At 44.0% G+C, this 572,655-nt stretch overlaps 1 protein-coding gene across 1 annotated transcript; it reads right to left on the reverse strand.

Moving 5' to 3' along the window:
- Positions 1 to 235,268: 235,268 nt before the first annotated feature.
- On the reverse strand, positions 235,269 to 484,346 carry olfm2a (olfactomedin 2a). The gene is made up of 6 exons (XM_059992378.1): positions 484,049 to 484,346; positions 434,891 to 435,037; positions 294,608 to 294,763; positions 265,888 to 266,107; positions 264,580 to 264,686; positions 235,269 to 236,054 (listed from the first exon to the last, which is right to left on the reverse strand). The coding sequence occupies exons 1-6, from the start codon at positions 484,184 to 484,186 to the stop codon at positions 235,377 to 235,379; spliced, it is 1,446 nt and encodes a 481-aa protein (XP_059848361.1). The 5' UTR covers positions 484,187 to 484,346; the 3' UTR covers positions 235,269 to 235,376.
- Between the last annotated feature and the right edge of the window lie 88,309 nt (positions 484,347 to 572,655).

Here is a 572,655-nt window from a genome sequence, read left to right on the forward strand (position 1 = left end):
CTGCTCCTGGTCCGGCCCCCCTGTCAAATTTTAGAACCCTTTGTGGCCCTCAAGTCAAAAAGTTTGCCCACCCCTGGTCTATGCTTACTGCAGTTTAGAAGAATTGGGGGGGGGGCGGTGGTTCTTATTGGTACTTATCAAATATTGAAAGATTTAGAAATTCTGGAGATTCCCAACCTTTTTTAATGCCCATGAGCCTTACTGTTAACTGGGAGGTCTATAGACTCCAGGTTAGCAACCCCTGGTAGCCAGAATGAACATGGAGAGGATGCTTCTAATATTGGGACAGTCTCGGACAAGAGACCACAGCCTCAAAAAGCAAGGATGTTCCTTTAGAATAGAAATGGGGAGGAGTTTTATTGTCCAGAGAATGGTGAATTTGTCAAATTATTGGCACATACAGCTGTGGAGCCCAAGGCGTTTGATATATATAAAGTATAGGCTGATAGGTTCTTGATTAGTAAGAGTGTCAAAGGTTATAAGGGGAAGGTAGGAGGATAGGGTTTTGTGGGAAAATATATCAGCTATGATTGAGTAGTGGAGCAGACATGATAGGCCTAATGGCCTAATTCTGCTCCTCTGTCTTATGGATGTGAGGTGCAGGGCTGTGTACTTTCAAGCCAGTGATTTATAGAACATGACAACAGTAGACATTTCTGTGAGTGAGAATGAAGGTATGTTCCCATACAATGTCAGATAAATCAGTGGTCCCTAAACTCCGGGCCACGGACCGATACCGGGCCGCGAAACATGCAGGGATGCAGCGGCGGCCCGAACGCACCCAGCACATCTTTAAGAAAAAGGCCGAAGTAGACAAGCTAATTAATTAGGTGCTGCTCAGCACATAAATGTCAGCCCAGATCAGAGGCGTTTGCCGATTGCGTAGAGTAAGTGAAATCGGCAATCGCTTCTGACCTGGGCTGACATTTATGTGCCAGGCAGTGCCAAATTAATTAGCTTGCTTATTTTACTTTTTCCTTAAAGCTGCGCTGGGTGCGTTCCAGCTTCCGCTGCACCCCTGCATGCTTCATGGCCCGGTATCGGTCCGTGGTCCAGAGGTTGGGGACCACTGAGATAAATAAAACATAAAGTTTGTTTTTTATATATTTTCATGGTCCTAGGTTTTTGGAGAAACATCTGGTTTATCTAGGTACAGTGCATAAACAACCTTGCAAGAGCTGGCCCCAAGCTTTCAGCGAAGCTGACCACAGATTTCAGGGTAAATTTTCCTGCTGTTCTTTAATAGTCCCACCAGATCCTCTACAAGCCCAGACGAGGCTTTACTTTGCACCCTAACTGAAAGAAGCTCTTGTACCAGGGTAGCACTGCCGTGTCCCTACCTGTTTGGGCAGAAGTCATCAGAGTTGAACTTGCACCCTCGAGAGCACACACTCTGTTCCTCATTCTGCAAGATTTGCTTTAAACCCATGAAGCAAATGAACCCAAGAAAGGAATTTTCCAACAGCAGGAATAATGTAACTTTTCTGATGAAACTAAATTAAGCACATTCTCAGTTAATTTTACATTCTTCAGCCTTGCTGCTCTCAAACGTCACACAAATCAATCAGGAGCTGCAGGAATCAACTCAAGTCACTTTTTATTGTCCTTTCAACCATAACTGCTGGTACAGTACATAGTAAAAATGAGACAACGTTTTTCAGGACCATGGTGCTACATGAAACAGTACAAAAACTACACTAAACTACGTAAAAACAACACAGGAACAACTGCACTAGACTACAAACTTACCCAGGACTGCATAAAATGCACGAAACAGTGCAGGCATTACAATAAATAATAAACAAGACAATAGGCACAGTAGAGGGTAGTAAGTTGGTGTCAGTCCAGGCTCTGGGTATTGAGGAGTCTGATGGCTTGGGGGAAGAAACTGTTACATAGTTGGTCGTGAGAGCCCGAATGCTTCGGTGCCTTTTCCCAAATGACAGGAGGGAGAAGAGTTTGTATGAGGGGTGCGTGGGGTCCTTCATAAAGCTGTTTACTTTGCGGATGCAGCGTGTAGTGTAAATGTCTGTAATGGTGGGAAGAGAGACCCCGATGATCTTCTCAGCTGACCTCACTATCCGCTGCAGGGTCTTGCGATCTGAGATGGTGCAATTTCCGAACCAGGCAGTGATGCAGCTGCTCAGGATACTCTCAATACAACCCCTGTAGGATGTGGGGGTGAGAGATGGACTTTTCTCAGCCATCACAAAAAATAGAGATGCTGCTGGGCTTTCTTTGCTATGGAGCTGGTGTTGAGAGACCAGGTGAGGTTCTCCTCCAGGTGAACACCAAGAAATTTGGTGCACTTAACGATCTCTACCGAGGAGCCGTCGATGTTCAGCAGAGAGTGGTCACACCATGCCCTCCTGAAGTCAACAACCATCTCTTTTGTTTTGTTCACATTCAGAGACAGGTTGTTGGCTCTGCACCAGTCTGTTAGCCACTGCACCTCTTCTCTGTAAGCTGACTCGTCGTTCTTGCTGATGAGACCCACCACGGTCGTGGCATCAGCGAACTTGATGATGTGGTTCGAGCTGTGTGCTGCAGCACAGTTGTGCATCAGCAGAGTGAACAGCAGTGGACTGAGCACACAGCCCTGGGGGACCCCCATGCTCAGTGTGATGGTGTTGGAGATGCTGCTCCCGATCCGGACTGACTGAGATCTCCCAGTCAGGAAGTCTAGGATCCAGTTGCAGAAGGAGGTGTTCAGGCCCAGTAGGCTCAGCTTTCCAATCAGTTTCTGAGGAATGATTGTGTTGAATGCTAAAGTGAAGTCTATGAACAGCATTCGAACTACATGTCTTTTTTGTCCAGGTGGAGGGTGATGGCAATGGTGCCATCTGTTGAATAGTTGGGACAGTACACGAACTGCCGGGGGACCAGTGAGGGGGCAGCAGGGTCTTGATGTGATGATGAGCCTCTCGAAACACTTCATGATGATGGATGTGAGTGCAACGGGGACGACGAACAGAACGATTGTCACTGAGGCAGGACACTGAAGATTTCATTGACACAGGAATGATAATGGCGGCCTTGAAGCACGTTGGAATGACAATGTTGCTCAGGGAGATGTTGAAGATGTCAGTGAGAACATCTGCTAGCTCATCTGCACATCCTCTAAGCATTCTGCCAAGGATGTTGTCTGGTCCAGCAGCCTTCTGTGGGTTGACCCTACACAGGGTTCTCCTCACATTGGCCACGGTGAGACACAGCACCTGGTCATTTACAGGAGGGGTGGACTTCATCGCCATCATGTCATTTTCCGCCTCAAAACGAGCATAGAAGTTGTTCAGCGCATCTGCAATCAACCACACAGTTGTAATGTTGTCCTGTAGTTGGTGATGTCCTGAGAGCCCTTCCACATGTGCTGCATGTTGACGCTGTCCTGGAAGTGGCTATGGATTCACTGGGCATGTGCATGCTTTGCCCCTCTGATGGCCTGGGACAGTTTGGTCCTTGTTGTTGATAGGGCAGCCTTGTCGCCTGCTCTGAAGGTAGAGTCACAGGTCCTCAGCAGCGCACGCACCTCCGTGGTCATCCATGGCTTCTGGTTAGCGTGTGTAGTGATGGTCTTGGACAGAGTAACATCATCAATGCACTTGCTGATGTAACTAGTCACTGATGCTGTTTACTCCTCTAAGTAGGTAGAGTCGCCATCGGTTGCAGCCTCCCTGAACATGTCATCATCTTTGTGATGAGTATTTTGGCTGACAGAATGTTGACCCGTACATGAGGATTTAACGGAGATGACAATGGATTAAGGAGCAATCCTAACATGTGGACAGCAAAATAACAGGAGTTTTTAGGTTAGACAGATTGAGGATCTTTCCACTGCAAAGGGCTGTCAGGAGAAAGGGTGTGAATTCTCTTGTTAACCATTAAGAGGTAATGTAAGGAAGCATGTCTTCAGACAAAGGTCAGTAGAGATTTTGAGTTTCCTCCTTCCTCCAGTCGAGTTTTGTTGTTTGGTCACATGTACAGTGAGTTTCAGATACAATGAAAAATGTTTGAAGCTGTTGTGCATTTAATATTTCAGTAATACCATACTAAAATACTATATATTGTTTGATTAAGCAATCTGAGTTGTTTACAGTGCCTATAAAAAGTATTCAGCCCCCTTGGAATGTCTTCAAGTTTTATTGTTTTACAACATTGAATTACAATAGATTTAATTTGTTTTTTTTTGACTTTGATTAACAGAAAAACACTCTTTTGTGTCAAAGTGAAAACAAATCTCTACAAAGTGATCTAAGTTAATTACAAATATAAAACACAAAATAATTGAATGTGTAAGTATTCACTCCCTTCAAGTCAATATTTAGTAGATGCCTCTTTGGCAGCAATTACAGCCTTGAGTCTGTGTGGATAGGTCTCTATCAGCTTTGCACATTTGGACACTGCAATTTTTCCTCATTCTTCTTCACAAAACTGCTCTGGCTCTGTCAGATTGCTTGGGGATTGTGAGTGAACAGCCCTTTCCAAGTCCAGTCACACATTTTCAATTGGATTGTGGTCTGGACTCTGACTTAGCTACTCCAAGACATTAACTTTGTTGTTTTTAAGCCATTCCTGTGTATCTTTGGCTTTATGCTTAGGGTCATTGTCTTGCTGGAAAAAAATTCTCCCAAGTCGCAGTTCTCTTGCAGACTGCATCATGTTTTCCTCCAGGATTTCCCTGTATTTTGCTGCATTCATTTTACCCTCTACCTTCACAAGCCTTCCAGGGCCTGCTGCAGTGAAGCATCCCCACAGCATGATGCAACCACTTCCAAACTTCATAGTAGCTAACATTGCACATCAAAAGATGACGTGGTGTTTGGCTTTTGGCCTATGTTCTGATGATTTTGGTTTCATCAGAACATAGAACCCTTTTCCAGCTGATTTCAGAGCCTCCCCGTTGCCTTCTGGCAAACTCTAGCTGAGATTTCTTGTGAGTTTTTTTCAACAGTGGCTTTCTCTTTGCCTCTATCCCATAAAGCTGTGATTGGTGAAGCACCCGGGCAACAGCTGTGGTATGCACAGTCTCTCCCATCTCAGCCACTGAAGCTTGTAGCTCCTCCAGAGTTGTCATAGGTCTCTTGGTGGCCTCCCTCACTAGTCCCCTTCCTGTGTGGTCACTCATTTTTGAAAACGGCCTGTTCCAGGCAGATTTACAGCTGTAAATTCTTCCCATTTCTTGATGATTGATTTAACTGCTCTCCTAGGGATATTCTGTGACTTGGAAATTTTCTTGTATCTGTCTCCTGACTTGTGCTTTTCAATAACCTTTTTGCAAAGTTGCTTGGGGTATTCTTTTGTCTTCATGGTGTAGTTTTTGCCAGGATACTGACTCACCAGCAGCCGGACCTTCCAGGTACAGGTGTATTTTTACTACAATCAATCGAAACATCTTGACCACACACATTAATCTCCATTTAACTAATTATGTGACTTCTAAAACCAATGGACTGCACCAGTGATGATTTGGTGTGTCATATTAAAGGGAGGGGGTAGTGTGAATACTTATGCAATCAATTATATTGTGTCTTATATTTATAATTAATTTAGATCTCTTTGTAGAGATTTGTTTTCACTGTGACATGAAGGAGTCCTTTTCTGTTCATTGGTGTCAAAAAAGCCATTGTAATTCAATGTTGTAAAACAATGAAGCATGAAAACTTCCAAGGGGAGAGTGAATAGATTTTATAGACACTTTGCATCGTGGGTTATATGTAAAAGTACGTAAATTACATTCATCATTTCACTGTCACGTCACACATATCCACCTTGCTTAAAGTAAAACGCAGTTATACTCGCATTCTTCTTTCTTTTCAAATCTTTTTATTATTATTATCCAAAATAACAAAAGTACATCGAAGTAGGTAACACTTACAATGACTCAAAGGAAAAAAAACAATGTTTTATAGATTGAAAAATATGATGACACAAAAAAAGAAAATAGATAAAACCCTACTAAAGCAAAGAAAAGTGAGAAAAAAAAGAACCATTAGGTGTTCAACCCTGAAGCCTCATGTCGTACAAAAAGCCTCTAAAGATAAACATCAAACCACCAGCAAAAAAAATACCAAAATTTACAAATTAATAGATTTCCTCCACGATCTAACTGTAAACTTTGTTTTTTTTTATATACTCGCATTCTTGGCTCCACTTGATTTCCTTTTAATAATTTTGTGTGTTTTTGAGTAACAAATCATAACAGTGGCAATGTGTAAGTTTTAAAACAAACCCAAGACCACCCCTTGAGGCTCAGCAAGATGTTTGAGTTTAAAAAAAGAACAGCGAATAACAGCTGAGTTTTAAAAAACAGCGCAGCACTGTATCTTTGGGAATGGACAGAGACTGACAAATTAAGAAAAGGCATATAACAGAAGATTTCATGGGTTCATTAACAGTGGCCACTGGGTGATAATGATCATTTAAAAAAGCAAAATTGGCTACATCGGAAAGAATGACACATTTGATTACACGACAGTTAACTGGGTTTTGCAGTCTGAGCAGATTGAGCTGTACCTGGAAGTAGATGAAATAGCCAATGAAGAGAAGTACTGTACCAGTTTTGATGAGTACATTGGATTTAAAGGCATACAGTTTGCTTAGAAATTTAACTGTTTCAACCAAATCACCCAAAATGAGCTTGGCTGATATCATGAAAGTAATGCAGGAGCATTTAGAACCCGATTCATTGTTGATTGCGGAACTCTAGGTTTCATAAGCAGAATCAAAAGGAAGTTGAGTCTGTTTTAGTGTACGTGGCTGAACTGAAGAGATTGTCAGTTCGGTAATAGACTTATTGATCCACAGACTGATAGTTCAGTTTGTGGAATCTTACAAAATTATTCAATAACTCTTCCTAACTGAAGCACTACTTATTTTTAAAAGGGCAGTTGAAATAGCTATGTCAATGGAAACAACAGATGGAGATACAATGGAGATGCAGTCAGGCATACAAACACCTAAGTCAGCATGCTGCTCATTGACCATAGATCAGTGTTTAACACTATCATTCCTGCAGTCCAGAACAAAAAACGACAGAACCTGGGCCTCTGCAATTGGATCCTCGACTTTCTAACTGGATTGTTTGAAACAAGACAGTGCAAAAAAAAACACAATCGGGGACGTCCAGAGTAGTGCAAGAGGTGGCCCACAGGGTTCTGTTGCTGAGGTAGGTTAGGTTTGTGCAGGTCAATTCAAGAAACTGATGGTTGTAGGAAAGGAGCTGTTTCTGAATCTGATGGTGTGGGACTTCAGGCTTAGGTACCTCCTACTCGATGGAGGCAGCGAGTAGAGGGAACAACCTGGATGGTGGGGGTCCTCCGATGTTGGTTGCCCCCTTCTTGAGTTAGTGCTTCCTGCAAATACTGTCAGTGGTGGGGAGGGCTGTGTCTGCGGTGAACCATGGTGTATCCACGACCCTCTGGAGCCTCTTTGTACCTGTGGTTTGGAATTGCCATACCAGGCCATGGTGCAACCAATCGCGATATTTCCACAGTGTCTCCATAGAGTATCTGAGGAGTTGACAAATCTCCTTAAGCTTCAATGAAAGTTAAAGTGCTTCATGACTCTGCCTCTGTGTTGGGCCCAGGGACAGATAAAGTCAGAGTCATACAGCACAGAAACAAGCCTTTCGGTCCACTTGATCCATGCCGAACTGTTGTCTGCCGAGTTCCATCGACCTGAACCCAGACCATAGCCCTCTATACCCCTTGCATCCATGTACCTATCCAAATTTCTCTTAAATGTTGCTATCAGACCTCAGCTCATTGCGCACTCACACCACCTTCTGAGTGAAGAAGTTCCCCCTCGGGTTCCCTTTAAATATTTCACCTTTCACCCTAAACCCATGGCTTCCAGATCTGGTCTCACCCAAGCTCATGGGAACAGGCCTGCATGTATTTCCCCCTTCGGGGTTTCTTTCTTTGTTTCATGGATGTCTGTGCAGAGTAAGAATTTCAGGTTGAATACTGGATACATTCTCTGATATTAAATGGAACTGTTTGACCACCCATACCCCTCAAGTACCACCTACATGGTGAATCAGTCCAGAAATTTGTATCAGAGCTACAAATTATTGGTCAGGATCTGTCCTACTTTAAAATGGAATTTACATTTAAATAATACAACAACTTACCCATCATTAAGGACATACAATAAATACAGTGAGCTGCCAGAAACATAACAAAGGACCCCACCCATCCTGCTCATGGACTGTCTGTCCCCCTCCCGTCACGGAGGAGGCTGTGTAGAATCCACACTAGGACCACCAGACTCAAAAACAGTTACTTTCCCCAAGCAGTAAGGTCAATCAATACCTTCACCCATGAACCCACCCCCACACCCCCGACCACCACTACTTTATCATTTCCTGGCAGTCGCCTTATGTCCAGACACTCCTGTGCCTGCATCACTCTATGGACATACTATCAATCCCTATACATACACTACCATATGTATTTTGATTTATTGTGTGTGTTCCTCATCATATTATTTTTTCTGGCACTGCATTGGGTCCAGAGCAACAATTATTTTGTTCTCCTTCACACCTGTGTACTGGAAATGACAGGTGGATACTAAATGCAGAGCTTGCATGTGGCCCCTCCACCCCGCCCCATCCAGAACTCAAAAACTAGAGAGAATAAAGTCAAAGGCCAGTAGAAAATATAAAAAATAAAATTGTTTGCTGTTTGATTTTTAAAGGCAGTGAACTTAATGAATTAGAAGCAAGCAGATAAAATTGATGTGTACATTACTTGAATTTATAGTTATTTTGGGATCTGCTGTATGGTAAGGGCCCTTTGACTTTGCCCACAAAACTGTGAACACACATCAAAAGTGATTTATTGGCTGTGAAGTGAACCCCTTGGAGATGCCCTGGGGCACTGCATGCCTGATAGTTTATTCCTTCTATACTTGGAGAGATCAGAGTCATTTTCATCTGTCATTCTGTGCCTTTGATAAGTTGTTGAACGGGGAGTCCATTTTTACACTGTTTGATCTTCTCTTCCTGTGGGATTTCAGGGTGAAATTAGATTTAAAGGCAAGGCAGATTGTGTAAATATAGCTCAGTAATTGTTTGTGAAATCTAGCATTACTTTTTATATCCTAGTTACATTCATCATTGGAACATAACATGCAAACTTACTACATGGTAATTGCACACTCTGGCCAGTGGTGGGGCCCTGTTGTACAATGTGCACAATTTTAAAAAACAGTCTCTTTCCTTTTCCCTTTCCTTTCTCACTCTCTCATTGTATTTTGGTTTCTGTCTCTTTCTTTTCCCTCATTTTGTCTCTCACATGCCTTTTCTCTTTTTCTGTCACTTTTATTTCACTTTCGGGGCCTCAGGAGACAGATAAGTGGGTAACAGTCAGGAGAGGAAAGGGAAAGAGTCAGAGGCTAGAGAGTACCTCCTTAACAATAAGTACTCCTGTCTGAGTACTGCTGGGGGGGGGGGGGAAAGACAGCCTACCTGGGGGAAGCAACAGTGGCTGTGCCTCTGGCACAGAGTCTGGCCCTGTGGCTCAGAAGGGTAGGGAAAGGAAGAGGATGGCAACAATGACAGGGGACTCTATAGGTAGGGGGTCAGCAGGCTAATCTGTGGATACAGGAAAGAAACACGGATGGTAGTTTCCCTTCCAGGTGCCAGGATCCGGGATGTTTCAGATCACATCCACGATCTGAAGTGGGAAGGAGAACAGCCAGAGGTCATGGTACTTATTGGTACCGATGACATATGTAGGAAAAGGGAAGAGGTCCTTGAACCAGACTACAGGGAGTTAGGAAGGAAGTTGAGATGTAGGACCTTAAAGGAAGCTAACTCGGGATCACTGCCTGTACCATTCGATTGTGAGAATAGGAATAGAATGAAGTGGAAGATAAATGCATGGCTTAGAGATTGGAGCAGGGGGCAGGATTCAGATTTCTGGATCATTGGGAGCTCTTTTGGGGCAAGTGTGACCTGTACAAAAAGGACAGGTTGCACTTGAATCCCAGGGGGACCAATACCCTGGCAGGGAGGTTTGCTAAAGCTGCTGGTGAGAGTTTAAACTAGAGTTGCTGGGGAATGGGAATCGAACTGAAGAGACAGAGGAAGAGGCGGTTGGCTCACAAATAGAGAAAGCTTGTAGATGGTGTGAGGGGGAGGATAGACGTGATAGAGAGGGATATGCTCAGACTGAAGGTCTGAGATGTGTCCATTTTAATGCAAAGAGTATCATGAACCAAGCAGATGAGCTGAGAGTGTGGATCAGTACTTGGAGCTATGGTGTTGTGGCTATTACAGAGACTTGGATGGCTCAGGGGCAGGAATGGTTACTTCGAGTGCCAGGTTTTAGATGTTTCAGAAAGGACAGGGAGGGAGGCAAAAGAGGTGGGGGTGTGGCACTGTTGATCAGAGATAGTGTCACAGTTGCAGAAAAGGAGGAAGTCATGGAGGGATTGTCAACTGAGTCCCTGTGGGTGGAAGTTGGGAACAGGAAGGGGGTCAATAACTCTACAGGGTGTTTTGAGAGACCACCCAATAGTAACAGGGACATTGAGGAGCAGATAGGGAGACAGATTCTGGAAAGGTGTAATAATAACAGGGTTGTCATGGTGGGAGATTTTAATTTCCCAAATATCGATTGGCATTTCCTTAGAGCAAGGGGTTTGGATGGGGTGGAGTTTGTTAGGTGTGTTCAGGAAGGTTTCTTGACACAATTTGTAGATAAGCCTACAAGAGGAGAGGCTGTACTTGATCCTGGTATTGGAAAATGAACCTGGTCAGGTGTCAGATCTCTCAGTGGGAGAGCATTTGGAAATAATGATCACAATTCTATCTCTTTTTCCATAGCATTGGTGAGGGGTGGAACAGACAAGTTCGAAAAGTGTTTAATTGGAGTAAGGGGAAATATGAGGCTATCAGGCAGGAACTTGGAAGCATAAATTGGGAACAGATGTTCTCAGGGAAATGTATAGAAGAAATGTGGCAAATGTTCAGGGGATATTTGCGTGGAGTTCTACATAGGTACGTTCCAATGAGACAGGGAAGGGTGGTAGGGTACAGGAACCGTGGTGTACCAAGGCTGTTGTAAATCTAGTCAAGAAAAAAAGAAAAGCTTACAAGAGGTTCAAAAAACTAGGTAGTGATAGAGATCTAGAAGATTATAAGGCTAGCAGGAAGGAGCTTGAGAATGAAATTAGGAGAGCCAGAAAGGGCCATGAGAAGGACTTGGCAGGCAGGATTCAGGAAAATCCCAAGGCATTCTACAAGTATGAGAAGAACAAGAGGATAAGATGTGAGAGAATAGGACTAATCAAGTGTGACAGTGGAAAAGTATGTACGGAACCGGAGGAGTTAGCAGAGGTACTTAATGAATACTTTGCTTCAGTATTCACTACGGAAAAAGAAGTCGGTGACCAGTAGTATGCCTCAGGGATCTGTTCTGGGTCCCCTTCTCTTTGTGATTTTTATAAATGACCTGGATGAGGAAGTGGAGGGATGGGTTAGTAAATTTGCTGATGACATAAAGGTTGGGTAACGTGGGGGGCTGTCAGAGGTTACAGCGGGACATCGATAGGATGCAAAACTAGGGTGAGCAGTGGCAGATGGAGTTCAACCCAGATAAGGGTGAAGTGGTTCATTTTGGTAGGTCAAATATGATGGCAGAATATAGTATTAATGTTAAGACTCTGGCAGTGTGGAGGATCAGAAGGATCTTGGGGTCCAAGACCATAAGACACTCAAAGCAGCTGCGCAGGTTGACACAATGGTTAAGAGTATTGGCCTTCATCAATCGTGAGATTGAGTTCAGGAGCCGAGTGGTAATGTTGCAGCTGTATAGGACCTTGGTCAGACCCCACTTGGTCACCTCACTACAGGAAAGATGTGGAAACCATAGAAAGGGTGCAGAGGAGATTTACAAGGATGTTGCCTGGATTGGGGAGCATGCCTTATGAGAATAGGTTGAGTGAACTCGGCTTTTTTCTCCTTGGAGTGACAGAGGATGAGAGATGACCTGTTAGAAGTGTATAAGATGATGAGAGGCATTGATTGTGTGGATAGTCAGGGCTGAAATGGCTAGCGCAAGAAGGCAGTTTTAAGGTGCTTGGAAGTAGGTACAAAGGAGATGCCAGGGGTAAGATTTTTACTTAGAGAGGGGAGAGTGTGTGAAATGAGCTGTTAGCAACAGTAGTGGAGGTGGATATGATAGGGTCTTTTAAGAGACTCCTGGATAGGTACATTGAGCTTAGAAAAATAGAGGGCTATGGGTCATCCTAGGTAAGGACATGTTCGGCACAGTTTTGTGGGCCTAAGGGGCTTTATTCCACTGTAGGTTTTCTGTTTCATTTGTTCTCTCCAATACATGAACTCTCTCTCTCTTTACCCCCATCTCTCTCACTCTCTCTTTTCTTTCTCTCTCTCACTATCATTCCCTCTCTCTCCCTCTTTCTCTCATTCTCTCTCTTCCCCTGTCTCTTTTGCTCTCCTTTTGTCTTACTCTTTCTTTCTCCCTTTCACTCAATTTGCTGTTTATTAAAAACCGATGAGTCACTTGATCCAAAGCCAATTGGGCGAACTAATTTTTTGTTTGATTATTAGTGTGAATCATTACAATTATTTCTCTGACGTTAACTGTGACTCAGAAATAACATTTTCTCTGAGTCAAGGCATAAAGGCAGAAAATGCATAAAACTGCAGATGTTAAAAATCCAAAATAAAACAGTAAAATGCATAAAACACTCAGCAGGCCAGGCAACATCTGTGGAGAGAGAAGCAGCCAGTATTTCAGATCCAAGATTCTTTGTCAGCTGTTCATCCTGAAACATTTAATTCTGTTTCTGAATGGCTGATTGCTGCCGGGACAGGAGGATCTGTGGGTTAGAATGAAATACCCGGATAGTATGTTGCCTCCTGGGTGCCAGATTCCAGGATATCTAGGACTGAGTCCTCGGCATTCTTAATTGGGAGCATGAACAGCCAGATTTCATGGTCCATGTAGGAACCAATGACATGGGAAGGATGAGTGATGAGGTTCTACATAGGGAGTTCCGTGAGTTAGGTGCTAAGGTAAAGGGCAGAATCTCCAGGGTTGTGATCTCACAATTGTTACCTGCGCCACCAAAAGACCATGAGACCACAAGGCCTAGGAGCATAATTAGGCCATTCAGCCCTTCGAGTCTGCTCAGCCATTCCATAATGGTTGATCTCTGATCCCACTCAATCCCATACACCTGCCTTCTAGCCATATCCTTTGATGCCCTGACCAATGAACTTATCAACTTCTGTTTTAAGTATGCCCACAGACTTAGCTTCCACTGCAGGCTTCCAGAGCATTCCACAGATCAAAATTAAAATCAAAATCAGAAGGCTAATACCCAAGATGGAGGTAACTAAACTTACAACCTTCTGCAGCTTCTTCTAGTCCTGTGCAGTAGCTCCACCTCCCACCCCGCTATGCCAGACAGTGGTGCAGTCTGTCAGAATGCTCTCCACGGTACTTCTATAGAAGTTTTTGAGTGTATTTGTTGACATATCTAATCTCTTCAAACTCCTCATGAAGTTTAGCCACGGTCTTGCCTTTATAGCTTTATTGATATGTTAGGACCAGGTTAGATCCTCAGAGAGCTTGACACCCAGAAACTTGAAACTGCTCACTCTCTCCACTTCTGATCCCTCTGTGAGGATTGGTATGTGTTCCTTCGTCTTACCCTTCCTGAAGTCCACAATCAGCTCTTTCATCTTACTGTCGTTGAGTGCCAGGTTGCTGCTACGGCACCACTCTACTAGTTGGCATGTCTCACTTCTGTACGCCCTCTCGTCACCATCTGAGATTCTATCAACAATGGTTGTTTCATCAACAAATTTATAGATGGTATTTGAGCTATGCCTAGCCACACAGTCATGGGTATAGAGAGTAGAGCAGTGGGCTAAGCACACACCCCTGAGGTGCACCAGTGTTGATTGTCAGCGAGGAGGATATTTTATCACCAAGTCGTACAGATTGTGATCTTCTGGTTAGGAAGTTGAGGATCCAATTGTAGAGGGAGGTGCAGAGGGCCAGGTTCTGCAACGTCTCAATCAGGATTGTGGGAATGATGGTATTAAATGCTGAGCTGTAGTCGATGAACAGCATCCTGACATGGGTGTTTGTGTTGTCCAGGTGGTGTAAAGCTGTGTGGAGAGCCATCGAGATTGCATCTGCTATTGACCTATTGTGGCGATAGGCAAATTGCAATGGGTCCAGGTCCTTGCCGAGGCAGGCGTTCAGTCTAGTCATGACCAACCTCTCAAAACATTTCATCACTGTCGATGTGAGTACTATTTCATCGATGTGTGTGTCGATGTGAGTACTATTGGGCGATAATCGTTAAGGCAGCCCACATTATTCTTCTTGGGCACTGGTATAATTGTTGCCTTATTGAAGCAAATGGAAACTTCTGCCCATAGCAGTGAGAGGTTAAAAATTTCCTTGAATACTCCTGCCAGTTGGTTGGCACAGGTTTTCAGAGCCTTTCCAGGTACTCCATTAGGATTTTCCGCCTTGCGAGAGTTCACTCTCTTTATAGACAGTCTAACACTGGCCTCTGAGCCAGAGATCACAGGGTCACCAGGTGCAGCAGGAATCTTCACAGCTGTAATTGTGTTCTCCCTTTCAAAACGTGCTTAGAAGGCATTGAGTTCATCTGACAGTGAAGCATTGCTGCCATTCATGTTATTGGGTTTCACTTTATAGGAAGTAATGCTCTGCAAAACCTGCCGAAGTTGTACATCCGACATTGCCTCCAACTTCATTCAAAATTGTCTTTTCGCCCCCTTGAAGTAGCCCCCTGCAAATCATACTTGGTTTTCTGTACAGGCCTGGGTTGCCAGACTTGAATGCCACAGATCTGGCCTTCAGCAGATGATGTACCTCCTGGTTCATCCATGGCTTTTGGTTTGGGAATGTACAGTAAGTCTTTGTAGGTACACACTCATCCACACAGGTTTTAATGAAGTCAGTAACAACTGCAGCTTACTCATCCAGATTCGAAGATGAATCCCCGAATACAGTCCAGTCCACTGATTCAAAGCAGTCCTATAGGTGCTTCTGTGCTTCCCTTATCCATATCTGCTTGGTCCTCACTACTCTCTATCAGATTCACTACTCTGTCTAAAGAAATTCCTCCTTACTTCTGTTCTAAAAGGTCGCCCCTGAACTTTGAGGCTGCGCCCTCTAGTTCTGGATACCCTCTCCATAGGAAACATCCTCTCCACTTTCACCTTATCTAGCCCTTCCAACATTCGGTAAGTTTCAATGAGATATCCCCTCATTCTTTTAAATTCCAGTGAGTACAGGCCCAAAACTGTCAAACAATCCTCATATGTTAAATGGTTTGTCATATGAAGAGCATTTGATAGCTCTGGGCCTGCATTCACTAGAATTCATAAGAATGAGGACCAACCACATTGAAACCTATTGAATGGTGAAAGGTCTTGCTAGAGTGGATGAGGAGACACAACCTCAAAGTAGAAGGGCATCATTTTAGAATGGAGCTGCGGGGTATTTTTTTTTCATCAGAGAGTGGTGGATCTGTGGAATTCTTTGCCACAGGCAGCTGTGGAGGTCAAGTGTTTATGTATATATAAGGAGGTTGATAGATTCTTGATTATTCAGAGCATGAAGGGATACAGGGAGAACACAAGAGATTGGGGCTGAGAGGAAAACTGGATAAGCCATGATAAAATGGTGGAGCAGGCTCAATGGGCCAAATGGCCTAATTCTGTTCCTATTTCTTCTCGTCTTATTTCCCATTTTCATTTTGGATTTTCAGCATCTGCAGTATTTTTGATTTTCATAATGTGAATTGGGGATTGTGAGTTTTGTTGGCACTCAAAAATTTGAACCAGAGCTTACGAAAGCTGTACTTCATTGTGTTAGGTCATATTTTACTCTGTTGAGAATAATTCTGGCCATTGCCAAAGCCCCCAACCGAGAGGTTTTCTCTAAAGTACATCCATTAATTTAGAAGGCGGCAACGTACTAGGAATACTCAGTGGGCCAGGCAGCATTCACGTAAAGAGAAACAGTCAATGTTTTAGAATTTCCAGCATCTTCCGTATTAATTTCTGAATTCCAGATCTACAATGAGACATTGATGTCCAATCCAGGTCCATCATATCTGTCAGTGACTCTTTTTCAGGCCCAGACCTTAATCCTTATGAGACAGGAGTCAAGAAGATGACAGAGAAGGTGGTATGTGTCTGAGGGGATGGAGCATGTGAGAGGTATTCAGAATCATGTTGGCCTCTATGCTTGACCACACTGAAGTTTAAGGACTGTAACATTTCACTGCCTTTGATATTGGGGAGTGTGGTCAACTGATTTGTGATACCCAATAGAATTCCCCAGATTGGGTATGGAAAATATGGCAATTATTGCAAGTCCTTTCACAGTTGATATCTGGGTTGCAAACACCTGATATATGGACACCTCTGCATTCTAATGAGTTGACTTCCAAAGTCTGACACATGATCATATGTTCGTTGCTTTGAAAGATAGAACTACTTTTCTCTCTGTTTCTGCTTTTAGTAATTGTTCTCTTCTATCTCTAATGTACCTTAACACCATTTGTTACAATACTGTGGCAATATGGTTGCGTATATAATTATTTTTGTGTATTTTACGATATTACAACAAAATCGATTTGTGAACATGATGCTTGTTTGGTACCCAGGACTGGTCTTTACTTAGGTTGAGCTTGTATTGGCCATAGATGGCGTGGCCATTAGTTTTAATCATTACACTGAATCATTGGGCTGGGATGAGGGCACAGCTGGTAGAGGTGCTGCCTCACACATCCGAGTTTAATCCTGACCTCCTGTTCTGCTTGTGTGAGGTGTTTGCGTGATCTCCCTGTGATCACAGTGTGAGTACAGTGTCTGATGTCACCATTTTCTTAACCCTTTGGAAAGCCACCTCACACTGTTCTGTTCATTGCCATTTCTTCGCAATCTGTAGCAATGAGTTCAAGGGGTGCAGCACAGTAGCCGGGTTTGAGAGGAACCTGTTACATTAATTGACAAATCCCAAAAAGGGCTGCAACTGTGACATGTCCTTTGGCGTTGGGGGATTCTCCCACTGTTTGAATTTTCTCAACACGCCTGTGTACTTCTCGGGTGTCAATGGTGTGACTACAGTAAATGATGCTTGGTTTAAAGAATTCATCCTTATTATGTTGTGTTCTGAGCTTATAATCTCCTAATCTTTTTAACACTGTCTTGAAGTTCTGCAGACGTTCCTTGTCATCCTCACCAGTAACAATGTTGTCATCGAGGTGACACTGCTTTCTGAGCAGCCTCGCACCACCTGGTCCATTACTTTTTGCCAGAGTGCAGGTGCAGGTGCTGCTCCAAAAAAAAAAAGATAGGGATAAAGCCCTTTGTGAGTGTTTATGGTGAGAAAGACATTGGACACTTCTTCCATCTCCATCTGCAGGTAGCCTCAGCTAAGTCCACTTTGCTGAAGTGTCTTCCTGCAGAAAGATTTGCAGAACTATTCTCTATTCTCGTATTGCCACAATGTTTGTTTAACTGTTCTGACCACATACAAACCCTATGTGGCCTGTTGGTTGTTGTATTTCACTGTTCCAAATGGCATTCCCACAGGGGTTAGCTTTTCTCTACTGTATGTTCTTAGCTCACTATCTGCAGGCTTCTGTTCAATATCTTAGAAATGCCATTCAAACTGATTTTCTGGAGTGACTGAAACACCCAAGCCAGTGTCCAATTCCATTTTAATTAGTTTGTCATTCACTCTGGTGTAAGCTATATTGCTTGTCTATAAGAATGGTTGTATTTGATTCCTCATCTATTTTTCTCCAGGCCTGATGAAGCATCTCAACCGAAAACATTCATTGTACGCTTCTCAATAGACGCTGTCTGGCCTGTTGAGCCCCTCCAGCATTTTGTGTGAGTTTTCGAAGGCCATCTTTGAATACTGCTATGGCATCAGCTAGTACCTTTTTAAATTCATTTTCTGTCACTCTATTGCAGGGGATGTGACATGCAATTGGTGGATGGGTCTCCAATCAAATTGTACTTGTGTCAGCCACTCCTGCCCCTACAATGCTGGCCCTCCTGCTTTTACCACATACAAATTCAATGTGGCTTGTTCGTTGTTGTATTTCTGTTAGAAGTGTCACTCCCACAGGAGTTATGTTTTATCCACTATAAGCTTTTAGTTGGATATCTGTAGACTTCCATTCAGTGTCTTTGAAATGCCAAGCCAACTCATTTTGTAGAGTGACTGAAATAGCCGAGCCAGTGTCCAATTCCATTTTAATTAATTTGCTGTTCATTTCTGCTGCAAGTCATATTGCTTATCTATTGTTAGTTTTCACATTATAAATCTCAAAGCTACCAAGTCCTATGTCACTCTCATCATTATCAGATTTTTCATCAACAGCATGCAGATTAGTGCAGACTGGGAGACCGTTTCGCTGAACACCTACACTCGGTCCTATGTTTGTGTGTGATGCAGATCAGTGCTCTTTTTGCAGCTTGACTTTTTAACTTCTTCTCTTCCCTGTGCAGTCCATTTATTTTTGACTGCCTGACATGCTCTTTGTATGTGTCCTATCTTACAGCCAGGTACCATGCCAAATGTCTGTGCACATGTTTTGGGGCAAGTGTGGAAGTCATAACTTTCAGGAGTCAAGTCAATTCATGCTTGTTGTTATCTGTATATGTATGGTGAGGTACGGCTATAATGAAAACTTTCTTGCAGCAGCATGACAGTCAGTGGCGAGTCCATTGTACTGTTTGTAGATTTTCATTACTGAGATACTGTTAGAATTGACTGGTCAGTTCAAAAACTTGATGGTTGTAGGAAAGAAGATGTTCCTGGACCTAGTGGTGTGGGTCTTCAGACTTCTGCACCTCCTGCTTGATGGTATCAGTAAGAAGAGGGCATGACCTGGATGGTGGGGTCCTTAATGATCGGTGGTGGTTCTTGAGTTCCACCTTTTGGATATATTGTCAACGGTGGGGAGACCTGTGCCTATGATGGACTGGGCTGTGTCTATTACCCTCTGAAATCTGATCACTAAGATCCTCACACTTCTGTATTTCCAAGGTTTGAAAAGAGAATGCTAATCAGGCTGGCAAAGGTATTAGAACAGTTGATCGATATCTTCCTTGGGCATTCAGAGAATGTTCTCAGTGTCAGAGAAGAATCTCATTAGGTCAGACTATGATGCAGGTATCACTGGGAATCGAATGTGAAGCTAAAGACAGATCACTTTTCAGCAGGGTTCATTTTTGGGATAATTATACAGCTGCCCAATAACAATGAGTTCAGCATGTTTCTTGGTGCCAGTGACACAGAGCATCCAGCATGAGTTATTAGCATCCAACCAGCCAGCAGTATTTATCAGCATCAGTTATCAGCTCATCTGCTGTGGCCTGCAGTGTTGCCAGGCTACTGATACAGTCACAACAGTGAAGAGCTGAGACAAACGGAGGCCACTCTCAATTTTCTTTAAGCCAAGGATGTGTACCTAATGGGACAGCTTTATTTCATACAAGAAGCTTATTATCCAAGAAGGAGAGAAGGATTGATGCTTGCTTTATTCTCAGTAATTAATATTAAAGAGCATTCATACTATGTCATCACAGTAATTAATCATGAACGGGACAAGGTAGAGCACAGATTCAAACTCTTTGTCCCATCAGGTCTATGCCAAACATCAGGCATCCATTTGTGGAGACACAGGAGCCATCAAATACTGGAAGACACAGCCCAGTCCATCATTGGCATGGCCCTCACCACCATTGGCAGTAATAGACACAGCTCAGTCCATCATGGGCACAGCCGTCCCCACCATTGACAGTATCTACAGGAACTGTAACTTCAAGAAGACAACATAAATCATTAAGGACCCCCACCATCCTGGTCATCCCCTCTTCTCAATGATGCCATCAGGCAGGAGGCACAGAAGTTTGAAGTCCCGCACCACTAGGTCCAAGAACAGCTCCTTTCTCCAACCTTTAAGTTTGCAAACTGCCCTGAACAACTTTAGTACTACCTCAGCAACAGAACTCTCCAGCCACCTCTTGCACTGCCATGGGCATGACACTGACTTATTTCTGTAGTATGCACCTGTAATACTGTTGTAAGAAGGATTTTCATTGTACCAATACCTCACCATACATACACACATAACAACAAGCATGAAGTGACTTGACTCCTGAAGGTTATGACTTCCACACTTGCACCATACCATTTGCATGAAGATCTGGCATGTGGCAAGGCGAAAGTGAAGGAAAAGAGATTTGGTGTTAAAATTAGATTAGAGTTGGGTAAAGGAAATTCTTTTAAGTGAAACACTTAAGGAGTGTATTTCCACTAAGGAAAGGTTGTTTATTTAACAGGCAGAACATTCACCAACACGAATATCTCTCCTTCTACAGAAAACGTACCTCTTACTAATTCACTGGCTCGTGCTGTGTCTGTTGAACCCAGAACATGCTTTATTTTGATTGCTGTTCTCCAACCAGGTTTGGCCCAGCATATTTTTGTGGGCACTAGGGAGAACTCTCATTTCTTGGCACTGACTTACCCTCTAGTTAATGCCTTTTCCAATAAAATCATCAGATTTCACAAAGTGTTCGGTCATAGTGGTTTGCCCATTCATAAATGCCAGATTTTATAAATGCCAGAATGGCATAAGCTAGACAGAAGTTTAGTAACACATGGAAGGCGGTCTCCTTCTGGTTACCTTGAAAGTCAAAGCCAAAGCTGAGTTTATTGTCAAATGCACAAGTGATTAAAAACCTGCACGCAGCTGCATCACAGGCACCTAGAAAGATTTAAGCAGCATTCACAAGATAAATGTTAATTAAACTTAAATTAAACCCTTTTGCTTCCCACCAAGGATTCTAATAACCTGCACCAGATGTATTGTTGAAAAATTCCTGACTGGTTGCATTATGGTCTGGTATGGAAATTCAAATGCCCAGGGATGTATACCGTAAAGCTGCAGCGAGGAGTGAACTTTGTCCAATGCCTCAGAGGCACATCCCTCCCCTACATTGGTAGTGACTACAGGAGCTGCTGCCTCAAGAAGACATCATCCATCATCAAAGATCCTATACCATCTTCACACAGTTACCATCAGGCAGGAGAATTTGAATTAGAATTTTATTTCTTACATCCATCTCAAAACATGAAGGAGTAAAACTCTTTATGTTGCGTCTCCATTGCAATGTACAAGCAATAGATGGGAAGGTATTGCCCAGACACTAAGTTTGTATACAGAATTGTTTTGAATGTCCAGTCAGGTATGCAATCAGATCAATGTGTACTGATACATCTGATGGCCTGGTGAAAGAAGCTGTCCTGTTGGTCCTGGCCTTCATGTTGCGGTACCATTTGCTAGACGGAAGGAGCTGAAACATTTTGTGGTTGGGGTGGCTGAAGCTCCTGATGATCCTCTGGGACCTTTTTACACACCTGCTGCTGTAAATGTCCTGAACAGAGGAAAGTTCACATCCACAGATGTGCTGGGCTGTCCACACCACTCTCTGCAGTCCCCTGCGATTGAGGGTAGTACAGTTCCAGCACCAGGCTGTGACGCAGCCAGTCAGGATGCTCTTGATGTAGAAATTCCTGTGGATTTAGGAACTCATGCCAAACTTCTTCAGCTGTCTGAGGTGGAAGAGGCGCTGTTGTGCTTTTTCCATCACATGGCCAATATGTAGAGTCCCATTGATATCAATAGGGGCTAGCCTATCTCCGTTCCTCCTGTAATCCTTGATCAACTCCTTTGTTCTTTCAACAATGAGGGAGAGATTGTTTTCTTGGCACCACTGTGTCAGGGCATTGACTTCTCCTCTGTAGGTTATCTCATCATTGCTGGAAATAAGGCCTATCAATGTCATATCATCTGCACATTTGATTAGCAGATAGGAGTTGGGCATGACAACACAGCAGTGAGTCTATAGGGAGTAGAGGAGCAGACTCAGGACACAGCTCCAGGGAGCTTATGTGTTGAAGGTCCGAGGTGAGGGTGGCCCTCATTACCCCCTGCTGACGATCCAACAGGAAGCCCAGGATCCAGTTGCACAAGGTGAGGTGCAGGCCGAGGTCTCTGAGCTTCTTGTCGAGCCTGAAGGGAAATATGGTGTTGAATGCTGAACTGCAGTCCAAGATCAGCATTCTGACATCCCTCTTTTCCAGGTGAGTGAGGTGCAGAAGCCTGAAGTCTCACAACACCAGGTTCAAGAACAGCTACAACCATTCAATTCTGAACCACCCGATACAGTTTTGATCACTACAACCCCATGACCACTTTGAGCACGTTGGTGTAAATAGACCTTTTTGTTCTAAGTTCCATAAACTGGTTATCCTTGCCTTTTATTCTGACAGAAAGATACAAATTCTCTACAAATCTAATTTCACTTTTGAAGGTCTCCCACGTACCTAGCACACCATTGCCTGAAAACAACTGGTCCCAATCTGCACTTTTCATACGCTTTCTGATACCATCAAATTGGCCTTTCTCCAGTTTGGAATCTCATTCCAAGTAGCAGACCTATCTCTCCCCATAATTACATTGAAACTAATGGCATTGTGGTCACTCGATGCAAAGTTTCCCAGTCAATATGTGGAAAGTTATAATCATCTGTTATCACAACCTTATATTTCTTGCAAAAGTGTCTAACCTACAGGGAAGTGGGATTTTGGGGTTAATGATTGTGTTGCCTTTCTTACTTTAATGGTTAACCAGAGAACTGATGATAAAGGAACCTTGAACCACTGAACCTTTGAAATCCGAAGCCCTCCCTCCTGCACCATCTCCTTAGCCACATGTTAAACTGTATGAATCTTCCTGTTTCTGGCCTCACTAGCAATGGCATGGGGAGCAATCCTGAGATCACAACTTTGGTGCTCCTCTCCTTAAACTTAGCACATAAATACCAGAACTTATTTTGCAGAACCTCGTTATCCACACTACCCATGTCATTGGTACCGACATGGACATGACCACTGGCTGCTCACTCTCCCACTTAAGTATGCTGTGGTCTCAGTCTGAGATGTACTGGACCCTAGCACCCAGGAGGAAAAAAACCATCCTGGATTCACATTCTCGTCCACAGAGGCTTCTGTCCATTCTCCTAAACTATGAATCCCCTATCACTAGACCTCTCCTCTTTTGAGCAACAACGTGTATGGGAGGGTGGCTGGAGTGGATGTAGATGGAAGAGGGTAATAGGAGGGAATGTGGGAGGAACAGGGTAATTGGAGTGGATGTAGATGGAACAGGGTGATTGGAGTGGATGTAGGTGGAACAGGGTGATTGGAGTGGTTGTAGATGGAACAAGGTGATTGGAGTGGATGTGGGAGGAACAGGGTGATTGGAGTGGATGTAGGTGGAACAGGGTGATTGGAGTGGATGTAGATGGAACAGGGTGATTGGAGTGGATCTGGGAGGAACAGGGTGATTGGAGTGGATGTAGATGGAACAGGGTGATTGGAGTGGATGTGGGTGGTACAGGGTGATTGGAGTGGATGTAGATGGAACAGGGTGATTGGAGTGGATGTAGATGGAACAGGGTGATTGGAGTGGATGTGGGTGGAACAGGGTGATTGGAGTGGATGTAGATGGAACAGGGTGATTGGAGTGGGTGTAGATGGAGCAGGGTGATTGGAGTGGATGTAGATGGAACAGGGTGATTGGAGTGGATGTAGATGGAACAGGGTGATTGGAGTGGAAGTAGGTGGAACAGGGTGACTGGAGTGGATGTGGGAGGAACAGGGTGAATGGAGTGGATGTGGGAGGAACAGGGTGATTGGAGTGGATGTGGGAGGAACAGGGTGATTGGAGTGGATGTGGGAGGAACAGGGTGAATGGAGTGGATGTGGGAGGAACAGGGTGATTGGAGTGGATGTGGGAGGAACAGGGTGATTGGAGTGGATGTGGGAGGAACAGGGTGATTGGAGTGGACGGAGATGGAACAGGGTGATTGGAGTGGATGTAGATGGAACAGGGTGATTGGAGTGGATGTGGGAGGAACAGGGTGATTGGAGTGGATGTAGATGGAACAGGGTGATTGGAGTGGATGTAGATGGAACAGGGTGATTGGAGTGGATGTGGGAGGAACAGGGTGATTGGCGTGGATGTAGGTGGAACAGGGTGATTGGAGTGGATGCAGAAGGAACAGGGTGAATGGAGTGGATGTGGGAGGAACAGGGTGAATGGAGTGGATGTGGGAGGAACAGGCTGATTGGAGTGGATGTGGGAGGAACAGGGTGATTGGAGTGGATGGAGATGGAACAGGGTGATTGGAGTGGATGTAGATGGAACAGGGTGATTGGAGTGGATGTAGATGGAACAGGGTGATTGGAGTGGATGTAGATGGAACAGGGTGATTGGAGTGGATGTGGGAGGAACAGGGTGAATGGAGTGGATGTGGGAGGAACAGGGTGATTGGAGTGGATGTGGGAGGAACAGGGTGATTGGAGTGGATGTGGGAGGAACAGGGTGAACGGAGTGGATGTGGGAGGAACAGGGTGATTGGAGTGGATGTGGGAGGAACAGGGTGATTGGAGTGGATGTGGGAGGAACAGGGTGATTGGAGTGGATGTGGGAGGAACAGGGTGATTGGAGTGGACGGAGATGGAACAGGGTGATTGGAGTGGATGTAGGTGGAACAGGGTGATTGGAGTGGATGTAGGTGGAACAGGGTGATTGGAGTGGATGTAGATGGAACAGGGTGATTGGAGTGGATGTGGGAGGAACAGGGTGATTGGAGTGGATGTAGATGGAACAGGGTGATTGGAGTGGATGTAGATGGAACAGGGTGATTGGAGTGGATGTGGGAGGAACAGGGTGATTGGAGTGGATGTAGATGGAACAGGGTGATTGGAGTGGATGTAGATGGAACAGGGTGATTGGAGTGGAAGTAGGTGGAACAGGGTGATTGGAGTGGATGTGGGAGGAACAGGGTGATTGGAGTGGATGTGGGAGGAACAGGGTGATTGGAGTGGATGTGGGAGGAACAGGGTGATTGGAGTGGATGTAGATGGAACAGGGTGATTGGAGTGAATGTAGATGGAACAGGGTGATTGGAGTGGATGTAGATGGAACAGGGTGATTGGAGTGGATGTGGGAGGAACAGGGTGATTGGAGTGGATGTAGATGGAACAGGGTGATTGGAGTGGATGTAGATGGAACAGGGTGATTGGAGTGGATGGAGATAGAACAGGGTGATTGGAGTGGATGTGGGAGGAACAGGGTGATTGGAGTGGATGTGGGAGGAACAGGGTGATTGGAGTGGATGTAGATGGAACAGGGTGATTGGAGTGGATGTAGATGGAACAGGGTGATTGGAGTGGATGTAGGTGAAACAGGGTGATTGGAGTGGATGTAGATGGAACAGGGTGATTGGAGTGGATGTAGATGGAACAAGGTGATTGGAGTGGATGTAGGTGGAACAGGGTGATTGGAGTGGATGTAGATGGAATAGGGTGATTGGAGTGGATGTAGATGGAACAGGGTGATTGGAGTGGATCTGGGAGGAACAGGGTGATTGGAGTGGATGTAGATGGAACAAGGTGATTGGAGTGGGTGTAGATGGAGCAGGGTAATTGGAGTGGATCTGGGAGGAACAGGGTGATTGGAGTGGATGTAGATGGAACAGGGTGATTGCAGTGGGTGTAGATTGAGCAGCGTGATTGGAGTGGATGTAGATGGAACAGGGTGATTGGAGTGGATGTAGATGGAACAGGGTGATTGGAGTGGATGTGGGTGGTACAGGGTGATTGGAGTGGATGTAGATGGAACAGGGTGATTGGAGTGGATGTGGGAGGAACAGGGTGATTGGAGTGGATGTAGATGGAACAGGGTGATTGGAGTGGATGTAGATGGAACAGGGTGATTGGAGTGGATGTGGGAGGAACAGGGTGATTGGAGTGGATGTGGGAGGAACAGGGTGATTGGAGTGGATGTAGATGGAACAGGGTGATTGGAGTGGATGTGGGAGGAACAGGGTGATTGGAGTGGATGTAGATGGAACAGGGTGATTGGAGTGGATGTGGGAGGAACAGGGTGATTGGAGTTGATGTAGGTGGAACAGGGTGATTGGAGTGGATGTAGGTGGAACAGGGTGATTGGAGTGGATGTAGATGGAACAGGGTGATTGGAGTGGATGTGGGAGGAACAGGGTGATTGGAGTGGATGTGGGAGGAACAGGGTGATTGGAGTGGATATAGGTGGAACAGGGTGATTGGAGTGGATGTAGGTGGAACAGGGTGATTGGAGTGGATGTAGATGGAACAGGGTGATTGGAGTGGATGTGGGAGGAACAGGGTGATTGGAGTGGATGTAGATGGAACAGGGTGATTGGAGTGGATGTGGGAGGAACAGGGTGATTGGAGTGGATGTAGATGGAACAGGGTGATTGGAGTGGGTGTAGATGGAGCAGGGTGATTGGAGTGGATCTGGGAGGAACAGGGTGATTGGAGTGGATGTAGATGGAACAGGGTGATTGGAGTGGGTGTAGATTGAGCAGGGTGATTGGAGTGGATGTAGATGGAACAGGGTGATTGGAGTGGATGTAGATGGAACAGGGTGATTGGGGTGGATGTGGGTGGTACAGGGTGATTGGAGTGGATGTAGATGGAACAGGGTGATTGGAGTGGATGTGGGAGGAACAGGGTGATTGGAGTGGATGGAGATGGAACAGGGTGATTGGAGTGGATGTAGATGGAACAGGGTGATTGGAGTGGATGTGGGAGGAACAGGGTGATTGGAGTGGATGTGGGAGGAACAGGGTGATTGGAGTGGATGTGGGAGGAACAGGGTGATTGGAGTGGATGTAGATGGAACAGGGTGATTGGAGTGGATGTAGATGGAACAGGGTGATTGGAGTGGATGTGGGAGGAACAGGGTGATTGGAGTGGATGTAGATGGAACAGGGTGATTGGAGTGGATGTAGATGGAACAGGTGATTGGAGTGGATGTGGGAGGAACAGGGTGATTGGAGTGGATGGAGATGGAACAGGGTGATTGGAGTGGATGTGGGAGGAACAGGGTGATTGGAGTGGATGTAGGTGGAACAAGGTGATTGGAGTGGATGTAGGTGGAACAGGGTGATTGGAGTGGATGTAGATGGAACAGGGTGATTGGAGTGGATGTGGGAGGAACAGGGTGATTGGAGTGGATGTAGATGGAACAGGGTGATTGGAGTGGATGTAGATGGAACCGGGTGATTGGAGTGGATGTAGATGGAACAAGGTGATTGGAGTGGATGTAGGTGGAACAGGGTGATTGGAGTGGATGTAGATGGAACAGGGTGATTGGAGTGGATGTAGATGGAACAAGGTGATTGGAGTGGATGTAGGTGGAACAGGGTGATTGGAGTGGATGTAGATGGAATAGGGTGATTGGAGTGGATGTAGATGGAACAGGGTGATTGGAGTGGATCTGGGAGGAACAGGGTGATTGGAGTGGATGTAGATGGAACAAGGTGATTGGAGTGGGTGTAGATGGAGCAGGGTGATTGGAGTGGATCTGGGAGGAACAGGGTGATTGGAGTGGATGTAGATGGAACAGGGTGATTGCAGTGGGTGTAGATTGAGCAGGGTGATTGGAGTGGATGTAGATGGAACAGGGTGATTGGAGTGGATGTAGATGGAACAGGGTGATTGGAGTGGATGTGGGTGGTACAGGGTGATTGGAGTGGATGTAGATGGAACAGGGTGATTGGAGTGGATGTGGGAGGAACAGGCTGATTGGAGTGGATGTAGATGGAACAGGGTGATTGGAGTGGATGTAGATGGAACAGGGTGATTGGAGTGGATGTGGGAGGAACAGGGTGATTGGAGTGGATGTGGGAGGAACAGGGTGATTGGAGTGGATGGAGATGGAACAGGGTGATTGGAGTGGATGTGGGAGGAACAGGGTGATTGGAGTGGATGTAGATGGAACAGGGTGATTGGAGTGGATGTGGGAGGAACAGGGTGATTGGAGTGGATGTAGATGGAACAGGGTGATTGGAGTGGATGTAGATGGAACAGGGTGATTGGAGTGGATGTGGGAGGAACAGGGTGATTGGAGTGGATGTAGATGGAACAGGGTGATTGGAGTGGATGTGGGAGGAACAGGGTGATTGGAGTGGATGTAGGTGGAACAGGGTGATTGGAGTGGATGTAGGTGGAACAGGGTGATTGGAGTGGATGTAGATGGAACAGGGTGATTGGAGTGGATGTGGGAGGAACAGGGTGATTGGAGTGGATGTGGGAGGAACAGGGTGATTGGAGTGGATGTAGGTGGAACAGGGTGATTGGAGTGGATGTAGGTGGAACAGGGTGATTGGAGTGGATGTAGATGGAACAGGGTGATTGGAGTGGATGTGGGAGGAACAGGGTGATTGGAGTGGATGTAGATGGAACAGGGTGATTGGAGTGGATGTGGGAGGAACAGGGTGATTGGAGTGGATATAGATGGAACAGGGTGATTGGAGTGGGTGTAGATGGAGCAGGGTGATTGGAGTGGATCTGGGAGGAACAGGGTGATTGGAGTGGATGTAGATGGAACAGGGTGATTGGAGTGGGTGTAGATGGAGCAGGGTGATTGGAGTGGATCTGGGAGGAACAGGGTGATTGGAGTGGATGTAGATGGAACAGGGTGATTGGAGTGGGTGTAGATTGAACAGGGTGATTGGAGTGGATGTGGGAGGAACAGGGTGATTGGAGTGGGTGTAGATGGAGCAGGGTGATTGGAGTGGATCTGGGAGGAACAGGGTGATTGGAGTGGATGTAGACGGAACAGGGTGATTGGAGTGGATGTAGATGGAACAGGGTGATTGGGGTGGATGTGGGTGGTACAGGGTGATTGGAGTGGATGTAGATGGAACAGGGTGATTGGAGTGGATGTGGGAGGAACAGGGTGATTGGAGTGGATGGAGATGGAACAGGGTGATTGGAGTGGATGTAGATGGAACAGGGTGATTGGAGTGGATGTGGGAGGAACAGGGTGATTGGAGTGGATGTGGGAAGAACAGGGTGATTGGAGTGGATGGAGATGGAACAGGGTGATTGGAGTGGATGTGGGAGGAACAGGGTGATTGGAGTGGATGTAGATGGAACAGTGTGATTGGAGTGGATGTGGGAGGAACAGGGTGATTGGAGTGGATGTAGATGGAACAGGGTGATTGGAGTGGATGTAGATGGAACAGGGTGATTGGAGTGGATGTGGGAGGAACAGGGTGATTGGAGTGGATGTAGATGGAACAGGGTGATTGGAGTGGATGTGGGAGGAACAGGGTGATTGGAGTGGATGTAGGTGGAACAGGGTGATTGGAGTGGATGTAGATGGAACAGGGTGATTGGAGTGGATGTAGATGGAACAGGGTGATTGGAGTGGATGTAGATGGAACAGGGTGATTGGAGTGGATGTAGATGGAACAGGGTGATTGGAGTGGATGTAGATGGAACAGGGTGATGGGAGTGGATGTGGGAGGAACAGGGTGATTGGAGTGGATGTGGGAGGAACAGGGTGAATGGAGTGGATGTGGGAGGAACAGGGTGATTGGAGAGGATGTGGGAGGAACAGGGTGATTGGAGTGGATGTGGGAGGAACAGGGTGATTGGAGTGGATGTAGATGGAACAGGGTGATTGGAGTGGATGTGGGAGGAACAGGGTGATTGGAGTGGATCTGGGAGGAACAGGGTGATTGGAGTGGATGTAGATGGAACAGGGTGATTGGAGTGGATGTAGATGGAACAGGGTGATTGGAGTGGATGTGGGTGGTACAGGGTGATTGGAGTGGATGTAGATGGAACAGGGTGATTGGAGTGGATGTGGGAGGAACAGGGTGAATGGAGTGGATGTAGATGGAACAGGGTGATTGGAGTGGATGTAGATGGAACAGGGTGATTGGAGTGGATGTGGGAGGAACAGGGTGATTGGAGTGGATGTGGGAGGAACAGGGTGATTGGAGTGGATGGAGATGGAACAGGGTGATTGGAGTGGATGTGGGAGGAACAGGGTGATTGGAGTGGATGTAGATGGAACAGGGTGATTGGAGTGGATGTGGGAGGAACAGGGTGATTGGAGTGGATGTGGGAGGAACAGGGTGATTGGAGTGGATGTAGATGGAACAGGGTGATTGGAGTGGATGTAGATGGAACAGGGTGATTGGAGTGGATGTAGGTGAAACAGGGTGATTGGAGTGGATGTAGATGGAACAGGGTGATTGGAGTGGATGTAGATGGAACAGGGTGATTGGAGTGGATTTGGGAGGAACTAGGTGATTGGAGTGGATGTAGATGGAACAGGGTGATTGGAGTGGATGTGGGAGGAACAGGGTGATTGGAGTGGATGTAGATGGAACAGGGTGATTGGAGTGGATGTAGATGGAACAGGGTGATTGGAGTGGATGTAGATGGAACAGGGTGATTGGAGTGGAGGTGGGAGGAACAGGGTGATTGGAGTGGATGTAGATGGAACAGGGTGATTGGAGTGGATGTAGATGGAACAGGGTGATTGGAGTGGATGTAGGTGAAACAGGGTGATTGGAGTGGATGTAGATGGAACAGGGTGATTGGAGTGGATGTAGATGGAACAAGGTGATTGGAGTGGATGTGGGAGGAACAGGGTGATTGGAGTGGATGTAGATGGAACAGGGTGATTGGAGTGGATCTGGGAGGAACAGGGTGATTGGAGTGGATGTAGATGGAACAAGGTGATTGGAGTGGGTGTAGATGGAGCAGGGTGATTGGAGTGGATCTGGGAGGAACAGGGTGATTGGAGTGGATGTAGATGGAACAGGGTGATTGGAGTGGGTGTAGATTGAGCTGGGTGATTGGAGTGGATCTGGGAGGAACAGGGTGATTGGAGTGGATGTAGATGGAACAGGGTGATTGGAGTGGGTGTAGATGGAGCAGGGTGATTGGAGTGGATCTGGGAGGAACAGGGTGATTGGAGTGGATGTAGATGGAACAGGGTGATTGGAGTGGATGTAGATGGAACAGGGTGATTGGAGTGGATGTAGATGGAACAGGGTGATTGGAGTGGATGTGGGTGGTACAGGGTGATTGGAGTGGATGTAGATGGAACAGGGTGATTGGAGTGGATGTGGGAGGAACAGGGTGATTGGAGTGGATGTAGATGGAACAGGGTGATTGGAGTGGATGTAGATGGAACAGGGTGATTGGAGTGGATGTGGGAGGAACAGGGTGATTGGAGTGGATGTGGGAGGAACAGGGTGATTGGAGTGGATGGAGATGGAACAGGGTGATTGGAGTTGATGTGGGAGGAACAGGGTGATTGGAGTGGATGTAGATGGAACAGGGTGATTGGAGTGGATGTAGATGGAACAGGGTGATTGGAGTGGATGTGGGAGGAACAGGGTGATTGGAGTGGATGTAGATGGAACAGGGTGATTGGAGTGGATGTAGATGGAACAGGGTGATTGGAGTGGATGTAGGTGAAACAGGGTGATTGGAGTGGATGTAGATGGAACAGGGTGATTGGAGTGGATGTAGATGGAACAGGGTGATTGGAGTGGATTTGGGAGGAACTAGGTGATTGGAGTGGATGTAGATGGAACAGGGTGATTGGAGTGGATGTGGGAGGAACAGGGTGATTGGAGTGGATGTAGATGGAACAGGGTGATTGGAGTGGATGTAGATGGAACAGGGTGATTGGAGTGGATGTAGATGGAACAGGGTGATTGGAGTGGAGGTGGGAGGAACAGGGTGATTGGAGTGGATGTAGATGGAACAGGGTGATTGGAGTGGATGTAGATGGAACAGGGTGATTGGAGTGGATGTAGGTGAAACAGGGTGATTGGAGTGGATGTAGATGGAACAGGGTGATTGGAGTGGATGTAGATGGAACAAGGTGATTGGAGTGGATGTGGGAGGAACAGGGTGATTGGAGTGGATGTAGATGGAACAGGGTGATTGGAGTGGATCTGGGAGGAACAGGGTGATTGGAGTGGATGTAGATGGAACAAGGTGATTGGAGTGGGTGTAGATGGAGCAGGGTGATTGGAGTGGATCTGGGAGGAACAGGGTGATTGGAGTGGATGTAGATGGAACAGGGTGATTGGAGTGGGTGTAGATTGAGCTGGGTGATTGGAGTGGATCTGGGAGGAACAGGGTGATTGGAGTGGATGTAGATGGAACAGGGTGATTGGAGTGGGTGTAGATGGAGCAGGGTGATTGGAGTGGATCTGGGAGGAACAGGGTGATTGGAGTGGATGTAGATGGAACAGGGTGATTGGAGTGGATGTAGATGGAACAGGGTGATTGGAGTGGATGTAGATGGAACAGGGTGATTGGAGTGGATGTGGGTGGTACAGGGTGATTGGAGTGGATGTAGATGGAACAGGGTGATTGGAGTGGATGTGGGAGGAACAGGGTGATTGGAGTGGATGTAGATGGAACAGGGTGATTGGAGTGGATGTAGATGGAACAGGGTGATTGGAGTGGATGTGGGAGGAACAGGGTGATTGGAGTGGATGTGGGAGGAACAGGGTGATTGGAGTGGATGGAGATGGAACAGGGTGATTGGAGTGGATGTGGGAGGAACAGGGTGATTGGAGTGGATGTAGATGGAACAGGGTGATTGGAGTGGATGTAGATGGAACAGGGTGATTGGAGTGGATGTGGGAGGAACAGGGTGATTGGAGTGGATCTGGGAGGAACAGGGTGATTGGAGTGGATGTAGATGGAACAGGGTGATTGGAGTGGATGTGGGAGGAACAGGGTGATTGGAGTGGATGTAGATGGAGCAGGGTGATTGGAGTGGATCTGGGAGGAACAGGGTGATTGGAGTGGATGTAGATGGAACAGGGTGATTGGAGTGGGTGTAGATTGAGCAGGGTGATTGGAGTGGATGTAGATGGAACAGGGTGATTGGAGTGGATGTAGATGGAACAGGGTGATTGGGGTGGATGTGGGTGGTACACGGTGATTGGAGTGGATGTAGATGGAACAGGGTGATTGGAGTGGATGTGGGAGGAACAGGGTGATTGGAGTGGATGTAGATGGAACAGGGTGATTGGAGTGGATGTAGATGGAGCAGGGTGATTGGAGTGGATGTGGGAGGAACAGGGTGATTGGAGTGGATGTGGGAGGAACAGGGTGATTGGAGTGGATGGAGATGGAACAGGGTGATTGGAGTGGATGTGGGAGGAACAGGGTGATTGGAGTGGATGTAGATGGAACAGGGTGATTGGAGTGGATGTGGGAGGAACAGGGTGATTGGAGTGGATGTAGATGGAACAGGGTGATTGGAGTGGATGTGGGAGGAACAGGGTGATTGGAGTGGATGTAGATGGAACAAGGTGATTGGAGTGGATGTGGGAGGAACAGGGTGATTGGAGTGGATGTAGGTGGAACAGGGTGATTGGAGTGGATGTAGGTGGAACAGGGTGATTGGAGTGGATGTAGATGGAACAGGGTGATTGGAGTGGATGTGGGAGGAACAGGGTGATTGGAGTGGATGTAGATGGAACAGGGTGATTGGAGTGGATGTAGATGGAACAGGGTGATTGGAGTGGATGTAGATGGAACAGGGTGATTGGAGTGGATGTAGATGGAACAGGGTGATTGGAGTGGATGTAGGTGGAACAGGGTGATTGGAGTGGATGTAGGTGGAACAGGGTGATTGGAGTGGATGTAGATGGAACAGGGTGATTGGAGTGGATGTGGGAGGAACAGGGTGATTGGAGTGGATGTAGATGGAACAGGGTGATTGGAGTGGATGTGGGAGGAACAGGGTGATTGGAGTGGATGTAGATGGAACAGGGTGATTGGAGTGGATGTAGATGGAACAGGGTGATTGGAGTGGATGTAGATGGAACAGGGTGATTGGAGTGGATGTGGGAGGAACAGGGTGATTGGAGTGGATGTGGGAGGAACAGGGTGATTGGAGTGGATGTAGATGGAGCAGGGTGATTGGAGTGGATGTGGGAGGAACAGGGTGATTGGAGTGGATGTAGATGGAACAGGGTGATTGGAGTGGATGTGGGAGGAACTAGGTGATTGGAGTGGATGTAGATGGAACAGGGTGATTGGAGTGGATGTGGGAGGAACAGGGTGATTGGAGTGGATGTGGGAGGAACAGGGTGATTGGAGTGGATGTAGATGGAACAGGGTGATTGGAGTGGATGTAGATGGAACAGGGTGATTGGAGTGGATGGAGATGGAACAGGGTGATTGGAGTGGATGTAGATGGAACAGGGTGATTGGAGTGGATGTAGATGGAACAGGGTGATTTGAGTGGATGGAGATGGAACAGGGTGATTGGAGTGGATGTAGATGGAACAGGGTGATTGGAGTGGATGTAGATGGAACAGGGTGATTGGAGTGGATGTAGGTGAAACAGGGTGATTGGAGTGGATGTAGATGGAACAGGGTGATTGGAGTGGATGTAGATGGAACAGGGTGATTGGAGTGGATGTGGGAGGAACTAGGTGATTGGAGTGGATGTAGATGGAACAGGGTGATTGGAGTGGATGTGGGAGGAACAGGGTGATTGGAGTGGATGTAGATGGAACAGGGTGATTGGAGTGGATGTAGATGGAACAGGGTGATTGGAGTGGATGTAGATGGAACAGGGTGATTGGAGTGGAGGTGGGAGGAACAGGGTGATTGGAGTGGATGTAGATGGAACAGGGTGATTGGAGTGGATGTAGATGGAACAGGGTGATTGGAGTGGATGTAGGTGAAACAGGGTGATTGGAGTGGATGTAGATGGAACAGGGTGATTGGAGTGGATGTAGATGGAACAAGGTGATTGGAGTGGATGTAGGTGGAACAGGGTGATTGGAGTGGATGTAGATGGAACAGGGTGATTGGAGTGGATCTGGGAGGAACAGGGTGATTGGAGTGGATGTAGATGGAACAAGGTGATTGGAGTGGGTGTAGATGGAGCAGGGTGATTGGAGTGGATCTGGGAGGAACAGGGTGATTGGAGTGGATGTAGATGGAACAGGGTGATTGGAGTGGGTGTAGATTGAGCTGGGTGATTTGAGTGGATCTGGGAGGAACAGGGTGATTGGAGTGGATGTAGATGGAACAGGGTGATTGGAGTGGGTGTAGATGGAGCAGGGTGATTGGAGTGGATCTGGGAGGAACAGGGTGATTGGAGTGGATGTAGATGGAACAGGGTGATTGGAGTGGATGTAGGTGGAACAGGGTGATTGGAGTGGATGTAGATGGAACAGGGTGATTGGAGTGGATGTAGATGGAACAGGGTGATTGGAGTGGATGTGGGAGGAACTAGGTGATTGGAGTGGATGTAGATGGAACAGGGTGATTGGAGTGGATGTGGGAGGAACAGGGTGATTGGAGTGGATGTAGATGGAACAGGGTGATTGGAGTGGATGTAGATGGAACAGGGTGATTGGAGTAGATGTAGATGGAACAGGGTGATTGGAGTGGAGGTGGGAGGAACAGGGTGATTGGAGTGGATGTAGATGGAACAGGGTGATTGGAGTGGATGTAGATGGAACAGGGTGATTGGAGTGGATGTAGGTGAAGCAGGGTGATTGGAGTGGATGTAGATGGAACAGGGTGATTGGAGTGGATGTAGATGGAACAAGGTGATTGGAGTGGATGTAGGTGGAACAGGGTGATTGGAGTGGATGTAGATGGAACAGGGTGATTGGAGTGGATGTGGGAGGAACAGGGTGATTGGAGTGGATGTAGATGGAACAAGGTGATTGGAGTGGGTGTAGATGGAGCAGGGTGATTGGAGTGGATCTGGGAGGAACAGGGTGATTGGAGTGGATGTAGATGGAACAGGGTGATTGGAGTGGGTGTAGATTGAGCTGGGTGATTGGAGTGGATCTGGGAGGAACAGGGTGATTGGAGTGGATGTAGATGGAACAGGGTGATTGGAGTGGGTGTAGATGGAGCAGGGTGATTGGAGTGGATCTGGGAGGAACAGGGTGATTGGAGTGGATGTATATGGAACAGGGTGATTGGAGTGGATGTAGATGGAACAGGGTGATTGGAGTGGATGTAGATGGAACAGGGTGATTGGAGTGGATGTGGGTGGTACAGGGTGATTGGAGTGGATGTAGATGGAACAGGGTGATTGGAGTGGATGTGGGAGGAACAGGGTGATTGGAGTGGATGTAGATGGAACAGGGTGATTGGAGTGGATGTAGATGGAACAGGGTGATTGGAGTGGATGTGGGAGGAACAGGGTGATTGGAGTGGATGTGGGAGGAACAGGGTGATTGGAGTGGATGGAGATGGAGCAGGGTGATTGGAGTGGATGTGGGAGGAACAGGGTGATTGGAGTGGATGTAGATGGAACAGGGTGATTGGAGTGGATGTGGGAGGAACAGGGTGATTGGAGTGGATGTAGATGGAACAGGGTGATTGGAGTGGGTGTAGATGGAGCAGGGTGATTGGAGTGGATCTGGGAGGAACAGGGTGATTGGAGTGGATGTAGATGGAACAGGGTGATTGGAGTGGGTGTAGATTGAGCAGGGTGATTGGAGTGGATGTAGATGGAACAGGGTGATTGGAGTGGATGTAGATCGAACAGGGTGATTGGGGTGGATGTGGGTGGTACAGGGTGATTGGAGTGGATGTAGATGGAACAGGGTGATTGGAGTGGATGTGGGAGGAACAGGGTGATTGGAGTGGATGTAGATGGAACAGGGTGATTGGAGTGGATGTAGATGGAACAGGGTGATTGGAGTGGATGTGGGAGGAACAGGGTGATTGGAGTGGATGTGGGAGGAACAGGGTGATTGGAGTGGATGGAGATGGAACAGGGTGATTGGAGTGGATGTGGGAGGAACAGGGTGATTGGAGTGGATGTAGATGGAACAGGGTGATTGGAGTGGATGTGGGAGGAACAGGGTGATTGGAGTGGATGTAGATGGAACAGGGTGATTGGAGTGGATGTAGATGGAACAGGGTGATTGGAGTGGATGTGGGAGGAACAGGGTGATTGGAGTGGATGTAGATGGAACAGGGTGATTGGAGTGGATGTGGGAGGAACAGGGTGATTGGAGTGGATGTAGGTGGAACAGGGTGATTGGAGTGGATGTAGGTGGAACAGGGTGATTGGAGTGGATGTAGATGGAACAGGGTGATTGGAGTGGATGTGGGAGGAACAGGGTGATTGGAGTGGATGTAGATGGAACAGGGTGATTGGAGTGGATGTGGGAGGAACAGGGTGATTGGAGTGGATGTAGATGGAACAGGGTGATTGGAGTGGATGTAGATGGAACAGGGTGATTGGAGTGGATGTAGATGGAACAGGGTGATTGGAGTGGATGTAGGTGGAACAGGGTGATTGGAGTGGATGTAGGTGGAACAGGGTGATTGGAGTGGATGTAGATGGAACAGGGTGATTGGAGTGGATGTGGGAGGAACAGGGTGATTGGAGTGGATGTAGATGGAACAGGGTGATTGGAGTGGATGTGGGAGGAACAGGGTGATTGGAGTGGATGTAGATGGAACAGGGTGATTGGAGTGGATGTAGATGGAACAGGGTGATTGGAGTGGATGTAGATGGAACAGGGTGATTGGAGTGGATGTAGATGGAACAGGGTGATTGGAGTGGATGTGGGAGGAACAGGGTGATTGGAGTGGATGTGGGAGGAACAGGGTGATTGGAGTGGATGTAGGTGGAACAGGGTGCTTGGAGTGGATGTAGATGGAACAGGGTGATTGGAGTGGATGTGGGAGGAACAGGGTGATTGGAGTGGATGTAGATGGAACAGGGTGATTGGAGTGGATGTGGGAGGAACAGGGTGATTGGAGTGGATGTAGATGGAACAGAGTGATTGGAGTGGATGTGGGAGGAACTAGGTGATTGGAGTGGATGTAGATGGAACAGGGTGATTGGAGTGGATGTAGATGGAACAGGGTGATTGGAGTGGATGTGGGAGGAACAGGGTGATTGGAGTGGATGTAGATGGAACAGGGTAATTGGAGTGGATGTGGGAGGAACAGGGTGATTGGAGTGGATGTAGATGCAACAGGGTGATTGGAGTGGATGTAGATGGAACAGGGTGATTGGAGTGGATGTGGGAGGAACAGGGTGATTGGAGTGGATGTAGATGGAACAGAGTGATTGGAGTGGATGTGGGAGGAACTAGGTGATTGGAGTGGATGTAGATGGAACAGGGTGATTGGAGTGGATGTAGATGGAACAGGGTGATTGGAGTGGATGTGGGAGGAACAGGGTGATTGGAGTGGATGTAGATGGAACATGGTAATTGGAGTGGATGTGGGAGGAACAGGGTGATTGGAGTGGATGTAGATGGAACAGGGTGATTGGAGTGGATGTAGATGGAACAGGGTGATTGGAGTGGATGTGGGAGGAACAGGGTGATTGGAGTGGATGTACATGGAACAGGGTGATTGGAGTGGATGTAGATGGAACAGGGTGATTGGAGTGGATGTAGGTGAAACAGGGTGATTGGAGTGGTTGTAGATGGAACAGGGTGATTGGAGTGGATGTAGATGGAACAAGGTGATTGGAGTGGATGTAGATCGAACAGGGTGATTGGAGTGGATGGAGATGGAACAGGGTGATTGGAGTGGATGTAGATGGAACAGGGTGATTGGAGTGGATGTGGGAGGAACAGGGTGATTGGAGTGGATGTGGGAGGAACAGGGTGATTGGAGTGGATGTAGATGGAACAGGGTGATTGGAGTGGATGTAGGTGGAACAGGGTGATTGGAGTGGATGTAGTTGGAACAGGGTGATTGGAGTGGATGTGTATGGAACAGGGTGATTGGAGTGGATGTGGGAGGAACTAGGTGATTGGAGTGGATGTAGATGGAACAGGGTGATTGGAGTGGATGTAGATGGAACAGGGTGATTTGAGTGGATGTAGATGGAACAGGGTGATTGGAGTGGAGGTGGGAGGAACAGGGTGATTGGAGTGGATGTAGATGGAACAGGGTGATTGGAGTGGATGTAGATGGAACAGGGTGATTGGAGTGGATGTGGGAGGAACAGGGTGATTGGAGTGGATGTGGGAGGAACAGGGTGATTGGAGTGGATGGAGATGGAACAGGGTGATTGGAGTGGATGTGGGAGGAACAGGGTGATTGGAGTGGATGTACATGGAACAGGGTGATTGGAGTGGATGTAGATGGAACAGGGTGATTGGAGTGGATGTAGGTGAAACAGGGTGATTGGAGTGGTTGTAGATGGAACAGGGTGATTGGAGTGGATGTAGATGGAACAAGGTGATTGGAGTGGATGTAGATCGAACAGGGTGATTGGAGTGGATGGAGATGGAACAGGGTGATTGGAGTGGATGTAGATGGAACAGGGTGATTGGAGTGGATGTGGGAGGAACAGGGTGATTGGAGTGGATGTGGGAGGAACAGGGTGATTGGAGTGGATGTAGATGCAACAGGGTGATTGGAGTGGATGTAGGTGGAACAGGGTGATTGGAGTGGATGTAGTTGGAACAGGGTGATTGGAGTGGATGTGTATGGAACAGGGTGATTGGAGTGGATGTGGGAGGAACTAGGTGATTGGAGTGGATGTAGATGGAACAGGGTGATTGGAGTGGATGTAGATGGAACAGGGTGATTTGAGTGGATGTAGATGGAACAGGGTGATTGGAGTGGAGGTGGGAGGAACAGGGTGATTGGAGTGGATGTGGGAGGAACAGGGTGATTGGAGTGGATGTGGGAGGAACAGGGTGATTGGAGTGGATGTACATGGAACAGGGTGATTGGAGTGGATGTAGATGGAACAGGGTGATTGGAGTGGATGTAGGTGAAACAGGGTGATTGGAGTGGTTGTAGATGGAACAGGGTGATTGGAGTGGATGTAGATGGAACAAGGTGATTGGAGTGGATGTAGATGGAACAGGGTGATTGGAGTGGATGTAGATGGAGCAGGGTGATTGGAGTGCAAGTAGGTGGAACAGGGTGATTGGAGTGGATGTGGGAGGAACAGGGTGATTGGAGTGGATGTGGGAGGAACAGGGTGATTGGAGTGGATGTGGGAGGAACAGGGTGATTGGAGTGGATGTAGATGGAGCAGGGTGATTGGAGTGCAAGTAGGTGGAACAGGGTGATTGGAGTGGATGTGGGAGGAACAGGGTGATTGGAGTGGATGTGGGAGGAACAGGGTGATTGGAGTGGATGTACATGGAACAGGGTGATTGGAGTGGATGTAGATGGAACAGGGTGATTGGAGTGGATGTAGGTGAAACAGGGTGATTGGAGTGGTTGTAGATGGAACAGGGTGATTGGAGTGGATGTAGATGGAACAAGGTGATTGGAGTGGATGTAGATCGAACAGGGTGATTGGAGTGGATGGAGATGGAACAGGGTGATTGGAGTGGATGTAGATGGAACAGGGTGATTGGAGTGGATGTGGGAGGAACAGGGTGATTGGAGTGGATGTGGGAGGAACAGGGTGATTGGAGTGTATGTAGATGGAACAGGGTGATTGGAGTGGATGTAGGTGGAACAGGGTGATTGGAGTGGATGTAGTTGGAACAGGGTGATTGGAGTGGATGTGTATGGAACAGGGTGATTGGAGTGGATGTGGGAGGAACTAGGTGATTGGAGTGGATGTAGATGGAACAGGGTGATTGGAGTGGATGTAGATGGAACAGGGTGATTTGAGTGGATGTAGATGGAACAGGGTGATTGGAGTGGAGGTGGGAGGAACAGGGTGATTGGAGTGGATGTAGATGGAACAGGGTGATTGGAGTGGATGTAGATGGAACAGGGTGATTGGAGTGGATGTGGGAGGAACAGGGTGATTGGAGTGGATGTGGGAGGAACAGGGTGATTGGAGTGGATGGAGATGGAACAGGGTGATTGGAGTGGATGTGGGAGGAACAGGGTGATTGGAGTGGATGTAGATGGAACAGGGTGATTGGAGTGGATGTGGGAGGAACAGGGTGATTGGAGTGGATGTAGATGGAACAAGGTGATTGGAGTGGATGTAGATGGAACAGGGTGATTGGAGTGGATGTAGATGGAACAGGGTGATTGGAGTGGATGGGGGAGGAACAGGCTGATTGGAGTGGATGTAGATGGAACAGGGTGATTGGAGTGGATGTGGGAGGAACAGGGTGATTGGAGTGGATGTAGATGGAACAGGGTGATTGGAGTGGGTGTAGATGGAGCAGGGTGATTGGAGTGGATCTGGGAGGAACAGGGTGATTGGAGTAGATGTAGATGGAACAGGGTGATTGGAGTGGGTGTAGATTGAGCAGGGTGATTGGAGTGGAAGTAGGTGGAACAGGGTGATTGGAGTGGATGTGGGAGGAACAGGGTGATTGGAGTGGATGTGGGAGGAACAGGGTGATTGGAGTGGAAGTGGGAGGAACAGGGTGATTGGAGTGGATGTGGGAGGAACAGGGTGATTGAAGTGGATGTAGATGGAACAGGGTGATTGGAGTGGATGTAGATGGAACAGGGTGATTGGAGTGGATGTGGGAGGAACAGGGTGATTGGAGTGGATGTAGATGGAACAGGGTGATTGGAGTGGATGTAGATGGAACAGGGTGATTGGAGTGGATGTAGATGGAACAGGGTGATTGGAGTGGAAGTAGGTGGAACAGGGTGATTGGAGTGGATGTGGGAGGAACAGGTTGATTGGAGTGGATCTGGGAGGAACAGGGTGATTGGAGTGGATGTGGGAGGAACAGGGTGATTGGAGTGGATGTAGATGGAACAGGGTGATTGGAGTGGATCTGGGAGGAACAGGGTGATTGGAGTGGATGTTGATGGAACAGGGTGATTGGAGTGGATGTAGATGGAACAGGGTGATTGGAGTGGATGTAGATGGAACAGGGTGATTGGAGTGGATGTGGGAGGAACAGGGTGAATGGAGTGGATGTGGGAGGAACAGGGTGATTGGAGTGGATGTGGGAGGAACAGGGTGATTGGAGTGGATGTGGGAGGAACAGGGTGATTGGAGTGGATGTAGATGGAACAGGGTGATTGGAGTGGATGTAGGTGGAACAGGGTGATTGGAGTGGATGTAGGTGGAAAAGGGTGATGGGAGTGGATGTAGATGGAACAGGGTGATTGGAGTGGATGTGGGAGGAACAGGGTGATTGGAGTGGATGTAGATGGAACAGGGTGATTGGAGTGGATGTAGATGGAACAGGGTGATTGGAGTGGATGTGGGAGGAACAGGGTGATTGGAGTGGATGTAGATGGAACAGGGTGATTGGAGTGGATGTAGATGGAACAGGGTGATTGGAGTGGAAGTAGGTGGAACAGGGTGATTGGAGTGGATGTGGGAGGAACAGGGTGATTGGAGTGGATGTGGGAGGAACAGGGTGATTGGAGTGGATGTGGGAGGAACAGGGTGATTGGAGTGGATGTGGGAGGAACAGGGTGATTGGAGTGGATGTAGATGGAACAGGGTGATTGGAGTGGATGTAGATGGAACAGGGTGATTGGAGTGGATGTGGGAGGAACAGGGTGATTGGAGTGGATGTAGATGGAACAGGGTGATTGGAGTGGATGTAGATGGAACAGGGTGATTGGAGTGGATGGAGATAGAACAGGGTGATTGGGGTGGATGTAGATGGAACAGGGTGATTGGAGTGGATGTGGGAGGAACAGGGTGATTGGAGTGGATGTGGGAGGAACAGGGTGATTGGAGTGGATGTAGGTGAAACAGGGTGATTGGAGTGGATGTAGATGGAACAGGGTGATTGGAGTGGACGTAGATGGAACAAGGTGATTGGAGTGGATGTAGGTGGAACAGGGTGATTGGAGTGGATGTAGATGGTATAGGGTGATTGGAGTGGATGTAGATGGAACAGGGTGATTGGAGTGGATCTGTGAGGAACAGGGTGATTGGAGTGGATGTAGATGGAAGAGGGTGATTGGAGTGGATCTGGGAGGAACAGGGTGATTGGAGTGGATGTAGATGGAACAAGGTGATTGGAGTGGGTGTAGATGGAGCAGGGTGATTGGAGTGGATGTAGATGGAACAGGGTGATTGGAGTGGGTGTAGATTGAGCAGGGTGATTGGAGTGGATGTAGATGGAACAGGGTGATTGGAGTGGATGTAGATGGAACAGGGTGATTGGAGTGGATGTGGGTGGTACAGGGTGATTGGAGTGGATGTAGATGGAACAGGGTGATTGGAGTGGATGTAGATGGAACAGGGTGATTGGAGTGGATGTGGGAGGAACAGGGTGATTGGAGTGGATGTGGGAGGAACAGGGTGATTGGAGTGGATGGAGATGGAACAGGGTGATTGGAGTGGATGTGGGAGGAACAGGGTGATTGGAGTGGATGTAGATGGAACAGGGTGATTGGAGTGGATGTGGGAGGAACAGGGTGATTGGAGTGGATGTAGATGGAACAGGGTGATTGGAGTGGATGTAGATGGAACAGGGTGATTGGAGTGGATGTGGGAGGAACAGGGTGATTGGAGTGGATGTAGATGGAACAGGGTGATTGGAGTGGATGTGGGAGGAACAGGGTGATTGGAGTGGATGTAGGTGGAACAGGGTGACTGGAGTGGATGTAGGTGGAACAGGGTGATTGGAGTGGATGTAGATGGAACAGGGTGATTGGAGTGGATGTGGGAGGAACAGGGTGATTGGTGTGGATGTAGATGGAACAGGGTGATTGGAGTGGATGTGGGAGGAACAGGGTGATTGGAGTGGATGTAGGTGGAACAGTGTGATTGGAGTGGATGTAGGTGGAACAGGGTGATTGGAGTGGATGTAGATGGAACAGGGTGATTGGAGTGGATGTGGGAGGAACAGGGTGATTGGTGTGGATGTAGATGGAACAGGGTGATTGGAGTGGATGTGGGAGGAACAGGGTGATTGGAGTGGATGTGGGAGGAACAGGGTGAATGGAGTGGATGTGGGAGGAACAGGGTGATTGGAGTGGATGTGGGAGGAACAGGGTGATTGGTGTGGATGTAGATGGAACAGGGTGATTGGAGTGGATGTGGGAGGAACAGGGTGATTGGAGTGGATGTGGGAGGAACAGGGTGAATGGAGTGGATGTGGGAGGAACAGGGTGATTGGAGTGGATGTGGGAGGAACTGGGTGATTGGAGTGGATGTGGGAGGAATAGGGTGATTGGAGTGGATGTAGATGGAACAGGGTGATTGGAGTGGATGTAGATGGAACAGGGTGATTGGAGTGGATGTGGGAGGAACTAGGTGATTGGAGTGGATGTAGATGGAACAGGGTGATTGTAGTGGATGTGGGAGGAACAGGGTGATTGGAGTGGATGTAGATGGAACAGGGTGATTGGAGTGGATGTAGATGGAACAGGGTGATTTGAGTGGATGTGGGAGGAACAGGGTGATTGGAGTGGATGTAGGTGGAACAGTGTGATTGGAGTGGATGTAGGTGGAACAGGGTGATTGGAGTGGATGTAGATGGAACAGGGTGATTGGAGTGGATGTGGGAGGAACAGGGTGATTGGTGTGGATGTAGATGGAACAGGGTGATTGGAGTGGATGTGGGAGGAACAGGGTGATTGGAGTGGATGTGGGAGGAACAGGGTGAATGGAGTGGATGTGGGAGGAACAGGGTGATTGGAGTGGATGTGGGAGGAACAGGGTGATTGGTGTGGATGTAGATGGAACAGGGTGATTGGAGTGGATGTGGGAGGAACAGGGTGATTGGAGTGGATGTGGGAGGAACAGGGTGAATGGAGTGGATGTGGGAGGAACAGGGTGATTGGAGTGGATGTGGGAGGAACAGGGTGATTGGTGTGGATGTAGATGGAACAGGGTGATTGGAGTGGATGTAGATGGAACAGGGTGATTGGAGTGGATGTAGATGGAACAGGGTGATTGGAGTGGATGTGGGAGGAACAGGGTGAATGGAGTGGATGTGGGAGGAACAGGGTGATTGGAGTGGATGTGGGAGGAACAGGGTGATTGGAGTGGATGTGGGAGGAACAGGGTGATTGGAGTGGATGTAGATGGAACAGGGTGATTGGAGTGGATGTAGGTGGAACAGGGTGATTGGAGTGGATGTAGGTGGAAAAGGGTGATGGGAGTGGATGTAGATGGAACAGGGTGATTGGAGTGGATGTGGGAGGAACAGGGTGATTGGAGTGGATGTAGATGGAACAGGGTGATTGGAGTGGATGTAGATGGAACAGGGTGATTGGAGTGGATGTGGGAGGAACAGGGTGATTGGAGTGGATGTGGGAGGAACAGGGTGATTGGAGCGGATGTAGATGGAACAGGGTGATTGGAGTGGATGTAGATGGAACAGGGTGATTTGAGTGGATGTGGGAGGAACAGGGTGATTGGAGTGGATGTAGATGGAACAGGGTGATTGGAGTGGATGTAGATGGAACAGGGTGATTGGAGTGGATGTGGGAGGAACAGGGTGATTGGAGTGGATGTGGGAGGAACAGGGTGATTGGAGTGGATGTAGATGGAACAGGGTGATTGGAGTGGATGTAGATGGAACAGGGTGATTGGAGTGGATGTAGATGGAACAGGGTGATTGGAGTGGATGTGGGTGGAACAGGGTGATTGGAGTGGATGTAGATGGAACAGGGTGATTGGAGTGGATGTAGGTGGAACAGGGTGATTGGAGTGGATGTAGATGGAACAGGGTGATTGGAGTGGATGTGGATGGAACATCGTGATTGGAGTGGATGTGGGAGGAACAGGGTGATTGGAGTGGATGTAGATGGAGCAGGGTGATTGGAGTGGATGTAGATGGAACAGGGTGATTGGAGTGGATGTAGATGGAACAGGGTGATTGGAGTGGATGTGGGTGGAACAGGGTGATTGGAGTGGATGTAGATGGAACAGGGTGATTGGAGTGGATGTGGATGGAACAGGGTGATTGGAGTGGATGTGGGAGGAACAGGGTGATTGGAGTGGATGTGGGAGGAACAGTGTGATTGGAGTGGATGTGGGAGGAACAGGGTGATTGGAGTGGATGTAGATGGAACAGGGTGATTGGAGTGGATGTAGATGGAACAGGGTGATTGGAGTGGATGTGGGAGGAACTAGGTGATTGGAGTGGATGTAGATGGACCAGGGTGATTGGAGTGGATGTGGGAGGAACAGGGTGATTGGAGTGGATGTAGATGGAACAGGGTGATTGGAGTGGATGTAGATGGAACAGGGTGATTTGAGTGGATGTGGGAGGAACAGGGTGATTGGAGTGGATGTAGATGGAACAGGGTGATTGGAGTGGATGTAGATGGAACAGGGTGATTGGAGTGGATGTGGGAGGAACAGGGTGATTGGAGTGGATGTGGGAGGAACAGGGTGTTTGGAGTGGATGTAGATGGAACAGGGTGATTGGAGTGGATGTAGATGGAACAGGGTGATTGGAGTGGATGTAGATGGAACAGGGTGATTGGAGTGGATGTGGGTGGAACAGGGTGATTGGAGTGGATGTAGATGGAACAGGGTGATTGGAGTGGATGTAGGTGGAACAGGGTGATTGGAGTGGATGTAGATGGAACAGGGTGATTGGAGTGGATGTGGATGGAACATCGTTATTGTAGTGGATGTGGGAGGAACAGGGTGATTGGAGTGGATGTAGATGGAGTAGGGTGATTGGAGTGGATGTAGATGGAACAGGGTGATTGGAGTGGATGTAGATGGAACAGGGTGATTGGAGTGGATGTGGGTGGAACAGGGTGATTGGAGTGGATGTAGATGGAACAGGGTGATTGGAGTGGATGTGGGTGGAACAGGGTGATTGGAGTGGATGTGGATGGAACAGGGTGATTGGAGTGGATGTGGGAGGAACAGGGTGATTGGAGTGGATGTGAGAGGAACAGGGTGATTGGAGTGGAAGTAGGTGGAACAGGGTGATTGGAGTGGATGTGGGTGGAACAGGGTGATTGGAGTGGATGTAGATGGAACAGGGTGATTTGAGTGGATGTGGGTGGAACAGGGTGATTGGAGTGGATGTGGATGGAACAGGGTGATTGGAGTGGATGTGGGAGGAACAGGGTGATTGGAGTGGATGTAGATGGAACAGGGTGATTGGAGTGGATGTAGATGGAACAGGGTGATTGGAGTGGATGTGGGAGGAACAGGGTGATTGGAGTGGATGTAGGTGGAACACGGTGATTGGAGTGGATGTAGGTGGAACAGGGTGATTGGAGTGGATGTAGATGGAACAGGGTGATTGGAGTGGATGTGGATGGAACAGGGTGATTGGAGTGGATGTGGGAGGAACAGGGTGATTGGAGTGGATGTAGATGGAACAGGGTGATTGGAGTGGATGTGGGAGGAACTGGGTGATTGGAGTGGATGTGGGAGGAACAGGGTGATTGGAGTGGATGTAGATGGAACAGGGTGATTGGAGTGGATGTAGATGGAACAGGGTGATTGGAGTGGATGTGGGAGGAACTAGGTGATTGGAGTGGATGTAGATGGAACAGGGTGATTGGAGTGGATGTGGGAGGAACAGGGTGATTGGAGTGGATGTAGATGGAACAGGGTGATTGGAGTGGATGTGGATGGAACAGGGTGATTGGAGTGGATGTGGGAGGAACAGGGTGATTGGAGTGGATGTGAGAGGAACAGGGTGATTGGAGTGGAAGTAGGTGGAACAGGGTGATTGGAGTGGATGTGGGTGGAACAGGGTGATTGGAGTGGATGTAGATGGAACAGGGTGATTTGAGTGGATGTGGGTGGAACGGGGTGATTGGAGTGGATGTGGATGGAACAGGGTGATTGGAGTGGATGTGGGAGGAACAGGGTGATTGGAGTGGATGTGGGAGGAACAGGGTGATTGGAGTGGATGTAGGTGGAACACGGTGATTGGAGTGGATGTAGGTGGAACAGGGTGATTGGAGTGGATGTAGATGGAACAGGGTGATTGGAGTGGATGTGGATGGAACAGGGTGATTGGAGTGGATGTGGGAGGAACAGGGTGATTGGAGTGGATGTAGATGGAACAGGGTGATTGGTTTGGATGTGGGAGGAACTGGGTGATTGGAGTGGATGTGGGAGGAACAGGGTGATTGGAGTTGATGTGGGTAGAACAGGGTGATTGGAGTGGATGTGGATGGAACAGGGTGATTGGAGTGGATGTAGGTGGAACAGGGTGATTGGAGTGGATGTAGATGGAACCGGGTGATTGGAGTGGATGTAGATGGAACAGGGTGATTGGAGTGGATGTAGATGGAATAGGGTGATTGGAGTGGATGTAGATGGAACAGCGTGAATGGAGTGGATGTGGGAGGAACAGGGTGATTGGAGTGGATGTAGATGGAGCAGGGTGATTGGAGTGGATGTAGATGGAACAGGGTGATTGGAGTGGATGTAGATGGAACAGGGTGATTGGAGTGGATGTGGGTGGAACAGCGTGATTGGAGTGGATGTAGATGGAACAGGGTGATTGGAGTGGATGTGGGTGGAACAGGGTGATTGGAGTGGATGTGGATAGAACAGGGTGATTGGAGTGGATGTAGATGGTATAGGGTGATTGGAGTGGATGTGGGAGGAACAGGGTGATTGGAGTGGATGTAGATGGAACAGGGTGATTGCAGTGGTTGTGGGAGGAACAGGGTGATTGGAGTGGATGTGGGAGGAACAGGGTGAATGGTGTGGATGTGGGAGGAACAGGGTGATTGGAGTGGATGTGGGAGGAACAGGGTGATTGGAGTGGATGTGGGAGGAACAGGGTGATTGGAGTGGATGTAGATGGAACAGGGTGATTGGAGTGGATGTAGATGGAACAGGGTGATTGGAGTGGATGTGGGAGGAACTAGGTGATTGGAGTGGATGTAGATGGAACAGGGTGATTGGAGTGGATGTGGGAGGAACAGGGTGATTGGAGTGGATGTAGATGGAACAGGGTGATTGGAGTGGATGTAGATGGAACAGGGTGATTTGAGTGGATGTGGGAGGAACAGGGTGATTGGAGTGGATGTAGTGGAACAGGGTGATTGGAGTGGATGTAGATGGAACAGGGTGATTGGAGTGGATGTAGATGGAACAGGGTGATTGGAGTGGATGTGGGAGGAACAGGGTGATTGGAGTGGATGTGGGAGGAACTGGGTGATTGGAGTGGATGTAGATGGAACAGGGTGATTGGAGTGGATGTAGATGGAACAGGGTGATTGGAGTGGATGTAGATGGAACAGGGTGATTGGAGTGGATGTGGGTGGAACAGGGTGATTGGAGTGGATGTAGATGGAACAGGGTGATTGGAGTGGATGTGGGTGGAACAGGGTGATTGGAGTGGATGTGGATGGAACAGGGTGATTGGAGTGGATGTAGATGGAACAGGGTGATTTGAGTGGATGTGGGTGGAACAGGGTGATTGGAGTGGATGTGGATGGAACAGGGTGATTGGAGTGGATGTGGGAGGAACAGGGTGATTGGAGTGGATGTAGATGGAACAGGGTGTTTGGAGTGGGTGTAGATGGAACAGGGTGATTGGAGTGGATGTAAATGGAACAGGGTGATTGGAGTGGATGTAGATGGAACAGGGTGAATGGAGTGGATGTGGGAGGAACAGGGTGATTGGAGTGGATGTGGGAGGAACTGGGTGATTGGAGTGGATGTGGGAGGAACAGGGTGATTGGAGTGGATGTAGATGGAACAGGGTGATTGGAGTGGATGTAGATGGAACAGGGTGATTGGAGTGGATGTGGGAGGAACTAGGTGATTGGAGTGGATGTAGATGGAACAGGGTGATTGGAGTGGATGTGGGAGGAACAGGGTGATTGGAGTGGATGTAGATGGAACAGGGTGATTGGAGTGGATGTAGATGGAACAGGGTGATTTGAGTGGATGTGGGAGGAACAGGGTGATTGGAGTGGATGTAGATGGAACAGGGTGATTGGAGTGGATGTAGATGGAACAGGGTGATTGGAGTGGATGTGGGAGGAACAGGGTGATTGGAGTGGATGTGGGAGGAACAGGGTGATTGGAGTGGATGTAGATGGAACAGGGTGATTGGAGTGGATGTAGATGGAACAGGGTGATTGGAGTGGATGTAGATGGAACAGGGTGATTGGAGTGGATGTAGATGGAACAGGGTGATTGGAGTGGATGTGGGTGGAACAGGGTGATTGGAGTGGATGTAGATGGAACAGGGTGATTGGAGTGGATGTAGGTGGAACAGGGTGATTGGAGTGGATGTAGATGGAACAGGGTGATTGGAGTGGATGTAGGTGGAACAGGGTGATTGGAGTGGATGTAGGTGAAACAGGGTGATTGGAGTTGATGTGGGTAGAACAGGGTGATTGGAGTGGATGTGGATGGAACAGGGTGATTGGAGTGGATGTAGGTGGAACAGGGTGATTGGAGTGGATGTAGATGGAACCGGGTGATTGGAGTGGATGTAGATGGAACAGGGTGATTGGAGTGGATGTAGATGGAATAGGGTGATTGGAGTGGATGTAGATGGAACAGCGTGATTGGAGTGGATGTGGGAGGAACAGGGTGATTGGAGTGGATGTAGATGGAGCAGGGTGATTGGAGTGGATGTAGATGGAACAGGGTGATTGGAGTGGATGTAGATGGAACAGGGTGATTGGAGTGGATGTGGGTGGAACAGCGTGATTGGAGTGGATGTAGATGGAACAGGGTGATTGGAGTGGATGTGGGAGGAACAGGGTGATTGGAGTGGATGTGGATAGAACAGGGTGATTGGAGTGGATGTAGATGGTATAGGGTGATTGGAGTGGATGTGGGAGGAACAGGGTGATTGGAGTGGATGTAGATGGAACAGGGTGATTGCAGTGGATGTGGGAGGAACAGGGTGATTGGAGTGGATGCGGGAGGAACAGGGTGAATGGAGTGGATGTGGGAGGAACAGGGTGATTGGAGTGGATGTGGGAGGAACAGGGTGATTGGAGTGGATGTGGGAGGAACAGGGTGATTGGAGTGGATGTAGATGGAACAGGGTGATTGGAGTGGATGTAGATGGAACAGGGTGATTGGAGTGGATGTGGGAGGAACTAGGTGATTGGAGTGGATGTAGATGGAACAGGGTGATTGGAGTGGATGTGGGAGGAACAGGGTGATTGGAGTGGATGTAGATGGAACAGGGTGATTGGAGTGGATGTAGATGGAACAGGGTGATTTGAGTGGATGTGGGAGGAACAGGGTGATTGGAGTGGATGTAGTGGAACAGGGTGATTGGAGTGGATGTAGATGGAACAGGGTGATTGGAGTGGATGTAGATGGAACAGGGTGATTGGAGTGGATGTGGGAGGAACAGGGTGATTGGAGTGGATGTGGGAGGAACTGGGTGATTGGAGTGGATGTAGATGGAACAGGGTGATTGGAGTGGATGTAGATGGAACAGGGTGATTGGAGTGGATGTAGATGGAACAGGGTGATTGGAGTGGATGTGGGTGGAACAGGGTGATTGGAGTGGATGTAGATGGAACAGGGTGATTGGAGTGGATGTAGGTGGAACAGGGTGATTGGAGTGGATGTAGATGGAACAGGGTGATTGGAGTGGATGTAGGTGGAACAGGGTGATTGGAGTGGATGTAGGTGAAACAGGGTGATTGGAGTGGATGTGGGTGGAACAGGGTGATTGGAGTGGATGTGGATGGAACAGGGTGATTGGAGTGGATGTAGGTGGAACAGGGTGATTGGAGTGGATGTAGATGGAACAGGGTGATTGGAGTGGATGTAGAGGGAACAGGGTGATTGGAGTGGATGTAGATGGAACAGGGTGATTGGAGTGGATGTGGATGGAACAGCGTGATTGGAGTGGATGTGGGAGGAACAGGGTGATTGGAGTGGATGTAGATGGAGCAGGGTGATTGGAGTGGATGTAGATGGAACAGGGTGATTGGAGTGGATGTAGATGGAACAGGGTGATTGGAGTGGATGTGGGTGGAACAGGGTGATTGGAGTGGATGTAGATGGAACAGGGTGATTGGAGTGGATGTGGGTGGAACAGGGTGATTGGAGTGGATGTGGATGGAACAGGGTGATTGGAGTGGATGTGGGAGGAACAGGGTGATTGGAGTGGATGTGAGAGGAACAGGGTGATTGGAGTGGAAGTAGGTGGAACAGGGTGATTGGAGTGGATGTGGGTGGAACAGGGTGATTGGAGTGGATGTAGATGGAACAGGGTGATTGGAGTGGATGTGGGTGGAACAGGGTGATTGGAGTGGATGTGGATGGAACAGGGTGATTGGAGTGGATGTGGGAGGAACAGGGTGATTGGAGTGGATGTAGATGGAACAGGGTGTTTGGAGTGGGTGTAGATGGAACAGGGTGATTGGAGTGGATGTAAATGGAACAGGGTGATTGGAGTGGATGTAGATGGAACAGGGTGATTGGAGTGGATGTGGGAGGAACAGGGTGATTGGAGTGGATGTAGATGGAACAGGGTGATTGGAGTGGATGTAGATGGAACAGGGTGATTGGAGTGGATGTAGATGGAACAGGGTGATTGGAGTGGATGTGGGAGGAACAGGGTGATTGAAGTGGATGTAGGTGGAACAGGGTGATTGGAGTGGATATAGATGGAACAGGGTGTTTGGAGTGGATGTAGATGGAACAGGGTGATTGGAGTGGATGTGGGAGGAACAGGGTGATTGGAGTGGATTTAGATGGAACAGGGTGATTGGAGTGGATGTAGATGGAACAGGGTGATTGGAGTGGATGTGGGAGGAACAGGGTGAATGGAGTGGATGTGGGAGGAACAGGGTGAATGGAGTGGATGTGGGAGGAACAGGGTGATTGGAGTGGATGTGGGAGGAACAGGGTGATTGGAGTGGATGTAGGTGGAACAGGGTGATTGGAGTGGATGTAGATGGAACAGGGTGATTGGAGTGGATGTAGGTGGAACAGGGTGATTGGAGTGGATGTAGATGGAACAGGGTGATTGGAGTGGATGTGGGAGGAACAGGGTGATTGGAGTGGATGTGGGAGGAACAGGGTGATTGGAGTGGATGTGGGAGGAGCAGGGTGATTGGAGTGGATTTAGATGGAACAGGGTGATTGGAGTGGATGTAGATGGAACAGGGTGATTGGAGTGGATGTGGGAGGAACAGGGTGATTGGAGTGCATGTAGATGGAACAGGGTGATTGGAGTGGATGTAGATGGAACAGGGTGATTGGAGTGGATGTGGGAGGAACAGGGTGATTGGAGTGGATGTAGATGGAACAGGGTGATTGGAGTGGATGTAGGTGGAACAGGGTGATTGGAGTGGATGTAGGTGGAACAGGGTGATTGGAGTGGATGTAGATGGAACAGGGTGATTGGAGTGGATGTAGGTGGAACAGGGTGATTGGAGTGCATGTAGGTGAAACAGGGTGATTGGAGTGGATGTGGGTGGAACAGGGTGATTGGAGTGGATGTGGATGGAACAGGGTGATTGGAGTGGATGTAGGTGGAACAGGGTGATTGGAGTGGATGTAGATGGAACAGGGTGATTGGAGTGGATGTAGATGGAACAGGGTGATTGGAGTGGATGTAGATGGAACAGGGTGATTGGAGTGGATGTGGATGGAACAGCGTGATTGGAGTGGATGTGGGAGGAACAGGGTGATTGGAGTGGATGTAGATGGAGCAGGGTGATTGGAGTGGATGTAGATGGAACAGGGTGATTGGAGTGGATGTAGATGGAACAGGGTGATTGGAGTGGATGTGGGTGGAACAGGGTGATTGGAGTGGATGTAGATGGAACAGGGTGATTGGAGTGGATGTGGGTGGAACAGGGTGATTGGAGTGGATGTGGATGGAACAGGGTGATTGGAGTGGATGTGGGAGGAACAGGGTGATTGGAGTGGATGTGAGAGGAACAGGGTGATTGGAGTGGAAGTAGGTGGAACAGGGTGATTGGAGTGGATGTGGGTGGAACAGGGTGATTGGAGTGGATGTAGATGGAACAGGGTGATTGGAGTGGATGTGGGTGGAAGAGGGTGATTGGAGTGGATGTGGATGGAACAGGGTGATTGGAGTGGATGTGGGAGGAACAGGGTGATTGGAGTGGATGTAGATGGAACAGGGTGTTTGGAGTGGGTGTAGATGGAACAGGGTGATTGGAGTGGATGTAAATGGAACAGGGTGATTGAAGTGGATGTAGATGGAACAGGGTGATTGGAGTGGATGTGGGAGGAACAGGCTGATTGGAGTGGATGTAGATGGAACAGGGTGATTGGAGTGGATGTAGATGGAACAGGGTGATTGGAGTGGATGTGGGAGGAACAGGGTGATTGAAGTGGATGTAGGTGGAACAGGGTGATTGGAGTGGATATAGATGGAACAGGGTGTTTGGAGTGGATGTAGATGGAACAGGGTGATTGGAGTGGATGTGGGAGGAACAGGGTGATTGGAGTGGATTTAGATGGAACAGGGTGATTGGAGTGGATGTAGATGGAACAGGGTGATTGGAGTGGATGTGGGAGGAACAGGGTGAATGGAGTGGATGTGGGAGGAACAGGGTGAATGGAGTGGATGTGGGAGGAACAGGGTGATTGGAGTGGATGTGGGAGGAACAGGGTGATTGGAGTGGATGTAGGTGGAACAGGGTGATTGGAGTGGATGTAGATGGAACAGGGTGATTGGAGTGGATGTAGGTGGAACAGGGTGATTGGAGTGGATGTAGATGGAACAGGGTGATTGGAGTGGATGTGGGAGGAACAGGGTGATTGGAGTGGATGTGGGAGGAACAGGGTGATTGGAGTGGATGTGGGAGGAGCAGGGTGATTGGAGTGGATTTAGATGGAACAAGGTGATTGGAGTGGATGTAGATGGAACAGGGTGATTGGAGTGGATGTGGGAGGAACAGGGTGATTGGAGTGGATGTAGATGGAACAGGGTGATTGGAGTGGATGTAGATGGAACAGGGTGATTGGAGTGGATGTGGGAGGAACAGGGTGATTGGAGTGGATGTAGATGGAACAGGGTGATTGGAGTGGATGTAGATGTAACAAGGTGATTGCAGTGGATGTAGGTGGAACAGGGTGATTGGAGTGGATGTAGATGGAACAGGGTGATTGGAGTGGATGTAGATGGAGCAGGGTGATTGGAGTGGATGTAGATGGAACAGGGTGATTGGAGTGGATGTGGGAGGAAAAGGGTGATTGGAGTGGATTTAGATGGAACAGTGTGATTGGAGTGGATGTAGGTGGAACAGGGTGATTGGAGTGGATGTAGATGGAACAGGGTGATTGGAGTGGATGTGGGAGGAACAGGGTGATTGGAGTGGATTTAGATGGAACAGGGTGATTGGAGTGGATGTAGGTGGGACAGTGTGATTGGAGTGGATTTAGATGGAATTGGGTGATTGGAGTGGATGTAGATGGAACAGGGTGATTGGAGTGGATGTAGATGGAACAGGGTGATTGGAGTGGATGTAGATGGAACAGGGTGATTGGAGTGGATGTGGGAGGAACAGGGTGATTGGAGTGGATGTAGATGGAACAGGGTGATTGGAGTGGATGTAGATGGAACAGGGTGATTGGAGTGGATGTGGGAGGAACAGGGTGATTGGAGTGGATGTAGATGGAACAGGGTGATTGGAGTGGATGTAGATTGAACAGGGTGATTGGAGTGGATGTAGATGGAACAGGGTGATTGGAGTGGATGGAGATGGAACAGGGTGATTGGAGTGGATGTGTGGAGGAACAGGGTGATTGGAGTGGATGTAGATGGAACAGGGTGATTGGAGTGGATGTAGATGGAACAGGGTGATTGGAGTGGATGTAGATGGAACAGGGTGATTGGAGTGGATGGAGATGGAACAGGGTAATTGGAGTGGATGTAGGAGGAACAGGGTGATTGGAGTGGATGTAGATGGAACAGGGTGATTGGAGTGGATGTAGATGGAACAGGGTGATTGGAGTGGATGTGAGAGGAACAGGGTGATTGGAGTGGATGTAGATGGAACAGGGTGATTGGAGTGGATGTAGATGGAACAGGGTGATTGGAGTGGATGTAGATGGAACAGGGTGATTGGAGTGGATGTAGATGGAACAGGGTGATTGGAGTGGATGTAGATGGAGCAGGGTGATTGGAGTGGATGTAGATGGAACAGGGTGATTGGAGTGGATGTGGGAGGAAAAGGGTGATTGGAGTGGATTTAGATGGAACAGTGTGATTGGAGTGGATGTAGGTGGAACAGGGTGATTGGAGTGGATGTAGATGGAACAGGGTGATTGGAGTGGATGTGGGAGGAACAGGGTGATTGGAGTGGATTTAGATGGAACAGGGTGATTGGAGTGGATGTAGGTGGGACAGTGTGATTGGAGTGGATTTAGATGGAATTGGGTGATTGGAGTGGATGTAGATGGAACAGGGTGATTGGAGTGGATGTAGATGGAACAGGGTGATTGGAGTGGATGTAGATGGAACAGGGTGATTGGAGTGGATGTGGGAGGAACAGGGTGATTGGAGTGGATGTAGATGGAACAGGGTGATTGGAGTGGATGTAGATGGAACAGGGTGATTGGAGTGGATGTGGGAGGAACAGGGTGATTGGAGTGGATGTAGATGGAACAGGGTGATTGGAGTGGATGTAGATTGAACAGGGTGATTGGAGTGGATGTAGATGGAACAGGGTGATTGGAGTGGATGGAGATGGAACAGGGTGATTGGAGTGGATGTGGGAGGAACAGGGTGATTGGAGTGGATGTAGATGGAACAGGGTGATTGGAGTGGATGTAGATGGAACAGGGTGATTGGAGTGGATGTAGATGGAACAGGGTGATTGGAGTGGATGTGGGAGGAACAGGGTGATTGGAGTGGATGTAGATGGAACAGGGTGATTGGAGTGGATGTAGATGGAACAGGGTGATTGGAGTGGATGTAGATGGAACAGGGTGATTGGAGTGGATGGAGATGGAACAGGGTAATTGGAGTGGATGTAGGAGGAACAGGGTGATTGGAGTGGATGTAGATGGAACAGGGTGATTGGAGTGGATGTAGATGGAACAGGGTGATTGGAGTGGATGTGAGAGGAACAGGGTGATTGGAGTGGATGTAGATGGAACAGGGTGATTGGAGTGGATGTAGATGGAACAGGGTGATTGGAGTGGATGTAGATGGAACAGGGTGATTGGAGTGGATGTAGATGGAACAGGGTGATTGGAGTTGATGTGTGAGGAACAGGGTGATTGGAGTGGATGTAGATGGAACAGGGGGATTGGAGTGGATGTAGATGGAACAGGGTGATTGGAGTGGATGTGGGAGGAACAGGGTGATTGGAGTGGATGTAGATGGAACAGGGTGATTGGAGTGGATGTAGATGGAACAGGGTGATTGGAGTGGATGTGGGAGGAACAGGGTGATTGGAGTGGATTTAGATGGAACAGTGTGATTGGAGTGGATTTAGATGGAATTGGGTGATTGGAGTGGATGTGGGAGGAACAGGGTGATTGGAGAGGATGTAGATGGAACAGGGTGATTGGAGTGGATGTAGATGGAACAGGGTGATTGGAGTGGATGTAGATGGAACAGGGTGATTGGAGTGGATGTGAGAGGAACAGCGTGATTGGAGTGGATGTAGATGGAACAGGGTGATTGGAGTGGATGTAGATGGAACAGGGTGATTGGAGTGGATGTAGATGGAACAGGGTGATTGGAGTGGATGGAGATGGAACAGGGTGATTGGAGTGGATGTAGGAGGAACAGGGTGATTGGAGTGGATGTAGATGGAACAGGGTGATTGGAGTGGATGTGGGTGGAACAGGGTGATTGGAGTGGATGTGGATGGAACAGGGTGATTGGAGTGGATGTGGGAGGAACAGGGTGATTGGAGTGGATGTGAGAGGAACAGGGTGATTGGAGTGGAAGTAGGTGGAACAGGGTGATTGGAGTGGATGTGGGTGGAACAGGGTGATTGGAGTGGATGTAGATGGAACAGGGTGATTGGAGTGGATGTGGGTGGAACAGGGTGATTGGAGTGGATGTGGATGGAACAGGGTGATTGGAGTGGATGTGGGAGGAACAGGGTGATTGGAGTGGATGTAGATGGAACAGGGTGTTTGGAGTGGGTGTAGATGGAACAGGGTGATTGGAGTGGATGTAAATGGAACAGGGTGATTGGAGTGGATGTAGATGGAACAGGGTGATTGGAGTGGATGTGGGAGGAACAGGGTGATTGGAGTGGATGTAGATGTAACAAGGTGATTGCAGTGGATGTAGGTGGAACAGGGTGATTGGAGTGGATGTAGATGGAACAGGGTGATTGGAGTGGATGTAGATGGAGCAGGGTGATTGGAGTGGATGTAGATGGAACAGGGTGATTGGAGTGGATGTGGGAGGAAAAGGGTGATTGGAGTGGATTTAGATGGAACAGTGTGATTGGAGTGGATGTAGGTGGAACAGGGTGATTGGAGTGGATGTAGATGGAACAGGGTGATTGGAGTGGATGTGGGAGGAACAGGGTGATTGGAGTGGATTTAGATGGAACAGGGTGATTGGAGTGGATGTAGGTGGGACAGTGTGATTGGAGTGGATTTAGATGGAATTGGGTGATTGGAGTGGATGTAGATGGAACAGGGTGATTGGAGTGGATGTAGATGGAACAGGGTGATTGGAGTGGATGTAGATGGAACAGGGTGATTGGAGTGGATGTGGGAGGAACAGGGTGATTGGAGTGGATGTAGATGGAACAGGGTGATTGGAGTGGATGTAGATGGAACAGGGTGATTGGAGTGGATGTGGGAGGAACAGGGTGATTGGAGTGGATGTAGATGGAACAGGGTGATTGGAGTGGATGTAGATTGAACAGGGTGATTGGAGTGGATGTAGATGGAACAGGGTGATTGGAGTGGATGGAGATGGAACAGGGTGATTGGAGTGGATGTGTGGAGGAACAGGGTGATTGGAGTGGATGTAGATGGAACAGGGTGATTGGAGTGGATGTAGATGGAACAGGGTGATTGGAGTGGATGTAGATGGAACAGGGTGATTGGAGTGGATGGAGATGGAACAGGGTAATTGGAGTGGATGTAGGAGGAACAGGGTGATTGGAGTGGATGTAGATGGAACAGGGTGATTGGAGTGGATGTAGATGGAACAGGGTGATTGGAGTGGATGTGAGAGGAACAGGGTGATTGGAGTGGATGTAGATGGAACAGGGTGATTGGAGTGGATGTAGATGGAACAGGGTGATTGGAGTGGATGTAGATGGAACAGGGTGATTGGAGTGGATGTAGATGGAACAGGGTGATTGGAGTGGATGTAGATGGAGCAGGGTGATTGGAGTGGATGTAGATGGAACAGGGTGATTGGAGTGGATGTGGGAGGAAAAGGGTGATTGGAGTGGATTTAGATGGAACAGTGTGATTGGAGTGGATGTAGGTGGAACAGGGTGATTGGAGTGGATGTAGATGGAACAGGGTGATTGGAGTGGATGTGGGAGGAACAGGGTGATTGGAGTGGATTTAGATGGAACAGGGTGATTGGAGTGGATGTAGGTGGGACAGTGTGATTGGAGTGGATTTAGATGGAATTGGGTGATTGGAGTGGATGTAGATGGAACAGGGTGATTGGAGTGGATGTAGATGGAACAGGGTGATTGGAGTGGATGTAGATGGAACAGGGTGATTGGAGTGGATGTGGGAGGAACAGGGTGATTGGAGTGGATGTAGATGGAACAGGGTGATTGGAGTGGATGTAGATGGAACAGGGTGATTGGAGTGGATGTGGGAGGAACAGGGTGATTGGAGTGGATGTAGATGGAACAGGGTGATTGGAGTGGATGTAGATTGAACAGGGTGATTGGAGTGGATGTAGATGGAACAGGGTGATTGGAGTGGATGGAGATGGAACAGGGTGATTGGAGTGGATGTGGGAGGAACAGGGTGATTGGAGTGGATGTAGATGGAACAGGGTGATTGGAGTGGATGTAGATGGAACAGGGTGATTGGAGTGGATGTAGATGGAACAGGGTGATTGGAGTGGATGTGGGAGGAACAGGGTGATTGGAGTGGATGTAGATGGAACAGGGTGATTGGAGTGGATGTAGATGGAACAGGGTGATTGGAGTGGATGTAGATGGAACAGGGTGATTGGAGTGGATGGAGATGGAACAGGGTAATTGGAGTGGATGTAGGAGGAACAGGGTGATTGGAGTGGATGTAGATGGAACAGGGTGATTGGAGTGGATGTAGATGGAACAGGGTGATTGGAGTGGATGTGAGAGGAACAGGGTGATTGGAGTGGATGTAGATGGAACAGGGTGATTGGAGTGGATGTAGATGGAACAGGGTGATTGGAGTGGATGTAGATGGAACAGGGTGATTGGAGTGGATGTAGATGGAACAGGGTGATTGGAGTTGATGTGTGAGGAACAGGGTGATTGGAGTGGATGTAGATGGAACAGGGGGATTGGAGTGGATGTAGATGGAACAGGGTGATTGGAGTGGATGTGGGAGGAACAGGGTGATTGGAGTGGATGTAGATGGAACAGGGTGATTGGAGTGGATGTAGATGGAACAGGGTGATTGGAGTGGATGTGGGAGGAACAGGGTGATTGGAGTGGATTTAGATGGAACAGTGTGATTGGAGTGGATTTAGATGGAATTGGGTGATTGGAGTGGATGTGGGAGGAACAGGGTGATTGGAGAGGATGTAGATGGAACAGGGTGATTGGAGTGGATGTAGATGGAACAGGGTGATTGGAGTGGATGTAGATGGAACAGGGTGATTGGAGTGGATGTGAGAGGAACAGCGTGATTGGAGTGGATGTAGATGGAACAGGGTGATTGGAGTGGATGTAGATGGAACAGGGTGATTGGAGTGGATGTAGATGGAACAGGGTGATTGGAGTGGATGGAGATGGAACAGGGTGATTGGAGTGGATGTAGGAGGAACAGGGTGATTGGAGTGGATGTAGATGGAACAGGGTGATTGGAGTGGATGTGGGTGGAACAGGGTGATTGGAGTGGATGTGGATGGAACAGGGTGATTGGAGTGGATGTGGGAGGAACAGGGTGATTGGAGTGGATGTGAGAGGAACAGGGTGATTGGAGTGGAAGTAGGTGGAACAGGGTGATTGGAGTGGATGTGGGTGGAACAGGGTGATTGGAGTGGATGTAGATGGAACAGGGTGATTGGAGTGGATGTGGGTGGAACAGGGTGATTGGAGTGGATGTGGATGGAACAGGGTGATTGGAGTGGATGTGGGAGGAACAGGGTGATTGGAGTGGATGTAGATGGAACAGGGTGTTTGGAGTGGGTGTAGATGGAACAGGGTGATTGGAGTGGATGTAAATGGAACAGGGTGATTGGAGTGGATGTAGATGGAACAGGGTGATTGGAGTGGATGTGGGAGGAACAGGGTGATTGGAGTGGATGTAGATGGAACAGGGTGATTGGAGTGGATGTAGATGGAACAGGGTGATTGGAGTGGATGTAGATGGAACAGGGTGATTGGAGTGGATGTGGGAGGAACAGGGTGATTGAAGTGGATGTAGGTGGAACAGGGTGATTGGAGTGGATATAGATGGAACAGGGTGTTTGGAGTGGATGTAGATGGAACAGGGTGATTGGAGTGGATGTGGGAGGAGCAGGGTGATTGGAGTGGATTTAGAAGGAACAGGGTGATTGGAGTGGATGTAGATGGAACAGGGTGATTGGAGTGGATGTGGGAGGAACAGGGTGATTGGAGTGGATGTAGATGGAACAGGGTGATTGGAGTGGATGTAGATGGAACAGGGTGATTGGAGTGGATGTGGGAGGAACAGGGTGATTGGAGTGGATGTAGATGGAACAGGGTGATTGGAGTGGATGTAGGTGGAACAGGGTGATTGGAGTGGATGTAGGTGGAACAGGGTGATTGGAGTGGATGTAGATGGAACAGGGTGATTGGAGTGGATGTAGGTGGAACAGGGTGATTGGAGTGGATGTAGGTGAAACAGGGTGACTGGAGTGGATGTGGGTGGAACAGGGTGATTGGAGTGGATGTGGATGGAACAGGGTGATTGGAGTGGATGTAGGTGGAACAGGGTGATTGGAGTGGATGTAGATGGAACAGGGTGATTGGAGTGGATGTAGATGGAACAGGGTGATTGGAGTGGATGTAGATGGAACAGGGTGATTGGAGTGGATGTGGATGGAACAGCGTGATTGGAGTGGATGTGGGAGGAACAGGGTGATTGGAGTGGATGTAGATGGAGCAGGGTGATTGGAGTGGATGTAGATGGAACAGGGTGATTGGAGTGGATGTAGATGGAACAGGGTGATTGGAGTGGATGTGGGTGGAACAGGGTGATTGGAGTGGATGTAGATGGAACAGGGTGATTGGAGTGGATGTGGGTGGAACAGGGTGATTGGAGTGGATGTGGATGGAACAGGGTGATTGGAGTGGATGTGGGAGGAACAGGGTGATTGGAGTGGATGTGAGAGGAACAGGGTGATTGGAGTGGAAGTAGGTGGAACAGGGTGATTGGAGTGGATGTGGGTGGAACAGGGTGATTGGAGTGGATGTAGATGGAACAGGGTGATTGGAGTGGATGTGGGTGGAACAGGGTGATTGGAGTGGATGTGGATGGAACAGGGTGATTGGAGTGGATGTGGGAGGAACAGGGTGATTGGAGTGGATGTAGATGGAACAGGGTGTTTTGAGTGGGTGTAGATGGAACAGGGTGATTGGAGTGGATGTAAATGGAACAGGGTGATTGGAGTGGATGTAGATGGAACAGGGTGATTGTAGTGGATGTGGGAGGAACAGGGTGATTGGAGTGGATGTAGATGGAACAGGGTGATTGGAGTGGATGTAGATGGAACAGGGTGATTGGAGTGGATGTAGATGGAACAGGGTGATTGGAGTGGATGTGGGAGGAACAGGGTGATTGAAGTGGATGTAGGTGGAACAGGGTGATTGGAGTGGATATAAATGGAACAGGGTGTTTGGAGTGGATGTAGATGGAACAGGGTGATCGGAGTGGATGTGGGAGGAACAGGGTGATTGGAGTGGATTTAGATGGAACAGGGTGATTGGAGTGGATGTAGATGGAACAGGGTGATTGGAGTGGATGTGGGAGGAACAGGGTGAATGGAGTGGATGTGGGAGGAACAGGGTGAATGGAGTGGATGTGGGAGGAACAGGGTGATTGGAGTGGATGTGGGAGGAACAGGGTGATTGGAGTGGATGTAGGTGGAACAGGGTGATTGGAGTGGATGTAGATGGAACAGGGTGATTGGAGTGGATGTAGGTGGAACAGGGTGATTGGAGTGGATGTAGATGGAACAGGGTGATTGGAGTGGATGTGGGAGGAACAGGGTGATTGGAGTGGATGTGGGAGGAACAGGGTGATTGGAGTGGATGTGGGAGGAGCAGGGTGATTGGAGTGGATTTAGATGGAACAAGGTGATTGGAGTGGATGTAGATGGAACAGGGTGATTGGAGTGGATGTGGGAGGAACAGGGTGATTGGAGTGGATGTAGATGGAACAGGGTGATTGGAGTGGATGTAGATGGAACAGGGTGATTGGAGTGGATGTGGGAGGAACAGGGTGATTGGAGTGGATGTAGATGGAACAGGGTGATTGGAGTGGATGTAGATGTAACAAGGTGATTGCAGTGGATGTAGGTGGAACAGGGTGATTGGAGTGGATTGGGAGGAACAGGGTGATTGGAGTGGATGTAGATGGAACAGGGTGATTGGAGTGGATGTAGGTGGAACAGGGTGATTGGAGTGGATGTAGATGGAACAGGGTGATTGGAGTGGATGTAGATGGAGCAGGGTGATTGGAGTGGATGTAGATGGAACAGGGTGATTGGAGTGGATGTGGGAGGAAAAGGGTGATTGGAGTGGATTTAGATGGAACAGTGAGATTGGAGTGGATGTAGGTGGAACAGGGTGATTGGAGTGGATGTAGATGGAACAGGGTGATTGGAGTGGATGTGGGAGGAACAGGGTGATTGGAGTGGATTTAGATGGAACAGGGTGATTGGAGTGGATGTAGGTGGGACAGTGTGATTGGAGTGGATTTAGATGGAATTGGGTGATTGGAGTGGATGTAGATGGAACAGGGTGTTTGGAGTGGATGTAGATGGAACAGGGTGATTGGAGTGGATGTAGATGGAACAGGGTGATTGGAGTGGATGTGGGAGGAACAGGGTGATTGGAGTGGATGTAGATGGAACAGGGTGATTGGAGTGGATGTAGATGGAACAGGGTGATTGGAGTGGATGGAGATGGAACAGGGTGATTGGAGTGGATGTGGGAGGAACAGGGTGATTGGAGTGGATGTAGATGGAACAGGGTGATTGGAGTGGATGTAGATGGAACAGGGTGATTGGAGTGGATGTAGATGGAACAGGGTGATTGGAGTGGATGTGGGAGGAACAGGGTGATTGGAGTGGATGTAGATGGAACAGGGTGATTGGAGTGGATGTAGATGGAACAGGGTGATTGGAGTGGATGTAGATGGAACAGGGTGATTGGAGTGGATGGAGATGGAACAGGGTAATTGGAGTGGATGTAGGAGGAACAGGGTGATTGGAGTGGATGTAGATGGAACAGGGTGATTGGAGTGGATGTAGATGGAACAGGGTGATTGGAGTGGATGTGAGAGGAACAGGGTGATTGGAGTGGATGTAGATGGAACAGGGTGATTGGAGTGGATGTAGATGGAACAGGGTGATTGGAGTGGATGTAGATGGAACAGGGTGATTGGAGTGGATGTAGATGGAACAGGGTGATTGGAGTGGATGTGTGAGGAACAGGGTGATTGGAGTGGATGTAGATGGAACAGGGTGATTGGAGTGGATGTAGATGGAACAGGGTGATTGGAGTGGATGTGGGAGGAACAGGGTGATTGGAGTGGATGTAGATGGAACAGGGTGATTGGAGTGGATGTAGATGGAACAGGGTGATTGGAGTGGATGTGGGAGGAACAGGGTGATTGGAGTGGATTTAGATGGAACAGTGTGATTGGAGTGGATTTAGATGGAATTGGGTGATTGGAGTGGATGTGGGAGGAACAGGGTGATTGGAGTGGATGTAGATGGAACAGGGTGATTGGAGTGGATGTAGATGGAACAGGGTGATTGGAGTGGATGTAGATGGAACAGGGTGATTGGAGTGGATGTGAGAGGAACAGCGTGATTGGAGTGGATGTAGATGGAACAGGGTGATTGGAGTGGATGTAGATGGAACAGGGTGATTGGAGTGGATGTAGATGGAACAGGGTGATTGGAGTGGATGGAGATGGAACAGGGTGATTGGAGTGGATGTAGGAGGAACAGGGTGATTGGAGTGGATGTGAGAGGAACAGGGTGATTGGAGTGGATGTAGATGGAACAGGGTGATTGGAGTGGATGTAGATGGAACAGGGTGATTGGAGTGGATGTAGATGGAACAGGGTGATTGGAGTGGATGTGGGAGGAACAGGGTGATTGGAGTGGATGTAGATGGAACAGGGTGATTGGAGTGGATGTAGATGGAACAGGGTGATTGGAGTGGATGTGTGAGGAACAGGGTGATTGGAGTGGATGTAGATGGAACAGGGTGATTGGAGTGGATGTAGATGGAACAGGGTGATTGGAGTGGATGTGGGAGGAACAGGGTGATTGGAGTGGATGTAGATGGAACAGGGTGATTGGAGTGGATGTGGGAGGAACAGGGTGATTGGAGTGGATTTAGATGGAACAGTGTGATTGGAGTGGATTTAGATGGAATTGGGTGATTGGAGTGGATGTGGGAGGAACAGGGTGATTGGAGTGGATGTAGATGGAACAGGGTGATTGGAGTGGATGTAGATGGAACAGGGTGATTGGAGTGGATGTAGATGGAACAAGGTGATTGGAGTGGATGTGGGAGGAACAGCGTGATTGGAGTGGATGTAGATGGAACAGGGTGATTGGAGTGGATGTAGATGGAACAGGGTGATTGGAGTGGATGTAGATGGAACAGGGTGATTGGAGTGGATGGAGATGGAACAGGGTGATTGGAGTGGATGTAGGAGGAACAGGGTGATTGGAGTGGATGTAGATGGAACAGGGTGATTGGAGTGGATGTAGAAGGAACAGGGTGATTGGAGTGGATGTGAGAGGAACAGGGTGATTGGAGTGGATGTAGATGGAACAGGGTGATTGGAGTGGATGTAGATGGAACAGTGTGATTGGAGTGGATGTAGATGGAACAGGGTGATTGGTGTGGATGTGGGAGGAACAGGGTGATTGGAGTGGATGTAGATGGAACAGGGTGATTGGAGTGGATGTAGATGGAACAGGGTGATTGGAGTGGATGTGGGAGGAACAGGGTGATTGGAGTGGATGTAGATGGAACAGGGTGATTGGAGTGGATGTAGATGGAACAGGGTGATTGGAGTGGATGTAGGTGGAACAGGGTGATTGGAGTGGATTTAGATGGAACAGGGTGATTGGAGTGGATGTAGATGGAACAGGGTGATTGGAGTGGGTGTAGATTGAGCTGGGTGATTGGAGTGGATCTGGGAGGAACAGGGTGATTGGAGTGGATGTAGATGGAACAGGGTGATTGGAGTGGGTGTAGATGGAGCAGGGTGATTGGAGTGGATCTGGGAGGAACAGGGTGATTGGAGTGGATGTATATGGAACAGGGTGATTGGAGTGGATGTAGATGGAACAGGGTGATTGGAGTGGATGTAGATGGAACAGGGTGATTGGAGTGGATGTGGGTGGTACAGGGTGATTGGAGTGGATGTAGATGGAACAGGGTGATTGGAGTGGATGTGGGAGGAACAGGGTGATTGGAGTGGATGTAGATGGAACAGGGTGATTGGAGTGGATGTAGATGGAACAGGGTGATTGGAGTGGATGTGGGAGGAACAGGGTGATTGGAGTGGATGTGGGAGGAACAGGGTGATTGGAGTGGATGTGGGAGGAACAGGGTGAATGGAGTGGATGTGGGAGGAACAGGGTGATTGGAGTGGATGTGGGAGGAACAGGGTGATTGGTGTGGATGTAGATGGAACAGGGTGATTGGAGTGGATGTGGGAGGAACAGGGTGATTGGAGTGGATGTGGGAGGAACAGGGTGAATGGAGTGGATGTGGGAGGAACAGGGTGATTGGAGTGGATGTGGGAGGAACTGGGTGATTGGAGTGGATGTGGGAGGAATAGGGTGATTGGAGTGGATGTAGATGGAACAGGGTGATTGGAGTGGATGTAGATGGAACAGGGTGATTGGAGTGGATGTGGGAGGAACTAGGTGATTGGAGTGGATGTAGATGGAACAGGGTGATTGGAGTGGATGTGGGAGGAACAGGGTGATTGGAGTGGATGTAGATGGAACAGGGTGATTGGAGTGGATGTAGATGGAACAGGGTGATTTGAGTGGATGTGGGAGGAACAGGGTGATTGGAGTGGATGTAGGTGGAACAGTGTGATTGGAGTGGATGTAGGTGGAACAGGGTGATTGGAGTGGATGTAGATGGAACAGGGTGATTGGAGTGGATGTGGGAGGAACAGGGTGATTGGTGTGGATGTAGATGGAACAGGGTGATTGGAGTGGATGTGGGAGGAACAGGGTGATTGGAGTGGATGTGGGAGGAACAGGGTGAATGGAGTGGATGTGGGAGGAACAGGGTGATTGGAGTGGATGTGGGAGGAACAGGGTGATTGGTGTGGATGTAGATGGAACAGGGTGATTGGAGTGGATGTGGGAGGAACAGGGTGATTGGAGTGGATGTGGGAGGAACAGGGTGAATGGAGTGGATGTGGGAGGAACAGGGTGATTGGAGTGGATGTGGGAGGAACAGGGTGATTGGTGTGGATGTAGATGGAACAGGGTGATTGGAGTGGATGTAGATGGAACAGGGTGATTGGAGTGGATGTAGATGGAACAGGGTGATTGGAGTGGATGTGGGAGGAACAGGGTGAATGGAGTGGATGTGGGAGGAACAGGGTGATTGGAGTGGATGTGGGAGGAACAGGGTGATTGGAGTGGATGTGGGAGGAACAGGGTGATTGGAGTGGATGTAGATGGAACAGGGTGATTGGAGTGGATGTAGGTGGAACAGGGTGATTGGAGTGGATGTAGGTGGAAAAGGGTGATGGGAGTGGATGTAGATGGAACAGGGTGATTGGAGTGGATGTGGGAGGAACAGGGTGATTGGAGTGGATGTAGATGGAACAGGGTGATTGGAGTGGATGTAGATGGAACAGGGTGATTGGAGTGGATGTGGGAGGAACAGGGTGATTGGAGTGGATGTGGGAGGAACAGGGTGATTGGAGCGGATGTAGATGGAACAGGGTGATTGGAGTGGATGTAGATGGAACAGGGTGATTTGAGTGGATGTGGGAGGAACAGGGTGATTGGAGTGGATGTAGATGGAACAGGGTGATTGGAGTGGATGTAGATGGAACAGGGTGATTGGAGTGGATGTGGGAGGAACAGGGTGATTGGAGTGGATGTGGGAGGAACAGGGTGATTGGAGTGGATGTAGATGGAACAGGGTGATTGGAGTGGATGTAGATGGAACAGGGTGATTGGAGTGGATGTAGATGGAACAGGGTGATTGGAGTGGATGTGGGTGGAACAGGGTGATTGGAGTGGATGTAGATGGAACAGGGTGATTGGAGTGGATGTAGGTGGAACAGGGTGATTGGAGTGGATGTAGATGGAACAGGGTGATTGGAGTGGATGTGGATGGAACATCGTGATTGGAGTGGATGTGGGAGGAACAGGGTGATTGGAGTGGATGTAGATGGAGCAGGGTGATTGGAGTGGATGTAGATGGAACAGGGTGATTGGAGTGGATGTAGATGGAACAGGGTGATTGGAGTGGATGTGGGTGGAACAGGGTGATTGGAGTGGATGTAGATGGAACAGGGTGATTGGAGTGGATGTGGATGGAACAGGGTGATTGGAGTGGATGTGGGAGGAACAGCGTGATTGGAGTGGATGTCGGAGGAACAGTGTGATTGGAGTGGATGTGGGAGGAACAGGGTGATTGGAGTGGATGTAGATGGAACAGGGTGATTGGAGTGGATGTAGATGGAACAGGGTGATTGGAGTGGATGTGGGAGGAACTAGGTGATTGGAGTGGATGTAGATGGACCAGGGTGATTGGAGTGGATGTGGGAGGAACAGGGTGATTGGAGTGGATGTAGATGGAACAGGGTGATTGGAGTGGATGTAGATGGAACAGGGTGATTTGAGTGGATGTGGGAGGAACAGGGTGATTGGAGTGGATGTAGATGGAACAGGGTGATTGGAGTGGATGTAGATGGAACAGGGTGATTGGAGTGGATGTGGGAGGAACAGGGTGATTGGAGTGGATGTGGGAGGAACAGGGTGTTTGGAGTGGATGTAGATGGAACAGGGTGATTGGAGTGGATGTAGATGGAACAGGGTGATTGGAGTGGATGTAGATGGAACAGGGTGATTGGAGTGGATGTGGGTGGAACAGGGTGATTGGAGTGGATGTAGATGGAACAGGGTGATTGGAGTGGATGTAGGTGGAACAGGGTGATTGGAGTGGATGTAGATGGAACAGGGTGATTGGAGTGGATGTGGATGGAACATCGTTATTGTAGTGGATGTGGGAGGAACAGGGTGATTGGAGTGGATGTAGATGGAGCAGGGTGATTGGAGTGGATGTAGATGGAACAGGGTGATTGGAGTGGATGTAGATGGAACAGGGTGATTGGAGTGGATGTGGGTGGAACAGGGTGATTGGAGTGGATGTAGATGGAACAGGGTGATTGGAGTGGATGTGGGTGGAACAGGGTGATTGGAGTGGATGTGGATGGAACAGGGTGATTGGAGTGGATGTGGGAGGAACAGGGTGATTGGAGTGGATGTGAGAGGAACAGGGTGATTGGAGTGGAAGTAGGTGGAACAGGGTGATTGGAGTGGATGTGGGTGGAACAGGGTGATTGGAGTGGATGTAGATGGAACAGGGTGATTTGAGTGGATGTGGGTGGGACAGGGTGATTGGAGTGGATGTGGATGGAACAGGGTGATTGGAGTGGATGTGGGAGGAACAGGGTGATTGGAGTGGATGTAGATGGAACAGGGTGATTGGAGTGGATGTAGATGGAACAGGGTGATTGGAGTGGATGTGGGAGGAACAGGGTGATTGGAGTGGATGTAGGTGGAACACGGTGATTGGAGTGGATGTAGGTGGAACAGGGTGATTGGAGTGGATGTAGATGGAACAGGGTGATTGGAGTGGATGTGGATGGAACAGGGTGATTGGAGTGGATGTGGGAGGAACAGCGTGATTGGAGTGGATGTAGATGGAACAGGGTGATTGGAGTGGATGTGGGAGGAACTGGGTGATTGGAGTGGATGTGGGAGGAACAGGGTGATTGGAGTGGATGTAGATGGAACAGGGTGATTGGAGTGGATGTAGATGGAACAGGGTGATTGGAGTGGATGTGGGAGGAACTAGGTGATTGGAGTGGATGTAGATGGAACAGGGTGATTGGAGTGGATGTGGGAGGAACAGGGTGATTGGAGTGGATGTAGATGGAACAGGGTGATTGGAGTGGATGAGGATGGAACAGGGTGATTGGAGTGGATGTGGGAGGAACAGGGTGATTGGAGTGGATGTGAGAGGAACAGGGTGATTGGAGTGGAAGTAGGTGGAACAGGGTGATTGGAGTGGATGTGGGTGGAACAGGGTGATTGGAGTGGATGTAGATGGAACAGGGTGATTTGAGTGGATGTGGGTGGAACAGGGTGATTGGAGTGGATGTGGATGGAACAGGGTGATTGGAGTGGATGTGGGAGGAACAGGGTGATTGGAGTGGATGTGGGAGGAACAGGGTGATTGGAGTGGATGTAGATGGAACAGGGTGATTGGAGTGGATGTGGGAGGAACAGGGTGATTGGAGTGGATGTAGGTGGAACACGGTGATTGGAGTGGATGTAGGTGGAACAGGGTGATTGGAGTGGATGTAGATGGAACAGGGTGATTGGAGTGGATGTGGATGGAACAGGGTGATTGGAGTGGATGTGGGAGGAACAGGGTGATTGGAGTGGATGTAGATGGAACAGGGTGATTGGTTTGGATGTGGGAGGAACTGGGTGATTGGAGTGGATGTGGGAGGAACAGGGTGATTGGAGTGGATGTAGATGGAACAGGGTGATTGGAGTGGATGTAGATGGAACAGGGTGATTGGAGTGGATGTGGGAGGAACTAGGTGATTGGAGTGGATGTAGATGGAACAGGGTGATTGGAGTGGATGTGGGAGGAACAGGGTGATTGGAGTGGATGTAGATGGAACAGGGTGATTGGAGTGGATGTAGATGGAACAGGGTGATTTGAGTGGATGTGGGAGGAACAGGGTGATTGGAGTGGATGTAGATGGAACAGGGTGATTGGAGTGGATGTAGATGGAACAGGGTGATTGGAGTGGATGTGGGAGGAACAGGGTGATTGGAGTGGATGTGGGAGGAACAGGGTGATTGGAGTGGATGTAGATGGAACAGGGTGATTGGAGTGGATGTCGATGGAACAGGGTGATTGGAGTGGATGTAGATGGAACAGGGTGATTGGAGTGGATGTAGATGGAACAGGGTGATTGGAGTGGATGTGGGTGGAACAGGGTGATTGGAGTGGATGTGGGTGGAACAGGGTGATTGGAGTGGATGTAGGTGGAACAGGGTGATTGGAGTGGATGTAGATGGAACAGGGTGATTGGAGTGGATGTAGGTGGAACAGGGTGATTGGAGTGGATGTAGGTGAAACAGGGTGATTGGAGTTGATGTGGGTAGAACAGGGTGATTGGAGTGGATGTGGATGGAACAGGGTGATTGGAGTGGATGTAGGTGGAACAGGGTGATTGGAGTGGATGTAGATGGAACCGGGTGATTGGAGTGGATGTAGATGGAACAGGGTGATTGGAGTGGATGTAGATGGAATAGGGTGATTGGAGTGGATGTAGATGGAACAGCGTGAATGGAGTGGATGTGGGAGGAACAGGGTGATTGGAGTGGATGTAGATGGAGCAGGGTGATTGGAGTGGATGTAGATGGAACAGGGTGATTGGAGTGGATGTAGATGGAACAGGGTGATTGGAGTGGATGTGGGTGGAACAGCGTGATTGGAGTGGATGTAGATGGAACAGGGTGATTGGAGTGGATGTGGGTGGAACAGGGTGATTGGAGTGGATGTGGATAGAACAGGGTGATTGGAGTGGATGTAGATGGTATAGGGTGATTGGAGTGGATGTGGGAGGAACAGGGTGATTGGAGTGGATGTAGATGGAACAGGGTGATTGCAGTGGATGTGGGAGGAACAGGGTGATTGGAGTGGATGTGGGAGGAACAGGGTGAATGGTGTGGATGTGGGAGGAACAGGGTGATTGGAGTGGATGTGGGAGGAACAGGGTGATTGGAGTGGATGTGGGAGGAACAGGGTGATTGGAGTGGATGTAGATGGAACAGGGTGATTGGAGTGGATGTAGATGGAACAGGGTGATTGGAGTGGATGTGGGAGGAACTAGGTGATTGGAGTGGATGTAGATGGAACAGGGTGATTGGAGTGGATGTGGGAGGAACAGGGTGATTGGAGTGGATGTAGATGGAACAGGGTGATTGGAGTGGATGTAGATGGAACAGGGTGATTTGAGTGGATGTGGGAGGAACAGGGTGATTGGAGTGGATGTAGTGGAACAGGGTGATTGGAGTGGATGTAGATGGAACAGGGTGATTGGAGTGGATGTAGATGGAACAGGGTGATTGGAGTGGATGTGGGAGGAACAGGGTGATTGGAGTGGATGTGGGAGGAACTGGGTGATTGGAGTGGATGTAGATGGAACAGGGTGATTGGAGTGGATGTAGATGGAACAGGGTGATTGGAGTGGATGTAGATGGAACAGGGTGATTGGAGTGGATGTGGGTGGAACAGGGTGATTGGAGTGGATGTAGATGGAATAGGGTGATTGGAGTGGATGTGGGTGGAACAGGGTGATTGGAGTGGATGTGGATGGAACAGGGTGATTGGAGTGGATGTAGATGGAACAGGGTGATTTGAGTGGATGTGGGTGGAACAGGGTGATTGGAGTGGATGTGGATGGAACAGGGTGATTGGAGTGGATGTGGGAGGAACAGGGTGATTGGAGTGGATGTAGATGGAACAGGGTGTTTGGAGTGGGTGTAGATGGAACAGGGTGATTGGAGTGGATGTAAATGGAACAGGGTGATTGGAGTGGATGTAGATGGAACAGGGTGAATGGAGTGGATGTGGGAGGAACAGGGTGATTGGAGTGGATGTGGGAGGAACTGGGTGATTGGAGTGGATGTGGGAGGAACAGGGTGATTGGAGTGGATGTAGATGGAACAGGGTGATTGGAGTGGATGTAGATGGAACAGGGTGATTGGAGTGGATGTGGGAGGAACTAGGTGATTGGAGTGGATGTAGATGAAACAGGGTGATTGGAGTGGATGTGGGAGGAACAGGGTGATTGGAGTGGATGTAGATGGAACAGGGTGATTGGAGTGGATGTAGATGGAACAGGGTGATTTGAGTGGATGTGGGAGGAACAGGGTGATTGGAGTGGATGTAGATGGAACAGGGTGATTGGAGTGGATGTAGATGGAACAGGGTGATTGGAGTGGATGTGGGAGGAACAGGGTGATTGGAGTGGATGTGGGAGGAACAGGGTGATTGGAGTGGATGTAGATGGAACAGGGTGATTGGAGTGGATGTAGATGGAACAGGGTGATTGGAGTGGATGTAGATGGAACAGGGTGATTGGAGTGGATGTAGATGGAACAGGGTGATTGGAGTGGATGTGGGTGGAACAGGGTGATTGGAGTGGATGTAGATGGAACAGGGTGATTGGAGTGGATGTAGGTGGAACAGGGTGATTGGAGTGGATGTAGATGGAACAGGGTGATTGGAGTGGATGTAGGTGGAACAGGGTGATTGGAGTGGATGTAGGTGAAACAGGGTGATTGGAGTTGATGTGGGTAGAACAGGGTGATTGGAGTGGATGTGGATGGAACAGGGTGATTGGAGTGGATGTAGGTGGAACAGGGTGATTGGAGTGGATGTAGATGGAACCGGGTGATTGGAGTGGATGTAGATGGAACAGGGTGATTGGAGTGGATGTAGATGGAATAGGGTGATTGGAGTGGATGTAGATGGAACAGCGTGATTGGAGTGGATGTGGGAGGAACAGGGTGATTGGAGTGGATGTAGATGGAGCAGGGTGATTGGAGTGGATGTAGATGGAACAGGGTGATTGGAGTGGATGTAGATGGAACAGGGTGATTGGAGTGGATGTGGGTGGAACAGCGTGATTGGAGTGGATGTAGATGGAACAGGGTGATTGGAGTGGATGTGGGAGGAACAGGGTGATTGGAGTGGATGTGGATAGAACAGGGTGATTGGAGTGGATGTAGATGGTATAGGGTGATTGGAGTGGATGTGGGAGGAACAGGGTGATTGGAGTGGATGTAGATGGAACAGGGTGATTGCAGTGGATGTGGGAGGAACAGGGTGATTGGAGTGGATGCGGGAGGAACAGGGTGAATGGAGTGGATGTGGGAGGAACAGGGTGATTGGAGTGGATGTGGGAGGAACAGGGTGATTGGAGTGGATGTGGGAGGAACAGGGTGATTGGAGTGGATGTAGATGGAACAGGGTGATTGGAGTGGATGTAGATGGAACAGGGTGATTGGAGTGGATGTGGGAGGAACTAGGTGATTGGAGTGGATGTAGATGGAACAGGGTGATTGGAGTGGATGTGGGAGGAACAGGGTGATTGGAGTGGATGTAGATGGAACAGGGTGATTGGAGTGGATGTAGATGGAACAGGGTGATTTGAGTGGATGTGGGAGGAACAGGGTGATTGGAGTGGATGTAGTGGAACAGGGTGATTGGAGTGGATGTAGATGGAACAGGGTGATTGGAGTGGATGTAGATGGAACAGGGTGATTGGAGTGGATGTGGGAGGAACAGGGTGATTGGAGTGGATGTGGGAGGAACTGGGTGATTGGAGTGGATGTAGATGGAACAGGGTGATTGGAGTGGATGTAGATGGAACAGGGTGATTGGAGTGGATGTAGATGGAACAGGGTGATTGGAGTGGATGTGGGTGGAACAGGGTGATTGGAGTGGATGTAGATGGAACAGGGTGATTGGAGTGGATGTAGGTGGAACAGGGTGATTGGAGTGGATGTAGATGGAACAGGGTGATTGGAGTGGATGTAGGTGGAACAGGGTGATTGGAGTGGATGTAGGTGAAACAGGGTGATTGGAGTGGATGTGGGTGGAACAGGGTGATTGGAGTGGATGTGGATGGAACAGGGTGATTGGAGTGGATGTAGGTGGAACAGGGTGATTGGAGTGGATGTAGATGGAACAGGGTGATTGGAGTGGATGTAGAGGGAACAGGGTGATTGGAGTGGATGTAGATGGAACAGGGTGATTGGAGTGGATGTGGATGGAACAGCGTGATTGGAGTGGATGTGGGAGGAACAGGGTGATTGGAGTGGATGTAGATGGAGCAGGGTGATTGGAGTGGATGTAGATGGAACAGGGTGATTGGAGTGGATGTAGATGGAACAGGGTGATTGGAGTGGATGTGGGTGGAACAGGGTGATTGGAGTGGATGTAGATGGAACAGGGTGATTGGAGTGGATGTGGGTGGAACAGGGTGATTGGAGTGGATGTGGATGGAACAGGGTGATTGGAGTGGATGTGGGAGGAACAGGGTGATTGGAGTGGATGTGAGAGGAACAGGGTGATTGGAGTGGAAGTAGGTGGAACAGGGTGATTGGAGTGGATGTGGGTGGAACAGGGTGATTGGAGTGGATGTAGATGGAACAGGGTGATTGGAGTGGATGTGGGTGGAACAGGGTGATTGGAGTGGATGTGGATGGAACAGGGTGATTGGAGTGGATGTGGGAGGAACAGGGTGATTGGAGTGGATGTAGATGGAACAGGGTGTTTGGAGTGGGTGTAGATGGAACAGGGTGATTGGAGTGGATGTAAATGGAACAGGGTGATTGGAGTGGATGTAGATGGAACAGGGTGATTGGAGTGGATGTGGGAGGAACAGGGTGATTGGAGTGGATGTAGATGGAACAGGGTGATTGGAGTGGATGTAGATGGAACAGGGTGATTGGAGTGGATGTAGATGGAACAGGGTGATTGGAGTGGATGTGGGAGGAACAGGGTGATTGAAGTGGATGTAGGTGGAACAGGGTGATTGGAGTGGATATAGATGGAACAGGGTGTTTGGAGTGGATGTAGATGGAACAGGGTGATTGGAGTGGATGTGGGAGGAACAGGGTGATTGGAGTGGATTTAGATGGAACAGGGTGATTGGAGTGGATGTAGATGGAACAGGGTGATTGGAGTGGATGTGGGAGGAACAGGGTGAATGGAGTGGATGTGGGAGGAACAGGGTGAATGGAGTGGATGTGGGAGGAACAGGGTGATTGGAGTGGATGTGGGAGGAACAGGGTGATTGGAGTGGATGTAGGTGGAACAGGGTGATTGGAGTGGATGTAGATGGAACAGGGTGATTGGAGTGGATGTAGGTGGAACAGGGTGATTGGAGTGGATGTAGATGGAACAGGGTGATTGGAGTGGATGTGGGAGGAACAGGGTGATTGGAGTGGATGTGGGAGGAACAGGGTGATTGGAGTGGATGTGGGAGGAGCAGGGTGATTGGAGTGGATTTAGATGGAACAGGGTGATTGGAGTGGATGTAGATGGAACAGGGTGATTGGAGTGGATGTGGGAGGAACAGGGTGATTGGAGTGCATGTAGATGGAACAGGGTGATTGGAGTGGATGTAGATGGAACAGGGTGATTGGAGTGGATGTGGGAGGAACAGGGTGATTGGAGTGGATGTAGATGGAACAGGGTGATTGGAGTGGATGTAGGTGGAACAGGGTGATTGGAGTGGATGTAGGTGGAACAGGGTGATTGGAGTGGATGTAGATGGAACAGGGTGATTGGAGTGGATGTAGGTGGAACAGGGTGATTGGAGTGCATGTAGGTGAAACAGGGTGATTGGAGTGGATGTGGGTGGAACAGGGTGATTGGAGTGGATGTGGATGGAACAGGGTGATTGGAGTGGATGTAGGTGGAACAGGGTGATTGGAGTGGATGTAGATGGAACAGGGTGATTGGAGTGGATGTAGATGGAACAGGGTGATTGGAGTGGATGTAGATGGAACAGGGTGATTGGAGTGGATGTGGATGGAACAGCGTGATTGGAGTGGATGTGGGAGGAACAGGGTGATTGGAGTGGATGTAGATGGAGCAGGGTGATTGGAGTGGATGTAGATGGAACAGGGTGATTGGAGTGGATGTAGATGGAACAGGGTGATTGGAGTGGATGTGGGTGGAACAGGGTGATTGGAGTGGATGTAGATGGAACAGGGTGATTGGAGTGGATGTGGGTGGAACAGGGTGATTGGAGTGGATGTGGATGGAACAGGGTGATTGGAGTGGATGTGGGAGGAACAGGGTGATTGGAGTGGATGTGAGAGGAACAGGGTGATTGGAGTGGAAGTAGGTGGAACAGGGTGATTGGAGTGGATGTGGGTGGAACAGGGTGATTGGAGTGGATGTAGATGGAACAGGGTGATTGGAGTGGATGTGGGTGGAAGAGGGTGATTGGAGTGGATGTGGATGGAACAGGGTGATTGGAGTGGATGTGGGAGGAACAGGGTGATTGGAGTGGATGTAGATGGAACAGGGTGTTTGGAGTGGGTGTAGATGGAACAGGGTGATTGGAGTGGATGTAAATGGAACAGGGTGATTGAAGTGGATGTAGATGGAACAGGGTGATTGGAGTGGATGTGGGAGGAACAGGCTGATTGGAGTGGATGTAGATGGAACAGGGTGATTGGAGTGGATGTAGATGGAACAGGGTGATTGGAGTGGATGTAGATGGAACAGGGTGATTGGAGTGGATGTGGGAGGAACAGGGTGATTGAAGTGGATGTAGGTGGAACAGGGTGATTGGAGTGGATATAGATGGAACAGGGTGTTTGGAGTGGATGTAGATGGAACAGGGTGATTGGAGTGGATGTGGGAGGAACAGGGTGATTGGAGTGGATTTAGATGGAACAGGGTGATTGGAGTGGATGTAGATGGAACAGGGTGATTGGAGTGGATGTGGGAGGAACAGGGTGAATGGAGTGGATGTGGGAGGAACAGGGTGAATGGAGTGGATGTGGGAGGAACAGGGTGATTGGAGTGGATGTGGGAGGAACAGGGTGATTGGAGTGGATGTAGGTGGAACAGGGTGATTGGAGTGGATGTAGATGGAACAGGGTGATTGGAGTGGATGTAGGTGGAACAGGGTGATTGGAGTGGATGTAGATGGAACAGGGTGATTGGAGTGGATGTGGGAGGAACAGGGTGATTGGAGTGGATGTGGGAGGAACAGGGTGATTGGAGTGGATGTGGGAGGAGCAGGGTGATTGGAGTGGATTTAGATGGAACAAGGTGATTGGAGTGGATGTAGATGGAACAGGGTGATTGGAGTGGATGTGGGAGGAACAGGGTGATTGGAGTGGATGTAGATGGAACAGGGTGATTGGAGTGGATGTAGATGGAACAGGGTGATTGGAGTGGATGTGGGAGGAACAGGGTGATTGGAGTGGATGTAGATGGAACAGGGTGATTGGAGTGGATGTAGATGTAACAAGGTGATTGCAGTGGATGTAGGTGGAACAGGGTGATTGGAGTGGATTGGGAGGAACAGGGTGATTGGAGTGGATGTAGATGGAACAGGGTGATTGGAGTGGATGTAGGTGGAACAGGGTGATTGGAGTGGATGTAGATGGAACAGGGTGATTGGAGTGGATGTAGATGGAGCAGGGTGATTGGAGTGGATGTAGATGGAACAGGGTGATTGGAGTGGATGTGGGAGGAAAAGGGTGATTGGAGTGGATTTAGATGGAACAGTGTGATTGGAGTGGATGTAGGTGGAACAGGGTGATTGGAGTGGATGTAGATGGAACAGGGTGATTGGAGTGGATGTGGGAGGAACAGGGTGATTGGAGTGGATTTAGATGGAACAGGGTGATTGGAGTGGATGTAGGTGGGACAGTGTGATTGGAGTGGATTTAGATGGAATTGGGTGATTGGAGTGGATGTAGATGGAACAGGGTGATTGGAGTGGATGTAGATGGAACAGGGTGATTGGAGTGGATGTAGATGGAACAGGGTGATTGGAGTGGATGTGGGAGGAACAGGGTGATTGGAGTGGATGTAGATGGAACAGGGTGATTGGAGTGGATGTAGATGGAACAGGGTGATTGGAGTGGATGTGGGAGGAACAGGGTGATTGGAGTGGATGTAGATGGAACAGGGTGATTGGAGTGGATGTAGATTGAACAGGGTGATTGGAGTGGATGTAGATGGAACAGGGTGATTGGAGTGGATGGAGATGGAACAGGGTGATTGGAGTGGATGTGTGGAGGAACAGGGTGATTGGAGTGGATGTAGATGGAACAGGGTGATTGGAGTGGATGTAGATGGAACAGGGTGATTGGAGTGGATGTAGATGGAACAGGGTGATTGGAGTGGATGTAGATGGAACAGGGTGATTGGAGTGGATGGAGATGGAACAGGGTAATTGGAGTGGATGTAGGAGGAACAGGGTGATTGGAGTGGATGTAGATGGAACAGGGTGATTGGAGTGGATGTAGATGGAACAGGGTGATTGGAGTGGATGTGAGAGGAACAGGGTGATTGGAGTGGATGTAGATGGAACAGGGTGATTGGAGTGGATGTAGATGGAACAGGGTGATTGGAGTGGATGTAGATGGAACAGGGTGATTGGAGTGGATGTAGATGGAACAGGGTGATTGGAGTGGATGTAGATGGAGCAGGGTGATTGGAGTGGATGTAGATGGAACAGGGTGATTGGAGTGGATGTGGGAGGAAAAGGGTGATTGGAGTGGATTTAGATGGAACAGTGTGATTGGAGTGGATGTAGGTGGAACAGGGTGATTGGAGTGGATGTAGATGGAACAGGGTGATTGGAGTGGATGTGGGAGGAACAGGGTGATTGGAGTGGATTTAGATGGAACAGGGTGATTGGAGTGGATGTAGGTGGGACAGTGTGATTGGAGTGGATTTAGATGGAATTGGGTGATTGGAGTGGATGTAGATGGAACAGGGTGATTGGAGTGGATGTAGATGGAACAGGGTGATTGGAGTGGATGTAGATGGAACAGGGTGATTGGAGTGGATGTGGGAGGAACAGGGTGATTGGAGTGGATGTAGATGGAACAGGGTGATTGGAGTGGATGTAGATGGAACAGGGTGATTGGAGTGGATGTGGGAGGAACAGGGTGATTGGAGTGGATGTAGATGGAACAGGGTGATTGGAGTGGATGTGGGTGGAACAGGGTGATTGGAGTGGATGTAGATGGAACAGGGTGATTGGAGTGGATGTGGGTGGAACAGGGTGATTGGAGTGGATGTGGATGGAACAGGGTGATTGGAGTGGATGTGGGAGGAACAGGGTGATTGGAGTGGATGTAGATGGAACAGGGTGTTTGGAGTGGGTGTAGATGGAACAGGGTGATTGGAGTGGATGTAAATGGAACAGGGTGATTGGAGTGGATGTAGATGGAACAGGGTGATTGGAGTGGATGTGGGAGGAACAGGGTGATTGGAGTGGATGTAGATGGAACAGGGTGATTGGAGTGGATGTAGATGGAACAGGGTGATTGGAGTGGATGTAGATGGAACAGGGTGATTGGAGTGGATGTGGGAGGAACAGGGTGATTGAAGTGGATGTAGGTGGAACAGGGTGATTGGAGTGGATATAGATGGAACAGGGTGTTTGGAGTGGATGTAGATGGAACAGGGTGATTGGAGTGGATGTGGGAGGAACAGGGTGATTGGAGTGGATTTAGATGGAACAGGGTGATTGGAGTGGATGTAGATGGAACAGGGTGATTGGAGTGGATGTGGGAGGAACAGGGTGAATGGAGTGGATGTGGGAGGAACAGGGTGAATGGAGTGGATGTGGGAGGAACAGGGTGATTGGAGTGGATGTGGGAGGAACAGGGTGATTGGAGTGGATGTAGGTGGAACAGGGTGATTGGAGTGGATGTAGATGGAACAGGGTGATTGGAGTGGATGTAGGTGGAACAGGGTGATTGGAGTGGATGTAGATGGAACAGGGTGATTGGAGTGGATGTGGGAGGAACAGGGTGATTGGAGTGGATGTGGGAGGAACAGGGTGATTGGAGTGGATGTGGGAGGAGCAGGGTGATTGGAGTGGATTTAGATGGAACAGGGTGATTGGAGTGGATGTAGATGGAACAGGGTGATTGGAGTGGATGTGGGAGGAACAGGGTGATTGGAGTGCATGTAGATGGAACAGGGTGATTGGAGTGGATGTAGATGGAACAGGGTGATTGGAGTGGATGTGGGAGGAACAGGGTGATTGGAGTGGATGTAGATGGAACAGGGTGATTGGAGTGGATGTAGGTGGAACAGGGTGATTGGAGTGGATGTAGGTGGAACAGGGTGATTGGAGTGGATGTAGATGGAACAGGGTGATTGGAGTGGATGTAGGTGGAACAGGGTGATTGGAGTGCATGTAGGTGAAACAGGGTGATTGGAGTGGATGTGGGTGGAACAGGGTGATTGGAGTGGATGTGGATGGAACAGGGTGATTGGAGTGGATGTAGGTGGAACAGGGTGATTGGAGTGGATGTAGATGGAACAGGGTGATTGGAGTGGATGTAGATGGAACAGGGTGATTGGAGTGGATGTAGATGGAACAGGGTGATTGGAGTGGATGTGGATGGAACAGCGTGATTGGAGTGGATGTGGGAGGAACAGGGTGATTGGAGTGGATGTAGATGGAGCAGGGTGATTGGAGTGGATGTAGATGGAACAGGGTGATTGGAGTGGATGTAGATGGAACAGGGTGATTGGAGTGGATGTGGGTGGAACAGGGTGATTGGAGTGGATGTAGATGGAACAGGGTGATTGGAGTGGATGTGGGTGGAACAGGGTGATTGGAGTGGATGTGGATGGAACAGGGTGATTGGAGTGGATGTGGGAGGAACAGGGTGATTGGAGTGGATGTGAGAGGAACAGGGTGATTGGAGTGGAAGTAGGTGGAACAGGGTGATTGGAGTGGATGTGGGTGGAACAGGGTGATTGGAGTGGATGTAGATGGAACAGGGTGATTGGAGTGGATGTGGGTGGAAGAGGGTGATTGGAGTGGATGTGGATGGAACAGGGTGATTGGAGTGGATGTGGGAGGAACAGGGTGATTGGAGTGGATGTAGATGGAACAGGGTGTTTGGAGTGGGTGTAGATGGAACAGGGTGATTGGAGTGGATGTAAATGGAACAGGGTGATTGAAGTGGATGTAGATGGAACAGGGTGATTGGAGTGGATGTGGGAGGAACAGGCTGATTGGAGTGGATGTAGATGGAACAGGGTGATTGGAGTGGATGTAGATGGAACAGGGTGATTGGAGTGGATGTAGATGGAACAGGGTGATTGGAGTGGATGTGGGAGGAACAGGGTGATTGAAGTGGATGTAGGTGGAACAGGGTGATTGGAGTGGATATAGATGGAACAGGGTGTTTGGAGTGGATGTAGATGGAACAGGGTGATTGGAGTGGATGTGGGAGGAACAGGGTGATTGGAGTGGATTTAGATGGAACAGGGTGATTGGAGTGGATGTAGATGGAACAGGGTGATTGGAGTGGATGTGGGAGGAACAGGGTGAATGGAGTGGATGTGGGAGGAACAGGGTGAATGGAGTGGATGTGGGAGGAACAGGGTGATTGGAGTGGATGTGGGAGGAACAGGGTGATTGGAGTGGATGTAGGTGGAACAGGGTGATTGGAGTGGATGTAGATGGAACAGGGTGATTGGAGTGGATGTAGGTGGAACAGGGTGATTGGAGTGGATGTAGATGGAACAGGGTGATTGGAGTGGATGTGGGAGGAACAGGGTGATTGGAGTGGATGTGGGAGGAACAGGGTGATTGGAGTGGATGTGGGAGGAGCAGGGTGATTGGAGTGGATTTAGATGGAACAAGGTGATTGGAGTGGATGTAGATGGAACAGGGTGATTGGAGTGGATGTGGGAGGAACAGGGTGATTGGAGTGGATGTAGATGGAACAGGGTGATTGGAGTGGATGTAGATGGAACAGGGTGATTGGAGTGGATGTGGGAGGAACAGGGTGATTGGAGTGGATGTAGATGGAACAGGGTGATTGGAGTGGATGTAGATGTAACAAGGTGATTGCAGTGGATGTAGGTGGAACAGGGTGATTGGAGTGGATTGGGAGGAACAGGGTGATTGGAGTGGATGTAGATGGAACAGGGTGATTGGAGTGGATGTAGGTGGAACAGGGTGATTGGAGTGGATGTAGATGGAACAGGGTGATTGGAGTGGATGTAGATGGAGCAGGGTGATTGGAGTGGATGTAGATGGAACAGGGTGATTGGAGTGGATGTGGGAGGAAAAGGGTGATTGGAGTGGATTTAGATGGAACAGTGTGATTGGAGTGGATGTAGGTGGAACAGGGTGATTGGAGTGGATGTAGATGGAACAGGGTGATTGGAGTGGATGTGGGAGGAACAGGGTGATTGGAGTGGATTTAGATGGAACAGGGTGATTGGAGTGGATGTAGGTGGGACAGTGTGATTGGAGTGGATTTAGATGGAATTGGGTGATTGGAGTGGATGTAGATGGAACAGGGTGATTGGAGTGGATGTAGATGGAACAGGGTGATTGGAGTGGATGTAGATGGAACAGGGTGATTGGAGTGGATGTGGGAGGAACAGGGTGATTGGAGTGGATGTAGATGGAACAGGGTGATTGGAGTGGATGTAGATGGAACAGGGTGATTGGAGTGGATGTGGGAGGAACAGGGTGATTGGAGTGGATGTAGATGGAACAGGGTGATTGGAGTGGATGTAGATTGAACAGGGTGATTGGAGTGGATGTAGATGGAACAGGGTGATTGGAGTGGATGGAGATGGAACAGGGTGATTGGAGTGGATGTGTGGAGGAACAGGGTGATTGGAGTGGATGTAGATGGAACAGGGTGATTGGAGTGGATGTAGATGGAACAGGGTGATTGGAGTGGATGTAGATGGAACAGGGTGATTGGAGTGGATGTAGATGGAACAGGGTGATTGGAGTGGATGGAGATGGAACAGGGTAATTGGAGTGGATGTAGGAGGAACAGGGTGATTGGAGTGGATGTAGATGGAACAGGGTGATTGGAGTGGATGTAGATGGAACAGGGTGATTGGAGTGGATGTGAGAGGAACAGGGTGATTGGAGTGGATTGGGAGGAACAGGGTGATTGGAGTGGATGTAGATGGAACAGGGTGATTGGAGTGGATGTAGGTGGAACAGGGTGATTGGAGTGGATGTAGATGGAACAGGGTGATTGGAGTGGATGTAGATGGAGCAGGGTGATTGGAGTGGATGTAGATGGAACAGGGTGATTGGAGTGGATGTGGGAGGAAAAGGGTGATTGGAGTGGATTTAGATGGAACAGTGTGATTGGAGTGGATGTAGGTGGAACAGGGTGATTGGAGTGGATGTAGATGGAACAGGGTGATTGGAGTGGATGTGGGAGGAACAGGGTGATTGGAGTGGATTTAGATGGAACAGGGTGATTGGAGTGGATGTAGGTGGGACAGTGTGATTGGAGTGGATTTAGATGGAATTGGGTGATTGGAGTGGATGTAGATGGAACAGGGTGATTGGAGTGGATGTAGATGGAACAGGGTGATTGGAGTGGATGTAGATGGAACAGGGTGATTGGAGTGGATGTGGGAGGAACAGGGTGATTGGAGTGGATGTAGATGGAACAGGGTGATTGGAGTGGATGTAGATGGAACAGGGTGATTGGAGTGGATGTGGGAGGAACAGGGTGATTGGAGTGGATGTAGATGGAACAGGGTGATTGGAGTGGATGTAGATTGAACAGGGTGATTGGAGTGGATGTAGATGGAACAGGGTGATTGGAGTGGATGGAGATGGAACAGGGTGATTGGAGTGGATGTGTGGAGGAACAGGGTGATTGGAGTGGATGTAGATGGAACAGGGTGATTGGAGTGGATGTAGATGGAACAGGGTGATTGGAGTGGATGTAGATGGAACAGGGTGATTGGAGTGGATGTAGATGGAACAGGGTGATTGGAGTGGATGGAGATGGAACAGGGTAATTGGAGTGGATGTAGGAGGAACAGGGTGATTGGAGTGGATGTAGATGGAACAGGGTGATTGGAGTGGATGTAGATGGAACAGGGTGATTGGAGTGGATGTGAGAGGAACAGGGTGATTGGAGTGGATGTAGATGGAACAGGGTGATTGGAGTGGATGTAGATGGAACAGGGTGATTGGAGTGGATGTAGATGGAACAGGGTGATTGGAGTGGATGTAGATGGAACAGGGTGATTGGAGTGGATGTAGATGGAGCAGGGTGATTGGAGTGGATGTAGATGGAACAGGGTGATTGGAGTGGATGTGGGAGGAAAAGGGTGATTGGAGTGGATTTAGATGGAACAGTGTGATTGGAGTGGATGTAGGTGGAACAGGGTGATTGGAGTGGATGTAGATGGAACAGGGTGATTGGAGTGGATGTGGGAGGAACAGGGTGATTGGAGTGGATTTAGATGGAACAGGGTGATTGGAGTGGATGTAGGTGGGACAGTGTGATTGGAGTGGATTTAGATGGAATTGGGTGATTGGAGTGGATGTAGATGGAACAGGGTGATTGGAGTGGATGTAGATGGAACAGGGTGATTGGAGTGGATGTAGATGGAACAGGGTGATTGGAGTGGATGTGGGAGGAACAGGGTGATTGGAGTGGATGTAGATGGAACAGGGTGATTGGAGTGGATGTAGATGGAACAGGGTGATTGGAGTGGATGTGGGAGGAACAGGGTGATTGGAGTGGATGTAGATGGAACAGGGTGATTGGAGTGGATGTAGATTGAACAGGGTGATTGGAGTGGATGTAGATGGAACAGGGTGCTTGGAGTGGATGGAGATGGAACAGGGTGATTGGAGTGGATGTGGGAGGAACAGGGTGATTGGAGTGGATGTAGATGGAACAGGGTGATTGGAGTGGATGTAGATGGAACAGGGTGATTGGAGTGGATGTAGATGGAACAGGGTGATTGGAGTGGATGTGGGAGGAACAGGGTGATTGGAGTGGATGTAGATGGAACAGGGTGATTGGAGTGGATGTAGATGGAACAGGGTGATTGGAGTGGATGTAGATGGAACAGGGTGATTGGAGTGGATGGAGATGGAACAGGGTAATTGGAGTGGATGTAGGAGGAACAGGGTGATTGGAGTGGATGTAGATGGAACAGGGTGATTGGAGTGGATGTAGATGGAACAGGGTGATTGGAGTGGATGTGAGAGGAACAGGGTGATTGGAGTGGATGTAGATGGAACAGGGTGATTGGAGTGGATGTAGATGGAACAGGGTGATTGGAGTGGATGTAGATGGAACAGGGTGATTGGAGTGGATGTAGATGGAACAGGGTGATTGGAGTTGATGTGTGAGGAACAGGGTGATTGGAGTGGATGTAGATGGAACAGGGGGATTGGAGTGGATGTAGATGGAACAGGGTGATTGGAGTGGATGTGGGAGGAACAGGGTGATTGGAGTGGATGTAGATGGAACAGGGTGATTGGAGTGGATGTAGATGGAACAGGGTGATTGGAGTGGATGTGGAAGGAACAGGGTGATTGGAGTGGATTTAGATGGAACAGTGTGATTGGAGTGGATTTAGATGGAATTGGGTGATTGGAGTGGATGTGGGAGGAACAGGGTGATTGGAGAGGATGTAGATGGAACAGGGTGATTGGAGTGGATGTAGATGGAACAGGGTGATTGGAGTGGATGTAGATGGAACAGGGTGATTGGAGTGGATGTGAGAGGAACAGCGTGATTGGAGTGGATGTAGATGGAACAGGGTGATTGGAGTGGATGTAGATGGAACAGGGTGATTGGAGTGGATGTAGATGGAACAGGGTGATTGGAGTGGATGGAGATGGAACAGGGTGATTGGAGTGGATGTAGGAGGAACAGGGTGATTGGAGTGGATGTAGATGGAACAGGGTGATTGGAGTGGATGTGGGTGGAACAGGGTGATTGGAGTGGATGTGGATGGAACAGGGTGATTGGAGTGGATGTGGGAGGAACAGGGTGATTGGAGTGGATGTGAGAGGAACAGGGTGATTGGAGTGGAAGTAGGTGGAACAGGGTGATTGGAGTGGATGTGGGTGGAACAGGGTGATTGGAGTGGATGTAGATGGAACAGGGTGATTGGAGTGGATGTGGGTGGAACAGGGTGATTGGAGTGGATGTGGATGGAACAGGGTGATTGGAGTGGATGTGGGAGGAACAGGGTGATTGGAGTGGATGTAGATGGAACAGGGTGTTTGGAGTGGGTGTAGATGGAACAGGGTGATTGGAGTGGATGTAAATGGAACAGGGTGATTGGAGTGGATGTAGATGGAACAGGGTGATTGGAGTGGATGTGGGAGGAACAGGGTGATTGGAGTGGATGTAGATGGAACAGGGTGATTGGAGTGGATGTAGATGGAACAGGGTGATTGTAGTGGATGTAGATGGAACAGGGTGATTGGAGTGGATGTGGGAGGAACAGGGTGATTGAAGTGGATGTAGGTGGAACAGGGTGATTGGAGTGGATATAGATGGAACAGGGTGTTTGGAGTGGATGTAGATGGAACAGGGTGATTGGAGTGGATGTGGGAGGAGCAGGGTGATTGGAGTGGATTTAGAAGGAACAGGGTGATTGGAGTGGATGTAGATGGAACAGGGTGATTGGAGTGGATGTGGGAGGAACAGGGTGATTGGAGTGGATGTAGATGGAACAGGGTGATTGGAGTGGATGTAGATGGAACAGGGTGATTGGAGTGGATGTGGGAGGAACAGGGTGATTGGAGTGGATGTAGATGGAACAGGGTGATTGGAGTGGATGTAGGTGGAACAGGGTGATTGGAGTGGATGTAGGTGGAACAGGGTGATTGGAGTGGATGTAGATGGAACAGGGTGATTGGAGTGGATGTAGGTGGAACAGGGTGATTGGAGTGGATGTAGGTGAAACAGGGTGATTGGAGTGGATGTGGGTGGAACAGGGTGATTGGAGTGGATGTGGATGGAACAGGGTGATTGGAGTGGATGTAGGTGGAACAGGGTGATTGGAGTGGATGTAGATGGAACAGGGTGATTGGAGTGGATGTAGATGGAACAGGGTGATTGGAGTGGATGTAGATGGAACAGGGTGATTGGAGTGGATGTGGATGGAACAGCGTGATTGGAGTGGATGTGGGAGGAACAGGGTGATTGGAGTGGATGTAGATGGAGCAGGGTGATTGGAGTGGATGTAGATGGAACAGGGTGATTGGAGTGGATGTAGATGGAACAGGGTGATTGGAGTGGATGTGGGTGGAACAGGGTGATTGGAGTGGATGTAGATGGAACAGGGTGATTGGAGTGGATGTGGGTGGAACAGGGTGATTGGAGTGGATGTGGATGGAACAGGGTGATTGGAGTGGATGTGGGAGGAACAGGGTGATTGGAGTGGATGTAGATGGAACAGGGTGATTGGAGTGGATGTAGATGGAACAGGGTGATTGGAGTGGATGTGGGAGGAACAGGGTGAATGGAGTGGATGTGGGAGGAACAGGGTGAATGGAGTGGATGTGGGAGGAACAGGGTGATTGGAGTGGATGTGGGAGGAACAGGGTGATTGGAGTGGATGTAGGTGGAACAGGGTGATTGGAGTGGATGTAGATGGAACAGGGTGATTGGAGTGGATGTAGGTGGAACAGGGTGATTGGAGTGGATGTAGATGGAACAGGGTGATTGGAGTGGATGTGGGAGGAACAGGGTGATTGGAGTGGATGTGGGAGGAACAGGGTGATTGGAGTGGATGTGGGAGGAGCAGGGTGATTGGAGTGGATTTAGATGGAACAAGGTGATTGGAGTGGATGTAGATGGAACAGGGTGATTGGAGTGGATGTGGGAGGAACAGGGTGATTGGAGTGGATGTAGATGGAACAGGGTGATTGGAGTGGATGTAGATGGAACAGGGTGATTGGAGTGGATGTGGGAGGAACAGGGTGATTGGAGTGGATGTAGATGGAACAGGGTGATTGGAGTGGATGTAGATGTAACAAGGTGATTGCAGTGGATGTAGGTGGAACAGGGTGATTGGAGTGGATTGGGAGGAACAGGGTGATTGGAGTGGATGTAGATGGAACAGGGTGATTGGAGTGGATGTAGGTGGAACAGGGTGATTGGAGTGGATGTAGATGGAACAGGGTGATTGGAGTGGATGTAGATGGAGCAGGGTGATTGGAGTGGATGTAGATGGAACAGGGTGATTGGAGTGGATGTGGGAGGAAAAGGGTGATTGGAGTGGATTTAGATGGAACAGTGTGATTGGAGTGGATGTAGGTGGAACAGGGTGATTGGAGTGGATGTAGATGGAACAGGGTGATTGGAGTGGATGTGGGAGGAACAGGGTGATTGGAGTGGATTTAGATGGAATTGGGTGATTGGAGTGGATGTAGATGGAACAGGGTGTTTGGAGTGGATGTAGATGGAACAGGGTGATTGGAGTGGATGTTGATGGAACAGGGTGATTGGAGTGGATGTGGGAGGAACAGGGTGATTGGAGTGGATGTAGATGGAACAGGGTGATTGGAGTGGATGTAGATGGAACAGGGTGATTGGAGTGGATGGAGATGGAACAGGGTGATTGGAGTGGATGTGGGAGGAACAGGGTGATTGGAGTGGATGTAGATGGAACAGGGTGATTGGAGTGGATGTAGATGGAACAGGGTGATTGGAGTGGATGTAGATGGAACAGGGTGATTGGAGTGGATGTGGGAGGAACAGGGTGATTGGAGTGGATGTAGATGGAACAGGGTGATTGGAGTGGATGTAGATGGAACAGGGTGATTGGAGTGGATGTAGATGGAACAGGGTGATTGGAGTGGATGGAGATGGAACAGGGTAATTGGAGTGGATGTAGGAGGAACAGGGTGATTGGAGTGGATGTAGATGGAACAGGGTGATTGGAGTGGATGTAGATGGAACAGGGTGATTGGAGTGGATGTGAGAGGAACAGGGTGATTGGAGTGGATGTAGATGGAACAGGGTGATTGGAGTGGATGTAGATGGAACAGGGTGATTGGAGTGGATGTAGATGGAACAGGGTGATTGGAGTGGATGTAGATGGAACAGGGTGATTGGAGTGGATGTGTGAGGAACAGGGTGATTGGAGTGGATGTAGATGGAACAGGGTGATTGGAGTGGATGTAGATGGAACAGGGTGATTGGAGTGGATGTGGGAGGAACAGGGTGATTGGAGTGGATGTAGATGGAACAGGGTGATTGGAGTGGATGTAGATGGAACAGGGTGATTGGAGTGGATGTGGGAGGAACAGGGTGATTGGAGTGGATTTAGATGGAACAGTGTGATTGGAGTGGATTTAGATGGAATTGGGTGATTGGAGTGGATGTGGGAGGAACAGGGTGATTGGAGTGGATGTAGATGGAACAGGGTGATTGGAGTGGATGTAGATGGAACAGGGTGATTGGAGTGGATGTAGATGGAACAGGGTGATTGGAGTGGATGTAGATGGAACAGGGTGATTGGAGTGGATGTAGATGGAACAGGGTGATTGGAGTGGATGTAGATGGAGCAGGGTGATTGGAGTGGATGTAGATGGAACAGGGTGATTGGAGTGGATGTGGGAGGAAAAGGGTGATTGGAGTGGATTTAGATGGAACAGGGTGATTGGAGTGGATGTAGGTGGAACAGGGTGATTGGAGTGGATGTAGATGGAACAGGGTGATTGGAGTGGATGTGGGAGGAACAGGGTGATTGGAGTGGATTTAGATGGAACAGGGTGATTGGAGTGGATGTAGGTGGGACAGTGTGATTGGAGTGGATTTAGATGGAATTGGGTGATTGGAGTGGATGTAGATGGAACAGGGTGATTGGAGTGGATGTAGATGGAACAGGGTGATTGGAGTGGATGTAGATGGAACAGGGTGATTGGAGTGGATGTGGGAGGAACAGGGTGATTGGAGTGGATGTAGATGGAACAGGGTGATTGGAGTGGATGTAGATGGAACAGGGTGATTGGAGTGGATGTGGGAGGAACAGGGTGATTGGAGTGGATGTAGATGGAACAGGGTGATTGGAGTGGATGTGGGTGGAACAGGGTGATTGGAGTGGATGTAGATGGAACAGGGTGATTGGAGTGGATGTGGGTGGAACAGGGTGATTGGAGTGGATGTGGATGGAACAGGGTGATTGGAGTGGATGTGGGAGGAACAGGGTGATTGGAGTGGATGTAGATGGAACAGGGTGTTTGGAGTGGGTGTAGATGGAACAGGGTGATTGGAGTGGATGTAAATGGAACAGGGTGATTGGAGTGGATGTAGATGGAACAGGGTGATTGGAGTGGATGTGGGAGGAACAGGGTGATTGGAGTGGATGTAGATGGAACAGGGTGATTGGAGTGGATGTAGATGGAACAGGGTGATTGGAGTGGATGTAGATGGAACAGGGTGATTGGAGTGGATGTGGGAGGAACAGGGTGATTGAAGTGGATGTAGGTGGAACAGGGTGATTGGAGTGGATATAGATGGAACAGGGTGTTTGGAGTGGATGTAGATGGAACAGGGTGATTGGAGTGGATGTGGGAGGAACAGGGTGATTGGAGTGGATTTAGATGGAACAGGGTGATTGGAGTGGATGTAGATGGAACAGGGTGATTGGAGTGGATGTGGGAGGAACAGGGTGAATGGAGTGGATGTGGGAGGAACAGGGTGAATGGAGTGGATGTGGGAGGAACAGGGTGATTGGAGTGGATGTGGGAGGAACAGGGTGATTGGAGTGGATGTAGGTGGAACAGGGTGATTGGAGTGGATGTAGATGGAACAGGGTGATTGGAGTGGATGTAGGTGGAACAGGGTGATTGGAGTGGATGTAGATGGAACAGGGTGATTGGAGTGGATGTGGGAGGAACAGGGTGATTGGAGTGGATGTGGGAGGAACAGGGTGATTGGAGTGGATGTGGGAGGAGCAGGGTGATTGGAGTGGATTTAGATGGAACAGGGTGATTGGAGTGGATGTAGATGGAACAGGGTGATTGGAGTGGATGTGGGAGGAACAGGGTGATTGGAGTGCATGTAGATGGAACAGGGTGATTGGAGTGGATGTAGATGGAACAGGGTGATTGGAGTGGATGTGGGAGGAACAGGGTGATTGGAGTGGATGTAGATGGAACAGGGTGATTGGAGTGGATGTAGGTGGAACAGGGTGATTGGAGTGGATGTAGGTGGAACAGGGTGATTGGAGTGGATGTAGATGGAACAGGGTGATTGGAGTGGATGTAGGTGGAACAGGGTGATTGGAGTGCATGTAGGTGAAACAGGGTGATTGGAGTGGATGTGGGTGGAACAGGGTGATTGGAGTGGATGTGGATGGAACAGGGTGATTGGAGTGGATGTAGGTGGAACAGGGTGATTGGAGTGGATGTAGATGGAACAGGGTGATTGGAGTGGATGTAGATGGAACAGGGTGATTGGAGTGGATGTAGATGGAACAGGGTGATTGGAGTGGATGTGGATGGAACAGCGTGATTGGAGTGGATGTGGGAGGAACAGGGTGATTGGAGTGGATGTAGATGGAGCAGGGTGATTGGAGTGGATGTAGATGGAACAGGGTGATTGGAGTGGATGTAGATGGAACAGGGTGATTGGAGTGGATGTGGGTGGAACAGGGTGATTGGAGTGGATGTAGATGGAACAGGGTGATTGGAGTGGATGTGGGTGGAACAGGGTGATTGGAGTGGATGTGGATGGAACAGGGTGATTGGAGTGGATGTGGGAGGAACAGGGTGATTGGAGTGGATGTGAGAGGAACAGGGTGATTGGAGTGGAAGTAGGTGGAACAGGGTGATTGGAGTGGATGTGGGTGGAACAGGGTGATTGGAGTGGATGTAGATGGAACAGGGTGATTGGAGTGGATGTGGGTGGAAGAGGGTGATTGGAGTGGATGTGGATGGAACAGGGTGATTGGAGTGGATGTGGGAGGAACAGGGTGATTGGAGTGGATGTAGATGGAACAGGGTGTTTGGAGTGGGTGTAGATGGAACAGGGTGATTGGAGTGGATGTAAATGGAACAGGGTGATTGAAGTGGATGTAGATGGAACAGGGTGATTGGAGTGGATGTGGGAGGAACAGGCTGATTGGAGTGGATGTAGATGGAACAGGGTGATTGGAGTGGATGTAGATGGAACAGGGTGATTGGAGTGGATGTAGATGGAACAGGGTGATTGGAGTGGATGTGGGAGGAACAGGGTGATTGAAGTGGATGTAGGTGGAACAGGGTGATTGGAGTGGATATAGATGGAACAGGGTGTTTGGAGTGGATGTAGATGGAACAGGGTGATTGGAGTGGATGTGGGAGGAACAGGGTGATTGGAGTGGATTTAGATGGAACAGGGTGATTGGAGTGGATGTAGATGGAACAGGGTGATTGGAGTGGATGTGGGAGGAACAGGGTGAATGGAGTGGATGTGGGAGGAACAGGGTGAATGGAGTGGATGTGGGAGGAACAGGGTGATTGGAGTGGATGTGGGAGGAACAGGGTGATTGGAGTGGATGTAGGTGGAACAGGGTGATTGGAGTGGATGTAGATGGAACAGGGTGATTGGAGTGGATGTAGGTGGAACAGGGTGATTGGAGTGGATGTAGATGGAACAGGGTGATTGGAGTGGATGTGGGAGGAACAGGGTGATTGGAGTGGATGTGGGAGGAACAGGGTGATTGGAGTGGATGTGGGAGGAGCAGGGTGATTGGAGTGGATTTAGATGGAACAAGGTGATTGGAGTGGATGTAGATGGAACAGGGTGATTGGAGTGGATGTGGGAGGAACAGGGTGATTGGAGTGGATGTAGATGGAACAGGGTGATTGGAGTGGATGTAGATGGAACAGGGTGATTGGAGTGGATGTGGGAGGAACAGGGTGATTGGAGTGGATGTAGATGGAACAGGGTGATTGGAGTGGATGTAGATGTAACAAGGTGATTGCAGTGGATGTAGGTGGAACAGGGTGATTGGAGTGGATTGGGAGGAACAGGGTGATTGGAGTGGATGTAGATGGAACAGGGTGATTGGAGTGGATGTAGGTGGAACAGGGTGATTGGAGTGGATGTAGATGGAACAGGGTGATTGGAGTGGATGTAGATGGAGCAGGGTGATTGGAGTGGATGTAGATGGAACAGGGTGATTGGAGTGGATGTGGGAGGAAAAGGGTGATTGGAGTGGATTTAGATGGAACAGTGTGATTGGAGTGGATGTAGGTGGAACAGGGTGATTGGAGTGGATGTAGATGGAACAGGGTGATTGGAGTGGATGTGGGAGGAACAGGGTGATTGGAGTGGATTTAGATGGAACAGGGTGATTGGAGTGGATGTAGGTGGGACAGTGTGATTGGAGTGGATTTAGATGGAATTGGGTGATTGGAGTGGATGTAGATGGAACAGGGTGATTGGAGTGGATGTAGATGGAACAGGGTGATTGGAGTGGATGTAGATGGAACAGGGTGATTGGAGTGGATGTGGGAGGAACAGGGTGATTGGAGTGGATGTAGATGGAACAGGGTGATTGGAGTGGATGTAGATGGAACAGGGTGATTGGAGTGGATGTGGGAGGAACAGGGTGATTGGAGTGGATGTAGATGGAACAGGGTGATTGGAGTGGATGTAGATTGAACAGGGTGATTGGAGTGGATGTAGATGGAACAGGGTGATTGGAGTGGATGGAGATGGAACAGGGTGATTGGAGTGGATGTGTGGAGGAACAGGGTGATTGGAGTGGATGTAGATGGAACAGGGTGATTGGAGTGGATGTAGATGGAACAGGGTGATTGGAGTGGATGTAGATGGAACAGGGTGATTGGAGTGGATGTAGATGGAACAGGGTGATTGGAGTGGATGGAGATGGAACAGGGTAATTGGAGTGGATGTAGGAGGAACAGGGTGATTGGAGTGGATGTAGATGGAACAGGGTGATTGGAGTGGATGTAGATGGAACAGGGTGATTGGAGTGGATGTGAGAGGAACAGGGTGATTGGAGTGGATTGGGAGGAACAGGGTGATTGGAGTGGATGTAGATGGAACAGGGTGATTGGAGTGGATGTAGGTGGAACAGGGTGATTGGAGTGGATGTAGATGGAACAGGGTGATTGGAGTGGATGTAGATGGAGCAGGGTGATTGGAGTGGATGTAGATGGAACAGGGTGATTGGAGTGGATGTGGGAGGAAAAGGGTGATTGGAGTGGATTTAGATGGAACAGTGTGATTGGAGTGGATGTAGGTGGAACAGGGTGATTGGAGTGGATGTAGATGGAACAGGGTGATTGGAGTGGATGTGGGAGGAACAGGGTGATTGGAGTGGATTTAGATGGAACAGGGTGATTGGAGTGGATGTAGGTGGGACAGTGTGATTGGAGTGGATTTAGATGGAATTGGGTGATTGGAGTGGATGTAGATGGAACAGGGTGATTGGAGTGGATGTAGATGGAACAGGGTGATTGGAGTGGATGTAGATGGAACAGGGTGATTGGAGTGGATGTGGGAGGAACAGGGTGATTGGAGTGGATGTAGATGGAACAGGGTGATTGGAGTGGATGTAGATGGAACAGGGTGATTGGAGTGGATGTAGATTGAACAGGGTGATTGGAGTGGATGTAGATGGAACAGGGTGATTGGAGTGGATGGAGATGGAACAGGGTGATTGGAGTGGATGTGTGGAGGAACAGGGTGATTGGAGTGGATGTAGATGGAACAGGGTGATTGGAGTGGATGTAGATGGAACAGGGTGATTGGAGTGGATGTAGATGGAACAGGGTGATTGGAGTGGATGTAGATGGAACAGGGTGATTGGAGTGGATGGAGATGGAACAGGGTAATTGGAGTGGATGTAGGAGGAACAGGGTGATTGGAGTGGATGTAGATGGAACAGGGTGATTGGAGTGGATGTAGATGGAACAGGGTGATTGGAGTGGATGTGAGAGGAACAGGGTGATTGGAGTGGATGTAGATGGAACAGGGTGATTGGAGTGGATGTAGATGGAACAGGGTGATTGGAGTGGATGTAGATGGAACAGGGTGATTGGAGTGGATGTAGATGGAACAGGGTGATTGGAGTGGATGTAGATGGAGCAGGGTGATTGGAGTGGATGTAGATGGAACAGGGTGATTGGAGTGGATGTGGGAGGAAAAGGGTGATTGGAGTGGATTTAGATGGAACAGTGTGATTGGAGTGGATGTAGGTGGAACAGGGTGATTGGAGTGGATGTAGATGGAACAGGGTGATTGGAGTGGATGTGGGAGGAACAGGGTGATTGGAGTGGATTTAGATGGAACAGGGTGATTGGAGTGGATGTAGGTGGGACAGTGTGATTGGAGTGGATTTAGATGGAATTGGGTGATTGGAGTGGATGTAGATGGAACAGGGTGATTGGAGTGGATGTAGATGGAACAGGGTGATTGGAGTGGATGTAGATGGAACAGGGTGATTGGAGTGGATGTGGGAGGAACAGGGTGATTGGAGTGGATGTAGATGGAACAGGGTGATTGGAGTGGATGTAGATGGAACAGGGTGATTGGAGTGGATGTGGGAGGAACAGGGTGATTGGAGTGGATGTAGATGGAACAGGGTGATTGGAGTGGATGTAGATTGAACAGGGTGATTGGAGTGGATGTAGATGGAACAGGGTGCTTGGAGTGGATGGAGATGGAACAGGGTGATTGGAGTGGATGTGGGAGGAACAGGGTGATTGGAGTGGATGTAGATGGAACAGGGTGATTGGAGTGGATGTAGATGGAACAGGGTGATTGGAGTGGATGTAGATGGAACAGGGTGATTGGAGTGGATGTGGGAGGAACAGGGTGATTGGAGTGGATGTAGATGGAACAGGGTGATTGGAGTGGATGTAGATGGAACAGGGTGATTGGAGTGGATGTAGATGGAACAGGGTGATTGGAGTGGATGGAGATGGAACAGGGTAATTGGAGTGGATGTAGGAGGAACAGGGTGATTGGAGTGGATGTAGATGGAACAGGGTGATTGGAGTGGATGTAGATGGAACAGGGTGATTGGAGTGGATGTGAGAGGAACAGGGTGATTGGAGTGGATGTAGATGGAACAGGGTGATTGGAGTGGATGTAGATGGAACAGGGTGATTGGAGTGGATGTAGATGGAACAGGGTGATTGGAGTGGATGTAGATGGAACAGGGTGATTGGAGTTGATGTGTGAGGAACAGGGTGATTGGAGTGGATGTAGATGGAACAGGGGGATTGGAGTGGATGTAGATGGAACAGGGTGATTGGAGTGGATGTGGGAGGAACAGGGTGATTGGAGTGGATGTAGATGGAACAGGGTGATTGGAGTGGATGTAGATGGAACAGGGTGATTGGAGTGGATGTGGAAGGAACAGGGTGATTGGAGTGGATTTAGATGGAACAGTGTGATTGGAGTGGATTTAGATGGAATTGGGTGATTGGAGTGGATGTGGGAGGAACAGGGTGATTGGAGAGGATGTAGATGGAACAGGGTGATTGGAGTGGATGTAGATGGAACAGGGTGATTGGAGTGGATGTAGATGGAACAGGGTGATTGGAGTGGATGTGAGAGGAACAGCGTGATTGGAGTGGATGTAGATGGAACAGGGTGATTGGAGTGGATGTAGATGGAACAGGGTGATTGGAGTGGATGTAGATGGAACAGGGTGATTGGAGTGGATGGAGATGGAACAGGGTGATTGGAGTGGATGTAGGAGGAACAGGGTGATTGGAGTGGATGTAGATGGAACAGGGTGATTGGAGTGGATGTGGGTGGAACAGGGTGATTGGAGTGGATGTGGATGGAACAGGGTGATTGGAGTGGATGTGGGAGGAACAGGGTGATTGGAGTGGATGTGAGAGGAACAGGGTGATTGGAGTGGAAGTAGGTGGAACAGGGTGATTGGAGTGGATGTGGGTGGAACAGGGTGATTGGAGTGGATGTAGATGGAACAGGGTGATTGGAGTGGATGTGGGTGGAACAGGGTGATTGGAGTGGATGCGGATGGAACAGGGTGATTGGAGTGGATGTGGGAGGAACAGGGTGATTGGAGTGGATGTAGATGGAACAGGGTGTTTGGAGTGGGTGTAGATGGAACAGGGTGATTGGAGTGGATGTAAATGGAACAGGGTGATTGGAGTGGATGTAGATGGAACAGGGTGATTGGAGTGGATGTGGGAGGAACAGGGTGATTGGAGTGGATGTAGATGGAACAGGGTGATTGGAGTGGATGTAGATGGAACAGGGTGATTGTAGTGGATGTAGATGGAACAGGGTGATTGGAGTGGATGTGGGAGGAACAGGGTGATTGAAGTGGATGTAGGTGGAACAGGGTGATTGGAGTGGATATAGATGGAACAGGGTGTTTGGAGTGGATGTAGATGGAACAGGGTGATTGGAGTGGATGTGGGAGGAGCAGGGTGATTGGAGTGGATTTAGAAGGAACAGGGTGATTGGAGTGGATGTAGATGGAACAGGGTGATTGGAGTGGATGTGGGAGGAACAGGGTGATTGGAGTGGATGTAGATGGAACAGGGTGATTGGAGTGGATGTAGATGGAACAGGGTGATTGGAGTGGATGTGGGAGGAACAGGGTGATTGGAGTGGATGTAGATGGAACAGGGTGATTGGAGTGGATGTAGGTGGAACAGGGTGATTGGAGTGGATGTAGGTGGAACAGGGTGATTGGAGTGGATGTAGATGGAACAGGGTGATTGGAGTGGATGTAGGTGGAACAGGGTGATTGGAGTGGATGTAGGTGAAACAGGGTGATTGGAGTGGATGTGGGTGGAACAGGGTGATTGGAGTGGATGTGGATGGAACAGGGTGATTGGAGTGGATGTAGGTGGAACAGGGTGATTGGAGTGGATGTAGATGGAACAGGGTGATTGGAGTGGATGTAGATGGAACAGGGTGATTGGAGTGGATGTAGATGGAACAGGGTGATTGGAGTGGATGTGGATGGAACAGCGTGATTGGAGTGGATGTGGGAGGAACAGGGTGATTGGAGTGGATGTAGATGGAGCAGGGTGATTGGAGTGGATGTAGATGGAACAGGGTGATTGGAGTGGATGTAGATGGAACAGGGTGATTGGAGTGGATGTGGGTGGAACAGGGTGATTGGAGTGGATGTAGATGGAACAGGGTGATTGGAGTGGATGTGGGTGGAACAGGGTGATTGGAGTGGATGTGGATGGAACAGGGTGATTGGAGTGGATGTGGGAGGAACAGGGTGATTGGAGTGGATGTAGATGGAACAGGGTGATTGGAGTGGATGTAGATGGAACAGGGTGATTGGAGTGGATGTGGGAGGAACAGGGTGAATGGAGTGGATGTGGGAGGAACAGGGTGAATGGAGTGGATGTGGGAGGAACAGGGTGATTGGAGTGGATGTGGGAGGAACAGGGTGATTGGAGTGGATGTAGGTGGAACAGGGTGATTGGAGTGGATGTAGATGGAACAGGGTGATTGGAGTGGATGTAGGTGGAACAGGGTGATTGGAGTGGATGTAGATGGAACAGGGTGATTGGAGTGGATGTGGGAGGAACAGGGTGATTGGAGTGGATGTGGGAGGAACAGGGTGATTGGAGTGGATGTGGGAGGAGCAGGGTGATTGGAGTGGATTTAGATGGAACAAGGTGATTGGAGTGGATGTAGATGGAACAGGGTGATTGGAGTGGATGTGGGAGGAACAGGGTGATTGGAGTGGATGTAGATGGAACAGGGTGATTGGAGTGGATGTAGATGGAACAGGGTGATTGGAGTGGATGTGGGAGGAACAGGGTGATTGGAGTGGATGTAGATGGAACAGGGTGATTGGAGTGGATGTAGATGTAACAAGGTGATTGCAGTGGATGTAGGTGGAACAGGGTGATTGGAGTGGATTGGGAGGAACAGGGTGATTGGAGTGGATGTAGATGGAACAGGGTGATTGGAGTGGATGTAGGTGGAACAGGGTGATTGGAGTGGATGTAGATGGAACAGGGTGATTGGAGTGGATGTAGATGGAGCAGGGTGATTGGAGTGGATGTAGATGGAACAGGGTGATTGGAGTGGATGTGGGAGGAAAAGGGTGATTGGAGTGGATTTAGATGGAACAGTGTGATTGGAGTGGATGTAGGTGGAACAGGGTGATTGGAGTGGATGTAGATGGAACAGGGTGATTGGAGTGGATGTGGGAGGAACAGGGTGATTGGAGTGGATTTAGATGGAACAGGGTGATTGGAGTGGATGTAGGTGGGACAGTGTGATTGGAGTGGATTTAGATGGAATTGGGTGATTGGAGTGGATGTAGATGGAACAGGGTGTTTGGAGTGGATGTAGATGGAACAGGGTGATTGGAGTGGATGTTGATGGAACAGGGTGATTGGAGTGGATGTGGGAGGAACAGGGTGATTGGAGTGGATGTAGATGGAACAGGGTGATTGGAGTGGATGTAGATGGAACAGGGTGATTGGAGTGGATGGAGATGGAACAGGGTGATTGGAGTGGATGTGGGAGGAACAGGGTGATTGGAGTGGATGTAGATGGAACAGGGTGATTGGAGTGGATGTAGATGGAACAGGGTGATTGGAGTGGATGTAGATGGAACAGGGTGATTGGAGTGGATGTGGGAGGAACAGGGTGATTGGAGTGGATGTAGATGGAACAGGGTGATTGGAGTGGATGTAGATGGAACAGGGTGATTGGAGTGGATGTAGATGGAACAGGGTGATTGGAGTGGATGGAGATGGAACAGGGTAATTGGAGTGGATGTAGGAGGAACAGGGTGATTGGAGTGGATGTAGATGGAACAGGGTGATTGGAGTGGATGTAGATGGAACAGGGTGATTGGAGTGGATGTGAGAGGAACAGGGTGATTGGAGTGGATGTAGATGGAACAGGGTGATTGGAGTGGATGTAGATGGAACAGGGTGATTGGAGTGGATGTAGATGGAACAGGGTGATTGGAGTGGATGTAGATGGAACAGGGTGATTGGAGTGGATGTGTGAGGAACAGGGTGATTGGAGTGGATGTAGATGGAACAGGGTGATTGGAGTGGATGTAGATGGAACAGGGTGATTGGAGTGGATGTGGGAGGAACAGGGTGATTGGAGTGGATGTAGATGGAACAGGGTGATTGGAGTGGATGTAGATGGAACAGGGTGATTGGAGTGGATGTGGGAGGAACAGGGTGATTGGAGTGGATTTAGATGGAACAGTGTGATTGGAGTGGATTTAGATGGAATTGGGTGATTGGAGTGGATGTGGGAGGAACAGGGTGATTGGAGTGGATGTAGATGGAACAGGGTGATTGGAGTGGATGTAGATGGAACAGGGTGATTGGAGTGGATGTAGATGGAACAGGGTGATTGGAGTGGATGTGAGAGGAACAGCGTGATTGGAGTGGATGTAGATGGAACAGGGTGATTGGAGTGGATGTAGATGGAACAGGGTGATTGGAGTGGATGTAGATGGAACAGGGTGATTGGAGTGGATGGAGATGGAACAGGGTGATTGGAGTGGATGTAGGAGGAACAGGGTGATTGGAGTGGATGTGAGAGGAACAGGGTGATTGGAGTGGATGTAGATGGAACAGGGTGATTGGAGTGGATGTAGATGGAACAGGGTGATTGGAGTGGATGTAGATGGAACAGGGTGATTGGAGTGGATGTGGGAGGAACAGGGTGATTGGAGTGGATGTAGATGGAACAGGGTGATTGGAGTGGATGTAGATGGAACAGGGTGATTGGAGTGGATGTGTGAGGAACAGGGTGATTGGAGTGGATGTAGATGGAACAGGGTGATTGGAGTGGATGTAGATGGAACAGGGTGATTGGAGTGGATGTGGGAGGAACAGGGTGATTGGAGTGGATGTAGATGGAACAGGGTGATTGGAGTGGATGTGGGAGGAACAGGGTGATTGGAGTGGATTTAGATGGAACAGTGTGATTGGAGTGGATTTAGATGGAATTGGGTGATTGGAGTGGATGTGGGAGGAACAGGGTGATTGGAGTGGATGTAGATGGAACAGGGTGATTGGAGTGGATGTAGATGGAACAGGGTGATTGGAGTGGATGTAGATGGAACAAGGTGATTGGAGTGGATGTGGGAGGAACAGCGTGATTGGAGTGGATGTAGATGGAACAGGGTGATTGGAGTGGATGTAGATGGAACAGGGTGATTGGAGTGGATGTGAGAGGAACAGGGTGATTGGAGTGGATGTAGATGGAACAGGGTGATTGGAGTGGATGTAGATGGAACAGGGTGATTGGAGTGGATGTAGATGGAACAGGGTGATTGGAGTGGATGTAGATGGAACAGGGTGATTGGAGTGGATGTGTGAGGAACAGGGTGATTGGAGTGGATGTAGATGGAACAGGGTGATTGGAGTGGATGTAGATGGAACAGGGTGATTGGAGTGGATGTGGGAGGAACAGGGTGATTGGAGTGGATGTAGATGGAACAGGGTGATTGGAGTGGATGTAGATGGAACAGGGTGATTGGAGTGGATGTGGGAGGAACAGGGTGATTGGAGTGGATTTAGATGGAACAGTGTGATTGGAGTGGATTTAGATGGAATTGGGTGATTGGAGTGGATGTGGGAGGAACAGGGTGATTGGAGTGGATGTAGATGGAACAGGGTGATTGGAGTGGATGTAGATGGAACAGGGTGATTGGAGTGGATGTAGATGGAACAGGGTGATTGGAGTGGATGTGAGAGGAACAGCGTGATTGGAGTGGATGTAGATGGAACAGGGTGATTGGAGTGGATGTAGATGGAACAGGGTGATTGGAGTGGATGTAGATGGAACAGGGTGATTGGAGTGGATGGAGATGGAACAGGGTGATTGGAGTGGATGTAGGAGGAACAGGGTGATTGGAGTGGATGTGAGAGGAACAGGGTGATTGGAGTGGATGTAGATGGAACAGGGTGATTGGAGTGGATGTAGATGGAACAGGGTGATTGGAGTGGATGTAGATGGAACAGGGTGATTGGAGTGGATGTGGGAGGAACAGGGTGATTGGAGTGGATGTAGATGGAACAGGGTGATTGGAGTGGATGTAGATGGAACAGGGTGATTGGAGTGGATGTGTGAGGAACAGGGTGATTGGAGTGGATGTAGATGGAACAGGGTGATTGGAGTGGATGTAGATGGAACAGGGTGATTGGAGTGGATGTGGGAGGAACAGGGTGATTGGAGTGGATGTAGATGGAACAGGGTGATTGGAGTGGATGTGGGAGGAACAGGGTGATTGGAGTGGATTTAGATGGAACAGTGTGATTGGAGTGGATTTAGATGGAATTGGGTGATTGGAGTGGATGTGGGAGGAACAGGGTGATTGGAGTGGATGTAGATGGAACAGGGTGATTGGAGTGGATGTAGATGGAACAGGGTGATTGGAGTGGATGTAGATGGAACAAGGTGATTGGAGTGGATGTGGGAGGAACAGCGTGATTGGAGTGGATGTAGATGGAACAGGGTGATTGGAGTGGATGTAGATGGAACAGGGTGATTGGAGTGGATGTAGATGGAACAGGGTGATTGGAGTGGATGGAGATGGAACAGGGTGATTGGAGTGGATGTAGGAGGAACAGGGTGATTGGAGTGGATGTAGATGGAACAGGGTGATTGGAGTGGATGTAGATGGAACAGGGTGATTGGAGTGGATGTGAGAGGAACAGGGTGATTGGAGTGGATGTAGATGGAACAGGGTGATTGGAGTGGATGTAGATGGAACAGTGTGATTGGAGTGGATGTAGATGGAACAGGGTGATTGGTGTGGATGTGGGAGGAACAGGGTGATTGGAGTGGATGTAGATGGAACAGGGTGATTGGAGTGGATGTAGATGGAACAGGGTGATTGGAGTGGATGTGGGAGGAACAGGGTGATTGGAGTGGATGTAGATGGAACAGGGTGATTGGAGTGGATGTAGATGGAACAGGGTGATTGGAGTGGATGTAGGTGGAACAGGGTGATTGGAGTGGATTTAGATGGAACAGGGTGATTGGAGTGGATGTGGGAGGAACAGGGTGTTTGGAGTGGATGTAGATGGAACAGGGTGATTGGAGTGGATGTGGGAGGAACAGGGTGATTGGAGTGGATGTAGATGGAACAGGGTGATTGGAGTGGATGTAGGTGGAACAGGGTGATTGGAGTGGATTTAGATGGAACAGGGTGATTGGAGTGGATGTGGGAGGAACAGGGTGATTGGAGTGGATGTAGATGGAACAGAGTGATTGGAGTGGATGTAGATGGAACAGGGTGATTGGAGTGGATGTAGGTGGAACAGGGTGAATGGAGTTGATGTGGGAGGAACAGGGTGATTGGAGTGGATGTGGAAGGAACAGGGTGATTGGAGTGGATGTAGATGGAACAGGGTGATTGGAGTGGATGTAGGTGGAACAGGGTGATTGGAGTGGATGTGGGAGGAACAGGGTGATTGGAGTGGATGTAGATTGAACAGGGTGATTGGAGTGGATTTAGATTGAACAGGGTGATTGGAGTGGATTTAGGTGGAACAGGGTGATTGGAGTGGATGTGGGAGGAACAGGGTGATTGGTGTGGATGTAGATGGAACAGGGTGATTGGAGTGGATTTAGATGGAACAGGGTGATTGGAGTGGATGTAGATGGAACAGGGTGATTGGAGTGGATTTAGATGGAACAGGGTGATTGGAGTGGATGGAGATGGAGCAGGGTGATTAGAGTGGATTTAGATGGAACAGGGTGATTGGAGTGGATGTAGATGGAACAGGGTGATTGGAGTGGATTTAGATGGAACAGGGTGATTGGAGTGGATGGAGATGGAACAGGGTGATTGGAGTGGATGTAGATGGAACAGGGTGATTGGAGTGGATGTAGGTGGAACAGGGTGATTGGAGTGGATGTGGGAGGAACAGGGTGATTGGAGTGGATGTAGATGGAACAGGGTGATTGGAGTGGATGTAGATGGAACAGGGTGATTGGAGTGGATGTGTGAGGAACAGGGTGATTGGAGTGGATGTAGATGGAACAGGGTGATTGGAGTGGATGTAGATGGAACAGGGTGATTGGAGTGGATGTGGGAGGAACAGGGTGATTGGAGTGGATGTAGATGGAACAGGGTGATTGGAGTGGATGTGGGAGGAACAGGGTGATTGGAGTGGATTTAGATGGAACAGTGTGATTGGAGTGGATTTAGATGGAATTGGGTGATTGGAGTGGATGTGGGAGGAACAGGGTGATTGGAGTGGATGTAGATGGAACAGGGTGATTGGAGTGGATGTAGATGGAACAGGGTGATTGGAGTGGATGTAGATGGAACAAGGTGATTGGAGTGGATGTGGGAGGAACAGCGTGATTGGAGTGGATGTAGATGGAACAGGGTGATTGGAGTGGATGTAGATGGAACAGGGTGATTGGAGTGGATGTAGATGGAACAGGGTGATTGGAGTGGATGGAGATGGAACAGGGTGATTGGAGTGGATGTAGGAGGAACAGGGTGATTGGAGTGGATGTAGATGGAACAGGGTGATTGGAGTGGATGTAGATGGAACAGGGTGATTGGAGTGGATGTGAGAGGAACAGGGTGATTGGAGTGGATGTAGATGGAACAGGGTGATTGGAGTGGATGTAGATGGAACAGTGTGATTGGAGTGGATGTAGATGGAACAGGGTGATTGGTGTGGATGTGGGAGGAACAGGGTGATTGGAGTGGATGTAGATGGAACAGGGTGATTGGAGTGGATGTAGATGGAACAGGGTGATTGGAGTGGATGTGGGAGGAACAGGGTGATTGGAGTGGATGTAGATGGAACAGGGTGATTGGAGTGGATGTAGATGGAACAGGGTGATTGGAGTGGATGTAGGTGGAACAGGGTGATTGGAGTGGATTTAGATGGAACAGGGTGATTGGAGTGGATGTGGGAGGAACAGGGTGTTTGGAGTGGATGTAGATGGAACAGGGTGATTGGAGTGGATGTGGGAGGAACAGGGTGATTGGAGTGGATGTAGATGGAACAGGGTGATTGGAGTGGATGTAGGTGGAACAGGGTGATTGGAGTGGATTTAGATGGAACAGGGTGATTGGAGTGGATGTGGGAGGAACAGGGTGATTGGAGTGGATGTAGATGGAACAGAGTGATTGGAGTGGATGTAGATGGAACAGGGTGATTGGAGTGGATGTAGGTGGAACAGGGTGAATGGAGTGGATGTGGGAGGAACAGGGTGATTGGAGTGGATGTGGAAGGAACAGGGTGATTGGAGTGGATGTAGATGGAACAGGGTGATTGGAGTGGATGTAGGTGGAACAGGGTGATTGGAGTGGATGTGGGAGGAACAGGGTGATTGGAGTGGATGTAGATTGAACAGGGTGATTGGAGTGGATTTAGATTGAACAGGGTGATTGGAGTGGATTTAGGTGGAACAGGGTGATTGGAGTGGATGTGGGAGGAACAGGGTGATTGGTGTGGATGTAGATGGAACAGGGTGATTGGAGTGGATTTAGATGGAACAGGGTGATTGGAGTGGATGTAGATGGAACAGGGTGATTGGAGTGGATTTAGATGGAACAGGGTGATTGGAGTGGATGGAGATGGAGCAGGGTGATTAGAGTGGATTTAGATGGAACAGGGTGATTGGAGTGGATGTAGATGGAACAGGGTGATTGGAGTGGATTTAGATGGAACAGGGTGATTGGAGTGGATGGAGATGGAACAGGGTGATTGGAGTGGATGTAGATGGAACAGGGTGATTGGAGTGGATGTAGGTGGAACAGGGTGATTGGAGTGGATGTGGGAGGAAGAGGGTGATTGGGGTGTCTGTTGGAATAAATGGGTGGATGATGTGAAGGGAGAAAGGAATTGACGGGGTGTGGATTACCTGAAATTGTTCTTTTGAAACTCCACCCCACTAACTAAAGTGATCAATAACCACTTCAAGTTTAGAGCAATCGGCAACTCTGGATGAGGTATTTAGGATTCTGCAGTTGCCCAGGTAACTCGTTAACTTGAACCCATGTAGGCTGCCTTCCCATCCCTGGGAACTGAGTCTGAAATGGAATAAATTTCACCCCAGTGGCAAATCTATGGTGTGTGTCACAAGATAGAACAGATAAAAATTTTGTTGGGTCGCTGCATGCCCTCAATTCTCACCTATAATAAAAAGATGCATGATGTTTACAGGCCCATTAGCTAAGAAAGGATGTGCTGGCATTGGAGAGGCTCCAGAGAAAGTTCACGTGAATGACCCAGGGAATGAAAGAGTTAAAGCATGAGGAGCTTTTGATGGCTCTGAGCCTGTCCTCATTAGATTTTAGAAAAAAGTTTGAGACCTATTGAATATTGAAAGGCCTTGCTGAGTGGATGTGGAGAGGATGTTTCCTCTAGTGCAGGGGTTGGCAACCATTACCACTGAAAGAGCCATATGGACCCATTTCCCACAGAAAAGAAAACACTGGGAGCCACAAAACCCGTCTGACATTTAAAATGAAATAACACTGCATACAACGTTTTTTTTTGCCTTTATGCTATGTATAAACAAACTATAATGTGTTACATTTATGAAATTGATTAACTCCTGCAGAGAAAACGAAATTACATTTCTGCATGCAACAAAAACATTTTGAACTCCGAAAAAAAGACGTTGGGTTGAAGGTTACTCCATAGTTAGCCTACCTTCGATCGAAAAATTAAAAGAAATCGCGCACTGGTGGGTGTCAGGGATTGGCAGTGGTGACGTATATTAATAGCGATAAAAAACACGATGTGGCGGTGTGCTACATGCAACGCTAAGATAACGACACTGCAGTCAAAGATAACTTTATTCAAACTAAACAGCCTTGCTTTAAAGCCTCCCTCAACCCGCCCCCCGTGGGCGCAGATGCTCCAAAAGACACATACTCACAAACCCCCGTAGGCTATCTCCCTTAGCCGGAACGGTGGCTAATTGTGAGCCGGTTCGGATGTGCCAGGAAATGGTGTCGCCACGTTTTATTTTGATTGTACAAGATCACCATAATCTTCAAATTTCGAATTACATTTCAAAAACTAACAAACCACGGGGAGCCGCATCACAGAGATGAAAGAGTCGCATGCGGCTTTGGAGCCGCGGGTTGCCAACCCCTGCTCTAGTGGGACCATAGGGCCCACCCTCATAGTAGAGGGATGTTCATTTAGAACAGAGTTGAGGAAGAATTTCTTTAGTCGGAGGATTGAAGCTGTGGACTTCTTTGCCACAGACAGCTGTGGAAGCCAAGTAACTGGGCATTTTTAAAGCAGAGGTTGACAGGTTCCTGATTAGTAAGGGTGCCAAAAATTACAGGAGAAAGCAGGATAATGGCATTCAGGGGTTAATAAATTAACCATGATAGAATGGTGGAGCATACATAATGGGCCAAATGCCCTAATTCTGATCCTATCTCTTATGGGTTATCTTTACTGAAAAGTGGAGCAGTAAAAGAAAAGTCATAAAGAATGGGACTCCTCCTTTGTCCTTAAAAAAGTCCATAATTATTGTTACTAATTCATCCATCAGTGATAACCTGTGCTCAAAATTGCCATGGCACTCTAAAGAACTTTTTTAGAAGATTATCATCAATTTGGGCACCGGCTCCTAAAATGGTTCGCCACCCCTGAATGATTGTCAGAACCTGATAGTTATTCCGCTCAAAGTAGAGGAGCACACTGCTTTACACAGAGTTGGTAGCAATAATATATTACCTAGAAATGTGAAATTGTGTGCCTGGCATAAAAAAAATGATCCAGTGGAGTGAAAATTAATCACTTTGCTCAAGTCGCATTAGCTCCCTGATCTGACTCAGGGGAGTCAGCATTTATAATTGAAAGTGAAACCAGTACAGCATATGTCAAGGCAAATAGATTCTATTCCAAGGTTTGATATTAGACCAGAGGCACTTGTCTTTAACTATTTTAATCCCAGACTGGTGGGATCAGTGAGATTAATGACAACCCTTGTTTGTTTCGCTTCACGAGTTAGGTTTCAGTTTGCTTTATTAGTGATTCATCAAAGAAACATCGAACAGTACAGCAGAGAGAGACAGGCCCCTTGGCCCATGTTGTCTGTGTCGACTACACCACCAATTTAAAATAATCTCTTTCACTTGTACTTCATCCATTCCGCTCCATGTTCCTTTCTAAAAGCCTCTTGTATGCCACTATCGTACTTGCTCCCACCATCACCCCTGACAACTCTTCACAGCTTCCTGCACTGCAGAGTTAGAGAGCACTACAGCACTGAAACAGCCACCTCAGCCCATCTCCTCTGTGCCCAATCCCATCTGCCTGCACCTGCATCACGGCCCTCCATACCCCTCCCATTCATGTACCAAAACAAATATTCAAAATTGAACCCCCATCCACCACTTCTACTAACATCTTGTTCCACGCTCTCACCACTCCCCGAGTGAAGAAATTCCCCCTCAGCTTCACCTTTCCCCCTTCACATGACTTCCGGTTCTAGTCTCACGAACCTCAGGAAAAAACCTGCCTGCATTTTCCCTATTGATACCTCTCAAAATTTTGTATACCTTTATCAAACCTCCCCTCATTCTCCTACACTCTAGGGAATGAAGTCCTGACCTATTCAACCTTTCCCTGTAACTGAGGTCCTCCAGACCTGGCAATATTCTTGTACTTGTTTTCTGTACTCCTTCAATCTTTTTGATATCTTTCCTGTAGGTAGACAGCCAGAACTGCACACAATACTCCAAATTAGGCCTCACAATTGTCTTATGCAACTTCAACATAACATCCCAAGTTCTGCACTCAATACTTTGACTTATGAAGCCAGAAGTGCCAAAAGCTCTCTGTGTAAAACACTGGTTCCACATTTTTTTGCCGACATGGTAGCATAGTGGTTAGCACAATGCTTAGTGAATGCTGAGTGAAGATAGGACCGATTAGAGATAAAGGTGGGAAGATGAGCCTGGAGACTGTGGAAGCGAGCGAGGTCCTCAATGAATACTTCTCTTTGGTATTCACCACTGAGAGGGAACTTGATGACGGTGAGGACAATACAAGTGAGGCTGATGTTCTGGAGCATGTTGGTATTAAGGGAGAGGAGGTGTTGGAGTTGTTGAAATACATTAGGACAGGTAAGTCCCCGGGGCCTGATGGAATATTCCCCAAGGTGCTCCATGAGGTGAGGGAAGAGATTGCCGAACCTCTGGCTAGGATCTTTATGTCCTCATTGTCCATGGGAATGGTACCGGAGGACTGGAGGGAGGCAAATGTTGTCCCCTTGTTCAAAAAAAGGTAATAGGGATAGTCCATGTAATTATAGACCAGTGAGCCTTATGTCTGTGGTGGGAAAGCTGTTGAAAAAGATTCTTAGAGATAGGATCTATGGGCATTTAGAGAATCATGGTCTGATCAGGAAAATCATAGCCTTCCGAAGGGCAGGTCGTGTCTAACAAACCTGATAGAGTTCTTTGAGGAGTTGACCAGGCATATAGATGAGGTTAGTGTAGTGGATGTGATCTACATGGATTTTAGTAAGGCATTTAACAAGGTACCACACAATAAGCTTATTCAGAAAGTCAGAAGGCATGGGATCCAGGGATGTTTGGCCAGGTGGATTCAGAATTGGCTTGCCTGCAGAAAGCAAAGGGTCGTGGTGGAGGGAGTACATTCGGATTGTAGGGTTGTGACTAGTGGTGTCCCACAAGGATCGGTTCTGGGACCTCTACTTTTCGTGATTTTTATTAATGACCTGGATGTGGGGGTGGAAGGGTGGGTTGGCAAGATTGCAGACGACACAAAGGTTGGTGGTGTTGTGGATAGTGTTGAGGATTGTCGAAGATTGCAGAGACATTGATAGGATACAGAAGTGAGCTGAGAAGTGGCAGATAGAGTTCAACCTGGAGAAGTGTGAGGCGGTACACTTTGGAAGGACAAACTCCAAGGCAGAGTACAAAGTAAATGGCAGGATACTTGGGAGTGTGGAGGAGCAGAGGGATCAGGGGGTACATGTCCACAGATCCCTGAAAGTTGCCTCACAGGTAGACAGGGTAGTTAAGAAAGCTTATGGAGTATTAGCTTTCATAAGTCGAGGGATAGAGTTTAAGAGTCGCGGGGTAATCATGTAGCTCTATACAACTCTGGTTAGGCCACACTTGGGGTACAGTGTCCAGTTTTGGTCGCCTCACTATAGAAAGGATGTGGAAGCATTGGAAAGGGTACAGAGGAGATTTACCAGGATGCTGCCTGGTTTAGAGAGTATGCATTATGATCAGAGATTAAGGGAGCTAGGGCTTTACTCTCTAGAGAGGAGGATGGGAGGACACATGATAGAGGTATACAAGATATTAAGAGGAATAGATAGAGTGGACAGCCAGCACCTCTTCCCCTGGGCACAACTGCTCAGTACAGGAGGACATGGGTTTAAGGTAAGGGGTGGGAAGTTCAAGAGGGATATTAGAGGAAGGTTTTTCACCTAGAGAGTGATGCACTGCCTAAGTTAGTGTTGGAGGCAGATACACTAGTGAAATTTAAGAGACTATTAGACAGGTATATGGAGGAATTTAAGGTAGAGGGTTATATGGGAGGCAGGGTTTATGGGTTGGCACAACATTGTGGACCGAATGGCCTGTACTGTGCTGTATTGTTCTTTGTTCTTTAACGGCACAGATGGCCTGAGTTCAATTCCTGCCACTGCCTGTAAGGAGTTTGTATGTTCTCATGACCGCATGGGTTTCCTCCGGGTGCTACTGTTTCCTCCCAGAGTCCAAAGGTGTACCTGTTGATAGGTTAATTGGTTATTGCAAATTATCCTGTGATTAGGCTGGGATTAAATTGGGGGATGCTGGGTGGCATGTCTTGAAGGACCTCAGGGGCCTGTTCCAAGCTGTATCTAAGTAAATAAACAAACAAACAAATAAATAAAATGCCCTTTACACTTACCCCTCACAAGCTGAAGCTATCCCATCTAGTATTCAGTGTTCCTACCTGAGAGCAAGATTCTGACTACCTACCTCATCCAAGCCTCTCAGACGTTTATAAAAAAAGCATAAGGTTTCAAAGCTCCAGAGGAAACTATCCAAATCTGTCCAACGTCTCGTGATAGCTCAAGCCTTCTAATATACCTTGCCTCCTGGTGAACCTCTCCACATCCTTTAAAATTAAAGATTAGCTTTATTTGTCACATATACATCAAAACATACAGTGAAATGCACCACTTTTGTCAGTCAAACCAGCAAAGGTTGTGCTGGGGGCAGCCCACGAGTTTTGCCAAGCTTCCAATGCCAACAAATCATGCCTACTAACACTTACTAATCCTAACTGTATATAGAGGAAGTTAGAGCACCCGGAGGAAACCCACATGGTCACTGGGAGAATGTACAAACTCATTACAGGCAGTGGCAAGAATTGAACCCCAAGCAATGATCACCTACTGGCACCACTAATCGATTGTGCTAACCATTAATATACCATGTCGTCTTTCCACTTATTGGGCAGGCAGCACTCAATGAAACACCCCAACTGCAGCCTAACCGAAAGTAACACAGTTCTTCTTCGACTATCCATCGATTTTGATGTTGACTGAGGCATGGGCAGCGGCAAGAAATGAGCCCAGGTCACTAGTACAGTTGCCCATGCTACAAGTCTCCCCTCTCCACACCATCGATGTTATCCAAGGGAAGGGCACTAGGCCGATACAGCTTGGCACCGGTGTCGTCGCAGAGAAATGTGAGGTTAAGTGCCTTGCTCAAGGACACAACATGCTGCCTCAGTTGAGACTCAAACTAGTGACCTTCAGATCACTAGACCAATGCCTTAACCACTTGGCCTTGAGCCAACACTACACAAGATAGAGACACAAGGTTCAGGAACATGGGGCAACAAACCATTTGCTTCAGGAATTCGGGAGATTGAAAGGTATCTGTGGGAGGAAAGGGACTGTGGGTTGACACCCAGCAAACAGCAAGTTTGTAAATCTGGTGGGAGCAAAGGGTATGGGGAATGGCGAAGGTGGAGGGGTGTGGGATAGGTGCCAGGGGCATTTAATTCCAAACAATTGGTTTATTGACCATTACAGGGCTGCCCTCTTGTGCTGCCTGCTCCCTCTCCTCTTCCTTCCCCTTTTCCCAACCATGATTCCCTCCTTCATGCCCCCTTCCCATTCTCAGTCCACATTGCAACCCCTATCAGAATCAGGTTTATCATCACTCACATGTCATGAAATTTGTTCTTTTTTGCGGCAACAGTACAGTGTAATACATATAATTACTATAGTACTGTGCAAAAGTCTAAGGCACTGTAGTGATATATATGTGCCCAAGTCTTTTACACAGTACTATAAGAAAACGTTGAAGTAAAAAAAGAATATTTGGCTGAAATTTTACTGTATGAAGCCCTATACCCACACACTCCCCGCAGTCTTTCTCCTAGACAAATCTGCACCAGGTTCATGAGTGTGGCCAAGGGAATACTGAGAGTGAGGAGAGGGACCTGGATTGGAGGCAGGAGCTGCCTTGTGTGGGCGAGTCTGAATATTTTCCATTAACTATACTCCACATGTTTCTGGCAACAATTTTAAACTGAAAAATCTCACCACCGACTCTACTAAGCAAAGGAAAAGTTCTCAGTTTATCTGAAGTACAAACAAAAGGAATACTGGAAACATACAATGTGTGGGTAGTATGTGCATGAAATTGATTGTCCTGAAGTTCTGACAAAGGTCTCTCACATGAAATATTAACTCTTTTACTTTCTCCATAGACACTGCTTGATCTGCTGAATCTAATTTTCCAGCATTACGTTTTATTTCAGATTTTCAGTATCTGCCATTTCATTGATTTTCAATAAGTAGCAAGATAATTTAGCAATGCTTAGTAATTTCAGGTACGAATTTAATTCATGTTCCTCTTTCTGATCATTATTCCCCATCCTGATAATCTATCGTATATTTCCTAACTAAAAATATCAAAGTGTACTCATGCACTGGTCTAGGGATGGCACTTTAAAGCCATATTGGCCAAGAATCTGTAATGTTTTGCTCACAATTATTTCAGAAGTTCAAAGTTCAATATAAATCTATTTTCTAAGTATGTATACGTCACCATATGCTACCTTGAGATCTATTTTTTTTGGATGCCTTTAGAAGAAATAAATAAAGAAATACAATAGAATTTATGAAAAATTGTAAATAACAAAAACTGACAAACAACCAATGTGCAAAGTAAGACAAATTGTACAAGTGAAAAAAAAAGTAAATAATAGAGAGTCATAGAGTCCTTGAAAGTAAGTCTGTAGGTTGTGAGCTGAGTTGAGTCAGGCAAGTATCAACACTGGTTCAGGTGTCATTTGTAAGGTAAAAAGTGGTGCTGAACCTGATGGTGTGGGACCTAAGGTTCCTGTACCTCCTGCCTGACGGTTGCAGTGAGAAGAGAGCATGGCCTGGGTGGTGGGGTCCTTGATGATGGATGTTGCTTTCTTGTGACGGCATTCCTTGTAGATGTGCTCAGTGATGGGGAGGGCTTTGCCTGTGATGGACTGATTTGTCTTTATGTCAGAGAGGTGTCAGCACCATGAAATGTAGGTTGTGACAAATCTTGGGATTCTTGTGTTCTGGTTGACGAGTTCGAGTTGCTATTTAACACGGCCAACTCTGTTCCAATGCTGGATGCAAAGACAGATTAGGATCTTGCTGAGATTTCTGAGTCATTGGGTCATTAGTACTGAGGTGATACAGCGAAGGGAAGTGAGGAAAGAATAATGTCAGTTACATTTCATTATTTTGTAAAACTTTTCAATTATTTCTACTTTCTTTTGGTCAATTACTTCTTACATTTAAACAATTATAGCTATATTATAATTATTTATTTTGTTCTCATTAACTGTTTGATGCTTTGTGAATGCCAGAAATACTTCAAAGTTCAAAGAAAATTTATTGCCAAAGTATGTAAGTATACCCTGAGATTCATGTTCTTGCAGGCCTTCACAGTAGAACAAAGAAATACAACTGAATAAATAAAAGATGACATGCAAAGACAAACAAACAATAAATGTGCAAAAGAAGAAAATCAATGTAATTACACATAAAAAAATAAATAGATAAATAAATAGTACTGAGAACATGAGTAGTCAAGTCCTTGAAAATTAGTCTAAAGGTTTTGGAATCAGTTCAGTGTTGAGTTGAGTAGAGTATCCACACTAGTTCAGGACCCTGATATTCCTGAACCTGAACCTCATCTTGAGCAATACTTAGGGTCTCAAAAAGCTTTTGACAGTTGGCAAATCTGTGAGAGGGTGGACTTGCCAAGTGTTAAAGGCTTCAAGTGGTAACTTATTGGCAGAGCTTATTCAAATGACCATAAGACATAGGAGCTGAATTAGGCCATTTGGTCCATTGAATCTGCTCCACCATTTCATCATGGCTGTTAGCCCTCTCAACCCCATTCTCCTGCCTTCTTCCCATAACCTTTGATGCCCTGTTTAATCAGGAATGTATTAAATTCTGCTTTAAATATACTTGATGACTTGGCCTTCACATTTATCTGTGGCAATTGATTCCACAGATACACAACCGTATAGCTAAGGAAATTCCTCCTCATCTCTGTTCTAAAAGGATGTCCCTCTATTTTGAGGCTATGGCCTGTGATCCGAGACTCACCCACTAAAGGAAGCATGCTCTCTACCCCCACTCTGTCTAGGCCTTACAATATTCATTAGGTTTCAATGAGATTCTCCCCCCCCCACCCAATATAGGCTTTAAATGTGATCCCCCCACTTTCTTCTAAACTCCAGTGAGTTTAGGCCTAGAGGCATCAAGTGTCCCTTACATGTTAGACATTTCATTCCCAAAATCAGTCTGATGAACTTCCTCACAGGAATACAAAATGATAAGAGGCATAGATTGAGTGGACAGCCAGGGCAGAAATGGATATATATTGCATAATTTTAAGGTGATTGGAGGGAAGTTTTAGGTATCTGCTTTTAACACAGAGAATGGGATATGCGTGGAACACACTGCCTGGGATATCGGTGGAGGCATTTAAGGAGCTCTTAGGTTGGCACATGGTTGAGAAAAATGGAGGGCTTTGTTAGATTGATCTTAGAGTAAGTTAAAAGGTTGAGACATCATAGGGCTGAAAGGCCTGTACTGTGCTATAATGTTCCATGTTCTATGCCTCTCACCCCTCATAAATCTTCGGAGGTGCCGAGTCCAATTGGATCTAGAGCAGTTATATTCGGGAGAATGAGGGGCATTGGTAATGACTGAATACAAATCATTTTCCAGAAAAAGCTTGGTCAGTTTTATCTTCTATGCAATGCTTTATTCCACCGTCATTTACCTGTAGTGGTCCATTCATTCATCCAGTGGCCACGCTATTAGGTGCATCTGCTCATTAATGCAAATATCTAATCAGCCAATTATGTGACAGCAACTCAATGCATCAAAGCATACTGACATGGTCAAGAGGTTCAGTTGTTGGTCGGACTAAACATCAGAATGTGATCTAAGTGACTTTGACTATGGAATGATTGTTGGTGCCAAATGGGGTGGTTTGAGTATCCCAGAAACTGTTGAAACTCTCAAACCTTCACAGTCTCAGAGAATGATGCGAAAAACAAAAAAACATCCAGTGAGTGGCAGTTCTGTGTGCAAAAATGCCTCGTTAATGAGAGAGGTCGGGGGGAATGGCCAGGCTGGTTCGAGATGACAGGAAAGTGACACTAACTCAAATAAACATGCATTGTTACAGTGGTGAGCAGAAGATCATCTCTGAATACAGAACAGGTTGAACCTTGAAGTGGATGGACTACAGGAGATGTACCTAATCAAGTGGTCACTGAGTGTATTTGGAGCATGTTGAATAACTAATTGATACATCGAAATCCCTTTTGTAAATACAGGAAGGGAAATAAACCAGTCCGTCTGTCACAATAGACAGAACCTCCCAGTTGCCACCCACTTCAACTCTGCCTCTCATTCCCATCTAGGTACGTCCATACATGGCCTCCTTTACTGCCATGATGAGGCCAAACTCAGGTTGGAGGAGCAACACTTCATCTACCTCCAGCCTGGTGGTATGAATATGGAATTCTCCAATTTCCGGTAAATACCTCCCCCTCCCCCTTCCCCTATCCCAGGACCCTCTCTGCCTCTCTGTCCTTTCAACTTTCTGCTCCTTTATCTCTACAGTTTCTTCATGCTTATCCCTTCCCCCCTTTATCTTTCCTCTGATTGGTTTTCCACCTGGTGCCTCTAGGCCCTATCCCCTCCCCTATCTCTATTACTGGGCTTCGGCCCTCTCTTCCCACCCCATTCCTGATGAAGGGTCTCGGCCCGAAACGTTGGCTACTCTTTTCTCACGGATGCTGCCTGGCCTGCTGAGTTCTTCCAGCGTTGGGTACGTATTCTTTGATCCACAGCATCTGCGGTTGTATTTTTGGGAAATAAACCAGGGCTGAGATTGATCTTTCCAATGTAAGATTAAAACTGTTCAGAGGCAAGTGCCCATATTCCAAATTAACTCTTGGAATTGGACCAGCGTGTTCTGAGAAGTTATACAGTGGCTTTCATCGTTGCTTCCTCTGTGAAGAGTAGTTTGGATCCGAGTCAAACTTTTCACAAGCTCAGGATGTTCGAAAATGCTACATACAGAGAATGTAGCAATTTTGCAGTCATCAGTGGAGGAAGTAGAACAACTGTTGTATAGGCAGCAAGTGTGTGATAATGATAGGTCAGAAGCTGGGTACCCTGCAGTGCATAGTTCACCTCCTGGCAACTCCGTTCCACCATCAATAGAGCACAGTTCATGCATGTGATGGAAAACAGCCTGCCTGGATGAGTGCAGCTCCAACGACTCACAAAGAACTCAGCAGTGTCTTTTATTTTACTCATCGACAATTGTAAAGTCTAAATTCGAAATCCTTACAAATGTCCCACCCTTCTATTGTAATGAGTTAAAATACAACAATTATGCAAAATCAGGCCATCAGACAACAGGAAGTAATAAACATTTTAACAGAAGTCTGCAATTAAGTACTTCATCACTGGCTATTTGTGAAGACCATTAACATTTCAACCCTCACTACTATTCATGTCTGAGCTTATTGGGTGGATCTTAATGAAACCTATCGAATGTTGAAAGGCATTGGCCAAGCGGATGTGAAGCAGGGATTTGCTATAGTTGGGAAGTCTAGTACCACAGGGCACAACCTCAGGATACAAGAGTGTTCTTTTAGAAAGGAGGTGAGGAGGAACTTCTTTAGCCAGAGGAGGTGAATCTGTGGAATTCATTGGATATATTTAAAGTGGAGTTAGATAGGCTCTTGATTAGCAAAGATTATGGGAGAAGGCAAGAGAATAGGGTTGACAGGGATAATAAATCAACCATGACAAAATGGTGGAGAAGACTCCATGGGCTAAATAGCCTAATTCTGTTTCAATGTATTATCTTAATATGATTTCCACTTTCATGACCTTTTCAGTATATATCCCATTGAAGACCTTGATATCTTAAATATAACGATTGAAACTTCAGGGTCTTTTTGGATTGAGAATTCCAAAGATTTGCTTCCTCGGCAAAGAAATTTATCGTTGTTTCTGTCCTGGATAGATACACCATTATTTACAACCTGTGACCTACCTTAGATTTGACAGCCAGGGAATACATCATCCCTGCTTTTACTCTGTCAACCCACTATACATTTTGCCTGTAACAACACAATAGAGACATAGAAGACTACAGTGCAGAAACAGGCACTTCAGCCCATCTAGTCTTATCAAACCATTAATCTGTCTAGTCCCATTGACCTGTACCTGGACCATAGCCCACCATAACCCTCCCATCTATGTACTTATCCAAATTTAGCTTAAATGTTGAAATTGAATCTACATCAATCACTTGCATTGGCACCTTGCTCCACACTATCGTTACATTCTGAGTGAAGAAGCTCTCCCTCATGTTCCCCTTAAATATTTCACCTTTCACCCTTAAACCACGAACTCCAGTTCTAGACTCACCCAACCTCGGTGGAAAAAGCCTGCTTACATTTACCCGATCTATGCCCCTCACAAATCTCTATCAAATCTCCCCTCAATCCTCTACATCCTAGGAATAAGGTGTTAACCTATTCAACCTTTCCCTATAACTCAGGTCAAGTCCTGTCAAATCTTTTTAAAGATCCTAACGAAGGGTCTCGGCCCGAAACGTCAACTGCGTTTTTCCCTATAGATGCTGCCTGGCCTGCTGTGTTCCACCAGCATTTTGTGTGTGTTGTTGTTTGAATTTCCAGCATCTGCAGATTTCCTCATGTTAAATCTTTTAAAATTTTCTCTGCACTCTTCCAGTCTTATCATCTTCCCTGTAGAACTAAAACTGCCCACAATATCGAAATTAGGCCTCACCAATATCTTATACAATTTCAACATAACATCCCAACTACTGTACTATACACTTTGACGTCTGAAGGTCAACATCCCAAAAGCTTTCTTTATGACTCTATCTACCTGTGACGCCAGTTTCAAGGAATTCTGGATCCCAGAAATTTCTGTTCTACCGCTCACTATAATAGATCAACCTCAGCTGGTCCTCCCAAAGTGCAACACCTCAGACTTGTCTGTATTAAATTCCACCTGCAATTTTTCAGCCCATATTATCAACACCTCCAGATCCTACTGCAGATTTGCCCCACCAGTCTTGGTGTCATCTGCAAATTTGCTGATCCTATTAACCACATGATCACCTAGATTGTTAATGTAGACGTCAAACAACTGATCCCTGTGGCACACAGTAGTAACAGGCCTCCAATCAGAAAAACAATCATCTACAACCTCTCTATAGTTTCTTCCACGACTCCAACATCTAATCCAGTTTACTACCTCATCCTGAATGCTGAGCAACTGTACTGTCTTTACAAACTTCCCATCCGGGACCTTGTCAAATGCCTTGCTAAAGTCCATGTAAACAACATCCACAGCCTTGTCTTCATCAACTTTCACGGTACCCTCCTTAAAAAACTCTATAGGATTGGTTAGACACAACCTACCACACAGAAAGCTATGTTGACTATCCTGTCCCTGTCTGTCTAAATACTGACATATCCAGTCCATTAGAATCCCTTCCAATAACTTTCTCACTACTGATGTCAAGCTCATTGGCTTATAATTTCCTGGCTGGGAGACTTTCTGAAACAAAAATACAACATTGGCTTCTTTCTGATCCTCCTGCACCTCACCCAAGGCTAAGGATGTTTTAAGCATTTCTGCTTGAGCCAGTGCAATTGCTGCATTAGCCTCCCACAGTCTGAGGGAACACCTTGTCAGGCCTTGGGGATTTATCAAATCAAATTCAAGTTTAATTATCATTCAACCATACATGAATACCGCTAAACGAAACAGCTAGTATAAAATATGCACGGCACATTCAAAATAGCGAGCAAAAAAAAACACATATATACTGCATGATCCTGAGCAACATGTCCCACAAGTTGATTGTACAAAATCCCAGCAGTGTGCAGCCACTGCCATCCAGCCTGTCATTCCACTGATCAAACACTGGAGGGCAGCACCGACGGGGCTGGTTAGCCCCCAAGCCGAGCATGGACGCCACAGTACACTGCCTCTGGAGTCTTTTCTCCTGAACTGCAGCAGCAGGCAAGCATGTGGCTTGAGGCCTAGTTCTCACTACAATCAAGGTTACGCAGCTCCCATGCTACCTGTCACACCCCCAAAAAAGGGAAAAGGGCCTGTGGCATCTTACAGTATCAAAGTCCAACATGGTCCAAGACAATCATCAACAACTACACTGCACGCCGCCTTTGCGCAGGAACTCCAATGCCTTCAATCAGCATGCCACTCTTCTGAAACTGATCCGGCACCTACGACACACAGGCCAGTTCCACCAACAGCCTGGGCACCCTGGCCGGCTCCTCCAGTCAATGAGCAGCTCACTGATGGGGTAGACCTGCAGCACCTGAAGTTCTTGGAGCCCAGCACCATCTTGCGATTGTCCATAACACAATTAGCAAGTGAGAAAGTACCTTTGGTTGGCCCTCTGAGAGGCTGCTGCATCTGAACACACCCCCATCTTACTGGAAGATCCTAATTTCCTCCCCAACTTGCCTCAGGACAGCAAGCACTCCCCCCTCTGTACTGGGTTTGTGAACTTGCTGCTGCATTGCCTCAGTCCATGTCCATCTCCTGAGTAAATACAGATGCAAAAAATCCATTTAAGACCTCCCCTATCTCTTTTGACTCAACACATAGATTACCATACTGATCTTTCAGAGGACCAATTTTGTCACTTGCTTTCCTTTTGCTATTAATATCTCTGTGGAATCCCATAAGAGCTTAAGGATAGGAGCAGAAGTAGGCCATCTGGCCTGTCGAGCCTACTCTGACATTTGATAAGATTATGGCTGATCTGGCCACGGACTCATCTTCACCTATCTGCCTTTTCCCCATAACCCTTAATTCACCTACTATGCAAAAAAAAAGGATTCCCCTCCTTAGGATTGTCCCGCACCTTGTTTACTAGGGCAACCTCACGACTTTTTTTTAGCTCACTTTATTTCTTTCTTAAGTGCACTCTTGCATTTCTTATACTCCATAAGCACCTCATTTGTTCCTGCCTGCAATACCTGCTATGCACCTCCTTTTTTTCTTAACCAGGGCTTCAATATCTCTTGAAAACCAATGTTCCCTACACCTGTTATCCTTGTTTTTTATGCTGACATATCAACTCTTGAAATTTTGCTTTTGAAGGCCTCCTACTTACTAAGTACATATTTGCCAGTAAACAGCCTGTCTCAATCCACACTTGTCAGATCCTTTCTGATACCATTAAAATTGGCCTTTCTCCAGTTTAGAATCTCAACTTGAGATCAGACCTGTCTCTTTCTATAATTGCTTTGAAACTCCTGGCATTATGATTACCAGATACAAAGTATTCCCTTGCACAAACTTCTGTCATCTGCCCTGTCGCATCCCTAATAGGACATCTAGTATTGCATGCTCAACCTTTTGATTCCTGACTTTGTATGGATGTGGGCTTAACAATATCTTTCCTCACAACCTCTTCACTATTTCTTCTGGCACTCTGGTTCCTATCCATCTGCAACTCTTGTTTGAACAACCTCATGCAGCTCTAGCAAACTTTCCTGCTAAGATATTAGTCCCCCTCCAGTTCAGGTGCAAACCGGCTCCTCTGTAAATGTCTCACCTTCCCTGGAAAGGAGTCCAGTAAGCCAAAAACCTGAATCCCTCCCTCCTGCACCAACTCCTAAGCCATGTGTTAAACTGTACGATCTTTCTATTTCTTGCTTCACTAGTACGTGGTATGGGTAGCAGTCCTGAGATCACAACTCTGGAGGTCTTGTCCTTTAAGTTAGCACCTATCTCCTTGATCTCATGTTGCAGGACCTCGCCACCCTTCCTACCTATGTCATTGATACTGACAGAGCACGGCCTCTGGTTGCTCAACCTCTCACTTAAGAATGCTGTGAACTCAATACAGGTCTCTCTGACCCTGGCACCCAGGAAGAAACAAACGATCCTGGAATCTTGATCTTGTCCGCAGTACCTCCTTTCTATTCCCCTAACCAGTGAATCCCCTATCACTACAGCTTTTCCCTTCTCCCTACTTCTTATTGGAGCCATAGAGCCAGAGTCAGCATCAGAGACCTGACCACTGTAGCTTTCCTCTGCTAGGTCATTCCCCCCAACAGTATTCAAAGTGCTATACCTGTTGTTGAGGGGGAACTGCCTCAAGGGTTCTCTGCAGTGGATACCTATCCCCTTTCCCCCTCCTGACAATCACCCACTTACCTGTGTCCTGCACCCTAGTTGTAACTACGTCTCTCTATGTCCTGTCTATCCTCAGTCTCCCAAATAGTCTGGAGTTCATGCAGTTCCAGCTCCTGTTCCTTAACATGGTCTGTTAGAAGCTGCAGCTGAAGTCACTTCTAGCAGGTGTAGCCAGTTATTCTTCTAAATGCAAGAGCATGTAAGCCTACTGTTTAATTAAATTGTCAATTTGCACATTTCAGTAAGGTCATGGATTTTGAATAATAATGGTGGCAGTCTGTATCTCAAATGACGAAATCTACAGAAAGATAACTTTATGATTAAAATTAGAACAGGGAACAGAGTACCACACTACACTACAATACAGGCCATTAGGACAATAATGTTCTGCTGAGCTCTTAGCCTACTCTCCCCACCCACACAGCTCCCCTTTTTCTACCATCCATGTGCCCATCTGAGAGTCTCTTAAATTTCTCTAATGTGTCTGCCTCCACCACTACCCCTGGCAGTTCATTCCAAGCACCCATGCGGGTGGCGGCGGTGGGGGGGGGGCAGGGTGTTTTTGTTTTTGCTGGAGCACGTGGGAGGAGGGCTGATGCTTTGCTGCGGTTTGTGCATGGGATGGGGGAGCTTCGGGGGTTCTAACTTTTTCTATCATTCGTTCTTTGGGTTTTTTTCTCTGTTTCATGGATGCTTGCAAAGAGTAAAGATTCCAGGTTGTATACTGTATACATTCTCTGACTTTAAATTGAACTATTGAACCATTGAAACACCATTCTCTGTAAAAAAAAAATATCTCTGACATCACCCCTGCACTTTCCTCCAGTCACCTTAAAACGATGCCTCCTCCCCATGTAATAAGTATTTCTGCCCTGGGAAAACACCTCTGGCTGTCCACTAGATCTATACGGCTTATCATCTTGTCCACCTCTACCGAGTCACCTCTCATTCTTCTTTGCTCTAAGCAGAAAAGCCATCGCTCACTCAACGTATCCTCTTAAGATGTGCTCTCCAGTCCAGGCAGCGTCTTGGTAAATCTGCTCTGCACCCTCTCTAGAACTTTCACATCCTTCCTATAATGAGGAGACCAGAACTGAACACAAGCCATACATTCAAAGATTCAAGATTCAAAGTACTTTTGCTGTCAGAGTATGTACACAGCACACAACCCTGAGATCCATCTTCCCACAAACAACCATGGAGCATACACACAAGAAACGTTGAACATACACACACAATACAGTACAAATGTAACCCACTCACCGGGGTTTGTATACAAACCTGGCTTGTTAGCCATCTCTTCTAAGAGCCACATGACTCAGTGGTGAGAAGGCCAGCTTTCATGAACAATACACAGTGTGTATAGGGTCAGTATGATTTGGGGTTCAACCAGCAGGAAAGTCGTGATGTTCCGATTAAAGAAACCTCAAATTGAGTAAATATTGCCCAAACACAATTATCTATTGGCAAGAAATAACAGATTGTACAGCATATAAAACTATAAAGGAAGTATACTTGTCAGGCAAGGTTTTCCAAAATCATGCTGACTTTGACTTATTTTATGAGACCATAAGACCATCAGACATAGGAGCCGAATTAGGCTATTTGGCCCATCGAGTCTGCTCTGCCATTCAATCATGGCTGATCATTTTATCCCCTCCTCAGCCCCACTCCCTGGCATTCTCCCCGTAACCTTTGATGCCATGTCCAATTTAAAACCTCTCCAAGCCCTGCCTTAAATACACCCAATGACCTGGTTTCCACAGGTGCTTGTGGTAATATATTCCACCAATTCACCACCCACTGACTAGAAAAATCTCTCCACATCTCTGTTTTAAATGGATTCCCTTTTATCCAGAGCCTGTGCTCTTTGGTTCTAGACTCTCCCACTGTGGGAAACATCCTTTCCACATCTACTCTTTCAACATTCTAAAGGTTTCAATGAGATCCCCCTCATCCTTCTGAATTCCAGCGAGTACAGACCCAGCGCTATCAAAGGTTCCTTTCATTCCCAGAATTATCTATACGAACCTCCTCTGAACCTGTTCCAATGCCAGGACATCTTTTCTTAGGGAAGGAGCTCAAAACTGTTCACAATACTCAAGGTGAGGCTTCACCAGTGCCTTATAAAGCCTCAGCATCACATCTTTGCTCTTCTATTCTAGACCTCTTGAAATGAATACTAACCATGCATTTGCCTTCTTCACCACTGACTCTACCTGCAGGTTACCCTTTAGGTTGTTCTGCACAAGAATTCCCAAGTCCCTTTGCATCTCAGATTTTTGGATTTTCTCCCCATTTAGAAAACAATCTGCACATTTATTTCTACTACCAAAGTGCATGACCATACATTTTCCAACAATGTATTTCAATTCCACTCTCTTGCCCATTTTTCTAATCTGTCTAAGTCCTTCTACATCCCAGCTGTTTCCTCAATGCTACCTGCTCCTCCACAAATTTTCATATCATCTGCAAACTTGGTAACAAAGCCAAATATTCCATCATCTGAAACATTGATATACCGTATAAAATGAAGTGGTCCTAACACTGACCCCTGTGGAACACCACCAGTCACTGGCAGCCAACCAGACAAGGATCCTTTTATTCCCACTCGCTTCCTCCTTCCAATCAGCCAATGCTCTAACCATGTTAGTTCTTTTACCTTAATCTCCCTAATTGCTACTCCAGACTGTGCTATCTCCCTATCAAATGATGAACTAATCATAGTGTGATCACTGTCTCCGAAGGGTTCTTTTACCAACACCCAATCCTGTACAGCTGCTCCCTGAATAAGCTCAGCAACAAACTGCTCTAAAAAGCCATCTTGTAGGTAAACTCACTCTCTTGAGATCCGTTACCAACCTGATTTTACCAGTTGACCTGTATGGTGAAATCTCCGATGACTATCATTACATTGCCCTTTAGACACACCTTTTCCATTTCTTGCTGTAATCTGTAGCCCACTTCCCAGCTACTGTTGGAAGGCCTGTCTGTAACTGCCGTCAGGATCCTTTTGCCCTCACAGTTTCTTAATTCAACTCACCAGGATTCAACATCTTCCAATCCCATGTCACACCTTTTTATTGATATGATGCCATTCTTTACCAGCAGTGCCACGCCATCCCTTCTGCCTACTTTCCTATCCCTCTGATACAATGGGTGACCTTGGATATTCAGCTCCCAACTACAACAATCCTTCAGCCATGATTCAGTGATGGCCACAACATCATACCTGACAATCTATAAAAGTGCAAGAAGATCATCCACCTTATTTCTTATGCTCCATGCATTGCAATACAACACTTTGAGTACTGTATTTGCTACCCTTTTTGATTCTACATTCCGATGCACTGATACTCACCCTACTGGCTGCAGTTATATCCCATCTGCCTGCCCTTCCTGACTGGCTGCACATTGTCTTTGCTTTTTTACCATCTGTCCTATTCTGAGTCACTTCACTCTGGTTCCCACCCCCCTGCCAAGCTAGTTTAAACTCTCCCCACCAGCTCTAACAAACTTGCCCATGAGAATATTGGTCCACCTTGCAACCCATCACTTTTGAACAGGTCATATCTCCCCAGAAGAGATCCCAATTATCAAGAACCTGAAGCCCTGCCCTCTGCACCATCTTCTCAGCCACACATTTATCTGCTAAATATCCTATTTCTACCCTCACAGGCAGCAATCCAGAAATTACTGCCATGGAGGTCCCTATTCTCAGCTTTCTACCCAGCTCTCTAAGTTTTCTTTTCAGGACCTCATTGCTTTTCCTTCCTGCGGCATTGGTACCAATATGTACCAGGACATCTGACTTCTTTCAGCCATGACTCAATAATGTCCACAATGTCAAACTGGCCAATCTGTAATTGCACCATGGGTTCGTCCAACTTATTCTGAATGCTACGTGCATTTAAATACTGCACCTTCTGTCCTGCATTCCTTGACCTTTTGAATTTTGCCTCTGTGGTACATTTTAACTCTTTGCGGTTTTTGCTTTTGTACCCAGTCATTTGTTTGTCCTTCCTTACATTCCTGTTACACCCATCATTACTTCTAAGCCTGCTAGCTCTTCCTCAGCTCTATCATACTGATTTCCATTCCCCTGCCATATTAGCTGTTGCTTCCTCAAAATAGAGTAGTTATTGTTGAGGGGGACAGCCAGAGGAGTGCTCGCCACTATCTGACGTTTTCCCTTCCCTCTCCTGACAGTCACCCACTTGACTGTCTCCTGTAGCCTTGTGGTGACTACCTCCCTGTAGCTCCTGTCTATCACTTCCTCACTTTCCCTAACAAGCTAGAGGTCTCCAAGCTGCTGCTCCAGTCCCTTAACTTGATCTATAAGGAGCTGATACAGATGTGGCCATCCACATGCTGGTAGTCTCCTGGAAATTCCACATCTCACAGCCAGAACAGAACACTGGCTCTGTAGGCATACCCCCTATTCTCTCAACAGTTAAATAAGAATAAAACTGAGATATAAGGGATGAACTTACCTACATGCCTGGCCTCTGCCTGTTCTCACTGAAGCCCTGTGGAGCCAAAGCCTTACCACTCTGACTCATATCACTCCGACAAGGACTGCTCTGCTAGACGGTATCCCTCTTTTATGGAGCTGTGTTTTTAAAGCTCTTCGCCTGACTTGCATAGGAGCACTTGTATTGCATCTGTGCAGTATTCCAGTCAAAGACACCCATTGAAGAAACTTCCTGCTTTCTAAAGCTCTTCCTTGGACCTGTGCAGGAATGCTTCTACTGCATCTGTGCAGTACTCACATCAAAGATGCACATTCATAAACAATAAATGTCTGGAATCAGTGTAATCTGTGGTTCAACCAAACAGGAACATAGGGAACACACACAAAATGCTGGTAGCACCACGCAGCAGGCCAGGCAGGGAGAAGAACTGTTGACGTTTCGGGCCAAGACCCTTCGTCAGGACTAACTGAAAGAAAAGATAGTAAGAGATCTGAAAGTAGGAGGGGGAGGGGGAAATGCGAAATGATAGGAGAAGACTGGAGGGGGTGGGGTGAAGTTAAGAGCTGGAACGTTGATTGGCAAAAAGGATACAGAGCAGGAGAAGGGAAAGGATCATGGGACAAGAGGCCTAGGGAGAAAGAAAGGGGGAAGGGAGCACCAGAGGGAGATGGAGAACAGGCAAAGAATGATGGACAGAGAGAGAAAAAAAGGGGAGGGGGGAAAATAAACCAGGGATGGGGTAAGAAGGGGAGGAGGGGCATTAACAGAAGTTAGAGAAGTCAATGTTCATGCCATCAGGTTGGAGGCTACCCAGCCGGTATATAAGGTGTTGTTCCTCCAACCTGAGTGTGGCTTCATCTTGACAGTAGAGGAGGCCATGGATAGACATATCAGAATGGGAATGGGATGTGGAATTAAAATGTGTGGCCATTTTAATGTGTGCCAAACAACCAGTTCCCCTCTACCACCACTCTCCTCCGTCTTTATTGGGAAAACCCAATTTTGCTCGGGATCAATACAGTATGTCTGTTTGTAGCGGAATTAGTTCTTACTCTCAATAGTTTCTCCTTTGGCTCCTCCCACTTCCTCCAAACCAAAGGCGTAGCCATGGGCACCCGCATGGATCCCAGTTATGCCTGCCTTTTTGTTGGCTTTGTGGAACAGTCCATGTTCCAAGTCTATACGGGTATCCGTCCCCCTCTTTTCCTTCGCTACATCGATGACTACATTGGCGCTGCCTCCTGCACGCATGCTGAGCTCATTGATTTCATTAACTTTGCCTCCAACTTTCACCCTGCCCTCAAATTTACCTGGTCCATTTCCGACACCTCCCTCCCCTTTCTTGATCTTTGTGTCTCCATCTCTGGAGACGGCTTATCTACTGATATCTACAATGCCCACAGACTCTCACAGCTACCTGGACTGTTCCTCTTCTCACCCTGTCTCTTGCGAAAAATGCCATTCCTTTCTCGGAATTCCTCCATCTCCGCCGCATCTGCTCTCAGGATGAGGCTTTTCATTCCAGGACGAAGGAGATGTCTTCCTTTTTTAAATAAAGGGGCTTTCCTTCCTCCACCATCAACTCTTCTCTCAAACACATCTCTCCCATTTCCCGCGCATCTGCCCTCACCGCATCCGCCCGCCACCCCACTCGGGATAGGCTTCCCTTGTCCTCACCTACCACCCCACCAGCCTCCGGGTCCAACGTATAATTCTCTGTAACTTCTGCCATCTCCAACGGGATCCCACTACCAAGCATATCTTTCCCTCCTCCCTCCTTTCTGCTTTCCGCAGGGATCGCTCCCTACGCGACTCCCTTGTCCATTCGTCCCCCCCCCCACCCAATCCCTTCCCACAGATCTCCCACCTGGCACTTATCCTTGTAAGCGGAACAAGTGCTACACCTGCCCTTACACTTCCTCCCTCACCACCATTCAGGGCCCCAGACAGTCCTTCCAGGTGAGGCGACACTTCACCTGTGAGTCGGGTGGTGTGGTATACTGTGTCCGGTGCTCCTGGTGTGGCCTTTTATATATTGGTGAGACCCGACGCAGACTGGGAGACCGTTTCGCTGAACACCTACGCTCGGTCCGCCAGAGAAAGCAGGATCTCCCAGTGGCCACACATTTTAATTCCACATCCCATTCCCATTCTGATATGTCTATCCATGGCCTCCTCTACTGTCAAGATGAAGCCACACTCAGGTTGGAGGAACAATACCGTATACAGTATTCTGTCTGGGTAGCCACCAACCTGATGGCATGAACATTGGTTTCTCTAACTTCCGTTAATGCCCCTCCTCCCCTTCTTACCCCATCCCTGATTTATTTATTTCCCCCCTCTCCTTTTTTTTCTCTCTCTACCCATCACTCTTTGCCTGTTCTCCATCTCCCTCTGGTGCTCCCCTGGCCTCCCGTCCCATGATCCTTTCCCTTCTCCAGCTCTGTATCCCTTTTGCCAATCACCTTTCCAGCTCTTAGCTTCACCCCCCCCCCACCGGTCTTCTCCTATCATTTCATATCCCCCCCCCCCACCCCACTACTTTCAAATCTTTTACTATCTTTCCTTTCTGTTAGTCCTGACGAAGGATCTCGGCCCAAAATGTAAACAGTGCTTCTCCCCATACATGCTGCCTGGCCTGCTGAGTTCCATCAGCAATTTGTGTGTGTTGTTGTTTGAATTTCCAGCATCTGCAGATTTCCTCGTGTTTAGGAACATAAGGAATTCTGACTAAAGAAATCTCAAACTAAACAAATGCTGTATAAGTACTGCTCTTACAGAATTATCATTCTGTAAGAAAAAAACAGATCGTACTCCATATAAAATTATAAAGGAAGTATATTTATCAATCAGTTAATAGGTGAAAGAAAAGAAAGAAAAAAACAAATAAAAGGGCCCATTTCAATTAAACCAGTCTATTGGTGCACACAAAAACATCAGAGCTCATGTTATATCTGTAATAGTGGGGTGTACTGCTTACTGACGGCACAGAATTCTCATCACCAGTCGCAGGTAGAACTTGCCTTCTCAAACTGCTTTGTCTCGTGAAACTCTATTTGTATTGCAGTCTCCCCTTTGGATTGAATCCTGCAGGTATCTTCCTGATCCTGTCCTCTCCACATTTTCCATCAAAAGACCACAAACCCAACCACTGTCCATCAGAATCTCTCTCCACTCAAGCTCCCTGTGGAACCTTTTCCCAATCCCACCATCCTGACTGACTGACACAACGTTCCTAAGTTAAACAACATGGCTCCTTATCTTCAGCCAACAGCAAAACATTCTGCCAGCAGGACACACTGCTTTTACAGAAAACTATTAAAATGAAATAACTCACAGCATAACAGTAGAAATCTTAACTAAGACACTACACAAATAATACCATAAAATGATGGAAATCATAAGCATGGGAGATTCTGCAGTTGCAGGAAATTCAGAGTAACACACACAAAATGTTGGAGAAACTCAGCTGGTCAGGAAGCGTTTGTGGAGAAGATAGAGTTAACAGTTCAGGTCGGGGATGTTTATTGGATCTGGAATGCTGTACTTGTGCATGATTTCCATTCCTCAGGATGAACACATTGGTACTGGAGAAGGTGTAAGTAGATTCCCCAGTATGACAACTGGACCAAAGGAGGTTGGTAGTTTTTAGCTGTGATGATGGATTATTAACATGAAATATTTTCTCAGTTTCTCTCTTCACAGTGGCACTTCTAAGCTCCTACCTCACACCTTCGGTGACTTGAGTTCAATCCTGAACTTTAGTGCTGTCTGTGTGGAGTTTGCACATTCTCCATGTGATCACACGGCCTTGTTCGAGCTGCTGTGGTCTCCTCCAACATCCTAAAGACATGTGGGTTGTTAAGCTGAGACTCTACAGATGTTGGTGCAACACACAGAAAATGGTGGAGGCACTCAGTGGGATAGCCCTCATTATAGAGTGGTGGTGTGCATAACACTATTACTGTGCCAGCTGTAAGATCAGGGTTCAATTTCCACCACTGTCTGTAAGGAATTTGTAAGTTCTCCCCATGACTGTGTGGGTTTCCTCTGGGTGCTCCGGTTTCCACTCACATTCCAAAGAGAAACGGTTAGAATTAGTGAATTGTGGGCATGCTATGTTGATGCCAGAAGCTTGGCAACACTTGTGAGCTTTCTTTCTGGTTTGATTTGACACAAATGATACATCTCACTGATGTTTCAATGTGCATGTGATGAATAAAGCTGGTCTTCTTTAAGTGGAGAGTCAATGTTTCTGGCTGAGACCCTTCATAGGGGAAAGGAAGAAAGAAAGAAAAGAAAGAAAGAAAGAAAGAAAGAAAGAAAGAAAGAAAGAAAGAAAGAAAGAAAGAAAGAAAGAAAGAAAGAAAGAAAGAAAGAAAGAAAGAGAAAGAAAGAAAGAAAGAAAGAAAGAAAGAAAGAAAGAGAGAGAGAAAGAAAGAAAGAAAGAAAGAGAGAAAGAGAGAGAAAGAAAGAAAGAAAGAAAGAAAGAAAGAAAGAAAGAAAGAAAGAAAGAGAGAAAGAAAGAGAGAGAAAGAAAGAAAGAGAGAAAGAGAGAGAAAGAAAGAAAGAAAGAAAGAAAGAAAGAAAGAAAGAAAGAAAGAAAGAAAGAAAGAAAGAAAGAAAGAAAGAAAGAAAGAAAGAAAGAAAGAAAGAAAGAAAGAAAAAGAAAAAGAAAGAAAACGGGCAGGAGCTAGAATGGCTCGTTAAGCTAATTAGCCAAGGTGTGAGTGAATGGTCGACTCTGGGGAGAGTTGATGGGAATGTAGGGAGAATAAGATAACAGCAATATAGAATTAGAATGAGTGCTTGATGATTGGAGTGAAGTAATCGATTGAAGTGCCTGTTTTTAAGAAAATTTCCTCACCAGATGAATAGTTCCAAAATACTTTGCTTTTGTTTCTAACACTCCACTTCCCCCTTCACCTAAGAGATTTCCTCCACCAAGCAACCCAGTGGTTGATGTCACCACCAATCCCTTCACCCTGGCATATCCTATTCTGCTGAAGTCCCTTTGCCAATTCAAACTCCGTTACCTTTTGGTTGCTGCCTCTGGTCCAAGTTCTCAGCTGTCGTTAGCTCTTTAATCTCATTTCATTTTGATTCAACATCATTTATTAGTTTCACTATTATAGACACAGAAATCACATTGCCTTGGAGATCAATATGCGACCACAATCAAGTTTACTTCGAATAAATTTGTATAAATGTATTGATTAGTTTTATTTATTTAATTTTATCATTTCACCTTCATTGTGGTTTAGATCTGTACTTGTATAAATAGAGAAGGCTTCCAATAATTTGGCGGTCTGCATTACACTTTGAAAACTACATGGAGTCTAAGAATTATTCACACTACAGCAGAGAATCAGACTCTCCAACCCATCAAATCCACGCTGAACTATTATTATGCCTAGTTCTATTGACCTGCACCTGGACCATAACCCTCTGTACCCCTCTCATCTATATACCTACTCAAGCTTCTCTTAAAAGTTGAAATCAACCCCATACCAATGACTTCCATTGGCAGCTTGATCCACACTCTCACCACCCCTGAGTGGGAAGGTTCCCCCTCATATTCCCCTTAAACATTTCACCTCTCACTCTTAACCCATGATTTCCAGTCCCAGTCTCAGTGGAAAAAGCCCACTTGAATTTACACTATCTATACCCCTCATAATTTTTTACCCCTCTATTAAATCTCTCAGTTTTCTGAGCTCCAGGGAATAAAGTCTCTTTGGAAAAATAATGGCACTCTGGTTATTAAATGGATCTTTAATCCCACAAGTTTATTCTGCACTTACATGGTCTGTATTGTGGAAACAAAAATACATTGCAGTCCCAATGAAGGGTCTTGGCCAAAATGCCAGCTGTTTATTCCTGTCCAGAGTTGCTGCCTGACTTGTTGCTTTCCTCTAGCATTTTGTGTGTGTTGTTCCGGATTTCCAGCATTTGCAGAATCTCTTGTGTCAAAATCAAACTCAAGTTTTATATGAGTGACGTATGTCATGAAACGTTGTTTTGTGACAGTATAGTGAAATACATAAAAAAAATACTATAAATTATAATAAAATATATTAAAAATTAAATTAAGTTAGTAGTGCAAAGAGAGTGCAAAAATAATGAGGTAGTATTTATGAGTGGGTTCTTTGTCCATTCAGAATTTGATGGAGGAGGAGAAGAAGCTGTTCTTAAGATGCTGAGTGTATTCCTAAAGCATTTTGTTGTGTTTATCATAAACTAGAGATTCATTTTTATAGATTCTTTTTACAGCCAATGAAATGCAGTCACAATTGCCCTGTGGGCAGAATAGCAGCCAAATCTGACATAACAACTCCCATTTGCCTGGATGAGTGAAGCTTTACCAACACATAAGAACCTCAGCACTATAAAGGACATAGCCACTGTAACCCAGGTTAATTAAACCCAAAGACATAGTGTTAGACAGCTCCACCTCGGGAGACATGAAAACGAGGTTCACCACATTTTAAAGAAAGAGAACTTGGGGGAAAAAAAATAAAAACACAAAACGCTGGCTGAACTCAGCAGGCCAGACAGCATCTTCTGTCCTCCAGACAGGAGGTAGTGACAACGTTTCGGGCCGAAACCCTTCATCAGGAGGGTTGGGGAACTTGGGGAAAAATAGCTATGCTAGAATGAGGTGCAGACAAACAAGAGAAATACACCCAACTATTAGAAACTAAAGATATAAACTATTAAAAACGGAATTAGTAGTGAGTTTCTCTACCCTATTTACTTGAAAACCCCAGGGTGAAACGCCTGGATGAGAGACGATATTGATAAAAGGTTTATTGAAACTACAGCTACAACAAGCAGCAGTTATAGTGAGACGGTATCAGCAGAGATGCGATTCCAAGATCTCTACCATGGAACGGGGAATTAGTTCTGTTAAGTCATACCAAGGGATTTGGGGAGATAAAACAGTTTTACTGTTCTAAGTGTATAATTTGAGCGTGAAATATGTTCAGTGGCATTGTAACTGAGAGAAGTTTGCAAATGACAATGTGATATTGAGTTATTTTGAAACAGAAAATAGAATGTATATGAAAACTTACAGGTTGTAATCCTGTTGTATACAGGTCAGGTTGTTTTGGGAATAAGTTTTCTGAATCGACTTCATGGATGACCAGCTATTTCATCCAATGAACCAAGAAAGAAGATGGCGAGCCACCCAGGATCGAAGGGCCAGTCAGGGAATGAAATGCTTAATGCCGTAGAGGATTTATTATGGTTAGATGTATAAATTTATTTCTCATTCAAAGGATTTGAATTTGATTTTCTGGAAGAACTGATTGTTTTTGCAAGGACTTTGATAAGCGACTGAATGAGATTTACTTTGTTTAGAAGCTGTGATGTAGAAGAATTTGTTGTGAAAGGAGTTGAGCTGTATAAATATTTTGGGGGTTGAATTTTAATTTGTAGATATATTGACCTAGAACTGAAACTGAAGTTGACCTGGGGAGGCAGCTGCAGTTTCCCGACCAAATAGCAACAACTTTACTGAGGCCAGATGTGGTCCTTTCTTCAGTGTCCTTGAAGCAGGTTGTCCTCATTGAGTTGACAGTTCCCTGGGAGGACCGCATTGAGGAGGCAAATGAGTGGAAGTGGGCCAAGTACCAGGAGCTGGTGGAGCAGTGCTGGAAGGCTCGCTGGGAGCCCATCAAAGTAGGATGCAGGGGTTTTGCTGGCCACTCACTCTGCAGAGCCTACACCCTACTTGGCATCACTGGGGCTGGCAAGAGGAAAGCGATCAGGACCATCACAGAGGCTGCTGAGAGAGCTATGGATCAGGAGGGGTGATCCGTGGGTCAGCGCTGCTGGGACACAAGCTGGGGTCTGATCAACCCTGGCTGAGTCGCTTGAGCGAGGGTGTTTGAAATTGAAAGACCCGAAACACCCAACAACCCCAGGTTACATCACAGATGATGTGTCCCAGCACATCCACAGGATGTATCTCAGAATCAAGAATAGGAATTCAATTAGTTTTCTAACTAACTAGGGATAAATAGAAAGGCAATTGTTAGTCTGCACACCTTTAACCAGGGAATAACACTAGATCTAATTAGTTAGAGAAATTGGAGTTTAAAAGTTATTCTAATGAATCTTGCTAATTCTAACTAAAAAGGAATTTGATTTTCATTTGATAGCCTAGATTTGGAACCTAAGGCAGAATGTTGGAATTTTGAATTGTTCTTACTCATGTAAATAAATATATTTTTTATAAACAAACTTACTTCTAGAAGTGTGTTTTCTTTCCACAGCCTCCTGATACCTAGAGTTTCTGATGGCCTACTAGCACCTGGTATGGTGCTGTACTATTTAATTTGATTTTCTCAAAATGAGTGCGGAGACCAGTCACACGAGGTAAGACAAGTGCTACACGGGTGTTTCACCGCCCTTTTGAAAAGGACCATATTCACAGCCACTCACTCACTCCACCATCACTGCACAGTAGCAGCAGTTTGTATCACCAAAAAGCCACACTGCAGCATTACACCGACTCCTTCGACAGCACCTTTCGAAAACAGATCTCTACCGGCTGGAGGAACAATGGCAACAAAAACATGGGGACTACCCACCAGCTGGAAGTTTCCCCCCAAGCTGCAGCCATCCTGACTTGGAAATATATCACCATCCCTTCACCACTGGTGAGTCAGAATTCTAGAATTCCCTTTCTTACTGAGTTGTGGATGCACCCACACCACAAAAGACTGCAGTGTGGAATTTGCATTGAAGCAAGGCTTAAAGTGGTGTGCTGGCAGAACAGAGTGCCAGCACTTTGGATGACTCTTTGTGGTAGGAAGTTCAGTGAAGTTTCTAGAATTAAGATGTTAAGTTGATAGAGATAGTATGCAGATGTAGTGCAGTCACCCAGGCTGAACATGGACTTTGAAAGCCTGACTCTCCCTTGTCCAGGCTTTCTGCTCAACTCTGTGAAGCGAGGAGCAGATTGGGCCATGCCGGCCAAACGACAACCTCCTTTCAGCTTTCAGTGGGAGTGCCAGCCTAAATTTTGATGTTGGAATCTTATGGGGTGGGATTCAAATCCACAGCCCTTGACTTAGAGTTGAGAGTAGGACTCTGAGTCTAACTTCAATGAGTAAATGTCATGTGTTTGGGAAATCTGTGTGTACTGTGCATAGGATAGCACTGGTTTGTCTTCTCATTGTATAGAAAGCCTTGTAGTTGCCTTTCTGATTTTAGCAGAAGTAATACAGAGTCAAATGAAATTCCACATCTTATCAACACACTCAAAGTACTGAAGGAACTCAGCAAGCCAGGCAGAATCTATGGAAGGAAATAAACAGTTGCCATCCCAACATATTGCCAACAAGCTGGACTATCTGGGTGGACCATACGTTCAATCTACTCTTGTTCCCATCTATTAACTGAATGACACTGGACAGTGTTGGTCTCCTCCCAACACAGTATAGCAAAGTAACAGACCCTTCAGTTCATTGTGTCTGTGTTGACCATGATGCCAATTTAATCTAATCCCACCTCCATACCTCCATTCGTCACTTGTTCAGGTGTCTGTTTCAAAGTTCCATCTGTGTCTGTTTCCCAGTAGTGTGTTCCAGGCACTTACCAATCTGTGTAAATAATCTTGCCCAATAAATCTCCTTTAAACTTTCCTCCTGTTACCTCGAAGCTCCACTTTCTAGTATTTAACCAATAGGCATTGGGAAAAAAAGACTCTATCTGCTCTCTCTCTCTCTCTCTCTCTCTCTCTCTGCCTCTTATACTTCTATAAAGTTGCTCTTCAGCCTCTGCTGCTCCAGTGAAAACAATTTAAGTTTGTTCACTGTCTCATTATAACGAAAATCCTCTAATTTAGGCAAAACCCTGGTGAAGCACTTCAGCACCCTCTCCTAACCCTCCACCTCCTTCCTGTAATACGGTGACCAGAAGTGCACATAACAGCCCAAACGTGCCTAACCAAGGTTTATGCAACTGCATTGTATCTTGCTCTAATGTTCTTTGTCCCAGAGCTGCAGGCTGTGCAATGGTAATACCACAGAGATATCAGTGCTCGCCAACTTTTTACACAGCAAAATAGGCTCCGTATGGGATCTCTTTTCTTTTCTGAGTAGACAAAGGTGGCTAGAACATTCAGATTCTTTTACTTGTGACCTGCAAGATGAAATAGTAATTGAGATGATAAAGTACCCTTTGTCACAGTCAGTTGAGATATTGTAGAATGCTAATACACAAAAGATTAAGAGCAGACAGAGGCCAGCAGGCCCCTCGAGCATGCCCCACCTTTAATATGGTCATGGTTAATCTGCACTGCTCTCAACTCCTCATCTGTGACAGTTCAAAGCTTCATTTTAATTTTGGAAAATGTATAGAGTATACAACCTGAAATTCTCAATCTTCACAGACATCCATGAAACAAGAAACCCCATAGAATGAATATTAGAAACATTGAAACCCAGAAGTCCCTACACACCCCTCCCTTTGAACAAGCAGTAGCATCAACCCTCCCCCCACTCGTGCCAGCAGAAACACCAACACCCCCATCCCCCCCACCATGCAAGTAATGGCAAAAGCCCCCCTCACCCGCCCCCGAAAGTGACCTTGATCCAAAGTCCATCAAAAACTACAGTTGTAACCCAGCACTTTGGTATCTCAGACAAGCTCCCTCTCCATTGAGGGAGAGAGAGGTCACTCCTGCAACAACTAAAGCGGAGACAGAACTCACTTTTCTGATGTTACAGTTTTTTGTGCGGCTCCTTCAAGCCCACCCCATGTCGAGGATGGGAGAGGGAGATGGAGTACGGGAGACTTCTTCTGACAGTCGCCGGTGATTAGGAAAAACAACACCATTCATGTTTCAGTCTCCCTCCCACAATGCTTCAAATATTTATATGTGCCCGTCTCAACTATGTCTAATGATCAGATTTTCACCACCCTCTGAGAGCAGGGGTCTCTGCGCAGCTGGCAGAGTGTTCGGAAAACATTGAGCACGGGCCCCCAGACTCCTGCAACTCCCCTCTGATTGTAGTGATGCGAAGGCATGTGCTGGGTACTTACTCACTTACTGCCCATTACAGCAGGAATGAAAGCCCTTTACCTCTGTCTGTCCTTGGCCATCTTCTCTTGGCAGTGTTCATGGCTTCTGTCATCATGCCAGTAGATTCCTCTTGGTTTTCACTACTATTAGCCATGCAAGTTCTGGGTGGAAACTCAAGAATACTATCACACACAGACATAGAAGGTTTCTTCCTTGCTGTTTATATAACAGTTTTGTTTGAGCAGTGAGCATCTTTAGCTCTGAGCTGAAACTCCGAACCTGGAGGACCAGTGGATGGGTGGACCACAATTAGTCTGGCCACCGTCCTCTGACCAGTTTGCTTTCAGTGACCCTACCAAGAGCCAAAACATAAAGCTGGTCCACAAAGACCATGAAATGTAAAACGTAGGAGTGGAATTAGGCCATTTGGCCCATTGAGTCTGCTGTCTGGGTCATTGAAACAAATCATAAAAAGACGTAGTCCGCTTGGAGGATGCCCTGGATAGTGAGGGTCCTTATAATGGATGTTGCATTCCTGAGGTACCACCTTTTGAAGATGTCCTTGATGGTGCAGGGGACTCAAGGTTCAAAGTTTAAAGTAAGATTTATTATCAGAGTACATACATACAACCCTGAGATCCTTTTTCTGTGGGCATAATTAGTAAAACTATAGAACAGTAACTGTAAACTGTAACATCTAGAACTATAGATTGTAAACAAACTGTGCAAATGCATATATAAATAAATAACAACAAGTTATGAACTGAGTCCTTAAGTGAGTGTAGCTATCCCCTTTTGTTCAAGAGCCTGATGGTTGAGGGGTAGTAACTGTTTTAAACCGGCCCACCAAGATTTGGAGTATTCTGCTGCCATGCCCCTAGCGTCCCACTGCTAAACAAATGCTCTTCATGGCGTGCGTCTCAAACAGCCTCCGACAACCAGTCCAATTCCCGGCCTTCACGTGCGGCATAGTTCTTATCCCGGCAGAGCTGTTCTCACTGACAGAAGGGGCAAAGGTGGGTCACTGGCGCATTAAAACCAGTTGCTCCAGGCAGACGGGGCTCATTAACAATGGATGGTAGCTCATCTAGGAGAGGGAAAACTCCAATTTCAAATTTCCGCTGCCCTGTGGCCACACCCGCTCACAGGAAAGGCTTTGGGAGGAAACCCCGAGGAAAAATCCGGAGTCGGAGTCCCGAAGCCAGCTGACTGCTGTACCCAGCACCGGCACGGCAACTCCTGCGACACTGCTGGCACCAAACTGTACCGACCTCCGTCGTTCCTTTGGACCCGTCGTCAGCATGGAGAGGGGGGTCCCACTGCATGGGCAACAGATGGATCTCCAGACACTCTGCCCTGGCTTGCTCCCTGGAGACTACCAGAGGTGCAGTACCCATGGTCAACCACGACCACGGACACACACACACACACACACACACACACACCTCTACTTCCTCAGGAGTCTGCGGAAACTTCTATAGCTGTGTGGTGGAAAGTGTGCTGCATTATGGTCTGGTATGGGAACACCAATGCCTTTGAGCAGAAAATCCTACAAAAGGTAGTTGATTCGGCTCAGTACCTCACAGGTAAAACTCTTCCAACCATTGAGCACATTTACATGGAACATTGCGGTAGAAAAGCAGCACCATCATCAAAGATTTTCATCACCCAGGCCATGCTCTTTTCTTAGTGCTGCTATCAAGTAGAAGGTACAAGAGCCTCAGGACTCACACCGTCAGATACTAAAACAGTCACTACCCTTCAACCATCAAACTCTTGAACAAAAGGGGATAATTACACTCATCTATTGAGGTGTTCCCACAACCAATTATCTCACTTTAAGGACTTTTTATCTTAATATTCCATGTTCTCACTATTGATTCCTATTTATTTATATTTGTATTTGCACAGTTTGTTGTCTTCTGCAGTCTGGTTGATCTTTCTTTGATCCTCTTTACAGTTACTGTTCTATAGATTTGCTCAGTATATCTACAGGAAAAGAACCTCAGGGTTGTATGTGGTGACACGTACTGTCTGTGCTCTGACAATAAATTTTACTTTGAACTTTGAATTTTGAACTTACAAGTCTGCAGTGGACTTATTCCTCAATGTTGACGACACACACCATGTTCTGGACTCAAAATCGTTATTAATATACAATGAGATGACAGCAGCAGATTCCTTACAGAGAAGATTATGGTGGTGTGAGTGTTTGTGTGTGTGAGTGGGGGTGGCTGAGGTGCAATGAAGACCCTCGAAACTAACAACACTGTTTTTGTTTTTGTGATGAATTTTTGAATAGAAACTTTGGTAAAGAAGTGGATGCAATTTTTTCTTAATTTCTATTGATTTCATTGTTTGCTACCAACCTGATTGCAAATATGAGGAAGGAAGAATTGGCAAGGTGCATTGCCTCGTTTAGAAATCATTTATACATACTTCTAATAAATTGATGTCAATACTGTAAAGGCTGGTGAGGTTGCAGCAGTCTCAGTGCTGGAGGTGGTGATAAATTTTCCTGTTTTACATTTAAATGTCTTCTTTCCTAACACTCATAAATTTAACAGCACAGAAGAGATGGAATGCTTTACGAGACACCAATGCCCTTGGGGGGTGGTGGTGAGATATTTAATTTTTTTCCAATCAGAAATCTAGATCCAAACCTCCCAAAGAAGAGCCGTAAATATTCAGCTGCTGTGTTAGACATCAGGAATGCAAGATTAAAATACATTTCTCTCACCCGTTTCCCAAGGCCCCTTTGATGTTTCGTTGTCCTGTTAAACACCTCCAAAATTGTGGTAAGGTTCTCATTCAATGTCCCTAACTTTAATTGAGTTTAAGATAATGGATATCATTCCCATTAAGAAGCACAAGATTCCAAGAGGTGGAAGCTTCCCACACTTCTAAGAGCTCGGGATGGTCTTTGGGGAGAGTAAAGGTGCTCTCCAAATGCCCATCTTTGTACCTCAGTGAGTTCAGACTCATCATGATACTGATCTCTTCTTCCACAACCTCTCCCTCCATGCAAATTCCTTTAGCAAGATCTTCATACCCCACCGATGACCGAAGTTTTCTCTTCCTCTTGGACACCCCTTTCATCCTCTCTTGACCATTTCATCTCCTATTGCCATCATGACAACAACATCATGCAAAGAGTGGCATGCACTCTCCACCAATCCTGACCTTGCCATCAAGCCTGCAGACAAGGATAGTACCATTGTCAACTGGTGGACTGGTGTCTACCTCGCAAAGAGCAGAGAACAGCCCTTATACCTACTCATTAGCTATGACCTCACCGATAATCATTCGGCCACTGTCTAACCATAACGTCATAGAACTCCTCACATCTGATAGGATGCCAATACACACTTGCTACTTTCACCTCTTACCCAAGATCTAAAAACAGGATCATTGCTAGGCCTATTATTTCTGATAAGCCCATTGGGCAAGGCCATTGTTTTTGATAAGCTCATTGCTCACAGAGAGTGACAGAAAGCTACAGCACAGAAACAGGCCCTTTGGCCCATCCAGTCCATACTGAACCACTTAAATTGCCTTGACTCATCAACCTGCACCCGGACCATAGCCGTCCATCTATCAATCCATGTACCAATCCAAACTTCTCTTACACATTGAAATCGAAATGGCATCCATCACTTGCTCAGGCAGCTCGCTCCACTCTGTAGTTTCCAGGATTATTCCTGTTTCCCAGCATTTTCTCCACATTTCAACAAAAGTTTAAATCTGTTTTATTTATTTATCTATTTGGCAATAAAACACAGAGTAGGGCCTTCTGACCCTTTGAGCCACACTGCCTCAGCAACCCTCAACAATCCCAAAAAAGCAGATCGTCATCATGGGACAATTTACAATGGCCAATGAACCCACCCAGTACATCTTTGGACACTGGAAGGAAACTGGAGAACCCGCGGAAAACCCATGCATTCCATGGGGAGGATGGACAGAAACTCCTTACAGATGACTCTGGAATTGCATTCTGAACTCCGACACCCCCAGCTGTAATAGCAACGCATTGACTGCTACATTACCATGGCAACCATTAATTTACCCCACTAATTGGTGAACGATGATATCTGCAGACTCCCCCAACTCCCTGGAGATTGCCCCACCACTGAAGTGAGTCTGGGGTCATTGAAACTCCTTCAGGTCATAGCTGGAATGGGTCAGTGGGCAGCTCAGTTCTGTAACCCAACTCCAGGAAGTTGGCACTCCTCCACTGGACTCCATGATGATACAGCACCGTAGAGCGGTCTGAGTGACTGTGATCAGGCCTCTCAGGGAGATGGGGTTCTGTGTCCATGCCAGGGCCCTCTGAAAAGATTCAGGTTTTTATTGTGACACTCCCCAAAAATAACCGAGCCCTAGTGAGGCTATTTTTCTGGTAAACTCATTGGGTAGACCCATTGTTTTTGATAAATTCATTGGGCAGGCCTATTGTTTCTACCTGTGCTTGCCTCACTGAACTTATCCTCTCATGCTTTAACTCTACCATCTCTTCAATCCCTTCCTACTTACAAAACGGACACCCTTCATGTCCTTTACCGATTTGACAAATTCATTAGACCCCAATGCTTCATTTTCACAATAGATGTCTAGCCATTATACATTGCCATCCGCAATCAGGAAAGTTTTAAAGCCCTATGCATCCCCCAAACACTCTTCTTCCTGCAACTAAGATCCAGCCAGTTTCAGCAAATTTTTGCAAATGCGTGTATCATGGAAAGCATTCTAACTGGTTGTATTGTCACCTAGTATGGAGGGGATACTGGTTTCCCAAGCATCAAAGACATTTTCAAAAGGCAGCATTCATCATTCAGGAACCCCATCACCAAGGACGTGCCCTCTCCTCATTACTACACAGAGGAGATACAGAAGCCTGAAGCCATACACTCAACATTTTAGGAACGGCTTCAACCCCTCCACCAACAGATTCACTCCAGTGGCACCTCCTTCTGGAATGTCCAGTCTATCACTGGCTCAACTATTGAAAGGGCCCAGCTGTGTATAATTTCTCTTCTTTCTCAAATCAAAATCAGATTTAATTATCATTCAACCATGCATGAACACAGCCAAATGAACAGTGTTCCTCAGCAGCCAAGGTGAAAAATGTACACAGCACATTCAAAATAGCAAGCAAAATAAACATAGTGAAGCAAAGGTAAACACACATATATAGTACAAGACCCTGTACAGATACCCAGCAGTGCTCAGCCACTGCAATCCTGCCTATCATTCCATTCATCGAACATCGAAGAGCAGCACTGACAGGAGAGGCAGCTGAGCACAGACACTACTCAGCACCGCCTTTGGATTCTTCCCTCCTGGCCTGCAATAACAGGCGAGCCCATGGCTTGAGGCCTAGTCCTCATAACAACCGAGGCCTTGCAGCTCCCACATTGCCTGTAGCATCACCAAACAAGGGAAACAGGCCTGCAGCATCTTACATTATCGATGTCCAACCGGGTCTTGCGATCACAAAGAAATGTCCGAGACAATCACCATGTTTACATTGCGCGCCATTTTCACGTACCAACTCCAGTGCCTTCCAAGTCCAATCCAGGCTATCCAACGCGCCGGTCAGCTCCTCCAATCAACAAGCAGCTCGCTGTTGGGGTAGACCTGCAGGACCCAAAGTCCTTGGAGTCCCAGCACCACCTTACAATTGTAAATTACACATTTAATAAAGAGAAAACACATTGTTTGGTCCCCGAGATGCTGCTGTTTCCAAATGCGTTGCCATCATTGTCTACTAAACCATCAAAGTGTGATTAAAATATATATATGTTTTCTATGCATGTACAGTGCTAATAAAAAGTATTCACACGTTGGATTTAATTTGACTTTTTTTTGACATTGATCATCAGAAAAAGACTCTTTCATATCAAAGTGGAAAGAGAGCTCTACAAAGTAATCTAAATTGATTACAAATATAAAACACAAAGTAACTGATTGCATAAGTATTCACCCCCCTTTTTTGTAATTATTTATTTTTTAATTGACGTTCATCATCAAACAAGCATTTCCATAAGATGTATTTCGGACATTGTACATATATATCATATAATCATATATATCACAAATCTCCACAAAGTATTTATCTAGGGTATACACTTATAGAAAAGAGTAGAAAGAAAAAATGAGCTAAAGGAAAGAACGATGTACAAGCAGGGAGTGATTTTTTTTTTACAACAGATTCATTCATTTGTGAGAATAAAATCAGGCCTATGAGGCAATATGTGGTTGAACCATTTTTCCCAGTATGAATCAAATTGTTCCAGCTTATGGTTAACAGATGCTGTTATCTTCTCCGTTTTGTAAATGTCCATTGTAATTTCCATCCATGTATTTAAAGTTGGGCTCTCCTGTGATAACCATTTCCTAGTAAGAGTCTTTTTACCAGCCACCAACAGTATATTCATTAAATATTTATCTTTTTTCAACCATTCTTGAGGTATATATCCAAAATATATGGTCTTACTCTCCAAGGGTATTTCACATTTAAAGATATCTTGTAGGGCATTGTGTATCCCCCTCCAATAGTTTTTGATAACAGCGCAGTCCCAAAAAATATGATAATGATTTGCATTTTGATTTCCACAATTTCTCCAGCAAACAGGGAGGTTACTATCATAATGGGGTTTCTGAGAGGGTGTAATAAAATATCTTATCAAGTTTTTCCATTCAAACTCCCTCCATTTCTGTGAATTGGTACACTTCCATTGATATCTCCATATTACTGTCCATTCTTCCTCAGATATAATTATCCCTCCTTCCTTCTCCCATTTTGTTTTAATGTATGAAGTCGAATGTATTTTAACATTTGACAACTCCTTATACATGCTTGAAATGATTCTACTACCATTATCTGAATTATATGCTTTTCTAAAGAGCTCTATCAAGCATGCACTTGCCTTGGTTACATTTTTAAATGTCTTATTAACATATTGTCGCATCTGTAAATAATGATAAAAATCTTGTTTTTCTAATAAGTGTTTCTCTTTAAGCATTTCAAAACTGAACAGTGTTCCTTCTTTCATTATGTTGCACACACCAAGTCATAACTGGTGCAAACAATTAGCTTTAGAAATCATATATTTAGTTAAATGGAGATTACTGTGTGCAGGCAAGGTGTTTCAATTGATTATAGTAAAAATACACCTGCATCTGGAAGGTCCAACTGCTGGTGAGTCAGCATTTTGGCAAAAACTACAGCATGAAGACAAAAGAACACTCCAAGCAACTCCATGAAATAGTTATTGAAAAGCGCAAGCCAAGAGATGGATACAAGAAAAATTCCAAGTCACTGCATATCCCTTGGAAGTCAATCATCAAAAAATGGAAAGAATATAGCACAGCTGTAAATCTGTCTAGAGCAAGCTAGCTTCAAAAACTGAGTGACCACACAGGAAGGGGACTAGTGAGGGAGGCCAGCAAGAGACCTATGACAACTCTCGAGGAGTTCAGAACTCTGGAGGCTTCAGTGGCTGAGATGGGAGAGACTGCATACCACAGCTGTTGCCTGGGTGCTTCACCAATCACAGCTTAATGAGAGAGTGGCAAAGAGAAAGCCACTGTTAGAGAAAAAATCCCTTGAAATCTTGGCTAGAGTTTGGCAGAAGGCATATGGGAGACTCTGAAGTCAGCTAGAAGAAGGTTCTGTGGTCTGATGAAACTGAGATTGAGTGTTTTTGCCATCAGACTTAATACAATGTTTGGCATAAGCCAAATGCCGCTCATCATCAAAAACACAGCATTCCTACCATGAAGCATGGTGGTGGTTGCTTCACTGCAGCAGGCCCTGGAAGGCTTGTGAAGGTAGAGGGTAAAATGAATGCAGCAAAATACAGGGAAATCCTGGAGGAAAACCTGATACAGTCTGGAAGAGAACTGCGATTTGGAAGATTTGTTTCTCTGCAAGACAATGACCCCAAACATAAAGCCAAAGTTGCATGGGGGTGGCTTAAAAACAGTAAAGTTAATGTGCTGAAATGGCCAAGTCAGACCTCAATCCAATTGAATATTTGTGGCTAGACTTGAAAAGGGCTGTTCATTCACAATCCCCATGCAACCTGACAGAGCTTGAGCAGTTTTGTAAAGAAGAATGGGGAAAAAATGCAGTGATCAGATGTGCAAAGCTGATAGAGACCTTTCCACACAGACTCAAGACTGTAATTGCTGCCAAAGGTGCATCTACTAAATACTGACCTGAAGGGGGTGAGTAATTACGCAATCAATTATTTTGTGTTTAATAATTGCAATAAATTTAGACCATTTGTAAAAATTCGTTTTCAGTTTGACATGAAGAAAGTGTCTTTTTCTGTTGATCAGTGTCAAAAAAGCCAAATTAAATCCACTGTAGTTCAATGTTGTAAAACAATAAAACATGAAAACTTTCAAGGGGTCGTGAATACTTTTTATTGGCCCTGTATATGTACATGCATCCAATTATAATTTATAGCATATTTCATGTATTACACTGTATGGCTGCCACAAAACCACACGTTATACAACATTTGTAGTGGAGAATAAAGCTGATTCTGATTCTGACTCCCCTCTACTGTCACTTCCATCTGCCTGACTGAACTAGTTCTCACCCTGAACAACTCTTTTAGGTTGTCTGACTTGCTACAAATCAAAGCTGTAGTTCTGGGCACTTGCCTGTGTCCTAGTAAAACTGGTTTGTGTTTGTTGGCTATGTTCCTTGTTTCAAGCCTTCTTTGGTATCAATTCCCAACTCTTCCTGCACCTGGGCCAAACTTATCAAATCTATCACTGTCACCACTAATCCCCACTCTGTTCTCAATCTCACTTGCATCAGACACCTGATTTCTAGCCCTTTCCCACACCTCTCTGTAAACATCTCAGGAGAGAAACTCACTGACGATACCAAACACCCACTGATGCCCACAGCTAGTGTACCTAATTTTACCTCTTCCTACCTTGCCTCTTGTAAGGATGACCCTCTTTTCCAAATTGCAACAGGATGTATTAGGGCACCACAGGGCATACAAAATGCCCTCCTTTCTCAGGGAATGTGGTTTCATTAAGGACCTGCACTCATCTCATTGCTACCAACAAGAAGGTGGTACAGGAGCCTGAAGGCACACACTCAATGATTCAGGAAGAGATTCTTCCTCTCTGCCATCTGATTCCTGAACAGACATTGAACCCATGAACACTACCTCACTACTTTTATTTTGCTCTACTTATTTAACTGTTTAATATACATTTATACTTAATGAAATTCACAGTTTTTTTCTATATGCATTGTACTGCTGCTGTAAAATTAACAGATTTCACAATATATGCTGGTGATATTAAACCTGTGGGTCCTCCATCACCATACTCCTTTCCCATGGAGCTTAGAGAGGGGCTTACAGTCATCGAAGCCCTAAGCTTTTGAATTTATTTCCTGAATCTCTAGCCTAAATCCTTACCCTTCCTGAATCTTTGATAACGTGTTTTGTAATTTATATGGACAATCTCACCGAGGCAGACTCCGTTTCTTGTTCGGAATTGTCTTAGTCAACAAAAGTTGAGAGCCAGACATCCATCTTCTCACACAGAGGGGAAGGATGCCAACCAAGTTATTCTGGGAGGTTTAATTGTGTTAATTCCAATCTATTACTGCAAGCTGTTGTTGAAGAAATGCTGTATGGAATGATGCACAGTTTTTATAATCGTAAGAAGTGTTTTGAATGCACTTCTGTTGACTATTTCCTTTCCCTATGGGATGGGATCTGAGTCATCTCTGCAACCCAGTAAGGACCCCTTTCTTGATGCCATTAGCCATGTTCAATTGATAGTCCATACAAAAATGAACCAATACACAGGAACAGGAGTAGGAACTTGGCTCCTCAAGCCTGTCCCATTATTCATCATGATCATGAATGATCTATTCCAGACCATAATTACTCTTCTGTACCAGATCCAAATAACCCTCAATTCCCTGGCCTTTCAGTTCAGTTCTGCTCACTTCATTATTGGAAGGATGTGAAAGTTTTAGAGGGGGCGCAGAGAAGATTTGTCAGGCTGCTGCGTGGATTAGAGAGTGTGTATCATGAAACTAGATTAAGTAAGCTAGAGCATTTCCATTTGGAGTGAAAAAGGATTAGAGGTGACCTGATAGAGGCATAAATAGTTTCTCAGCATGTAAGTGCAATTGCACAGAAGGCACAGCAGTGCCTCTGCTTCCTTAAGTGTCTACGGAAATTCAGCATGACATCTAAAACTTTGACAGATTTCTACAGGTGTGTAGTAGAGATGGTATTGACTGACTGCAAAATGGCCTGGTGTGGAAACACCAACGCTTTTGAATGGAAAAGTCTACAAAAGGTTGTGGATTCAGCCCTGTGCATCCCAGGTGAAGCCCTCCCAAACATTGAGCACCTCAACATGAAATGTTGCTGTAGAAAAGCAGCGTCCATCATTAGGGATGCCCGCCACCTAAGCCATTCTCTTTTCTCACTGCTGCCATCAGGTAGAAGGTACTCACACCAGGCCTCAGGACTCAGACCATCAGTTACCCCTCAGCCATCAGGCTCTTGAACAAGGAGATAGCTACACTCACTTGCCATCCATTAGGATGTTCCCACAACCAAAGATCTCACTTTAAGCATTCGTCATCTCATTATCTCATGTTCTCGTTTGTCATTTATATTTTCATTTGCACAGTTTGTTGTCTTCTGCACTCCGGTTGATCTGTCATTGAACCTATCTATTCTATAGATTTGCTGAGTGTGTCTGCAGGAAAATGAATCTCAGGGTTGTATGTACTTAGATAATAAATGAGTTTTGAAATGTGGCAAGAGGCAAAGAAAACCCCGAAGCAATAATAGCTAATATGAAGGGGTATAATTTTTAAGGAGATTAGAGGAAAATATAGGGAAGATGCCAGAGGTAAATTCTTCACACAGAGACTGGTGGGTGCATGGAATGCACTGTTAGGAGTAGTGGTAGAGGCAGACACATTAAGGGCATTTGAGAGAGACAGGCACATGGAAAAAATGGAGGGTTTGTGAGATGGAAGGATTAAATTGATGTTAAAATAGGTTAAAAGTTGGCACAATATCATGGGCCGGCAAAGTGCTATAATATTTTGTGTTCTATGCTCTGTGTTCTGAAGGCTTGTCGACCCCATTTCTAAGTATTTCTGTTGATTTAGCCTCCACAGCCTTATAGGTTACAGGAATCCAAAGATTGATCACTCTTCGTGTGAAGGTATTTCTAAAGCCTGAGTTTTAAATGACTGTCTCCCTATCATATAGCTATGCCCCCTTATCCAGAATGGTCCCATTAGTGGAAACATCTCAACATCTACCTTATCACATTCCCATGTCCTGATATGATTTAGTAAACTCACCCTGAACTTTCAAGTTGATGGATGTTTTCACTGATTACCGAAACAAGTCCATGTAATATAGTGTGAAGAGGCAGGGGGAGGGGGGAGCTTATTCTTTAAACAATAGATTTTGGAAGATCTGAAACTTTCAAGATTGTGAGTGGGTTTGTCACAAAAAGAGGACACTTGTACTACAGGGAAATCGTTCAGAATAAAGAGTGACCCACTCTGGTCTAAGATGAGGAAAGATGTCTTACTGCTCATAGAACATAGAATGCAGAACCGTACAGCTCAGTTCAGGACTTCCATCCCACAATGTTGTGCTGACCTTATAACCTACTCCAAGATCAATCTAAACCTACTCTCCTACATAGTCCCCCACTTTTCTATCTTCCATGTGCCTCTTTAAGAGTTTCTTACATGTCCCTAATGTACCTGCTGCCACTACCATCCCTGATAGTTCTTTTCACATGCCCACTACCCACCACCCTGAAATCCTGTCAATACTTTCCTCCAATCTTAAAACTATGCTTTCTCATTAGCCATTTCCAGCCTGGGAGAAAAAAAAAAGCAGTGGCTGTCGACTCAACCTGTATCTCATCATATTAAGCACCTCTAACAAGTACAGCTCATCCTCCCCTCCAAAGAGAAAACCCCTAGCTTACTCACCCTACCCTTGTAAGACATGCACTCTAATCCAGGCAGCATCTTGGTAAACCTTCTCTGCACCCTTTCTAAAGCTTCCACATCCTTCCTATAATGAGGGGACCAGAACTGCACACAATACTACTAGTGTTGTCTAATCAGAGTTTTATAGAGCTGCAACATTGCCTCGTGACTCTTGAACTCATTGCTTCAACTATTGAAAGACAGCACACCATTTGCCTTTGCAGTCATCCTGTGGAAACTTTGAGAGATCTATGGACTTGGATGCTAAAGATCATTCTGTTCCTCCACACTGCTAAGAATCCTGCCGTTCTGCCGTTCTCCGCCTTTTACTTCAACCTTCCAAACTGTATCAATTCACACTTTTCCAGATTGAACATTCTTGGAGAAAACTGTGTATTTTTGAACTCTTGACAACAGGATGTGATAGAATCTGAATGGTTCAGGGTTGAGAATGGTCAATGTACAGACCTTAGGGAGATGAAGGCAAGGAAGTCACCAAGCAGGCTAGCCACTGAAAGATGAGGGAGGATGGAGGAGTTGTGTGATCTAATCCTGATTCATTTGTTTACATCATTTTGTATCCCACCTTCAAGCAGTAGGTGGCTCTAGTGAAAAACTTAAAACATTGCACATACTAGGGAAAAAATAATGATGGAGAATATGATGGAAAAATAAACGAGTGGCGGTGATGAACCAGAACCTTGCACCATCTTCAGGCAATGCTGATTGAATACTGTTTTGATCTATTCCTAATAACTCACTCAGGGCAGAAGCATTTTTTTAGATTAAAATAATTCTTTTCACAAAGCTCAACTTCTTTTCTTATTAGTTGGTATGTCTTCATGCTTACCTGTTAACTTTTAGTTCGACCCAAGAACTGGCTCTTGTAGTTCACCACATTCCCGCTACTGACCACACACACACACCGACCCACACATCCCACCCTGCACCATGCCGACAGCCGCACTACTGACACCACTTGCAGCCTCTCCACCCTCAAGATCCCTCCCCCATCGCTGTTCGCCAACCTGACCCCCAACTGTAAGCCAGTGGCAACTAAAAGCAGGAGGTACAGCGCGGGGGACCGGACCTTCATTCAGACAGCAGTGGGTGTGTCCAGACAGGTATATGTAGTTCACCACAGCTCTAAATCTCGCATTATCCACTGGTTCAGCTGTATGTGAAGGTTGCAGAGTGATGGCTCAGGAAGGTAACATCCATCATCGGGGGCCTCATTATCAGAGCCATTCCTTCTCCATGCTTCCATCAGGCAAGAGGTACAGGAGTCTATCCAAAGTTCAACAACAGATCTTCCCCAATGCCTACAGATTGTTGAAATGATCTTAAGTATCTTCACACTTGGACAGTATTGCTTCCTTTTTTTTTACTTTTTTCTTTTAGTTTTTTATTTTGCTTATATAAGTTATGTGTAATTTATATTAGGTTTAAGTTAAATTTCCATTCTAATACAAAAACTGTATGGCTGCTGCAGCAAAACAAAAGCTAATTTTCATTCCATTTATTCTCTGTTGTGAGCAACTTTGGCCCCATGTCTATTGAAGGGTGTTCTTGGAGAGAGGTTCACAAGAAAAATCCCAGGTATGAAAGCTTTTACATGTGAAAAGCATTTGATGTCCCTGGGCCTGTATTCAATAAAGTTCAGAGTATGAGAAGGAATATCATGGAAACCTACCAGATACTGCAAGACCTTGATATAGTGGAATTGAGGAGGATACTTCAGTTAGTAGGAGAGTCTAGGATGCAAGGGCACATTGTGTCCTGGTGGAGGCTGGAAGCTGAAGATGACAGTCTGCTCTGGGATCAAATGAGAGGGAGGGAGGGAGGGAGGGAGGGAAGAGAGAGAGAGAGAGAGAGTGAGAGAGAGAGAGAGAGAGAGAGAGAGAGAGAGAAGAGAGAGAGAGAGAGAGAGAGAGAGAGAGAGAGAGAGAGAGAGAGAGAGAGAGAGAGGAAGGAAGGAACAGGGCTTGTTTTGCTGTTTAGTGTGTGTTAGTTGTTAACACAAATGACACATTTCACTGTATATTTCAATGTACTGTTCATGTAATAAATAAACTTACGTTATATATTGGGTGCTATAGGCTAGAAGCAGGAAAGTCCTCCATTTTCCCCCATCCAGTTAGGGAAAGGGAAGCACCTGGAGGGTTTTCCATCGCAGGTTGCTGACCCTTCCCAGGGCATGCCACAATTCTGAAGATTCTTCTGCCTGCTACAGTGTTAAACCTGAGTGAGTCCCTTCTAGGCAACACACACAAAATACCACAGGAACTCAACAGGCCAGGCAGCATCCATGAAAAGGAACGAAGAGTCGACATTTCAGACCGAGAACTTTCTTCAAGACCCCTTGGGTGCATGCAAAAGATTCCACTGAACTCTTCAGGGGGCTGCCCTGTAACCTTAGCTGTTTATTCAACTAAGATGAATGAAAAAGTAACCAGATGCTTTCATCATCTAACTAGCTCACTGTTACCTGCAGGAACAAAATGGGCCAAATAGTCTCCTTCTGCACTGTAATTTATTATCGTTTATTGTCACTGTGAGAGCTCCTGTTTCTTGAAGCAAAAGCCACATTATCTGTCTTACAACAAGAACTAAAGTCCAATAGTACTTTAATGGCAGTGAATAGCTTTAGACATCCTAGGCTATTAAAAGAAAAGGTAAACTTTCTTCTGTTATCTAGAAATGTTGCATGAAAGATCATTTTATTTTTAGCCCACTGCATAAAACAGCTTTATGAGATTCTCCTAAATATCTGTTATCTTTATTCACTTAAGTGAATTAGTTCCCTTACCGAACAAAGAGATCTCACTGTTTCTGAGTGCAATGCTCTCCAGGCTGGCTGTGTCATAAAAAATTCACTAGCTGTTTATACTTTTTTCTTGGCTTTTCCCCGACTGAAAATCGGTTTTGTGATAAAAAAATTTAGATTGTGCAGAGCCCCTTGGAATTTGAAAGGTTCGGTAGGGTCAGACTCGTTTCACTGCACTGATTTATATAAGCTAAAGAAATTAGATTACACTAATGTAAAGCAACAGATAGATATCACACAAATAGCTGCACTGCTTGCTGGGTGTGAAGAGAATCCTAATCTTTCCATTACAGGGCTACCTCAGCACAGCTTTCAAAATAACACATTTGGACTGGCTACAGATTTTCTTACCGCTCGACCAGACCTGAGGCCACTCAGCCCTTCGTCTGTGCTGTTTTACCGAACAATTCCATTATGCCACTGATATGCCCTCTGATTAATTCCACCAATCCGTTCGACTTCCCCAGATTTTGCCACTCCCTAACGAGTTAGCGGTAACTTACAGCAGCAAATTAACCTGCCAACAGGCACGTCTTCTAACTGCTTCAGTAAAGTAGCCAGCATAATCGAGGAGCCTTCCCACCCAGGATATTCTCTTTTCACCCCTCTCCTATTGGACAGACAATATAAACGCTTGAATGAATGTAGATCCAGGCCCAAGGATACCCCGCTATTATAAAATTAATGAATGGTTCCCCAGTACAACCTCACTATGTCATTACGATCTTGTGCTTTTAGCTCTAACTACACTGCACTTTCTCTAATGCTGTCATAAACACGAGAAATTCTACAAATGCTGGAAATTCCTCTCCATAGGTGCAGCCTGACCTGCTGAGTTCCTCCAGTATTTTGTGCATTTTACTGAAGAGGGAAAGAGTCGGGTTTAACATTGTACCAGACAGAAGAATCTTCGGAAGGGTTGATCATCATTGGAAGTTGTTTGTGTTAACAATCATCACACCCGAGGATGTGGTGGGGGCAGCCCGCAAGAGCCTCCACACATTCCAGTGCTACCATAGCAGTACCACGATACTCCCGTTCCTGCCCAACCACCCACATACGCAGCAGAACAAGCCCTGTTCCTCCCTCCCATCCACCCACATACACAGCAGAACAAGCTCCCCTCCTCTCCCCCACCCACATACACAATCATCTAAACCCAGAACAGGTCACCTTCTTTGACCTCCAACTTCCATCGATCTTGGACTCAGTCTCAGCCTCATTCTCAGGTTAGGGTCAGACTCAGACTGGGGTCCAGCATCAGCATTGGATTCGGGCTCAGAGATGTTGAGCTTTGCTGTGCCTGTGCAACTACATCTATCAATTAACTGGCTTTAACTGATGCATTTGCATCGCAGTGAGGGAGAGAGAAAAAGAAAGAGCAATGTTGGAAGCAGTTGACTCAGGCGTGTTCTTCAGCTGACTATCCAGTATCTGGTCCATGTAACACCTCCATGCATGATCTCCAACAAGCACTGTGTACGTCAATGGTTCAGAGCTTGTAGCTACACTACCAGGCGTCCACTTGTCTTTTTGGTAACCACACACTAGAACTTCCTGTCCAACCTCGAAACTCCTTGCTGCTTCACTTGGCAATGGGTTGAGCTGTTTATTCTGCACCTTCCGCCGTAGGTCTGATTTTAGGAGGTCTATGCGAGATCTCAGATTCCTGCTCCTGATTGGTTTGATCTGACAGAATATGAACAGAGTTCCAAAACAAAAAAAAAGGAAATTGTCCACCTTGTGTTGTAGAGAAATGTCCTCCCTGTCCGTAGTTTTAATGGACTTCTTGAAGGTTTGGATAAACCTTTCAGCGAACCCATTTGCTGCTGGATGGTGAGGTGCTGACTTGAAATGTTTGATGCCATTTTTCGTCATGAAGAGACAGAATTCTTCTGACATGTATTGTGGTCCATTTCTCTTACAATTTGTCTGGTAAGCCATTTCTGAGAAAATAGTCCTCCGGGCAGAGACAGTCTTTACTGAGATTGTTGACTTCATTGGTATAACCTCTGGCCTCTTCAAGTGAGCATCTAAAGCAATCAGAAACATGGAGTTCATGAGTGGCCCAGAAAAGTCAATATGTACTCTTTACCATGGTGATGACAGCCAATTCTATGGACGTAGTGATGTCTGTGGGGGTGCATTTTGAACATTTTGGCATTCCAAACAACTTTTGGCCAAGCCTTCAATCTGCTTATCTATCTTCAGCCACCACATGTAGCTCCGGGCAAGGCTCTTCAGCTTGACTGTACACAGGTGTCCTTCATGTAGATTCTCAAACACTCTGGTGAGTAGTTTGGAGGGAAACACAACACGAGATCCACGCATCAGCGTTCTTTGGCATACCGACATTTGGTCTTGTCTTGCGGAGAACTCCGGAAACATAGGGTTGCTCTGAGCTGACCATCCTTGCATGGTGATTTCATAGACTTTTGACAATGTCAGGTTATTCCTTGTTTCCCTTTGTATTTCAGAATTTGTTACCGGGAACAATGTGTGTATAGAACACTTCTGCTGGGTCACAGTATGAAGACCTTCCTTCTTCAGTTGTCAATCGTGGACAATGGGATAAGCCATCAGCGTTGCTGTGTTGTTTGGTGCCCTTGAACTCTGTCACAAAAATGTGCTTCTAGGAACAGTGCCCAACATTGTATCCGGGTAGCAGTCATCACTGGGATTCCCTTCCTGGGATTGAAAGTGGATACAAGGGGCTCGTGGTCTGTCAATAATGTAAACCTTTGTCCATAGGGGTAGTGGTGGAACTTCCTTATTCCCCATACTGGGCTAAGGGCAGCTCAGACGATCTGTGTATAATTGCATTCTGCACTCGTCAGTGACCTTAACACAAATGCAATTGAGTATTCAGATCCATCTTTCATAGTTTGCAACAAAACAGCAGTAATGCCATAAAGGGATGAATCGCATGCCAGTCCAATGGGCAGAGATGGGTCATAAAGGGTGAGCAGTTCATTGGATGTTATGAGTCTCTTTGTTTCCTGGAATGCTCTTTCACATCTTTCTGACCAGTCTCACTTTGCTCCTGTCTGTAACAGTGCACTTAATGGGTGGTGCGCTTAACTGTAGCAATGTTCGGGAGAAATCGGTGGTAAAGGCCCAAGTATGACCTGAGTTGTGACTCATTTTCCAGTTTAAGTGCCTGTAGCACTGCTTCCATCTTCTCTTGTAACTTATGATAGATAGATAGATAGATAGATAGATAGATAGATAGATAGATAGATAGATAGATAGATAGACAGATACTTTATTCATCCCCAAGGGGAAATTCAACATTTTTCCAGTGTCCCATACACTTATTGTAGCAAAACTAATTACATACAGTATTTAACTCAGTATAAATATGATATGCATCTAAAATCACCCTCCCAAAAAGCATTAATAAATAGCTTTTAAAAAGTTCTTAAATAGTTTACTAAAGTGCATTGAGTGGTAACTTAAGCTCAGTCCTTACCCCGGCACTTTAACATGTCTTGCCCCTGGTGGTTGAATTGTAGAGCCGAATGGCGTTGGGGGAGTAATGATCTCGTCATCCTGTCTGAGGAGCATTACATTGACAGCAACCTGCCGCTGAAGCTGCTTCTCTGTCTCTGGATGGTGCTGTGCAGAGGATGTTCAGGGTTTTCCATGATTGACCGTAGCCTACTCAGCACCCTCCTCTCTGCCACCAACGTCATACTCTCCAGTTCTGTGCCCACGACAGAGCCCGCCTTCCTTACCAGCTTATTAAGACGTGAGGCGTCCTTCTTCTTAATGTTGCCTCCACAGCACACCACCACAAAGAAGAGGGCTCTCTCCACAACTGACCAATAGAACATCTTCAGCATCTCACTACAAACATTGAATGACACCAGCCTTCTGAGGAAGTACAGTCGACTCTGTGCTTTCCTGCACAGGGCATCTGTGTTGGCAGTCCAGTCTAGCTTCACGTCTAACTGCACTCCCAGATACTTGTATGTCTTAACCTGCTCCACACATTCTCCATTAATGATCACTGTCTCCATATGAGGCCTAGGTCTCCTAAAGTCCACCACCATCTCCTTGGTCTTGGTGATATTGAGACGCAGGTAGTTTGAGTTGCACCATATCACAAAGTATGTGATGTAAGCCATGCTTGTCAATGTCAAGTCCACAATGTGAGATTTCATTCTTGAAAGACTCACATTTCTCTCTCTTTGCGTGCAGACCATACTCACTCAACCTGGTAAACTCTGGAGATCCTCTTCATCATTCTTGTTAGTCACGATGATGTCATCAAGGTCACATTGTGTTTCCAGGGACATCTTGGAGCACTTAGTCCATTGTTCTTCACCAAATTGCAGGAGGTGATGTGACCCAAAGATGAGACGATTATACTGGAACAATGCCTTGTGAGTGATGATTGTGATGAACTTCCTGCTCAACTCCTCAGTATCCATTTGCAAACTTAAGCAGATGGATCCTGGACTTCCTGTCAGTTGGCTGGCAGGTGGTAAGAGTGGGCTTCCTTACCTCTGCTCCTCTGAGCTTCAATACAGGAGCCCCCTCCTTCACTCTCTGTAGACCATGACAGTGTCACCACCCCTAGCTCCAACCTGCTAATTAAATTTGCACATGATACTACATTGATTGGCCTTATCTCAAATAATAATGAGGAAGCCTACAGAGAAGAAGTCATCACCCTGACACAGTGGCATCAAGAAAATGTTGCAAAGACAAAGGAGCTGGTTGTGGACTACAGGAGGAATGGAGACAGGCTCGACCCTATTGACGTCAAAGGATCTGGGGTTGAGAGGGTGAACAGCTTCAAGTTCCTCAGTAAACACATCATCGAGGATCTCACCTGGACTGTACATAGCGGCTGTGTGGTGAATAAAGCACAATAGCATCTTTTTCACCTCAGACAGTTGAAGAAGTTTGGCATGAGTCCCCAAATCCTAAGGACTTTCTGCAGTGGCACAATTGAGAGCATCCTGACCGGCTGCATCACTGCCTGGTATGGGAACTGTACTTCCCTTGATCACAGGACTCTGCAGAGAGTGATGCAGATAGCCTAGTGCATCTGTGGATGTGAACTTCTCACTATTCAGGGCATTTCCAGTGACAGGTGCATAAAAAGGATCATTGGGGACCCGAGTCATCCCAACCACAGAATTTTCCAGCTGCTACCATCTGGGAAATGGTACTGCAGCATTAAAGCCAGGACCAACAGGCTTCAGGACAGCTTCTTCCACCAGGCCATCAGACTGATTAATTCACACTGACATAATTGTATTTCCAGGCTATATTGACTGATCTGTTATATATCTTACTGTACATACTATTTATTACAAATTACTGTAAATTTGCACATTTCACATACAGAGGGAGATATAAAGATTTTTACTCCTCACGTATGTGAAGGATGTAAGAAATAAAGTCAATTCAATTCAAATTGTGATAAGTCAATCTTTGAAAGCCTGTCCTTGCCTGCCAAAGATGCAAGATTGTCTTCTGTTTGTGGCAGGGGATACTGCACAGTACACAGCTTTGGGTCGATGCTCACTTTGAAATCCCAACATATGCAAACGGCTCCAGCCTTCCCATTCTTGAGCACCAGGACAATGGGCATGGCCCAGTAACTCCACTCAACCTTGGAGAGAATTCCAAATGCCTCCAAGCTCTGAAGTTCGGCATCCACTTTAGGACATATAGTGTGTAAGGTTCTAGCGCGCTTTATGGAATCTTGGTGTTGCTGTTTCATCCAGTTCAATTCTGGCCTTTGTACCTGTGAGTTTACCAATCCCCTTCTCATTAGCGTTAATTGGCTGTGTCAGTTGAGCTGCTGCTGTCTGTTGATGCCACATTGAGAGCTTTGACTGAGTACCAGTTTAGTTGGAATTCTCTTAACCATTCACGCCTGAAAAGAGCTGGCCCTTCACTTTTCAATACAGAAAGCTCTAACTGCCAAGTTTGGTCTCCATATGTCACATTTACTTTCAGTTTGTATTTAGGAGACACTTTTTCTCCTATGTAATCCTTCAGTATCATTGAGGTATTCTTTAATAGAAGCTTAGAAAACAAACTGTTGTAGTCAGCTTCTGCAATTATAGACAAAGCTGACCCTGTTTATCCAGCTCCGTTTTCAGTTTTACCACCAGACACATCTATTGTGATCCAATTGATTTTGTGATCTGCTTCAGTGATGCTATGCATTTCTAGTCATGGCAGCTCACCTTTGTCAGACTCTGTTCTGTCTGATTCTGGTTCACATTTGGTCATTTGCTTAGTTCTGTATTTCAAACTTCTCAGTTGGTTGTGTTTTTGTCTGCCTTGCACACTCTCTTTATGTGACCTTGTCTATGACCCTACGTGCAAACTTCTTCTTTGAACCAACCAGCATTCATTTCATGGGAGAATTTGCCACATTGATAGCATTTTTGGCTTTTTGCACCATTCAGGGACATTTTGGGCATTTCAAATTCTAAACTCCCTCTCTGTAGTTCTACTGCGTCCTTTGCTGCAGTCTCCAATGATATTGTAATGGCCAATGCCTGTTCTAAGGCTAGGTCCCCTTCTGACAATAGCCACTTCTGAGTGCTTAAATTATGCATGCCACATACAAGCCTGTCTCATGGTGCATCAGACAGTCCATCTCTAAAGTTGGAGAAGTTTGCAGAGTTCTACTATGGATTCAGAAATGTTATCATCCTTCGACTAGATCCTTTCATAAATCTAAATCTTAGCTATTACAGGTTGTTTAGGGCTCAAGTGATTTTGTAAACTTCTAACAATTTTATCAAACATCTTGCTTGCTGACTCTTCAGGGTCATAAGGCACTGTACCTTCTTGGAAGCATTAAGTTAAGAAGGAAGGGGACTATTTTTTTGTCCCTCCATGTTGTTTGCATTACAATACAGTTCCACCCTCTCAATATATTACTCCCAGCCTTCATTAGCACTATCAAAGTCTTCAACAAGCCATCATCACGTTATTTTCACTTTAAATTTGCTTGTTATGTCTTTCACTGCACTGTATACAATGCAGTCAGTCACTCCACGTGTTCCTTTGTTAGCATTTGTGATGGCTTTCTCCGAACTGTTTAACTCTTTCCTGTCACTGTTTCTTTCTGTAACTGTTGGTGCAGTTGGTGACAGTCGCTGACATTCAGGTTTATACTCATTGCCAATTTGTTGTGTCTATGCATAATTACATATCAATTAAATAAAAGCATGCACACAAGATGGCTTTAACTGGTGTATTCACATTGCAGCGAGAGAGAGAGCAATGTACATGCATAGACAACAGATCAATATGTAGTGCTGAGGGGAGTCATTGTTCTAAATGAAGTGGATCCATACATTCAAGGTTTTGACTTTCCAAGTGGTCTTGCAGAGATTCACAGACTCAGGGCTACATCCAATCTTCTCGACTTCTAGTCTTCTGATAGGACCTTTGGACTTCAGTCCTCCGACCCCAGGACCTACTGATCACCCAACATTAGATCTTGAATTCCAATTTCACTGATTCATAAACCCATCGGCCTTCCTTCCTTGCACGCATGGAACTCTGATTCTGAAACCCACTGTCAGCCTGCTTACCCAGAGGAGACCACCAGTCCTTGTGCACATTGGTCTGCTGATCTGACACCTTTCTGAAGATCCCAGCCCAGCCCATGGGTACATGAGGTCTATTGAATATATTGGGTACGTAGGCTTTACTAGACTTGGCTCAAGGAAAACTCTTTATAACTGCTCTGATTAGTGGAAACCCAAATTTAGTCACTGGGCAACAACGTGTTCCATTGGCTGATGGTTCAGTAATTGGGAACATAGATCCAATGTGCTTAGCAAAGGAGGGATACGTGAGGCTGCTAGGTTTGTCTATAAATGCCCTGCCTCTACATGTTTACAGTCCAATGGATTCCTCATGAGAAACTATGACAAATCAAACTCACACAAGGCTGTGTCCTCAGTGTCGCCAGGGGGCTCTCTCCTGTATTCATCACTATTTCAGCTACATCCCACTACAAAAATATCATTGACAAATTTATAGATGGAATTATAGTAGAATTTGGCCATTTAGTCGTGAGTGTATTGGGAGACGAATAGGCCACTGAGGACATAACCTTGTGGAGTACCAGTATGGAGAATACTCGTGGCTGAGATGCTGCTGTAAATAAGTGTGTGTTTGTTTGGACAAAAGAGCTACTCATTGACTTCAGGGAAGAGGGTGGTGCTCATCTGCCTGTTCGTATCATTGTCAAGACCCTTGAGAGCTTCAAGTTCCTAGGAGTGAACTTCAACAAAACCCTGTTCTGGCAAAGAAAACTCACCACTTCCTTTACTTCCTCAGGAGGCTAAAGCAATTGGATGCCCCTTTGACCCTCACCATATATTTTCGATACACCATAGCAAGTGTCGAATTTGGATGCATCCCTGTTTGGTTCGGCAGCTGGTCTGCACATGATCTCAAGAAACTGCAGAGAATTGGGGATACACCCCAGCACATTACAGGAACCATTCACCCTTCCATGCATTCTGTCTATACTTCTTGCTGCCTCGGGAAAGTAGCCAGACTCCACAGCACCAGGCATTCTCCCCATTCTATTGGTAGAAGATACAGAAGTCTTTAAGTACGTACCAGTCTCAAAGACAGCACCACTCATTTTTGAATGTGATTATTGAATGTTTCCCAGTACAAAAGCATCCTTGAAGATGGATGATTGACCTCACACTGTACCTCATTATGAACTTATTGTCTATCTGCACTCCACTTTCTCTGTAACGGCAGCACTAAATAAGACCACACTGTATGATATAGGAGCAAATCGAGTCTGCACTGCCATTTCCTTTCAGCCCCAATCTCCTGCCTTCTCTCTGTACCACTTCATGTCCTGACTAATCAAGAAGCTATCAAACTCTGCCTTAAGACCTGGCCTCCACAGCTGTCTGGGGCAAAGAATTCCACAGATTCACCACGTCCTGGATAAAGAAATTCCCCCTCATTCTCATTCTGAAAGGATGCCCTTCTGCTCTGAGGCTGTGTCCTCTGGTTTATACTGCCCCACAATAGGAAGCAAGGGATAAGGTGTAGATTAGGGTATGTGTGTGTGTGTGTGTGAATGGGTGAAGGGATTTAGAATGTAAGTCTGTCATCTGATCCACACTCCGGAGCAGAAGGTGGTGGTAATGCACCATTAAGCTGGGTGCCAAATGCTGTAAAACAAGAAGAAAAGGAAGAAGAAGGAAGTATTCTCTCCATGTCCATTCTATCAAAGCTTTTCACCAACTAATAGGTTTCAATGAGGTCAATCAATCATTCTTCTGATTCTCATGAATACAGGCCCAGAACCATCAAACACTCTTCATATGCAAGCTGTTCAATCCTGGAATAATTTTCATGGACCCTCTTCGTACCCTCTCCTGTTTCAGCATATCTTTTCTAAGATTAGGGGCCCAAAACTGCTCACAATACTCCAAGTGAGGCCTCACCAGTGCTTTTTAAAGTTTCAACATTACATCCTTGCTTTTTTTAAAAATTCAAGTCCTCTTGAAATGAATGCTAATATTGCATTTGTCTTCCTCACCACAGACTCAAACTGCAAATCAGCCTTTATGGAATCCTGCACAAGGACTCCCAAGTCCCTTTGCACTTCAGATTTTTATATTTTCTCTCCAGTTAAAAATAGTCAGCCCTTTTATTTCTTCTACCATAATGCATGACCAAACACTTCTCAAGCATATTCCATCCACCATTACTTTTGCCCATTCTCCTAATCTGTCTAAGTCCTTCCGTAGCCTCTCCACTTCCTGAAAGCTACTTGCCTTGAAACCTTTCTTCACATTGTCTGCAAACTTCACAACAAAGCCATCAATTCCATCATGCAAATCACTAACAATGTAAAAAGAATTGGTCCCAACACAGACCCCTGTGAAACATCACTAGCCATCGGCAGCCAGCCTGAAAAGGCTCCCTTTATTCCCAGCTTTTGCCTGCTGCCAACCAGCCAATGCTTTCTCCATGCTGGTGTGGTGACCCACTTTCCAGCACACTCGAACTGGCTCACAAAATGGCGCATGCCGGCAGAGAGGCCAGCCCCAAAAAGGGCGCCAGGCCTTCTTCACCAGCAAGGAGAAAAGCCCACGCACGGGTAGGGACTGTGAATATGTGCCCCCTGCAGCGTTCCTGCTCGGGGAGGGCGGAAACGGGAAGGCTTAAAAGCGAGGCCGCAAAGTTTGAATAATTCTTTTACGCAACTGCAACTCGTTAGTCCAGCGCTGTGTGTAGTACACCGCTACACTGGGATCTTTCTTCTTATACCATGGGTTTGTAGCTTGTTAAGCAGTCTCATGTGTGGGATCTTGTCAAAGGCTTTCGGAAAATCCAAATACACAACATCCACTGACTCACTTTTGTCTATCCTGCTTGCTCCCTCTTCAAAGAATTTTAACAGATTTTGTCAGGCAAGACTTTCCCTTGTGGAAACCATGACGATCATGTGCCTCTAAGTACCCTGAGACCTCATCCTTAATAATCGACTCCAACATCTTCCTGGCCACTAAGGTCAGATTAACTGGCCTCTAAATTCATTTCTTCTGCCTCTCCCCCTTCTTGAAGAGTGGAGTGACATTCGCAATTTTCCAGTCTTTTGGAACTATTCCAGAATCTAGTGATTTTTGAAAGATCATTATTAATGCCTCCACAGTCTCTTTAGCCACCTCCTTCGGAACCATGGAGTATACACCATCCGGTCCAGGTGATTTGTCTACCTTCAGACCTTTCAGTTTCCCAAGAACCTTCTCCCTAGTCATGGTATATTCACACAGTTCATGACCCTTGACACCTAGAACCACCAAATTGCTAGTGATGACTGATGCAAAATACTTATTCACTTCATCTGACATTTCATTGTTCCCTATTAATACCTTTCCAGCATTATTTTCCAGCAGTCAATTATCCACTCTCACCTCTCTTTTACACTTCATTATCTGAAGAACCTCTTTTATATTATTGGCTAGCTTACTTTTGTATTCTATCTTCACCTTTTTAATTATATTTTTGTCGCCTTCTATTTGTTTTTAAATACTTCCCAATCCTTTAACTTCCCACTAACTTTTGCTCCATTTTATGCGCTCTCTGTTTTTATGTTGGCTTAACTTCTTTTGTTAGCCATGGTTGTGTCATCTTTCCTTTAGAATACTTCCTCCTGTTTGGGATGTATATATCCTGTGCCTTCTGAATTGCTTCCAGGATTCCAGTCATTGCTGCTCTGTCATCATCCCTTCCAGTGCTCTTTTCCAAAAAATTCTGGCCCACTCCAATCTCATTCCTCTATAATTCACTGTAATGCTGATATATATGACTTTGGCTTCTCCTTCTCAAATTTCAGGTTGAATTTGATAAAATCATGATCATTTACCCCTAAGTGTTCTTTTCTCTTAAGCTCTATAATCAATTCCTTTTCATTGGACAACACACAATCCAAAATAATTGATCCCCTAGTGGGTTCAACCACAAGCTGCTCTAAAAAGCCATCTTGTAGGCATTCTAGAAATTCTCCCTCTTGGAATCCAGTACCAACCTGATTTTCCCAATCTACTTGCATATTGAAATCCCCTATCGCTATTGTAACACTGCCCTCTTAGCACGTGTTTTCTACTTCGCGTTGTAATTTGTAAACCTCATCCTTACAACTGTTTGAGGGTCTGTATACAATTCAAAAAGGTGGGATTTCCCAATCGCCACCCAGTTCAACTTAACTTCCCGTTCCCATTCCAATATGCTGTGGTCCATGGCTTCCTGTTCTGCTTCACAGACGCCACATTCAAAATGGAGATGCAGCACCTTATTTCATCTGAGTAAGCTCCAACCTGTACAACACAAGAGCAAGCCCTTTAGCACACAAAGTTGTGCTGAATCATTAAAAAGTTAATTTAAAAAAACGATCCTTCCTTCCTTCCTACACATTGTCAAGATCCCTCCATCTTCCTAACTTCTCTAACTTATAGATTTCTCTAACTTCTGATAATTTCTCCCCTTTTCTCTTTTTTATTCCTCTCCCCTCTTACCCCTTCTCTTCTCCTCATCTGCCCATCACTTCTTAATGCCCCTCCTACTCTCCTTTATCCCATGGTCCACTGCCCTCTCCAATCAGATTCCTTTCTTCATCACCCCTTTACCTCTTCCTTCTCTCACCTCCCATCATCTCCCCTATCCGTACATCTTCCCTCTCACCTGGTCTCACCTATCAGCTCCAGCTCGAGTTCCTTCCCCTCACCCTTCTTATTCTGGCTTCTTTCCCTTCCCGATGAAGGTTTCAGCCTGTAACATCAACAGTTTATTCCCCTCTCTAGATGCTGCTTGATTGGTGAGTTTCTCTAGCGTTTTGTGTATGCTGCCCTGAAATATTAATTCTGCTTGTCTCCCTACTGATGCAGGCTGACTTATATAAAAACAATGTGTCTTTATTTCAGCTGTTAGAGGGTAGACATTATCCACTCCCTAACATCAAGAGACTGGACTCATTTCACCTCCCTGCTCCTTCGGTAACCATAACATCAGAAACTCAAACGAATCTGCAGATGCTGGAAATCTGGAGCAACATGCACAAAATGCTGGAGGTCAGGAGGCATCAATGGAAGGAAATAAACAGTTGATGTTCTAGGCTGAGACCCTTTACCCCTCCATTAATTTTACACGTGGCTTCTCCATGGCTTTGTGGGACCCCTGTAGTGAACCCAATGTCTCAGATGGAAGTAACTTTCAAAACTTTTGCACAGCTGACTATTGGGTCATTAATTGAAACTTCAAATTTTCCAGGAATTCAAATTTCTTTAATGAGATCTAGCATTTAGGAGAAATCAAAGTACTTAATTATAATTTATGTATTCATTAGTTGCTAAGTTAGAAGAAATGGTTAGAAGCATTTTGATAGGCACACCCTAATCAACAATTCAGATTGCTCCTGTCATTTGTCTGCGAATAGATGGGGCTCCCCATGGATGGACATATCAGGTGGCCAATAAGGGAGTCATGTGGTAACACCTCCCAGACTAACATTTAAGAGGAGCTGAGAACAGCTTCGAACCGAGCCTCACACGGAACAATGTGAAGATGCATCAGAGGTATGAAAGTGAGAACATTCCACCAGAGGAAGGGGGAAGGTAAGGGTGGGGTACGTGGTGTGCAGATAGAGTGAGGGTGAATGGTAGGTGGAATTTCTAATCAAGCCCAGAAACAGGAAGTTGGATTACCAAACACAGAAGCTGTTAATATTGGACTTGCATTTGAATAAAAGGATTCCGATAAATGGTTTGTCAGATGCTTCCCAATACACATCAGCAGTCAAATACTCACAGTATCATTCAATCAATCAATTTGGTTATCAATAACACCAACGTTGGAGAGTAAGTGAAATGGGACTTTCCTGTCACCCCCGTTTATGTAGGAAATTAAATTTATGAGGTGTGGTCTTTTAGGCTCAAAGTAAATGTTTGATTCCTGTCCTTTAAGTTTTTTTGATTTGTTTTTGATTCTATTGTCCTCAGTCAGCTACCCCAGTGATCACAACTGGAACAATGAATTTGGAAAGAAATGGCTACACCCATGAGGATCTATTTATTTATTTGTTATGTAGTTATTTTTTTGGCCCACAGCGTTGCACAGGCCCACTAATTCCCAATTTAACCCTAGCCTAATCACAAATCAATTAACAATGACCAATTACCCGACCCATCGTATGTCCTTGGACTGAGGGAGGAAACCTGCAGACCCGGAGGAAACCCGCATGGTCATGGGAAGAACATACTAACTCCTTACAGACAGTGGTGAGAATGGAACCCTGTACTGTAAAGCATCGTGCTACCCACTATGCTACTGCGTCATGTCACCCCAATGTTGGATGAAGCAAGGAAGGTGGAAATGACACCAGTGATCACAACTGGTAAGGAACAATAAGCATGAGAAGAAACAGTTATGCCCCTGAGGGTGGGGCAAGGGAGGAGGAAAAAGCAAGGACTGAGAAAGATCACTGGACATCTGGTAGAAGCTCAGAGATGGGCCAGGAACCTGGACGAAGGGCTTGAATAGAAGCTTGAGATGCTTCAGTTACAGGAATATGTCAGGCAGAGGAAGACACCAAGAATCTGGAAGAAGGCCTCAAGTAGAAGTCTGAGGTATTGTCAGTAGCAGGAATGCACCAAGTAGAGTTATCAACAACTGAAAAGAATACTGATTCACACAAAACCCCTTTATCTCCTTTTTTCAAAGTGTTTTTAGAATCAGAAGCAGATTTATTATTTCTGTCTTATATTGGGTGTAATTTGTTGGTTTGCGGCCATAGTACTGCATCAAGACATAAAATTGCTTTAACTGACACAATAAATAATTCAAACTGAAATAAATAATGAGCTAGTGTTCATGGCTTTGGAGACTGTTGAGAAATCAGATGATGAAGGTGAGGGAGTAGAGAGGCTGTTGCTGAATTGTAGAGTGATTACAGTGTTACATCTTTGCAATACTACACAGTATACCTTGATTCACACTATTTACAGTCAATAGCATCAAATTAAAACAGTCACCTCTGTCTGAAACATACTTGAGCCCCTTTGGCACCTACCAGTCCTGGAAAGCCCCTGATGGATCCATGGATACTGTGTGCTCCTTCTCCAGACATACACATGCACAGGTTGAGAGACAGACAGATCTGCCACCCAGCTGGAACTGTGACTGACCTCCAGGAGCAAACTAACCACAAAATCTCCTGAGCAACCCACTCCCATAGACCAAAGATCAGGACCCTGGGCCTGAATCACAGATAAAACTTAAGTTTCAACCTCTTCAGAATGCAAAAATGTTGGAGGAGCTCAGCAGGTCAGGCAAAACCTGTGGAGAGAAATGGACAGTTGACATTTCATTACAAGATCCCTCCACTCTTCATAGTTTGGCATCACCCCAACTATTACTCCATCATATTGATGAATGCATTGGTGCTGCTTCCTGCATCCATACAGAAATCGCCAATTTAATTAATTTCACTATTAACTTCCGCCTTGCTTTCAAATTCACCTAGTTAGTCTCTGCCACTTAACCTTGTATCTCAATCTCAAGACTACAGATACAGGCTGCAGATGGCTAGTCCAAATTAAAAGTCTCAACCAAAATGTTGACTGTTCACTTCCCTCATAGATGCTGCCTGAACCACTATGTTCTTCCTGTGCTTTTGTGTATTGCTCTCAATTTCCAGCAAATGCAGTCTCTGCCTCCAGAAAATCAGCTATGTGCCTTTGAGGGTCTAATGAATGGTTGGAGGTCTGTCAAACACAGGTACAGCCAGAAGTGTGTCAGTGAGACACTGATAGCTAGTCAGATTTCATCCATCAGCCACAACTAGTCAGGACTCTGTCAGTCAGTCTCTAATAGAAAGTAGGGGCTGTCATTCAGAGGTGTCTGTCAGTCAGACGCTAATTAATGGTCAAGTGTGTGGGTTGACAAAGAGTGTATCGGTCAAACATATAGTCAAATGTTACCAAACTCAGGTGTATGTCAATCAAACTTAAATAGTTAGGAGTGTATTAATCAGATGCTAATAATTGGACAAACAAGAACATTAATCAGATGTTAATGATGAGAGTCAGGCGTGTTCAAGTCAGACTGCCAGGTGTATCTCAGTTAGACTTCAAGAGACTGTCAGGAAGTTGTCTTTCAGACTAATGGACAGTCAGGATTGTGTCAGACACTATTAGGCAGCTGAGTGTTTGTCAATCAGAATCTACTGGGTAGTCGGGATTCTGTCAGTCAGTGACAAATGGTGAGTCAAGAGTGTGTCCATTTATCAATGATTGAGAGTCTGTTAATATGAGTTTGCCTAAAGAACATTCCTAGCTGCTAGCTGTATGCCCTTCCTTTCATTTAACCTTCAAAACTCCCTTCCTTAAACCTCTTCCTGACCGTGAAATTTTGCCTCCATTTTACACAGAGAGGATGAAATCTCATATGCAGAATTCTCATATGAATGATATTAAAAGCTTCTGCTGAAAGCATATTACAGATTAAAAGTCAAGGGCTATATTAGTTTTTATATCTAAATTAATATTTAGTGAGGTCTTGTAAATGGCAGTCTGGAAATGTCTGTAAAAGGATAAAATCTACCACATGTTTTATTAAACTCATCGCAGCCTTAGTAAATCATAAACTAGACAGAAGGTCAGGCCCCTCAAAATGCCTATGAAGGTGAATAGGGGAAGCATCAAGCACCTGGGCTGGGCACCTGTATCTTTATGATCAGGCAATTACCATCAAACCCTTGTTGTGTTTCTTATCAACTTACAGGCTGTGAGCATCACAGTCCAGTTCAGTGTTCATTGCTTTTGCTTGCTGTGGTAGAGCAGAGCCAGACAAACTCAGTGTGTGCCTGGGCTCTCTTATTGGCCAGAATGGATCAGCGTTTTGAACTATTTACTTGCTTTCTTTAATTTATCATATTTTTAATTGATATCCAGCGCAGAATAGGCCCTTTGACCCATGTCTTCCAACATTCTCCGATTTAATCCCAGGACAATATACAATGACCAATCAACCTACCAACCAGAACATCTTTGGACTGTGGCAGGAAACCAGAGCACCTGGAAGAAAGTCTTGTGGTCACAGGGAGAACGTACAAACTCCTTATAGACAGCGGTGAGAATTGAACCCTGTACTGTAAACCACTATGCAACTGTGCTGCCGCACTTATAGCTTGTAACTTAAAAATGTTTTGTTATGTCTTGCACTGTCCTACTGCCACAAAACACCAATAATGGCTGTGATAATTAACCTGCATCTGATTCTGACAGATTTTCTTTGTCAAGATGTCAAGATGGCAGTGCGATGCAGTTGTCTGTTATTTGTCAAGCGGGGTGCCATGCACAATCCTAATCTGATGAAAAACAGACGTGGGAACACGGAGGAACATCTGGAAATCTCCAGGAAGGCCTTCATTGCTGCTGCTATTGTGAGGTCCGGGACTCTGCTGAGAAGAACAGGTCCCCAGTCCTCAGGGTCGCGTTGCCCGTGTCCGTTGGCGGGGGCGCCACAGTGCGCTCGGCAGAGGATGGTGCTCAGAGAGGTTGTGCCGGAGGGGATGGTCGGAGGCTCGGAGGTTCGACGGACTTGGAGTCCCCTGCGGTCGGGGTGCTTTCACTGTGTGCTGTCTGCGGGGCTGAGCCGCGGAAGTCCATAGCGGGGGTATTCCTTTCTGCCGTCTGCGTGAGATGACGAGTCTATCGGGACCCTGAGGACCTGTGGAAACTGTGTGGTGGTTTCTTCCAAACCTATAGTCTTTTAACTTCTTTGGACTATCTTTACTGTGCCCATGGTCTGGTTTTTTTTTATCAATTATGGTATTGTCTGCACTGTTGTAACTCTATGTTAACTATAACTATATGTAACTATGTGGTTTTGTGTAAGTCTTGTAGCTTTAGTTTTTGGTTTGTTGGTCTCCTGACTTGGTGTGTCTGGGCAGTTTTGTTTTGTCTGGTGGATTTGGAGCTCCTTTCTGGGGAATGCGCTAAGATGGTTGCGCGATATTAATACGCAGCAGCCTCTCCGGACTCTGGATTTGGGGATTACCAAATATTATGTGGATTTTCTGGTGTAGTCTGTTTTGTTGTGTGCTTTTGTGATATCATTCTGAACGTTGTCTCATTTTTTAACTGCATTGCACTTGTGGTTTCTAAATGACAATAAACTGAATCTTGTATCTTGTATCTTGTAAAGGCTAAAACAGAATCAGAACAGGGTTTGTACGGCCACTGTTACTGATACTACACCATTTTCCTTCAGTAAACCAAACAAATGTTTCCAAATGTTAGAATGGGATTTGAAAAGGTTATTACTCCATTAACATTACAATTGTCATTGAGCTTATGTTAAAATGTGCGTAATGAAGAGTAGAAAGGATTATGTCTCAGGTAGTGAAAATCAGACCTCCCATGTGGTTGGTTCTCGAAACGTATCCACAGGAGATTGTGAAGCTGAGGTTTTAGGCCCAACCATGTGAAACTCCTTCATCAGGAAGCAGATTACTGATTAGAAAGAAAGGTTGAATAGGTTTGGACCTTTTAACCCTGAAGCGTTGGAGAATGAGTGGAGATTTGAAAGAGGTATACAAAATTTTGAGGGGTATAGATAGGATAAATGTAAGCAGGGTTTTCCCACTGAGACCGGAACTAGAGGACGTGGGTTAAGGGTGAAAGGTGAAAAGTTTAAGGGGAATATGAGGGGGAATGTCATTCAAAACATGGTGAGAGTGTGGAACAAGCTGCCAGTGGAAGTGCTGGATATGGGTTTGATTTCAACATGTAAAATGCATGGATGGGAGGGGGACAGGGGCCATGTTCAGGTGCATGTTGATGGTACTAGGAAGAATAACAACTTGGCATAGGCTAGCTGCTTGGAGGCCCTAACTCTGACTCTGCGACCCTTAACATACCACATGTGTTCCCAGGCTGTGCGTATCTCAAGAAGAATTTAGAAATTAGGCTTAGATTCATTTTGTGGCTGGGGGACATGGTGGTGAGATCCTCCTATGGAACAAGAAGTTGACAGCCACTCAAGATGGTGGTTCATCAGCAAGGGTGGAAGGAGCAACATTTCATACTCCATCTGGGTAGCCTCCAACCTGACGGTGAGAACATTGATTTCTCCAGCTTCCCCACTGCCCCTTCCCTCTTTCTTCCGTTCTCCATTCTGGTTACCTTCTCACCTCTTCCCTCACCTCACCTGCCCATCACCACCCTCTGGTTCACCTCCTCCTTCCCTTTTTTCCATGGTCCACAGTCCTCTCCTATTAGGTGCCTTCCTCTTCAGCACTTTACCTTTTTCACCTATCCCCTCCCAGCTTTTCACTTCATCCCCCCTCCCCCATGCACCCACCTTTCCACTCAACTGATTTCATCTACCACCTGCCAGTTTGTGCTGCTCCTCCTTCCCACATCTTCTTATTCTGGCTTCTGCCCCCTTCCCTTCCAGTCCTGATGAAAGATCTCGGCCCAAAACATCGACTGTTTATTCTCCTCCGTAGCGTCTGCCAAATTTGCTGAGTTCTTCCACTGTTTTTTGTGTTTTGCTTGAGATTTCCAGCTTCTGCAGAATCGCTTGTCTTTGTGTCTCTCAGATTTGAAAGGCAGTGAGCTTATTGTCAAAATCCTCAGACAAAACATTATGGCCCACTGAATACCACTACACTATCTGATCAGGTCCTTACCTCATTACTGTGTGGAAGCTTCCTGTGCACTAATCCACTTCAGCTTTCCCCCCCCCCCCCACCCTCCCCATTGCAACAGTGGCCACAAAGTGCTTTGGAAGATGTCTTTTTACACTCAGTGGACACTTTACTGTGCTCCTCCATACCTACTAAAGTTCCACCAAGTGGATGTCATTTTCAGTCATTCATTCTTTGGCTTTTTTCTGTTTTGTGGATGTCTGTGAAGAGTAAAAAAATTCAATTTGTATATTCTTTTATATTAAATTGAAACATTGAACCTTTGAACCTTTGAAAGTTGGTACCTAATGTTTAAGGTTTAAAGTTTAAAGCAAGGTTTAAAATTGGACCTAAGGTTTAAGGAAGGGATCGACCCCTTCCCCAGCTATCAGTGATAATAATGCAGCACTCTGTCAGGAGAACTTGGGAACTCAGCAACTTCAGACGAGAGAGATTTATTCATATTCTCTACAGCTTCTGATTTGGACTGCTGTCTAGAAGTTTGCTCCCTCTCAGTGAAATTCTGTAATTAGATCATCTGCTTCACATACTGTGGAGGTACTGATATTCACATTAGCCTCCAGTTCCAGCCAGTTGCATCATTGACTGCAGCAGAAGGAGATAAAAGACTTGAATTTAAGGATGACTCGTTGATGCTAATGAACTACTGGTTTGATTGCTCTGCCAACCCTGTGTCTGTACCTCCTGATCTTTGTTTCTTTTAACTTTCAGACCTTTGCAAAACATTCCTTCCATGGGTTTACAAGGGCAACCTTGTGAGTCTAACCTAGTGAATTAGACAGCATTTGCATTGTGAATGGGATGAGGATAAGCATGGTAGAATATTTTGGGCTTATACTTCTCACACAGTCTGCAATTTTAAATGAGGTTAATAGGATGAATGAGTGTATGGAGAGAAAAATATTGAGTCTCGAGGATTCATAGACTGACAGAGAATGAATTCTGGGCCTTTGGCCCAACATGGTCAAGTGACAAGATGTTTGCCCACACTAATCTCATTTCTCTGAATTAAGTCCTTATCCCTTCAAACATCTCCTATCTGAGGACCTGGGTCACCGGAGTCAGCAACTTGTGTGATTCTGGAAGTCAAGGATCAAAGGTCAAACCAGTGATCGATGTCCTGGGTGAAGTCCAAAGATGAAGGCCCGATATCTGTGAGTCTGAGAATCTGGGGATAAGAACCAGAGGATCTGAGGTTACCTGTCCAGGGGTTGGAGGCCTGTCTTGATGTGTGGTGATGATGAGAAGGATGGGAAAGGGGCTTGCTTTGCGGTTGGCATTATGTTTTATCTTTGCTACTAGTGTTGCTCAGTAAAACAGTGTGGGCATGTTATGTTGGCATGGGAAGGTGTAGACAATTGTGGGCTCTCCCCAGCACATGCTTGGGTGTGCTGGTCATTAATGGAAATGACACATTTCACTGTATGTTTTGATGTACAGGTGATAAAGAAATAAATCTGAATAAATAACCTAACTATCCAAATATCTTTCAATTGTACTTGTCTCTATCACCTTCTCTTGTCCCGCACAGTGGTGCTAGAAAGTTTGTGAACCCTGTAGAATTTTCTCTACTTCTGCATAAATATAACCAAAAATGTGATCAGATCTTCACATAAGTCCTAAAACTAGATGAAGAGAACCCAATTAAATAAGTAACACAAAAACATCATGCTTGTTCATTTATTTATAGAGAAGAATGATCCAATATTACATGTATTTTTTGGAAAAAGTTACTGAACCTTTGCTTTCAGTAACTGGTGTGACCCCCTTGTACAGCAATAGCTTCAACCAAACATTTCCAGTAACTGTTGATCAGTCCTGTACATCAGCTTCAGGAATCTTAGGTCATTCCTCCTCACAAAACTGCCTCAACTCTGAGATGTTAGCAGGCTTCCTTGCATGAACTGCTTGCTTCAAATTCTTCCACATTTCTATAGGGTTAAGGTCAGGACTTTTATTTGTCCATTCCAAAACACAAACTTTCTTACTTTTAAACCATTCTGTTGTTGATTTACTCTCGTCTTTCATTGTCTTGTTGCATTATCCAACTTCTATTAAGTTTCAGGTGATGGACTACTACCCTAACATTCTCCTGTCAAATGTCTTGATACAATTTTGAATGCATTGTTCAATTGCAAGGTGTTCAGGCCCTTGGGGCAAGCAGCCCCAAGCCATGAAGCTCCTTTCACCACGCTTCACAGTCAGGATGAAGTTTCGGTGTGAAGGGCCCTTTTTCCTCTAAACTTAGCAGTGTGCCTTTCTGCCAAAAATTCAACTTTTGTCTCATCTGACCACAGACCATTGTCCCAGAAGTGCTGTAGAACATCAGGTGCTCTTTTGAAAACTTGAGATGTGCAGCAATATGTTTATTTGGAGTGCAGTGGTTTCACCGTGGTCTCCTTCCACAAACACCATTATTGTCCAGTGTTTTTTCTTATAGTAGGCATATGAACAGAGACTTTAGCAAGTTCTAGAGATTTCTGCAGGTCTTTTGCTGTAACCCTTCAGTTCTTTTTCACCTCCTTTGGTACTGCACATTGTGCTCTTGGTGTGATCTTTACAGGATGCCCACTCCAAGGGAGAGCAGGAACAGTACTGAGCTTTGTCCATTTGTGGACAATTTTTCTTGCTGTGGACTGATGAACACTTAGGTCTTTAGAAATGCTTTTGTAGACTTTTCCTGCTTAATGTCTCTCTACAATTCTTCTTTTAAGGTCCTCTGAAAGTTGTTTTGAGGAGGTATGGTGCACGCAAATAGGCCTTTCTTAAGAAGAGCAAGCTCTGTCAGTAACCTGACTTTGTGTGTCTTTTAGGAGACTCTTAGATAGGTACACAGATCTTTGAATAATAAAGGTCTATACAGTAGGGAAATTATAGGCAGCTTCTAGAGTAGGCTACGTGCTCGGCACAAAATTCTGGGCCAAAGAGCCTGTATTATGCTGTAGATTCTCAATGTTTCTACGTATATAGGACAGGGCACCTCTACAACCCAAATCTCCAATCTCATCTCATTGATTGGAACACCTGACTTCAAATAACATTTGTAGAAGGCATTACCCCAGAGGTTCACATACTTTTTCCGACAAATACATGTAATATTGGATTATTCTTCTCAATAAGTAAATGAACAAGTATTGTGTTTTGTGTTATTTATTTACTTGGCTTCTCCTTGCCTAGCTTTGGGACCTACATGAAGATCTGATCACATTTTAGGTCATAATTAAGACCATAGGCCCATAAGACATAGGAGCAGAATTAGGCCATCTGGTTCATTGAGCCTGCTCCACCATTCAATCATGGCTGATCCTTTTTGTTAATTTCCTCCTCAACCCCAGTTCCCGGCCTTCTCCCCGTAACCTTTGATGCCATGTCCAATCAAGAACCTATCAATCTCTGCCTTAAGTACATCTAGTGACCTGGCCTCCACAGCTGCATGTGGCAACAAATTCCACAAATTCACCACCCTTTGGCTAAAAAAAATTTCTCCGCATCTCTGTTTTGAAAGGGCGCCCCCTATCCTGCGGCTGTGCCCTCTTGTCCTAGGCTCTCCCACCAGGGGAAACATTTATGCAGAAATAGAGAAAATTCTGAAGGGTTCACAAACTTTCCAGCAGCACTATATACCCAATGGTCTCAAAGTTCAACGTAAATTTGGCATCAAAGGACATATTTGTCTCGATGTACTAATAGAGATTCATTTTCTTGTAGGTATTCACAGAAAATTAAAGCAACAGAATAGAATCAGTGAAAATCCACACATGACAAAGATGGAGAAACAACCAATGTGGAAAAGACAATGAACTGCAAATACTAAAAAAAACACAAAACCCTCACCCTGCTCTCTACATTGGAGTACACAAGTCACCATATGTCCTTTCGTCGTGATTACTCTGAGTCCTTATCCAACATCACTTAAATCACTGCATTGCTGTTGGTGGGAGCTTGCCGTACATTGATTGGTTGATGGATCAAAAACTTACTTAATTGTTTTCAAGGTACTGTATTTGTAATGTAATGATGAGAAAATAGTCAACATAGACACAGAACATTACAACACAGGACAGGCCCTTCAGCCCAAGGTGTTGTGCTGACCTTTTAATCCACTCCGCCATAATCTAATGCTTCCCTCCTGCACATTCCACAACTCTCCATTTTCTTTCATCCATGCACCCAAGAATCTCTTAAGTGTCCCTAATGTATCAGTCCAGCAGTTAATTCCTGCTAATCATTCTCTGTATAAAAATATCCTACCTCTGACATCTTCCCTCAACCTTCCCCCACTCACCTTAAAAGAATGTCCTTTGGTATTAGGCATTGCCCAACCTGGGAAAGAGACACTGGCTGTTCATTATCTACAGTATACCTCTTAAAATCTTATACATCTCTATCAAGTTGTCTCTCATCCCCCTTTGTTCCAAAGAGTAAAAAGCCATTGAACATAAACAGGCCATTCAGCCCATCATCCATAATTTCCATTAAGCATCACTTACATCAGTCTAACACTAAGACATTTTATATTCCTCTCATTCCTATTAATGCTCTGTAGATTCTGACGCTCATCCATAAACTAGGGCAAATGACAGCAGTCTAATAACTAATCTGGGACACAGGAGGAAACCCTGATAGAGTGAAGAAAGCCAGCCAATCACGAGGAGTTCATGCAGACTTCACCACAGCAGAAGTCAGGATTGAGCTCAGGTCACTGGCCCTACCTGCTGTGCCACAGTGTCACCTTGTTCAATTCTGAATTATGCTGTGGAAATTTAGTGCAGACACAGGAGACTGCAGATGCTGGTATCTGGAGCAACATCAAGTCTGCTGGAAGAACTCAGCAGGTCGAGCAGCATCTGTGGGGGGAGTGGGGGAAGGATTTGTTGATGTTCCAGGACCTATGTGAGGGGCCATAATTTTAAGGTGATTGCAGGAAAGTAGAGGGTGGATGTCAAAAGTAGGTTTTACTACACCGATTGTCTTAAATGCATGAAACTCACTCCCAGGGGTAGTGGTAGAGGCAGATAAAATAGAGACATTTAAAAACCTCTTAGATAGGCATATGGATAATAGAAAAAAGAGGGCTATGTAGGACTGAAGGATCACATTGATCTTATCTTCATTTAAAAAGCTGGCACTACATGATGGGTCAAAGGACCTGCACTATGATGCAGTGTTTTATGTTCTCTGTTCTATGACTTGATGCAAGTTTCTACCCAAAACCTCGACTGTTTTGTTCATCCTTTTCGAACTGCTGAGATTCTCCAGCAGATTCTTTGTGGATAGAAGTGCAGGTGCTTCATTTTTCTTTCCTTCATTGCTCTGAAGTTACAACTCACTGACTCAGGAATGGGAGTTCCACCAGGCTCAAGCACATCCTGCTGGTGAAACTAAAAGCCAGCTGGAACAGAAAACTATCATGAAGTTACCATCAGTTTCAGCGAGGGATAGCAGAAATCCCTCCTTAGGTTCGGTCCTTGTCTGTCATCGGTTTGTTTGATGACAACATCAATCACAGATGATATTGAGACTAAAGGGTTTGTTTACTCTTGAGCTGACAGCATCCTGTTATGCTACCATCAATAATATGTTGAAGTTCAAAGTTCATAATAAATTTATTATCAAAGTACATAGATGTTACCGTATACAATCCTAAGATCCGTTCTCTGACTGGCAATTATGTCAACTGATTTTATGTTGCCCGGGTTACTTCAAGAGGGACTGATCAATCAGGATTAAACAGCATTCATTAAAGCTCCTTTGTAAGTAGTTGGCTTCTTGGGCATCTGTGGCACAAATTCCAGAACAATTCATAAATCAAGAGATTAATTCAAACAAGGTTTGATTTATTTATATTAACATCACTTTCAACTTTACTTTTAATGTTTTGGCTGTCTGATGTAATATTTAATTGTTTCACTGTTGGTAACTCTGCTGTACCCTTGTGACTCTCTGCCTCTCACACTGGACGTAATCTCCTCCATGGTCTCCATCAGCACAGGGCCATGTACTTACTCCCTTGCTTTACCAGCTTTACACTAATGACTGTGTGACTAAGCACATGAACACCACATTCAAGGTTATTGATTACACCACTGTTGTGGGTTGTGTCAAAGGTGGTGATGTATCAGCATACAAGAGGCAGACTGAAAATTTGGCTGAGTGGTTTCATAACAACAACTTCTCACTCAATGCCAACAAGATCAAAAAGCTTGTTATAGATATTTGCACAGGCAAATGGATGTAAGGAAGATGGAGGGATAGGAATATTGTGGAGGTAGGAGGGATTAGGGTTTAGATGTTTTTGAGTTGATTTTTAGCTGGTTCAGCTCAACATTGTGGGCTGTACTGTTCTATGTTCTATAGACTTAAGGACATGGAAAGCAGAGGTCCATGAGCTAGTCCTCTTCAGAGAATCAGAGGTGGAGTGGGTTAACAACTTTAAATTCTTGGGTGTTACTATTTCTGAGGACCTGTCCTGGACCCAGGATAACTAAAATTTCTTGCCCCCATCATTGAAGTATTCCCACGTCCAATTATCTCACTTTAAGGACTTTATCTTATTATCTCATGTTAATCATTATTTATTGCTATTTATTTATATTTGCATTTGCACAGTTTGTTCACTTCTGCACTCTGGCTGATCTTTCATTGATCCTGTTGTAGTTACTATTCCATAGATTTATTAAGTCTTCCCACAGGAAAATAAATCTCAGCGTTGCATGTGGTGGCATATATATATATATATATTGATAATAAAATTGACTTTGAACTTTGAACTTAGAATTAATTCACTGTAGTGGAGGGAATACTAGAAATACTTGGCCGGTCATGCAGAATGTAGGAAGAGGTTAATAAAAAGCCTCAGACATTAACTCTGTTTCTTTCTCTCTAACGATGCTGCCTGAATTGCTGAGTGTTTCTAGCAGTCCCTGATTTTATTTCAGATTGCCAGCATCTGCATTATCTTTAGCTTTTGCATCAGCATTTCCCCATTTAGATTGGTGTTAAAAGTTAATAACTGGGTCATAATATGTGAAGTAAAAAATAGAAATACAAGTTTTTTTTTGTTGGTATTATATGCAAAAAAAGTTTTACTCATGCTGGTAAGAGTAACTGAAGCATGGATAGAGCCAACGTCTGTGCTGGTGAATTGTTGCTTAATTGTAAGAGGACATGAACCTGGTTGGGAGGGGATGGAAAATTTAGAACCAGTGGTAGTGATACCTGATGGTGGGAGAGCTGATGAAGGAGTTGGAAATCCAGGGAATTGATAGTGGACTTCAGGAAGTGGAAGTCAGGAGACGCACACAGTTCTTCATCGAGAGCTCAGCAGTGCATAAACATCTCGGATCATCCATCCTGGGCCCCACAGATTGAGGTCATCACAAAGAAGGCACACCTGTAGCTATAGTTCAATGGGAATTTAAGGGGATTTGGTACATCACCAAAGACTCTAGCAAATTTCTACAGAAATGGAGGCCATTCTGCCTTGTTGCATCACCTCCTGGTATGGAGGCTCCAATGCTTAGGACTGAAAAAGCTGCTGAGGGTTGTACACTTGGGCATCTCCATTGAGGATATCTTCAAAAGGTCTTGCCTCAAGAAGGCAAGATCCATCTTTATGGACTCTCACCATCCAGGATGTACCCTCTTCTCATTACTACCATCAGGGAGGAGGTACAGGAGCCTGAAGGCCTTAAGACCATTAGACATAGCATCAGTTTTAGGCCATTCGTCCCAAAATATTTGCTCTGTCATTTGATCATGACTGATTTATTACCTCTCTCTTGTGGGAGTGAATTCTGCATTGACTTCACTCTTTGGGTAACAAAGTCTGGTTGGATTTTGTTTTGGTGATATGGTCTTATGTTGTTTAGGTTGCTACTCACAATTTAAGGCATTCTGTGCATCCACTCCACAGAGCTTTTCGATGTTTTAGTGATCTCCATTAAGCTTCTCTTTAGTCTTATCTTTTCAAGGAAAAAGGGATACAGGCTGTTTATCTTCTCCTGGTCTGGCCATCCTCACAGGTTAGTAACTTTCACTTATCTACACCTTTTCCAGACTAGAATGTGTGCTTTCCTCACCCAGCATCAATACCAGCCAAGTATAACTTACCCACTTCTAAATTCTATTCTTCTAAAAATAAATACTCCTGCTTTCTGGTATTGTTTTGCTACACTGAGACAGACATTTATTTGGGCAGCGCTCACAAGAGCTGGAGTCAGGCAGCAACTATGGAGGGGATATAAGCAGTCCATGTTCTGGGCTGGGACCCTTCATCAAGTCTGCTTGCTTTGTACAGAATCTTATGTGGTAACATGTAAACAAGTTTATTTATTTTATTTCAGTGATCATTGTATGGTGCTGTTAGCTTTTTAAACTAAAAATAAAATCTTATTTTTTTAATTATTTCAATCTAATGAAATTGTTTTTTAAATATCTTTCACAGGGTTCAATGTTCAAAGTTCATTTTATGACCAGAATATGTATATATCACAATTCAGAGATGCTCTCTGCATAGCACTGTTGTAGCACATGGTTGTTTGAACTACTGTTGTCAGCTTGGACCAGCCTGGCCATTCTCCTCTGACCTCTCTCATAAGCAAGGCATTTTCTACCACTCACTGGATGTTTTTTTTGTTTTTGCACCATTCTCAGTAAACTCTAGGGACTGCTGTGCATGAAAATCCCAGGAGATCAGCCATTTCTGAGATACTCAAACCACCCGATCTGACACCAACAATCAATCTCTGGTCAAAGTCACTTAGATCACATTTCCTGTGCATTTTGAGGTATGGCCTGACCCTCTTGACCAAGTCTGCATGCTTTTATATATTATATGCCACAGGAATGGCTAATTAGATATTTGCATTAATGGTACCTAAGGTGTACCTAATAAACTGGTTACTGGGTGTATGCCATGCAAGGGAAAAGAGAAACAGGAGCGTGAATAAGAGAGAGAGAGAGAGAGTCAAGTGATTCCCTAAGCTTCTGTCTCCACCACCCAGTAAGATCATGGCTGCTTTGACCTTCAATTTTTCCATCTTAATCTGTGATTCCAAAAAATATATTGATTAGTAGGTTACATGCGTGTGATTGGGTGGTGCAGGCTCATTGGGTTACTGTGCTTTATCTCTCCTTCTTGCTCCCCCTTCTCTCTTTTTCCATGCTCCATTCTGGCTCCCCATTACCCCTTCTCTTCTCCTCATCTACCAATTACCTGCCACTGGCTCCCCTCCTTCTTCCCTTTCTCCGATGGTCCACTGACCTCTCCTATCAGATTCCATCTTCTTCAACCTTTTCTCTTTTCCACCAATCACCTTCCAGTTTCTTACTTCATTTTCCCCCCCACCCACCTACCTTCCCCCTCACCTTGCTTCACCTATCACTTGCCAGCTTGTACTCCTTCCTTTCCCCCACCTTCTTATTCGGGTTTTGCCTCTTCCTTTCCAGACCTAATGAAGAGCCTGAAACATTCTCCCACTCCTCATAAGACAACCCTTTAACCCTGGAGTCAACCCTCTAGTGCAACATATCCCTTCATGGATAAACAAAGTTGTATTTAGTAACCTATGCCTGGGACAGTCTTGCAAGGCCCCTCTAACTGTGCATCATCACTTTGCAGTAATTGTGTACTTGTAACCACAGGAGTCCATTCGACCAAACAGTTTTTGTTTATCCCAAGGCTGCTGGAACTCATCCACACGGTAGCTGTGGATCACATATCATCATTTGTGACCCATGTAACACAAGTTCTTGAGGTCAAAGGGAGATTTGGTTTAATGATAATTACTATGAATTACAATTTGGGTCAAGCACAAGCAGTTTGAGTTTCTCAAGTTCAACCTCTTTCCCTTCAGGCAGAGATTTTGAAATGATCCAAAGCAACATCCCTTCTTTACACAGGGATGACAAAGAAAGTCTGCAGATACTGGAGATCCAAAGCAACACACACACAAAATGCTGGAGGAGCTCAGCAGACCGGGCAGCATCCATGGAAAAGAGTAAACAGTCAATGTTTCAGACTGAGACCCTTCTTCAGGACTGAGAAGGAAGTGGGGAGATGCCAGAATAAAAAGTTGGGGGTGGGGTAAGAGGCTAGCTGCAAGGTAATAAGTGAAATCAGATGGAGGGGGGAAGATCAAGGGCAGGAGAAGAAAGAATCTCATATATCAATAGTTCCCTTTAATATCAGAGAATGCAATATACATCTTGAAATTCTTGTTTTTTGCAAACATCCATGCAAACAGAAGAGTGCCCCAAAAAATTAGTGACAGTTCAAACGTTAGAATCCCTAAGCCCCTGACAATTTGACGTGCACAGACTCTCTCTCTTTGCCTAATAAAGGGAAAAAAGAGGTGCTGTCTTTCACAGCGAGAGGGGAGACATAGCAAAGCAACCCACTGATTTACAGCATTAAAAGTCTCCTGAAAGATAATACATTGAAAGACAGATGGTTTGTACTTTTATCTCACCCACACCTGATCAGAAGCACCCTAACAGCCCTAGTCAATTTTCAAAGTTCAAAGTAAAATCATTATCAAGAAATGTATAAGTCACCATATACAGAATATAGAATAGAGAGGGGCTCTCCGTTGGTTAAGGTCAGCCATGAATATTGATCCTAGCTGTCTACATGACAGGATAGGCTGGGTGTTTTGAATCATGGAGTAGGGAACCAGGCCATTCAGTCCACATTGAGCAATGGGAAGCCATCCGTCTTAATCCCATTTCTAGATCATAGTCCGCAGTCCACTATACATAGCTGAGTGAAGTGCTTATCTAGACACATTTTAAACCTGTCCTACTGCTGAGTTGCTCTGCAATGGAATTGCCAGAGGAAGTGGTTAAGTACAATACTGCTCTTTTAGAGACACCTGGATAGGTATGTAGAGAGATGGAGCTTAGAAGGACATTCAAAGTTCAAAAGAAATTTATTATCAAAGTACGTATGTGTTACCCTGAGATTCGTTTTCTTGCAGGCAAACAGGGTAAATCTAAGAAACCAGAACAGAATCCATGAAAGACCGCTCCCAACAAGATGGCCAAGCAAAAAATGTGAAAAAAACAGCAAATACAAAAGAAAAGAAAATTCACAAAATATCGAGAACATGGGATGAAGAGTCCTTGAAAGTGAGTCCGTAGGTTGTGAGACATTTCAGCGATGGGGCAAGTGAAGCTGAGTGACATTATCCCCCTGGTTCAGGAGGGGTAATAACTGTTCCTAAATCTAGTGGTGCATGTCCTGAGGCTCCTGTACGTCCTTCCCGATGGCAGCAATGAGAAAAGAGCATGGTGGCAAATTGGGACCAGCTGGGTAGGCACCTGGTTGGCACGTACTCGTTGGGCTGAAGGGCCTTTATCTGTGCCGTATTGCTGTGACTCTGACTCTATTCTCAAGGAGAGTGTATTCCAGGGCAACACCACTCCCTGGGTGGTAAATCCCTCCCCAAATCCTGTCTAAATGTCTTAAGCCTTTACACCAGATCTATCCTCTAGTCTCTCCATACCTGATGGGGAGAACTGATCTCTGCAGTGTATCTATCCATTCCATCATGTCCTCTCTTAATCTCCTCAGCTCTGAGGAAATCAGAGCTTCTCCTCATAACAAAACCAATCCATCCCCGGCAATGCCTCCTCACAATGGAGGTAGCTACGCAATAACCTAACAGATATTGAAGACTATGAAGGGCATCGAAGGGATAGATAATGAGAGTGTTTTTCTCTGCATCACAGAGATGTCTAAAGCCAGTAAGAGGATTAGACTGCGACTAAAGTAAAATGTTTTGACCCAGAGATTATTTGTAAGCTGGAGTGGACGGATCGTGAAGATGATGGAGTAAAGCTCTATGGGGTTTCTTTGTTTCATGGAAGTCTCGGTGAAGAGGACGGATTTCAGGATGTACACTGTATATAATCTGTACTCTGGTATTAAATGTACTTTGAAACTTGAACCTAACCTGGTTTCCTGGAAGTATATGGCAGCAGCACCACCCACTGCATTACTGTGAAGAACGTCTTTACATTGATCATCTCCTTTCTATACCCTCATTCCTGGTGCCAAGTCCTGATCGGAAATATCAACCATACCTTTGCCCCTGACCCATTATGTTCCTGCATGAGCTCATTCCAAACCACAACTGTCCAGCCCTTGTTGGGTCATGATGACAATGACATCATTATGCTTCACTATGTGAAGAGCTAGAGCCCTGCCTGTCATTGGCTACAGCCTTGAATCATTGCCATTAATATTACAGAATAGATGATGCCTGTATCAACGTCTTAATCCCATGCATGACCTTTCCCAGACTTCTAAAGTCTATTTTTTACTCCACCAGCTTCCAATTAAGCCACAGTCTGTCATTCATCACAGCGGCATCATTCTGTGTTTGCAAACTGAATAATTCACAGTTTAACAATGAGTCATCGAGTAGAAGAGAAAGGAAGTCATGTTCCAGCTGTCCATAACTTTGGTTAGGCTGCATGTGGAGTGTTGTGGCCCCTTACAGGAAGTATGCCGAGGCTTTGGAAAGGATGCAGAGGTGGCTGACCAGGCTGCTTCCTGGATTAGATGCTACGGCCCATAAGGAAAGGGTGAACAAACTTTGGTTGTTTTCTTTGGAGTTTTGGAAGCTGAGCAGAGATCTGATAGAAGTTTACAAAGATATATTCAAAGCTGAAAATTCAAAGCAAGATTAATAATACTACCCTGGGATTAATTTTCTTGCAGGCTTTCACAGAAGAACAAAGAAATGTACTAGAATTTAAAAAAACAAACAAAGCAACACACACAAAATGCTGGAGGAGTGTTTGCCGAGCTTGGCAATTACCAGTTCAGGTGACATGCTCAGTGCACAGTTGTTGGTGTTCCTTTCCGGGAATGCTCGCCATTATACAGGCCCTCCTCTCCCTACACCCACACCCACCATTCGCTTGCTTCCTAAGCACAAATAGTTTTATGAAGTAAGTACAAATAGAATAAATAAAGAATGATCTGAAATGCAGCCTTTCTGCCAGGTTACTGTTCCTGAGACAGGTTACTGTCTCTCATTGTGATGTATCCCAGAATTTAATTGCAGGGATAGATCACCAATGCCTCTGTCTGTCTGCTCCCTAAAATGTCCTCTCTGCACTTCTACATTGCCCCCTCTCTCTGACCTCCTACGAGAGATATTCATCAATGCTGGACTGATTGACTTTAGGAGATTGTGGAAGGCTGGAACTGGAGCAGAACAAGATGCAGGAGTGAGCGTGTATTCCTAATTTCCCTTAACCTTTTTCTCTTGACATAAACAGACAAATCTTTACTCTGAAACGTGTTAATCTGGAGGAGACTGCAGATTTGAGGGAGGCAGAGATGCAGAGGGATTTAAAAATATTCTGAAATTTAAAAATAAACTACAAATCTAGCAACGATCAAATACAATATTCATAGCTGTCCTGGCTGAATGTGCCACAATACTTGCTTCTAACGGGCAGCCCCAATAGGCCAGTATTCACTGCAGGTATTCGGCCCACTTGCTTCTCTGGGTCTTTCCCCACCAGAATGAGGGTAAAGTATTCCCAAACTCCTTACATTATTTATCCGTAGGATGGCGGCTCTTCTGTGGGTATAAATTTTACATGCTGTTATTTGCATATCATACATAATTAATTGTAATGATGTTACCCATGGCCAACTTATTTTCTTCAACGCTTAATAAAGTTAATCATTTTACTGAAATTAAACACATGTTCGCATGATGAGGAGAATTCTTCACTGGCTTTCTCTACATCTTATAATCTGGTGAAAGGCCCCAATGCTTAAAAAAGAGACACAATTCACATGCTGTAGGAGTTTACAACACAATGAAAGTCATTAATTCCATCATTTATTCCCACTTTTCCACATTTAGTCTGCAACCTTACTAGTTAAGGCATCACATTTACCAACCAGGCACATTAGAACACTTAACAAAAAAATTCAACAATTTCAGATAACGAGCCTTTCCATTTCAAAGGTTCAATGTTCGTTTAATATCAAAGTACGCAACTCTGGAATTCTTCAATTCTCCGGGTAGCCATGAAACTAAGAAAGAAAAGAAAGGTAGCACGGTTGTCAACACCCCAAGTCCCTCCACTTTGCAAAAGGACAACCGAACAAAAACTGAACAGGCACATCAACCCCAAATCCCTCCTCCAGCACAAAAAAATTACAAAACAAATCAAGCGCATCAACACCCAACAAAAAATGAACAAGAATGGAACAGATACATCAACCTCAAATCCCCCTCCACGCACAGAAAGAACTAAGAAGATCAGGCAAAACAAAGCACAGAATATTAAAACTGGAAAATGGAGTCTATAGTCCAAAGTCCACATCCAACATGCAGAAAAAAAACCTGGGCGATGCTCTCTGGGCGCAGCAGCAATCTCTCCCCTCTCTGGTCAAAAGACAAGCAGCCAGCGCGCACCCTCTGCACTCACTTCGATGCTTCAGTCTCCCTCGTTGCATTAATTGATGAACAATGGGAGCCAAACATTAGCATGTGCCCCGTCTTGCAGCCTGCCCGCTACGAGGTTTGCGCATGCTGCCTCTTCAAAGTTCAGAGTTCAAAGTAAAGTTCAGAGTTCAAAGTAAATTTATTAACAAAATACATATATGTCACGATACACTACATTGAAATCATTTTCTCACAGGGATTAATGGGAAAATAAAGAAATACAATACAATTTTTAAAAATGCTATACATATCAAAGACTGACAAACTACAAATATGCAAAAGGAGACAATAAAAAATAAATAATACTGAGAACATGAGTCCTTGACAGTGAGCCTACTGGTTGTGGAGTCATTCCATTGTTGAGATGGGTGAAGTTATTTGTGCTGGTCCAGGAGCCTGATAGTTGTGGGTAATAACTGTTACAGAACTTGGTGGTGTAGGAGCTAAGGCTCCTTCATGATGGCAGCAGGGAGAAGCGAGCATGACCTGGACAGTGGTTATCCTTGACTTTCTTGTGGCAGTGCTCCTTGTAAGTGGCAAGAGCTTTGCTTGCGAAGGACTTGATTTTTTGCTATTAGTGGCCCAGTTCTGACGTAATGTCACAAATGTGCAATATCAATTCAGTTTTACTCTCTCCAGGGCTATGGCCAGAAATTCCTAGCATTCTCTGTCACTTCAGCTTTTTAGCAACCAGTGTTTAATATCCCACGGATTTAGCATTATTTCATTTCTTTCCCCAATAGGAATCTAAACACAGACTACTTTCAGTCAAGTGCAGAGGGATCTAGGTAGTTTTGAGTATGATCCACAAAAACAAAGCAGGCAGGTTACTGCAAAGATTTAGGAGAGCAAATTAAATTGGACCTTATTTAATAATGTCACATGTATTGAGACAGAATAAAACATTTTTGTTTGCGTGCCATCCAGGCAAATCATACCATATATCAAAGTAGCAAAAAGGAAACACAAAATGCAGTATCTTTCTCTTATAACCATATAACAATTACAGCACCGAAACAGGCCATCTCGGCCCTTTAGTCCATGCCAAATGCTTACTCTCACCTAGTCCCACCTACCTGCACTCAGCCCATAACCCTCCATTCCTTTCCTGTCCATATACCTATCCAATTTTTTTTTAAAGTCCACTCTCATCTCCAATCAGATTCAGTCTTCTTCAGCCCTTTACCTGTTCCACCTATCACCAGGTTTCACCAATCACCTTTCAGGTCCTGATGAAGGGTCTCAGCCTGACATGCTGACTGTTTATTCCTCTCTATAGATGCTGCCTGACCTGCTGAGTTCCGTGTGTGTGTGTGTGTGTGAGACAGAATATAATGCCACAGCTACAGAAAACATGCAGTGGAAATTGCAAGGGCCATGGTGAGGTAGATTTGGAGATCATGTGTTGATAATTTACCATATGAGAGGTCCATTCAGGAGCCTGTTAGACAATAACTCAAGGATAAAAACAGTCCTTTATGCTTTTATTGAGATTGGGTTCAGAAATAGAGAATTATTGTTGCAATTGTACAGGGCACAGGTGTGCCTAACCTGAAATAACCACCACAGATTTGGAGTCATTATTTATTGCTACTTATTTATTTCTCGTCTGCATTTGCACAGTTTGTTTCCAGTTTATGGATCCTGTTTACTGTTACTGTTTTGTAGATCTGCTAAGTCTGCCCGCAGAAAAAAAATCTCAGGGTTGCACATGGTGACATGTTTGTACTCTGATAATGAATCTTACTTTGGACTTTGAAATTTAAGAAAGGGTCACTTGCCTTTGAAGACAGCCCAGATGAATTTCATATGGGGTTAGAGGGTCCTCCCATCATGAACAGCTGAATAAATTAGATCGGTGTTCTTTGGAGTTTATAAGAATGAGGAGAGATCTTACTAACACATGTAAGATCCTGTGGGTCTTGAATGATGGAGCATGATTGCAAGCAAGGTTGAAAGTGGAACTGAGGTGGGTTAATGGCGCCTCATGGCGACTCCTTTGCTTGCATCTGATGCACCATCAATAACTCTCTCTGAGACGTGAAGCGAGATATCGGCTTTTATTGACTGGAAGAAGGAACAAACAGTGAGTGACCACCATACTACATCCTGGAGACTGAGAGGCCGGGCTCAGACCTCAATCGCCTTTATACCGGGGTCTGTGGGAGGAGCCACAGGAGCAGTCAGCGGGGGGGGGGGGGGGGGGAACGTGTCCAGACAGGTATATGTAGTTCACCACATTCACCCCCCCTTTGTTTTAAAAGAGAGTCCCCATGGGGCGAAGTTTCTTACAAGTATATTTACAGGTTAAGTCTATCAGGTGGTCGAATCTGTCGCTGCGATCTACGTAGCAACGGCTGTGATTGCACAGATGCCGGTGGTGCTTGCACCGGAGATGGAGGTTGTGAAATCTGGTTCCGGCCTAACTGGAGGTGTCAGCCCACTAGGTGTCAGTGATCCCTCACGCGTGTGCGAGGCGCCTGGTATATGCGTACGAGACGCCCGGTATAGGAGTGTCGTGAGGAGTCTGTGTAGGGCTCGGTGTGCGCGGTGTCACCTCGGGTACAGGGTTCATAGTTACCGGGGAGTGTTCAGGGTAGTGGACTGCTGCACCTGAGGGTGCCAGGTCGCGGACAGAGACTGTGTCCTCCCGCCCATCAGGTAAGACCACGTAAGCATACTGGGGGTTCGCATGTAGAAGGTGAACCCTCTCGACCAGCGGGGAGTATTTATTGCTCCTCACATGTTTCCGGAGCAGCACTGGCCCTAGGGACATCAGCCAAGCCGGTAGGGTGGTCCCAGTGGCAGACTTCCTGGGAAAAGAGAATAGGCGCTCGTGAGGGGTGGCATTGGTGGACATACATAACAGGGAGCGGATAGAGTGGAATGCCCCAGGGAGGACCTCCTGCCATCGAGAGACCGGCAACCCTTTTGACTTAAGGGTTAAAAGTGTGGCCTTCCACACTGTGGCATTCTCCCTCTCCACCTGTCCATTTCCCCGAGGATTATAGCTCATAGTCCGACTAGTAGCAATGCCCCTAGCCAGCAGGTACTGGCGCTGCTCGTCACTCATAAAGGAGGACCCTCTATCACTGCGGATATAGCAGGGATATCCGAACAGAGTGAAGAGCTGGTGCAGGGCTTTTATGACGGACGTGGCAGTGGTGTCAGGGCAGGGGATGGCAAAGAGGAACCGCAAGTACTCATCAATAATGTTGAGAAAGTAGACATTGCAGTCAGTGGAAGGAAGGGGGCCCTTAAAGTCAACACTCAGTCGCTCAAAGGGGCAGGTGACCTTGATAAGTTGCGCCTTTTCAGGACGGTAAAGTGCGGTTTGCACTCAGCGCAGACTTGGCAGTCCCTGGTCATCGTCATGTCCTCAAGGGAGTATGGCAGGTTCCATGCTTTCACAAAATGGTAAAATCGGGTGATCCCCGGATGGCAAAGATGTGCATGGAGGGCGTATAGCTGGTTGAGCTGTGCGCTGGCACACACTCCCCGGGATAGGGCATCAGGGGGCTCATTGAGCCTCCCAGGCCGGTACAGGATGTCATAGTTGTAGGTGGAGAGTTCTATTCTCCACCGCAAAATTTTATCATTTTTGATTTTGCCCCGCTGTCGATTGCTGAACATGAACGCAACCGAGCGCTGGTCGATCAGCAAGGTGAACCTTTTGCCGGCGAGATGGTGCCTCCAATGCCTAATAGCTTCCACTATGGCCTGGGCTTCTTTCTCCACCGCGGTGTGCCGAATTTCAGAGCCTTGAAGGGTACGAGAAAAGAATGCTACTGGTCTGCCTGCCCGATTGAAGGTAGCAGCCAGCGCGAAGTCAGAGGCGTCACTCTCTACTTGGAAGGGAATGGTCTCGTCCACCGCATGCATCGTTGCTTTGGCAATGTCCCCTTTAATGCAGTTGAAGGCTGTGCAGGCCTCAGCAGAGAGGGAAAGGTGGTAGACTTGACCAGGGGGCGGGCCTTGTCTGCGTAATGGGGGACCCATTGAGCGTAATAGGAAAAGTAGCCCAGGCACTGTCTGAGGGCTTTGAGAGTGGAGGGAAGAGGGAGTTCTAACAGGGGGCACATACGGTCGGGATCAGAGCCAATGACCCCATTCTCCACGACATACCCAAGGATAGCGAGTCGGGTGGTCCCGAACACACACTTGTCCCTGTTATAAGTAAGTTTCAGGGCTTCGGCCACTTGGAAAAATCGTTGGAGGTTGGCGTTGTGATCCGGCCAGTCGTGACCACAGATGGTGATGTTATCCAGATAGGGAAATATGGCCTTCAGTTGGCACTGGTCTACCATCCGGTCCATTTCCCTCTGGAAGACCAAGACACCATTTGTGACACCGAAGGGGATACGCAGGAAGTGATAGAGCCTGCGGCCCGCCTCGAAGGCGGTGTAGGGGTGGTCCTCTGGGCGGATGGAGAGCTGGTGATAAGCGGATTTCAGATCTATTGTCGAGTACACCTTGTACTGAGCTATCTGGTTGACCATATCCGCGATGCAGGGTAGGGGGTACGCGTCAAGCTGTGTGAACCTATTGATGGTTTGACTATAGTCCACGACCATCCTATTTTTCTGCCCAGTCCGAACAACAACCACCTGGGAACACCAAGGGCTTGTGCTTGGCTCAATGATCCCCTCCCCGAGCAGCCGCTGCACCTCTGACTGAATGAAGGCCCTGTCCCCCACGCTGTACCTCCTGCTTTTAGTTGCCACAGGTTTACAGTCGGGGGTCAGGTTGGCGAACAGCGGTGGGGGAGGGATCTTGAGGGTGGAGAGGCTGCAAGTGTTATCAGTAGCGCAGCTGTCGGCATGGTGCTGGGTGGGATGTGTGGTTCGGTGTGTGTGTGCGGTCAGTAGTGGGATATATGACGAAGTCCCACCAAACTGAGGATTCCTGACAGTGAGTGGTGGGAGGGGCCCGTCATATGCCATTGTCACACTTTTTAGGTGGCTCTGGAAGTCCAGCCCCAATAGCACAGGTGCGTACAGTTGAGGCATGACCAGTAGCGCAAAGTTCCGATATTCTGTGCCCTGCACCACCAATGTCGCTACACAACCCCCCCGGGTGTCTGTGGTATACGACCCAGAAGCCAAGGTCTGGCTTACCGGCCGTGTCATGAGTCCGCAGCGTTGCACTGTGTCCGGGTCAATAAAACTCTCAGTGCTGCCTGTGTCAAACAGGCAGCTAGTCCTGTGCCCCTCCACCAGGATGTCCATCATTGACCTTGCAAGCTGGTGTGTGGTGCTTTGGTCGAGGGTTACGGTGGCCAGAGTTGAACTGCTGTCTTGGTGCCCGGTAAGCAGTGGTGGGTAGGGGGCGGGACATGTTGATGCCGACAAAGATGGCCATCCACATCCAGGCATGCAAAATGGCGGCCCCCATGCCTCACATGCAGCGCCGCCCGACCCCGCTCATGGTTTAGACTTACAGACCTTGGCGAAATGGCCCTTCTTCCTGCAGCTGGAGCAGGGCGCTTCTTGGGCCAGGCAGCATTTTTGGGGGTGCTTTTCAAGTCCGCAGAAGTAACACTGCACGGGCTTTTGACTGGCCGCAGCTGTGGTCGGGTTCAAGGGGAGTTCGTGGAATCGCAACTGGAAGCAGCGTTGGCGAACTCGCTCGCGGGAACCGGCGGCGGCAGAGTCTGAGGCATCCACAGGACCGGCGGGGGATTGCGTGGTTGGACAGCGTCAGTGTTGTGCAGAGCAGCCTCCAGCGTGTCGGCCAGCTTGATCGCTGAGCGTAAGGTAAGATCGGCATTTTCCAGCAGTCGCTGACGCACGTACACTGACCTGATTCCTATAAAGGCGTCTCGTACCAAGAGTTCCGCATGCTGTTCCGCCGTGAGAGTTTTGCAGTCACAAGTTCACACGAGTGTCTGTAGGGCTCGGAGAAACTCGGCGCTCGACTCTGCAGGCCGCTGTCATTACATAGCTAAGCAATGTCTTGCATAGACAGTGTTCACCGGCCGCAGGTACTGTCTTTTGAGGGCGTCCAGTGCCCCTTCATAGGTTGACAGGCCCCTGATAAATGAATAAACTTTCGGGGTGACCCTCGAGAGGAGAATTCTGTGCATAACGGCGAGTTCAGTTGCACGAACCTCCTCCAAGTATGATTGGAAGCATGCAAGCCAGAGTTCAAAGGCAAGAGCTGCTTCAGGGTCTTGGGGGTCCAAATCCAACTTTCTGGATGTAAAACACTTTCCATGTTTTAAAACTTCCAATCAATAAAATTGATGCACCATCAATAACTCTCTCTGAGACATAAAGGCGAGATATCGGCTTTTATTGACTGGAAGAAGGAACAAGCAGTGGTTGACCACCATACTACATCCTGGAGACTGAGAGGCCGGGCTCAGGCCTCAATCACCTTTATACAGGGGTCTGTGGGAGGAGCCCGGAGCAGTCAGCGGGGGGCGTGTCCAGATGTAGTTCACCACAGAAACAGCTCTATTTCTATCTTTAATATCTCTTTTTTCCCTTTCAAGGTTCTTTTGAAGACCCTTGTCACGCCAAGTGCTCGGCCTAAGAAATCCGATCGCCTTTGGAGGCCTGGGATCCCGTGGCTCTGAGACGGGGGATTGGAGGTCGGTGTCTCTGCAGGAGATCGGTGTGTTGTTGGAGATGGGAGATCTCTGGCTGTGTGCCCAGAGATCTGAGGTCTTTGGGCACAGAACTTAGAAAAAATGATGCAACAGACTTTTAATATCATAAGCCAACCAGTTGTTTGTTATGTCTCCCCTCTCACTGTGAAATGGAGACACCTCTTTCTCCCTCATTAGGTGGTGGGTGCTGATGCTTTTTTTGCCGGTGGGGAGAGGGGAGGATAGTTGCTTGCAGCCGCCTATGTACAGGAGGGAGGGGAGCTGGGGGGTGCTTTGGGGTTCTAACATTTAACTGTCGTCCATTCTTTGGGGGCACTCCTCTGTTTTCATGGATGTTTGTGAAGAAAAAGCATTTCAGGATGTATATCGTATACACTTCTCTGTCATTAAATGCACCTTTGAAACTTTGAAAACACATTTCCAGTTGAGATTCTTCATCCAGACTGAATTCTAGAAAAGATCCCCAAGATCCCTCTGATCCTCCACACTGCCGAGGGTCTTACCATTAATACTATAATCTGCCATCATACTTGACCTACCAAAATGAACCAAATGAACCACCTCGCACTAATCTGGCTTGGTTTGCTCAGGCTGAAAGGGGAGGCGGGTGAGTTTAAACTGGAGTTGCAGGGAGATGGGAACCAGTGAGTTAGAGCAGATATTAGAGTGGTTGTGGAGAAAAATGTTGTTAAGCCTACATACAAAGTTGAGAATCGAAAGGTTAAGCATGGTGGGATTAATGTTGTGTGCATTCTATTGCAAGGAGTATTGTAGGAAAGGCATGGATCAACACCTGGAATTATGTCATTGTAGCCATTAGTGAGACTTGCTTGCAAGAGGGGCAGGACTGGCAGCTCAAAATTCTGGTAATTCATTGTTTTGGATGTGATAGAGTTGGAGGAATTATAGGGAGATAGGTGTCACAACAGTCAGGGCAGACTGGAGAGTTCATCTTGCGAGGCTTTCTGGATTATCTGAGGAATAAGAAATGTATGATCATATTAATACGATTTAGTATTGTCCACAGGATTTAGGGGAGCAAATTGGTTGAAGTATTGCAGAAGGTTGCAAGAAAAGAAGATTGTGATAGTAGGTGATTTTAATTTTTGACAGATTGACTAGGCCCCCCATACTGTAAAAGTACTGGATAGGAAAGAGTTTGTCAAATGTGTTCAGGAAAGATTTTTTAATCAGTTCGTAGAGGTCACAACTAGAGAGTGTGATGCAAGATCTATTATTAGGAAATCAGACTGGGCAGGTGACAGAAGCTGGTGTGTGGGAACACTTTGCATGCAGTGAGCATAATACCATTAGTTGTAAGGTAATTGTGGAAAAAAATAGGTCCAGCCCTTGGGCTGAGACTCTAAATTGGAGAAAGCCCAATTTTGTTGGTATCAGAAAGGATCTGGCAAGTGTGGATTGGAACAGGCTGTTTTCTGTTAAATATGTACTTGGTAAGTGGGAGACCTTCAAAAGTGAAATCTTTAGAGTACAGAGTTTGTCTGCTCCTATCAGAATAAAAGACAAGTATAATAGGTTTAGGGAGCCTTGGTTTTCAAGAGACATTGAGGCCCCGGTTAAGTAAAAAAAGGAGGTGCATAGCAAGTATAGGCATACTTGATACTTGAGTATAAGAAATGCAAGAGGACACTTACAAAGGAAATCAGGAGAGCTAAAAGAAGACTTGAGGTCACTCCAGCAGACAAGGAGAAGGAGAATTCTAAGGGATTCTACAGATACGTTAACAGCAAAAGGATTACGAGGGACAAAATTGACCCTCTAGAATGGAGCCAAAAGAGATGGGGGAGATCTTAAGTAGATATTTTTGCTTCTGAATTAGCTTGATAGATGGACACAGTCTATAGCGTGAGGTAATTTAGCAGAGAGGTCATGGATTTCATACAGATTATAGAGGAGGAGGTGCTTGCTGTCTTGAGGCAAATTGGGGCCTGCCTTTTGACCCTATGAAAGCTAGTGAAGAAATTGCCACAGCCCGAGCAGGGATATTTAAGAATTCCTTAACCATGGCTGAGGTGCTGAAAGATTGGAGGATAGCAAATTTTGTTCCATTGCTTAAGAAAAGCTTTAAGAATAAGCTGAAAAATTACAGGCCAGTGAGCCTAACATCAGTAGTGGTAAAATTACTGGAAGGTATTCTAGGAACTGGATATATAAATATTTGGATATACAGAGACTGATTAGTGATAGTCAACATGGCTTTATGCGTGTTAAGTCATATCTAATTAATCTTATAGAGCTTTTCACAAAAAATGTCAGGAAAGTTGATGAAGGCGAGGCAGCAGATGTTGTCTACATGGACTTTAGGAAGGCCTTTGACAAGACCCCATATGAAATATTAGTCAAGAAGGTTCAGTTGCTTGGCATTCACAATGAAGAAGGAATTTGGATTAGACACTGGCTGTGGAAGAAGCCAGAGTGTGGCTTTAGAAAGCACACACAGAACGCTGGATGACCTCAGCAGGCCAGGCAGAGTCTACAGAAAAGAGTCAACAGTCAGTGTTTCAGGCCGAGATCCTTCATCAGGATTGGAGAATAATGATGAGAAGTCAGAGTAAGAAGGTGGGGAGGGGTAGAAAGAAACACAAGGTGGTAGGTGATAGGTGAAACCAGGAGGGGAGAGGGGGTGAAGTAAAGAGCTGAGAAGTTAATTATTGAAAAAGATAAAGGGCTGGAGAAGGGGGAATCTGATAGGAGAGGGCAGAAGTACATGGAAGAAAGCAGCACCAGATAGAGGTGATGGGCAGGTAAGGTGAGAGAGGGAAGTGGGAATGGGGATTGATGAAGTGGAGGGGCACTCTTGGAAGTTTGAGAAATCGAGGTTCATGTCATCAGGTTAGAGGCTACCCAGACAGAATATAAGGTGCTGCTTCTCCAACCTGAGTGTGGCCTCATTGCGACAGTAGAGGAGGTCATGGGCTGACATGGCTGAATGGGAATGGGATGTGGAATTAGAATCAGTGGCCACTTGCAAGTTGTTGAAGATCACCTACTCTATGCAGTGCTCCCAATGTGGCCTCCTGTATATCAGTGAGACCCAAAGTAGACTGGGAGACCGCTTCACCGAACACCTACATTCTGTCCACCCAAAAAAACGGATTTCCTGGTGGCCACCTTTTTAATTCCTCTTCCCATTCACATTCCAACATGTCAGTCCATGGCCTCCTCTATTGTCCCAATGAGGCCACACTCAGGTTGGAGGAGCAACACTTTATATTCCATCTAGGTAGCCCCCATCATGATGGAATGAACAGTGATTTCTTGAACTTCCGGTAATGTCCCCCCCCCACCATTCCCATTCCCTTTTCCCTCTTTCACCTTACCTGCCCATCACCTCCATTGTTTGTCATCTATATCGATAATCTGGATGATAATGTGACAAACTAGATCAGAGGGATCTGGGTATAGAGATCCAATAATTCCTTGAAAGTAGCATCACAGGTAGATAGGGTTGTGAAGAAAGCTTTTGGCACATTTGCCTTCATAAATCAATGCATTGACCCTATCAATACCCCTCACAAGTGCAATGAATATCTGACTTTCCATGGCATCATCAGAAAAGCTGCAATCAAAAGAAAAACACAACACAAACATACTATATATTATACACAGTCTTTACATGAAAGAGAATAATGAGAACAAAATAAAGAGGAGACTCGATGGGCCGAGTGGCCTAATTGTGCTCCATATGTTATAGTCTGAAATAAAGTCTACTGTGGTGTGAAGTGATCAGGGTTGCTCATGGTGTTGCTGTACTGAGGAGTGATTGGCGTTGTGCAGGCTTGTTCAAGAACCGAATGAACGCATTCATCCACAATGCTCCACCCAAGTGGCCCCAGCAAATTGCAGTACCGTTGATATTTTGTCCCAGATGCCAGTTATGGAGTATTCCTCTGTGTGCTCAATGGTATCTGCAGCCTGTTGTAATCATTTACAAATAATCCTTTCTTAATTGCCTTTGATGTCTGAAGCCAAGGTATATGGCCTTAGCGTATCCCATATGAATGTCGAGGAAACTGGTTGTGGTAGCAAAGATTAAAATCCTATTTTCCTCGGAGAGCAACTTTTTTTTCAAAGATTTTTTTTTGGAAATTGCTGACATTTTGCTGCATGACGTTGAAAATAACAGAACTTGCTCTGCTGGTTTAGCTCTCCTCTGAGTTACAAGAATGCACTCCCATCTTTCACTTACAGGTTGACAGGTAATTAATCGCCTATCCCCAATTGGCCCTGAATGGAATGAATTTTTGCACTGCCAAAGGGCAAATCAGAGTGGGAGGTATTGGAAGACAGTACACTAGCTGCCTCACACCTCTAGTAAACGGGTTTGGTCCTGATTTCCAGTGCCATCTTTGTTCTGTCCTGTGGCTGCATGGTTTGCTCCCAAGTGCTCAGCTTCCACCCACATCCCAGTGATGTATCGAGACAGGACTGACTGCAGGTGCTGGAGTCTGGAGCGACAGTCTGCTGAGCATGGTCGGGGGGGTGGGGTCAGAGGACGAAATCATTGTGTTCTGGGGCAAAACCCTTCAAGGCCGTTAGGTTAACTGGACACTATAAGTTGCCTCTAGTGCCTGAATGAGTCATTGATGGGACAGTGGTGAAAAAGGCTATCGGGAAAGTTAATCGGGTGCTTGCTGAACCAGTATAATGTTTGTGGGCCAAATTGCCTCCTTCTATGTCATACATAGAATTATGTAAAATGGCAGATGTTCTTCCTGCTGATATCAGTAAAACAAACAGGATTACGTCTGTGAACAGGCAGGGAATAAACTTTTTTGCTTTGGCTGGGAGCTCTTCAATTTCTTTTACAGTGTTTGACAGGGAAGATATAGTGTTCATGCTTCCTTTCACTGAAGTGTCTGAACCTGGGACCACAACGTCAAATTAAATGGTTGTCCATTCAGGACAGACATGACGAGAAAGGTCTTCACTGAGAGGGTGAAGAAATCTTTGTGATTCTCTAGCTGAAACATCTATGGAGGCTTGGCCACTGAGCATCTTCTGGATGGAAATGGATGAATCATTATCTTGATTGAGGAGACAAATGGAACAGGAGTTAGTGCAGGAAAGTGATGTAGAAATGAAGACCAAATAGCAGCACAGGAATGAAGGGCTGAATGGCCTACTATTTCACATGTTATAGCGACTGATAATCAATCTTTTTAACTTTAAGTTAATTTATTTGCCTGAAATATAAGGTCCTCACTTGCCATAGCAGCTTTAGAATGTTTGTGTAATGTGGGAAATGGAAGCATTGGTTAGCCATTCCGGTAGATCCTTGTGTCCACTTCATAAGATCAAATCTTTAGATTTTGACAACGGTTACCTCACCAGAAAGAAAAAGCCATCATAGTCTTTAATCTTGTACAGGCGGCTACTTTTTGTCTGTACATCTGTCACATTTTCTGTCTTTCTTGTCTTTCACTGCCTATTTCTCTCTTTCTCTCTATCCCTGTGTTTTCGTGTCTAAGTGACTCTCCCTTTCTTCCAGTGCTTTGTTATGACCCTCTTAGCGTCAGTCTCTCTCTGTTGCTCTCTTTATATTTCTGTCTCTTTCTCCCTTTGTCTTTGACTGTGTCTCTTTCTTTGTCTCTCTCTCTCTCTCACTCCCTCTCTTGCTCCCTCTCTCTCCCTCTCTCGCTCCCCCCTCTCTCTCTCCCTTTATTTCTCTGTCTGTCTCTCTCCTTTGTCTTTGCCTGTGTTTCTTTCTTTGTCTCTCTCTCTCCCTCTCCTCTCACTCCCTCCCTTTATTTCTCTGTCTGTCTCTCTCCTTCCCTTTGTCTCCATCAAACAAACAAAAAGCGCTGGACGAAGTCAATGGGTCAGACAACATCCATGTACAGAAATGGACAGTTGATATTTGAGTTTAAACCCTTCATCTGGACTTGTCCTCCCGCACGTTTTGAAATGTTGCTCCAGATTCCAGCACTTGCAGTCCCTTGTGGGTGTGTGTCTGTTTGTCTCTAAATATTTAAATTTCTGTCCAACTCTCTCTTCCTGTCTCTCTTTTAGACACTGTCCCTGTCTCCCTCCTCTCCCTCACTTACTGTATATGGTGGGGCTGCTCCATGGGGAGCAGAATTTCATTCTCTCTGACAGGACTATTGAAATCTTGGGAGTGCGAGGCAGCAATTACTACCCTGGACAAATGCCATGTCTGGCAAGCTGCTATAACCTGACAGCAATATGTGGCGACCTGTTTAATTACACTCCATTTCTGACACGGAGAATGTCCAGCCTGCTTATTTGTTGCCAATATCTACTTACCAGGATCTCATTACTAAGACACAGTTGTGCAGCCTTCCTTGAACACAACACAGTCATTCCCAGCAACAACGTTGAATATAATATGCATTATTTATGATGCTCTGCTTCGCGGGCAAAACATTCTGTAGATTAATCTCGTATCCAGTATTGCCAGGGAATGATGCATATTGTGAAATGGTCACGTTCAAGCTCTCAAGGTGCTTGGCATCATGCTGGGCAGAACAGCAGGCCTGCTTGGCACGTTTCACACAGACCTGAACGATCACTGCCTTTGACAAACATCGCGTTATGTGTGTGCCATCTCACCTGCACCTCAATCCACTGAGGAAAGGACAAAAGCAGCAACGGAGCACGATATCCATCACTTGCTGGTTCCTCACCATATTTCCTTAAGATAAACAGGCCATTCAGCCCATCATATAACTTTTCCTTACTAGATTTTACTTATTCTCAGAATCAGAATCAGGTTTATTATCACCAGCATGTGATGTGAAATTTGTTAACTTAGCACCAGCAGTTTAATGCCATACATAATATAGAAGAGAAAAAATAAATAAAATTTTAAAAACTAACACTACCATGTAAATCAATTGCAGTATATGTATATTGAGTAGATTGAAAATGTGCAACAAACAGAAATACTGTATATTAAAAAAAAAGTGAGGTAGTGTCCAAGGGTTCAATCCCCATTTAGGAATCGGATGGCAGAAGGCTGTTCCTGAATCACTGAGTATGTGCCTTTAGGCTTCTGTACCTCCTTCCAGATGGTAACAGTGAGAAAAGGGCATGCCCTGGGTGCTGGAGGCCTTTAATAATGGATGCTGCCTTTCTGAGACACCACTCCCTAAAGATGTCCTGGGTACTTTGTAGGCTATAGTGCCCAAGATGGAGCTGACCAGATTTACAACCCTCTGCAGCTTCTTTTGGTCTAGTGCAGTAGCCCCTCCATACCAGACAGTGATGCAGACTGTCAGAATGCTCTCCATGGTACAACTATAGAATTCTTTGAGTGTATTTGTTGACATGCCAAATCTCTTCATACTCCTAATGAAGTATAGCTGTTGTCTTGCCTTGTTTATAACTGTATCGATATGTTGGGACCAGGTTAGATCCTCAGAGATCTTGACACCCAGGAACCTGAAACTGAAACTGCTCACTCTCTCCACTTCTGATCCCTCTATGAGGATTGGTATGTGTTCCTTCATCTTACCTTCCTGAAGTCCACAATCAGCTCTTTCATCTTACTGACGTTGAGTGCCAGGTTGTTGCTGCGACACCACTCCACTAGTTGGCATATCTCACTCCTGTACACCCTCTCATCACCACCTGAGATTCTACCAACAATGGTTGTATCATCAGCAAATTTATAGGTGATATTTGAGCTATGCCTGGCCACACAGTCATGTGTATACAGACAGTAGAGCAGTGGGCTAAGCACACACCCCTGAGGTGCACCAGTGTTGATCATCAGCGAGGAGATGTTATCACCAATCCGCATGGATTGTGGTCTTCCAGTTATGATGTTGAGGATCCAATTGCAGAGGGAGGTACAGAGGCCCAGGTTCTGTATCTTCTCAATCAGGATTGTGGAAATGACGGTATTAAATGCTGAGCTATAGTCGATGAATGTCATCCTGACATAGGTGTTTGTATTGTCCAGGTGATCTCTTTAGATAATCTCAAGATACCCACCAATTCTATCTTTTACCAACACACAAGGGGCATTTTACAGTGGCTGATAAATCTGCTGATCTGCACACCTTTGGGATATGGGAGGAAACTAGAACTCTCGGGAGAAAGCCATGTGGTCAGGGAGAATGTGCAAATTCCACAGAGAAAGTGCCAGCCAGCAAGATTCCTGCAATCAGAATCAGGTTTAATGTCACTGATTGATGTTTGTTGTCTTTGTGGCAGCAGTATATTGCAGCACATAACAATTTAAAAACTCTGTATCACAATTTTATATATATGTATATATATGTGTGCGTGTGTGTGTGTGTGTGTGTGTGTGTGTGTGTGTGTGTGTGTGTGTGTGTGTGTGTGTGTGTGTGTGTGTGTGTGTGTGTGTGTGTGTGTATATAAGATTAAATTAAGTAAGTAGTCCAAAAATAGAGCAAAAAGGAAAGTAGTGAGGTGGTGTTCATGGTTCATTGTCCATTCAGATATCGGATGCAGAGGGGAGGAAGCTGGGAAGCTGTTTCTGAATCATTGAGTATGTTCTTCAGGCTCCTGAACCACCTCCCTGATGGTAACAATGAAAAGAGGGCATGTTCTGGTTGATGGGTCCTTAATGATGGCTACTGCCTTCTTGAGGCATCGTCTTTTGAAGTTGTCCTCGATGCCGGGGAGTCCAATCCCTGTAATGGAGCTGGCTGAGTTTACAACTTTCTGCAGCTTTTTCTAATCCTGTACAGTGGCCCTTCTATACCAGATGGTGATGATGCAACCAGTTACAATGCTCTCTGCAGTACAGCTGTAGAAATTTGTGAGAGTCTTTCATGACATACCAAGTTTTCTGAACCTGCAAACAAAATATAGCTGCTGTCATGTCTTCTTTGTAACTGCATCGATCTGTTGGATGCAGGATTGATCTTCAGTGATGTTGACCCCAGGAACCTGAAACTGCCAGCCCTTTCCACTGCCGATCCCTGGATAAGAATTGGAATATGTTCCCTCAACTTCCCCTTCCTGAAGTCCATTATCAATTTCTTGGTCTTACTGACATTTAGTGCAAGGTTGTTGCTGTAGCATCACTCAATCAGCTGATCTATCTCACTCCTGTATGTCAGTTGTACCGTCAGTAAGTTTACAGGTGGAATTTGAGTTATGCCTAGCCACACAATCATGCGTGCAGGGTGAGTAAAGCAGTGGGCTAAGCACGCATCCTTGAGGTGTGCCAGTATTGATTGTCAGTGAGGAGGTGATGTTATTTCTGATCTGACAGTGGTCTCCCAGTGAGGAAGTCAAGGATCCAATTGTATAGGGGGCCAGGTTTTGGAGTTTGTTGATTATAACTGAGCGTATGATTATACTCAACACTGAGTCGTAATCAATAAAGAACAGCCTGATGTAGGCATTATTATTGTTCAGGTGATCCAAGACCAAGTGGAGGGAGAGTGAGATTGCATCAGCTGTAGAATGATGGAATCGATAGGTAAATTTCAGCGGCTCCAGGAACTGTATATTCAACTGCACCACTGGAGAACCACTATCACACAGACTATGACAGATTACAAACGTGTTCCACCATTACCATTAGCTAAAGATATTGGCATTACCCGGTGGCTCCAGACCCCTTTTGACTGAGGCATCAGCTGATGGCAGATGCTGAGAATCAGCAGGTTAGACAACATCTACAGAAGGGAAGTTGAGACCCTTCATCTGGACTGGATCTAGACCCAATCTAGATCTAGACAATCTGATTGATAGTCAAGGACAGTCAGAAGCACCGAGCCATTGATCCGGTGTTGTATAGCACAGTAATATGTGGTTCGGCGCACCAGATCCATGCCATCATTTTTGCCTCTTTATGCAAATCTCATTGCCTGCATTAAGATCACACCTTTCCATGCCTTGTCTATTTAAATATCTGCCCAAGTTCATCAAAGCCAAAGTGATTCTGTTTGATTCCACCACCTCCTTAGGAGACATGCTCCAGATTACAATAACTATCTGTGTAAAACAACATCCCCTTGAAGGTCCTGCCTCTCACCTTAAACCTGCGTCCCCTTGTTTTCCTTGGCAATGTGTTGCTTTGAGACTGTCTGGCTGATAGATTAATTGAGGGCAGTGAGAGTGAGAACACGATGAGGCATGAACCTGCTGTAACATCTCACCCAGAGTTATTGCAAGAGCTGGAAGCAGAGTTGCATTCTGGAAACCGATTCACAGAATAGACCAAGTCTACTATGAGGCAAGGAACACAATGATTTGGATTACTCATGACAATCAAATTCATTCAAAGAATTTTGAATACAATCAATTAAAAGATTTAGAAACAATTAAGCAACTTTAAAGGTGTATTAAAGCAATTGAAAATGAATGTACTGAATATCGAACATAAACACATGAGATTCTGCAGATGCTGGAAATCCAGAGGGGCAGGAGTTCAAGCAGGCAGGCAAAAGGTGGAACTAGGTGAAGGAGGAGGTAGGCAGGCGGGGTTGGGGTGCAAAGTAAGAAGCCGGGAGGTGATAGGTGGAAGAGATAAAGGGCTGAATAAGAGGAAATCTGATAGGAGTAGAAAGAGGAGCATCAGAAAAAGGGAAGGAGAGGGGCACCAGTGGGAAGTATTGGACAACTAAGGAGAAGAGAAGGGAAAAGAGGGAGCCAGAAAGGGGACTGAAAAAAGTGAGAAGTGGAGGAAGGGGAATTACCAAAAGTTGGAGAAGTCGATGTTCATGTTGTCAGGATGGAATATCTCAAAGAGAATATGAGGTGTTGATCCTCTAACCTGAGAATATCCTCACTGTGGCAGTTGAGGAAGCCATGTTGTAATGGGAATGAAAAGAGTAATAAATATTGGAGACTGCCAGGAAAGCCACCTTTCATAGCTGATGGAGTGAAGGTGCTCAACAAAACGATGCCTCAATTTACAGGTTCATATCGGACAAGGGTTGTGTAATTAATATTGAATAATTTTGTAAATATATGGTTTGATTAAGCACTACATAAACCACCACGTCATTTGCACACACCCCACTAAAGAAAACCATAGTAGAGAAAACGTATCCCGCCTCCCCTGTTTTTCATTCAGTCAGGTTCTGGAATTGCAAAACATAACAACACAGGACCAGGCCCTTCAGCCCGCAATGTCTGTGCTGACCATGATGTCAATCTAAATGAATCCCATCTGCCTGCACTTGGTCTAAATCCCTCCTTGCCTGTTCAAGTGCCTGTGAAAATGCCTGTTAAACAGCATTTGCATCAAGACCAACTGATCTTGAAATGTCAAGAATTCCTTTCATCTCACATATGCTGTTTGACCCATAGAGTTCTTACAGTAGGTAGTTTTACCGATTAGTCTCGAGTGTCTCCAGATGTGATGGTGGGGTGCAGAAGCCAATATGCTGTGGTTGTGAGATATGCTACTCTAGGAGCTAAGATAGTAGTTAAAAAGGGTTTGAGTGAAGTGATTGAGTTGTAGCAATGGGCTGGTTAAAGTGTGGGAACCGGGTGGTTAAAGTGGCAGTATAAAGGTCAAGTAACTACACCAGCAACTTCAGTTTGAGGCCAGTTTCTCAGAAGTATATGTCTGAATCCTTTCCTGATGCCTGGGGAAATTAGATTAAGGTGGTTCAATATAATCTTGAATTAAAGCAAAACCAGTCTTGATAATGTCAATCTTGAAATGACAGGATTATTGAGAAAGCGATCCGGTCTCCTTGACTCCTTCGTGTAATACAAAGCAAAGAATCAATAGTAAAACCAAGTTCCCACACAATTATTGAACAAAGCAATTGATTTCTTTAGGTTCAAAGTAAAATTTCTTCATAATAAAAAATACATATAAGACACCAAGCAGCATATTCTGTTCACATCTGTAGCCATTCCCAACTCAATGTCCCTACATCTGGATCCAATCTCATCACACTGTCCCAACATCTGGACATTACTATCACACTGTCCATACTCTGAAAGTTCCTTCTGCATTGTCAATTCACCTCTTCCAACTCTCACCATATTCTTTCTTCACATCTGCATGCTTTCTGGATCTTTCTGGACCTTTAACCCCCTGCATTATCTGTGGGATATGCAGATACATTGTGGTGAAAGAAATCCAGATTTGCAGTTTGGTTTTGGGGGAACCACAAGTTGTGCAGTAGGTTTCAGTTGTGCAGACATTTCACAGTGCGAACAAGGCCAGACTGGCAGACAAACCATGGTGGACCTGCCACAGTTGTGCAGAGAGGATAAGCAACTCAAAATTCCGTGGCACTTTAATGCCCTTTCTAGCTGCGTCACATTTCCCGCTGTTATTATGACCAATAATACAGCCAATCAATACACACAATCAATTACAGTCTCATCAATATTTTGTTCATCTGGAACATGACATCCAAGCTCTTGTATTCAATACTCTGCCTGAGGGCTTCACTTTTGAAGGGAAGAGTAGCTGTGCTGTTTCTGTTTGGAATGGAGACATTTCAGAGAATATTAAATAGTGCCATTCAAGACCTTGAGGGATTTACAATTGAGCAAATGCAATTGCACTGTCAGGAGACACAGAAACCAGAGGAGCATTTGATTTGGTTTATAACTTTTGCATGTACGAAGTCACAGTGAAAACTTTGCTTCGAATGCCATCTGGATAGATCATTTCAAAACAAAAACACTTTGAGGAAGCACAAGGGAAAAACAGTAACTGAATATAACATTGTTCTTGGTTTTCAGTTGTATTCTCTCAGACTATTTTGCAGCTGAAGTTACAGTTTAATCTCCAGAGAATGCGCAGTTCAGTAGACATTAAAGTGTGATGGTCATGATGAGGTAGTTTATAAGATCAGGAGCTCATATTCATTGTGCAAAATTTGAGTTTCAAGGGTTGAAACATAGGAACAGAGGATTAGAAACTGTCTTTCAATGTGGTGGTATGTGTTTTCAAGCTATGACCACAACTCAGCTGTATGTGGTGCTTTGTACGGTTGTTGGATTTTGAACATCAAAGTTCAAAAAGTTAAAGGTATTTTATATACATGTCACCACATCCAACCCAGAGACTCCTTTTCTGCAGAGATACTTAGCAAATCTATAGAACGAGATCTGTAAACACCAGGAACTGTGAACTGTAAAGAAACTGCAAATGCAGATATAAATAAATAGCAATAAATAGCAAGCATGAAATAACAATATAACAGAGTCCTTAAATGAGTGTAGCAGTCTCCTTTTGTTCAAGAGTCTGATGGTTTAGAGTTTGTAACGGTTCTTATCAGTACAAATTCTGAGGCTCTTGTCCCTTCTACCTGATGGCAGCATCAAGAAAAGGGCATGGCCTGGGTGGTGAGGACCTTTGATAATAGATGCTGCTTTTCTACACCAATGATTCATATAGATGTGCTCAATGGTTGGGAGCATTTTACTGGTGATATACTGGGCTGAATCCACTACCTTTTGTAGGATTTTCTGCTCAAAGGCATTGGTGTTCCCATACCAGGCTATAATGCAGTCACACTTCCCATCACACATCTGTAGAAGTTTGCCAAGGGTTTTGATGATATTCCTAATCTCCACAGACCCTTGAGGAAATAGAGGCCCTGTTGTGCTTTCTTTGCAATTATGTTTATATGATGGGTCCAGGACCAGTCTTCTGAAATAGTGACACACAGGAATTTAAAGTTACTGATCCTCCCTACCTCTGATACTCTGATGATTACTGGCTCAAGGACCTTTAGTTTCCCTCTCCTGAAGTCCACAATCAGTTCCTTGGTCTTATTGACATTCAGTGAGAGTTTATTGCTATTACACCACTCAACCAGATTTTCAATCTCCCTCCTGTATGCTGATTCATCACCCCTATTGATACAGCCCACAACATGGTGGCATCAGTAAACTTGTTTATGGTGTTGGAGCTGTACTTAGCCATGCAGTCGTAGGTGTAAATCAAATAGAGCAGTGGGCTAAGTACACATCCCTACAACGCTCCTGTGCTGATGGAGATTGTGGAAGAGATGTTGTCAATCTGTACAGACTGGGGTCTACAATTGAGAATATCCCAAATCCAATTCCACCCAGGCCTTGGAGTTTGCTAATTAATTTTGAGGGGATGATGGTGTTAAATGATGAACTGAAATTGAAAAATAGCGTCCTGATGTATGCATTTTTGCTGTCCAGATGTCCCACAGTTGTGTGAAGAGCCAACAAGATAACATCTGCTGCAGACCTTTTGCTTCGGTAGGTGAATTGGAGGGAATCCAAGTCACCATTCAGGCAGGAGCTGATATGCTTCAGCACCAGCCTCTCAAAGCACTTCATCACTGTGGATGTAGGTGCCGCTGGGCAACAGCCATTTGGACAGGTTGCCACACTTTTCTTGGGCACTGGTGCGATTCAAGTCTGCTTGAAGTAGGTGGGCACCAGACATTGCTGGAGTGACAGGCTGAAGATATCTGGCCAGTTGGTCAGCTCCGGTCTTCAGTATTCGGCCAGGTAATCTGTCCGGACTGAATGCTTTCCTTGGATACACTCTCTTGAAGGGAGCCAGGCAATGTGTCCTGCAGCTGGTTAGAGAGATAGGCTTTAAGGAACAGTTTCAAGGATGATGGGGAAATAGAGAGATTTAAGAAGAGAATTCTGGAGACGACACTTTAATCTTTTTGTGACATCTGAGGCTGAGGGGGTGACCTTACAGAGGTGTTTAAAATCTTGAAGGGCATAGAAAGGGTGATAACATATATCTTTTTCTTAAGGTTGGGAAATCAGAGATGAGATGGCATAAAGGTCTAAAGTGAGAGGGTAAAGGTTTAAAAGGGGTGTAAGGGAGGTTAGAAAATTGCTCAGTTAACAAATTTCACAACATATGCTTCTGATGTTAAACCTGATTCTGATTCTGACTTGCTGGCAACATGAAGTTCTGTTCTGTAAATGTAAGAATATATACAGAATATATTAGCAATTTTCTAACCTTCTGAAATGATCTTCCAACTTTCTGGATATGACAAAAGCTCGTATAATTCCTCGGAACATCCCTCTAGGTACAAATCTCATCTTGTTGCTATTTAGAATGTGTCCAGGAGTAGCTGGTGTCTTGAGCAGATAGACAGACATCGATAAATAAAACAGGCTGGAGCTAGTAGATCTGTGAAAGTAAGTGGCTGATAATAAACCGTGATAGAACAACCAACATTAAAAGAGTACATTAAAGAGAGTCTCAAAGTCCCCTGTCCCATATCGGAGTTAAAACAGAACCAAATCCTTTGTTTTCAATCATAGTTTTTACAATTGCCTCAAGTGGTAGGTTCTGAGGGAGTTGATGAGTTGCAATGTCACCACAAACACTTGCAAATTTCTACAGATGTACCATGCAGAGCATTCTAACTGGCTGCATCACCATCTGGTATTGGGGGGGGGGGGGGATGCGTGGTGGCTACCACACAGGCTTGAAGTAAGCAGCAGAGAGTTGTAAACTTGATCATTACTAGCCTCCATAGTATCCTGGAGATCTTCAAGGAATGGTGCCTCTGAAAGGCAGCATCCATCATTAAGGACCCCCAAAACCCAGAACATGCCCTGTTCTCATTGCTACCATTGGTGCTGACTATGTGCAGTTAGCATGCTTTACCTGTGACCATTTCTTCCCATATCTTGTTACATTAAGTGGCTACTGTAGATTGTCCTTAATGTGTCAGTGAGGGGGTTGAAACTGGGCAGAGTTGATGAGAATAAGGTGAGTGTCAAAATGGGAAAGGTCTATAAGCAGGTGGTTGATGGTCAGTGGGGATAGGGACTGATGGCCTGTTTCACTGCTACGTCTCTTTATGACGACATATGTGTGTGTGTGTGAGAGAGAGAGAAAAAGACAGAGACAGAGAATGAAGAGAGGGAATAGAAGGAGAGAGAAGAGAGAGCAAGAATGTGTCTGAGAGAAAGAGACTGCAAAAGAAAATGAGAAAGGAAGTCAGTGAGAGAGAAGAGAGAGTGACAGTGTAAGTTTTTCTGATAGAGAATCAGCAGAGAGAGAGAGAGAGGACAGAGGGAGAGAGAGTGTAAGTGAGAGGGAGTACAAAGCAGTGGAACAGGGAAAGATGAGAGAGAAAGTGAGAGCCAAAGTATACCAGTGGCCTTGAGAGCTTTGAGAAACTGAGACGATGGACCCACACAGAGTGGATGGGTGGGCTGAAGGTGAAGCCAACCAACAGATGTGATGATTTTTACAGAGGATAAGAAATGGGAAACCAGCCAGGAAAATCTTGGAGGCCCAAAGTGGCAGATCCTTGCTGAGATATTTCTGCAGCATTTGGGTGAGATGACAGTATGGATGTCCTGGTGATAAGCAGAACTGACATTAGAAGCTGAGCTCTGGGTGAGATAGAATAACACTAAATATAGCGAGCTTCAGTGGTGAAGAAGACTCTTTATAAGAAGTCAACTTGAGCTCCTGATCTACTTCATCATGGAGCTTGTTCTTTATTTGTTTGCAGACACTGCACTTTCTCCAAAATTACAACTTTATATTCAGAATTCTGATTCTTCTTTTGCCCTTCTGGTATATTTATGTACATTCTGATTGTATCTCGGTATGTGTGACAGCAATAAAATAATTACCAATTATAGTAGCTACACATTGTATAACTATATATTAATAACATGGTTTGAGAGATTATTTTGAGTAATAATAATCTAAAGGTACAGGAGAGGTATAAATAAAGTAGAATTAACTGATGGGAATTTCACACTTGCAATGAGTCTTCTCATAGTATTTTTAAAATAATTTCAATATTTTTTTCTTTCTATTCTGACTCAGAATTACACAGCAGAGGGACAGGCCCTTTGGCTCATCACATTCATACTAACCATTTTGCTCAGCTACATTAATGCCATTTGCCTGAAAAAGATTTGCATCCTTCTACAACTTGCCTATTCTATGACATGCGTACTTTAAGGTTTGTGTATTCCATGGTTTGCCTATTCTATGACTTGCTTAATTAATAGCTTGTCTATTCTCTGACTTCCTCTGCTATGGTTTGCCTATTCTGTGGTTTTCCTATTCTATGTGCAATGCCTTGGGAAAGGGTTCACTGCTAATGTAATGTTCTCTCTGTAGCTGCAGTGTTTGGGTTATGACTAGAGATACTGGGGGCTTTGGAATGTGTGCTGGCCAATGAAGGGAAGTGTCTTTCTTTCTTATGTGCCCGAGAGAAGGGAATTTGCAGGCTTTTGGTTTGGGAAAAGGTGGAGAGAGAAGATGCCAGAATGGGAAGGTCATAGACTGCAGGACTGAACGGACTTGGAACGGGGATGGGAGTTGACGACGCCCAAGGGAAATTGCATCTTGTGTACTGTTTGTTATTTCATGGTACTGATTTGTAACAGGGGAAGACATCACGCAACATCCACCTAAACAACGTTTCTCAGATTTGGCCGGGCTGGAGGCTGTCTCCTCCTAGATTAATGCAGCTAGCGGAACCTGAGGGTTACAATTGTGGGGGCTCACCGGGATTGACTTCCTTGGATGCTGTGTGATTGCCCTGAGCACTGAACCAATGGGTTGTGTTTTAAATCTGTGCTAGTATGGTTGCTACTGGGGTGGAGTGGTGGTGTTCAACCACAGGGTTACCGATAACTAACGCATACATGTTGACTGGGGTAGATATTCATACTCTGGAGGAATTGTTAATTTACCTGTTAAGTACTGTTAAAATTGCAGGCAGAGGTTTGATAAAATGACAGGCGCAGACCTCGTTTTACTGCAGACTAGCGCTGACCTAACGGTAGTGAAGTGGGCTGAATCACAAGTTGAGTTTCCTGTAGCTGGGGGCGGAGACTTCAAAGGCAGGGTTCTATCATTTCTGAGGAGTGAGGGGAAGGAGTGGTCGGATTTTGAATGTCTAATGAATCCCTGTCTCCCAGGGAAGAGTGAGAATTCTGAGTTAGTATCCGCCCTTACCTCTCTGGCAAATAAATGGAAAAATTAGATTCAAAGTCCCAGCCAAGGTAGGCTCTGCCTGTTCTCTAGAATAACACCCATGCCTAAAGGAGAAGAGAAGTATGAGATTTGGGCGGAGCAGGCTCTCAGTTGTTAGATGAGTGGCAGTGTTTTGTTGATGAAGAGCAACAGAGATTGGTTGAGAGGTTGAGTAGGTTGATGTTGTGGGAGCCATCAGATCCTGGTATCCCGGAGCAACTACGGGCGATTACATGCAGCACCGGGAAATGCCTTTGGCATGACGGGAAGCCCAATGGAGCTCATGGCGGGGTTTCAAAACGTGTCAGGAGAAGGGGAAAAGCTTTCTGCCTACATCTTTCGGCTAGAGAGGCAGCTAAATTGCTTGCAGCGCAGAGGTGGCCACACAGACGATTGAGGTGGATCAGTTAAGAACAGATCGGATAGCAAAGGGCGCCCAGTCCCAGGACCTGATCACTTGGGTCCTCTGACTGTCTCATAGACGTGTCCCCCTCCCTCATTTTTTGAACTGATCAGAGAAGTACGAGAGGAGAAGAATGTGTCTGAGGCATGGGAGGTTTCAGTCAGCAGGGTTCAGACCTCAGTAGTGGGCCCCTGTGGGGAAGTGACCACAGATAGTCTGCCCCGGAGAGTGGTAGAGGAGTTGTGGCAGAGTTGAGAACTGAGTCAGGAGTTCCTGCCGGGGTACTAATGAGGCCTGAACTGTGGAAGCCCTTGGTTGTACAGGTGAGCAGGATGGCAGTGATTGTCAGGAACACTACGAAGATGGATGTCACCTTCAAACGGGGGATGCCCCTGGTGCATCTGTTTCCAGTGACGGTAATGTCTAGTGTTCCTGTGAGACACGCTGAGGAAAAACTATTGGAAAAAAGGGAAAGTTGACCGCTGAGTCATTCAACTTCAGGGACTCCCCGGTGTTGCCGGGTTGGAAGAGAAGATGTTGCAGCTGGAAGGTGTCTTTTCCACTGATGAGTTTGATGTGGGTTGTTCCAAGAGCATTGGTCACACTATCCCAGAGACCGAGGACACCCCGTTCAGTGTGAGCTTATGGCGACTGGCCCCTGCAGACATGGAAGATGTGCAGCAGAATTTGTGTAAACTGAGCCCCGAGGCCCCTATGCGTCCCCAGTAGTGGTGGGCCGAAAGAAGAATGGGAAGGTATGGATACGTGTGGACTATTGGACTCTGAGCAGGTGCACTGTCCCTGACCTGAATACTGTTCTGAGGAGTGAAGACATGCTGACCTGTCGGAGTGGTTGAAGTGGTTCAGTGTGCTGGACTTGAGGAGAAGATATCAGCAGATCCCCATGAGTGATGCTGACAAAGAGAGGATGGCATTTATATGTCCCCTGGGATTTTTCCAGTTCAAAAGGATGCCCCAAGGCATATCAGGAGCCCCTGCAACCTTATGGAGAAAACGGTGGGGACATGAACTTGCTTGAGGTATTGGTGTATCTGGATTTCCTCACAGTGTTTGAATCCACCTTGGAAGAACATGAAGCGAGGCTACTGAAGGTGCTGGGCTGCCTGAAAGCTGAAGGGTTAAAACTTTCCCTGGACAAATGCCAGTTCTGCAAGTTGTCTGTTAGCTATGTTGGTCACATAGTCTCATGCAATGGAGTAGTTACAGATCCTGCTAAGGTAGAGGCGATGACCACTTGGCCAAGGCCTCAGACTGTGAGTGCTTTGTGCTCGTTCCTCGGGTTCTGTGGTTGCTATCGGAGATTCATGAAGGACTATGTGAAAGTGAGTCACCCGTTGAATCAGCTTCTGTGTGGTTACCCTCCCTTGGGGAAGAAAGGGAGAGGGAAAAAAGGAGAGAAGGGGCGAGAGTATCTTAGCCTGTTAAACCTTTTGGACTGAGGTGGGATGCGAATGTGAAGAGGCCTGTCAGACGCTGAATGAGCTGCTGACCCAGGCGCCCATGCTTGCTTTTGCGATCCCCTGCTTGCTGTATTTACTGAATATGGATGCCAGCAGAGAGGGCTTAGGGGGTATCCTGTATCAGGGTCATATCATCGGGTTGAGGCCCATTGGGTTTGCCAGCCAGAGTCTGTTGTCCTCCGAGAAGAACTGACATTTAAATGGATTGTGGTAGTTAAGCTGAGTGACTACCTCTATGATGCCAAGTTTGAGGTGAGGACAGACAACAACCCCCTAACTTCTAACCTGACCTCAGTGAAACTGGATGCCACAGGCCATTGGTGGTTGGCAGCATTGTCTGCCTATGATTTCAGCCTGAAATACTGGCCAGGAAGCAAGAACATTGGTGCTGATGCTTTGTCCCGACGGGCGCATGAGGCTGGACAGGGACAAGGAGTGGGAGAGCGTTCCTGCCCCGAGGGTGAAGGCCACGTGTCAGTTTGCCATCACCGTAAAGGCAGACGAAAAGCAGGGGCAGGATCGAGCAGTTGATCAATTGGGAGCTTCTGACGCCATTCCACAAGTTTCCTGTAACCTGACTGCTCTGAAGACAAATCAGTTACCGGAACTGAGTTCTGGGGAAGTGGCAGCGGCTCAGTAAGATGTCCCGGGCATTGGTACCATCTGGTCAGTGGTTGAAAAGGGGGACATGGCTCAGGTGGAGAAGACACGCCATGGTCCTCCCCCTAGATTAACGCAGCTGGCCCAACCCGAGAGTTACACATGTCTTGCCTATTCTGTCATTTACTTATTCAGTTGTTGCCTAAACGGCCCTTAGACGTAATGTTTGGAGGGACAGCATCAGTCTCTTAGTGCTGTATTAACCTCAGAGAAGGCTCCTGCAGTGCTGGTCTGGGATGGTTCCCCATGTATGTGGAGGAATTTCCAGCACATCTGTATCACTCACTCTGTCTGCAGGTTAGCTCAGAGGGAGCAGATTGCTGTTAGTCTGACAGAGTCCTTTCCATTGGGCAGACAACTGGATGTGAGGAACCTGACCAGGTATCAAAGGAGTGGAGGAGAAATTAAACTGAACCCTTCCCTCAGGTCCTTATTTGTAGAAAATTAAATGTCTCTTATCGCCTGGGGTCACAATTTATCCCTCACCATGACACTTTATCAAAGTGCCATTTATGAGACCCTTCATCAGGCTACATATAGTTTGCTTTGTTAAGTGAACGTTTTCAACCTTGCAGGTTTTTGAAAAGCTTCTTGTCTCATCAGAGATGCAAGAGATTCTGCAGATGCTGGAAATCTTGAGCAACACAACATTACTGGAGGAACTCAATATGTTACGCAGCAGCTCTAGAAGGATATAAACAGGACGATGTAGGATTTTGGTCTAAAATGTCAACTGTTTAGTTCCCTCAACATGCTGGAGGAACTCAGTGGGCCAGGCAGCATCTATGGAAAAAAGTACAGTTGACGCTTCCGGTCGAAACCCTTAGACAGGACTGGAGAAAAAAAGTAGAGGAGCAGATTTGAAAGGTGGGGGGAGCAGAGGGGAAACGCCAGGTGATAGGTGAAAGATTGGTGAAAGTGACAGATAGCCATGGAAGAAAGAAGAAAGGGGATGGGAGGAGTACCAAAGAGAGGCGATGGGCGGGCAAGGAGATAACATGAGAGAGGGACAAAGGGATGGGAAATGGTGAAGGGGGGGGGGGGGAGTTGAAGGCATTACTGGAAGTTTGAGAAGTTGATGTTCATGCCATCAGATTGGAGACAACCCGAGTAGAATATAGGTGTTGTTCCTCCAACCTAAGTGTGGCCTCATCACAACAGTGGAGGAGGCCATAGATGGACATATTGGAATGCAAATGGGAAGTGGAAATAAAATTGGTGGTCACTGGGATATCCCATTTGTTCTGGCAGGCAGAGCATAGATGTTTGATGAAGTGGTCTCCCAATCTATGTTGGGTCTCATCGATATACAAGAGGCCACACTGGGAGCACCAAACAGACAGACAGACATACTTTATTGATCCCAAGGGAAATTGGGTTTCGTTACAGCTGCACCAACCAAGAATAGTGAAGAAATAGAGCAATATAAAACCATAAATAATTAAATAATAATATAATTAAAAGCAGGGTACCTGTTCAGTATGGGAACTATACACTTCAGCAGCCACTTTATTACATACACCTGTACACATACTCATAATACAAACACCTAAAGGATTCAGAATACATTTATTATCAAAGTATGTGTAAATTATACATTTATTATCAAAGTATGTGTAAATTAACTTTGAGATTCATCTGCTTACAGACAGCCACAACAAACCTGAAAGATCCCAATTTTAAAAAAGACCAAGACCCAGTGCACAGAGAAAGAGGAAAACAAAATCATGCAAGCAATAAAAGCAAGGGACTGCAGTCCGAACCAAATTGAGTCCATAGACCCGAATCGCAGAGCAGCAGGAGTAGGCCCATAGCCTCGGTCTCAGTTCATGTATAGGGTGGAAAATCATCGTGAAGCTTGCACACAGAATTATTAGTCAGGTCAGTCTCTCAGTTTTAGTGCCATGGAGAGAGAAGTGAACAACCCAGAAGAGTGAAGAGAATAGGCATAAACTTTGCATCTGGTCCTAACACCCTGCCTTTCCAAACTATCTGGGCTGGCATTTAAATGTTCCAAAACTGGACTGGGCCACAAACTAGGACATGGGCAACAATACATTCTGGGCCTAATTCTTGCCACCCAGTTCAAAGCCATTCCCGACCTTTCAAATTGGCTCAGCACTTGGTTGAGGAGGATGGGCATCAAAATTCCTCCTCCTCAACTCCTCTTCGAATTGCTCACTCCAACTGCATTTCCGACACCAACATCGCCTCGAATATGTTACGCTCTGACTTTGCAATGTAGCAGCACAGCTCATTCCTTCAGTCAACTTCACCTTTGTTCACCTCTTCACTGTTTGTGCTGATAGTTTGCCACAACTTACCTCGGAAAAGGTGTTATCAACAATGTTCTTAGTCCTATCTCTTGTCCTTCGAACTACCAGTTAGTTATCGTCCAATTTCAGTAGCACCATCTTAAATCAGCCAATCATGTGACAACAACTCAATGCATAAAAGTATGCAGACATGGTCAAGAGATTCAGTTGCTGTTCAGACCAAACATCAGAATGGGGAAGAGATGTGATCTAAGTGACTTTGACTGTGGAATGATAGATGGTGCCAAACAGGGTGGTTTGAGTATCTCAGAAACTGCTGATCGCCTGGGATTTCCATACACAACAGTCTTTAGAGCTTACAGAGAAACAAAAAAACAATCCAGTGTGCAGCAGTTCTGTGGGCAAAAATACCTTGTTAATGCCTTGTTAATGAGAGAGGTCAGAGGAAAATGACCAGACTGCTTCAAGCTGACAGGAAGGAAACAGTAACTCAAATAACCACATGTTACAGCTGTGGTGTGCAGAAGAGCATCCCTGAATGGACAAGATATTGGACCTTGAAATGGATGTGCTACAGCAGCAGAAGACATGAACATACACTTGGTGGTGGGAGCCATCGTAACATAGCCATTAGCATGATGTTATGACAACTCAGGGCATTAGGGTCTGCCATTCTCTGTAAGGAGTCTGTACATACTCCCTGTGGCATGCATGGGTTTCCCCCACGTGCTCCGGCTTCCTCCCACTGTCTAAAGTTAGGCTCATTGGTCACTGTAACTTGTCCTGTGATTAGGTTAGGCTTAAATTGGAGTTCCTGTGGTTGCTGCCAAAGGACCAGAAGGGACTACTGTATTGCTAAATCACTAACTAAATAAAGAGAACTAGCTGCCTCCTTTCCCTTACTTTATCATTGACCATGGCACAGGTATTATATTGACGGTGATTTGTTAGCCTTTCCTATTCATTCTAATCCATAGTTTCCTAATTAGTACTTGTTGGTATGGGACAGGTACAAGAAGATCAGAGGTTGTACTTCAGTGAAAGCAAAAATTAATCTAACCTATCACAATTCCAAAATGTTCAGAATCACCAAGATAACCTTCTATTCTCTATTTACATATACTGTTGTATTTGTCTCCTTGCATATAACAAAGTTCATTTATCATTGTTAGTCATTTAGTAATTCTCTTATAGAATTTTTAAAACATCAATGACGGCCTTTAAAAATAACATGCAAAAAATAATTAAATTCTATTGAAGTTAGCACCAGGCGGTTAATAGATGTCAGCTTGATTGTGAAGCATGAAGGAAACTTATGTTAGATACATGAGGTAATTTATGCCTTGCAAGTTTAAAATGGTGCATTGAATGTGTTTAATCAATACTGCTCTGAGATCTGCCGCACTTGAGAGATGAAGTGTGCACAAAGATAAAACTGCTCAAGAATATCTGTAACCCTTTATGGAACAGCTCATCGATGGAAATTGAAATCTTCTTCGGTTGTCCATCGAAATCCAATGACGACGTCCACTCCTTTAACGGTGAGATCTTTGATGACTATACAGTCCTACCCTGGACCCACAAGTTCTATTGCTGGTGGGACATGTATATGTGGTGGTGGTGGTGGTGGTGGTGGTAGTGATGGCAACCATGGCTGCATTTCTCCTGACTCTCTTCTGCTGTCTTCTGGTTGTTCTTTCCATCTCCAGGATACGGCCCTCCAGCTGAGCGTTGACCATAATGTAGTTGGCCGTATAACACACTGCGGGGTAGCCGACATGGGGGCATCCTTATCACATGCCCCAACCACTGCAGCTGACGCTGGGTGATCATGGCCTCAATACTTCTGCAGTTGGTCTTTACAAGTATTTCAGTGTGAGGCACCCGCTCATGACAGGTAATTCCCAGGATGCGCTGAAGGCAGCTTATATGGAAGCGCTCCAAGGACTTGATGTGAGGGCTGTAGGTTACCCAAGCTTCACAGCCATAAAGGAGGGTGGAGACACAGACCGCTTGGTATACGGCCACCTTTGTGGAGGGACGAAGGCTCCTGTTCTGAAAGACTCTACACCAAAGTCTCCCAAAGGCAGCTGATGCCTGTTTAATGCAGCTCTGGATGTCGTTGTCAATGCCGCTATCCTCAGAGAGAATGCTCCCCAGATATTTGAAAGATGGCACTACTGACAGCTTTACATCACCAACAGTGAAGGCAGGTAGGGTGGGTGGGACACTGGTCTCCATTGGCAAACCACTTCTGTCTTGGTGGTATTGACAGTCAGCCCCATCCTGCTGTACGCTGTCACCGCCTCAGCAAGGACAGTCTGAGGATCCTCCGGAGTGTGGGCCACAAGAGCACAGTCGTCTGCATACTGCAGCTCCAGGACCCATTCTCTACAGAGTTGGGTGGTTGCATGGAGCCTCCTGATGTTAAAGAGGTTGCCATCTAATCTGACATTCACTTCCACACTGCTGCTGTCCTCAGTCTCATTGTGGAGAAGCTTGGTAACACACAAGAGGAAGATGTTAAAGAGCACTGGTGCTAGCACACGACCCTGTCTCATCCCTGTTTGTACAAGGAAGGGCTCGGACTCTTGTCCTCCTATGGTCACCCGAGCAGTCATCCCACCATGGAACTGGCGGAGGATGTTAACAAATTTATTGGGACAGCCAAACCTGAGGAGGACATCCCATAAGAGTTCTCTTTGCGCAGTGTCGAATGCTTTGGAGATGTCGACAAAGGCCACAGATAGGTCCAGATGTTGCTCCTGGCACCTTTCCTGAAGCTGCCGGGCTGTGAAGATCATGTCGATCGTGCTCCTGTTCTTCCTAAATCCACACTGCAATTCAGGCAGCATTGACTCGGTGATGTTGCTGATGAGCTTCTGAAGCATCACCTTAGCCAGGACCTTTCCAGCAACAGAAAGAAGTGATATGCCCATACTGTTGCCACAGATGTCCTTGTCACCCTTGTTCTTGTAAATGACAACGACATCCACTGCTGTGGGATGTTCTCATCAGTCCAGGCCTTGGTGATGTACTGGTAGAGGGTGTGCATACACATGTACCCTCCGTTCTTCAGTAACTCAGCAGGATTATTGTCAGTGCCAGGGGACTTGTTGTTCTTAAGGGAATGGACAGCTGATAGAACCTCCTGGAAGGCTGGTGGTAGACTGAGGTCTTGGATAGGAGGAAGTTCAAATAGTTAGTCCAGGATGGTGGGATCTGCGTCAGAGTCTGGATTAAGCAGTGTGTTAAAATGCTCAGCCCACCTCAGCAGAATGGTTTTCTGATTCTTCAGAAGTGTTAGACCATCTGCTGTTTTCAGGGGAGTAATGCATCAATTTATTGGGCCATAGATGGTTTTGACAGTATTGTAAAATTTAAGCATGTCACAAAAGCGTACAGACATGGCAGAGAAGAAGCAACAGGAAATGTGTAGGAAGAAATGCGATGCTACCAAGCAGACCAATCACAGTTGTTGTGGTCTGCGTCGCTGCAACGCGTAAGTTACTTTTTTGGGAAAGGTGCACGTCACCCTGTGGTGTAGGGTATGGCATAGGGTACACGTCACCTACGGCATTGATGCGACGCACAAGTATAAATCAGCCTTAAGGGAGCACACCCTGACAGAAAAGCAATGCGCTGGTGGCGCGTAATAGGTGGTCCTGCAGCCAAGATGTGGGACGGGATGTCCTGGGATCCCCCTTGCCACCAGGATTTACCTCATCATGGTGAAGATGGTGCTACTGAGGATGGCACACCCCCTGTGGCACGTCAGGATAGTCATGAGGGTCCATGTTGTGGGGTCCTATCTATCTTTCTGTCAACAGCAAGAGTTCATGGATTTAAGGTATTTGACAAAAGCATTGTGAGGTAAGACCTTTATATTTTGCACAGTGTATTGAGTGATTAGAACACACTAGCTGATAGGACAGACAGTGAAGATACAAACAGTACCTTCAGAAGGGAATTGGATAAACCAATGGAATCAGACAGGGAAAAGAATTGTGGTGTGTGTTTTGTTAAGCTATATTGGTATCTTTTCTTTTAAGGAAATGCAGTTTGGTTTTCACAATGTAAGACAGTTCTGGGTACAATATCTTGGGTATAGTGGTGAAGGAATTGGGTGGTGAATTTATTTAATCAATCACAAATGTTAAGGTTTTACGATAGCAGTTCCTTACTCTTTTTATGTGATGGGCCAACTCCATTATGAAGGGGTCCGTGGAGCCCAGTTGGGAACCCTTGGTTTAAGATCACACTTCACAGATACAAGAGTGTGTTTACATTTTGAAAGACATTGCAGTGCTGATGCATTCAATGGTCTCAATGACAATGCAGATATCATGTTATCATTATTGCATCCACTTTAAGGAAATGTATTTCCCTTTTAAACAATGTGTACTGTTTGTATAGGCAGCACAGTGTTTCAGCTGGTAGAGCTGCTGTCTGACTATGCCAGAGACTTGCATTCAGTTCTGACCTTGAGTGCTATCTGTATAGTTTGCATGTTCTTTCTGTGAACATGTGTATTTCTCTCCATATCCCTAAAGACATCCTGCCTGGTAGGTAATTGCTGATTGGTAGGTTAAATAGCCACTGCAAATTGCCTCTAGTGTAGAAGTGAATGGCAGACTGAGGGAGCTGACGAGTTGGTATGTCACCAAAGCCACTCACAAATGTCTACAGGTGTACCACGGAGAGCATTCTAACTGGCTGCATCACCCCGTAGTATGGAGGAGAGGGCTACTACACAGGATTGAAAGAGACCGGAGAGAGTCGTAAACGTAGTCAGCTCCATCATGGGCACTAGCCTCCATAGTTTCCAGGACATCTCCTTAATGGAGGTACCTCAAAAGGGCAGTGTCCACCATTAAGGACCCCCACCACCTAGGCCATTCCGTTTTTTTCTCTATTATTATGAATTGTATTGTCCAGCTGCCATAAAAGCAATAAATTTCATGACATATGCTGGTGATATTAAACCTGATTCTGATTCTGAATGTGGGAAGAATAAACTGTATATGATTGGCATAAATTGGTGTTTGATGGTTGGTATGGACTGTCAGCAGAAGGGACTGAATGTGTCTTTGACTCTGTGACCCTATGACCCTATGACATTATGACTTTAGACTCAGTGGGCACATTATTAGTTACCTCCTGTACATAATAAAGTGGACACTGAGGGTACGCTCATTGTCTTCTGCTGCTGTAGCCTATCCACTTCAGGATTTGATGTGTTGTGTGTTCAGAGATGCCCTTTTACTGTTGTAACAAGTGGTTATTTGATTTATCGTCGCCTTCCTGTCAGCTTGACCCACTCTGGCCATTCTTCTCTGAGGTCTCACATTAACAAAGGATTTTCACCCACAGAACTGCCACTCAATAATAGTTATTTTGTTTTTTGCACCATTCTCTTTAAACTCCAGAGACTGTTGTGTGTAAAAACTCCAGGGGATCAGCAGTTTCTAAGATACTCAAACCATCCCATCTGGTCCCGACAATCATTCCACGGTCAAAGACACTTAGAACCCATTTCTTCCCCATTCTGATGTTTGATCTGAACATCTGAGCCTCTTGATCACGTCTGCATGTGTTCATGCATTGAGTTGCTGTGACGTGATTGGCTGATTGTATTAATGAGCAGGTATACAGGTGCACCAAATAAAGTGGCAAGTCACTGAATATCTACAATAATCAACAAGTGTTCCTCATTGAAGGGTCACGAGTAGAAAAGGGTAAGCAGATTCAAGTTCCTGGTCATCAACATCTCACAGGATCTCTACTGAGTCCAACATACTGGTGCAGTCCCGAAGAAGGCATGCCATCAAGTAGGCTTCATTAGGAGTTGAAGGAGATTTGGGATGTTATCAAACCCTTTTACAGATGTAGAGTGTAGTGCATTCTGACTGCTCATATCATCGCCTTGTAAGGAGGCTCCAATACACAGGCTGCAGAGGGGTGTACTCTCTGTCACCTCCATCGGGGGCACAAGCCTCCTCACCATTGAAGACATCTTCAGAAGTCAGTGCCTGAACAAGGCAGCATCCATCACAAGGACCTTCATCATGTAGGACATGCCATCTTCTCATTACCAGCACCAGAGAGGGGGTACAGGAACCTGAAGATCCATACTGAATATTTTAGGAACAGCTTCATCCCCCTCCCACTCTCCACCATCAGATTTCTGAATAGTTCATGAGCCCGTGTACAATACCTCACTATTCCTCTTTCACACTATCTATCTATCCACTGTACCGACTTAATATTTATTTATTGTAACATAGTAATTTTTTTATGTCTTGCAATTTACTGGTGCCACAAAACAATACATTTTACAGCATGTATCAGTGACAATAAACTGGATTGACTCTGATTTTGATTCTGTTTTCTGTCTTACTTGTCACCAGGACTACGTGCAACACCTGGATTTTCGTGGCAGAACCAGGCTGTCATTCCTTTCCGCTCTGCCCCTGTAACTGAAAACACACTGGCTTTCCCACCTTTCCATTTCTGATGAAGGGAAATATTAACCTGTTTACTTTGTCTCCACGGACACTGCCTGACCTATCGATTATATTCAGCATTGATCCTGCTGTGAGCTGACTGTCACCATTTAACACGGTCTGCTCACACCTCCCATTACGCAGCTTGGCTGATTCAACAGTACATCTCAAATCCAGAACCACCATCACCAAAAGTACAAAGGCAGCAGGCACAGAGGAGTCCATTGCTGTGATATCACACCGTCTCATCCTTATTACTGGGTGGACGGCATATTCACCATCGTGCGCTGCATCGGATCCAGATTAACAATTGTTTTGATCTCCTTTACCTTCGTGTGCTGGAAATGACATTAAACTATCTTTGATCGCGAATCTTGAAAGAAGACCATACAAACTACAGTGGTTCTAGACAATCTCCACCATCCCCCCAAAGGCAATAAGGGGGATTAATTTGAACTTTCTAGCTTTTACAAATGCATGCCTGCTTGGTATGATCATTAAAGTTAACTTTGGTTGCCTACCTAAGCCATTCGCTTAGCCCAAGCATGTTGTGCCCCAGAAAGCAGATGATACTTTATTAAATAAGATAGTATTCCGTTGACCTATCTCTGTAGGAAAGGGTCTTTCATGCTCTATTTGTTCCAATGCACACAAAATACTGGAGGAACTCTTGCAGCTCAGGCAGCATCCATGGAGATGAATAATCAGTCACTCTTTCTTTTCCAATCCTGATGAAAGATCTCAGCCCAAAATATCAGCCATTTATTCATTTCCATAGATGCTGCCTGACCCATTGAGTTCCTCCAGCGTTTTCTGTGTGCTATTCTGGAATTCCAGCATCCACAGAATCTTTTGTGCTTTTGTTCCTACACAGATTGGAGAGGCAACCCCTCAGATACCAACCTGGTAGTTTCCAAATTGATGGCATCAACATATCAACATTGAGTTCTCTAACTTGCAGTCACCACTCAACTCTGTTCCTGCCCCACCCACACCCTATACCCCCACCAAGTTTTGCTTTCCCTTATCCATCTGTCTCCAGTACCCCTTCTCATTTCCCCTCCACTGCCCAACACCCACACCTTCCTCCCTCTAATTCTCCACCTCTTTCCTTTTATTCAGTGGTCTACTGTCATTTTCTTTCAGATTTCTTCTTCTCCAGCCCTTTGCCTCTTCCACCTACCACCTCCCAGCTTCTCACATCATTCTCTTTCTCCCACCTTCTTATCCTCTCTCTACCACCTGGATTCACCTATCACCCTCTGTCTCAAGCACCTCCATCTCCTCACACCCTTATATTCTGGCTATTTCTTTTCAGTTCTGATGAAGTATTTTGGCCCAAATATTAGACTATTCCCCTCCAGTGATGCTGCCCGACCTGTGGGTTGTTAGTGATGCTTGTTCCTCTCTGCCTTGTCTGCTGCATTCCCATTGAGAGGTATACAGACCACTAATTGTTGAGAGTGGTTACTTCAAAGGAAGTCAGGACTTGACTCCCCGTCTGTCACTTGGCCATCCTTACAACCTCGATGACTATCTTCAAAGTTGTAAATGGAGCTGATGCAAAATCTGTCCGCACAGTCGTGAGTATACAGGCAGCAGAGCAGTGGCCTGAGGACACACCTTGTAGAGCACCACTGTTGAAGATAAACATGTTGGAGATTTTTCTGCCTGTCCTTACTGATTGCTGTCTGTTGGCCAGTAGGTCAAGGATTTATTTGCAGAGGGAGGCATTGACTCCCATATGTTAGAATGGGGTCACCTCTCATTCTTCTAAACTCTAATGACTTAGTTACACTATGCAGGGGCTCCCAACCTTTTTTGATGTCATGGACCCCAACCATTAACTGAGGGATATGGTTGGAAACTCCTGCACTATGGAGTATACAATTGGTTTTTTTTTCCCCTTTGATTTCCACCATGATTTGAGCAGACCAATTTAGCCTAACAGAGATAGCTCATTATATTTATTGGACTAAATTCTGTTTCTAGTTGACATCTAGCAGAAAGCAATTTATTGAGACCTTAGAGTCAAATGTGGAACTGATCCTTAGTTGGTGTTTATCAATGTGAAAATGTCAGCTCTGGACTGGTTCACCATTAAAATCCCATGTTCTCGTTTATCATTGCAACTGTGAAATTATATGCATAACTTTAATTGTATTGAGAAAATTAAATGAGATATGTTGAGTACTGGGTTGCTGCATTCTTGGCATGAGGAACAGGAACAAGGGCTGGCCACCCAGCTTAAACCTGTTCCACCATTCACAGAGATCGTGGTTGTAAAGAGTCCACTCCTTCACCATAACTCTTGGTTTTTTTTGCCATAAACAAACCTTACTCTTGTCCTTGAATATATTCAATGACTAAGCATCAACAGTTCTCTGAGTTAAACAATTAAAAATATAAATTGAAAATTCAGAAGACTGGCTAATACGTACATGGATAGGAAAGGTTAGAGGGGCATAGGCTAAACAGGAGAAGATGGAAGTACCAATTGTTCAGCATGGACCGGTTGGACTGACAGGCCTCTTTCCATGCTGGAAACACTCAGCAGGTTGGGCAGCATCTGCAGAAAGAGAAGCAGAATTAACATCACAAGATAAAAACTCTACAGGTGCTGCCTGACCTGCTGACTGGATTTGACATTTTCTATTTTTATTTTAGATATTCAGCATCCGTGTTTTTTAAGTTAAATTTTTAGTTGCTGGAGAATTTCAGAGGTTTAAAATGGTCTTAGAGAAGAAATTCTCTTCATCTTAGTCTTAAGTGGGTAATATTATCCTGAAACTTCCTCAAGTTCCAGATTAATCACCAGGCGGAACGTCCCCTGAGCAGCTCCTCTGTCAAGCCCCATCAGAATCTTGGATGCTTTAATCAAATCACCCTCATTTTTCTTAACATCATATGTCCTAGCCCCAAACTATTTGATCTTTTCTCAAAGAATAATCCTATCATCCAGGAATCAATCTGGAGCAACTACCCTGCACAGGCTCGAAGCCAAGGTGTAGCAGAGAGCACTCGATAAATGCATTCCTTACACTTGCACACTTACACACACACAAACATTGTCTTGTCATTCTGCTGTCATTGTGCCAAGTGTGTTCACTTTAATGTCTTCTCCGGTATATTTTCATGATGGATCGTATGCCGAACTGGTGAGCTGCGGTGCCATCGCTGCCATACGTGGTGGAATGTTCCATTTCCTTAGTAATGAGGATGGGTAAATGTGTATATGGTGTATATACTATGCATGTACTATGTTAACTACATTATGGGGTGCACCATATTCTAATTCATGTGTAGTTTTAAGGCAATTTTGTGAGTAATAAAAGATGGCATGTCCTAGTGCCAATTTAAAGGACCTCTTTGCTCTCAGTGGGAGAAAGAAATAGAGACTGCCAGGAGTTCACACTGAACAAAATAGGTAGACAACTTTTTGTAAATATTGGCAATTTTCTTTTCACTATCTACCCTAATTTTTGTAAGCTTGGTTTTTAACGCGTACAATAAACACCCTTGCACTATACTGCTAAGTGACTCCAGCCATTTTCTGTCTTTGGTCATAACTATTAGCGATTTGTGTACACTAAATGGCTTCTCTAAATTCTCCCTCTTCTAGCATTGATTCAGTTTTTATTGATTGGATTGAGGCTGCCTATTATCAATTCATCGATCTGCATTGGGAAAGCTATTAAGATGTGTTACTTTATTTACTTTCATTTAGTGTACACAAAATCAATATCTAACCTTTTCCTCTGTGTGTGGAAATTATCCTTGTGAAGTGCTTGACTTATTCATAGAAAGGTATTTCATTACACAGAATTTGACATAGAGCATTGGGCCTCAGTACCTCCCTGTGCAACTGGATGTTTGATTTCCTTACTGCCCGATACCAGTTAGACAAATTGGCAATAATATCCTCTCCACATTCACAAGAGCACAGCTGCACCGAAGGACTGCGTGCTCAACCTCAAGCACTACTCATTTTGAACAGTACTTCTGATTGTGTGGCTACGTGTAGCTCCAATGCCGTAGTTAAGTTTGTGGTTAACAGCTCTGCTGTTGGCCAAGTTAAAGGTGGTGACAAGTCAGCATATAGAAATGAAATTGAAAATCTGGCTGGGTGGTGCTATAACAGTAACCTCTCACGCAATGTCAGCAAAACAAGAGCTGATTATCAACTATAGAAAGAAGAAGCCAGTACTGATTAGGGGAACTGAAGTGGAGAGGGCCAATAGTTTTAAATTCCTTGGTATTAACATATCAGACCTGGGACCAGCAAATAGTTGCCATCACAAAGAAGGCATAACAGTACCTTTACTGTCTTAGAAGTTTGTGTATGTTTGGCATGTCATTTAAAACTTTTACCAACATCTAAGCTGCACTAGGGACTGGTATGGAATGGAAAAGGCTACAGAAAGTGATAGGTAAACCCAGTTAATCACAGGCAAAGCCCTCCCTCTCACTGAGCACATTTACGAGGAGCATTAACACAAGAGAGTAGCAACTATTGTCAAGGACCTCCACCATCCAGGCCATGGTTCCCTCCTGCTACTATTGGGTAGGAGTTACAGAAGCCTTTGATCCCATACCATCAGGTTCAGGAACAGTTCTTGCCCTTCAACCATCAGGCTCTTGAACTACTGTGGATAACTTTGTTCACCTCAACTCTGAACTGCTTCTACAACGTACAGACTGACTTTCAAGGAGTCTTTAAACTCCTGTTCTCAGTTTTATTTTTATTTACCCAGTTTGTCTTCTTTTCCATGTTGGTTGTTGTCAGTCTTTGTCTGTTTATGTGTATTTTTTCATAAAACTATTGCATTTCTTTTTTCCAGTAAAAGAATTTCTAGAGAACTAGAATTTACTATAAAAACAAGGATGCCGGGGCCTTAAGAAGCATTGGTCAGACTGCACTTGGAGTGTTGTGAGCAGTTAGGGCCCCATGTCTAGGAAAGGGCGCAGAGAAGATTTATGAAAAGGATCCCAGGAAGGAAAGGGTTAACATATGTGGCATATTTAATGGCTCTGGGCATGTATACACTGAAGTTTAGAAGAATGAATAGGGATCTCATTGAAGCCTGTCAAATCTTGAAAGGCTTAGATAGAGTGGATGTGGGGAGGATATTTCCAATGGTGAGCATGTCTTAAGCCAGATGACAGCCTCAGAATAGAAGGACATCACTTTAGAAAAGAGATGAGGAGGAATTCCTTTAGTCAGAGGGTAGTAAATCTGTGGAATTTATTGCCACAGATGGCTGTGGAGTTCAAGTCATTGGGTATGTGATGCACCATCAATAACTCTCTGAGACGTGAGGCGAGATATAGGCTTTTATTGGCTGGAAGAAAGAACAAGCAGCAATTGAACACCACACTGCATCCTGGAGACTGAGGCCGGGGCTGTGGGAGGAGCCACAGGAGCAGTCAGCAGGAGTCCAGACAGGTATATGTAGTTCACCACAGTTATGTTTAAAGTGGACATTGATATGTTCTAGATTAGTCAGGAAACCAAAGGTTATGGGTAGAAGTCAGAAACATGAGGTTGAGAATGAAAATAATTCAGCCATGCTCAAATAGTGAGCAAACGATGTGATAAACAGTCTTATTCTGCTCCTATGAATATGGTCTTAAAATAGTCAGAGTAGTATATGGTAACGTATGCAGACTTTGATAATAAATTTAATTTGAACTTTGAACTTTGGAATATCTCCTGAATCACTCAAGGCATAGTGGACTTCAGCTTTTTATCCAGATTGGATAAGAAATCCTTGGTAATTACTAACTATTTATTTTGGTGCCCTTGCACACTTGTCTCCTTTCCAAACATTCTTTCAATTCTGCTTGAAAGACCTCCAGGGTCAACAATATGAAATCTATGAGATTTATCAGACAGGACAATGGGAAAATATGCTCAGTGACCACTTTATTAGCTACCTAATAAAGCAGTCACTGAGTGTATGTTCATGGTCTTGTGCAGCTGTAGCCCATCTACTTCTAGGTTTTATGTGTTGTATGTTCCAAGATGCTCTCCTGCACAAAATATTTGTAACACATAATTATTTGAGTTATTGCCGCCTTCCTGTCAGTTTGAATCCATTCAGTTCATTCTTCTTTGATCTATCTCATTAACAAGATATTTTCACTCACAGCATATTTCCCTGTCCACCTCTGTAAACTCCAGAGACTGTTGTGTGTGAAAGTTCTAGATCAGTAATTTCTGAGATACTCAAACCACCCCATCTGGCACCAACAATCGTTCCATGGTCAAAGTCACTCAGATCACTTTTCTTCCCTGTTCTGAACAACAACTGAACCTCTTGAACATTCCTGCATGTTTTATGCATTGAATGGCTGCCATATGATTGGTTGATTAGACATTTGCATTGACGGTATACCTAATAAGAGTGTACACCCTGATAATACCCACCTTAACATGTAAGAGAGTTTAAATGAATACATTGCAAGGTGCATATGGTTCAGTTATCAAACTGATAACTAGATACTTAAACTATTATTCTGGAGCTCAAGCAGCAAACAAGATGCTGGAGGAACTCAATGGGTTTGGCAGCATCTGTGGAGAGAAATGGACAGTCAATGTCACGGCGGTGACCCTTCATCTATACTTCATCCTTCCGGATGAAGGGTTTAGATCTGAAATATCATCTCCAGCATCGAGAATAGCTTTGAAACGTGATGCCTCAAAAAAGCCGCATCCATCATTAAGGACCCCCACTGCTCAGAACATGCAATCTCCTCACTGCTGCCATCCGAGAAGAGCACAGGAAATTGGAGATGTTCACTCAATGTTTCACAATCAGCTTCTTCTCCTCTGCCATCAGATTTCTGAATGGCCAATGAACTCTTCTTCACTACATTACTATTTTTAAAAAATTGCTCTCTTTTTGCACTATTTATTTGATTTATTTTCTTATTGTAATTTATAGTTTTTGAAGTGTATTTTCACTGTTCTGCTGCCCAAATTTCATAATACTGTATCCTGTGATTGATATTAAACCTGATTCTGAGATGCTGCCTCACAAGTTCCTCCTGTTCCTCTGGAACAATTGGTTAGTTACTCAAGATTCCAGAATCACCGTTGAATGAAGGGATTTACAGAGGCTTGAGAGATGAGCCTGCCCAGGTGGATTGGAGAAGGATGGTAACAGGGATGACGGCAGAGCAGAGATGGCTGAAGTTTCTGGGAATACTTCACAAAGCACAGGGTAGATATGTCCCACAGTAGAAGAAGTTCTCAAATAGCAGGGGAAGGCCACCGTGGCTGACAAAGGAAGTTAAGGATGGCAAAAAAGCTAAGGAAAGTGCATATAAGCTAGCAAAAGTGAGTGGAAAGTTAGATAAGAAGTTTTAATAATCCATCAAATGGCTACTAAAAAGCCATAAGAAGGGAAAAGGTGAGGACAAACTAGTCAATATAGAAAGCAGAGAACTAGAAGTTTTTCCAGTTATACAAAAAATAAAAGAGAGTTGAGTGTTAATATTGGACCACTGCAAAATGATGCTAGTGAGGTAATAATGGGGGACAAAGAAATGGTAGATGAACTTGATGAGTACTTTGCATCAGTCTTCACTGTGGAAGACACTAGTAGTGTGCCAGAGGTCCATGAGTGTAACAAAGAAGGTGTGAAAGCTATTGCTATTACAAAGGAAAAAGGGCATGGCAAACTCAAATGTCTTAAGGTGGATAAGTCACCTGGTCCAGATGGACAACATCCCAGAGTGCTGAGAGAGGTTGCTGAAGAGATAATGGATGTGTTGGTCATGATCCTTCAAAACTCACTTGATTCTGGCATGGGCCTGGAGGAATAGAAGATTGCAAGTGTCACTCCACTCTTTAAGAAGGGAAAGAAGAGAGAAGAAAGGAAATTATAGGCGAGTTAGCCGTACCTCAGTGTTGGGAAAGTGTTGGAGTTTGTACTATTAAGGATGAGGTTTCTGGGTACTTGGAGTCTAATGATAAAATAAGTCAACATCAGCATGGTTTCTGTAAAGGGAAATCTTGCTTGACAAATGTGTTAGAATTCTCCGAGGAAATAATAAGCAGGATGCACAAAGGAGAGGGAGTGAATGTCATCAACTTGGATTTTCAGAACACATTTGATAAGGTGCCACAAATGAGCCTGCTTAACAAGATAAAATCCTGTGGCATTACTTGAAATATACTGGCATAGATAGAGGAATGGCTGACAAGCAAGAGGCAGTGAGTCGGAATAAAGGGGGCCTTTTCTAGTTAGTCGCCAGAGACTAGTAGTGTTCCTCAGGCGTCAGTATTGGGACCGCTACTTTTCACATTGTCAATGATTTGGATAAGGAAATTGATGGTTTTCTGGCAGAGTTTGTGGATGATATGATGAAAGGTGGAGGGGTAGGTAGTGCTGAGGACTTATGTGTAATTACAGCAGGACTTAGACAAATTGGAAGAAGGGGGAAAAAAGTGACAGATGGAATACAGTGTTGGGAAATGTATGATAATGCATGTTGATGAAAGGACCAATAGTACAGACTATTATCTAAATGGGGAGAAAATTCAACATCAGAGCAGCAGTGTGAGTTGAGAGTCCTTGTGCAAGACTCCCAGAAGGTTAATTTACAGGTTGAGTCTGTGGTAAAGAAGACAAATGCAATGTTGGCATTTATTTCAAGGGGAATAGAATATAACAGCAAGAAGATAATGCTGAGCCTTTATAAGACACTATTCAGGCTGTACTTGGAGTATTGTCAACAGTTTTTGGCCCTAAATATCAGTAAGAATGTGTTGTCGTTGGAGAGGTCAGGGGAGGCGAACAAGGATGGCTCCAGAAATGAAATGCCCCTGAGGAGCATTTGGCAGCTTTGGGACTGAACTCACTGGAATTTAGAAGCTTACGGAGGGAACTCATTGAAACCTACTGAATGTTGAAAGGACTAGATAAGGGGAATGTGGAGAGGATGTTTCCTATAGAGAGGGTATCCAGAACTAAAGGGCACAGCCTGAAAATTGAGGGGAAACCCTTTATAATGGAGGTCAAGAGGTATTTTTTAGCCAAAGAGTAGTGAACTTGTGGAATGCTCTGCCACAGACTGCGGCGGAGGTCAAGTCCATGAGTATATTTGAGGTGGAAGTTGATAATTTCCTGATCAATGACAGCATCAAAGGATTTGGTGAGAAGGCAAGTGTATGGGTTTGAGTAGGATCCGGGATCAGTCATGAAGTAAAGGCAGAGCAGATCTGATGGCCTCAATGCTCTAAAATTCTGCACTAAGTCATATGGTCTAATGATGTAATCTGCTGTGGCTTGTGTTTCACAAATGAGTTTGTGCCTCACCTTTGGAGCAGGGGAATTCACGTTCTAGGGGCATACGCCTGCCATGGAAAAAGCTCAGTAAAGTGCTGTGTGCTCGCCGCTGCTAGTCCACAATGAATGTCAAGGAATGAAACTGACCAGACATAGTCTGCCACTATGGGATGTCAAGCACGGAGTCATGGTGATTTTTTTTTCTTGGAACACCTCTGAACAGGAGTGTTGGGAAAGAGTGATAAATGCTGGTCTTGTCAGGCACACCCATACTCAGGAATTCATATATAAAATAATAAAATCTTCTCGTCCTTGCCATTTTCTCACAGCAACTTTGGGGCATCACGGTAGCATAGCGGTTAGCGTGACACAATTACAGCTCGGGACATCACAGTTCAGTGTTCAACCCTCCTGCAGAAAGTTTGCATGTCCTTCCCATGAGCATGTGGGCTCCCTCCAGGCACACCGGTTCCCTCTCACTGTCTGCTTAGTAGGTTAAACTGTCATTGTAAATTGTCCTGTGAGTAAGTTAGCATTAAATAGAGATTGCTGGGGGTTGCAGCTCATTGGGGCAGAAGGGATTATTCTGCTCTGTGCTTCCAAATAAATAAAATAAAGTCACACCTCACCGTTCAAAAAAGCTATTTCCCTGCAACCATTTGTTTCCTGAACCAGCGAGCACAATCCTAGCACAGCAACTCCATGAGTGCTTTGATCACTTTGCACTACAACAGACTTTATTTTGTCCTAATTCTGTCTTTCTTGTAAAGATTATGCATAATTTATGGTTATATTTTTTCTTATGAATGCTCTATTTCTGATACTATGTGCCTGTGATATTGATGTGAGTTTTTCCTTTCAAATGCACACACATAATCTTGTTCAAATGATACTAAAATCAATTTTGACTGTGATAGTTTACATTCAAGAATTTCTCTGGTATGAAGCACAGTGGCATAGGTGGTCAGCACAACACTTTACAGTACCAGTGACCCGGGTTCAATACCCGCACTGTCTGAAAGGCGTTTGTACATTCTTCCGGTGACCACGTGGGTTTCCTTCGGGTGCTCCTGTTTCCTCCCACAGTCTAAAGGCGTACTGGTTGGTAGGTTAATTGCTCATTGTGAATTGTCCTGTAATTAGCCAATGGTTAAATCGGGGGTTGTTGGACAGTGTGGTTTGAAGGGCCGAATGGACCTACTCTGTGCAGTATCCCAATAAATAAATAAATCTGCTCCATGTTATTATCCATCTCACTTTAAGTTCTTTTGTTAGGTGTTGTACAAGACTGTTGCAAGCAAGGTGGAGTTAAGATAAAAGTAAACGATCACAAAATAGCTTTAGAGTGCTGGAGACTTCCTTCTGCATCTTTGCCAATGTCCACCTTGGACTTCCATAATTGGGGACAGATTTCATTCAGTTTTTCTTCCTTCTATACTCTGCAAGTATGGAATCATTGGAATGTCATAATTTATCTTATTTTTGTCCATTCTCTATTCATTGTTGCCACGTCTTGCTCTCCATGTCATTCTGCCCTGGCTTGTATCTCACATAGACAGCCAGGACACAATATCCATGGTCAACCCTGACCAACAGAGGGCCTCAATTCATTCTTGGTAGTTCAACACTGAACTTCAGGTATCCCTGTGAGATCTTTCTGATTCGTTATCACATGGCCTTTGCAGGGAATCACTAACTTTCATGTGACCAGAAATCAGACACTGATTGGGACACAAGAGTTTAATTAATAAGTAACTCATGGTATTACTAAAGCCAATGCTTATTTCCCATCTCTCAAGCAACATACGGAAAATGCTGAGGCAACTCAGCTGCTCAGGCAGCATCAATGGAGAGGAACAAACAGTGGACAAATAAAGAGCCTGCTTCTTCCCCCTTCCATTCAAGTCACAATGAAGGGCCTTGACATGAAATATCGACTCTTTATGCTTTTCCATAGCTGTTGATGAACCTGCTAAGTTCCTCCAGCATTTTGTGCATTACTCTGGATTGAAGCAACTGTAGAATCTTTTCTGTTTTCCATCTCTTATTGATACTGGGAAGATGGCAGCTAGTCACCTCCTTGAAACACAGTCCGTGTAGTGAAGGTGAACACAATGGGCAGGGCTACACTCACAGAATGCTGGAGGATCTCAGCAGGTCAGGCAGCCTTTATGGAAATGAACAAACAGTCGAAGTTTACTCATTTGAGTCCTGATGAGAGGTCATGGCCCGTAATGTGGACTGCTTTGTCATTTCCATAGACACTGCCTGGCCTTCTGGGTTCCTCCAGCATTTTGTGTGTGTTGATTTGGATTTATAGCATCTGCAGATTTTCTCATGTTTGGGATTTACTACTGGGCTTGGAGTTTAAAGATGAAGGACCAAGGACATCTTCCCAAGATGGAATGGGCTGTGACTTTGATGGGAACTCCTGGTGGAAGTCCATGTATGCTTTGTATCTCCAACAGTTATGTGGTTGGAAGGTGACTCGTAGAGCACAGAAACATACTCCTTGGCCCATTTGGCTTGGTTTTCTGCCTAGTCCAATTTTCCGCACCCAGAACATAGCCCTTAGTACCTCTCACATCCAGGTACTTATCCAAACATCTCTTCGATGTTACAGCTGAAGATGCATCTACCACTTCCACTGGTAGATTCTCCTCTCCATCGGGAATCTTGAATCTTTCACGGTAAACCTATGACCTCTAGTTCTAGTCCATAAGACCATAAAACATAGGAGCAAAGTTAGGCCATTTGGAATTTTGAGTCTGCTCCACCTTTCTATCATAACTGATTTATCATCCCTCACAACCTCATTTTCCTGCCTTCTTCTCATAACCTTTGATGGCCTTACTAATAAAAAATCTATCAATCTCCACTGTGAATATACCCAATGACTTGGCAATGAATTCCATAGATTCACCATCCTTTGGCTAATGAAGTCCTTCCTCATCTCATTTCTAAAGGGACGTCCTTCCAGCCATCAAATGCTCCTGATATGTTAACCCTTTCATTTTCAGGATCATCACCTTTGCTTCTCATGCAACATCAGGAGAAAAAGCCTGCATGTATTTACCCTCTTCATATCCCGCATAATTTTGTAAACTTCATTAAAATCTCCCCTTGTTCTCCTACGTTCCAGGAAATAAAGTCCTAACCTATTCAACCTTTCCCTGTTGCTCTGGTTTGCTAGTCTCCCAGTATGTGAGATCAAAGTAAGTTCGAAATGGGGAAGTCAAAACAAAAGACAGTGATGGACTAAACCTGTTTGGGATCTATCTCTGAAGTCCTCCAATGAGATACCAGCCAATTTAACCATTTCAAAGTTAAACTTTATTGTTCAGTAACACAAAGAACCATGCGCACTCACACCAGACAGTCTTTTGTTCAATAAATGATACTTTTAAATGTAAAAAGAATTGTCCTATTACTTTACAATTCACCTGATGTCTTTACAACATGGAACAGTGTGACGTTGTAGAGAACCTGGTGGCCATTATTCCATGTGTATAGCGCGCGGTCTCTGGGGTTGTAGTCCAGCATGGATATGTGTGAGTACTGGTTGTGGAAAGGTATGTCGGTGTACTCGTAGCTCGATGTGTTAGTGTAGTAGGCAAAATAGATCTTGGCCCCTGCAAGGTGTGAGTTTGTCACATAGAGGGTACCGCAGATCACAAATGACTCGCCAGCGCTCCGCTTGGGATAGCCTGTGTCCCAGCTCTGAAGGATCTCCAGTGTCTCGGCATCCAGCCGGCTGAGGATGATGTTGCCGGCATTCTGGTTGGTGGTGTAGACGGACCAGAGGCCACTCTCATCTACCATCAGGTCAATGTCGGAGAAGCCACCCCAGGAGTAGGGGTAGGTGTTGTTGTAGCCAGCGCCATCCAGGCTCCGCTGGACCAGCACACGGCGAGAGCGGAAGTGGTACTTGACGATGATGTTACTCTGGTACTTGTTGTAGTAGAGGGAGCCGTTGAAGACCACGTGGCCCGTGCCAGCCCAGGGGTGGGGCAGGCGGTAGAAGACAAAATTCTGGCCCTTGGCAAAGTCGTTGAAGGAGCGGAACTCGTGGACAATGCGGCCGTTTAGGTAGCCGTCCATGGACCATATCTGGGGGGAGAAATGATTCAGGTTAACAAGGCACACAACATCAGGGAGAGGCAGAGCAGAGAGCAAGAGAGCCCAAAACAGGTCAACTAATGGTCACTGGGAGCACTGGATCACTGCATGACCTTGTAAGTGCTGGAGCACCATGAAACCACTACCACTGGATTACTCTGAGACACTTCTGATGCTAGCTTGTACAACTTTATTGGCACTGGATTATTGTGTGACTCTGTTAGCTCTAAATCACTGCAGGAACACTATCAGCACTGGATCACTGTGAGACACTCAGCCCTGCATCATTGTCATCACTGCTTCCCTGTGACATATTGTCACCATTGGATTTCTAAGACAATGTCACTACTGGATCACTTTAAGTTTCAGCATTCGATGTTCAATGCTCTCTTTACACTGGATTAGAGTGAGATATTCAGGGCAAGATTCTTGAGGGGCTTCCTCCCGAGAACTACTTTTTACCCTCCCTGTGCATTACTTTTCTAGGCTGATTCCTGATTGGTTACCAACTATGATGAATTGGTGTTGACAGTGCTTGTGTTTTTTTTAAAATTTTGATTGTGTATAATGATGACTACTTTGAGTCTCTTACCACTGTAAGGATGGGACTCCTTGGAGTCCATCACTGTTTGTGGGAGGTTATAGAGTCATACATTCATGGAGCGATTCAGCCCAACATTCATGCTAACCAAGACACCCATTTCAGCTCGTCCCATTGGCACACTTGTCCCATACCCATCTAAACCTTTCGCATCCATGGACCTGCCCAAGTATCTTTTTAATGTTGTTATTATACCTGCCTCAATCAGGGTCTCAGTCTGAAAAGTCAACTATCTACTCATTTCCTGAGATGCTGTCTGACCTGCTGAGTTCCTCCAGTGTTTTGTGTGTGTTGCTCTGCGTGAAGTTGCCCTATTCAGTATCTCCTTTCAGCTTAAACATGCCCTCTCAATTTGATTGCCTTTCTCTGACAATACTTTGCGTACATTCACCCTCTGTCCTTCATGTTTTTTACACATCTATTAGGTCAGCCTCCAAGCCTGTCCAACCTTTCCCTATAATCCAAGACCTCAAGACATGGCAACATTCCCCTAAATCCTGATGAAGGGTCTTGACCCCGAAATGTCGACTGTTTACTCTTTTTCCATAGTTCCTCCAGCATTTTGTGTGTGTTGCTTTGGATTGCCAGCATCTGCAAGTTTTGTCATGTTTGGGTTCTCCTAAATCTTCTTTTCTCTCTTTCCAGGGTGACTAAAACTGTACACAGTCCTCCCGGAGCATCCTCACCACACCTTGTATGAGATTGCAAAGCCCTCTCCAATAAACTCCACACAGTGTCACATGTGTGCAAGTCTGTTGGAGGTCAGGAACTCACTGGCTATAAAATGTTTACCTCTCTGAATCAGAATGTGTCTTATGAAGATTGGTTGAGCAAGCTGGGGCTTTTCTCTTTAGAGTGAGGGAGGATGAAAGGTTACCTGATAGAGGTGTACAAGACGATAAGTGGCATTGATAGAGTGGATAGTCAGAAGCTTTTTCTTGGGGCAGAAATGGCTAATAGAAGAGGGCAGAATTTTAAAGTGATTGGAGGAGAGTATAGGAGGAACGTTAGAGGTAAGTTATTTACACAGGGAGTAATGGATGTGTGGAACACCCTGCCAAGGATGGTGATAGAGGCAGATACAATAAGGGGATTTAAGAAACTCTTATAAAGGCACATGGACAATATAAAAATGTAGGAGGAAAGGGAAAGATTGAGTAGGTTAAAAGTTTGGCACATCATCGTGGGACGAAGGGGGTCTGGTACTGTGCTGTAATGTGTTATGTTCTAGAATATAATGGATTCCAGTCCTACTCCACAGACCTGCCTGTCCAGTGAGCTGCTGAGTGAGTGCTGCTTTGTCTGGGGTACGGTCATCTACAAGGTATCACACCTAGGTTTTGTTTTCTCTGTCATATAATGAGCACAGTTTGTCTTCTTTCGCACATTGGTTGTGTTTCAGTCTTTGTGTGAGTTTCCCATTGATTCTATTGAATTTCTTTGTTCTACTGTGCATGCCCACAAGAAAATGAATCTCAAGGTCTCATATGGTAACATGTATGTACTTTGATAATAAATTTGCTTTGAATTTTGAAGTTTGAAAATATTCTGTAGCATTATTTAGAGCAGAGGAATTAACACACAAAGCAAAGTTTATTTCTCCTTCAAACAAATGAGCTGATTACTATTGCATTACAGTTTGTGATAGTTTCCTGTATGGAAATTAGCTGTAAGCATGCCAATTTACAACCTAACAATAAACAGTTTTAATTAGCTGTAAAACAATTTGGGATGTTCTACGACTGTAAAAGATATAGTGCAGTGTTTCGTCTTTATAATTCATCAGTTAGAAACCAGCTCAATAAAACGGAACCCAGTTCCTTAAATTCAGTTATCTTCCTAGCCATGATTTGGAGTATTGTGTACAGTTTAGGTCTCCTACCTACAGGAAAGAGGTCAGTAAGATTGAAAGTGTGCAGAGAAAAATTACAAGGAGGTTGCTGGGACTGAAAGCCCTGAGTTACAGGGAAAGGTAGAATAGGTTAGGAATTCATTCCCAGGAGTGTAGGAGAATGTGGAGACATTTGAGAGAGGGATATATAATTATTATGGGTACAGGGAGGACGAGTGCAAGTAGGCTTTTTCCACTGAGGATGGATCAGACTAGAAGTAAAGAAAATAGATTAAGGGTGAATGGTGAAATATTTATGAGGAATCTGAAGGGGAAATTCTTCATTCAGTGGGTTGTGAGTGTGTGGTACATGCTGCCAGTGGAAGTAATGGCTCAATTTCAAAGTTCAAAGTAAGTTTATTATTGAAGTATTTGTATGTCACCGAGTATAACCCTGAAATCCATTTTCGACAGTTAAGATAAATTTGGATATGCACATGCAGTGGAGGATATGGAGGGTTATGGTTCAGGTATGGGTTGGTGTGACTAGGCAGAATAATAATTCAGGCTGGACTAGATGGGCCAAGGGGCCTGTATCTGTGTTGTTGTGTTCTATGACTCTAAGATGATGAGGCTGGCATTGACATTTCAAAAGATTCCTATTCTGCTGCAGTAAGTTAGCCAGGACACCACATGCAAGGTAGGCCACTTGCTGCAATGATATATTGCTGTATTTCTTTGTGTATGTGATGTGCCAACCCTGACAGTGCCAGCATTTATTGCTCAAATGCTCCACTTATGGTGGGCTATGTGGGAGGGAACAGTTAGATTGATCTTTGAGTACAACATCATGGGCAAAAGACTGTATTGTTCAGTTTTGTTTTCTTGAACTGAAGAGGTATTGATCAGCCAGTCACCGCATGTCACTCTTGCTGCTACGGGTATCTTACAGCAGCTGATCAATCCACTTTGGTGAACCTGCACTCTCACATTGAACATTCTGGGAGAGGATGACAGATTTCCTTTCCTGACGAACCAAAAGGCATTTCATAGGAATCCATCTGTCTCTCAACTGCAACTGAGTCCAGCTTTTTGTTCAATGTTCAAATTTAGTTAATTACTTGAATCTAAATTCTCTAACAACCATTGTGGGATTCAGGAGGATGCCTTGCAAACAACAGAAGTCTGTTGGTAGCTTAACCAGCAGACTCCTATCCACTGAACTAATCTATCTGGAACACACCTTGGTTCTTTCATCAGCTCTGAATAATTATTTCTTAATCCTTTCCAGACTGCCATGGGAAATCTATTCCTTGCATCGATCATTCTCAGTGCAAACTCCTCATATCTAATCTAAATTTATCTTTTGGCATTTTGAATCCATATATCCCTGCTCAATTTTCAGTCAGGCAGAGAGATGGATTCAGAATCACACCATCCTGAATCATCTGTTAAAATGCTTTCGTTCCTTTCTCATGAAAAAGGTCTTTCAGCCCATCAGGCTCATGCTAGCTCTTCAGCAGAGCAATCCCATCATCCCCGTTCTTCTGCACCACTACGACGTAACCTCCTTCATGTTTATCAGCTCCCCTTCGATTGCTTTTCTAATGACTAAGCTTTCTACTGTAGATATACCAGCTACTGCACTGCCATGCCACTAATAGATCTGACTAATCAAGTCAGCTTCAGGTCAGCTTCCAAATGATCATATCCTGCAAAGTAGACATCAACAAAAAAGTATGCTCCCCATGTCAAATTTCTTGTTTTAATTAATTTATTGAAATATATGGATGTTACTAAGAATGCTGATATTTGATGCCTGTTTACAAGTTACAAGAGCTCTTGTATGTTGAAGGTAAAGCCTTAACCTAGGTATCTACCTCATTGTGGTCCGTACACTTTATTGTCTGTCTGCACTCTCTCTGTGACTGTAAAATCGTACTCTGCAGTCTGTTATTGCTTTTTTCTCATACTACCGCAATATACTGATGTCTTGAAATATTCTGTATGGATAGCTTGCTAAACAAAGGTTTTCACTATCACTTGCTATATGTGACAATAATAAACCAATACTAATGAGTTGCAGGGGTAGTTTATTTCACTTGTGGAATTGGCAATGCAGAGATTCAGCAGCTTTAAATTCTGGGTGTTAACATATTGGATGATCTGTCCTGAGTTCAGCACAGAGATACAATCATAAGGAAAGCACACTAGCATCTTTTCTTTCTTAGGATAAGGAAATTCAGCTTGTTAACAAACTTCTACAGATGCACTTTTGCACGTATTCTGACTGATACATTTTCAATCTTTCATTACTATAGCTGGTAGTTCCCACTTCCTTCAAAAGGGCAGCGATCATACCAATGCCCAAGAAAAGTAGGGTGAGCTACCTTATTGGCTATCATCCAGTAGCACTCACATCTACAGGTATCGAATTCTTTGAGAGGTTGGTCATGACTAGAATCAGCTCCTGCTCAGCAAGGACGTGGATGCACTGGACTTTGCCTATCACCATAATAGATCTACAGCAGATGTGATCATATTGGCCCTTTACGGGGCCTTGGATCATCTGGACAGCCCTAAATCTTATGTCAGGCTGCTGTTTATTAACAACAGCTCAGTGTGTAACGCAATCTTTCCTACAGTTCTGTTGAAAATCTCTAGAACTTGGGCCTCTGTACCTCCCTCTGCAACTGGATCCTCAACTTGCTCACCAGGAGACCACAGTCAGTGTGGATTGGAAATAATACCCCCACCTCACTGATAGTCAACTCTGACACACCTCAGGGATGTGTGTTTAGCCCACTGCTCTACATTCTCTACACCCCACAACTGCGTGGCTAGTCACAGTTCAAATTCTATCTATAAATCTGCTGACAACACAACTATTGTTAGTGGAATATCAGATGGTGTACTGGAGCAACGTAGATCAGCTGCTCGAATGGTGTTCTAGAGAGAGTATTCCACAGGGGTCCGTATTATGACCGTTTTTTTTACATTATGTGTCAATGATTTGGATGATGGAATTGACGGCTTTGTTGCAAAGTTTGCAGATGATATGAAGATAGGTGGAGGAGCAGGTAGTTTTTAAGGAAATGAAGAGGCTACAGAAAGACTTAGACAGATTAGGAGTATGGGAAAAGAAATGGCAAATGGAATACAGTGTTTGTAAGTGTATGGTCCTGCAGTTTGGTAAAAGAAATAAAAAGGTTGACTATTTTGTAAATGGAGAGAAAATACAAAAATTGAGATACAAAGAGACTTGGAAGACCTTGTACATGATTCCCTAAAGGTTAATTTGCAGGTTGAGTCTGTGGTGAGGGAGGCAAATGTAATGTTAGGATTCATGTCAAGACAACTAGAATATAAAAACAACAATGTAATGTTGAAACTTTATAAACCACTGTTGGAACCTCACTTGGAGTATTGTGAGCAGGTTTGGGCCCCTTATCTTAGAAAGGATGTGCTGAAACTGGAGAGGGTTCAAAGGAGGTTCACGAAAATGACTGCATGTTTGAATGGCTTGTCATATGAAGAGCGTTTGATGGCTCTGGGCCTGTAACTGGAATTCAGAGGAATGAGGGGGTGACCTCATTCGCGAGTGTGTGGATCTGTTAGTGAGTGTGGATCTGTTAGTGAGTGTGGACCTGTTAGTGAGTGTGGATCTGTTCGCGAGTATGTGGATCTGTTAGTGAGTGTGGATCTGTTAGTCAGTGTGTGGATCTGTTAGCGAATGTGGATCTGTTAGCGAGTGTGTGGATCTGTTAGTGAGTGTGGATCTGTTAGCGAGTGTGTGGATCTGTTAGTGAGTGTGGATCTGTTCGTGAGAGTGGATCTGTTAGTGAGTGTGTGGATCTGTTAGTGCGTGTGTGGATCTGTTAGTGAGTGTGGATCTGCTAGTGAGTGTGGATCAGTTAGTGAGTGTGGATCTGTTAGTGAGTGTGGATCTGTTCGTGAGTGTGGTTCTGTTAGTGAGTGTGGCTCTGTTAGTGAGTGTGGATCTGTTCGTGAGTGTGGATCTGTTCGTGAGTGTGGTTCTGTTAGTGAGTGTGGCTCTGTTAGTGAGTGTGGATCTGTTCGTGAGTGTGGATCTGTTCGTGAGTGTGGTTCTGTTAGTGAGTGTGGCTCTGTTAGTGAGTGTGGATCTGTTCGTGAGTGTGGTTCTGTTAGTGAGTGTGGCTCTGTTAGTGAGTGTGGATCTGTTAGTGAGTGTGGATCTGTTCGTGAGTGTGGTTCTGTTAGTGAGTGTGGCTCTGTTAGTGAGTGTGGATCTGTTCGCGAGTGTGGATCTGTTAGTGAGTGTGGTTCAGTTAGTGAGTGTGGCTCTGTTAGTGAGTGTGGATCTGTTCGTGAGTGTGGTTCTGTTAGCGAGTGTGTGGATCTGTTAGTGAGTGTGGATCTGTTAGCGAATGTGGATCTGTTAGTGAGTGTGTGGATCTGTTAGTGAGCGTGGATCTGTTCGCGAGTGTGGATCTGTTAGTGAGTGTGTGGATCTGTTAGTGAGTGTGTGGATCTGTTAGTGAGAGTGTGGATCTGTTAGCGAGTGTGTGGATCTGTTAGTGAGTGTGGATCTGTTAGTGAGTGTGGACCTGTTAGTGAGTGTGGATCTGTTCGTGAGAGTGGATCTGTTAGTGAGTGTGTGGATCTGTTAGTGAGTGTGTGGATCTGTTAGTGAGAGTGTGGATCTGTTAGCGAGTGTGTGGATCTGTTAGTGAGTGTGGATCTGTTAGTGAGTGTGGACCTGTTAGTGAGTGTGGATCTGTTCGCGAGTGTGTGGATCTGTTAGTTTGTGTGGATCTGTTAGTGAGTGCGGATCTGTTAGTGAGTGTGTGGATCTGTTAGTGAGTGTGTGGATCTGTTAGTTTGTGTGGATCTGTTAGTGAGTGCGGATCTGTTAGTGAGTGTGTGGATCTGTTAGTGAGTGTGTGGATCTGTTAGTCAGTGTGTGGATCTGTTAGCGAATGTGGATCTGTTCACGAGTGTGTGGATCTGTTAGCGAGTGTGTGGATCTGTTAGTGAGTGTGGCTCTGTTAGTGAGTGTGGATCTGTTAGTGAGTGTGGACCTGTTGGTGAGTGTGTGGATCTGTTAGTGAGTGTGGTTCAGTTAGTGAGTGTGGCTCTGTTAGTGAGTGTGGATCTGTTCGTGAGTGTGGTTCCGTTAGTGAGTGTGGCTCTGTTAGTGAGTGTGGATCTGTTCGCGAGTGTGGTTCTGTTAGTGAGTGTGGATCTGTTAGTGAGTGTGTGGATCTGTTAGTGAGTGTGTGGATCTGTTAGTTTGTGTGGATCTGTTAGTGAGTGCGGATCTGTTAGTGAGTGTGTGGATCTGTTAGTGAGTGTGTGGATCTGTTAGTCAGTGTGTGGATCTGTTAGCGAATGTGGATCTGTTCACGAGTGTGTGGATCTGTTAGCGAGTGTGTGGATCTGTTAGTGAGTGTGGATCTGTTCGTGAGAGTGGATCTGTTAGTGAGTGTGTGGATCTGTTAGTGCGTGTGTGGATCTGTTAGTGAGTGTGGATCTGTTAGTGAATGTGCGGATCTGTTAGTGAGTGTGTGGATCTGTTCACGAGTGTGTGGATCTGTTAGTGAGTGTGGATCTGCTTGTGAGTGTGGATCAGTTAGTGAGTGTGGCTCTGTTAGTGAGTGTGGATCTGTTAGTGAGTGTGGATCTGTTAGTGAGTGTGGATCTGTTCGTGAGTGTGGTTCTGTTAGTAAGTGTGGCTCTGTTAGTGAGTGTGGATCTGTTCGTGAGTGTGGTTCTGTTAGCGAGTGTGTGGATCTGTTAGTGAGTGTGTGGATCTGTTAGTCAGTGTGTGGATCTGTTAGCGAATGTGGATCTGTTCACGAGTGTGGATCTGTTAGTGAGTGTGGATCTGTTCGCGAGTGTGGATCTGTTAGTGAGTGTGGATCTCTTAGCGAATGTGGATCTGTTAGTGAGTGTGTGGTCTGTTAGTGAGTGTGTGGATCTGTTCACGAGTGTGTGGATCTGTTAGTGAGTGTGTGGATCTGTTCACGAGTGTGTGGATCTTTTAGTGAGTGTGGATCTGTTAGTGAGTTTTTGGATCTGTTTGCGAGTGTGGATCTGTTAGTGAGTGTGTGGATCTGTTAGTTTGTGTGGATCTGTTAGTGAGTGCGGATCTGTTAGCGAGTGTGTGGATCTGTTAGTGAGTGTGGATCTGTTCGCGAGTGTGGATCTGTTTGTGAGTGTGTGGATCTGTTAGTGAGTGTGGATCTGTTCGCGAGTGTGGATCTGTTTGTGAGTGTGTGGATCTGTTAGTGAGTGTGGATCTGTTCGCGAGTGTGGATCTGTTAGAGAGTGTGGATCTGTTAGTGAGTGAGGATCTGTTAGTGAGTGTGGATCTGTTCGCGAGTGTGGATCTGTTAGTGAGTGTGTGGATCTGTTAGTGAGTGTGTGGATCTGTTAGAGAGTGTGTGGATCTGTTAGAGAGTGTGGATCTGTTAGTGAGTGAGGATCTGTTAGTGAGTGTGTGGATCTGTTAGTTTGTGTGGATCTGTTAGTGAGTGCGGATCTGTTCGCGAGTGTGGATCTGTTAGCGAGTGTGTGGATCTGTTAGTGAGTGTGGATCTGTTAGTGGTTGTGGCTCTGTTAGTGAGTGTGGATCTGTTCGCGAGTGTGGATCTGTTAGTGAGTGTGGATCTCTTAGCGAATGTGGATCTGTTAGTGAGTGTGTGGTCTGTTAGTGAGTGTGTGGATCTGTTCACGAGTGTGTGGATCTGTTAGTCAGTGTGTGGATCTGTTAGCGAATGTGGATCTGTTCACGAGTGTGTGGATCTGTTAGCGAGTGTGTGGATCTGTTAGTGAGTGTGGCTCTGTTAGTGAGTGTGGATCTGTTAGTGAGTGTGGACCTGTTGGTGAGTGTGTGGATCTGTTAGTGAGTGTGGTTCAGTTAGTGAGTGTGGCTCTGTTAGTGAGTGTGGATCTGTTCGTGAGTGTGGTTCCGTTAGTGAGTGTGGCTCTGTTAGTGAGTGTGGATCTGTTCGCGAGTGTGGTTCTGTTAGTGAGTGTGGATCTGTTAGTGAGTGTGTGGATCTGTTAGTGAGTGTGTGGATCTGTTAGTTTGTGTGGATCTGTTAGTGAGTGCGGATCTGTTAGTGAGTGTGTGGATCTGTTAGTGAGTGTGTGGATCTGTTAGTCAGTGTGTGGATCTGTTAGCGAATGTGGATCTGTTCACGAGTGTGTGGATCTGTTAGCGAGTGTGTGGATCTGTTAGTGAGTGTGGATCTGTTCGTGAGAGTGGATCTGTTAGTGAGTGTGTGGATCTGTTAGTGCGTGTGTGGATCTGTTAGTGAGTGTGGATCTGTTAGTGAATGTGCGGATCTGTTAGTGAGTGTGTGGATCTGTTCACGAGTGTGTGGATCTGTTAGTGAGTGTGGATCTGCTTGTGAGTGTGGATCAGTTAGTGAGTGTGGCTCTGTTAGTGAGTGTGGATCTGTTAGTGAGTGTGGATCTGTTAGTGAGTGTGGATCTGTTCGTGAGTGTGGTTCTGTTAGTAAGTGTGGCTCTGTTAGTGAGTGTGGATCTGTTCGCGAGTGTGGATCTGTTAGTGAGTGTGGTTCAGTTAGTGAGTGTGGCTCTGTTAGTGAGTGTGGATCTGTTCGTGAGTGTGGTTCTGTTAGCGAGTGTGTGGATCTGTTAGTGAGTGTGGATCTGTTAGTGAGTGTGTGGATCTGTTAGTGAGTGTGGATCTGTTAGTGAATGTGCGGATCTGTTAGTGAGTGTGTGGATCTGTTCACGAGTGTGTGGATCTGTTAGTGAGTGTGAGGATCTGTTAGCGAGTGTGGATCTGTTAGCGAATGTGGATCTGTTAGTGAGTGTGGTTCAGTTAGTGAGTGTGGCTCTGTTAGTGAGTGTGGATCTGTTCGTGAGTGTGGTTCTGTTAGCGAGTGTGTGGATCTGTTAGTGAGTGTGGATCTGTTAGTGAGTGTGTGGATCTGTTAGTGAATGTGCGGATCTGTTAGTTTGTGTGGATCTGTTAGTGAGTGTGGATTTGTTAGTGAGTGTGTGGATCTGTTAGTTTGTGTGGATCTGTTAGTGAGTGCGGATCTGTTAGTGAGAGTGTGGATCTGTTAGTGAGTGTGTGGATCTGTTAGTGAGTGAGGATCTGTTCACGAGTGTATGGATCTGTTAGTGAGTGTGGATCTGTTAGTGAGTGTGTGGATCTGTTACTGAGTGTGTGGATCTGTTCGCGAGTGTGTGGATCTGTTAGTGAGTGTGGATCTGTTAGTCAGTGTGTGGATCTGTTAGCGAATGTGGATCTGTTAGTGTGTGGATCTGTTAGTGAGTGTGTGGATCTGTTCACGAGTGTGTGGATCTGTTAGCGAGTGTGGATCTGTTAGCGAGTGTGTGGATCTGCTAGTGAGTGTTGATCTGTTCGCGAGTGTGGATCTGTTAGTGAGTGTGTGGATCTGTTAGTGAGTGTGGACCTGTTGGTGAGTGTGTGGATCTGTTAGTGAGTGTGGTTCAGTTAGTGAGTGTGGCTCTGTTAGTGAGTGTGGATCTGTTCGTGAGTGTGGTTCTGTTAGTGAGTGTGGCTCTGTTAGTGAGTGTGGATCTGTTCGCGAGTGTGGTTCTGTTAGTGAGTGTGGCTCTGTTAGTGAGTGTGGATCTGTTCGTGAGTGTGGCTCTGTTAGTGAGTGTGGCTCTGTTAGTGAGTGTGGATCTGTTCGCGAGTGTGGATCTGTTAGTGAGTGTGGATCTGTTCGCGAGTGTGGATCTGTTAGTGAGTGTGGATCTCTTAGCGAATGTGGATCTGTTAGTGAGTGTGTGGTCTGTTAGTGAGTGTGTGGATCTGTTCACGAGTGTGTGGATCTGTTAGTGAGTGTGTGGATCTGTTCACGAGTGTGTGGATCTGTTAGTGAGTGTGGATCTGTTAGTGAGTTTTTGGATCTGTTTGCGAGTGTGGATCTGTTAGTGAGTGTGTGGATCTGTTAGTTTGTGTGGATCTGTTAGTGAGTGCGGATCTGTTAGCGAGTGTGTGGATCTGTTAGTGAGTGTGGATCTGTTCGCGAGTGTGGATCTGTTTGTGAGTGTGTGGATCTGTTAGTGAGTGTGGATCTGTTCGCGAGTGTGGATCTGTTTGTGAGTGTGTGGATCTGTTAGTGAGTGTGGATCTGTTCGCGAGTGTGGATCTGTTAGAGAGTGTGGATCTGTTAGTGAGTGAGGATCTGTTAGTGAGTGTGGATCTGTTCGCGAGTGTGGATCTGTTAGTGAGTGTGTGGATCTGTTAGTGAGTGTGTGGATCTGTTAGAGAGTGTGTGGATCTGTTAGAGAGTGTGGATCTGTTAGTGAGTGAGGATCTGTTAGTGAGTGTGTGGATCTGTTAGTTTGTGTGGATCTGTTAGTGAGTGCGGATCTGTTCGCGAGTGTGGATCTGTTAGCGAGTGTGTGGATCTGTTAGTGAGTGTGGATCTGTTAGTGGTTGTGGCTCTGTTAGTGAGTGTGGATCTGTTCGCGAGTGTGGATCTGTTAGTGAGTGTGGATCTCTTAGCGAATGTGGATCTGTTAGTGAGTGTGTGGTCTGTTAGTGAGTGTGTGGATCTGTTCACGAGTGTGTGGATCTGTTAGTCAGTGTGTGGATCTGTTAGCGAATGTGGATCTGTTCACGAGTGTGTGGATCTGTTAGCGAGTGTGTGGATCTGTTAGTGAGTGTGGCTCTGTTAGTGAGTGTGGATCTGTTAGTGAGTGTGGACCTGTTGGTGAGTGTGTGGATCTGTTAGTGAGTGTGGTTCAGTTAGTGAGTGTGGCTCTGTTAGTGAGTGTGGATCTGTTCGTGAGTGTGGTTCCGTTAGTGAGTGTGGCTCTGTTAGTGAGTGTGGATCTGTTCGCGAGTGTGGTTCTGTTAGTGAGTGTGGATCTGTTAGTGAGTGTGTGGATCTGTTAGTGAGTGTGTGGATCTGTTAGTTTGTGTGGATCTGTTAGTGAGTGCGGATCTGTTAGTGAGTGTGTGGATCTGTTAGTGAGTGTGTGGATCTGTTAGTCAGTGTGTGGATCTGTTAGCGAATGTGGATCTGTTCACGAGTGTGTGGATCTGTTAGCGAGTGTGTGGATCTGTTAGTGAGTGTGGATCTGTTCGTGAGAGTGGATCTGTTAGTGAGTGTGTGGATCTGTTAGTGCGTGTGTGGATCTGTTAGTGAGTGTGGATCTGTTAGTGAATGTGCGGATCTGTTAGTGAGTGTGTGGATCTGTTCACGAGTGTGTGGATCTGTTAGTGAGTGTGGATCTGCTTGTGAGTGTGGATCAGTTAGTGAGTGTGGCTCTGTTAGTGAGTGTGGATCTGTTAGTGAGTGTGGATCTGTTAGTGAGTGTGGATCTGTTCGTGAGTGTGGTTCTGTTAGTAAGTGTGGCTCTGTTAGTGAGTGTGGATCTGTTCGCGAGTGTGGATCTGTTAGTGAGTGTGGTTCAGTTAGTGAGTGTGGCTCTGTTAGTGAGTGTGGATCTGTTCGTGAGTGTGGTTCTGTTAGCGAGTGTGTGGATCTGTTAGTGAGTGTGGATCTGTTAGTGAGTGTGTGGATCTGTTAGTGAGTGTGGATCTGTTAGTGAATGTGCGGATCTGTTAGTGAGTGTGTGGATCTGTTCACGAGTGTGTGGATCTGTTAGTGAGTGTGGACCTGTTGGTGAGTGTGTGGATCTGTTAGTGAGTGTGGTTCAGTTAGTGAGTGTGGCTCTGTTAGTGAGTGTGGATCTGTTCGTGAGTGTGGTTCTGTTAGTGAGTGTGGCTCTGTTAGTGAGTGTGGATCTGTTCGCGAGTGTGGTTCTGTTAGTGAGTGTGGCTCTGTTAGTGAGTGTGGATCTGTTCGTGAGTGTGGCTCTGTTAGTGAGTGTGGCTCTGTTAGTGAGTGTGGATCTGTTCGCGAGTGTGGATCTGTTAGTGAGTGTGGATCTGTTCGCGAGTGTGGATCTGTTAGTGAGTGTGGATCTCTTAGCGAATGTGGATCTGTTAGTGAGTGTGTGGTCTGTTAGTGAGTGTGTGGATCTGTTCACGAGTGTGTGGATCTGTTAGTGAGTGTGTGGATCTGTTCACGAGTGTGTGGATCTGTTAGTGAGTGTGGATCTGTTAGTGAGTTTTTGGATCTGTTTGCGAGTGTGGATCTGTTAGTGAGTGTGTGGATCTGTTAGTTTGTGTGGATCTGTTAGTGAGTGCGGATCTGTCCCCGAGTGTGGATCTGTTAGCGAGTGTGTGGATCTGTTAGTGAGTGTGGATCTGTTCGCGAGTGTGGATCTGTTTGTGAGTGTGTGGATCTGTTAGTGAGTGTGGATCTGTTCGCGAGTGTGGATCTGTTTGTGAGTGTGTGGATCTGTTAGTGAGTGTGGATCTGTTCGCGAGTGTGGATCTGTTAGAGAGTGTGGATCTGTTAGTGAGTGAGGATCTGTTAGTGAGTGTGGATCTGTTCGCGAGTGTGGATCTGTTAGTGAGTGTGTGGATCTGTTAGTGAGTGTGTGGATCTGTTAGAGAGTGTGTGGATCTGTTAGAGAGTGTGGATCTGTTAGTGAGTGAGGATCTGTTAGTGAGTGTGTGGATCTGTTAGTTTGTGTGGATCTGTTAGTGAGTGCGGATCTGTTCGCGAGTGTGGATCTGTTAGCGAGTGTGTGGATCTGTTAGTGAGTGTGGATCTGTTAGTGGTTGTGGCTCTGTTAGTGAGTGTGGATCTGTTCGCGAGTGTGGATCTGTTAGTGAGTGTGGATCTCTTAGCGAATGTGGATCTGTTAGTGAGTGTGTGGTCTGTTAGTGAGTGTGTGGATCTGTTCACGAGTGTGTGGATCTGTTAGTCAGTGTGTGGATCTGTTAGCGAATGTGGATCTGTTCACGAGTGTGTGGATCTGTTAGCGAGTGTGTGGATCTGTTAGTGAGTGTGGCTCTGTTAGTGAGTGTGGATCTGTTAGTGAGTGTGGACCTGTTGGTGAGTGTGTGGATCTGTTAGTGAGTGTGGTTCAGTTAGTGAGTGTGGCTCTGTTAGTGAGTGTGGATCTGTTCGTGAGTGTGGTTCCGTTAGTGAGTGTGGCTCTGTTAGTGAGTGTGGATCTGTTCGCGAGTGTGGTTCTGTTAGTGAGTGTGGATCTGTTAGTGAGTGTGTGGATCTGTTAGTGAGTGTGTGGATCTGTTAGTTTGTGTGGATCTGTTAGTGAGTGCGGATCTGTTAGTGAGTGTGTGGATCTGTTAGTGAGTGTGTGGATCTGTTAGTCAGTGTGTGGATCTGTTAGCGAATGTGGATCTGTTCACGAGTGTGTGGATCTGTTAGCGAGTGTGTGGATCTGTTAGTGAGTGTGGATCTGTTCGTGAGAGTGGATCTGTTAGTGAGTGTGTGGATCTGTTAGTGCGTGTGTGGATCTGTTAGTGAGTGTGGATCTGTTAGTGAATGTGCGGATCTGTTAGTGAGTGTGTGGATCTGTTCACGAGTGTGTGGATCTGTTAGTGAGTGTGGATCTGCTTGTGAGTGTGGATCAGTTAGTGAGTGTGGCTCTGTTAGTGAGTGTGGATCTGTTAGTGAGTGTGGATCTGTTAGTGAGTGTGGATCTGTTCGCGAGTGTGGATCTGTTAGTGAGTGTGGATCTCTTAGCGAATGTGGATCTGTTAGTGAGTGTGTGGTCTGTTAGTGAGTGTGTGGATCTGTTCACGAGTGTGTGGATCTGTTAGTGAGTGTGTGGATCTGTTCACGAGTGTGTGGATCTGTTAGTGAGTGTGGATCTGTTAGTGAGTTTTTGGATCTGTTTGCGAGTGTGGATCTGTTAGTGAGTGTGTGGATCTGTTAGTTTGTGTGGATCTGTTAGTGAGTGCGGATCTGTCCCCGAGTGTGGATCTGTTAGCGAGTGTGTGGATCTGTTAGTGAGTGTGGATCTGTTCGCGAGTGTGGATCTGTTTGTGAGTGTGTGGATCTGTTAGTGAGTGTGGATCTGTTCGCGAGTGTGGATCTGTTTGTGAGTGTGTGGATCTGTTAGTGAGTGTGGATCTGTTCGCGAGTGTGGATCTGTTAGAGAGTGTGGATCTGTTAGTGAGTGAGGATCTGTTAGTGAGTGTGGATCTGTTCGCGAGTGTGGATCTGTTAGTGAGTGTGTGGATCTGTTAGTGAGTGTGTGGATCTGTTAGAGAGTGTGTGGATCTGTTAGAGAGTGTGGATCTGTTAGTGAGTGAGGATCTGTTAGTGAGTGTGTGGATCTGTTAGTTTGTGTGGATCTGTTAGTGAGTGCGGATCTGTTCGCGAGTGTGGATCTGTTAGCGAGTGTGTGGATCTGTTAGTGAGTGTGGATCTGTTAGTGGTTGTGGCTCTGTTAGTGAGTGTGGATCTGTTCGCGAGTGTGGATCTGTTAGTGAGTGTGGATCTCTTAGCGAATGTGGATCTGTTAGTGAGTGTGTGGTCTGTTAGTGAGTGTGTGGATCTGTTCACGAGTGTGTGGATCTGTTAGTCAGTGTGTGGATCTGTTAGCGAATGTGGATCTGTTCACGAGTGTGTGGATCTGTTAGCGAGTGTGTGGATCTGTTAGTGAGTGTGGCTCTGTTAGTGAGTGTGGATCTGTTAGTGAGTGTGGACCTGTTGGTGAGTGTGTGGATCTGTTAGTGAGTGTGGTTCAGTTAGTGAGTGTGGCTCTGTTAGTGAGTGTGGATCTGTTCGTGAGTGTGGTTCCGTTAGTGAGTGTGGCTCTGTTAGTGAGTGTGGATCTGTTCGCGAGTGTGGTTCTGTTAGTGAGTGTGGATCTGTTAGTGAGTGTGTGGATCTGTTAGTGAGTGTGTGGATCTGTTAGTTTGTGTGGATCTGTTAGTGAGTGCGGATCTGTTAGTGAGTGTGTGGATCTGTTAGTGAGTGTGTGGATCTGTTAGTCAGTGTGTGGATCTGTTAGCGAATGTGGATCTGTTCACGAGTGTGTGGATCTGTTAGCGAGTGTGTGGATCTGTTAGTGAGTGTGGATCTGTTCGTGAGAGTGGATCTGTTAGTGAGTGTGTGGATCTGTTAGTGCGTGTGTGGATCTGTTAGTGAGTGTGGATCTGTTAGTGAATGTGCGGATCTGTTAGTGAGTGTGTGGATCTGTTCACGAGTGTGTGGATCTGTTAGTGAGTGTGGATCTGCTTGTGAGTGTGGATCAGTTAGTGAGTGTGGCTCTGTTAGTGAGTGTGGATCTGTTAGTGAGTGTGGATCTGTTAGTGAGTGTGGATCTGTTCGTGAGTGTGGTTCTGTTAGTAAGTGTGGCTCTGTTAGTGAGTGTGGATCTGTTCGCGAGTGTGGATCTGTTAGTGAGTGTGGTTCAGTTAGTGAGTGTGGCTCTGTTAGTGAGTGTGGATCTGTTCGTGAGTGTGGTTCTGTTAGCGAGTGTGTGGATCTGTTAGTGAGTGTGGATCTGTTAGTGAGTGTGTGGATCTGTTAGTGAGTGTGGATCTGTTAGTGAATGTGCGGATCTGTTAGTGAGTGTGTGGATCTGTTCACGAGTGTGTGGATCTGTTAGTGAGTGTGGACCTGTTGGTGAGTGTGTGGATCTGTTAGTGAGTGTGGTTCAGTTAGTGAGTGTGGCTCTGTTAGTGAGTGTGGATCTGTTCGTGAGTGTGGTTCTGTTAGTGAGTGTGGCTCTGTTAGTGAGTGTGGATCTGTTCGCGAGTGTGGTTCTGTTAGTGAGTGTGGCTCTGTTAGTGAGTGTGGATCTGTTCGTGAGTGTGGCTCTGTTAGTGAGTGTGGCTCTGTTAGTGAGTGTGGATCTGTTCGCGAGTGTGGATCTGTTAGTGAGTGTGGATCTGTTCGCGAGTGTGGATCTGTTAGTGAGTGTGGATCTCTTAGCGAATGTGGATCTGTTAGTGAGTGTGTGGTCTGTTAGTGAGTGTGTGGATCTGTTCACGAGTGTGTGGATCTGTTAGTGAGTGTGTGGATCTGTTCACGAGTGTGTGGATCTGTTAGTGAGTGTGGATCTGTTAGTGAGTTTTTGGATCTGTTTGCGAGTGTGGATCTGTTAGTGAGTGTGTGGATCTGTTAGTTTGTGTGGATCTGTTAGTGAGTGCGGATCTGTCCCCGAGTGTGGATCTGTTAGCGAGTGTGTGGATCTGTTAGTGAGTGTGGATCTGTTCGCGAGTGTGGATCTGTTTGTGAGTGTGTGGATCTGTTAGTGAGTGTGGATCTGTTCGCGAGTGTGGATCTGTTTGTGAGTGTGTGGATCTGTTAGTGAGTGTGGATCTGTTCGCGAGTGTGGATCTGTTAGAGAGTGTGGATCTGTTAGTGAGTGAGGATCTGTTAGTGAGTGTGGATCTGTTCGCGAGTGTGGATCTGTTAGTGAGTGTGTGGATCTGTTAGTGAGTGTGTGGATCTGTTAGAGAGTGTGTGGATCTGTTAGAGAGTGTGGATCTGTTAGTGAGTGAGGATCTGTTAGTGAGTGTGTGGATCTGTTAGTTTGTGTGGATCTGTTAGTGAGTGCGGATCTGTTCGCGAGTGTGGATCTGTTAGCGAGTGTGTGGATCTGTTAGTGAGTGTGGATCTGTTAGTGGTTGTGGCTCTGTTAGTGAGTGTGGATCTGTTCGCGAGTGTGGATCTGTTAGTGAGTGTGGATCTCTTAGCGAATGTGGATCTGTTAGTGAGTGTGTGGTCTGTTAGTGAGTGTGTGGATCTGTTCACGAGTGTGTGGATCTGTTAGTCAGTGTGTGGATCTGTTAGCGAATGTGGATCTGTTCACGAGTGTGTGGATCTGTTAGCGAGTGTGTGGATCTGTTAGTGAGTGTGGCTCTGTTAGTGAGTGTGGATCTGTTAGTGAGTGTGGACCTGTTGGTGAGTGTGTGGATCTGTTAGTGAGTGTGGTTCAGTTAGTGAGTGTGGCTCTGTTAGTGAGTGTGGATCTGTTCGTGAGTGTGGTTCCGTTAGTGAGTGTGGCTCTGTTAGTGAGTGTGGATCTGTTCGCGAGTGTGGTTCTGTTAGTGAGTGTGGATCTGTTAGTGAGTGTGTGGATCTGTTAGTGAGTGTGTGGATCTGTTAGTTTGTGTGGATCTGTTAGTGAGTGCGGATCTGTTAGTGAGTGTGTGGATCTGTTAGTCAGTGTGTGGATCTGTTAGCGAATGTGGATCTGTTCACGAGTGTGTGGATCTGTTAGCGAGTGTGTGGATCTGTTAGTGAGTGTGGATCTGTTCGTGAGAGTGGATCTGTTAGTGAGTGTGTGGATCTGTTAGTGCGTGTGTGGATCTGTTAGTGAGTGTGGATCTGTTAGTGAATGTGCGGATCTGTTAGTGAGTGTGTGGATCTGTTCACGAGTGTGTGGATCTGTTAGTGAGTGTGGATCTGCTTGTGAGTGTGGATCAGTTAGTGAGTGTGGCTCTGTTAGTGAGTGTGGATCTGTTAGTGAGTGTGGATCTGTTAGTGAGTGTGGATCTGTTCGTGAGTGTGGTTCTGTTAGTAAGTGTGGCTCTGTTAGTGAGTGTGGATCTGTTCGCGAGTGTGGATCTGTTAGTGAGTGTGGTTCAGTTAGTGAGTGTGGCTCTGTTAGTGAGTGTGGATCTGTTCGTGAGTGTGGTTCTGTTAGCGAGTGTGTGGATCTGTTAGTGAGTGTGGATCTGTTAGTGAGTGTGTGGATCTGTTAGTGAGTGTGGATCTGTTAGTGAATGCGCGGATCTGTTAGTGAGTGTGTGGATCTGTTCACGAGTGTGTGGATCTGTTAGTGAGTGTGAGGATCTGTTAGCGAGTGTGGATCTGTTAGCGAATGTGGATCTGTTAGTGAGTGTGGTTCAGTTAGTGAGTGTGGCTCTGTTAGTGAGTGTGGATCTGTTCGTGAGTGTGGTTCTGTTAGCGAGTGTGTGGATCTGTTAGTGAGTGTGTATCTGTTAGTGAGTGTGTGGATCTGTTAGTGAATGTGCGGATCTGTTAGTTTGTGTGGATCTGTTAGTGAGTGTGGATTTGTTAGTGAGTGTGTGGATCTGTTAGTTTGTGTGGATCTGTTAGTGAGTGCGGATCTGTTAGTGAGAGTGTGGATCTGTTAGTGAGTGTGTGGATCTGTTAGTGAGTGAGGATCTGTTCACGAGTGTATGGATCTGTTAGTGAGTGTGGATCTGTTAGTGAGTGTGTGGATCTGTTACTGAGTGTGTGGATCTGTTCGCGAGTGTGTGGATCTGTTAGTGAGTGTGGATCTGTTAGTCAGTGTGTGGATCTGTTAGCGAATGTGGATCTGTTAGTGTGTGGATCTGTTAGTGAGTGTGTGGATCTGTTCACGAGTGTGTGGATCTGTTAGCGAGTGTGGATCTGTTAGCGAGTGTGTGGATCTGCTAGTGAGTGTTGATCTGTTCGCGAGTGTGGATCTGTTAGTGAGTGTGTGGATCTGTTAGTGAGTGTGGACCTGTTGGTGAGTGTGTGGATCTGTTAGTGAGTGTGGTTCAGTTAGTGAGTGTGGCTCTGTTAGTGAGTGTGGATCTGTTCGTGAGTGTGGTTCTGTTAGTGAGTGTGGCTCTGTTAGTGAGTGTGGATCTGTTCGCGAGTGTGGTTCTGTTAGTGAGTGTGGCTCTGTTAGTGAGTGTGGATCTGTTCGTGAGTGTGGCTCTGTTAGTGAGTGTGGCTCTGTTAGTGAGTGTGGATCTGTTCGCGAGTGTGGATCTGTTAGTGAGTGTGGATCTGTTCGCGAGTGTGGATCTGTTAGTGAGTGTGGATCTCTTAGCGAATGTGGATCTGTTAGTGAGTGTGTGGTCTGTTAGTGAGTGTGTGGATCTGTTCACGAGTGTGTGGATCTGTTAGTGAGTGTGTGGATCTGTTCACGAGTGTGTGGATCTGTTAGTGAGTGTGGATCTGTTAGTGAGTTTTTGGATCTGTTTGCGAGTGTGGATCTGTTAGTGAGTGTGTGGATCTGTTAGTTTGTGTGGATCTGTTAGTGAGTGCGGATCTGTCCCCGAGTGTGGATCTGTTAGCGAGTGTGTGGATCTGTTAGTGTGTGTGGATCTGTTCGCGAGTGTGGATCTGTTTGTGAGTGTGTGGATCTGTTAGTGAGTGTGGATCTGTTCGCGAGTGTGGATCTGTTTGTGAGTGTGTGGATCTGTTAGTGAGTGTGGATCTGTTCGCGAGTGTGGATCTGTTAGAGAGTGTGGATCTGTTAGTGAGTGAGGATCTGTTAGTGAGTGTGGATCTGTTCGCGAGTGTGGATCTGTTAGTGAGTGTGTGGATCTGTTAGTGAGTGTGTGGATCTGTTAGAGAGTGTGTGGATCTGTTAGAGAGTGTGGATCTGTTAGTGAGTGAGGATCTGTTAGTGAGTGTGTGGATCTGTTAGTTTGTGTGGATCTGTTAGTGAGTGCGGATCTGTTCGCGAGTGTGGATCTGTTAGCGAGTGTGTGGATCTGTTAGTGAGTGTGGATCTGTTAGTGGTTGTGGCTCTGTTAGTGAGTGTGGATCTGTTCGCGAGTGTGGATCTGTTAGTGAGTGTGGATCTCTTAGCGAATGTGGATCTGTTAGTGAGTGTGTGGTCTGTTTGTGAGTGTGTGGATCTGTTAGTGAGTGTGGATCTGTTCGCGAGTGTGGATCTGTTAGAGAGTGTGGATCTGTTAGTGAGTGAGGATCTGTTAGTGAGTGTGGATCTGTTCGCGAGTGTGGATCTGTTAGTGAGTGTGTGGATCTGTTAGTGAGTGTGTGGATCTGTTAGAGAGTGTGTGGATCTGTTAGAGAGTGTGGATCTGTTAGTGAGTGAGGATCTGTTAGTGAGTGTGTGGATCTGTTAGTTTGTGTGGATCTGTTAGTGAGTGCGGATCTGTTCGCGAGTGTGGTTCTGTTAGTGAGTGTGGATCTGTTAGTGAGTGTGTGGATCTGTTAGTGAGTGTGTGGATCTGTTAGTTTGTGTGGATCTGTTAGTGAGTGCGGATCTGTTAGTGAGTGTGTGGATCTGTTAGTGAGTGTGTGGATCTGTTAGTCAGTGTGTGGATCTGTTAGCGAATGTGGATCTGTTCACGAGTGTGTGGATCTGTTAGCGAGTTTGTGGATCTGTTAGTGAGTGTGGCTCTGTTAGTGAGTGTGGATCTGTTAGTGAGTGTGGATCTGTTAGTGAGTGTGGATCTGTTCGTGAGTGTGGTTCTGTTAGTAAGTGTGGCTCTGTTAGTGAGTGTGGATCTGTTCGCGAGTGTGGATCTGTTAGTGAGTGTGGTTCAGTTAGTGAGTGTGGCTCTGTTAGTGAGTGTGGATCTGTTCGTGAGTGTGGTTCTGTTAGCGAGTGTGTGGATCTGTTAGTGAGTGTGGATCTGTTAGTGAGTGTGTGGATCTGTTAGTGAGTGTGGATCTGTTAGTGAATGTGCGGATCTGTTAGTGAGTGTGTGGATCTGTTCACGAGTGTGTGGATCTGTTAGTGAGTGTGAGGATCTGTTAGCGAGTGTGGATCTGTTAGCGAATGTGGATCTGTTAGTGAGTGTGGTTCAGTTAGTGAGTGTGGCTCTGTTAGTGAGTTTTTGGATCTGTTTGCGAGTGTGGATCTGTTAGTGAGTGTGTGGATCTGTTAGTTTGTGTGGATCTGTTAGTGAGTGCGGATCTGTTCGCGAGTGTGGATCTGTTAGCGAGTGTGTGGATCTGTTAGTGAGTGTGGATCTGTTAGTGGTTGTGGCTCTGTTAGTGAGTGTGGATCTGTTCGCGAGTGTGGATCTGTTAGTGAGTGTGGATCTCTTAGCGAATGTGGATCTGTTAGTGAGTGTGTGGTCTGTTAGTGAGTGTGTGGATCTGTTCACGAGTGTGTGGATCTGTTAGTGAGTGTGTGGATCTGTTAGTGAGTGTGTGGATCTGTTAGTGAGTGTGGATCTGTTAGTGAGTTTTTGGATCTGTTTGCGAGTGTGGATCTGTTAGTGAGTGTGTGGATCTGTTAGTTTGTGTGGATCTGTTAGTGAGTGCGGATCTGTTCGCGAGTGTGGATCTGTTAGCGAGTGTGTGGATCTGTTAGTGAGTGTGGATCTGTTCGCGAGTGTGGATCTGTTTGTGAGTGTGTGGATCTGTTAGCGAGTGTGGATCTGTTTGTGAGTATGTGGATCTTTTAGTGAGTGTGGATCTGTTAGTGAGTGTGTGTATCTGTTCACGAGTGTGTGGATCTGTTAGTGAGTGTGTGGATCTGTTAGTACATGGATTTCCTCCAGGTGCTCTGGTTTCCTCCCACAGTCCAAAGGCAGATTCATTGGACATCGTAAATTGTCCCATGATTAGACTACGCTAAAGTCAGGGGATTTCTGGGCAGCACGACTCAAACAGCTGGATCGTTATGCTCTACACTGTATCTTAATAAAATTTTTAAAAAGCAAATAAAACAGTGGTTTTCCAATCGAAGTTTCACTGCTATTTACCCAAACCGAGACAAGTGCCACCTTTTCTCCGTGGGCACGAGGAAAACAATAATAGCAACACCCCCCCCCCCCCCCCCCCCCGTTCCACAGTATTCTTTGGTCAAAGCTGGTGTTCCCTGCTGAATCCAATTAACAACCTGGTGATTGTTCTAAACTTGCAAAGTAGCTTGGTTGCTCAGATCATGAATGTAAACAACAAACGCTTTCAGACCAAGCCTATGGAGATTCAAAGCCCTTCTGTTTCACTGTGATATATCACACTGTGTTCAAGAACAAGCTTTAATTAATTCCCCAAGCTGATTTTGATGCTTAATCAGACACCGGTGTGACTAATCAGCTCAACATGCCTTTGCTTTTAAGATCCAAGTGAATGGCAGCTTAAGATACATTTACTAATATTTTATGCTACCAGTCAGACATTGTGTTTACATTGTCTTTAAAGAGTGTAGTGGGTTCTGCTCTGTGAACTGATCTCCACCCAGCTAACTATCCTTTGCAAATGGGCATCAAGTTGCTTCCGATTGTGACCTGATTGTGAAGAGATGGAAGTACAGCTGCCAGCGTATCACAGGTGATCAATGGGTTCTCACTTCCAGAGGAGGGTTTACATCAGTAGAAGGTTCTACAGTATCTCAAGCCCCTTCGCCTGTGTAAACTCTCAGAAAATAATATTATTTACACTAGGCTGCACGTTAACTTTTGAATCTAACGCGAATTATTTGAACTTCTGGAGGAGCCAAACACATTTGCTGCACTGTGATCAATCTGCTGAAGCGACTTAGCATGTCAAGCCACATCGGTGGGAGGGCAGAAACAGTCCATATTTCGAGTCAGAACCCTGCATCAGAACTCCTTTGCCCCCACAGATGCTGCTCAACCTGCTGAGTTTTTTCCAGCAGATTGTTTGTTATAGCACTCTCGAATCCATATTCAGTGTAAAGGCTGGTCTCACACTGACTGCAAGGAATAAGCCTAACACCTGGCCTTGATCTTCTGACCCTAGCCACTAACCCTGATCATGTAACCTCTACTTTCACCTTCAGAGGATGATGATAGGGACCAGGAACTGAGATCATTCTTTCATGACCACACCCTCACCATTTTAGGATTAAATATTCAGAAGGAATTGCCAGTAGAGGGTTAATTACGACAAGGGGAAATAAAACAAATACAACGTGGAGAGCTAGCATCAAATGAAAGAAGAGCAGTACCAATGAAACTGCATTGCTTACCCTCCTCCCTGGAGGTTGGCACTGTGGCACAGCTGGTAGGACTACTGCCTCACTAACTGCCAGTGCTCTCTGTGTGGAGTTTGCACATGCTCCCTGTAACTTCGTGGGTTTCCTCCCAGGTACTCTGGGTTCCTCCCTCATCCCAAACACGTGCGAGTTAGTAGGGTTGATTGATCACTGTAAATTGTCTCTAGTGCAGAACTGAGGGGGATATGGGGAGAATAGATCAAAGGGAAAAGTAGCTGGAATGACACTAGGCTGGCATAAAACAATGGGATGAGTGGCCTCCTATACTGTAAAGAAATATTAAAATTTGTAATCATCCAGCAGATTTTTTTCACAGTTTTTATTCTTAATGTAGTTTCCTCGCATTTTATCCCATCATTTCCCACCATCCATCCTGGCCCTACTTGTAAGGAGTTTGTACGTTCTCCCAGTGACTGCGCAGATTTAGTCCGGGTGCTCCGGGTCCCCCCCACATTCCAAAGGTGTACCGATTGGTAGGTTAGTTGGTCATTGTAAATTGCCACATGAAAGGCTTGATTAAATCGGGGAGGTTGCTGGGCAGCATGGCTCGAGGGCCAGAATGGCCGGCCCCACGCTCTATCACAAGAAATAAATAAAAGCTTCATCTCCATCTGGAATGGCAGCAGCCAAGCATCAGACCGAAAGTCCCTACAAAGGATCGTGAGAATGGCTGAGAGGATCGTAGGGGTCTCACTACTATCTACAGGGAACATTTATCAGGAGCGCTGCATACACAGATCCCGCCCATCCATCCAGCACCCTCTTTCTACCATCCTGCAGAAGACTCTGATACATAAAAGCAAGAAGAGTCAGGATGAGAGACAGTTTCTTCCCTCAGGCCATTAGGCTACATTGCATTCAAAGTGTCACTGGTTAATCTGTTCTGCACTTTACAATGACGAGAGAATCTATAGATGCTGGAAATCCAAGCAACACACTCAAAATGCTGGGGGAACTCAGCAGACCAGGCAGCATCTGTGGAAAAGAGGAAACAGCCAACATTTTGGGCCGAGGCCCTGTGTCGGGACTGGAAAGGAAGAGGAGAGAGAAGTCAGAACATGAAGGTTGGGGGGGGGGGGGGGTTGAAGGAAGGAGTGCAAGGTGGTAGATGATAGGTGAAAATGGGAGGGGGAGGTAATGTACTGGGAAGTTGATAGATGAAAGAAATAAAGGGCTGGAGAAGGGGGAATCTGATAGGGGAGAGTAAAAGCCCATGGAGAAAAGCAAAGGGGGTGGAGCATCAGAGGAAGGTGTTGGGCAGGTAAGGAGATATGGTGAGAGAGAGAAATGGAAATGGTGAAGAGGGAGGTCCTGCTTTTTCTGGCAGATGAAGCGTAGGTACTTGGACAAGCGATCTATAAATCTGTGTCGGGTCTCACTGATCTATAGGAGCCCACCTTGGTGAACTGGTCTCCCAACCTATATCAGGTTATCAGGTCTCGCCCATGCTTTCTCTGGTACAAAAAGTGGGATCTCCTGGTGGCCACCCACTTTAATTCGACTTCCCATTCCCAGTCTGACATGTCAGCCGATGGCCTCCTCTACTGTATCGATGGGGCCACGCTCAGGTTGGAGGAACAACACCTCATATTCCGTCTGGGAACCCTCCAACCTGATGGCATGAACATCGATTTCTCGAACTCCAGTAATCATCGACCCTCCTTCAGCATTCCACTTCCCGTTTCCCTCTCTCACATTATATCCTTACCTGTCCATCACCCCCCTCCGGTGTTCTTCCCCTTCCCTTTCTTCCATGGTCTTCTATCCTCTCCTATCAGATTCTCCCTTCTTCAACCCCTTATCTCTTCCACCTATCAGCTGCCCAGCTCTTTAGTTCACCTCTCCCCCTCTCCCAGTTTCACCCGTCACCTACCATCTTGTCCTTCTTCCTCCTCTCCCCCACCTTCTTACTCTAACTTCTCAACCTTTTACTCCAACCCTGTTGAAGGGTCTCGGTCCAAAACATCAACTCCTACTCTTCTCCATAGATGCTGCCTGGCCTGCTGAGTTCCTCCAGCATACAGGTGTGTTGCCTGTACCTTACAATATTTAATTTATGCACTTTACTTTGTTTATTTATGCATAAATTCTATCTGTACTTTCCTAACTTATCATGTATTTTGTGTGTTATGTGTACTACTATGATTTACACCCTGGTTTGGAGAAACGTTACCTTGTTTGACAGTATACATGCATAGAGTTAAATGACAGTAAACTTGACTTGCCTTGATTATTATTTGTGAATTAGTATTTGCACAGTTTGTCTTCTTTAATACATTGATTGTAAGTCTTTGTGTATAATTTTTACTTGTTCTATTGTATTTATCAGTTCTATTGTCAATGCCTGCAAGAAAATAGATCTCAGGGTTCTATATGGTAACGTGTGTATGTATATGTATATATATATATATATGTGTGTGTGTGTGTGTGTGTGTGTGTGTGTGTACTTTGATAATAAAATTTACTTTGAATGTCTTTTGATTTGGGAGTCTCCTACTGGGGAAACATCTCAACATCCACCTGTCATTTGTCATCTGATATGTTTTTGTAAGATCACTTTTCATTCTGCACCACAGAGTAAATATCTACAAGTATCAGTCTCAACATCTGTTGAACCCCAGACTTCTCACTGGAGGGCCTTAGTGCACAAACTTTCACTACCTCGTCCTCCAACTGTAAAGGTCCCAGTCAGTCTGGTTCATTGATATGACTGAAACATTGCACAATTAATTAATGTCGGGAGGAAAGGTTAAATTAGTGAATGACTTAGCATCAGCAGCATCATTCACCATTATAATCACCAATGTACAATATGTAAAAACAATCCATTAATCCCTTAGTTATAACGTGATCCGTCTCAGTGTCCTGAGTAATGGCCAAATTAATTACCTAGGAGTTTGCCATGAATGTTAAATGTATTCGCTGCCAAGGAAACTATCTTGAAAGATAATGAATAATAGATGTGTTTGGCTGCTCCACAATTATAAATGACACTTCTAACACCAAAAGATTAATATGCAGTCCAGTATAAAATAGTTTAATTTGATGAGAATCTGCAGGGGTGAGGAAAATTCAGGTCTCAGGCACAGCCTCAGAATAGAAGGCTGTCCCTTTAGAATGGAGATGAGAAGAAATTTCTTTTGCCAGAGGGTGGTGAATCTGTGGAATTCATTGCCACAGGCAGTACAGACCAAGTCATGAGTATATTTACAGTGAAGGCTGATAGATTCTTAATTAGTATGGGCATGAGACAGGCTGACAGGTTGAGAAGGAAAGTAAATCAGTCATGATCAAATGGTAGAGCTGATTCAATGGGCCAAATGGCCTTACTCTGCCTTCTTGTCTGATGGTCTTATTATATTTATCCATGGTTTTTAGCATTAGATAATAAAAGTTACAAAACCAAGGCAGATAGATAAAATTAAATAAAATATTGTCTGCATTAGGGATGAAATAGCTTCTTCTGCTCCAATGCTTAGTGCCTGAGTTTAGATACTTTGAGAATAGGATTTGGCCTTATGGAAGACTGGATGATACCCAGTCATTAAGGGGAACTGATGAGGTAGATGGAGAACAGTATGTTCTGCTGATGGAAGAGTGTAGGCAAAGAGCCAGCAAGTTCAGCCATCTGAATCAGGTGTGCATACTTTAGGCAGGTCAGAAATTACAGGTGACAATTCAGGGCAGCGTGTCACTCCAGTGTAACTGTCTCCAATAACAGCAAGTTATTGTTGGGCCAGACTGCACTGGATTTGCAACTTGGCCAAATAACAACTCTATCTCTGACTCTCTGAATCTGAAACTAACTAAGATTCATGGAATCATTGTATCCACCAATAACCAGCATCTACCACCTATCCTCTACCCTCCACCACCTGCTGGCCACCCTCCATGGTACAGCAGCATAATACTTAGCATAATCCTTTACAGTACAGGTGACCCAGGTTCAATTCCCACCTCTGCATGTAAAGAGTTTGCACGTTCTCCCCGTGACCACGTGGGTTTCCTCCAGGTGCTCTGGTTTCCTCCTATAGTCCAAAGATATACCTGATGGTAGATTAACTGGTCATGGTAATTTATCCTGTGGTTAGGCTAGGATTAAATCAGGGGATTGCTGGGTGGCATGGCTCAAAGGCTGGAAAGGCCTGTCCTGCAATGTATCTCAATAAATAAATCAATCAATCAAATCTAATCTCATCTGCTTGTGTTTAGTCCCTCTCCCTCTGAACATTTCCCACCCACTTACCTGGCCAAATATCTTTTAATTATTAATTTTCCCACCTCAGCCACTTCCTCTGGCTGCTCATTCCATAAATGGACCACACTCTGAGTGAAAAGATACCCGTCTGGTGTAGTACTGATGAAATTTCTTCCTTCTCTTTGCCCTCACATTGTTACTCTTCACATCAGTCTATTGGTGTTGTATCTCCTGCTGCGTCTTAGCCAGGAATTTAACAGGTGAACATGCCACTTCAAGAACACTTACATGTAGAGACCTGAAAATACCCCCCTCCCCAATACTACCTGGCAATGCCCTTCCATACCCCCTCATCCTGCCGTCTACCTACCCGATTCTCTGCACTGGAAGCCAGAGTGTCGGTCATCCACGCACCAAACCGGGAGCCTGATGCTCGGACGGTGGAGGGGTTACTGATGCCTGTTAGCTTCCCACAACCTGGAGAGATGAAAGGGGGAGACAGTGGGAAATCCTCAGTGGAATGGGTTGCATGAAATTCTACTTGGGTGGGGAGCCTCAGAAAGAAGGAGGGAAATGAGAGGAAGGGGAGGTGCTGGATTTATGTCCCATTCATATCCTCTTTCATGATTCCGATGGCAAAGTCATGCAGTGAGTAGGGCTGCATCCTCACTACTCCAGAGAGACCTCTGATGCTATAGGTGAACATCTTCCAGGTGCTCTGATCTCCTCCAATGGCCCAAAGATATGCGGGCTGACATGTCCATTGATATTGCATATTGTCCCTTAGCATGGGCGAGTGGTCACATTTGGGGACAGTCGAGGGGACTAGGGTAAGTCTAAGGAGGATGATTGATGGTCAGAATCAATTTGGTGGCCTGAAGGGCCTCATCCTTGCTAAATTATGACATGGTCTGAAGTTAACATGTTATAGCTTTACTGCATAAAATCTTAGTTAGATCACACTTGGAATATTGTGTTCAATTCCAGTCACTTCATTATAGGAGGGAAGTGGAGACATTAGAGAGGCTGCAGAGGAGATTTACCAGTATTTTGCCTGGGTTAGCGAGCATGTCCTGTGAGGATAGGTTGAGTGAGCGAGGGTTTTTGATGAGACATAAATCTAGTGGACACCCAGAGACTTTTCCCTGGGCAGAAATGGCTGATACAAGGGGGGATTGGAGGAAAGTACAGGAGGGATGTCAGAGGAAGGTTTCTCACACAGACAGTGGTGGGTGCGGAGAAAGCCCTGCCAGTGTTGATGGCAGAGGCAGATGCAATAGGAGCACTTAAGAAACTCTGAGATAGACACAATGCAGGGTTATGGAGGAGGGAAGCATTAGATTGCTCAAAGTAGGTTTACAGGTTGTCACAACATCATGGGTTGAAGGGTCTGTACGTGCTGTAATGCTCTATGTTTTATGTTCTCCCTGACAGATGTGGCATTTTACTTTGTTATCTCGGTGAAGATAAGTGGCAAGAAGAAGCAAAGGGGAAGTAATGGACACATGAGAAAGAATAGATTAGCGGACTACAGATAAAGTTGGGGGAATAATGGGTCAGATGAGCTACTCTGCTGGAGGCTATAAGGGACAGTGGGCTGAATGGCCTCCTTCTGAAAAGTAAGGCCAGCCCACCATTATATAAGAGTCGGATAAGACGTTAGCAAGAAAGCTGTTACCCAGTTTCTGCATGCATGCGTGTAGCCTCTGCTCAAGAAGCATGACTCTGTGCTGCAGCTCATCATAGTCGTAGGCACCCATCTCTTCCTGGATTCCCAGCAGCACCACTGACAGGTTCCGAACCTCCTCTTTCAACTTGAGAATCAATCGTGCGTCAGATTTGTATTGATCGAGGACTGGGATCAGAGGCAGCAATTCGTTCATCATGTCCTTTAGTTCCTGCCAGACAAGAAGCACATTGCAGCATCAGTTACCCTCTGCCAAATGCAGGCCAATTGCCTTGCACCAAAGCCCTCACTTGGCAAACCCAAATCAGTGCAATATAGGAACGGGAAGCAAATACATTGGTTAAAGCAGATTGCTGAATGCACTGTAGGATAACCAAGTTAGGTATTTGAGACTATACATGGATAATGAACCTTTATAAAATTACCAAACATAGAGCAATATCGGGATATTGAATAGGTACTTTCGGCATTAAGTTAAGGTCACAGAAACATACTAAACACACTGAGATAATCAGACACCATACCAAGGCAATAAGTTTATACCAGGACAGCCAGATGAACTAGGTATTATATTAACACTTACATACTGCATGGGTCAAATTTTCCCTGTTTTGACATTTGACAGCACTAAAAACACTCTGTGCCTTTTTTTTTAGCCGAAATTTGATGACTTTTCCTAAAGTGACGCAAAATGTGCAAAAATGAAAATATTTAAAATTTTTATACTTTTGTACAGGTGCTATAAATTTTTGTACATTGAGGCTGTTCGGGGTCAAATTTGACCCGTATCTATTGAAATGGATTTTAGATCTCTGAAACATTAATTAAGGATTAATCATCCATTTATTAATGTCAGGTAGGCTATTTATACATTCTAAATAGATCTGTGGTTCAATATTTGGTATAGACACTTGTTATGAGGGGATTCTTGGGCCGGGTCAAAATTGACCCGGACTATACTGTGAAGGTACAGAATATGAACAGGTTGCCTGGGTTAAGACAGGCAGACCAAACAAGAATATATTTATGTTATTAGGATAACCACACATCCCTTTAAGCAGACCGCACATGTATCATGATATCCAGAACTTGCTATGATAACCAGACACAATAGAAAATAGGACAATACTGAAGTAATCAAAGTGCACCAGAATAATAACTCACTACGTCATAATATTCTGACATAACACTAGGATAACCAGTCTACTCTGGAATAAATGGAACTCTTGTAGGTGAGTGTGAGTAAGTGCTTGATAGTAGAGTGGTCTGAGTGAGTGGGAAGTCCTGTATCTGCAATACATTTCTCTATGACATTATCTCTATTTCTCTCTCAGAGATGATGCCATCCAACTTGAATATTTTCAGCATTTTCTTCCACAAAATTCTTATGGAGTAAGATATAATGATGTTTCCTCTGTCTGAGTTATTTCATTGACTACCATCTGTTGCTATGTCTTAAGTCAAGGGTTCAAGTCTTACTCCAGAGCTTTGAACACAAAGATATCTCCAACTACCCAGTGCAGGAATGCAAGGGCTCAGCACTGTCAATTTGGACCAGAAGTCTGCTCACTCACGAGGAGTTAAAGATCACAAGGTTCTATTTTGCTGAGAATGATGGTCTCCTTCTGGTTACATTCATATCATAACATAATCACTAAAACTCATTACGTGGTCAATAACTTGATGAAGATTTTGGGAACTTGCTGAATGCAAACTAACAGCCTCATTTCCTACATTACAACAGTGAGCCCGTGGCAACCGGAATTACTGATTGATTGTTGATCACTTCACGTTGACCTGAGATGGTAAAAGATGCCAAATCTATGTTCCTATGTGTAGTTTAAATATGGTCTTACTCCACAGCACAGCAAAACAGCAAGCACAATGGACGGCTGTATCTGCCGATGTGTTCTTGGCAGAGCAGCACAGTAACATGGTGATCAGAGTAATGCTTTACGGCGCTAATGACCCAGGTTCAATTCTGCCGCTGTCTATAAGCAGTTACTACCTTCTCCCTATGACTGTGTGGGTTTCTTGTGTTACGAATCCCGTAACTGGATAACTTACCAGCAAAGATAGAGAGGTCTGTTGAAGTCTGGTGTCACTATTTTCAAACGTTTTTATTTATAAAGGGACACAAAAGTAGGGTTAATACATACATTCAGATAGTGCATATCGTCAACATTCAATCTAAAGCGCAGGTATAGTGATGATCATCATTAAGAAGTGAGCTCTGCTGGTGTCTAGGGATTAATAGATTGTCCGTTGGAAATATAAAAGTCACTCTGAAAGTCTGCAGGCCTCAGCCCTTTTAAAATCGCTGGGTTTTGTGTGGGGCGACCGAGAGAGAGAGATTGGGGGAGAAGAGAAAGAATTTGCCGAGTCTCGATGAATCTTCCGTGAAATCGGGGGAGCGTTGGTTTCCTCTCCCCGATGTTAGTTAAAGCGGTTTTCTGTGATTCCAGCCACAGATTCCAATCCCGGAATCTAACGCACGTGGCTTCCTTCAGAATGGCTTCCCGCTGCTGCGGGATCACTCTCTCGTGTCTTCTGGGTGCGTCAAAGGGGCTGTGCCCCTGAGACTCTCCTTTATACTTCCTCACATGGTCGCAGGTGTCAATCAGGTTGGGATGATGCAATCTCTCTCTCAACCAGCCCACCTTGCCCGAGGGCTTTTCACGTGGTCTCCATGAGACAATAGTTGCTGGCATCTTATTCTGTATCCCTGGTGGGACATGCAATTTTTCACGTTTCTCTCTCTCTCACTTCCTGGGTCTACTGACCCCTCCCCCCCCCCCAACGGGTGCTCTTGCGATTCTGACAAAGGAGGGGGCTGGGATCATAACACTTGCCAGTGCTGGGTTTCTTCCCACATTCCGAAGACATATAGGCTAGGGTTAGTAAGTTATAGTCTTACTGCCTTGGTGCTGAAGGCTTGGTAACATTTGCTAGCTGCCCCCAGCATTTCCTCGGACTATGTTGGTTGCTGACACAAAGAGACACTGATCACTGAGGGTTTCAATGTTACAATATACGTGTTACAAATAGAGCTAATCTCCATCTTAATAAATTAATTAGCAGCGTATGTGCATCAGCTGCGGAGGAGAGCCCTCAGATCCTCCTATTTCTCAGGGACTCTTAATGGAAACAGCTTAGTATCTCTGTGCCAGAAATCCTTGGATTTGACCCTCACTCTAAATGTTAATTTATGTGTGAGATGATCCCAACGAGCCGTTTGCCAGCCAACTCCCCAGGAGTTGTGGAGGGGATGTGGCAGCAATAAAGTGTGGGTTGTTCCAGGGACCCAGGCTGGGAGCCTTCTGTGCTTTGAAAGGAATAAAATCAAAGTAAAGGCAGCAATGCCTCTATTAGCTTTACAATTTCAGGACTTTCCAAAGAATAGGAGTAGGGGTAGGATATTCAGCTCTTTATGAGTCTGCTGCATCGTTCAATACAGTCCAGACCTTCTATCACACCATTATATCCATGCCTTATCTCTGTTTTCACTGATTCTTTCCAAATCTAGTGATCTGACCATTTCAGTTTTGAAAAATAATCGATGACTGTATATCACTACTTCTCTCGAGTACAGAATTCCAAAGATTCACCAACTTTTAACTGAAGAAACTTGCCATCTGAATTCTCAACCACATATTTCCTATTTGAAACAATGTTTCCTAGTTCTAGAAGGGCAAATAATCATCATGTGTCGACTCTGTTGAACTTTATTAAGAATCCTATATGTTTCAAATGTACAATCTGCTACTCAACATATCCAAGAAAATAGAGATCAAATCACGGTTGGAGCTCTGTTCACCTCATTATGTAAAGGATGTGGAAGCTTTAGAGAATGTGCAAAGCAAGTTCACCAGGATGCTGCCTGGATCAGACAGTGTATATTATAAGGAAAAGCTGAGAAAGCTAGGGTTATTCCCTTTACAGTATGAAAGATACATTAAAAAATAAATTAAATAAGTAGTGCAGGAAAATACTGAGCAAGTGTTTATGGGTTCATTGTCCATTCAGAAATCTGATGGTGAAGGGGAAGAAGCTGTTCCTGAATCGCTGAGTGTGCGCCTTCAGGCTTCTGTACCCCTCCTTGATGGTAGCAATGAGAACATGGTATGTGTGGGTGATGGGGATCACACATAACTGGAGCGGGACATCCATACACTTTCAGACAGATTCTGATGCCAAGTACCACTGGACTTCCTAAAGGCCTGCTGTACCTTCGTGCTAACTTTCACTGACGTGATTAACTCCCATGGAATTGAAATATTTTTCCAGTTTCCCATCACTTAACAAGTGCTCCCCATTTCTGTTTCTTTTTATGGATAGTAATAACCTTGCATCTTTTCACACAGCATTCCATACTGTCACCCAGTACTCATCTTATCTACTCTTAGTGGCCACTTTATTGGGTATCTCCAGTACCTAATAAAGTGATCACTGAGTGTATGGTCATTGTCTTCTGCTACTGTAGCCCATTTACTGCAAGGTTCGACGTGTTGTGTGTTCAGAGATATTCTTCTACACACTATTGTTGTAACATGTAGTTATTCGAGCTTGGCAGGAAGACCATTCTCCTCTGATCTCTCATTAACAAACCTCTTTCCCCACAGAACTACTACTCACCAGATTTTATTTTGTTTTCACACCATTCTCTGTAAACTCTAGAGACTGTTGTGTGAGAAACTCCCAGGAGATCAGCAGTTTCTGAGATACTCAAACCAACCCGTTTGGCAGGAACAGTCATTTCATAATCAAAGTCACTTAGATCACAATTCTTCCCCATTCTGATGTTTGACCTGAACCACAACTGAACCTCTAGTTCATATTTGCATGCTTTCATGATTGCCTGATTAGATATATTGCATGAACAAACAGGTGTATAGATTTACCTAATAAAGTGGTCACTGTGTGTATTTCTCCTTGAATCCTCTGTTCATTGTCAGCAATGTTCATATCCTCTGTTTGTGCTGAACCTTCAATAAACTTGGAACTGTAAAATTTGGTCCCTTGAACACAACCATTGCTGTAGACTTTAGTTGGAGGCAAAGCACTGCATTCTTCATTGGCTGTTCTCTAAGAAAGATCCATTTATTCCAATTCTATCAGTTAATCAGTTCTCCATCCATGCTAGTACACAACCTCTCAGTTCCATGTAGCCCGAGCGTCTATGCCAGCTGTCTTTTGAGACGTTCTGAAAATCAATATACAATGTCTCCACTTGTGTCCCTCATTTACTCCACCAGGATCATCCTCAAAGAATTCAAATACATTAGTTAAGAATGAGTTCCTTTTGATAACTCCATGTTCATTGTTTAATCATAAGATGTCACTTATAACAGATTTCATAATTTCCCTAAATATCAGTATCAGGATAACAGGTCAGTAGATTCCTTTCTTCTATCTCTCTCCCTGGTTGTTAAACCAGAGGTGGTAGTGGGGATGAACTACAACTACCTGTTAATGGTGTGGATCTCAAATAGCCTCTGACACCCAAGTCTGCTCATGATCTTTACATGTGGCATAGCTACTAGCCTGGCTGATCCATTTCTACTGACAGAGAAGGGGTAAAAGGGGTTACTTACAATCCAGTTACTTCAGGCAGATGGACCTCATCAGCCGTGGTTGGCAGCTCATCTGGGAGAAAGAAAACTCTGATCTCAAACCTCCACTGCCTTGCAGCTGTACCTACTCATGGGGAAGGCTTTGGAAGAAAACACTGAGGAAAAATCCAGAATTGGAGTCACCTTTGCCATCCTCGAGACTGGCGGAAACTTGCCAGGCTCAACGGAATTTTCCAAGATGCTAACCTGTCTATTCACAAATATCTCTTTCAAAACTTTGGGATGTACATTATCAGGTCCTTGGGACTTGTCAGTACTGAAATGCATTTCCAGTTTTAGTTACACAGCTCATACTAATTTCTTTAATTGTTCTGTCTGCTCCAGACCCTTTGTGTTCCAGTGCAGGTGAACCCTGTGTTATGATTGTCTGGGTAACAGAAATTTGCCCCTACAGAGTTCTCAATTCACTATCTGGATACATGAGATATGGAATAAAATTCATTTGCATAATTAATGGAAAAACTTTAAATAAACACAAAGTTATTTTTTCTAAACTCATATTTCTTGATGTGTACATACCTGACACAGTTTCACATTACAGGAAATCATGAAACAAATGGATTTTAGGAAAACAATCCTGAATTCGGAGGTCGCCCATATTTCCAACATCTTATTTTGTGATTTTCTTCCGAAAAACAGAAGTAATTGAATCAGAATCGGAATCAAGTTTATTATCACCAGCATGTGACGTGAAATTTGTTAACTTAGCAGCAGTAGTTCAATGCAATACATAATATAGAAGAGAGAAAAAAAATAAATAAGTAAATCAATTACCATGTACATTTATTGAATAGATTTAAAAAAGTGCAAAAACAGAAATACTGTATATTAAAAAAAAAGTGAGTTGGAGTCCAAAGGTTCAATGTCTATTTAGGAATCAGATGGCAGAGGGGAAGAAGCTGTTCCTGAATTGCTGAGTGTGTGCCTTCAGGCTTCTGTACCTCCTACTTGTTGGTAACAGTGAGAAAAGGGCATGCCCTGGGTGCTGGAGATCCGTAATAATGGACGCTGCCTTTCTGAGACACCGCTCCCTGAAGATGTCCTGTGTACTTTGTAGGCTATAGTGCCCAAGATGGAGCTGACTAGATTTACAACCCTCCACAACTTCTTTCAGTCCTGCAGCCGGAGCAGATCCCCCCCCCCCCCCCACCCCATACCAGACATTGATGCAGCCTGTCAGAACACTCTCAGCAGTACAACTATAGAAGTTTTTGAGTATATTTGTTTTCATGCTAAATCTCTTCAAACTCCTAATGAACTGTAGCCGCTGTCTTGCCTTTATAGCTGCATCGATATGTTGGGACTTCCATTTTCCACTTTATAAATTTTCTTGTCACTCTCTCTTTAAGAGAACAATGTTTTCCATCAGTAGTTTATTTCCTTCTAAGTATTTATAGAAACTTTGCCATCTGTTCTTTTTAGCGCACTAGTTTAATTTCAAAATTCGAAGTACATTTTTTATCAAAGCATGTAGACATCATACAACCTTGATTCATCTCCTTACAGGCAGCCACAAAACAAAGAATCCCAAAAGAACCCATTAGATAAAAGACCCAATGAGCAAAGAAAATCAAAGCAAATCATGCAAACAATAAAAATAAGCAAATAGCATTTAGAATGAAAATGCTCAGGCATGAAGCCCAGAGCAGCCGGAGCAGGCCCACAGCCTCAGCCTTAGTGCAGTACAGCAGAGTAAACATTGCAGACCCGGCAGGTACGAGGCCTGGAGCAGCCGGAGCAGGCCCACAGCCTCAGTTCAGCACAGGAGAGTAAATATTGCAGACCCGGCAGGTATGAGGCCTGGAGAAGCCGGAGCAGGCCCACAGCCTCAGTTCAGCACAGGAGAGTAAATATTGCAGACCCGGCAGGTATGAGGCCTGGAGAAGCCGGAGCAGGCCCACAGCCTCAGCCTTAGTGCAGTACAGCAGAGTAAACATTGCAGACCCGGCAGGTACGAGGCCTGGAGCAGCCGGAGCAGGCCCACAGCCTCAGTTCAGCACAGGAGAGTAAATATTGCAGACCCGGCAGGTATGAGGCCTGGAGAAGCCGGAGCAGGCCCCAGCCTCAGCCTCAGTTCAGCACAGCAGAGTAAATATCGCAGACCCGGCAGGTACGAGGCCTGGAGCAGCCGGAGCAGGCCCACAGCCTCAGCCTTAGTGCAGTACAGCAGAGTAAACATTGCAGACCCGGCAGGTACGAGGCCTGGAGCAGCCGGAGCAGGCCCACAGCCTCAGTTCAGCACAGCAGAGTAAATATCGCAGACCCGGCAGGTACGAGGCCTGGAGCAGCCGGAGCAGGCCCACAGCCTCAGCCTTAGTGCAGCAAGGAGCAGATTAAATGTCACAGAGCAGCGAGCTGAACTGGCCTGACCCTCGTCTCTGGTCAGGACACCCTAACTTTTTGATCCATCTGACCTGACTTTTAAATCATCCAAATACCAGGTTATTCCTCACTCTAAGACCTGGGCCCTAACACATTGATATGCTCTGGGTCCGGACCTCACTGCTACATTCTGGCCCACACTTGAGCTTTCCAAATCAGCCGAGTGATTCGGTCGATCAAACTGCACTCTTGGTTTAGGAGGATCAGCCCCACATCTGCCACTCCTTCTCCCTGACTTTTCTCTGCATCTCACTGTGACTTCATTTTGAACATGCCTTGACTTTGCCCTGACTTCGTCTCGCACCCGTATTCTTCGACTCTCGACTCTCCTCCTCATTGTTTGCAGTGATTGTTTACCTTTTTTAACAGGAAATGTGTCTGTAATGAAGCATTTAGTTGTTTATCATGTATTACAAACCACCATTATGTTCACACTCACCCTAATTCAAATTAGGGGCAAGACTTCACCACCATTTGTTAAATTGTTGGCTGATCTAATTCTAATCCCAGAAAGTCTCTAGCCTACAGCCCTGGTGAGGTATCTTCACCTAGTTCAAGGTGGTTCACCACCACCTCCTCATGGCTAATGAAGGATGAGGTGTGATAGCAAACAAGAGAAAATCTGCAGACGCTGGATATCCGAGCAACACACACAAAATGCTGGAGGAACTCAGCAGGCCAGGCAGCATCTAGGGAAAAGAGTAGAGTCAACATTTCGGGCTGAAACCTTTGGCAGGACTCTTTGGCATTGGGTTCACTGACTGCAAATCCGTAAACTCAAAAGACAATTTGAAGCCATAGCTGATACAGACACTCTCACTGAAGGGAAGTTATGTGGTGAACACTGACTGGCGTACTTTCCTGTCTAGCCTCTGCAGCAAGGTTTGGCTGCCAATACCCACTGCTTAGTGAGGGGTGGGGAGAGAGGAGAGAGTGGGAAGCTCCCTTTCCCTTGTAGGGAGGAGATACTTCCAGTTAACAGGATAGTTTAAAATCATTGTATTTTTAATGATACACATTTAAATTCAGATAAATAATTCTAAACGCCCATTCAACATCTACGGGGAATTTCTAATTTATGACAGATTTCTGAATTGCAAAATATTTATAAACTATAAATAATTTGCAAATGCAGGTGTAATTATTACTAACTCAAGGAACACACCAACAAGTTGCAACTGAAAGAGTTACCCATCGCAGAAACCGTAGGTTGAGGAACAAATTCTAGTTCTTTCTGTTGTTCTTACCAATCAATACACAAACTGTAACAGTGTTTATACTATTTTCTACCGCATGACGTCATCTGCATGTGCTGTTTCTAGATACTTTTGCTGGGACAGAATAACTCACACAGATGGTCTTAAAAGTTGCTGACAACAGAGATCCCAAACATCCACAATTAATGCTGTTGAGAACTGACTCCAAGTACACAAACACCATCACTGTAATGACGGCTGATGTGTTTAATGATACAAACACACTGTCTTCTGTTTGACTGTGCCAATGGCTCCAAACTGATTGCTGCCTGTGATTTACATTAAGAACTGAGGACTGGTTCCTGTTTGCAACAAAAAGCTTCACAAAGGGTATTTGTTAAAAGTTCCAGTTTATCACCTTCAGAAAGGCCAAGTGGCTGAGGTTAGCAATAAACCTTTTGGGCCCTAGGAAATGAATAGCCATCACAGCAAAAAAATTCTGTTCTTGCTGCACCTTGTAAATTGATAAATACATAGAAATACTTATTTTACATTTTGGATATTGTGAAGAACTTTGGTGGTCTGTACCAAAGAAAAGATATACTGTGATCCTGGAGATGGACAGGAAGAATGATCAATGGAATGAAAGACTTAACATACAGAGGAGCATTTGACAGCTTCAGACCTGCATCAATAATGTTTGTAAGGATGAGGGCGATCTGAATACCGAATACTGAAATACTTGGATGGAGCAGACCGAAGACACTAGGATCCAAGGACACAGCCTCTGATCAAAGGGATGGCTATTTAGAACTGCGATGAGGAGGGATTTCTTCACAAAGATGGAGGAGTGCATTTGAGGAATTTGGAAGCTGGTTGTGCATATTTAAGGTAGAAATTGACAGATGTTTGATTAGTTAAGGGTTAAAGGGTGAAGACAGGAGACTGAAGTTGAGCAAAGTCAGGCATGGTTAAATGGCAGGCCAGAGCTGATGGACCAATTGGCTTAATTCTACCGCTATACCTTATGGTGTTATGTTCTAAAATTATGTGGGGATCTTTTATATTCACAGAAAATGGTAAAGGAGATTTACTAAACAATGCATTATTGTGGCCAACAGTGCAGTGTGTGAACATATCAATCAGAATTTTATACACAACTGTATTAAGTCTTAGACCATAAGACCGCAAGGCATAGTAGCAGAATTGTGTCTGCTATACCATTCAATCATGACTGATTTATCATCCCTCTCAACCACATTCTCCTTCCTTCTCCCCATAACCTCTGATGCCCTTAATAATCAAGAAGATATCAGCCTCCTCTCCAAATATACTTAATAACCTGGCCTCTAATATCAAGAACATATCGACCTCCACTCTAAAAGTACCCAATAACCTGGTCTTCACTGCCATCTGTGGCAGTGAATTCCAGAGATTCACCACCCTCTGGCTAAAGAAATTCCTACTCATCTCTGGTCTAAAAGGACGTCCTTCTATTCTGAAGCAATGCCCCCTGGTTCGAGTCTCCACCATTATATATTACGGACCAGAAGAAACCAAGCCCTAGCTGATGCTAAATAGATAGACTCTTAATGACAAAGGTAACATTGGCAAAATAGTCAACTCCCCATAGACAACTCACTGCCTATTCACATGATTCAGTGCCAGAGAGAAAACTTTTATGTCTGCAAGTGATTTGGTGATAACTATCTTTGTGTGATGCCCTGGTTCATGCTTTTTACTGTTATGCTGTATGTATTTCATTTAGCAGTTCTGTAAGAGCTGACTGTTCTGTTTTCAGCTCGTTTGGGTTATTGTTGAAGATGAGAGATGAGGAGAAATGGGTGCCATCCAATTAGGATGGTCGAAATAAGGGGAGGCTTCTCTGGTGAGGGTCATTGAAGTTGGGCTTGGAGCTTTAGGTTTGAGAGATAAAAAGGGAAGACACAGGAGAGAAGAGGTTGTAGAATTTGACGAAGCCAGGGGTGAGGTAGATTGAGGATTGATGACTATGGAGAAACTGTGAGCTCCAACTTGTACACATTTGACTGTTTCATTAAAATGGGTCCTTTTCTTTCTTCTTGTTTTTTTCTTTACTTACTCTTTAGTCAAATGAAGAATCATTAATATAATCCTTTAATCGTATGCAGTGTATTGCCTGTTATTTCGTGGCATTAATTTGTAACAGGGTAGCAAATTAAACAGCGTTTACACAAAGAGGGGTTTGGGGTGGGAGAATGCCTCAACCTCACCAGTTTGGCGGGGCTGGTGGACTTATGCAGCCAAGGGATCCAGGGGTTTCATTTGGTTAATAACAATGTCATCTGCTTTGTAATAACAGCATGCCCCTTTGTACCTGCCATATGTCTTTAATGAAACAAGTTCCCCATGTGAGGCTCATTCAGAAAATAATGAGGCATGGCATCAAGGGAGAAGTTGTTTTGTGGATCCAGAATTGGCTTGCCCACAGAAGGCAAAGGGTGGATATGGATGGTTCATATTCTGCATGGAGGACAATGACCAATGGTGTTCCGTAGGTATCTGTGCTGTGACCCCTCCTCTTTGTGATTTTTATAAATGGCCTAGATGAGGAAGAAATGTGGGTTAGTAAGATTGCTGATGACACAAAAGTTGGTGGTGTCATGAATAATCTGGAGGGTTGTCAGAGATTACTACAGGACATTGATAGAATGCAGAACTGGGCTGAGAAGTGGCAGATGGAGTTCAACACAAATAAGTGTGAAGTGGTTCATTTTGGTAGGTCAAATTTAAGGATAGAATATAATATTAATGGTAAGACTCTTGGCAGTGTAGAGGATCAGCGAGATCTTGGAATCCATGTCCATAGGTCACTCAAAGCTGTGTTGCAGGTTGACAGTGTTGTTAAGAAGGTGTATGGTGTGTTGGCATTCATCAACAGTGGGATTGAGTTCAAGGGCTGTGAGGTATATAAAACCTTCGTTAGATCCCACTTGGAGTACTGTATTCAGTCTGGTCATGGAAAACCCTGAACATCCTCTGCACAGCACCATCCAGAGACAGAGAAGCAGCTTCAGCGGCAGGTTGCTGTCAATGCAATGCTCCTCAGACAGGATGAAGAGATCATTACTCCCCAATGCCATTCGGCTCTACAATTCAACCACCAGGGGCAAGACATGTTAAAGTGCCGGGGTTAGGACTGAGCTTTAGTTACCACTCAATGCACTTTAGTAAACTATTTAAGAACTTTTTAAAAGCTATTTATTAATGCTTTTTGGGAGGGTGATTTTAGATGCATATCATATTTATACTGAGTTAAATAGTGTATGTAATTAGTTTTGCTATAATAAGTGTATGGGACACTGGAAAAATGTTGAATTTCCCCTTGGGGATGAATAAATTATCTATCTATCTATCTATCTATCTATCTATCTATCTATCTATCTATCTATCTATCTATCTATCATTACAGGAAGGATGTAGATACTATAGAAAGGATGCAAAGGAGATTTACAAGGATGTTGTCTGGATTGGGAAGCACGTATTATCAGAATAGGTTGAGTGAACTTGGCTTTTTCTCCTCGGAGTGACGGAGGATGAGAGGTGACCTATTAGAGATGTATAAGATGGTGAGAGGCATTGATCATGTGGATAGCCAAAGAATTTTTCCCAGGGCTGAAATGGCTAACACCAGGGGGCATAGTTTTATGGTGCTTGGAAGTAGGTACAAGGGGTATGTCAGAAGTAAGTTTTTCACACAGAGAGTGGTGGGTGCGTGGAATGCATTGCCAGAGAAAGTGCAGGAAGCGGGATACAATAGGGTCTTTTAAGAGACTCAAAGATAGATACCATGGAGCTTAGAAAACTAGAGGGCTAAGTGGTAGGGAATTTCTATGCAGCTTCTAGAGTAGGTTACATGGTCAGCACAGCATTGTGAGCCGAAGGGCCTGTAACATAGTGTAGATTTTCAATGTTTCTATATAATTGGTACATAGTAATTTAATCTGACACTTTATGCACACCTGAATTAAAAAGCTTTGCTTCGTTGGCGTCTAATTTATAAATCAGTTAAAGCAACATCAATCTTCTTGACATCAGTTTTACTTGATGATATGCAAAACATTTATTCTAAAATATGAATTTACACTCTATGACCACTTCATTAGGTACCATTTATAACTAATAAAGTGGCACCAAGTGTATGTTCATGATCTTCTGTTGTTGTAGCTGATTCACTTCAAGGTTCAACGTGTTGTTCAGTCAAAAATATTCTTCTGCACACCATTGTTGCAACTGTCACCTTCTTGTCAGCTTGAACCAGTTTGGCCATTCTCCTTGGATTTCTCTTACTAATATGTCATTTTTGCCCATGGATTTTTTTTGTTTTTTTGAAGCATTTTCTCTAAAATCTAGAGACTGTTGTGTGTGAAAATCCCAGAAGATTAGCAGATTCTGAGATACTCAAACCACCCTGTCTGGCATCAACAATCATTCCACAGTGAAAGTCACTGAAATCACATTTCTTCCCCATTCTGATATTTGGTCTGAACAACAAGTGAACCACTTGACCATGTCTGCAGGCGTTTATGCATTGAGTTTGTTACAAATGTGGAGCAACTCTGATGGGCAGAAGGGTACGGAATCACCAATGCCCCTTCACCCTTGGAGAATTGCAAATCGCTACTATTCTGATGCTGTTGTCAAAGGAAATGAGAGAGATACACAGCATGTCAGGAAATGAGAGAGACACACACAGGATACACAACTAGGTGGAATGTCTCCTGACATAAGCGAAACAGAACCACTGATTACTGCCATTGTCTCTTGGAGAAGGAATTGTGTATTGAGTACTGTACTATTCATTGAAACCCCTCAGGGGACAACCAGAGTGGTCTGGTTGAGGGATTGCATCATCCCAACCTGTTGACATCTGAGACCCCGTGAGTGAGGATAAAAGAGGATCTAGGGAAACAACCTCGAACGCACCAGGAGAAACGCTAGAAATCCAGGGACAGCGTTTTATAGCAAAAGCCCGTGAGAGCTCGTGTGTGTCCTCCCTTGCCAGGGTGGTGGGCTCATCACGGAAGAACGGTTCAGCTAAAGGAAAGGTCGCACTTGAACGGTCACACCAACGAGACAACAATGGATTGAAATCATAAAGGAAGGTTGGCAAAACCCGTAGCGGTAACTGTTCCCATTCTATTCCTATCTCTCTCCCTCTCCCTCCAACAATTGCAACACAGTGACAAACAAACACTGGAGCCTGTGTGAACTGAAACAAACTTTATATTTTCATCAGACAATTCATTATCCCCTAGACAACGATAGAGCTTATTTCTTATTGATTATTATTATACCTGCACTTTTAGGTTTAGTATTGATGATGTATATTATCTGTATATTTGCATTGATATTATTTTTGTGTATTTTTACTAATAAATACTGTTAAAAATAGTATCATCAGACTCCAACAGACCTCTCTATCTTTGCTGGTAAGTCACCTAATTATGGGGTTCGTAACAACTTGGGGCCTCGTCTTGAGATTTGATACCAAATTGGAGGGCCAGTAAATCGGGCTTTTAAGTCAAAACTTGGATCTGGTTGCGTGGGTAACCAGATGGGAAACCAACAAAGATGGACGTAGATGAATTTATAAAAAAAAACCCGACTCTGGAGGCGCTAGAGGCTGCCACAAAGTTGGACTTGATAAATATTGCGAAAGGACTAAATCTCACAGAGGTGAGGTTGTCAATGAAAAAGTGGGAGGTGTGAAGGGCCATAACTCAGTATTATATTGTGAAGGATGTGTTTTCGGCTGAGGTATTGGAAAATATCACTGAAAAGGTACCAGCTAGCGGGACGGCTCAGTTAGAGTTGGAGAAATTGAGGCTGGACGTGGAACAGAGGAAAAGGGAGTATGAGCTCCAGCTAAAGGAGTTAGAGGTGAAAAGGGAGCAGGAAAGAGATGAAAAGCAGAGGGAGCATGAAATTAAGTTAAAACAGCTGGAAGCAGCTGAAAAAGAGAAGGAAAGAGCTGAAAAGCAGAGGGAGTATGAGGAGAAGGAGAAACAGAGGCAGCATGAGCTGGACATGTAGAATTTAAGGCAAGAGAGAAGGGTCCAAGGGGCAGACCGAGAGGAGAGATTTAATGTTAGTAGGGAGTTTAGGTTAGTACCTCAGTTCGAGGAGACGGATGTTGATAGTTATTTCTTGAATTTTGAAAAGGTGGCAGTGAGTCAGAAGTGGCCCAGAGATCAGTGGGTGGCGTTGTTACAAAGTGTGTTAAAAGGGAAGGCACAACGGGCATATGTGGCGTTGTCTGTGGAGGAGGAGGAGTATGAGGATTACGAGGAAGTAAAGCAGGCCATTCTTCGGGCCTACAAATTGGTACCTGAAGCCTATAGACTAAAGTTCAGAAATTTAAAGAAAGTGTGGAATCAGACGTATGCAGAGTTTGCCTATGAGAAGCGTATGCTCTTGGATTGTTGGTGTGCAGCAGAAATGGTGGAAGAGGATTTTCCACGTTTAAGGGAGCTGATTTTGATTGAGGAATTTAAAGGTTGTGTATTGGATGATATCTGGATGTATTTGAATGAGAAGCCAAATAAGTCCATATCCAAATTTGCTAGGTTCGCAGATGAATATGCCCTAACCCACAAGACAAAGTTTTCCTCGAATAAGAGAACAGAAAGACCGTGGGAATGGTAGAGAAGGCCCGCCGGCTGAGGCAGAGATTCAGCCGGGAGCTAGTAGTGAAAATAAGGAGGAAGAAAGGCAGGCTGGCAGGAGAGGTCCTGGCTTGACCTGTTTTAATTGTGGAAAGGTGGGTCATATTGCATCTAAGTGCTTTGCTCCGAGGAAGGAGACAGGAAAAGGGAAAGCAGCAGTCCCTACAGGCTGTATTGTGTTGATCAGTAAATCGATGAGAAAGCCCCAGGTAGACAGAATACAAGAGGGGCGTGAGAAATTTATTTCAGAAGGGACCGTGTCTGTGAAAGAGGGAGAAACACCAGTTCCAGTGCGGATCTGGAGAGATACTGGAGCTAAGCAGTCATTGATTCTCAGTAAGGCAGATTTTGGTCCTGAGACTGGAGAGGTAGCTTTGAGAGGCATAGGAAAAGGGACAGAAGCTGTGCCTTTGTTTGGGATCATTATAAATTGTGAGCTGGTATCTGGACCAGTTGAAATAGGGGTGCGATCAGAATTCCCGAGAACTGACGTAGACATTCTTCTGGGTAACGGTTTAGCTGGTGGTGGAGTTTGGTCAGCCATGGAGCTGACGAGCCAGCCTGTAAGTGTTGAGAACCCGACCCCAGATTCCAAGATCTATCCCGCATGCACGATCACTCGCAGCATGTCGAGAAAGACAGCTGAGAAAGAGACTAGTTTAAATCAGGCCAGTATCGATTTGGCTGAGACGTTTTTACCGACCCTGTACCAAGAGGGGTTAGAGGGTGGTAAAACAGAGAATAGGGAGGTGAAAGAGAGTAGAGGAGAGGAGGTAGACCTACCCTTAGACAGGAGGAAATTTATAGAGGCACGGAGTAAAAATGAGAAACAGATAAGGCTGTTAGAAGGTCCAGGGTTGGACATGGATGATTTGTCTGGCCTGACAGAACTATTTGAAGAAGTTGAAAATTCTAAATGTGTTCCTGATAATGAAATAAGGGCAGTCCTAGATGAAAAGGATGCCGTTACGTTGAAGAAGTCTGCTGGGTTAGCAGATGAGGTTGTTTTTACCCGCAGGATTGAGTTTACTCCAGAAGGGAGTTGCCCAGAGAGTAACTGGGAAGATCAGGGGAACTTAGAATTTGAAAAAGGGATGGGTATTGAAAGCCTGGAAGAGGCAGAAGTCCCGTTTGAGTGTGTTCAAGATGTGGATGCACATGGTACTGAACCTAGTAATGAAACTCAGGAAAAGTCTGAGGTATTTGATTCAGTTAAAAAGGAATGCAGTCCTTGTGGGTCAGATGGACTTGGTTCAGTGAAGAAAGGGTTAACCTTGGTACTAGTGGGAAGTGAGAATTCCCAGTTGTTTGTGTTCGAAGGTATGTTAAAAGTTAGTGAGGAGATAAAAGGTGGTGATGTGGATATTATTATTCAAGGAGAAGGGAAAAGTGTAGTTCCTAAATTGAATGAAGAAAATTTAAAGTCTGGATTGGTGTCAGAAGCAGTAACTAGGCTGAAAGAACAATGGCTTGTTAACCAGATGACTGTGAATCAATTACAGTTTGATTTGGAATGTAAAGGTGCCCCACGCGCTAATGTTATTCAAAGGTGTGCTGTGAAGAGGCAGAATTTGAAATGTTGTTTGGACAAAGAGGGATCACTTGCAGATATTAAACTGAAAACTAATAGAATGAAGGGTCCTGAAGATAAAACTAATGACTTACTTAAAAATAAAGAATTGTGTGGACGTTCAGACAATGGGCTAAGTTTGGAAAACATTGTTGATAAAATAACTCCTATGAAAGGAGCATGCAAAAGCCTATTCCACACTGGTACGCAAGCTAACCACGTGGGAGTTAACTGGAAAAGGGTCGAGGGTTGATGGGATTCCACTTTTAATAACAGGATCCGGTTTTAAGGGATTTCGACAAAGCATGTAAATAATAAAGACAACACCATGGAAGATTGACTGTTAAGTTTGAAAGTAAAATAAAGATTAGTACTTGCGTAAACTTTTGTAATATATACATAAGCTAAGATCACAACTCTCTAGTTTTGTTTTGCTGAAGAAAAGAAAAAAAAAAGTGGTTATTAAGTTGGAGTCTGATGCTGCAAGAATTTGATATTAAGATACAGCATATTAAAGGAAGTGATTATGTGCTCACTGACTGATTATCTAGATGCTGAATTGAATGTACAACTGAATTACTCTGCAGTGAAAAAAAAACCTTTTTGTATTGTGTTAGATTCTGAAATTCTGTAAGACTCTGTATTAGTTAATTTTCCCCTTTGGCGAAAATTCTTAGAAGGATGGGGGTGTTACGAATGTGGAGCAACTCTGATGGGAGGAAGGGTACAGAATCGCCAATGCCCCCCCTTTGGAGAATCACAAATCGCTACTATTGCGATGCTGTTATCAAAGGAAATGAGAGAGAGACACACAGGATACAAAACTAGGTGGAATGCCTCCTGACATAAGCAGAACGGAACCACTGATTACTGCCATTGTCTCTTGGAGACCAAATTGTGTATTGAGTACTGTACTATTCATTGAAACCCCTCAGGGGACAACCAGAGTGGTCTGGTTGAGGGATTGCATCATCCCAACCTGTTGACATCTGAGACCCCGTGAGTGAGGATAAAAAGAGGGTCTGGGGAAACAACCCTCAGATGCACCAGGAGAAACGCTAGAAATCCAGGGACAGCGTTTTATAGCGAACGCCGGTGAGAGCTCGTGTGCGTCCTCCCTTGCCTGGGTGGCGGGCTCATCATGGAAGAACGGTTTAGCTAAAGGAAAGGTTGCACTTGAACGGCCACACCAATGAGTCACCGACGGATTGAAATCATGAAGGAAGGTTGGCAAAACCCGTAGCAGTAACTGTTCCTATTCTATTCCTATCTCTCTCCCTCTCCCTCCAACAATTGCAACACAGTGACAAACAAACACTGGAGCCTGTATGAACTAAAACGAACTTTATATTTTCATCAGACAATTCATTATCCCCTAGACAACGATAGAGCTTATTTCTTATTGATTATTATTATACCCGCACTTTTAGGTTTAGTATTGATGATGTATATTATCTGTATATTTGCATTGATATTATTTTTGTGTATTTTTACTAATAAATACTGTTAAAAATAGTATCATCAGACTCCAACAGACGTCTCTATCTTTGCTGGTAAGTCACCCAGTTACGGGGTTCGTAACAAGTTGCATTCATGAGCAAAGATTAGGTGCACCTTACAAAGTGGCCACCGATTGTAATTTGTACAATGTAATTTAGTCTGATACTTTATCCACACATGAATTAAAAAGCCTTGCTTGGTTGGCACCAAATTTATGAATCTGTTAAAGCAACATCAATCTTCTTGACATTAGTTTTCCCTGTGATATGCAAATTCTTTGTCCTAAAATATAAATATATATTCCTGAGACTTCCAAGTGACAATCAGTATTATACATGGATTTTACAGGGATGTTAAATTTTATTGCAGCAAGCTGATTTCATTAGTTGGAATGGATGTGATGGAGAATATGCTTTCAGCTTCTTGAACTGATCCCTTCTGTTAATCTATACTTTGTTTTCACTGTGCAGACACTGTAAAAGACAATGGATAATTAATGAACATCAACAAAACATCCCTTTCTGCCATGTTTCTTGTTACAAGCATTTGTGAAACTACGACCTTCCTCTTACCTTCTCTCTCTCTCTCTCTTTCTCTCTCTCTCTCTAATGCTCTCTGTATCAAAGACAATGTTTCACACTGCCTGCATCACTAAAATACAGGCCTGTGTGCAGCGATCAGTCTTCTCAGACAGGATGGAGATGATTGGATTATTCTTCTGTCAATCAAATCTGCTGTCCACTCTGAGGCAGATATTGGTCAAATAATTTATTTGCAACTATCCTTCATTCATGGAGGGAAATTGGAGGAAACTGCTGCAGTTCTTGTTTCTTCTGAATATTGTGAGTAAATTATCATTGGTGTATCATTATTTTTCAGTTGTGTTGAGATCTTTACTCCTACCCTCTCAGTCTTTGTTGCTCAAAGTTCAAAGTAAATTTATCATCAATGTACATATATGTAATCATATAAAACCCTGAGATTTATTTTCTTGTGGGCATACTCAGTAAATTTAAGCAATGTAATAGGTAAATGAAACACTGCACCCAACAGGATGGACACGCAACCAATGTGCAAAAAGCAACAAACTGTGCAAATACAAATGAAAAAAATAACAATAACAAATAAATTATCAATAAATGTTGAGAACATTGGATGAAGAGTCCTTGGAAATAAGTTCATAGGTTGTAGGGACAGTTCAGTGATAAATCAAGCGAAGTTATCTCAATTGATTCAAGAGCCTGATGGTTGAGGGGCAACAACAGTTCCTGAACCTGGTGGTATGTTTCCTGAGGCTCACGCACCAATGAGAAGAGACCATGGTTTGTGTTGCAGAAGTCCTTGATGATGGCAAAAGTAGGCAGGTTTTCCAATAAGACAGTGGTGCGGGCTATTCTTGAAGTGTTCGTTCCCCCAGTGCTGTTCGGTAGGATATTCCAAATTTGCACCCAGTGACAATAAAGTAACATGGACATATTAACAAGTGCTGAAGATGTGAAAGTTGGGGGGAAAACATGCATCAGTGAATTTCAAAGTCATTATCTGAAGACAGATAAGGAACTAAGGTTAATGTTCACATGGTTTTATAGAAATTAGTTGTTAATTTGCATTCAATCCATAGGTGTTTGAGTTTACCTGCCACTTTAATTCTACATTCATCTCCCTCTCTGACATTTCCATCTATATCTTCCTGCAAGGTTACAAGAAGGTCCAGTTCAACAGCAAGCTTTTGGTAATCGTCCTTTCTGCCAGTATCAGAACCAGCCACTTCTGTGAGTCTGATTTTGCTCAGTTTTTTTTTCTCCAAATTGGACCTTGATTTCTATGGAGCCCACTCAAAATATCAAGCATGCTCTTTGCAAAAACCTTACCCCGTAAAACAGCTTGAGTATTTTTTCTCCTCACTTTAAAGCTCTGTCCTCTTGCTTTTCATAACACAGCACACGAAGCAAAAAGCTTTTTACTGTCTACTCTATCTATGCCTCTCATAATCTTATAGACTTTGATCAGGTCACCTCCTAACTGGTGACAGGTTATAACTCACAAATATCTATGTTGGCCCTTTCATCTGTTCACTGGTTGTAAGTGGAATTCTTGGCTATCAGTCTGGAGATCAAGATATAAAGTTGAATGGACAGTTTGAAAGATTGAGCCTGATTTTTCAAGTGCTCTGCTGCTTACCAAATGATTCTTGCTTCTGCAATTCTTGCCTTTAGGACAGAACATAAGAAATAGGAGCAGGTGTTGGCTGTCTGGCCCATTGAGCTATAGCTGATTTGGCCATTGGCTCTGCTCCACCTGCCTGCATTTTCCCCATAACCCTTAATTCTACAACTATGCAAAATCCAATTAATTTTATTTCAAATATCTTTAATGCAGTTGCCTCTACTGCTTCCTTGGGCAGAGAATTCTACAGGTTCACTGTTCTCTGGGAAAAGCAACTTCTCCTCATCTCTGTCCTAAAACACATTCTTCCAAATCTTGAGGCCATGTCCCCTAGGTCTAGTTTCACCTACTAGTGTGAATAATTTTCCTACCTCTATCTTATTACTTTATATATTCCTATAAGATCGCCTCTCAGTCATCTAAATTACAGTGAGTATGGCCCCAGACGACTCAGCCTCTCACCATAGGCTAACGCCCTCATCTCCAGAATCAACCAAAGAAAGTGTTGCAAGTAGGCAGGGCGGTGAAGAGGGTTTTTGGTATAGGACAGTAAGTATACAAATTGTAGTTGTATGAAACTTTGCTGAAGATGAATTTGGGATATTGTGTTCAGTGCTAGTCACTCTGCTGAAGGATGGATGTCGTTCAGCTGGAAAAATGCAAGGGAAATTTATAAGGATGTTGCTGGAATTTGAAAGAATGAGTTATGGATGGATTATGAACAGGTTGGGACTGCCTTAAAATATGAAATGTAAAACATAGAACACAGAACATGGAAAAGTTTACCACTGTATGGGCCCTTCTGACCTACCTATAGAATCCTACTCCATAATCAATCTAACCTATCCTTCCTTTCTACACACTCCATAACTCTCCATTTTTCATTCGTCCATCTGCCTATCTAAGAGTCTCTTTATTGTCTGAGACTCTACCAGCATTTCTGCCAGTGTGTTCCATGCACCCAGCACGCTTAGTGTGAAGGACCCTCCTCTGATATTTCCCCTAAGCTTCCCTCCATTCATTTTAAAAAGACATCCTCTGGCTTTGTCCAATGCCACCCTGTGAAAGGTATTGGCCTTCCACTCTATCTTTGCCTCTTAATACTGTAATTATTTTTTCATTGGCTTGTCGGATAATAAGGGATGATCTCATAGAAATGTCTAACATTATGAAGAGCATAGACAGGGTTAATGTGTGAAGCCCATTCCCAGGGTTGGGGAATCAAGAACTAGAGGGAATAGACTTAAGCTGAGAAGAGAGAAATTTGATCGGACTCACTGATGACGGGACTCTGAAATTCCTTGCTGGTCTGCCTATCTGACTTCTGACAATGTCCACATCATCTTTGAACCTGGAGAGGTGACCTAGACCTTGGTCTGTCCTGTAGTTCCCCACAACCCTGACCCTCAAGCTAACTTGGCTCTTAGTGCCCCTCTCTGTCCCTAAACCCCCAAAAAAAACTCACTATATTTGAGCTGCAGTCTTGATGGAGACTGCAGCTCAGTGTCAACTTGCGTGATATTACCCAAGTCTGACCCTTGTTAGCTTTGTATGCAAGCTTTGGTAGATATGTGAGCTTAACATTAGCCACTGGTAGTGAACCATATCCATCAGGAATAATACTGACAATTATCGATCTTAACATTGAAATATTCAGGCAAGGGAAAGCCATTCTGTTTGTCAGGCCTGTTGCATCATACATGGCCGATCATCCTCTTCAATACCTTATTCCCATCTTACTCCCAATAACACTTTAGAATTATTTCATATTTCCATATGACATGGGAGTCAGTTTGGCCGATCAAATACAAGCCAGCTCACAGAGTAATCTTGTTCTCCATTATTTCCCTATTAATTTGTTCTCCCCACATTCCTATGAAGTCTCTCCAAATTGTACCACCCACCTGCAAGAGGGATAACTTGCAGCTACAACAGTCAACCTACCATACCCACGCCTTCAAAATGCGGGAGGCGACTGGTGCACCTGGAAGGAACCCACGTGGTTGCAGAGAGAATGCACCAATGCACAGACAGCACTGGAGGTCAGAATGAACCCAGGTCTCTGGAGTTACACAGCAGAGGCTCCACCAGCCGTGCAACTCTGCCATCCAAGGAAATGTATCTACCTCCTTCCTGAATAAATTTAGTAGCAACCTCCACTGCCTTCTGTATCAGTTCACATCCCAGCAACTACCCAGAGACATGCAGTGTTTCTCTGTAAAATATGGTCCACCTTCCCACCAGCCCGCCTCTATATGGTCCGTATTTTGCAGCAATACCAATACATTGTTGGTGCATTGATGGTGACTGCTCCAGTAACAATCCATCAATGGAGATCTTGGGGCATTGTTGATCACAGCACTAAGAACATGGCATTCACCCAAAGGTCTCTGACCCACATTGGCTTCTTACAACATCCAACACCTCCATTTTGAGTCTCTTCATTTTAAGGTGTCCATAAGGACTGTCCTCCCATCTCTGGATCCACGTCCAGCCATCCAGAAGAGACGACAGAATGCAATGAGAAGCCTCCCCAGCACTTTAGATCAAAGGCATGACATTACTTGTCAAGGAAAAGCTGGAGAGAGAGCTCTTTGTAGGGTATGATGGGCAAAAGAGACATCCATGTATTCCACATGTGCAACATGTTTGAAGTCAGACATAACCGTTGCTCAAAGGTAGAATGGACCTAGGGGAAAGACTGATGCCCAGGATTAGATTTGAATGGACAAACCAAGTTAAATAAAAAATATCTTTCAAATTAAAATAAGAATGTTTAACATCATTTGCTAAGTAAGGGGCAATGATTTACCCTATTTCTCTGTATATGTTTTTAGATGTTGACCTAATACTTAGAAATAGAATTACTTGAAAAGACAGAGTGTCTTCTAATTTCCGTTGTGTGGGTGTTACTGTTAAGTTCAGTATTAATCCCTCACGTCCAGAAAGAGTGGCTTTTTAAAAATTAATTTATGCATTAAAATGATGTGGAGGTGGCTGGCTACATGCGAGTTTCAATCCATCACAGCAGGAAGCTAACAGTTAATTGTATGTTGCTGGGGTTGGAGTCACTTCTGTCCGTCTGTGGAAGGAGAGCAGAGTTTAATGAGCCAGATGGGGTTTTTACAGTAGTCTAACAATTTTATTGTCACCTTTACTGAATTATTTAATTGCTTAATTTTAATTTCAAAGTTACTTAACTACTTGAGTTTAAATTTGATGTTTCTCAGTAGGATCTGAGCCTGGGTTTCTGCATCAAGGCTTTTGGAGACAAGTCCATCTTCTCCCTATGTGGGCATCCTCCGGGTGCTCCCATTTTCTACCACATTCCAAAGACATACGGCTTAGTAGGTTAATGGGTCACATGGTGTAGTGCAGGCTTGTTGATGGGCCTCATACCATGCTGTATCTGTAAATTAAATGAAAGAAATACACAAAGGGAACCAGAATGCTGCCAAACTCTTGGGCAAATAAAGTGGCTGGTCAAGCCACTTTGGAGGGTAGAGTCACAAAGTCAACCACAGAGAAACAGGCCTTTAGCCCATCTACATTACCAGCATCCTTTGACTCCTGGAGACCGCTGTCTCTTTCACCATTACAGAGCCATGATTCTTGAGGGGATGCACTGTGATCCTGGGTTTATTATCAGAGACCATGGAGGGCCTAGGGGCCATGCCACCCCCAGGAAGGTTGCCTTTTGGTCCTAACAGGGTGTTGTCATGGTGCTCTCAGCACAACCTTTATTGAAAGCTGAGTGGTCATCAGCTCACCATGGCTGTTCTGTCTGCTCCTGTGACCTCAAGGAAAAATAGATGAGCTGAGCTGTTACTTTGCCGAGAGAGGAGTAGAGTAACTCTATGAATGAAACGTCAAATCTTTGTGATATATGATGTGGCTAGAGTTGAAATTAAGATGAACTGTTTGTCATGAGCTCCTAGAAGATATAGAACATTACAGCACAACACAGGCCCTTCAGCCCAAATTTTTATCTTACTCTAAGATCAATGTAATACTTTGCTGCCACATTGGCCTCTATTTTTCTTTCATCCACATGCCCATCTAAGTTTTTCTTAAGTCTCTATTGCATTTGCCTCTACTACTTCATCCCATAAACCTACCATTCTCTGTGTTAAAACTTACCTTTGACATCCCCCCCGATATTTTCCTCCAATTACATTTAAATTATGCCCTCTTGTATTCGCAATTTCTGCTCTGAGAAAAAATATCTCTGGCTGTCCACTCTATCAATGCCTCGTATCATCCTGTACACCTCTATCAAGTCACCTCTCATCCTCCTTCACTCCAAAGAAAAAAACCCAGTACACTTAACCAGCTCTAATCAGACTGGCTCTCTAATCCGGGCATCACTTTGGGAAATCTCCTCTGTGCCCTCTCCACCTCACTCCACCTTTCCTCACATATTTTTCCAAACCTCCCAACTCCATCTGGCCTGAGTCATTCGTGAACGAGAGGATAAGGTTTAGACAAACAAGCAGTGGAAACAGGGACAGCTAAAGAAGACATAGTTGAGTGGTGAACTAAACCACTCAATGTGGAGTGAGACTGACCCTATTAACCATGATGTTTCTGAACCTTCAATATTCAAAGCAATTGGTTCTTCTGTGGGAGAGCGGAGAGTGTTGTTGTTCTATTTGATGGGACTGAAATTTTCTCTGGAGCTGAACTTTGGGCATCACTCTGCTGCTGATGTGATTGAAGTGGATGGCATGCTGCAGGAGTAATGTAGGGAACAAAATATCTCTCATCAAAAGATTGAGCAATAGTAATATCTGTGGCATTAAAGCTCCAGAAATGAGGGCAAATTTAATAAACTTCACTGTGCCTGTTTTTCTGAGGTTGTGCAGGCCACTGTGAAGAAGCTGTGACTGTAGCACAGAATGGGCTGCAGTTCTTAAAATAACCAATTAGATGAGCAATTTGCAGAACTACTGATGTCTGTTTCCCCTTTTTACAATTCTTTTGATATCAATGATTCTGGGAATAAATGCCACAGCCGACTTGCCTGACCTTGGAAATCACTCCCAATATTTCCTGCTCCCAGTGACTGGGTGCGTTCTTATTTATGGTGCCAGATTTGAACTGGTACAGCTTCAGGAACAATCTTGTGGTAACTCACCTCCTCCCAAACTCGCTGGACAGCTTTGGCTTCTACTCAGTGTTTGTTTGAGTACAAACATAAATCACTCTGCTCACAGCGCAGAGGCAGCCATTCAGCCCATCAAAGCTGAGCAAGCCAAACTTCAGCATTATAAAGAGAAGACTGTAAAGATTAGGTTTACTGTTGCTTTGTATCGAAACATACAGTGAAATGTGTCCTTTGCACTGAAAACAAACACTGATGTTTGACTATATGCCGAGGGTAGCCTGCGTAATGTCACGCTTCCAGTGCCAACATAAGCTGCCCAAGAGATTAACATGGGAATTACGACTGCTGGAGAGTTTGTCCAAAGATATAAGTGCATGTGAAGACAGGCGAGGTCTTCTCCGCTGTACACTCAGAAACAACATGGTGAGATATCTGATCGGCTCCGCTGACAGGTGAGGCCTCTAAAGCTAGGGGATAAGGGTTGGCTGGCACCTAGAGATCTTCCATTGAGTGTAGAGAGTCGCAAGGTGGCCCCATGCCACGTGGAATCAGTCATAGTGGGGAAGACTCTATCAACAGAGCCTCCTATAGACTGGGCTTACTATCATCCATGAAGACTCACCTGGTGTTCCATGTTTCCTAGCTCATGTCAGTGATTTCGTCCCCTGGCTCTAGTCCTCTCTCTCCCTTTCCTCCCTGCTTGGTGGATGGATCCCTGGACTATTCTAGGTGGCACTTCACCAGGTGTTGGGAACTGTCCAGTAGCTCAATGATTGGGAGAGGTATGGCCTAGAGGAATGCTCTTGGGTTCCAGCTTGATACATCCTGGACAAATCTATCATCCAGGACTTCCAGTAGGCACAGGTCTCTGGTGTCTCAGCAGCTGTGCCTAGGGAGGGGATCCCTGTAACAACCATGGACACTGCCGCGGAATCTGGGCTCTTTCGCAGGCAGACAGCTGAAAGAAGATGGAAATCACACAAGTGAGGATCCACACATTCCAGCCAATTCGAAACAGAATCAGGTTTATTATCACTAGCAAATGTTGTGAAATATGTTGTTTTGTGGAGATAGTATATTGCAATACAGTGCATAATTAATTACATATATATCTAATTAAATAAATAGTGCAAAAAGTGAGCAAAGAGGTTGTAATTTATTGGTTTTAGTATCCATTCAGAAACCCGCTGGCAAGGGTGAAGAAGCCATTTGAAGATGCCCTCAGTGCTGGGCAGGCTAATTCCATGACGGGGCTGGTTGAGTCTGCAGCTTGCTGCAGCTTTATGCAGTCCTGTTCAGTGGCCCCAGAATTAGGGTTTCCGTGTAATGGCATTTAACTCTCTTCCTGGTGTTTCAGTCTTGCCAAGTCTTGAATGGTGCACAGTGATGAAAATGTTCCCTGCTTACCTTCATCCATATTCCAGGAAAGAAGATAAGTGATTTAGATAGACACTGGTAAAGGAGTAGTAATAATTTAGTTCTAGAGTACCACTTCTGAACTGCAGTGACAGCATTTGTTTTAGCTTGAGAGATTTCAGTTAGCAGCCCTATTGGCCTAGCGTTTATTATTGTAAAATACAGTGAAATATTTATATTGTGTCTGTGTCTCTGCCACAGCTATCACTGAACTCCTGTCACCCCTAGGGCTCTGACAATCTAAAAACATTGTGAGCACCATATTCAGATTTCACTGAATTTTACAGACAGTGTGTAGCCGCTTCCAGATTGGACGGTTGGTGGATTGGCCTCTATAGTTCCTGTTATGACATCTTCTCATCTCAGATTGCTCTTTTTTCTTGTTGCTATTTTGGGAGATGTTGAATCACCTGCAAATAATGAAAACTGAGCTGAACTGAATATGCCTGGCTCCTTTTCACTTTGTGCAAATATGTTTTTTTGCTCTTTTTTGTTGCTGTTCATGTGGTATGTTTATGGAGTTTATTCTTTAAATGTGTTTCATGGTTTTCTCTGTTTCCTAGCTGTCTGTGGAGCAGATGAATCTCAGGGCTGTAAACTGCATACATACTTTGATGAAAAAGTGTTCGTTGAATCAATGAAACTTTGAATTTAGTACCAGTGGCAGAGAACAAATTTTACCTCCGTTTAATTAAGACTGTAGGAGCCAGAACCCATCCCACCAGCCTTACCACTGGTTTAGCTAAGCATAGATGCTCTATTTGAGCTGCTTCAGTCAACTTTAGATAAGTCTAGATTTAGCTCACCCTCAATGTGGATATGGTAACCACCCAACAACCTCAACCTCCACCACCAACATTTCTTTCAATGAGATTCTAACACATCTGGCCAACAGCTTCTACAGTTAAGTGTTCAAGATGTCAAATAAAAAACTACCGCCAGGCAAGAGAATAGACCCTCCAGAAGATTAGAGAGACATTTGGAGGGAAAGCAGCAGAGGAAACTGGAGGTGCTTTCCCCAGTCATCAGCATACCTGGAAATTTTTGTTCAACAGATTCGATTGGCTCTCAGTTGCTACTTTTAATCTGGCGTTGAGAACTTTCATCAGTGACTCTGTGTTCCGCACGTACTGGAGATCCCGGTAGGTTCGTAGGTCCAGGACCTCAATGGATTGGGAGATGTTTTGAACCTGAAAAAGAATGAACTGGAGTTACAACCATATGCCAGTGTCGTCCTCGGCTTCTGATCACCTGTCATACCAATTCCCCTTTCCTCCATCTCTGTGCTGCCGAAATGAAGGTCATTATTACCTTAAGGACCTGCACTTCATGTTATGATGAGGTCTGTTATTTCTTACCTACTTCAAAACTGAGTTTAAAAACTGGAGATAAAAATTGTGTTTTGTTCCTTCGCTGGTGCATCTCAGGGATGTGTGCTTAGCCACTCCTCTACTCTCGCTACACCCATGACTGAGTGGCTAGGCATAGCTCAAATACCATGCTGATGGGACAACCATTGTGGGAAGAATCTCAGATGGTGACAATAGGGCATACAGGAGCGAGATATACCAGCTAGATGAGTGGTGCCATGGCAATAACCTTGCACTCAGCGTCCGTAAGTCCGCAGAGCTGTTTCTGGACTTCAGAAAGAGTAACATGAGGGAACATGCACCAATTCTCACAGAAGGATCAGAGGTGAAGAGAGTGAGCACCTTCAAGTTCCTGAGTGTCAATATTGCTGAGGATCTAACCTAGACGCAACAAATTGATACAGCTATAAAGAAGGCAGGACAGTAGCTATATTTCATTTAGAATTTGAGGAACCTAAAAAATTTGAAAACTTCTACAGATGTAGCATGGAGAGCGTTCTGACTGGCTGCATCATCATCTGGTATGGGGGGGGGGGCTTTTGCACAGGATTGAAGTAAGCTGTTACCATCAGGAAGAAGGCCCACACTCAACGATTCAGGAACAGCTTCTTTCCCTCTGCCATCAAATTTCTAAATGGACATTGAACTCTTGAACACTGCCTCACTACTTTTTTTTTAATTTCTGGGTTTTTTTTGCACCACTTACCTTAACTATTTACTATACATATATGTACTTACCATAGTTCAGTTTTTTTTGTTTATTTATCATGTACTGCTGCCACAAGGTTCACAAACTTCATTACGTATGCTGGTGACATTAAACCTGATTCTGATTCTGGTGCATTCAGTATGACCATGGGCCTTGCACCCTCACTTAATCTCCCTCATCTTCAGGCTCTTGAATCAAAGTGGCAACTTCACTGAACTTCACGTCAATCACTGAACTGGTCCCACAACCTATAGATTCACTTTCAAGGACTTTTCATCTAATGTTCTTGATATTTATTGTGTACTTATTTGTTATTATTATTACTTTCTTTTGTATTTGCACAGTTTGAGGTCTTTTGCACATTGGTTGTTTTCCATCCTGTTGAGTGTGCTCTTTTGTTGATTTTATTGTGTTGCTTGGACTTACTAAATATGCTTGCAAGAAAACCCATCTCAAGTTTGTATATTGTGACCTATGTGTAGTTTGATAACAAATTTACTTTGAACTTTGAGCCTAGTTATTGATCTTCTCTCTTGTAATTTCTGCTTCACAAGAGCCTTATTCAACACCCCATCCCTAGGTATTCCTACCATCCCGAGGGTGATGGAATGTTCATTCACTGCCTTTGGGAGTAAGTTTGAACAATGGTTCAGCTGCAGGAGAGGAAGGGGAATGGCAGCAGCTACTGTCAGATATAATCCTGGCTTGGGAAATTTATTGTCAATTCTTTGATATTGCTGGGCCTAAATCTTGGAATACCCTGCTCAGCAACACCATAGGAATACTTCCAACCTACGTGGACTGAAATTGTTCAAGAAGTACATTTACAATAAGCAGTGGGCAGTAAGTGTTGCCCAGCACAACCTATATCCTAGAAATGAACATAGAAAGATTTTCTCTCACTCTCTCTGCAACCCTTTCGAAGAGCCCGTTCGGCACATGATGTTGTATCGATCTTTTCACCTACTCTAAGATCAATCTAACCTCTATAGTCATCTATTTTTCTACCATCCATGTGTCTAAGAGTTTCTTAAATGCCCCTAATGAATCCACCTCTACCACCACTCTGGCAGGGTATTTTATGAACCTACCACTCTGTGTGTAAAAAACATCTGACACCCTCCCCCCTATACTTTCCTCCAAACACCTTAAAATTAAGACCCCCCCACCTTGTATTAGCCATTTATGCTCTGTGGAAAAGTCTCTGGCTGTCCAGTCAATCTATGCTTCTTAGCATCTTGTATATTTCTATCAAGTCACCGCTCATCCATCACCATACTTAAATGAACCTTCTTTTATTACTAAACATATTTAGTTCTGATGGAAGATCCTTAATGTCCTGACCAATTTGGCAGACCTGAAAGATGCCTGATTTACAGATATTCCTCTACATTACATTTTCACATATGGCCACTTTACCACATCAAATATATTTTTCTTTTACTAGCACAGATAATACACTCAGTTACCACTTCATTAGCTTCAGTTGTACATCTTCTCGTTAATGCAAATATCTAACCAGCCAATCGTGTGGCAGCAAATCAATGTATAAAAGCATGCAGACATGTTCAAGTGGTTCAGACCAAACATCAGAATGGGGAAGAAATGCGATTTAAATGACATCGACCATGGAATAATTGTCGGTGCCAGATGGTGTGGTTTGAGTATCTCCGAAACTACTGATCTCTGGGGATTTTTATGCACAACAATCTCTAGAATTTACAGAGAATGGTGTGAGAAATAAAGCAATTCTGAGTGACAGTTCTGTGGGTGAAAATGAGAGGTCAGAGAAAAATGGCCAGTCTAATTCAAGCTGACAGGACAGTGACAGTAACTCAAATGACAACACATTACAACAGTGTTGTGCAGAGGAGCAACTCAGAATGTACAAAAAGTCAATCCTTGAAATGGATGAGTTACGAATGAGATAATATTCAAGATACCTATCAGGAGCACTCCATGTACAGGGCCCTTAGTATTGCTCATGAACCCTGCCATCTGTCCAACAATCTCCTTGACCCCCACCATCAAGGCAGGAGATACCAAAGCATTAGAAGAAGGACTGTTAGGATGGAAACAGCTTATGACCCCATGTTGTAAGACTACTGAATTCCCTGCCATCACCCACGTCTCATCACACGTGAATTGCCAGTAGCGTTATAATGTTTACTTTTTAACTTGTGCCATAAATGCACCTTATTTGGTCATTTACTAGTTGTAATATTGTTCGATGGGCTAAGTGTGTGAGTTATATGTGCTGTGTTGTGCACCTTGGTTTAGACGAACGCTGCTTCTTGTGGTGGTATACATATGTATCGTTGAATGACAATAAACAGAACTTGAACTTGAACTACAGCACAAGAAGACTCCAAATGTACACTCAGTGGCCACTTTATTAGGTACAGGAAGTACCTAATAAAGTAGCTACTGAATGCATGTCAACCCACCTACACCCTATGACACCCAAACTTACCCCAGGTAAATATATAGATAGTGATATCTTGAGTACAGTTTCATTGATCCATGGGCAATAATCATCTTTGATCATTTCTAACGTCTTCAGGCTAGTTAGCATCTAATGCTCTCTCCTGTGGAAATGGCATTAGTAATCTGAGCATTGTGTCAGGGGAGTAATACCCAGGAACTGCAGCTACATATATACAAAATAATTAAGAAAATTGAACAAGATCTAATGGATTGAATCATGTTTCCAAGAGGTGATTTTTTAAAATCAAACCATTGAGAGAATAGAATGTTTCATCATTATTGGCATTGAGTAAGGAAATAGGTTTGTCATTGGGATGTGGTTTTGGGACTAGATATCAGGACTTACCACTTTCAAATATTTATGTAGTTGTACTTTATATGTAAGGTGATGGTTGCAAAAGAGACTTTTGTAGTACAGTCATCAGGGGCACTGAGAGATAATTTGTTGTCCACCATAAGAATTAGAGGACAGTCATGGGGTTCTTAAAAATGAATGTTTTGCAGGACTGCAGCCTGTTGACCCACTTTAGAGGCTCTCCTGTATTCCAGACTGCCATGGGAAAGAGTGAAGCTTCCCATCTTTCAGATCAAGATGAAGATCAGCTGTTCAACCCAATGAGCAAATACAGTCCCTTATTCACTCAACAGCTTTCAGTCAATCTCTGGGTGATTTGATAATCCTTTTTGGTCTGCCATTTTTTTCCATAGGTGTATTACTTCCACTTGCTGTGTTAACTTTTGTGTATTTCTGAGAACTCTGATCACAACATTGATTTTTTACATCTGCTGGCCCCTTCAATATATTGAGAGGTGACATGCCACAGTTATGGGTTGAAGGTGGTGATTGTAAATCCACATGGTTCCTTCTCAGAGGCAATACTCATTCTCTCTAGTCTGATAAGAATGTGGAGCTGCTTCCTCTTGCACATATCCTTGCATGGACCATATGCCAGAATCGTGATCTCAGATTCGCACTTGATCTCCAGGCTTCAGGACTGGTAGGCTTTTTGCAGTCTTGTCATGATACTGTTTCTGTTTTTCATTCCCTTTCACTTTAGCCAATCTGACCTTGTGTGCTCCTTTAGGTGTCAACAGGGTTTTTGTGCACTGTGAGGTTAGTGCAATCATTGGTAAAGGGCTCAAATTCACAGCTTGAAAATTGTGGACCATTGTCTGATTCCACATCACATGGCACTCCATGCCTCACAAACACAGCTTTCAGGAAGGTGATGACCACTTTGCTGGATTTGATTGCAGTGTTGCAACTTCTGTGTAATTTGAAAAGTAGTCTGTTACAATGTAACCTCAGGCTTGGCCAGCTCGTGGTCATCTAGAGGAAAACAGCTTTGTCCCTGCCAGACTGAGAAATCACATTTGTGTGGATGCCCAGTTACAAACCCACAACACAAAATATCAGGCAGTACACCATATGCAATTAAATGATTGAGCTTTATGAATATTAATCTAATATAGGGTTAGTAATGAAAATAAAAAAGGGCCCAATTCAAGGAAAAGTCAAAAGTGTACACTGGAGCTCACTTAGTAGCCATTCTTCCACCATTGATCTCCTCCGAGTGTTGAGACCTTCGGACTCTCAGATCCCAATCCACTCCGTCTGGTGGTCTAGCAGCCCTCTCTACACGTGTCTTCCCTCTTCAGCTCTCCTTGACAAAAGACTGCGAGAAACCTCCTTCCAGATTCACAAGACAGAGCAGCAATCTCTGATCGGGTAACATGCATACCACAGTCTTGTTATCTCCAGCCATAACCCAAACATTGCTGCTACAGAGAAACCGTTACCTCAGCAGTGAACATTACAGGGAAGCCATTACATCAGCCTTAGCAGTGAAACATTACAAAGAAGTCATTACATTAGCAGTGAATCCTTACAGCACATTACAACAATAAAATAACTCTTTCCATTACAATAAAAAATCTACTCCAACTTTGAAGTAAGGCCTGTTTGGTACGTGGTGTGGTGTATGTGGTTCTGCTTGCGGCTTTGGTCTGTAGGTGAGGCGTATTTCACATGAGGCAGTGATCTGGCTGATATCTTAGTTCATGCTTGGCCAGCTTGTCACATCATGAGCTCTTTGTTTACATTCTTCCTCACCAAGATGCCAATTGTGTATCTTCTGGAGTGCTCCATGTGTAGCGACACTGGAATCACAAATCTCTACCCTTTGAGGACATGTCATCCACTATTGACAGTTCATCTCTGCATGCCCAGTAATCCTGATTACACATTGGCAGTCATTCTTTCCGTATTGTCTCTTTGAGCAATTTCATAAGTTCATCTGTCCCTGCTGCCATCCTAATCTTCACTGTTCTCTCAGGAAACATTAGAATGGAGGTGACAATCATGTCAGCATAGGTCTGTATATCAGCATTAATCCCTTGGTCACTCTTTTCTTTCTTGTTGACTGCTCGAGACAACATCAACATTAAACATATTTTCCTGGTGCATAAATCATCTTCATGTCATATTTCTGCAGCCTTATCATCATGAATTGTATCCTTATGGGACAGTCTTTCAGTGGTTTGGAAGCATTTGTGACCGCTGGTTTATGGTCTGACTCCACATCAGAAGTTTGTCCATAGGTAGGGTGATGGAAATTTTCACTTGCACATGTGCTAGCAAGATGTTCTTTCTCTACCTGTTCATAGTTGGCTTCTGCACTTGTTAAAGCCCTTGATGCATAGGCCACAGTTTGCCATGTGTCATTATAATGCTGTAGTAGTGCTGCTCCAAGGCCTTACCGGGACACATCAGCTGAGATCCTAGTACTCCTTTCTGGATCATAAAACTTCAGCATGGATTCTTCAGTTAACTCTCCTTTCAGCCACTGGAAACACTCTTCTTGCTTGTGAGACCAAATACACTCATTTCACTGCTCAAGGAGTGACCTAAGTGGTAGACAGCTGAGGGGTGAACTTAGCCAAGTAAGTCACTATCCCCAGGAAGCATCTCAACTCTTTCTTGTTTTGGGGCCTCTCCATGTTTTCAATGGCTGACATCTTTCTGGGTCAGGCTTCACTCCCTCTTCTGATGTAACATCCCCTATGAAAGTCAGTGTTTTAACACCAAGCTTACATTTCTCATTATTTAATTTCTACCTGACATTTGTGTCACATCAAGTCTGTCTCAGTTGTGCCTCATGTTTATCCTTAGTGGAACCCAAACGATGATGTCATTCATCATGTTCTCATGTTTTTGACACCACATATGCCTGCAAAGATCACGTGGATGGGTTTATCATTGACTTCTGCTACGGACAGAATCCCAGATGGTAGCTGAAGAAAGTGATATCTTCCCTGTGGCGTGTTAGAAGTACATAGTCCTCTTTTCTCGACCTTGCCTCATCAAGCTTCTTCTGCCAAAACCCAGATGATGCATCAAGTTTGCTAAATCACTTGGTATCTGCAAACCAGGACATGATCTCCTGCTCTACTAGTGTTTTAAAATGCTTTTTCTTGATGGCTTCATTGATATCTCTTGGGGTCTAAACATATCCACATGCTCCATTTGAATTGAATTGAATTGACTTCATTACTTGCATCCTCATATACATGAGGGGTAAGAATCTTTATGTCACTTCTCTGTCTAAATGTGCACAACAGCTCCCCCTATCTGTTGGTTCACCAGTTTTCTGTATGATGTTTATCTGTTCCACATGGTCTAGTTCTTGTTTGAATTTGTCTCTAAGTACAAATGGAACTTTCCTGCATGTATGGACAATAGGAGCCACTGTCTAATCTACATGAATTTTGTGTACACCAGGTAGGCATCCGAACCCCTCAAAGACATCTGCGTGAGGTGCAGTATGGTCATCTTTGAACTGTGAAGCCACTACGAAAGCTCCTTACACCAGCTTGACTTCTTCACAAGCACTCAGACCTAATATTGGCTGTACTCTCTTTTCTACAATCAGCAGATGTGCCTTTAGATGATGTCCCTTATGCTTGAAAGTCACTACACAGCCCCTTTTACTGTAACATTCTCTCCAGTACAACCTGTCTCACAACTTCACTGAGTAAATCTTGCTTTTTACTTTGAAAGTCTTGTCATCATCCATGGACAACAGATTCACCTGGGCCCCAGTGTCAAGCTTGAATGGAATTACTGTCTCATTCACGGTCACTGGGACAATCCATTCTGTTTTACCACCACCAGCAGTCTGTAGAGAATCCTCAAAGACTTCCTCCATTTCCTCTGCAACCATGTGCTCCTTTCTCTTGGTAGCCCCTGCTTTGCAGGACTTCACAAAATTATTCTTTTCCCACAATTATTGCAGGGCTTTCCTTAGAATGTGACTGCCTCCACATTTGCTGTGTTTGCTGTTTGAGCCTTCCGCTTTGCTTTGCTGTTGCTTTGGGAACTGCCATGTGCTCTGCCCCTCTGTTGCGTTGGGAAGTGCCGTGTGCTCTGTGCCACTGTTGTGTCGGCTCTGTGCAGCTCCTTAGCTTGTGCTTGTGTGGTCTCTGCTGCCCTGCGCATATCCACAGCCTTTTCCAGCATCAAATCTTTTTCAAGCAGCAATCTTTCTCTGAGCCCACTATCTGGCATTTTGCAAACTATTCTGTCTCTGACTAGTGAGTCTCTCAAATCTACAAACTCACAGGATTTTCTCAGTCTGTGAAGTTTAGCTAAGTATTGGTCAAAGCTAACACCCATTTTCTGGTCACCAGAGAAAAAAAAATCTCTCAGGCATAATGTTTTTACCTGGGACAAAATACTCCTCAAATTTTATCATCAGAATGTTCAATATGAAGGCTGTCTCATCAATTTGAAAGCTGTTGTAGATGCCCAAAGTATCTTCATCAATTACATGCAGAAAAATAGAACTAGGGTGTGAAATAATCACTTCCCCCATCCGTATTGGACTGAGTAATTTGTCAACGAGCTGTATGCTCTGTCTGTTATTATGGTTGTCAAAAATAAAAATGCCAGTTGATGTAAACGACCTCTTCTTATCATAGACCAAATTCGTGCCACATTTGTGTCAGGAATGGGGTCAGAAGTTGAAGGCAATATTGAAGATCTACGATGTCGGATTGAGTACCATAAGGTCTGGGTAATAAGTCAAGGGACCGAGCGGTATCCCTCAGCCACACCGCAGGCCGGGCTCCCGAAGATGGGATGCCGAACAAGAGGGAGAGCCTGGAACTCCTGCATCATTGGGATGGACCTGCTGTTCCACTGGGGGGCCCGTGTGGGTGTGCAGGGGCCACTACTGAAGCCACGGCTCTCTGGCAGGGCAGCACCAGGAATTGGACCAGGCAAGCACAGCAACAGCCACCACTGAACTTACAGCATCCCGCCGCAGTGCAGTACACCCCACAGCGGCCCAACACAATGCCGAGACCTGTAACGTGGTGACGTGCACCGTCACCTGCCACTCCAGTGCTGCTCACCCAGCTCCTGTCATCGGCGCGACGCCCACCAGCGAGACCATCTAGGCAGTGTGGGACCTATGGCAGCGGAGGAGCGAGAGTTTGGATCAGGTCCAGCAGCAGTGATCGAAAGACCTCCTGGTCCAGCAACTTGACGTCGTCGCAGCCAGGGATGGGAACTGCAGGTGCACGGGGCTCCTCCAACACCACATGAACACTGGGGACAGCCGGCCTATCCACCTGTAGCACATAGTCTGGTCCTTGTCAAATGCCAGACTGTGGAGCAGCGGGTCAAACAGTCTAGTGACCAGCACCAATGGGCCCTCTGACAGCCCGTGGACAGCCCCAGTTGTTCTGGTCAGGAAGAAAGACATGTCATGGCAGTACTACATAGATTACTGCTGGCTCAGTGCCGTGACCCAGAAGGACTCCTACTCACTGCAAAATGCTGCCCGCTGTGCCACCAGATGAAGACCCTGGGGCAAGGTGAGTGCAAAGGGGGAAGCAATGGACCCTGAGAAGGCGGCAGCAGCCAGGGAGTGGCCCACCTCCACCTCCGCGATGGCTCTGAGCTTCACAGCTTCCTGGGGCTGGCATCGTACTACCGCCGGTTTATTAAGGACATTGCCACCATCACTAATTCCCTGAACCAGTTCATCAAGAAGGGAAGGCCCTTTGCCTAGACTGACATCTGCACTGTGGCCTTCATCCAGCTCCGAGATGCTCTCACCCACCCGGGCTTTGGTCCTGGTGTACCCCCACCCAGCACGCCCCTTCATCGGTGACTGATGACAGGTCTTGGCCCAAAGCATTGACTATACTCTTTTCCGTAGACGCTGCCTGGCCTGCTGAGTTCCTCCAGCAGTTTGTGTGTGTTGCTCGGATTTCCAGTGTCTGCAGACTTTCTGTTGTTTGGCACTCTGGGGACATTGCTGACAGTTCGCGCCAGCCTTCCTAGCAGCCAGTGCTACTGATCGTTCTTGTTTTAAAATGCATCCATGATGTGTATGTTCAGTCGAACTACAGCAGCATGATCAAGTTCATTTATTTTAGCTCCGGTTATGCAATTGCTGACTTGTGTGCTTGTGTGTCACCCTGGATATAACCGGGGTGTGTAATAATCACCTCCCCTCCCTCTATGCGACTGAGTTGCTTCTCACCGAGCGATGTTATTGTTCTTGTTGCAATAAAAATGGCAGTTGAGATAAACAAGCTCTTCTTGGCTGTCATCATGGGCTGACTGCTTGCTGCGATATATTGAATTGCTGTTTGAAGCATTTCAGTTAGATGTCCAGTAAACTGTGTGAGCGCAGTTGGTCTTAGCTTCTCCATGACAGGAACTTCTGGCCCCGCACTTGAATTTCTCAGTTAATTTGGCAACAACGTGCTCTTTTGCTTCCCCGGTCGACCAACCTCACTTGCTTCTGGTACCTTACAGTGAGCACTATACTCACTGTGCTGTCTTTACGACAGTTATTTAGTTTATAATATTTTCGCTTAGTAATTCATTCGATAGTATTTTCTAGTTAGAATTAGGAGTGTTTAAAGTATATTCATTGCATGTAAAATATATCGGCATGCGATGACGTCACATCCGGTTTCGCCGCGTCTTGTGGGAAAACACGGGTTTGAAATTAGCGCGAGGGTGGGGCTTTCCACGAGGCTCACCTGAGCAGAAGTTGTTTTGCAGGCATGAGAAATCACAGTGAGAGCAACGCTGTAAGTTAATAGATAATCGATATACTGAACTAAGATGTTAATGCCGATCCTGTTAGAAGTAACGACGGTAGATAATGTTTATGCTTTCGTTAGTTAAAGAGTCGCAGATAGTTTGCATGGAAGTGTATTTAAAGTAGTCAATGGAGCAGGTAAACTCTCCCTGTATACTGCACCTTAGTGTAATGTAGTTATAGTCACCTTTGCAAGTATTTACACTTGAAATGTGATATTAAGGAAGGAACAAATACTGTATCAATCTTGTATTGTTTTATCAACAGTTTTCACCATATGTTAATGCGAAGAGTGAACAGTAAATGGTTAATCTTACTGCGATCTGGTTCTTATTAACTGGTTTATCTCGACGTTAAATTCGACGTTATCAGTACACGCGAAGGAGAACGTTACAGTGAAAAAGCGGCATTATCAGGTGTTTCAAGTGCTGCAATGTCAGCTCGATCCAGCATCAAGTCGACACCGCCCAGCGACAAGGGCGGTAAACCGACATCAAGTAAGTCCACCCAGGCAAGAGCCAAGGCAGAAGCCGCCAAGGTGCGACTGCATTACGCCAGACAAGAAGCAGTTTTGAAAATGAAACAGGCCACCAGAGAAGCCGAAATCCAGAAAGAAAAGGCTGCCAGAGAAGCCGAAGCGGCCGCCCGAGAAGCCGAAATCCAGAAAGAAAAGGCTGCCAGAGAAGCCGAAACGGCTGCCAGAGAAGCCGAAGCAGCCGCCCGAGAAGCCAAAATCCAGAAAGAAAAGGCTGCCAGAGAAGCCGAAGCGGCTGCCAGAGAAGCCGAAGCAGCCGCCCGAGAAGCCGAAATCCAGTTGGAAATGGCAAAAATATCGACAGAGTTGCAAGTGCTGCAGCTAGAAAGAGAAGAAGAAGCTGCCATGGCGGAAGCAAAGTACATAGAAGAAGCTGAAGGGTCGCGTGATCTGACCGAAGCAAGATCTACTTTAGAAAGGACCAGACTGGAACGCACAAGCGACTATGTACACTATCAAACAGACTGGCAGGCTCGTCTCCCCTCTCCATACCTATTCGATAACTTCCCCAGCTACGAGGAACCTCAGAGAGTCACGATTGCATCACATCCATACGAGGAAGGAAATTTACCCTCACGGCTCCGTGATGAAGTCAAGAATGAAAGAACCGACAACGCTCCTTCACCCCCACAACAGGACGGCGGGGAGGGAGAGGTTCACTCCAGGACAACAATTGTCAGCTCGAACTGTACAGAAGTTTGCGGTCAAACTCAGTCAAGCCGTTCTTGTTCCAAGATCTGCCTCACTGAGGTGTACCCTAAAGAAGCACAACAATACATTACCAAGCGTAAAGTAACCGACGAGACGCTAGGTCAGTCAGTTTTCGTTCAAACCGAGCACGGAAACAAACTTGCACAATCAGCTCAAGATACCATTTCTTTAAAACCCAAAGACACCAAGGTCTTCAGAGATGAAGCAAATAATGGGGTTGCCCCGTTGCCTTTCAGAGAACCACGCCAGCGCTCACCAGATAACAAAGAGCAGGCAGTCAAACGGTTCATGTCCTTACGGAAACCCCAGAAAAGGAAACCTGAGATGCAGCAACGCACCCGATTGGCCCACGAGGTACTGTGCACCCTAATGGCAGAGGTCACAGCCATTATAAACGCACAATCATTCCTACCTGTGTCTTCTGACCCAGAAAACCCCTTTATACTTTCACCATCAATGCTCCTTACGCAGAAGGCAGGAGCACCTCCTCCACCAGGAGACTTCTCAGACAAGGATTTGTACACAAAGCAATGGAGACAAGTCCAGGCTCTGGCAAATCAGTTCTGGCCTCGCTGGAGACAAAAATATCTACCTTTGTTGCAACAGAGACAAAAGTGGACAGAACCCCGAAGGAATCTTCAAGTTGGAGACTTAGTCCTGCTCAGGGACAAGCAAGCCACCCGCAACAGCTGGCCAACGGCCAGAATCACTGCTACATTCCCTAGCGGGGATGGACATGTCAGGAAGATCGACTTGAAGACTACCGACCAAGGCGATGTGAAAATTTACCAAAGGCCAGTTACAGAAGTTATTCTACTTCTACCCAATGACTGATTAAGAGACTAAGTTTGTACTCTGCTCATTGTGACCTTACGAAGGTCAAGCGGGGAGTGTGCTGTCTTTACGACAGTTATTTAGTTTATAATATTTTCGCTTAGTAATTCATTCGATAGTATTTTCTAGTTAGAATTAGGAGTGTTTAAAGTATATTCATTGCATGTAAAATATATCGGCATGCGATGACATCACATCCGGTTTCGCCGCGTCTTGTGGGAAAACACGGGTTTGAAATTAGCGCGAGGGTGGGGCTTTCCACGAGGCTCACCGGAGCAGAAGTTGTTTTGCAGGCATGAGAAATCACAGTGAGAGCAACGCTGTAAGTTAATAGATAATCGATATACTGAACTAAGATGTTAATGCCGATCCTGTTAGAAGTAACGACGGTAGATAATGTTTATGCTTTCGTTCGTTAAAGAGTCGCGGATAGTTTGCATGGAAGTGTATTTAAAGTAGTCAATGGAGCAGGTAAACTCTCCCTGTATACTGCACCTTAGTGTAATGTAGTTATAGTCACCTTTGCAAGTATTTACACTTGAAATGTGATATTAAGGAAGGAACAAATACTGTATCAATCTTGTATTGTTTTATCAACAGTTTTCACCATATGTTAATGCGAAGAGTGAACAGTAAATGGTTAATCTTACTGCGATCTGGTTCTTATTAACTGGTTTATCTCGACGTTAAATTCGACGTTATCAGTACACGCGAAGGAGAACGTTACACTCACTGTAACTCAGGAGAATGAGTGAAGAACATGTAAGATTATGGAAGGGACAGATAAGATAGGGGTAGGAAAGTTGTTATCCACTGGTAGATGAGAATAGTACTAGGGAATATACAGGAATAGATTTAAAGCAGAGATGAAGAGAAACTGTTTTTATTCCCAGAGAATAGAAAACGTGTGGAATTCTCTGCCCAGGGAAGCAGTAGAGGCTTCCTCATTAAATATATTTAAGACACAGTTAAATAGATTTCTGCATAGCAGGGGCATTAAGGATTATGGGGGAAAGGCAGGTATGTGGAGCTGAGTCCATGGTCAGATCAGTCATGATCTTACTGAATGGTGGCGCAGGCTTGCTCCTGCTCTGCTCTGCTCCTATTTTTTATGTTCCTGGAGGCAGTCAGAGGTATGGGGAGGGAATGGGAAGAGATGTTGATCAGCCATAATCTTACTGAAAAGTTATGTATACAGTCATAGAGTATTAGAGCACTACAGCACAGAAACAGACCCTTTGGTCCATTTAGTCTGTGCTGGACAACTAATCTGCCTAGTCTCATCAACTTACACCTGGATTGTAGCCATCCACAACCTTCCCATCCATGTACCTATCCAAACTTCAGTTAAATGTTGAACTCAAACCTGCATCCATCACTTCTATACTCTCATCACTCTCCCTCATGTTCCCCTTAAACATTTCACCCTTAATCCACCACCTCTATTTGCAGTCTCACCCAATCTCAGTGGGAAAAGCTTGCTCTACCACAATTTTGTAAACTTCTATCAAATCTCTCCTCAATCCTCCATGTTCTAGGGAATAAAGTCAGAATCTTTTCAACCTTTCCCAATAACTCAAGTACCAGATACATCCTTGTACATTTTCTCTGTACTGTTTGAACCTTATTTACATCTTTCCCATAGGTAGGTAACCAGAACTGTACACAATACTCTAACTTAGGCCTCATCAATATCTTATACAACTTCAACATCACATCCCATCTCCTGTACTCAATAACTTGATTATTGAAGACCAATGTGCCAAAAGCTTTCTTTATGACTCCATCAACCTGTGACGCCACTTTCAACGAATTCGGGATCTGTATTCCCAGATCCTCTGTTCTACCACATTCCTCAATGCCCTGCCATTCTCTGTGCTGATTGTCCAGCTCCTTTTGCTGCTTCTTATATAACATAGCGATGGAGAACGAGGTTTTGGGATGTATTCACAACACACAAGAATCAATAGCAAAACCTGCAACTGTTGCTCAGTAAGATGGTGGTCAGCCACCCCCTTGAATCTTTGCAAATTCTGAAGGCACTTCCTCATTGCTTTGGGAAGGGAGTTCCAGAAGTTATACCCAGGAACAATGTCTGTGATACCATCTTCAATCCTAAGTCAGGATGGTGTGAATTTGACAGGAATCTGCATGAGATGGTGACTCTGAGAATAGGTTTCCTGTGCACTAAAGTCACAGGTTTAGGAGATCCTCACAAAGATGCCTTGCCAAGCTACTGTGAAATACTGATAAAAACTCACAGAGGGATCAGAAATGGAGAGAGTGAGCAGTTTCAAGTTCCTGGGTGTCTAGATCTCTGAGGATCTAACCTGGTCCCAACATATCAAAATAGTTAAAAAGAAGGCAAGACAGCAGTTATATTTTATTAGGAGTTTGAAGAGATTTGGCATATCAACAAATACACTCAAAAACTTCTATAGTTGTACCATGGAGAGGATTCTGACAGGTTGCATCACTGTCTGGTATGGGGGTGCGGGGGCTACTGCACAGGACCAAAAGAAGCTGCAGAACGTTGTAAATCTAGTCAGCTTCATCTTGGGTACTAGCCTACAAAATACCCAGGACATTTTCAGGGAGTGGTGTCTCAGAAAGGCAGTGTCCATTATTAAGGACCTCCAGCACCCAGGGCATGCCCTTTTCTCATTGTTACCATCAGGAAGGAGGTACAGAAGCCTGAAGACCCACACTCAGTGATTCAGGGACAGCTTCTTTCCCTCTGCCATCCGATTCCTGATTCACTACCTCACTTTATTTTTAATATATAGTATTTCTGCTTTTGCACATTTTAAAAAATCTATTCAATATATGTATACTGTAATTGATTTACTTGTTTATTATAATTATTATTATTTTCTCTGCTAGATTATGTATGGCATTGAACTGCTGCTGCTAAGTTAACAAATTTCATGTCACATGCCAGTGATAATAAACCTGATTCTGAACACAGTCATGAGGTTCCACAGCTTTGATCAATGGTTGGAATGAGCAGGAAACAATCTACTGGAGGAACTTAGCAGGTTGAACAGCATCTGTGGGAGGAAAGGAGCTGTCAGCATTTTCAAGATTGTTTATTGTCATTCTTCAGTACACGAGCATAAAGAATGAAATGATTTTTTCTCCAGATCCAATGCAGCATAAAATACACAATAAATATCAATATAAAAGCAATCCTGTAAAAGACAAGTAACTGTCTGAGAGTGGCTGAATATGCAGAACATTGGATTATCTACATAGACTGACTATACGTAGACATAAAGTGACATGAGGTGCAAGAATATCAGACCATAATGTGACTCTGACAGGAAATGGTAAAGTAGCAGTGACTCTTGGCAAGAGAAGCTCTTCTAGATAACAGCAGGGTATAGGAAAACATAGCAGGACAGTGACTGTCTCTGTGTAGATAGGGGGCATGGAGTGTAAGAATAAAATGGCAGTGCGTGGGATGGATGAAGAATGCCGAGAGGCTGTGGAGAGGAATGGCTGATGTGGATGTTGTGGTGGTGGGTGTAGTGGGGTGGGTTAACGGGTGTTCAGCCTGACAGTTCGGAGGAAGTAACTGGTTTTGAGTCCTGTTGTCTGGTGCGGATGCTGAGTCGTCTCTTCCTAGATCAGAATGGGACAAAGAGTCCATGAGCAGGGTGGGTGAAGCCCTCGATGATATTATCGGCACCTTTCTGTGCTTGTATCCTTGTATAAACCTAGCATCAGGCCTGAATCGTTTGTTGGTCCAGATTCCAACATCTTGTGTCTCCAAAGGCGAGAATTTCTCTGTCTTCTCTCCACCAACCCCACTGACAAAGATGGCATTATGGAGTTAACATCATTATGCATTTGAGTCTATGGTAAAACACCAGAGTATAATGGTTCACACAGTGTGGTGTGCGAACTATCAGCTTTTCACATTGTGTTTAATGAACTTTTTATTTACAGCTGAGTGTGATTCTGAGGCAACATTGATAAGTCACTAAGATGTCCATCTCACAGTTTACAGCCTCCTGCGTCTCAGTCTTTTGTGTCTCAGCTACATAAACAAGTTTGCCGTGAATGCAGCAGGTTCTTCGATCGTAGGGCTTGACCCCATCTCCACCTCTCTCACTAATCAAATCAGCCTTTTCCTGGCTTGGCACTCACAGTTCTCTCCCAAATGAGATCAACACAGGGAGCTAAGATTAGATTTATAAAATTAGCTTAATTTGTCACAGGTACATTGAAACAAACAGTGAAACATGCCATTTGATTCAAAGACCTACGTAGTCCAAGGATTGTGCTGTGGGTAGCCTGCAAGGGCCACCACACTTCCAGCACCAGTATAGCATGCCCACAACTTACTAACCCTATCCCTAATCATACTTCTTTTCTGGAGTGTAGAAGGAAGCCAAAAGGCCTGGTGGAAACCCAGACGGTCATGTGGAGAAACCCCACAGACAGAGGCAGGATTTGAAACCTGGTTGCTGATCACTGGTACTGAAACATGTTGTGATAACTGCTATGCTACCATGCAGTGAGGGATTTTTAAAACCCATTACTATTTGTTTATTAAGATCTCTTGTACAGTATCTCTTCCTCACCATGGCCATTCAACCTCATTCGAATACCTGCACTGCACTTCAATTGTAACTCTTACACAAAATTTGGCTTTCTGTATTGCTTTGCTTTTCCTCGATTTACATGTTTTGGTATGGTTGTTGGGATGGCAGACAAAGAAACGTTTTCACTGTATCTTGGTACATGTGACTACAGTAAACTAGTTCCCAGAGAGCACTGCTCTGTTCAAGTTGTGTCATGGTTGGCATAACACTATTACAGCACTAGCGATCTCGATTCAGTTCCACCACTGTCAATAAGGAGTTTGCACGTTCTCCCTGTGACCCTGTGGGTTTCCTCCAGGTACTTCAGCTTCCTCCCACATCCCAAAAATGCATGTTTAATAGGTTAATAATTGGTCACATGGATGTAATTGGGTGACATGAGCACGTTGGGCCGAAGGACCTGATTCTGCGCTGTGTCTCTAAATAGGGGAAGGCCAGCAAAAATCACTGGAGTTACTCATTTCCCTCTATTCAGCAGGCTTCACGTAGGTTGAGTTGTGTGTCCACTCCAGGTATACTGGTGATGTTGGGAGTGATGGAACCCCGGACTACATTGGGAGTACAGGCAGTAGAAACAGGTTTATTCGGTGCTTCCAGGCAGGAGGGATACTGAAGGAGAAGGTAATCACTGGGAAATGGAGATAAAATGGGGGCAATGCAATTAACTGGATTGGTCTTTACCAGATGCAAGGCTGCTTCAGTCAGATGAATGGCCTGCTCCTTACTGCAGGTTTCTCTGGCATTTAGATCTTTGCCCATCTGCCATCCTAACTACATGTGTGGATCATGCCTGTTACACCGTTTCCACACGTTTTAGACCAGCCCCATCAGTAAAGCTATTTTAAAGTGACAACCGTGGTATAGAAAAATCCCACAAAGGGTAAGTTAGATAGATCAGCAATCTGTTTACTGGTGGCTTTCGCTGATGGAAGAAGCTGCAAGAACTCTTGACTCTTCTTCATGGACTGATGATTTGTCAATTTGTTTATTGACAATTGACACTGATACTGAGGCAGAGTGAAAAGCTTCATTCTGCATGCCATCTGTAAGGATCACTTCATCACGCCAGTACTTTGAGACAGTACAAGGAAACCACTAACAGAATGCATTAGTGTTACTGTTAGAGAGAACATGCAGTGGAGGCAGGTGATAAAGTGAAAGACCATGGCAAGGTGGACTGTGAGATCAAGAGTCCATTTTATTGTACAAGTGAACCATTCAATTGTCAAAGAACAATGGGATAGAAGGTGTCCTTAAGGCAGTTGGGACATGCATTTTTAGCGCTGCCTGGCGGGAAGGGGGAGAACCAGGAACATTGGGACTGGGAGAGGCTATTTTTTTATGTTGGTTGATTTACCGAGGTAGTCAGAATAATAGGCAGAGCAAGGCACACAAAATGCTGGAGCTCAGCAAGTCAAGCAGTGTATATGAAAGTGACCAAATGGTTGACTTTACAGTTCAAGATCCTTCAGCAGGATAAAGGGTACCAAGGGTTCCCTACCTTTCCCTTTAACTGAGGATCTCAGGACGCAGGCTGGAAACCCTGGCAGAGTCTGTGGATTGGACACTGTCTTAGCGTCTAGTGGAACAGACTAAGAGTGGTCAGTTAAGCAAGAGGTAAATGCATGTTTTTGACATAGCTTGTACTGACTGTCGTGCAGTGAGTCATAGTCATCACTGCTGTGAAGACAGCTATCTCACAATCAGGTCAGGAATGAAAGCACAAGGAGAATAATCTATGTCATCAGCAAAAAACAATGGTTGGATCAAGCTGGTTGCCTGGATTTGTGGACCAAGAACTTCTGCACATGCTGGATGTGCAGAGAAACACACGCAAAATGCTGGATGAACATAGCTGGTCAGGTAGCATCTAAGATAAGGTTAATTTGCATAAAGAGTTTTGTTTAAGCAAATACCGGTGTGATTTGCGGCTCATCAGTATTTGCATTTTTCAGATGTGGAGTGTTCTGTCCCCTTCACAGTTTTGCTTCAGTTCAGCAGCAGTTATCACATCCCTCTTTCTATTGGGCAAAATCTTTACACACAAAATGCTGGAGGAAGTCAACAAGTCCAGGAGCATCTAAACAGTTGAAAAACAGTCGATGATTTGAGATGAGACCTTTCTGTCAACTGTTTATTACCCTGCATAGATGCTGCCTGACCTGTTGACTTCCTTCAGCATTTTGTGTGTGTTGCTCTGGATTTCTCGCACTTGCAGAATCTCTTGTGTTTCCACCCTACTGTTGTAAGATTTTCCGAATTGATCTCTTTTACGATAAACTTGATCTTTCACAAACATGAGAAAATCTGGAGCTGCTGGAAATCCAGAACAACACCCAAAATACTGAAGAAACTCAGCAGGTCAAACAGCATCTATGAAAAAGAATAAACAATCGATGTTTTGTGCCGAGATCCTTCATCAGCAGCAGAAAGAAAGAAGTCAGGTGATCTTTCAATCTACATCATCATTGCACATAATTGTCCACCTGTAATGCACATTTTCTGTATCTGTAACATTGTATTCGGCATTCGGTATTTTTCCTTTTGCACTATCTCAATTTTGCATCACCCGCTGGCGTGGGGAGGGGGGAGTGAGGGCACCGCACATGATCGAAAGAATCTGCAGAAGGTACTGAACTCAGTCAGCTCCATCGTGAGCACTGGCCACCCCAGCACCCAGGACATCTTCAAGGAGAGATGCCTCAAAAAGGTGGCATCAATCATTAAGGACTCCCATCCCTTGATCTCACTGCCTAAAGGCACATACACAGTGATTCAGGAACAGCTTCTTCCATCAGATTTCTGAATGGACATTGAACACATGAACACCACCTCACTACTTATATAATTTAATTTATTTACTGTAATTCACTGTTTTTATTGTGATGTATTGCAATGTGCTGCTGCCTCAAAGACCACAGATTTCATGACATATGCCGGTGATATTAAACCCAAACCTGATTCTGATGTACATGGGTGGTCTGTCCGGATGACCGCAGACAAAGCTTTTCACTAGACCTTATTACATGTGAACAACAATAAACCAATAATCAAGTATCAATAACCAGTAACCTCTTCCACACAGACACCCTGGAAGCCCCTCACAGCTCTGATTGAGACATTGAAAACCTTGTAAAATTCACTTATAGTAAAAAAAATCTAAATATTTTAAATATCACAACACCCTGCTATGTGATGAACTGAGGCTGTGGCTGTGGGCCTGCTCTGGCTGCTCCAGGCCTCGTGTCTGACGACTCGGTTTTGTTCCAAATGCTACTTGCTTACTTTTAATGTTTGCATGATTTATTTTCTCTCTCTGCACCTACAGTGCTTGTTGGTCTTTTTTTAAATGGGTTCCTTTGCATTTCTTGCTTTGAGGCTGCTTGTAAGGAAACAAATCTTAAGGCTGTATAATGTATACATACTTTGATAATAAATGTTCTTTGAAATTTGAACTTAAAATAAATTTGAAGCTTAAAAATACTTTAAAAAATTGAAACATTCACCTTCTTCCATGGACTGTGTGACACCAACGTACTGTATGAGATGGTTACTTACGAACAAACCTTCCCAAGCATGAAACTGAGGGAATGAATGCACTTCATATGTGGCCCCTCCTACCCCCATTATCACTGCGGTCCAATGACAGGTCCAATACACCAGTATTTGATCTCCATCCAATCTATGAAAACAAAAACCCTGCAGATGTTGCAGATCTGAAATTAAAATCAATTAAATCAGAATGCTGGAAATGCTCAGGAGGTCAGCTAGCTCTTGTGAGAAGAGAAATGGAAGAGAAAAATTTCATCTGGAAAACTTTTGCCTTTAGATCTGAAGGACCATTGACCTGAAACAAACCCTTTGTTTCTCTCTGAACAGATGCTGCCCAGCCTGCTGAATATTTCCATCATGTTCTGATCTTCTTTCCAACTGTTGTTGGTGGAATCTTATATTAAATGCATTCAGAAAGGCTCCTAACTGAACGCTACCTCCATTTAAAAGGATAGTTGAAATTGCTGTTTCAATGGAAACTGCACAGTCATAATTGAATTGTAGCCAGGAATGCAAGCCAACGTGAACAAAATTGCAGCATCTAGATGGAGGTCTGCCTGGCTAAACAAATGTGGAACCATTCTGGCGGGAGCTCACATACAACAGACCAGGGGTCGGCAACCCGCGGCTCCGGAGCCGCAATAGTCTCTTTCATCTCTGTGCTGCGGCTCCCCGTGGTTTGTTAGTTTTTGAAATGTAATTCAAAATTTGAAGATTATGGTGATCTTGTACAATCTAAAAACGTTGTGGAGACCTCATTTCCTGGGACATTCGAACCGGCTCACAATTAGCCACCGTTCCGGCTAAGGGAGATAGCCTACGGGGGTTTGTGAGTACGTGTCTTTTGGAGTATCCGCGCCCACGGGGACGGGTTGAGAGAGGCTTTAAAGCAAGGCTGTTTAGTTCGAATAAAGTTACCTTGACTGCAGTGTCTTTATTTTAGCGCTGCGTGCAGCACACCGCTACAACGTGTTTTTTATCGCTATTAATATACATCACCACTGCCAATGCCTGACACCCACCAGTGCGCGTTTTCTTTTAATTCTTCGATCCAAGGTAGGCTAACTATGGAGTAACTTTCAACCCAACGTCTTTTCTCCGGAGTTCAAAATGTTTTTGTTGCATGCAGAAATGTAATTTCGTTTTCTCTGCAGGAGTTCATCAATTTCATAAATGCAACACATTATAGTTTGTTTATACATAACATAAAGGCAAAAAAAAACATTGTATGCAGTGTTATTTCATTTTAAATGTCAAATGGGTTTTGTGGCTCCCAGTGTTTTCTTTTCTGTGGGAAATGGGTCCATATTGGCTCTTTCACTGGTAAACGTTGCCAACCCCTGCAACAGACCAATGCAGAGTTAAGAACAAAACTTGCAGAAAATGCAATAAAATAGGACGCATATAAAGAGCATGTCAGGCAGACAAAATTAAGTGGACAGCTCAGGGAAGAGAGAAAGCTAAAAAGTCAAATTGTTATTTCAGAAAAAGCACTAATCCGTAAGCTGTTGATGAAAAATTTGATAATGAAGAAACTGACACAGGATTGGTGAGCTTTGAAATTCACAATGTGGAAACTAACAATAGACAAGCAATATGGCTTATGTCACAGTGGAACAAGAAATTAATTAAAATGGAACTGGACGTATTCGGTCATTTAGTTCTTTCAGCTCATAAGACCATAAGATATAGGAGCAGAAGTAGGCCATTCAGCCCATTGAGACTGCTCCAGCATTCAATCATGGACTGATCCAATTCTTCCAGTCATCCCCATTCCCTTGCCTTCAACCCATACCCTTTGATGCCCTGGCTAATCAAGAACCTATCTATCTCTGCCTTAAATGCACCCAATGGCTTGGCCTCCACAGCCGCTCATGGCAACAAATTCCACAGATTTACCCCCCTCTGACTAAAGTAATTTCTCCTCATCTCAGTTCTAAATGGACGTCCTCCAATCCTGAAGTCGTGCCTTCTTGTCCTAGAATCACCTATCATGGGAAATTACTTTATTGTCACCAAACAATTGATACTAGAGCGTACAATCATCACAGCGATATTTGATTCTGCGCTTTGCGCTCCCTGAAGTATAAATCAAAGTAAATATAATAAAAATTTAAATTATAAATCATAATTAGAAAATAGAAAAGGGAAAGTAAGGTAGTGCAAGTCAGGTCCAGATATTTGGAAGGTACGGCCCAGATCCGGGTCAGGATCCGTTCAGCAGTCTTATCACAGTTGGAAAGAAGCTGTTCCCAAATCTGGCCGTACGAATCTTCAAGCTCCTGAACCTTCTCCCAGAGGTAAGAGGGACAAAAAGTGTGTTGGCTGGGTGGGTCTTGGTCCTTGATTATCCTGGCAGCACTGCTCCGACAGCGTGCGGTGTAAAGTGAGTCCAAGGATGGAAGATTGGTTTGTGTGATGTGCTGGGCTGTGTTCACGATCTTCTGCAGCTTCTTCTGGTCTTGGCCAGGACAACTTCCATACCAGGTTGTGATGCACCCTAGAAGAATGCTTTCTATGGTGCATCTATAAAAATTAGTGAGTATTTTAGGGGACAGGCCAAATTTCTTCATCTTTCTCAGGAAGTAAAGGCGCTTGTGGACCTTCTTGGCAGTGGACTCTGCTTGGTTAGACCAAGTCAGGTCATTTGTGATATTCACCCTGAGGAACTTAAAGGTTTCAACCTTTTCCACCTGCGTACCACCGATGTAGATGGGGTCATGTGGTCTGCTACTCCTTCTGAAGTCAACAACCAATTCCTTCATCTTGCTGATGTTAAGGGATAGGTTGTCTTCGCATCATGTCAACAGGTTCCGAATTTCCTCTCTGTACTCAGATTCATCATTACCCAAGATAAGGCCTACAATTGTGGTGCCATATCTAATCTGTTCAGGCCTTTCAACATTTGGAATGTTTCTATGAGATCCCCCCTCATTCTCCCAAACTCCAGGGAATACAGCCAAAGAGCTGCCAGGCATTCTTCATACGCTAACCCTTTAATTCCTGGAATCATTCTTGTGAATCTTCTCTGAACCCTCTCCAACGTCAGTAAATCCTTTCTAAAATAAGGAGCCCAAAACTGTACACAATACTCCAAGTGTGATCTCACAAGTGCCTTATAGAGCCTCAAAATCACATCCCTGCTGTATAGAAAAATAGAACATAGAAAATCTACAGCACAATACAGGCCCTTCGGCCCACAAAGCTGGGCCGAGCATGTCCTTACCTTAGAAATTACCTAGGGTTACCCATTAGCCCATTGATTTTCTGAGCTCCATGTGCCTGTCCAGGAGTCTTTTAAAATACCCTATCGTTTCCACCTCCACCACCATCGCCGGCAGCCCATTCCACGTACTCACCACTCTCTGAGTAAAAAACTCACCCCTGACATCTCCTCTGGGCCTTCTTCCAAGCACCTTAAAACTGTGCCCTCTCCTACTAGCCATTTCAGCCCTGGGAAAAAGTCTCTGACTATCCACATGATCAATGCCTCTCATCATCTTATACACCTCTATCAGGTCACCTCTCATCATCCGTCGCTCCAAGGAGAAAAGGCCAAATTCACTCAAACTATTTTCATAAGGCATGCTTCCCAATCCAGGCAACTTCCTTGTAAATCACCTCTGCAGACTTTCTATGGTTTCCACATCCTTCCTGTAGTGAAGTGACCAGAACTGAGCACAGTACTCCAAGTGGGATCTGACCAGGGTCCTATATAGCTGCAACATTACCTCTCGGTTCCTAAACTCAATCCCATGATTGATGAAGGCCAGTGCACCGTATGCTTTCTTAACCAAGGAGTCAACCTGTGCAGCAGCTTTGAGTGTCCTGTGGACTTGGACCCCAAGATCCCTCTGATCCTCCACACTGCCATGTCTTACCATTAATACAATATTCTATCATCATATTTGACCTACCAAAATGAATCACCTCACACTTATCTGGGTTGAACTTCATCTGCCACTTCTCAGCCCAGTTTTGCATCCTATCAATGTCCTGTTGTAACCTCTGACAGCCTTCCACACTATCCACAATACCTCCAATCTTTGTGTCATCAGCAAATTTACTAAGCCATCCCTCCACTTCCTCATCCAGGTCTTTTATAAAAATCACAAAGGGTTGGGGTCCCAGAACTGAGCCTTGAGGCACACCACTGGTGACCAACCTCCATGCAGAATATGACCTGTCTACAACCACTCTTTGCCTTCTGTGGGCAAGCCAAATCCGGATCCACGAAGCAATGTCCCCTTGGATCCCATGCCTCCTTACTTGCTCAATAAGGCTTGCATTGGGTCCCTTGTCAAATACCTTGCTGAAATCGATATACACTACATTAACTGTTCTACCTTCATCAATGTGTTTAGTCACATCTTCAAAAATATTCTATATTCTATACCTCTAGAAATGAATGCCAAAATTGCATCCACCTTCTTCACAACCTACTAAACCTGGAAGTTAACCCTTAGGGTATCTTGCACAAGGACTCCCAAGTCCCTTTGCATCTCTGCATTTTGAATACTTTCCCCAACTAAATAATAGTCTGCCCGTTTATTTCTTCCACCAAAGTGCATGACCATACACTTTCCAACATTGTATTTCATTTCCCATTCCCCTAAACTATGTAAGTCTCTCTGCAGGCTCTCTGTTTTCTTAAGACTACCAGCTTCTCCACCTAACTTTGTATCATCTGCAAATTTAGCCACAAATCCATTAATACTGTCATCCAAATCATTGACATACATCATAAAAAGCAACGGTCCCAACACCGACCCCTGTGGAACTTCACTGGTAACCAGCAGCCAGCCAGAAAAGGATCCTTTTATTCCCACTCTCTGCTTTCTGCCAACCAGACAATGCTCCACCCATGCTAGTAACTTCTCTGTAATTCCGTGGGCTCTTACCTTTCAGAAAATAAGTTTGAATGGCATTTCAACAATATTGAGCTGAAGCCTGCTAAGAATTTATATTAGAGAAACGATAACTCCTGTAGCAATGACATTTGTGACAGTGAAACAAAACAACCAACAAGCCACATTGAGCTCGTATGTGGCTAAAACGGAGGGTTAGTGATTGACTGAGACAAATATAACCTGACTGGCGATCCATCTATAATTGGCAAGCCACATTCTCTGCAATGAAGCCAACTGAAAGTGAACTAAGAAAGATACTGGATGATGCCACGGCTGTCTCCATGCCAAACACCATGAATAACTGCCCAACTGAGGACCAAGTGGTGTTGCTGCCAACCTCTGTTCTTCTGGTTAGAAAACATATTGGACCAAAGAAGGACAACACTGCTCAGAAAAAGTGTGAGAGCGGCAAAAGCAGTGGTCCGACTACAACGGCTTTTGCAGGCAACGTATCTGAAAAATTTTCTGATATGTTAATCAGGCTGTTACTTGCAAAATGTGTTTGCAATTTAAACTGGAAGAGATTTTGACAAGCTTCAGGAAAGTTGCAAGCATTCAGCTTTTGTGAGCATAAAGAACCAGAATCTGCTCAGTACTATTGCATGAACTTCAAGTGGAGACAAAAAAAACTGCTTGTAAAAGTGATACAAAGACCCAAGCCCAGCTGGATGATTGGAAGACCAAAAAGAAATGAGTCAATGGAGATACAAACACAGAGGAATTGTCAGATAATATTGTAGACGAACAAACTAAGAGGTTAGATTGTAAAGGGAACAATAGCGGGAGTAATATTAATAATCTGTCCTGTATGACTCAATTACTCGAGAAATATTTACCAGGTTCTTGAACAGGAATTAACTGCAAACATTGCAGAGAGAGAGCACACATTCAGGGCCCCAAACACCCTTCCACCTGAGGCAGCTCTTCACCTGCAAATCTACTGGGATCATCTATTTTGTCCAGTGCTCCTGATGTGGCCTTTTCAACATTGGGGAGACTGGTGAGATACATTGTAAATTGGGGTACCGCTTCATCAAACACCTCTGCTTCATCCACCCAAAGTGGAACATCCCGGTGGCCAACATTTTAATTCTGATTCCCATTCCCATTCTGACATGTCAGTCCATGGCCTCCTCTTGTGTCAAGATGAGGCCACTCTCAGGATGGAGGACCCACCAGCACTTAATATTCAGTCTGGGTAGACTCCAACCTGACAGCTGATAATTAATTTCTCATTCTGGTGAAAGATATTTCCCTCAACCTTGCCTCTTCCTCTATTCCCCACTCTGGCCTTTTACCCCTTCTCACCTCCCCCTGAGTCCCCTCCTCCTTTTGCCCTCGCTCCTTTCCTATCAGATTCCTTCTTTTCCAACCTTTTACCTTTCCCACCCACCTGGTTTCACCTATCACCTTCCAACTATCCTCCTTTCCATTCATCCCACCTTTTTATTCTGGCATCTTTCCCCTTTCTGTCCTGATAAAGGGTCTTGGCCTGAAATGTCGACTGTTTATTCATTTCTATAGATGCTGCCTGACCTGCTGAGTTCCACGAGCATTGTGTGTGTGTTGCTTTGCATTTTCTGCATCTGCAGATTTTCTCCTGTTTATGAGTACACGTTCCTGATTGGAGACTCTAATATGGCTGCACCATCTCCTGGAGTCCAGATTGTGTTAAATTAGATGCAGTCTGTCTGATCAGATGAAAGGCTCTTCTATCTAAAGCCCACAGGGAGATCCATACAACAGTAATTGAGGATCTTTCTTGATGAAGCCACTTGCAAGAGTGAATCAACAGAAAATAGAACAAAATAGATGAAATTTCACCACGCATTTACTCTGGGAGACTGCTAAGCTGATGGATGGAAAGGTATTCCTGTTAAATTAGGGTCAAGATACACTCAAATGACTAAGTAATCACTGAGCTGGGAGTACTTGATCCATGGTGTTTATTAAACAATATCTCATCCCAAGTACTAATATTCTCACCCAGAGAACTCATTTAAAATCTATACTGTGGTCCACAAAACTGCAGTAAGTTAGACCTGTGCTCAGATTTCCTGATCTTAAGCTGAACTCTTAATACCCAAGCAGCCATTCCGGACAATCTCTTTAAAAAGAGTCAAGAGATTCAGCAAGTACAAACAATTGCAGGAATTCAATTCCATTTAACTTAACTCTTCTCAATCTTCCCCACCCCCCTCACCATTCCTCATTCCAGTTTCCCTCTCTTACCTTATGTCCTTACCTACCCATCACTTCCCTCTGGTGGTCCTCCCCCTTCCCTTCCTTCCATGGTCTTCTGTCCTCTCTTATCAGATTCTTCTTTCTCCAGCCCTTTATCCCTTTCACCAATCAACTTCCCAGCTCTTTATTTCATTCCCTCCCCCTCCGAAATGTGATTACTTTGGTTACAGTGTGATATTTGCAATACACACTTCGTGACCAATTTATTAGGTATCTCCTGTACCTAACGTGATGGCCAATGAGTCTGCTATAGTAGCCCATCCACTTCAAGGTTCAACGTGAAATGTGTTCAGAAATGCTCTTCTGCAATGTTGTAAAGCTCAAAGTTTAAAGTAAATCTATTATAAAAGTACATATATCTCACCATATACAACCCTGTGATTTACTTTCTTGTAGGCATACTCAATAAATCTATCGAATAATAACCATGACAGAATCAATGAAAAGCCGCACTAAATTCGGATTTCAACCAGTGTGCAAAAGACAACAAATTGTGCAAATACAAAAAGAAATAAATAATAAATAAATATTCGGTAAATTTTAAGAACATGAGATGAAAAGTCCTTGTAATGTGTGGATATTTGAGTTACTGTTCCTTCCTGTCAGCTAGAACAAGCCTGGCCATTCTCTTTTCTCAGAAACAAGGCATTTTTGCTTTCAGATCTGCCACTCACTGGATGTTTTGTTTTTCACACCATTCTCTGTAAACTCTAGAGACTGTTGTGCATGAAAATCCCAGGAGATCAGCAGTTTCTGAGATACTTATTTTTGCACCAACAATTACAGCACGGTGAAAGTCACTTAGATCACACCTTCCCCACTCTGATGTTTGGTCTGAACAACAACTGAACCTCTTGATCATGTCTGCATGAAGTTGCTGCCACATGATTGGCTGATTAGATACTTGCGTTAATGAGCAGTTGCAAAGGTGTATCTAATAAAGTGGCCACTAAGTGTATAGATTTTACAAAACAAGTGGAGACTTTCACCTTCCAGATTACAAAACTAAAAATTCTTCTCCAGGGTGTTAAAGCAACAAGGATTAGAAGAATATCAGTCCAGAACAAATTAGATTGGGAGAAGTGAAAATCTTCATTTAGCATATGAGAGGACTGCTCAAGAGTCTGATAATAGTAGGATCAAAGCTTTACAAAAACTTGGGAATATTCACTCAGTAGGTTCAATATGTTCAATTTAGTGTCAGAGAAACATATACAATATACATCCTGAAATACTTTTTCTTTGCAAACATCCACAAAAACAGAGGAGTGCCCAAGAATGAATGACAATTGAACGTTAGAACCCCAAAGCACACCCCAGCTCCCCCTCCCATGCATAAGCAGCAAAAAGACGACCAACCCCCACCAACAAAGAAGCATCTGCACCCTCCATCGAGCACTCTAACGTGCAGCAAAGCATCAATAAAGACACAGACTTGTAGTACCCCAAAGACTACTCGTTCACCCAGTAATTCAACACACCACAGGCTCTCTCTCTCTCCCTACTAAGGGAAAAAGAGGTGTCCCTGTTTCACAGCGAAAAGGGAGACATAACAGAACAACTCGCTGATTTACTGTGTTAAAAGTCTGTTACATCACTCTTAAGCTTTTAGAGACTGTGTTAAGGAACTGGAGCTGGAGCTAGATGACTTTTGGCTCATATGGAAGAATGAGAAGGTGACAGACAGCTGCTACAGGGAGATAGTCACCCCAAAGTTGCAGGTTGCAGGTTTTGGGTGACTATTGGGAGAGGGAAAGGAAATAGGCAGCCAGCGTGGAGTACTCCTGTGCCCTTTGCCCTCAATAATAAGGATACTGATTTGGATGCATTGAGGGGCGGGGGCCTAACCGGGACAATCAAAGTAACCAGCTCTCTTGCACTGAGTCTGCCTCTGTAGCTCAGAGGAAAGTGGGAAGAAGAGCAGTGATGGGTGATTCCCTAGCTGGAGCAACAGACAGAAGAATCTGTGGACTTGAAACAGACACCTGGATGGTATGTTGCCTCTCAGGTGCCAGGGTCAGGGCTGTCTCATAACATTCTAAAAGGGAAAGGTGAGCAGCCAGAATTCACGGTACATACTGGAACCAGCTACGTAGATAGGAAAATGGAGGAAGTCCTGAAGAGAAAATATAGCAAGTTATGCAGAAAGCTGAAAAGCAGGCTTTCTAGCGAGTGGGACCAATACCCTTGCGGGCAGGTTTGCTAGAGTTGTTAGAGAGGGTTTACACTAATATTGCAGGGAGGTGGAAATCAGACTGGTAGGGCTGAGGACGCAGCAGCTGGTATACAAGCATATGCAATGTATAGCGTGACTGTGAGAATGGACAGAGGATAGGGCAAAGTTGCAGTAAGCGGAATGAGGTGAAGTGTAACATGAGAATAAAATTGAAAAGGGTGAAGAATACAGCAATGAAGGAGTTATATTTGAATACATACAGTATATAGAATAAGGTAGATGATCCTGTCGCACAGTTAAAGATTGGCAGGTATGATGTGAACATCACTGAGTTGTGGCTGAAAGAAGATTATAGATGGGAGCTTAACAATGAAGATACATATTATATTGAAAGGTCAGGCAGGAAGGCAGAAGTGGTTAGGCGACTCTTGGTAAAGTATTAAATCCAACTCTTAAAAAGAGGTGGCATAGGATGGGAAGGTGTAAAGCTCTTGTGGGTAGAGATAAGGAATTGTAAGGGTAAAAAGACACTGACGGGAATTGCTGTATTTATCGGCCTCTGAACAGTAGCCAGGATGTGGGATAGAAATTACAATGGGAGATAGAAAAGGCATGCCAAAAAGGTAATGTTACAATAGTCATGGGGGAATTCAATATGCAGATAGATTAAGCAAATCAGTTTAGTGCTGGATCCCAAGAGAGCGAATTTGTAGAATGCCTACAAAATGGCTTTTTAGAGCAGCTTGTGATTGAGTTTGAGATAAAGGAACCCTCAGGATGCAGTGATCATAAAGTGATATAATTCACTCAGCAATTTGAGAGGTGGAAGCTGAAGTCAGATGTATCAGTATTATAGCCAAGTAAAATAAATCAGTGGCAGGAGAAAGAAGCTGGTGAAAGTTGATTGGAAGGGGACACCAGCAGAGATGATGATAGAACAGCAATGGCTAAAGTTTCTAGAACCAATTCAGAAGGGATAGGATAAATATATGCCAAGATTTCGGCATGGACTAGGAGGGCCGAGATGGCCTGTTTCCATGCTGTGATTGTTATATGGTTATATGATGAAGAAGTATTCTAAAGGGAAGATGAGGCAAAAATGGCAGACAAGGAAGTCAAAGACGGCACAAAAGCAAATGAGAGGGCATATGGTGCAGCACAAATAAATGGGAAAATAGAGGATTGGAAAGCTTTTAAAAACCAGCAGTAGGACATTAAGAAAGCAATAAGGGGATAAAAGATGAAATATGAAGGTAGGCCAATAATAAAAAGAGCCAGGTATATGCGAAGAGTAAAACGAGTGGCAAGAGTAGATATTAGACTGCTGGTAAATGATGCTCAAGAGGTATTCATGAGGAATAAAAGAATGATAGGACAAACTTAATAGGTGTTTTACTTCAGTCTTCATTGTGGTGGACATTAACAGTATGATTGCCATTTCAGAACGTCAGCTGGCAGTAGTAAGTGTAGTTGCTATTATTAAGGAGAAGGTTCTTGTGAAGCTGGAAGGTCTGAAAGCAGATAAATGATCTGGAGCAGATGGTCTACACCCCAGGGTTCTGAAAGAGGTAGCTGAAGAGATTGCTAATGATCTTTCAAGAATCACTGGAAGATTGGTTGACTGGCAGGAGGCAAAGATTAGAAATAAAAGGGGCCTGTTCTGCTTGGCTGCCAGTAAATAGTGGTGATCCACATGGAAGGGTGTTGGGACCACTTCTTTTCACACTATATATCAATTATTTGGATGACAAAATTGATGGCATTGTGGCCAAGTTTGTGGACAATAGGAAGATAGGTGGAGGGGCAGGAACTGTTGAGAAATCAGGGCATTTACAAAAGGACTAAGGCAGATTAGAGAAATAGGCAAGTAAGTGGTAGATGGAATATAGTGTAGGGTCATGAACTTTGGCAGAAAGAATAAAGGCGTAGACTATCTTCTAAAAAGGGAGAGGATTAAAAAAATCAGAGGTGCAAAGGGGCTTGGGATTAGGGTTAACCCTAACCCTAACCCTAACCCTTGTGCAGGATTTTCTGAATGTTAAAAAATATAAAAGGAATATAAAAGCAAGAATCTAACGCTGAGGCGTTATAAAGCACTGATCAGACCACACTTGGAGTATTGACAGCAGTTTTGGGCCCTTTATCTTAAAAAGACGCACTGGCATTGGAGAGCATTTAGAGGGGTTCACAAGAAAAATTGCTGAGAATGAAAGTTTTAATGTACAAGGAGCATTTGATAGCTTTGGGCCTGCACTCACTGGAGTTTAAAAGAATGAGGGGGAATCTTATTAAAGCCTATCGAATTTTGAAAGGCCTGGATAGAGCAGATGTGCAGAGGATAGTTCCTATAGTGGGTGGGGGTGTGAGGGGGAGTCTTGGACCATGGGCACAGACTCAGAATTGAGGAACACCATTTAGTGGAGAGCTGAGGAGGAGTTTCTTTAGCCAGAGGGTGGTGAATCTGTGGAATTCATTGCCACAAGTGGTTGTGGAAGCCAAGTCATTGGGTGTATTGAAAGCAGAGCTTGACAAGATCTTGATTAGCAAGGTTGTCAGAGGTTATAGTCAGAAGGCAGATGATTGGGGTTGAGGGAGATAATATACTAAAGTTCAAAGTACATTTATTACTTAAGTATATACGCATTATACAACCTTGGGATTAATCTCCTACCGACAGCCGCAAAACAAAGAAACACAAAAAAAATCATTAAATAAAGAAGACCGCTAAATTTTGTGGACTTGCCTGAGGAACAGGACTTTAAGCACGAAGTTCCAACTCATGATTAGGCTTTAATGTCAGTTATGGAATAAAAGGCTAATATGAATTAAAGGTTAATTTGCAGGTTGAGTTCATGGTGAAGAATGTAAATGTAATGTTAGCATTCATATTGAGAGGATGAGAATATAAAAACAAGGATGTAATGTTAAGGCTCTATAAGGCACAGGTGAGGCATGATTTAGAGTATTGTGAGCAGTCTGGGCTCTTTATCTATGGAAAGATGTGCTTACATTGGAGAGGGCCCAAAGGGGATTCATGAAAATGATTCCGGGAGGGAAATGCTATCATCTGAGAAGTGTTTGATGGTTCTGGCCAGTACTCACTAAAGTTCCAAAGAATGAGTGGGCAGGGGGATCTCACTGAAATCTATTAAATGTTGAAAGTCCTCGATAGAGTGGATGTGGAGAGTATGCTTCCTATGGTGGAAGAGTCTAAGACCAGAGGACAGCCCCAGAATAGAGGGGCACCCATTTAAAATGGAAATGAGGAGGAATTTCTTTTGCCATAGAGTGGTGAACCTGTGGAATTCATTGTCACAGGTGGCTGTGGAGGCCAAGTCTTTGGTTACATTTATGGCAGAGGCTGATTGATTGTTGGTTAGTCAGGACATGAAGTGATATGGGGAGAGGGCAGGAGACTGGGGCTGAGAGGGAAATGAATCAGCCATGATGAAATGGCAGAGCAGACTTGATGGGCCAAATGGCCTAATTTTACTTCTGTATCTTATGGTCTAAACCAGTGTATTTTTGTGCAGTAACAATTATCCAGCTTAGTACAACTGCTCTGTCCAAGACCATAAGAAATTGCAGAAAGTTGAGAAGCTGAGAAAGTTGATAAAGGGGCAAATTTCCGAAGGGGCCTGATACAAAATTCTTTGAACACAGCATCATAGGAAGGTAGGGTTTGCAAAGAGATCTTTCGGCACATTGGCCTTTATAATTCAGAGCAATGAGCACAGGAGATGGGGCGTTATTTTAATATACAATATAATTACTGTATTACTCAAATGTTACTGAAATATTAAATACACAGCAAAATCCTTCTATTGTGAGGCTGTGTCTTCCAGTCCCAGATTCTCCTACATTAGGAAACATCCTCAGCACATTCACTCTATCTAGGCCTTTCAATATTTAGTGGGTCTTAATGAGATCCCAATTTGCTAAACTTCAGACAGTAGAACCATCAAACACTTCTCATACATTAACCCTTTCATTCCTATGCTCATTCTCCTGATCCTCCTCTGGACTTTTTTCCAATATCAGCACATTTTTTCTTACATAAAGTTGCCCAAAGCAGCTGATGATTATCCAAATGTGGTCTGAACAGTGCTTTACAAAGCCTTGGCATTACATCCTTGCTTTTATATTCCGTCGTCTCATAATGAATGCTGACATTGCATTTGTCATCGTCTTTGATGCACCTTCTGTGTTGAAATGGACTGGCACATATCCTATATCATGATATCTCTTTACGTGCAGTAAAGCACTTTGAGAGAGCCCGAAAGGAAAATGGTGCCAATCATTACCGAGGTATTTCATCTCACCAAAAGCTAATCCACATCCTTCCAACCCCTCATAAATAGACATGTCTAAAGAGCTGGAAGTATTCAAACAGCTGATGAAATATTCAAGAGTTAAACATTTCTCCATAGTGCAGTTCTGAGTCCACGTTAATTATACCTTTTCCCCACAGACAATTCCCAACCTGCTGAGTATTTCCAACATTTTCTGTTTATATAACTAACTTTAAGCATCTACAATGCTTGGCTTTTGCTTTCTTCCTACATTTATTGACTTCCTTGCTCTTTGCAATCACTTCCAGAGGAATCATTCTCATACTCTCTGAGTAAACAACCTGCCTCTCAATTCCCATTGGATTTATTAGGGATTTCTTTACATGTGGTGAGTAAACTCACCTACTAACAACACCTGCACAAGTCAGACAAGCTTACCAGTTGAGTGGTACCACGACAACCTCTTACTCAACATCAGCAAAACCAAAGAGCTGATTATCAACTACAGGAGAAAGAAGCTAGAGCCTCGTTCAGGGACTGGAGGTGGCGAGGGTCAGTAACTTTAAATTTCTTTCTGTTACAGTATGATATTAGCAGATCTGTTCTGGGACCAACACATAAAGAAGGAAAGGTAGTGCCTCTGGAAGTTTGTGTAGATTCAGCATACACAGTAAGAAGTATCCTAATTGGTTGCGTTAAGGCTTGGTATGGAAACACCAATGCCCAATAACAGAAGAGACTACAGAAAGTGGTGGGTACAGCTTAGTCCATCACAGATAAAGCTCAGCTCACCACTGAGCACATCTGCAAGGAATGCTGTCACAAGAAAGCAGCTTCCATCATCAAGAACTCCACCATCCAGCCATGCTCTCTTCTCATTGGGCAAGAGGTACAAGAGCCTTACGCGCCACACCTGCTTGTTCAGGAACAATTATTCATCTACAACCATCAGGCTCCTAATCTGGTATGGATAATTTCATTGACCTCAACCCTGAACTGATTCTATCATGAAGATTCGTAGAGCAAATGAGACTAACTCCAAAATTCCAAAAACATGCTATCTTTTTTTTGGAAATCCATTTGGCATGGTCTCTGGCTCAATTGCGTCTTATCCACATTCCGTTCAGACTCACTGTGGTCTTGGTTTCCCTGGTCCCATCAAATTCACTGTGGTCCAAGGTCCTTGTACTCTTTTCAAGTTTTCTATGCTTCTTTCAAACACACCATGGCTCTGTTACCATACTCTTCCTTGACTTATCAAAGCCCAGTTTCCTGTGCCCCCTTTAAACATATGATCAAATGAAAATGTTATTATATTCTTGCATGACATCATAAAACAGAAGTTATCTGGTAGCATGGAGGTTAGTGCAATCATTTTACAATGCCAGCAATCATTGATCAGGGTTTGATTCCCAATGCTGTCTGTAAGGAATTTGTATGTTCTCCCTATGACTGCGAGCGTTTCCTTTCATATTCCAAAGATATTAGTGCTAGTGTGCGTAAGTTATTGAGCTGCTATGGTGGAGCTGGAACGATGGCAACACAGACGGGCTTCCCCAAGCACAATCCTTCCATATCGTAAATAACCCTTCCACTTCATGTTACGATGTACATGTCAGAGATAAATCTAATTTTTAATCTTTTTTTAAAAAGTGAATTAAAAGTGTGCAAATTAACATCCAAACGTCTAGAAAGCTGCCAGTCCAGCACCACCAAGTCCCAGAGTTTGCCAGATTTTTGGAGTTTTGCCATATCTCTTGCACGCTTTCTGTGAATTTACCTTTATAATGATATTCATAAAAACAAATTAAAGTCACTGGATATTAACACACCAGTTTAAGGCCAACAGCAATCTGGATCCAGAGAATTGCAAGCAAATAAGCTGAAATCCAAAGCAACACACACAAAATGCTGGATGAACTCAGCAGGTCAGGCAGCATCGCTGGAAATGAATGAACAGTCCATATTTCAGGCTGAGCTGCTTTTTCAGAACTAGAAACAAAGGAGGGAGATGCCAGAATAAAAAGGTCGGGGGAGAGGAAGGAGGCTACCTGGAAGGTGATAGATGAAGCCAGGTGGGTAGGAAAGGTCAAGGGTTGGAGAAGAAGGAATCCAACAGGAGAGAAGAGTGGACAATAGGAGAAAGGGAAGAAGGAAAGGCACAAGTGGTAGGTGATAGGCAGGTGAGAAGAGGTAAAATGATGGTGTGGGGAATAGAAGAAGAGAAGAAGGAGAGGGAAATTTTTCTTACCAGAAGGTGTTGCTCCCTCACTCTGACTGTGACCTCATCATAGCACTAGCGGAGGCCATGGGCCAACATGGGAATTAAGATGTTTGGCCACTGGGAAGTCCCACTTGTAGTGGATGGTGCGAAGGTGTAAAGGTGCTGGATACAAAGTGATCCCCAATTAACGACTGATCCCATCAGTACAGAGGAAGCTGCATCAGGAGCTCTCAACACGAGAGACCTCAGGAGATTCACAGGTGAAGTGTTCCTCGCCTGGAATAACTGCTTAGGGTCCTGCGTGGAGGTGAAGGAGAAGCTGAATGGGCAGGAGTAGCCATTTGGCTGACTGCAGGGGTTAATCGTGTTTGGTTGAATGGGGCACTGGCAAATTAAAAACTAATCAATAATTCAAGCCCTCTGTAATTTAGCAGGAAGGGAACTAGCTTCCCTCAAGGCTGATGCTGAATTCAGTCAAAGAAACAATAAAGCTAATGTTTCATCCAAACAAAAACATAGTCACATTAACTGGCACTAATTCAATCTCTCCTTCTCTTTTCCTAGAAGATTCCCTGTGGAAGCACTATCAGAAATCTACCTAGTATCATAACTACGAAGATTAGTGACAATCAGTTGTATAATTGGTCATCCACCCCTTCAAGTTACAAAGTCCAAACCATGGAATTTATGGAACACCTTCCCTCTGCCATCCATTGGTTCCCTTCACTACATTGTTACCTGTATGGAGTTTACATATTCTCCCTGTGATTCTACTGGCTTCCTCCAAGTGTTCCCATTTCCTCCCACAACTCAAAGATATAAGTGTTGGTACGTTATTTGGCTGGTGTAAATTGGCCCAAGTGTCTTGATGAGTGGTAGAATCTGCATGGAGTTACTGGGAAAGCAGGGAGGAGAATAAAATGTGAATAGAATAACAGGATGATTTATGGTCCACGTGGACTCGGTAGGTTGTAGGTCTGCTTGCCTGCTGTATGACTTCACAATTCTTGAATTTTCTTCCTCAATCTGATTCAGATTCAGATTGAAAGTCAGTTTCATTTCTCACATGTGCATCAAAAGATACAATGAAATGTGTTGCTTGTGCTTGCAACCAACACAATCAAGGATGCACTAGGGGCAGCACGCAAGTGTCACCACTCACTCCAGCGCCGACTTCACATGTCCACAATGTTCAGTAGAACAACAGAAGCAGCAGCAACAACAACAGCAAAACAATTCCCTTTCCCATCCCCACAAACCTTAAAAATCATTAAAGTCTGAGCCCACAGCATCAACAAACATTGCAGCTTGGTGCCATCTTAATTAGCTGTCCTTCTGACAGTCTTCATGAAACATCTTTACAGATATTAATTCACCACAACTTATCAAAGAAAGGCAACTACTGTTAAAGGAATACAAACCACAAGCTGCTGGATACTCTCATCGGCACGGGCAGATTCTGTCGAGTGGAATTCAGAGATACAGCCTGTTAACAGGCCCTTCCAACCTAACAAGCCTGGGCCACCCAATTACACCCATGTGACCAATGAACCAACCAACCAGCACATACTTGGACTGAGAGAGGAAACGTGAGCACCCGAAGGACACCCCCATGGTCAAGGGGAGAATGGGAAACCCCCATGGTCAAGGAGAGAATTGGAAACCCCCATGGTCAAGGAGAGAATTGGAAACCCCCATGGTCAAGGAGAGAATGCAAAACCCTGATAGTCAAGGGAAAATGTATAAAATCTTTACAGCCAGCGGTGGGAATTGAACCCAGGTCGAGGGAGCTGTAATAGCATTACATTAACAGCTGCGCTATTATCTGCCCTATGAGGTGAAATGGGCAGTCAATGTTTTTGGTCGACACTTTTGATGAGATGTAGGTCTCAAAGGGAAACATGGATTATCTATTTCTCTCCAGGGATGCTGCCTGCCCGATTGAGTTCCTCCAGTAGTTTTATTTTTTGCTCCAGACTCCAGCATCTGCGGTCTATTATGTCTCCATTGTTGTAAGAGCACTTAATCATTTATTGATTGAAGTACAATGTGGAAATAGGCCCTTCCATCCCTTTGAGCCATAGTACTCTACGAGACCACGGTTTAATCCGAGCCTAATCACGGGACAATTTACAATGAACAATTATCTTACATGCTGGACTGTGGGAGGAAATCCACGTGCTCACAGGGAGAAGGTACACACTTCTCTTTACAGGCAGTGACGGGAAATGAACCTTGGTTGTCTGTACCTTGAAGTGCTGTGCTAACCATTACACTTACAGTGCCACATGATAATATGGATCTCCGCACATGGTTGCTAGAGAGAGGCAGGAAATTGGGAAAACATGGGAAAAGATGTCTGGAAAATTCCCTCTGCAAAGTATTCTTTCTCCCACATAAACAAGCTATGACAGAAAATTCAAAATCTGTCTGTAATTGAAGGCAAAGCAGCCATAGGAAATAAAGTCAATTCAATTGAATTCAATTCAGTATTATTGTAATTAATCTTGCAGTTGAGTAAGGAACAGAGAGGCCTGGAAGCTATTGTTATTTTGTTTCCTTGAACACTTTGAAGAATCAAAGTCAGAAAATCAATTGCATCTCTATAAAACTTTGGTTAGACCACCATTGAGGTATTCTGGTCAATGCATTAAAGGTAACGATTATCTTTAATGCCAGAATTGAATGTAGTACATCAAAGGTGGTCTAATCATAGTTGTAAAGATTAGCTTATTCTGTCACAAATATATTGAATCATTGAAACATACAGTGAAGTGTGTCCTTTAGGTCAAATCAAATCTGGCAAGCATTGTCCTGGAGGCAGCCTGCAAGTGCTGTCACATTTCTGGTGCAAATATAGCATGCCTACAACTCACCAACTCTAATCTGCGGAACACCTGGAGCACCTGAAGTAAACCTACGTAGTCACAGGGAGAATGTACAAACTCCTTACAGACAGCGGTGGGAATTGAACCCCAAATGGTGATCTGTAAAGCTGTGCTCTAACCGCTACGATACTGCACTGCCCATCACACCGCCGTGATGCCCAACATCACAGGAAGGGTGGAGCTCTGCAGTCGGTGCAGAAGAGGTTGTCTGAATCGGGGTGATTTGCCACAAGGATAGGTTGGAGTGTTTTTTTCAGGAACATCGGAGGCTGAGTGTGAATTGATAAAGTATATAAAATCATGCTATGTTTTAAATAAGGTAGATAGTCAGAGTATTTCTCCAATAGTAGAAATGTCAAATACTAAAAGGCATGGAGTTAAGTTGAGACAGGGAAGTTTAAAGGAGATTTGTGAGGCAAATTTGTTACACAGAGTGGGTTAGGTGCTGGTAATATGTTGCCATGAAAGTTGTTAGAAACGGATATAATAGCAATCTTTAACAAGAGAAAATCTGCAGATGATAGAAATCCAGAGCAACACATACAAAATGCAGGAGGAACTCAGCAGGCCAGGCAGCATCTATGGAAAAGAGTACAGATGACGTTTTGGCCCTTCATCAGGACTAATTGCAATAGCAATCTTTAAGAAGCATTTAAGCAGTCATGGAATAGTGGGATACTACAGATCATGTGGAGGCAGATGGGATTAGATTATAGCATTGTGGTCCACACAGATATTGTAGGCGAAAGGGACTGTTCCTCCGCTATACTCTTCAACGTTCTGTTGACTTGACCAATATTGGAGGAAGTTGAATGGATAGAAAGGACTGTAACGATAGAAAGATGAGAAGGAAGCATGGTCACATAGTGGCTAGTGTAACACTATCACAGCGTTAGCAACCCAGGTTCAATTTTGCCGCTGTCAGTAAGAAGTTTGCACGTTCTCCCTGTGACCACATGGGTTTCCTCCAGGTGCTCCCACATTCCACAAACGTATGTGTTAGTAGATTCATTGGGTGTAACCTGGAGGTGGCGGCTCATTGAGCTGGAAGGTCTTGTAATCGTGCTGTACTTCGAAATAAATAAGACCATAAGGCATAGAAGCATACTGAGGCCATTCAGCACCTTGAAATTGCTCTGCTATTCAGTCTTGGCTGATTTATAACCCTTCTCAACAAAAGCATATTCCAATTAAAAGCAAGGACAGCAAGGGTGGGGAGCCTTGGTTAACTAAAGAAATAAAAGAAGACATCAAGTTAAAAGCTCGTGCATACAATGTTGCCATGAGTAGTGGGAAACTGGAAGATTGGGAAGATTTTGAAAAGCAACAAAGAACCATGAAGTGAGCAATAAAGAAAGGGAAGCTAGCTTATGAAAATAAACTAACACAAAATATAAAAATGAATAGCAAAAATTTTTATTATTATATAAAGAGGAAAAGGGTGGCTAAAGTGAACATCAGTCCCTTAGAGGATGAGAAGAGGGAATTGATACTGGGTAATGAGGAAATGGTTGAGGCTTTGAATGACTATTTTGTGTCGGCCTTCACAGTGAGGACACATCTAACATGCCTAAGAGAGATATTATGGATGTGAGGTGAAGACCTTGATACAATGGCTATCACTAAAGAGGTAGTGCTGAGCAAACATGTGGACCTGAAGATAGACAAGTCCCTGGTCCTGATGGAATGCACCCCAGGACACTGAAAGAAATGGCATAAGTTATACTAGAGGGTTTGGTGATAATTTACCAAAATTCTCTGGACTCTGGGCAGGTCCCAGCGGATTGGAAGATGGTGAATGCCATGCCACTATTCAGGAAAGGATATAGGCAAAAGGTAGGTTGCTACAGTCCAGTTAGTTGAACATCTGTAGCTGGGAAAATGCTTGAAGCTATCATTAAAGAGGAAATAGTGAGGCATCTGGAAAGAAATGGATCCATCAGGCAGACACAGCAGGGATTCAGCAAAGGCAGGTCCTGTTTGACAAACTTGCGGGAGTTCTTTGAGGATATAACTAGCGCAGTGGATAGAGGGGAACAGATGGACATTATTAATTTGGATTTCCAGAAGGCTTTTGATAAGGTGCCACATAAAAGACTTATCCATAAGAAAGGATGCATAGAGTTGAGGGTGATGTATTAACATGGATAGAGGACTGGTTAACTAACAGAAAGCAGAGAGTTGAGGTACATGGGTGTTACTCTGGTTGGTAATCAGTAGTGAGCAGTGTGCCACAGGGGTCTGCGCTGGACCCACAACTATTCACGATATACGTTAGTGATCTGGAAGAGGGGACCGAGCGTTGTGTATCTAAGTTTGCTGATGACACTAAATTGAGTGGAACAGCAAATTGTGCAGAAGATATGGAGAGTCTGCAGAGAGATATAGATAGCTTGAGTGAGTGAACAGGGGTCCGGCAGATGGAATACAATGTTGGTAAATACGAGATCATCCATTCTGAAAGAAAAAAGTTAAGGAGCAGATTATTATTTAAATGGTAAAAGATCACAGCATGCTGCTGTGCAGAGGGACTTGGGAGTGCTTGTGCATGAATCACAAAAGGTTGATTTTCAAGTGCAGCAGGCTATCAAGAAGGCAAAAGGAATGTTGGCCTTCATTGCTAGAGGTATTGAAGTTAAGAGCAGAGAGGTCATGCTTCAGCTATACAGGGTACTGGTGAGGTCGCACCTGGAGGACTGCATGCAGTTCTGGTCTCCTTACTTGAGGAAGGATATACTGGCTTTGGAGGTGGTATAGAGGAGGTTCACCAGGTTGATTCCAGAGATGAGGGGTTTGGACAATGAGGACAGATTGAGTCGCCTGGGACTGTACTTGCTGGAATTCAGATGAATGAGAGGAGATCTTATAGAAACATATCAAATTATTAAAGAGGTGGATAAGGTAGAGGCTGGAAAGTTTTTGCCACAGGTAGATGAGACTGAACTAGGGAACATAGCCTCAAGATTCGGAAGAGTAAATTTGGGACGGAGATGGGGAGGAACTGCTTTTCCCAGAGAGTGGTGAATCTGTAGAATTCTCTGCCCAATGAAGTTGTGGAGGCTACCGCAGTAAATGTATTTAAGACAAGGTTGGATAGATCTTTGCATAGCAGGAGATTTAAGGGTTATGGGGAAAAGGCGGGTAGGTGATGATGAGCCCGTGGTCAGGTCAGCCATGATCTTATTGAATGGCGGAGGAGGCTCGATGGTCAGGTGGTCTTCTCCTGCTTCTACTTCTTGTATTCTTATGTTCATTTTTCCTTGTTCTCTCCACGATCTTTGAAACCCTTACTAATCAAGAACCTATCAACCTCTGCTTTAAATATACCCAAAGACTTGGCCTCTGCAGCAATGAATCCCACAGATTCACTACCTCCTGGCTGAAGGAACTCAGTTTTATTCTGAGGGGACAACCTTTACTTCGGAGGGTATGCCCTCTGGTTCCAGACTCTCACCCTACTGGAAAAATCCTTTCCACATTCACTCTTACCAGTCCGGTCAGACAGAAGCAAACCCTCTCCACATCCACTCTAATCAGGCCTGATAGACAGCAGCAAATTGATGGATTTGTAAACAAGGATGGGAGTTTTACAATGGCAGTTTAAAAGGTTTGGCACAGACTAGATGGGCTAAAGGGCTTGTTTGAGTGCTGTAATCTCCTATCACTCTATAACACTATGATATACTTAATTAAGGTGGGGAAAGGAGTAAGTTAATCAGAACATAAGAAACCAGAAGTAGGAAATGGACATTCAGCATCCTGTAAAATATGCAGTCAAAGTCACAGTAAATTTATCATCAAAAGTTAGGGGGGAGGGGTTAAGGGGAGGGGGTAAGGGTTATATACATTGTTTTTTCATACTTTGTAACCATTTAAAAATGCAATAAAAAAAGTTTTAAAAAAAAAAACTACATATATGTCAGTAGATACAACCATGAGATTCATTTTCCTGCAGGTATTTTCATGAAAACAAAGAAATACAGTAGAATTTATGAAAAGCTATACATAAACCAAGATGGACAAACAATATGCAAAAGAAAACAAACTTAAAATAAAAAAAATTAATATGAGAATATAAGTTGTAAAGTCCTTTAAAGTGAGTTGTGGAACTGAAGGTTGTAGAAGATACAAAAGCAGGATTAGACCAATTAGACCATCCAGTCTGCTCTGCTATTGAACCATGACTGATTTTGTAACATATTCTTCCACTCTCTCTTCATAATCCCTAACTCTCTAATCATTCAAGAACCTCTCAGTCCCTGCCTAAAAAGCTCCCAATTACTTGGTCTTCACAACCCTCTGTCACAACAAACTTCACAGATTCAGTACATCACCTTGGCTGATCTGCCCAGGTGTCAATCTTATTTTAAAAACACAAACACGAGGAAATCTGCAGATGCTGGAAATTCAAGCAACACACACAAAGAGCTCAGGACGAAGGGTCTCAGCCTGAAACGTCGACTGTACTTCTTCCTATAGATGCTGCCTGGCCTGCTGCATTCCACCAGCATTTTGTGTGTGTTGTTTCAATCTTATTTGTCAGTTCCCCATTACCCTCAATTCCCCAACCTTTAAAATAATTATCCACAGCCTCTTTGTACACTGCCGATGATATAACTTCCTAAACCCTTCAGAAGGTACCCTGCAGTTTTAGCTTCCCAGTTTTTAATACCCATCCTTAATGGTATAACTAAAAGCTTAGGGGAGACTGGAGAATGAGCTGTGTTGCTTTGGAGTACTGTCTCAGAGGACTGGCCACCTTAAGATATGTGGAGGAAAATCATAACTCTGTCAAACCTGTCATGAAAAGATGAGGACTTGGATTGGAGAGATTTTCTTCATTCTGCATTCTAATGACATTGAAACTCTTGTCCAAGAGAAGAAAGTGCAACTGTATTAATTATTAAAATTAGCTAATCTTTTCTGAACTATATGATAACTTTCAAATGGGACTCGGTGCTATAAACTTTAATTATTCATTATTAAGTCTTTCTTTAACGGGATAGATCTTTAATGATGATATACTGCACCAGGAAAAATATGATTGGGAATGATTATTGAAAATGGAAGGGGCTTTTACTGACCCAATGAGCAACAACAGAATCAAGTTCATTATCATTGTTGTGAAATTTGTTGCTTTGTGGCAGCATAAAAATGACTGTAAGTCACAGAAATAAAAAAATAAACAAACAGACAAATAAATAAATAGTAAACACAAAGTACACTTCAGATGCTGTGGTCAAATCAATACGTATAGCAAGCTGGATGAACTCAGCAGGTCGGGCAGCATCCGTTGAAAGGAGCAGTCAACGTTTCAGTCCTGATGAAGGGTCTCGACCCGAAACATTGACTGCTCCTTTCAACGGATGCTGCCCGACCTGCTGAGTTCATCCTGCTTGTTGTATGTGTCAAATAAATAAATAACTAGTGCCAAGGGGGAGTATTGAGTTTGTGGATTGTTCAGAAATCTGATGACGGGGGCACATTTATAGAACACCATGAACATGGTGAATCATCCAAAAGAAAACTGGAATTCAATGGCTCCAGAAAGACCTCAGAGCTGATCACTCAACGTTCAGCTCATCAAGTGTTTGACCGTACTTTGAGTTTTGATCCAGACTGTGAGCCCTGCTCTAGATGCTTCAGCCAAGTTAAACAGCCTCCCTTCGACCTAGCATATTGAACATTGTAAAGCTTGTTGGAAATCTCAGTGAGATCACCTTTCATTCTTCAAAACTCTAAAGATTAAAGGCCTTGTCTACATCATTCTTCTTTGTAAGGTAAACTCACCACTCTGGAAAGCAGTGAACCGTATCTCCATTGCATTGCCCTGATGTTAAGTATAATCCTTCTTTGGGTAAAGATGTATATTATACTTATAAGCGAGGTCTTACCAGGGGTTTATACAGGTCCTCTCAAAACTGATGGAGAACCCATGCATACAAATGAATGTTTGGGAGACCATCAGGATGGGTGGGGATGGGGTTGTAGATGTCTACTGCCTGATGAGAAAGGAACACTTCTGTGTTCCTTCTCTCCCTCCACCTGAGAGCTAGATGAAACCGGAAAAAAAACGAGCAGACTCACTCGCTTACTCAATGGCGGGCATTCTTACCCCACCTGCTTGCTCTCACTTTTTCTGTGATGCTCTGTTTTTATCTACTTCTGATTGACAGTACAGGTTACAAACAGTTCTCAGGACGAGAACCCTGGAGATAGCTTGAATCATTACAGTAAATTATCTTCATTGATACACTGAAATTCCACCATAATAAAAGTCAGCATACAATTTGCTTTCCTAGTTGTATGTTGCATTTGCAAGCTGACTTTAAATGACATGTATAACAACCCCAGATCGCTTTCAACTTCCACCATCAAATTTCTGTTTTGAGGTGAATGATATAATATTTTTCTATATTGTTCTAATCTGACATGTAACACTTACCCAACAGGCTGGTATATGTCTAGGGGAAAAGGAGATCCAGCCACACATCAATCCCACCTCCCGTACATGCAGGTGCTGTGAGAATCGAGTTTACGCCTCGTGCCCGCCCACAACAAATACCGTTATGAAATACACTTTAAAGAGTTTACTAAAATTAAAAGAGTATTAGGCAATACAATATATATGCAAGGGAAAAAAACAAAAAGGCGCCAACTTATCAAAAATCAGTCAGTTTAGTGCACATCGTTGGAGCTTAAACATCGAACCATTCGACCCCTCGTCGCTTGCCTCTGACCTCCACGTCCTCGCACCTAGGACCACGCCTGGTGGTCTTCCGAACAGTGCCGCGCACGTCCACCTTCCTCGACGTCTTCCTCCCGCTCTCTCGCAAAAGCCCGCGAAAAACCCCTCCCCCAAGTTCCCAGCCTCACAAGACAAAATAACATTCCCCATTGGTTAACAAATGAATACAATTACCTAATCAACAAGTATAAAGCAAAACACTTATGCGAGAGAAACACTTATCAAAGAAGCATTCCTACTCTTAACAAACCAAAAAACCCATTTTGAGTAACATACACAGGACATTGTACAGACATATGGCTGGTCTGCGTGGGATTATAGTTGGGGAGGGTGATGGTGGGTGAGTGACGGACAATAATTGAGCAAGTCACACGTCTTTTGACTCAGCAATGTTCAACCAGTTACAGTGGCAGAGCTGGTAAAACTACCATCCAGGAATGCTGGAGATCCCAGTTCAATTCTGACCTTGCATCTGAATGGAGGTTGATTGTTCTCATTGTGACTGTGCGGGTGCCTTGATTTCTTCTCAAAGGAAAGTAGTTAATTAGTAGGTTAATCAGCCACTGTAAATTTACTCTAGTGTGCAGGTGAATGCTAGAATTTGAGGTGAGAATGAAGATCATGTTGGAAGAATCGACAATGGAGTTAATGTAAGATTCCAGTGTACAAGATTGTTGATAGTGTGTGCAGACTGATGGGCAGAATGGCCTAGAAAGAGCAATGTGACCCAACTCTATGCCATTTACTACAAAGAAAAACAGAACATTTTGGCAGGCCAGGCAGCACCAATGGGAAGCTAAACAGAGCATTTTCTTTTAGGCCAAAGATTTTTCAGAACTAGGGAAGGGATCAGCTTTCTGCATTTTTTTTTATTTCCAGCTTTTTTTTTTGGTTTTTTCCCACAATATTTTCCCCACAGTATTGCTTTCAAAACACAGATAAACCATCCCTAGATTCCCATTTTCAGTTTCCACTTTCAAAAGCTTGCTAGCTTATCCTGTTTGAATGGTGCAAGCCTGGAGCAGAAGATGAAGTTGTTCTTAGTTCTCAAAATAAATCAGAATGACATAGACTGTTAGAATCAGTTTGTGTATGAGTGGAAACATGATTTCTTTTGGAGTCATAGAGTACCACAGCACAGAAATAGACCCTGTGATCCACCTCAGTCTGTGTCAAACTATTATTCTGCCTAGTCCCATCGACCTGTTCCTGAAACATAACCCTCCATACTCCTCCCATCTATGTACTTGTCTCTTAAATGTTGAATTTGAACCCAATCAAACTAGGCCAAAAACAAGTGATTCTGAAACCATGATGGGAATAGGATGATCAAATTTACTCTGTGTCACATACTCCAAGTATGTGTGGTAGATATTGTGTGCTGTGGTCTGATCCATGACTCCATGGAAGTTAATGAAATTAAATTTTGAAAATAGGTCACAATGGGACTGTGGTGGGTGACTTGGGGCTCAAGAACAATCAAGCAAAGTCATAGAGCGCAGAATCAGACCTCTTCACCCATCATATCCATGTTCATCATTCAAACTAATCCCATTTATGCCCACTTGGTTTGTAGCCTTCTGTGCCTTGGTGATACAAGTTCTCATTCAGGTACTCATTCATGTCTTGAGAGTGTCTACTCCCTCACCCCCTCAGATTCCAGTCATCTGATGAATGAAAAATATTCTTCCTCAGGTCAACATCATGGGTATTCTGCAAGGTTTTGATGGGGTAGATAGATAGACAGTTTCTGGGAGGATGAAGGGTCTCAGCCCAAAATGTTGACTGTTTATTCCTCTCCATAGATGCTGCCTGGCTTGCTGAGTTCCTCCAGCATTTGTGTGTGAGTCACTCCAGATTTCCAGCATTTGCAGAATCTCTTGAGGTTAGGATTCAGAAGAATATTTTTTTTACCCAGAGATTAGTGAGAAGACTAAACTTGCTACTATAGATACCTACAGGGAATGAAGTCTAGGAATGGAAGACGGGTGTGGTGAGCAACACTTAGGGCGAAGATTAAAGAGATTCGGATAATTGGTGCCATGTACATTGAAACATTCAGTAAACTGTGCCACCTGTGTGACTTGTGATAGCCCATAGTGTTGTCACGCTTCAGGCTCCAACACAGCATTGCCACAACTCACTAACACCAAACCGTATCTCTTTGGAATGTGGAAGAAAACCGGAGCACTCAGAGGAACCCCATGTGGTCATGGGGAGAGTGTAAAATCTCCTTACAAACAGGGGCAGGAATCAAACCCTGAGACACTAGCTGCTATACCACCATACTGCATACTGCCCATAGTAGTTTTAAGGATGTTTAACGTGATTAACTTATTATTTAATTATTTATGGTTTTATATTGCTATCATCCATCGACCAGAAGTTCAAATGGATGAGTCAAACAATACTATATCTGTAAAAGTAAGACAGAGACTGGGTGTTATGTAGTGAGACACTGAAAGGATTTTGCACTATGTGCAAAGAATGAGTAAGGTGCATGATGGAAGACTCTTACCTGCTCAAACAAAATTTGAGACAAAGAAACTACTTAATCCATCACACTGACCATTCATTCCCTTCATCAGAGTGTGGGTACAAATGCCATAAGATAATAAGACATAGGGGCAGAATTAGGCCATTCAGCCCTTTAAGTCTCCGCCATTTGCGCCAACTGTGAAATTAAACTCCAGAGATTTACAGATTCACCACCCAATGGCTGAATGAATCCCTCCTCATCTCTGTTCTAAAGAGATGTCCTTGAATTCTGAGGCCGTGCACCCTGGTCCTAGTCCGGGGGTCGGCAACCCGCGGCTCCGGAGCCACATGTGGCTCTTTTACGTCTGTGCTACGGCTCCCTGTTGCTTTGGGAAATAGTTGGTTGTGGCGACCCTTTTCCTGGCACATCCGAACCGACTCACAATTAGATAGCCTACGGGGGTTTGCGAGCACAGAGCTTTGGAGCCTCTGCGCCATGGGGGGGGGGGGGGCAGGTTGAGGGAGGCTTAAAAGTGAGGCTGAAGATTTCGAATAAAGTTTTTTCCTTCGACTGCAGTTACCGACTCCGTGTCGTAATTTTGGCGCTGCGTGTAGCACACCGCTACATGGTCAGTATTTAATTAAAATGTATTTTATGTTAGTTTGTTAGTTTTTGAAATGTAAATCAAAATTTGAAGATTATGGTGATCTTGTACAATCTAAATAAGACGTTGTGGCGACCCATTTCCTGACACATCCGAACCGGCTCACAATTAGCCAGCGTTCAGGCTAAGGGAGATAGCCTACGGGGGTTTGTGAGTACGTGTCTTTTGCAGCATCCGCGCCCATGGGGGGCGGGTTGAGGGAGGCTTAAAAGCAAGGCTGTTTAGTTCGAATAAAGCTATCTTTGACTGCAGTTTACTGACTGCGTGTAGCACACCGCTACAACGTGTTTTTATCGCTGGCTGTCCAGAGGGGAGGTGCTGAAACGCTTTGTCGCGTGTCTGGAAGAAGTGAAAACTTTCCTGGGCAGCAAAGGGCTCAACTTTCCTGAGCTGGAACAGCCAGAGTGGCTGGAAAAGCTACACTTCATGGTAGACATGACAGCGCACCTGAACACGCTGAACACAGCTCTTCAACGGGGTAAGGACGTACAGCCCTGCACATGTTGGAGGATGTTTTGGCATTCGAGCGCAAGTTGACGTTGCTTGCCAGAGATTTACAGAAAGGCACATTGTCTCACTTCCCCAATTTGAGAGAGTTCAAACAAGGTCACGACATGATAAATTCGGAGTATTTACATTCTGCAATCATCGCAATGCAAACATCGTTTGGGAAACGCTTCTGTGAGTTCAGAGAGGAAAAAAACACATTATCCTTCCCGGTCACTCCCCTACGCATCGATCCATCCCTACTGAATACGACTGCATTGTCAGGTGTGAGTCAACCTGAACAAGTATGATAAATATTTTAATTGCCTATTATTTTACGTATATTCATATGTTTTCATTGTTCAGTGAAATAGTCCTTTTATTTTTCAGGTTGACAGCTGGCTGACGTTATTTTTGGTTTGCTGCTGGCGGCAAATTTAAGTTTGGCGTTTTTCATAAATACAAGAAGGACTCAAATAGACGTTGAGTATTTTACTTAAAAGTAACCAACCCAACGTCTTTTTTTTGGAGTTCAAGATGTTTTTGTTGCATGCAGAAATGTAATTTTGTTTTCTCTGCAGGAGTTCATCAATTTCATAAATGCAACACATTATAGTTTGTTTATACATAGCATAAAGGCAAAACAAAACATTGTATGCAGTGTTATTTCATTTTAAATGTCAAACGGGTTTTGCGGCTCCCAGTGTTTTCTTTTCTGTGGGAAACGGGTCCAAGTGGCTCTTTCAGTGGTAAAGGTTGCTGACCCCTGTAGACTCTTCCACTGTAGAAAACATTGTCTCCATGTCTACTCCATCTAGGCCTTTCAATATTCAATAGGTTTCAATAAGAAAACACCTTCATTCTTCTAAACCGTGTAATGGCCCAGACCATCAAAAGCTCCTCGTATGTTAACCCTTTCATTCCCAGAATCATTTTCATTAACTTCCTCTGGAGCCTCTCCAATGTCAGCACTTTCTTTCTTAGATAAGGGGCCCAAAACTGCTCACAGAACTCAAAGTGAAGTCTGACCAATGCCTTATCGACCCTAATTACAGCTTAATGCCTTGAAGATATCCATCTCAGTTCCTTCAGTGGCAGTTTCTAACACATGCCACATCTGGCTTCCACCTTCAAGAAGAACAATTGCAGCAGGAGATGGAGGACACCTCCACAAGATGGTTCTTCTTCAAGTCACACCCCACCTTGACTTGAAAATTGTTTGATTATTTGCCATCACCTTGACCAGAGTTGAGACAGTATCTTCTCCAGAAGGAAGGACAGTGGTTCAAGATGACCACCTACCAGCCTCTCGCTCAAAGTCACTTGGGGATGTACATTAAATTCTGGCTTTCTTGGCAATCCCAACATCCCAAAAAATGCACTAACAAAGTAGCAGGTTTACGTATTATTCAAGTAGAGTGAGGGAGCAGAAAATCAGTGCGCAGTTGGAAATAAAGCAAGAATGTTAGCACTTTATATACTTGAACTAGCAAATTAATATTAACATTTTTTCTGTGTAATTACACAGAGAAAGATAAAAATAATTTATTTTTATTTAATTTTTCATTTAGAGATGGAGCACGGAATAGGCTTTTTCAGCCCAAAGACCAACACTGCCCGAAAAGAAAGTGGAGACCATCGTCATCATCATGTGCCGAGTCGTATTATGTAGGCTATCATGGTCTACCTACTATTCTTGGAAAATTTGTCTACAGAAGTGGCTTGCCACTGCCTTCTTCTGGGCAGTGGCTTTACAACACATGGAAAATGCTAGAGGAACTCAGCAGGTCAGGCAGCACCTATGGAAAAGGGAATACAGTTGATATTTCAGGCCAAGACTCTTCATCAGTTGAATGAGTCCTGAAGGTGGGTCTCAGCTCAAAACATTGACTGTTAACTCTTTTCTTTAGATGATACCTGACCTGCTCTGTTCATTTAGCATTTTGTGTGTGTTGCTCTGGATTTCCAACATCTGCAATTTTCTTGTCTTTACAAGATGGATCCTAGTCATTAGCAATACTCTTCAGAGACTGTCTGCCTGCTGTCAGTGGTTGCATAACCAGGACTTCTGTATGCACCAGCTGCTCATACAACCATCCTCCAGCTACTCCCATGGCTTCACGTGATCCCGATCAGGGGACGAAGCAGGAGCTACACCTTGCCCAGGGATGGCCTGCAGGGTAGCGGAGGGAAAGAATGCCTTACACCTCCTTTGGTGGAGACATATCTCCACATCACCATCCAAGATGATGAAGATGATATCAGTGAGAACATCTACTAGCTGGTCTGCACATCCTCTAAGCACTCTACCAGGAATATTGTCTGGTCCAGCAGCCTTCCATGGGTTGACCCTGCACAGGGTTCTTCTCACATCGGCCACAGTGTGACACAGCACCTGGTCATTTGTAGGAGGGGTGGGCATCCTCGCCGCCACGTCATTTTCCAGCTCAAAATTAGCATAAAAGTTATTCAGCGCATCTGGGAAGAAGGCACCACCCGTACAGTCAGGTGATGTTGTCCTGTAGCTGGTGATGTCCTTAATGCCCTTCCACATATGCCGCATGTCACCGTTGTCCTGGAGGTGGCTGTGGATTTGCTGGGCGTGTGCACGCTTTTCCTCTCTGATAGCCTGGGACAGTTTGGCCCTTGCTGCCTTGTTGCCGGCTTTGAAGGCGGAGTCACAGGTCCTCAACAGTGCACGCACCTCCGTGGTCATCCATGGCCTCTGGTTAGTGTGTGTAGTGATGGTCTTGGACACAGTGACGTCGTCGAAGCACTTACTGATGTAGCTGGTCACTGATGCAGTGAACTCCTCTAAGTTGGTAGAGTCGCCATCGGTTGCAGCCTCCCTGAACATGTGCCAGTCAGTGTGCTCAAAGCAGTCTTGAAGAGCAGAGATGGCTCCTGCTGGCCAGGTTTTCACCTGCTTCTGAACTGGTCTGGAGCACCTGACGAGTGGTCTGTATGCTGGGGTTAGCATAACAGAGATGTGGTCTGAGTATCCGAGGTGGGGGCGGGGCTCTGCCCGGTACGTGTCGGGGATGTTTGTGTTTTTCCCCCTCATTGCAAAGTCCACATACTGATGAAGTTTGGGGAGCACTGACTTAAGGTTCATGTGGTTAAAATCTCCAGTGATAATAAACAGTCCATCAGGGTATGCGTTCTGCTGTTCGCTAATAACCCCGTACAGTTCACAGAGTGCCTCCTTAGCATTAGTCTGGGGGGAATGTTGACACTGACTATGAGGACAGAGGTGAATTCCTGTGGTAAATAAAATGGTCTGCATCGAACAGTCACAAACTCCAGTGGCGATGAGCTGTGTCTGGAAACTAGCACAGAGTTCTTGCACTGTTCCATATTGAACTAAACACACATGCCACCATCTACATCTCTTTTAGGACACTGGATATCAGTGTTGGAAAAGGAGGAGTTGAATGTGCCACACTGTAGTAAACTGCTACACTCACTTGCCATCCATGGAGATGTTCCCACAACCAATTCTCACGTTAAGGACACTTTATCATATTATCTCTTGCTCTAATTATTTATTCCTATTTATTTATATTTGCATTTGCAAAGTTTGTGGTTTTCTGCACTCTGGTTGATCTTTCATTGATCCTGATAAAGTTTCTATTCCATAGATTTGCTGAGTATGCCCGCAGGAAAATGAATCAGGATTGTACATGGTGACGTATACATTTGGACTTTGTTGATAAAATTTACTTTGAACTTTGAAGTGGCAGAGGGGAGATGGGAATGAATGGCTAGAACTTCCAATACTAATAAAGGACAGTTTTGGGCTCCTCATCTGAGAAGAGATGTGCTGGCATTAGAGGGGAGGTTCACAAGGATGATTTGGGAATGAGTGGGTTATCATTCGAGGAATAGCTCTGGTTTTGTACTTGCAGGAATTTAGAAGGATGTCGAGGAATCTCATTTAAACCTTTCAAATGTTGAAAGGCCTGGACAGAGTAGAGGTGGATAGGAGGTTTTCCATGGTGGGGGAGTCTAGGACAAGAGGGCACAGCCTCAGGATTGAGGGGAGTCCATTTAAAACAGATGTGGAGAAATTTCTTTAGCCAGAGGGTGGTGAATTTGTGGAATTTGTTACCACAGGCAGCTGTGGAGGTCAGGTCAGTGGGTGTTTTAAAGGCAGAGTTTGATAGGTCTTTGATTGGACATGACATCAAAGGTTATGGGGAGAAGGCTGGGGAATGAGGCTGAGGAGGGAGGAAAGGATCGGTCATAATTAAATGGCAGAGCAGGCTCGATAGGCCATTGGCCTAATTCTGCTCCAATGTCTTAAGGCCTTATGCATTTAAGTGTGGACTAGGAAAGAATAACTTCCAACTGCATTTTCACATTAGGGACACAAACCAAATCAACAGTGCTGGGTCATTTCATAAGGGACGAAGAATCTTAGATATAAACCGATAATTGTTTTTCTTTCCATAGGGATAGTCAGTATGGCTTTATGCCTTATGAGGAGGGGGTTGTGCCTCAGGAGCCTGATTGAATTTTTGAGGAACTGACAAAACACAAATTGATCAAATGAATGTTGGCATATATAGATTTTAGAAAGGTGTTTGTTAAGGTTCACCATGCTAGTCTCATTCAGGCAGTCAGGAGGCATGGGATCCAGGGAAAGCTGACTGTGTGGCTTGCATTCAGGGTGTGGCAGTAGATGGAGCATGGAGGTTGGTGACCATGGATCTTCGTCATTTTTAGAAACGACTTGGATGAGGAAGTGGAAGGGTTGGTTGGTAAGTTGCAGATAACGTGAAGATTGGTGGCTGGGTAGTCAAAAAGTTTGTTGTAGGTTTCAACGGGCTATTGACAGGATGCAGAGATGGACTGAGAAGTGGCAGCTGGAGTTCAGTCCAGAAAAGTGTGAAGTGATACACTTTTGAAGCTCGAACTTGAAGGCAGAGGACAAAGTTAATGGCAGAATTAGCATTGTGGAGAAACAGGGGGTTTTGGGGTCACATCATAGATCTCTCAGACTTGCCACTCAACTTAATAGGGTGGTTAAGAAGACATATGGTGTGTTGGCCTTCATCAATCAAGGGATTAGGTTCAAGAGCCTCAATGTAATGTTGCAGCTGTATAAAATTCTGGTCAGACTACACTTGGAGTATCATGTTCAACTCTGGTCTCCTCATTATAGGAAAGAAGTGGAGACTTTAGAGATGGTGCAGAGGAAATTTACCAGGATGCTTCCTGGACTAGACAGCGTGTCTCATGAGAATAGGCTGAGTGAGCTAGGGTATTTCTTTGGTGTAAAGAGAATGGGAGGTAACTTCATAGAGATATAGAAGGTAATAAGAGGTACTGATAGAGTGGTCAGCCCCCTTTCCCAGGGTGGAAATAACTACTATCAGAACACATCATTTTATGGTGATTGGAAAAAAGTGTGGGGACAACATCACAGGTAGAACACAGTGGGTGTTTGAAGCGCTCAGCCAAGTGTGGTGATAGAGGCAGATACTTTGGGACAATTTAAGAAACTCCTAGAGCAGGACATAGATGAAAGAAAAATGGTGGGCCCTATTGGAGAGACTTAGATTGATCTTGAAGTAGGTTAAAAAGGCCAAAGGTTCTGCACTGCTTTGTAATGTCCGTTTTATGATAGATGTTGACTGAGGTAGCATGGCAGTAAGCCTGATGCTATTGCAGCTTAGAGTTCTGATGTCATCTGTAAGGAGTTTGTATGTCCTCCCTGCGGAATGTGTAGGTTTCCTCCGGGTGTTCCGGTTTCCTCCTATAGTCCAAAGATGTAGCAGTTAGTAGGTTATTTGGTCATTATAAATTATCCCATGATGAGGCTAGGGTTAAATCTGGGATTGCCGGGGTGGCGAGGCATGAAAGCATGAGGGGCCTTTTCTGCGCTGTATCTCTAGATAAAATAAATACCTGATGTGTTATTTTAGATTTTGAGTTAATTTAATCTTTTCATCAAGGCTAACATTAAGCTATCCCTAAAGAAAAGTAGAATGCTGAAATTTCCAGGCAAATATCTGTCTAGGGGAATGAAGAGGACATGAACAGATTTTTGAGAGAGCGAGTGAGAGTACAGGTCTAATGCAACGCCTTTCATGTAGCAACAGGCCACAGCAGGATCATCCACTAATGACTCTGAATTTGTTAATGACTGATGATCCCTACTCACTAATTATTGTGTTCATTGTGTGAAGCTCAAGTTGTCCCATTACAGGAAAAATGTGAGGCTCTGCATTAGATTCAAGGGGAAATCAGGTTGTTTTCTCTGGAGCATCAGAGGCTGATGGATGACCTGATAGAAGTTTATAAAACGAGGAGAAGCCTAGAAGGGTAGACAGTCAGAATCTTTATCAGAGCATGGAAATGCTAAATACTGGAGAACTTGCATTTAATATAAGAGGGCGAAAGATTAAGGGAGATGTGTGAAGCATGTTTTTGTACAGAGAGTGGCGAGTGCCTGGAATGCGCTGACAGAGAGGGTCGTACATGCAGATATGATAGCGGTGTTTAGGAGGCTTACTGATGGACACATGAAGAGAATGGAAGGATAAGGTTCATGAGTAGGCAGAAGGGGATTAGTTTAATTTGGCATCAGGGTCAGTACCAACAGCATGGGCCAAAAGGCCAGCTGCTGTGCTGTACTGTTCTACAGGAGAAAGATGGGGACACATCATAACAGACGCAGATGTGAACGGTCCCCAGACATCTTCCATTCCATCCACTGGTATCTGACCCCGATCTGTCAAGTTCTGTGTTGTGGCTGCTTGGGTATCAGTTAAACAAAGTCACCAACAGGCATTCTCAATTAAAGAAACTTACCTCAACACCCCAGATCGAGTCCCGTTGTCAATGGTGAAGGTGGTAGGATTATGAAATCGGGAAGATCTTCAGAACACGTGGACTTCAGGTCAACCTCTCCCACCACCTGAAGACCCACCAATAGACTACGCCTCGAGTGATCGGATACCACACAACCACCACTATTACTACTCCTCTCTATAAACCATTATCATTCTGCCCTGCCTTGGAAGGCTCTATGACTTTGAGGATGGATACAAGGAGACGGAAAATTTGTGCAAACCATCCAAAGATGAGGTTTCAAAAATAAATCTTCAACTTTGAACTGACAGGGGAAATTAGTTCAAGCGACTAATTTATAGTTGCTTAGTTCTTTATATTTGATTAGTTAGGACAGTAGAGATGCCAGGCAGGATAATGGAATGCTCCTCTTGCGGGATGTGGGAAGTCAGGTAAACCTCCAGTGCCCTTGACGACTACATCAACGAGAAGTGCATCCAGCTGCAGCTTCTAACAATTCACATTAAGGAACTGGAGTTGGAACTGGATAAACTCCGGATCATTCAGGAAGCTGATGGGACGATAGATAGGACATAGAGAGAGGTAGTTACACCCAAGGTGCAGGACCCTGGAAACTGGGTGACAATCAGGAAGGGGAAAGGGGTTAAGGAGCCAGTGCAGAGTTGTCTGAGGCCAGCCCCCGCAGTAACAGGGGTGATGACCTAACATAGGAAAGTCACTAAGTCTTTGACTCAAAAGGAAATTGGGGTGAAGAGACAAGCTGTGGTGATAGGGGATTCATTAGTTACAGAATCAGAAGGGACCTTCTGTGGATGAGACTAAGATTACTGGATGATATGGAGACGGCTACGATAGGGTCTTTTAAGAGACTCCTGGATAGATACATGGAGCTTAGAAAAATAGAGGGCTATGGGTAACCCTAGGTAATTTCTAAAGTAAGTACATGTTCGGCACAGCATTGTGGGCTGAAGGGCCTGTATTGTGGTGTTGGTTTTCTATGTTTCTATGATATATCACTTCCCAAGTGCCAAGCTTCAGGATATCTTGGATGGACTCTTCAGCATTCTTCAGTGGGAGTTTGAACAGCCAGAGCATAGACTAGGATGGCCAAAGGGCCTGCTTCTATGCTGTGCTTTCCTATGACTCAATGACCAAATATTTAAAGGGGAAAATGAGGCAGAAAGGTTTCAGGGGAGAACCGTGGCAAACAGGAAGCAATGCAAGTGAAGGAGTATTTACATAAAGATATGAAGAAGCAACAGAGATGGGGTGAGAGAATGAGTCCACAAATTCAAAAACAATGATTGAAAGCTAGTGTAACTAAATCAGCATTTATCTTATACCACCAATCTGTTTTAGAATGATAAACGTATTTAAAGTTCAGTTTCATATGACAGTGGCGGAATTATGAGTGGCATTTTTGGTCGACTTCCAGAGAAAGGGCAGATTTTGGAATGATTAATTCACTAATCTCACTACCATTAAATAACACAGCAAAGATGCACAGGCAAACAGGCTTCAGCAACGTGACAAGACCTTTAAGTGATTGTGCTTTGAATGTAAAGACTTAAGTGTCACTTCTGATTTTGCATCAACTTAGGTCACAAGGTGAAGAGTGGCAGAACAAATAAATGTTACAAATGTCCTTATAAAGATGCAAGGCCCGAAGTACATGAATTAGTGTTGAAGGTGATTTTTATAAGCTAAGCGCAACCATATAGTCTGCAGGTTTTCAGGATCAAGAGTACAATATAGCCTTATATATCACGATGGTTGTCGGCAAATTCCTATTAAACCATAAGATTCATTAGCTTTTAATGCACTAGCTTAATGGAGAGTGAAAGCAAATGTAACAATCTCAGTCTATAAAGATTTGCTTGTGTGTCTGTTGTTTTGGGAGACTATGGTGATTTGGCAGGGGGGTAATCGGATAAATCTTCAAAGAACATTCATGATGGGCTGAATGCCCAGCAATGTACGGTGAACCAAGCACATTTTTTAAAGGGGGATTTTGAGTTGGAAATTACCACGTGGGCCAGTAGAACAATAACTAGCGGGAGGTCAATCCTATTATTTTGAAACAGCCTTTGAAGAAATTATAATGAAACATAATTTGATTTCCCAAGACAACTTCCTGGTCACATACATGCATAGAGCAAATCTATGCTCCATTTCACTGAAAGGCCCAATTAGCACAGCCAAAGAACATAAAAGATATCAGCAGGAGTAGACATTCGACCCCTTAAGCCTGTTCTGTTATTCATTAAGATTATAGCTAATCTAATCTTGGTATCAACTCAAAAACATGAGATGCTGGAAATCCAGAGTAATACGCACAAAATGCTAAAGGAACTCAGCAGGTCAGACAGCATCTACGGAAATGAACCAAGTTACCCACTGCATGTTATGCTGCTGGTGTTCTGTGCAGCAATCAAGTCACTTCATCTCTCCATACCATCGTACATAGATAATGAAGGATTCTGCATTACTGTTTCCGTAACACTTAATTTTTGACTTAATTTTCCTCCGAACATGGAGGACTGGTCCCTACCCTTTGACCTGTTCGGCATGGGTGACCCTACCGAGAGCCAAAGCACAAGGCCCCGACTCCAGCCAACATAGCTCTCCGAGTCATTGAGGCACACAAGGCTCCAAACCCTATGGCAAGTTTGTGGTCCTCTTGGAGGAAAGATTCATGACATCAGCTCCACATTTCTGACTATTTCCCATACCCTTTGCCTCCATAATCCAGGATTTTTTTTCTGTGAAAACCTGGGACATCCAGTCTTCGGAATTCTCTGCAGTGGAGAATTCCAAAGATTCATGTCTCTGACAGAACTGAATGACACATCACTGAAAACAGCCAGGAATTCCTTGGGATCTACCCACGCCTTGTAATGTTTCCAGAAGAAATTTCTCAACACTGCTGCCAAGCTCATACTAATTCAGCCCCCACTTACACTACCATTAATAGAAAGCAGTCACAGCCTCAATTGAAAATGTTGAAAAGATTCAGTGAAAACCTAGCTAATAAATGAGGTTTATAATTCTTCTTGAGAAGTAATAAAAAATCAGTCATCAAGATCCCAGAGATTTACATTTATGATTGGATTCAACATGTAATTTCCACTGAACCTTTGCATAATACAAATTAGGTTGATCTTAAAGTATAGAACGTGTTTGGGATGATTAAAAGTTGAACGTAGTTGGATAGGAGATACAGATAAAAAAGATTTCAAGCCAATGAAGGAGAGAACATATCTAATCCATGTCTTTCTTCAAGATTTTACATCATTCACTCATGGCAAGTAATTGTTGAAGAACAGCCAACATTTATTCCCGAGATTTCTTGCCCCTTGTGGGGACAGTGATGCTGAGTCTGATGTGCGACTCTGCTCCTTGCTGTTCTTAAGTGGACAATCCAGAGTAATGAAGAAACAAGAGAAGGAATAAGAGAGGTCCTTGTAACAATGAAGGAATAAGAGGTCCTTGTAACAATAAAGGGACATTGAGGCTATAAAAGTTCACAGAGCAATCCCATTCTTCCACTCTATATACTTAGGGGCAATTTACAGTGACGAATATAACTACCAGCTCACGTGTTTTTGTGATCAGGGAGGAAATCAGAACAAGCAATTGGAATCAACATGAAGTTGCAGAAAGAACATGCAAATTCCATAACAATCACACTGGAGGTTGAGACTAAACCGGGGTCACAGTCAGAGAGCTGTGCAGCACAGAAACAGGTTCTTTGTTCCAGGTCCTCCATGTTAATTATAATGTTTATAATTACCTGGCCAAATGACTGATAAGCATTCTAATTCCATCTGTCTCAAAACACCTCTTCTGGCAGGTTATTTTATATAACCACCACTTATTATGTGAAAACTTTGCCTTGATCACTTTAAATTTCTTCCTTTAGATTAAGTATTCCCTCTGGTTTTAGACTCTTCACTCTGGGACAAAGAATGATTGTCTACGCTACCTATGCACCTCATAAGATAATACACCTCACCCCACCCCTCCAATCTCTTACACTCCAGTGAGAACTAATGCAGCACATCCAATCTCTCCAGGTCACTAACCCAGCACGTCCAATCTCCCCACGTCACTAACCCAATGAAAACTGACCCAGCACGTCCAATCTCAACAGGTCACTAACCCAGTGAGAACTAACACAGCACATCTAATCTCCCCAGGTCACTAACCCAGCACATCTAAACTCCCCATGTCACTAACCCAATGAAAACTGACCCAGCACGTCCAATCTCCCCAGGTCACTAACCCAATGAAAACTAACCCAGCACGTCCAATCTCAACAGGTCACTAACCTAGCACGTCCAATCTCCCCATGTCACTAACCCAATGAAAACTAACCCAGCATGTCCAATCTCTCTAGATCACTAACCCAAAGAGAATTAATCTTTCTGATTAATGTCTCTCTGTACCCTTTGACAACCTTCTTTACTACCTACAACTCATCAATGTTTGTCCTTGGCAAACTTACCAATCAGACTACTACATTCGAAACAAGTCATTCACAGAAATTCCAAACAACAAAGGTCCCAGCACCAGTCCCTGCAGTACACTATTGGTTACAGACCTACAGTCAGAGGAACAGTCTTCTACCATTGTTTCCCACCCCCTCTCACTGAAGCAATCTTGAACGCAGTTGACAGCTCAGCTTGCCTACCATGCTTTAACCATATGGACCAGCCTACTAAGTGAGACCTTGTTGAAAGATTGAGGTGAACTTTGATAGAGGTATACAAAATTATGAGGGGCATAGATAGGGTAAATGTAAGCAGGCTTTTTCCAATGAGGTTGGGTGAGACTACAATTAGAGGTCATTGGTTAAGGGTGAAAGGTGAAAAGATTAAGGTAGTATCTCTCAACCATTTTTTAGCCCAATGTCCCCCAAAGCACCTTCCTACTTTTCAATATCCCTCTTAGGCACAATATACTTTCCAACACACCCATAGTGTAAAAACATGTTGACCATATTCTATTTGATAAAGATTCTGTTTTGAATGTCCATTTGTCTTTAAACCTAGCTTACACCTTATCTGTGTGCAGTACAGCAGCTTCGACATAATGTGATCCTTGAGTTTGATGGTTTTTGGCAAGAGCTGAAATATCTGGCTCACGGTGTGACAGAAAAAACCATAAGTCGCCACAAGTAACAATGTCCAAGCGGTTTCTGATTTTTTTGTGAGTGTGTGGTTCACTGCACTGAAGTATCTTTCAACAAGGTAAGAAGGTAGAAGTGCAATGAAGAACAGTTTGGTTCTTCTTCAAAGACTGAGAAACTTCATATGTCACAGAAGCTGACATTTTTGAAAATTATTTTTGCTTTGGGAGAACATTATTCTCCCAACGTTTTACTTATATATTTCCAATTATCTGATAAAAGCAGACAGTGCACTTTTTGTCTGGAAAAAATTGAGATTCTCACCCTGTGGTTTCATATTTTGAACGTTCATTTTGCCATGCAGATTGGCCAGGTACGCCACATCACCGCACTGAAGTTCAATCTTTTTTCCCAAGCTTTTGTTGACTTTGAGCAAAAGTTCAACCATAGTGTCAAAAGAGAACAAATAAATATTTCAAGTAGCAGCCTTTTGACAGCCGACACACTTCAGTGTGAGGAAGCGAGAGTTCATCATTATCTTAGCATAACTGGCAAGGCATTCTTCTTCTACTAAATGGATGAGCTTTAATTTTGTTGATAGCAGATATTACAAGAGTCATGCTTGAAAAAAGTCACTGGTTGAGATTTTTGGCTGCAAGATGTTGAAGATGAATTGCACAATGAATTGCAAACAGACTTGGAATTCCTTTCTTCATAAAAGCCGTTAAACCTGCATGGTGACCTGTCATACATGGTGCTCAATCTGCTGCACAAGGAATCATGATTCCTAATCGGAATACTTTTATCCTGCAATATTCTGGAATATCCTAATATTCCAGACTTATACCTGATTTGATAAGCAATGCTGTGTCATTGTAGTTGTATTTGTATATCAATGCTTTTCATGGAACATTGACACTAAAAATCTCAAATTAAAAGCCCCAGCTTGGAAAAGGTGTCACAGTAAGCTTTGGAAGATATTTGAAACAAAATGCATTTAAATTATTGAGTGTTCTGTCATGCTGCAACTCCTTGAGCTGTCAGTAAGACATGATCGCAACTATTTGTGGAAATGGTTGGCTTAGGTTTCATATACTTTGCAAGAAGATTAGGCTATAGACTCAATAGGTGGATGATATAACTGTGGTCTCCTGCTGCACAAATCTATTTATGTTCCTGTGTCTCCATCCACCTCATTTCCTGCACAATTTCAACAATCTGGTCTGCGCTCAACTGAGACCACCAACATTTGATATCACAAGACCATAAAACATAGGAGCAGTATTAGGCCATTCAGCCCACCAAGTCTGTTCTGCCTTTCCATCATGACTGATTTATTATTCCTTTCAACACTATTCTCCTGCCTTCTCCTTGTAACCTTTCATTCCTAGAATGATTCTCACGAGCTCTCTCTGTACCTTCTCCATTGACAGCACTTTTTTTCCTAGATAAGGGACCCAGAATTGCTCACAATACTCCAAGTACTGTCTGATCAATGCCTTATAAACCCTCATCACTACATCTTTGCTTTTATATTCTAGTCCTCTGGAAATGAATGCTGACATTGCATTTGCCTTCCTTACCACTGACTTAACCTGCAAGTTAACGTTTAGGGAATACTGCATGAGGACTCCCAAGTCCCTTTGTACCACAGATGTTCAAAGTTCAAAATTCAAAGTAAATATCTTAACTAGGTATGTATATGCCACCACATAGTATGTCGAGATTCATTTCCTTCCGGGGATTCACAATAGAACAAAGAAATACAATCAGTGAAAATACAATAGAATCGATGAAAAACTACACATAAAAACACTGGCAATATACAAAAGAAGAAATACAATAAACAAGCAAATAATAATATTCAAAACATGAGTTGTCGAGGCCTTAAAACTGAGAGAGTTGAGGTGAGTGAAGTTATGCAGGCTGGTTCAGGAGCCTGATGGTTGAGGGGTACTCTTTGGTCCTGAACCTGGTGAAATGGCACCTAATGGTCCTGTACCTCCTTCGTGATGGTAGCAGTGAGAAGAGAGCATGGTAGGGGCCCCTGATGATGGATGCTGCTTTCATGTGACAGGTCTCCTTCTAGATATGATCAATGGTGGGGAATTCTTCATCTTGCTCCCACTCTGATCTCTCTGTCTGTACCCTCTGGCATTGTTACGTGGAAGGCCGAAAACGATTGAGGAACAGCAACACCTCATCCTCCATCTGAGCACATGGCAGTCATTATTATTTTGTGTCATTTCTTTTTCTGTTAGCACAGTCTGTTCTTCTGGGCACATCTCACATCTTTATTACCTGTTACATGGAAAAAGGAAGCAGACTGTAACTGCAGCAGCTCTTCCACCTAGTACTCTTACTTGGCAGGCCTTAAGGGGTTTGAAGGTTATGAGAAAATGACAGAAGAACAGATAAACCAGGCATGATGGAATGGTGCAGCAGATTCAATGGGCTGAATGGCCTAATTTTGCTCCTATGCCTCATGGTCTTATGACCTAGCTGAGATATTCCCTTTGTTCCAGCCCATTGCTTTCCTACCATTCTCTGCTAATGGAAACAGACCTGTTTTCTCTCTTTCCCAGTCCTGGCAAAATGTCTCAGACATGGAATATCTCGACCTGAAACATTCACTGTTCACTTCCCTCCACAGATGCTGGCTGACCTGCTGAGTTCCTCTATTAATCTGTGTGTTGCTTCAGATTCTAACGCTTGCCGCCCCTTGTGTCTCTTGGAATGTAAATGTTTCTCTTTACACAGCTGTTGCCTGAACTGCTATTTTCTCTTTTTATTTCAGATTTGTGACCTCTGCAGATTTTTTTTTAATTGAGTTTCATCGTAGGTTGTTTGATAAGTGTTTTAAGATAATAAAACACAGCAGCAGAGTTAGGCCATTCAGCCCATCCAGTCTGTTCCGCCATCCGGCCATGACTGATTTATTATCCCCCTTCAATCCTATTCTCCTGCCTTCTCCCTGTAACTTTGACACCATTACTAATCAAGAACCTATTAACTTCAGCTTTAAATATACCCAATGACTTGGCCTCCACTGTCATCTGTGACAATGAATTCCACAGATTCACCGTCCTCAGACTAAAGAAATTCCTCCTCTTCTCTGTTGCAAAGGGCCATTCTTGTATTCTGGGGTTGTGTCCTTTGGTCCTGGATTCCACCCTCCCCCACCCCCATGGTAGGAAGTATCCTCCATGTCCACTCTGTCTAGACCTTGCTAGGTTTTGCTTCATTAATAGTATTCTATGAATGTAAGTTTTCATTTTGACAGGAAGACTTTGCCATATGTTTCAGTGAATGGGCTCTCAGCTTTCCTCTAATAAAACTACAACTATTGCAAGCAGAGTTTAGCTCACCGACTTTTATCACCCCATCTCGAGGTGATGTAATTGGCTCTCTGATCAGCAGTTTCCCAGATTCGTTGTCATTATTCAAACTCAACCTCTCTGGTGTTCCTAAGCTTCATTAATTATGCGCTATTGTTAGAAACAGCGATGAGATTACCCTGTCCTTCAAAATTAGAAAGAGAAGCTGTCTGCTGCAGCAAATCTGAAGAGGTAAACATGCTTCAGGACATCGAATCCCTTTGCAGAATGCAACTTAGACTGCCCATTATGCCACTGAAATTTAGGGCAGCAATGAAGGTCGTCCCTCCCTGGCAGAGTTCGGAGCTTCCTTCACCATGTCAGTAGCTTCCCCTCGGTTTTCATTGCTGTCAGTCATGCGAGTCCCAGGTGGTGACTCAGGAATACTGTCAAACTCAGATATAAAAGGATTCTTCATTGATGTTTCCATAGCAGTTTTATTTTACCAGTCAGGGTTATTAGGGTTGTTAGCCCTGCCTGAGCTGAATCCCCAAACCTGGAGGACCAGAAGACCGCTCTTAGTCTGTCCTCTGTCCTTTGACCTGTTTGGCATGGGTGACCCTACCACGAGCCAAAGCATAAAACCCTGACTCCAGCCAACATAGCTCTCTGGGTCACTGAGGCGTGTTGTGGTCCTCTTGGAGCTAGATGCAAGCAAGTTTCTTATTCCAATGCACTTGAACATCTATTTATTCTACAGGATGTAATCACAAATCAATGCCCTTTGTAGAAGTTGTTTAAAAGATGCACATTCCTTAATGGGGCAGGGCTGCTCTAAAATTCAAAAGTTCCTTAACCAGGGTTATTCATCTTGTCCTCGCATAGTTACCCTAACATTATTATTTAGGGCATGGCCACTCAGCCCATTGAGTCATTGATAGCTTCCAGAGAATCCCAGCACTCTTATTTCCCCACACATTTCACTGTAACCTGTCCTCCCTATATGGCTATCAATACTCTTAAGAGTCAGCTATGCTTGTGGCAATTTACTGAGGTCAATCTACCTTCTCGCATGTCTTTGGCGTGTGGGTGGAAACCACAGCCCTTGGGGGAAATTCCACACGACCCAAGGAAGAACGCGTAAACTCTGCACAGATGGCACCGGAGGTCAGGATCGGACCCAGGTCGCTAGAGGTGAGAGGTTCCAGCTTTAACAACGGCACCGACAAGCTGCACATTTGTCAAGGCATTTTTGATGCAGTGCTGGATAAGGGCTTGGCAAAATCAGTCCAGGGTTCAGTCAGAGGTAACTACAAGCAAACGGAAACAGAAGGGGTTATGGTGAAAACAGAGAGAGGTAAGTGCCCATCTTGCTTAAAACTGATAAACAATGGAGATTAGGGTCCAACTCTGATTATTTCTCTCATTCAAAGGAAGACGGCTTTGCAGGTTAAGTCAACATTTAACCAACCAAAACGTGGACTATACTCATTTCCATAGATACTGCATGACCTGCCGAATTCCTCCAGCAGTTTGTGTGTGTTGCTCGGATTTCAGCATCTGCAGATTTTCTCTTGTTTGTGATTTAACTGAGCATCCCTGATACAGTATCTTCCAGTCAAAATGACGCCAGTGAACAATAATTCCTCAGGCAGCATCTTCCAGATAGTCAATTTTTTCAGTTTTTCTATGTCTTCTAACTATTCTTTTTATCTTAATTTTGTTTTTGAAACTATTGGATCCTGGGACTTAGTCTGTAGATCAATCGAGTGAGCTAGTACTCTGCTGTCCTCAAGAGGAGAGAAATGCGAGGATGAGGTAGCAGGAGGAGAAGCTCAGAGACAAGGCGAGGGGACATGATTGACTACATTTCTTGCTAATTTCTCCAGGAAGATTGAAACATTGAAGCAAATATTGAGGAGAGTGGGCAGTTCTCGGAGAGGCGGCTGTGTTCACTGCCTTCAGAAGGGCCGCTGGTTCAAGTCACTGCACTCGGAGGGGCTGCTGGTTTAAGGCCCTGCACTCGGAGTATCCTCTGGCTTGAGTCACTGCACTCAGAGGAGCCAATGCTCTTGGAGGTGTTATCAAAATTCTGATATTTATGGATTGGACTTTAGTTCATATTGGCCTCTTTCAGTTCTATGTTTTTATTGTGTGTTCTTTCCCATTCTTTCTTGCTGCCGATTGGTGAGCTGGGTTTTGGGGTTTGAGTGTTTTTGTTTTGTTTTCTTTTCATGTGGAGAGTGGTCTGACTGATGCCTTTCTTTCAACTACTTCCATGGTTTTTCTGTATTTTATGGCTATCTGGAGAAGACAAATCTCAGAGGTGTCTTCCGCACACATACCTTGACGATAAAATGAACCTTGGACCTTTGATTCCCTTGAGAAGGTGAGCTACCTTCCTGAAACTCTGCGGTCCTTGAGGTGTGGGCACTAGCACAATGCTGTTAGGCAGAAAGTTCCAGAGCTTTGACCCAGCAACAGTGATGGAATGGAAATATGCACTCAGGGGCCACTTAACTAGTTACCTCCTGGCCACTAAGTGTACGTTTGCTGTTCTCGGCTGCTGTAGCCCATTCACTTCAAGGTTCTTCAGAGATGTTCTTCTACACACCACTGTTGTAAGACATGATTATTTGATTTACTGTTGTCTTCCTGTCAGAATGAACTAGTCTGACCATTCCTCTCTGGTCTCTCTCATTAACAAGGTATTTTCACCCACAAGATTGCTGCTCATTGAACTTTTAAAAAAATATTTTGCACCATTTTCAATAATCTCTAGAGACTAGTGTATGTGAAAATCCCAGGAGATCAGCAGTTTCTGAGATACTCAAACCACCCCATCTGGCACCAACAATCAGTCCATGGCCAAAGTCACTTAGGGCACAATTCAAAGTTTATAAAGTTCAAAGTGATGGCTGCAGAAAGGAAAGAGCATGGTCTGGGTGGTGAGGATCTTTGATGATGGATGCTGCTTTCCTACAGCACTGGTTCATGTAGATGTGCTCAATGGTTGAGAGGGCTTTACCACTGATGGGCCGAATTCACTACCTTTTGTAGGGTTTTCTGCATTGGTGTTCCCATACCAGGGCATAACACAGTCAATCAGCACACTTTCCACCACACAACTGTAGAAGTTTGCCAAAGTTATTGATGACTTTTCAAATCTCCGCAGACTCCTGAGGAAGTACAGGTGCTGTCCTGATTTCTTTGCAATTATATTTATATGATGGGTCCAGGACAGGTCCTCTGAGATAGTTACACCCTGGAATTTAAAGCTATTGACCCTCTCCACCTCTGATCCTCTGATGATTGCTGGCTCATGGACCTCTGGTTTCCCTCTCCTGAAGTCTACCATCAGTTCCTTGGTCTTATTGATATTCAGTGGGAGGCTGTTGTTTTGACACCATTCAGCCAAATTTTCAATCTTCCTCCAGTATGCTAATTCATCTTCCCCTTTGAAACAGCCCACAACAGTGGTGTAGTCAGCAAACTTGTACATGGTGTTGGAGTTGTACTTAACCACAGATTCATAGGTATAAAGTGAGTAGATCAGGAGGCTCAGTACACATTCCTGCTGTGCTCCTGTATTGATGGCGATTGTTAAGGAGATGTTTTTGCCAAACCAACCTGACTGAGGTCTACAAGTGAAGAAATCCAGGATCCAATTGCACAAGGGGGTATTGAGGCCCAGGACTTGGAGTTTACTGGGTAGTTTTGAGGGGACGATGGTGTTAAAAGTTGAGCAGTAGTCAATAAAGAGCATCCTGCTGTATGCACCTTTGCTGTCCAGATGTACCAGGGTTGTGTGAAGAGCCAACAAGATGGCATCTGCTGTAGACCTGTTGGTTTGGTAAGTGAATTGCAGCGGATCCAAGTCATGATTCAGACAGGAGCTGATATGCTTCAACACCAGCCTCTCAAAACTCTTCATCATTAGACCAATGCCAGGGACAGAAGCTGAGACTTTCCCAGGGACATCCGGATAAATCCTGATAAAACCATTAGTATTGGGTGAAAATTCTTACCTCAGGGAGCAATCCAATTATCGTGATGCATTCCAATTGTCTTCACTGTTGGAAAGCTCACCTCCACAGACTGGAAATCTAACCCTCTATGTGCACAGGAGCCTTGCTAATCTGTCAGGCTGTCAATAGAGTTTGTTCCTTCAGGGCTAGTTGGTATCACTGCCAGGAACAGCATTCAGACAACTTTCTGCTGAATTTTCTCGCTGTTGCATTGCCATGTACAGTCCATTGAGAAACTTTAAAAACAGATGGAAACTTGTTTCCATTGTTCAACAGAAAAGACCAAGAAATGACTTTGTCACCATTTCCAAGGAGTATTCTGAGCATTGCCAATCATCACAATTAATTTAAACACTTTACCACTTCAGTGATATAATCAAAGTCCTTTTTACTTTTGACATGAATTTCAGGTTTGTGTCCACTCATTTCTACCCTCCTATTTGTCTCCGATTTAGCTTGTCTTAAATCTAAGTCCTATGTTCTTGCCTATTTGTATCTCCAAAGATGAAAAGAAGCATTGATCAAGTGGATGGCTAAAGACTTCTTTACAGAGCAGAAATGTCTAATACCAGGTGGCATAATTGTAATGTGATTGGAGGAACGTATAGGGGGAGGTGTCAGAGGTAAGTTTTTTACACACATACAGAGGAGGATGTGTGGAATGCACAGCTGGGAGTGCAGTAGAGGCAGATACGTTTGGGTAATTAAAGAAACTCTTAGATAGGCACGTGGATGATAGAACCTGGAGCACTATGTAGGAGGGAAGGGTTAGATTGATCTTAGAGTAGGTTAAAAGGTCAGCTTGACATTGTCGGCTGAAGTGTGTGTTTGTGTGTTTGCATATGAATGCACGCGCGTGTGTGTGTGTGTGTGTGTGTGTGTGTGTGTGTGTGTGTACACGTGTGAATGCCTGTGTGTGTGTGTGTGTGTGTTGTCTGTGTGTGATTGTATGTGCAAATGTATATGTGTGTGTGACTGTACACATGTGTGGGTGAGGGTATGTATGTATGTATGTGAGCATATGCATGTGACTGCTTGTGAGTGTGTGTGTGTGACTGTATGTGAGTATACGTGCACACGTGTATATGTATGTAGCGTGTGCATACATGTGAGTGTGTGTGTGTGTATATATGTGCGTGCCTGTGTGAGCATATGCACGTGTAGGAGTGTGTATGCATGTGAACGTACCTGTGAGTTTGTGTGTGTGTGTGTGTGTGTATATGTGCGTGCCTGTGTGAGCATATGCACGTGTAGGAGTGTGTATGCATGTGAACGTACATGTGTGTGTTTGTGTGTGTGTGTGTGTGTGTGTGTATGTGCGTGCCTGTGTGAGCATATGCACGTGTAGGAGTGTGTATGCATGTGAACGTACCTGTGAGTGTGTGTGTTTTCTGGGTGTAGGACGGGCCAGTTACCTAGGCAGAGGTATTCACTTTTATATCTACGTCACTTAGAATTAATTTGGATGTCACGACATAGTCCTTTACAGGATCTGGTATGAAATTGCATATCCCATTTCCCATATTATAACAGTAAACACCCATCAAAAATGCTTCATTGCCTGTACAGTGATTTGGGAATTCTTAATACCCAAATGTACAGGAAGGCACTATCTAACTACAATGCAGAGTCTCAGCCTAAAATGCTGTCCATCCCTTTGACCCGCCAAAACTGTTCCTACCAGCAGTTTAATTTTTTGTTTCAGATTCCACTAGTTGCAGTTGTGTGTCTCCCTGTTGCAGAAACACCTTGTCTTTGCTAGTGAGCCTAGTCCAGGGTCACCTGTATTCAAATGCCAATGTCTTCAGGCATTGGACAGTTATCCAGGGAAAGACATGTTTTATTTCTCTCTCTCTTGGCCAGGACAAGCTGAGCCTAATTACAGCATTCCATTTCCAGCATCAACTGACATCCACTAATTTAACACAAAGTAGGTTAAAAGCCTTCAACTTCCTACCATATTAGCCTCAGTTGCAGGCTGCAGAGCATTAGTTCAGCTGCTCTTCACCTGGAACAAATTGATTTCCAATTACAACCTAAAATTGGAATCCGCCTATTATCTGTGGATCAGTGATAGCATTTATTTATCCACAGATGTCTGGGGGTTCAGGCAGCAAGAAGGTAATGACTCACTGTCAAGAGATGTTGTTTGCTGAGAGACTGTTTTGACATTATCATGTGATTGTGTCCACTTGAAAGATGCAAACTCCCTGAAGAAAATATTTAATGGAACAATGTTATCAGAACTCGTTCTCAGTTTTACACGAGCAGCTAATGTAGAAATCTATTCTCAATTTCATCCTCCTTAGCAATCTGTTCAAAAGTCAGGGCCGTTTCAAAATGTTGAGAATTCTACGATACTAAAACACTAGGGAAATCTGGAGGACTGATATGATTTCTCTGTTCAGCCACTGTTAGCCATCTACCTAATTATAAAGTCAAATTAAATCATGGAGCAAAATCCTCCGAACTCTAATGGAAACTGAATATTCTCATGTGACAAGAACACAATTTGATTCAGCAGGTGACCGTAAACCAATTGCTTTGCTCATTATGGTTTTCAATGTAAGCACAAGCTCCAACTCTGGTATGGACGTGCACACAGTGGGCATTTTATTAGGTACTTCCAGTACCTAATACAGTGGTCACTGAGTGTACAATATGTTTGTGGTCTTCGGCTGCTGTAGCCCATCCACTGCAGGGTTCAATGCGTTGTGTGTTCAGAGATGCTCTTCTGCACACCATTGTTGTAATGTGTGATTATCTGAGTTACTCTCACCTTTCTGTCAGGTTGAACCAGTCTGGCCATTCTCCTCTGACCTCTCTCATTAACACAGTATTTTCACCCACAGAACTTACACTCACTGGGTGTTTTTTTTTTGTTTGTTTTTCATACTATTCTTTGTAAACTCTAGAGAATTTTAGAAATCTACATAGAACAGAACACTACAACACATTACAGGCCCTTCAGCCCACAATGTTGTGCCGACCATGTCACCCACTCTAGAAACTGCCTAGAATCTTTCTAATCTCCATGAACCTATCTAAGAGTCTCTTAAGAGACCCTATCGTATCCACCTCCACCACCATCATCGCCGGCAGCCCATTCCACTCCTCGTAAAAAACTTACCCCTAACATCCCTTTTGTACCTACTTCCAAGCACCTTAAAATTGTGCCTTCCTGTGTTAGCCATTTCAGCCCTAGGAAAAAGCCTCCGGCTATCTATAGGATCAATGCCTCTCATCATCTCATACACCTCTGTCAGGTAACCTCTCATCCTCTGTCACTCCAAGTAGGAAGACCAAGTTTACTTAACTTATTCTCATAAGGTACATTCTCCAGTCCAGGCAACATCCTTGTAAATCTCCTCTGCACTCTCTCTATAGTATCCACATCCTTCCTGCACTGAGGTGACCAGAACTGAACACAGTACTCCAAGTGGGGTCTAACTAAGGTCTTATATAGCTTTAACATTACCTCATGGCTCTTGAACTCCATCCCACAGTTGATGAAGGCCAACACACCATACGCCTTCTTAGCAAACTTGACCTACCAAAATGAACAAATTCACATTTATCTGGGTTGAACATCATCTGCCATTTCTCAGGCCAACTCTGCATCCAATCAATGTCCTGCTGTAGCCTCTGACAACCCATCAGACTATCCACAACACCCCCAACCTTTGTGTCATCAGCAAACCCACCCTTCTACTTCTTCATCCAGGTCATTTATAAAAATCACAAAAAGGAGGGGTCCCAAAACAGATCCCTGCAGAACACTGCTGGTCACCGTCCTCCATGCAGAATAAAAACCATCTACAACTACCTTTTACCTCTGTGGGCAAGCCAATAAAGCAAGGTCTCTCAGATCCCATGCCTCCTTACCTTCTGAAGGAGCCTGGCATGGGAAACCATATCAAATGCCTTACTGAATTCCATATACTCCACATCCACAGCTCTACCTTCATCAATGTGTTTTGTTATATCCTCAAGAATTAATGAGGCTCGTAAGACATGACCTGCCCTTGACAAAGTCATGCTGACTATCCCTAGTCAAATTATGTCACTGCAAATGCTCATAAATTCTGCCTGTCAGGATCTTCTCCAACAACTCGCCTACTACTGAAGTCAGACTCACTGGTCTATAATTTCTTGGGTTATCTCTACTCCCTTTCTTGAACAAGGGAACAACGTTTGCAACCTTCCAATCCTCCGGTACTTCTCTTGTCACTATTGATGATACAAAGATCATCACCAGAGGCTCAACAATCTCTTCCCTTGCTTCCCACAGTAGCCTGGGGTATATCTTATCCTGTCCTGGCGACTTATCTAACTTAGTGTTTTTCAAAACGCCAAGCACATCCTCTTTCTTAATGTCTACATGCTCAAGCTTTTCAGGCCATTGTAAGTCATCCTCCCATATAACCAGATAACAATTACAGCACGGAAACAGGCCATCTCGGCACCTCTAGTCTGTGCCAAACACTTACTCTCACCTAATCCCACTGACCCGCACTCAGCCCATAACCTTCCATTCCTTTCCTGTCCATATACATATCCAATTTTGTCTTAAATGACAATACCGAACCTGCTCTACCACTTCTACTGGAAACTCATTCCACACAGCTACCACTCTCTGAGTAAAGAAATTCCCCCTCATGTTACCCTTAAACTTTTGCCCCCTAACTCTCAACTCATGTTTGCCCCCTACTCTCAATGGAAAAAGCCTATCCACATCAACTCTGTCTATCCCCCTCATAATTTTAAATACCTCTATCAGTTCCCCCTCAACCTTCTACGCTCCAAAGAATAAAAACCTAACTTGTTCAATCTTTCCCTGTAACTTAGGTGTTGAAACCCAAGTAACATTTTAATAAATCTTCTCTGTACTCTCTCTATATTGTTGACATCTTTCCCATAATTCGGTGACCAGAACTGTACACAATAATGTCCCGATTGCCAAGGTCATTTTCCTTGGTGAATACTGAAGCAAAGTATTCATTAAGTACCTCTGCTATCTCCTCTCGTTCCATATACATTTTTCCACTGTCACACTTGATTGGTCCTATTCTCTCACATTTTATCCTCTTGCTCTTCACATACTTGTAGAATGCCTTGGGGTTTTCCTTAATCCTGCTCACCAGGGCCTTCTCATGGCTCCTTCTAGCTCTCCTAATTTCCTGCTCCTATCCCTCCCCAGCTCTATGGTAAAGGAGATAGAGTTGAGATCACTACCTCCAAAATGCTCTCCCACCGAGAGATGTGATACCTAACTAGGTTAATTTCCCAACACCAGGTCAAGTACACCCTTTCGTCTAGTTGGCTTATCTACATGTTGCGTCAGGAAAATTTCCTGAAGACACCTAACAAACTCCACCCCATCCAAACATTTTGCACTAAGGAGATGCCAGTCTTTATTAGGAACATTAAAATCTCCCATCACAACAACCCTATTATTATTGCACCATTGCAGAATCTGCCTCTCTATCTGCTCCTTGATGACTCTATTACTATTGGGGGGCTATAAAAAACAGCCAGTTGAGTTATTGCCCCTTTCCTGTTTCAGACTCAGTAGGCAATCCCTCTATGACTTCCTCCTTTCCTGCAACCGTGATACTATCCCCGCTTAGCAATGCCACTCCTCCAGCTCTTTTGCCTCTCTCCCTGTCCCTTTTGAAACATCTAAGTCTCCGCACAGCCAGCGGCCATTTTTGAACCCTGTGACATCCAAATCTCTGTATTGGCTACAATGTCATAGTTCTATGTATTGGTTCATGTTCTAAGTTCATCTGCCTTGTTTATGTTACTCCTTGCAATAAAATAGACACACCTCAAACCATCAGGCTGAGTGCTTCTTTGTTCTACCACCTGCCTGTCCGTCCTCACAAATTTGCTACAAGCTGTCGCTACATGTGCCAACCACCCCTTCCTCTGCCTCCTCATTTTGGTTCCTACCCCCACCCCCCCCCGGCAAATCTAGTTTAAACTCTACCCAATGGCATTAGCAAACCTCCCTCCCAGGATATTGGTTCCCTTGCAGCTCAGGTGCAACCCACTCCACGTGTACAGGTCACCCCTTTCCCAGAAAAGGATCCAATGATCCATGAACTTGAAACCCTGCCCTCGCACCACTTCTTCAGCCACTCCTTAGACTGTGCTATCTTCCTGTTCTGACCGTGGCATTGGAAGTAATCAGGAGATTATCACCTTGGAGGTCTTGCTCTTCAGCCTCCTTCCTTACTCCCTGAACTTACTGCTCAGGACCTCTACCCCTCTCCTGCCTACGTTATTTGTACCTAAATGTACCACGCCCTCTGGCTGTACACCCTCCCTTTCAAGAATATTCTGTAATCGCTCAGAGACATCCTGGACCCCAGCACCTGGGGGGGGGGGGGCAACACACCATCCTGGCAGCACTTTTGCTGCTGCAGATCTCCTATGTGTTCCCCCTAACTCTCGAGTCCCCCATGACTACTGCTCCACCTGACTTCACCCCACCCTTCTGAGGCTCAGAGCTGACCACAGTGCCATTGATCTGGCTGTTGCTGCCTTGTCCAGATAGGTCATCTCCCTCAGCAGTATCCAAAGGGGTGAACCAGTTGCTGAGGGGAATGGCCACAGGGGGACCCTGCACTGACTTCCTTCTCCCTTGGTGTTCACCCATCTATTCCCTGAATTCTGCACTCTGGGTTTAACCACCTGCTCTAATATCAAATCTATCAATTGTACTTCCTCTCGGATGATCTTTAGTTCATCCAACTCCAGCTCCAGTTCCTTAATGCGGTCTTTCGTGAGCTGGAGTTGGCAGCACTTCCCGCAGGTGTAGTCATCAGGGAGACCATCAGGTTCCAATAATTCCCACATCCAGTGGAGGAGCATTCCATTGTCAATCTGCTATTCTGTCTGCACTCTACTATGGGCAACCAAGTCCAAATCAGCAATGACAAAAGGAAAAACCTACCCTTCTTACCTGTTTCTTTGGCATCAGCCTCTTCTCATTGAAGCCTCTTGAGTCAAAACCTCTAAGTTCCCATTCTGAATCTAGTCCCCACTCCAATGATAGCTGCTCCAAGCTACCTTTTATGGTTTAAAGATAAGAAAAAATCCCACGCAAAGAGAAAGAACTCACCGCGTTTGGGGGCGCTCCACCTGCCTTCCGCTGCAGCTGATGCCATGCTGGGTGAAAATCCCAGGAGATCAGCAGTTTCTGAGATACTCAAACTACCCCACCTGGCACTAAGAATCATTCCCTACATTACAGTATTAATGGATTTTTGGCTAAATTTGCTGATGATACAAAGATAGGTGTGGGAGCAGGTAGCGTTGAGGAAACAGAGAGACTTAGATAGTTTAGAGGAATGGGAAAAGAGTGGCAAATAAAATACAATGTTGGAAACTGTATGGTCATGCACTTTTGTGGAAGAAATAAACAAGCAGATTATTATTTAGATGGGGAGAGAATTCAAAATGCAGAGATGCAAGGTGACTATGGATTCCTTGTGCAGGATACCCTAAAGGTTAACCTCCAGGTTGAGTTGGTTGTGAAGAAGGAGAATGCAATGTTGGCATTCATTTCTAGAGGTATAGAATATAAGAAAATGGATGTGATGTTGAGGCTCTTTAAGGCACTTGTGAGACCACACTTGGAGTATTGTGTACAGTTTTGGGCTCCTTATTTTAGAAAGGATGTACTGACATTGGACAGGGTTCAGAGAAGATTCACGAGAATGATTCCAGGAATGAAAGGTTTACCACATGAGGAACATCTGGCATCTCCTGGGTTGTATTCCCTGGAGTTCAGGAGAATGAGGGGGAATCTCATATAAACATTCGTAATGTTAAAAGGCTTGAACAGATTAAATATGGCAAAGTTATTTCCCATGGTACAGGATTCTAGGACAAGAGGGCACGATTTCAGGATAGAAGGGTGTCCACTTAGAACTGAGATTCAGAGAAATTACTTTAAAATATAGAAACATCGAAACATAATCAGAGAGTGGTAAATTTGTAGAATTTGGTGCCACTAGCAGCTGTGGAGGACAAGTCATTGGGTGTACTTAAGGCAGAGATAGATAGGTTCTTGATTAGCCAGGGTGTCAAAGGGTATGGGTGAAAGCAGGGGAGTGGGGATGACTGGAAGAATTGGATCAGCCCATGATTGAATGGCGGAGCAGACTTGATGGGCCGAATGGCCTACTTCTGCTCCTATTATTATGGTATTATGGTCTTATGGTCAAGTGATTTAGATCATATTTCTTGCTCAATCAGATGTTTGGTCTGAACAACAACTGACCCACTTGACCACAAGGGCATGCTTTATACATTGACTTACTGCTGCATTATCAGCTGATTCGATATTTGCACTTTCGAGCAGATATAAAGGTGTATCTAATAATGTGGCTGCTGAGTCTATGTCAGCTCTTCTAGCAATTTCAGCTGGTATCCAAAGGGATGAAAGCACAGGTCCTTGCAGAACACACATGAATCCTGATTGACCTCACCACCCATCTCCAACACCTTCCAAACCCTAAATTCTAGCAACTTCCAAAATTCTAATACCCACAATCCCATAACATTCAAAATTTCTCCACCAACTATCTTCCAGTAATCAAAAAGCAAAAGCAGAGACACGTGACTGCATATGCTGAAATCCAAAGAAAATTAATTGAGGAGCTTCTTGGTTTTCGGCAGCATCTGTAGAATGGAAAGGAATTGCTGAAACCATGCAGCGGGATTGAGTGTGGATTTGCAATGTGGCAGATCCCATTCCATCTGTCTACTTCTCCCTTAACGGTTCCTATCATCAGCTTCCCTCCGTCAGAAAGGCAACTTCTCTTCGAGGATGGTCATTATGTGGATTGAACTGCCGGTGACAGTAGTTCATGCAGGTGCATTAACAACATTTAAAAGTTACCTGGACAAGTACATTGATAGAAAAGGTTCAGTGGGATGTTATCAGAATCAGGTTTAGTATCACTGACATATGCTGTGAATTTTGCTAAAAAGTTGGCAAATGGGATTAGCTTAGATTGGCATCCTGGTCAGCATGGGTGAGTTGGGCCGAGGGGCCTTTGCACACTGTATTACCTTATGTAAAGTAAGTTTCCTTCTGCAGATTATACTGGACAACAAAGATTTTGCTTCTGGAATATTTTTAGGTGGGTCTTAATAGATTTTGGGCTGCTGATCATGAAAATTACCATGACATTTCCCGTCACGCACCATTGTTTCAAAATTGCATATATTTTTTATTTCAATTCATAATTAAAATGTTGCCCACGTGTAAGCTGAAAAAATTTCTATCTTGTCTAGGCATGTCTGGGGAGGAATAGGGAGGGTGGATGCTGCAAAGCAAGACATTTAAAAAAGGCTATAAATTTCCATGAAGGATTTCAATATTTGAGACAGATGTTTCCTAGACTAACTGATGCCAAGATTACGGAAGGTCTACAAATCAGACAGGTCATTAGTGACAGGTAATTCGAAGATCTTCTACTGGGACTGGAGAAAATCACATGGAAGGTATTCAAGGATGTTATTGAAAATGTTCTTGGCAGCTACAGAGCACCAGACTATGTACAGCTGGTTGACAACATGCTTCAAGAAAACAAAACTATCAAATGCAACATATCACAAAAGATTCATTTTCTGCATTCCCATTTAGACTTCTTCCCTGCAAATCTTGGATCTGTCGGTGTCAAACATGATGAAAGGTTTCAGCAGGGCATTGCAGTCATAGAGAAATGGTATCAGGGCAACTGGCATCCATCAACGCTGGCTGATTATTGTTGGACACTTAAACGAGAAACCTCAGACACTGAGTACAAATGAAAATCATCAACAAAGCAATTATAGCTTAGTTGAACTATCGCAGAGCATGTACTATTCTGCAATTAAACACACTATATTTAATAAAAGTTTAATTTCTCGTTTCTTGAATTTCCTACGTGATAAAAATATTCTGAAATTATATTTGTGTTTAGCTTCAAGTAGTCTATCATAAGCAAATAAAAAATTCTAAGGAAGCACCAATTCAAAAAAACATTGTTGTCCAGTGTTATTTGAATAGATGCAGGGAATGGAGACGAGAGGCTAGGGATTGCCAGTGTAAGCACAACAACAGCGGTATGGGGATGAATGGCTTCAGGGCAGAGTTTAGAGGGGATTAGTTGCTGTGTCTAACCACGACATTTTAAGTTTAACATGGGCAGAATTAATCACACAGCAATCAACAACACACAGGCTTACAGAGTGGAACAGGAGATCATCATTCACATTCTGAGCTCCATCAACAAAATGTCAATTAACAGGAATCTAGATCAATATCTTTATTGACAGATAGAACACCAAATAATGGCAACTTCACACAGCATGGCTGGGCGATGTGATGTCAGGAAGACAGACTGTGCCCTGAATCTTAATGCCAGCCTGCAGGCTAACATTAAGCTAGCTGGGTCAGATACTGTCAGCTCTTCTTGGAGGAGCAGATAAGATAAAGATGGTGAGGATTTGTAATGCAGAAGAGACCAATTAGCAAACAGGATTTTGCCATTCTGAATCAATTAGATGCTGGCAGCTAGAGAGGGATGGAGGTGCATCACTAGGAATCAATGTTGTACTTAAAAGCATGCTGAGACGGCTGCATTTACTGTGTCTCTGTCGTAAAAGGTGTGTGAGTGTGAGAGAGTGTGTGTGAGTGTGTGTGTGAGAGTGAGTGTGTGTGAGTGTGAGAGTGAGTGTGTGTGAGAGAGTGTGTGTGTGTGTGTGTGTGTGTGTGTGTGTGTGTGTGTGTGTGTGTGTGAGTGTGTGTGTGTGATAGAGTGTGTGTGAGTGTGCGCATATGCATGTGTGTTTGCCAAGAAGTTGCTGCTCTTTCTAGGGCATTAACTTGAGTCTCTGCTTGCAGAAGGACAAGGGCATCTGGGTACATGGAAGAACCACTGTATTACTAATTCTGCATATCACTTAGCATCCTTACTCATAAATACATTGCCATTCCTTTATAAGCCTAAAGCCTGGAATCACCAACCAAAGATACAACAGTGGTTCACGAAGTCAGCTCTCCTGACCTACCATTGTAGTTAACTCTTAAACGCCATTCCTCTCAAAGTCATTTATATGTGGCCACTAAAGACAGACCTTTTTGCTGATGCCAGATCCTAAATAAAAACAAGCAGAGAGGTTCAGGAATGATTATGATCTCAGAAGCTGAGATGGATGGTGATCTTTGCATAGAAACATGGTTCACACTGGTAGATGAGTTCCTGTGAGATCAGAGATGTGAGAGAAGGCTATCTATGGAAGTGCAGACTTCTTAATCATTGCTCCCAGCAGATCAGCAGATGAGAGGCATCTCCATGGATAGCCTGTTTGGCAGGCACAGGACTTTCATGGGGAAGATTGTGTATTTAATATTTTAGTATTTTTTTGAGTAATGTTGTAAACATATCAGTTGATTAAGCAATCTTGTTTGTTTAAATAATTCATTATGGGTCATATGTAAAAATAAATAAATTGCATATGTCATGATGCCCCCACAGGTTACGTGTGCACCTTGCTTAGAGTAAAGACACAAAGTGGGACCTGCATTTCGGACTCCCTGTCCTTTCCTTTTAATGAGTTTAGTGTGTTGGAGTTAGAAAACATTACAAAGATCACCAGTTCTTGTCAAATGGAGGCCATGGGGCTACTCTTGGACATTCGGAGATGAGGAGTGTGGTTGGTGCTGAGCTTGAGAGGTGTGCACAAGAAGTTTTGAGAGTGCAGAATGGTGGGCAGAACAAGTCCAGTGTGACCGATGCTTTCAATAACATTAATGAAAACAAAAAATGCTTCAAATACTCACCAGGTCAGTCAGTATCCATGGAGAGAGAAGCAGAGGTAACATCTTGGGTTACTGACAGAAATACTGTGTTAATTTCTCTCCACAGTTACTGCTGAATATTTACAGTATTTGCTACTTTTCAGCATTCTGCATATATTTGTGATTTTCTTTACAGAATCTTGTTTCTAACACATTAGCACTAATGAAAGCTGACTTTGCCATGCGTGAGCAATGATTTTACAAACCAATAGAGTCGAAAATCTGACAATTCCTGGCTAAACATGACTGTGGATGCTTCAGCCTTATCTTGAGCACTCATGTGCTGGCACGTACCACTGTTGGCAATGATGTCTTGGAACCTCCTCATCCCAATAGTTGTTCACATTAAATCATAATTAGTTAAGACAGCACATAGGAACAGAACTCGGCCACTCAGCCCATTGAGTCTGTTCCACCATTCGATCATGGCTGATTTATTTTCCCTTTTAACCCCATTCTCCTGCTTTCTCCCTGTAACTTTTAATGCCCTTACTAATCAAGAACCAATCAGCCTCCACTTTGAATATACTCAATTATTTGGTTGCCACAGCTGTCTGTGGTAATGAATTCCACCTCATCTCTGTTCTAAAGGCATGTCCTTCTGTTCTAAGGCTGTGCCCTCTAGTTCTAAACTCTCCCACAATAGGACGCATTCTCTCATTGTCCCCTGTATCTAAGCTTTTCTATATTTGGTAGGTAATGAGAGGCATCTTTGAAGTATTCGTTTAAATCTTCATTAAGAAGAATGGCAAGTGAATTATGTTTAAAGATGGGGGAGCCTAGTAACCCTCCTGAATGCAGAAAAAGACCAGTTCAGATTTGGTTGCTTTTGAACGCTTAACTGAACGGGGTTTCAGAATCTCCAAGTACAGTCTAAACTCTAGCCCTTAGCTACAGCTTACTTTGATCCCAGGAACCTCCAATGTCCTGGAGAACTCCCATTTAAGTCAAAATGGGCGGAATAATTGTCCAGAGATGTTCTAAATTTGGACAGGGAAATGTCATTCAGTCCCATTGAAATCAATAGGAGGAAACAACTATCCATGGAACGGTGAGACCACTTTGTTCCATTTATGTTTAAATGTCGATGAACGTAAGTGTTTTCATTTTGATTTTTGAAATCCCCTAGTGTTTATATTGACATTTGGTATGCCATAGTTCCGCGGAAACACTTGAAGCTTGGAAACAGTGGGAGTTTGAAAGAAGTGAGCGGGGACAAATGGCACATTTTACTCATCACAGTCCCAAGGAGACTTTGGATTGTAAACAAATAGGCACTTAGCAAGGACCAATAAAAGCAGAAAGGCCATTGTGGGAGTGGGAAGTTGAGGCTTTGGCTCAATAAGGCTTTAGCGAAAAGAGACTTGGGCCTCAGGTAGAGTTTTTTTTTCATTATCCATTCTTTCTGTATTTCTTATTACTTGTTTAGAGAAGTGGAGATGCCAGACAGGATCATGGACATTTCGGATCCAATCCACAGAATTCTGAAGTGGGACGGTGAGCAACCAGAGGTCATGGCCTATTATGGCTACCAATGACACAGGAGGAAAAGTGAGTTCAGGGAGTTAGGTGCTTCGTTAAAGGACAGGACATCCGAGATTGCTACCTGTGTAATGAGCTAGTGAGGAAAGAAATAAGAAGATCGTACAGTTTAACACGGGCTAAGAATTTGGTGAAGGGGGATGACTCATCCCCCTGCAACTCTAGTTTAGGCCCCACTGTGTAGCATTAACAAATTTCCCCACTAGGATATTAGTCCCCCTCCAGTTCAGGGGCAAACAGTCCCTTCTGCACAGGTCCCACCTTCCCTAGAAGAGAACCCAATGATCCAAAAATCTTATGTCCCCCTCCCCTACACCAACACCTTAGCCACATATTAAACTATATAATCTTCCCACTTCTGACCTCACTAGCACATGGCATGGGTAGCAGTCCTGAGATCACAACCCTAGATGTCCTGCACATTTAACACCTAACTCCCTGAACTCCCTATGCAGAACCTTGTCACTTGTCCTTCCAATGTCATTGGTATCTACATGGACCATGACTTCTGACCCTTTCCTCTTAATAATTCTGAGGACTTGATCTGAGATATTCCGGACCCTGGCCCATGGGAGGCAATATACCATCTGTGAATCTCGTTCTTGCCCACAGAACCTCCTGTTCATTCCCCTGACTAACAAATCCCCTATCATCACAGTATGCCTGTTCTCCCTGCTTTCCGTTTTAGGTCACAGAATCCGACCCCTTTCCCCTTCCTGATGTTCACCCAGTCTCCCGGCTGCAGCAACACAGGGTGTGAGTGTAACTACCTCTCTATGTCCTATCTATTACCCCTTGAATGATCCAGAGTTCATCCAGATCTAGCTCCAACTCCTTAATGTGGATAATCAGAAGCTGCAGCTGGATGCACTTCTTGTAGTTGTAGTCATTGGGGACACTGGATATCTCCCTGCCTTCCCACATCCTGCAAGAGGACCATTCAACTATCCTTCCTGGCCTCTCTACTATCCTAGCTATAAGGAAGGGAAGAAAAAAGATTCTTAACCTAGAGTTTTTTTTTCTTTGCTTTTTCTGACTGAACCTTCGAAGAGCTAAAGCCTCAAGACCACCAGTCTGACTCTGTCCTCTCATGACGGCTGCTGCGCTTGCCCTGCCTTCTTTCGATTTGCTCTTGTTAATGAATTGCAAACACCGTTTGGCCACTGGTCAAAGCTCCTTTTTGCTGCAGCAGCCTGCTGCTGGTACTCGGACAGTGGACCCTTCTCCCAAAACTTCCAGAGTTTGACTAATGTTCTGAGTTACATATATTTCATTTTCAGGAGTATTGTAGGAAAGGCAGATGAGCTTAGGGCATGGATCGGTGTGCGGAATTATGACATCGTTGAAATTAGTCAGTCTTGGTTGCAGGAGTGACAGGACTGACAGCTCAATGTTCCAGACTTCCATTGCTTTAGACGTGATAGAGCAGGAGGGGTTAAAGAGGGAGGGAGGGGTGGCATTACAAGTCACGGCAGTGCTCAGTCAGGACACCTGGAGAGCTCATCCACAGAGGCTTTATGGGTTGAGCTGAGGAATAAGAAAGCTATGACCATGTTTATGGTTTATTAAACAGACCACCCAACAGTCGGGGGGATTTAGAAAGGCAAATTTGTAGAGCAATCACAGACCATTGCAAGAACCATAAGGTTGAGATAGTATGTAGTTTTAACTTTCTGCATATTGACTGGGACTTCCATACCAAAGAAGGGCTGGATGAGACAGAGTTTGTCAAATGTGTTCAGGAAAGTTTCCTTAATCAGTAGAAGTCACAACTAGAAAGAGTGTATTACTAGATCTTTTAATAGGGAATGTGACTGGGTGGGTGACAGAGATTTTTGTAGGTGAACAATTTGCACCTACTAATTGTAACACCATTTGTTTAAAGATAATTATGGAAAAGAATATATGGGTCTGGTTCTTGGGTTGAGATTCTAAATTGAAGAAAGGCCAATTCAAAATGGATTTGGCAAGTGTAGATCAGAACAGGTTGTTTTCTGGGAAAGGGGTACTTGGTAAATGGGTAGCCTTCAAAAATAAATTTTTGAGTGTACAGAGTTTGTATTTTCCTGTCAGAATAAAAGGCAGGGATAACAGGTTTAGGGAGCCTTGGTTTCTGAGAGACATTGAGATCCTGCTTAAGCAAAAGAAGGCAGTGCATAGCAGGTATAGGTAGACAGGAACAAATCAGATACAACACATTGTAGATCAGTTTCAGATATGGGCAGAGAAATGGCAGATGGAGTTTAACCCAGATCAATATGAAGTGTTGTACCCTGTTAGGGCAAATGCAAGGAGACAGTACACTTATAAGTGAAAGACCTTAACAGTCCTGCTGAGCAGAGAGAGCTTGGTATCCAAGTTCATAGCTCCTTGGAAGTGGCTATACATGTCAATAGTGTGGTTAAGAAGGCTTATGTATTGCTTGTTTTTATTTGAGGTGTTGAGATCAAAAGTCGTGAAATTTTACATTGCAACTTTATAAAACTCTAGTTAGGGCACATCTAGAGTACTGTTTACAATTCTGGTTGCCCTACTATAAGAAGGATGTTGAAGCTTTGGAGAGAATGCAGAAGAGGTTTACCAGGATGCTGCCTGGTTTAGAGAGCGTGTACTATCATGGGAGGCTTGGATAAACTTGGGTTGTTTTCTCTGGAGTGGCAGAGGCTGAGGGGAGATCTAATAAGAGGTTTATAAGAAAAGTATCGATAGAGTAGATGGAGAATATCATTTTCCCAGGGTAGAAATGCTGCTGGCTGCTGTATTGGGGAAAGGACTCCATTTCTCTCTCTGGATTATTGGTACCAGATTCTTCCAGCTCCATCTATAAAACAATACCTCTGTTTAATTTTCTACCTGAAGGAAATCTCTTGCAGCTAAGTTACACAGTCTCAGCAGCACAGTGGCATATCAGGCTATTTTACAAAATAAAGCATCTGTAGAAAGATCCAGCCCCACATCTTTCCACCTCAGGGAAGGATAAATGCTAATTCATTCACTCAAAGAGCATCATTCACAGAATACAGGTGCTGTTACATGGCTATTTCTAAATTCATTCAGAACAGTAAATTATAAATGGTCGTGTAACAACACCCTCACCCCTTGTGGTTATAAAATAATCAACTACACGTAATTCTTTATACTTGAGATCATCTCCTGTCTCCATGGGCTTTGACAGCAGGGGGAATATTCTTCCAATAAGCTGCCTGACGAGATTTGCTTACATTTTTTAGCCTATAATCCTTGTTTAATTTTGATAAAGGTTATTCAGTTTAAAATGTAATCACAATTTAAGCCAAGTGATGTTTAGTTAAAACAAACCCAGGATTACAGGACCATCAAGTTTCCCCTTTTCACACATTCCATTTAAATCTTTGCTATGTTCTAATAAAAAATGATGTAATGTCAATAAATTATTTGTAATGTGAATTATTCTATTTGATGAGGAATGATCAGGTGTACCAGTGATTATGTATTCAGTGTACCCCGGCCCTGTTTGTCTTTGGGAGTTGCCATTTGTGGAATGTACTGAATAATATTTGTGTAATATCCTCAAGTGCAGAGCTGATTTACCTTTCATAGTATTACACTCTCTCTTTCTTCAGGACACTGAGAGCCATTCCTCTCCAATGAGAATGGCTTCATTTATGCTTTGTAAATTGAAACTAGTGTGCTGAGCAGGGCAGAAATAGGGAACAATCGCTTTGTAGATCAAAAGGTAAAGCTTTGGCAGAGCTTGCTCTTTGAAAGACTGAGTGAACCTTCCCTGGGGTCCTGGTCTTTTTGCAATTATTTACCCAGTACCCTTTCAAAAGTTACTGTTGAATTTGCTTCCAGAGCATTTTTCAGGCATTGGTTTCCAGATGATATCTTTGTTGAACTTTATAGAAGCAGTAGTCTATTCGATCCCTCAAAACTGCCTCACCATTCAACATGATCATGGCAGACCTCCTGAAGGCCTCAGTTCTTCTATTCCTTCTATTCATTGATCTTTCAAAATATTAAACATAGTCTCTGTGAGTACATTGATTAATACAACCTCCACAAACCTCCAGTGTCAGAATGTTTGGATATGGCCAATATGCGGAGAGAGAGAGAGAGTGAGAGTGACTGCAGTAGCTTGAGAGTACACAGACTTTAATATGACCTCTGCAGAGTTTTAAGGGAAAGGAAAATAATGAGTGCTAGGACAATAGGGCCATTAACTATAACTCTAAAGCTGAAAGTAAAATGCCAACACAGCTGTAGAAATACTAAATGAATACCGATCATTTCCAGTGTCAGTACATTTTCTCAGATGAGGATGATGGTAAGAAGTGACCGTAACGTTGCTGTGATTTGCTCAAGTCTCAACTAAACTACAAGAAAGGAGATAAATAATGATACAGTAATTAGGTGGAATGTGCATATTCATGAGCACAATTGCTAAACCTGCTCTGCAGCCTGCCTGGGGGCATAGACCTCGAAGCAGAGTCTGGTTGTGACATCCAAGGTGTAGACTTCCTGGGATTCACCATCTTCTGTCAGAAGAAATGCACTTTCATTTCTCCCTGGTGAGTAGGCTTTCTGACCCACTCAATCAAGCATTGCTTATTTTCAAAAACTCTATTAATTCTCCTCCTCGACTTTCGGTAGCTGGGGGCACATCTGGTGGAGTGACTTGAGTTTCACCCTGACCTCCAGTGTGTGGAGTTTGCACATTCTCCCTGTGACAACTTGAGTTTCTCTGGATGCTCTGGTTTCCTTCATCATTCCAAAGATCTGTGGGATGATAGGTCAATTGGCCACTGCATATTGTGCAGTTGAATGGTAGAATCTAGGATTGGTTATAGAGTCAAAGAGCCATACAGCACAGAAATGGCCCTTCAGCTCAAATGGTTCACTCCAACCATGATTCTCCTCTCAGATAGTCCAACTTCCCATGAAATGATGGGAATATTAGGAGAAAAAAATAATTAGTGTAAATAGATGGATGCGGTGGTCTGCTATCTCCAATAGAACCACAACCTTGTTGAGGTTTGCAGGCTTGCACATCTCAAAGACCTGGAGAGCTCTGTCGGCTGGAGTCAGGGCTTTATGCTTTGACTCTTGGTAGGGTCACCCGTGCCAAACAGGTCAAAGGGTAGAGGCCAGACTAAGAGTGGTCCACCAGTCCTCCAGGTTCAGGGGTTCAGCTCTGGGCTAACAACCCTGACTGGTAAAACACAATTGTTACGGAAACAGCAACAAAGAATCCTTTTACATCTGAGTGAGACGGTATTCCTGAGTCTCCGTACACGTAACTTGCATTACTGACAGTGGTGAAAACCGAGAAGAAGTTACCGACATGATGATTGAAAACTTGGCACACTGCCAGACACACAAAACGCTGGTGGAACGCAGCAGGCCAGGCATCATCTATAGGGAGAAGCGCTGTTGACATCTCGGCCCGAAACGTCGACAGCGCTTCTCCCTAAACGTGCTACCTGGCCTGCTGCGTTCCACCAGCATTTTGTGTGTGTTGCTTGAATTTCCAGCATCTGTAGATTTCCTCGTGTTCACACTGCCAGAGATGGAGACCCTTCATTGCTGCCCTAAACACCAATGGCATGATGGGCAAAAGAAAAGAAGGTGGCCTGATAGTCCTGTTTATGTGCTATCCATTCTGTTCTCTCGTCTCTACACATAACTGAAGTGCCTCAACATAAATATGCACACAGCTGATTTCTTTAAAGGTACAATTGTTGTCACTCTCTCCCAAACTCCATCTTTCTGTTCTCTCCAACTAGCTGCAATCTTTGCTCCTTTCCTATATTTTTCCCATCTTTGGAGAGATTGGCAGTGTACATCAGGGAATGCTATTGGGGCACTTCCATTTGCTCAGCCTGTATATTCGGTTACACCTCGACCATGTTAAAGCACTCAGGCCATGTGGGGAACGATCAACACATTCATTCCCAAGGAATATTTGAGGTGCACACACATCTTGATGAATCCATCACAACCGAGATGAAGAGACACAAGAGTCCGCAGATGCTGAAATTAGGAAGAACAAGCAAAATGCTGCAGGAACTCAATGGCCATGTAAAGGTTCTCAGCATAAAATACAGGTATTGCTTGTCCATTTCCCTCCACAGATGCTGCCTGACCCATTCAATTCCCTCACCAATTTTCTTGCTGCTTCAAACAATACAATGCTGTATTAACTCTATCTTGTTAAAGAATAGATGAAATTTCATTAAAATGATCAGTAGCTGCAGTAGTAAAGAAGACAGGGTGATTCCATGAACTTCTTGCAGCGATTGCAAGCCCGTGCATCAATGGGTTAAGAGATTGTTGGTGAAAGGTACACATGAGACCACACAACTATAAAATATAGAATCAGAATTAGGCCATTTGGCCCATTGAATCTGTTCTGTCATTCCATCGTGGCTGATTTATTATCCCTCTCAAACACATTTTCCTGCCTTCTCCTTGTTAGCTTTGATACCCTGACTGATTAAGAACCTATCAACCTCTGCTTCAAATACACCCAGTGACTTGACCTCCATAGCCATTTGAGACAATGAATTCCACAAATTTGCCTCTCTCTGACTAAAGTAATTCTTCTTTATCTCTATCCAAAGGCATGCCTCTATTCTGAGGCTGTGTCCACTTCTTTGACCCTTTCACAATGGAAACATCCTCTCCATATCCACTCCAACTAGGCCTTTCAACATTTGAAAGTTTGCAATGAGATTCCCAGCCTTCTGAACTCCAACAAATACAGGCCCAGAGCCATCAAACGCTCCTCAAATACAGGCCCAGAACCATCAAACCCTCCTCAAATACAGGCTCAGAGCCATCAAACCCTCCTCAAATACAGGCCCAGAGCCATCAAACCCTCCTCAAATACAGGCTCAGAGCCATCAAACCTTCCTCAAATACAGGCTCAGAGCCATCAAACGCTCCTCAAATACAGGCTCAGAGCCATCAAACCCTCCTCAAATACAGGCCCAGAGCCATCAAACCCTCCTCAAATACAGGCCCAGAGCCATCAAACCCTCCTCAAATACAGGCCCAGAGCCATCAAACCCTCCTCAAATACAGGCCCAGAGCCATCAAACGCACCTCATACAGTAAGCCTTTCATTCCCGGGATCATTCTTATAACCAAAGAAACTTCTAATTTGTGTGCAAAAATCTTGCTCTCAGCAATTTTTTGCCCAGTGGCAACAACACGTGCACACTGAATTTTTAAGTGGAAGTAAACCTGAAGCTATTTAAAGATAATAAACTACCAGGTCCAGTTTGTTGTTTATAGTTTAAAAGACATAAAATAATACATCAATAACTGGAAAAGGAAGTCTGATTGTGTACAATCGTGAAATATGCTTAACATGCCAATGAGTAAGAGGCTGACAAACTTCTGTGTGCTGTTTAAATTATTTTGTGCACTAGTAGCAAAAGAAGTGCACACGTGCACGCACGTACACCTTAGAGGCAACATTGCTCATGACCCTCTGCAACGCCAGCACATCCTTTATTAGATTAGGGGTCCAAAACTGCTCACAATACTCCCTGACAAAGGGATCAAAATCATGCCTTCTGTCCCCAGCACAGTGAATCTTTCTGTTGTGTCTATGCATCAGCTAACTTCCCCATTTTGCAGAGAATACCATCCCACTATCAAATGGGCAGTGTTGTGGTCAGCTGGTAGAGCCACTGTGAGACCAGAGTTTGATCTCATCTGTTTGGAATTTGCACATACTCCCCATGACTATATTGTCTTCCTCCATATGCTCTGATTTCCTCTCACCTCCCGAAAATGTGGAGATCAGAGGTGAGCTTTACTTATCACATGTACACTGAAACATAGAGTGAAATGAGTCACTTGCATCAATGACTAATGACCAAGGATATGCTGGGGCAGCCTGCAAGTGCCACCATGCTTCTGACACCAACTCAGCATGCCCACAACTTATTAACCCACACAGCTTTGGAGTGTGGGAGTAAACAGAGTTGGAATATTAGATAGTCACCATCAATTGCCCCTAATATGTAGGCAAGGGGTAGAACATGGGAGGTATTGATGTGAATGTGGGGAGAATAAAAAAAATGGATTGGCTAATAGTCAGTGAAGAATCTGTGGTTTGAAGAGCTTGTTTCTGTGATGTACCTCTCTGTGTCGTTATTAGATGAGACCAAGAAGAAAGACATACGCTTGCACAGAATTTCTTCGATGTACGTTGTGGATCAAGACTACATAGTCATCTGGGCCATTCGGGTTCAGAGTATAATATCTGCAAGGTTCAATAAGGCCATAAGACATGGAAGCAGACTTAGGACATTTGACCCATCATCTTCTCCGCCACTGAATCATAGCTGATTTATTATCCTTCTCATCCCCATTCTCCTGCCTTCTTCCTGTAACCTTTGACACTATTACTAATTAAATATTATCAATGACTTGGCCTCCATGACTGTTTGTGCCAATGAGTTCTACAGGCTCACCATCCTCTAGCTAAAGAAATGCCTCCTCAATTCTGTTCCGAAAGGATGACCTTCTATTCTGAGGACATCATCTATTCTGATCAAGCACCTGAGCTTATGATGGACAGCAATAACTACCTGAATTTCCAATTAGTGTTATTTATTGAATCCAACTGATATACAACATACAGTATGTACATCTACCAGTCTGTTGAGGTTTAGAACCATTGAACCATAGAAAACTACAGTACAGTACAGGCCCTTCAGCTCTCCATGTTGTGCTGACCCATATAATCCTTTAAAAAAAGTACTAAACCCACGCTACCCACTAACCCTCTATTTTTCTTTCATCCATGTGCCTGTCCAAGAGGCTCTTAAATACCCCTAATGTTTTAGCCTCAACCACCATCCCTGGTAAGTCATTCCAGGCACTCACAACCCTCTGTGTAAAAAACTTACCCCTGATATCTCCCCTAAACTTCCCTCCCTTAATTTTGTACATATGCCCTCTGATGTTTGCTATTGGTGTCCTGGGAATCAGGGACTGACTATCCACCCTATCTATGCCTCTCATAATCTTGTAGACCTCTATCAAGTCCCCTCTCATTCTTCTATGCTCCAAAGAGAACAGTCCCAGCTCTGCTAACCTTGCTTCATATGACTTGTTCTCCAAACCAGGCAACATCCTGGTAGAGCTCCTCTGCACTCTATCCATAGATTCCACATCCTTCCTAAAATGAGGTGACCAGAACTGAACACAATACTCTAAGTGCGGTCTCACCAGAGATTTGTAGAGTTGCAACATGACCTCTCTACTCTTGAACTCAATCCCCCTGTTAATGAAGCCTAGCATCCCATAGGCCTTCTTAACTACCCTATGAACCTGAGCAGTGACCTTGAGGGATGTATGGATTTGAACCCCAAGGTCCCTTTGTTCATCCACACTGTTAAGTAACTGACCATTAATCCTGTACTCAGTCTTCTGCTTTGTCCTTCCAAAATGCATCACCTCACACTTATCTGAATTGAACTCCATCTACCATTTTTCTGCCCAACTCTGCAGCCTGTCTATATCCTCTTGTAACCTTCGACAACCTGCAGCTCCATCCACAACTCCTCCAATCTTCATGTCATCTGCAAACTTACTCACCCATCCTTCTGCCTCTACATCCAGGTCATTTATAAAAATCACAAATAGCAGGGGTCCCAGGACAGATCCCTGCGGCACTCCACTAGTCACCGACCTCCAGGCAGAATACTTTCCTTCCACAACTACCCTCTGCTTTCTTCCTTTAAGCCAATTTTTTATCCAAACAGCCAAGGTTCCACTTATCCCATGCCTCATGACTTTCTGGATGAGTCTCTCATGAGGGACCTTGTCAAATGCCTTGCTAAAGTCCATGTAGGCCACATCCACTGCCCTACCCTCATCAATTTCTTTTGTTAACTCTTCAAAAAACTCAATCAGGCTCGTGAGGCATGATCTTCCCTTCACAAAGCCTGTTTGGTCTCCTTTCTTTGCTTTAATTGTAGAAGGTTTGGTTGACCTTGGAAAATTTATTTTGGAAACTCAACAGATGGCTTTCCATTTATCTCTGAAGTAAAACAAGTCGGGGGAAACTAATGCTAATTTCTTGAGTTCCCAGAAGGAGAAGACTTCAATGGATTAGTTCTTGCAGCTCAGTGCAGAGATTGCATGCCATCTGCACCTGAGTCAGGCTAGGATTTTTTTTTTATTTCAGTGTGTCCCCCACTGCAGTGGTGATGAGGGGAAGGAGAGGTAGAGATAGTCTCCCTGTGCTTTGGGTGCTCCAACACAACCCACAGGAGCTCCACTGATACAATGGACAGCTGTCTCTCCCCAATTCACTAGTGCACCAGCTGCTCAACCCGACATGATTATTGTATATCTGTGAATTATTGCACATTCAAAATCCCTCTGGATGTGTTAAAACAATTAACTTCAAAAAATTAAAAACATTTAGAAAGTTTATTTTATCAGTTAAAAACCAAAGTAGAAAAAGACCCATAGAAACAAAATTAACTTTAAAAGCTTAACTGCCTGATGCATCACTGGCACCAACCTACCCACCATCGAGGATATATATACAGAGAGATGCTGGAAAAAGACCAGTAACATCATGAAGGGACCCATTCTACTCATGGATTATTTGTCTCACTTCTATGAGGGAGGAGGCTGCGTAGCATCCATGGCAGGACCACTAGACTCAAAAACAATTACTCGCCCCAAGCAGTAAAGTTGGTCAACACCTCCAGCCACGAACCCACCTCCACACCCCCAACCACTACTACTCTATCATTTCCTGTCAGAGTCACCTTATGTACAGACAATCCTGTGCTGGTGTCACTTTCTAGACATACAATTGATCTACATGTATAAGCTATCTTATGTATTTAAAGTATATTTGTTGAGTTTTGTTATTATTGTATTCTTTACCTTATTCTGTATTTTTTGTGTTGCATTGGATCTAGGGTAACAATTATTTTATTTCCTCTACACTAGTGTACTGGAAATGATATTAAACAATCTTGAACCTTTCAAAGTTCAAAGTAAGTTTTATTATCGGAGTACATATATGTCACCATGTACAACCTTTATACATTTTTTTCTTGCGGCATACTAAGCAAGTCTATAGAAAGGTAACTATAAAGAGAATCAATGAAAGATTAAGTAGAGCATAGAAGACAACAAACTGCAAATGCAAAATAAATAAATAACAATAAATAACAAGAGCCTACTTCCATTTGGATAAGCAGGGCAGCATGGATAATGATTTTTGATTTCTCAAGTGCCTTCAAAACCCCAGCCCTGATTGCTGGGGGAAAATCTCCACTCAATGAAGGTTGGCACTTCCATTGTATCCTAGATAACGGACTACCTGACTGGCAGACCACTGTTTGTGCGGCTTCAAAGCTGTGTGTCAGACATGGCTATAAGCAGCACTGGGGTCCTAAAGGAGACTGTATTGGCCCCTTTCTGTTTACCCTGTATACCTCAGACTTTAGATACATCACTGAGTCATGTCATCTGCAGAAATTCTCTGATGACTCAGCATTAGTTGGGTGAATAAAGGGAGGATATTGTCAAATGGTGCAAGTTGTATCATCTGCAGCTTAACATCAGTAAGACAAAGGAGATGGTGATGGACTTTCAGAAGACTAAGCCTGCACTTATCCCTGTTACTTTTGGTGGTGAGGACCTACAAGTACCTGGGGCTGCACCTGTTTGACAGACTTTAGTGCAGCACCAACACAGAGGTTGTGTACAAGGAGAACAAAAGTTGCCTTTACCTCCTGAGGAGACTGGGGCCCTTTGGAGTATGCAGGCCTCTCTTTCACACGTTGTTGTCGCCAGTACAATCTTCTATGGGGTGGTGTGCTGGGGCAATGGCATCAACATAGGGGATGCCAACAGGCTCAATAAGCTTATTAGAAGGCCTGGCTCTATTATAGTTAAACTGGACACACTGGAGGCTGTGGTAGAACAAAAGATCTTCCAAAAAATCATGGCAATTCTGGGCAATTTTTCTCACTCTCTGTATGCCACCTTGACTGAACAGAGGAGTGCTTTTAGTAATAGACTAGACGACTTCACTGCTCCAAAGAGTGCTACATGAGGTCATTCTTACCCTCAGCCACTAGGCTCTATAATGAATCAACCTATAGCTGAGGAAGTGATGAGCCCCTCCTGTCAGGCTGTTTCAGGTAACTTATATGTTATTATTTCTTAGTTCCCTTCTAAAATTTTGCATATTTGTACATCTGTGCATTTGTTATGAACTGTGACACTAATTTCCTTTGGGATCAATGAAGTATCTTTCTATCTAAGAAATAACAGGATAAAGAGACCTTAAAGTGAGATAATTGGTTATGGGAACATTTCAATAGATGAGCGTAGTAACCCTCTTTTGTTCAAGAGCCTGATGGTTGAGAGGTAGCAACTATTCTTGAATGTGAATGATTGAGTGCTGAGGGTCTTGTACCTTGTACCCGAGGGCAGCAATGAGAAAATTGCTTGGCCTGGGTGGTGAGTATCTCTGATGATGGATGCTGCTTTCCAACAACAGAGTTTCATGTAGATGTGCTCAATGATTGGGAGGGTTTCACCCATGATGTTCTTGGCCAAAACCACTGCCTTTTGTAGGATTTCCTGTTTAAAGGCACTTGTGTGCTCGTACCAAACCATGATGCAGCCGGTCTATACATTCTCTACTGTACATCTACAGAAGTCCATCAAAGTTGTTGATGGCCATGCTGAATCTTTGCAAACTCCAAAGAAAGTAGAGGCACTACTGTGCTTTCTTCATAATGGTATTTATGTGCTGGGTCCAGGACAGATCCTCTGAAAAGATAACACCAAGGAACTTAAAGTTCCTAACTGTCTCCACCTCTTTCCCAATGAGTTCTGGCTCATAGACCTATGGTTTCCTCCTTCTGAAGTCAGTAATCAGACCCTTGGTCTTGCTGACATTGAGTAAGAAGTGATTGTTGTGGCATCACTCAGACAGATTTTCCAGGTTAGTTGAAGATTCTCAAATTCCTTTCACTATGTCCAGCTGTGTAGCTCTGCTCTCTTTCTGTGCACCCCATTTATCCAGAGCCCCATGATGATTACATGAATTATAAGCAGCTTACAGTCTGCTTACGGTGCTCCCTTGTAAAAAACGAGTTTTTTTTAAACGAGTGTTACCCTTATACTTTTGCCCCCTAACTCTCAACTCATGTCCGCTTGTTTGAATCTCCCCTACTCTCAATGGAAAAAGCCTATCCACGTCAACTCTATCTATCCCCCTCATAATTTTAAATTCCTCTATGAAGTCCCCCCTCAACCTTCTATGCTCCAAAGAATAAAGACCAAACTTGTTCAACATTTCCCTGTAACTTGGTGCTGAAATCTAGGTAACATTTTAGTAAATCTTCTCTGTACTCTCGCTATGTTGTTGACATCTTTCCTATGATTCGGTGACCAGAATTGTACACAATACTCCAAATTCAAAATACAGCATCTTTTCTAATCCTTAGAACATTCCAGATTACCTTACATCCAGTAAAGTCTCTCTTACACTGCTGGAAGCACAGAAGCCCATTTTTGTTCAGTAGGCTCCTATAAGCTACTCTGTGATAATTGATGAGGAAATCTAATTCTCTATTTACATTCAGTGATAAACATTAGCCAGGACTTTGGGCAACTCTCCAGCTCTTCTTTACTGTAACACATGCTCAAGAGAGTAGAAGTTAATACTGACTCTTCTCTTTCTTCTGCACTTTTGTCCCACAACTAAATGATGTTAATTGTCTGTGCTACAAATGAAACATGGCTGGCTCTGATTGCTGAGACCATGTACTAGTAAAGGGGTTTACAACCTTTTTTACGCCATAGACCCCTATCATTAACCGAGGGTGTCCATGGTCCCCAGGTTGGGAACCACTGCATTATTACCTTAAAGCTAGCAACTGGGTAATGAGAGAAAAGGAATAGACAGAGTGGACAGCCAGTGCCTCTTCCCCAGGGCACCACTGCTCAGTACAAGAGGACATGGCTTTAAGGTAAGGGGAGGGAAGTTCAAGGGGGATATTAGAGGAAGGTTTTTCACTCAGAGAGTGGTTGGTGCATGGAATGCACTGCCTGAGTCAGTGGTGGAGGCAGATACACTAGTGAAGTTTAAAAGACTATTAGACAGGTATATGGAGTAATTTAAGGTGGGAGGTTATATGAGAGGTAGGGTTTGAGGGTCGGCACAACATTGTGGGCCAAAGGGCCTGTAATGTGCTGTACTATTCTATGTTCTATGTTCTATGCACAGCTTTGTCAACTGTCAAGCACTGGAAAACTTCTGAATGTCTCTGATATTCAAATATTTTAAAAATAGTAATAAAAATAGATCAGAAAAACATTTAAATAATTGAAAACAAGTTTCTTTTTTTCCTGGCAGCTCTAAGTGCCTGATTGAAATGAACAGATGGTTGCTCTGCCAAGTTTAACTTGCACAGGATTCAGCATCAAAATCAACAGCATCATCACTGGAGAATCTCAGCTAACTGACTCTCCGCCTTCGGGCTCCCTGTGGAACCCAACCCTAGGGCACGGTGATGGATTCACTTCAGGAATACATCCACAAGATTTGGACATCCTGAGGAGCATTAGCAACCACCAAGGTCTCACACATTGCAGATGTTTAACTATGGAATTCTTGGGTTTTAAAATTAATACTCAGCCTAGTGTCTTACCAAAAAGAGTTCAGCAAATCCCTGGCTCTAGTTTCCTGTCATTCACTTGCCTCAAATTCTGTTCTCTTAAACAGGACATGAATCCATAGTGTTTTGACTCGAGACTATTACGGACTAATTATGCACTATAAGCATGCTACTTGAAGAATTATCAGAATCAGGTATATTACCACTGACGTATGAAGTCTGTTGTTTTGCAACATATATTGGCAGGTGGTACCTCAACCACGTTCTTCCCAAATGTATGCCAATTGCTTTCACCAAGGCTCATGTTAACCCAACCTTTCACCCCCACGCCCCTGTGAACTTGCTCTTAATTGCATTTCTAATGTCAAAATACAGGTGAGCTGAGAAATCCTGGATTCCACAGGGAATTGTTAAAATCCCCCAGAGTTGCAAACAATCAGAGGAAAAGCAGGAAAAGTGGCATAAAAAGGTTGTATTGTTGCTTTAGCATGAAATCTATTAATCACAAGGAATGGAGAATGCCACTGTTTGAATCTCTGCCATAGGCTAGAAAACATTATCGGTCCAATTTAACGTAAGTTTACATTAATATTGATGGAGTGTTGGGTGAAACTGAAAAGAAAGTTCACCTGGAGGATGCCAACTGCTTGAATAGCACAGTGACTGAGAACAACAGTAGTCCCGTTATTTTATCACAATGTTGCCTTGGTTAGTAATGATATCTCACTGCTTCAGAGACCTGTTCTTCATTCTGACCCCAGTGTAGACCACCTTTCCCTCAATGTTGGAAAAGGGTTTGGTCGTGGACTTCAGGAAGAGGCCAGGCTCATACTCATGTCTTCATCAGTGGTTGAAAAAGTTGCAAGCTTCAAGTTCCTAGGAGTGAGTATTACTAATAGCCTGACTTGTTCCAACTATTTGGAAGCACAGACAAAAAAAGCTCATTAATGCCTCTACTTGCTCAGGAGGCTAAGGACATTTAGCACATTCCCGTTGACCCTTACTAATTTTTATCAGTGCATCTTAACTGGACACAACTCTGGGATGGCAACTGTGTTGCACGTGACCGCAAGAAACTGCAGAGTGTTGGTGCGGGAGTAAGGAGTGCTCGAGGTCAAAGACGACTGGAGATCGGAGGATCGGAGGATCAGCCGTTGTAGGTAGGCCGAGACCCTCGGACCTACCTGGACAGTACCTGAGGAGGAAGGTAAAACTGCGCAGGCGCGGGTGATGTCAGCAGCGAGCGCGGGGTTTAAAAAGAGGCCCACTTTTAGGAGCGAGCAGCGTCGGTGCGGGCAGTGGGGTGCGTGGGAGCAGAGTGCTGGGCTTTGGCTCAGCGGGCTTCGGCGCAAGGGGACTTCGGTGAGAGGAAATCAGTGAGCCTGAGTACGTGCTTGATAAGGTAAAAAGGTTCTTTTTTCATTTATTCTGACTAATCTGTGATCAGGTAATGGGGGGGACAGTTAGAGCAGTGGTGTGCTCCGTATGCAGTATGTGGCAGGTCAGGGTCAAGACAGTTGTCCCTGACGACCACACCTGCAAAAGGTGCATCCAGCTGCAGCTCCTATCAGACCGAGTTAGGGAATTGGAACAGGAGCTGGATGAACTACGGATCATTCGGGAGGCAGAGGTAGAGATAGATAAGAGTTATCAGGAGGTAGTCACACCGAAAAGACAGGCAGGGGGAGCAGACAGAGAGAGCAGAGCACCCCTGTGGCCATTCCCATCAACAATAAGTATACCGTTTTGGATACTGTTGGTGGGGATGACCTACCAGGAACAAGCTGCAGTGGTCCTCTCTCTGGCACTGAGGATGGACCCTCGACTAGGAAGGGGAGGAGGGAAGAGAAGAGAGCGGTAGTGATAGGAGAGTCTATAGTCAGGGGGGCGGATAGGTGATTTTGTGGGGATGATCGGGAGCCTCGGATGATATGTTGCCTCCATGGTGCCGGGGTCCGAGACATCTCAGATCGGGTGCAGGTTATTCTCGAGAGGGAGGGCAAGAATCCAGATGTTGTGGTCCATGTAGGGACCAATGACGTGGGTAGGATGAGTGAGGGGGTCCTGCATAGTGAGTTCAGGGAGTTAGGTGCGAAGCTGAAGAGCAGGACCTCGAGGGTAACAATCTCAGGATTGCTACCCGTGCCACGTGTGAGTGAGGCAAGGAACAGAAAGATTATACAAATTATAATGTGGCTGAGAGGATAGTGCAGGAGGGAGGGCTTCAGGTTTTTAGATAATTGGGCTTTGTTCCAGGGAATGTGGGATCTGTTCCAAAGGGACGGTTTACACCTGAACTGGAGTGGTACTAACATTCTTGCAGGAAAGTTTGCTAGTGCTTCTTGGGGGGGGGGGGGGGGGTTTAAACTAAATTTGCAGGGGGCAGGGATCCAGAATGTGAGAGAGGATAGTGAGAGGAAGAATAAAGGACAGGTGGGGACTACACGGTTCCGGAATATTAACTGTGTAGTAGAGAAAGGTAAGGCGGAACAAGTGTTAGGAGTTTACATATACAGAGGGATGGTCTGACGGAACATGGAGTTAAATGTACAGAAAGAATAAGTAAATTTAGGAAGGACAACAAAATTCTAGGGCTGTATAACCTGATGGCAGTTCGGGGAGCTGGGTTAAGCACAATAGGCAGCAATTCAAACAGAGAGAGGAGAAATGGGCTAAAAATTCTATATCTGAATGCACGAAGTGTCAGAAATAAGGCGGATGAGCTTGAAGCTCAGGTGCGAATGGGTAACTATGATGTTGTTGGGATAATGGAGACATGGCTGCAGGGAGATCAGACCTGGGAAATGAATGTATAAGGATATACATGCTATCGTAGAGACTGAAATGCGGGCAGAGGGGGTGGGGTGGCCCTGTTGGTGAGGAATGAGATTCAGTCCTTTGCAAGGGGGGACATAGGATCAGGAGAAGTAGAGTCTGTGTGGATAGAACTGAGGAATAGTAAGGGCAAAAGGACCCAAATGGGAGTTGTCTACAGGCCACCAAACAGTAGCATGGATATTGGGTGCAAGTTGAATAAGGAGTTAACATTGGCATGTGGCAAGGGTAATGTCGCAGTAGTTATGGGGGATTTCAACATGCAGGTGAACTGGGAGAATCAGGTTGGTGCTGGACCACAGGATAGGGAGTTTGTAGAGTGCCTAAGGGATGCATTCTTGGAACAGCTTGTATGAGAGCCGCCAGGTTCAACGCTATTCTGGATTTAGTGTTGAGTAATGAACAGGATTTGATAAGCGATCTTGAAGTAAAGGAGCCATTAGGAGGTAGTGATCATAATATGATAAGTTTTTATCTGTAATTTGAGAAGGATAAGGGCAGCTCGGAGGTGTCAGTGTTGCAGTTGAACAAAGGAGACTATGGAGCCATGAGGGAGGAGCTGGCCAAAGTTAACTGGATGGATATCCTAGCAGAAAAGACCGTGGAACAGCAATGGCAGGTATTCTTGGGAATAATGCACAAGGTGCAAAATCAGTTCATCCCCCAGGGAAGGAAGGATTCAAAGGGGGGAAAGGGGCCACAGTGTTTGACAAAGGAAGTCAGAGATTGCATAGCATTAAAAAAAAAGGAAGTATGACAGAGCTAAGGTGAGTGGGAGGACAGGTGATTGGGAAGTTTTTGAGGAACAACAGAACTTAACTAAAAAGGCAATGCAGGAAGAAAAAAAAAGAGGTACGAACGCAAGCTGGCCAGGAATATAAAGGAAGACAGCAAAAGCTTTTTTTTAGGTATGTGAAGAGAAAGAAGATAGTTAAGAACAATGTTGGGCCCTTGAAGAATGAATTGGGTGAAATTGTTATGGGAAACAGAGAAATGGCAGAAGAATTTAATAAGTTCTTTAGATCTGTCTTCACTAAGGAAGACACAAGCAATCTCCTAGATGTATGGATGGGCCAAGGACATAGGGTAACAGAGGAAATGAAACAGATTGACATTAGGAAGGAAACAGTGATGAGCAGACTGATAGGACTGAAGGCTGACAGATCCCCAGGTCCAGATGGTCTGCACCCTAGGGCACTAAAGGAGGTGGCCCTGGAAATTGCGGATGCATTGGTAATCATTTCCCAATGTTCCTTCGATTCAGGATCAGTTCCTGAGGATTGGAGAATGGCTAATGTTATCCCACTTTTTAAGAAAGGAGGGAGGGAGAAAACAGAGAACTATCGACCTATCAGCCTAACATCAGTAGTGGGGAAGATGCTAGAGTCCAATATTAAAGATGAAATAGTGGCATATCTAGATAGCAGTGATAGGATTGGGCCGAGCCAGCATGGATTTACCAAGGGCAAATCATGTTTGACTAATCTATTGGAGTTTTTCGAGGATGTAACCAGGAAGTTAGATGGAGGAGATCCAGTGGATGTAGTGTACCTCGATTTTCAGAAGGCATTTGATAAGGTCCCACATAGGAGATTGGTGGGTAAAATCAAAGCTCATGGCATTGGGGGGAAGATATTGACATGGATAGAAAACTGGTTGGCAGATAGAAAGCAAAGGGTAGCGGTGAATGGGTGTTTCTCAGAATGACAGGTGGTGACTAGTAGGGTGCCACAGGGCTCGGTATTGGGACCACAGCTGTTTACAATTTACCTCAATGATTTAGATGAAGGCATTGAGAATAACATCAGCAAGTTTGCTGATGATACTAAGCTGGGTGGCAGTGTGACATGTGATGAGGATGTTAGGAGAATTCAGGGTGACTTGGATAGGCTGGGTGAGTGGGCAGATACTTGGCAGATGATGTTTAATGTGAATAAGTGTGAGGTTATCCACTTTGGGAGTAAGAACAGGAAGGCAGATTATTATCTGAATGGTGTAAAGTTAGGTAAGGGAGAAATACAAAGAGATCTAGGAGTCCTTGTTCATCAGTCACTGAAGGTGAATGAGCAAGTGCAGCAGGCAGTGAAGAAGGCTAATGGAATGTTGGCCTTTATTACAAAGGGAATTGAGTACAAGAGCAAGGAAATCCTCTTCATTTGTACAGGGCCCAGCTGAGACCACACCTGGAGTATTGTGTACAGTTTTGGTCTCCAGGGTTAAGGAAGGACATCCTGGCTGTAGAGGAAGTGCAGCGTAGATTCACAAGGTTAATTCCTGGGATGTCAGGACTGTCTTACACAGAGAGGTTAGAGAGACTGGGCTTGTACACGCTGGAATTAAGGAGATTGAGAGGGGATCTGATTGCAACATATAAGATTATTAAGGGATTGGACAAGATAGAGGTAGGAAATATGTTCCAGACGCTGGGAGAGTCCAGTACCAGAGGACATGGTTTGAGAATAAGGGTTAGGTCATTTAGGACAGAGTTAAGGAAAAACTTCTTCTCCCAGAGAGTTGTGGGGGTGTGGAATGCACTGCCTCGGAAGGCAGTGGAGGCCAATTCTCTGGATGCTTTCAAGAAGGAGCTAGATAGGTATCTTATGGATCGGGGAATCAAGGGATATAGGGACAAGGCAGGAACCGGGTATTGATAGTAGATGATCAGCCATGATCTCAAAATGGTGGTGCAGGCTCGAAGGGCTGAATGGTCTACTTCTACACCTATTGTCTATTGTCTATAGTTGGGGACGCAGTTCAGCTTATCTGGGAAACCAGCCTCCCATCTGTCTATACTATCTATACTCTGTCTATACTTCTTGTTGCCTCAGATTATGCTGACTGCAAAAGCAAAGATCCCACTCACCCTTGGCATTCTCTCTTTTCCCCTCTCCCATCAGGCAGAAGATATCAAAGCCTGAAGGCATGTCCAACCATGCTCAAGAACAGCTTCTACCCTGCTGTTATAAGACTATTAAATGGCTCCCCTGTAGAATAAGATGAACTCATGACCTCACTATCTACATCATTATGATCTTGCACCTTATTGTCTACCTGCACTGTAACTTCTCTTTCGCTATTACGCTTTAGTCTATTTTCTGCTGTTGCTTTACTTAGTACTACATCAATGCAGTTTTGCAATGAACTGACCTGTGTGGACAGTATGCAAGACAAGTTTTTCATTATACCTTGGTACATGTGACAATTATAAACCAATCCAATATCAATGTGTGTTTTGTGTCTTGCATATCTATGTGCCTAAGATACTGTTGGACATAAGATTTTCATCATACCTGTACCCCACTGTACTTATGCTCAGGCCAATAATTTTGATTTGACGGATCAATTTTCCTCCTATCATTTGAGGATCCAACCGGAAACTTCAGCTGTAGGCTAAGGCTCCAACACAGCACCGAAAGAAGTGCTGCAATATCAGAGTCTTCTGGAACACAGCTTAACTTGATCACTGTGGCTCCCTGATCCATCTGTAATAGAATCTGCAACACTTCAAATATGCAGCAAAATTCATCCTTGTGTCCTCACCACCATGTCTCCTAACCAACTTAATAACAACAAGCACAGGACACATCCGAGTGGAATTGTAAAGAGGTAGTGACCTTTGGAAAAAAACTGTAGAAAAGAATATCTACTGAATAGGGTGATTTTTAATGAAGATGCAAGAAAGGAGGGTTTATGGGGATTACAGACAAATTTCTTACAGCATAGTGTGACTAAAGATTGAAGCTGCACATAGAAACAAGGCTTTATTAATACAAACATCCAGATGTGTTAGGGCTCTGTAAACCACCAGTGGGGTTTGGAGAGGCCAATGCAAATGATTGGTAAAAGCTGCACAAACCTCCCTTTCATCGAGGCTGTCTTCAAAGCACAATATCATCCATCATTAAGGATGCCCACCACTCATGACATACTCCTTTCTCATTACTACCATCAGAGTGTGGAGGTTCGGGATTTACGCACTCAGCATTTTAGGTCAACTTCTTCCTTCCCCTCTGCCATCAGATTTCTGAGCGTTCCAAAAACCACGCATACCATCTCACCAACATTGCCCTTTGCTTTGCACCAATTACATATATACATGTATACATTTACAGAGCCTATAAAAAGTATTCACCTCCCCCCCCGAAGTTTTCATGTTTTATTGTTCTACAACATTGAATCACAGTGGATTTAATTTAGCTTTTTTGACATTAATCAACAGAAAAAAAGACTATTTTGTGTCAATGTGAAAACAGATTTCTACAAAGTGATCTAAATTAATCACAAATATAAAACACAAAATAATTGATTGCATAAATATTCACCCTCTTCAAGTCAGTATTTAGGAACATAGTAACATAGAAAATGTACAGCACAATACAGGCCCTTTAACCATAAAGCTGTGCTGAACATGTCCTTAGCAGAGTCACCTTTGGTAGCAATTACAAACTTGTGTCTGCGTGGATAGGTCTTTGTAATTTTTCCTCATTCTTCTTTACAAAACTGCTCAAGTCTGTTAGATTGCATGGGGATCATGAGTGAACAATCTTTTCATGTCCAGGCACAAATTCTCAATTGGATTGATGTCTGGACTCTGACTTAGCCACTCCAGGACATTAGCCTTGTTATTTTAAGCGAGTCCTATGGAAAAGAATCTCCTAAATCGCAGTTCCCTTGCAGACAACGTCCAGGATTTCCTTGTATTTTGCTGCATTTATTTTACCCTCTCCCTTCACAAGCCTTCCAGGGCCTGCTGCAGTGAAGCATCCCCACAGCATGAAGCAGCCACCACCGTGCTTCACGGTAGGGATGGTGTGTTTTTGATGATGTGTGGTGTTTGGCTCATGCCAATGATAGTGACACTGACTCACCCGCAGTATTTTTACTACAATCAATTGAAATACCTTGACTACACACAGGTGATCTCCATTTAACTAATTATGTGCCTTCTAAAACCAATTGGCTGCATGCGTGATGATTTGGTTTCTCATATTAAAGGAGGTGAATACTTCTGCAATTAATTATTTTATGTTTTATATTTGTAATTAATTTAGATCACTTTGTAGAGATCTGTTTTCATTTGGACACAAAATAGTATTTTGCTGTTGATCAGTGTCAAAAAAGGCAAATTAAAACCACTGTGATACAGTGTTGTAAAACAATAAAACATGAAAATTTACAAGGTAGGGATGGTGAATACTTATCAGAGGCACTTACGCACACACACATAATAAGGATTTTATTTATATTAAAAAATCCCTACTATCCTTCAACCGTCAGAGTCCTGAACCGGTGTGGATAACTTCATCCATTTCAACACTGATTATTTTCTCTGGAGCAGCACAGGCTAATGGGAGACCTAATAGAAATTTAAAACTGAGAGAGAGACAGAGTAGACAGCTGGTATCTTTTTATCCCAGGGTCAAAATGTCTAATACTAGAGGACATTCATTTAAGATAAGAGGTGTTAAGTTCAACTGAATGTGCCGAGCAAGTATTTCTTTAAGATTAATGAGAAAGGTAAAGAGGAGCTTTATTTCTCACATGTACAGCAAAACATACACTGAACTGTGTTGCTTGTGCCAAATCAAATCAGTGAAGATTTTTGTGCTGGGAACAGACTGCAGATGTCGCCATGCTTTTGGCATTAACACAGCATGCCAACAATTCCTAACCCTCATCATACGTCTTGGAGTGTGGGAGGAAATTAGAACAGCCAGAACATATCAGGAATCCGTGTGTTTCCAGGAGGTGGGGAGGGGAGAGAATGAGGAAGCTCTTTACAGACAGCAGTAGGAATCGAAGTCTGGTTGATGATTGCTGGCATTGTAAAATGATTATGCTAACCACACCACCAACATGCTGCTTACACAGAGAGCAGTGGTTGCCTAGACTGCTCTGCACTGCCTGGGGTAGAGGTGGAGGGCAGAGTCCTTTAAGAGGCTCTAAGATGGACACACAAATGTGCAGAGAATGGCGGTAGATGGTCATCATATAGTTAGAAAGGATTAGTTAGACACTTAATTGCTAGTTTAATTAGTACATCACAACTGAAGGACATGGTCCTGTGCTGTACTGTTCTACATTCAAAGAATCGGACTGAGTTGTTGCCCAAAACCTGCTCTAATGATCTGGAGACTTAAGGAAGGAGATGGTAGAAACAGATCCATTAATTATTTTCTAAAGAAATATATTTGTAATGGAAAACTAAAGAGATATTGTGGATAAGTTGACTGAACCTTTAAGGGTCCAGCACTGATAAAACAGAACAGGTTCTGGGCAGTTACAGGTCTTGAGAACTGAACTGCAATACCAACAAAACTTTATAAAAATCTTCAGCTTCCTTAGGAAAATGCCAGTCTTATAAATCATTCAGAAAAACAGGAGAAAACTTGTGACGGGAGGCAAAGGATAGTCAGGCTAAGCCCCCAGTGTCTACAGAGAGGAGGGACAATCTGCTGCTCATTGACTCAAAAATAAAATACTGGTCCCACTTGTAAGAAGTGACAGGAACCTGATTTGCTCCCCCGGGTGCCAATTAAATCGGCCAAACATCTGTTTATCACTGAATCAGTTTGCCTTGGGTGAGCAGTTTCGAAAGAACAGGCTTGAACCCATCAGGCTAATTCATCTGCAGCCATTTTGAAGTCAATAATTAATTACTCACTGACCAATAACACATGGATAATTTACATATTGATAGAGTTTTTGCTACTTATCCCATTTCACAGACTATTTTAATCCTTTGTGAATAGTAATATATTTTCAGCCTTCAATCATTGACAGCATTCGTGTGATTGAATTTTAGCCTTTGTCAACAAACGCAGCATTAAATTTCCATTCTGTCAACTATTGTTTCAATCATAGAATTGTACATCACAGAAACAGCCCTTCAGCCGAACACACCCATGTTGAATGACTAGATGATCCTTTTTGTTCTTATTAATTCACTACTTATACTTTGCCTGTTTAAGTTTCTGTCTAAATGCTTTATAAATATATTAATCGTACCCCAATCCCCCACATCCCCTGACCCTGCGTTCCAGATATTAACCACTCTGTGTTAAAAAAAACTACCCCCCCCCCTCAGATCCTCTACAAAACCCCTCTTCTCACTTTATACCTATTTTCCATGGAATATTAAATCAAAACACCGTCTTTCTGCTGAAATGGGGGGTAAATAAAGGAAGGGTGGGATGTGGAGTTTAAATGGCTGCTTCTATTCAAATCTTTAGGAATTTATTTTGAAAATAGAATTTGGTAAAATGTATAAATACAGTTTGAGCAGGTTTATGTTTGGTAAAATGTAATTCTTCATGTTTGTAAGGGTGAGCAGCTTTGTGTTCCTGGACATGAGCGCCTCAGATTTCTGCTCCGGGCCCAACATAATGATGCATTCACAAAAAAGGATATCCCTTTAGAACAGAGATAAGCAGAACTTCTTTAGCCAGAGGATGGCAAATCTGTGGAGATCATTGCCACAGATGGCTGCGAAGGTCAAAAGCGGAGATCGTTAAGTTCTTGATTCGTAAGGGCATCAAAGGTTAGAGGGAGAAGGCAGAAGAATGGGGTAAAGAGGAAAAATAGGTCAGTCGTGATGGAATGTCGGAGCAAACTTGATGGGTTGACAATAAGACCAAAAAATCTTAAGATATAGGAGCAGAATTATGCCCATCGAGTTTGCTCTGTTATTTAAGCATGGCTGATCCATTTTGCCTCTGAGCCCCAGTCTCCTGCTTTTCCCACACCCACCCCATCCCTTCATGCCCTGACTAAACAAGAATATATCAACCACTGCTGCAAATACTTGTCAATGACTTGGCTTCCACAGCTGCCTGTGGCAATGAATTCCACAGATTCTGGATAAAGAAATTCCACCTCATCTCCATTCTAAAAGGTCACCCCTTTATTCTAGACTGTGTCCTCTGGTATTAGACTCCCCTACCATACAAAGCATCCTCTCCACATGCACTCTAACAAGGCCTTTCAACATTCAATAGATTTCAATGTCACCCCTCATTCTTCTGAATTCTCATCTTATACCCATTTCTAATGCAATATTAGATCAAATCAGAGGGGCGGAGCTATGAAGGTACCTTAACAGAAACTCCTTTAAACTCATCTACGTTAACAGCTTAATTTCTACCTTTTGATGCCTCTCTTTTTCATTTTCAGGGTGGATGGGGTTCTGTTGAAGATCCTGACCTGGAGTTACACTCAGACCTTGCTGCTTTGCGTTGGTAGGACCACTCCTGGGGACTCACAACCAGTCACTTTTTGAAATCCCAGGCCGCAATCAAAAGATGAGTGCGCCATTGGTTTTCTAAGGCTTTGCAACCCTAGAGACGGACTGCTTCTTCGCTGGTGCCACTGACTGAAACATCATGAGAGAAAATGAAACATTGGGAGCAGCGCATAGACCACCCAACACTAACAGAGACATTGAGGAGCAGCTAGGGAGACAGATTCTGGAAAGGTGTAACAGTGACAGGGTTGTTGTGGTGGGAGATTTTAATTTCCCAAATATTGATTGGCATCTCCCTAGAGCAAGGGGTTTAGATGGGGTGGAGTTTGTTAGGTGTGTTCAGGAAGGTTTCTTGACACAATATGTAGATAAGCCTATAAGAGGAGAGACTGTACTTGATCTGGTATTGGGAAATAAACCTCGTCAGGTGTCAGGTGTCTCAGTGGGAGAGCATTTTGGAGATAGCGATCACAATTTTATCTCCTTTACCATAGCATTAGAGAGGAATAGGAACAGACAAGCTAGGGAAGTGCTTAATTGGAGTAAGGGGAAATATGAGGCTATCAGGCAGGAACTTGGAAGCATAAATTGGAAACAGATGTTCTCGGGAAACGTACAGAAAAATGTGGTAAATGTTCAGGGGATATTTGTGGGGGGTTCTGCATAGGTATATTCCAATGGAACAGGGAAAGGATGGTAGGGTACTGGAGCCGTGGCGTTCAAAGGCTGTTGTAAATATAGTCAAGAAGACAAGAAGAGCTTACAAAAGGTTCAAAAAACTAGGGAAAGATAGAGATCTAGAAGATTATAAGGCTAGCAGGAAGGAGCTTAAGAATGAAATTAGGAGAGCCAGAAGGGGCCATGAGAAGCCCTTGGCGGGCAGGAATAAGAAAAACCCCAAGGCATTCTACAAGTATGTGAAGAGCAAGAGGAGAAGACAATAGGATCAATCAAGTGTGACAGTGGAAAAGTGTGTATAGAACAGGAGGGGATAGCAGAGGTACTTAATGAGTACTTTGCTTCAGTATTCACTATGGAAAAGGATCTTGGTGATTGTAGGTATGACTTACAGCAGACTGAAAAGCTTAAGCTATTAGGAAGAGGTTGTGCTGGAGCTTTTGGAAAGCATCAAGTTGGATTTGTCTCCAGGACCAGATGAGATGTACCCCAGGCTACTGTGGGAGATGTGGGAGGAGATTGCTGAGCCTCTGGCAATGATCTTTGCATCATCAATGGGGACAAGAGAGGTTCTGGAGGATTGGAGGGTTGCAGATGTTGTTCCCTTATTCAAAAAAAGGTTTAGAGATAGCCCAGGAAATTATAGACCAGTGAGACTTACTTCAATAGTTGGTAAGTTGATGGAGAAGATCATAAGAGGCAGGATTTACGAACATTTGGAGAGGTATAATATGCTTAGGAATAGTCAGCATGGCTTTGTCAAAAGCAGGTTGTGCCTTACGAGCTTGATTGAATTTTTTGAGGATGTGACTAAACACATTGATGAAGGTAGAGCAGTAGATGTAGTTTATATGGATTTCAGAAAGGCATTTGATAAGGTACCTGATGTAAGGCTTATTGAGAAAGTAAGGAGGCATGGGATTCACGGGGACATTGCTTTATGGATCCAGAACTGGCTTGCCCACTGAAGGCAAAAAGTGATTGTAGATGGGTCATATTCCGCATGGAGGTAGGTGACCAGTGGTGTGCCTCAAGGATCTGTTCTGGGAATCCTACTCTTCGTGAATTTTATAAATGACCTGGATGAGGAAGCGGAGGGATGAGTTAGTAAATTTGCTGATGACACAAAGGTTGGAGATGTTGTGGATAGTGTGGAGGGCTGTCAGAGGTTGCAGCAAGACATTGATAGGTTGCAAATCTGGGCTGAGAAGTGGCAGATGTATATCAAACCAGATAAGTGTGAGGTAGTTAATTTTGGTAGGTCAAATATGATGGCAGAATATAGTATTAATGGTAAGACTCTTGGCAGTGTGGAGGATCAGAAGGATCTTGGGGTCCAAGTCCATGGACGCTCAAAGCAGCTGCACAGGTTGACTTCGTGGTTAAGAAAGCATATGGTGCACTGGCCTTCATCAATCATGGGATTGAGTTTAGGAACCAAGAGGTAATGTTGCAGCTATATAGGACCCTGGTCAGATCCCACTTGGAGTACTGTGCTCAGTTCTGGTCACTTCACTACAGGAAGGATGTGGAAACCATAGAAAGGGTGCAGAGGTGACTTACAAGGAAGTTGCCTGGATTGGGGGGCATGCCTTATGAAAATAGTTTGAGTGAATTTGGCCTTTTCTCTTTGCAGCGACAGAGGATGAGAGGTGACCTGTTAGAGGTGTACAAGATGATGAGAGGCATTGATTGTGTGGATAGTCAGAGGCTTTTTCCCAGGGCTGAAATGGCTAGTAGGAGAGGGAACAGTTTTAAGGTGCTTGGAAGTAGTTACAGAGGAAATGCCAGCGGTAAGTTTTTTATGCAGAGAGTGGTCAGAGTGTGGAATGGGCTGCCGGCAGCGGTGGTGGAGGCGGATACGATAGGGTCTTTTAAGAGACTCCTGGATAGGTACATGGAGCTTAGAAAAATAGACAACTATGGGTAACCCTAGGTAATTTCTAAGTTGAGGACATGTCCGGCACAACTTTGTTGGCCAAAGATCCTGTATTGTGCTGTAGGTTTTCTATGTTTCTAAAATACTGGAGGAACTCGGTAGACCAGGCAGCATCCAGGAAAAGAGTACAGTCAATGCTTCAGTCCAAAACTCTTCCCGCATTTTGTGTGTGTAGCTATCCTTCAATATTCTGGCACCTCACCCAGTGTTAATGCTAGGTCCCTACTGAAGGGTCTCAGCCCGAAACATCAACTGTACTCTTTTCCTAGATGCTGCCTGGCCTGTTGAGTTCCTGCAGCATTTTGTGTGTGTTGCTCAGATTTCCAGATCTGCAGATTTTCTCTTGTTTGTGACTGGGGGCAGCAGATCAGCTGTCAGATGCTCTGTGCTTGGCAAATCATGCTCTCTGTCTCACTTTCTCTTGTTGGTGGTAGAGAGTTTTTTGCCAACTCTCAACTCGGAGATTTCAGAAAAAAGTAATGCAGCAGACTTTATCATTGCAAATGAGTAAGCTGTTTTTGTTATGTTCCCCTTTCACTGTGAAAGGGGTCACTTCTCTGTCTCTTTATTAGGGAGAGAGAGAGAGAGAGAGAGCCTGTGGTATGTCAGATTGTCAGCTGAATGTTTTTGTTGTACTGCAGATCAGGGTCTTTCTTGTGGGCTTTATTGCTTGTTTGGTGGGTGGAAAGCAGAAGTGGGTGGGAGGGGGGAGGCCAGTTGTAAAAGGAAACCAGAGCACCATTAAGAAATCCACACAGTCACAGCTACAGCATGCAAGCTCCACACAGAAAGCACCTGAACTTAGGGCCGTAAGCCAGCATTTCTGTTAGCTGGGGCACTGTTAAAAATCTGACATCCATGTGCTGGCCCTAACATAAGAATCATAGGGTCATTTAATCATACAGCATGGAAGCCCTCTCTTCTGTCCATCTGACCCATACTAAAGAATACTCCCATCGAAGCTAGTCACATCTGCCCACATTTGGCCCCTCTGTATCCTTCCAATCAATGCAAATGTCTAAGCGTCTTTTAAATATTTTTAGTGTATCTGCTTCAGCCATTTCCTCTAGCAGCTCATTCTCTCTCTGTGAAAATGTTGCTGTATTAAAACCCTTTAATTTCACCTTAAACATATGCTATCCAATTTTAGATTCCCTAATCTGGGAAACAGACTGTGTGCATCGGCCCTTTATAACTTTATTCACTTCTATTGGATCACCCTTCACTCCCTCTTGCTCCCAGTCTGACCAGCCTGTCTCCATAACATCCCTCTAAATCTTCTCCTCACTCCTTCCAACATAATTATACCCAAAGAATTCTGTCAACAATGCCAATTCAATATCACTCTATCTCTGTCTATTGGCTTCTGAAGCTTCGCTTCTAAATAACCCCACACACACTGTGCTAATATTTAACCCAAATCCATCATTCAGATAAGAATTAGCATATTGAAATCACATTTTTTATTTATTGAAGTACGTTGACTATTATAAACTCTCACAACAGAACCATCATTAAGATTAATGTTCATGCTGTTGCCAAGGGACAATTTTTCTGATTATAATTTCAGCATAACAGACAAATATGTGTTGTTCATCTTGCAACTAATTAGATTGGGATGATTCCTGAATTTGGGAACACTCTCTAAGATCTTTGTAATCCTTTTTGGAAAGACAAGAAATAAGGTCTGTATAATTGTCTTCCTAATTGCACCCCACCAATCAATGGGACAATGGTTCCTCTGCTACCTCATACACCATTTTCCTGCCTGCTTTTCCTTTTATTCCTCTAATTTCCAGAAGTCTCTTGATATTGTTCTTGTTTGCAGAGAACACTGAACAGCCTCAGTGGTAAAGAGATCTAAAATTCATCTCCATCTGAAGCAACTTCTCCAAACCTCAGTCCTAAATAGGGAAAACATTTCCCCATTTTTACCTGTCCAGCACGCAAATTATTTGCTGTGATTTCAATTGGTTGCCTCTCTTTAGATTATTTTGTGTAAATTTAATTGGTTGTCTCTCATTCTTCTAAATTCTAGATGTGTTAACTCAATTTCTTCTCTTCATGGACACAAAAACACATGGGTGCACAGGCCATTCAGCACATCTAGTCTATGCCAAACCATTTAAACTTTCTATGCCAATCGGACTGCACCAGGACTATAGCCCTCCATACCTCTATTATCCCTGTACCTATCTAAACTTTTAAACATTGAAATCGAGCTCGCATGGACCACTTGTGCTGGCAGCTCATTCCACATTCTCATGACCCTCTGGGTGAAGTGGTTTTCCCTTAAACTTCTTGCTTTCACCCTTAACCCATGATGTCTCGTAGTCCCACCCAACCTCAGTGGAAAAAATCTTATCTACACCCCTTATAATTTTGTATACCTCTATCAAATCTCCCCTCATTGTTCAACATTACGAGGAACAGAGTCCTAACCTATTTAATCTTTCCATATAACTCAGGACCTCCAGACCTGGCAATATCCTTGTATATTTTCCCCATAATATTTCAAACTTATTTACACCTTTTCTGTAGGTAGGTGACCAAAACTGTACACAATACTCCAAATTGGGCCTTACCAATGTCTTATGCAACTCCAACATAACATCCTTTCTCATTACACAAGGAAATCTGCAGATGCTGGAAATTCAAACAACACACACAAAATGCTGGTGGAACACAGCAGGCCAGGTAACTTCTATAGGAAACACAAAGTACACTGCAGATGCTGTGGTCAAATCAAGACGTACAAACAAGCTGGATGAACTCAACAGGTCAGGCAGCATCCGTTGAAATAAGCAGTCAAGGTTTCGGGCCGAGACCCTTCTCATTACTTGAGAAACATCCTTTCTCATTATTTCATTTCTACTATCATGTAAATTTTTAAGTTAAGAGAAGTAAAATTGTACACACCATTCCACATGCACACAACAAAAGACTCTGTATAATTGTACCCAGGCAGCTTTATTCTTGTATTCAAATTTCAGGAACGTATCCAAATTCTCAGAAAAGTTTTATAGCAAGGTCTCAAGATATCTCCTTCAGATTGTGTCTGACCAACCTTCCAAGCAGGCTTGGTTTTTAGATTTACAGTCAATACAGGGTCCAATCATTCAGTCGCAACTACCTAGAATTTGTGGTCAGCAATGAAGTGGTGGTGTTTCCTGGTTACTTCAAAGATCCTTGAGGCCAGTTCATCTGCTTTATTCACTTCTGGTTTCGCCAGATGTTAATTGAAAAGGATCCCTGACACCCAACAGTTATGATGTCATCAAGCTGGCCAAGCTGCCAATCAGACTCTGTTTTCTCACAGACATTAAACTGTAGCAATTTTAATTAACATTTTAATTATTTGGGCACTCAAATAATGACTGAAAAATAATACATAATCAGTTAGCAGTATTATTATGGACACCACCCACCCAGCAAACTGCCTTTTCCAAAATCTCCCTTCTGAAAAGTGCTATAGGGCTACTTAAAACAAAAGCTTCACGCCATCTTAAAATTTTTTCCCCAGATGGTTAATCTGATCTACCATCCTAGTCAGTTATCCCACTGCTCCCCTCTATCCGTCACATCAGTCACAGTATTGCACTGTAAACATTTTAAACCACTGTTTATAATGTTGTTTACATTGAAAATTCATGCTGGCATTTACTTCTTTAAGTGTATTTTATTCCATATACGTACTTTAAATTCCCAGTTTATTTTTAAATAATTCTTTATTCCTATAATTGTTGAATGTTGTTTCATGTTGCAAGTCATGCCAACACACCACATCAGGTTCCATGTCTTGTATATTTATATGACAAATAAAGCTGATTCTTGAAAAGAAGTTCCATTTCCATATAAAAAAATGATACACTTCTATTGGCCCAGCTAGTTTCATAAGCAGTAAATTTGGCCTAGGATCCCATTAAACAGATCACACTGAGGTCTCGGCTATTTCACACAGTGGCACAGTCCTGCCTCTCAGCTCCAGTGATCCAATGGCATTGACCCATTGCATACAAGAGGTTGGTCTACTGCGTAGCTGATTGGTAGAATCTGGGTGAGTTAGTGGGAATGAGAGATTCAAGAAGCTGGACACCTGGTGGCCAGTGTGGATAGAGAGCTACAGGACCTGTTGCAATAGCCTATACAACATCACTCTCTGTAGGACTACTTGAAATACACATCAGTTCATGTGATTCCTTTTGCAGAGAGAACAGTCCCTGAAGCCACATTGGTGACAAACTTCTCTGTAAAACTGCACACATAAAATTCCCAACATTCATATTAGCTTTGTGTCTGAAAGATGGCAAACAGTGATTGTTTTGCTTTTATCACTATTGCAATACCCCTCATTGTCATAGTCATAGAGCACTACAGCATAGAAACTGGCCCTTGAGCCCATCTAGTCTATGCTGAACTTTTAATCTGCCTAGTCCCATAGACCTGCGCCCAGACCACAGCTCTCTGCACCCCTCTCATCCATGTATCTATCCAAATTTCTCTTAAATGTTGAAATTGAACCCAAATCCAACACTTCCAATTGCAGTTTGTTCCATACTCTCACTACCCTCCGAGTGAAGATGTTCCTCTTAAAAATATCACCTTTCACCCTTAACCCATGACTTCTAGTTCTAGTCTCACCCATCCATCAGTGAAGAATGATCTTGTAGTTGATCTCAACCACCCAGTCTGCTGGAACTGGCTTTGCATGCTGAGGTAGACATAGCCCTATCTCACCGTGTTTGGAGGTTTCTGGCTACCCTCACCAGGCTTAGCCCACCTTCTGAAATGCTGTAACACAGTGTGGCCACTGACACATGCAAACAGTCACTAGAAGCCACAGGTGAGAGCCGTGGCAGGTAGGGACCAGAGTTGGATGAACTGCCCGTGGGCGGAGCATGATAAGCCTGCCATCACAGGTATAAAGTTCCTAACTACACAAATACTTATAGATCCGATCCTTTAGAATACCTTTAAATAACTTATCCTCTACTGTTGTCAGGCACACTGGCTCATGGCTTACTGGCCAGTTTTAGAGCCTGTCTTAAACAATGGAAAAACATTAGCTATCCTTCAACACAAACAAGAGAAAATCTGAAGATGCTGGAAATCCAAGCCACATGCACAAAATGCTGGAGGAACACAGCAGGCCAGACAGCATCTATGGAAAAGAGTACAGACAATGTTTTGGGCCGAGACCCTTCCAGCATTTTGTGTGTGTGGCTATCCTTGAATATTTTGGCATCCCACCCAATGTTAAGGACGTATTAAATATCTCTGCTAGGGTTTATGCACTAGCCTCGCACAAGGTCTTATCCATTCTACAATTTGCATCAAGACTGCATAAACCTCCTCCTCTGTAATTTGTTTAGGGATTGACCTCCCTGCTGCATTGCCTCATATCTATAGACACTTTGTCCATCTCCCTGGTAAATAAAGATACAAAAAATTATTTAAAATCTTCCCCATCTTCTCAGCTCCATGCATAGATGACCATTCTGATCTTTAAGAGGACCCATTTTGTCCCTTGCTATCCTTTTGCTCTCAGAAACCCTTGGAATTCTTCTTCACCTTGTCTGCTAGATCAACATCATATGTAATTTTAGCCCTCCTGATTCCTACTTAAGTGTTCTCTTGCATTTCTTATACACCTCAAATACATCATTTGTTCCTGCTTGGCTAAACCTGCTATGCACTTCCTTCTTCTTCTTAATCAGTGCCTCAACAGCTCTTGAAAACCAAGATTCCCTAAACCCATTGTACTTGGCTTTTATTCTAGCAGGAACATACAGACTCTGCACTCTTAAAATTTTGCTTTTGAAGGCCTCCCATCAAATGCACCTTCATAAGAAAACAATCTGTCTTAATCCATATTTGCCAGATCTATTTGCTACCATCAAAATTGGTTTACCCCAATTTGGAATCTCAACCTGAGGATCACGCCTATCCTTTTCCATACTTACCTTGAAATTCATGGCATTATGCTCACTAGATGCAAAGTGTTCCTCTACAGTAACTTCTGTCACCAGTCCTGTTTCATTCCCTTCTAAAATTGCACTCCCTCTCATTAGGACCTCTATGTATTGTTTAAGGAAATTTTCCTGAACATTTTCAACAAATTCGATACCATCTAGCTTTTTATAAGAATATCGGAATTCCAAATCATATGTGGAAATTTAAAATCACACATTATCACAGCCTTATGTTTCTTGCAAGTTTGTAATCTCTTTACAAACTTTGTCTTCTAAATCCTGTTGATTCCTGGGTGGTCTACAATATAATTTCATTGACATAGTCATCCCTTTCTTATTCCTCAGTTCCATTCAGATAGCCATATAGCCTCTTTGAGCACTGCCAGGACATTTCCCCTGATGAGTATGTCCTCCTTCTCCCTTTAATTCCTCCCATTATATTACATCTGAAACACTGGAACACTGAGCCAGTTCTGCCCCTCCTGAAACCAAGTCTCACTAATGGCTACAATGTCATAATTCCACATGCTGATTCATGCCCTAAGCTCATCTTCCTTTCTTACACACAACTTGTGCACACTCCTTGTGCACACTAAAATATACACAACTCAGGACATAATTAGGCTTAACGTCTTTTCCCACAATCACTTCACCATCTGCTCTAACACTCTGGTTCCCCTTCCCCTACAATTCTAGTTTAAATATCACACGCCCCCCCCCCACCCCCAGTAGCAAGCCTTCCCACAAGGATATTAATGCCCCTCCAGTCCAGGTGCATACTGTCCTGCCTATCTATTCATGCCCTATTTTCTCTAGAAAGGAACCAAATGATCCAAAAATCTGAAGTCCTCCCTTTTGCAACATCTCTTTATATCTTCCTATTTCAGGCTTCACAAGCATGCTGCAATCTTGAGATCACAACCCTGGAGGTCCTGTCATTTTACTTAGCACCTAACCCCTTGAACTCACTTTGCAGGACCTTGTCACCCCTACTATCCATGTCATTGGACCACGATCTCTGGCTGCTTACCCTTCCACTTTAGAATGGTGTGGACTCATTCTGAGATGTCCCTGACCCTGGCACCCAGGAGGCAACATAACATCCAGGAATCTCATCCACAGATCCTTCTACCTGTCCCTCTAACCATTAAATCCCCTACAACAATAGCTTGCCTCTTCCCCCAACCCCCTTCCCTTCTGAGCCATAGAGCCAGACTCAATAACAGCGACTTGACCTCTATGACTTTCCTTTGCAAGGTCACAACCACCTCCCCCCCACCACCAACAATATCAAAAGAGTTATACTTGTTTTGAGGGATAAAGTACAAAGTAATTTTTTTATTATCTAAATATATATATGTCACCACATACAACCCCGAGATTCATTTACTGCAGGCATATTCAGCAAATCTATAGAATAGTAACTCTAACATGATCAAAGAAAGATCAACCAGAGTGCAGAAGACAACAAACTCTGCAAATGCAAATATAAATAAATAGCTATAAATAATGAGAATATGAGATAACAAGATAAAGAGTCCTTAACCTGAGATAATTGGTTGTGGGAACATCTCAAAGGGTTGGTAAATGAGTATTGGTATCCCTTTTTGTTCAAGAGCCTAATATTCGCAAGATAACAACTGTTCTTGAACCTAACGATCAAGCCCTGTGCAGTTGTACCTTTCATCTGATGGAAACAGTGAGAAAATGCATGGCCTGGATGGTGGAGGATCTCTGATGATGGTTGCTAATTTCCTACGACAGCATTTCATGTAAATATGCTCAATGGCTGGAAGGGCTTTATCCGTGATGTACTGGGCCAAATCCATTATTTTCTGTAGGATTTTCCATTCAAAGCCATTGGCGTTTCCATATCATGCCATGTTGCAACCAGTCAACACACTCTACACTGCCAGAATATTGAAGTCTGTCAAACTTTTAGATGTCATGCTGAATCTCTGCAGATTCTTAAGAAAGTTAAGGCAGTGCCATGCTTTCTGTGCAATTGAACGTAGGTGCTGGGACCAGGACAGATCCTCTGAAACGGTAACACTCGCAGGGTAACTCTGCACTGGTTGCATATCCCCTTTCACTCTCCTGACGGTCACCCAGCCAATGTGTCCTGCACCTTGGTGTAACTACCTCCTTATATGTCCTGTTGATCATCTCCTCAGCCTCCTGAAAGATATGGAGTTCATCCATCTCCAGCTCCAATTCCTTAACACAATAAGAAGGAAGTTGCAGCTGGGTGCACTTCTTGTAGGTGTAGTTGTCAGTGAAACTGGAGGTCTCCCTGCCCTGCCTCCTCACATCCCGCAAGAGAAACATTCCACTGTCATACCTGGCATTCCCACTAATGTAACTGTGCAATAAAAAAGAAAGGAAGATAGAAAAATTAAATCTATCTACAGCTTCCACCTCTCCTCATCTATGAACCAAAGCCTGAATTCCCCACTCTAAATCTGGCTCACTCCAACAGTGACCGCTCCTACAATGCCCACTCCACTTTTTATTGGACCTTGCCAAGTGCCTAATTACAAACACTCTAGCATTTCCCCAACAATGTGTGACATGTAGAATATCCTACTCTTACTTCTTTTGAATTCTCTCTCTCACCCAGCTCAGTCCAACATCTCTTAGTGATGTGTGACATGCAGAATGTCTAGTGCATTTTAATGTAGTGCTAATGTACTTACAGAACACATTGAGTTATAGGACATACAAACACAATCCAGGGCCCTCATGATGTTTTGCCAGCCTCCTAATCTACTGCAAGACCAATCTAACACTTCCTTCCCACAGAGCCATCATTTTTCTTTCATCCATGTGCTTATTTAAGAATCTCGTACACGTCCCTCACTTATCTGCCTCCATCACTAACCCTATCAGTGCATTCCATGCACCCACCACTCCCTGTGTAAAGAAACCTGCCTCTGATAACCCTCATATTTCTGGCATACTACATGAAGTATACATCAGTTCATGTTATTCCTTTCAACTTATAAGGATGCAGAGAGAGCAGCCATACAACAAATCACAGTGTTATACTGTGCACACACAAAATTCCCAACATTACGGTGCCATACAGTAAAGAATCAAACCTTTCAGCTTAACTGTGACTGCTGTAGTGATACAATTTACCTGCATTAAGTCTGCAGTCCCCTCTGCCTCGGCCATTCAAGTGTTTGTCTAGATGCCTCTTAATAATTTAGAGGCATTTATGTGCTTTAAAAGATCATGATATATCAACATTCCACCCTGTAAATCTAAGATGATACTGAGCTGTAGATGCTACAGCATCTACTGACCTTGTGCTCAGATTTAATTGTTATTTTTAATTTTTTCGTAAGGATGGTTTTGGGGACAAAGAGAATGGTTTGTAGTCAGCTTACAGTTTAGGGACAAAGATGTGAGGGAATTAGAGGTCGGACCAGAGTGAAAGTTGCCACTCCATGTTCGAAGGCCAGCAACATGGACATGGGATATCAATAGGGTCAGATGTTGGGCTGGCAGAAAGTGGATGAGTTCTGATGAACCCCTGCATTTGCGAACGGTGAGACCGGAGTTCAAGGCCTGATGTTTCAGCATTCTGTGTTCAAAGCCTAGTGTTGGTGATTGGCATATCCTGGGATCCTCGCCAAATGTTGTGTCTGTGCAATGATATATCAATTAAAATAAAAGCACGCATGCAGGAGATGGGTTCATGTGGTATATTCACATTGCAGAGAGAGAGAGAGAGAGAGAGAGAGAGAGAGAGAGAATGTGATGAGAACATCAATCTACATAGGTAAATTATCAGTCTGTACAGAGTGCCTAGAGGAGTCATTGCTCTGAAAGACAAAGATCCCTACATTGCACTTCCTCCCCTTTCAGATTAATGTAACTTAAAACAGTATATGTAACAAAATATTCAATTTCCCTGTAACAACCCATATTCAAATAAACATGCTTTCACAATAACAGTCCATAACTAACTTCACTGCACTAAACGTTCAGTCTTTAGGGTTGTGCCCTGTTTCTTTCGGGATGGCGCCTTTGGACCTGTGGAGTGGCACCAGGTTTGTCAGGTGTCTTGTCAAGGGCAATCTTCTCTGTGCAGGTGTCACACTTCTGTCGGTGACATGATCATCACTGAGAAGTAAGTTCAGTGACTGTAATATGTTTGTCTTCTTGGATGCAATCGACTTAGGCGCGTTCTTTGTCTGAGTGCCCAGTATCTGGTCCACGTGACATCTCCATGTATGATCTCCAACATCCACTGTGTACGTCAGTGTTTCAATTCTTGTAGCTATCCTACTGAGTGTCCACTTGTCTTCTCGGTATTCACGTGCTAGGACTTCCTGTCCAACCTCAAAGCTCCTTGCTGATTCACTTGGCAACTGGCTGAACTATTTATTCTGCACATCCTTCCATAGATCTGGTTTCAGGAGGTCTATGTGAGATCTCAGATTCCAGTATTGCAGCTGTTTGATTTGTCATTGCATGAACAGAGTTCCAATACACAAGAAGGAAATTGCCCACTTTGTGCTGTACAGAAATGTCCTCCTTGTCCGTAGCTTTAGTGGACTTCTTGAAGGTTTGGACAAACCTTTCAGCCAACCCATTCATTGCTGGGTGGTGAGGAACTGACTTGAAATGTTTGATGCCATTTTTCTTTAGGAATAGTCTGAATTCTTCGGACATGTACTGTGGTCCACTGTCACTCACAAGATGTTCAGTTAAGCCATTTCTGGTGAAGATGGTTCTCAGAGCAGAGAGTCTTTGCTGTGGTGGTTGACTTTATTGGTATGACCTTCAGTCACTTCAAATGAGCATCCACAACAATCAGAAACATGGAGTCCATGAATGGCCCAGCAAAGTCAGTATGCATTTCTTGTCATGGTGAAGACAGCCACATCCATGGGTGTAATGGTGTCTGTGGGAGAGTATTTTGAACTTGTTGGTATTCCAAACAGCTTTTGATCAAGTCTCAAATCCGCTATCGATTGATATACCACTATGTGTAGCTCCAGACAAGACCCTTCAGCTTAACTATACCTAGAAGACCTTCATGCAGATTCTCAAACACTTTAGTGAGCAGTTGAGAGGCAATCACAACAGGAGATCTGCTCCACACATCCGGGCGCTTTGATGTACAGATAGTTGGTCTTGTCTCACTGAGATCTCAGGAAATATAGAGTTAACATGAACTGGCTATCCTTGCATGGCAGCGAAATAGACTTTTAACAATGTCAGATCATTCCTCATTTCTCTTTGTATTTCAGAATTTCTTTCTGGCAGCTATTCCACCAATGCTGTGTGAAACACTTCTGCTGGGTCACAGTGTGAAGATCTTTCTTCTTCAGTTGTCAATACTGGAAGATCTGACAAGGCATTGGTATTGCTGTGTGGTTTGGGTCAAAAACTCTATGTCAAAAGAGTGGGCTCCTAGGAAAAGTGCCCAATGTTGTAACTGGCTAGCACTCATCACTGTGATTGAAAATAGGCACAAGTGGCTGGTGGTCTGTCACCAGAGTAAACTTCTGTCTGTAGAGATCATGGTGGAACTTCTTTATTTCCCATACTAAACTAAGGGCCTCTCAGCCAATCTGTGCACAGTTATGTTCTGTGCGTATCAGTGACCTTGAAGCATATGCAATTGGATGTTCAGATCCATCTTTCACTGTGTGCGACAAAATGGCCCCAATGCCGTAACGGGACACAGTGCATGTCAGTCTGATGGCAGGGATGGGTCATAATGGGTGGGCAGTTCCCCTGATGTTATGAGTCTCTTGGTTTCCTTGAATGTTTTTTCACATCTTTCTGGCCATTCCCACGTTGCTCCTGTCTGTAACAGTGTGTTCAATGGGTGCAGAACTGTAGCAATATTTGAGGGAAACTGGTAGTAGTACTTCATTAGGCCCGAGTATGACTTGAGTTGTGACACATTTTCCAGTTTGAGTGCCTGTAGCACTGCTTCAGTCTTCTCTTGTGACTTATGTAAGACATGCTTGTTGATGTCATGTCCACAATATGAGATTTCATTATTGAAAAACTCACTTTTCTCTCTCTTTGCATGCAGATCATACTCACTCAGCACTTTACCAACGTTCTGAAGGTACTCTTCATCATTTTTGTCTGTCATGATGATGTCATCCAGGTAATATTATGTTCCAGGGATATCTTGGAGTACTTGGTCTTTGCTCTTTGCCAAATTGCTAGAGCTGATGTGACCCAAAGACGAGATGATTATACTGGCACAATGCCTTGTGAGTGTTGATCGTAACAAGCTTCCTGCTTGACTTCTCAATCTCCATTTGCAGATAGGCTTATTACAAGTCAATCTTTGAAAACCTCTCCCCACTTACCAAAGATGCAAATATGCCTTCTATTTGCGGCAGAGGTTACTGCATAGTATGCAGCACCGGGATGGTGCTCACTTTGATGTCCCCACATACGCAAACAGCTCCAGCCTTCTTCTTGATCACCGGGACAATGGGTGTGGCCTAATTATTCCACTCAACCCTGGACACCATGCCAGATGCCTCCAAGCTCTGAGGTTCTGCATTCACTTTAGGACATATTGCATAAGACACTGGATGAGCTTTAGGGAATCTTGGTGTTGTTGCTTTATCCAGTTCAATTCTGGCCTTCATGCCTTTGAGTTTACCAATACCCTACTCAAACACTTTCTCATTTACATTAAGCAGCTGTGCCAGTCTCTGACTAGTGCTACCACTTGGGCTGCAGTTGACCATTGTAAAGTGCTAGCCCTCCACCTTTTCAACATATAAACCTATTCTGTGTTTTGCCTCCATACATCACATTTACTTTCAGCTTGCCTTTGGGAGACACTTTTTTGCCAGTGTAGGTCTTCAGAATTGTTGATGTCTTTTCTAATGGTAGCTTACGAGAGAATCTGTGATAGCCAGCTTCTGGAATTAGAGACAAACCTGACTCTGTATATAGCTCCATTTTCAGTTTTACACCAGACATGTCTATTGTGATGCATGTGATTTTGTGATCAATAATGTTATGCTGGTCTAGGCATGATAGCTCACCTTTGTCAGACTCTGTGTTATCTGATTCAGTCACTTTATGCATTTGTTTAGTTTTGTTTGATACTTTTCACTCTGTGTGTTTTCTCTCTTTGGTTGTGCTTTCTGTCTGACTTGTGCACTCTCTCTATGTGACCTTGTCTGTGACACATTCTGCAATGGTTTTCTTTGTACCAACAGTCATTTGCATTATGAGAGGACTTACCACATCAATAACATTTTTGGCTTTTTGCACCATTCAGGACATTTTGTGCGTTTCACATTTTAAACTCTTTTTTCCGCAGTTCTGCTGCATTCCTTGCTGCAGTCTCCAATGATATTTCAATGGTCAATGCCCAGTCTAATATTATGTCTCGTTCAGACAGTAGTCCCTTTTGAGTGCTTTGATGATGCATGCCACATATAAGTCTGTCACTAAATGCATCAGCTAGTCCATCTCTAAAGTTATGCTACTGGAAGAGTTTGTGTAGTTCTGCAAGGTATTTCAGAAATGCTTTTGTCTTTTGACTGTTTCCTTTTGTGAAATCTAAATCTTTCAGATATTTCCAGTGGTTTAGAGCTCAAGTAACTCTGTAAAATTGTAACAATTTTGTCGAACATCTTGCTTGCTGGCTTTTCAGAAGTTTCTAGGTTGTGTAAAAACTTGTACATTTCAGCACCAGCTTTCTTTTCCTCATCCACATTGTTCACTTTACAATACATTTCACTCCTCTTCATATTCTATTCCCATTCCTTATTTGCACTATCAATTTCATCAACTTCTCTGAGTTAGGCCATCGTCATGTTATATTCACTTTATCTTCACTGTGTGCTACGTAGTTACTCATGCACCCCTTTGTTGTGATCCATGACCACCTTCTCCATACTGTTTAACTCTTTCCTCTTGCTGTTTCTTCCTGCAAAGTTTGTTGTCCTGTAACTGCTGGTGCAGTTTGTGATATTCGCTGATCTTCAGGTTGATACTCATCGCCAATTTGTTGTGCCTGTGCAACTACATATCAGTTAAAATAAAAGCACACACGGGAAATGCCTTTAACTGGTGTATTCACATTGCAGCGAGAGCAAGAGAGAGCAGATCAAAGCACATGCGTGCGCAACAGATCAATGCGTATAGATCTGTTATCAGTCCATACATAGTGCTAAGGCAAGTCATTGCTCTAATGAAATAGACCCATACATTACACCAAGTATTGTGATCCAAAGGTCAAATCAGAAGTCCGGAAGGCCAGAACCAAGACTGCAATTCTCTGCGAGTCAAACCTAATGTCTGCAAGCCCAAGTCTGAGTCTGAGATGCCGTGCCTGTCCTGGAGTCACAGGGCTGTGTATGTGTGCGCGTGGGACAGAAGAACTAGGCTTCTTTTGCTGTTGGATACTTGTTATGTTCTGTGTTGTTCTGCTGAGCATTGTGGGAATGCTCTGCTGGTTCCAGAATACGTGGCAACACTTGCGGGCTGCCCCTAGCACATCCTCGTGCATGTGGCTGTTAACACAAATGATGCATTTCACTGTATGCTTCAATGTGCACATTATAGATAAACTTTGAATTTTGATTTTGATTAAGTAAGGAGACGACTCCCCCTTTAAAAGTGTAAGCTGAACTGATGCAAAAGAGCTCTTCAATGATGCAGTGTGAGTAAGTTGGCAGGAGGGAAAACTGGAAGAAGAGCTTGCTATTTTGCACACCTTGCTGAAGCCAACTGTGTGATGCCTAATGAGCTTCTATCTTCTGTAATGCAGCACAAGCACCCACTTTCACCATTTCAATGCTTCATTGACTAGAAGTAGTTAATTAGAGAGCAAGATATCATGTCTGTTATGCATTACTAAAATAATGAGTTTAGTTTATTTCCCTTAACCAATTCTGAACCTGTCTACTTCACAAAAACATTGAGGAAAGTTTTGCTCCAATTTTAAAAAATCCTCAGCAAATATGTAAACTGAAAATGATTTTGCGAGTAAGTGTCTCTCTGTAACTTTGCTTCCAGAATTTGACTGTTATGAGTTTCCTAGAGAATGCACCTTGATTAGAAATAGTCTATATAAGTGAGCCTGGAGTCACCTCTATTAGATAAGAATGATCATTCTCTATCTCTGATGTGGCTTTAGCTCAACACACACAAAATGCCAGAAAGACTCAGCATATCAGGCAGCATCCATGGAGGTGAATAAACAGTTGATATTTTGGATTGAGGCCCTTCATCTTGACTGGGGCTAAAGTGAGAATAAGGTGTTGGGGGAAGGGACAAAGCTCTATCTTTTTAGGCAGATATTCTCCCACACACAATCGTGCAGATTGTTCAGTTCATCTTGTTTTTATTTGCGCCTTAGAATTAGTCAATCCAGTCACATATTTGAACAAGTCCACAAATATGGGAGTTACTTTGGTAGAAAGGGCTCCAATGGAATTGTCAATGACAGCCGACCAGATCTATAGGAGAATATGAGGTATCTTGAAACATGTAAGATCTTTGAGGATGATAGGCTTAAGGACAATTTCTATCCTGTTGTTATAACAAGACCATTGACTGGTGCTCTTGTACAATAAGTGAATTATTGACCTATAATTTAATTTGTTATGGCCTTGCTCCTTGCTGTCTGCCTGCATTGCACTTTCTCTTGAACTTCAACAAGATATTCTGTAGTCTGTTAGTGTTTTCCCCTTGTATTATCTCATTGTACTGATGTGATGAAGTGATCTGTATGGATGGTGAACAAAACAAAGTTTTTCACTGTACCTCAGTGCATGAGCCAATGATAAACCAACCTCCTGATTTATATTCAGACATTGTTTAAAGGTCACCCATGTCAACAGAGATGAGGAGAAATTTCTTTTCTTTGAAAACACAACTCTTTGTAATTCCCTATTTTATAGAAAGGACGTGGAGTCATGCTTATTAAAAGTTCCCAAGTTTTGTCAGAGGCTTGTTTTGGAGAATTATCTTTCTCTGTAAGTCAGAAACGTCTGTTTTCTACAGTAACCTATAAATATCATATTGCAATGCATGCACTTGTAATAACTCCTTCATTGACTAATTGCCCTAACACTATCCATAATTAAACTAATGAAATATATACTGTATCACATCGTTAATGAAGATTATGAACCATTTTATTGTTATTATTACTGCTAGTATGAAAATCTGCTTCAAAAATTAATGCATGAAATTGTGTAGTTCGATTTCCATAAGTTATGAAATTCATTACTCAGGGAGCCACTCTATTTTTACAAAGGGGGTTGAGGAACTTAGGGAGCAGATGGGAGAATGGTGCAGAGACCAAGTCTGAATCAGCCACAACCTTGCTCATATACACTTGAACGAGGGCATATACACTCAGTGGCCACTTTATTAGGGACCTCCTGTACCTAATAAAATGGTCATTGAGTGTATGTTTGTAGTTTTCTGCTGCTGTAGTCCATCCAATTTAATTTTACATATGGTGCATTCAGAGATGCTCTTCTACACACCACTGTTGGAACACGTAGTTACTTGAGTTACTGTCACCTTCCTGGCAGCTTGAGCCAACCTGACAATTCTCCTCTGATCTTGTCACGGGCACTCACATGAGTCCCAGCTGTTCCCGCCTTTTTACCGGCTATGTTGAACAGTCTATGTCCCAAGCCTACATCGGTATCACTCCCCAACTTTTTCTACGCTACATCGATGACTGCACTGGTGCTGCTTCCTGCACCCATGTGGAACTCGTCAACGTCAACATTGCCTCCAACTTCTACCTGGCTCTCGAATTTACTTGGTCTATTTCTGACACATCCCTCCCCTTTCTTAATCTCTCCATCTCTAACTCTGGAGACAGCTCACCGACTCATATCTTTTATAAACCCACTGATTCTCACAGCTACCTGGACTATACCATGTACCACCCTGTCACTTGTAAAGTTGCCATCCCCTTCCCTCAATTCTTCTGTCTCCGCCACATATGCTCTCACGATGAGTCTCTTCATTCCAGAACTAAGGAGATGTCTCCTTCTTCAAAGCAAGGGGTTTCCCTTCCTCCACCAATGCTACCCTCAACTGCATCTCTTCCATTTCATGCACACCTGCATTCACCCCATCCTCCCGCAACCCACCAAGGATAGGGTTCATCTTGTCCCCACCTACCACCCCACCAGCCTCCATGTGCAGCACATAATTATCCATAACTTTCGCCATCTCCAATGATCCCACCACCAGGCACATCTTTCTCTTCCCCCCCACTTTCACTTTCCACAGCAAAAGCTGCCAATGTGACTCCCATTAATCTCCCTCCTGACAGTTAACCATGCAAGTGAACCATGTGCTACACCTGCCCCTACACATTCTCCCTCCCTACCATTTAGGGTCCCAAACAGTTCTTCCATGTGAGGTAACACTTTACCCGTGAGTCTGCTGGGGCTGTTTACTGTATCCAGTGCTCCTGGTGTGGCCCCTTGCATATTGGTGAGACCCAACGTAGATTGGGGGACTGCTTCACTGAGCACTTACGCTCTGTCCGCGAGAAAAAGCAGGATCTCCCAGAGGCCACCCATTTTAATTCTACTTCCCATTCCGACATGTCAGTTCATAGCCTCTTCTACTACCACGATGAGGCCACACTAAGACGGGAGGAGTAACACCTTATATTCCAACTGGGTAGCCTCCAACCTGATGGCATGGACATCAATTTCTCAAACTTTTGGTTATCGCCTCCGTCCCCTTCACCATTCCCCATTCCAGTTTCCCTCTCTCACCTTATCTCCTTACTTACCCACCACCTCCCTCTGGTGCTCCTCCCCCTTCCCTTTCCTCTGTGGTCTTCTATCCTCTCCCATCAGATTCCCCCTACTCCAGCCCTTTATCTCTTTCACCAATCAACTTCCCAGCTCATTAGTTCATCCCCTCCCCATCTCCTGGTTTCACTTATCACCTACTACCTTGTATTTCTTCCTCCCCTCTGCCCACTTTCATACTCTGACCTCTCAACGTTTTTCTCCAGTCCTGATGAAGGGTCTAGGCTTGAAATGTTGACTGCTTACGCTTTTCTATAGATGTTGCCTGACCTGCTGAGTTCCACCTGCATTTTGTGTGTGTTGCTTGGATTTCCAGCCTCTGACTTCTCTTATTAACAAGATGTTTTCACCCAAAGAACTGCCGATCACAGGTAGTTTTGCTTTTTTGTTTTTCTGACCATTCTGTGTAAACTCTACAGACTGTTGTATGTGTGTAAATCCCAGGAGATCAGCAGTTTCTGAGATACTCAAACCACTCTGTCTGGCACCAACAATCATTCCACAGTCAAAGTCACTTAGAAATGGGGATTTCTTCCCCATTCTGATTTTTGGTCAGATCAACTGCATGATTTTGTTCATTAAACTGCTGCCACGTGATTGGCTAATTAGATATTTGCATGAATAAGCAGGTGTACAGGTGTATTCGATAAAGTGGCCACTAACTGTATGTATGATCAATAGTCCATGAGAGATGAGACATTTGATCCCATGTACTCATATAAATCCTTGAAAAGAGCTATCCAATTCAACACTTTGCCAAGAGCTCTGACAATATCTCTTTTTCAAAAGATTTCAGCCCTTGGTACAATCCACTTTCAATGCCTTGGCAGGAGCATATCCCAGCCTATAGCAATTCTCTAAATAAAATGATTTCTCCCAGTCTCCAACCAAGTGATTTGATTATTTGTCCTGCTGAATGGCAAGTGATCAATACTTACTTTGATAGAGTTGGTTGTGAAATGTTAGAATGGGGCTGGTCGCAATATGACAATTCTTGTTTTTACATATATAATTACATTGTTAAAATTATCTTTAAAGGCAATATTTCTCCCTCTCGGGGTCCTCTTTTCTCTCTCCAGGGATATTGTTCTCAAGATTTTCTGGTAAATGTTCCAGAACCATGTTGGCATTTAAAAATAGATTTGATTAGCATAAGTAACATGGAGGCTCTGCCTCAAAAAAGGGCCTGTGGTTTTGGGTGCGACAGAGGGGGAATGTGCTCAGAATTCCAAGGCTTAAAACTTCTCAATCCTTCTGAGGACATGCTAGGGTGGTGGAAGCCTCATATAACAGGAGGAAATTGAGAGACTGCTCTGTTTCCATGGTGATGTGGCATTTTATTTTGCAACCACATTCCTTGGTTATCGATCCTAAAATAGGCCTCACTTGAAGCCATCAAGTCACAGTCTGCACATACCATCAAACACTCATTTAGACTCATCCATTTGTATTCTTCCCACATTCCCCTCATCTCCCTCAAGTTCCACCAACACATTTACACACTGAGAATAATTTCCAGTGAGCCAGCAACCCTCACACCTTTAGGATTTAGGATGAAACCAGAGCACTTGGAAGAGATCCCTGTGGTCACAGTGGAATATGCAAACTCCATACAGTTAAGACCTGAGATCAGGATTGAACCTGTTTCACTGGATGTTCCACATCTGTTACAAGCTTGGCATACTCTAACCTTTGCTCAAGTAAGCAATTGCTTGAAAATAGTCCTTTGGAATTTAATTCATTGGAATTCTATGCATCGCAAACAGTTGGCAAGCAATTTAAATTCAAATCGTGGTGAAAGTGAAAAGAAGAAGCATTGTTGTGAATTTTATTCTGAAAGTTTTGATTGTTATGATGTCAGGACAGTTGGTCACAATATTATCATTCTTATTAGCTTAAGCAACTTCCTTGGCTGGTTTAATTCTCAGGGCTAGCTGTCATCATTATGTGAATTCATTACAAATTCCAGTCACTGGCAGCCACATAAGATGCTTCCTCATAATGGAAATCTGTCCATTAACTAATTGGCCCCAGATAGGACAGGTCTCTCTCTGCCATCATTGCTAATGACTTAGAAAGCAGTTCCAAAAATAAAACTGTTAATGCTGGATTATCAAATGATGATTTGCTGTGCTGCCTGTGCATAACGTCAGAGGAGAAGCAAAAGTGTCCACTTCGAGAGCTGAGCCCTATAGAGATCCCAGATTGAGGAGGGTGGTAGGGATATCATTAGCTATGCCAGCTAGACTTTCTCCTCCTGCTCACCACCCACACACACCTCCCAGTGTTTCCTCTCTCTTGCTTTATGCCATGTTCCACCTTCCTCTTCTATCGGGTTCCATCAACTTCAGCCCTCTGTCACTTCCACCTTCCAGTTTCTATGCTGTTCGCACTCTCTCTTCCTCTTTTGCCTATTACCCCCACACCCCCAACACCTGCCAGCTCTTGCTCCACCTCTTCCCTCTGTCCTTTAATATGGATGACACCCCTTCTATGAATGGCTTCAATGCAACGTATTGATTCTTCATTTCCCTATTGTCCTGTTGAGTTCCTCCAGATTTTTGTATGTTCTTCTGGACAACAGCTGTTCTGTTGAGGTCCTCTCTGTGCCTTGTGGTGCATCAGGTGGCAACTTTGCTGTCTTTTGAGCATTTGTCTGTTATTTTTGAGGCCGAGTTGCTGGCTCAATGCTCAACCCAGTACAGATGAAAAGCGTGTAAAGAGTTGGCTGGATTCGAACCTGAGACCACTTGCCTTGAATTCCAGTGCCACTACACCACCAGCCAGCTTTAGACAACAATGATATCCATTTCTATCATACCTTTAATGGTAGAAGCCACAAAGGTGTGATAAAAATACTTCTTTTGTTAAGCAGTCCTCTAAAATATTTCAGCAATAATCAAAGATGGACAATAAAAGGGGGGGGGGAGGGTGCTTCACCTATCATAAACACAAGAGATTTTGCAGATATTGAAAATCACAGACGTTTTAAAAAATATTATTTATAGAACATAGAATAGTACAGCACATTACAGGCCCTTCGGCCCACAATGTTGTGCCGACCCTCAAACCCTGTCTCCCATATAACCCTTCAAATTAAATTCCTCCATATACTTGTCTAGTAGTCTCTTAAACTTCACTAGTGTATCTGCCTCTACCACTGACTCAGGCAGTGCATTCCTCGCACCAACCACACTCTGAGTAAAAAACCTTCCTCTAATATCCCCGTTGAACTTCCCTCCCCTTACCTTAAAGCCATGTCCTCCTGTACTGAGCAGTGGTGCCCTGGGGAAGAGGTGCTGGCTGTCCACTCTGTCAATTCCTCTTAATATCTTGTACATCTCTATCATATCTCCTCTCATCCTCCTTCTCTCCAAAGAGTAAAGCCCTAGCTCCCTTAATCTCTGATCATAATCCATACTCTCTAAACCAGGGAGCATCCTGGTAAATCTCCTCTGTACCCTTTCCAATGCTTCCACATCCTTCCTATAGTGAGGCGACCAGAAATGGAGATGGAGAACTGGAGATCCTGGAGATAGTACTCCAAGTGTGGCTTAACCAGAGTTTTATAGAGCTGTGTAATTACATCATGTCTCTTAAACTCTATCATTTGACTTATGAAAGCTATAAGCTTTCTTAACTACCCTATCTACCTGTGAGGCAACTTTCAGAGATCTGTGGACATGTACCCCCAGATCTCTCTGCTCCTCCACACTACCAAGTATCCTGCCATTTACTTTGTACTCTGCCTTGGAGTTTGTCCTTCCAAAGTGTACAACCTCACACTTCTCTGGGTTGAACTCCATCTGCCACTTCTCAGTCCACTTCTGCATCCTATCAATGTTTCTCTGCAATTTTTGACAATCCTCTACACTATCTACAACACCACCAACCTTTGTGTTGTCTGCAAACTTGCAAACCCACCCTTCTACCCCCACATCCAGGTCATTAATAAAAATCACAAAAAGTAGAGGTCCCAGAACAGATCCTTGTGGGACACTACTAGTCACAAACCTCCAATCTGAATGTACTCCCTCCACCACGACCCTCTGCCTTCTGCAGGCAAGCCAATTCTGAATCCACCTGGCCAAACTTCTCTGGATCCCATGCCTTCTGACTTTCTGAATAAGCCTACTGTGTGGAACCTTATCAAATGCCTTACTAAAATCCATGTAGATTACATCCACTGCACTACCCTCATCTATATGACTGGTCACCTCCTCAAAGAAATCTATCAGGCTTGTTAGGCACGATCTGCCCTTCACAAAGCCATGCTGACTGTCCCTGATCAGACCATGATTCTCTAAATGCCCATAGATCCAATCTCTAAGAATCTTTTCCAACAGCTTTCCCACCACAGACGTAAGGCTCACTGTTCTATAATTACCCGGACTATCCCTACTACCTTTTTTGAACAAGGGGACAACATTCGCCTCCCTCCAATCCTCCGATACCAATCCCGTGTACAACAAGGACATAAAGATCCTAGCCAGAGGTTCAGTAATCTCTTCCCTTGCCTCGTGGAGCAGCCTGGTGAATATTCCATCAGGCCCCGGAGACTTATCCATCCTAATGTATTTTAACAACTCCAACACCTCCTCTCCCTTAATATCAACCTGCTCCAGAACATCAACCTCACTCATATTGTACTCACCATCATCATTCCCTCTCAGTGGTGAATACCGAAGAGAAGTATTCATTGACGACCTCGCTCACTTCCACAGCCTCCAGGCACATCGTCCCACTGTTATCTCTAATCGGTCCTACCTTCACTCCTGTCATCCTTTTGTTCGTCACATAATTGAAGAATGCCTTGGGGTTTTCCTTTATCCTACTCGCCAAGGCCTTCTCATGCCCCCTTCTTGCCCTTCTCATCCCCTTCTTAAGCTCCTTTCTTGCTACCCTTTATTCCTCAATCGACCCATCTGATCCTTGCTTCCTAAAACTCATGTATGCTGCCTTCTTCCACCTGACTAGATTTTCCACTTCACTTGTCACCCATGGTTCCTTCACCCTACCATTCTTTATCTTCCTCATCAGGACAAATTTATCCCTAACATCCTGCAAGAGATCCTTAAACATCAACCACATGTCCATAGTACATTTCCCTGCAAAAACATCACCCCAATTCACACCCGCAAGCTCTAGCCTTATAGCCTCATAATTTGCCCTCCCCCAATTAAAAAATTTTCCTGTCCTCTCTGATTCTATCCTTTTCCATGATAATGCTAAAGGTCAGGGAGCGGTGATCACTGTCCCCCAGATGCTCACCCACTGACAGATCTGTGACCTGACTTGGTCATAGATTTATTGAAATACAGCACGGAATAGTCCTTTCTGACCCTTTGAGCCCCACCACCCAGTAATGCCACAATGTTAACCCTGGCCTAATCACGGGACAATTTACAATGAACAATGACCCTACATTTTTGGACTATGGGAGGAAACCATAGCACTCAGGGAGAAAACATGTGGTCACAGGGAGAATGCACAAACTCCTTACAGGCAGCAACAGGAATTGAACTCAGGTTGCTTGTACTGTAAAATGTTGTGCAAACAACTATACCATCATGCCACCCAGGTATCAGCAGGTGAGGCAGCATCATTGGAGAGGAATAAAGAGTCAATATTTCAGACTGGGGCCCTTCATCGGGATTGGGCTGTGACACCCTATTCCAAGAAAGAATAAAAACTAATGAGAGAGCTTGCTCTCTCAGGAATGTGATTAAAATCCCAGCAGTTTGTTGACTAAGGGCAGCAGTGTATTTTCTTCCCAATGTTGTGGAACCAATATCTATGCCCAAATCTAAAAACAAATGACCTGGATACAACCTCACGACAATTTGTGGGAACCTGCCCTGCACAAAACAGCTTCCCCATTTTCACCATCTTGGTATTTCAAATAAGCACTTCATTGGTGAAAAAATACATCTGGCACATAGAACCATAGAATATTAAAGCACAGAAACAGGCCCTTCAGCCCTTCTTGGCTGTGCCGAACCATTTTCTGCCTGGAACCACTGACCTGTATCTAGACCATATCCCTCCATACACCTCTCATCCATGTACCTGTCCAAGTTTTTCTTAAATGTTAAAAGTGAGCCTGCATTCATCTTCAACCGGCAGCTCATTCCACACTCCCACCACTCTCTGTGTGAAGAAGTTCCCCCTAATGTTCCCTTTAAACTTTTCACTTTTTATCCTTAACCCATGTCCTCTGTTTTTTTTCTCCCCTAGCCTCAGTGGAAAAAGCCTGCTTGCATTCACTCTATTTATACCCATCATAATTTTATACAGCTCTATCAAATCTCCCCTCATTCTTCTACGCTCCAGGGAATAAAGTCCTAACCTATTCAACCTTTCTCTGTAACTCAGTTTCTCAAGTCCCGGCAACATCCTTGTAAACCTTCTCTGCACGCTCTCAACATTATTAATATCCTTTCTGTAACTAGGTGACCAAAACTGCACACAATATTCCAAGTTCGGCCTCACCAATATGTTATACAACCTCACCATAACATTTCAACTCTTATACTCAATACTTTGATTTATAAAGGCCAATGTGCCAACGGCTCTCTTTATGACCCTATCTACCTGTGATGCCACTTTTAGGAAATTATGTATCTGTATTCCCAGATCCCTCTGTTCTACTGCACTCCTCAGTGTCCTACCATTTACCTATCCCATTTTTCCAGCTGGTCCAAAGCCCTCTGCAAGCTTTGAAAACCTTCCTCACTGTCCACTACACCTCCAATCTTCGTTCTTAAGGTTCTCTAAAAATTTGAAGGTCTGTTATTTTAATCCTGAGAAATATAAAACTAGTTATGTACAAACATAAATTGGCTTGCAACAGCAGACAAACTTTGCAATAGAGGCCCACTCATTGACAAATCCCAGCTGTGATTCTGAAGTTAAACCATGCAACTTATATTTCATAGCACCTTTCCTGTGCTCACAACTTCCAGAGGCCTGTCAATGACAATTAAGGATTTTGTGAATTGAGTCAGTGTTTAAGAAAGCACAGAACTTGACTTGTAGACAGCAAAATCCCAATGAAGAAAGACTACCAGTGCTGACTGAGGGATGCACAATAGGCAATGAGATCTCCTCAATCAAGACAGTGACTTATCCACCTAAGAGAAGAGAAAACACTTTTTTGGTGTGCAAATGAAGGATCTTGTTCTGAAAATTGATTGTCCATTTTCCACTACAGATACTGACTGACCTGCTGAGTTCCTCCAACAGCTCATTCTGTTTTTGCTGTGGGTTCCAGTATTTGCAGTTTCTAGTGTCTCATTTTGACATGTTCTGGCAATAGGGGTCCTTAACGATGGAAGCTGCCTTATTGAGGCCTCGGTCCTTGAAGATGTCCTAAATATTACGGAAGCTAGCACCCATTATAGAGCTGACTAAGTTTACAACTCACTGTATCTTACTTTGATCCTGTGCAGTTGCCCCCCCAAAAAAAACAGATGGTGATGCAGCCAATTACATTGATTTGCAAGGTACATCTATGAAGTTTTCGAGTGTTTTTGATGACATAACAAATCTTTTCAAAATCCTAATGAAATAGGAGTCATGCCTTCATTGTAACTGTGTCTATATGTTGGGTTGGGTTCAGAGACCTCATGTGGTGTCTGTGTGGTGTTTGTAGTTCTTGCTGAAACTTCCTGGGCATCCCCCCCACCCCCACACCCCACCCCCCCAACCCTGGTGCTCTGGTTTACCCCCACACTCCAAATATTTGGGAGTTGGTTGGTTACTTGGCTAATTTAAATTTCTTCTAGTGTGTGGGTGATTGGCAGACATAGGCACAGACCTAGGCCATTCAGCCCATTCAGTCTACTTCAAAGAACATAGGCAAATAGATAGGGAAGCAGGGAGAAGCTCTGACTTGAAACATCGATAATTCGTGTCCACCCACAGATGCCACATGACTGGCTGAGTTCCTCCAGCTCAATGCTCAGGAATAAAATGGGATTGTGTAGGAATCCTGTAAGTGAACACGATGGTCAGCATAAACTTAGTGGGCTGAATGGCCTGTTTCTGTGCTCTCCGACTCATGGAACGGCACAGCCCTTGAGAGAGCAGGCTCAGCCTGTCAAAGTTCAATGTAAATGATTAAAATATGCAAAGGTCACTATGTTTTACATTGAGACTCATCTTCTTGCAGGCATTCATGATAAAACAAAAAAAATGTAATAGAATCAATGAAAACTACATAAAAACTAAGACTGACAATCAACCAATGTGCAAAAGAAGGAAAAACTGACTATATACAATAAACAAATAAATACATACATAAGTAGATAGATAGATAAATAAATAAATAAATATTTGAAAGATCATGAGATGTAGAGTCTTTGAAATAGAGTTCATAGGTTGAGGAATTAGTTCAGTGATGAGGTGAGTGAAGTTATCCTCACTGGTTCAGGAGCCTGATGGTTGAGGGGTAACAACTGTTCCTGATCCTGGTGGTGTGGGTTCTGGTGTTCCCCAATGGCAGCAGTAAGAAGAGAGCATGGTCTGGATGTGTTCAATAGTAGGGAGGGCTTTTCCTATGATGGACTGGGCTGTATCCACCACTTTTCTGTCGGCTTTTCCATTCAGTCCTATGCCCCTTCCCTTTCCCCCGGGTATTAACAAGCTTTCCACTGATCAATTTAAGTACCAAACACCCACAGGCTACTGTGGACTGAGGTGTGAACAATGCACTTTCATGTTACACATTCAGCAGTTTAATCTAAATAAGAATAATATTGGTCTTATGGACCATTTCCAATTCTCACCATAAGTTTTACTTCAAATTGTCACATTGTCTGGTGGTTGAATTAAATGATAACATAATTGGAATAATTAAATGATATTTGGCAATCAACCAAGGTCAACATTTCTAAATGCGTTTTACTCCCTGAAGGCAAAGAATAATAATATACTTTAAAATTACCCTTGCTGTTAATTAAGCTGCAAAGATATTCATCTCTGCTTTTCAAGTAAATGGACCTTGCATAAATATGTGAGCACAGCAGTGATTTAGGAACTGACGTTGCCACTGCAGTTTCCAGCCAAGTTATTGGGCTAAACTGTTTCATTTTGGTCTAAGGGATGCAGGTTCAACCCTTCATCCAGGATATTCAGCAGTGAACCTCTTCTCCTTCTCTTGGTCTTGATAAGGAGTGTTTGGGAAGACATGGAAATAACAAGATATTGTAGAAGGGAGGTGGGGATTTACCAGAAGACCACCAATGGTGCTAGGATTGTGCTTTTCCTTACAGAAGAGTAAGCAGAAATGGAGTAGGGTTGTGATTAGTGCGAAGGCTTTACAACACCTGATGGCTGTCTGTAAGGAGTCTGTACGTTCTCTTTGTGACAGTGTGGGCTTTGGTTTCTTCCCACATTCCAAAATCATGTGGATTAGTAGGCTGTGGGCATGCTGTATTGGTGCCAGAAGGATGGGGACACTTGCAGTCAAACTGTGCTGCAGCAGAAGTGGGGTTCAAACTTCCAGTATATTTCTGAACCTCTCCCACCAGCAAGAGGCACTGATCAAGGAGGCAACTTTATTTGTGTCATGACCGCTTCTCACTCACTACTATTGTCAAGCAGAAGTACAGAAGACTGAAGTCACACACCATCAGGTTCAGGAACAGCTCCTTAACTTCAACCATCAGGTTCAGGAATTGACCTGCACAACCTTATGCCGTGAACATGTCTCAAAGGTGTTTTTTTCTCACTAATGTCTTGTTTTGTAAAGTCTTTTTCTTCACTGTCGTGCATAATTTATACATAATGTGTGTGTCTGAAACTACACACATTAATGCTGTTGCAAGCAAGTTTTTCATTATGCCTCTACCTCTCTATACTTGTGTATATGACAATAAACTTGGCTTGAATTGACTGTGATCTGGCACTGCTCTTGAGGCTACCTAGACTTTCCCTGGCAGCGGACCAAGTTTCCCTGTGTCAACACCTTCCTAACATTCTTGATCAATTCACCAGCTATGTATATTGTCTCTCAACACTGAGACAAGAAAAGGAGTTTAATACTCCTCAGTTAGAGACAAAAGGAATTCATTCTGTGTAACTGGGGATCAATGACAGTGTTTAGGTTTGAATTTATGTGTCCAAGAGGACTACAGCCTTGTCATGGATTTGGAGGCTGTGTTGACTGGAGTCAGGCATTTACGCTTTGACTCTTGGTAGGGTCACCATGCCAAACAGGTCAAAGGGCAGAGGCCAGAGTAAGACTGGTCTACCCGTCCTCCAGGTTTGGGGGTTCAACTCGGGGCCAACAACTCCGCTGGTTAAACAATAATGTTCCGGAAACAGCAATGAAGAATCCTTCTACATATGGGTGGGGCAGTATTCCTGAGTCTCCACCTGGGATATGCACGACTGATAGTCATGAAAACCGAGAGCAATCTACTGACATGGCGAAGGAAGCCTGGAACATCACCCTCAATGGAGGACCCTCATTGTTGCTCTAAACACCAGTGGCACAACGGGCAGTAAGTACGTGAATACAGTGTGAAAATACTTAATAAAATGTATTATTGTTCTGAAGTGCTGCATGTACCCAGCTCTTGGTGGATGTTTGGAAGGAGATGGAAGCATGAGCTGGTCTGTGGAGAGGTGGTTAGGTGCATAAATTAGGATCAAAGCAGAGCTGGCATTTAATTACTGGATGTGTCATCGCAGCCCCGGGGGACAATCCAGACATGACTTCCAGTTTTCCGAGAGGGTCTTACTGCTGTAGATCCATAAGGAACTGATAAACATTGGGAGCTGGTGACTGGAGAGCAGTGTTCACCACAGCTCTGCACCAAGCACCGAGATTAAACCCATATTCAACTCACTCGCCACTCAAATGTGCCATGACCCCTGGACTTCAGTGGATGTATTCAATAGTAGCACGGTAGCGTGGCTGTGGTTACAGTGCCAGTGACCGGGGTTCAGTTCCAGCCGCTGTTTGTAAGGAGTTTGTATGTTCCCTTTGTGACTGCATGAGTTTGCTCCGGATGCTCCAGTTTCCTCCCACATTCCAAAGACACAAGTGTTAGTAGGTTAGTTGTTCATATGGGTGTAATTGGGAGGCATGGCTTGTTAGGCTGGAAGAGCCTTTTAGGGTGCTGCATCTCTAAATAATGAATTCAACCTTGTGATACACACACTGACTGTGTACACACAAACAAACACACCACACTTACACAGTTTTAATGTGCTACGTGCATGCTCGAGAGCTCTTGGAAACTCATCTCTGACCCTCTCTAAGATAGCCTGGGATGCAACACTGAATGCACATGAATCATTGCACGGTTGGGCTCTCAAGACAAGGAAGTTTACACAGGAGGTTTGATGTTAACATACATCCCCAGTACTGATCTGTAACAACTTCCCAGCAAAGCCCAGCACCTCCCAGGTAAATGCACGTCTGAGATTACCTTCTCCAGCAGCTGGCGCAGCTGCTTACTGCGTGCGTCACGCGAGCAGATACTCCGCTGGGCGACCACTGCACACACGCACTTCCCATCGGGATCCTGGGCGGAACTGTATATCTCCCAGCCTTCCTCTGGACTTGGGAAGAGAGTCTGTGGAGGAACAACAAAGGAGAATTTACTGAAGCGTCAGTGGCTGCAACAGATTATGTGTTGAAAACCAGGTCTTTGCTTCACCAGCACAAACCATCAGAACTTGAAGTAAGACCACTCCCCACCAAGTTCCATTTATCACCCATGGGGACAGCTCAGGGCATGATTTGTGAGGTGTGGGTAGGACATGAATGAGAGGAGTGTGGAGAGCTATGGTCCAGGTGCATTTCGATGGGACTAGGCAGAAAACAGACTAAAGTCCTGTTTCTGTACTGTAGTGCTCTACCACCCTGTGTCTCTATAGTTTGGTGATGCTTGACCGTGGAGTGTAGTTTAAGCATCTGGAAGCCTCCTATGGTCAGGGTCGACCATGAAGGTGGCATCACAGCTGTCTAGATACACAAGCCAGGGCAGTACAATTTGGACAACAGGCTGAGATCTGGCAGACAACAGCCTGCCCATGTAGCAGGCTCCCCCTCTCCATGCAACTGATCAACCCAAAGGAACGGCAGAGACCAATGCTGTTTGGCACCAGTGGGCTCGCAGGGGCTACCAGTCAACTTCAAACTTAGACTTCAGCTCTGGATTTTCCCTCAGGTTTTACTCCCGCTGTCCTCTCCAGGAGTGGGTATAGCCGCAAGGCAGCGGAGTTTGAGATCAGAATTTTCCTTCTCCTGGATGAGCTGCCAACCACGGCTGATGAGTCCCCTCTGCCCAAAGGGTAAGAATCTATAACCAAACATTATGGGCACTGGTTGAAGTCAGAAATGGTTACATCCACCAGACAGATGGTTCCAAATATAAATACAAAGGGTAAAAAGGGTAAAGCAGTAACAATATGCAAAATATAGTGTTACCATTACAGGGAAAGTGCAGTGTGAGCAGACAATAAGGTGCAAAGCAATGAAGGGGTAGCCTGAGGGAGCCAGAGTTCATCTTCATCATACTAGAAGTCCATTCAAGGGTCTGATGACAGCAGGATAAAGTTCAACATTCAAAGTATGTTTAGTATATGCAACTTCGAGATTCCATAAGACCATAAGAACAAGACATAGGAACCAAATTAAGCCATTTGGCCCATCGAGTTTGCTTTGCCATTTCATCAAGGCGGATCCATCCTTCCCCTCAGCCCTAATTTCCTGCCTCCTCCCTGTATCCCTTTGTGCCCTGACCAATCGAGAACCTATCAACCTCTGCCTTAAAAATACATACAGACTTCTGGCAATGAATTCCATGGATTCATCACCTTCAGGCTAAAGAAATTACTCCTCATCTCTGTTCTAAAAGGACACCCCTTTATTCTGAGGCTGTGTCCTCTGATCATTGACTCTCCCACTATAGGAAACATCCTCTCCACATCCACTCTATCAAGCCCTTTTACAATTCGATAGGTTTCAATGAGGTGACCCACCATTCCTCTGAATTCTAGTGAATACAAGCCCAGAGCCATCAAACACTTTTCGTATGAACAATCAGGCACATCCTCTCCATGACCCACTGAATAAGCAATGGAACACCCTTTTGAACAGGTTCATTCACCTCTGCTGTCACAGGATCATTACAGAAAATGTTTCCTACCAAATGCAATAAGCATGTACAACAGTTCATCTCTGTGAGACAGGAGAACATACATCATAGTGCAATAGTCTCGGTTTTATTATTTCGTATGTTATTATTGCACAGTATTGCACATTGGTAAATTATTATTGTGTATATTATCATTCTGTATTTTATTATTAGTTATTATTATTTTTATTGTTATGGATAAGTATATCTTTAAATGTTGCTGCTGTAACAAAACAATTTCCCATTTAGGATCAATAAAGTACTTGCTATTATTATTACTATTATTATTATTATTATTATTACTATTACTACTACTCCAAGTGAGGCCTCACCAGTGCTTTAGAAAGTCTCAACATTATATCCTTGCTTTTATATTCTAATCCTCTTGAAATGAATGCTAACATTACACTTCCATTCCACAGACAGAACCTGCAAATTAAACTTTAGGGAATCCTGCACAAGGGCTCCGAAGCCCTTTTGTGCCTCAGTTTATTGTATTTTCTCTCCATTTAGAAAATAGTCAACCCTTTCATTTCTTCTACCAAAGTGCATGACCATACACTTCTCAACACTATATTCCATCTGCCACTTCTTTACCTATTCTCTTAATCTGTCTAAGTCCTTCTGCGACCACAGAACAAGGCTATCTGAAGCTCTGAGGTAACATAAGTAACATAGGTGTTTCTGAATGGCAGCTAGTTGCCTGACTTTTAAGTGTCCTGTTATCCTAGAAAGGATCAATGTATGAAGAGTGTTTGATGCCTCTGAGCCTGTACTCACTGGAGTTTAGAAGAATGAGGGGAGATCTCATTGAAAACTATCAAATACTGAAAGGCCTAGGGTTTGAGTGGATGTGGAGAGGATGTTTCTTATTGTGGGGGAGTCTAGCACCAGTGGGCATAACCTCAGAAAAGCCGGACATCCATTTAGAACAGAGACGAGGAGGAATTTCTTCAGCCAGAGGGTGATGAATCTGTGGAATTCATTGCCACAGATGGCTGTGGATGCCTAGTGACTGAGTATATTTAACACAGACTTTAATAGATTCTTGATTAGTAAGGGTGTCAGAGGTTCTGGGGAGAAGGCAGGAGAGACTGTGTTTGAGAGGGTTTGCTGATGCAGACTCCATGGGTCAAAAGGCCTAATTCTACCCTTATATCTCATGGTCTTAATGGTCCTACTAGTATTAATCAAAGCCCCCTGATGGTTGCTAATGGATCATGGAATCCATTTTCCACTGGGTCAAACATCACTGTAATAAGAGACACGTTTTCAAGCCATGCCCTGAGCTTGGGGTTGGGGGGGTGGAGTTGGTCAATGGTCACACTACAGGTCTAGCTAGACTTGAGTTGATGCCTCTCTCCAGAGTCTTGAACACCAGAAGAACATAATGGACTTCATTTCAGTGCACTACTGAGGGAATGCTGCACCATCAACCCTATCAAATAAATGTGTAATTTAATTTTTATGTTGTTGAAAATACCCAGAGATCCATTTAAAACGAATTGCAAGGGCAATACTGATACATAATGCGAAGCTGAGTCATCATTTATTAGAGAAATTTGTTTAAAAACTTCAAACTGTAAAAAGCTTTATCAAGTTTCATCTCTCTGCCTTCTCCTGCCTTCTTCTCACAGTTACAAATTCCTTTTTCCTTTCCTTGGCTGTGGGATCTTCTCCCCGCCACCGTCCCTCAACAACCAGGGACAATATCAGTGACTGCTGCAGATTAGCCATTCATGAACCAGCTCCATTCTGCACATCAAGAATAGTGCATTAACAGAACACAGTACCTTTAAAAGTCCTGTCATTGACAGACAGCATCCTCTTTAAAACAATTATAATTCAGAAGAAGTGCCCCTTTGAACGAATCATTTTCATAGGCACTGTCCACTTCAGAGAACCCATGGTTCAGAGGGATTGTCCCTCTAGAGAACACAAAATTCAGAAGCACTGCAATTTGAAGGAAATACAACTCAGTCTGAAAGCCTCTTTAAAATAACCATCTTTCACATGGACTGCCCAGTATGAAGGACCCAGCTTTCTGAGAGACTGTCTTTCGACCCGTCATGGAGAAACTGGCACTTTGGAAGAGAGAAATACAAACAACCCCACACCTTTAAAAAAGGCAATCACATCTAAATCCTTCCATTTAAACAGGGAAGTTTAATGAGACCTGATGATGGTAAGCGGCCTGAAGTGCTGACTGTTTATTCCACTCCACGGATGCTGCTTGACCTGCTCAGTTCATCCAGCATTTTGTGTGCGCTGGTCAAGATCTCCAGCATGTGCAAAATCTTATCTGTTTTAGGTCTAATGAGTGATCTTGATTTATTTTGATGCAGACAGAATACAAGATTACTGGAGTAATGAATACTCAGAACCTCTTGCTTTGAGTTTGGCATTACAAAGGGTTTAGTAGTTTTTATTAGCTTTAGATAATTCAGTCAGGTCAAAGACTGGTAAGTCTTATTTTCTCAAACTCAAACATTGAAGTGAACTTGGTGCAATGATTTTTTTTAAAAACAATCACGTGAAATCCATTTGCCTGTTATTGAAAGCATGGCCTCAAGTCCCTGTTATTATAGACTGGTGTTTATTATTACTGCAGCTGAAATGTCCTTAAACTCAAACTTAGTTCACCCTCTTTTGCAGCAATGTAACATTTCATTTCAAAGCCCAGTCTCATCTGTCACCAATTTAGCAACAACTCTCTGACATTCATGAGGAACTGGACGGACTGAAACTGAGTGTGTGTGTGTGTGTGTGTGTGTGTGTGTGTGTGTGTGTGTGTGTGTGTGTGTGTGTGTGTGTGTATGTGTGTGAGAGTGTGTGAGTGTGTGTGTGTGAGTGTGTGTGTGAGTGTGTGAGTGTGTGTGCGCGCGCGTGTGTGTGTGTGTGTGTGAGTGTGTGTGAGTGTGTGAGTGTGTGTGTGTGTGTGTGTGAGTGTGTGAGTGTGTGTGTGTATGTGTGTGTGTGTGTGTGAGTGTGTGTGTGTGTGTGTATGTGTGTGTGTGTGAGTGTGTGAGTGTGTGCGTGTGTGCGTGTGTGTGTGTGTGTGAGTGTGTGAGTGAGTGTGTGTGTGTGTGTGTGTGTGAGTGTGTGAGTGTGTGTTTGGTTTTTCATTCCATCTACCCTGGAAAGAGCTCCAGATTCAAAAAGTGGATTATCAAATTCCGTAGGTGTTGCCATGTACTACCATGACATTCATTTTCATACAATGAAATTTATAAAAAACTATAAACAAAGACTGACAGTTAATGTAAAAAAGAACAGTAACTATGTAAGTAAAAATATTACTGAGAACATGAGTTGTGAAGAGTTCTTGAAAATGTGTTTGTAAGTCATAGTTTCAGATCAGACGGTTCCCCAAACCAGGTGATATAGGATCTAAGACTTCTTGGAATGGTGGGTGAGTGGAATGTCCTGCTAGGGTGTTGTTGAGGCAGGTATATTACCACCATTTAAGAAACTCTTAGATAGGCACATGGATGATAGAAAAATGCAGGGTTGTGTGGGAGGGAAGGCTTAATTTGATCAAAGAGTAGGTTAAAAGGTCAGCACAACATCAAGGGCTGAAGGGCCTGTACCGTGCTGTATACTCTATATTGTATGTTCTATGTTCTGTACCTTGTGCATGATGGTGGTTAAGAGAAAAGAGCATGGGGGTGATCTTGATGACAGAAGCTGCTTTCTTGAGGCAGTGTCCCATGTAAATGTACTCAATAGCGGAGGAGGGCTTTGTCTGTGTTGGACTGGGCCAAACAAGTTGATAGGATTCTTTAGAGTTTAGAAGAGAAAAGAGGTGATCTTATTAAAAGAAAGCAAATCTCAACGGGGAATGACAGGGTATATGTTGAGAATTTTTAACGCATGGGAGCTTCTGAGACAATGGGTTGGTCCTTTGAAGTTGTAGTATGTAGAGATGTCTTCTAGCAGAGGGTGGCATATCCCTGGAATGCTCTGCTCAGAGAGTTGTGGAGGCTAAAAAGTTTGCAGAAGATAACGTTTTAAAGATGGAATTGAGAGACTGAGGGTTATGGAGTCCAGAAGTGAGGAATAAGGTAGATCAGCCATGATCATATTAAATGCACAGGCAGACTTAAAGGACTGAGTGGCCTACACATAGAGTTATAGAGTACTACAGCACAGAAAGAGGCCCTTCAAAACATCTAGTCCTGATCTGCTGCTAGTTCCATCTACCTATACCTGGGCCATTGCCCTACATTCCTTTCTTGTTCTTGTACCTATTCAAACATAAATGTTGCAGTTGAACTTACGTCCACCACTCCTGCTGGCAACTCTTTCCACTCGCTCATCACTCTTTGAGTGAAGAAGTTTTCCCTCAAATTCACCTTAAAATTTCACCTTCCACCTGAAGCTATGACTCTAGCTCTGGTCTCACTCAGCCAGAAGGAAAAAACCTGCTTGCCTTTACCCTGCTCTCATTTTCTTATGTGCTCCCTTGTTTCTCTCTCCTTAAGTAGTAAGGCCACACTTGCTCACTAACATCTACAAGAAGCTTTCTATAATGGACAGTGGATACTCTTTGAGGGGCCACATGGTCAAATCCTATTTCAGAACAGAGGTTTCACCCTCACATCAGTGCATTCGGTAGTTTTACAACCCCCAGAGTAGAAATGAATCTCGCTCAACCTCAAGGGGATGCCTAAAGGTGAGAGGAAGTCATCAATGGAAAAAGCATATTGCTAGTATTATGTGCTTGAACCAGAGAAGGAATTTCTATCATTAGCACATGCCTTTCTGAAATCCAAAATGCACTCACTCAGTGGCCACTTTATTAGCTACACCTGTTCGTCAAGGAAACATATCTAATTATCTAATTATATCTAATTATATCTAATTATCCAATCACGTGGCAGCATCTCAATGCATAAAAACATGCAGACGTGGTCAAGAGATTTAGTTGTTCAGACCAAGCGTCAGAATGCAGAAGTCAGGTGATCTAAGTGACTTTGACCGTGGAATGATAGTTGGAACCAGGTGGGGTAGTTTATCTCAGCCACTGTAGATCTCTTGAGATCTTCATGCACAACAGTCTCAAGAGCTTACAGAGAATGATATGAAAAACCTTCAGTGACAATTAACATTCAGTGAGTGTAATGCCTTGTTAATGAGAGAGATCAGAGGTGGATGGCCACACTGGTTCAAGCTGACGGGAAGTCAACAGTTGTTCAATTCATCACACATTACAACAGAAGTGTGCAGAGGAGAATCCCTGAATGCACAACACATCGGATCTTAAAGTGATGATCTAAGCAGTAGAAGACCATGAAGATTTAATCAGTGGCTACTTTATTAGGTACATGAGATACTTAATAAAATGATCACTGTCTGCAAAATGGAAGAAATACTAAGGGAGACCAAGTTCTGGAAATCAGTTTGAAGGTGGCTCTCATTAGTAGGACATCTTAGATTCAATGGGCTAAATGGTCTCTGGTGCTGCAAGATTTTATTTCTTTTACTTGCAGTTTGCCTGTCATACTTACGTATCTTTATATTTTCTCAGCACACAAAAGGAAGCCATTCAGCCCATCAAGTCCATGCCCACTCGCAGAGCAATGCCATCAATCTACAAACAGTTTGTAATTCCACCATCCTTCCCTACAAACATATTTTCCCACCATCCTAATTCCCACATTATTCATAGTAATGGATAATTGACAATGGCCAATTAACCTATTATTACATCTTTGCAATGTGGGAGCAAACTGGAGCATCTGGGGGAAATTAACAGGTGCATGGATAGGAAGGGTTTGGAAGAATATGGGGCAGAAATGGGAAAATGGCATTCTATTAGAGTGGACCATGCTCAGTTTAGAAGAGATAGGCTGAAGGGCCAGTGTCTGTGCTGCATTACTTTATAACTTTAATTCAGTCACAGGGGAAATGGACAAACCCCATAAAGAAAAGCACCAGAGTTTTACAGTACAGATGACCCGGGTTCAATTCCTGCCACTGCTTGTAAGGAGTTTTTACGTTCTCCCCATGACCATGTGGGTTTCCTCCAGGTGCTCTGGTTTCCTCCCACTATTCAAAGACATACCAGTTGGTAGTTTAATTGGTCATGGTAAGTTGTCCGCTGGTTATGCTATGTTTAAATCATGGGGTTGTGGGTGGTGCGCTTGTAGGGCTGAAAGGGTCTATTCTGTGCTGCTTCTCAATAAATCATACCAAATATTAGCTTATTAAAGTGATAAGCACATCCCAGAGATAAGAAGTAACCTCTGTCAGGTGACACAGGCTCTAAAGAAATTTCTAGAAATATACGGAATCAGATGTACCATAATTACTGAATGTTCACTGATTATAAAAACTCATAAACAATCACACGAAAATGTAATTACATGAAAAATAACAATTTTGCACTCTAATTCAACAGTCTTGAGCCAGAATCACTGAATGATTGCCAATGCAAAGAAAGCTATGGACCATGCATTAGCAAATGGAATTCGTATAGATAGCTGCATGAATGCAAGGAGGTGATGGGCTATCTGTGTTACATGACCATCGGAACCATCTGACACACTGAGTCACAGCTGACAGCTGGTAATGAAGTCTCCAGCTGAGATGGGACTGTCAGAGTAAGGACGGGAAGCATGGCTGAGATGGAAATAGTTGTCTCTCTGGATCACAGGATCAAGTAGTTTAATGCTTGGATGCTGTTCAATATTCTGCAATGTGTTGATCTGGGAATGAACTGTGGAAGAGGCCTGGACAACAGACTAGAAGCAGAAAGGTCCATAGATAGATCCAGACAATTGGCTTGTCTTGTTGGAGGAAACTTTGACTACACAGCCACATGCAAATAGCTGCGGCAGTGTGAATTGTCAGTCTCCAAAGACTACACTCAGTGGCCACTTTATTAGGTACCTCCTGAATTCACTGACTTTTTTTGTCTTTTGTTTATTGCACCATTCTCTGTGAATTCTTAAGACTGTTGTGAAAATCCCAGGGGATCAGCAGTTCCTCAGATCATCAAACCACCCCACCTGGCACCACCAATCATTCCATGGTCAAAGTCACTTAGATCACATTTCTTCTGTATTAATATGTTTGGTTTGAACAACAACTGAAACTCTTGATCATGTCTGCATGCTTTTATGTATTGAGTTGCAGCCACATGATTGGCTGTTCAGATATTTGCATTAACAAGCAGGTGTACTTAATGAAGTGGCCAGCAAGTGTAGAAATACTCCTGATCAAAGGTCCCTTGATTTTATGAACACCATGTGATGAGTTCAAAGCAGAGCTGTCCAATGCAATCTATTATCTGTAACTCCTTACTGCCTTCACCATACTGTGAAATAATTTATACTGTACAAGATAAAGCAACAAGGTAGGAGTTTTTTTTTTGCAATAAACCATAGCCTAAAATAACCTGCTAATCAAATATCCTTTAATTTTCATATTTAACCCATGAAGTTAATGAGGCTGTGAGTAATAAACGTATACAACATATGGAGCAGAATACAGACACACTTTGGCTGTGAGGAAGTTCCCGTGTAGCCTCGAGGTACAGAATATGAAGTGCTTTCTTCTGTGACCGGTTCACACCTCAATTGGTAAATTGGTTCATTATTGCCACATTACCGAGGCACAGTGCTTTGCATGCCATCCACACAGATAATCTCAGCAGTACGTCAAAGTATTATGCAAAGGAAAGGCAATAATAGAATTCAGATGAACTAACTTCTGATGATTGCTGCCGCCCCCTTCTCTCTTGAGCCTTTCACCATTCTTACCCCTTCTCTTATCCTCACCTGCCCATCACCTCACTCTGGTGCCCTTCCTCCCATAGTCCACTCTTTTATGCTGTCAGATTCCTTCTTCTTCATCTCCTTATATCTTCCACCTATTACCGCCAGCTTCATCTCCACCTCCCCCTACCTAACACTTCCAGCTTGTACTCTTTGCCCCCTTCCACCTTCTCTTTCTGGATTTGTTCATACCTTCCCTGCAGTATGGCTGTGTACAGCAGAGTGGATAACATCGGGCAAGCTCAGGCCAGAGACCACACTAGCATCATGGGATCTTTCTGCCCATGGTGAGGACAGACTTCAGACAGGTGATCACTCAGATGAATAAATCTGAGGACAATCAGGGGTCTCAGGCCAAAAATGTCCTCTTTAGTTCCCTCCATTGATGTTGCATGACCTGCTAGGTTTATTTATTTATTGAGATATAGTGTGGAGTAGGCCCTTCTGGCCCTTCGAGCCTCGCCCATCAGCAGATCCCAATTTAATCCTCGCCTAATCATGCCACAATTTACAATGAACAATTAACTTACCAACTACTATATCTTTGGACTCTAGGAGGAAAGCAAAGCACCTGGAGGAAGCCTATGTGGTCACAGGGAGAATGGACAAACTCCGTACAGGCAGCGGCAGGAATTGAACTTGAGCTGCTGGTGCTGTAAAGCATTGTGCTAACCACTACTCTGCCATTCTTCTTGCATTTTGTGTTTTTGGTACAGAATATAAAAGTTTTATGGTTACAGTGGAAATGTGAGAGAGGCATGCAGTAAGGTTTATGGTCATGGTGATGTAGAGTATGATGACAAGTGTTCATTACATCATACTTGAGGTAATTTAATAGTTTTATAACAATGGGATGGAAGCTGTCTTTGAGGTCAGTGATCCATCCTAAATGTAATCTAATTCAGCTTAAACAAAATTGATTATGATTGACTGGGTTGAATGAATAGATAGGGAAGAAGCATTTCTGACAATGCTGGTGGTGGTGCAGTAGTTAATGGCTTAATAAATCATATCCTCTACCACCCAATGCAGAGTTCACATCCTATCTCTAAGTTGTGGGATTTAAATTCAGTTTTCAGTAAATAATTTTGAGTTAAAAGAGCAAAAAATATCCATAGCAATGATTACAATAACACCTTCAGATTATTATAAAAATCCTTTTTGGTCCAGCAATGTGCTTCAGGGGAGGAATTTAGGTAAGTTATTTAGTCTGACCAATGGTTTGATTCCAGGGCCTGCATAATGTGGTTAGATGTTAGTTTCCATCTGAAATGGCTTTCTAAACCACTTGTCAGAACTTAGCCTCTATGTCATTACCACTGAGAAGTTGTGGAACAAAGTGAATTACAGAGCCATGAGAGAGGAGCAGGCCAAAGTTGATTGGAAGGGGACACTGGCAAGGAAGATGGCACAGCAGCAATGGCCAGAGTTTCTCAGAGCAATTTGGAAGGTGCACAATAGATACATCCCAAAGAGAAGAAATACTCTAAAGGTAGGGTAACATAACCGTGGCTGATAAGGGAAGTCCAAGCCAACATAAAAGCAAAATAGAGGACATATAACAGAGCAAAAAATAGTGGCAGGTTAGCTGATTAGGATTTAAAAAAAAACACAAAGCAAATAAAACAAAGCATAAGGGGGAGAAAGAAGAAATATGAAGATAAGCTAACTAATAATTTCAAAAATTATACCAAAACTTTTCCAGATATACAAAGAGTAAAAGAGAGGCAAGAGTAGATATTGGATCGTTGAAAAATGATGCTGGAGAGATAGTAATGAGGGACAAGGAAATGGCAGCTGAACTGAATATGTATTTTGCATCGGCCTTCACTATGGAAGAGACTAGCAGTATGTTAAAAGTTCAAGAGTGTCAAAGGGCAGATGCTATTATTAGGGAGATGGTGCTTAATAAGCAATCTGGACCAGATGCATTGGGAAAATTACAAATGTCACTTTACTCTTCAAGAAGGCAGGGAGGCAGAAGAAAGGAATTTGTAGGCCAATGAGCCTGAACTCAGTGGTTGGGATGATGTTGGTGTCAATCATTAACGATAAGGTTTTGGATAAGGCACATGACAAAATAGACCAAAGTCAGCATGATTTCCTGAAGGGTAAACCTTGCCTGACAAACCTGTTGAAATTCTTTGAAGAAATAGCAAGCCATTTTGACAAAGGAGAGTCGGTGGATATCGTGTACTTGGATTTTCAGAAGGTCTAAGACAAGGTGCTGCATATCAGACTGCTAAACAAGGTAAGAGCCAATGGTATTACAAGAAAGATACCAGTGTGGATACAGAATTAGCTGATTGGTAGGAGGTAAAGAGTGGTAATAAAGGGATATTTCTGGATTGGTTACCAGTGACAAATGGTTTTCCACAGGGCTTTGTATTGGGACCACTTCTTTTTACGTTGTATGTCAATGATTTGAATTGGAACCAGACTCAGAATCAAGCATATGTCATGAAATTTGTTAACTTAGCAGCAGCAGCTTAATGCAATACATAATCTAGAATAAGAATAATAATAAATAAATCAGTTACAATATATGTATAGTGAATAGATTAAAAATTGTGCAAAAAAACATAAATAATATATATTTAAAAAGTGAGGTAGTGTCCAAGGGTTCAATGTCCATTTTGGAATCAGATGGCAGAGGGAAAGAAGCTGTTCCTGAATCTGTGAGTGTGTGCCTTCAGGCTTCTGTACCTCCTTCCTGAAGGTAATAGTGAGAAAAGGGCATGCCCTGGGTGCTGATAGGTCTTTAATAATGGACCCTGCCTTTCTGAGACACTTCTACGTGAAGATGTCCTGGGTACTTTGTAGACTGCTACCCAAGATGAAGTTGACTAAATTTACAACCCACTGCAGCTTCTTTTGGACCTGTGCAGTAGCCCTGCTATACCAGACAGTGATGCAGCCTGTCAGAATGCTCTCCACAGTACATCTATAGAAGTTTTTGAGTGTTTTTGCTGACATACCAAATCTCTTCAAACTCCTAATTAAGTACAGTGAAAGTCTTGCCTTCTTTATAGCTGCATTGATATGTTGGGACCAGGTTAAGTCCTCAGAGATCTTGACACCCAGGAGCTTGAAGTTGCTCACTCTCTCCAATTCTGATCCCTCTATGAGGATTGGTATGTGTTCCTTCATCTTACCCTTCCTGAAGTCCACAATAAACTCTTTCATCTTACTGACGTTGAGTGCCAGGTTGTTGCTGTGACACCACTCCACTAGTAGGCATATCTCACTCCTGTATGATGAAATTGATGGTTTTCTGGCACAATTTGCAGACAATACGAAGATACATAGAGAAGCAGGTAGTTTTGAGGAGGTAGAGAGGCTATAGAAGGACTTAGATTAGGGGAATGGGCAATGAAAAGGCAGATGAGATACAGTGTTCGGAAGAGTATGGTCATGCACTTTGATAGAAGTAATAAAAGCATAGACTATTTTCTAAATGGGGAAAAAATTCAAAAATATGAGGTGCAAATGAATTTGGGAGTCCTCATGCAAGATTCCCTAAAGGTTCATTTGTAGGTAGAGTCGATGTTGAGGAAGGCAAATGCAATGTTAACATTCATTTCAAGAGGACTAGAATATAACCATATAACAATCACAGCACGGAAACAGGCCATCTCGGCCCTCCTAGTCCATGTCAAACTTTTAATCTCACCTCGTCCCACCTACCCGCACTCAGCCCATAACTCTCCACTCCTTTCCTGTCCATATATCTATCCAATTTTACCTTAAATGACACAACTGAACTGGCCTCTACTACTTCTACAGGAAGCTCATTCCACACAGCTATCACTCTCTGAGTAAAGAAATACCCCCTCATGTTTCCCTTAAATTTTTGCCCCCTAACTCTCAAATCATGTCCTCGTGTTTGAATCTCCCCTACTCTCAATGGAAACAGCCTGTTCACGTCAACTCTATCTATCCCTCTCAAAATTTTAAATACCTCGATCAAATCCACCCTCAACCTTCTAGGCTCCAATGAATAGAGACCTAACTTGTTCAACCTTTCTCTGTAACTTAAGTGCTGAAACCCAGGTAACATCCTAGTAAATCATCCCTGCATTCTCTCTAATAATTCGGTGACCAGAAATGTACACAATATTCCAAATTTGGCCTTACCAATGCCTTATACAATTTTAACATTTCATCCCAGCTTCTGTACTCAATGCTCTGATTTATAAAGGCCAGCGTTCCAAAAGCCTTCTTCACCACCCTATCTACATGAGACTCCACCTTCAGGGAACTATGCACTGTTATTCCTAGATCTCCCTGTTCCTCTGCATTCCTCAATGGCCTACCATTTACCCTGTATGTTCTATTTGGATTATTCCTGCTAAAATGTAGAGCCTCACACTTCTCAGCATTAAACTCCATCTGCCAACATTCAGCCCATTCTTCTAACCGGTATAAATCTCCCTGCAAGCTTTGAAAACCCACCTCATTATCCACAACACCTCCTACCTTAGTATCATCGGCATACTTACTAATCCAATTTACCACCCCATCATCCAGATCATTTATGTATATTACAAACAACATTGGGCCCAAAACAGATCCCTGAGGCACCCCGCTAGTCACCGGCCTCCATCCTGATAAACAATTATCCACCACTACTCTCTGGCATCTCCCATCTAGCCACTGTTGAATCCATTTTATTACTCCAGCATTAATTACTAATGACTGAACCTTCTTAACTAACCTTCCATGTGGAACTTTGTCAAAGGCCTTGCTGAAGTCCATATAGACTACATCCACTGCCTTACCCTCGTCAACATTCCTAGTAACTTCTTCAAAAAATTCAATAAGGTTTGTCAAACATATCAAAGTAAATTTGTAATGCTGTGGCTATTTAAGACACTAGTAAAACCTCACATGGAGTATTGTGAGTGTTTTTGGTCCCCTTATTTAAGAAAGGATGTCTTTATATTGGAGAGGATTCAGCGGACGTTTATGAAAATGCTTCCGGGAATGAAAAGGTTATCATTTGAGCAGTAAATGAAGGCTCTGGGCCTATACTTGCTGAAGTTTAGGAGAATGAGAGGGAATCTCCTTGAAATTTATTGAATGTTGAAAGAGATTGATAGAGTGGATGTGAAGATCATGTTTCCTTTAGTAGAGGAATCTAGGACCAGAAGGCACAGTCTCAAAATAGGGGGATATCCACCTTGAACAGAGGTAAGGAGGAATTTCTTTAGCCAGAAGATGGTGAATCTGTGGAATGCATTTTCACAAGCAGCTGCAGGGCCCAGTTCACTAGTTGCATTTAAGAAGGAGTTCGGTAGGATCTTGATTAGTCAGGGTGTGAAAGGTTGTGGGAAGAAGGCAGGAGAAAGAAGGCAGTTAAGAGGGAAAAGGATCAGCCATCATGAAATGGCAGAGAAGACTTGATGGGCTGAATGGCCTGCTCCCTATGGCTGGAAATTGAACTAACTAAATGGAACATTTCTGGACTGTTTTAAGGACTCTGGGGTTTGATGTTTAATATTCTATGTGTTATTCACTCGTAATTTGCTGTTTGCATGATTTGTTATGTTTTTGCATTTTGGGCGTTTGACGTTTTCTTCAAAGGGGTTCCATAGTGTTTCTTTGTTTCGTGGCTGACTGCAGAAAGATGACTATCAGGGTTGTAACTGCATACATATATTAATTATAAACATACTTTGAATCTTTAGACAGACATAGTGGTGGAGCAGAATTGTGTGAGTGTCTGAGTAATCTACTTTTAACTCTGTCAAGGGAAGGAGAGAAAGAGAATATGGAACTAGGAAATGAATCCATAAACTGTGCTGGAAAAAATCTCAGCGCTCGGATTCTGTGGAAAAACTGGTGTCCAACACACAAGCTATGCAGTGGCACAATGGCTGGAGTTGCTGCGTCACAGTTCCAACAACATTAATTCCATCCTTATCTCTGGTGCTATCAAAGTGGAATTTGTAGGCTTGCCCTGTGACTGTGTGAGATCCCCTGGTTGCTCTGGTTAATATGTTTGTAAAAAATATGTCTGTGGGTTAATTGGCCACTGCAGGTTATCCCTTGATATAGGTAGGTAACAGAAGAGAGTATTTGATGTGTTTGAGAAGGAGCTTCAGAGTAGAGGGGAAAGAGACATGTGAGCCGGTATGGATCTGAATGGCTGTTGTGCTGTCATTCCAAGGGTAAACATGTCAAGAAGGGATGAAGAGAGGGTGTTTATGTTCTTTCAGGAAGACCCTCTGACCCATGACCTTGGAGTAGATAGGTGACTCAAAAGCAGAAAGCCTGCAGATGTTGGAAGTCCAAAATAAAGCAAAGAAATACTAGAGCAAATCAGATGATGAGGAACGAGAAGCAAATGATACATCGCAGGTCGTGATTACTGTTTATCATTCTTCTCCCTGGCTTGGTCCATGTTGGGAGACTGGAGGTGAGCCACCTGTCCCTAATTCAGAAGGATTGAAATCCACACAGCCATTCACACTCCATAACACACAATGACAGCATTGGTCATCTGGTGGCAACGAACACCTACGTGGAATTTGATGCAGGCATGTGAGACGTGATATGGGACTCAGTTGGGCAATGAGTAAGATGGAGAAAAGGACTTGTAACACCTACTAATGAAATCTGCCAGAACGGCATCAAAGGGTTTGGGGAGAAGGCAGGGGAGCGGGGATGACTGGAAGAATTGGATTGAACGGCGGAGCAGACTCGACAGGCCAGATGGCCTGCTTCTGCTCCTATACCTTATGGTCTTATTAATAGTAGCTGCTCTATCAATGTGGTAATTTGGAACTGGTTTATTCCAGAAAGGCCAGTCTGCTGGATATGGTTTTCAGATCTTCTGATCTTATTAAATTAGATTTTTTTTCTTGAACATTTACAGTATGGAATACCAGCAGAGGAAGGCCACTTAGCCTCTTGTGTCGGCTCAATAAGATTACGGCAAATCTTCTTCCTCAGCACCACATTCCCGTTCTAGCTCTAGATGCCTGAATATTTAAATACCCATAGATCTCTATCTTGGCTGAACATAACAATGCAAATTGCACATTAATATCATGCAGAACAATTTTGGCTGCAGTACTTAAATTATTGACAGGTATAATATTGCACTCAAGAACTCTACACATCTTAATCAGGTTTAATACTGAAGCTCCAGTTGCATCTGTTATAAGCACTGAAGGAACCTTTAACTGAAGGTTAAACATTGGTTAATGAATTTTAGTGAGATCTTATGTTTGCTAATAGATTTTGACTCATTCTTCTGCTACACTACATTGCAACGGTGAATGAGCAACAGAGACGGGTGTAAACTGTCCCGAGTAATCACACTCGATCGAAGTTCATCTCTGAAAAGTTGTATTCGAGTTAGGAAACAAAACTCAAATTGTTTTCTCTTTGCTGTTTGATATTGTCCTATTTGATGCCTCTACTTCCTCTGGAGGTTAAAGAGTTTATTCCTTGGAACGTAGAAGATTGAGATGAGATTTGATGGAGGTATACAAAATTATGAGGGGTATAGATAGGGTAAGTGCAAGCTGGCTTTTTCCAGAGGTTGGGTGGGGCAACAACTAGAGATCATGGATTAAGGGTGAAAGGCGAAAAGTTTAAGGGAACATGTAGTTAAACTTCTTCATTCATAGGGTGATGAGATAGGGTGAATGAACTGCAAGTGCATGTGACGCATGTGAGCTTGATTTCAATGTTTAAGAAAAGTTTGGATAGTTACATGGATGGTAGTGTATACTATCCATATGGTCTTGGTGCAGGTTGATGGGAGTAGGCAATTTAAATGGTTGGCCTTGGACTAGATGGGCCAAAGGGCTTGTGTCAGTGATGTACTTTTCTATGACTCTATGATTCTAAATTGCCATGCTCCCCTTGAATCTTACCATTTTTTATCGATGCACTATTCTGCATGTATGCATACAGTTTGGCATGGCTGCTGGTCTGCGTGTGACCACAGGAATCTGCTGAGTTATGGAACCCAGATTTCCCTCCATGGACTTGGTGTACACTTCTCACTGCCTCAGAATCTCAGCCAGTATAATCCAAGACACCAACGACCGTGAATTTTCTCTCTTCTCCCCTCTACATTTAGGCAGAAGATGCAGAAGTCTGAAGGCATGTATCAACAGACTCAAGAACTGCTTCTACCTCACGGTTATCAAACTCTTGATCAGACTGGTGGTCTGACAAGATAGTCTCTCAGCCTCACCATCTACTTCATTATAATCTTGCACTTTATTGTTTACCTGCACTGCACTTGGTAACTTCTGTTACTTTATTCTGCATTTAATTGTTCTACCTCATTCTAGCTCAATACACCGTGTACTGATTTGATTGGTATGCAAGGCAAGCTTTTCACTGTATCGTGGTACATCTGACAACAATAAAGCGATTAACCAAACACAGTTGACATTTGAATTGATGGCTGTTCCTACTCCCTATCCATCTTTCCCACCAGATGACATAAACAGATTTAATTATATAGCTGGATCTTAATGCACAGGAGAAGACTGTTCTGCTCATGAGGTCAGTACTTGTCTCTGAAGGAGTAATGCATTTCCTAACCAAATCATGTTCTGCTCTTGGGTGAACCAGCACACAACTGATAGAACTACTGGATCCAGTGACCCAACTGTTAGAGCAACTGGATCCAGTGACCCAACTGTTAGACCAGCTGGATCCAGTGACCCAACTGGTAGAGCAACTGGATCCAGTGACCCAACTGGTAGATCTACAGTTCAAGTGACCCAACTTGTAGAACTACTGGATCCAGTGACCCAGTTTCAATTCTAACTTTGGGTGCTTTTTACGTGAAGTTTGCATGCTCTTCCTGTGAACATGTGATTTTCCCGCTTCCCTAAGACATGTGGGTTGATAAGTTAATTAGACACTGGAAATTGGCCCCTTATGAGTGATAGAAACTAAGGAGGGTTGATCAGAATGTGGGGCAAATTTAAATAAAATGATTAATGCAGAATTATTGGAAATGGGTACTTGATTGCCAACCCGGACTTAAAGGACCAAAGAGCCAGTTTCCATGCTGTCCAATTCAATAACAACCTTGTAAATATTTTTGCTATCTATCCAATCACTTTTTTGCGTGTTATTTTGAAACTTACTTCAACTAGTTTCTCTGGGAATCTGCTCCAGACCCACAATCCACGACTCAAACAGAAATTCTCATCCCTGCAATTTTCAGCTCAGTTGCCAGGGAAAATGAAGAAAAGGTACCTGGGATTCACCACCTGAATAGGCTGGCGGTGGGGGGGGGGGGGGGGTTGGTAGAAGAAACCTTCAGCACAATAGACAAGTACCTGAATGAGAAACTGCAGAATTTTAACCTACAGGGAATATCTTCAACAGCACTGAAAAAGCTGGCATCTATCACTAAGGACACTCACCATTCGTGATGTACCCTCTTCTCATTACTATTATCAGGGAAGAGGTGCAGAAGTCTGAAGACCCACACTCAATGATTCAGGAACAGTTTCTTCCCCTCCACCATCAGATTCCCAAATGGTCTACAAGCCCACGGTCACTACCCTTTTCTTTTTTCCTTATTTATTTTAGTAACTTACGGAGTATTACGTTTTGCACAGTACTGTTACCACAAAGCAAGTTACGTATCATTAGTCAATGATAATAAATCTGATTCAGATTTACGCTGATGTTACATTGAGAAGTCACCTCAACACAGCTTTCGATAGGCCTCATGAGCAAATTTAGTGCATAGTGTGATAAATTAAAGTGAGGCACCTCCTGCAGATGTTACCGGTGCTGGGGAGTGAGGTGTCTGTCATGTATTGAACCTCAGGACTTCAGGGGAAACATGTCTCGTCTCCACCCACTCATCATCAACAACTCTGCAGTGATCACTGATTCAACACTCATGTTCCTACGCATCATTACTTCACAGGACCTCACATGGATGAACATATTTCCTTCGTTATCAAAAAGGCTCAGCAGAGGACAGACTTCTTACAGCAGTTGGCATGATTTTACTTTCCCAGAACACACTGGTTCAATTCTACACTGGCATAGAGAGCATCCTCACATCAGCAATTACTGTCTGGTTGGCGCAGCAACCTCTCACAATGTACAAAAACTACAGTGAGCTGTTAGGTCAGCTGACATAGTCACCGGCTGTTATCTACCGTCACTGCGGGATTTGCATGTGTCCAGGACAAAGAAGAGGGGCAGGAAAATCATTGCAGACACTACCCACCCGGCAAACTGTCTTTTCCAAAAGCTCCCTTCTAGAAAAAGCTATAGGGCTATAATTACAAAAACTTCACACCATCTTTCTCCAGGCAGTTAATCTGACCAACCATTCTAGTTAGCCCCCCCCCACCCCCTCTAACTATTATCCTCGTCACTGCATTGAACCTACTTTTCATAATGCTGTTTGACTTGTAAATACATGCTGGTATTCACACATCTGCCCTCATTTTATTCCATATCCGTACTTTAACCTCTAATTTATTGTTAGATAATTCTTAATTCTTGTAATTGTGGAATGTTGTTCTTATTGAATGTTGCACCAGCACACCACAACAAATTCCTAATACATGTCAATGGGCTTCTGCAACTCCATCTGCAACTAGATCCTTGACTTCCTTACCGGGTGACTGCTGTCAATGTGGGTCAGAAGTAAAATTTTCTTCCTCACTGATCACCAACAGTGTTGCACCTCAAGCATGCAAGCGTAGCCCACTGCTCTACAATCTCTACACCCACAACTGTGTGGCTAAGCACAGCTCAATGGTCATTTATTAATCTGCTGCTAACTTAAATATTGTTGGCAGAACTTCAAATGGTGACAAGGATGCTGACAGGAGTGAGATAGATCAGCTGGTTGAGTGGTATCACAACAAACTTGCTCTGAGTGTTAGTAAGACAACGGGATTGTTTGTGGACCTCAGAAAGAGAAAGTCAGCTGAACACACTCCAGTCGTCATTGACGGATCAGCAGAGGAAAGTGTAAGCAGCTTCAAGTTCCTGGGTGTGAATATCTCCAAAGATCTATTCTGAGCCCAACATACTGATATAATTACAAAGAAAACACAACTGTGGCTATATTTTATTAGGAGATACAGGACATTTGGTATGTCACCAAATATTCTTGCAAATTTCTGAAGATGTACCATGGAGAACATATTCTAACAGGTTGTATCACCACCTGGAATGAAGGGGCCGCAGCACAGGATCGGAAAAAGCTGCAGTAAGTTGTGAAGTGAGTCAGCTCCATCATGGGCAATAGCCTCCTTAGCAAACAGGACATCTTCGAAAAGCAATGCCTCAAAAAAGTGACAAAAGCAGCTCAGGAACGAGGTACAGAAGCAAAAAGACACACAGGATCAGGATCAGCTTCTTCCCCACCACTATCGGATCTATGAATGGAAACTTTACAGTACCTCGTTTCTTTGGTTTTTTTCTCTCTTTTTTGCACCACTTATTTAATTTAATTTCTTTCTTTAATATTTTATTGTAGTTTATAGTTTTATATTATTATGTATTTGAATGTACTGCTGCTGCAAGGTATGTGTCTTTTAATGACATATCATATTAAACCTGATTTGAAATGTATATGATGAATAAAGTTGATCCTTAATCCTTAAAACTTTCTGCAACTTCTGATGTTCTGTGTATGAAAGGAAGATTGATTCAGAACCAGACATGTTAAGTCTGTCCACATTTTCCTTGATTGCTTCCATCTAGGCAGTCTGTCCTCACAAGTCCAACCCTGCGATCGTGTCAGCATTCTGTAAGACTGCTCTGCAGTGTCCCTGCGGTGTAGCATCCTGACCTGCACATGGTTGTCAAGCTGTTTCTGGGCTAGTGTTTTATATTGTACAAGAGTGACCTCCCTGCTCCTGTAGTCTGTGTTTCAGACAATAAAAGAATGTATCCTTCCTCACCAGTGTGCCAGCTCTCCTGTTCTGCAGACGCTGGAAGGAGATCTATAACTAGTGCATGTTAAACATCCTATGGGAGTTGTGCAAAGAAACAAAGCAATCCCTCTGGGATCTGGGTTCACATTCATCTTTCACGAAGAACTAGCTAAGCAGATTATCAGGTTGTTTGTCTCCTTTGATGCTTGTAGGAACTGCTGGAGCACACATTGTCAGCCACATTTTCATTCTGTGATGCCCAGAGCCATATTCTAGTTGTCAAACACATTGACAGATTCTGCTTCTCTTTTGATTGTTGACCAGAGGGGAGAGAACAATTGCATTAGGAATTGATTTCTCATCTAGGGGAGGGTATCAACCAAATGAGGTGGGTCACTTCTCACATGTGGAGAGTTTCTGTGTTCCCTGTTTCTGGTAGAGACTGACCATTCAGAAATATATGAGGTTGCTCTTGGTAGATGGGCTGCCTCCCAGCAACAATGACTCTTGTCATAGAAAATAGAACAGTACAGTGCAGTCCAGGCCCTTCAGTCCATCACCTTTGTGCTGACCTTTCAAGCTACTCTAAGATCAATGTAACCTTTCCCTCTCAGATAGCCCTCCATTTTTCTTTCATCCTAAGAGTTGGTTAAAAGTACCTGCCTCTACTACCACCTCTGGTAGTACTTTCAAAGAATCCACCAGGTTCTGTGTAAAAAGCTTACCTCTGACATCCTCCTTTCTCCAATCACCTTAAAAGTATCTCCTACCATGATAGTCACTGCCACCCTGGGAAAAGTAGGTCCACATTGTCCACTACTTATGCTCCTTATCATCTTAAGTATGTCTGTCAGATTGGCTCTCATCCTCGTTCGCTCCAAGGAGAAAAGCCCTAGCTTGCTCATTTTTCCTGATAAGACATGCTCTCCAATCCAGGCAGCACACTGGTAAATCTCCTCTCTAAAGCTTCCACATCCTTCCTGTAATGAATTGCCAGAACACAGCTGAGGAAAACCCACATGGTCATAGGAGGAGCACGCAAGCTCCACACAGACAGTATCTGAGAACAGGCAAACAGAGGAATATTGAAGGCCAACACATTATATGCCTTCTAGACCACTGTATCAACCTGTATGGCAAACTTGAGGATCCATGGACTTCAACCCCAATATTCTGTTTGCCTGTCCGCAGGTACTGTCTGTGTGGAGCTTGCATGCTCTTCAGCTGTTCGAGTTTCCTCCCACATCCAGAAGATTCATGGGCTGGCATGTTAGTTAGCCACGGTAGATCACACTCTGTGTGTGGGAGAGTGGAGGCAGTTGAGACAATTGATGCAAATGTGGGAAGGAACCAGGGCATCAGGAGGAAGCCCACACACAGTCACAGTGACAGCGTGCAGGCCAAGTCCACTCAGACAACGCGGAGGTCAGGACTGAACGCAGATCCCCAGTGATGTGAGACAGCTACATTAAAAACTGCTCCATTGTGCTGCTCTGTGGCTATTGATCACTATGCAGTTGTTGAAAAATAAGGAAGCGCCAAGTGGTCTCTGAAGTGATTTATCGGCTATGCTTTAAACATAGGAATTGCATCAGTAATACGCAGTAGCTGTGTTGCACTCTCAACTACGTTGGGAGATTGTACATTCAAGCAGCGCTCTGGGACTTGAGCTTAAAATCTAGGCTGTCACTTTATAAAACACAACAGATTCTGTAGATGCTGGAAATCTTGAGTGACTGGCACAAAATGCTGGAGGAACTCGGAGAATCAGGCAGCATCTATGGAGGCAGCATCTATAAACAGCTGATATTTTGGACCTTCTCCTGGGACTGGAAAGGAAGAAGGGCAGAAGTCAGAATAAGAGGGTGGGTAGAGGTCAAGGAGTACCTACTGGAAGCTGATAGGTGAGGCCAGGGAAGGAGGAGGGTGGGTAGATGAAGTAAGAAGCTGGGAGGTGATAGGTGGGAGGCAGCTGGGAGGTGATAGGTAGCCTCTTCAGCCCATTATCTCTTCCATCTATCACACACCCCCATCCATCCACCTGGTCTCACCTATTACCTGCTAGGTTGTACTCCTCCCCCTCTCCAACTTTCTTATTCTGGCTTTTTCTTCCTTTGCATTCCTGATAGAGAGCCTTGGTCTTCAATGTCAACTGTTTATTTCCCTTTATAGATGCTGCCTGACCCGCTGGGTTCCTCCAGCATTTTATGTGTGTTGGCTGTCACTTTAGTGCCTTTCCAGTGATGCTGCCACATTTGTAGTCCATCAATTCTACCTCTTTTAGTTGTCCCACTATTGCCACTTCAACGTTAGTGTTTGCACCTTTTCAGATTGCACTGCTTGCTTCACCATTTCATTGTACTTCGCGCCATTCAGCTCTTTTACATTCAAAGTCAAAGTAAAATTTCTCATCAAAGTGTGTAAATGTTATCATATACTGCTTACTGTTTAGCTCTGCTGCACACTTCACTTCACTTGTATTTTATTAACTTATTTGTGGTAATATTTTGTTGCACATGGCGTGTGTGGCATATGTATTGTGGGTGCACTGTGATCTGGACAAACACTGTTTTATTTGGCTGTACGTATTCACAGTCAGACGACAATGAACCTGAACTTGAACTGGAACTTGATACCACCCTGGGATTCAGTTTCTTTGCAGAGATTTATGGGAAAAATAAAGAAGTACAATAGAACTTGTGAAAAACTATGCATACACAAAACCGTCAAACAATATGCAACACAAGTTAAGTTGTGCAAAGAACTATATATATAGTTGATCATGTGGGTAGTCAGAGGCTTTTTCCCAGGGCTGAAATGGTTGCCACAAGAGGACACAGGTTTAAGGTGCTGGGGGGTAGGTACAGAGGAGATGTCAGGGGTAAGTTTTTTACGCAGAGTGGTGAGTGTGTGGAATGGGTTGCTGGCAACGGCAGTGGAGGCGGATACAATAGGATCTTTTAAGAGACTTTTGGATAGGTACATGGAGCTTAGAAAAATAGAGGGCTATGGGTAAGCCTAGTAATTTCTATGGTAGGGACATGTTCGGCACAACTTTGTGGGTCGAAGGGCCTGTATTGTGCTGTAGGTTTTCCATTTATAACTATATATATATATATAGACAGAGATAGATAAGATGATGCTGAGCATGAGTTGTTAATAATATCTTCACTACCTATATTTATTATATATGGTTTTCCCTGGGAGCTTCACACAAGCAAGGAAAATCTGTGCACCCTGCTGTGCATTACAATATACCGACACGTCCCCATTAGGATAACAATTGCTCTATCCCAACTTTCACCCACGCCCCTGTGATCGTTTCCCACAGCTCTTCCTACTCTGAGCTTTCAAATATACATCTAGCTCCACTTGTACTTTTTAGTTACACTGGCCCAGTCACTGTCCTGCTGCCAAAATCACCTTACGTTCAGATCCTCCTGCATCTTGTATTACCTTATGTACAATATGCATACAAGTTATTCGTATGCCTTTGTGGCCACACACAGCTGTTACTGTTCTTTGTACTTATTGTATTGTATAATGTTGCATCAGATCCGGAGTAACAATCATTTCGTTCACCTTTACGCTCACGTACTGAAGCATAACAGTAAACAATCTTAGCTTTTGAATCTTGAATCCTGTAATGACCTGCCCTCCACAACTGTATGGGGAAATAACTTCCAAGTATTCACACCCCTCTGTGAAAAGATATTCTGCACACTTCAGTTTTAAATGACTGGCCCCACGTCCCCTCATTTGAGATTCTCTCAAGAGAATACACTCTCGCATGCAGAACCTTGTATTTTTCTTCAAGCTTGCCTCTCAATTCATGTCCATAAGGCATAGGAGCAGAATTACACTATTCAGCCCATCGAGCCTGCCCCACCATTCAACCATAACTGACTTATTAACCCTCTCAGCCTCATTCTCCTGTCTTCTCCCTGGAACTTTTGGCACCTTTACTAATCAAGAATCTATCAATCTTTGTTTTAAATATACCTCAATGACTTGGTCTCTACAACATCCTGTGACAATGAATTCCTTAGATTCACCACCCTCTTCCTAAAGAAATTTCTCCTCATCTCTCTTCTCAAGAGATGCCCTTGTATTCTGAGGCTGTGTCCTCTAGTCTTAGACTCCTCCACTTTTGGGAACATCCTCTCCACGTCCACATTACCACACTATTTTGGTCTTTTAATATTCAATAGGTTTTAATTAAATTCCCCCTCCTTCTTCTAAACTCCAACGAGAGCAAGTCCAGAGCCATCAAAATCTTCACATATGTTAAACTCCAAAGAATACAGGTCCAAACTGTTTAGCTTCTACTATTAGTCTGCTGTCAGTTAGGCTGACTGCTGTTAAGTTGACTTCTTTGTTTCGGTATTTCCCTCCTATCATCGATAAGACAAATCTACAATGAACAAGCTATAGAGTTACATAGAGTCATACAATAAAGAAAAAATGTCCTTCAGTTCATCATGTTCATGCCAAAGACTATTAATTCCACTTCCTAGCAGATGGTTAGCAACATGGCACTGGTGACTAATGGCAACGTTTTGCAGACAACTCACAAAACTACTAGATTCTCCTGTTGATGTACTTCTTCTGAACTGCAACCACTGCAGTCTGCAGCCTATAATTTGCCTTTTAACGATGTTCTTTTGAACCAACTAAAAGATGTGCTTTTGTGATTTCCTGGAGGATTCGGCGGACCAGACTCTTGAGAGTGCAGCTACAGCTGGGGGCAGATACTGCAATAAGTTCTGATAGTAGAAGATAAACCTGTGCCGATTAAAATGCTGAGCAAGATTAATCTCGTCAAGGACGAGGGTGGAAAATGAGCAGGTGTTCAGCGCCCCTGACTGTGTTTGACCAGTCTCCCTCTCTTCTCAGTTTTCCTATTGGGCAGAGGGTGAAGGAGTATTTGGTCCCACACCGTCAGGTTCGGGAGCAGCTGTTCCCTGCAGCCGTCGTGCTCACTCGCCTCACCACTCACCAGGCTCTACTGCTGTGGACTTATTTGTGGGAGCTCTGCCTTTCATGTTCCCTTTGGGGTCAAAGTGCAAAGCGCCATACCAGCAGTAACACACAGAACAAGGCCCACATAGTTACTAGAGCAGCAAAACACACAGGCCAAAACAGTCCTTGAGTGTCACAGCCGGTAGAAGGAAGGTGCACAGGAAGGTGTCCTGGAGCCATGTTTTTTGAAGGAGCAAGTATAGAGGAGTTCTCATCACACAGTAGTGCAGCCACAGATAAATGCAATCCAGTTTGTCTTCTACCAAGTGAACACAGAAGGGGTGCGCTGATGGAAAGGGCTGGCCCCCAGCCCAACATGGACTTCAGCTCTCTCCCACACCGTCTTCAATGTCCCCCCGCTCCCCCCACCCCGTGTGGCCGCAACAGGCAAACCCATGACATAAAGGTCTTGTCTATGGAGAGAAGTAAACAGTTGATGTTTCCGGCTGGCCGTCTGATAAAGGGTCACAGCTCGAAACGTTGACTGTTTATTCCTCTCCATGGATGCTGTCTGACCTGCTGAGTTCCTCCTGTACTTTGCGTGTTTTGCTCAGGATTTCCAGCATCTGTAGAATTTCTTGTTTTTATGACACAGAGGACGATGCAGTTTTGACCTCCTATAAGAAAGTATATATTAGCCATAAGGAAGTGTGGCATAGATTCATGTGACTGGCTCCTGGGTAGGTGGGCTTGTCGTATGAGGATTTATAGATAGATAGAGAGATACTTTATTCATCCCCAAGGGGAAACTCAATATTTTTCCAGTGTCCCATACACTTATTGTAGCAAAACTAATTACATACAGTATTTAACTCAGTATAAATATGATATGCATCTAAAATCACCCTCCCAAAAAGCATTAATAAATAGCTTTTAAAAAGTTCTTAAATAGTTTACTAAAGTGCACTGAGTGGTAACCTAAGCTCAGTCCTAACCCCGGCACTTTAATATGTCTTGCCCCTGGTGGTTGAATTGTAGAGCCAAATGGCGTTGGGGAGTAATGATCTCTTCATCCTGTCTGAGGAGCATTGCATTGACAGCAACCTGCCGCTGAAGCTGCTTCTCTGTCTCTGGATGGTGCTGTGCAGAGGATGTTCAGGGTTTTCCATGATTGACCGTAGCCTACTCAGCGCCCTCCGCTCTGCCACTGATGTCATACTCTCCAGTTCTGTGCCCACGACAGAGCCCGCCTTCCTTACCAGCTTATTAAGACATGAGGCGTCCCTCTTCTTAATGCTGCCTCCCCAGCACACCACCACAAAGAAGAGGGCTCTCTCCACAACTGACCGATAGAACATCTTCAGCATCTCACTACAAACATTGAATGATGCCAGCCTTCTGAGGAAGTACAGTCGACTCTGTGCTTTCCTGCACAGGGCATCTGTGTTGGCAGTCCAGTCTAGCTTCTCGTCTAACTGCACTCCCAGATACTTGTAAGTCTTAACCTGCTCCACACATTCTCCATTAATGATCACTGGCTCCATATGAGGCCTAGGTCTCCTAAATTCCACCACCATCTCCTTGGTCTTGGTGATATTGAGACGCAGGTAGTTTGAGTTGCACCATATCACAAAGTCCTGTATCAGCTTCCTATACTCTTCCTCCTGACCATTCCTGACACACCCCACTATGTCCGTGTCATCAGCGAACTTCTGCACATGGCAGGACTCCGAGTTATATTGGAAGTCTGATGTGTACAGGGTGAACAGGACCGGAGAGAGCATGGTCCCCTGCGGCGCTCCTGTGCTGCTGACCACCGTGTCAGACCTACAGTCTCCCAACCGCACATACTGAGGTCTGTCTGTCAAGTAGTCCGTTATCCAAGCCACCATGTGTGAGTCTACTCCCATCTCTGTTAGTTTGTGCCTTAAGATCCTGGGCTAGATGGTGTTAAAGGTACTAGAGAAGTCCAGGAATGTAATCCTCACAGCACCACTGACCCTGTCCAGGTGAGAGAGGGATTTGTGCAGCAAGTACGTGATAGCATCCTCCACTCCCACCTTCTCCTGATACGCAAACTGACGAGGATCCCAGGCGTGCCTGATTTGTGGCCTCAGATCCTGTATTATTAGCCGCTCCATTGTCTTCATCACGTGCGATGTCAAAGCAACAGGTCTGAAGTCATTCATCTCCCTTGGTTGTGGTTTCTTCGGTACCGGGACAATACAGGATGTTTTCCACTGTCTGGGTACCCTTCTCTGCTCCAGGCTCATGTTGAAGATGCGCTGTAGGGGTTCTCCCAGCTCAGACACACAGGCCCTCAGTAATCGTGGGGATACTCCATCCCGTCCAGCCGCCTTGCTGGTACAGATCTTCCTCAGTTGACCTTTCACCTGTGCAGCTGGGCATGGGTAAGGTCTCCTGTGAGTGGCTATTTTCCTGAAAGGGAAGTGAGAGGGAGGACGAGTAGAGAGACAAGCCTGGTGTGGAGTTCTGCGGTGAGGATGAGATTGTGCTATCGAACCTATTGAAGAAGTTATTCAGCTGGTTCGCTTTCTCCACATCTCCACTTATGTTTGCCCCCCGCTTTGCACCGCATCCAGTGATGGTCTTCATCCCGTCCCACACCTCCTTCATGCTTTTGTTCTAGCTTCCTCCTATACTGCTCCTTTGCCCCCCTGAGCTGTACTCCGAGTTCCTTCTGAACTCTTTTAAGCTCCAACTGATCGCCATCTTTAAAGGCCCTCTTCTTCTGGTTTAGGAGGCCTTTGATGTGGCTAGTGATCCAGGGCTTATTATTGCGATAGCAGCGAATGGTTCTAACAGGAACAACGGCGTCCACGCAAAAGTTAATATAGTCCGTTGTGCAGTGCAGTCAATAGAACAGATTAAAAGACAAAAGAGACTGCAGATGTTGGAATCCATATTTAAAAAGCAGAATGGCAAAGCAGCACCTATGAAGGCCAAGTCTGAAGACTTTCCCAACACCCCCCTCCCCGCTACAGCCTCACCTTCCTACTGTTGTGTACTGGTGACCTTGCCAGTTCTGTTTCATCAAATAGGTGAAAAAAATAGAAGGCTATATGGAAGGGAAGGGAGTAGGTTAAAGGGTTGGCACAACATTGTGGGCTGAAGGGCCTGTACTGTACAGTTCTATTTTCTTGCTGCACACAGCCATCGACTTAACACACTTTGCAGCTACCAATGAGTTCTTTCTTTTTGAACAGATTAGATCTGTCTTTCATTAGAGTTGTCACTGGAACTCAAGGCGGATGTTGCACTTGGGTGCAGAATCTAGAACCAGGATTATAGTCTCAATATAAAGCTAGGCCATTTAGGACTGAGATGAGGAGAAATTTCTGCAGAGTGTGATATATCTTTGAAATACTTTCCCTTAGAGAGCAGTAGAGACCCATCAGATATACTGTTTCCACTAAACAGACATCAATCAATTTGTATCAAGGCAATGAAGGGAAATGGCGAGAAAGGTGAGACTGAGGGGCAGTTGCCCTATCCTGTACCTAATCCTTGTGTTCTCAACTCATTGCTTCAGAGCGCACACCATTGAACACAAGATAAATGAGTTTGAATCCCAACATGGCAGCTGTGAAAGCAAAATTCAAGTCACATGGAGTAAATAGTTAGTTCAAGTAATCATGACCAGAAACAACTGAATGACTGCATACACAAAAAAAACCCCAAGAGATTCTGCTGATGCTGGAAATCCAGAGTAAAACTTTGACAAACTTCTATAGATACATAGTGGAGAGTGTATTGACTGGCTGCATCACTGCCTGGTATGGAAACACCAATGTCCTTGGATGGAAAATCCTACAAAAAGTAATGGATATGGTCCAGTCCATCATGGGTGAAGCCCCCTCCTCCACCATTGACCACATCTACAGAAAATCAGAATGCATCATCGGGACATGACATGCTCTCTTCTCATCAGGAGGAAGGTACAAGATCCTCAGAACTTACAGCACCTGGTTCAGAAACAATTGTTCTTCAACCATCAGGCTGTTGAACCAATGAGGATTACTTCACTTGCCCCATCACTGACATGTTCCCATGACCTATGCACACACTTTCAAGGCTTCTTCAATGGTTCAATAGTTCAATGGTTCCACTTAATATCAGAGAATGTATACATTCTACGACCTGAAATTCTTACTCTTCGCAGACATCCACGAAACAGAAATATAAACCCCAAAGAATGAATGACAGAAAAACATAAGAACCCCAAAGCCCCTCCTTCCCCTCCCACGCAAAACAGCAACAAAACATTACCCCTTTCCCCACTTGTTCTTTTCTGATGCCTATCTTTTTTGGGCAGGGAAGGGCTAGGGTTTGATTTTTCTCTCTGAATGGCTTTCATATTCTTTCTTTCTTTGTTTCATGGCTATCTGGAGAATACAAATTTCAGAGGTGTATGTAGAAACATGCTGTGATAATAAGTGACCTTCTGAACGTTTGATCCAGCAGAAAGAATCAGCTCCCCGACCACCCACCATGCATGCAATAGAGATATTGCTCCTGCCACAGTGAAGGGGGAGCCAACAGCTGCTGTTTCGATGTTACTGCCTGCAGTGTCATTTTATTCTGAGCTCCCTGACTTGAGAATCAAACTCCCTCTCACCATCAAGAGAGAGAGAAGGAGGTGAGGGAGGTAGGGATGGAAGGAGAACGGGAGTGAGGGAGAAAGGAAGAGGGAGAGAGCAATTACTCAAGTGCAGAGGCCTCTGACAGCTGCATTCCATGTCATCTCATGTTCTCGATATTTATTGATTATTTACTTATTATTATTATTTCTTTCTTTTTGTATTTGCACTGTTTGTTGTCTTTAGCGCCATGGCTGAGTGCCCAGCTGGTGTGGTCTTTCACTGATTCTGTTATGATTATTCTTCTAATATGGATTTATTGAATATGCTTGAAGGAAAATAAATCTCCAGGGTTGCAAATGGTGGCAGATATGCACTTTGATAATAAATTTACTTTGAACTTTGAACAAAATGCTGGAAGAACTCACTAGGTCCGAGAGCATCAATGGAACAGAATAGAGAGTCGACATTCCTGGATGGGAGGTCTCATCAGACAGTTGAAAAAGAACATCAGCTTCACTAACGATCTCCAGGTTAACAAATCCTGTTCTGCATCTGACACCAGACCACCATGTCGGTTGCCTCTGTTGTGTGCCTTCAAAATAGCTCAGCAAGCAACGCAGTTCATGATGTACATCAATGATACTGATGTCCCATAAACAAAGAACTATCACGTGACCATTCAGATGCTTGTGACTGAGGCCAGACTCCCCACAGTATATGTGTGTCTGATCCCCATTTAATATCCCAGAGTTGCTTGCAAATTCCCTAGGCAATGTTTTCGATCATTGTATTGCAATGATATTGATTGATAGAGATTGAGAGCAAGATCAATTCTGTGACCCTGTGATTGTGTCCTAAGTGACCCTGTGATTTCTGTCCTGAGTGATCCTGTGATTTCTGTCCTGAGTGACTCTGTGATTGTGTCCTGAGTGACTCTGTGATTGTGTCCTGAGTGACTCTGTAATTGTGTCCTGAGTGACCCTGTGATTTCTGTCCTGAGTGATCCTATGATTGTGTCCTGAGTGACTCTGATTTGTGTCCTGAGTGACCCTGTGATGTCTGTCCTGAGTGACTCTATGATTGTGTCCTGAGTGACTCTGATTTGTGTCCTGAGTGATCCTGTGATTGGGTCCTGAGTGACCCTGGGATTTCTGTCCTGAGTGACTCTGATTTGTGTCCTGAGTGACCGATTTGTGTCCTGAGTGACTCTGATTTGTGTCCTGAGTGACCCTGTGACTTCTGTCCTGAGTGACTCTGATTTGTGTCCTGAGTGACCCTGGGATTTCTGTCCTGAGTGACCCTGATTTGTGTCCTGAGTGATTCTGATTTGTGTCCTGAGTGACCCTGTGATTTCTGTCCTGACTGACTCTGTGATTTGTGTCCTGAGTGATCCTGTGATTGGGTCCTGAGTGACCCTGGGATTTCTGTCCTGAGTGACCCTGTGATTTCTGTCCTGAGTGACTCTGATTTGTGTCCTGAGTGACCCTCTGACTTCTGTCCTGAGTGACTCTGTGATTGTGTCCTAAGTGACCCTGTGATTTCTGTCCTGAGTGACTCTGTGATTGTGTCCTGAGTGACTCTGATTTGTGTCCTGAGTGATCCTGTGATTGGGTCCTGAGTGACCCTGGGATTTCTGTCCTGAGTGACCCTGTGATTTCTGTCCTGAGTGACCCTGATTTGTCTCCTGAGTGACCCTGTGATTTCTGTCCTGAGTGGCCCTGATTTGTGTCCTGAGTGACTCTGATTTCTGTCCTGAGTGATCCTATGATTGTGTCCTGAGTGACCCTGTGATTTGTGTCCTGAGTGACTGTAATTTGGTAGTAATTGGTGCCACAGCAGAAATTGTACCTTTGACTCATTGAGCCCATGCTGACCGTCAACCCCTCAATTAACAAATCCTACATTAATCCTATTTTATTCATCCCTCCCCATTCCCATTCTCCCATGGTCCACTGTCCTCTCATTCCCTTTCTCCCATGGTCCACTATCCTGTCCTCCTCTTTCTCCCATGGTCCACTGTCCGCTGATTCCCTTTCTCCCATGGTCCACTGTCCTTTCATTCCCTTTCTCCCTTGGTCCACTGTCCTCTGATTCCCTTTCTCCCTTGGCCCAAGTTCCTCTCTATGAGATTCCTTCCTCTTTCACCTATCACACTGCAGATTCTCACTTCATCCCCCTTTCCCCACGCACCTACCCTCTTATTCTTCTTCCTTTCTTTCTAGTTCCGATTAAGGGCACTTTGAACGAAATGTTGTCTGTTTATGCCCCTGCATTGAAGCTGCCCGACCTGCTGAGTCCCTCCAGTATTTTGCCAGTTTTCCTATGTCCTCCAGTGTTTGAGTTGCCCTTTCCCGAGGATAAGACTACATCTGTTTAACCCTGAGTCTACTTACTACTCTGTTCACCACCGTAAGGTCATGCTTCATTCTCCTGGGCTCTGAAGGGTTAAGTCCCAGCCTTGTGACTCCAGCCCTCGGTATTATGATTAAGGCATTGTCTAATCGGGTCTGGGAGAACAGTTACAATTTGGAATGCTCCACTCAAGAGGACTGTGGAGACCCAAACACTGAGTGTATACAATTCCTCGACCTTTCAAAATTGTATCCAGTTCCTCTTTAAGTAGCTCCCAAGAAGTAACGGTCAAACATGAGTTTCTCCGAAGGGATTGTCTATTGATGGGTCTTCAGGTGGCTGTAGAGTCAAAACTGGAACCCACATAAACAGAATGGATTCTTATTGGAGAACACCTGTGTGTGACTTTGTTTAACGTGAGGTGCCTGATGGATGGGCAGCTAACACACGGTCCTTGACCGATTTGGGTCAGGGTCCAGTGGTATGGAGCACAAGACAACTGGGGACCTTTCAGTGCTGCAGCCTTCCTCTGCCTTCACTGCCATTGTTATGTGTCAACATTTTCTGCGACTGAGGTTTTGGTTGGATTGCTCGATGACCGGACTCTCTCCCTTGTCCTTTTCTGTCAGGGGTGACCCTACCAGAGCTAAGCTCCAGGCAGCTTTGTTTTCAGGATCTTGAGAACTCTCAATCCTCTATACCACAACAAGGTGATGATCCTTGGTAAAACCAACAACTTCTCCTGAGTAATCATATCTCAGAAACTCACAGGCTTCATGTGGGACAGAAAACATTAAAATAATGTGGTTTCTTGGCTTACTTCCAACTTCACTTTGGAGATTCCAGTAGCTGTGTATGTACATTTATCTGATGAAAGCTCCAGGCCTCCTTTACAATCGTCCTTGGAGATGGACTTTAAAAACATAGTCTTTGATATCAGGCTGAACACTATCAGTATTTCTGCAGGAAAAGAAATGTAATTTTTTCCATCCTGCACTTGATGTAAAGAAGGTTCAATAGACCTGAACAAGAATAATTAGATTTGAGATGAAGTCATCCCTGGAAACATGCTTTATTCAATGCCTTGGACCTGCATTTGCCACAACCTTTCTTAAGGTCCAGGGACTGGTGTGTGATTAAAGGGTGATGATTTATGATAATGAAGGAGGAATTCAACACTTCTTGGGAAATCCTATGAGAGTCATTAATAAAACTTACAGAGAACTCGGGGAGAAAGCTGCCTTACCCACAGAATGGTGAGAGTGCTGACTCATTCCTCACTCCCACAGGGGTAAGTAACAAATGGAATTAAGGGGAGTCAGGTTAACAAGGGGGAAAGGGGGGCAGGGAGGACAGAGAGAAGGTAAAGGGGAGATAGGAGGGCAGGGGTAGAGAGGAGATGGTGGGAGGAGGGTAGAGGGAGAGTATGAGGAAGGTAGGGGATGGAAGGTAAGAGGAGGAATATAGGGAGAAAGTGGTGGGCAAGATGGAGCAAGGAGGGAGGAGGGAAGGGAGAGGGAGGAGGGAAGGGAGAGGGAGGAGGGAAGGGAGAGGGAGGAGGGAAGGGAGAGGGAGGAGAAGGGAGAGGTGAGGGAGTAAGAAAGGAGAGGGAGAAAGGAGGGAAAGGAGAAGGCAGAATGGAGGGGCATAGGAGGGGGGAGGGATAGGTAGGGGAAGGGGAAGGGAGGGAGAGGGACAGAGGATGGAAGAGGGGAGATGGAGGGTGGAGAAGGGAGAAGGGGGAAGGGTTGGAGGAGAAAGCAAATAGTAGAAGAAAGTGAGTGATAAGAAATTACGAGGATAAGAATGAGAAAGTGAGAAGAGAGTAATAGATTAGAAGGAGAAAAATGCCAGCCTGGGGCACGTGGACAGCTGCAGACTACTTTGCGAATGGTGGACTGATTAAATTAGTGAAGGATGACAAGGCTGGGGTTAGGTAAGTGGTAAAATCTCAGTATGATAGGACTGGAGGAGATTGAACACAGAGGAGTGGTGAAGCTGGGAAAGCTTTGAAATCAAAGGTGAGAATTCAACGGGGTCAGCAAACACTGGAAACCCACGGGGTTACAGAGAGAATTGACAAACTCCACAGGCACTGCCAGAGTGCAGCATCAAACCAGGGTTGCAGAAGCTGTGAATCTGAAGCTCTGCTGGCTGTGTCACTGCTTTTGGTGTAAATAGCTCTGCGTGTTCTGAAACTAGAACTGTAAGAAAACTGCACTTCAGCAGGCTGCAGACTTCCATGCACTCAGAGCTCTACGAACTAAATAAAAGTCCAGAAGGGATAAGCGGGAGCAGCCATTGTCAGGAGGGGCCAGTGGCGAGAATAGAAGCGACAAGTTTTGGCTCAAAAGTGGCTTCAGCTCGAAAGAGGTGTCGGCTTTGTGTAAAGCATCTGCTAAGGATTCCTTTTTGTTTCTTCCCCCTCTCTTACTGTGCCATTTAAATGGCTGTGTGTGCTCTTTGTGCTGGATGTTGGAGAACTGGGAGACCCAGAGTCTCCCGGCGAACTACATCTGCCTGAAGTCCATCCGGCTGCAGAAGACCATGTTAGGGATTCGGAGCAGCAACTGGATGACCATCGCCTTGTACAGGAGAGCAAGGCTATGATTGATCAAAGTTACAGGGGAATAGTCACCCCGAAGTTGCAGGAGGTGAGTAGCTGGGTGACTGTCAGGAGAAATGGAAATAGGCAGCTAGAGCAGAGCACCCCTGTGGCCATTCCCCTCAAAAACAAGTATACCACTTTGGATACTTTTGTGGGGGATGACCTCCTGGGAGAAAGCGATGATGACCAGGTTACAGCACTAAGCATGGGTCTGTGGTGCAGAAGGTAAAGAGGGAGAAGAGGGAGTGGTAGTGGTAGGAGGCTCGATAGTGAGGGGAAGAGACAGGACATTCTATGGATGTGAACAGGACACTTGGATGGTATGTTGCCTCCCAGGTGCTAGGGTCAGGGACGTCTCAGATCGCATCCACAACATTTTGGAGAGGGAGGGGGAGCAGCCAAATGTCTTGGTACATATTGGTACCAATGATATAGGAAGGAAAAGCAATGAGGTCCTGAAAAGAGAATTTAGAGAGCTAGATAGAAAGCTGAAAAGCAGGACCTCCTGGGTAGTAATTTCTGGATCACTGCCTGTGCCTGGTGCCAGTGAGGGTAGAAACAAGATATTTGGCAGATAAAAGCGTGGCTGAGAAGCTGGTGCAGGGGGCAGGGCTTCAGGCTCTTGGATCATTGGGAAATCTTCTGGGGAAGGTATGACTCGTTCAAAAGTGACGGGTTGCACTTGAACCCGAGGGGCGCCAATATTCTCGTGGACAGATTTGTTAGAGCTGTTGGGGAGGGTTTAAACTAACTTGGCAGGGGGGTGGGAACCAGAGTGAAGGGACTCAGGAAAGGACGGATGTTAAAAAAGTAAATATAGCGTGCAGTCAGACTGTCAGGAAGGACAGGCAGGTGATGGGACTTAGCTGCAGCCAACAGGCTAAGTATCATATCATTAGGGTGCAGAGTCAGAAAGGACTGCAAATACAGTACTCAAGGTGTTGTATCTAAATGCATATAGTATAAAAAATAAGGTGGATGATCTTGTTGCGATGTTACAGATTGCCAGGTATGATGTTGTGGTTATTAGTGAATTGTGGCTAAATGGCCAAGGTTACACGATATATCGGAGGGTTAGGAAGGTGGGCAGAGGGGCTGGTGTGGCTTGACTGGTAAAAAATGGCATCAAATTAGTTAAAAGATGAGACCTAGGATTGGAAGATGTTGAATCCTTGTGGGTTGAGTTAAGAACCTGAAAGGGTAAAAAGACATTGATGGCAGTTATATACAGGCCTCCTAACAGTGGCTGGATGGTGGACCACAGGTTGCAACAGGAAATAGAAAAGGTGAGTCAAAAGGGCAATGTTATGGTAGTCATGAGAGATTTTAAGAGAAATTTTATGAGAGAGGGGAGCCATGGAGTCATGTGTAGCTAGCCATCTGGACACAAGCTGGGGTCTGATCAGCCCCGGCTGGGTCACCTGGAGAAGAGTGTATGATGTTGAAAGACCTGAAACACCCGATGATTCCAGGAACATCACTGATGATGTGTCCAGAAGCATCAGTAGATGTATGCACAGAGCTAACATGCAGGTCAATTGGGAAAATCAGGTTGGTAATGGATCTCAAGAGAGATGGCTTTATAGAGCAGTTTGTCATCGAGCCTACCGGGGATCAGCTATACTGGATTGAGTGTTATGTAATGAACCAGAGGTGACAAGGGAGATTAAGGTAAAAGAACCCTTAGGAACCAATGATCACAATATGATTGAGTTCAACTTGAAATTTGATAGGGAGAAAATAAAGTCCGATGTATTTCAGTGGAGTAGGGGAAATTACAGTGGTATGAGAGAGGAGTTGGCCAAAGTAAATTGGAAGGGGCTACTGGCAGGGATGTCAGCAGAGCAGCAATAATGTGCATTTCTGGGAAAAGTGAGGAATGTGCAGAACACGTGTATTCCAAAAATGAAGTAATATTCAAATAGTAAAATAGTATAACCGTGGCTGACAAGAGAAATCAAAGGTACTGTAAAAGCAAAAGAAAGAGCATACAACAAAGTAAAAATTAGTGGGAAGATAGAGGATTGACATGTTTTTAAAAACCTACAGAGGACAGCTAGAAAAATCATTAGAAAGGAAAAGATTAAATAGGAAAGCAAGCTAGCAATAATATCAAAGTGAATATTAAAAGTTTTTTCAAGTATGTTAAAAATAAAAGGGAAATGAGAAATGATATATGATCACTAGAAAATGAGGCAGGCGAAATATTTATGGGGGACAAGGAGATGGCTGATGTACTAAATGAGTACTTTGCATCAGTCTTCACTGTGGAAGACACTAGCAGTGTGCCTGATGTACTGTGTGAGGGAAGAGAAGTGAGTGCAGTTACTGTTACAAAAGAGAAGGTGCTCAAAAATCTGAAAGACCTAAAGGTACATAAGTCACCCGGACCAGAGCAACTGCACCCTAGGGTTCCGAAAGAGATAGTGTTAGAGATGGTGGTGGCATTAGAAATAACCTTTCAAAAATCATTGGACTCTGGCATGGTGCCAGAGGACTGGAAAATTGCAAATGTTACTCTACTCTTTAAGAAAGGATGAAGACAGCAAAAGGAAATGATCAACTTGGAAGTCCTTGAGCAGAACACCCTGAAGGTTAACTTGTTGGTTGAGTCGGTGGTGAGGAAGGCAAATGCCATGTTAGCATTCATTTCAAAAGGTCTACAATACAAGAGCAAGGATGTGATGCTGAGGCTTTATAAGGCACTGGTGAGGCCTCTCCTTGAGTATCGTGAACAGTTTTGGGCCCCTCATCTCAGAAAAGATGTGCTGGCATTGGAGAGGGTCCAGAGGAGGTTCACAAGGATGATTCCAGGAATGAAAGGATCTTATGAGGAACGTTTGATGGCTCTATGTCTGTACTCGCTGGAATTCAGAGAATGAGGGGGGATCTCATTGAAACCTTTTGAATGTTGTAAGGCCTAGACAGAGTAGATGTGGAGAGGATGTTTCCCATGGTGGGAGAGTCTAGGTAAGAGGGTATAGCCTCAGGATGCAGAGATGCATAGAAGTTTCTTTATTCAGAGGGTGGTGAATTTGTGGATTTTGTTGACACGTGCAGCTGTGGAGGCTGTGTGTATTTAAGGCAGAGTTCGACAGGTTCTTGATTGGACATGGCATCATAGGTTACGGGGAGATGACCTTACCTGGACATGCCCCATGTTTTTCTTTCCCAAATATACAAATATCCAGTGGACCTCCATTGGCCAACGTATGATCTGGGTCAATAGAGGATGCACACCTCAAACACTGGCAAGGGAAGATGGACTCCCAAGCAATCGAGCTGTGAATGCTGACACAGTTTTAACAGTTATTCTGGTATCTGCAATTCAGACATTTAACGGTAGCATAGTGGTTAGCACAATGCTTCACAGTGCATTAGCTGTAAGATCAGGGTTTGAGTTCTGCCTCTGTCTCTAAGGAGTCAGTTCATTCTCCTCATGGCTGTATGGGTTTCCTCTGGGTGCTCTGGTTTCCTCTCACAGTCCAAGATATATGGTTAAGTTTACTGAGATGTGGGCATGCTATGTTGACACTGAAATGTGGGGACACTTGCGAGCTGTGTCCTGCATAATCCTCATAAATCTGGTTTGTCAGAAACTTTGCATTACACTGTCTGTTTCAATGTACATATCTTTTAAAGATTAAAAATCTCTTTGATCTTTAAAAATAGATAGCTACAATATACAAGTATAATATAATTAAACTGTTTAAAAGTATTAACTGAAAGCAGCTATAAACAATGGAAATTATTACTAGCAAAGTAATTTGGGAAGTCCCTTTTCTTTGCCTTCTGATCTATCAAGGCAAGCACTAATAAAGTGATTGGGGCTTCTGCTGCTCTGCCAGGTCTGACTTGGCAGTGGATCTGAGAGTCGATTCCTCAGTTGTTGTGGGTAATACCAGCAGTACTGAGCACCGGAACTGTACTCTGAGCAGATGAATAATACCTACTGGGCAATGGCTTTGGTTTTCCCAAGTTTAGACAGGGGGAATACTACTCATTTATTCCAAGATTTTGTGAGAGAGAGGAAGAGAGGCAGAGTGAGACAGAGTGCTGCAGTGAGCTACAGAGAGAGGCAGAGATAGGTAGGGCTCAGTAGAGAGAGATGGAAGTTAGGGGGAGGTGGGAGATAGAGAGAGAAAGTGAAGGGGCAGGGAGAGGTGGAGAGGCTGAAGGTTGGAGAGGTTGAAGAAGAGAAGTGAAGATAGGAAAAGAAAAGCAGACAGTGAGAAAGTGAAGAGAAAGATCAAAGATGGCAAGAGAAAAAGGAAAGGAAAATGAAAGGGAAAAGGAGTAGGAAGAGGGTCAAAGAAAGATGGGTCCATTTTGGTGCAGAGTGATGAATGCTATCAGTGTTGCAGTATGGTGGTGACCTCCAATGCCAGTTGGTTCAGGAACTGGTTGGCTGACGGGAAGTAGCATACATGTTCAAGATCACGTAGGACTGAGTGTCTGTACTGCCGGCTGGATGGTAGCTCGGTGACTACTTTATAACATAATAAATCTGTGACCCTAGTGTCCCAGACTTGAAAAGAAAAAGATTCTTCTGGAACTTACTGCCTGTATAAATATTCGACCAAACAGATGTCTCTGAACAATACATTGGCTGCTTTCTCGAAGAACTTCTGAAGTCCTTGATTACAGGGAGGCACAGTCAGCTCTGCATGGGTGGTAGTGTAGCAGTTAGTGTAACACTATTACAGTGACAGCGACCCCACTTCAATTCCGCGGCTGTTCTCCCTGTGGAAAAAAATGAATTGTCTACAGATGCTCCGGTTTTCTCCCGGGTCCCAAAGACGTACAGGCTACATGGACGTAATTAGTTGGTGTGGGCACATTAGGCTGAAGAGTTGTATTTCCAGGTAAAAATATAAGATCACACAGTACAAGCAAATGGCAGAGACTCAAAGATTTGGAAAAAGCCCAAGGAAAACGATGGACGACTGTCAAACTGAGCTCATTTGTGGAGTCAATGTACAGTGGGAGACCTGAGCAAAGGGAGGAAGTTGGTGAATGTTATTTGGGGTTGGGGAAGGTTTCCCAGTAATAAGTAATGCCACATTCATGTGGAAATCGTGGGAAAATGACAACAAGTGAGACACAAGTATACTAATTGTCACACAGTTATGGGATCATAGAGAGATACAACACTGAAAGGAGAGACTAGAACTAGAGGTCATAAGTTTAAGGGTGAAAGGTGAAATATTTAAGGGGAATCAGAAGGGAAACTTCTTTACTTGGAGGGTGGTGAGAGTGTGGAAGGAGCTGCCAATGTAAGTGATAGATATGGGTTCAATTCTAACATTGAAGAGAAGTTTGGATAGATGCATGGATGAGATGGGAATGAACAGCCATGGTGCAGGTGGATGGGACTAGGCAGAGGACCAGATTGGCATGGACTAGATGGGCCAAAGGGCCTGTTTCTGTGCTGTCATGGTCTATGGCTCTTTGGCCATTCAGGTGCAAGCCAACCATTTACAGTAATCCCTTGTTAATCTAACGTCGTATTCTTCCTATATTCTCATTAACTTCAACCCTGCTCCCCAGGCTCTACCACTCACCTGCCTCACTAGGGAGAACTTAATATGGACAATTAATTTACAAATGGACACATCTTTCAAATGTGGGGGGAAAGCAGAGTCTGCGGGGGAAGCCCAGTTGGCAACGGTGAACACCCAAACCCCACACAGGCCACAGCAGAGGTCAGAAATGAACGTCAGGTTGTAGAGATGGAAACTGCTTGTCAGGGGTAACCTGAACCAAGCTGCTTCATCTGGATCTTCTGATATCCTGCCACATCCCAAAGATGAGTTAACTGTTAACTGGCTGTTGCTAGTGCCCCTCTAATGTAAATGAACAATAAGAGAATCGTGTTTTGGTGGGTATGGTGAACGTGAGAGAGATTGGATTACAGGGACTGATGGGATACACTGGCGAGCTAGTTTCACTTGATGGGCTAAGGGGGCTTTTATGTCATATGAGACATGACTTTCAGAAAACATAAACAGGCTCCTGTTATGATAGAAATTTCTCTGAACAACATACAGTACACTGACCCAGGGTGAGAGATAAAATATTTGCTGCAATCAATACACAAGTTAAATTAGCATTGTTAGTGATTTGACCCTACCAACAAAGCATTTACTGTCATCTTTTGACTCTGTGAGATCTGGGTTCTGTGTACAATCAATATGGAATGCTAGCAGGACTTTGAAAGGAAGCAATTACCAAGTAAAATGAAATGAAAACATTGCAAAGATTGGAGTGCAAGGGCAGGGAATCCTTGTTACAGCTTTACAAGACTTTGACATTACGTTGCTCATCACATTACCACATAACCTATATTACCTTTCATATTTTGGCCTCGTTATTTGAGGGAGGATACAAATTGCCTTGGAGGTAGTCCAGAGAAAGTACTGAGGATGATCAAGTTCTCAAGGGGAAAAGACTGAATAGATTGGGCCTGTCATCGCCGGAGCTCGTAGGAAGTGAAGTTATTTTACGGAGCAGGGATTTCCAATCTGGGATCCATGGACCCTTTGCTATTGGTCCACAACATAAAAGAAGGTTGGAGCCCCTGATATTGAGTAACACACACAAAAAGCTGGAAGAACACAGCATGTCAGCCAGCATCTATAGAGGGGAATAAATGGACAACATTGTGGGCTAAGACCCTTCATTAGGACTGAAAGGGAAGGGGGAATAAGCTAAAATTAGCTAAAATAAGCTAAAAGTACATGTTGGAGGCTGTTAGGTGAAGCCAAGTGTGGAGGAAGGTAGATGTGTGTGCTGGGGGGGTTGGTGGGGGTTGATGTGAGAAGCTAGGAGGTGATTGGTGGAAAAGGTAAAGGGCTGGAGAAGAGGGAATCTGATAAGGGAGGAGAGTGGACCATGGGAGGAAGAGAAGGATGGGACCCGAATACTATAACTACAGTATATTATTGTGTACAGGAAATCAGGTAATCAGGTAACTACAACAATTAAGTATTCAATCCATGAGTATAATAATGCCTATAACACAGAAAAGAGAGCCAGGTAGATCAGAAAAGAAGAGTGCAGCATATATGGGAAAGCAAACAAAGAAATAAGTGTTAACTTAAAAATCTTTGCAAGCTAATTTTGATCTGAAACAGAATCCTGTAGAAGAGTTTCTCCTTCTGGTAAAAATATTTCCCTCCCCCTCTTCCTCTCCTCTCTACTCGGAGCTTTTACTTCTTTGCACCAATCACCTCCCACTGGATCCCCTTCTCCTTCCCTTTCTCCTGTGGCCCACTCTCCTCTCCAGCCGTGGCCTTTCCCATGCACTGGGCTTCACTTATCACCTTCCAGCTAGCCTCCTTCCCCTCCCCCCACCTTTTTATTCTGGCATCTTTCCCTTTCCTTTTCAGTCCTAAAGAAGGGTCTTGACCCACAACATCAACTGTTTATTCAGTTCCAGAGATGTTGCCTGGCCTGCTGAGTTCCTCCAATGTTTTGTGTGTGGTTCGGCCGAAGGGCCTGTTCCTGTGCTGTTCTTTGCTCTAAGAGCTGTCTTGATGGGTGACAGATATAAAGGCTAAGCTTGAAAGTTTTTGTAAAACAGAAGGGTTACATCCATCATTAAGGACCCCAAGAACATTCTCTTTTCTCATTACTACCATTAGGAAGGAGGTAGAGGAGCCTGAAGACACACACTCAGTGTTTTACAAACAGCTTCTTCGTCTCAGCCAGCAGGTTTCTGAACAACCAATAAAGCAACCTGTAATGTATAGATCTATTTCTTTTAGAGTAATGACCCACCCCCCATTAGCACTATGTATTGATCTTTTGTCAGGGCGAGCACTTTGGCCTATTGTCTATGCTGCCGTTCTGCTCTCTCTGTCGTTGCCATGCAAATACATTAATTAAAGTCATCTCACTGTTTGTGTTTTATCAAATGTGGTTGTGCACAGACACAACTCATGAACAATATCCACTACTTTTGTTCTCTTTTTCCACCACTTATTTGATTTCTGACCGCTGTGGGTCCTTTGCCTTGTGGGTTGTGGCACTTCCGGTGCTCTTCCAATTAATTATTAAATGTAAGTGCTCTCCAGTAGAGATATCCAGGTTCCCACCAGTCTTGGCCTGTTAAAAAAAACTTTGAGCTATCAAATACCCAGGTTTACATCTCTTAGCTATTGCCCAATCAGATGTTATAGAGAGGTAAGGAAGGCCTATCCTAATCTTAGAGTCACCCCTCAGCCTCCTCTTTTCCAAAGAAAACAACCTTTCAATCAAATGTTACTGTATAACCAACATTTATTTGCCCTAACAGTGCTAGGGAGAATTGTGGAACAGAGTATATGTTTCTCTGAAAGTGTCATCACAGGAAGACAAGGTAATGAAGGAAGCAGTTGGTACACTGGCCTTCATCAGTCAGATTGAGATGTTACATTGCAGACATGCAAGATGTTGGTGAGGCCACACATAGAGTACTGTGGTGAACTATGTGTCCTGTCTGGACACGCCCGCTGCTGGCTGCTCCTGTGGCTCCTCCCACAGGCCCCTGTATAAAGGCGATCTGAGGCCTGACGCTCGGCCTCAGTCTCCAGGACATAGTATGATGGACACTCACTCCTGGTTCCTTCTTCCAGTCAATAAAAGCCGATATCTCGCCTTACGTCTCAGTGTGAGTTATTGATGGTGCATCAAGTACTGTGCACAATTTTAGTTTTTTTGCTACAGTAAAGTAACTACCTTGCACCAATGTCACCAAAGACTGGCAGATTTCTGCAGGTGTACCATGGAGAGCATTCTAACTGGCTGTATCACCACCTGGTAAGGCGAGGGGTACTGCACAGGGTCAGGAAAAGCTGCAAAGGGTTGCAAACTCAGTCAGCTCCACCACAGGCAGCAGCCTTCCCACTACTGAGGACCTCTTCAAACAGCGATGCCTCAAAAACTTAGCATCCACCAATAAGGACCCCCATCACCCATATGCTTTCTTCTTATTACTACCATCAGAGAGGAGGTACAGGAGGCTGAAGACAAACCATCAGTGCTTGAGGAACAGCTTCTTCCCCTGTGCTATCACATCTCTCCACAGATAATGAAACAACCCATGAACATCAGCTCTTTTCCACTTACTTAGTATATATTAATGGCAAGGGTGGAGTGATGCAGGAGGGGTTTGGGCAAGTGGCAGGAGTGGGGTGGCGTACCCATCTGTGAAACACCAGGCAAGGTCATTTGATTCCAAAGAATTGGTTTATTGATCACTACAGAATGTCTTTCTGATGCTTTCCACTCTCTAACCTCTCCCTTCCCCTTTTCCCAATCATGTTTTCCCCTCCCCACTCTCAGTCGTAAATAGAGACCCATTTCAGAATCAGGTTTATCGTCACTCACAAAGGTCATGAATTTTTTTCTTTTTTGTAGCAGCACTACAGTGCAATGCATAAAATTACTACTAAAGTATTAGGTACCCTCGCTATGTATGTATAGCACTCGGTCCACTTGCTTGTATTACTCACCTTGTTTGTTCTGCCTTTCGGTTGTACCATCTCACCAGACAAAGGGAGGAGCAAACGTAGGGAAGACATGTAGAGGGACGTTTGAGTGCATGCCCATTTTACACTGTTGACTGGTAACTATTATGGCTAACATTTTACTTTGGAAGATATTATTCAAGCAAAGATGACCTTTTGGTATCAATCTAACTAAGTACCAGAAAAAGTAATGTTTATCGTATGGAGACACAAGAGACTGCAGACTTCAGAAGCTGGGGCAACGCACAAGGACAAACTGCTGCAGGAACTGAGAGGGTTAGGAAGCTTCAATGCAGGGAAATGGACAGGCAGTGTTTTCGATCAGCACCTTTCATCCAGACGTAGTATGCATGTTTATTGTATGTTTTGGCCTATTATAGCAATGCTCTGCATGTGACCACAAAGAAGTGAAAAGAGTTGTTGACACAGGTCAGCATATCACAGGAACCAGATTCCCCTCTCTGAGCTCTCTCTGCCTCAGTAAAAGAACCACCATAATCAAAGACCCCACCCTCCCTGGACATTCAATCTTCTCCCATGATGATACAAGATACAAGAGCCTGAATGCCTGCACCACCAGGCTCAAAGACAGCTTCTACCCCACTGTTATATGATTCTTCAACAATAAGATGGACTCTTTACCTCACCGTCTACTTTGTTATGAGTTTGCATTTTGTTTACCTACATTGAACTTTTTCTGCAGTTTTTATACTTTATACTGCATGGCTTGAAATGTCGACCGTTCTTTTTTCCTGGATGCTGTCTGGCCTGCTGAGTTCCTCCAGCATTTTGTGTGTGTTGCTCAGGCTTCCAGCATCTGCAGATTTTCTCTTGTTTGTGATTGGTTATTGTTTTACCTTGTTCTACTTCAATACACTGCGTAATGATCTGATCTGTGTGAACAATATGCAAGATACCTTTTCACTGTATGAATAATAAACCAACACCAAGTCTTGTTTAATCAGATTGGTGGTTTTCCCAATAAGCTCAAGGAAGCACAGACCGATAAGGAGTAGCAACAGTGAGCAAATATACCCCTGATTGTGAGCCATGGAAGGTGATTCCATTGGGGTTGGCATCGATGAGCCAATGATAGGGAACATTTCAGTCAGCGGCCCTGCTCCAGTCTGCCCTCTACTGTCATTAATTGGTAGTGTGGATGAATGAAAGCTGTGCAAATACTGAACTGGGTTTTAGCACGTTATCTGGATTCACAGAAAGAGAGAAAGAGAGGCATCTCGGGGGAATGAGCCAAACAGGTTTCATGGTAAAATAATAAATGATAAAATTAACAACAGCAAAAAACATTAATTTATATCTCACTCAATAGGTGATTGATTTCTGTTGTATTATCTTTTTCTATGGATCAATTAAACATTCTACAACTGGCTGATATTAGGGTAGAAATCAATCCAACTCTCAGCCTAACTGAGTAGGAGAAAGATTTATTTGCATTATTATTTTGCTTTATCAGATTGTCTAAACATTTCACACAGGAAATTGCTTTTAGTGGAGTGATTATGCAGGCAGACAGAATTTAATCAATTATTTTTTAAGTTTTATTTTCTGATTTAAGTTCTTTCTTTTCCATCTTTGACAACCCTAACTCATTTGCAGACCCTGTTCCATGCACGTTCATTTTTCAGGGAAATATTAACAGGATAGAGGGAGAGAGAAATAAAACACAAAAGCAAGAGAAAGGGAGAGAGAGGGTGGAAACACAGAATAAATACGCAGGAAATTACTGCAGATAGGATACCGGAAAACAGAGAATATTAAAGAGGAAATATTTGTTTTTGCAAGATATTGAATTTTGGAATGCAGGAATGACTGAGAAAGGAAGACTAACAAGGCGTGTGGAGATGTCAATACAGAAGGAAGTGAATGGAGAAAGGTTTTTCATTCATCTTTGTAGAATGACCTTTAATTCACAACAGATCCATTCTATTCAACACCAGAGGAAAATCACCTTCATAGACCTGAAAACATAGGGGAAAACTTGCAATGATTTCCAGAGCTACACGTCAGTATTCTGTAAATCCCTACAATTGTGAGGTTAAGATTATATTTCTAAATCAAAACACTTGGCTTCAAACTCATCTTAATAGCAAAGCATCAATCACTGCTCCTGCAATATCTATTAGGTAAAGAGGTCTTGAGAATTCTGTCAAACTATCAAGAAATTATTTTAATTTTACAAGTAAAAGTCTTACTAATCAGATTTGGTTTACAAGCTGTGCTATTTAAATATTATGAGTAAATTTCTTTTTACTTGTACCCTGATCTGCAGCTTCAAAGTCATTTCATGATTTAAGTTCAATGGTATGGAAGAAAGATGGATGATGGGAGACATGAGAAGGTAAATAATCAAGAAAAATGTTGAGATTTAGACAAGCATTTCAGAGAGGGGGAGAGGGAAGAGAGAGAGAGAGAGAGAGGGAGAGAAAGCAAGAGAGAGAAAAATAACAGTGAGAAGCTGAAATATTAGAGAGAGGGAAGTGAATATTCTGATAAGATGAAGGAAATATTCAAGAGAGGAAATATTATAGAGATAAGAAAAAGGTGGAAGAAAATAACAGCAGAGAGGAGATAAATCCTGAACATGAGGGATGAAACTGGTGAGAAAGAGGAAACATTAGACTCAGCTAAATTATTTTAGAGAAGCTGATGCAAAAGAACTAAAACATTAAATAACAGACAAGAGGATATTAGGCAAGGATGAGAAGAAAGGTACTCCTGAAGAAAGACAAGACAGAAAGAGTGAGAAATAGAGAGAAAGAAAGAGGAGCGAGAGGGAGGGAGAGAGAGAAAGAGAAAAAAAGACTACCAGTGAGGGGAACCTGAAGTATTAGAGAGTGAGGGAAGAGAATGTTGCAGTGAGATGAAGGAAATATTATAGAGCTGAGAAATGTTTGAAAAGGGTGGAAGAGAATAGCAACAGGGAGCAGATAAATGCTGAAAGTAAGTGAAGAAGCCGGTTGAGAAAGAGGATATATCAGAATCAGCTGAACTGTTTTTGAGACAGAGAGAAATAGAACAATGGAGAGAGAGAGAGAGAGATAGAGACAGAGGAAAAAGAAGAGGAGAAAAAGGGAGTGAGCGAGAGAGAGAGAGAGAGAGAGAGAAAGAGAGAGAGAGAGAGAGAGAGAGAGAGAGAGAGAGAGAGAGAGAGAGAGAGAAAGAGAGAGAGAACTGTCAAGTGTCAAAGACAATATAATTGCCACAGGTTAATCTGTTGCAAACATTAGGGATGAAATTATTTTGTATTTCCAAAGACAAGTATTTTGTTTAAGTTAAGCAATGTTAATATAATGAAATCAAAGCCCCAGGAAGCCAGTTTTGCATCGCTCCTCTGCAGATTTAGCAGACTGCTCTTTGCACAGGCATCTCCGAACCGAGGGATCTCACTTCCTGGATATTCCAAATAACACTGGACCAGCAACATAGAAAGGGAAGTATATAATCATCTTGTCCAGTGGCTACAACAAACATTTTCATTATCCTGGCACAAGGAAAATCTGTCCATTTGGAATTGAATCAGTTAAACGTGATTTACTGAGAAATTAGGAATGCAGCAAAAATAATTTCTTTTAGAAAGAAATATATTCTTTCTCTAGTCTTAAGTACAGATGGTTATTTAAAACGATGATGGAGTTTTAAGGTCCAGCATGCAAGAAACTTTAAAAAAAATGCTCAAGGTTTTTGAGGTAGCAGTAATTGCACACTCACTATTTTCTGCGTGCTTCCCGATGAACTGATTTTAGTGCCGTTCAGACCCACAAGCGTGGGCAAAGTCTGAGACATCCAGTTGGTCACCATTGCCATAGTGCTGAGTACAGCTCCAATTTTCAACAGTGGTACAGTCATCCTGACCCCTGCCTCATTCCCCCAGCCTCACAGCTAGGCTATTGCTCATGCACACTGCTGAGCCTCCACAGCAGCCTCAACAGTTCGTCAGATCAACGCAGCCCTGGAGATTTCTTTTATACCATCCACACAAACCAGCCCTAAACACATCACATCTCTCTCTCTCTCTCTCTAACACAGATACACACACAGAGAGTCAACACAGTCCTTGACGTCAGTCTGTGCAGGCAAGAGGCCAAGGAAACTGAGAAAAAATCATATTTAAAAGCGGGGAAGCATTTAACACTTTATGTTCTGAAAATCAGCTGGGGGTGGATTCCCTAAACAGGCACTCAGCCAGAAGTAATCCATGAGGGAAAGATGAGAAGGAATACTTCCCTTTTCTATTCTTGTGAATGATTCTAGCAGGAAGGGTTGAATCGTGTTGACAGACTGTTTTGTATTCTCTTGTGTTTTGAAAAATACCATTGAAGCGAGAGCTCGGCAGTGCAGAAGGAGACAAACCATTTCCTCTGGCAGGCATCAAGAACTGAGATATAATGTCAGGAGTTGGCACAAGGGTTATGGAGTGCAATTCTCCTCTTCACAGGAGCTGCTGAGGAGGCAAGGGTGGGGTGAAAATCAATCAGCTTCTAAAACAGAGATTGATTTCCAGTGGGCAAAGGCATTGATCAGTCATGATCTAATTGGGATAGGCTTTAAGTGCTGAATGGTATCCCCTTTTCCCATGGATCTAAACGTTTGCCGTAAGCTATGTACACCCTCGACATTGTCTAGAGTGGGCACACGTATTCGGTTGGCCTCTATAGAAAACAACAGCTCTCCTTTAACCCTCTTGAAATTGTTGTCAGGAAATCAAATGGTTCAAAATTTTAAGTTCAAAGAAAATTTATTATCAAAGTACTATACGTTAACATACACTAACTTAGGAATAATTTTCTTGCAGTTATGTACAGGAAAAAGAAAGAGAATAGAACTTTATAAAAATTTGTTTCGTGACTGTCTATGGGGAAGGTAGATTTTAGGGTTATGCATATATTCTTTAATAATATATGTACTTTGAATCTTTGAAACAAAGACTGAGTAACACACACAAAATGCTGGAGGAATTCAGTCACTTGGGCAGCATCTAAGGAAATGAATAAAATGTCGATGTTTCAGGCCGAGACGCTTCTTCAGGACTGGAAAGGAAGGGGGAAGATGCCAGAGTAAGAAATTTGTGGGGGGGAGAGAGGAGTGAAGAAGGACAAGCTGGAAGGTAATTCCTTGCATTCACAGAAAAACAACCACTGTACAGAAGAAGACAATCTGTGTAAATAAAAATAATATCGAGAATGAGTTCTAAGGAGTCAGAGTCAAAGATCACTACAGCTCAGAAGCAGGCTCTTCGGCCCATCTAGTTGCACCAAACTATTAATCTGCCTCGTCCCATTGACCTGCACCATGACCATAGCCCTCCATACTCCACCCCCCCCCCATCCATGTACCTATTCAAATTAAGTGCATTCACCAACTCCAGGGGCAGGTAGTTCCACTCTCCCAGCACCCTTGACTGAAGAAGCAGCCCCTCATATTCTCCTTAACCATTTCACCTTTCACCTCTAGTTTTAGTCTCACCCACCCAGTGAGAAAAAGCTTGCTTACATGTACCCTAGCTACACCCCTCATAATCTGTATACCTTTAACAAATCTCCTTTATTCTCCTATGCTCCAAGAAATAAAGTCCTAACCTTTACAAACTTACCCCACAACTCAGGTCAAGTCCCGCAACAACCTTGCCAATTCTCTCTGCACTCATTTAATATTATTGATACCTTTCCCTACAGGCAGGTGAGCAGATCTGTACTCCAACTCCAACATGACATCCCAACTCCTGTGCTCAGATTTATGAAGGCCAATGTATCAAAAGCTCTCCATATGAACCTATCTACCTGGGATGAAGCTTTGAAGGAGTTATGGATCTGTATTCTCAGATCCCCCATGTACTAATACACTTCTCCGTGCTCTCCCACTCACTGTGAAAGTCCAACCCTGGTTTGTCCTCCCAAAGTGTAACAACTAACACTAGTCTGCATTCAATTCCAGCTGTCATCTGTCATTTCTCAGTCCTTTTTTCCAGCTGGTCCAGATTCCACTGCAGGTCCTTGAAAGTGAGTCTGCATGTCATAGAATCAGTTCAGAGTGGTGGTGAATGAGTTTAACCATGCTGCTTCAGGAGTTTGATGGCTTTCAGGTCAAAAACTGTTTCCTCAACCTGATGGTGTTGCAAGGACGTGGCGGTGGAACGAATCCAAGTGCCGAACATGGGCGCAGAGGTCAAGTCAGGAGGTGTTACGGTCATAGCGAGCGTGGAAAAGGGAGACTTTACCCCGAGTCTTGGTTTTAGTAGAGAATTCAGGAATGATGCTAGACTTGATAGTCCTAAGAACCATGGAACGAGGTTATGCATACACGAGTTGATCAATGAACTGGCAGCACTTTGTTGTGGTCACAGGGTTTGTTGATGGAAAGCAGGTGTCTGTAGTTAGTGGAACCTGAGAATGACTGGAAACTAGACAAGGTGATTGAGGCCCAATTCCTGAGGAAAATAGCCAGGTGGGCGATTGCCAGAAGGGGCCATGACAGATGGTGTGAGACGTAAAACTTCTGTAACTCCTTCCCAATGGTAGTAGTGAGAAGAGAGCATGGGTTGGATAGTGGGTGCTTTTCTCATGATGGCAGTATTATTGTGGGGAGGGCTTTGCCTGCGATAGACTGGGTTGTGTCCATCACTTTCGAAAGCCTTTTCTCTTCCTGGTTATTAGAGTTGCCTTATGAAAATAAGAAGGAGAAAGAGCTCTTTTGGCTCTTCAAGTCTGTTAGACCATTGAATATCTGACTAATCTCCAATGTGATAACCCTTTATTAGAAAAGTCACTGTCCAAAATGTCAATTGTTCATTTCCCTCCATAGGTGCTGCCTGATTTACTGTGTTCCTCCAGCATTTTGTGTGTGTTACTCTGGATTTCCAGCATCTCTCATGTTTGCAAAAATCTAACCACATTCCTCTTTTGTTTATTTGATAACTGAGTGGACTCAACAAAACTACGTGTCTCTTCATAAAGAATCTCCTCCTGATCTCCTCCCAAAATGGTTATCTCCTGTATCCTGAGATTACGTGCCAATTATATTTTAAAATTCGGAAATGCAGATTAGTAATGGAGATTTATGGTTTTATATTGCTATATTTCTTCACTGTTCTTGGTTGGTGCGGCTGTAACGAAACCCAATTTCCCTCGGGATCAATAAAATATGTCTGTCTGTCTGTCTGTAACAGGCCCAATAATCCTGTACTGCCCACTTACACCCATGTGACCAGTTAATCTACTGACCCGCAGGCCACTTGAATGTAGAAGAAAACCAGAGCACCCAGAAGAGACCTAAGCTGTCATGGGGAGAATGTACAAACTCCTTACAGAGAGCAGCACAGCTGAAGCGGAGTCACAGGCGGTGTAATAATGTTCCACTAACTGTTACATTACCATGCCACTCATATTGTTCAGCATTCTCCTGTCATGGGAAAGATTCTCTCAGCATCTCACCCTTCAATCCAACCCAGAATGTACAGGTTTTGGACAGATCAACACCTTTTTTTAATTAGAAATAGAATTAGAAATAATTGCAATCTCACAGAACCATCATCAGAACTTGGAATCACTGCAGTAAATCTGAACTATACAGTTTCAGGGTAGCTTTCTTTCCTTAAGTACAGGGACCAAAATTGCACACAATATTCAAAGTATGGAGTCACTGAAGTTCTATTTACTAGCAAGGACAAACAAAGCCCTTTCAAGAAAGCCAAAATACAGCTTGATCTTCTAATGATTTCCTTGAAAGCATGCCCATTTTACTGCACCTCCTGGTCAAATATCAGAGTTTCCCTGTAACACTAACCTATCATATGAGAAAATATTATTTTCTGTTTTTCTTTCCAAAGTGAATAACCTCACATAGAATGATAGAACCATATAGTCATGCAGCAAGAAAACAGACACATCAGCCATCCAACACACATTTGCAACGGGCCTACACTAATACGTATGCAGGCAAAATTCTAGACAGCGCCAAACAACCGAGCAGTGATGAGACCCCCTTCCTAAGCCACAGCTGAGTTTCCATAATGACAACCAATCAACTGATTGATAAATACAGTACATACTGTACTTTGCATAAATGATAAAGTACAGTACAACACTGTGTGTCAGACAGAGTGGTCAGCAGCACTGGGGCTCCACAGGGGACTGTCCTGTCTCCCTTTCTCTTCACCATCTACACCTCAGACTTCAACTACTGCACAGAGTCTTGCCATCTTCAGAAGTTTTCTGATGACTCTGCCATAGTTGGATGCATCAGCAAGGGAGATGAGGCTGAGTACAGGGCTACGGTGGGAAACTTTGTCACATGGTGCAAGCAGAATCATCTGCAGCTTAATGTGAAAAAGTCTAAGGAGCTGGTGGTGGACCTGAGGAGGGCTAAGGCACCGGTGACCCCTGTTTCCATCCAAGGGGTCAGTGTGGACATGGTGGAGGATTACAAATACCTGGGGATACAAATGGACAATAAACTGGACTTGTCAAAGAACAGAGAGGCTGTCTACAAGAAGGATCAGAGCCATCTCTATTTTCTGAGGTGACTGAGGTCCTTTAACATCTGCCGGACGATGCCGAGGATGTTCTACGAGTCTGTGGTGGCCAGTGCTATCATGTTTGCTGTTGTGTGCTGGGGCAGCAGGCTGAGGGTAGCAGACACCAACAGAATCAACAAACTCATTCGTAAGGCCAGTGATGTTGTGGGGGTGGAACTGGACTCTCTGACAGTGGTGTCTGAAAAGAAGATGCTGTCCAAGTTGCATGCCATCTTGGACAATGACTCCCATCCACTCCATAATGTATTGGTTAGGCACAGGAGTACATTCAGTCAGAGACTCATTCCACCGAGATGTAGCACTGAGCATCATAGGAAGTCATTCCTGCCTGTGGCCATCAAACTTTACAACTCCTCCCTCGGAGTGTCAGACACCCTGAGCCAATAGGCTGGTCCTGGACTTTCTTTCCATTTGGCATGATTAACTTATTATTATTTAATTATTTATGGTCTTATATTGCTATATTTCTTCACTATTCGTGGTTGGTGCGGCTGTAACAAAACCCAGTTTCCCTCGGGATCAATAAAATATGTCTGTCTGTTTGTAAAAGCTAAGCATTCATTGGACACACCGCAAGTGAACAGCACACTAATAATGTTCCTTCCATGGTGATAAAACATTTACAAATGGATTGCCCAGATTGGAGAACAACTCAACCCATCTGCCCTAATACAAAATGCTGGCAGAACTCAGCAGGCCAGACAGCATTTTGTGTTTTTTGTTTTTTATTTATTTCCAGCATCTGCAGATTCACTCATGTTGCCCTAATACATTTTTATTCTCCCCAACATTGCTCTTAACTCTGCCCCAAATGTACTGCTTGAGAACGTAATAGGGGGTATTAACTTGCCAAAATGCTAGGAATGTGGGAAGAAGCCAGAGCTGTCTGAGGAAACCCATGTAGTTCCAGGGAGAAACTCCTTAAAGACTGTCACAAAGGTCAGGGTAGAGCCACTGTTCCACACATTAATCTCCACTCATTATCTTTTCCAATGTGTTTCTTTTCTTTTGATAATAATAAATAATATTATGTACTTTTTTGATCCTGTAGGAAATTATTTTGTTACATCAGCAACATTTAAAAGCACTCTTAGCAATAATAATAAATATAATAATAATACTAGCTAATAATAAATACAGAATAATAATATACACAGTAATTACCTATGTACAATAATAATGTACAAAATAATACAGCAGAGACTATTGCACAATAATGTGTGTTCTCCTGTCTCACAGAGATGAACTGTTGTGTATGCTTATTGCATTTGGTAGGAAAGATTTTCTGTAACGATCCTTGTGACAGCAGAGGTGAATGAGTCTGTTTTTCACCCAAAGTCAGTATAACTGGATATAAGGGGAGATAACTTGGACCAGTACACAAAAACAGTGTGAAGTTCAGTCATGATTTTACTGAATGGCAAGGGACTAAGAAACTGCTTCTCCTATTTATCTTATTCATAGTCATTTCTCCATGCATGTTGATACAAAACCATCACTTCTTGAGCTTCTTCTTCATGGTGCCTCATTACAAACCTTTACAAATCCTGATATACAACATCAATTGGTTCTCCCTCATCTATCCTGCTACATACTTCCTCAGACACTCCACTAAATTTCTCAAACACTTTTATCAAGCCACATGACTCTGCTGAGTTATTTAATGCTGTTTTTCTAAATGTGCTCAATAACAAATTTTAACATTTCCCTGATAACTGATTTGAAGTATAAGCCTATTGTTCCTTGCCTTATGTCATGCCCCATTCATAGCCATCTTATCTACCTCCCAGTCTATTGAGTCTATTCCAGCAACAGGCATTTACAGAAGGTCACTACTAATGCACCTTTTGTCCTTGCAACCACTTGTTACAACCATGTGATTTATTAGCCTTACTTCATGTCATTTCTCCAGAATTACTGACATTAATTACTTTAAATTGACATTAAATCTTCAGCTTATTACCACTTCTGCAACATTTAGGTTTCTTTCTGTAGTGAAGATTATGCAAAATATTTGATTAATGTCTTGCAAATATAATGCAATACAACTACTTCCCATTATATTTAATCTTTCCTCAGATTCTAAGTGACCCATGTTTACATTTGGCCTTTTCTTCCTGCGGACACGCTAAATTGACACTGGAAGCATGACCACACTTGGGTCATGTCCTCAGATTGTTTTAGTCATTGATGAAAACGAGACATTACAAAGCGTGTTTCAATATTTCACTGTACATGTGACATTTTCTTTATTTTCTTCACTGTCTTGTACAATCTATACCTAACTTATGTTCAGTATGTTTTCTGACCCCATGTGCCTGTGATGCAGACATGCTATAGCTGCAAGCACGTTTTTCATTGTACCTCATTCTAGTAGTAGGGTGATCACTCAAGTTGAGTATGATGCTCTCGCAAGAGGTTGTCATACAGGCTGATAGGGTGGATTCTCTTAAAGGAGAATGCCACAGATGTAAAGAATGTCATGTAACCAAGGCTAAAAATCAAATGTTGCACAGCATTAACTGAGCAGCTGTAAATGGATATGGACCAAAGGAGGACAACCTTAGATGGGCACCTTGGTAGGTAGGGAAGAGTTGTGTTGAAGGACCTGTTTCTGTGCAATATTAATAAGATCATAAAACCATAAGGTATATGAGCAGAATTAAGTCATTTGACCCATTGAATCTTCTCTAATGTTGGCTGATCCATTTCCCTCTCAGCCCCAATCTCCTGCTTTCTCCCATATCCCTTCCTACCCTGAATAATCAAGAATTGATCAACCTCTGCCTTAAGTACTGTATACACAATGACTTGGTCTCCACAGTTATCTGTGGTAATGAATTCCACAGATTCACCACTCTCTGGCTAAAGAAATTCATCCTCAGCTATGTTCTAAATGGATGTCCCTCAATTCTGAAGCTGTGTCCTCTGATCTTAGATGCCCCCACCATAGGAAACATCCTCTCCATATCTTATTGGTAGTAATACGATTGCTTGAGTTGAGCCTGATGATCTCTTAAGGGTCTGTGCATTGGTGAGTCCTCAGGTGGTTGGAGAGATGTCGACCCAGGACCCATGTACTCTGGTGCTATGTGGGTAAGAGTAAGTGGTGGTTGTGGTCAGTGGTTGGGTCTTTTGGTCGTTCAGTCTCAGCTGCTGCTTGTTCTCCATAGCACAGTGGAAGTTGTTCTCAAGTAGTTCAGCTCCCTCTTGAACTGATCTCCTCATTGCACTTGTGCACGTCACAATACACTCGACTTGACCTCACCAACCAACAGTTTCTAATTACCAAACCTTTCCCCTTATTGGTATGGGAGCTTCAAATTTTTAGCCTTCTGACTTTCAGGGAAGAGGGAGCGGGGCTCACAATGCTGGTGAGCTGGGGGTCTATCCAGCATTATTCTGAGAGGACCAGGTGACCAGGGAGGGAGCAGAACTGGTTGCTTTCTGGGCAACAAGGGCAAATCCCACTGCAATACACAAAGGAGTTCTGCATGGAACAATGCCTTCCCATGCATTGCTGATATGGAAGCTGAGTCAGGGAGGGAAGGCTGATTTGCACATGGAAGTGCCAGATCGCATTTATAGAATGACACCTTGGCTCCAGACAGACTATCGGGCCACAAAATATAGGAGCAGAATTAGGCTATTTGGTGTCCATTATAATTGCTGAATATTACTGGTTTTGTTGCATTTCATGCTAATACACCAGCACAAATTCATGATGCATACATTTAAATGTATTCAGTGAATTAAAAACACACACAAAATTCTGGTAGAATACAGCATTTTGTGTGTGTTGTTTGAATTTCCAGCATCTGCAGATTTCCTCGTGTTTGCTCAGTGAATTAAGTTGGTTTTCCTTATAGGGAAATCCTCTCCTATCCATAATCCCGCATAATGCTATCATGACTGAATGTTTTCTCTACCCCGTTCTCCTGCCTTCTCCCCATAACTCTTAACCACTTTACTCATCAAGAACTTATCAATCTCTGCCTTGGCCTTCATTACCTCTGTGGCAACCAATTCCACAGATACCCTACCCTCTGTTTTAGAAAATTACACCTCACATCAGTTCCAAAGGGATATCCTTTTGTTCTGAGGCTGTGCCCTCAGATCCTAGACTCTCCTACTAATAGAAGCATCACCTCCACATCCACTCTGTCCAAGCCGTTCAGTATCCAATAGGTTTCACAGGATCATTGGGGCATATAGGGCCATTTTCATTTTTACATTGGGGGCTGAAAATAACAATGGAGGAAAATGAGTTTTAGTTGCAAAATACTGATAAGAATACACTCTGAAATTGAATGATACAATAGGCTTCTGTATGGGTCGAAGGATGGCTTGCCTTTGCACAGTCTCAGCAATGTCAGGTCCTGGTCATGAGAAATCTGAGATTTAAATTAAATGTTAAATTTCATAAGTCACTGACAATAATTCATTTATTCACATTGGGTCTACAGTGGATTTTATCTTGCGCACTGAAGTGTAAGATTATCATCTAATTAATCATCTATTGAAGATAAATCCATGTGCTGGAAGATTAATCAACAAAATTAACTGTTTGAACATTTCAAAGTGTCTAGCCTTCATTAATCAAAATTCTCAGAGAATTTCTAAGTCTGCATGTGTGCATTCAGTATATGCAAGTGTGATTATATGTTCGTGTTTGCATGTGTGTGTACGTGTGTGTGTATGCGTGCGTGTGTGCATGTGTGTGTGTGTGTGTGTGTGTGTGTGTGTGTGTGTGTGTGTGTGCGCGCGCACACGTTTGTGTATGTGTGTCTCTGTGTCTGTGTATTTGTGTAGATACATACTTTTCCATTTAGGGCCCCAAATTGTCCTTCCAGGTGAGGCAACACTTTATCTGCGAATCTGCTGGGGTCGTCCAAAGTATTGAGTGCTCCGATGTGGTCTCCTCTACAATGGTGAGACCTGTCGTAAATTGGGGGACCACTTCTTTGGGTATCTTTGCTCTATCCACCAATAGTGGAACTTCCTAGTGGCCAGTATTTTATTTCCAATTTCCATTCCATGTCAGTCTATGGCCTCCTCTTGTGCTAAGATAAGGCTGCCCTCAAGATGGAGGAACAGCACCTTATATTCTATCTGGGTAGCCTCCACCCTGATGTCATGAATATCCATATCTCCTTCCAGTTAAAAAAAACTGCTTTCCTCGCATTCTCCATTCTCACATACTTATCACCTCCCCCTGTGTCCCCTCCCCATTCCCTTTCTCCTATCGTCCATTCTCCTCTCCCATCAGATTCCTTCCTCTCCAACCCTTTACCTTTCCCCTCCACTTGGCTCCACCTATCCTCCTTGCCCTCTCCCCACCTTTTCAATCTGGCATCTTCCGCCTTCCTGGTTAGACCTGAACAAAGGTCTCAGCCTGAAATGTCAACTGTTTGATCTTTTCCAAAGACACTGACCTGACTTCCCAAGTTCTTCCAGCATTTTGTGTGTGTTGCTTTGGATTTCCAGCACCTGTAGAATTTCTTGTGTTTACATATTTGAATGGGCATTTGAGAAACATCAATCTGGTGGGTAGCCAGGAAACTTTTCCCAAGGCCAAAGTGCCTTATACTGGCTGGTATAATTTTAAGGTGATTGAAGGAATATATGGGAGGTGTTGGCGTTAGATGTAAGGTTTTTTTACACAGAGAATGCTGTGGGCATGAAACACCCTGCCGGGGTGGTGGTATAAGCAAATACATCAAGGACAATCCAGAGACTCTTAGACAGGCACATGGATGAAAGAAGAATGGAAGCTACGTAAGAGGGTAGGTTTAATTAATCTTTGAGTCTGTTAAATTGTCAGTATAACATAGTGGGTGGGCCAGAGGGTTTGTATTGTGCTGTAGTGTTCTATATTAATTTAAAACAGAGATGCTGAGAAATATTTTTAGCAAGAGGGTGGTGAATTTGTGGATGCCTGCTCATTGGGTATACCTAGGAGAGTTTGATAGGTTCTTGATTGGGCACAGCATCAAAGTTTACGGGGAGAAGGCTGGGGAGAGGAGCTGAGGAGAGGGAAAAAGGATCAGCTATGATTGAATGGTGGAGCAAATGTGATGGGCCAGGAGGCCTAATTCTGCTCCTATGTCTTATGGTCTTAAATATTCTGTGTCACAAATACAAGAAAATCTGCAGATGATCAAATCCAAGCAACACACAAAATGCAGTTGAAGCTTAGAAGGCCAAGCAGCATCTGTGGAAAAGAGTAAACAGTCGAAGTCTTGGGCCGAGAGCAAGTGGGAAGGATTCAGAATAAGAAGGTGGGGGGAGCAGAGGAAGAAGCACAAGGTGGCAGGTGATAGGTGAAACCAGGAGAGGGAGGTAGGGGGTGAAGTAAAGAGCCGGAAAGTTGATTGGTGAAAGCAATAAAGGGCTGGAGAAGGGGGCATTCTGATAGGAGAGAAGAGAAGACCATGGAAGAAAGGGAAATGGTGGAGCATCGGAGCATCAGACAGAGTTGATGGGCAGGTAAGTAAATATGGTGAGGGAGGGAGGGAGGGAGGGAGCGAGAGAGAGAGAGAGAGAGAGAGAGAGGGAGAGAGAAACGGGAATTGGAATAGTGAAGGAGGGGGCAAATACTGGCAGTTTGAGAAATCGATTTTCATCAGGTTGGAGGCTGCCTAGATGGAATATAAGATGTTGCTCTTCCAACCTGAGCGTGGCCTCATTGTGGCAATAGAGGAGGCCATGGACTGATATGTTGGAATGGGGATGGGAAGTAGAATTGAAATAGGTAGCCAACGGGAAGTGTATGTGCCTTGAGCACACATTTGTGTGTATATTTGTGTGCATTTACATATAAGTGAATGTGTATACGTGTGTGTACACTTGCGTATATATATATGTTCACAAATCTGTCCGCGTGCATTACATGCAATGTGTTTGTATGCACTCGTACCTGCATGTGCCTACTTATAGATGTGTTTTTTGTGTGTGACTGCCCGTTTGTTCAAACTGTTTTACATTGTGACACCAGCATTTATTATTCAGATGGAATGAGGGCTCAGTCTGAATTTTTAAACTATTGTGATAATGACTATTTCAGTAGCAACAGTTTCTAATGGTTCTTTGTGGGTTGAATTCCTTGCGTTTATCAAAGTGATCTCAGAGCAACAAATCACTTTTGGAAAACAAATTAAACTGCAAATGCTGCAACATTAAGCAAAAAGGAAACACCGGAGGAATTCAGTCAGTTGAGCAGGGTCCATGGAAAGTGAAACCAGTCAAAGCTTTGATCAGTGAACGAAGCTGTGGAGCATCTGCAGTTCTCAAAGAGACCTGGCAGAAAAAATGAGGTGCAAGACAAAAGATCTTCTGAAGATGGGTGGAGACAAATCACGTGATCAGGAGCATGAGTTTTGCTTGTGAGGAAGGCATTTGAAAGAAAGAAGGTGAGAAGCGGGTGTAATGGAAAGTGATGGGAGAGAAATTTACCTGAAGTTGGAAAATTCACTGCTTATTCCAGAAGAATTGTATTTAGTTCCGCTCATTTCATCATCGGAAGGATATAGAAGGTGCAGAGCAGATTTACCAGGAAGATTCTTGGATTAGAGAGCATATTTTATGAGGATAGGTTGAGCAAGCACGTGCTTTTCACTTTGCAGCAAGGAAGATTGTACAAAAGGCATAGATCAAGTGGACAGAGACTTTTTTTCCCAGGGTGGAAATGGCTAAACAAGGGGTATAACTTTAAGGTGCTGAGAGAAAGTATAGGTGGAGTATCAGAAACACACGGGATTCTGCAGATGCTGGAAATTCAGAGTAACACAGACATAAAATGCTGGAGGTTCTCAGCAGGTCAGGAAGCATCTGTGGATGAAGGGCCTCTACCGAAAAGCTGTCTCTTTGTTCTTCGTAAAAGCTGTCTGGCCTGTTGAGGATCTCCAGCATTTATTTAGGGCGATGTGGGAAGTGGCTTTTTTTTTTACACAGAGAGGGGTGGGGGCGTGGAATGCACTGCCAGGAGCCGTGGTAGAGGCAGATCGCGAGGGAAATTTAAGAAACTTTTAGAAAGGCATATGGATGAAAAAAAACTGGTGGGTGGGCCATGTGAGATGGAAGAATTAGATTGAGCTTGGAGTAGGTTAAAGGAATGACACAGCATTATAGACCAAACAGCTAATACTGTGCTGTGCTGTTCTACTGTACTGAGCAAAGACTTACACCCATATATATAGCTAGGGTGCCTAAGGCCTTTGCACAGTACTGTAGTAATTTCATGTATTGCATTGTACTGTTGCTACAAAAACACTTCATGAAATATGTGAGTGATGATAAACCTGATTCTGATGTGGGTCTCCATTGTGGCCTGAGGAGGTAGAGAGAGGGGAATCATGGGTGGGAAAAGGGGAAGGGAGAGGGGAGCAGGAAGCACCACAGAGACAATGATGATCAATAAACCAAATGTTTGGAATCAAATGATCTTCCTGGTGTCTCAGGGCTGGGGGTGTCTATACCTGCACCACCCCGCCCCGGCACTCCTTCTCCACCATCTGTCCAACATCCTTCCTGCCATGCTCCAACTTCACCATTCCCAACATCCTCTGCTCCCACCAGATACACAAACTCGCTCACCACTCCAGGTTGATAGATATAGTACTGTGCAAATATCTTAGGCACCCCAGTGATATGTATGTGCCTAAATCTTTTGCACAGTACTGTATATTCCATGTTCTGTTCTAAAGCAACAGAAGATTGAGATGTTGTTTTTGCCGCTTACATCTGGAAAACAGTAGCAGTGAAGGAAGCCACATTATTAGGTTGAATGAAACCTTATGGCCCTGCATATCCCTCTCTAACCTTAAATACATGTCCTCAGTATCTAACGCACAACTTCGGCACTGAGTGACCTCCAGTGCCACTGGCCCACCGCCCCCCAGCCAAACCGGCCCTTCATGACATCACCACACCCGTGTCCAATTCCTACTGGGATAGATGATCTAGCAGCAGGGGACACCCTCATGAATCGGTGAGCCACTCTATGACTGCTTATTCAGAGTAGAGATAGCTGAACACACGCGGCTAAGTGAAGGGAAGTGGAGATGTTGCTCAGTCTCTTGCATGGCCTAAGTCAATGAAACGACTCTTCTGGGTCCAGAGAATATGAATAGAAGTTAGAGGTAGTGGACTCCAAACAGGAAGAGGAGAAATATTTTTCTTAAATTGCTAAGGTTGTGAAATGAAAACAGAACAAACTGACAAAATATAGACAGTGTCAGTGCAAAGAGAAGTTTGTATTTCTGGTCCAGGACCTACATCAGAAACCCTAATCTTAACCTTTTATCGGTCGAGGTGGTCCCTGTGTACAACTTTGCTCGACATCTTAAGGATAGATCATGAAACCATCTTTTTCACTTCTTTCATGTCTTTTACATTTGTTTTCTGTCTTGAATGTGATTCTGGAACTGTTGGCGCCTGACAGGATCTGCAGTCTCTGAGAGGATTCTGGGAGCCAGAGGCAACTTGAGTGAAGCAGGTGGTGAGGAGGCTGCAGGATGGGGCGCGAGCCAATGTTTGACCCCATTTGCCGATTAAAGCAACAAGAATGATTGAAACATCAATGTGAGTGTGAAAGTTTGGAGATTGTTTGGGTGTTCCAGCACTCTGCATTCTCCAAGAAGATTCTGGAAGAAGAGGCAGAGATAGATAAGAGTTATTGGGAGGTAGTCACACCGTAAAAACAGGAGGTAGGCAAATGGGTGACAGTCAGGAGAGGCAGGGGGAGCAGACAGAGAGAGCAGAGCACCCCTGTGGCTGTTCCCATCAACAATAAGTATACCGTTTTGGATACTGTTGGTGGGGATGACCTACCAGGAACAAGTTGCAGTGGTCCTGTCTCTGGCACTGAGGTTGGACCCTCGACTAGGAAGGGGAGGAGGGAAGAGAAGAGAACGGTAGTGATAGGAGATTCTATAGTCAGGGGGGCGGATAGGATATTTTGTGGGGATGATCGGGAGTCTCGGATGGTATGTTGCTTCCCTGGTGCCGGGGTCCGAGACATCTCAGATCGGGTGCAGGTTATTCTCGAGAGGGAGGGCAAGAATCCAGATGTTGTGGTCCATGTAGGGACCAACGACGTGGGTAGGATGAGTGAGGGGGTCCTGCGTAGGGAGTTCAGGGAGTTAGGTGCGAAGCTGAAGAGAAGGACCTCGAGGGTAACAATCTCAGGATTGCTACCTGTGCCACGTGTGAGTGAGGCAAGGAACAGAAAGATTATACAAATTAATACGTGGCTGAGAGGATGGTGCAGGAGGGAGGGCTTCAGGTTTGTAGATAATTGGGCTTTGTTCCAGGGAAGGTGGGATCTGTTCCAAAGGGACGGTTTACACCTGAACTGGAGTGGTACTAACATTCTTGCAGGGAAGTTTGCTAGTGCTTCTTGGGGGGGGGGGGGGGTTTAAACTAAATTTGCAGGGGGCAGGGATCCAGAATGTGAGAGAGGATAGTGAGAGGAAGAATAAAGGACAGGTGGGGACTACACGGTTCCGGAATATTAACTGTGTAGTAGAGAAAGGTGAGGCGGAACAAGTGTTAGGAGGACACATGTACAGAGGGATGGTCTGACGGAACATGGAGTTAAATGTGCAGAAAGAATAAGTAAATTTAGGAAGGACAACAAAATTCTAGGGCTGTATAACCTGATGGGAGTTCAGGGAGCTGGGTTAAGCACAATAGGCAGCAATTCAAACAGAGAGAGGAGAAATGGGCTAAAAATTCTATATCTGAATGCACAAAGTGTCAGAAATAAGGCGGATGAGCTTGAAGCTCAGGTGCGAATGGGTAACTATGATGTTGTTGGGATAATGGAGACATGGCTGCAGGGAGATCAGACCTGGGAAATGAATGTATAAGGGTATACGTGCTATCGTAGAGACAGAAATGTGGGCAAAGGGGGTGGGGTGGCCCTGTTGGTGAGGAATGAGATTCAGTCCTTTGCAAGGGGGGACATAGGATCAGGAGAAGTAGAGTCTGTGTGGATAGAACTGAGGAACAGTAAGGGCAAAAGGACCCTAATAGGTGTTGTCTACAGGCCACCAAACAGTAGCATGGATACTGGGTGCAAGTTGAATAAGGAGTTAACATTGGCATGTGGCAAAGGTAATGTCGCAGTAGTTATGGAGGATTTCAACATGCAGGTGAACTGGGAGAATCAGGTTGGTGCTGGACCCCAGGTTAGGGAGTTTGTAGAGTGCCTTCGGGATGCATTCTTGGAACAGCTTGTACAAGAGCCGACCAGGGACAAGGCTATTCTGGATTTAGTGTTATGTAATGAACAGGATTTGATAAGCGATCTTGAAGTAAAGGAGCCATTAGGAGGTAGTGATCATAATATGATGTTTTTATCTGCAATTTGAGAAGGATAAGGACAGCTCGGAGGTGTCAGTGTTGCAGTTGAACAGGGGAAGCTATGGAGCCATGAGGGAGGATCTGGCCAAAGTTAACTGGATGGATATCCTAGCAGAAAAGACAGTGGAACAGCAATGGCAGGTATTCTTGGGAATAATGTACAAGGTGCCAAATCAGTTCATCCCCCGGAGAAGGAAGGATTCGAAGGGGGGAAAGGGGCCACAGTGGTTGACAAAGGAAGTCAGAGATTGCATAGCATTAAAAAAAAGGAAGTATGACAGAGCTAAGGTGAGTGGGAGGACAGATGATTGGGAAGTTTTTGAGGAACAACAGAACTTAACTAAAAAGGCAATACAGGAAGAAAAAAAGAGGTACGAACGCAAGCTAGCCAGGAATATAAAGGAAGATAGCAAAAGCTTTTTTAGGTATGTGAAGATAAAGAAGATAGTTAAGAACAATGTTGGGCCCTTGAAGAATGAATTGGGTGAAATTGTTATGGGAAACAAAGAAATGGCAGAATAATTTAATAAGTACTTTAGATCTGTCTTCACTAAGGAAGACACGAGCAATCTCCCAGATGTATGGATGGGCAAAGGCCATAGGGTAACAGAGGAAATGAAACAGATTGACATTAGGAAGGAAACAGTGATGAGTAGACTGATGGGACTGAAGGCTGACAAATCCCCAGGTCCAGATGGTCTGCATCTTAGGATATTAAAGGAGGTGGCCCTGGAAATTGCAGATGCATTGGTAATCATTTTCCAATGTTCCTTAGATTCAGGATCAGTTCCTGAGGATTGGAGAATGGCTAATGTTATCCCACTTCTTAAGAAAGGAGGGAGGGAGAAAACAGAGAACTATCGACCTCAGCCTGACATCGGTGGTGGGGAAGATGCTAGAGTCCATTATTAAAGATGAAATAGTGGCATATCTAGATAGCAGTGATAGGATTGGGCTAAGCAGGCATGGATTTACCAAGGGTAAATCATGCTTGACTAATCTATTGGAGTTTTTCGAGGATGTAACCAGGACGTTAGATGGAGGAGATCCAGTGGATTTAGGGTACCTCGATTTTCAGAAGGCATTTGATAAGGTCCCACACAGGAGATTGGTGGGTAAAATCAAAGCTCATGGCATTGGGGGGAAGACATTGACATGGATAGAAAACTGGTTGGCAGATAGAAAGCAAAGGGTAGCGGTGAATGGGTGTTTCTCGGAATGGCAGGTGGTGACTAGTGGGGTGCCACACGGCTCAGTATTGGGACCACAGCTGTTTACGATTTACATCAACAATTTAGATGAAGGCATTGAGAATAACATCAGCAAGTTTGCTGATGATACTAAGCTGGGTGGCAGTGTGACATGTGATGAGGATGTTAGGAGAATTCAGGGTGACTTGGATAGGCTGGGGGAGTGGGCAGATACTTGGCATTTGACGTTTAATGTGAATAAGTGTGAGGTTATCCACTTTGGGAGTAAGAACAGGAAGGCAGATTATTATCTGAATGGTGTAGAGTTAGGTAAGGCAGAAATACAAAGAGATCTAGGAGTCCTTGTTCATCAGTCACTGAAGGTGAATGAGCAAGTGCAGCAGGCAGTGAAGAAGGCTAATGTAATGTTGGCCTTTATTACAAAGGGAATTGAGGACAAGAGCAAGGAAATCCTTTTGCATTTGTACAGGGCGATGGTGAGACCACACCTGGAGTATTGTGTACAGTTTTGGTCTCCAGGGTTAAGGAAGGACATCCTGGCGATAGAGGAAGTGCAGCGTAGATTAACAAGGTTAATTCCTGGAATATCCGGACTGTCTTTTGCAGAGAGGTTAGAGAGACTGGGCTTGTACACGCTGGAATTAAGGAGATTGAGAGGGGATCTGATTGAAACATATAAGATTATTAAGGGATTGGACAAGATAGAGGCAGGAAATATGTTCCAGATGCTGGGAGAGTCCAGTACCAGCGAGCATGGTTTGAGAATAAGGGATAGGTCATTTAGGATAGAGTTAAGGAAAACCTTCTTCTCCCAGAGAGTTGTGGGGGTCTGGAATGCACTGCCTCAGAAGGTAGTGGAGGCCAATTCTCTGGATGCTTTCAAGAAGGAGCTAGATAGGTGTCTTATGGATAGGGGAATCAAGGGATATGGGGACAAGGCAGGAACTGGGTATTGATAGTAGATGATCAGCCATGATCTCAGAATGGTGGTGCAGGCTCGAAGGGCCAAATGGTCTACTTCTGCACCTATTGTCTATTGTCTAAGATTTCAAGAAGCAGAGGCAGAATGCGCGAACCTTGTAGTGTGCAAGCTGTAGAATGGGGTGCAAGCAGATGTTTTGTTCCAATTCATCGATTAATGCTTCCATTGCTCACCAATTAAAGCAATGATGGAGATGCGATCACAATTCCATCTCCTTTACCTTAGCATTGGAGAGGGATAGAAACAGACAAGATAGGAAAACTTTTAATTGGAGTAAGGGGGAATATGAAGCTATCAGGCTGGAACTTGGAAGCATAAATTGGGAACAGATGTTCTTAGGGAAATGTATGGCAGAAATGTGCCAAATGTTCAGGGGATATTTATGTGGCGTTCTACATAGGCTTGTTCCAATGATGGTAGGGTACAAGATCCGTGGTGTACAAAGGCTGTTGAAAACCTAGTCAAGAAGAAAAGAAAAGCTTATGAAAGGTTCAAAAAACTAAGTAATGATAGAGATCTAGAAGATTATAAGGCTAGCAGGAAGGAGCTTAAGAATGCAACTAGGAGAGCCAGAAGAGGCCACGAGAAGGCCTTGGCCAGCAGGATTAAGGAAAACCCCAAAGTATTCTACAAGTATGTTGAAGACCAAGAGGATAAGACGTGAGAGAATAGGACCCATCAAGTGTGACAGTGGAAAGGTCTGTACGGAACCGGAGGAGACAGCAGAAGTAATTAATGAATACTTTGCTTCAATATTCACTACGGAAAAGGACCTTTGCAATTGTATGAACAATACACACAAAATGCTGGTGGAATACAGCAGGCCAGGCAGCATCTATAAGGAGAAGCACTGTTGACGTTTCCGGCCGAGACCCTTTGTCAGGACTAACTGAAAGATACTAAGCGATTTGAAAGTAGTGGGGGGAGGTGGAAATGCGAAATGATAGGAGAAGACCGGACGGGGTGGGATGAAGCTAAGAGCTGGAAAGGTGATTGGCGAAAGTGATACAGAGCTGGAGAAGGGAAAGGATCATGAGATGGGAGGCCTTGGGAGAAAGAAATGGGGAAGGGGAGGGAGCACCAGAGGGAGATGGAGAACAAGCAGAGTGATAGGCAGAGAGGGAGAAAAAAACAAACAACTAAATATGTCAGGGATAGGGCAAGAAGGGGAAGAGGGGCATTAACGGAAGTTAGAGAAGTCAATGTTCATGCCATCAGGTTGGAGGCTACCCAGCCGGAATATAAGGTGTTGTTCCTCCAACCTGAGTGTGGATTCATCTTGACAGTAGAGGAGGCCATGGATTGACATATCAGAATGGGAATGGGACGTGGAATTAAAATGTGTGGCCACTAGGAGATCCTGCTTTCTCTGGTGGACCAAGTGTAGGTGTTCAGCGAAACGGTCTCCAAGTCTGCGTTGGGTCTCACCAATATATAAAAGACCACACCAGGAGCATCGGACGCAGTTTTTATATTCTGTACTTAGATTTTATATTCTGTACTTCTTCACTAGATATTTTCATTTTTTTATGTGAGAAGAAGGATTTGGGGGTGGATGTGCCTGATCTGTTTTGTTTGTTTTTTGTATGGGAAGAGAGATTTTGGGGGGGGGGGGGGGGGGTCGATGTGTCTGTTCTGATGTTGTTTGTTTTTTTTTGTGGAGAAGTGGGATTTGGAGGGGCTGTTGATGATCTTGCTGCCCTTCTATTCTTTCTTGGTTTCATGGCTACCTGGAAAATTGAAGAATTTCAGAGTTATATACTTTGATAACAAATGAATCTTTGAACCTTTGAAAGGCTTAGACCTGACTTTTTCACTTTCCATTGATGCTGCCTGCCCAACCTTCTCTTTTCTCCTGTAAAATTTATTGTTCTGAACAAAACCACATTTCATCTTCCTCCACAGGCCTCAATAGAGTAATTTGAATGATAAGCGGGTTTCATCAATCTCTTGAGTTTGCCTGCTGGATGTTATCAATTGCATGCACAATTCGCATTTCAGATACTTGGCCATTGAGTTTTGAATTCTTTTCCAACCCACCTTCCTCCTCTCTGTCAGACTCCAACCTTCTAAAAGTCTCCCTCCATTAGTGAGCCTAGACAGCGAGTGGCAGTAAGACGGGGACAAGCTCAGACATTGAACAAGATCTTCTACTCCAGCTTTATTGTCAGTGCCAGCTGACCTATTTTCCATTGCTACTCTTTCCCCGAATGCTTATACCTTTTCCGATACAAATGAGAATCGAGACTTGTCTGTGCAGAAGCAACAATCCCGTTCTGAACTGAAACAGTCAAGTACTTGAACAGCCCTTTGCAGGATGTGGAAGCTTTGTGCATTATATAGTTCAATAGAACACTGACATGCAGCTCTTCAGCAGTTTCAAGTAGTGAAGAAACAAAAGAGAAGATGAAAAGATTAGGTTATCAAAGTGAATTTAAACTTTAAGTCCCTTTCTGCTGTAAAATGGTGGGAAGAACATAAGGCAGAGGAGCAGAATGAGGCCATTTAGTATATTAAGTCTGTCCTGCCATTCCATGATGGCTGATTTACTCTCCTTCTCGACGCCATTCTCCTGCCTTATCCCTATAACGTTTGACTCCTTGGGAATGAATTCCACAGATTCATCACCATCAAGCAAAAGAAGCTCCATGTACCTATCTAAAAGTCTCTAAAAAATCCTATTGTATCCGCCTCCACCACCATTGCCGGCAGATCATTCCAAGCACTCACCACTCCCTGACATCTCCTCTGTACCTACTCGCCAGCACCTTAAACCTGTGTCCTTTCATGCTAGCCATTTCAGCCCTGGGAGAAAGCTTCTGTCTATCCACAATATCAATGCCGCTAATCATCTTATTGAATTGAACTGAATTTCGGTTTATTGTCATTTAGAAACCACAACTGTAATGCAGTTAAAAAATGAAACAACGTTCCTACAGAATGATATCACAAAAGCAGATGATGAAACAGACTACACCAGAAAATCCACATAACCTTTGGCAATCCTCAAATCCAGAGTCCAGAGAGGCTGCTGTATATTAATATTGTGCTACCATCTTAGCGCGATCCCCAGAAAGGAGCTCCAAAGCCACCAGACAAAACAAGACTACCTAGACTCACCAAGTCAAGAGACCAACTCTACCACCCAACAACCAAAACTAAAGCTACAAGACTTACACAAAACCACATAGTTACATATAGTTATAGTTAACATATAGTTACAACAGTGCAGACAATAGCATAATTGATAAAAAAACAGACCATGGGCACAGTAAAAATAGTCCAAAGAAGTTAAAGGACTATAAGTTCGAAATAAACCACCACACAGTTTCCACAGGTCCTCCGAGTCCCGATAGACTCGCCATCCCACACAGGTGGTAGAAGGGAATACCCCTGCTGTGGACTTCCACGGCACCGCCCGACTCAGCCTTACAGACGCAGCACACAATGAACGTGCCCCGACCGCAGTGGACTCTGAGTCCATCAAACCTCTGAGCCGCTGACCATCCCCTCTGGCACAGCCTCTCCAAGCACCATCCTATGCCGAGCGCACTATGACGCCCCTGCCGCCGGCTACCGGCAACGCAACCCCGAGGACTGGGGGCCTGTTCTTCCCAGCAGAGACCTGGACCTCACTGCAGCTGCAGCAACGAAGAAGGCCTTCCTGGGGATTTCCAGATGTTCCTCCGTGCTCCCACGTCCAGATTAGGATTGTGCACGGCATCCTGCTTGACAAATAACAGATATCAACTCCAGAGAGGCCGCTGCAAACTGCATCGTGCCGCCATCTTGAAGAAATATACACCTCTAACAGGTCACTCCTCATCCTCTGTCGCTCCAAGGAGAAAAGGCTGAGTTCACTCAACCTATTCTCATAAGGCGTGCTCCCCAATCCAGGCAAAATCCTTGAAAATCTCCTCTGCACCCTTTCTATGGCTTCCACATCCTTCCTGTAGTGAGGCGACCAGAATAGCTGCAACATCACCTCTCGGCTCCTAAATTCAATTCCACGATTGAAAAAGGCCAATACACTGTATGCCTTCTTAACCAAAGAGTCAAGCTGCGCACACACAAAATGCTGGTGGAACACAGCAAACCAGGCAGCATCTATAGGGAGAAGGACTGTCGATGTTTCCGGCCGAGACCCTTCGTCAGGACTAACTGAAAGAAAGGTATTAAGAGATTTGAAAGTAGCAGGGGGAGGGGAAAATGCAAAATGATAGGAGAAGACAGGAAGGGGAGGGGTGAAGCTGAGAGCTGGAATGGTGATTGGCAAAAGGGATACAGAGCTAGAGAAGGGAAAAGATGATGGGATGGGAGGCCTAGGGAGAAAGAAAGGGGCAGGGGAGCACCAGAGGGGGATGGAGAACAGGCAGAGCGATGGGTGGAGAGAGAGAGAAAAAAAGGTGGTGGGAAACTAAATATGTCAGGGATGGGGTAAGAAGGGGAGGGGAGCATTAACGGAAGTTAGAGAAGTCAATGTTCATGCCATCAGGTTGGAGGCTACCCAGCCGGTGTATAAGGTGTTGTTCCTCCAACCTGAGTGTGGCTTCATCTTGACAGTAGAGGAGGCCATGGATAGACATATCAGAATGGGAATGGGACATGGAATTAAAATGTGTGGCCATTTTAATGTGTGCCAAACTCAACCAGTTCCCCTCTACCACCACTCTCCTCCGTCTAGCAGAATTAGTTCTTACTCTCAATAGTTTCTCTTTTGGCTCCTCCCACTTCCTCCAATGCCAGCACATCTTTTCTTCGATAAAGGACCTAAAACTGTTCACAGTACCCCAGGTACGGTCTGACCAGTGTCTTATACAGCCTCAGTATGACAGTTGTGGTTTTATATCCCAGTCCTCTCAAAATGCATCGAAGTATGGAATTCGGAATCAAATGGTTGTCAAGAGTGGCTCTGCTATAGTCATTGCCATTCCAATTGCTACCTTAGTGAAAGATAGGAAATTTGTCAGGGGGCTGCTTCCCCCTGTCCTGGATGTCTAAAACTATAAGGCTTTTAAAACAAAGTCATCACTCTATTTTAAGAGTTTCTTCCCTGCCCCCAGCCAGTAATCTGATCAATTATTCTGGTTAACTCTCCCTCCCCACTTCTATTAATCCAGTCACAGCTCTGCACAGTAAACATTTCAACACTCTTTTTATAACGCCGTTTACATTGTAAATATATTCTGCTATTTATGTACATTTTATTTCATATACCTATATAATCACTATCTTCATTTTTATGTAATTCTTTATTCTTTATAATTGTTGAATGTTGTTTTTTTTTTCTTGCAAGTTGTGCCCTTACCAACACACCACAGCCAATTCCTAAGACATCTAAATGTACATGGTGAATAAAATTGCTATTTGATCCTTGACAAGGGGCCAAAGAGGAGGCTGAGCTGAAAAACAACTTGTGTGTATTACGTGTGTGTGTGTGTGTGTGTGTGTGTGTGTGTGTGTGTGTGTGTGTGTGTGTGTGTGTGTGTGTGTGTGTGTGTGTGTGTGTGCATATGTTTGTTTGTGTGTTTGTGCATCTGTGTATGCATTTGTGTATGTTTAAATGCCTCTGCCTGTGCATGTTTATGTGCGTGTCTGTGTGTGAGTTGATTCTGTGCATATATGTGTGCGTTTGTGTCTGGTGGTGCATGTCTATGTGGTATGTGTATATGTCTTTATGTGTATCTGTGTGTGTGTCTGTGTATGTGTTTGTGTGTGTGTGCTTTTTGCCTGTGAGTGTGTCTGTGTGCGTCTGTAAATATGTATATGTATGTTTGTGTTTGTGTGTGTGTGAATGGGTAGATGTGTGTTTGTGTGAATGTACATGCATGTATATATTTATGTGTTTGTCTGTTTGTGTCTTTGTATATGTCAGTGTGTGTATCTGTGTGTGTGTTTGTGTGCCTGTCTGTGTCCGTGTGTGTCTGTGACATTAATAGTGTGTGTGAGACAGTGAGTGTATATGTTTCCATTTGTGTTCATGTTTCTATATGCGTGCCTGTGTGTTTGTGTCTGTGTGTGTGACCGCGCCTATGGCAAGCATTGAAATTGCACCGCTGTCCAAACATCTGACACCCATCTTTTAGATAACTTTACCAGAATATCAGCTCAAAAATACAAGTCAAGCTCATTAATCTTTTAATTAACAAATTATGGCACTACATGAAAATTATAACTGCACCTTCCTTGCTTTTGCTGATGCAGATTGGTCTATAATGTGACCAAAGTCAGTTTTTTTCAGTTTCTTCTCTTTCTACACTCAGCAGAGCAAGATCACAGAGTCTGCCTGGACCCATGGAGGCTCTCAAATACAAAAGTATTAGTTTTAACTTGCTGAATGATCTCTCACAGCTGGCAATGGAGACTGCGATGGTTAGCATTATCTGAATAGCAATGGGAAGACACTCTTATCTCCATACTGAACAATAAATTCAAGAAACTCCTTAGGTCTTGGTATTTTCATGTTGACCCGCCTTGATAGCAACATTCTGCAATCCAGAACTTCTTCATATCTGCTGTCCATCAACATCAGAGCCAAAATTTTCGCACTTCTTCTTTAGGTCATTACTGTCGGCACCGTAACACAGTCCCTCGACATCAAGAAGGAACCCAAACTTGGTGTCAGTGTTGTGCAAACGAGTGAACCTTTTGTCCATTTCTCTGTGAAGATGGTCGAGTGTTCCCTTCATGACTCTTTCCATTTCCTCCTTAGCTGTTAACCCAGCGTCTCTTGAGTTCTCATCAGCCATTCGTTTCTTTTGTCTCTGACATCTTTCAACTTCAATATTCCATTCTTGACAGAGACCGACTCCTTCTTCGAGTGACTCACTGGCCAACACTTCTTTTTCATCCTAAGAATGGTCTCGGAGGGCTTTCAAATCCAGGGCAGCATTTTGGAAGTTCATGCTAGGATCCTGCAGCCTCTTTGGAATACGGTCAATGCAAATAAGTACTTCATTCCAAAATCCTTGAAAATCAGAAAATTGTAACTCAACATGTGGTTGTACAGCTGTATTGCGTCACTTCTTGTTTCACTGGTCTCGTTTTCATTATCTATCATGTCCTGGAGATCTTGAAGTATCTCCTCAAGGTACTTGTTGACGGGCTTCACTGCTTCTGTCCTTGCACTCCACCTGGTTTTGGATTCCAACTTAACAACTACAGGCACGGCGTTTTTGAGTTTTTCCCTACGCTGTGTTGAATGAGACAAAAACACATAGGGAGCTTCGATGGTTTCAAAAACCTGACCATCATTGTAGCCTGCTTGGCTGTGTGTACACCCACCAAGTTGAGTGAGTGATTGTCGCAATTCACAAGCACTGCCAGGTTGTTTTTCTCACTTATTCTTCTGTGTCCAGCCATCACAGCAGTGTTGTCATAGCACTGTGACCGACAATCTTGTAGCTCAATTTTGAACTTCTCTAGCTGTTTCAAGATGTCTTCAACCAAGCTCTCAGCACCTTTCTGGCTTATCTGGATAAAACCAAGGAAGTACTCTCTAACACGACTGTTTTCCTCTCAAAATCAACTTCCACATACCTCACTACTTCTGACATCTGCTCATGGTGTGCCTGATCAGGTCGAATCGAACATGAGACCGTAGTACTTGGCTTTACGAATGCTCCTCAGTAAACTCTGGTGAACAGTGGATGCCATCATGTGGATGAATTCATTCTGGACACCAGATGAAAGATAAGACGTGGATCCAGGATGACTTTCCACCTGAGTGAGGTGTTCTTTTATGATAGGGCCAAAGATGGCCAGTAGTTTCAATAAGCCAAGGAAATTTCCCACTTTGGAGTCATCGTCCAGCTGAAGTGACTCCCTGTGTCCTCACAAAGCCAGGTTCTGAGTCGCAAGGAATTTTATGCAGTGATGGATTCTCTTCAAGATATCACGCCACTTCTGCTTTTCCTTCTCAATCTGTGACTGAAATATCGCATCAATAACTCTTTTGTTTCCAGCTAAATTCCTTTCCATTTCTTTCCACTGTGTGAAGCATTCCTGATGATTCTTGGCATTTTCATGAACACTAATCCTTTCTGATGCTTTCCACCTGGTTGAATCCACTTAACTGCTCCAATGAGGATTGATGGTCTGACCGGGATTAGAGAAGACAACAGATACAAAATGCAGACTTTTTAGAAGGGGAATAGACCAGCCATGAGTGAGCCACTTTCTCACCACCACCATTTCCCAATTTCCTCAAGTTTTGTTCATTGAGTGGTTATTTGTTGGTAGGAAAGGCTCTTCATTGTTCTGGAAATACTTTGAACCCATCTTTATTATTTCTGTTCTCAACACATCAGGCAGAATTGCTTTTCCAGTATTTTTGTCGAACTTCAGAAGTCCAATGTCATGCTGTTCAATCACTTCTGGTATGACAGTTCAAGACTCTTTGATACCATTCAGTTCACTAGGATCAGTGTCATCAGGTTGAATCTCCTCAGGTAAAATTTTGTCAATAAACTCAACATCACCACCACCACCATCGTCTTCCCCTCCTGTCATGTCCACGTTTGTTCAGATGTATGATCTGTCTTTGATTATCAGAGCATTACTTGATGGCCTTATTTCAGAGCATTGTGTAAGAAGACCATGAAATGTTTCTTCACGAAGAAGAAGCAGGAAATTGGAGCTGAAGGATGGAAGAGACAAAAGTTGGAGGCGGAGGAAGCCAAGAAGTTGAGCAAGTTCTTCATGCCCTTCATGTCTGGGCTTTTCAGAGAAGGGCATGAAGAACTTGCTCAACTTCTTGGCTTCCTCTACCTCCAACTTTTGTCTCTTCCATCCTTCAGCTCCAATTTCCTGCTTCTTCTTTGTGAAGAAACATTTCATGGTCTTCTTACACAATGCTCTGAAATAAGGCCATCAAGTAATGCTCTGATAATCAAAGACAGATCATACATCTGAAGAAAATTATTTTTCACTATCCGAGGATGGCTTGTCTGACTTTAACAGAAACAGCTCAGTGGCGCCCAGGGCACGTGCCATACCTGTCATACCTTAGATACGCCACTGAGTGTATGTCTGAATGTGTGTGTGTGTATGTGTGCTTTGTGCATGTGTGGGTATTTTTCTATGTTTTTGCCTGTGTATAGTATGTTTATGTGTGTTTGTGTGTGTCAGTGTGCCTATGTGTATGTGCATGTGCATGTACATGGCTCCAAGGTGACCAAGGATGGGAGCTCAACATCCAGGGATATTCAATATTCAGGAGGGATGGACAGGAAAGAAAAGGAGGTGGGATAGCATTGCTGGTTAGAGAGGAGATTAACGCAATAGAAAGGAAGGACATTAGCCTGGAGGATGTGGAATTGATATGGGTAGAGCTGCATAACAGTAAGGGGCAGAAAACGCTGGTGGAAGTTGTGTACAGGCCACCTAACAGTAGTAGTGAGGTTGGGGATGGCATTAAACAGGGAATTAGAAATGCGTGCAATAAAGGAACAGTAGTTATAATGGCTGACTTCAATCTACATATAGATTGGGTGAACCAAATTGGTAAGGGTGCTGAGGAAGAGGATTTCTTGGAATGTATGCGGGATAGTTTTCTGAACCAACGTGTTGAGGAACTAATTAGAGAGCAGGCCATTCCAGATTGAGTATTGAGCAATGAGGAAGGTTTAGTTAGCAATCTTGTCGTGCGAGGCCCCTTGGGTAAGAGTGACCATAATATGGTGAAATTCTTCATTAAGATGAAGAGTGACATAGTTAATTCAGAAACAAAGGTTCTGAACTTAAAGGAGGGTAACTTTGAAGGTATGAGATGTGAATTAGCTAAGATAGACTGGCAAATGATACTTAAAGGGTTGATGGTGGATATGCAATGGCAAGCATTTAAAGATTGCATGGATGAACTACAACAATTGTTCATCCTAGTTTGGCAAAACAACAAACCAGGGAAGGTAGTGCACCCATGGCTGACAAGGGAAATTAGAGATAGTATCAGGTCCAAAGAAGAATCATATAAATTAGCAAAAAAAAGCGGCACACCTGAGGACTGGGAGAAATTCAGAGACCAACAGAGGAGGACAAAGGGCTTAATTAGGAAAAGGAAAAAAGATTATGAGAGAAAGCTGGTGGGGAACATAAAAATTGACTGTAAAAGCTTTTATAGATACGTAAAAAGAAAAGAAGATTGGTCAAGACAAAAGTAGGTCCTTTACAGTCAGAAACAGGTGAATTGATCATAGGGAACAAAGACATGGCAGACCAATTGAATAACTACTTTGGTTCTGTCTTCACAAAGGAGGACAAAAATAATCTTCCGGAAATAGTAAGGGACCGAGGGTCTAGTGAGATGAAGGAACTGAAGGAAATACATGTTAGTAGGGAAGTGGTGTTAGGTAAATTGAAGGGATTAAAGGCAGATAAATCCCCAGGGCCAGATGGTCTGCATCCCAGAGTGCTTAAGGAAGTAGCCCAAGAAATAGTGGATGCATTAGTGATAATTTTTCAGAACTCCTTAGATTCTGGATTAGTTCCTGAGGATTGGAGGGTGGCTAATGTAACCCCACTTTTTAAAAAAGGAGGGAGAGAGAAACCGGGGAATTATAGACTGGTTAGTCTGACATCAGTGGTGGGGAAAATGCTAGAGTCGGTTATCAAAGATGTGATAACAGCACATTTGGAAAGAGGTGAAATCATCGGACAAAGTCAGCATGGATTTGTGAAAGGAAAATCATGTCTGACGAATCTTAGAGAATTTTTTTGAAGATATAACTAGTAGAGTGGATAGGGGAGAGCCAGTGGATGTGGTATATTTAGATTTTCAAAAGGCTTTTGACAAGGTCCCACACATGAGATTAGTCTGCAAACTTAAAACACATGGTATTGGGGGTATGGTATTGATGTGGATAGAGAATAGGTTGGCAGACAGGGAGCAAAGAGTGGGAGTAAACGGGACCTTTTCAGAATGGCAGGCAGTGACTAGTAGGGTGCCACAAGGCTCAGTGCTGGGACCCCAGTTTTTTACAATATATATTAATGATTTAGATGAGGGAATTAAATGCAGCATCTCCAAGTTTGCAGATGACACGGAGCTGGGCAGCAGTGTTAGCTGTGAGGAGGATGCTAAGAGGATGCAGGGTGACTTGGATAGGTTAGGTGAGTGGGCAAATTCATGGCAGATGCAATTTAATGTGGATAAATGTGAGGTTGTCCACTTTGGTTGCAAGAACAGGAAAACAGATTGTTATCCGAACAGTGGCTGATTAGGAAAAGGGGAGATGCAACGAGACCTGGGTGTCATTGTACACCAGTCATTGAAGGTGGGCATGCAGGTACAGCAGGCAGTGAAAAAGGCAAATGGTATGTTGGCATTCATAGCAAAAGGATTTGAGTACAGGAGCAGGGAGGTTCTACTACAGTTGTACAAGGCCTTGGTGAGACCGCACCTAAAATATTGTGTGCAGTTTTGGTCCCCTAATCTGAGGAAAGACATTCTTGACATAGAGGGAGTACAGAGAAGGTTCACCAGATTGATTCCTAGGATGGCAGGACTTTCATTTGAAGAAAGACTGGATCGACTAGGCTTATACTCACTGGAATTTAGAAGATTAAGGGGGATCTTATTGAAATGTATAAAATTCTAAAGGGATTGGACAGGCTAGATGCAGGAAGATTGTTTCTGACGTTGGGGAAGTCCAGAACGAGGGGTCACAGTTTAAGGATAATGGGGAAGCCTTTTAGGACCGAGATGAGGAAAAACTTCTTCACACAGAGAGTGGTGAATCTGTGGAATTCTCTGCCACAGGAAACAGGTGAGGCCGGTTCATTGGCTATATTTAAGAGGAAGTTAGATATGGCCCTTGTGGCTAAAGGGATCAGGGGGTATGGAGAGAAAGCAGGTACAGGGTTCTGAGTTGGATGATCAGCCATGATCATACTGAATGGCGGTGCAGGCTCAAAGGGCCGAATGGCCTACTCCTGCACCTATTTTCTATGTTTCTATGTTTCTCTGTCTATGCTTGTGTGCATGTGTGAGTGCTTGTATGTAAATATTTTTCTGTATGCTCATGTTTATGTGTGTGTGCGCACGCTTTTTGTCTGTGTTGTGAGTTGTTTGGCTGTATATGTGTGTCTGTGTATCTATGAGTGTTTGTGCTTCTATGTGTATGCATCTCTGTGTGTGGGTCTCTGTACGTGTGCGTGTGTATGTATTTGTGAGTGTGTTTTTGCATGTCAATGTCTGTGTGTATGTGCATGTGTGTGCTTCTGTATGTCTGTGTAGTTGTGTTTGTGTGTGCCTGTGTGTGAGTTTGTCTGTGTATGTGCATGGGTTTGTGTTTGTGTGTATATGTGTGTGTGTGGGTGTGAATGCGTGTCTGCACACTTTTTGTCCGTGGATGTGCCTGTGTGCATCTTCGATTGTTTGTGCCTGTCTTTATGTCTGTCTTTGTGTATGACTGTGTGTGCTTGTTTTTGGGTGTGAATATTTCTGTTTGTGCATCTTTGTGTGATTTTGTACATACCAGTGTGTCTTTGTGTCTGTGTGTATATGAGAGTAACTGTGTGTGCGTCTGCGAGTATGAATTTTTGTTTTAGTGTGTGTTTCTATATTTGTGCCTGTGTTTTGGTGTCTGTGTCTGTGTGTATGTGTGTCTCTGTGTGTGGGTTTGTGTCCGTGTCTGCGTGTGAGCTTATGGTTGTGTTTTTGTGTGTGTGTTTGTGTTTTTGCATGTGTATCTGACATCTGTGTATCTGTGTGTGTGTTTCTTTCATCTGTAACTGTGTATGGGTGTGATTTATGTGTATCTGTGTGTGTGTCAGTGTGCCTCTGTTCATGTGTATTTGTGTGTGTGTGTGTGTGTGTGTCTGTGAGTATCTGTGTGTGTCAGTATGCCTCTGTTCATGTGTGTGTGTGTGTGTGTGTGTGTGTGTGTGTGTCTGTGTCTGTGAGTATCTGTGTGTGTATGTGTGCTTGTGTGTACGTGTGGGTGTTTGTGAGCAAATGTCTCTGTTAGTGTGAGTTGTTTTGGTCTGAGTATATTTGAATGTTTCTGTGTGTGTGGGTTTGTGTTTGTATGTATATGCATCTGTATATGTGGTTGTGCATGTCTATGTCTGTACGTGTCTGTCAGTGAGTGTGTGTTTCTGAATATTTCTCAGTGTAGTTGTGTATGTGTGTGTCTCTATGTGTATGTGTGTGCTTTTTGTGATTGTGAGCATCTGTGTGTGAGTTTGGGTATGTGTGTGTGTGTGTTTCTGTGTATTTTTGTGTGCCTGTGTGTGTGTTTTCATGCATATGTGTACATGCTTTTGTCTGTTGGTGAGTATGTGTCTGTGAGTGTGTCTGTGTTTGTGCATCTGTGTTTTTGTGTACCTGTGTACGTATATATAAATGCCTCTGTGTATGCTTGTGTCTGTGTGTGCTTCTGTGTCTGTATGTGTGTGTGTGTGCTTTTGTATGTTCTTGTGTGTGTTTCTGTTGTGTGTCTCTATGTGTATCTGGTGTGTGCCTTTGTCTGTTGGTTACTCTGTGTGTTTGGATGTGGGGGTATCTGTGCATGTGCTTGTATGTGTGTGTTTGTGTGTGTCTATGCATGTCTGTGTGTGCACATGTGTGTGTTTGAGTATGTGCCTGTGTATGTGTGTGTATGTCTTAGTGTGTGTGTGTGTGTGTGTGTGTGTGTGTATGGCTTAGTGCATGCGTGTGTGTGTCTGGTATGTGACTATGTGTTTGTATGTATTTGTGTATGTGAGCATGTGCCTGAGTAGCTGTGTTTACCTGTGCGTGCTTTGTGTGTGTGTTCTTGTGTGTGTCTGTATTTGTGTGTGTATTTGTGTTCGTATATGTTTGCCTGTGTGTGTTTGTGTCTGTGAATGTGCAGCTTCATGCCTGTGCATCTGTGTGTGTGTGTGTGTGTGTGTGTGTGTGTGTGTGAGCGCTTTTTATATGTAGGTGTGGGTGTGTTTTTGTGTGCGTATGTGTTTGTATCTGTGTGTGCACATCTGTGTCTGTGTGTTGTGGATCTATGTGTGTGTGTTTGTGTGTGTGTATCTATGTGTCTGTATGTGTACATGTGTGTCTAGATGTTTGTGTGTATATGTATTTGTGTGTGTGTACTTTGTGTCTGAGTGTGTGTGTCTACGTTTGTGTGTATGTGTGTCTACGTGCTTGTGTGCGTGTGTCTCTATATGAGTGTGTTTGTGTGTGTTTTATGTGTATGTGTATCTGTGGGTGTGTGTCTATGCGTTTGTGTGTGTTTGTGTGCCTATTTGTGTGTGTGTGTGTCTGTGTGTGTGTTTCTATCTGTTTGTGTGTGTCTATGTATGCGTGCGTGCGTGTGTGTGTGTGTGTGTGTGTCTATGTGTCTGCCAGCTCTACATTTTCTCTGTAAGTGCAACCCCATATTTTTTTCCTGTTTTTTACTTTTACAACTTTCTATCTGTGCAGCAGGCAAGAAATAAACATTTCACTCTCTCTCAGTACATATGGCAAGAATAAACCTGGGTAGAGTGACCAATTTTAGGTTCTTTACCAAAACAAAGCGAATACAGGTGTCTCCCCCCCCCCCACCTTTACAAAGGTAGAGTGTTCCTATGTAACCTTTTTTAAGCCGAAATGGCGTAAAGTGAAAAACCATTAATTTATATGGGAAAAATTTTCGTAAAAGTGGAAATCCTCTATGTATTGCGAAAACAGGCTACTAATGTAGGTCTTTTGTAAAAGTGAAGTGGCATAAAGCGAACATTTGTAAAACAGGGGACACCTGTACTTCAAAAAGTGTGCAGTAAAGACTACTAGCCAATTTCCTTACGAAGATTACTAGCCAATTTCCTTACAAAGATTACTAGCCTATTTCCTTACAAAGACTACTAGCCTATTTCCCTGCTTGAGAGGAGATAGAACACTGTAGGCCAGTATTCTCGAGAGCAGGCATTCCCAATCTGGAGTTCATGGAATCCTTGGTTAATGGTGGGGGTCCATGACATAGAAATTTGTTGGAAACTCCTGCTCCAGAGATTAGAAGAATTGGCGTGTATGAAAGGACAGTCTGACCGGATGAATGCATGAAAAATGGTTCCCCTGCTTGAGGAGTCTAGAACTAGGGGTTACAGTCTCAAAATAAGTGGTCTGCCCTTTGGGATTGACAGGAGGAGAAGCTTTTTACATGAGGTGTTTGGTGACTCAGTTATCAAATGCATTTAAAATGGAGGTGGATGCTTCTCTACATGTTAAATGAATCAAAGAACCTGAAGTAGAAGACACAATGGCTCAAATGACAAACTTCTGTTTCTGTTTCCCATTACCAACAAACTATTATTAAACCACAATAACTTTAGCAATCTACCAAGTTAATCTGTGTGCCACCCTTGGACTCCCTCTAGAATAGCCCAATTCCTGGCAGGGAAAGGCAAGGAGGTAACTTCTGTCCCACATCCCCAAAACGATTAAATAAAAATCCATCATGTCAATGAAGAGCACAGCAGCCTCGGGGGTGGGGGGGGGGGGTGCCCACAATAACAGAGATGGGATCACGTTGGAACTCCTTACCATGACCCTCTGTCTCTAGCATGTGATTCTCTACACAAGAAACAAATAATTTTAACTGTGGCCCTAGTCTCTCTGCAGGAAACACTTCTCATAATATGCCAAAACCGCAGAACCACTGCAAACCTCCTTAGATCCCTTAACAAGGCTCTTGTGCAGCCAATTTAAGTGTGTGAGCAGTAACATTCACCACTCACACTCTCTCTCTCTAATTGCTATGTTAACCTCCTTGCTAAAAGGTAATAAACATTGGCTCCATTTTGTAGTGTTCTTTGGAAAAGAGTTTCACAATTGTGTTACATATCCCCTCATTATTACGCATCCTCTGCATTATTTTGTTCCTTTAATTTGACTTATTTTGCTTTCATACTCAGCGTATTTGTTAGCAGAAACCTAGTTAGTTAAAACAGATTAGCATATTAATAAAACTTCCAACTTGCGCTCAATGGACATTTTATTAGATACACCTGTATAACTACTCATTAATGCCAATACCTAATCAGTCAATCATGTGGCAACAACTCGATGCATAAAAACCATGCAGATGTGGTCAAGAGGTTCAGTTGTTGTTTGGACCAAACATCAGAATGGGGAAGAAATGTGATCGAAGTGACTTTGACCGGTGAACGATTGTTGGTGTAAGACAGGATATTTTGAGTATTTCAGAAATCTCCTGAGATTTTGATGCATAACAGTCTCTAGTGTTTACATGTAATGATGTGATTAAAAAAACATCCATTGAGCACAAGTTCTGTGGACAAAATTGCCTTGTTAATGACAGAGGTCAGAAGACTATGGCCAGACTTGTTCAAGCTGACAAGGAGGCAACAGTAACTCAAATAGCCATGTGTTAAGCAGTGGTGTGCGGAAGAGCATCTCTGAATGCGCGACACATTGAACCTCAGTAGCCACTTTTTTAGGTTCAGGAGGTACCTGATAAAGTGACCACACAGTGTATTTTGGTAGAAAACCTCAATTAGTGCAAGCAGATTCCAACATATTTCAACATAAATCATAGTACGATCTGTAATAGAGTACATGCTTTCTTCTTTATATGCAGAGCCCAATCTCTATTCTATCGGATTTGTTGTGTCTGTGCACAACTACATATCGATGAAGTAAAAACACGTATGCAGGCGACGGCTTTACACATTGCAGTGAGAGAAAGAGAATGATGTGCATGCACAGACAACAGGTCAATACATAGTGCTAAGAGAGGGGGGTCATTGCTCTGAAAGGAATAGATTCATATGTTACATTTCCTTCCCTTTTAGATTACTGCACTATAAAATGGTATACATATAAGACATTCAATTTCTCTTTCATAAACCAATATTCTAACTAATCATGCTTTCACGATTACAGCCCACAACAACTTTACAGCTTTTTGGTTGGCATGTTATTTCTTTCAGGAGAACGCCTCTGGACATATGGAGTGGCATCAGGTTTGGTACCTGTCTTGTCTAAGACCAAGTTCTCAGTTTCCGTTGTCACGTTGCTGTTAGTGACATCACTGAGAGGTAAGTCCAGTGACTGTAACCATATAACAATCACAGCACGGAAACAGGCCATCTCGGCCCTCCTAGTCCGTGCCGAACTCTTAATCTCACCTAGTCCCACCTACCTGCACTCAGCTCATAACCCTCCACTCCTTTCCTGTCCATATACCTATCCAATTTTACCTTAAATGACACAACTGAACTGGCCTCTACTACTTCTACAGGAAGCTCATTCCACACAGTGTCCGTCTTGTTTGGATGCATTCGACTCAACTGTGTTCTTCAGTTGAGTATCGAGCATCTTGTCCACATGACATCTGTGTGTCTAATCTTCAACATCCACTATGTACATTGTTGGTCCAGTTCTTATATGTATCCTACCGAGTGCCTACTTGTCTACTCGGTACTCAGGCGCTAAGACTTCCTGTCTCATCTCAAAGCTCCTTGTTGCTTCACTTGGCAACTGGCTGAACTTTTTATTCTGCGCTTCCCCCCATAGGTCTGGTTTCAGGAGGTCTATGCAAGATCTCAGATTCCTGTTCATGAACAGCATTGCAGGTGTTGGATTTGTTGTCGCATGGACAGAGTTCTGATACACAAAAAAGAAAGATGTGCTATAGAGAAATGTCCTTCTAGTCCATCATTTTAATGGGCTTCTCAAAAGTTTGGATAAACCTTTCAGCTAACCCATTCATTGCTGGGGGGTGAGGAGCTAACTTGAAATATCAGATTCCACTTGTCTTTATGAACTGTCTGAATTCTTCTGATGTATATTGTGGTCCGTTGCTACTCACAATTTGTTCTGGTGAGCTGTTCCTGGTGAAGATAGTCCTCAGGGCAGAGACAGTCTTTGCTGAGGTGTTTGACTTCATTGGTATAACCTCCATCTAGTTTGAATGAGCATCCACAGTGATCAGAAACAAGGAGACCTTGAATGGCCCAGCAAAGTCAATATGTACTGTTTACACTCTCATGGGTGTAACGGAGCCTGTAGGGATACATTTTGAACTTTTTGGCATTCCAAACAGCTTTTGGACAAGACTTCAATCTGTTTGTCTATTCTCGGCCACCTCATGCAGCTCTGGGCAAGGCTCTTCAGTGTGACTGTACCCAGGTGTCCTTCATGCAGATTCTCAAACACTCTGGTGAGCAGTTTGGAGGGAAACAGAACACGAGATCCACGCATCAGCGTTCTTTGGCATACTGACTGATGCACCATCAATAACTCACACTGAGACGTAAGGCGAGATATTGGCTTTTATTGACTGGAAGAAGGAACCAGGAGTGAGTGTCTATCATACAATGTCTTGGAGACTGAGGCCGAGCGTCAGGCCGCAGATCTCCTTTATACAGGGGCCTGTGGGAGGAGCCACAGGAGCAGTCAGCAGGGGCGTGTCCCGACAGGCACATAGTTCACCACACTGACATTTGGTCTTGTCTTGCGGAGAACTCCGGAAACATAGGGTTGCTGTGAGCTGACCATCCTTGCATGGTGATTTCATAGACTTTTGACAATGTCAGGTTATTCCTTGTTTCCCTTTGTATTTCACAATTTGTTACCGGGAACAATGTGTGTATAGAACACTTCTGCTGGGTCACAGTATGAAGACCTTCCTTCTTCAGTTGCCAATCGTGGACAATGGGATAAGCCATCAGCGCTGCTGTGTTGTTTGGTGCCCTTGAACTCTACGTCATAAGAATGTGCTTCTAGGAACAGTGCCCAACATTGTATCCGGGTAGCAGTCATCACTGGGATTCCCTTCCTGGGATTGAAAGTGGACACAAGGGGCTCGTGGTCTGTCACTAATGTATACATTTGTCTGTAGTGGTAGTGGCGGAACCTCCTTATTCCCCATCCTAGACTAAGGGCCTTTCGGTCAATCTCTGTGTAGTTGGATTCTGTGTTTGTCAGAGATTTGAAGCAATTGCAATCAGACATTCAGATCCATCTTTCATAGTATGTGACAAAACAGCCCCAATGCCACAACGGGATGCTTTGCATGCCAGTCTGATGGGCAGGGATGGGTCGTAATGAATGAGAAGTTCATCAGATGTTATTAGTCTCTTTGCTTCCTTGAATATTCTGTCACATCTGTCTGACCATTCCCAAGTTTTTCCTGTCTGTAACAGTGCATTCAATGGGTGCAGACCTGTAGCGATGTTTGGGAGAAATCGGTGCTAGTAGTCCCAAGGCCCAAGCATGACCCGAGTTGTGACACATTTTCCAGTTTAGGTGCCTGAGCACTGCTTCAATCTTCTCTTGTGACCTATGTCAGCCATGCTTGTCAATAACATGCCCACAATGTGAGAATTCATTCTTGAAAAATGCACCTCTCTGCGTGCAGACCATACTCACTCCGCCTAGTAAGGACTTAACCAAGTCTCTGGAGGTGCTATTCACCATTTTTGCCAGTAACGATGATGTAATCAAGGTAACATTGTGTTCCTGGGGCATCTTGGAGCACTTGATCCATTGTTCTTTGCCAAATTGTTGGAGCTGATGTGACCCAAAGATGAGACGGTTATACTCGAACAGACCTTTGTGAGTGTTGACTCTGAGGAACTTGCTGCTTGACTCCTCAATCTCCATTTACAGCTAAGCTCGTGACAAGTCAATCTTTGAAAACCCCTCCCTGGCTGCTAAAGATGCGAAATTGTCTTCTATTTCAGAATCAGAATCAAAATCAGGTTTATTATCACTGGCATGTGTTGTGAAATTTCTTAACTTAGTAGGAGCAGTTCAATGGAATACATAATATAGAAGGAAAAAAAGGAAAAAATAAATAAGTAACTCAATTACAGTACATGTATATTGAATAGATTAAACATCGTGCAAAAACAGAAATGATACATAGTTAAAAAGTGAGGTGATGTTCATGGGTTTAATGTCCATTTAGAAATCAGATGGCAGAGGGGAAGAAGCTGTTCCTGAAATGCTGAGTGTGTGCCTTCAGGTTTCTGTACCTCCTACATGATGGGAACAGTGAGAAAAGAGCATGTCATTGACAAGCATGGCTTATATAGGTCACAAGAGAAGACTGAAGCAGTCCTCGACTACTGAACTGGAAGACCACTATCTGTGCGGATTGGTGATAACATCTCCTCCTCACTGACGATCAACGCTGGTGCACCTCAGGTGTGTGTGCTTAGCCCACTGCTCTACTCTCTCTATACCCATGACTGTGTGGCTAGGCATAGCTCAAATACTATCTATAAATTTGCTGATGATACAACCATTGTTGGTAGAATCTTTTGACTGGTTCCTTTTGTAAAATCTAAATCCCTTAGCTATTGCCTTGCTGCTTAGGGCTCAAATGATTTTGTAAAATTGTAACTATTTCTTCTAATGTCTTGTTTGCTGGCTTTTCAGGTGTTACTAAGTTCTGTAAGAGACTGTGTGTTCTAAGCCCATTAAGCTAAGAAGTGCAGGAGCTTTATTTTGCTCTTCCAAGTTGTTTGCATTAAAACACAGTTCAAGCCTCTCAATATACAACTCCCAGCCTTCATAAGCACTATCAAATTTGTCAGCTTTCCCAACTGAAGCCATGGCCACATTATTTTCATTTCAGATTCAGCATGTCTTTCACTGTCACTCACAGGTTCTTCAGTGTTCTTGTGCTGTTTAACTCTCACTGGTTCGACCTGCAACTGTCGGTGCAGTTCATGAGATTTTCTGACATTCAGGTTCATACTCATGGCCAATTTGTTATGTCTGTGTACAACTACATATTGATAAAATAAAAACACACACGCGGGAGGTGGGTTTAGGTGGTGTATTCACGGGGGGGGGGGGAAGAGAGAGAGAGAGAACAATGTGCATGTGCAGAGAGCAGATCAATACATATTGCTAAAGGGGTGGTTATTTCTCTAAAATAAATAGATCCATACATTACAGGATTGATAATAGTATTCTGCTCTTTGGATTTTAATCCCTGCTCTCGGAGCTACGGGTGTTGATAAAACTCCTTTTGGATAAAGACCATGAACAGAGCCACATCGCTTCTTTTGCTGTGTGGCAATATAAACCAAGCCAGGCTCATGGGAACAGCATCAGAAACAGTTCCAGTACAGTTTAAAGCCAGCCCTGGATAAAGTCACAACTGATCTAATCCTTCTCTTAGTTATGGAGTCATTCACCCCGGATACTGGCCCTTCTGCTCACTTGAGTTCACATCCAACCATCACATATTCATTTATAGTCGTTCTATTTCTCCCCAGGCTCCTATCAACTTCCCCTAATTTCTACCACTCTCCCACAGACTTTGCGTGGTTTACAGTGGCCAATTAAACTCCTGGGCTGTATCCCTTTGGTAGAAGGGAGGAAACCAGATCACCCAGAGGAAACCCACACGGTTATAGAGTAACAGAGTGACACAACACATAAATAGGCCCTTTGACCCAGCTGGTCCATACCAATCACAACATCACCTTGCTAGTCCTAGTTTCCTGCATTCAAACTCAAGCCCTTCCCCTCCATGTACTTTTCCAAATGCCTCTAAAGTGTTGCAAATGATGCTGTCTCAACTGTTCCTGTAGGACAATGTGATTGGGAGAAACGTACATAATTCACAACCACTGACATTCATTTGGGGTTTCACTTTAAGGGGCTGGTCCGACATGATGACAATATTATGTAAAATTTTTAGCGCACTTTTGTTGTGTGGGTTTGGAGTTCAATAAAATATGTTACAGGTTTTGTTAAAACAAAACACCTCACTTTATTTTATTTGTGAAAACCTACAGCATATTGGGGACCTGATGCTTCAGGGTGATTCTGCAGTTATCCAACATGTCACCCAACACAGTCACTTTGAAACTGCCGGAGTTTTGGGAGCAAAATGGCATCACTTTTCTTCGCAGATGTCACCAAATTCTACCACGTGGTAGCATTGCTCGGCATTTCCATGGCAGCGAGAGTGGTGGGTTGGCTTGAACACCTGAGTAACTGAATAAGGGCTACCATCAGGAGGACATGCCCAAAAACAGCTGTGAAAAGCCCGTTTGGCCTTTCTGAGTTTCTGCGCATGCCATTTGGATTGAAAACTGCAGCACAGACTTTCCAACGTTTGATGGACTCTATATTTAAAGACTTAGATTTTCTTTTCGTTTACCTGAATGACATACTTGTCACCAGTGCATCCAAAGCAGAACACATATCCTTGGTGTCCACGTTTCCGAGGATCTCACCTGGTCCCTGAACTCCTGAATCCTGATCAAAAGGACACAACAGCACCTTTATTTCCTGCGGAGCATGAAGAAAGCTCACCTCTGTCCCAGGATACTGACGGACTTTTACCGCTGTACCAGTGAGAGCATACTCACCAACTGCATCTCTGTGTGGTATGGCAATTGTCCCATATCGGACCGCAAAACAATCCAGCATGTGGTGAAAACTGTCCAGCGGATTATTGGCACCCAATTGTCCACCATTCAGAACATCTACCATAAACGCTGCCTGGGCAGGGCGAAAAGCATTTCAAGAATGCATCTCACTCTAACTGTGGACTTTTTACACTCCTCCCATCTGGTAGGCACTACAGGAGCCTCCGCTCCCACACCAGCAGGCTCAGGAAGAGCTTCTTCCCTGAGGCTGTGATTGCACCCATATTGTACTGTCTCAGTACTTTTATATTTGAGTGCTGTAGCACTTACTTTTTATTCACAGTTATTTTGTAAATAACACTATTCTTAGCATTTCTGGTTAGAAGTTAATTGCATTTCATTGGCTTTCTATCTGTACTCGGCCAAATGACAATAAAGTTAAATCTAATCTAATCTAAAACCACATCTCTACACACTTTGAGCATGGAGGACAACATGGGTGATTATTAATCCTGCTACTTCCAGTTTCAGTTGTCAACTATTGACTTTCTCAACTATCGCAAATCTGAAGAAGGTACAAAACCCCTCCTTTAAAAGGTAGCAGCTATTATGGATTTCCCACCATCATGCACCACTAAAAAACTACAGGAGTTAGTAGGCACGGTGAATTTCTCTCACCACTTCACCCCACAAGCTGCTGTACTAATGCACCCCTGTATAGTGAGCTTAACGACAATACCCCTAATCACCTGCTTGACTGGCCAGCAGACATGACCAGGGCATTTCATGATACCAAGTGAGCTCTTTCTAACTCTAGCCTACTGGTGCACTCGTTCCCCGACACACCCATAGCCATTACGACTAACGCTTCGGACTCTGCCGTGGGTGCTGTGCATGAACAGCTGGTCTGCAGTGTGTGGCAGCCGCTCGCCTTCTTCATTCGGCGGCTCCGTCGCACCAAATGGAAGCATGTGTAACCATCAGCTTCTCAATCTCGATCTGTCTGTCCACCATTTTTGTTTTCTTCTAGAGGGCCGCCATTTCACAGCATTTGTTGACCACAAGCCCTGCATGCTCATGATGCTTAAAATATGGGACCTTTGGCCTGCACGACAGCAATACCACCTGGCCTACGTATCAGAGTTCACAACGATATACATCTTAAAACCATAAGACCAAAAGACATAGGAGCAGAATTAGGCCATTCAGCCCATCCAATCTGCTCTGCCATTCCATCATGGCTGATCCCAGATCCCACTCAACCCCATACACCTGCTTTCTTGCCATATCCTTTGATGCCCTGACTGATCAGGAAACTATCAACTTCCACCTTAAATACACGCACGGACTTGGCCTCCACTGCAGTCTGTGGCAGAGCATTCCACAGATTCACTACTCTCTGGCTAAAAAAAAATCATCATCATATCAAAGGGAAAAATAATGGCGTGGCTGATTGCTTCCATGGCTAGCTATGAGGCCATATACATCGGGGTTGATTATACTGGCATGGCAGTCAAACCAGTTGCTGGTGTAGAGGTCCTAGCTTACACAACAACAGTAATGGGTCTGTGCTGGCTACCATTAAGTCCAGAGAAGCTGGGATTTCTCTCCTGTGCAATGCCTCAACCAGTTTCCCTCGCCCCCTCCCGCCCGCAAACTGGAGATGGACTCTTTTCAACTCCATAGGTGGCCTCTCGCATCCAGGCCAGAAAGCCTCAGAGAAACTGGTTGCACTAAAGTTTGTTTGGCACGGCCTCAGAAAGGACCAGCGTGATTGGGCTGCTGCTCGTGTGGAGTGCTTGCAGGAGAAAAATAACCGTCATGTTCAGCAGTATTGGCACCATTTGAGATTCCTGAGCGACGGTTTAACCATGTCCCTGTGGACCTGGTTGTTCCTCTTACCCATCCTGCGGTTTCACACACGTCCTTAACATGGTGGACAGTACCACAAGGTGGCCAGAGGTCACCCCTCTAGCGCTGATGGCCACAGATGTGTCTCGGGTATTTACCGCATCTGGTTTGCTCGGTTTGGCACCCCATCTGATCTTCCCTCTCATGGCACTCCCCAGTTCATATCAGACATCGGGGCTGCGACGGCCCACAAACTTGGTGTTAGGACACGCCACACCACGGTGTATCACCCACAGTCCAACAGCCGATGTGAGTGGTTTCTCTGTGCCTTAAAGGCTGCTCTGAGGGCTTCCCTGATGGATGAGTGTTGGCATGATCATCTCCCGTGGGTCACCTATTCCTACTTCCCATTACCATCTTTAGGGTTCCTGTTGAGCTACATTCAGCTTCCCTTACGTTCAAATGCCATGATGCACACCAGCATTCTCTTAGGCCCCCTTACAACGACCTGTTCTGCATTTTGGAATGGGGAGAAAAGTTTTGTATCATAGATAAGAGGGGTAAACCTGAATGTGTTTTGGTAGATCTCCTTAATCCAGCCCATCAAGGTTTGGAGTATTCCGCTGCCATTCCCCGGCATCACAAGATGACCATGAGCACGTTAACAAAGCTCTGAACAAGCCAGAGACAACTACGGTTCCTCCACCCATGGAAAACAGGACCTGAGCTGGCAATTCATCCGAACTCCAGGTAACTCACAATGCCAGCTTTGGTGAATTCTCCTGGGGCTTGTGTCAGGTAAAACATTTGGGAGAAATGTACATAATTCACAACCACTGACATTGAGTTCAGGTTTCGCTTTAAGAGGCTGGTCTGATGTGATGATGTCATTATGTAAAAGATTTTACGCGTACATTTGTTGCATGGGGTTTGGAGTTCAATAAAATGTTTTATGAGTTTCATTAAACATAAAATGCCTCACTTTACTTTATTCGCGAAAACCTACTCTCCCTCTGACTGTTCCTTCCAGATACACATTAACCTTGATACACATCAAAACATAGCGTGAAATGTGTCATTTTGCATCAATGACCAACACAGTGTGAATATGTGGCCATGCTTCCAACACCAGCAATACATGGCCACAACTTACTAACAGTAACCCAGACGTCCTTCATAGAATCATGGAAAAGCAAACACAGAAAGAGGCCCTTCAGCACATCTAGTCTGTGCCTAACCATTAAACTGCCTGCCCCCATCGATCTGCACTGAGACCGTAGCCCTACTTACCCCATCATCCATGCACCTATCTGAACTTCTCATAAACTTTGAAACTGAGCTTGCGTGTACCACTTGCCCTGACAGCTCGTTTCACGCTCTCGTAACCCTCTGAGTGAAGAGATTTCCTCTTATATTTCCCCTTAAGTATTTCACCTTTCACCCTTTACCCATGACCTTTGGTTGTAGTCCCACTCAACCTCAGTGGAAAAAGCCAGCTTACATTTACCCTATCTATACCCCTTCAAGTGTGGGAGGAAACCAGATGAAGCAACTGATGGAAACCTATGCAGTCACGTGGAGAACGTTCAAACTCTTTTGAGGTAGGAATAGAACCTTGATCACTGATAGGTCATGCTGCAATAGTGTTATGCTAATAGCTATATACTGTGCCACCCTGGTAAAGAAGTCACCTCAGGTCTCTCTTAAATCTCTCCTCTTCTGTCATGTGTAACCCTGAGGTCTAGGGGAATCAGCCTTCGGCCCCGCCAAACGAGGTAATCATGTTTGCGTGGATGCTGCGTAACGTACCCCCAGTTACAAACTGACAACGCAAAATATCAGGCGGTACACCATATGCAATTAAATGGTAGGCTTTATGAATCTTAATCTGAAGATAGGGTTAATAATGAAAATAAACAAAACAAAAAAAAGGGCCCAAGTCAAAGTCAAAGTTCCAGTTCGAGCTCACTCAGTACTCATCCTTTCACCATCAATCTCCTCCAAACGTCGCTGACCTTCGGACCCTCAGATCCCAGTCCACTCCGTCCAGCATTCTACCAGCTTTCTCCACTCACGGCTTCCCTCTTCATCTCTTCTCGACAAAAGACCGCAAAACCAACATCTTTCCAGATACACAAGACAAAACAACAATCCCTGATTGGCTAACAGTCTGGTTATCTCCAGCAATAACCCAAAAATGGCTGCTACAGAGAAACCGCTACCTCAGCAGTGAGCATTCCAAAGAAGCCATCACACTTGCATCTGTGTCTTCCAGTTTTAGACTTCCCAACCCTAGGAAAAAAGCTATGACTATCCACCTGGTCCATTCCCCTCATCATTTAATAAGCTTCTATGAAGTCATCTCATTGTCCTGTGCTCCAAGGAATAAGGATCCACAGTGGCCATCCTCTCTCTATAACTCAGGCCCCCTGGTCCAGGCAGCAGTCTTATAATTGTCTTCTGCACCATCTCAAGATTGATAACGTCTTTCCTATACCTTAATGACAGTTTAGTTTTGTTTCATCAGTAAACCTGCTAACTGTGCCATGCACATTCACACCATTATCATTTACAAAAATAATGAACAGCAAGTGTCCAACACACACCCCTGGAGCACCTAATCAAAGATTCAATCTTCAACCATCGCCTCCGATCCATGAAGCAATCCTGAATCCACCTCAACTTGATGTTCCTGATCAGTGTGGCAGACAACATCCTGTCAAAGGAATAACTAAAGTCCATAAAGACCATATCCACTGTCCTTTCCATCCTCTTAAATCCCTCCCTTATCTTGAAACCATATCCACTGTCCTGTCTATCCTCTTAAATCCCTCCCTTATCTTGAAACCATATCCACTGTCCTGTCTATCCTCTTAAATCCCTCCCTTATCTTGTATCCATATCCACTGTCCTGTCTATCCTATTAAATCTCTCCCTTATCTTGTATCCATATCCTTTTTCTTTTTCAATCTTTTTATTGAATTTCATATATAAAAAAACATAACATAATATCGTATTAAATAGGTTACGAGTATATTAAACTTAAGGTTAAATTAATAACAAGATAATAATATCTTATTAAACTATCGGCAAAAAAAGATCACATAATAATCAATCTAACCTATATTGATTATACATGAAAGGGATTAAGAATAGTCAACAAAAGAAAAAAATATATAAAAATGCAAGAAAAAAAAATATATAAAAAAATAATAAACCTAAACTAAACATGGGCAATAATAATAGTTTATATGTATATGATAGTGTCAAGAACTCCGGAACTCCATACCAGAACAAGAATAAAAAGAGAAAAGGTCTGGAAGCAGCCAAATTAATTCATATGAAAATGTCGAATAAACGGTCCCCAAGTTTCTTCAAATTTAATTGATGAATCGAAAATAGTACTTCTAATTTTTTCTAAACTCAGACAAGAAATAGTTTGAGAGAACCATTGAAATGTGGTAGGAGGATTTACTTCTTTCCAATTTTGTAATATAGACCTTCTGGCCATTAATGTTGCAAAGGCAATCATTCGTCTAATTGAAGGGGAAAGTCGACTGTCATCCTCATTTGGTATACCAAAAATTGCAGTGATAAAATGAGGTTGTAAATCAATATTCCAAATTGAGGAAATGGTAGCGAATATGTCCTTCCAATAGTTATGTAAGGTAGGACATGACCAAAACATGTGGGTCAATGAAGCCACATCTAAATGACATCTGTCACATTGAGGGTTAACATGAGAGTAAAATCGAGCAAGCTTATCTTTAGACATATGAGCTCTATGTACAACCTTGAATTGTATTAAAGCATGTTTAGCACATACAGAAGAAGAATTAACCATTTGTAAAATGTTTCCCCATTTTTCCGTTGATATATTGTATTGAAGTTCTTTTTCCCATTCCTGTTTAATTTTACTCGATACCTCTGGTTGTATCTTCATAATCATATTATAAATAAGAGCCACTAATCCCTTCTGACAGGGATTTAAAGTAAAAATCATATCTGAAAAATCTATCAAAGTTGAATTAGGAAAAGATGGTAAAACTTTATATAAAAAATTTCTAATTTGTAAATATCTAAAAAAATTAGATTTAGGTAACTTAAATTTGTTGGAAAGTTGGTCAAAAGGCATCAAACTACCTTCAAAAAAAAAGATCACGAAAACATATTATACCTTTCCTTTTCCATATGCTAAAAGCTTGATCAGTTAAAGAAGGTTTAAAAAAAATTAAGTAAGATAGGGCTATCAAGGACAAAGTTTTTCAGAGTAAATAACTTATGAAATTGAAACCAAATTCGTAATGTATGTTTGACAATAGGGTTAGATATCTGTTTATTGAATTTAACTAAATCAGCAGGGAGAGAAGAACCAAGAACAGAGAATAAAGAATATCCTTGTGCATCATTACATTCTAAATTTACCCACTGTGGGCACAATGGTGAGTCTAAATCTAGTTTCCAATATATTAAATTTCGAATATTATTCGCCCAATAATAAAATCTAAAATTAGGCAAAGCTAAACCACCATCCTTTTTAGATTTCTGTAACTGTCTTTTACTTAATCTGGGATTTTTATTTTGCCACTCAAATGAGGAAATTTTTTGAATCAATGTTATCAAAAAAAGATTTAGGAATAAAAATTGGTAAGGCTTGAAATAAATATAAAAAATTCGGTAAAATCATCATTTTAATAGCATTGATCCGCCCAACTAATGATAAGGATAAAGGAGACCATCTAGTAGTAAGTTGTTGAATTTGATGAAGCATAGGTAAAAAATTCAATCTGAATAAATCTTTATATTTCTTGGTAATTTTTATACCTAAATAGATAAGTTATCAGTAACAACTTTAAATGGTATCCTGTCATTCAGTAAAGTTTGCGCATTTAAAGGAAATAATTCACTCTTGTCCAAATTTAGTTTGTAACCAGAGAAACTACCAAATTGAACCAACAAGGATAGAATGGCGGGAATAGACCTATCCAGATCAGAAATATATAACAACAAGTCATCAGCATAAAGTGATAACTTGTATAACTTATTACGGGTAATACCAAAAATATTAGGAGATTCACGAATAGCAATGGCTAAAGGTTCTAATGCAATATTAAATAATAAAGGACTTAAGGGACAACCTTGTCTCGTACCACGAGATTATTGATAAAAAGAGGATCTGTAATTATTCGTAAGAACAGAAGCAACAGGTTTATAATATATTAATTTAATCCATGATATAAAATTAGAGCTAAAATTAAAATTTTTCAAGGCATTAAATAAGTATGTCCATTCAACTCTATCAAAAGCTTTTTCAGCATCTAATGAAATAACACATTCTGAGATTGTGGGTGGAGAAGTATAAATTATATTAATCAATTTTCTAACATTAAAAAAGGAATATCGATACCTAACAAAACCAGTTTGATCTCCTGAAATAATCTGTGATAGTACCTTTTCTAACCTAATAGCTAAAATTTTTGTAAGAATCTTAGAGTCGACATTTAGTAGCGATATAGGGCGATAAGATGCACATAAAGTAGGATCCTAATCTTTTTTAAGAATTAAAGAAATAGTAGCTTCATAAAAAGACTGGGGTAATCTCTTCTTAATGAATGCATCATTAAAGATTTCACATAACCAAGGGGAAACCAAAGAAGAAAAAGTATTAATGAATTCTATAATATAGCCATCAGGACCAGGAGCTTTCCCTGAATTCATTGATGAAATAGCCTCTCCTACTTCAGCCATAGAAATAGGACCATCAAACAAACTTCGATCTTCATCTGTCAGTTTGGGAATATTCAAATTGTTAAAAAAATTATCCATCATAGACAGATCACCATCAAATTCTGATTGATATAAAGATTTATAAAAATCTTGGAAAGCATTATTGATTTCTTTATGATCAGTAGTCAAATTACCGTCTTGTTTACGAATTTTAATAATTTGTCGCTTAGTCGAAATAGCTTTTAATTGGTTAGCTAACAATTTACCAGTTCGGTCACTATGAATACAAAATTGAGCCCTGGTCTTAATTAATTGATTCTCAATTGAAGAAGATAATAATAAGCTATGTTCCATTTGAAGCTCAACTCTCTTCTTATAAAGTTCTTTGGTAGGAGTCACGGAGTAAATCTTATCAATTTCTTTAATTTTATCCACTAATAAAGCTATATCTAAATATCTTTGTTTTCTTTTACCAGCAGAATATGAGATAATTTGTCCACGAATAAAGGCCTTAAAAGAATCCCAAAGTATTCCTCTGTCAATTTCTTCGGTATAGTTTGTTGAAAAAAATAAGTCAATTTGCTGTTTTATAAAGGTAATAAATTCTGGATCTTGAAGCAAAGTAGCGTTGAGTCTCCAAGATCTAGTATTAATGGAAGAGTCCGAAAACTTGACAGATAACTTCAAAGGTGCATGATCCGAAATGGCAATAGAATTGTATTTACAATCAGTAACATCTGTTAAAAAAACGATGATCAATAAGGAAATAATCAATTCTAGAATAACTATGATATACATGTGAAAAAAATGAAAATTCTTTATCTTTAGGGTTCAAAAACCGCCATATTTCAGTAATTCCCGAATCGACCATAAAAGAATTAATAAGTAAAGCTGATCTATTTGGAAGAATTCGAATAGGTTTAGATCTATCCATCAAAGGGTTCAAATAACAATTGAAATCTCCACCCATTATCAACATATATTCATTTAGATTAGGAAGGGAAGTAAATAAACGTTTAAAAAATTCAGGGCTGTCAAAGTTTGGAGCATAAATATTAACTAAAGCCACTTTTCGATTAAAAAGTGAACCAATAATCAACAAGAATCTGCCCTGTGGATCAGATATAATTTCATGATGTATAAACGAAATTGATGGGTCTATAAAAATAGACACACCCCTAATTTTAGCGGTACAATTTGAGTGAAATTGTTGACCCTTCCAGAACGTAAAAAAGTGTTGATTGTCCTCCTTCCTAATATGGGTCTCCTGTACAAAGATAATATTAGCATTTAGTCTATGGAATACTTTAAATATTTTTTCACGTTTAATCGGATGATTTAAGCCATTAGTATTCCAAGAAATAAAATTAATAGACTTGTCCATCATGCCAATATTAATTGTATATATCATAAAAGGTTAAAAAGACACATAACCCATAATTCAGGAAGAAGGAATAATGATACAGGAGCAACCGAAGAACATGACACCTCACCAATATTAATAATTTAAAGTCAGCCCATGAACTAAAAGCAAAAAAATAAAAAGCAAAAGCATGGAAAAAAATCCCTACCCCCTCCCCCAACCCTCGAAAAAAAGCCAAGCTGCAGGCGCACGAACTAATACTAATATTACTCCCATTTCAAGTTGGCAACTCCATGAAAATATAAAAAGAAACTATATAACACCCAGATTAAAGCACAGGGTTGCAAAAAAAAATATATATATATATCAATCAAAATGAAAAAAAGTAATATAGTAAAGCAAAAGATCGTTAATAAAAAAAGGATAAACATTAAAGTTTGAAAAAGTGTAATATACCTTTAAAAAAAAGGATTCCATATTCAAATACAAGAAAAATGACATTTCAAAAGCAAAGACTTATGGGAAGAAGAAACGATATTTTGAAAAAACCATATTACAAAATATAAATATAAGTTCAATCTATTAAAAAATTTAATAAAAAAGTCATCAAAATAGGATTAAAAAAGGATTCAATAGTCACTACAATATAAAAAAAGTCCAAAAAATCCAAAACATTCATCCCATTTCCAAGTACAAGCAAACAAATAAATGCTTATGGAAAGCAAGGTCTTATGGGAAGAAGAAACAACATTTAAAAAAATAAGTCATTAATACAAAATATAAACGTGTATATCCAATACAGAGAAAAAATAAGAAAAAAGACATTATAGAAAAATTAAAAAAGCATCTATAAACCATGATAATAATAAAAAAACAGATCTATAGACCAAAGTAAGAAGCTACAACACAGCTTCATAGGTTAAAACCCAAAACGAAATGGCATCTTCTCTCCAAAAATTCTTCAACATAACACATATTTCAACTTATACTAGAAGATCGATATTCTTCGACAAATTTCTTCGCGTCTGCCAGAGTATTAAAGAAGTATTAATGACTGTCGTCATTCAACGTAATTCTGAGATTTGCTGGATATCTTAAAGCTTGTTTAAATCCAATCGAATGAATCTCTGCCATCACCGGTTTAAAAGCGATTCCGCTTTCATCACATCAAATGAATAATCTTCAACAATACAAAACTTAGAGTTTCTGTAAGAAATCATACCTTTCTGACGAGCTAATGGGATTAAAAGCTCTTTCTCCCGATGATAATGGAGGCGAACAATCACAGCCCGTGGCTTGTCACCCGTAGCCGAAAATCTCGCAACTCTGTGGGCACGGTCGATAATAGGTTTAGCCTGCAAAGCTTCATCACCGAAAACTTCCCATAATAAGTTAGAGAAAAATTCAGTTAAGTAACCGGACACAACTTTCTCAGGAAGCTCGATGATTCGCAAATTCTGTCTGCGAGATCGGTTTTCAAGATCGGTAATTTTAAACTTATACTGATCAACTGTTCTAGCAGTCGACAGTACCTTCTTCTCCAACGTTTCAATTGTACGTATTTTTTCACAAATTAACTTTTCAAGAGTCACGATCTTGTCTTCATGCCGTTGAATATCCGATGCCTGCGATTAAAGCTTGGTATCAAGCGATCTAACAACTCCTTCAAGTTCAGACATTTTCGTGGTAAGTTTATTTTCCAAACTTGCCAGTTTAGTATCCAGAAGATTAGAAATTGCATCAAGAGATAAAGGGTCTTCAGATGATTTCTTAGCTGTAGCCATTTTAAGTTTAGAAAGATTAGATCAAATATTGTTTTAGAAAACAAAGTAAATCATAAGTAACAACCCATATGATTAAATACGAAAAGGTTTGATTAAAGGGTGATTATAGTTGAAAAGATGAAGAGCGCCTAAAAGGCAGATGTCTAAGTCGCCATCTTGAAACTCCGCCCCCGTATCCATATCCACTGTCATGTCTATCCTCTTAAATCCCACCCTTATCTTGTATCTGTGCCCTTGGAGAAACTCCAGAAACTTCTTCTGGAAACTCCAAAAGATTTTATGACTCAGTTGTGTCAAAGTGAAAACAGATCTCTACAAAGTGATCTCAATTAACTACAAATATAAAACACAAAATGATTGAGTGCCTAAGTATTCACCCCCTCCAAGTCAGTATTTAGTAGATGCACCTTTGGCAGCAATTACAGCCTTGAGTCTGTGTGGATAGGTCTCTATCAGTTTTGCACATCTGGACACTGCAATCTGTCCCCATTCTTCCACGCAAAACTGCTTCTGTCAAATTGCATGGGGATCATGAGTGAACAACCCTTTTCAACTCCAGCCAAAAATTCTCAATTGGATTGAGGTCTGGATTCTGATTTGACCACTACATAACATTAACTTTGTTATTTTTAAGCTATTTTTGCGTAGTTTTGACATTTTGCTTTGACTCATTGTCTTGCTGGTAAACAAATCTCCCAAATCACAGTTCTCTTACAGATTGCATTAGGTTTTCCTCCAGGATTTCCCTGTATTTTGCTGCATTCACTTTATCCTCTACCTTCACAAATCTTCCATGGCCTGCTGCAGTGAAGCATCCCCACGGAATGATACAGCCACCTCCATGTTTGACAGTCGGGATGGAGTGTTTTTGATTATGTGTGGTGTTCAGCTCATGCTAATGATAGTGTTTGGTCTGATGGCCAAAATGTTCAATTTTGGTTTCATCAGATCATAGAACCTGCTTCCAGCTGACTTCAGAGTCTTCCAGTCTGCCAAACTCTAGCCAAAGTTTCATGATTTTTTTCCCCAACAGTGGCTTTCTCTTTGCCACTCTCCCATGAAGCTGTGACTGGTGAAGCACCCGGGCAACAGTTGTTGTACGTGTAGTCTCACTTCTCAGCCACTGAAGATTGTAACTCCTCCAGAGTTGTCATAGGTCTCTCGGTGGCCTCTGGCACCTGTCCCCTTCTTGCATGGTCACTCAGATTTAAAGATGGCTTGTTCTTTGTGGATTTGCAGCTGTGCTTTATCCTTTCCATTTCTTGATGATTGAGTTAACTGTACTCCAAGGGATTTTCAGTGACTTGGAAAATTTCAAGTAACCAGCTCCTGACTTGTGCTTTTCAACAACCTTCTTGCAGAGTTGCTTGGAGTGTTTCTTTGTTTTCATGCTGTAGATTTTGCCAGGAAACTGATTCACCAGCAATTGGACCTTCCAGATACAGGTGTATTTTTACTACAATCAATTGAAACACCTTGCCTGCACACGGTGATCTCCACTTAACTAATTATGTGCCTTCTAAAACCAATTGGCTGCAAAAGTGATAATTTGGTGTGTTACATTAAAGGGGGGGGGGAGTTGAATACTTATGTAACCAATTATTTTGTGTTTTATATTTGTAATTAATTTATATCACCTTGTAGAAATCTATTTTAACTTTGACAAGAAAGAGTCTTTTTCTGTTGATAAAAGTCAAAAAAAGCAAATTAAATCCACTGTGATTCCATGTTCTAAAACAATAAAACATGAAATCTTTGGGGGGGGGGTTGAATACTTCTATAGGCACTGTATGTATATTTTATGAATAATTAACTAAATAGTGCAAGAAAGTAGTGAGGCAGAGTTCATGGGTTCAATGTCCGCCCTGAGTGTGTGTACCTCCTCCCTGGTGGTAGCAAAGAGAAGAGGGCATGCCCTGGTGGATTGTGGTCTTTCATTTCTTTTGCCATTCATGATGTCCTCCCTGGTAAACACTGAGGGGAAATAGATATTAAATTTACCAGTCATCTCTGATGGCTCTACACATCAGCAGCCCTGATTATCTAACTTCTCTGCAGTCACCTTTTTATGTTCAATATAAATGAAGATCCTATGCCAAATTCATCTCATATCCTCTTTTTCGACTCCCTGAATTCCCTCGAGCCTGCTCTGAAACTTTGTATATACGGTCACAAGGAGAATGTGTAAACTTTGCACAGACAACAGTCAAGGTTAAGGTTGAAGTCAGGTTTCTGAAGCAATAAGGCTGCACTGCTAGACCTTCCTGACAAATAATAGTGCAGCAACAGGCCAAGTATGTCAGGCTATCACTGTTGCAACAACCTGCCTCTTCACTGTTCTTAGCTTCGCTAAACATCCCCATTTTTTTTCATGGGAGCCTTAATTAAACAAAACTGCTGAGTCACTTAGTGAGATATTAGGCCAATGAGCTCATATTAAAGAATTTTTTTTTTAAGGAAGATGATGGGATAGATGAAATGGGGAGGCTTAGAGTTAGGATTTAGCTGGCTACTGTTTGTTTTCAAGTTTAGGAAAAATAAACATTCAGTGGCCACTTTATAAGGTACATCTGCTCATTACCGCAAATATCTAATCAGCCAATCATGTGGCAGTAACTCAATTCATAAAAGAATGCAGACATGGTCAAGGGGTTGAGTTGTTGTTCAGACCAAACGTCAGAATGGGGAAGAGAAGTGATCTAAATGGCTTTGAATGATTGTTGGTACCAGACAGGATGGTTTGAGAATCTCAGAAACTGCTGATCTCCTGTAACTTTCATGCAGAACGGTATCCTGAGTTCACAGGATTTTCTTCTTGTGGGAAAGTAAAAAAAAAAAAAACATCCAAGGAGAGGTACTTCTGTTGGCAAAAAAAAAGCCTCGTTATTGAGAGAGGTCAGAGGAGAATAGCCAGACTGGTTCAAGCTGACAGAGAGGCGACAGTAACTCAAATAACCACACTTTACATCAGTGCTGTGCAGAAGAGAATCTCTGTATATACAGTATGTTGAGCCATAAAGTGGACTGGCTACAACAGCAGAAGGCCACAAACATGCACTCAGAGGCTACTCTATTAGGCACAGAAAGTTTCTAATAAAGTGGCCACTGAGTGTAAAAGTTTGTTTTTACTTCAGGAAAGTGAGCACAATTAGCAAAGTCAGTATTCCAAACTGTCCTCAAAATGGTGGTGATGCTGGAGAAGCCAGAGTAACACACACAAAATGCTGGAGGAGCTCAGCAGGTTAGGCAGCATCTGTGGTAAAATAATAAAGAGTCGGCATTTGGGCCGAGTCCCTTCATCAGGACTAGAAAGAGGTAGAAAACCGCTTCCTCTGTGCAAGAATGGTGCAAAGATAGTAGTGCGGTCTGAGAGACCACAAGTTGTGGATACAGCTCAGTCCACAACAAAAACCAGCCACCCCTCCAGTGAGGAAGGCAGCCAACATAATCAAGCAGACATTCTTCAAAAGTGATAAGCTAGAAAAAATTGCAACTGAACACAGACTATTGACCAGTTGAAGAAATTGAGTGGTTGAAGACAGAGGGCTGACAAAACATAATTAAAAATTATACATTTATTTTTAAACATGTTTAGCCTTTAATGGTTATTTGAGCCATTAATATTAGTTAAAATCAAGTGGAGAAAATGTTCTCCAGCTTTTTTCATGAAGGACAGAGATATGGTTCAAATAAATGGGACGATGCTGGAGCGGCCATTGTGTGAACGGTCCAGTGTGAGGCTGATAAGGCTTTGGCTCATTGGGCTTGGGCGAGGTATGCATTTGGTAAATTTTTTCTTATTCACTCCTCATTCTTAGTCTGTTAATACATAATAACCATATAACAATCACAGCACAGAAACAGGCCATCTCAGCCCTCCTAGTCCGTGCCGAACTCTTAATCTCACCTAGTCCCACCTACCCGCACTCAGCCCATAACCCTCCACTCCTTTCCTGTCCATATACCTATCCAATTTTACCTTAAATGACACAACTGAACTGGCCTCTACTACTTCTACAGGAAGCTCATTCCACACAGCTATCACTTTCTGAGTAAAGAAATACCCCCTCGTGTTTCCCTTAAACTTCTGCCCCCTAACTCTCAAATCATGTCCTCTAGTTTGAATCTCCCCTACTCTCAATGGAAACAGCCTATTCACGTCAACTCTATCTATCCCTCTCAAAATTTTAAATACCTCGATCAAATCCCCCCTCAACCTTCTAGGCTCCAATGAATAGAGACCTAACTTGTTCAACCTTTCTCTGTAACTTAAGTGCTGAAACCCAGGTAACATCCTAGTAAATCGTCTCTGCACTCTCTCTAATTTATTGATATCTTTCCTATAATTCGGTGACCAGAACTGTACACAATATTCCAAATTTGGCCTTACCAATACCTTGTACAATTTTAACATTACATCCCAACTTCTGTACTCAATGCTCTGATTTATAAAGGCCAGTATTCCAAAAGCCTTCTTCACCACCCTATCTACATGAGACACCTTCAGGGAACTATGCACTGTTATTCCTAGATCTCTCTGTTCCACTGCATTCCTCAATGCCCTACCATTTACCCTGTATGTTCTATTTGGATTATTCCTGCCAAAATGTAGAACCCCACACTACTCAGCATTAAACTCCATCTGCCAACATTCAGCCCATTCTTCTAACCGGCATAAATCTCCCTGCAAGCTTTGAAAACCATGAGCGCAGTGAGAATGAATCCAGGAACTGTGTTGTATTATTTGTGTGAGATGTTGGAATTCTAGGAGAGCTCCAGCTTCCCGAAAAACTACATCGGATTCAGTGGGCCTCAGCTCCTCAGAAAAGGGGCTAAGGAACTGGAGCTGCTGCTTAATGACTTTTGGCTCATACAGAAAACTGATGAGAATTTAGACAGAAGCCATAGGAAGGACAGCCAGCGCAGAATACCCCTTTAGCCATTCCTCCTGATAGTAAGTATATAGTACCATTTTGGATATTGTTCAGGGAGACGAGCTACTGGGGGGACCCACAGTGACCGGGTCTCTCGCACTGAGTTTGGCCCTGTGGCTCAGAAGGGAAGGTGAGAGAAGAGGACTACAGTACTGACAGTGGATTTCATAGAGGAGTGAAGATGATATTCTGTGGATGCGATAGAGACACTCGTATGGTATGTTGCCTCCCAGATGCCAGGGTCAGGGATGCCTCAGATCAGTTCCACGGCATTCTAAAAGGGGGCATGAGCAGCCCGAAGTCTTGGTACATATTGGCACCAGTGACATAGGTAGGAAAAGCGAGGATGTCATGAAGAGAGAATTCAGGAAGCTGAAAAGCAGGTCTCCAGCGTTGCAACCTCTGGATTTCTGCCTGTGCCACATACCAGCGTGGATCATTGTACAGATAAGGCACTGGTGTAGGGGCAGGGTTTCAGATTTCTGGTTCATTGCAATCTCTTCTGGGGAAGGTATGAGCTGTATAGGGGGATAGGTTACACCTGAGCCTGACAGGGATGAATATCCTTCTAGTCAGGTTTGCTCCGATTGTTGGGGAGAGTTTAAACAAACTTAGCAGGGGTCTGTGAACCAGTGATAGGGCTGCTGGTTTCCAAGCAGAGGCAGTGTGTAGTGAGACTGTCTGCAAGGACAAGCATTCGATCGGGCAAAATTGCAGTTAGTGCAATTAGTTGCAGTGCAAAATGGGAACAAAATCAAAAAAGATGGTGGATATAGGACTGAAGGTGTTACAACTGAATGCACTCAGTATATGGAATAAAGCAGTTAGAGATTGGCAGGTATGGCGTTGTAGGCATCAATGAGTCGTGTCTGAAAGAAGGTTCTAGTTATTATAGTTGGGAGTGGAGCTTAACATCCATGGATTCATATTGTATCAAAAACAGCTATCAGGTAAGCAGAGGGGTGACGTGGCTCTGTAAATAAAATGTGAAATCAAATCCTTAGAAAGAGGTGGCAGAATCATGGTGGGTAGAGTTAGGAAACTGCAAGGGTAAAAAGAACCTGATGAGAGTTATATAAAGGCCTTCAAACCATAGTCAATATGTGGGCAATAATTTATAACAGGAGGTAGAAAAGGCAAGTCAAAAGAACAATATAGGTCCACAATCCCTTATCAGAAATTCTGAAATCCGAAAAGCTCCGAAAACCAAAGTTTTTCTCGTGGAGTGTGTCGTAACAAGGTTTGTTTGGCACGCCAACAGCTGACGTCACTCAGGTATGACGTGGCAGCACTAGCAGAGGCCGCCAGACGTTAGTTGTGGCTCAGCGCTCGTACTGGTTACACGTGCATTTGCTGTTCGCTGATATTTTGTGTTCACTGTTGACTTTGTGCTTAATTTCACTGTATTTATGTTCTGCATTTATTTCAGTAAGTCACTTACCATGTGTTTGATTCGGTTCGTTTGAAGCTGTATATTTTTATGTCTTATTGAATGTTTTTGTTGGAAATAAAATGTACTAGTGTATTTATTGTCTATAATTATCCCACTATTTCATTTATCAGTATATTACTCTATAAATAAACTGTAATAGTATTTGTAAAAGAGCGCGGATCAGGAAAACCCCGAAGTTTTCTCTTCAGCACTCATTGTTTAATCATGTAGACTTTTTTTCTTGTCATTATTCCCTAAACAATACAGTATAACAACTATTTACATAGCATTTCCATTATATTAGGTATTATAAATAATCTAGAGATGATTTAAAGTATACGGGAGGATGTGCGTAGGTCCAGAGCTCCCCTGGGTCTTAAAGTCCACCTGCACTGACAGGTTAATTATCAATATAATTATTAATTTTCTGAAATCCGAAAAATTCTGAATTCCAAAATGCAAAGGGCCCCAAGGATTTTGGATGAGGGATTGTTGACCTGTATTATGATAGTCATGGGGGATTTCAATATATGTAGGCGGATTGAGAAAAACAGGTTGGTACTGGATCCCAAGTCAGGGAATTTGTAGAATAGCTTTTTAGTGCAGATTGTGTTTGAGCCCACTAGGGGATCAGCATTTCTGGACTGGGTGTTGTGTAATGAAGTGAATTTGATGAGGAAGCTTATGGTGAAAGAACACTTTAGAGTCAGTGATCTTAATATGATAGAATTCACACTGAAATTTAAGGAGAGCTAAAATCAGATATATCAATATTATAGTGGAATAAAGGGAATTACACGGGCATGAGATAGGAGCTGGCCAAAACTGATTGGAAGGGGATTCTAGCAGAGATAACAGTAGAATGGCAATGGCTGGATTTTATAGGAGCTATTCAGAAAGTGCAGGTTAGATATATCACAAAGAAAAAGTATTCTAAAAGCATAATGGTGCAACTGTGCCTGACAAGGGAAGTCAAAGCTAACATAAAGGAGATTTACAAAGATATTTCCTGGACTGGAGGGCGTACCTTATGAGAATAGGTTGAGTGCACTTGGTCTTTTCTCCTTGGAGCAACAGAGGATGAGAGGTGACCTGAAAGAGGTGTATAAGATGATGAGGGTCATTGATTGCGTTGATAGCCAGAGGCTTTTTCCCAGGGCTGAAATGGCTAACACGAGGGGGGGTAGTTTTAAATTGCTTGGAAATAGGTACTGAGGGGATGTCAGGGGTAAGTTTTTCACACAGAGAGTGGTGGGTGCTTGGAATGCACTGCCGGCGGTGGTGGAAGTGGAAACAATAGGGTCTTTTAAGATCCTCTTAGATAGGTACATGGCGCTTAGAAAAATAGAGGCCTATGTGCTGGGGAAATTCTAGGCAGTTTCTAGAGTAGGTTACATGGTCGGCACAGCATTGTGGGCCGAAAGACCTGTAATGTGCTGTAGATTTCTAAGTTCTATGTTTTATCTATAAAAGCCAAACAGAGGACATATAATAGAAAAAGCATTAATGGGAAAGTTAGAGGATTGGGAAAATTTTAACAACCAACAGAAGGCAACTAAAAATATCATAAGGGGGGAAAAGATGAAATATGAAGGTAAACTAGCCAATGATATAAAAAAGGATACCAAGAGTTTTATCAGATACATAAACAGTAAAAGAGAGACAAGATGGATATGATGCCAAAGAGGTAATGCTGGGAGACAAGGAAATGCAAGATGAACTGAGGAAGTATTTTGCATCAGTCTTCACAATGGAAGACATTAGCAGTATCTCAGAGGTTCAAGAGTGTCAGGGGACAAAAATGAATGCAGTTGCTATTACTACGGAGATGTGCTTGGGAATCTGGAAGTCTGAAGTTAGGAGGACCGGATGGTCTACACCTTAGGGTTCTGAAAGAGGTGGCTGAAGAGATTGTGGAGACATTAGTAATGACCCTTCATGAATCAATAGATTCTGGAATGGTTCTGGAGGTCTAGAAAATTACAAATGTCACTTCACTCTTCAAGAAGGGAGAGAAATTATAGGCCAGTTAGCCTGACTTCAGTGGTTGGGAGGATGTTGGAGTCAATTGTTGAGGTTGTAGTTTCGGGGCACTTGAAAGCACATGATGAAATAGGCAAAAATCAGCATGTTTTCCTTGAGGTAAAATCTTGCCCGACAAATCTGTTCAACTTATTTGAGGAAATAACAAGAAGGATAGACAAAGGAGAATTGGTGGATGTTGTGTGCTTGGACTTTCAGAAGGCCTTTGAAAAGGTGCCACATATGAGGCTGCTTAACAAGATAAGAGCCCAAGGTATTATGGGAAAGATACTAGCATGGATAAAACAATGGGTGACTAGTAGGAGACAAAAAATGGGAATAAAGGGAGCCTTTTCTGATTGGCTGTTGGGTGACTAATGGTGTTCCACGAGGGTCCGTGTTGGGACCACAACTTTTTACATTGTATGTCAATGACTTGGATGACAGAATTGATAGCACTGTGGATGATACAAAGAAAGGTGGAGGGGCAGGTAGTATTGAGATAGCAGGAAGCCTGCAGAAGGACTTGCACAGATCAGGAGAATGTGCAAAGAAGTAGCAAATGGAATACAGAGTTAGGAAGTGTATGGTCATGCACTTGATAGAAGGTATAAAAGGACAGACTATTCTCTCAATGGGATGAAAATTCAAAAATCTGAGGTACAAAGGAACTTGGGAATCCTCATGCAAGATTCCCTAAAGGTTAAAGAAGTGGAAGTACTGGCACTTTTAAGAAATTTAAAAGTGGATAAATCTCCGAGTCCTGACAGGATATTCCCCAGGACCTTGAGGGAAGTTTGTGTACAGATAGCAGGAGCTCTGACGGAGATCTTTCAGATGTCATTAGAAATGGGGATTGTGCCGGAGAATTGGCGTATTGCTCATGTGGTTCCATTGTTTAAAAAGGGTTCTAGAAGTAAGCCTAGCAATTATAGACCTGTCAGTTTGACATCAGTGGTGGGTAAATTAATGGAAAGTATTCTTAGAGATAGTATTTATAATTATCTGGATAGACAAGATCTGATTAGGAGTAGCCAGCATGTACTTGTGCATGGAAGGTCATGTTTGACAAACCTTATTGAATTTTTTTGAAGAAGTTACGAGGAATGTTGATGAGGGTAAGGCAGTGGATGTAGTCTATATGGACTTCAGCAAGGCCTTTGACAAAGTTCCACATGGAAGGTTAGTTAAGAAGGTTCAGTCATTAGGTATTAATGCTGGAGTAATAAAATGGATTCAACAGTGGCTAGATGGGAGATGCCAGAGAGTAGTGGTGGATAACTGTTTATCGGGATGGAGGCCAGTGACTAGCGGGGTGCCTCAGGGATCTGTTTTGGGCCCAATGTTGTTTGTAATATACATAAATGATCTGGATGATGGGGTGGTAAATTGGATTAGTAAGTATGCCGATGATACTAAGGTAGGAGGTGCTGTGGATAATGAGGTGGGTTTTCAAAGCTTGCAGGGAGATTTATGCTGGATAGAAGAATGGGCTGAACATTGGCAGATGGAGTTTAATGCTGAGAAGTGTGAGGTTCTACATTTTGGCAAGAATAATCCAAATAGAACATACAGGGTAAATGGTAGGGCATTGAGGAATGCAGTGGAACAGAGAGATCTAGGAATAACAGTGCATAGTTCCCTGAAGGTGTCTCATGTAGATAGGGTGGTGAAGAAGGCTTTTGGAATACTGGCCTTTATAAATCAGAGCATTGAGTACAGAAGTTGGGATGTAATGTTAAAATTGTACAAGGTATTGGTAAGGCCAAATTTGGAATATTGTGTACAGTTCTGGTCACTGAATTATAGGAAAGATATCAATAAATTAGAGAGAGTGCAGAGACGATTTACTAGGATGTTACCTGGGTTTCAGCACTTAAGTTACAGAGAAAGGTTGAACAAGTTAGGTCTCTATTCATTGGAGCCTAGAAGGTTGAGGGGGGATTTGATCGAGGTATTTAAAATTTTGAGAGGGATAGATAGAGTTGATGTGAATAGGCTGTTTCCATTGAGAGTAGGGGAGATTCAAACGAGAGGACATGATTTGAGAGTTAGGGGGCAGAAGTTTAAGGGAAACACGAGGGGGTATTTCTTTACTCAGAGAGTGATAGCTGTGTGGAATGAGCTTCCTGTAGAAGTAGTAGAGGCCAGTTCAGTTGTGACATTTAAGGTAAAATTGGATAGGCATATGGACAGGAAAGGAGTGGAGGGTTATGTGCTGAGTGCGGGTAGGTGGGACTAGGTGAGATTAAGAGTTCGGCACGGACTAGGAGGTCCGAGATGGCCTGTTTCTGTGCTGTGATTGTTATATGGTTATATGGTTAACTTGCAGGTTGAGTTGGTGCTGAGGAAGGCAAATGCAATGTTAGCATTGATTTTGAGAGGACTAGAATATACAGTAGATGAAAGGATTTAATGCTGAGGCTTTGTAAGGCACTGGTGAGACCTCACCTGGATTATTGTGAGAAGTTTTGGGCCTCTTATTTAAGAAAGGATGTGCTAATATTGGATAGGGATTGGAGAAGTTTCACGGGAATGAAAGTCTTACCATATGAGAAGTGATTGACAGCTCTGGGCATTTACTTGCTGGAATTTAGAAGAATGAGGAAGGATTTCTTTGAATATTGAAGGGACTAGATACAGTGGATGTTTCATATGAGGAAGCTTCAGACGGCCTCAAATCAAAGGGATTTCCATTTGGAATGGAGATGAGGAAGAATTTCTTTAGCCAGAGGGTGGAATTCAATGCCAGTGGAGGCTTGGTCATTGAGTGTATTTAGGGTAGAGGTTGATAGGTTCTAGTTTAGTCGGGGAGTGAAAGGTTATGGCGAGAAAACAAGAGAATAGATTGAGAGAGATAAGCTGTGATGAAATGGGAGAGCAGACTTGATGGGCCAAATGGCCTAATTCTGCTTCTGTGTCTTTTTCTCTTATCTTGCTGGTTGGCAAAATGCTGAGGGTCCCCAAATGTGGGGTCAATAGTACCCTTCAGGAACTGCATCTAGGCTGACTGCTGAGTCCAAGACAGGGGTGGATGGTTCAATATGTCACATCTGATCTTCAGCGCAGACTGTACTCATGTTCCTAGGTGTGAACATCACTATGGCCTGTCCTGGTCTAACTGCATTGATATCAAAGCCAAAAATGCTCACCAATGCCCCTATTTCCTCAGGGGGATGAAGTAATTCGACACATCCCTGGCATTTCTTCCCTTTTGCCTGCATTTGTCTCAAATCCTTCTGAACATTTCCTATCTATGTACCTGTCCCAAATGTTCTTTAAATATCAGCATGGATTGGTGACTGTGAGCAGTTGTGCCCTGGCTATGTTGGTGCGAGAGGCTTGCCAACATTTACATTTACCTGTAGTTGGGCCCTGAGCAATCCTTGTTCTTTTGATTGTTCAAATCAGCAGTGAAATTTAATCAGTAGTTCAATTTATTGACATTCTTTATTTCACAAATGGTTCCAAGAGGAAGTAGAGACTATTTACATTGAAAGATTATAAATTTTCATAGGGCACGGTAATGCACTGGTCAACACAATGCTTTACAGAACCAGCGTCTTGTAAGGAGTTTGTAGGTTCTCCCCATTACTGTGTGCGATTGCTCCGGTTTCCTGCGGATGTACGGATTAGTAGATTAATTGGTCACATGGTAATTGGGCAGTGTGGGGCCATTGGGCTGGAAGGACCTGTTACCATGCTGTATCTCTAAATAAAAATAAGATAAAATACTGGGCTATAACAAAGCTGCAAAAGTGCAAGATAGAGCTTGGATTGTTCTCCAGACCTTCACAATTACACATGAAACGGCAACTCCGGTTCCGTCCCACAGTCCAAAGATATTCCATTTGGTAGATTGTACTATGATTAGGCTAGGGTTAAATTGGGGGATGCTGGGTGACGCAGCTCGAAAGTCTGGAAGGGTTATTCTACACTGCATCTCAATAAATAAATAAAATTGAATTCAAACACAAGTTATATTGACACCAAGTCAGCCCATTACATCTATCCTTATTCAGAAAGGTTTAGTGATTCGAATTATGATATATAGTATCTCCAAAAGTCAATGAAGCAAATTTCACTAACACTTCATAATGAATTACACAATATCATTTACTATCGTCAAAGTTGCTGATAAAGGATGAGCCTCACTTTCATTAGCATCTGGGTGAGAAGACCCTGCAGATTGCTCAGCCATCCAGTTCCAGTCAATCTTGTTTTCCAGATTTCACTCTCTTTAGTAATTATATGGCAGCAAACCAAGGAGTCACTTTGTGCCACAATTAGAGTTAACTGAGCATAATTTGTTTGCCATTGGCAGGTCGTTTTTTTTGTTTTTCTTTTCCTTTTCACTCTCTCTGGGAACATGGTCTGCCAGGCAGTTCTTCCTGCTCTGCTTTATGCAACTACCACATTCTTTTAGAGTCATTACCCTACAGTGCAGAAACAGGCCTTTTGGCCCATCCAGTCCATGCTAAACTATTATTCTGCCGACTCTCATCAACCTGCACCCAGACCATAGTCCTTCACTTTGACCACGACAGCGGCTTAGCAGTTTGTGCCGCACTATTACAGGTTGGCACATTCTGGATCTCAGGGCTCTGTAACAAGTCTGTGTATGTCCTCTCCATGGAATGTGTGGGATCTCCACAGGTGCTCAGTCCAAAGACTGACTGGTCATTGTAAATTGTCCTGTGATCGGAATGTTGGGGGTTGCTGGGGCAGTGTTGCTTGAAGGGCCAGGGATCGACTCCATGCTCATTATCATAAATAAAATAAAAATATCCCTCCCATCCAAATTTCTCTTAAATATTGAAATTGAAACCACATCCCCCACTTCTGTTGGCAGCTCATTCCACACTCTGACTGAGAAAGGTTCCACCCATGTTCCACTTAAACATTTCACCCTTAACTCATGACCTGTATTTCCAGTCTCAGCCAGCAGAAAGAGTGTGCTTACATTTACCCTATCTGTAACCCTCATAATTCTGTACATCTCTATCAAATCCCCCCCATTCTCTCTGCTGTCAATTTTCTTACTCTCTAAGCTTCATCCATTCATTCATTAACCTTATGCACAGATTATTCCCATGGCTACCCTGGTTTTATCCTGTCAAAGACACCCTCCATCCCCCAGACTCCACCCCCACCCTCCTTGTTCCACACTCCACCCTCTACCCTCCTTCCTCCGTCTTTCACCCTCCATACTCCACCTTCCACCCTCCATCCTCCACACTCCACCTTCCACTCTCTACCCCTCACCCTCCACCCTCCTTCATCCACACTCCATTCTCCAATCTCCACTGTGCATCCTCCACCCTCCACCCACACCCCTCTATCCTCCATCTTCCTCCCTCTAACTTCCACCCTCCACCCTCTATATTTTCCATCACACTCCACCTTCCCTGCCACAGTGGACCTGGTTCCTTGGGGCAATGGTATACAGAGTGGCTACAGTTGGGAATAAGACCTTCCTGCTTAACTGGGTCTTGAACAATATAGCTAGTGATCCTTAAAGAGTTTTTTGTAATGTACAACACTTTCCTCCCACGCTTTTTGCACCTTCCTCTCCATACCTCCTTGTTCTTTCTCTCCATACAAAGGCTAGCTAATCATGTGATAGAATCTAATCATCGTGTTTGACCCAGGGTGATGTTAGGAGTAAAATTAGGCCATTCAGCCCATCGAGTCAGCTGACTATTTAATCATGGCTGATTTATTTTCCCTCTCAACATAATTTTACCTGCCTTCTCCCCATAACCTTAGACATCCTTATTAATTAAGAACCTATCAATTTCTGCTTTAAGGTTTACAACCTTTGTTGTAAGTTATGAAGTTGGCAGAAGTGTCGAAGGAGTCTTACACAAAGCACAGACTCCAGCCTGGATCAGTTTATATCCCTGTTATACAATCTGAGTTCAAAGTAAACTTTATTAACTAAGTACGTGTAACATGATGTAAGGTTTTACTGCTATCACTGCTAATGCAATGGTCTCTCTGTAATGTTTCACTGCTGAGGTAATGGTTTCTCTGTAACAGCAATGTTTGGGTTGTGACTAGCGATAACAGGGCATGTTAGCCAATGAGCGGAATGTTGTTCTTTCTCGTGTGACTGGGAGCCAGGAATTCGCTGTCTTTAACGGGGAGAGATGAGGAGAGAAGACATGAATGAAGAGAGTCGGTAGACCGCTGGACAGAGTTGCCTTGGAGTGAGGGTCCGAAGGTCAGTAATGATCGGAGGAGGTCGATGGTGGACGAGTGGGCTTATCAATGAGCTCCAATGTGGTGCATTAGACTGTTTCATGAGAATGATCCGTTTTCTTTTTCTTTGTTTCTTAATAACCATATAGTCAAGTTAAGAATTATAAAGCTCACTCGTTTAATCACATATTGTGTACTGTTTGTTATTTCATGGTTCTGATTTATAACAGCGGGCACATCGTGCAGCATCCACTCAAACAAGATTTCTTAAGTTTGGCCGGGCCGGGGGCCATCACCCCCTATAGTAGGCCACTAGCCAACCCAAGAGTTACATACATATATGTTACCATAATCAAGCCCAAGATTCATTTTCCTGCGGGCATACTCAGTAAACCTGTAGAATGGTAACCAGGATCAATGAAAGATCAACTAGAGTGCAAAAGACAACAAACTGTGCAAATGTAAATATAAATAAATAGCAGTAAGTAATGAAAACATGAAATAACAAAATAAAGAGTCCTGAAAGTGAGATTGTTGGTTGTGGGAACTTCTCAATGGATGGGCAAGTGAGTGTAGTTACCCCTTTGCTCAAGAACCTGATAACTGAGGAGTAGTAACTGTTCTTGAACCTGGTGATATAAATCCTGAGACTCTTGTATCTTCTACCTGATGGCAGCAGTGAGAAAACTTAGGCTGGGTGGTGAGGATCTCTGATGTTGGATGCTGCTTTCCTACTAATTTCATGTAGACGTGCTCAGTGGTTGGGAGGGCTTTACCCACTACCTTTTGTAGGATTTTCCATTCAAAGACATTGGTGTTTCCATACTAGGCCATGATGCAGCCAGTCAATACACTCTCCACCGCTGATCTATAGAAGTATGTGGCAGTTTTAGATATCATGCCAAATCTCTGCAGACTCCTCAGGAAGCAGAGGTGCTGCTGAGCTTCCTTCACAATTGTACTTATGCATTGGGCTCAGGACAGGCCCTCTGAATTCGTAACACCTCAGAATTTAAAGTTGCTAACCCTCTCCACTCTGATCCTTCAATGAGGTCTGGTTTATGGACCTTTAGGCCACGAGTAAATTTAACATAATATCACAAAACCATGAGTATAGGAGCAGAGTAAGGGCACTTTGTCCATCAAGATAGCTCCACTATTTATTCATGGGAGTTATTTTTCAATCCCATTCTCTTGACTCATCACCCTTAACCCCTTTAGCAATCAAGAACTCATCAATCTCTGCCTAAATAAATCCGAACATAGTTCTCATATGGCAATAAATTCCACAGATTCACCATGCTATGGATGAAGAAATTCTTCCTGATGTGTTTAAAGGGACATGCCTTTATTCTCAGGTGGTGCTCTTGGGTCCTAGACTCTCCAACTAATGGAAGCATCCTCTCCATGTCAGCTCCACTGAGTCCTCCAAGCTAGTGGCCGGAGAGCTGCCGAGGCAAGTAGACATATCATAGAAGGATTTTGGATGGCAGCGTCAATTGAACATCAGTGAGCTGGAGGAGTCCAGATCACCATTCTGCTCAATGGGGGAGAGAAGTTGTGGGGGCTTGGGTGAGAAGGAACACTGACCATTCAAAATTGATATTGTATTGTCACATGTACCAAGATACAGTGAAAAGATTGTCTTGCATACACACCAAGTCATTATATAATGCATTGAGGTCTTACAGGGTAAAGCAAATACAGAATGCAGAATTAAGTAACACACTTCTCGAGAACGTTCAATGCAGGCAGACAATAAGGTACAAGGTCACAATGAGGTAGATTATGATGTCAAGAGTCAATCTTAACACATTAGAGAGCCAGAAAAATGATTGAATTTTTAAAGGATTAGATTTACAATGAAATGCACAATTTTCGTCAAATCAGATCAGACAGGATTGAGCTGGGTAGAGCCCACAAATGTTGCCTTAATCCTGGCACACTGTAGCTTGCTCATAACTTACTCACCCTAATTGTACGTCCTAATTGTAGGAGGAAATCAGAGCACCCACAGGAAACCCACGCAGACACCGGGAGAACAAATTCAGTGCAGAGAGCGGTGGGAATTGGATCCTGGTTCTGTGAAGCAGTTGAGCTATCTGCTGTGCTACTGTACTGCCCATTCAAGTCTTATAACAGCAGGTTTGAAACTGCTCTTCAGCCTGGAGGTTCATGCTTTTAGTGCATCAGACTGCGGGTATGTTGAACTCTGCTTGGAGTTATATTTAAGTTCCTTGGATCATGACTTCTGAGTTGGTTACTGAAAAGACACAGTTATATTTAACCTAACCAGTAAGAAAAAAATAGTAGGTTTTACCGTTTTCAAGGTCATTGGAGAGAGAAGTTGAACAGATTTGAAAAACCGCATGGAGCTCTCACCAATATTTAGCTCTGCAAAGCCTCTTAACAAGGATTATCTGGACAATGAGCTTGTTTTCAAAACAAAACTACAGGGAATAACAGCATGGTGATTACGGACACAAAGAAGGGGCTGTGCTGAACTCTCAGGGTTTAGATTGCCCTGAATTTTTCAGCTATAGTCTCAATAGATGAGAATTAAGAACTCTCTTTAACAACAAAACGTACATGTATGTACGGTGTTGCTCCTCCATCCTGAAGGTGGCCTCATTGTGGCGGAAGAGGAGACCATGGACTAATGTTTCAGAATGGGAATCGGAAGTTAAATGTTTGGCCACCAGAAAGTTCCACTTCTGGCGGATGGAACAGAGGTGTTCAATGAAGTGGTCTCCCAGTTTATAACAGGTTTCACCATTGTAGAGGAGGCCGCTTCAGGAATACTGGGCACAATAGACAACACCAGAAGATTCACAGGTGAAACGTTGCCTCACCTGGAAGGACTGTCTGGGGAGAGGATGGAGGTGATTGGGTAGGTGTATCACTTCTGCTCCTTGCAGGAATAAATGCCGAGAGGGAGATTAGTCAGGAAGGATGAATGGACCAGGGAATCACAGGGGGAGTTACCCCTGCAGAAAGCGGAGAGAGGGGGAGAAATAAAGATGTGTCTGGTGATAGGATCCCTTTGGAGATGGCAGAAGTTGCAGAGAATGATCTGATAGCTTCAGAGGCTCATAGGGTGGTAGGTAAGGACAAGAGGAACTCTACCACTGATGAGCTGGTGGAAAGATGAGGTGAATGCAGATATTTGGGTAATGGAGGAAAAGCAGGTGAGGGCAGCATCAATGGTGGAGGAATGGAAACCCTGCTCTTAGGAGAAGGAGGATATTTCTAATGTCCTGGAAATGAAAATCTGGGAACAGATGCTGTGGAGATGGAGGAACTGAGAAAAGGGAATAGCATTTATACAGGAGACAGGGTGGGAAGAAGGACAGTCAAGGTAACCATGAGAACTGGTAGATTTATAAAAGTTGTTAGTCAACAGTTTGTCTCCAGAGATGGAGACAGAGAGATTGAGAAAGGGGAGGGAGGTGTCAGAAATAGACCAAGTGAATTTAAGGGGTGGGTAGAAGTTAGAGTCAAAGTTGATGAAATTAACAAGCTCAGCATGGGTACATGAAGCAGCACCAATGCAGTTATCAAGGTAGTGGAGGAAGAGTTGGGGACCATTACTAGGGATACAGCTCTGGACATCTTTAAAATGAAAAATGGCATGTCCTCGCTAACCCTTAACAATTTTTAACATCAGACCAGTGAAAGCATTCTATCTGGATGTAGGGTGCCAGGCACAGAACGCTCAGCAGGTCAGGCAGCTTCTGAGGGGAGGAATAAACCGTCAATGTTTCGGGTTTAGACCCTTCATCTGGACTGGAAGGGAAGGGGGAAGACGCCAGAAATAAATGTGGCTGGTGGGGAAAGAGACTAGCTAGAAGGTGATAGGTGAAGATAGGTGTGTGGAAAGGTTAAAGAGCTGGAGTAGAAAGAATCTGATGGGCGAGGAGAGTGAACCATGGGGGAGAGGAAAGGAGGAGGGGTCCCAGTGAATGTGGTAGGCAGATAAGAAGAGGTAAAGTGCCTGAGTGGGGAATAGAAGAAGAGGGGAGGGGGAGGGATTTTTTTTTACCAGAAGGGGAAATCAATATTTAAGCCATCAGGTTGGAGGCTACCCAGACTGAATATACTGTATACACTCAGTGGCCACTTTACTGGATACCTCCTGTACCCAATAAAATGGCGACTGAGTGAATGTCCATGGTCTTCTGCTGCTGTAGCCCATCAAGGCTCAAAATGATGCACATTCAGAGATGCTCCTCTGCACACCTCTGTTGTAATTTGCGGTTATTTGAGTTACTGTCGCCTTCCTCTCAGCTTGAACCAGTTTGACCAATCTCATTAACAAGGTGCTTTTGCCCACAGAACCATTGCTTACTTGAGGTTTTTATTTCTTTTTTCACACCATTCTCTGAAAACTGTTGAGATTGTTGTGAGTGAAAATCCCAGGAGATCAGCAGTTTCTGAGATACTCAAACTACCCCACCTGGCACCAACAATCATTCCATGATCAAAGCCATTTAGGTCACATTTCGTCCCCATTCTGCCATTTTGCTTGAACAGCCACTGAACCTCTTGACCATGCCTGCATGCTTTTATGCATTGAGATGCTGCAACATAAATGGCTGATTAGTTATTTTTATTAACGAGCAAGTGTACCCAATAAAGTGGCCTCTAAGTGTACAGCACAATTAATGTAGCAAAATATTGAAGGAACATCACAGAAGAGGTATTTATATATTTCAGATATTTCTAAATATGATGTTGATGAGGCTTGTTGGAGTACTGTGTACAGTTTTGGTCACCTTATGTTAGCAATGATGATTCTAAACTGGAAAGAACACAGACAAAATATAGCAGGGCATTGCCTGAACTTGTGGGCCTGAATTATAAGGAGAAGTTATGCAAGTTAAGACTTCATTCTCTGGAATGTAGAGACTGGAAGGACGATCAGACAAAGGTACATAAGATAGCTGCACAGACAGGGTCAGCACAGAGGCTAGCAGCATAGGTGACCCGGGTTCAATTCTAGCTGCTGTTTCTAAGGACTTGGTATGTTCTCCCTGTGACCATATGGGTTCCCTCTGGCTGATCCAGTTTCCTCCCACAGCCCAAAGACCTACTGGTCGGTAGGTTAGTTGGTCAGTATAAATTGTCCCATGATTAGGTTGTGATTAAATCAGGGAGTGTTGGGCCAGATGGCTCAAAGGGGCAGAAGGGCTTGTTCGGCCTTTTATCTCAATAAAATTTAAAAAATTAAAAAATGCATGAATTTTTCCCAGTGTGTGCATGCTAATACAAGATGGCATAAGTTTAATGTCAGAGGCAAGCAATTTAAAAAGGACTTGTAGACATCTTTATCACTTACAAACAGTGGTGTGAGCTGGGGTGAGATACCTAAATAAAGTTGGAGGCATGCGCATTAACAACATTTATAAATTCATTTTACATACATAGAAGAGGTTTTGAGGGCAACAGACAAACATGGGCAGATGGAACCAACTTGCCGAGCAACTCTGTAGGCATGAATGAATTGGGCTGAAAAGACTGTTTGCATGCTCTAAGTCACTATGACTCTCCTGCTCTATATACTAATGACTAAGTATGCAAAAATCCAAAAACCAGAAATAGAGTACACATTAAAGAGGGTAGGAACAAATTTCAGGAATTAGTATGGGCCATAAGATTGTGGGACAGGGTGTGAAATGATCTCTATCAGTAGGAAGAATACAGAGAGTTGATATGAATGAACAGTACTGTTTTGAGTTGTAATAGAAAAGCATACCCAAATCTGGATAGATGGCAAGGCAGACTAGGTAGATGTTAAAAAGAATATGGTATTCATCAACTTTATTAATAGGAGATCTGTACACAAACAGCATGGAAATTAATGCTAAATCTTTATAAATCACTACAGCACTATGTCCAAATCTGGATGGAATAATTTCAGGAGAGTTGCAAGAACTAAGGGGAATTGGGGATTTGGTACAAGGGATGATTGACATCAGTTCTGCAAAAAGACATGAGAAGCTGGAGTTAAGAACAGAAGCTGAGAGAAGGCTTGCAGGAGATGTGGAAAATCTAGATTGTGATCAGGTAGATGTTTTCCCTGATAGAAAGTCCAAAAACAAGAGGTCATGAGTTTGAAGTGGTGGTCAAAACAAACAGAAATGGTACGCAGAAATGTGTAAGCTTAGGTGGTGTAGACACTTAGTGAAGAGAACAGAACTGCTGCTTTCCAGCTTCACTGAGCCACCTCTGGTGCTGTCTGTGTGGACGTTGTCTCTGTGTGCTCCAGTTTCCTCCCACATCCCAAAGACCTCATAGGTTCACATCACTGTGACTTGCCCTTGGAGTGTACGAGTGTGCAGAATTTAAAGGATGTTCATGGAATTCCAGGAAGAACTGTTGTCTCTGTAAGTGGAACACTATATTCTGCAGTCTGTTTTTCTTTAAATATATCAAAATAGTACAGAGTAATTAAACATAATCAGGCCATCTGGCCCAAAAGGCCCATACCAACCAAAGTCCCTCCAAAGCTAGTCCAAATTCTCTATGTTTGGCCTATTAGCCTCTAAATATTTCCATATGCAGTACCTGCCCAGGTATCTTCCAAATGTTATTAACATACCTTCCTCAAACATTTTCCATGACAGTTCTATCCATATGCAGTACCTGCCCAGGTATCTTTCAAATGTTATTAACATACCTTCCTGAATCATTTTCCATGACAGTTCTGTCCATATACAGAGCACTCTCTGGGTGAAAACATTGTCCCTCAGGTTCCAATTATATCTCCACACCCCACCCCTTCAAGAAACTTCTCTCTCTCTCTCTCTCTCTCTCTCTCTCTCTCTCTCTCAACAAGTAATGAGGTAAGCTTTAGACAGGGAGAGTGAAAGCGGGCATTGATGCCAGCTTGTTCAATGAGTGAACAAGTACTGTGAATGAGAATTCGAGTTAAATAGGCAGCAGGTGACGAGTCCAGAACGAGTGGCTAGTGAACCCTACTGGCGGACGAAGACTGGGTGGTGTCTTCATGTACAGACTGGGAAAGGGAAGCAGCAGCAGGGCTGTCACACATTCTCCCGATGTGGATGGACGGTCCTCGGTTGGATGGGATTGATTACAGCTGTTGCGTCCCGACTGTCTACACGATATGCAAGTATGAAGCCAGGGCAGTGTGATATGGAGAATAAGCTGTTGCCTATGCAGCAAGCTCCCTGTCTCCATACAGCTGATGAATACAAAGGAACGGCAGAAACTGGTACAGTTTGGCGCAAGAGAGGTCGCAGAAGTTGCCTGTCAGCAAGGATGTAGTATTGCAACTTTATAAAGCACTGGTGATGCCTCCCTTGGAGTATTGTGAGCAGTTTTAGTCTAAGACCAGAGGATACAGATTCAGATTAGAGGGATGTCCTTTTAGAAAGGAGATGAGGAAGAATTTCTTTAGCCAGAGAGTGTGGCTGAGAGGGAAATTGGATCAGACACGATGAAATGGCATATCAGACTCGATAGGCCAAGTGGCCTAATTCTGCTCCTATATCTATGGTCAATTTCCAATTACTAAGTGAGAATAGTGTAGGGTTAGTATAAATGAGTGCTGGATAATTAGCATGACCTTAATGGACAGAAGGGTGTGTTTCCAAGCTGTATGACTCGCTAATACTTCTGGCAGTGTTGGCCCGCTATTGGCCAGTACAGACTGGGCAGAATGTCCTCCTCCTGTGCTGCAATTTCTGTGATTATATACGCTTGATTTGACAGGGATTTACCACTCTAACTGGTATGCGATTTCAGTTGATTTTGATGAAATCTGAACTGTCAGCACACCAATCAATTTGGGTAAAGGAGAAACTCCCTGCAGATTTGATCAGAGTGTCTAGCTGTGGAGGGCACATAATGAGAAATTCTGTTTGTGCCCAGGAGCCCCAAGCAGCTAGAGATAATGGGCAAGTGTAAGGCCTTTAGATGCAAGCTGTCCTGGACATTTCCTATTGGTGGAGGTAGGGATGTGATAGGAGACACGAGCTTGATAGATTAAAGCACTGTACCACTGGGAAGTGGAAAAGGATCTTGCAATAAGAAAAAACCTCAACTCCATTTAGCCTGGAAACATTGATTGAACTTGATTTAATTTTAAGGCTTGGAGATCTATTCGATTCTTCCTACAGTTAGAAGAAACCATGCAGTCCCTGGGGATTAGGGTTTCCTAGTGCATGTATTAAGCAATTCTCTTTCCTGCATTTTATTTGATGTGTTGAAACTGAGATCTGCAAGTTACCATCATCTGCCTGGTTAGTCACCTGTGATAGGCCATGAGAACTGGCTGGCTGTTTTTCCAGATTCCATACATAATATTCTAGTCCCACCTTTGTGCAGTTTTTAACATGTGAAACTCAGGAGAAATCAGAAACAGAAAGCTGTAAATGCTGGAAATCTGAACATGGAGCAAGAAATGTGTGAATGGTCATTGATGCGAAACTCTGATCTTCTCTTCACAGGTGCTGGTGAATATCTCCAGCATCCTGTGTTTCTTTCACAAACAACCATTCTCCTTTCCCTCTCTTGCTAAAGGTACTGCTCTCAGTGTTGAAGGGATCAAGGAGTATGGGAGAAAGTTGGATCAAAGGGCTAAGCATGTACAGTAAATTCATCCCTGATCATATTAAGTGATGGAATAGACTAATGGGGCTGAAAGAGCCAATCTTTCTTCTCTCCCTCATCATCTCACTCTATATCTCCCTTTCATGTTCTCTTCACACCTTATCTTTCTCTCTCTCTGTCTCTCTCTTTCTCTGTCTCTCCCTTTATTACTGTTTTTCATTCCATTCCCATCTCTCACAGGAAGCTGGAGGCACTTTAGTGTGAACTTGCCATGATAGATGAGAACATAAAATTGCCCAAAGTATATCATAACTAATGTTACGGCCCTTGGAACCAAAAGCGTCACAACAGAGTTAAAGAGGAAAAAGGGACAATAATTACTTGACTTCTTAGAAGGAGAAAGGGCAATACAGCCATGTGGTTTCAGTGGTTTGGGAGATTGAGAATTTATCCTCCTTATTAAATCCAATACAGCGTGATTCTATTTACATTCAAAGGCTAAGGTAGAGAAGAAAGTAAGCACAACAACTGATACATTTCTGAAAAACTTGGAATGATATTGATTGCCTTAAATCACCGAAGATTACAATTTTGTAGGATCTTTATTTGGAAGATGCAGCTGGAATAACTAATTCTGTTTTTAGCTGAATCTTCTGTTAGCCCTAGAATTTTAACCCAGAATGTCTCAAGTGCAGAATTCAAACAGAAACACCTAAAATGGTCTCTTAATGCAACAACTCCACTTAAACAAAAACAGCACAAATAAGATGTTCCACAACCTTAAAAGACCTTGCTAAATACGATGTATAATTCTCGGTGCTAGAGGGATCAAGGCATATGGGGAGAAATTTGTATTGTATTTGAATATGCATATAGGGTGGCATGTTGGTATAGTGGTTAGCACAACGCCTTATTGTGCCAGCGACCTGGGTTCAATTCCCACTGCTGCCTGTAAGGAATTTCTACGTTCTCCCTGTGACCACGTGGGTTTCCTCCAAGAGCTCCAGTTTCCTCCCAGGTTCCACAGATATAGCAGATGGTAGGTTTATTGATCATTGTAATTATCCCATGATTGGGCTAGCATTAAATCGGGAGATTGCTGTGTGGCATGGCTCAAAGAGTCAGAAGGGTCTATTCTGTACTGTATCTCAATAAAAAAATTTTTTAATAAATGTATGATATGATCATCTATGATCATACTTGATGATGGAATATACTAGGGAGGCTGATTAGCCTCCTGCTGCTCTTATTTTCTATCTTCAATTTTTATGATTTTTGAAATCCCTACTTATTGTGTTTCTTTTTTTAAGCACCAAGGAACATGGGGTCATATAGAATTGGAAAAAAATCATGAGGGCCATAGAAAGGGCAGATGTACATAGTCTTTTTGTGGCATTAAGATCTTCATGAGGCATTCCAGCTGTGGAATGAACTGCCTGAGGAAGTGGTTGACCCCAGGCTTGCCTGCTGCTGCAGTCCAAGTGAGGAGATGCTGAAAGCAGTGCAGTCTGATGTTCATGTTCGGTTGAGGACTGGAGCTGTCCTCTCCTCTTGGTGCTGCCGTCCTGCGTTTGTTCTGTGGAATGACAGGCTTTATTGCCAGGAACTGTACCATCAATTTGTGGGACATGTCACTCAGGGTTTGGAATATATATTTGTTTTCTTGTGTCACTATTTTTCTTCTTGCTTCTTTGAACGTGCTGTGTATGTTTTGTACCTTGGCCCCAGAGGAACACTGTTTCATTCGGCTGTATCCATCTATAGTTGAATGATAATTAAACTTGATTTGATTTGAGCAGGTACAATAAAGATACTCGGACAGGTTTTAGGAATTGTAATTGGAACTAGAATTGGTTGTTATTATCAATAATTATTGAATTATTGTCATATATACCGAGATGCAGTGAAAAGATTTTCTTGCACACTGTTCATAAGTATTCAATCACTATACAGTGTACTGCAGTAGAACAAGGCAAAACAAGAACAACATAGATAAAAGGGCAGTGCAGGTTAGCGATAAGTTGCAAGATTGTATTGAGGTAGATTGTGAGACCAAGATTTTAACTTATTGTACCAGAGAACTATTTAATCATCAATAACAGTGGAATAGAAGTTGTCCTTCAGCCTGATGGTATATGCTTTCAGGCTTTTGTATCTGCTGCCCATTGTACATATCAGAGGTCCTGGTTATGTCATCACTGATGCCAGGCAGGCAATCTCTGAAGAATATTGATAATGGCTGGGGTCACCTGTCTTGTTAAGACACTCTTTGAAGAAGACAATGGTAAATCACTTCTGTAGAAAATTTTGCCAAGGACAATGATGGTCATGGAACGACCAAGTCATATGATGCGGCACATAATGATGATGATGGTGCCCATGGGAAGGGGCAGAAGAGAGAAGGTTGTGGCCTTTTAATATGTCAGCTGCTGTACTGAAGCAGTGAGAAGCATAGACAGCGTCTATAGAAAGGAGGCTGCTTTCTGTGATGTGCTGAGCTCTGATGAAGGTGCATAAATAGGAGGTGTTTTGAGGGCAATGGGCCAAACCCAGGCAAACAGGATAGCTTAGATGGACGTCTTGCTTGGCATGGACTAGTTTGATCAAACAGCCTGTTTCTGAGCTGTGACTCTCTGAGCTGGACCCTATTACCGATACATTTAGTGGAAAGGTCAGGATGAACTGATTTCAACAAAGCATGCTCCCAGGCTAACAGCATTAATAAACTGAGAGCCGGGCACTGCCTTTAGTTGACAGCTGCATATAAGTGGTGGTAACATTCCATTAGAAGATATTGATTGAGACAAAATGTTTTCTCTGTTGCCAGAGGCCTGCATGAACAGCAAGATAATACCTTAGAGGTATGGGGGATTGGGTGGGGAAGTGAAATTGAGGCAAAGCAGAAATAATGGTATTGATGGTAAAGAAAGGTTGAGGAGATCAGCGGCCTGCTTCTTGCTGACAGCACCTCCCAAAACTATTAAGCACCTCCTGAAGTGACTTCAACGGTGGCTTTGTGTGCAGAACAGTCCCTAGGCTAGGAGGGTATCAGAAAACCTGGTGAGAGGTGAGTTGCCAGGATGCAAGAGGAAATATAGACAGGACGAGATGGGTAACTAATAGTCTGAATGAATGCTGTGGGCCCAAGGGCATGCTTTACTGCCAAGTGATGTCAAGCATCTAAAACTGCGTGTTGAAATCCGTGGTTTGGGAGAAATCATAGTTCCTATTTCATGTGCAATTCTGAGGGTCTAGAGAACAATACAAGATCCACCTTCCAGTTTCACTGCTTTGTTATAGCCCAGTATTTAATTTTAATTTTTTTTTAAAATTTAGAGATACAGGACCTTCTAGCCCAACAACCCCATGCTGCCCAATTATACCCCTGTGAATAATTATCCAAGTAATCGGTACACCTTTGGAATGTGTGAGAAAACCGGGACACCCGGAGGGAATCTACATGGTCATGAGGAAAACATACAAGCTCACAATGGCTGGTGCAGCAATAGTGTTATGCTCCCCACTACACTACCATGACGAGACTGGTGCCTGGATTAGTGGATTTGCAATCGGGAAAGGACAATTGGGAAGACTGGGATTGTGTTTTCTAGAGTTTAGAAGGAGAGAAAATTCATCAAAAGGTACAAAATTATTAAAGGGTGAAACAGGTCTGTTGCTGGTAAGATATTTACCCTGTTTGTAAGCTCAGAGTAAGGAGTTGGCCGAGCTGAGGAGAAATACCTTCACCTGGAGGGTTGTGAATCTTTGGAGTTCCCTACACAAGAGGCAGCTCAATAAAACTCTGGTTAGACCACACTTGGAATATTGCATTCAGTTCTGGTTGCTTAATTATAGGAAGAATGTGGATGCTTCAGACAGAGTGCAGAGGAAATTTACCAGGATGCTGCCTGGATTAGATAGCATGTCTTATGAGGAAAGGTTGAGAGATTTGGGGCCTTTTTCTTTGGATCAAATGAGGATGAGAGGTGACTTGATAGAGGCACTAAGTGGTCCACCCACCTACTTTCCCCTTCACTTGGTTTCACCCATCACCTTCTAGCTTGTATTCCTTTCCCTCCTACCCACCTTCTTACCCTTCCTTTCCAGTCCTGGTGAAGGGTCTTGCCCAAAACGTCAACTCTTTCACCCTCTCCACAGATACTACTTGGCATGTTGAGATCCTCCAGCATATTGTGTGTGTTACTCTGGATTTCCAGCACCTGCAGTATCTCATGCGCTTATAAGAAGATAAGAGGCGCAATAGAGTGGGCAATCAGCACATTTTCCCAGGGTGAAAATGGCTAAATTAAGAGGACAACATTTTATTTTAATTTGAAGAAAGGAGGGATGTCAGAGGTGTTTTATTTTACACAAAGAGTAGTGTGTACATGGAACACATTACTGGGGTGGTGATAGAAACAGATACAATAGACAATAGACAGTAGGTGCAGGAGTAGGCCATTCGGCCCTTCTAGCCAGCACCGCCATTCACTGTGATCATGGCTGATCATACACAATCTGTACCCCGTTTCTGCCCTCTCCCCATATCCCTTGACCCCGCTACCTATAAGAGCTCTATCTAACTCTCTCTTGAATGCATCCAGAGACTTGGGGCAGAGCATTCCACATATCCACCACTCTCTGGGTGAAAAAGTTTTTCAGCATCTCTGTTCTAAATGGCCTACCCCTTATTCTTAAACTGTGGCCTCTAACTCTGGACTCACCCATCAGCAGGAACATGCTTCCTGCCTCCAGTGTGTCCAATCCCTTAAGAATCCTATATGTTTCAATCAGATCCCCTCTCATCCTTCTAAATTCCAGTGTATACAAGCCCAGTCGCTCCAATCTTTCAACATATGACAGTCCCGCCATTCCAGGAATTAACCTTGTGAACCTACGCTGCACTCCCTCAATAGCAAGAATGTCCTTCCTCAAATTTGGAGACCAAAACTGCACACAATATTCCAGGTGTGGTCTCACCAGGGCCCTGTACAGCTGCAGAAGGACCTCTTTACTCCTATACTCAATTCCTCTTGTTATAAAAGCCAGAATGCCGTTAGCTTTCTTCACTGCCTGCTGTACCTGCATGCTTGCTTTCATTGACTGATGTACAAGAACACCTAGATCTCGTTGTATTTCCCCTTTTCCTAACTTGACTTCATTTAGATAGTAATCTGCCTTCCTGTTCTTGCCATCAAAGTGGATAACCTCACATTTCTCCACGTTAAACTGCATCTGCCATACATTTGCCCACTCACACAACCTGTCAAAGTCACCCTGCATTCTCATAACATCTTCCTGACATTTCACTCTGCCACCCAGCTTTGTGTCATCAGCAAATTTGCTAATGTTACTTTTAATCCCTTCATCTAAATCATTAATGTACATTGTAAACAGCTGCGGTCCCAGCACCGAACCTTGCGGTACCCCACTGGTCACAGCCTGCCATTCTGAAAGGGACCCGTTAATCGCTACTCTTTGTTTCCTGTCATCCAGCCAATTTTCAATCCATGTCAGTACTCTGCCCCCAATACCATGTGCCCTAATTTTGCCCACTAATCTCCTAAGTGGGACTTTATCAAAAGCTTTCTGGAAGTCCAGGTACACTACATCCACTGGCTCTCTCTTGTCTATTTTCATAGTTACATCCTCAAAAAACTCCAGAAGATTAGTCAAGCATGATTTTCCCTTCATAAATCCATGCTGACTCGGACTGATCCTTCTACTGATATCCAAATGTGTCATAATTTCCTCTTTTATAATTGACTCCAGCATCTTTCCCACCACTGATGTCAGGCTATAATTCCCTGTTTTCTCTCTCTCTACATTAGGGACTTTTCAGTGACTCTAGATAGGCACATGGATAAAAGAAAAATGGAAGCAACACACACAAAATGTTGGAGGAACTCAGCAGGTCAGGCAGCATCTGTGGAAAAGAGTAAATAGTCAACGTTTTGGAGTGAGACCCTTCTTCAGAAAAAGTAGAGAAATCTTCTAGGGAAAATCATGATCTATGGGTCATAAATTGATTATTAAAGCTTTTCTATTAAGTAGACATATCAAAGAGAACCTTACAGATTGAAAGGATCTATGACTCCTTTCCTCTAGAAAGTGTAGTTCACCAGATACTTGGTAAACAAATCTTTTTTTGCAGAATTATGGTTGTCTTGAATTTGTCTCTGGGTCTGCTTCTATGGTCTTGCGGTTATACAGTAAATTTATGAAATCATGTGGGAGAAATATCCTTCCTTTCAAATATAGAAGGTCCTGCAAGATACAGGACAAACAAACAAAACAGCCTCTCAATATCTCTCCAGAAAATTTCCTTTGGAATCACATATGGCTTGAAGTTTACTAAAATCATAAAGTCAAATAGCATTGAAGTTTTTGTTACCCTCAATGCAACTACTAATATCTGATGAGATAACGTGCAGCACGTTGTTCACCTGTGTGTAGGTATTTTGGGGACTATTTACAGCAGGTTGTGTTCCATTTTAAACACTGTATGATTTAATTGCTCTGCACTGACTTTCTGTTTTGTAAAATAGGCAGCACTTGGGTACATAATGGGTGAAAAGTGAGCTTTAGGCCCAACTAGGAACTTCCCACAGGAAGGGTTTGATATCTAAACTGAGATACCACAGATCTAATTTATAAGCAAACATGCTTCAAGATCTGGAAAACTAATTTCAGCTACAACCTTCATCCGAAGAGAAGTTTTGCATAACTTTAAGCTACTCAAAAAGTTGTTGCAGGGAAATAAAAACTGACCAATTATTTGAAGGGCCAGAGAAGATGTTCCACTTGAGGAGGAAGTTAAACAGGAAGGCAGCAATTTCAGATGAAGTCATCAATTAACTCTTCTTCTCTCTCTGTAGATGCTGCCTGAACTGATGAGTGTTTCCAGCAATTTCTGGTTTTAATTTAAGTTCATTTAAATTTGAAATGAACACAAAGTATCAGTAAAAATGACAAATCTCTGGTTCAAATCCCTTTGTTTAATGGATTTCACAAAAAGAAACCACACTGACCTAATTTGTACTCCAGTATTTTCTACATTTAGGGCTCTCTTTGCATTGCTACTATCCCGGAGGAGGTGCAGGAGCCTGAGGTCTCACATCACCAGATTCAGCAACAGTTATTACTCTTCAACCATCAGACTTTGAACCAACGTGAATAACTTCAGACTGAATTGATCACTAATCACAACTTCAATGACTACAATGCATGACCTCAATATCTTTTATTTATTTGTTGTTTGATTGTTCGTTTACATTTGCAGAGTTTGTCTTGTTTTGCACATTAGCTGCTTCTCAGCCTTTGTGTATAGTTTTTCATGGATTCTACTGCGAATGCCTGCAAGAAAATGAATTTCAGAGCAGTATATGGTGAGGATATAACTGTACTTTGATAATCTCTTTATTTTGAATTTTTAACTTTCAGTACATGGAACACAGTTACTCATTGGGAAACCAAAGAGAAGCTTGATTTAGATATGGACTTTACTCCCATTTTCTAAGCCAAGGCACACAGCGTCCGTGCATTTACTGGAGATTGAATAAGCAGGCATGTGAGAATGGAATAAAGGTTCACAATAAGTGCAATGAAGAGATGTGGGAGGCAACCACTGCAGAGGAAACTGTCATGGACCATTTAGGCTGAATGGTTTAATCCTGTGCTCCATATAATACATTACTTAACAAATGCATCAATATCTACAAGCAGATGTCACTGCCATTATGAATCAGAGAGCATCTTTGAGCCTGATAACCAGACTAACATTATAAAATTCAGATTCTGACTGGTGAGGACATACAAATAGATCCAGGCCTGGGGCGAGTTACTGGAGTGAGAAGCTTATGAGCTAAAATATAATTAAATGGCTCCTCCTATGCTCTTATTCTATATCTCACATGCTACCAAATGGCCCCCTCATAACAAATAAACCTGCTCAATGTTAAATAGGTACTATTATCTATAATAGATAATATTTAACACAAACAGTACATTTAAAGTGCGGAATCCTAGTGTGGGGGTGATCTGGTGTTTGAAAGATTTAAAAGCCGGCTCAGATGGACTGAAAAGGCAGGGTGTTGGAGCCAGAGGTGAGGGCCGGGCTGTGTCTGCTCACTGCTCGACGGAGTTTGGCCCGATCTGCGTGGCGCTGAGGCTGTGGGACTGTTCCGAGCGTTGCCTCTGCAAGCGTCACGGCGATTTGTCTCGCTGTGAGGCTGAGGCAACAGACCTGCTCCGGGCTTCATGCCTATGGACTCAGCTTCATTCTGAACACCGTTGCTTGCTTCTATTGTTTCTTTTCTCTCTGCGATTTGAGTGTTGGTCTTTCTTTTTAAAATAGGTTCTTTCAGGTTTCTAGCTTTGTGATTGCGTGTGAGCAAACAAATCTTATGGATGTGTGATTTATACATACTCTGATAATAAATGTACTTTGAACTTTAAAGTAAAATTTAGTTTCCACATAGATTGTAGGACAACTTCCACAGGACAATGCTGATCCCATGTCCTCACAGCTGTCTATCAAAACCTACTCCCTTGCAAAATTCACCTCCCTCACCAGCAACAACATGAGATGTCATTCAAAATACACCTCTTTATACACCTTATATAATAAGTTGTCTAATCAGCCAACAACTTGCACTTATACAATGTACACAATTTATGCAAACCCTTGGGAGTAATTATCAAAAAAAAATCATACTCTCCTCAAGAAAGAAACTGTTTGGTAGACCATCGTGATGACTCTGTGTTGAGTTGATATTGACATATTGAAATACACTTCATTCAAATGTGCCAGGCATCAGTGCTTGTTGTCAGCTTTGGTCTACCAGTAATTGTATACACTCAGTGGCCACTTTATTAGATACACCTGCTCGTTAATACAAATACCTAATCAGCCAATCATGTGGCAACAACTCAATGCATATAAGCATGTAGACACGGATCAAAGGTTCAGTTGTTGTTCAGCCAAACATCAGAATGGGGAAAAAATGTGATCTAAATGACTTTGACCATGGAATGATTTTTGGTGCCAGATGGGGTGGTTTGAGTATCTCAGAAACTGCGAATATCCTGGGATTTTCATGCACAAGTCTCTAGAGTTTACAGAAAATGCTGCAAAAAAAAATTAGTGAGTGACAGTTCTTACTGAGGGAGGTCAGAGGAGAATGGCCAGACTGGTTCAAGCTGACAGGAAGGTGACAGTAACTCAAATAATCACATGTTACAACAGTGGCATGCAGAAGAACATCTCTAAATGTACAATATGTCAAAGCTTGAAGTGGATGGGCTACAGGAACAGAACACCATCATGTACCTAATAAACTGGCCACTGAGTGTTTGTTTCATTCAAATAGAACCAAGCCTCAGTACATGTTACCAGCTTGGGACTATGCGTAATTACAGTTGGCCCTCCTTATCCATGAGCTCTGCATGCACAGATTCAACTAACCGCGGATCGGGAAAACCTGGAAGTTCTCTCTCTGGCACTTGTTGTTTTGGGCATTGTTCGCCTCACATCTTGTGTTGTGAGCGAGAGGAAGGAGTTTAAGGCTAGTAAGGGATGGCTGGCTGTGTAAAGCGCTACAGCATCAAGAACTTAAAGATCACGGGAGAATCCGGATCGGCTGATACCGAGGCATCATCAGCATTCCCAGAAGTGCTACGATGGTTGAGTCTGTACTGAACATGTATAGACTTTTTTCTTGTCATTATTCCCTAAACAATACAGTATAACAACTATTTACATAGCATTTACATTGTATTAGGTATTATAAGTAATCTAGAGATGATTTAAAGTATATGGGAGGATGTGCGTAGGTTATATGCAAATACGACACCATTTTATATAAGGGATTTGAGCATTCGTGTTTTTTGGTATCCGCGAGGGTCCCAGAACAATTCCCCATGGATAAGGAGGGCCGACTATACGTGTTTCTGCAGCTTGCAGAAGGACAAAGTAAATAAAATATCCCTTTGTGCATATAACCATTATGTTATAATACTTAAATAAAACCAATAATACTGGTGGTGAGGTTCAAAGGTTTAACCTCATCAGTGCTTTTCCAAAAGTAGCTAGTTTCTCCAACCACCAAATTTCATTCATACTTTAACAGAGTACTCAAATTTAAAATTTCAGAGTAAATTTACTTTTGAAGTATGTATATATCACCATGGTTTTCAAATGATATTGAGCCTGGTTAAGAGAAAAAAAGAGGCTCATAGCAGCACTAGGCAAGGGAGGTGCCTGTGGAGTGTAAGAAATGCAAGAGAACACTTAAGAAAGAAATGAGGAGGGCTATAAGGAGGCATGAGTTTGCTCTAGCAGACAGGTGAAGGAGAATCCTAAAGGATTCTATGGATATGTCAAAAGCAAAAAGATTGCAAGTGACAAAATTGGTCCTTTGGAAAAACAGAATGGTAAATCATGTGTGTATCCAAAACAGATGGGAGAGATCTTAAATTAATTCTTTGCATTTGTATTTGTACTCAGGAGGTGGGCAAAAAGTATAGAAGTGAGGCAAAGTGGCATCATGGACCCTATACAGATTACTGAGGAGGAGATGTTTGCTGTCCTAAGGCAAATCAGGGTGGATAAATGCCCAGGGCCTGACAAGCTGTTCCCTCGGACCTTGTGTTATTGCCAGGGCTCTGGCAGAGATATTGAAATCATACTTAGCAACAGGAGAGGTAACACAGGATTGGAAGATAGCCAATGTTGTTCCACTGTTTAAGAAAGGCTGTAAGCACAAGCCAGGAAATTATAGGCCTGTGAGTTTGACATGAGTTGTGGTAAAATTATTAGCAGGTATTCTAAGGGACTGGATGTACAGTATAAGCATTTGGATAGGCATGGACTCATCAGGAATAGTCAGCATGGCTTCATGCCCTGTAAATCATGTCTTATCAATCTTATAGAGTTTTTCAAGGAACCTCCAAGGAAGGTGTATGAAGGCAAGGCTGTGGATCTTGTCTACGTGGACTTTAGCAAGGCATTTGATAAGGTCCCACATGGGGGATTTGTCAAGAGGGTTCAGTCATCTGGCATTCAAGATGAGGTAGTAAGTTTGGATTTGACATTGGCTTTGTGGGAGAAGCCAGAGAGTGGTAGTAGATGGTTGTCTCTCTGACTGGAAGCCTGTGACTAGTGGTGTGCCATAGGGATCAGTGCTGGGTCCATTGTTGTTTGTCATCTATATTAATAATCCCGATGATAATAGAGTTAACTGGATCAGCAGGTTCGTGGAAGACACCAAGTCTGAGGTGTGGTGAACAGCAAGGATGGCTATCATGGCTATCTGAGGGATCTGCAGCAGCTGGAGAAATGGCTGAAAAATACCAGATGGAATTTAATGCATACAACTGTGAGGTTTTACACTTCAGTAGGACCAACCAGGGTAGGTCTTACACAGTGAACGGTAGAGAACTGAGGAGTGTGGTAGAAAAAAGGGATCTGGGAATACAGGTTCAGTGGCGTCTTACATAGACAGGGTTGTAAAGAAAGCTTTTGGTACGTTGCCCTTTATAAATCAATGTAGTGATTACAGGGGTCGGGATGTTATGTTGAAGTTGTATAACACTTTTTCCACTGAGGTTGGGTGGGACTACAACCTGAGGTCTTGGGCTAAGGGTGAAAGGTGAAAAGTTTAAGAGGAACATGAGGGGAACTTCTTCACTCAGAGGGTCATGAGAGTGTGGAATGAGGTGCCAGCACAAGTGCTGTATGCAGATTTGATTTCAATGTTTAAGAGAAGTTTGGATCTGTACATGGATGGTAGGTGTATGGAGAGCTATGATCCCAGTGCAGGTCGACAGAAGTAGGCAGTTTAAATTGTTTCAGCATGGACTAGGTGGATAAAAGAGCCTGTTTCTGTGCTGTACTTCTCTATCACTTTATGATGAGTATACTGCGATTCATTTTCTTGCAAGCATTCTCAGTGGGTACAGAGAAGCACAATAGAATCAATGGAAAGCTACACAAAGATGCACAAGTATGCCAAAGAAGACAGACTTGGCAAATACAAGAAAAAGCTGACAATAATATAAAAAAAGAAATACATAAATAAATAAGGAAATAATACTGAGAATAAGAGTTGTAGAGTCCTTGAAGGTGAGTTCATAGTTTGTGGAATCATACCAGTGTTGAGGTGATTGAAGTTATCTCTGCTGGTTCAGGACCCTAATGGTTGAAGGGACACAGTATCTGTAACACTTTATTTTGTATTCTGCTATTGATTTTCCCTTGTCCTGCCTCAATGTACTGATGTGGTGAAATGATCGGTATGGATAGTGTGCAAGATATAGTTTTTTTAAACTTTATCGCACTACAAATGACAGTAGTATAACGATTTACTGTTATAAATTGGCCTACACTGACTTCCGGTTAAGTGATACTGCACTTCATAAGCCCTACTTCTGGTTGTGAAATCTCTCATGGGCCACATGCTTCCCCATCTATTGCATTTAAGGAATACAGTGGTTAATTTACTCAGCAAAAGGTTTGGCCTATTTCTCCAGTGACTTGAAGTTAAATCTCTCCAAGTGAGGTAGAGAATTTAAATTGAGCTCATTACATGGAATTTGAATTGAAAAAAAATCTAGTTTCCTTAACCTGACCAGGATTATCTACTTGACAAAGAGAGAATAACAACTAATTTTTAATAAAATAATATCTGCTTCAGTTATGGAATCTGTCTCCTTTACTTATATATGATTCCAGGCCATGGAACTTCCATTGGACAAGGGTGCCATTAAGTGCAAGACCAATGAGGCATGAATAATAACTCCTGACTTTGCCAAGTGATTGAATTAAAATAAGTCTCCCTACAACTCTATAATTGTACTCCACCAAATCTGACCTCCCAGAATTCAATCACCTCTTGTCTCTCTCTAAACTTTTAAACACCTCTTCTTTTTCCTTCTTTGTCACATAAAATAACAATGATAATCTGCTACATTGCTCTAATTCTCTGGAGTCAGGCCAGTTCTGGGTCAGCAGTCTGTATGGGCAGGACTCATGAGGGCTGGTGGCCTCCCAGGTCACTGTGGTCTGAGGTCCATGCAAGTCCAGAAGTCAAGACCTGAACGTGAAACCTATGATCGGTAAGTCTTGGGTTGATATTTAGATATTGGTGAAGACTGGAGGGAAAGACGATGTCTGGAGCTTAGCGAGTTCAAAGGTAGATGCCCAAAGGTTGATGTAATGACCAAGAAACTAAGATGCAGGTGAATTGAGAGAAACTATTTCTTTCTCAAACTAACCACTAACATCACTGCAAAAACTTAAGAGTATTTGGAAGAATAAAATGTTTCAGAACAACTTTGATTAACTCAGTCATAAAGTAATCTCTGACTCCTGAATGGAATAGACTCAATGAGATAAGTCAATTCATGAAAATTCATCTCCAACTTCCCAGAGTATCATTGTGTCCTATCAGTGGAACAGAGCCAAGGAGGTCAACCTACTTGGAACTTGTTACCCTCAATTCGGGATCGAGCGGTGAGAGAAATGAAAGGATACACAATGACATTAAGACACTGATCAATTTATCCAGTACTCAAGGGAACATAAGCACTACTTATGTAAAGAAACACCCATGAGTCCCGAGCATACAGCAAAGTGCCTTTGTTAACTCTTTTGTCCCTGCCACTGCTCGTGATACAGCTTGGTAGAAAAGCAGATAAGTGTGGGGTGTTTGTTGCTTCCAATTTTACCTATTCTAGGGGGAAGTGACATCTCAACCCTTGTACAAACAATTTTTCCTTTCCTACAGGTTGCCATTGCAATTTTGCCCCACAGGGCTCAGTGAGACCAGCGAGTTCTGTGACAATAGTAAATTTAGCATCACATACTAACCGTGTTCTGCAATTTGTGTTTCAAAATGTTTGAACAAGCTCAGCTACCCCTTACTCAAGTGAACAGCAGCTGCTCAAGATGTAGCTGTGTTCTGCAATTCATGTTTTGAAATGGGCTCAGCTCCCCCTCACTCAATTCAGC

The sequence above is a fragment of the Hypanus sabinus genome, chromosome 16, assembly GCF_030144855.1.
Source record: "Hypanus sabinus isolate sHypSab1 chromosome 16, sHypSab1.hap1, whole genome shotgun sequence".
Lineage (NCBI taxonomy): Eukaryota > Metazoa > Chordata > Chondrichthyes > Myliobatiformes > Dasyatidae > Hypanus > Hypanus sabinus.

Excerpts from the sequence above, each read along its gene's own strand:
- olfm2a (XM_059992378.1), bottom strand. The coding sequence starts at position 484,186 with ATGACTGTACCACTGTTGAAAATTGGAGCTGTACTCAGCACTATGGCA. Across the intron at positions 435,038-484,048 it reads CGGGAAGCACGCAGAAAATA|ACTCTCTTCCCAAGTCCAGA; the intron begins GTGAGTGTGCAA and ends GTTCCTCCACAG. Across the intron at positions 266,108-294,607 it reads TGTTGAACAAAAATTTCCAG|GAACTAAAGGACATGATGAA; the intron begins GTATGCTGATGA and ends CTTGTCTGGCAG.